This window comes from Hypanus sabinus, chromosome 24, assembly GCF_030144855.1.
Source record: "Hypanus sabinus isolate sHypSab1 chromosome 24, sHypSab1.hap1, whole genome shotgun sequence".
NCBI classification, from domain to species: Eukaryota; Metazoa; Chordata; class Chondrichthyes; order Myliobatiformes; family Dasyatidae; genus Hypanus; species Hypanus sabinus.
Window position 1 is genome coordinate 2,714,856 of NC_082729.1, and position 511,300 is coordinate 3,226,155.

The 511,300-nt window shown below is 46.4% G+C and overlaps 4 protein-coding genes, 1 long non-coding RNA gene and 1 pseudogene across 11 annotated transcripts; 2 read left to right on the top strand and 4 right to left on the bottom strand.

Moving 5' to 3' along the window:
• Positions 1 to 7,924: 7,924 nt before the first annotated feature.
• LOC132380409 (digestive cysteine proteinase 2-like) lies at positions 7,925 to 54,721 on the bottom strand. The gene is made up of 11 exons (XM_059949168.1): positions 54,614 to 54,721; positions 49,523 to 49,579; positions 40,656 to 40,748; positions 39,359 to 39,531; positions 36,588 to 36,828; positions 32,608 to 32,806; positions 27,811 to 28,004; positions 26,552 to 26,643; positions 21,508 to 21,669; positions 12,745 to 12,934; positions 7,925 to 9,317 (listed from the first exon to the last, which is right to left on the bottom strand). Exons 1-11 carry the CDS (start codon positions 54,651 to 54,653, stop codon positions 9,130 to 9,132), a joined length of 1,629 nt encoding a protein of 542 aa, XP_059805151.1. The 5' UTR covers positions 54,654 to 54,721; the 3' UTR covers positions 7,925 to 9,129.
• A 6,460-nt stretch (positions 54,722 to 61,181) lies between these two features.
• LOC132380410 (counting factor associated protein D-like) lies at positions 61,182 to 98,944 on the bottom strand (annotated as a pseudogene).
• Positions 98,945 to 117,703: 18,759 nt separating this feature from the next.
• On the bottom strand, positions 117,704 to 126,417 carry LOC132380412 (uncharacterized). The gene is made up of 4 exons (XR_009507753.1): positions 126,267 to 126,417; positions 123,830 to 123,934; positions 121,625 to 121,890; positions 117,704 to 118,508 (listed from the first exon to the last, which is right to left on the bottom strand). It is a non-coding gene; the product is annotated as an uncharacterized LOC132380412 (long non-coding RNA).
• On the top strand, positions 125,300 to 425,398 carry LOC132380411 (tyrosine-protein kinase Fyn-like). Of its 7 annotated transcripts, XM_059949171.1 has the most exons (14): positions 125,300 to 125,877; positions 208,466 to 208,542; positions 279,986 to 280,044; positions 366,035 to 366,295; positions 376,154 to 376,253; positions 389,559 to 389,657; positions 389,896 to 389,999; positions 391,885 to 392,034; positions 397,924 to 398,088; positions 405,290 to 405,469; positions 409,867 to 409,943; positions 414,098 to 414,251; positions 422,231 to 422,362; positions 423,615 to 425,398. In XM_059949171.1, the coding sequence occupies exons 4-14, from the start codon at positions 366,046 to 366,048 to the stop codon at positions 423,821 to 423,823; spliced, it is 1,620 nt and encodes a 539-aa protein (XP_059805154.1). In that variant the 5' UTR covers positions 125,300 to 125,877; positions 208,466 to 208,542; positions 279,986 to 280,044; positions 366,035 to 366,045; the 3' UTR covers positions 423,824 to 425,398. The 7 variants fall into 7 exon arrangements, with proteins under 7 accessions (XP_059805154.1, XP_059805156.1, XP_059805155.1 ...); XM_059949173.1 differs by lacking the exon at positions 208,466 to 208,542; XM_059949172.1 differs by lacking the exons at positions 125,300 to 125,877; positions 208,466 to 208,542 and adding an exon at positions 252,302 to 252,428.
• Positions 176,413 to 178,005, top strand: LOC132380754 (uncharacterized). Its single transcript, XM_059949745.1, has 2 exons — positions 176,413 to 176,497; positions 176,792 to 178,005. Exons 1-2 carry the CDS (start codon positions 176,436 to 176,438, stop codon positions 177,762 to 177,764), a joined length of 1,035 nt encoding a protein of 344 aa, XP_059805728.1. The 5' UTR covers positions 176,413 to 176,435; the 3' UTR covers positions 177,765 to 178,005.
• A 30,918-nt stretch (positions 425,399 to 456,316) lies between the features above and the next one.
• On the bottom strand, positions 456,317 to 464,635 carry LOC132380606 (probable G-protein coupled receptor 139). Its single transcript, XM_059949534.1, has 2 exons — positions 464,557 to 464,635; positions 456,317 to 457,290 (listed from the first exon to the last, which is right to left on the bottom strand). The coding sequence occupies exons 1-2, from the start codon at positions 464,633 to 464,635 to the stop codon at positions 456,317 to 456,319; spliced, it is 1,053 nt and encodes a 350-aa protein (XP_059805517.1).
• Positions 464,636 to 511,300: the final 46,665 nt, after the last annotated feature.

The following is a 511,300-nucleotide window of genomic DNA, read 5'->3' on the forward strand; positions in this document are numbered from 1 at the left end:
GTCTAGCTGGGTGTTGGTTCGTACGAGTGCTGAAGTCAGGACGGTGGAACTGCCGGCGACGGTCAGTGTACTGGGGGAGGAGGGGCCGTGGGGGCTCCACTCCTACAAGGATGAGGCTGAGGAGACATCGGGGGGAGAGTTAGAGCTAGAGGTGGACCCCAGAGAGGTGCCCGGCACTAGTAAAGGGAGGTGGGAGGAGGGAGTCGTGACTAAGCCCCGCTCCCCAGGTAGGGTGGAAGTCTCGGAGCTGGCAGCCGCACTTAATTCCCTGGTGGGGGTGGCCGAGAGGCCACGGCTGAAACTGGGGGTGTTCTCCGGAGCCAAGCCTACTCCGGATGGGGAGGTGGACTATGAGACCTGGATCGAGCATACGTCTTTGATGTTAGAGGAGTGGCCAGGCTCAGAGGAGGAGAAGAGGCAGCGATTGGTGGGAAGTTTGAGGGGTTTAGCAGCCAAAACCGTCCAGGAGTTGAAAGCTGAGAAGCCTGGGGCCTCAGTGGAGGAATGCCTAGAAGTTTTGGAGGGAGCGTTTGGGTTGTCAGGGGAACCCTGGCTGCTTTTAGCAGAGTTTCAACGCCTGGAACAATGGAGAGGGGAAAAGCTCTCCGAGTACATATTTAGGATGGAGAGGATGCTCTCGGGGCTGCGGCGCCGGGGGGGGGGGGTGGGGGTAGTGAAGGCGACTGACGTGGCTAGCGTGAGGATGAGTCAGCTATTCAGTGGCTCTCTGGAGGAGGACAAGGTGGCGTGGACTATCCGGCAGGCTTATAGGAAAGGTCCCCCTCCATCCTTCGGGCAACTGATTAGAGAGGTGCGAGAGGAAGAGAGAGCGTTGGGGTGGAAAAGGGGCTCGCGTCTACGGGAGCAATCCTCAGCGATACAGGAAGTGGTGGCTGAGTGGAGGATTGACAAACCCCTGGGGAGCAGGGAACCCCCTTTGGAGGGGAGGGACAGGGGAGGTACCTACTCTCAGGGGCGATCAGTGCAGTGGATTGGGAGCAGGAGCCGTCCTGGGAGAGGAGGGGCGGCCGGCAGTGTGTGCTTTAACTGTGGGAAAGAGGGGCATTTCAGGCGGGACTGTGGAAGGCCGAGGGTGTGCTATAGCTGTGGAGAGGAGGGACACTTTAGGTGGGATTGTCAGAGACCAGGAGTCCCGCGGAGGACAAGCCCCCCTGCGACTAAGAAGGGAGAGGTGTCGGGGAAACTTAGGAGAGGCTCAGTGAGGGAATGGACTGGAGCCTCTGGAGGAACACGTTCCCAGAGATCAGCCGGAAGACCACCGGGTGCCCACGCCTCTGTTCCGGATGGGCTGGTAGGACCCCGTGCCAGTGTGGGTCTACGGATAGAGGGAATTTACGCAAAAGTCGTTCTTGATACGGGATCGCAGGTGACCTTATTGTACCGGTCTTTCTACAATCAATATCTAAAGCATTTGCCCGTAACCCCATTTGATGCCCTGCAGATTTGGGGTGTGAGCGAGGGTGACTACCCGTACGATGGGTACCTATCGGTGAGATTGGAGTTCTTGGAGGGCGATGTGGGAGTGTCGGAAGCTATTGAGACGTTGGTGTTGGTGTGTCCTGACCCAGTGGAAACCGGTGGTGCTGCCCTCCTGGTGGGGACTAACTCCCCAGTTGTGCGACGGCTCCTGGGAGCTTGTAAGGAGAAAGCGGGGAAAGACTTTCTGGAGACCCTCTCGGTGCATCCAGTGTTTCGAGCAGTGTTCGCAGAAGGGGATGCCTCCCAAGGGCTGGACCCGGAGTGTAAACAAGGGACGGTGTGGTGTACGCAGGCGAGGCCCAAGGTGATCCGACCCGGGGAGGTAGCCCTAGTGATGGGGACCCCCAGATTCCCAGGAGTGCCGACGGGAGAAGCCCTGTTAGTAGACGCCCCAGACGATCTTGAAGGGGAGACACGATTTCCGGCGGGGGCGCTGGTGAGGCCCAAAGTGCGGAGACCAGGGGTGGTACATGCGAGGCGTATAGCTATAAGTGTCAGGAACACCATGGCAAGAGAAATCACCTTTAAGAGGGAAATGCCGCTGGCACATCTGTTCCCGGTGACGGTAATGTCCAGCGCACCAGTGCGGACCCCTAACGGGGAGGGATCGGAGCATCGAAGGGAGCTGACCGCTGAAGCCTTTAACTTCGGGGATTCCCCAGTGTCGCCGGAGTGGAAAAGCAGGCTAGAGGAGAAGATGCTGAAGATGGAAGCTGTTTTTTCTCGGGGCGAGTTTGATGTTGGCTGCTCCAAAAGCTCTCGCCACACCATCCCGTTCCGAGAGAGATCCCGGCGGCTGGCTCCGGCAGATGTTGAGGACGTGCGACAGCACTTGTGCAAGTTGAAGGAGGCCGGAATCATAGCTGAGTCTCGAAGTCCTTATGCGTCCCCAATAGTGGTGGCACGGAAGAAGAATGGGCAAGTGCGCATGTGTGTTGACTACAGGACGTTGAATCGGCGAACTGTCCCAAGAGTCGAGGATGCGTTGGCCTGCCTGAGCGGTGCGAAGTGGTTCAGAGTGCTGGATTTAAGAAGTGGGTATTACCAGATCCCGATGAGTGCGGCCGATAAAGAGAAGACTGCTTTTATCTGCCCGCTGGGGTTCTTTCAGTTCGAACGAATGCCCCAAGGCATATCAGGAGCCCCAGCCACCTTCCAGAGGCTCATGGAGAGAACTGTGGGGGATATGAATCTGTTGGAGGTGCTGGTGTACCTGGACGATTTGATAGTGTTTGGATCGACTTTGGAGGAACATGAGGAGAGGCTGTTGAAGGTGTTGGGCCGGCTTAATGAAGAAGGGTTGAAGCTTTCCCTGGACAAATGCCAGTTCTGCAAGTCGTCGGTTAACTACATTGGCCATATCATTTCGCGAGAGGGAGTGGCTACTGATCCAACCAAGATAGAGGCTGTGACCACCTGGCCGAGACCCCAGAAAGTGGGTGCTCTGCGCTCATTTTTGGGGTTCTGTGGGTATTACCGGCGATTTGTGAAAGGATACGCCAAAGTGTGTCACCCGTTGACTCAGCTGTTGTGTGGCTATCCCCCGGTGGGGAAGAAGAGGACGGGGAACCAGAGGCAAGATGCTGGAGGATACTGGAACCCGGCGGAACCTTTTGGCTCGAGATGGGATGATCAATGTGAAGAGGCGTTCCGATCTTTGAAAAGGGCACTGACCCAGGCCCCGGTGTTGGCTTTTGCCGATCCCCAGAAGCCATATGTGCTGCACACGGATGCCAGCCGAGAGGGTCTCGGGGCTGTTCTGTACCAGGAGCATGGCAAAGCATTGAGACCAGTAGCCTTTGTCAGCCGAAGCTTGTCGCCATCGGAGAGAAACTATCCCACTCACAAGTTGGAGTTCCTGGTGCTGAAGTGGGCGGTGGTGGACAAGCTAGGTGATTACCTGTACGGAGCCAAGTTTGAGGTGAGAACGGATAACAATCCTCTCACTTATATTTTGACTTCGGCGAAGCTGGATGCCACCGGACATCGGTGGCTGGCGGCCTTGTCGGTATATGATTTCAGCCTGAGGTACCGCCCCGGAAGCAAGAATGTCGATGCGGATGTGTTGTCTCGCCGGGAGCCGGGGGAACAGCAGGAGAGGGACGAGGAGTGGGAGAATGTCCCTGCCCCTGGAGTGAAGGCGATGTGTCAGTTTGCTATCACTGTGAGGGCCGAGGGAAGAGGGAGGCTGGAACGAGCCGTGGACCATTTGGGGGTTTTTGACGACGCCATACCCCTAGCTTACTGTAACCTGACCGCACTGCGGACTAAACAGTTGCCGGAACTGAGTCCGGGGGAAGTGGCAACTGCTCAGCAAAATGACCCGGGCATTGGCACAGTGTGGAGAGCGGTCAAGAAGGGGGATGCGGCGTTGGCTGAGCAGGCGAAACACCCATGCGTGCCTCTGTTGTTGAAGGAGTGGTCTCGGTTGAAGTTGAAGAACAAAATCTTGTACCGGGTAACGACGCCTCCGGACCAACCCCGCTGTTGGCAACTGGTCCTGCCGGTGGAGTATCGCCAGGCTGTACTCCAGGCCTTACATAATGATTCTGGACATTTGGGGGTGGAAAAGACATATTGATTACTCAAAGACCGGTTCTACTGGCCCCGGATGAGGGGGGACGTCGAAGAATACTGTAGGGGATGCCGTCGTTGCATCCAGAGGAAGACCCTGCCAGCGTTGGCGGCTCCACTGTCGTACTTACAGAGTGCGGGACCTCTGGACCTGGTATGTATGGATTTCCTGTCGATTGAGCCTGACACCAGCAACACCGCGAATGTCTTAGTCATCACCGATCATTACACTCGCTATGCTCAGGCATTTCCCACCAAGGATCAGAAGGTGACGACAGTGGCGAAGGTGTAATGGGAGAAGTATTTTGTGCATTACGGCCTTCCCAGGCGAATCCATAGTGATCAGGGGCGAGACTTTGAGAGCCGCCTTATCCAGGAATAACTGACTATGCTTGGGGTTGAGAAATCCAGGACTACCCCTTCTCACCCACAGGGAGATCCTCAGCCAGAGAGGTTCAACAGGACCCTGTTGGATATGCTCGGGACGCTGGAGATTGGGCAGAAAAGCAGGTGGAGTCGTCATATTGGACAACTGGTTCACTGTTACAATTGTACTCGCAATGATGCTACAGGGTACTCGCCCTATTATCTGATGTTCGGGCGGGAAGCGAGGTTGCCCATTGACGTGTGTTTTGGAGGTGGAGTGGGTGAATTTCCCGGGAAGTCCCATCTAAAGTACGTGTCCGACATGAAGAGGGAGTTACAGCGGGCGTACGAGTTGGCCGAGGCGGCGGCTACCAAACAAAATCAGAGGAATAAGATGCGGTATGATCGAAAGGTGAAGTTTGTACAATTATTACCGGGCGACCGGGTCCTTTTACGGAATTTGGGACTCCCTGGTAAGCACAAGTTGGCAGATCGATGGGCGGCCAGCCCCTATGTAATAGAGAGCCAGATGCCGAACCTGCCAGTTTACCGGGTGAAACCCGAGGATGGAAAAGGGCCTATCAAGGTACTCCATCGGAATCACCTGCTGCCACTGGGTCAAGCGGTGCAGGTGGATAAGGAGCCCGAGTGGGAGGTTACGCCCAGTACAAGGACTCTGCGAGGGTGCGGAGAACGGGAAGAGCCCGCTGCTGAAGAGCGGGGACGGGTCCCTCACCCGGGAATGGCTACCGATTCAGAGGAGGACGACTCAGTTGAGTGGGTCCTGTTCCCATTCGCTGGTGCTCCAGTACCAGGAGAGGAGGCTCCTGGCCCTTCCCATACTGAATTGGGTGAGAGGAGGGAAGGTCTTGAGGGTCAGATGGAGAGGCAGCCTACATTGGTGGGAGAGAGGGTGGAAACCGAGCGTGAGCCGGAGAGATCTCGGGTGAGGGAGGACCCCTGTGAGGAAGGGGGTGCGGGTCTGTCAGGTAGACCTGGGGTGTCCGAGACAGTGGGTTCGCAGGTGACGAGGGAGCCCAGTGGGGCAGAAGGGGTTTGGAGATCTCAGAGGATTAGGCGCCCCCTGGAGCGGTTGACATATGTGGTACCAGGAGAACCGAGTGTGATTTCTACTGCTCTGGGTAGTTATGTCACTGCTTTCTGCACCTGGGTTGGGTTTTGTGTGTTGCAAGAAGCTTTGGGGACCTCTTGTAATGCCATGAGGGCATGACATTTGCTGGTGGGAAGAGAATGTACAATGTCCTAGGTATGTTACTCAAAATGGCCTCGTTGGTTTGTTACAAGTAGGAATGTTTCTTTGTCGGATAAGTGTTTCTCTCGCCATTGTTTCACTTTAGAATGGCTGATATGGTAATTGTCTTCATTTGTTAATCAATGGGGAATGTCATTGTGTCTTGTGATGCTGGGAACTTGGGGGAGGAGTTTTCGCGGGGTTTTTTTGGGAGAGGCCGAGGAAGACGCTGAAGAAGGTGGACGTGTGCTGGACTGCTCGTAAGACCACCGGGGTGGTCCCAGGTGCGACGGCCGGATGGGTCGATTGGTTCGTTGATTGAGCTCCTACGAGTGCACTAAACAGACTGAACTTTGATAAGTTGGCGCCTTTTGTTTTTTCCTTGTATATATATATATATATAAAATATTGTATTGCCTACTATTTTTTTAATTTTAGTAAACTCTTTAAAGTGTATTTCATAACGGTATTTGTTGTGGGTTTGATACTGTTGGCGGGCGCTAGGCATTAACTCGATTCTCACAGCACCTGCGTGTATGGGAGGTGGGTTGGAGAGTGGCTGGATCCCCTTTTTCCCCTAGACATATACCAGCCTGTTGGGTAAGGGTTACAGGTAAATAATCCAGGAAGAGTCAAAATACAATAAATCAACAGTCTCTCTCTCCCTCTTACCTGTAGCAAACGTTCGTGCCTGTGTTTCATCTCTCTCTCTCAAGAGCAGCATAGCAACAGCAATAGTTTGTGGTTCTGGGGGGGGGGGGGGGGTTAACTCTGCACCCTATTCTCCATCAGGTCTGTTCATCACTCATAACAACATGTGTGCAGTGAATAGTTTATTCAATAAAAAGTATAAATAGGACCCTAAGATGTAGGAGCAGTGTTAGGCCATTCGGCCCATCGAGTCTGCTCTAAAATCCGCAGACAAATCATCGCAAACTCCACGTTGCCAACACCATCCACATCAGAAAATGGAAAAGGAAATGTGATTGTATACGGTCGTGAAATACACTTAACATGCCAACGAGGTAGAGAGTGACAACCTTTTGTGTGCAGTTTAAATTCCGTTTTGCGCTAGCAGTAAAAGATGCGTGCGCACCTCAGAGAGAATGTCAATTTCTTACTCCACCCCCCATCCCTTTTTTTCTTATTCAAAGTCCCTTTTCGCTCCCCCTCACCCCCGGCCCCAGCCTAGTCCATCACAGGTAAAGTACTCTCAACCATTGAGCACATCTACATGAAATGCTGTCATAGGAAAGCAGCATCCATCATCAGAGACCCCCACCACCCAGGCCAGGCTCTCTTCTCGCTGCTGCCATCAGGTAGAAGGTACAGAAGCCTCGCGACTCTCACAGCCAGGTTGGAGAACAGTTACACCCCCTCAACCATCAGGCTCTTGAACAAAAGGGGACAGCTACACTCATCTATTGAGAGTTCCCACAACCAATGATCTCACTTTAAGGACTCTTAATTTCAATATTTCATGTTCTCGTTATTTGCCATTTATTTATATTTGCATTGGCACAGTTTGTTGTCTTCTGCACTCTGGTTGATCTTTCATTGATCCTGTTATAGTTACTGTCCTATAGATTTGCCCGCAGGAAAATGAATCTCGGGATTGTATATGGTGACATATATGTACTTTGATGATAAAAAATTACTTTGATCTTTCCCTCCTCCTCACCTACCAATCACCTCCCTGGTTTTCCTCCTCCTTCCCTCAAGTCTATTTGCCTCTACCACCATACCAGGCATCCACCACTAAATAAAAATCTTACCCCTCATGTTCCCTTTGAACCTACCCCCCACCCCCCCATCACCTTCAATGCATGCCTTCTGGTATTAGACATCTCTACCCTGGGAAACAGATACTCCCTGTCCACTATCTATGCCTCTCATAATTTTGTAAACCTCTGTCTGATTTCCCCTCATATCCTCCGCTGCTCCAGAGAAAATAACCCGTTTGTCCAACCTCTTATGATAGCACGTACTCTCTAAACAAGGCAGCATCCTGGTAACTTCTTCTGCCCCCTCTCCAGAGCCTCAACATTCTTTCTGTAGCGGGGCAACAAGAACTGTATACAGTACTGTACTCCAGATGTGGCTTAACCAGAGTTTTATAAAGTTGCTGAAGATATCTATTCAATAATCGAGGTGGATAATCTCCATACTCACTGCTACAGAATTTATGCTTCAAAGTTTCAAAATTGACTTGGCAATATTCAAATGCACATAAACTCTTCAAATTTATTTATTGTGATACAGTGCAGAATAAGCTCTTCAAGACTTGCCGCCTTGCAATCCCCTGATTTAACCCTGGCCTAATCAAGGGACAATTCACAATGATCAATTAACCTACCCAGTGTTAAGCCTTTGGACTGCGGGAGGAAGTGGGAACATGCGCAGGAAACCCACACGGTCGCAAGGAGAATGTACAAACTCCTTACAGGCCGTGGTGGGAATTGGAGCACAATAAAATAGACATTAAACCATCTCCACAAATTGTATTTGTTTTTAAACATTCAACATTGATTCAAATTCAGTTAAATTTCAGTTCAGTTAAATTCAGTCCTGATGAAGGGTCTCGGCCCAAAACGTCGACAGTGCTTCTCCTTATAGATGCTGCCTGGCCTGCTGTGTTCCACCAGCATTTTGTGTGTGTTGTTTGAATTTCCAGCATCTGCATATTTCCTCGTGTTTGCTCCTCAAATTCGGTTAAGTACACTTTGCACCAATATTAACATTTCAATAAGTCAAGAGTCTTTAAAAAAAGTATCAACAAAATACTAAATTACCACAGCAAAACAGGTTACGGTGCTGGGGCTATGTATTGATTAATTCTGAGTTTTGGAGTCAGCATTGCCCCCCACCCCTCAGTGCTCACTTGGCAGAAGATGAGCTCTTTTGTGGTCAGCTGGAGATTTCAATGGACTGAAGGGCCTGGACTATATATGTACATTTTTTTGCAGTTGTATTTTGTATGTGTACTTATCTTGTATATGCAAGGTCTGTGTTTCAAGCTGCAGTGTCACGGGGTGGGGGGGGGGGGGGGAGGCAGGGGTGATGTCAGGATCGGTGTGGCTGGGTGTCCAGGCTGAATTCGGAGTCCCACCCCCACCCACCACGTGTTCGTTTTGGACTTTTATTGCGTGATTGTGATACCAACTGTGCTGGCTATCTCATGTGTGCCTTCTGCTGTGGATGATCGTTGGTACTGTGATTTGGACCTTGACCCCAGAGTAACACTGTCTCATTTGCCTGTATTCTTGTAGGGTTGTATAACAATTAGACTTGAATTGTATTGAATTTTATGTATAGAATTTTTTTTTTTGCCCCAGGATGTTCAGTACAAATTTAAAAACAATTATTTAAAACACTTTGCACCAAAAATGCAAATCTATACAAGTAAACGTGAATAAGAGTAGAGTCTTTGTGAGCATTCATTCTAGTGTGACGTATGTTGCATCTGTCGCAACTCCACAGTTATTCTCCTTCATGGACATCAACACATAGCCACTGTTGCCCCAGTACGTTGACCAGGAATTTTTAATCAGCCAATATGCTTCGCCTTCAAGTTTTCCATATCCAACAGCAAGCACGGCATGGTCCAGGTCATCCAGTTGGTTTTCTAAAGGTAACCATATGTTAGTCAATGCCGGGTCAGTAAACTGCACGCTTCCTACATATACACTCTATATTTAAATATTCCTCGAGGTTGTTATGGGAACGTGGATAAGCTCCCACTACGTATTAAATGTTCCCAATGGCATGCGCCTCAAACAGCCTTTGACGACCAAGTCCAGCTCCTGGCCTTCACCTGTGGCTTAGCTACTAAGCCCGGTGGAACAGTTTCCACTCACAGAAGGGGCAAGAGTGGGTTACTCGCTCCCTGAAACCAGTCGCCTCAAGCAGATGGGCTCGTCAGCTGTGGTTGGCAGCCTATGTGGAGAAGGGGAATTCTGAACCCAAACCTCCGCTGCCTTGCGGCTGCACCCACTCCCAGGGGAGGCTTTGGGAGTCAACCCCGAGGGTAAAATCCAGGGTTGGGAGTCCCTAAGGCAGTGCCATGTTGAATTCCAGCAATGCTACAGGTGTCAAACTGTATCAGTCTCTGCTACCCCTTTGGGTTCGTCATATGCACGGAAAGAGGAAGCTTTCTACGTGGGCAACAGCTCACTCTCTATATTGTCTACCATCAGGTAGGAGATACAGAAGCCTGAAGGCACACACTCAGTGATTCAGGAAAAGCTTCTTCCCCTCTGCCATCTGGTTCCTAAATGGACATTGTACCCTTGGACAATATCTCACTTTTTTTAAAATATATAGTATTTGTTTTTTGCACAATTTTTAATCTATTCAATATACTCATACTGTAATTGATTTACTTATTCATTATTATACATTTTTCCTTCTAGATTACGTATTGCATTGAACTGCTGCTGCTATGTTAACAAATTTCACATCACATGCCGGTGATAATAAACCTGATTCTGATTCTAGATAGCTAGGGCGCAATATCCATGGTCGACCCTAACCAACAAAATCCTTCCATTCAAATAAACATTTGACTTGGTCGTGTTTTTACTGTGGCAGTTTAGTTTGATGGGGTTGAGATTTATATTAAAAGTAGACTGGTTCATCCCGCCATCTCCCCACCCAGCTCACCAAGAGAAACTTGATTAGTAACAAGACTAATAAAGATACTTCTGTTCTCCAACACTGATTAATAATTCCAACATCTTAATTTATACACCAATCATTTTATGGATTTATGGTGAACAAAGTATTTCCAGAAGACCATAAATTTAGGAGCAGAATTAGGCCATTTGACCCATCTAGACTGCTCCACCATGGCTGCTCAGCCCCAATATCCTGCCTTCACCCTGTATCCCTTCAAGCCCTGACTAATCAAGAATCTATCAATCACTGCCTAAATATATCAATGATTTGGCCCCCACAACCACCTGTGGCAACATATTCCACAGATTCGCCACCTTCTAGCTAAAGAAATTCCTCATCTCCATTCTAAAAGGATTCCCCACTATTCTGCAGTCGGCTGTCCCCTCTGGTCCAATTCTATCCTATACCCCATGGTCTTTATGATCTTATATTTGTAGAATGACTTGTAAGAGAAGTACTCAAGATGTCAGAATTCTTTACTATCTTGTTTGTGCAGTGCCCCATTGGATTATGGAGTGATGTGGTCTCATTGAGTCACTCTATGAACGACTAGCATTCAAGGGCAGCTCCGAAGCGGAGGGACTGCTACTATTTCGTATCAGCATTACACAAGTCCCTCCGCTCCGGAGCTGCCCTTGAATGAGGTATATGAGTGGGGCAGCACCTTGAGGGACTCGTATGAATGAGGTTCCTGATCCTTACTGAGGACTTTTTCCATGTCTTATCTCTTCTTGTTTTAAATTTATAGCTATTCACACTTTAATGACTTTTAAATGATATTTTTACACTATTTCAGTGAAGCAGTTTCTAAATTTGATTTCCTGTATACTATCACAGGCAAACTAGGCCAGTTTGAGGTGCGAAGCAACACACACAAATGCTGGAGGAACTCTGCAAGCTAGGCAGTATCTATGGAAAAGAGTAAACAGTCGATGTTTCAGGCCGAGGCCCTTCCTCAGGACTGGAACGGGAGAGGAGAAGTCAGAGTAAGGGGGTGGGGGAGGGGAGGAAGAAGAGCAAGGTATCAGGTGATGGGTGAAACCAGGAGAGGGGAAGGGGTGAAATAAACAGCTGGGAAGTTGATTGGTGAAAGAGATAGAGGGCTGGAAGAAGGCGAAATCCACTAGGAGCGGACAGAATACCATGGAAGAAAGGGAAGGGCGAGGAGCACCAGAGGGAGGCGATGGGCAGGTAAGGAGAGAAAGTGAGAGAGGGAAATGAGAATGGGGAATAGTGAAGGAGTTTGAATTGGGATCATGATTCTCCTGCCAAGGTCTACCTGCACCTCGTAGACTGCTCCAGTATACAGAAGTGAGGTTATGGTCACCTGGTACAGGAACACCAAAACCTTTGAATAGAAAATTCTACAAAAAGTAGTGGGTTCGGCCCAGTGCATCACGGGTAAAGCCCTCCCAATCACTGAGCACATCGACATGAAATGCTGTCGCAGGAAAGCAGCATTCATTGTCAGAGATCCCCACCACCCAGGCCGTGCTCTCTCCTCGCTGCTGCCATCATCAGAAGGTACAAGAACCTCAGGACTCACACCACTAGGTTCAGGAACAGTTACTACCCCTCAACCATCAGGCTCTTGAACCAAAGGGGATAACTTCATTCACTTGCCCCATCATTGAACTGTTCTCACAACCAATGATCTTACTTTAAGGACTTTATCTTGTTATCTCACAAGCTTGTTATTTATCACTAGTTATTTATAATTGCATTTGCACAATTTGTTGTCTTCTGCACTCTGGTTGATCTTTCATTGATCCTGTTATAGTTACTATTCTATAGATTGGCTGAGTATGCCCGCAGGTAAATGAATCTCAGGGTTGTATACAGTATGTATGTACATTCCTCCAAGAGGACCACAAGTTTGTGGTGGTTCATGTGCCTCAATGACCCTGCGTTGACTGGAGTCAGGGCTTTATGCTTTGGCTCTTGGTAGGGTCACCCATGCCAAACAGGTCAAAGGGTAGAAGCCAGACTAAGAGTGGCCCACTGGTCCTCCAGGTTTGGAGGTTCAGCTCTGGGCTAACAACCCTGACTGGTTAAACAACACTGTTACAAAAACAGCAAACAAGAGTGGGACGATATTCTGGAGTCTCCAGCTGGGTCTTGCATGACTGTTAGTAGTGAAAACCGAGAGGACGTTACTAACACGATGAAGGAAGCTCCGAATGTGGAGGACCTTTATTGCTGCCCTAAACTCCATTGGTATAATGGGCAGCTTTTTAAAAATATATCTATATACTTTGATAATAAATTGACTTTGAACTGGAAACTGCAAAAGGTAACTGTGGGTACAAGGCACACTCAAGGAACTAAGAAAATGGTTTTCCTTCACCTTGATCAAATGACAGTTGAATACTTACTACATTGTGGCTCATAATAAACCCCGTTGCTGTAAAATAGAAAGGACTTGTGAGATGCGTCAATTCCAACGGCCACTGGACCATTTTTAAAGATGGCCAACTTTAAAGCTTTAATGTTTCCGGAAGTCACATTCGTATAGCTCTTCACCTTTGCTATCATCGTGGACTGGTTATAGTGACAGAATCCATTCTGGGATTGAATAAAAACAGTACGATATATGAAATGTCAAAGCAAAAACGTTAGATCGCATCAAAATAGTACAGAGGCCAGTCCAATGCTTTACAGCACCAGCGACCTGGGCTTAAATCCCGCCGCTGAATGTTTCGATGTACATGTGATCAATAACAGAATCTCAATCTGATGTGATCAATGCCAGAACTACAATCAGGAGCTGACTGTCATCTTCCAATTCTGATGCCCCGTTATTGTTCAATATAGGTCTTCTCATTCCCTTTGTTGTTCTTCTTTTCAGTTTTAAATGAAGCTATCACAGAATACCAAACACTGAAGTAAGTTTCTGTTCACTAGCTTACCATATGAACTGCAAGGTTATTGACCTGAGAGTATTGGAGTATAAAGTTGCATTGTTTGCTGTGTACCCAAAACTATGTAGTCAGCTTTGTGCTTGCTATTTGCTATGTATGTATCCAATTTAGTAGGAGAATGAAAGCTCTGTATTGTCTCTGTACTATTGAACACATCAATGCCTTGAGAATGTAGCTAACTTATACTTACTATGTATCCAACTTATCAGCCAGAATGAAATCTCTGTATTGTCTCTGTACTATTGAACACATCAGTAACTTAAGAATGTAGCCAAATAAGAAGATGATGGTGTGTTAATGGCAGGCTAACTTAAAGGTAACTGCGGCCAGGGATGAGGTAACATGTGGCCCAAAAAGTAGATTAGAACATGATTAAGTTAATGGGTAGAAACAATAGTAGGAAGTCGGGAGCTGATGTACTGGAGATACGCAACTGGATATTCTAATACAACTAAACCAGGAGGTTGCTATAAAAAATGCTATGCACAAGGATCGGTGGGCAATCAGTGACTAGCTCAATGACTGTCTCAGCTTTGATTTGCAAATTAAAGTTTAACACCTCTTGAAGAATCTTCTGCGTCTCCTGGTCGTTTGTGGGGCACAAGAAACCACAACAAGAGCAGCTGAGTCACTATCTCCAACACCCCTTCACAGTGCAGAGACCTGCAACTCGAGAAAAATCAGATCCAGCCAATATACCCCCTGTACAGTTCTAATGTGTTCCATTTGGCAATAAAAGTACAAAGGAGATTTGATAGAATATAACTTGTTGGAAAAGTCATAGAATCACAGACTCATACTTCAAAGTCAGGGCAGTATAAGTTAGCACAATGATTTTTCCTCACCAGCAACAAGGGTTCAATTCCCACCACTGCCTGTAAGGAGTTTGTATGTTCTCCCCATGAACATGTGAGCTTTCTTTGGGTGCTCCAGATTCCTTCCACAGTCCAACGACGTACCAGTTGGTAGGTTAATTGGTCATTGTAAATTGTCCTGTGATTAATCTAGCATTAAATTGGTGGATAGCTGGACAGCGCTATATCTCCGAATAACTAAAAAAACACAATAGACTTAAAAATGTTTAATGCAGTCAAAATGGTTCATAGAACAGTGGATATTACCACTAATTTTGCTTTTATAATATAAATTGATATTCCTCAAGATGTATCATTCGCTATTTTGGAAACGTAAGGCTGATGAGCGGGCTGCCTTCAGGAAGGCAAATTCATCTGAAGACCTGTGCTGACCAACTGGCTGGTGTGTTCATGGAGATCAAGAACAGTTACTACCCAACAACCAGGCTCTTGAACAAAAGGAGGTAACTACACTCACTTGCCCCATCATTGAACTGTTCCCATAACCAATTATTTCAGTTCAAGGACTCTTTATCTCTTTATCTCATGTTCTTGTTATTTATTGCTATTTACTTATATTTGCATTTATAGTTTGTTGTTTCCTGCACTCTGGTTGATAGAGTCGTAGAAAAATACAGTTTAGATACAGACCCTTTGGCCCATCTAGTTCATGCCAAAACCATTTAAGCAGCCTACTCTCATCAGTCTGCACTGAGACCATAGTCCTCCATACCCCTGCTATCCATGTACCTGTCTAAATTTTTCTTAAACATGAAATCAAGCTCCCATGCACCACTTGCGCTGGCAGCTCGTCCCACACTCTCATGACCCTCTGAGTGAAGGTTTCCCCTCATGTTCCATTTCACCTTTCACCCTTAACCCATAACCTCTGGTTGTAGTCCCACCCAACCTCAGTGGAAAAAGCCAGCTTGCATTTACCCTATTGCTACCCCTCATAATTTTGTATCCTCTATCAAATCTCCTCTCAATCCTCTACATTCTAAAGAATAAAGTCCTAAACTATTCAATCTTTCCTTATAACTCAGCTCCTCCAGACCCAGCAACATCCTTGTAAATTTTCCCTGTGCTCTTTCAACCCTATTGACATATTTCCTGTACGTAGGTGACCAAAACTGCACACAAGATTCCAAATTAGGCCTCACAAACATCTTACACAACTTCAACATAACATCCCATCTCCTGCTCCTCCTTATGTTCTTATACCCACAGGAAAATGAATTACACCGTTATATATGGTGACATACATACGCTTTGTTAATACATTTAATTTGAAATTAGTTAAAATTCTGAGGATAGATTATAGGCATGAAACATTAACAGTTTCTCTCCCCACAGATGTGATTTTACAGAATGTGCAGTTCTGGTCTTTTTTTTAAATTTCAAATTACCAGAACTTGCAGACCCCCCCCCCCTCCAATATTTTAATTAATATGTACCCTGATGGATATTCTACTAGTTTTTCTCTTGTGGCCTGATGAATGAACTTGCATAGTTCACATTGTGAACCCATCTTCAGGTTTGCAGGGGATTGGGCAAGGTGAAGTAACTGGATTGTTACAACATTGTACTTGTAGAGTTCTGCCCTTCAGGCAATTTATTTATGTTTTTTTTCTACGTGATTAAGCACATTCAGCTTTTATTTTGAAATGAGCAGTTGCAGGTCTGTACAAGGTCACTTCCTGTGCAGTCAGTAAGTAGAAATTCTTTGATAGATTTTTCAGATATGATTTTTATTTTAAATCCCTGTCAGAAGAGATTAGTGGCTCTTAATTATAATATGATTATGAAGATACAACCAGAGATATCAGGTAGAATTAAACAGGAATGGGAAAAAGAACTTCAATACAATATTTCAACGGAAAAATGGGAAAAATTTTTACAAATGGTTAATTTGTCTTCTATATGTGCTAAACATGCTTTAATACAATTTAAGGTTGTACATAGAGCTCATATGTCTAATGATTAGCTTGCTCGATTTTATTCTCATGTTAATCCTCAATGTGACAGATGTCATTTAGATGTGGCTTCATTGACCCACATGTTTTGGTCATGTCCTACTTTACATAATTATTGGAAGGACATATTTGCTACCATTTCCTCAATTTGGAATATTGATTTACAACCTCATTTTATCACTGCAATTTTTGGTATTCCAAATGAAGATGATAGTCGATTCTCTCCTCCAATTAGACGAATGATTGCCTTTGTAACATTAATGGCCAGGAGATCTATATTACAAAATTGGAAAGAAGTAAATCCTCCTACCACGTTTCAGTGGTTTTCTCAAACTATTTCTTGCTTAAGTTTAGAAAAAATTAGAAGTTCTATTTTTGATTCATCAATTAAATTTGAAGAAACTTGGGGACCGTTCATTCGACACTTTCATATGAATTAATTTGACTTCTTCCAGACCTTTACTCTTATTATTCTTGTTCTGGTATGGAGTTCCGGAGTTTTTTGACACTATCATATACTTATAAACTATTATTATTGCCCATGTTAGTTTAGGTTTAGTTTTTTTTTATTATTTCTTAAATATACATTTTTTCTTTTTCTTTTGATGATTATTTTTAATCTTTTCATGTATAATCAATATAGATTAGATTGATATTGTATGATCCTTTTTCGCTGATAGTTTAATAAGATATTGTTATCTTGTTATCAACTCAATTTCAAATCTATTGTATTCATAACATATGTAATATAATATTATGTTATGTTTTTTTTAAATTAATAAAAAGATTGAAAAAGAAAGGAAGTAGAAATTAGGAAAGCATCTTGGCTGGCCGAAGGCCAGAGATTTATGTTAGGAGTGAAAGAAGTTTCTATCTAAAGCCATTGTGTTGTTTCCCCAACAGAGACATTGCTTGTAAGTTGATGTTATATTGATGAGAAATTAATTCAAAAGGTATCAATAAGATTTTTCTGAGTATATTAGACACTAACCCAGATACTAATGGTTTACACATACTATTTACCCATAGTGTTTACCTATCAGAACCCCATAATATTCACTTGCAGGAAACTTAACCAAGGTCTAACTAACCTGTGTATGTTTACTTGTGTGAATGGAACAGCTCGGTAATTGCATTGTATTTTGTTGCTTTTCCGCTTCGCTCATTCACTCTGTCACGCCACTGAGTCTGCAGTAAACTCTAGGACGCTACATCCAGACTCCCAAGTCGTTTCTGAATGGAGTTTGTCGGACTGTCCAGTTGCTGTTACACCACCTCAGCGAGGGCAGTATGTCTGGAGACAACCTACTTCCGGAAGCCAAAGCATCCAAAATTCTGAAGCAAATGTAACACTCACCCTACAGGCTGGTATATGTCTAGGGGAAAAGGAGATCCAGCCACGGACCACCCCCACCTCCCGTACACGCAGGTGCTGTGGGAATCAAGTTTATGCCTCGCGCACGCACACTATCAAATTCACACCAGATACCGTTATGAAATACACTTTAAAGATTTTACTAAAACTAAAAGAGTACTAGGCAATACAATATATATAAAAGAAAAGAAAAAGCAAAAGGCGCCAACTTATCAAAGTTCAGTCAGTTTAGTGCACATCGTTGGAGCTCAACCATCGACCCATTCGGCCCCTCGTCACTTTCCTCCGACCTCCACGTCTTCACACCTGGGACCACCCCGGTGGTCGACCGAGCAGTGCCGCGCACGTCCACCTTCCTCGGCGCCTTCTTCCCGACTCTCCTGAAAACCCCCCAAAGCTCCCAGCCTCACAAGACAAAATAACATTCCCCACTGGTTAACAAATGAATACAATCCCCATATCAGCAAGTCTAAAGCTAAACAACTGCGAGAGAAACACTGATCAGACAAGGAACCATTCCTACTCTTAACAAGCCAAAGAAGCCATTTTGAGTAACATACACAGGACATTGTACACAAAAAACTGAGGAATGACTTGCATTCTGTTGATCAGTGAAACTGTCTGCTCAAAGTGCTGATAGAGGGGGGAGAAAAAACTGACCACACCATTTGATAGTGAAGAAGAAATCGGAGACTCGTTATCAGTGAAAAGTTAATTTGATAAATGAGAGGCAACGAGTGAAGGAGGGGGAAGTCACTGAGGAGTGTGGTAAAACAAAGGGATCTGTTAATACAGATCCATCATTCCTTGAACGTGGAGTCAGAAATAAAGCTTTTGGTTCATTGCCTTCATAAGAAAATGTATTGAGTACAGGAGGTGGGATGTTCTGTTAAGTTGTTTAAGACAGTAGCAAGACCAAATGTGGAGTATTGAGTGCAATTCTGGTCACCGACTGACAGGAAAGATGTCAATGAGGTTGAAGGAGCACAGAGAAAGTTTACGAGGATGTTGCTGGGACTGGAGGACCTGAGTTATAGGGAAAGGTTGAGGAGGTCAGAACTTTATTCCCTGGAGCATTGAAGATTAAGGGGAGATTTGATAGAGGTATACAAAATAATGAAGGGTACAGATAGGGTAAACACAAGCAGGCTTTTCCCTCTGATCTTGGGTGGGACTAGAAGTGGAGGTCATAGGTTGGGAGTAAGAGGTGAAATATTTAAGGAGAACCTGAGGGCGGCCTTCTTCACTGAGACGGTGGTGGGAGCGTGGAACGAGCTGCCAGTGGAAGTGGTGGAGGCACATTCCACCTGCAGTATCTAAGAGAAGTTTGGATAAGAACATGGATGGAAGGGGTGTGGAGGGCTATGGTTCTGGTGAGAGTCAGAATAACAGAGCAGCAGAGACTAGATGGGCTGAAGGGCCAGTTTCCGTGCTGTAGTGCTCTATGATCTCATAGAAAATCCTGGTGAATCTGCTCTGTCACCTCTCTAGCCATACTAGAGCAGCAATCAATACTCTGTATTTACTCTGATTGTGACGGCTGATGTGCCAAAAGCTCTCTTGGCAACCCTATCTACCTGTGAGGGCACCTCCAAGGAATTATGGATCTATATTCCCAGATCCCTCAGTTCGAACACACTCCTCAGTGCCCTACCACTCCTACCCAGGCTTGTCCTCCCAAAGTGCAACACCTCACACTTGTCTGCAGTGAACTGAGGTATCAGAACTCGAGGGCGTAGGTTTAAAGTAAGAATGAAAAGATTTAATAAGTAGAGGGGCAACTTTTTTTTTTGGCCTATTCTCCTTGGAGCGACGGAGGATAAGAGGTGACCTGATAAAGGTGTATAAGATGATGAGAGGCATTGATCGTGTGGATAGTCAGAGGCCTTTTCCCAGGACTGAAGTGGCTAACACGAGGGGGCATACTGCTTGGAAGCAGGTACAGGGATGTCAGGGGTAAGTTTTCCACACAGAGAGCGGTGAGTGCGTGGAATGGGCTGCCAGTGACAGTGGTGGAGGTGGATACAATAGGGTCTTTTAAGAGACTCTCAGGTAGGTACAGGGAGCTTAGAAAAATAGAGGGCTATGCTGTAGGGTAATTCTAGGCAGTTTCTAGAGTAGGTTACATGGCTGACACAACACTGTGGGCTGAAGGGTCTGTAATGTGTTGTAGACTTCTATGTTTCCATGATACACAAAGGGTGATATTAATGTGGAATTATCTGCCAGAGGAAGTGGTTGCGACAGGTATAATTACAACTTTTAAAAGATGGTTGGACAGTAAGGTGAACTGGAAAAGCACACAGTACTCCAGCTGTAGCACAAGTAATTTTTTTTTAACCTGACTGAACTGATACTCTGCCTGCATACCACCTTAATCGCTTTTCTGCAGATACTGCCACCTTCAGGGTTCTTTGGCTAGTTCACCAAGATCTCTGTTCTCCCTGGAGTCCACAATTCACTGTTCAACCTCTCCCAAGAGCAACACCTTATAGTTATCAGGAGTAAAATGTCACCTGCTGTTTCTCCATCACCTTGCTAACAGATCAATGTTGTCTACTGCGTAACGACTACTTTACTCGCTGTTCACCGCAGGGTTAATTATGTCACCAGGAGTGTCATTAACGGTACACTCTACTTTCACATCCACATTACAGTGGGAAAACTAATACAAAGTCAAAGTCAAAGCTTCCTACCACTGTATGGACTGTTATACTTGTGGGACATGCCTCCAGCTCCAGAAGTCGAAGCCTTTATTTGATCCCTTTTTTTTTAGCAACTAGCAAGCATGCAATCAAGCACTATTGAGCAAATAAGCTCTTCTCGGGCTTCCAGATGGGTACAGGGATTGGTTCTAACCGATGGTCTGATGACAAACTCCGCTGTCTTCATCAGGGATGCTTGATGAAGATGGCAGAGTTTGTCATTGAAACTGGTGGAAAAAGAAAATCAATTTCCGTACCTGGCTGGATTCCCGAGAAGGGTTTATTTGTCACACACACACTGGCAAAGCACTACGTTCTTTATCATTATTGAGCGCTGTCTCAGTGGTCAGCAAAAGATACGACCGCAAGCTACAAACTGCCACGAAATAAGCACGGATACGTAACTTATTCCCTTCGTTTTATCACGCCCCCACCCATGTGACTAGTTATCGTAAAAAAAATCTGTAGCACAGAATACAAAGCAGATAGAGAACAGATACATCGCTTCTAGACACATTATTAAATGTACATAGTCAACAGGAATCTCAGTATCTGTCCCTGTGGTACACCACTAGTTAGAGGCTTCCATACAAATATATTCCCTGTCCATCACCCACAACCTCCTAGCACCAAGCCAGTTTGAGAGTTAACATGCCAAATTGTCCTGGGTCCTATGTGGGACTTTGTCAAACAGAACTCCACGTCATCTGCACTATATTCGTCCTGACACCTAGTGACCTCAAAAAATGTAGTCAGATAGGACCCAGGCTTGGTGAACCAACACTGGCCATTCCTTTCTCTGTAACAGCAGATTAATCTTGCCCCCCACCCCCCGCCCAATAATTTTGATGCTGGAGGCCTGTAAATACCTAGCTCAAACTTGCTTTCCTTCCTAAATCCAGGCACCACACTTGCTGGCCTCCACTCTTCTGAGGACAGAAGATTAGATAAAGTTTTTGCCATGGCTCCAGCAATCTCTCTCAGCATAAATGCCTGAAAGGTGCTTATCCGCCTTTACGTCCATTAGTAGCATAGCGGTTTGCACAACGCTTTACCGTATCAGCGACCTGGGTTCAACTCCCACCACTGAGTTTGTACGTTCTCCCCATGTCCGCATGGGTTTCCCCTGGGTACTCTGGTTTCCTCCCACAATCTAAAGACGTACCGATGGGTAGGTTAATTAGACATTGTGAATTGTCCTGTGATTAGGCCAGGGTTAAATTGGGCTTCGCTGTGCGGTGGGGCTTGAAGGGCCAGAGAGGCCTACTCCTCGCTGTATCTCAGCAAATAAATTTTTAATAACTAACCTGTCCCAAGTAAGAGCCGTACGACTCTGTGGTTGAAATTCCACCGTGCTTCATGATCCACTCAAACGCACGCCATTCCTCTCCCCCATCACAGGCGAGATTTCCGAAGCCCCAGGAACAATCCATCAGCATTTGCTGTGACAATGGGATCAAGTTTCCCGTCTGAAAGCACAAACAGAGTTAAAATGCACTTCAGCAATGTTCTAAACTAATGAAATAACTTATAAATCTTCAGGATCCATAATACAGGAAGTCGGAAATTCATTCTCAGATGTCCAAGTGTGCCACAGTGAAGTAGTTTTCAGTGCAATCACTGCAGCATGTTAGGAAACACTGGCTGTTACCACTGTGCTCTTTCATTGATTCTGTTATGGTTATTATTCTATTATGGATTTAGTGAGTATGCCTGTAAAAGTTAATGCTGCATATAGTGACATAGCCAGCCAGTAGTGTAATGGCAACTGCACCGGACTTTGAGGCGAGAGGTCCGGGATTCGAATCCGGCCAGCTCCTTCCACAGCTTTCCATTCGTGCTGGGCTCAGCACTGAGCTAGCAACTCGGTCTCATAATAAACAGACCAAAAAAAGTGCTAAAGAAATGGCAAACACGAGGAAATCTGCAGATGCTGGAAATTCAAACAATGCACACAAAATGCTGGTGGAACACAGCAGGCCAGGCAGCAAATAATAGGGAGAAGTGCTGTTGACGTTTCGGGCCGAGACCCTTCGTCAGGACTAACCGAAAGGAGAGATACTAAGAGATTTGAAAGTAGTGGGGGGAGGAGGAAATGCAAAATGATAGGAGAAGACCGGAGGGGGTGGGATGAAGCTAAGAGCTGGGAAGGTGATTGGCAAAAGGGATACAGAGCTGGAGAAGGGAATGGATCATGGGACGGGAGGCCTCAGGAGAAAGAAAGGGGGGGGAGAGCACCAGAGGGAGATGGAGAACAGGCAAACAACTAAATATGTCAGGGATGGGGTAAGAAGGGGAGGAGGGGCATTAACGGAAGTTAGAGAAGTCAATGTTCATGCCATCAGGTTGGAGGCTACCCAGCCGGTATATAAGGTGTTGTTCCATCAACCTGAGTTTTGATTCATTTTGACAGTAGAGGAGGCCATGGATAGACATGGATAGAATGGGAATGGGACGTGGAATTAAAATGTGTGGCCACTGGGAGATCCTGCTTTTTCTGGCGGACCAAGCGTAGGTGTTCAGCGAAACGGTCTCTCAGTCTGCGTCGGGTCTCACCAATATATAAAAGGCCACACCGGGAGCACCAGACGCAGTATACCACACCAGCTGACTCACAGGTGAAGTGTTGCCTCACCTGGAAGGACTGTCTGGGCCCTGAATGGTGGTGAGGGAGGAAGTGTAAGGGCAGATGTAGCAATTCTTCCGTTTACAAGGATAAGTGCCAGGAGGGGGATCGGTGGGAAGGGATGGGGGGTACGAGTGGACAAGGGAGTCGCGTAGGGAGTGATCCCTGTGGAAAGCAGAGGGGGGGAGGGAAAGATGTGCTTGGTAGTGGGATCCCGTTGGAGGTAGCGGAAGTTACAGAGAATTATACGTTGAACCTGGAGGCTGGTGGGGTGGTAGGTAAGGACAAGGGGATCCCTATCTCGAGTGGGGTGGCAGGTGGATGGGGTGAGGGCAGATGTGTGGGAAATGGGAGAGATGCGTTTGAGAGCAGAGTTGATGGTGGACGAAGGGAAGCCCCTTTGTTTAAAAAAGGAAGACATCTCCTTCGTCCTGGAATGAAAAGCCTCAACCTGAGAGCGGATGCGGCAGAGACGGAGGAATGGCAACGTTGCCACCAAATGTGCTACAGGAAGCAGAAAGGAACGTTATGTACTTTGATAATTTACACCATGATATGTCATGAAATTTGTTATCTTTGCAGCAGCAGTACAATGCAATACATAATAATAGTAAAACTGAATTGCAGTAAAATATATATAATTAGAGTAAGTGCAAAAATAGAAATAAAAAGGCAGTCAGGCAGTGCTCGTGGTTTCAATGTCCGTTCAGAAATTGGATAGCAGAAGGGAAGAAACTGTTCCTGAATCATTGAGTGTGTGGCTTCAGGCTCCTGTCCCTCCTCCCTGATGGTAGTAATGAGAAGAGGGGTCTTCAGGCTCCGGTCCCTCCTCCCTGATGGTAGTAATGAGAAGAGGGGTCTTCAGGCTCCTGTACCTCCTCCCTGATGGTAGTAATGAGAAGAGGGGTCTTCAGGCTCCTGTACCTCCTCCGTGATGGTAGTAATGAGAAGAGGGGTCTTCAGGCTCCTGTACCTCCTCCCTGATGGTAGTAATGAGAAGAGGGGTCTTCAGGCTCCTGTACCTCCTCCCTGATGGTAGTAATGAGAAGAGGGGTCTTCAGGCTCCTGTACCTCCTCCGTGATGGTAGTAATGAGAAGAGGGGTCTTCAGGCTCCTGTACCTCCTCCCTGATGGTAGTAATAAGAGGGGTCTTCAGGCTCCTGTACCTCCTCCCTGATGGTAGTAATGAGAAGAGGGGTCTTCAGGCTCCTGTACCTCCTCCGTGATGGTAGTAATGAGAAGAGGGGTCTTCAGGCTCCTGTACCTCCTCCCTGATGGTAGTAATGAGAAGAGGGGTCTTCAGGCTCCTGTACCTCCTCCGTGATGGTAGTAATGAGAAGAGGGGTCTTCAGGCTCCTGTACCTCCTCCCTGATGGTAGTAATGAGAAGAGGGGTCTTCAGGCTCCTGTACCTCCTCCCTGATGGTAGTAATGAGAAGAGGTGTCTTCAGGCTCCTGTACTCTTCTCTGATGGTAGTAATGAGAAGAGGGCATGTCCTGGTTGATAGGGGTCCTTCTGATGGATACCACCTTTTTGAGGCATTGCTCCTTGAAGCTATCCTGAATATTACAGGGGCTGGTCCACATGATGGAACTGACTGAGTTTACAACTGTGCAGTAGCACCCCCCCTCCCCCTCCCATACCAGACAGTGATGCAGCCAGTTAGAATACTGTCCACGGTACATCTGTAGAAAATTACAAACGTCTTTGGTGACAGACCAAATCTAATGAAATATAGCCACTGTCTGTGTATCTGCATCGATATACTGGGACCAGGTTAGACCCAAAGAGACAGTGATATCCAGGAATCGTTATTTACCCAAGTAGTTTTTTAAGCAGCTTCTACAACCACCCTTTTGATACCATTAACAGGTTTTGTGTCTTATCTTTAGTACAAACTGGAACTGACCTGGTATCATTGAAAAATGCAGTTGCTCAGACACAAACACACTCAGTGGCCACTTTGTTCGGCTGCTGTAGCCCATCCAAATCAAGGTTCCACATCGTATGTGTTCAGAGATGCTCTTCTGCACACCACTGTTGTAACCCATAATTATTTGAGTCTTAAACCAGTCTGGTCGTTCTCTTCTGACCTCTCCCATTAACAAGACATTTTCATCCACTATTTTGAAGATTTCACACCATTCTCTGTAAACTCTAGAGCAGGGATCCCAAAACATTTGTTTTAATGCCGCGGACCCCTGCCAATAAACAAGAGGTCCATGGACCCCAGATTGGGAATCCATGCCTTGTTGTGCATGAAAATCCCACGAGATCAGCTGTTTCTGAGATACTCAAACCGTCATGTCTGGCACCAACAATCATTCCACGGTCAAAGCCACTTAGATCACATTTCTTCCTCATTTGGATGTTTGGTCTAAACAAAACTGAACCTCTTGACCATATCTCATTATTACCATCGGGGAGGGGTACAGGAGCCTGATGACCCCTCTTGTCATTACTACCATCAGGGAGGAGGTACAGGAGTCTGAAGACCCCTCTTCTCATTACTACCATCAGGGTGGAGGTACAGGAGCCTGAAGACCCCTCTTCTCATTACTACCATCAGGGAGGAGGTACAGGAGCCTGAAGACCCCTCTTCTCATTACTACCATCAGGGTGGAGGTACAGGAGCCTGAAGACCCCTCTTCTCATTACTACCATCAGGGAGGAGGTACAGGAGCCTGAAGACCCCTCTTCTCATTACTACCATCAGGGAGGAGGTACAGGAGCCTGAAGACCCCTCTTCTCATTACTACCATCAGGGAGGAGGTACAGGAGCCTGAAGACCCCTCTTCTCATTACTACCATCAGGGAGGAGGTACAGGAGCCTGAAGACCCCTCTTCTCATTACTACCATCAGGGAGGAGGTACAGGAGCCTGAAAACCCCTCTTCTCATTACTACCATCAGGGAGGGGAGGATGGAGGGGCAGTGGGGACCTCGAGTCTTCTGGGCAGTACCAAGTAGAGACCAAGTGAAGGAACATAGCACCACCCATGCTGACAATCCATCCATCATCTTATCAATCAACTCTTGCCACTACTACTACTGTCCATTACACCATTGGTGCTTTGGGCAGCAGTGAAGATCCTCCATCTCCGGCAGTGTTCTTCATCATGTCAGTAGCTTCCTCTCAGTTTTCACTACTGTCAGTCATGCAACTCCTGGTTGGGGACTCAGGGACACAGTCACATTTGGAGGTAGGAGGATGATTCATTGTTGTTTCCATAACAATTTTACTTTACTAGAAACATCTGGGAGGAGGGAGGTTTGAAGTTCTTGTTGCCATTTGTGCTGTTTTTTTTGCGCGTGGGGAGGTTGATGTTTTTCTTTGAATGGGTTCCATGGCATTTCTTTGTTCGGTGGCTGTCTGTGGAGAAGGTGAATCTCAAGGCTGTACAGTGCATATACACTTTGACAATCAATGTACTCTACCTTGAATCCTTTGTTCACCCTGAGCTGAACCCCCGAACCTGGAGAACCAGTGGACCACTCTCAGTCTGGCCTCTACCCTTTGACCTGTCTGACATGAGTGACCCTACCAAGAGTCAAAGCATCAAGCCCTGACTCCAGCCAACACAGCTCTCCGGGTCAAGACTCCGAACTCCAACAAGGCTGCAGTCCCATTGGAGATGTCATTCCTATGGCTGGGTCCAATCAGCCCCTTAGAGTGCAAGTAACAAGATGATATCTCCAGGATAAAACCGTAAGCACTTCACTCACCTTCAGAAACAACGCCCCTTCTACCGCACCCGTGGTACCGAAACTCCAGCAGGAGCCACATACAGCTTGATCTTTCACAGGGGTCACTGCACCTGAGGGGATAAAAAAAAGAACATGAACATTCTGAATCATAACCAAGTTGGTTTTACTCTTGTTCAGTTTGGAAAATCTCTCCAGCATCATCAAAACTCACACAATCAAAACATGTACTACTATTATGTTAAGGTACAAATATTTAATTGCCAGGAAGTCATCAGTTTCTTTTTTTTTGAAAGCACATACCACAAAAATCAGTTTCCTTGAATTCATCTGATCCAGGTGGCACAGTAATATAGCCATTAGCACAACACTTTACAGTACCAGCGACACGGGTTCAATTCCAAAACTGTGCAATTACAAACAATGAAGAATTATAAGTGAATAGGTAATAAAAAAAAACTGAGAAAATGAGTCGTAGAGCCCTTGAAGGCAAGTGCATAGGTTGTGGAATCAGTTCGGTGTTGAGGTCAGCTGAACGAGCTGCAAGTGCAGGTGGTGCATGTGAGCTTGATTTTGATGTTTAAGAGAAGTTTGGATAGGTACATGGACAGGAGGGGTATGGAGGGCTATGGTCCCAGTGCAGGTTGATGGGACTAGGCAGAATAATAGTTCGGCAAAGACTAGGTGGGTCGGGAGACCTGTTTCTGTGCTGTTTTTGTCTATGACTCTCTGGTGGGGGGTGGCAGGATGGAGATACGTCTCTGCTACTGGAGGTGTGAGGTGCTCTTTCCCCCTGCTACCGTGCAGGTCACCCTCGGGCAAGGTGTGGCACCTGCTTACAATCTGGGTAACGTGAAGCCGTGGGAGCAGGTGGTGGACGGTCGTGTGAGCAGCCGGTGCACATCACAAGTCCTGGTTATGCGACCACTGACGCCAGGCAGTCAATCTGTGAAGAGTATTGACAGTGGCTGGGGTCACCCGTCTTGTAAAGACACTACCCAGAAGATGGCAATGGCAAAACAGTTCTGTAGAAAAATTTGTCAAGACCTCTCATGGTCATGGAAAGACCATAAATATCTACGTTCAATGCCACAGCACTTAATGAAAGAATGACCAATGACTCTAGGAGTAAAGTTATCCAGTGGTTCAGGAGCCTGATTGTTGAAGGTTAACAGCTATTCCTGAACCTGGTGTTGTGGGACAATTAAGACTATTTGAATCAATGTCATCTTGCTGGTCTCCAAAGCAAAATGGTGCAGTGGCCAGTTTTATATCCGTACCATACAATCTCCAATCTATGCTGGTCGGCAGCAGGACTGATTTGTAACGGTGTGTAGGGAAAGGCTGTCCTTTATTGGGTGTGTTTCTCCTCAGTCTCCCCCGGACAGCGATCATCTCTTCTTCAGTCCGGTCGGCAAAGTGGTTGATAGCCATTTTGTAGGTCAAGTTCTGACTGTTCATTGAGTGGACGTACCTACAAGAAAGAAATCATAACTTCAAAGCTCAAAGTAAAATTTATTATCAAAGTACAGATATGTCAATGTATATGCCACCTTCTCACTGGGCGCAGAAGCCGACTGCGCTAACAGCCACGTGACTCAGCAGTGCAAAGGTCACCTATCCTAAGCAACATGCATCTCGGGTCAGTACGATTTGGGGTTCAACAAACAGGAATGTTGGGATGTTCCCATCGGGGAGCATTGATTGTATAAGGGCTGCGTAAATCCTGTTCCATATAAAAGTTGCTCAAGTTCCAATTTATAAACATTTACCATTTAAAGTTGTTACAGATTATTTTACTTATTTGGGTATTAAAATTACTAAAAAACATAAAGATTTATTTAAAGTTAATTTTTTACCTTTAATTGACCAAATTAAGCAACTTGTTACCAGGTGGTCTCCATTATCTTTGTCATTGGTTTGTCGAATTAACGCTATTAAGATGATGGTATTACCCAAATTCTTATATTTATTTCAAGCATTACCAATTTTTATTCCTAAATCTTTTTTTGATATTATTTACTCCAAAATATCTTCATATCTGTGGCAGAATAAAAATCCTAGACTAAGCAAAAAATATTTACAGAAGCCTAAGAAGGAGGGCGGTTTGGCTTTGCCAAACTTGAGATTTTACTATTGGGCAGTTAATATACGATATTTAATATTTTGGACACAAGAATCGACTATAGCAGCTTGCCCACAATGGGTAAATTTGAAATGTAAATCTGTACAAGACTTTAAATTGTTTTCAATTTTAGGATTTTCACTTCCTTTTTCTTTATCTAAATTGAATAAACAAATAACTAATCCTATAGTCAAATATACATTGCGAATTTGGTTTCAATTTCGTAAATTTTTTGGTTTGAATAAGTTCATTTTATCAAGCCCTATAATATCTAACTTTTTTTTCGGTCCTCTTTTATGGATCAAGCTTTACTTTTATGGAAAACAAAAGGTATAACATGCTTTCGTGATCTGTTTTTGGATGATAGCTTTATGTCCTTTGAACAGCTATCTAATAAATATAATTTACCTAAAACTCATTTTTTTAGATATTTGCAAGTTAGAAATTTTTTGTATAATGAGTTATAGTCTTTTCCGAAACTATGTCCAGCGGACATTACGGAAAGAATTTTAGCTCTGAATCTTTGCCAAAAGGGTTTAGTAGCTGTCATTTATAATATGATCATGAAACTATAGCCAGAAGTATCAGAAAAAATTAAGAAGGAATGGGAAGAAGAACTTCATTGTCTTATACCCACTGAGCAGTGGAAGAAAATTTTACTATTAGTCAATTCTTCCTCTATTTGTGCTAAACATGCTCTAATACAATTTAAGGTTGTACATAGAGCTCATATGTCTAAGGATAAACTTGCTCGATTTTATTCTTATGTTAATCCAACCTGTGACAGATGTCATTCTGATGTTGCTTCATTGACCCATATGTTTTGGTCTTTCCCTTGTTTGCAAAATTATTGGAAAGATATTTTCAGTATTATTTCAATAGTTCTGAATATCAATTTCCAACCGCATCCTATTACTGCAATTTTTGGTTTACCAATGGTGGATAATAGTCGTTTATCCTCTTCATCTCGACGAATGATTGCATTTGTTACATTAATGGCTAGAAGATCTATTTTATTGAATTGGAAAGAAATTAATCCTCCAACTATATTTCAGTGGTTTTCTCAAACTATCTCTTGTTTGAGCTTAGAAAAAATTAGAAGCGTTGTTTTTGATCCTTCAGTTAAATTTGAAGAGACTTGGAGACCATTTATTCAACATTTTCATATGAGTTAAATTGTCTTTTCCTAAACCTCACTTTTATTATCCTTAATTAATTGGATGGAGGTTCAGAGTTATTGGCACTACTGTATGTATCTGACATTATGCAACGGCCCATGTTGGTTACTGTTTTTTTTTTCTTCTCTTTTTTTGGGGTTTTTTAAAAGTTTCTTTTGTTCATAAATACAATGAGTTTGGGAAGTTATATATATTGATTATCATATATTTGAATGCCTACTTAAACTATTAACTATGTACTCTCAAACTCTTTGTATTCATGTTTCATTTATGTTTGCTTAAAAATTAATAAAAAGATTTAAAAAGAAAGAAAAAAAGAAAGAAAGTTGCTGTGCACCAGAAAATTGACAGATCGTACCCTGGCATAAAATTATAAAGGAAATATATCTGCCAAGTTTTCAACTTTAACAAAAAGTTGTAGAAAAGGAGAAGAAAATTAAAAGGGCCCCATTACAGTCTAACGTGCACTTAAACGTTGGAGCTCATTCTGGAGTAGTCAGGTTTATCACTTTACTGAACCCATGTTCTGTGTGAATCAGCTACAGTTCAAACTTCCCTTGAAAGCCTCTTCCCCAGGGCACCACTGCTCAGTACAAGAGGAGATGGCTTTAAGGTAAGTGGAGGGAAGTTCAAGGGGGATATTAGAGGAAGGTTTTTCACTCAGAGTGGTTGGTGCGTGGAATGCACTGCCTGAGTCAGTGGTGGAGGCAGATACACTAGTTAAGTTTAAGAGACTACTAGACAGGTATATGGAGGAATTTAAGGTGGGAGGGGGTTATATGGGAGGCAGGGTTTGAGGGTCGGCACAACATTGTGGGCCAAAGGGCCTGTAATGTGCTGTACTATTCTATGTTCCAACGAACTGGCTCTTTTAGAAGTCCTGGCACATCCTCCTTGTAGCCATTAATCTGCACAAAGCACTGCCTCTCCTTTGAGCAGCATCTTCCCTCATGCTCCACTCAGCACTTCCCACCCAAAGACCCCAAACCAGACTACTGTCCTTCAGAAATCTGATCCCGCCCAACTCTCCTGAATCTTCCACTGGGCAGAAAGCTGCATCACGTACCAAGGCACTCCTGGTTGGCTGACACAACATTCCTAAGTTGGACTACGTGGCCCCTTATCTTTAGCCAAAGCCAAACGCTGTTACAAACAGAACACCTGGCTTTTACAGAAAACTGCTAATATAAAAATACCTCACAGCATAGCAGTGGAAATCTCAACCAGGGCATTACATACACAACTTTGAGATTCATTGTCTTGTGACATACTCAATAAATCCATAGAATAATAACCAGAACAGAATCAATGAAAGACGCACCAACTTGGGCGTTCAACCAGTGTGCAAAAGACAACAAACTGCGCAAATACTAAAAAAAAAGAAATAATAAATAAACAATTATCGAGAACACGAGATGAAGAGTCCTTGGAAGTGAGTTCATAGGGGGTGGGAACATTTCAGTGATGGGGCAAGTAAAGTTGAGCCTGATGGTTGAGGGGTAATAACTGTTCCTGAACTTGGCGGTGCGGGACCTGAGGCTCCTGTACCTTCTTCCTGATGGCAGCAGAGAGAAGAGAGCACGTCCTGGGTGGATGCTGCTTTCCTGTGACAGCATTTCACGTAGATGCACTCAATGGTGAGGAGGACCTTACCCGCAATGGACTGGGCCGTATTCACCACCTTTTGTAGGATTTTTTTCGTACAAGGGCTTTGGTGTTTCCAGGCTGTGATGCAGCCAGACAACATACAAACCTATAAGGGTCTGTCAAAGTTTTAAATGTTATGCCAAATCTTGGCAAACTCCTAAGAAACTTCTTTCATAAATGCTCTTGCGTGTTGGGCCCAGGACAGGTTCTCTGAAATAACACTGAGATACTAAAGGTTGCTGACCCTCTCCACCTCTGATGAGGACTGGCTCACGAAGCTTTGGCTTCCTCTCTCAAAGTCAATAATCAGCTCCTTGGTTTTGCTGACATTGAGTGAGAGGCCATTGTCATTACTAGAGGAACTATTTTTTACTAGGAAGTCTAACGTACATTAGTTTGTTTTTCAGACTCAAATGTCACAAACCAGTTCTGCTTTCTCAATGGTCCACAGTGGTCTGGCTGAAGTACTTGGGCAGACAGGAAAGTGCTGAGAGCTGATGTTCAGGAGTCCAGCTCAGCTGACGTGCTCATTTCATTTAATGTCCAGCACAGAAGCGTGGAGGTTAGACGTAATGTTATCATCGTTCCAGTGACCTGGGTTCAATTTACTGCTCAGCACTTGGTGTGTAGGTTTCCTCTGGGTGTCGTGGTCACCTCCAACACCCAATGGTGTACGGGTTAGCATTAGTAAGTTGTGGGCACGCTATGTTGGCACCAGGAACACAGTGACACTTGTGGGCTGCCCCCAGCACATTTTCAGACTGCATCGGTCGTTGATGCAAATGACGCGTTTCACTGCAAGCTTCGATCTTCTTCTCCGGCCTCTTGCCTTTTTCACCTATCACCTCCCAACTTACTTCAACCCCTCTCCCTGGCTTCACCTACCACCTTCGAGCTTGCCCTCCTTCCCCTTCCCCACCTTTTAACTCTGGTATCTTCCCCCTTCCTTTCCAGTCCTGATGAAGGGTCTCTGCCCGAAACGTCGAACTGTTTATTCCCTTCCATAGATGCTGTCTGACCTGCTGAGTTCATCCTGCATTTACACCCAACCTGGTTTTACATAAATCCTTAAAGACTTCTTTAACATAATGTACAATGATATATTAATATACAATAAGCAACGTTACCTCATATTGTGAGTGAAAGTTGTCCTTCTAAGCTCATGTTCTACGCCATCTTCCTCGTACTCCCTCGCAAACCTCTCCTTGTAATGCTTGAAGAAGCGATGAGTCCGGTCTTCAGTGTCTGTGCTGACCAAATCTTCGATGGGGTTGGCAAGGATTCTGTGTTCCACTCCAGGTCCTGGGAAACCCTCACAGGATAAACCTGGAATGAGGAATCAGTCTCCCAATACTGCATGCATCATACAAGTGATCCTAGTTCCAAAAACTGGACTCATCCAAAAGTCCTGCAAATGGTAACATCGGAACAGCGAACTGCTGGTCTCCCCTCCTGCTGTGGCAGGACCGAAACGGTGGCACCGACAGCGAGAGCGAGAGAGAGACAGAAATACACACGGGGCACGTCGAACTGATGGGATGAAGAGTGGATTTTCATGAACTAGATCATGGTCTCGGGGGGTGGGGGGGTTGCTATTGCCTGCATGCAGGGTAGTGGGGGCTGACACTTTTGCTGAGGCAGGTACAGGGAGGGGGGAGGGGGAGGGTTGATGCTTCATTGCTGCTTCTGCGTGGGAGGGGAGGGATGGGGGGGCTTCAGGGTGTTACGTTTTCAGTCAATCTTTGGGGTTTTTTCTTCTGTTTCATGGATCCCACAAAGTTGTGTTGAACATGTCCCTACCTTAGAAATTACCTAGGGTTACCCATAGCCCTCTATTTTTCTAAGCTCCATGTACCTATCCAAAAACCTCTTAAAATACCCCATCATACCCGCATCCACCACCGTTGCTGGCAGCCCATTCCATGCCCTCACCACTCGCTGCATAAAAAACTTACCCCTGACATCTCCTCTGTACCTACTCCCCAGCACCTTAAACCTGCGTCCTCTTGTGGCAACCATTTCAGCCCTGGGAAAAAGCCTCTGACTATCCACACGATCAATGCCTCTCATCATCTTATACATCTCTAGTCTTCCATCGCTCCAAAGAGAAAAGGCAGAATTCACTCAATCAGTTGTTCGTAAAGAGTAAGAATTTCAGGTTGTATACTGTATACATTCTCTGATATTAAATAGAACCATTGAACCCCCAAAGCTATATATATATTTTTTGTCTTGAGTCTACAAATTCTCCAGTGAAAATTGGATGATTAATTCCCAGAATATGGGTTTCAACGGAATGCCATCATTATTGCTCATGCTTACTTAGTCCAAGGAGAAGAGTTTAGTAGGTTAAAAGTTAAATCACATATGTTGGGCCCAAGGCCAAATATTAAGCAGGCCAGTGAAGGCAGCAGATTTCCTTCCCCAAATCACAGCAGTAAACAAAATGGCTTTAGTCCACGCCATCAGATTTTCCCATTCCCCGCTCCTCCCCTTCCCCTTCTCTGCAACTTTCCCACTTACAGTTTTAAATTGTTGCAGAAAAGGTCATCGGCCTGAAATATTCACTCTTACTCAACCCCACTGAGTCCTTCCAATATTTTGATTTCAGACTTCGGGCCCCAAGCAACCCTTCCAGATGAGGCAACACTTCAGCTGCAAACCTGCTGGGATCGTCTGTTGTGTCCGGTGTTCCCCATGCGTACTCCGCTACATTGGAGAGACTCATTGTAAATTGGGGGGCCGCCTCACTGAGCACCTCAGCTCCTTTCGCCAAAAGCTGAACTTCCCAGTGGCCAAACATTTTAATTCCAATTCTGACAAGTCGGTCCATGGCTTCCTCTTGTGCCACAATGAGGACATGCAGAGGGCTGGGGAGCAACTCCTTATATTCCGTCAGGGTAGTGTTATGAATGAAGGGAGCAAAGTCGCCCCCCCCCCCCCCTTTTTGAGAATCGCAAGATCGCTATTATTTCGGGTCTGATACCCAGGAAATGAGAGAGATGCACATCATGTCAGTAATGAAAGAGAGAGACGCAGGATCACAGCAAAGACTGTTGTTACAGACAACGCAGAATACACAACAAGGTGGAATGTCTCCTAACAAAAGCGGAACAGAACCACGGATTACTGCTATTGTCTCTTGGAGAAGGAATTGTGTATTGAGTACTGTACTATTCATTGAAACCCCTCAGGGGGCAGCCAGAGTGGTCTGGTTGAGGGATTGCATCATCCCAACCTGATTGACACCTGAAACCCTGTGAGTGAGGATAAAAGACAGGTCTGGGGAACAACCCCTTAGACACACCAGGAGAAATGCTAGAAATCCAGTGACGGCGTTTTACAGCGAAAGCCGGTAAGAGCTCGTGTGTGTCTTCCCTTGCCTGGGTGGCGGGCTCATCACGGAAGAATGGTTTAGCTAAAGGAGAGGTCATACTTGAACGGCCACAACAACGAGACACCGACGGATCGAAATCATAAAGGAAGGTTGGCAAAAACAATAGCGGTAACTGTTCCCATTCTTCTATCTCTCTCTCTCCAACAATTGCCACACAGTGATCAGCAACGACGGCAGCCTGCGTGAACTGAAACGAACTTTATAATTCCATTGGACAATTCATTATCCCCTAGACAACAATAGAGCTTATTTCTTATTGATTATTATTATACCCGCACTTTTAGGTTTAGTATTGACGACGTATATTATCTGTATATTTGCATTGATATTATTTTTGTGTATTTTTACTAATAAGTACTGTTAAAAATAGTATCACCAAACTCCAACGGACGTCTCTATCTTTGCTGGTAAGTAACCCAGTTCGGGGCTCGTAACAGTAGCCTCCAATCTAATAGCATGAATATCAATTTCTCCCCCATTCAAAAGTTTTTCCCTCTTCTTCTATTACCCACTCTGGCTTCTTACCTCCTCTCACCTGCCTATCACCTTCCCCTGGGTCCCCTCCTCCTTCCCTTTCACCTATTGTCCATTCTCCTCTCCTTTCAGATTTCTTCCTCTCCAGCTCTCTACCTTTCCCACCTGTCTGGCTTCACCTATCACCTTCTAGCTATCCTCCTTCTCCCCCCACCCACCCACCGTTTTATTCTAGTATCTTCTCCCTTCCTTCTCAGTCCAGATGAAGGGTCTCAGCCCGAAACGTCAACTGTTCATTTCCATAGATTGTGCCTGACTTGCTGAGTTCCTCCAGCATTTTGTGTGGGTTGCCCTGGATTTCCAGCACCTACAGAATCTTTTGTTTTTACCCTTACTGCTACAGTAGTTTGTCAGATCATAGGAACAGAACTTTCACTACACAGGAAGAGGCCATTTAACTCAATCTTCAATATCAGTTGATAAAGGGCCAAAACAAATGTACAAATTAAAAGCTTTCAGAGCTGATCCACAGATTGAACTGTTGACTGGATTTAACCATCCTAGCCCCTTCTTGTAAGGCAAAACAAATAACGATGTTGCTGAGGCCTAATTTGGAGTATTGTGTGTAGTTTTGGTTGCCTACACACAGGAAAGATGTAGATGAGGTTGAGAGAGTGCAGAGAAGATTTACAAGGATGCTGCCGGGTCTGTACAACCCAAGATAATAGGAGAGATTGAATGGGTTAGGACTTTATTCCTTGGAACACAGAAGATTGAGGGGAGATTTGATAGAGGTGTACAAAATTGAGGGGTATAGTTAGAGGAAATGCAAGCAGGCTTTTTCCCTTTGAGACTGGGTGGAACTGAATCTGAATCGGAACTGCAGCCAAAGGTCATGGGTTAAGGTTGAAAGGTGAAAAGTTTAAGAGGAACATGAGGGGAAACTTCTTCACTTAGAAGATGGTGAGAGCTGTCAGCACAAGTGGTGCATGTGAGTTTGATTTCAATGTTTTAAGTTCAGTTTGGATAATTGCTTGGGTAGTAGGGGTATGGAGGGTGGTCTGGGTGCAGGCTGTTGGGAGTAGGCAGCTTAAATGGTTTTGGTGTGGACTAGATGGGCTAAAGGGCCTGTTTAGGAGCTGTACTTTTCTCTGACCATAAAAATAACTATTTATGTTGTTGATCAATTAAGGCAGAGCAACTATGACTCCATAACTGTTTGCCCAGATGTCTTACCTTTCGGAATTTTGAAAATACTTGGGTCTACATTACGGTCCAGGTCTTTGTAGTCTACTTCATACTTGTCGTAATGCGAGCCAAACAAGGTGTTGTAACCTTTCATTTCATAATGGACAGGAACGGAGCCAACCGTGGAATTGGCAATCCACACGGTGTACGTGTTCTTTTTCTTCCCCTCAAAAGTAACATACTGCCACACACTGCATGGTCGTCCCTTCCAGTCTTCCTCCTTTAGCAGCTAAAAAAATATACAGCTCCAAGTAAATGGCTGTTGATTGTTGCCGTTTGCCGTGATTTGTTAGTTTTTTTGAGCGCGAGTGAGGTGGGGCTTGATGTTCTTGCTATTTACATGATTTTTTTTGTGCGGGACAGGGCTGATGTTTTTCTCTGAACAACTTCCATAGTTTTCTTTGGTTGATGGCTATCTGGAGAAGATGAATCTCAGAGTTGTATACTCCATACATACTTTGATAATAAATACAAGAACCTTTGTAGCTTTATCAAAGTATGCATATGTCACAATATACAACCCTAAGATTCATCTTCTCATGGGCATTCTCAATAAATCTATAGAATAATAACCATAACAGAATCAATGAAAGACCATCGAACTAAGGTGTCCAGCCTGAGTGCAGAAGACAACAAACTGTGCAAATACAAAAATAAATAATAATAATAAATAAATACGTAAACAATAAATATTGAGAACGTGAGGTGAAGTCCTTGAAAGTGAGTCCATATGATGGTGCCAGTGATCGGTGGTGACTTTTTGTGGGCTGCAGATAATACTTCTTGAAAAAAAATGTACACGCAAGCAGATTTCAGTAAGTTTCTGACCTTCTTTTCCTCCCAGAATAGTTTAGTGTTTTTTTTCCTTTTTGAGTGAAAAGCCCACCTCTGACATTCCCCTGTACTTTGCTCCAAGCATTTCCTGATTAAATGTGCTGAATACAGTGAAACTCTGTAAATCCACTACCCAACTGGTCAAAGATTCTGATAGCTCGATATCTGGTGAAGTTTCCTGCCCGCCCTTTAACATCAGTGGCTCACTGAAACCCACCAGGCGCTGCCCACGGGATGGTTGTAATGAGAATGGGAAGGTAGCTCACCTTTTTGTGGTTTGTGGGTTTGCGAAGAGGGTTTGTCACGGTTCACCCTGAGCAGCAGTGTGACAGTGGATTCTCTGATCTACGGGCTGTTCCCAGGATACACACCGAGACCAGTATCAAGAGCCGCTGGCAGATCATCAGCTCGGTGAAAGACGTCCTTTGGTTGGAGGAATGCTGCCGAACGGTACGTTCCGGGCTGCAGGAGGACGTGCTGAGCTCGGTACAGCCAGGTGGGGGAGGACCACAGTGATGGGTTCTTCTACTGGAGGGGGAGGGGCCGGGTTGGGTGAGGAAGTCCCTCAACTATTGCAGTAGCGTACAACCCCGGGGGGGTGGGGGGGGAAGGGGCACACGAGTGGCAACAGTCCTGTTGGTTTGAAGGAATGCAACAGAACAACTCCAAAATGCATCGCAAGGTTTGTTCTTGTACATATCTCTTTTTTGACTGGAACAGCACCTTCAGGAAATGTGGTGGTACACACACTCCTGGCGAGTCCGCAGGGACAAAGCCTGGAGCAGGCCACAGCCTCAGCCTAGTGCCAAGCTGAGTAAACTTGGCGGAGCAGAGAGCAGAACTGGCTCAATGCTCAACTCCGGTCCTGTCACCCTGCCTTTCAAATCTGGCCCGGTGTTTAAACGGTCCAAACATCGGGTCATTCCTTGCCTGGGACCTGGGGCCCGTCAGTTCAATAATCTTTGGGCCTGAACCCCGCTGCCGTATTTCGGCCCGTACCCAAACTTTCCGAATCAGCCCTGCACTTAGATCTATCAAACCTCGGGCCTACCACTGGTTTCCAATTTCTGCTGTGTACAGCGTTCTTTCCGCAGACAGTAACCATCGAAAACACGATGCAATTGCCAGAAGAAGCTCTCCTGAGTCACCATTCCTGAAGGCCCCACACTGAACCATTTTCAACTGAAGCATGATAGGTGCAATGGAATGGTAGTGACTGAAAACAAGCCCCATGTCATGGACATACTGTGAAGAAAACTGATTCCTCACAGCGCAGGACAATGAGGGGAGATTTGATAGAGGTACTGTATGCAAAATCATGAGGTGTATAATAGGGTAAATGCAAGCAGCATTTACAAATGCACTGAGGCTGTGTGAGATTGGAACTAGAGGTCATAGGTCAACAGTGAAAGGGGAACATGAGGGGAAACCTCTTCACTCAAGAGTGTGGAATGAGCTGCCAGCACAAGTGGTGCATGTGAGCTCGATTTCAACATCTAAGTTACGTTTGGATGGGAGGGGTATGGAGGGCTGTGGTCTTGGCGTAGGTCAGTGGGAGTAGGCAGTTGAAATGGTTCAGCATGGACTAGATAGGTCGAAGGGCCCGTTTCTGTGACTCTATCACTCCGAGTGTAACGAGCTAACAGCAGAAGTGGTGGATACAGGTTTGATTTCAACGCTTAAGAGAAATTTGGATAAGTACGTGGATGGGAGGGGTATGGAGGCCTACGGTCTGGGTGCAGGTCGATGGAACTAGGCAGATTAATACTTCAGTATGGACGAGATGGGCTGAAGGGCCCAGTCAAGTTTCAGTACTGTAGTGTTCTTTGACTCAAAGCAGAAATTGAAATAAGATGTTCCCAGCTCAGCCCTGTGCAAGAGGCACTTCAGTTTACTGCCCTTTTCCTTTGTAATAGTCTCCTTACCCGAAAGCCTTCCAGATTCGGAAATACCGACTGTGGGCGGATGGGGTCGTTGACGGTCCCGTTCACTTGGAAACACTTGATCACGTTTATCTCAGTTTCTGTGGTCTCAGGAGAAATCTTGTAACTTATTCCGGCGGGCTTTTCAAATCCGTGCTGAAAGGTGATGACCTGACCTGTCGGATTGGAAGAGAATTGTCACAACAGCAACAAGAGTCACACGGACTGACAGCAAAACACCACCGGCTCATCAGCTTTAGCCTGTTTTCAACCAGCCTTAAACCACTTTTAAAAAGAATCGTTCCCAATGTGGCAAAGTTGTGAGTCAACGCGTTCAAAAGAAACAGCGGAAAATTGCAAATTGATTTAATCAATTATCAATCTAAACTAACGTTTGCTGGCTGAATAGCTGAGAGTTTAAACAACACAATGAAATTCAAAGTGAATTTATTTTCCAAGTATGTATACAGCAGAATTAGACCATTTGACCCATCAAGTCTACTCCATTTTCCCTCTCAGCCCCAATTTCCTGCTTTCTCCAAGCATCACTTCATGCCCTGACTAATCAAGAATCTATCAGCCTTTGCCTTAAATATCCCAATGACTTGGCCTCCACAGCCACCTGTGGCAACAAATTCCACAGAGTCATCACTCTCCGACCACTGAAATTCCTCCATCTCCATTCTAAAAAGACACCCCCTATTTTGAGGCTGAATCTTTTGGTCTAAGACTCCCCCACCACAGGAAACATCCTCTCCACATCCACTCTTTCATAAGGTCACCCCTCATTCTTCCGAGTTCCAGCGAGTTCAGGCCCAGACCCATCAAACATTCCTCATCTGACAAGCCTTTCAGTCATGTAATCTTTTTCATGAACCTCCTCTGAACCCTATCCAATGTCAGCACGTCCTTTCCTAAATATTCTACAGATGCTGCCTGACCTGCTGAGTTCCTCCAATGGCTTGTGTGTGTTACTCTGGAATTCCAGCATCTGCAGAACCTCCTGTGTGTCACTTTGAACACTGACATCCACCACCTGCTCCCATGAATTCACGTGACCCTGATCCGGCTCTAAGCAGGTGCTACACCTTGCCCGAGGGTGACCACTGGAGGGGAGGAGTGTTGCACTCCTTTGGTGGAGACTCCATACAGTCACACAAACAAAACATAATAATTCAGCAGAGGCTTCGAATAAATCTAGCGGGGGGGGGGGGCGGGGGAAGGAGTTCAAACACAAAACAAGCTCATAACTTTTCCCTATCTGAATAGGGAGAGTATTTTACGGAGAGCGTTGCCTTACCTTTATAGTACTCAATGCGACTGACATTGCCAGACAAGTTGTACCAAGCTTCGAATGGTTCTTCAATCTCCGTGTAGGGCAGTGATAGAACCCCTGCAAGAAATGCAGCTGTTAATCACGGGAGAGCATCTGGTTTCATTGCCTGAGCAAGCAGCTTCCCACAAAGCCCACCGGTGTGGCAGCTAACGCTGTTGTCTCACAGATCTAGTGACCTGGCTTCAATTTTGACCTCTGTGACATCCACATGGAGTTTTCATTTTTCCCCATCATCTCTCACAGCCTGTCAACTGTTTGTCTTTGGGATAAATCGATGCGGCACATTCAAATGAAACTGCAAACGTATTAAAGGGGGTTAGAACATAGAAAAATACAACGCAGCTCAGGCCCTTCGGCCCACAAAGTTGTCCTGTCCTTTTAACCTACTCTAAGATCAATCTGTCTCAGTTAGCGGGCACTTGGGGGGGGGGGGTTGGGTTGCGGCACAGTACTGTAGTGGTTAGCACAACACTTTGCAGTACCAGTGACCTGGGTTCAATTCCCACTGCCGTCTGCAAGAAGTTTGTACGTTCTCCCTGTGACTGTGTGGGTTTCCTCGGAGTGATCCCATTTCCTCTTACAGTCTAAAGACCCACCGGTCAGTAGGTTAACTGGTCATTGTAAATTGTCCTGTGATTAGGCTCAGGTTAAATCAGGGATTTGCTGGGCTGTGAGGCTCGAAGGGCCTAGTCCATGTGGTTTCTCAATAAATTAATGAAATAAAAATTAAAACATGTCAGGGGGATTAATGGGATTGTTCTGAGACTGGCCAGAGGACTTGAGGCTGCCTTTCATATTTTAAGGAAGATAGAATACAGAACAGCACAGACCCTTCAGCCCACAAAGTTCTGCCGACCTATTAACCTGCCTTAAGATCAATCTAATGCTTCCCTGTCACACAGCCCTCCCCATTTTTCTATCCCCCATCGGGTCACCTTCCATCCTTCTTGATATATATATATATCAAAGAGTTAAATTAAATAAGAAGTGCAAAATGCAAATTTTGGAAAAAGTAGTGAGGTAGTGTTCATGGGTTCAATGTCCATTCAGAAATCAGATGGCAGAAGGGAAGAAGCTGTTCCTGAATTATTGAGTGTGTGTCTTCAGACTCCTGTACCTCCTCCCTGATGGTAGTAATGAGAAGAGGTGTCTTCAGACTCCTGTACCTCCTCCCTGATGGTAGTAATGAGAAGAGGGGTCTTCAGGCTCCTGTACCTCCTCCCTGATGGTAGTAATGAGAAGAGGGGTCTTCAGGCTCCTGTACCTCCTCCCTGATGGTAGTAATGAGAAGAGGTGTCTTCAGACTCCTGTACCTCCTCCCTGATGGTAGTAATGAGAAGAGGGGTCTTCAGGCTCCTGTACCTCCTCCCTGATGGTAGTAATGAGAAGAGGGGTCTTCAGGCTCCTGTACCTCCTCCCTGATGGTGGCAATGAGAAGAGGGGTCTTCAGGCTCCTGCACCTCCTCCCTGATGGTGGCAATGAGAAGAGGGAATGTCCTGAGTGATGGGGGTCCTTAATGATGGACGCCGCCTTTTTGAGGCATCGCTCCTTGAAGATGTCCTGGATACTATACAAGCTAATGCCCACAATGGGGCTGACTGAGTTAGTAACTCCCTGCTGCTTATTTTGATCCTGTGCAGTAGCCAACCCCCCCACCCCCCATACCAGACAGTGAGGCAGTTTGTTAGAATGCTCTCCACAGTACATCTGTAGAAATTTGCAAGTGCCTTTGGAGACAAAGTTCTGATGTCACACAAATCCTAGCTTGCTCAAGCTATCCTCATAGGACATTCCCTCTAATCCAGGCAGCATCGTGGTAAACTTCCTCTGCACCCTCCCCGAAATCTCCAGATGCAAGAGAGAATATGTTGTAGGACAGAAGGGAATTAGGGAGAGGGGCAAAATGGGACAGCTGAGATTGCTTTGCCGGGAGTAACATTGACTCCATGGGCAGAATGGCCCCCTTACCATCCAATCAGAATTCTCCACATGACCTTGGCACCAAGTTCTGGAATTTCCTTCGTAAACATCTAAGTTAGTCCTCCTTTGTTCCTCAAAATGTTCTTTCTCCACCAGACTAATGGTCACCACTGTGGTTACAGATTGGATGTTGTTGAAAAATGTTCCAACAATTCACCCAGAATCACTTGGATATGCAAATGTAGTATATAAACCATCAACATCATCATTATGTGCTGTGTCGAATGACATGGAAGATAATGGTCTCATGACCATGACTGTTCTTGGCAAATTTTTCCACATAAGTGTTTTGTCATTGCCTCCTTCTGGGCAGAGTCTTTACAAGACGGGTGACCCCAGCCATTATCAATACTCTTCAGAGATTGTCTGCCTGGTGTCAGTGGTCACATAACCAGGACTTGTGATGTGCACCAGCTGCTCACATGACCATCCACCACCTGCTCCCATGGCTTCAAGTGACCCTGATCTGAGGGGGGTGGGGGAGACTCATATTTGTCATTTCTGCCCTGGGAAATAATACTGTCTGTCTCTGCCTCTCAGTTCTATAAACTTCAGTCAGGTAAATAATGTGTATTCTTTGGAAAATAATCGCCTCTCTCGTTATGATCTTGCACTTTGACCTGCACTGTACTCTCTCTGTAACTGTAGCACTTTATTCTGCATTGCTTCCCCTTGTTCTTCCTCAATGCACAATATAATGATCTGATCTTACGAGGCAAGATCTTCACTGTATCTGGGTTCATGTGACAATGATAAGCCAGTACCAATAATTCTCCACCAGACTTACCAGTGAACTTTGAGGCATCTGACAAATCAGACTTGGGAAACAAGTTCCATTGAAATTACCGCAACCACGAGATGAAATTCAAAACAGTCTCATTTCCCCAAATCAACTCATGTGACTGCTTAAGAAATCATGTGTTCATGACTAAACCACAACATTAAAGCCAGGGCTTGCACTTGGAGCAGTTCCCTTCCCTCCTGTGTTAGCCCTCTGAAGCAAGAAGCCCACCTGTGCTGTAGTTTACCAAACTACGTGCACCATGACACAAAGATTGGCTTCTAAAGATCAACTTCTTTGTGGCAAGACATCAAAGCAGACAGTGAAATGTATCGCTTGTGTCATGAGACCCACTCAGTCCGAGGACGCGCTGTGGACTCCAGCAAGCGTTTCCACACTTCTGCCAACACAGCACGCCCACAATTTGCTAACTCTAAACCGTAAACGTGTTTGGAAAGTGGGAGGAGACCGGAGGACACCCATGCAGTCACATGGAGAGAGTACAACTCATTACAGACAGCGGCAGGTCCCTGGTGTTGTAGGGTGTTACACTACCATACTGCTATTCTCTAATTAGAGTCATAAAAAAACTACAGCACAGAAACCCCTCCTCCTCCTCTGTTTCATAAGACAAGTCTCATATCCAGGCAGAATTAGCGAAAACTCAACACTTCCTACAATGAGTGCGGTCAGAACAAGACTATTGCAACATTTAAAGGGCAGCTCGAAAACAGCCTCTTTCCCAATCCCAGTAGCCCTAAATAGGAACAGAGCTCAAGTCAGCTAGTTCAGTTCAAACCTCACCTTCCTGGTCTAAATGGATCTCGTTTCAACGCCACGGATGGTTGGAAGCAGAGCCAGGAAAGTACTGAACACTTCGGAGAAGTGGCTCCTTCTCAATCATCGTAAAGAAATCAAAGTTCAAATTCAATTTAATATCAAGTCAAATATATGTCACTATATACAAACCCAAGATTTATTTTCCTGTGGGCATTCACAGCAAATATAAAGAAACACAACGAGAAATCAATGAAAAATCTCACGCCAGAAACAACCACCAGTGTGCAAAAGTCAACAAACTATGCAAATACAAAAAAATAACAAATAAATAATCAATAAATATCAAGATCATGAGTTGCAGAGCCCTTAAATACGAGTCCATAGGTTATGGATTCAGTTCAGCCTTGGAGTGAGTGAAACTGAGTGAAGTAATCCACTCTAGTTCAAGAGCCTGATGGTTGTTCCTGAACCTGGTGGTGCGGGACTTCCAGCCTTCATAAGGCATCGTCCATCATTGAGGACCCCAATCACCTAGTACATCCCTCCTCTCATTACTACCATCAGGGAGAAGGGACAGGAGCCTGAAGACCCCTCTTCTCATTACTACCATCAGGGAGGAGGGACAGGAGCCTGAAGACCCCTCTTCTCATTACTACCATCAGGGTGGAGGTACAGGAGCCTGAAGACCCCTCTTCTCATTACTACCATCAGGGAGGAGGGACAGGAGCCTGAAGACCCCTCTTCTCATTACTACCATCAGGGAGGGCATACAGGAGCCTGAAGACACACACACAACACTTTAGGAACAGCTTCTTCCCTTCTGCCATCAATTTCTGAATGGTCCATTCTGTTCTCTTTTTGCATTGCATTTATTAGTTTTAATAAATTCTTTTCAAAGTTTATGGTAATTTTCACATTTGCACTGTACAGCTGCAGCAATACAATTTTCATGACAAATGTCCGTGATAATAATCCTGATTCTTTCCCGCATTAATTCTATGAAAGTGAATTTATTCCGCATCTCAATTGTGTTTTTGGCTGGTGATCTGGGAATGCTGGAAGGACAAATTTCTATTATTAGAACAGCCCTGTCGCCTGTACTTACGGCCTGACCTGCAGAGGGTTTAAGGTGTTTTCTGTTTTTTACGTCAACGTTGAATATCTGCAGTTCATTGACAGATACACTCAGTTATGTTGATTTGTAAATGTCTCGCTAACTTAGCCTGGATAATCTTTAGCAAAGAAGTACTGAATTTTCTATTGTGTGCGGTTACTCCCCACCGAAACATGTGAGTTGTTGACACTCCACTGGTGTAGATTAACTCAGTCCATAACGACGTTGCCCAAAGGCTATTGTTTTGTGGAAAATTAGAACAGTAGGTGGCGTGATCAAATATCTGCAAAGTTGCACAACACATCTTAAGGAGATGTTGATATTTAACCTTTTAACTGGTCCTGGCCTGATGTTTCCAGTAATTAAGCTCGTCATCCCCAGAGATAATAGATCAGGACAAATGAAAAACTATTTCAAAGTAACGCTGGCCAAAAGTTCAAAGTTAATTTATTATCAAAGTACGTATATGTCACCATATACAACCCTGAGATTCATTTTCCTGTGGGCATACTCAGCAAATCTATAGCATAGTGACTGTAACAGGATCAATGAAAGATCAACCAGAGTGCAGAAGACAAGAAACTGTGCAAATACAAATATAAATTGTTATGAAGGATGAACAACTCTGATGGGCAGAAGGGTGCAGAGTTGTCCATGTCCCCTCCCCTGAGAGAATCACAAACTGTTACTGTTGCCAGGCTGTTAATGAGAGAGAAAGAGATGGAACGAAAACATATTGGGACTGGAACATTTGCTTCAGACAAGGGCGAGATAACAGCCTGAGAGAGAGTTATGTTTATCCCCCATGTTACGACTCCCAAAGACTTATGGCTGCGGAGAGGGCTGGTTTGATGGGTTAAGTCAATCAAACCTGATTGACACCTGAGACCCCGTGAGTGGGGATAAAGGTGAGGTCTGGGGTGACACCCCTCAGACACACTAGTGAGCATCAGAAACCCACGAGAAAGTGTGGGGCATCAGGGACCGAACGGATCGGTCAATTTCACTCACAGTGTTTATTGCGAGGCCGGTGGGGGCTTGTGTGTGTGTCCACTGTTGCCTGGGTGATGAGTCCACCACGGAAGAACGGTCTAGCTAAAGGACAGAGGGGTCATACCTGAATGACCACAACAACACATCAACGGATCAAGATCATAAAGGAAGGTTTGCAAGGACAATAGCTGTCACTGTTTGATTGTCCTCTCTCCCTCTCTCTCCAACAATTACAACACATCGACCAACAACTACCTCAGCCTGCATGAACTGAACTGAACTTTATATTTCCATGTGACAATTCATTATCCCCTAGACAACGATAGAGCTTGTTTATTATTGATTATTATTATACCCACACTTTTAGGTTTAGTATTGCTAACATGTATTATCTGCATATTTGCATTGTTGATATTTATTTGTATATTTTACTAATAAACACTGTTTTGATAATAGTACCAGACTCCAACAGATACTTCTATCTTTGCTGGTAAGACACCCAGTTACAGGGTACGTAACAAAATAAATAGCAATAAATAACACAGAACTTAGAAATTTACAGCCCATTACAGGCCCTTTGGCCCACAATGTTGTGCTGACCACGTAACCTACTCCAGAGACCGCCTTGAATCTCCCTAGCACATAGCCCTCTATTTTTCTAAGCTCTGTGTACCTATCCAAGAGGCTCTTAAAAGACCCTATCGTATTGGTTTCCACCGCTGCCACCAGCGATGCATTCCACGCAACAGGAATGAGATAGATTGTATGTTCTCCCCGTGATCGTGTGGGTTTATCCCGGGCCGAACTACAATGATCCATTAACCGACCAACCGGCACGTCTTTGGACTGTGGGAAGAAACAGGAGGAAACCCACACGGTCACAAGCAACAGCAGTAATTGAACCTGGATCGCCAATATTGTAAAGTGTTATGTTAACCACTACACTAGCATGCCACCCTGCTTTACAGAGAATGGTGCAAAGAGACCCAAAAAACATCGTGAGTGGCATTTCTGTGGGTGAAAACGCCTTGCTTTTGGGAGAGGTCAGAGGAGAATGGCCAGACTGGTTCTGTGGGTGAAAACGCCTTGCTTTTGGGAGAGGTCAGAGGAGAATGGCCAGACTGGTTCTGTGGGTGAAAACGCCTTGCTTTTGGGAGAGGTCAGAGGAGAATGGCCAGACTGGTTCTGTGGGTGAAAACGCCTTGCTTTTGGGAGAGGTCAGAGGAGAATGGCCAGACTGGTTCTGTGGGTGAAAACGCCTTGCTTTTGGGAGAGGTCAGAGGAGAATGGCCAGACTGGTTCTGTGGGTGAAAACGCCTTGCTTTTGGGAGAGGTCAGAGGAGAATGGCCAGACTGGTTCTGTGGGTGAAAACGCCTTGCTTTTGGGAGAGGTCAGAGGAGAATGGTCAGACTGGTTCTGTGGGTGAAAACGCCTTGCTTTTGGGAGAGGTCAGAGGAGAATGGCCAGACTGGTTCTGTGGGTGAAAACGCCTTGCTTTTGGGAGAGGTCAGAGGAGAATGGCCAGACTGGTTCTGTGGGTGAAAACGCCTTGCTTTTGGGAGAGGTCAGAGGAGAATGGCCAGACTGGTTCTGTGGGTGAAAACGCCTTGCTTTTGGGAGAGGTCAGAGGAGAATGGCCAGACTGGTTCTGTGGGTGAAAACGCCTTGCTTTTGGGAGAGGTCAGAGGAGAATGGCCAGACTGGTTCTGTGGGTGAAAACGCCTTGCTTTTGGGAGAGGTCAGAGGAGAATGGCCAGACTGGTTCTGTGGGTGAAAACGCCTTGCTTTTGGGAGAGGTCAGAGGAGAATGGCCAGACTGGTTCTGTGGGTGAAAACGCCTTGCTTTTGGGAGAGGTCAGAGGAGAATGGCCAGACTGGTTCTGTGGGTGAAAACGCCTTGCTTTTGGGAGAGGTCAGAGGAGAATGGTCAGACTGGTTCTGTGGGTGAAAACGCCTTGCTTTTGGGAGAGGTCAGAGGAGAATGGCCAGACTGGTTCTGTGGGTGAAAACGCCTTGCTTTTGGGAGAGGTCAGAGGAGAATGGCCAGACTGGTTCTGTGGGTGAAAACGCCTTGCTTTTGGGAGAGGTCAGAGGAGAATGGCCAGACTGGTTCTGTGGGTGAAAACGCCTTGCTTTTGGGAGAGGTCAGAGGAGAATGGCCAGACTGGTTCTGTGGGTGAAAACGCCTTGCTTTTGGGAGAGGTCAGAGGAGAATGGCCAGACTGGTTCTGTGGGTGAAAACGCCTTGCTTTTGGGAGAGGTCAGAGGAGAATGGCCAGACTGGTTCTGTGGGTGAAAACGCCTTGCTTTTGGGAGAGGTCAGAGGAGAATGGTCAGACTGGTTCTGTGGGTGAAAACGCCTTGCTTTTGGGAGAGGTCAGAGGAGAATGGCCAGACTGGTTCTGTGGGTGAAAACGCCTTGCTTTTGGGAGAGGTCAGAGGAGAATGGCCAGACTGGTTCTGTGGGTGAAAACGCCTTGCTTTTGGGAGAGGTCAGAGGAGAATGGCCAGACTGGTTCTGTGGGTGAAAACGCCTTGCTTTTGGGAGAGGTCAGAGGAGAATGGCCAGACTGGTTCTGTGGGTGAAAACGCCTTGCTTTTGGGAGAGGTCAGAGGAGAATGGCCAGACTGGTTCTGTGGGTGAAAACGCCTTGCTTTTGGGAGAGGTCAGAGGAGAATGGCCAGACTGGTTCTGTGGGTGAAAACGCCTTGCTTTTGGGAGAGGTCAGAGGAGAATGGTCAGACTGGTTCTGTGGGTGAAAACGCCTTGCTTTTGGGAGAGGTCAGAGGAGAATGGCCAGACTGGTTCTGTGGGTGAAAACGCCTTGCTTTTGGGAGAGGTCAGAGGAGAATGGCCAGACTGGTTCTGTGGGTGAAAACGCCTTGCTTTTGGGAGAGGTCAGAGGAGAATGGCCAGACTGGTTCTGTGGGTGAAAACGCCTTGCTTTTGGGAGAGGTCAGAGGAGAATGGCCAGACTGGTTCTGTGGGTGAAAACGCCTTGCTTTTGGGAGAGGTCAGAGGAGAATGGCCAGACTGGTTCAAGCTGACAGGAAGGTGACTGTAACTCAGATAACCACACGTTACAACATCGGTTTGCAGAAGAGCATCTCTGAACACACTCCTCTACCTTGTAAAGTGGCTTTTTCAAACCTCATGATATTTATCGCGCACACAGCATACCTGAAACATGGTAAATTTCCCCAAATGATGGGCCACTCAAAGGCTTGGCATCCAGCACTACAAAAAAAAGACACAAATACTTCAGTTAGAAATACACTCAACTTTACAGTTTATTTATTTATTTTGTTTATTGAAACAAAGTGCTGCCTTTCCAGCCTTCGAGCCGTGACGCCCAGCATTACCTCAATTTAATCCTAATCACGGGACAATGACTGACTAACCTAAAAAAACCCAGCATGTCTTTGGACTGTGGGAGGAAACCGGAGCACCCGGAGGAAACTCACACAGTCACAGGGAGAACGTACAAACTCCTTACAGGCAGCGGCAGGAAGCGTGATCACCACATACTGGAGTGACTCACTCACTCTTGCCGAGGAACTCCTGCACACTCTCTGTAGAGTCACGGCAGCCAGACAACAACTAGCTTTGCTTGCCGTCTCACTGCATAAAGAATCTGTCCCCAGTCCTCCTCAGTCCTGACAGGGTGTGGGGTGGGAGGAGCAGACCGCATACCATCGAGGCCATACACAAGAAGCTGGAGGGACTCAGCAGGACTGGACTCTGCAGTTTATGACAGTTGCTACTTTGAACGGGGCAGACAGGCTCCGCGGCCTGCAGTCAGTGAACGGCACAGCGCCAGATTGAACTGAACGTTCCTAGACTGTTCCAAGGACCTTGTGGTTTGATGTTTTACAGCTGTGAAGGGCTTTGGTCAAACAGACAGCTGTCCCACTGGTGGAGAGCAACAAGATTATCAACACCGATTCCCCTGCAAAGCTCTGAATGCAAGTTAGCTGTGGGCTGACATTAAGACATGGCCACCTGATTTGGAGGGAGAGGGGGTTCAGAACAGAGACTCAACAAGAAACATCCAAATGAGATTCCCCACTGGGGGGGGGAGGGGGGGATTTGACTTCAAAACAGACAGACGTAATTCATTCTGAATTAAATTAATTGTTGAAACAGTTAAGCAAAAAAAGATTACAGTTAATTTCTAGACAACTGTCTTTTTGTTTCTGAATCTTGAGTTCACTATCTGTGCTTAGCACTACGTGAATTTACCCTTATTTTATTTTTTCTTCTTTAATGACTTAACTTCACTAAGAAGTTAATAGATTCTTAAGATTGGCATAGCCGGGGGAGGCAGTGGAGGTAAGCTCACAACGTGCATCTCAGATTGCCTCTGACCAAGTCCAGCTCCTGGCCTTCATGTGCAGCTTGGCAACTATCTATTTTCCTATATTACCAAGATTCGTATTGTACGGCTACACAAAGTTAACTAATTTCATAACATCTGCCGGTGATTCTGATTCTAATAATCTGATTCTTTTGCTGCCCCACTTCTTGCTGATCATCGAGCACCTTCTCGCACGAATCCTTTTCTTTTGCAATCCTTTTATTAATATCAACATAATAAGATTAATACATAGTTATTGGGATTACAAAATTAAAATGAACATAAAAGGATACACAAGCAATAAGTACAATATAGTTAAGTCTTCCCAAATCATGAATGATACAAATATCATATAAAGCACTACTCCTACCCTGGGCAGTTTTCTTTCTCCATACGTTGCCCCAGCTACCTCTGGATTCTAACCCTCACCTACACAACTAACCCAATCTTTCACACTTGGGGAAAGGAGTGGAGCTGAGTGACCGGGAGAGCATATAAACCTCACACGGAGCTCCTTCAAACACAATCCGGGAAGAAGCTGGAGCAATCTGTTACGAAATGGATTCATTTTCAAAGCTCTTTGCCAGGGATACAGTTAACTAGTCTCAACTCGTCTGCTAAGTTATATTAAAAAAAAAATCATGCGCTGGCTTTGCAGGTGTAAAGATGCAAGTTGTGTAATTTTAGTGCGAGTTCCAATTTTAGATATCATTGTGCATACACAGGCCTTCAGCGAGACTGAATTATAAGACAGGAAAACCTTTAAACACACTTGGGGGGAGGGGCAAGAGTTCAATTCTATTCAGACTTAACCTGATGAGAATACAGCCAAACGAGACAGCATTACTCTGGGGTCATGGTGCAAGGACGCATTATCTAAGGGCTCACACAGTAAGCGTTCACAAGATCACAATCACGTAGTGATAGTCCCGTGGATACTCCCCCCACCCTGATGCTGCAGCTTGGGGCCCAGTGCTCGCACGGACAAGACAGCAAACCCACGTAAAGTACAGTCGGCCCTCATTATCCACGGGGGACTGGTTCTGGGACCCCTCATGGATATCAAAAAACACAGATGCTCAAATCCCTTATATAAAATGGCGTATTTGCACAAAACCCACGCACATCCTCCCGGATACTTTAAATCATCTCTAGATTACTTATAATACCTAATACAATGTAAATGCCATGTACATAGTTGTTATACTGTATTGTTTAGGGAATAATGACAAGAAAAAAGTCCGTATACGTTCATTACAGACGCAACCATCGTAGCTCTTCTGGGAACGCTGATGCTGCCTCGGCATCAGCCGATGCTGATTCTCCCGTCATCTTTAAGTTCTTGAGGCTGTAGCATTTTACATAGCTAGCCAGCCATCCCTTACTAGCCTTAGACTCCGTCCTCTCGCTCACAAGTAGCTTTTTAGGAGCCATTTTTTCACGGAAACAAAGTAGCGACTGAACGAGATGCGAGGCGAACAATGCTCAAACGATGAGGGCTGGAGAGAGAACTTCCAGGTTTTCCCAATCCGCAGTTGGTTGAATCCGCTGATAAGGAGAGTCAATAAGGCGCCACAACGCAGAGTATGCATGTATGTATGGGAGCACCCAGATCTCCACACTGAGATCGTGTCTGATCCCATCCCCTGCGTTTATAGTCAGGTCCTCACATCCCACGATCTCCCCCAATGCTCCCAGACTTCATCTCATCAGTGATGCTCCACTACTGCCCTCTAGGTGAAGATTAACAAGCCATCGAGGGAAAGGATTTCTCCATATCCGGTCTCATGACTTCCCCCAGCTCCTGGTTTCCTGCCGTGAAGAGTCACAGTCTCGAGACTCACCCTCTTGGAACCAGGCCCTTCAGCCCATCACGTCGATGCTAACCAAGATCCCCATCGACACTGGTCCCACCGGTCTGATTTTGACCCCACATTCCTCTGAATTTGTCTGTCTGAATGTCATTTAAACATCGTGTTGTACCTCCCTCAGCCCCTTCCTCTAGCAGAGTTTTCCATGGGTGAAAAAGTTGCCCCTCAGGTCCTCTTCAAATCTTTCCCTTCTCTCCATAAAACTACACCTTCTAATTTTTGAAAAAGATTGCATGTTCTATCTGCACCCCTTATGATTTCATAAAACTCCATAAGGTCACTCCCTTAGTCTCACATCTCTGAGGGAGGGGTTCCCAATACCATTAAGCAACGGGTCCGTGGACCCCGGGTTGGGAACCCTTGATCGAGAGTCTGCCCACCCTCCCTATATTGCATATATGTCTTATACGTCCCTTGTATCCAGTCCTGCCAAAGGGTTTCAGCCTGGAACGTCGACTGTACTTTTTTTCCATAGATGCTGCCTGGCCTGCTGAGTTCCTCCAGCATTTTGTGCGTGTAACTCTGGATTTCCAGCACCTGCAGATTTTCTCTTGCTTATGAACATCGTTGTGAATCTCAACAGCATTATTTCCTGCTCAAAGGCATCTTTCCTGTAGCTGGGTGACCAACAATTGCCACGGTGGTGTAGCGGTTAGCGTGACACTGTTACAGCTCGGGGCTTCCGAGTTTGGGGTTCAATCCCGGCATCAGCTGTGAGGAACACGTACAAGATGCTGGAGGAACTCAGCGGGCAGTCGACGTTTCGGGCCGGGACCCTTCAGCAGGACATCTTACATCAGCTGTGAGGAGTTTGTACGTTCTCCCTCTGGAACGCGGGGAATTTCTCTGGGTGCTCCAGTTTCTTTCCACAGACCAAAATGGCCATTATAAACTGTCCTGTGATTAGGTTAGGAGTCAAATTGGGGGATGCTGGGCAGCACGGATCAAAGGACCAGAAGGGCCTGTTCATGTTGTATCTCTAACTAACGGCAGGGTCAAAGCTCCTCAACATCTGCCCTTCAGAATTGACCTTTCCCTTTTGACTTATTTATTTGAAAAGGATCTAGAGCTTTCCCAGCGTATATTACAAATAAACTCTTCTCAGGCTTCCAGCTGGGTACAAGTATCAATTTTAACTGATGTTTCAATGACAAACCCTGCCATTTTCATCGGCGATGTCTAGTCTGGTGGTATTTATACCCCCATCGTCCATCTCTCCTGATTGGTTAGTCCTCATCCAATCAGGTTTCTGCTGTTCTATTTTAACCAGAATTTTAACAAAGACTAAGGTCTTGCTCCAAGTAAGAAACGGAACGTGGGGCAAGCTAATCCACCTCCTCCCCCATGATTCCAGGCCCAGAGACAACATGCGTTAACCCTTGCAATCCCTGAATCAATCTTGAGAACCTCCCTGAACCCTCTCCAATGCCAGCACATCCTTTCTTAGTTAAGAAGCCTAAAACTACTCACAATAGTCCAAGTGAGGCTTCACCAGTACAAACAAGCTGGATGAACTCAGCAGTCAATGGATGCTGCCCGACCTGCTGAGTTGATCCAGGTGTTTGTACGTGTTGATTTGACCACAGCATCTGCAGGGTACTTTGAAACTTCACCAGTGCTTTATGAAGCCTGAACATTACATCCCTGCTTTCATGTTCTAGTCTTCTGGAAATCCCTAACCCTCAGCCATCCATCAGATTGGCCACTGAACACTACATTTTCCATGCTACGCACAATTCTTACTGTAAAATTTAGATTTTTCATTATCATAGATTGCTGCTGCCACGACATACGCCGGTGATTTTAAATCTGATTTTGAGCGATGCCAACGTTGCATTCGGCTTCCTTAGGTAACCAGAGAGTTAACCTTTAGGGAATCCAGCACAAGGACTTCCCCAAGTCCCTTTGCACATCGGATTTCTCAATTCTTTTCCCCGTTTGCAAAACACTCCTGCTGCCAAATCGCATATCCACACATTTCCCGATCCCGTCCCCACGTACCCTATCCCACTGCCCCCACACTCAACAACGTTGCCCCATTACCTGCCCAACAGCCCCACAACGTAACAATCCAGGGAAACATCAGGCAGCGGCTCCGACCTCCCACGACTGCGCTGTCCTCGGCGTTCCAACCCGTCGACCAATCAGCGCGGCGGAGGTGGGGTCCGGTTAAAACGCCGACCAATCAAGCGCTGTCTTTTTTAAGAACCGAGATGTTGGGTTTGTTATCAGTGAGTGTCCCTCCCCCCATGTGATGGAGCTGATGGGGAGGTGGATCCTCTGAGGGGACGAACTATGTGGAGGGCTGCTAGCAGCCAGCGTCATGCAAGAAGGGGAGTGGCCAGTATTGTCTATTATAACTGTGGTGAAGAGGGACAAATCAGGTGGGGGTGTGAACGATGGGAAACCCCTCAGAGAGTGAGCCGCTGGGAAAATTTAAAAGAGACCCATTGAGGGGATGGCCACTGGGGGAACAGCGTGGGCTCCCACCGCTTTGGGGAGCTAAGTCACTGCTTTTTACACCTAGTGCTTTGCATGAAGGGTTGGCAAATTATCTCAATGTCATGAGGACATGACTAAACTTTGTGGGGGAAGAGTGTAGCACCCTGAGAAAGATTTCACTGCTAACGTAATGGTTTTTCTGTAGCAGCAGCAACTGGGTTATGGCTGGGGATAACAGGGGCTTTAGAATGTGCGCCGGCCAATGAACAGAGTGTTTTTTTCCGACCAATCAGGGCTCGGAAGGATGCCTGGATTAGAAAGTGGGAGTGGGGGAGTACAAACTGGCGGGTAAAAAGTGAGGCCAGGTGGATGGGGAGAGGCTATGAAGTGCGAAACTGGGAGGTGATAGGTGAGACCAAGTGAGGAGGAGGGTGAGCGGGTGGGAAATGAAGTAGTATTGGAGTATAAAGTTGCATTGTTTGCTGTGTAACCAAAACTATGTAGTCAGCTTTGTATTTGCTATGTACGTATCCAATTTAGTAGGAGAATGAAACCTCTGTATTGTCTCTGTACTATTGAACACATCAGTGACTTAAGAATGTAGCCAAATAAGAAGATAATGGTGTGTTAATGAGAGACTAGCTAAGAGATAACTGTGGCCAGGGATGAGGTAACACGTGGCCCAAAAAGAAGATTAGAACATGACTAAGTTAATGGGTAGAAACAATAGTGGGAAGTCGGGAGCTGATGTACTGGAGATACACAACTGTAGACCGATTGGATATTCTAATGCAACTAAACCAGGAGGTTGCTATAAAAAATGCTATGCACAAGGATCGGTGGGCAATCAGTGACTAGCTCACTGACTGACTCAGCTTTGATTTGCAAATTAAAGTTTAATACTTGAAGAATCTTCTGTGTCCCCTGGTCATTTGTGGGGCACAAGAAACCACGACAGTAGGAAGCTGGGGGGAGATAGACAGACAGACATACTTTATTGATCCCGAGGGAATAGGTGGGAGATGTAAAGGACAGAAGAAGAAGGAATCTGTTAGGAGAGGAAGAAAGGGAAGGAGGGGCACCAGAGGGAGGTGAGGGGGGAACCAGAATGGGGAATGGAAAAAACGAGTCTGGGTGAGCACATGGTCAAAGGGCAGCAGGGGGTGATAGGTCTAGGCCAGATCACAGGGGAGGGCAGTGAGACAGGCTAAGTCGAACAGAAAAGCTGCAGAGGTAGAGTCCCTGGTTCTATTCCCCTCTGCTACTTATTTTCCCTCACAGATGCCCATCAACTTCCTCTTCTTGCCTCGACCCTCCAGTAGGGGATGGTGTGGTAAAGTCCCTCAATAATCCAACGGCATGCTTGTGGGAGGAGACAGGTTCCTGGGGCAATGCCGTGCTCTCAGAACCTGCAAACTCCGCGCAGCAGCACCAAGCTCTGCTGGTCAGAGATGTGAGATCAGTATTAATGACCATACCGTGCTCGGTTCCCATGAAGTCACGGACATCAACGCACCCTGATGTACAGCTCCCACCTGCCCACCTCATCTCCCCTGGTTGGTTCCATCTTGCTTTCCACCACCTGAGGCTCTCAGTTGCCCCCACCTCTCACCTTCCAGCCTTTCTCACTGTCCCCTCCTCCACAGCACGAAGGCATAGTGGTTAGCACAACACTTTACAGTGCTGGCGACCCGGGTTCAATGCCCGCCACTACCTGTAAGGAGTTTGTACGTTCTCCCAGTGACCACATGGGTTTCCTCCAGGTGCTCCCATTTCCTCCCTCAGTCCAAAGTCGTACCGGTTAGTAGTTTGTTTGGACATTGTAGGGTTAAATCAGGAGATCGCTGGGCAGCACGGCTCAAAGGGCCAGAAGGGCCTATTGCGCTTGGTATCTCGATAAATAAATCGGCCTATCACCCCTTCACCTGCTCTCCTCTTCCTACCTTTTTATCAGGACCACCCACCTTTCAGTCTAAATGAAGGGTTGCTTGGATAGTCAACAGTCCATTTCCTTCCACAGGTGCAGACTGACCTGCTGTTGTTCCTCCAGTTGTTTGCAAGATGAAGATCAAATTTCATTGATCATGTGCACATTGAAAAACAGTAAGATGTGCTGGGGTCATACGGCAAGTGTCCGGGGATGTGCTGGGGTCATACGGCAAGTGTCCGGGGATGTGCTGGGGTCATACGGCAAGTGTCGGGGGATGTGCTGGGGTCATACGGCAAGTGTCCGGGGATGAGCTGGGGTCATACGGCAAGTGTCCGGGGATGAGCTGGGGTCATACGGCAAGTGTCGGGGGATGAGCTGGGGTCATATGGCAAGTGTCCGGGGATGAGCTGGGGTCATACGGCAAGTGTCGGGGGATGTGTTGGGGTCATACGGCAAGTGTCGGGGGATGAGCTGGGGTCATACGGCAAGTGTCGGGGGATGTGTTGGGGTCATACGGCAAGTGTCGGGGGATGAGCTGGGGTCATACGGCAAGTGTCCGGGGGTGTGCTGGGGTCATACGGCAAGTGTCGGGGGATGTGCTGGGGTCATACGGCAAGTGTCGGGGGATGTGCTGGGGTCATACGGCAAGTGTCGGGGATGTGCTGGGGTCATACGGCAAGTGTCGGGGGATGTGCTGGGGTCATACGGCAAGTGTCCGGGGATGTGCTGGGGTCATACGGCAAGTGTCCGGGGATGAGCTGGGGTCATACGGCAAGTGTCCGGGGATGTGCTGGGGTCATACGGCAAGTGTCCGGGGATGAGCTGGGGTCATAAGGCAAGTGTCCGGGGATGTGCTGGGGTCATACGGCAAGTGTCCGGGGATGTGCTGGGGTCATACGGCAAGTGTCGGGGAATGTGCTGGGGTCATACGGCAAGTGTCGGGGGATGAGCTGGGGTCATACGGCAAGTGTCGGGGGTGTGCTGGGGTCATACGGCAAGTGTCGGGGGGTGTGCTGGGGTCATACGGCAAGTGTCGGGGGTGTGCTGGGGTCATACGGCAAGTGTCGGGGGATGTGTTGGGGTCATACGGCAAGTGTCGGGGGATGAGCTGGGGTCATACGGCAAGTGTCCGGGGATGTGCTGGGGTCATACGGCAAGTGTCGGGGGTGTGCTGGGGTCATACAGCAAGTGTCCGGGGATGAGCTGGGGTCATACGGCAAGTGTCGGGGGATGAGCTGGGGTCATACGGCAAGTGTCGGGGGATGAGCTGGGGTCATACGGCAAGTGTCGGGGGATGAGCTGGGGTCATACGGCAAGTGTCGGGGGATGAGCTGGGGTCATACGGCAAGTGTCGGGGGATGAGCTGGGGTCATACGGCAAGTGTCGGGGGTGTGCTGGGGTCATACGGCAAGTGTCGGGGGATGAGCTGGGGTCATACGGCAAGTGTCGGGGGTGTGCTGGGGTCATACGGCAAGTGTCGGGGGATGTGCTGGGGTCATACGGCAAGTGTCGGGGGATGTGCTGGGGTCATACGGCAAGTGTCGGGGATGTGCTGGGGTCATACGGCAAGTGTCGGGGGATGTGCTGGGGTCATACGGCAAGTGTCCGGGGATGAGCTGGGGTCATACGGCAAGTGTCGGGGGATGAGCTGGGGTCATACGGCAAGTGTCGGGGGATGAGCTGGGGTCATACGGCAAGTGTCGGGGGATGTGCTGGGGTCATACGGCAAGTGTCGGGGGATGAGCTGGGGTCATACGGCAAGTGTCGGGGGATGAGCTGGGGTCATACGGCAAGTGTCGGGGGTGTGCTGGGGTCATACGGCAAGTGTCGGGGGATGAGCTGGGGTCATACGGCAAGTGTCGGGGGTGTGCTGGGGTCATACGGCAAGTGTCGGGGGATGAGCTGGGGTCATACGGCAAGTGTCGGGGGATGAGCTGGGGTCATACGGCAAGTGTTCGGGGATGAGACAAGTGTTGCCACGCTGGCTACCGCCAGCGTAGTATGCCCACAGAGCTCGGCAGAACGACACAGAGCACAACAAACAGCAAAGCAAGCCCCGTCCCTCTCTCCAACCCACCCGCACACATACACAGTCCTCCAGCCCCAGCAGCCTCAGCCTCAGACTTGTAGACATTGGGCCTTCGGCTTCCCCAGTGGACTTTCAGAGATTCACAGACTCACTGTTTGTGTCGTGCTCCAGAGAGGCTGTCTGACCAACTGGGCATTTTCAGTATTTTCTCCTTAAACTCTGGAATTATTTCTACCTCCTGTCTGCCTCCATTCCAGGAGATCTAGAGTACAAGAGTAGGGACGTGATGCTGAAGCTTTGTAAGGCCTCACCTTGAGTATTGTGAACAGTTTTGAGTTCCTTATCTAAGAAAAGATGTGCCGGCGTTGGAGACGGTCCAGAAGAGGTTCACAAGGATGATTCCAGGAATGAAAGGGTTATCGTACGAGGAATGCTTGATGGCTCTGGGTCTGTGCTCACTGGAGTTTAGATGGATGAGGGAGGATCTCATCGAAAAGTTTCGAATGTTGAAAGGCCTAGACAGAATAGATGTGGAAAGGATGTTTCCCATGGCGGGAGAGTCTAGGACAAGAGGGCACAGCCTCAAATAGAGGGATGTCCATTTAAAACAGAGATGCAGAGAAATTTCTTTAGTCAGAGGATGGTGAATTTGTGGAATTTGTTACCACAGGCGGCTATGGAGGCCAGGTCATTGGATGTATTTAAGGCAGAGATTGATAGGTTCTTGATTGGACACAGCATCAAAGGTTTTGGGAACTGGGGCTGAGGAGGGGAGAAAAGGGATCAGTCATGACTGAGTGTCAGAGCAGACTCAATGGGCCAAATGGCCTAACTCTGCTCCTATGTCTTATGGCACATTTCTCTCTTTCAGACTCCTTAGGTCCCTCTCAATCACATTTGATTGAGAGGGATAACGATATAACAGCAGAGCAGACTCAATGGGCTGAGTGGCCTAATTCTGCTCCCACGTCTTATGGGTGTATCACTATATGAAAAGGCACTACCTAACTGAGGTGTGTTGGCACTGTTGCTTTAAGGATTGTGGCTATGAATATTTATTGAGATACGGCATTGGATGTGTTCTTCCCATCCTCTGAGCTACTCTGCCTCAGGAGCCCCCGGGCTCCTCACAGGATAATTTACAACGACCAATTAACCTTCTAACCGGTACATCTTGGCCTGTGTGTGAGGAAACCCGCACACTCCGAGGGCCGGAGGTTCTGACTCCCTATGGATGATGTCAGAATTGAACTCCGAATTCCGACACCCCGAGCTGTAACAGCATCACGCTAACCGCTACGCTACTGTGTTTGCCTGCGTCCTAGCTGGAATGCAAGACCGGTTTTGCGTGAGCCATCCTGACTCGCGGGAGATTCCTTGCTTCCTGCAGTGTACGATGGGGAATATTGAATAAGAAGGATCAGCATGACTCCGCTTCCCGAGGAGATTCCCCCCCATCTTAACTGTATTTTATAGGAGCACCATTGAGAGCATTCTGACAAGCTGCATCACCGCCTGGTGTGGGAGCAGCAGAGCATCAGATCGGAAGTCCCTACAGTGAGAACGGCCGAGAGGATCGTGGGGTCTCCCTACCGTCCCTCGGGGACATTTATCAGGAGCGCTGCGTACGCAGGGCCCTTAGTATTATCAGGATCCCACCCGTCCGTCCAGCATCCTCATTGACTCTCTACCATCAGGCAGGAGACTCCGATGCATAAAGACTAGAACAGTCAGGATGGGAAACAGTTTCTTCCCTCAGGCCATTAGGCTTCTGAACTCCCTGTCACATCACAAAGTGTCACTGGATAATTTGTACTGTACCATGCAATATTTAATTTATGCACTATACTTTATCTATGCATAATTCATTTGTAGATTTTATCTGTACTTTCCTAAGTTACTGTGTGTTATAATGTGTACTACAGTGCTTTACACTCTGGTCTAGAGAAACGTTGTCTCACTTGACGGTATACATGGGATCTCCTGGGATTTTCACCCACAGTAGTGTCTAGAGTTTACAGAGAAGGGTGTGAAAAACAAAAAACAGCTGGTGAGCAGCAGTCCTGTGGGTGAAAATGCCTTGTTAATGAGAGAGGTGGGGGGGTGGGGGAATGGCCAGACCTGTTCAAGGTGACAGTAACTTAAATAACCATGCAACAGTGATGTGCAGAAGAGCTTCTCTGATCGCACAACACGTTGAAGCTTGAAGTGGATGGGCTACAGCAGCAGAAGACCATGAACATACACTCAGTGGCCACTTTATTAAGTTTCAGGAGGCAACTAATAAAATACATACTGTGTGCATACTTAACGCAAACCTGTTTCCATTAATATAAAAGCTGAATACCTACCGCACTCTGGCTCATAATAAACCCCACTGCTGTAAAATCGAAAGGACTTGTGAGATGCATCAATTCCGACAACCATGGGACCATTTTTAAAGATGGCCAACTTTAAAGCTTCACTGTCTCCTGAAGTACATTCGTATAGCTCTTCACCTTTGCTGTCATCGTGGACTGGTTATAGTGACAGAATCCATTCTAAAAGTAAACGTTAAAAAGCAAAGGAAACTAAATTAGATACAATCTATACTGAGTGAGGAAGTCATCAAAAAGCAGAATCAGAATCAGGTTTATTATCACAAACGTATGTCGTGGAATTTGTTTTGTGGCAGTACACTGCAAAATATAAAATATACTATAAAATATAATAAGAAATATATATTATCACTGGCCACATTATTTGGTATGTTTGTTCATTATGAGCCGTGTCATATGACATGAGCAATCATGATCTTTCTGTGAACACGGTTGTTCTTCGCAATTTTTTTCTGCAGAAGTGGTTTGCCATTATCTTCTTCTGGGCAGTGCCTTTACAAGATGGGTGACCCCAGCCATTATCAATACTCTTCAGAGATTGTCTGCCTGGTGTCAGTGGTCGCATAACCAGGACTTGTGATGTGCACCGGCTGCTCGTACAACCATCAACCCCCTGCTCCCATGGCTTCACGTGACCCTGATCCGGGGGGGGGGGGGGGGCGGAGGTGTTAAACATTGCCCAAAGATGACTGCAGGCCAGCGGAGGGAAGGGAATACCTTACACAGCCACTTTTAGAGATGCATCTCCACCCTGCCACCCATTATTTGGTAGACCTGCTCATTAATGCAAATCTCTAATCAGCCAATCATGCAGCAGCATCTCAATGCATAAAAGCATGCAGACATGGTCATGAGGTTCAGTTGTTGTTTAGACCAAACATGATAATGGGGAAATAATGTGATCTAAGTGACTTTGACCATGGAATGGTTGGTGGTGCCAGATGGGGTGGTTTGAGTATCTCAGGAACTGCTGATCTCTTGGGATTTTCACACGCAACAATTTCTGGAACTTACAGAGAATGGTGCAAAAAGCAAAAAGCATCCAGTGAGTGGCATTTGTGTGGTTGAAAATGCCTCGTTAATGAGAGAGGTCAGACGAGAATAGCCAGACTGGTTCAAGCTGAGAGGAAGGCAACAGTAAGTCAGATAACCACGCGTTGAATCAGAGCATCTGTGAATACACAACACGTCAACATTGAAGTGGATGGGCTACAACAGCAGAAAGTCCACAAACGGATACTTGTTGGCTACGTTGGAAGGAATCTGATAGGAGAGGAGAAAGGGAAAGAGGAGGGGACCCGGGGGAAGGGAAAGGGGAGGGGATCCAGGAGAAAGGGAAAGAGGAGGGGACCCGGGGGAAGGGAAAGGGGAGGGGACCCAGGAGAAAGGGAAAGAGGAGGGGACCCGGGGGAAGGGAAAGGGGAGGGGACCCAGGAGAAAGGGAAAGAGGAGGGGACCCGGGGGAAGGGAAAGGGGAGGGGACCCAGGAGAAAGGGAAAGAGGAGGGGACCCGGGGGAAGGGAAAGGGGAGGGGACCCAGGAGAAAGGGAAAGAGGAGGGGACCCGGGGGAAGGGAAAGGGGAGGGGACCCAGGAGAAAGGGAAAGAGGAGGGGACCCGGGGGAAGGGAAAGGGGAGGGGACCCAGGAGAAAGGGAAAGAGGAGGGGACCCAGGGGAAGGAAAAGAGGAGGGGACCTGCGGGAAGGGAAAGAGGAGGGACCCAGGGGGAAGTCATAGCCGGGTGAGAAGTAAAAGGTCAGAATGGGGAATGGGGTGGGGGGGAAATTGTTTACTAGAAGGAGAAATCGCTATTCATGCCATCAGCTTGGAGGGTACCCAGATGGTGTTTCTCCTCCACCCTGTGGGCGACTTCATCCTGGCACAAGAGGAAGCCATGGACCGACACACGGGACTGGGAATAGGGATGGGAATAAAAATGTTTAACCACCAGGAAGTCCCACTTGTGGCAGATGATGTGGAGGCACTCGACAAGGCGGCACCCCAATTAAGTACTGCAAGAAGAGAGCAAAAGCTAATGAGGTGGTGTTCATGGACCATCCATAAATCTGATGGTAGAGGGGAAGAAGCTGTTCTGAAGATATTGAGGGTGTGTTTCCAGGCGCTTGGAGTCGAATGACTCTGAACCAAGCATGAAACATTCTTAATAACCTAAGTGTTGCCATCTTTAACTTAGAAGTTGAATGCTTTGGATAGTAGTTGCAGTGTTATTCAAGGTCAAACACTACATACACAGTATATTACTTGACAACCATTTCTGCAAATTGTGTCCTCGTGCTTTAGAAATCTAAATAAAGATGTTTCAATTATTCACGTTTAAATGGATGACTGTGTATACAGTGCAACTACTGAGCAGAAACGAACCTGTTAAGGACAGATTCTGTATCAGAATTATTATCACCAACTTCCGCATTCTGACATTAGTTTTGTAAGAGAAAAAAGATATAACATTATTATAACTTACAAAAATTAACAAATAGAACAATGTAGCAGAGTCATCATCACCATTATGTGCCGTGTCATATGATATTGGGGATCACGGTTTTCCCGTGACCATGACTGTCCTTGGCAAATTTTTCTACAGAAGTGGTTTGTCGTTGTTTTCTTCTGAGCAGTGTCTTTACAAGACAGGTGACCCCAGCCGTTATCAATACTCTTCAGAGATGATCTGCCTGGTGTCAGTGGTCACAAAACCAGGACTTGTCTTGTGCACCAGCTGCTCATACAACCATCCACCACCTACTCCCGTGGCTTCATGTGACCCTGATTGGGGGGGGCTAAGCGGGTTGCTACCCCTCGCCCAAGGGTGACCTGCAGGCCACTGGGGGGATGGAGCACTTTCCACCTCCTTTGGCAGAGACATATCTCCACCACACCCCCCCCCACACCCAAACGCCAGTACAGTACAGGCCCTATATAAATTCACTCCACAATCAATCTAATCCTTCCCTCCCACACAGCCCATGACCCTCTATTTCCCTTACATCCATGGAACTATCTGAGAGTCTTTTAAGTATTCCAGTTGCATCAGCATCTACCACCAACTCCGTCAGGGATCTCCAGGCACTCGCCACTCTCTGTAAAAAAACATACCTCTGACACCTCCCAAGTCTTTTCTCCAGTCTTTTCACCTTAAATGGATGCCCACTGCTGTCCCGGGCAAAAGGTGCCGACTGTTCATTCCGTCCGTGCCTCTCGTAATCTTACATACATACATCCATCAAGTTGCCTCTGTCGCTCCAGAGAGAAAAACCCACGCTCGCGCAATCAATCGTCGTCTGACATGCTCTCTAATCCAGGTAGCATCCTGGTGAATCTCCTCTGCACCCTCTCTAATCCAGTCAGCATCCTAGTGAATCTCCTCGGCACCCTCTCTAATCCAGGCAGCATCTTGGTAAATCTCCTCTGCACCCTCTCTAATCCAGGCAGCATCCTGGTGAATCTCCTCTGCACCCTCTCTAATCCAGGCAGCTTCCTGGTGAATCTCCTCTGCACCCTCTCTAATCCAGGCAGCATCCTGGTAAATCTCTGCACCCTCTTAAAGCTTCCACATCCTTCCCATAATGAGGTGACCAGAACTGACCACAGTATTCCAAGTGTGATCCGACCAGGGTTTCATAGAGCTGCAACATTACCTTGTGGCTGAATTCATGCACCCAGCACTCCCAGTGTAAAAAAGCTTAACTCTGATATCACTGCTAGACATTTTTCAATCACCTTAACGTTATTTATTGAGATACCTGGAAACAACCTGGAATAGGCCCAGCCCAGCAACTCCCTGAGTTAGTCTGAGCCTAATCACGGGACAGCTTACAAAGATCAATTCACCTACCAACTGGTACGTTTTGGACTGTGGGAGGAAACCCGAGCACCCGGAGAAAACCCACATAGTCACGGGGAGAACGTACAAACTCCATACAGGCAGCGGCGGGAATTGAACTCAGGTCACTGGTACTGTAAAGCATTGAGCTAACCACTACACTATCTTGCCTCCCCATATTAGTCATTTCCATCCTGGGGAAAAAGTCTCTAGCTATCCACTCGATCTGTGCCTCTTAACATCTTGTACACCTCTATCAAGTCATCTCTCATCCTCCTTCGATCCAGAGAAAAGCCCAGTGCTCACTCACCCTTTCCTCTCTAATCCAGGCAGCATCCTGGTGAAACTCCTCTGCACCCTCTCTAATCCAGGCAGCATCCTGGTAAATCTCCTCTGCACCCTCTCTAATCCAGGCAGCATCCTGGTGAAACTCCTCTGCACCCTCTCTAATCCAGACAGCATCCTGGTGAATCTCCTCTGCACCCTCTCTAATCCAGACAGCATCCTGGTAAAGCTCCTCTGCACCCTCTCTAATCCAGTCAGCATCCTGGTAAATCTCCTCTGCACCTTCTCTAATCCAGACAGCATCCTGGTAAAGCTCCTCTGCACCCTCTCTAATCCAGTCAGCATCCTGGTAAATCTCCCCTGCACCCTCTCTAATCCAGACAGCATCCTGGTAAATCTCCTCTGCACCCTCTCTAATCCAGGCAGCATCCTGGTAAATCTCCTCTGCTCCCTCTCTAATCCAGGCAGCATCCTGGTAAAGCTCCTCTGCACCCTCTCTAATCCAGACAGCATCCTGGTAAATCTCCTCTGCACCCCCTCTAATCCAGACAGCATCCTGGTAAATCTCCCCTGCACCCTCTCTAATCCAGACAGCAGCCTGGTAAATCTCCTCTGCACCCTCTCTAAAACAGGCATCCTCCTGGTAAATCTCCTCTGCACCCTCTCTAATCCAGGCATCCTCCTGGTGAATCTCCTCTGCACCCTCTCTAAAGCTTCCACATCCTTCCTATAATGAGGCAACCGGAATGGAACACAGTTGTGCAAGGAGCAAGAATATTGAGGTGGTGTTCAAGGGCTCATGGGTTGATGGACAGTTGAGGAATCTGATGGGGAAGGTAAGAAGCTATTTCTGAATCATTTAAAAATTACGCGACTATCTGACCTAAAAACAGAAGATGGCCAATCCTATCAGTCCCTCTCTATGTTAAGATTGGTTACCACGACATCACTTTCCTACAAGATTCCCCCTACCCCCGATTCCTTATCAACAGATGGTGGTCCATGGGTCAGTCGTCATTAGGGGATTAGAAGTGGACAACTTCAGTTGCTTTAAATTCAAAGATACAAAATACATTCATTATCAAAGTAGTGTTGGCCTCTGTTAGTCTCGATAGACCATGGATTTGCACCTTGGAAAGTTTCCAGGGCGCAAGCCTGGGCAGGGTTTTTTTAATGGAAGACCGGCAGTTGCCCAAGCTGCAAGTCTCCCCTCTCCACGCCACCGATGTTGTCCAAGAGAAGGGCATTAGGACCCATACAACTTGGCACCGGTGTCATCGCAGAGCAGTGTGTGGCTAAGTGCCTTGCTCAAGGACACACACGCAAGCTCCAGCCAAGGCTCGAACTAGCGACTTTCAGATAACTAGATGAACGCCTTAACCACTTATCAAAGTATGTACGCATTGTACAACCCTGACATTCGTCATCTTCAGACAGCCACAAAACAAAGACATGCGGGTTGGTGGATTAACTGGCCACTGTTAATTACCTCTAGTGCAGGCATGTGGCATAGGAGAGTTGGTGAAGATAAAAAGATGCAGATTCAAAGTATTTTCATTATCAAGCCTGAGATTTGTCTTCCCACAGACAGCCACAAAACAAAGAAACACCATGGAACCCTTTCAAAGAAAAACACCACACTACCATCATGCAAAAAGAATAAATCACACAAACAACAACAAAGAACACCGTAAACACAGAATATGAAAGACAAATTCAGATGAGTCCAGGCAAATTCAGTTCAGCTCAGTGTTCATCATCTGCAGGCCGCTCCGATTCAAAATCACCCAAAATAGCAACAAAGGGAGTGACCAGAAAGCAGAAACACATCACAACGTGAACGACAGAGCCCAGTCCACAAACCACATCGATTAAACCCCGCCCAAGACCCAGAACTCCTGACAGGGGAGAGAGAGAGAGAGAGAGGAAGGGGTGAGAGGGGGGAGAGGGAGAGAGAAAGAGAAAGAAAGGAATGGAAGAGTGGGAAGGGGGAGGGAGAGGGAGTATATGAGACATGAGACAATTCCTTGGCATTACCATACCACAGGATCTGACCTGGGGCCATCATGCAGAAGGGACAAAAGAGCCTCTACTTTCTTAGAAACCTGTAACAAACGTACCAACCTGCCCCAGGTATGGACCATAAGACTCTGCACCTGCAGTACCACTGCATTTCATGTTCCACTCGAACGCTTTCAACGCCAACCCTCCGTCGCAGTCCTGGTTTCCAAAGCCCCGGGTGCAATCGATCAACATTTGCAGCGAGAGAGAGATCAACTTTTCAGTCTGGAATGAAAATGGGAAGAAATTCATGCCTCACAGATTCTACTGGGACCTCTGACTCTCAAAAGCCACATTCTTTCATTTTCCTTTTAACGTGAGAGAAACACGGACCATCAACTGAAACAAAGTCAAATTGTTCACCACTCGCCAGTCCTGGTCACCTACCTACCGCAAAGCTACCAACAAGATCGAAAAAGTATGGAGAAAATTTACTAGGAAGTTGCCGGGACTTGAGAAACTGAGTTATAGGGTAAGGTTGAACAGGTAGGACTTTATTTCCCAGAGCGTAGGTGAATGATGGGAGATTTGATAGAGGTATACAAAATTATGAGGGGTAATAATAGGGTAAATGTAAGTAGGCTTTTCCCACTGAGATTGAGTGAGACTACAACCAGAGGTCATAGGTTCAGGGTGAAAGATGGAATATTTAAGGAAAATATGAAGGGGAACTTCTTAACTCAGAGGATGGTGAGAGTGGAACGAGTTTGCAGCACAAGTGGTGGATAATGGTTTGACTTCAACATTTAAGAGAAATTTGGATAGGTACATGGATGGGAGGGGTATGGTGCAGGTCGATGGGACTAAACAGCATTATAGTTTAGCATGGACTAGATGGGCCCAAGGGCCTGTTTCAGTGCTGTAGTGCTCTGTGACTCTATTGAACCAGGAAGAAGTTAACTGTTTCAGCTATGCTGGCTACGTGTTCTACTTCTCCACAGGCAAGCAAATGATCTAGGAATAGAGGGACGTCCATTTAGAACAGAGATGAGGCAGAATTTTTTTAGCCAGTGAGGTGGCGAATCCATGGAATTCTTTGCCACAGAAGGCAGTGGAGGCCAAGTCATCCGGTATCTTCAAGACAGAGGTTGGTTAGTCAGGGCATGAAGAGATACGGGGAGAAGGGAGGAGTATGGGGCTGAGAAGAAACATTGATCAGCCACGATGAAATTGCGGAGCCAACTTGATGGGCCAAATGGCTTAATTCTGCTCCTATATCTTATGGTCTTACGGATGGTTTCATTAAATAAATGCAGCCATTGACTGGTTATGCTGGCAAGTGGCATTGTGGCATCTGCACTGGACTTCGAGGCGAGTGGTCCCGGGTTTGAATCCGGCCGGCTCCTTGCACGCTCTCCATCCGCACTGGGTTGAGCATCGAGCTAGCAACTCGGGCTCGTAAAAAAACAGACAAATGCTGAAGAATCGGCAAGGTTGCCGCCTGGTGCCTCACAAAGAGCGAAGAGGTTCAACAAATTGAACGGTTAGGTCTTTTTGATCCATCTCTGCTCCTTCAGCACTGAGTAGAGAAGAAATTCCTTCCCCTGGGGAGTGCTGGATCTCTGTACATCTCCCTTGAGGGGTGGGAGGTAGTCAGCCGAATCTTCCATGTTCCCATGTGAGCTTTCTTTGTCCTACTGAGCAGTTTCAACATCAGATTTGAAGTTTCCTTTTATCTGTTTGGTTTCTGTGGCTACACTTGTGATTACAACAGGAGAAAGGCACTGTTTAAAGTTTCAAAGGCTTTTATTCTCTCCTGCCGCGTTGATGCCTGTGTAGTGGTTACAAGAAAACCACTGAGGGACTGAGTACTGGAGTTGACAGCGTCTGACGCACTTCCAAAATAACTGAGTTCCAAGTCAAGAAAAGTACGTTTGATTCCCGATTACAAAACCATCAAAGACGAACGATCTTCTAGTGATAAGCTAACAAAACCAAAATTGGTGATATGGTGAAATCAAGGGATTAAGTGTTCTGATTAGCATAAATAAGTGAAGTTAGCGGTCATCAAAAAATATCGCCCTGTGGCTCACCCCCCCCCAACTACGTTAAACCAACTACGTGAAAGTGTGAAAACATAACTTCACTCATTTGCTTCTACCCCCAAACGTGACAGATTATCCACAATAAATGCGCATCACAAAATACAGACAGACAGAAAATAGATTCCGGCTCCTACAACCTGTTTTATCAGACTTTATGGAATACTTCAGCACAGCACGGGCTCTTCAGCCCATAATGTTGTGCCAACCTTTTAACCTATGCTAAAATGAGTCCCTTCCCTCCTACTTATCCTTCCATTTTGCCTTCATCCATGTGCCTGCCTTAGAGTTTCTTAAATGCCCCTAATGTACTTGCCTCTACCACCGCCCCTGAGAGGGTACACCATGCACCCACCACCCTGTGTAAAAAACCCACTTCTGACATCCCTCCAAACTCCTTACCACTGTGCCCCCTTGTATTAGACATTTCCACTCTGGGAAAAATCCACTCGACTCAGGCTGTTCACTCGATCTATGCCTCTCATAGAGTCAAAGTCATAGAAAAGTACAGCACAGAAACAGGCCCTTCAGCCCATCTAGTCCATGCCAAAACCATTTAAACTTCCTACTCCCATCGACCTGCACCAGGACCAGAGCCCTCCATACCCCTACCGTCCATGTACCTATCCAAACTTGTTTTAAATGCTGAAATCGAACTCGCGTGCGCCACCCATTCCACATTCTTAACACCCTCATGTTCCCCTTAAATGTATCATCTTTCACCCTTAACCCATGTCCTCTAGTTGTCATCCCACCCAACATCAGTGGAAAAGCTTGCTTATCATCTTGTACATCGCTTATATGTAGTTTCTCAGAAACATTCTTGCATGTCTTTATTTTTCCTGTAAATACCTGCAAGAAAATGAATCTCAAGGTACTAGACAGTAATATGTATGTACTTTGATAAATTTACTTTCAACATTATTTGGAAAAAATAAGCAGATGTGGACACTCTAGAATTGGGAGCTTCATAGACCACAGAGTTTGAGATGTTCCCTTGTCTTTTCCTGGGTACCATTTGGGATCTGTCTCTCTTTATACATCGCCCTTCCCATAAGCTGTTGTATTTCCTGCTTACACAGCTCACCTTAAGAAAGAGGGCACTTTCCAATGCACCTGTTGCTCCAAAACTGCAGCAAGAGCCACACACGGCCTGGTCTTTCACAGGCGTCAGTGCTCCTGAGGGACGCACGCCATTCAGAATTATCAATTGTACACACAGCACCATCAAACACATCTAAAGTTCTTTGATAGGTTGACAAGTGAACTTCTCTGGCACAGAGTCTTCACAGGGCTTACGGTTTCAGAAGGATCATTACGATTAATCCTATTTTAGTTGTCTTTCACTATGTATATTTCTATAAAATTAAACATTCCAACACTGCATTTACTAGTAAGTGAAGATTGATCTTTGCAACAAATGACTAGGAATCAAATCAAATCTCCTTAGACTTTGCATCAGGTATTTTGTTCTCTGTAACCACATAATCTAAAGGTAAGAATCCACTGCTTTGTGCTCTAACCCCATCCACGAGTGTGCAGATGACGCCACAGTAGTGGGCCATATATTACTGGAGTATAAAGTTGCATTGTTTGCTGTGTAACCAAAACTATGTAGTCAGCTTTGTGTTTGCTATGTATGTATCCAATTTAGTAGGAGTAAAACGGACTGCTTGAACTGCTTCCATCTGGTAGGCGCTTCAGATCCCTCCAGACTAAGACTAATAGGCACTGGAGAAGTTTTTTCCCTACTGCGCTCACTTTGCTGAACAGTTAACTGCCGGTTAACTGTCGGCTAACTATTACTTGGATTGCACTACTTGTATGTATAATCTATATTTTCATTTATATTTATCATTATTATTGTTATGAGCAGAGAGACAACATCTGCCGGAAGTAAATTCCTTGTATGTGTACAGGTACTTGGCGATTAAAGTCTGATTCTGATTCTGAATGAACTCTCTGTATTGTCTCTGTACTATTGAACACATCAGTAACTTAAGAATGTAGCCAAATAAGAAGTTAATGGTGTGTTAATGACAGGCTAGCCAAGAGATAACTGTGGCCAGGGATGAGGTAACACGTGGCCCAAAAAGTAGATTAGAACATGATTAAATTAATGGGTAGAAACAATAGTGGGAAGTCGGAGCTGATGTACTGGAGATACGCAACTGGATATTCTAATACAACTAAACCAGGAGGTTGCTATAAAAAATGCTATTCACAAGGATCGGTGGGCAATCAGTGACTAGCTCAATGACTGTCTCAGCTTTGATTTGCAAATTAAAGTTTAACACTTCTTGAAGAACCTTCTGCGTCTCCTGGTCTGGTCGTTTGTGGGGCACAAGAAACCAGGACAATATCAAACAACGGTGAGTCCGAGTACAGAAAGGAGATGGAGAGCTTACTGAATGTTGTTATGACAACCTTCCCCTCAATGTCAACAAGCAAGCAAGTCATTGAATTCTGGGGGGTGGGGGGTTCACACGTTCCTGTCTACATCAACTGTGTAGAGGCTGAGGGGGTTGGGAGCTCCAAGCTCCTACATGTGAACGTCAATATCACCAACAGCCCATTCTGGCCCAACCATGTTGATGTCACGGCTGAAAAAGCTCACCAACACCTCTACCACCTCAGGAAGCTAAAGAAATTTGGCAAGTCCTTGTGAATTCTTAACAAATTTTATTGATACACCATATTCATCATTCTGTCTTGATTATGTAATGGCTTGGTATGGCAACTGCTCTGCCAATGTTCACAAGAAACTGCAGAGAGTTGTGGACACGGATTCTCACTGCCTCGGTAAAGCAGCCAGCACAATCGAAGAACATTCTCTCATCTCCCCTCTCCCATCGGGCAGAAGATCCAAAAGGCTGAGAGAGAATGTCCCACCAGGCTTGAGGGCAGCTTCTGTCCCGGTGTTGTCAGACTCTTGAATGGTTTGTATGGCAAGACAGACTCTTGCCCTCACAATCTACCTCATGATTGTTTGCCCGCACACTGCACTCCATCAGCAGCTTTTACACTTTATTCTGCATCATTACTGCTTTTACTTGTTCTGTCCGAACGTACTGTGTAACGAGTTAATCTGTATAAATAGTATCCAAGGTGTTGATCGAGCCAAAGATGCACTCATTGACCTTAGGACAAAAAACCCTACTACAATTGGAGTTTACCTCAAAAAGCCTTGGAGGATTCTGGTGTTCCTTGAGGGAAGCCGATCCTTGGCTTGTAAAGTGAGATATAGAGAAGCTTTAATTCCCTATGCAACAATAAATCTTTGCAAATCAGGATTTTCAACACTTTTAACCATTAGAACAAAAATCAAAATCGACTGCATGTCCAACATGACAGGTGTGTTGCTTTATCAAAGACCAATCCACAATTTAATGTTTTTATTTGGGCAAGGCAACAGCATCCTTCACAAAAAAGTAAAAGTTAATTTTAATTTGCCTGTAGTTTAAATGTATAGTCTTGTTATTTAATGTGTTAATAAAGGAACATATATATTATTATATCACAAATTTGATTTTAAAAATATTTTGATAAATATTTCAATGTATTTGAGTTCTTTCATAATTCTACATATTTTAGTTTATATACTCAAATACATTATCCTGAGGAGGGGTCATTAGGCTTCTCCGGACTGCCAAAGATTCCATGGCATAAAAGGGGTTAAAAACCCTCCTGATTTAAAGGAATAAAAAGTGTCAGATGGATCCCCACTTCGCCAGTCCTTTGACTGGCCACTTGAGATGTGAGGGAGGTGAGTACTGCAGCATTGAGAGAAATTCATTTTCCTCAGGGGAACAGAGAGCGGAGTCAATCTGGCCCGTCGCCTCGACTCAGCCCCTGCACTGCCCCTTGCCTGTAATAACCTGTGGGGGAGACACAGTCCAACCTCTCTGGCTTCCGTATCCCCCAGCCAGGCAGGGAGGTGCAGAGAACATGCAATACTCGGCTCAAGGAAAGTTTCTATCCCACCAAACTTCAAACTAAATTTATTATCACATGCACAACTCTGAGATTCGGACTCCTGTGGGCATACTCAGTAAATCCGCAGAATTACAACTGTAATAGAAGACCACATCAACTAGGGTGTTCAACCAGTGTGCAAAAGACAACAAACTGTGCAAATACAAAAATAAATAAATAAAAATAATTAATAAATAAGCAGAAACTATCGAGAGCATCAGATGAAGGGTCCTTGGAAGTAAGACCATAGGTTGTGGGAACGTTTCAGTGATGGGACAAGTGAAATTCAGTGAAATTATCTCATTTGGTTCAAGAGCCTGATGATTGAGGGGTAATAACTGTTCCTGATCCTGGTGGTGTGGGTCCTGAGGCTCCTGTACCTCCTTCCCGATGGAATCAGTTCAGAGTTGAGGTTATCCTCACTGGTTCAAGAGCCTGATGGCTGAGAGGTAATAACTGTTCCTGATCCTGGTGGTGTGAGTCCTGAGGCTCCTGTACCTCCTTCCCGATGGAATCAGTTCAGAGTTGAGGTTATCCTCACTGGTTCAAGAGCCTGATGGCTGAGAGGTAATAACTGTTCCTGAACCTAGTGGTGTGGGACCTGAGGCTCCTGTACCTCCTTCCCGATGGAATCAGTTCAGAGTTAAGCCTTAGGTTCCTCACCACCAGATTCAGGAAGTTATTGCCCTTCAACCATCAGACTGGACAACTTCACTCACCTCAACACTCAACTGATTCCACAACCGAAGGACTCACTTCGAAGGATTCTACAACTCAGGCTCTCAGGATTATTTTTTTGTCCAATTTGCACATTAGTAGCTTGTCAATATTTGTTTAAATATGTTTTTCATTAATTCTATTTCTTTGCTTTCCTGTAAATGCCTGCAAGAAAATCAATCTCACAGGTTGTAATGGTGACATATACATACTTAAATCATCAATTTTCACGGTTGTGTAGTGGTTTGTGTGACGCTATTGCAGCGCGGTGTGTCGGTGCTCTGAGTTCAATTCTGCCACTGGCTGTCAGGACTTACCTCCCTGTGAACACGTGGCTGTCCGTCAGTAGGTAATTAGATGCAGATTAGTGCAGATCTTCGTTAATTTTAGATCTTAGTCAGAATTGGTTAATTAGGTAGATCTGTACTACAGACTCAAAAAGATGGATATGGGGATTATTCAGGGAATTGAGCACCAGAGGTGGGATATTATGACACAGGTGTATTTATATGACATTACAGGTGTATATTATGACATTGGTGAGGCCACTCTTGGAGTAGTGTGTAGAGTTTAGGTTGGGATAGTATGATGCGGGTGTATAAAACATTGGTGAGTTCACACTGGGAGTGTTGTGTACAGTCTGGTCATCCTGTTAATAGGAAAGCTGTGGTTACACTGGAAAGAGTACAGAGAAGATTTATGAGGATGCTACGAGGACTAGAAGGCCTGACTTTGATGCACCATCGATAACTCACTCTGAGACGTAAAGGCGCGATGTCGGCTTTTATTGACTGGAAGAAGGAACAAGCAGTGAGTGACCACCATACTACATCCTGGAGACTGAGAGGCCGGGCTCCGGCCTCAATCACCTTTATACCGGGGTCAGTGGGAGGAGCCACTGGAGCAGTCAGCATATACCAGACAGGTATATGTAGTTCACCACAGACTTATTCCTTGGAATGTTGGGGATTGGGAGGCGATCTCATTGAAGTGTTTAATGAAGGCATTGCTAAGGTGGATGGTGACAGATTTTTTTCCCCTCCAGGGTAGGGAAGCATGAGAAGCAGGCATAGCTTTCGAGCAGAAGCTTCTATTCTGGGGTTCACGGACCGCTTGGTTAATAGTGGGGGTCCGTGGCATAAAAGAGGTTGGGAACCCCTGCTATGGAGTGAAAGAGGAAAGGTTTACAAGGGACCTGAGAGACAAATTCCTCACACAGAGGGTGGAGCATAAATGCAATGAGCTGCAAAAGGAAGTGCTTGGAAGGTCACATGAAGGGGCAATTTATCGTTTTTTACTGCACGCTATGCCTCTGACATTTAGGGCAGCAGTGAAGGTCCTCCATCTCTGGCGGTGTCCAGGGCTTCCTTCATCGTGTCAGTAGCTTTCTCACAGCTTTCACTATGTTTTCACAGTCGCTAGTCATGCAAGACTCAGGAATACAGTCACAGTCAGACGTAGAAGGATTCTTTATTGCTGTTTCTGTAACAATTTTGTTTTACCAGTCAGGGTTGTCAGCCCTGAGCTGAACCCCTGAACCTGGAGGAGCAGTGGCCTCTACCCTTTGACCTGTTTGGCATGGGTGACCTCACCAAGAACCAAAGCATAAAGCCCTGACTCCAGACAACACAGCTCTCCGGGTCACTGAGGCACACAAGCCTCCAAACCCAACAACGAGGTTGTGGTCCTCTTGAGGATGGAGAGGCCATGCTTGGAGGGATATGGGCCAGAGCTGGAAGTTTACTTTAGCTGGGTGGGAACTGTGGTTAGCATGGAATGGTTGGGCCGAATGGCCTGTTCTATACTGCTCTGTGACTCTAAAGGAGATGCTGAACCACAGGATGCCTGGCCAGGGAGTTTCAACCTGTATTAATATGTCTCCTTTCCTGAGTAACATACCATATAACCTCCAATCCAGGCTGGCTGCGAGAATCACGGACTTGTAACGCTCCTTGGGGAAAGGCTGTCCATGATTGGGGTATAATCATTTAAGCCTTCCTCTCATGGCCACCATAAATCCCCGGGTCCAGATGGTCTGCATCCGAGGGTTCTGAAAGAGGTGGCTCAGGAAATTGCGGATGCATTGGTAATCATTTTCCAATGTTCCTTAGATTCAGGATCAGTTCCTGAAGATTGGAGAGTGGCTAATGTTGTCCCACTTTTCAAGAAGGGAGGGAAGGAGAAAACGGAGAACTATCGCCCTGTTAGCCTAACGTCAGTCGTGGGGAAGATACTTGAGTCCATTATTAAGGATGAAATAGTGGCATATCTTGATGGCAGTAATAGGATTAGGCCGAGCCAGCATGGATTTACCAAGGGCAATTCATGCTTGACTAATCTGTTGGAGTTTTTTGAGGGTGTAACAAGGATGTTAGATGAGGGTAAGCCAGTGGATGTTGTGTACCTAGATTTTCAGAAGGCATTCGATAAGGTGCCACATAGGAGATTGGTGAGTAAAATCAGAGCTCATGGCATTGGGGGCAGGGTTTCAACATGGATAGAGAACTGTTTGGCAGATAGAAAGCAAAGGGTAGCAGAGAATGGGTGTTTCTCAGACTGGCTGGAGGTGACTAGTGGGGTACCACAGGGCTCTGTATTGGGACCACAGCTCTTTACGATTTATGTCAGCGATTTAGATGAGGGCATTGAAAACTATATCAGCAAGTTTGCTGACGATACTAAACTGGGTGGCAGTGTGACATGCGAAGAGGACGTTAGGAGAATACAGGGAGACTTGGATAGGCTGGGTGAGTGGGCAGATACTTGGCAGATGTCATTCAATGTAAATAAATGTGGTTATCCACTTTGGAAGCAGGAACAAGAGGGCAGAGTACTGTCTGAACGGTGTAGAGTTAGGTAAGGGAGAAATGCAAAGAGACCTAGGAGTCCTAGTTCATCAGTCAATGAAGGTGAATGAGCAAGTGCAACAGGCATTGAAGAGGGCAAATGGAATGTTGGCCTTTATTACAAGGGGAATTGAGTACAAGAGCAAGGATGTCCTTTTGCATTTGTACAGGGCCCTGGTGAGACCACACCTGGAATATTGTGTACAGTTTTGGTCTCCAGGTTTAAGGAAGGACATTCTGGCAATTGAGGAAGTGCAGCGTAGATTCACTAGGTTGATTCCTGGGATGGCAGGGCTGTCTTACGCAGAGAGATTGGAGAGATTGGGCTTGTACACACTGGAATTGAGGAGATTGAGAGGGGATCTGATTGAAACGTTTAAGATAATTAAAGGATTTGATAGGATTAAGGCAGGAAATATGTTCCAGATGTTGGGAGAGTCCAGTACCAGAGGGCATGGATTGAGAATAAGAGGTCAGTTATTTAAAACAGAGTTGAGGAAGAGCTTCGTCTCCCAGAGAGTAGTGGAGGTGTGGAATGCACTGCCTCAGAAGACGGTGGAGGCCAATTCTCTGGATGCTTTCAAGAAGGAGCTAGATAGATATCTGATGGATAGGGGAATCGAGGGATATGGGGACAAGGCAGGGACTGGGTATTGATAGTGAATGATCAGCCATGATCTCAGAATGGCGGTGCAGACTCGAGGGGCCGAATGGTCTACTTCTGCACCTATTGTCTATTGTCACTGTCCAGTCAGGGAGATAGTTAACCTGCATCTTATAGGACTGGTTTGCCCGATTCTTTGAATGGACGTACCTCCAAAAACATTCCAAGGTAAAACAGATTATTATTTTTATTTAGAGATACAGGATGGTAACCGGCCCATGCTGCCCAATCACACCCGTGTGACCAAAGGGTTTCTAAGGCTTCAAATTCCACGTTACCTCATGTTGTGAATGAAGGCAGTCCTTCTAGACTCGTGCTCCACGTCTCCTTCGGCGTACTCCCTCCTAAACCTCTCCTAGGAATGCTGGAAGAAGCAATGAGCCCTGTCTTCTTTGTCGATGCTGACCAAGTCCTCGATGGGTTGGCCAGGATTCCGTGTTCCACCCCTCGACCAGAGAAACCCTCACAATGCAAACCTGGAAAGGACAGAGGAGATACAAAGAATGTCCAACGTTGTCAAAACACCCACAGAACGTGTGCAGAAAATGGCATGACCTCTGATCACTTAAATTAAGCTTTAATAACCAGAATCAGATTAAGTTTAATATCACTGGCACACATTGTGAAATTTGTTGTTATGTGTCAGTAGTACCTTGCATTACAGAATAATAGAGAAAAAAAAACAGAATTACAGTACGCCAGACTGAGACCTAGTTCCTCCTGTGCCTCAATTGTGCAGCAAGCTTTTTCCAATCGGAACTGTCACCGACTGCAGGTTTGGCATCACACCAATTCCAACCAACTCTCCACAGAACATCTTGGAAGGTTCTGCACCGTATCTTCGTAGGTCTTCCGTGTCTCCTTTGCCATCTGACGGAATCCAGCACATTAGCGATTTGGAGGGTCTTTTGGGTTGGTGGGCGCAAGATGTGGCCCACTAGATGCCACCTAGTACACTGCGGATGCTGGGGTCAAAGCGACACGCACAACACGCTGGAGGAACTCAGCAGGTTGGGCAGCATCCGTGGAAACGGGCAGTCAACGTTTCAGGCCGAGACCCTTCCACCTACGTTCCCTCACAATCTCCTGCTGTTTCCTTGGCGATTGTTGATTTTACGAGCCTGAGTTACTAGCCCAACACTCACCTTCCTCCTTTCTCAGCAGCATTTTACAGAGCTAAATTAAATAAGCAGTGCCAAAATAGAAATAAAAAAGGTAGTCCTTCTAGACTTGTGCTCCACGTCACCTTCGGCTACAGCGGCAAAAGACCATGAGCACAGACCAGTGGCCAGTTTAGTAGGTAGAGGTTCCTATTGAAGGGCTACTGAGGGTATAATCATTGGAAAGGCACTGACAGGAAAGCAGCTGTCTGCACTGTGCGCACGGTTGTGCAGTGTCTCTCGATTCCGAGTGATGGCGGCAGACGACTCTGCTGGGTTTACCTCCAACAGCATCACAACGTACCTGGCCTGGGTGAGATCACCACACCACACTCCAATGAACAGACAGCTTGCTCTCTGCCAACACTGAAATATTATGTGTGAAATCATGGGGTCACGTAAATAGGAAGGATTTGAAGTCGGTTCCGGTTGATTGAGACATATCGGGACCAGTACGTTTTGGGCAAATTAAGCGGCTGCTCCAGTTAGCTGAAGTTTCATGGAAATAGTTAAAAAGTATAAAAAAGACAAACTGCTGTTTAACTGAGTAACAAATTATGCCGCAGTCCCAGTTCAGTGCAGAGCTGAGTGAACGTCACAGAGCTGAACCGGCCTGTCCATGGCCTCCGGCCCTGAAACCCTGACCTTTTCAATCTGGCCCGGCACTTAAATCGTCAGCCAACCAGTTTTGTTGCTTCGATACGCTCTGGGCCCTGGACCCCACCCCTTCAATTCGACCTGGACTCGACCTTTACAGTTCATCATGACACAGCGCCCAAAACAATTTTGGATTTTGGAATTTCAGATAAGTAGTACTCAACCTGTCCTAACTAGAGGCATTGATGTGATGAAATGATCTCTGTAGAAGGCACGCACATCTGAGTTTCTCACTGTATTTGAGACAATAATTAACCAATTTACTGATGCCCTTGATTATCAGCTGTAGAATTTACCTGCAGGTAGCTTGAAGACACTTGGGCCCACTTCAAAGTGGACAGTGTGATAATGGACTTGGTACTTGTCATAATGTGTTCTGAGCAGGGTGTTAAATCCCTTCATTTCATCGGGATGGGGCCTGGCTTGAATCGGTGATCCATATGGTGTACTCGTTTTTCTTTGTGTTCACAAAGGTAATATCCTGCCACACGGTGCAGTGCCGACCTTCATAATCCTCTTCCTTCAGAATCTAAATAGAGAAAAGACACAAGAAAGTCTGCAAATGCTGGAAAGCCAAAGCAACACATACACAAAACGCAGGAGGAAGTCAGTCTGTGGAAAATCAATCAAATCAAGTTTAATTATCACTCAGACTGCACATGGAGTCAGTGCTCCTCTGGGGCCAAGGTGCAAAACATACTTTCAAAATAGAGGGAAAACACCACACACACGCACGCGTCGGTACACAAGAAAACACAGGTACAGTCCCAGTCCGAGTGACCTGCAAATTGATCCAGCCTGTCATTCTGCCAGTCGAACACTGGAGGGCAGCACTTATAGTCGACGTTTCGGGCAGAGACCCTTCTCAGGACTGGAACGGGAGGGGGAAGATACCAGAAGTTTTTTTCGGGGGAGGAGGGAAAAGGTATACAAGCTAGAAGGTGATAGGTGAACCCATGTGGGTGGGGAGGGCAGATGAAGTTAGAAGCTGGGAGCTGAAGGGTGAAAGAGGTAAAGGACTGGAGAGGAAGGAATCTGACAGGAGAGGAGAGTGGACCATGGGGGAAAGGGAAGGAGGAGGGAAACGGGGGGGGGGGGGGAGGTGTGGGGAGAGGTGATAGGCAGGTGAGAAGAGTTAAGAGGGGTGCCAGAATATAGAAATGACACAACAGGTGATTCAAAGTTAGAGTCTGCTAAGTTCTGTCACCAAACTCAAAGTCCGAATTTACCCATGACTCGGGCCGGGGCACTGTCCGGAAGGCGAGAAGCCTGGGGATTGAGTGTGGGGGAGGCTGGGAGGGTATCAGAGACCAGACGGGGATTGGAGTTGGCAGTGTGAGGGCCAGCACCAGACAAATGGCACAGGGGAAGGGAATAGGGCAGGAAATAGGGTGTCTGGTGGGTGGGAAGAGAGCTGGAGTGGGATGTCAGGAGTGGTGGAGGGGGATAAGGGGCACGGTTCAAGGATGGGGTATTTATAGAAATAAGGTCCTAGAATTTGGCAAACCTGCTGGTCCAGCACCGTCCAGCGACCACTGGGCAGGGGGTACTTGAGTATTTGTGTATTTAAATGTTTTCACTTCTTCACAGGACTAACTTCAACCTTTCAGAAAACAATTCCACACCTGTCTTTTAATCCAAAGCTCACCACATTAAAAATCCATCCATCCCAGGGAGTGTGAATTTGTCCCGATGTGTATTTATTGAGGAATGTCTAAAATGAGTTGGGGAAAACTTCGGGAGATTCTCTCTTTATTGTGCTCTCTCTGTGTTGGCAAGGAAACCAGGATAAATGGGAAGGTGTAAGTAATGGAAGCAGTGACACGGAACTCTTCCCAAGGGACCCTCCTACCCAGTGAATTCCGTCTCCAAAACAACGCTGCTCCACATCCTCTTTGCACTTTTCACACCTGACGTACCCGTAAGAGACTTGCATCTATGTTCTATCATTATTGTATTCTGTGTTGCATGTTTATGATGGGTAGTTAGTCACCTGAGTTGGGGCGTGGTCGAAGTGAAGAGTTTAGTCACTTATTCATACTTTGTCTTCAGTTCAGTCTTGTTAGGGTAGAGTCGTGGGAGTGGGCCAGGGGTATGGGGTGATATCTTCTTGTTGAATGCTTACATACACTTGAATACTCTTGAATATGTTTTAAGAAAGCTTGGCTAAATACGTTTTATACTCGTTGCAATTTGGGGACCTGTATGATCTGCCACAAGTGGGACTTCCTGGTGGCCAAACATTTTAATTCCTAGCCCCATTCCTGCTCCCATTCCCATTCCCGACATGGTCCATGGCCTCTTCTTGTGCTCAGAGTGGGGGAGCAACAACTTATATTCCACCTGGGTAGCCTCCAACCTGATGGCATGAACATCGATAAACAAATTCATCCCCACCTCTATTCCCCACTCTGACATTTCACTTCTTCTCACCTGCCTATCAGTTCCCCCGGTCCCCTCCTCCTTCCCTCTCTCTTACAGGCCACTCTCCTCTCCTATCGGATTCTATCTTCTCCAGCCCTTGACCTTTCCCACCCACCTGGTTTCACCTCTCACCTTCCAACTACCCTCCCCCACCTTTTTATTCCAGCACCTTCCTCCACCTTTCTAGTCCCGAAGGAGGGTCCCAGCCCGGAACACCAACTATTGATTCATTTCCATAGACGCTGCTTGCCCGCTGAGTTCCTCCAGCATTTTGTGTGTGTTGCTTTCGTACACTAAGACTGTTTATTTTGTTACACTGCTAGTTTTAGTTTCATTAGTTTTTATTGTTTCAAGACTTTGTTTTGCTAGTTTTTTAATGAAAGATCAAAGGCATTCCTCGGCTTTGGAAATTCATTTCTGAGTGGATAGTGTGTCGTACAGTATCGGAACACCCCCCCCCCCCCCCGCCCCCCATGCTTTGCCTCTGAGCAGCTTTGGCATGTTTGAGAGGAACTGCTTGAGTACCCCTCCACCTTCCCCTCTACCTTCCCCCTACCTTCCCCTCTACCATCCACTCTACCTTCCCCCTTACCTTCCCCTCTGCCTCCCCCTCTACCTTCCCCCCTACCTTCCCCTCTCCCTTCCCCTCTACCATCCACTCTACCTTCCCCCCTACCTTCCCCTCTGCCTCCCCTCTACCTTCCCCCCTACCTTCCCCTCTCCCTTCCCCCTTACCATCCCCTCTCCCTTCCCCCCTACCTTCCCCCCTACCTTCCCCTCTACCATCCACTCTACCTTCCCCCTTACCTTCCCCTCTGCCTCCCCCTCTACCATCCACTCTACCTTCCCCCTTACCTTCCCCTCTCCCTTCCCCTCTCCCTTCCCCCTCCCTTCCCCTCTCCCTTCCCCCTCCCTTCCCCTCTCCCTTCCCCCTCCCTTCCTCCCTCCCTTCCCCCTCCCTTCCCCTCTCCCTTCCCCCCTCCCACTCTCCCTTCTCTACCTTCCCCTCTCCCTTCCCCTCCACCATCCACTCTCCCTTCCCCCTCCCTTCCCCTCTCCCTTCCCCCTCCCTTCCCCTCTCCCTTCCCCCCTCCCTTCCTCCCTCCCTTCCCCCTCCCTTCCCCTCTCCCTTCCCCCCTCCCACTCTCCCTTCTCTACCTTCCCCTCTCCCTTCCCCTCCACCATCCACTCTCCCTTCCCCCTCCCTTCCCCTCTCCCTTCCCCCCTCCCTTCCCCTCTCCCTTCCCCCCTCCCTTCCTCCCTCCCTTCCCCCTCCCTTCCCCTCTCCCTTCCCCCCTCCCCCTCTCCCTTCTCCTCTCCCTTCTCTACCTTCCCCTCTCCCTTCCCCTCCACCATCCACTCTCCCTTCCCCCTCCCTTCCCCTCTCCCTTCCCCCCTCCCTTCCCCCCTTCTCCTCTACCTTCTCCTCTACCTTCCCCTCTCCCTTCCCCTCCACCATCCACTCTCCCTTCCCCCTCCCTTCCCCCTCCCTTCCCCCCTCCCTTTCCCCTTCTCCTCTACCTTCTCCTCTACCTTCCCCTCTCCCTTCCCCTCCACCATCCACTCTCCCTTCCCCCCTCCCTTCCCCCCTTCTCCTCTACCTTCTCCTCTACCTTCCCCTCTCCCTTCCCCTCCACCATCCACTCTCCCTTCCCCCCTCCCTTCCCCTCTCACTTCCCCTCTACCTTCCCCACTCCCTTCCCCTCTCCCTTCCACTCTCCCTTCCTCTCTCCCTTCCTCTCTCCCTTCCCCTCCACCATCCACTCTCCCTTCCCCTCTCCCATCCACTCTCCCTTCCCCCTCCCTTCCCCCTCCCTTCCCCTCTCACTTCCCCTCCCTTCCCCCTTCTTTCCCCTCTACCTTCCCCTCTACCTTCCCCACTCCCTTCCCCTCTCCCTTCCACTCTCCCTTCCCCTCTCCCTTCCCCTCTCCCTTCCCCTCTACCATCCACTCTCCCTTCACCGCTATCTTCCCCTCTACCTTCCCCCCTCTCTTCCCCCTCCCTTCCCCTCCCTTCCACCTCCCTTCCCCTCTCCCTTCCCCTCTTCCTTCCCCCCTCCCTTCCCCCCTCCCTTCCACTCTCCCTTCCACTCTCCCTTCCCATCTACCTTTCCCCTCCCTTCCCCTCTCCCTTCCCCCCTATCTTCCCCTCTCCCTTCCCCTCTACCTTCCCCTCTCCCTTCCCCTCTCTCTTCCCCTCTACCTTCCCCTCTCCCTTCCCCACTCCCTTCCCCTCTCCCTTCCTCTCTCCCTTCCCCTCTCCCTTCCTCTCTACCTTCCACTCTCCCTTCACCGCTATCTTCCCCTCTACCTTCCCCCCTCTCTTCCCCCTCCCTTCCCCTCTCCCCCTCTCCCTTCCCCCCCCTTCCCCCTCCCTTCCCCCCTCCCTTCCACTCTCCCTTCCACTCTCCCTTCCCATCTACCTTTCCCCTCCCTTCCCCTCTCCCTTCCCCCCTACCTTCCCCTCTCCCTTCCCCTCTCCCTTCCCCTCTCCCCCTCTCCCTTCCACTCTCCCTTCCACTCCCCCTTCCCCTCTCCCTTCCACTCTCCCTTCCCCTCTATCTTCCCCTCTACCTTCCCCTCTACTTTCCCCTTGGAATGTTTTTCAAAGTTCAGAAGTTTAAACCAGACTTTAGGGACACTTCAGAATCAGAATTAATATCATTGAAATATGTCATGAAACTTGTTAGCTTAACGGCAGCAGTACATGATAACATAGAGAAAAAAACTGTGAATTACATTATATATATATGTGTATGTATGTATATTAAGTAGTTGAATTAAATAAGTAATGAAAAAAACAGAAATAAAAAAGTAGTGAGGTATTGTTTATGGGTTCAGTGTCCATTCAGAAATCTAATGACAGAGGGGAAGAAGGTATTCTTGAATCACTGAGTGTGTGTCTTTAAGCTTTTGTCCCTCCTCCCTGATGGTAACAATGAGATGAGGGCATGCCCTGGATGGTGAAGTCCTTAATGATGGACACCCCTTTTTGTGGCATCGCTCCTTCACGATGTTCTGGATACTACAGAAGCTGGTTCCCTTGATGGAGCTGACTGAGTTTAACTCATGTTAATTCATGTTCTCATTACTTATTGCCATTTATTCATATTTATATTTGCACAGTTTGTTGTCTTCTGCACTCTGGTTGATCTTTCATTGATTCTGTTATAGTTACTATTCTATAGGTTTGGTGAGTATGCCCACATGGAAATGAATCTCAGGGTTGTATATGTTGACATATATGCACTTTGGTAATAAATTTACATTGAACTTTCACTTTGAACCCCTGATGTATTTCGCTTTGAGTTGTAGAATCACACAGCTGAGAAACAGGCCCTTCTGCCCATCAATTTCATGCTGACCATCAAGCACCCATTTACACCGATCCAATGGTATTGCCGGTTTAAGGATTAGCCTTATTTGTCACATTGAAACATACAGTGAAATGCATCGTTGATGCGCTGTCTGGGGATGTATGCAGGGGAATTGAGGGCTATGGTTACAGTGCGGGTGGATAGGAGTAGGCTTTTTCAATGGTTCAGCATGGACTAGATGTGCTGAAAGGCCTGTTGCTGTGCTGTACTTTTCTATGATTAAGTTCTGTGAACAGCCTGCAAGTATCGCCACACTTCCGGCACCAACATACCATGATGTTTTTGGAACGCGGGAAGAAACTGGAGCTCGCAGAGGAAACCCGTGCAGTCACGGGGAGAATGTAGAATCAGCAGCGGGAATTGAACCCCAATCAGCGATCGCTGGCTCTGTAAAGTGTTACACTGCTGTGCCTCCCCAAATCCCCACCAACCTCCCCAGGTGGTACCCCTCACTCATAGATTGGAGGTAATTTTCACCAGCCAATTAGTCTATCAATGCACATGCCGTCACAGGGAGAATGTATCAACTCTTTACAGACAGAAGCGGGACTGGGAACCCCAATCCTGTGATCATTAGCGCTACAAATTGTTATGCAGATCTCTCTCCCTCTCCCTCTCCCCCTCCCCCTCCCCTCCCCTCCCCTCTCTCTCCCTCCCTCCCCCTCTCACCCCCACATTACTGACGATCAGTGATCATTTTCACCAGCCAATTTTACTGCCTGAGATGTGGGAGGGAACCGGAGGGTACGTTGCCACAGGGAGAGCAGGAAAGCCACAGAGACCGGAGCGGGAGTCAGGATTGAACATCAATAACTCACACTGAGGTGTGAGGCGAGATATCGGCTTTTATTGACTGGAAGAAGGAACCAGGAGTGAGTGACCATCATACTACGTCCTGGAGACTGAGAGAGAGCATAGGCTTCAGATCACCTTTATACAGGAGCAGTCAGCAAGGGCATGTCCAGACAGGCACATGTAGTTCACCACACTGGGATCACTGGAGCTTGAGGGAGCAGCTTCACCAGCAGTCCAAGCCTTCAAGAGTCGAGTGAACAAACACCGATCACCTCTGGGAGGGAAGTCACATGCTTCTTCATAAGCTATCATGAAGGGGACCAGGATGGCAGTGCTCGGTTGTTGGCAGGTAGGGTTAATTCCCGACTTTCAAGAGTGCTTGTGAGTTATGTTCCATCTGGACTTAGTCCTTCAACTGTGGAGAACAGTGATCAGGTGCTGTTTTCTCACGGTAGGGATTAGTTTTTAGTTCCAAGTGCTCCTGTCACGTTTTGTCACCTTGCAACCTTACCCTTCAATCTCTCTGAATTATGGAGGACAGCGTGTGTATAAATGTCTCTCTCCAGCAGACCATCATGATCATCATGACTCCAGGATTTCTACTATTTTTTAATGTTTCTTAATTATACATATGTCTTTTATGTTCTGTCACCGAGCGGCAGTGAACCGTCTGATTGGCCTATCAGAGTTCTCTTTGGGAACGTTGACTTGATCAGCAATTCTGATCTGGCTATTGTTCACCATAGCACTTAATAAAAAAAAATACAGCAGCCATTTAGTTAGTAGGGGTTCTTTTTTTTCCTTCTTTTTCTTTCCAAAAAATATTCTTAACCCTTTATTTTTTCTTCTTATTATTGATATATTGCTTAGCTTTGCTAATCAGTTATTTGCTAATTCAATTCTTTATTGTACATAATAACATATTGACTTCATGTATCTATTTTTGTTAATCTTCAATAATTATTAACAAAAAAGATTTAAAAATAAATATTAAAGAAAGCAGTGCATCATTGAGATACCTCTCCCGCCCCCCCCCCCCCCCACCCACAACCACCCACCCAAAAGCGGCCAGCTTACCCGAAAGCCTTCCAGATTCGGAAATACCGACTGTGGGCGGATAGGGTCGTTGACGGTCCCGTTCACTTGGAAACACTTGATCACATTTATCTCAGTTTCTGTGGTCCCGGGAGAAATCTTGTAACTTATTCCGGCCGGCTTTTCAAATCCGTGCTGAAAGGTGATGACCTGACCTGTCCGATTGGAAGAGAATCTCACTTAACTAATTATCTCACTGTAGGAATCCGTTGTGCTTTTTACTTTTTAAAGAGATATTAATCAAATTAATGCGGAGTAAAATCGATGTTTTAACCATAGTTTCTTTCTTACTGACATAATTTGTATTTTTAACAGCTTGTATCTTTACCAAACTCATATATTTTTACAGTACATGGTGCTTCATCCCCACTCACTGGCAGAAGGCAGAATAACAGTTCCATGGCGGTTTACGATCTTTTGCATTTTTCTTTGGCTGAGTGTTAGTATTGTGTAGCTGTTTAATTGGTTTATCTTTATCTCAGGGTTCCTTAAGGTGGTTATAACCAGGGGTGGTGGTGGGGGCAAACTCCCAGTACCTGCTAAATATTCCCAATGGCGTGCACCTCACATCGCCTCCGACAACCAGGTCCAATTCCTGGCCTTCAAGTGCGGCTTTGCTACTGAGCCCAGCGGAACCGTTTCTACTGATGGGGGAAGGGACACTGGTGCCTTGAAACCAGCCACTTCGGGCAGACGGGCTCGTCAGCCGTGGTTGGCAGCTCATCTAGAAGAAGGAAAACTGATCTCAGACCTCCTGTGGTGAACTACATCTACCTGTCTGGACACGCACCCCCCCCACCACTGACTGCTCCTGTGGCTCCTCCCACAGACCCTGTGGACACGCACCCCCCCCACTGACTGCTCCTGTGGCTCCTCCCACAGACCCTGTGGACACACCCCCCACTGACTGCTCCTGTGGCTCCTCCCACAGACCCATGTGGACACACCCCCCACTGACTGCTCCTGTGGCTCCTCCCACAGACCCATGTGGACACGCCCCCCACTGACTGCTCCTGTGGCTCCTCCCACAGACCCCTGTGGACACGCCCCCACTGACTACTCCTGTGGCTCCTCCCACAGACCCCCCACCACTGACTGCTCCTGTGGCTCCTCCCACAGACCCCTGTGGACACGCACCCCCCCACTGACTGCTCCTGTGGCTCCTCCCACAGACCCTGTGGACACACCCCCCACTGACTACTCCTGTGGCTCCTCCCACAGACCCTGTGGACACGCCCCCCACTGACTGCTCCTGTGGCTCCTCCCACAGACCCCTGTGGACACGCCCCCACTGACTACTCCTGTGGCTCCTCCCACAGACCCTGTGGACACGCCCCCCACTGACTGCTCCTGTGGCTCCTCCCACAGACCCTGTGGACACGCCCCCCACTGACTGCTCCTGTGGCTCCTCCCACAGACCCTGTGGACACGCCCCCCACTGACTGCTCCTGTGGCTCCTCCCACAGACCCTGTGGACACACCCCCCACTGACTGCTCCTGTGGCTCCTCCCACAGACCCCTGTGGACACGCCCCCTACTGACTACTCCTGTGGCTCCTCCCACAGACCCCTGTGGACACACCCCCCACTGACTGCTCCTGTGGCTCCTTCCACAGACCCATGTGGACACACCCCCCACTGACTGCTCCTGTGGCTCCTCCCACAGACCCATGTGGACACACCCCCCACTGACTGCTCCTGTGGCTCCTCCCACAGACCCATGTGGACACACCCCCCACTGACTGCTCCTGTGGCTCCTCCCACAGACCCCTGTGGACACGCCCCCCACTGACTGCTCCTGTGGCTCCCCCCACATACCCCTGTGGACACACCCCCCACTGACTGCTCCTGTGGCTCCTTCCACAGACCCCGGTATGAAGGCCATTGGAGGCACTGCTCCTCCCTCAGTCTCCAGGATGTTCTGTGATGGTCACTTGCCGATTGTTCTTTCTTCCAGCCAGTAAAAGCCTATATCTTGCCTCACGTCTCTAGAGTTACTGATGGTGCATCACCTCAGCTGTCTTGTAGCAATACCCACTCGAGGGGAAGGCTTCAGGAGTAAACCCTGAGGGAAAATCCAGAGCTGGAGTCCCTGAGGCAGTCCCACATTGAGTTCAAAGCTGACCCGAAATTCCTGCCACGTTGCTGCTACCAAACTGTATCGGTCTCTGCTGTTCCTTTGGGTTCATCAGATGCACGGAGAGGAGGAGCTTACTACACGGGCAACAGCTTGCTCTCCATATCGTACTGCCCTGGCTTGCGTATCTAGACAGCTAGGGCACAACATCCATGGCTGACCCTGACCAACGAAGAACTCACTCACTTTATCTAAGGAATTTCTGTTGTCTGGAGTGTAAAGGTAATAGATCTTTTGAAAACAACATAATGAATCTCTTTAATTTCTTGTTGCTCATCTGCCTTGCAACATCATTACTTTGTTTGCTTAACACCTGTCCTTTGTTTAAACTTTAAAATAAACGATTGTGAAGAATCAAAATCTCTCACTCGTTCTTGAACTCCTAAAAGAACCCAGGGATGAAAGATTACCGATGTCCACCATCACAGTTGATGGTCAATTCAGGCCATTTGGTCCATGTTACCTGCACACACAGTCTATCCCACTTCCCCACCTCCTGATTACGTTTAGTCAGAACACAATAACAGAGCTTTCTGCACCAAGGAGTGCTCACCGCCCAAATATAATTAGCCTATTAACCCATACGGCTTTGGACTGTGGGAGGAAACCCACGCAGTCACGGGGAGAACGTACAAACTCCTTACAGGCAGCGGTGGTATTGAACCTGGGTTGCCGGCACTGTAATAACATTACTGTAACCACTGCACAACTGTGTTAACCCTGCCCTGGAATCTACTGTCTCTCACACACACCCACCACCTCCACTTTGGTTCTCTTACATTGATGGGTGGTGGGGTGGATATACCAAAGGAGGTGTAGGGCCCACCTTAGGCTGCAGGTCACCCTTGGGCAAGGTGTAGCACCTGCTTAGCCCCCCGATCAGGGTCATGTGAAACCATGGGGGCAGGTGGTGGATGGTCGTATGAGCAGCTGGTGCACATCACAAGTCCTGGTTATGTGACCACTGACACCAGGCAGACAGTCTCTGAAGAGTATTAATAATGGCTGGGGTCACCCGTCTTGTAAAGACACTGCCCAGAAGAAGGCAATTGCAATCCACCTCTCTAGAGAAATTTGCCAAGAACAATCACGGTCACGGAAAGACAATGACTGCCCACGTCATACGACACGGGACATAATGAGCGAACGAACACTGAATGGTAAATTCCAGTGGACAATTAACCTGCCAGTACAGCTCTGGGATGTAGAAGGAAACCAGAAAATCTGTGGGAAGCCAGGAGGTTCTGGGGAAGTGTGTATATAGGCAGCCACAAGGATCGAGCAAGCTGGGTCGCTGGACCCATGGGGAAACTGAACTGACTGCTACAACAAATCTCAGAATCAGACTCAGGTTTAATATCACTGGTGTATGTCATGAAATTTGTTGTTTTGCAGCAGTATGTATTGCAATACATAATAAATAAGGAAACTAGTGTTAAAATTGCAGGGGCCCTGGCAGATATATGTAAAATGCCAGTATCTACGGGTGAGGTGCCGGAGGATTGGAGGATAGCTCATGTTGTTCCGTTGTTTAAAAAAGGCTCTAAAAGTAATCTGGGAAATTATAGGCCAGTAAGTTTGACGTCGGTAGTAGGTAAGTTACTGGAAGGAGTACTAAGAGACAGGATCTACAAGTGTTTGGATAGACAGGGACTTATTAGGGAGAGTCAACAGGGCTTTATGCGTGGTAGGTCATGTTTAACCAATCTATTAGAGTTTTCGAGGAGGTTACAGGGAAAGTGGATGAAGGGAAGGCAGTGGATGTTGTCTACATGGACTTCAGTAAGGCCTTTGACAAGGTCCCACATGGGAGGTTAGTTAGGAAGATTCAGTCACTAGGTATACATGGAGAGGTAGTAAATTGGATTAGACATTGGCTCGACGGGAGAAGCCAGAGAGTGGTAGTGGAGGATTGCTACTCTGAGTGGAGGCCTGTGACTAGTGGTGTGCCACAGGGATCAGTGCTGGGTCCATTGTTAATTGTCATCTATATCAATGATCTGGATGATAATGTGGCAAATTGGATCAGCAAATTTGCTGATGATACAAAGGTTGGAGCTGTAGTGGACAGTGAGGAAGGTTTTCGAAGCTTGCAAAGGGATTTAGACCAGCTGAAAAAATGGGCTGAAAAATGGCAGATGGAGTTTAATGCAGACAAGTGTGAGGTATTGCATTTTGGAAGGACAAACCAAGGTAGAACATACAAGGTAAATGGTAGGACACTGAGGAGTGCAGTAGAACAGAGGGATCTGGGAATACAGATACATAATTCCCTAAAAGTGGCGTCACAGGTAGATAGGGTCGTAAAGAGAGCTTTTGGTACATTGGCCTTTATAAATCAAAGTATTGAGTATAAGAGTTGGAATGTAATGGTGAGGTTGTATAAGACATTGGTGAAGCTGAATTTGGAGCATTGTGGCAGTTTTAGTCACCTAATTACCAGAAGGATATTAATAAGGTTGAAAGAGTGCAGAGAAGGTTTACAAGGATGTTGCCAGGACTTGAGAAACTGAGTTACAGAGAAAGGTTAAATAGGTTAGGACTTCATTCCCTGGAGTGTAGAAGAATGAGTGGAGACTTGATAGAGGTATATAAAATTATGATGGGTATAGATAGAGTGAATGCAAGCAGGCTTTTTCCACTGAGGCCAGGGGAGAAAAAAACCAGAGGACATGGGTTAAGGGTGAAGGGGGAAAAATTTAAAGGGACATGGGGGGGGGGGCTTCTTCACACAGAGAGTGGTGGGAATGTGGAATGAGCTGCCAGATGAAGTGGTAAATGTGGGCTCACTTTTAACATTTAAGAAAATCTTGGACAGGTTCATGGATGAGAGGTATATGGAGGGATAATGGTCCAGGTGTAGGTCAGTGGGACTAGGCAGAAAAATGGTTTGGCACAGCCAAGAAGGACCAAAGGGCCTGTTTCTGTGCTGTAATGCTCTATGGTTCTATAAAAGAACTATAAATTAAATAAGAAATTGTATGTACGGACCCACACCATCCAGGATACGCTCCCTTCTCATTGCTGCCACCTGAGGAAGGTACTAGAACCTCAGGACTCACACCACCATGTTCAGGAAGTTATTGCTCCTCAATTGGCACTCAACTTTATTTGCCCCATCACTGAAATGTTTCCACAACCAATAGACTCACTTTTCTGGACTCTTCATCTCATGTTCTCGATATTTATTGCTTATTTATTTACTGTAATTATTTTTCTCTTTTTGTATTCACACAGTTTGTTGTCTTTTGAACATTGGTTGAACGCCCAAGTTGGTGCAGTCTTTTATTGATTCTGTTACGGTTATTATTCTATGGTTTCTTAAGACTGTTATAGCCAGGGTTGGTAATGGAGACAAGCTCCCACTACCTATAAAATGCTCCCACTGGTGTGTGCCTCAAATAGCCTCTGACAACCAAGTCCAGCTCCTGACCTCCATGTGTGACTTAACTACCAAGCCTGGAAGAACCGACAGGAGAAGGGGCAAAGGTAGATTACAGGCGCCTTAAAAACAGTCACTTCAGGCAGATGGGACACATCAGTCATGGTTGGCAGTTCATCTAGTAGGTGTGATCTCACACCTCTGCTGCCTTGCGGCTATACACACTTAAGGGAAGGCTTCGAGAGTAAACTCCGAGGGAAAAAACCTGGAGCTGGCATTCTGAGGCTGTCCTATGTTGAGTTCAATACTGACTGGCAACTCTTGCGATGCCACTGGTGCCAAACCGTATCGGTCTCTGTCATTCCTTTGGGTTCATCTGGTGAATGGAGAGAGGGAGCCTGCTACATGGGCAACAGCTTGCTCCCCGTATTGTACTGCCCAGGCTTGCGTATCTAGACAGCTAGGACGCAACATCCATGGATGGACCCTGACTGACGAAAGCCTCAATCACAACATTATTCTATGGATTGATTGAGTATGCCCGCAAGAAAATGAATCTCAGGGTTGTATCTGTTATCATATGTACATTAAACTTTGAACTCATCTGCCTGTCTTTGGTCCCTATCCCTCCATTTCCTGCCTGTTCACAATCCTGTCAAATGCCTTTTAAACATTGTTTTTCCAGGTGTTTTTACCACCTCCCCTGGCAGCCTGATCCAGGACCTTAACACTTGCTGAGTAAAAAACTTGCCCTGTAAATTCTCTTTCACTTTTACCCTTCTCACCCTGACCCTCCGCCAACTAGCGGTTGGCACACCCACACTGGGAAGACTCCAGTGTCTCTGTGATGCCAATCATAATTTTACACACTCATTGGCCACTCTATTAGACACCTCCTGTACCTGTTAAAGTGGCCACTGAGTGTATGTCCATGCTGTAGCCCATCCACTCCAAAGTTTGACATGTTGTGTGTTCAGAGATGCTCTTCTGCGCACCACTGTTGCAACACCTTGTTATTTGAGCTACTGTCACCTTCCTGTCAGCTTGAATCAGTCTGGCCATTCTCCTCTGACCTCTCTCATTAACAAGGCTTTTTCACCCACAGAACTGCCACTCACTGGATTTTTTTTTTCCTTGCACCATTCTCTGTAAACTCTAGAGACTGTTGTGTGTGAAAATCCCAGGAGATCAGCAGTTTCTGAGATACTCAAACCACCCCATCTGGCACCAACAATCATTCCATGGTTATGGTCACCTAGATCACATGTCTTCCCCATTCTGATGTTTGGTCTGAACAACAAATGAACCTCTTTACCGTGGTTTTATGCATTGAGTTGCTGCCACCTGATTGGCCGATTAGATATTTGCATTAACCAGCAGGTCTGCATAATATAGTGGCCATTGACAGCATACTGCTATCAAGCCACCCGTCATCCTTTAACGTTCCAGAGTAAACAATCTAAATCTGTCCAACCTCTCTTTACAGCTGAGTAAAAGTTCAATTTTGTCCAACTTCTTGGATCAAATAATTCAACTAAGAAAACTCCCATTCAGATCTCATTCCCCGAATGCCTATACAAGAGTGCTGGGTGCATGGAACGCCCTGCCAAGGGTCGTGGCAGAGGCAACTACATTAGGGGCATTTAAGAAACTCTTAGGCAGGAACATGGATGAAAGAAACATGGAGGGCTACACAGGAAAGAAGGAAGGGTTAGATTGAATTTGAAGTAGGTCAGGGGTTACCGGACTGCTTCTTTAATGTCTGTGGCATAAATAAGGATGAGAACCCCTGAAGTAGGTTAAAAGGTTGATACAATATCATGGGCTGAAGTGTCTGTTCTGTACTGCTCTATGTTTTAGAATGACCCAGGTGATAAATCCATGACCTAACCTGGTCCCAACATATCTCTCCACCCATAAAGGAGGCAAGACAGCTGCTATACTTCATTAGGAGTTTGAAGAGATTTGGCATGTCAACAAAAACACCCAAAAACTTCTGTAGTTGTACTGTGGAGAGCATTCTGACAGGCTGCATCACTGTCTGGTATGGAGGGACTACTGCACAGGACTGAAAGAAGCTGCAGAAGGTCGTAAGTTTAGTCTGCTCCATCTTGGGTACTAGCGTACAAAGTACCCAGGCCATCTTCAGGGAGCGGTGTCTCAGAAAGGCAACGTCCATTATTAAGGACCCCCCGCACCCAGGGTATGTCCTTTTCTCAATGTTACCATCAGGTAGGAGGTGCAGAAGCCTGAAGGCACAAACTCAATGATTCAGGAACAGCTTCTTCCCCTTTGCCATCCGATTCCTAAAAGGACATTGAACCCTTGAACACTACCTCGCTTTTTTAATATATATTATTTCTGTTTTTGCATGATTTTTAATTTATTCAATATATGTACACTGTACTTGATTTACTTATTTATTTCCTTTTTTCCCTTTTAGATTATGCATTGCATTGAACTGCTGCTGCTAAGTTAACAAATTTCACATCGGTGATAATAAACCTGATTCTGATGAATTCATACATTTTCCCCCTACAGTACATCCTAATAGCCCGGCCAGTGCATGAATGGATCAGGGTTAAGTGCATACCACGGTAGTACTCAATGCGACTGGCGTTCCCAGAGAGGTGAAGGCAGGCTTCAAATGGTTCTTCAATCTTGGCATATGGCAATGAGAACACGCCTGCGAACAGATTTTAAATCGTTACTTTATGCACACAGAAAGAAATCTTTCTTGCAACTGGAAAAAAAAACTGAGCATCTTACACATCTCAATGTACATTCACATTGATAAATATCATGCACGGCAGCAAACATTATTAAAGTGCATATATGTCACCATATACATCACATAATGATGGTGTCATATGACGTGCCACGTAATGAGCAAACAATGTTGGAGTGGACCCACAATCACGTCCGCTGAAGGCTGATGCCTCATTACGCTAACAAGAGATGCTATTTGTCCCGCTGCAATTTACCACAGCCCAGACTCCAACTTCAATTAATGGCTAATACCGGCACTAAGCCCCTCCATGCCTTCCTCTTGTTTCTCACACATTCCAGGATCTTTTCAGGAATTGGTGGAATCTCCAGGAAATGTTGGAGACATCTGGAATAACCTCAAGGAGGTAGAGTTAGAGAGAGACCATATGACCATAAGATATAGGAGCAGAATTAGGCCATTTGCCCCATTGAGTCTGCTCCGCCATTTCATCATGGCTGATCCAATTTTCCTCTCAGCCCCAATCTCCTGCCTTCTCCCCGTATCCCTTCATGCCCTGACTAATCAAGAATCTATCAATCTTTGCCTTAAATATTAACAATGGCTTGGCCTCCATGGCCACCTGGGGCAATGAATTCCACAGAATCACCACCCTCTGGCTCAAGAACTTCCTCCTCATCTCCATTCTGAGAAGGACAGCCCTCTATCCTCTGGTCTTAGACTCCCACCATAGGAAACATCCACTCTATCAACCTTTTCACCATTCAGATGGTTTGAATGAGATCCCCTATCCCCTCATTCTGAATTCCAGTGAGTAGAGGCCCAAAGACATCAAACTTTCCTCATAGGACAAGCCTTTCAATGCCAGAATCATTTTTGTGAACCTCCTTTGAACCCTCTCCAGTGTCAGCACGTCCTTAGATCAGGGGCCCAGAACTGCTCACAGTACCCCGTGAGGCCTCGCCAGAGCTTTATAAACTCTCAGCATTCCACCCTTGCTGTTATATTTTAATCTGCCTGTGCAGAGGGTCACACAGACCAGTTTATTGTCATCTACACAAGTACGTGAGTGCAATGAAAATCTTACTTGCAGCAACGTGTTTACTTATGGAGATAGAGCTTGGAACAGGCGCTTCCGGCCTTCGCAGCAAACCCCCGATTTAATCCGAATCCAATCACAGGACAATCTGCAATGACCAATTAACCTCCCAACTGGTGGCTCTTTGGACTGTGGGAGAAAATCAGAGCACTGGGAGGAAACCCATATGCTCATGGGGAGAACGTTTAAACTTTTAACATCATATAAGCAGCATTCATGAGAGAAGCATGAATTTAACACATTTTTTTACAATTAAAATAAAAACCTGTGCATTTTAATGCAAAGGGATCATAGTGTTGGGGAACTGCAGTGTCTAGGGTTGGTTGAAGGGAATAAGCTGTTCCAGACCCCAATGGTGTGGATCATGAGGCTTGTATACGGGCCATTCGGCCCATCTAGTCCATTCCCCCCCCCCCCCCCCCCCGAGGAAGGAATGTTGAAAACCCGCTCTTGCATCTGGCAAGAGAGAGTCCTTGTCCCAACATCTGTACGCGGTGCCAGGGGACAGGGGCTGAAGGGTCGATGCATGACCCCCACACTTTCAGCGTCTTACCCGAGACGTGGTAAGTATTCGCAAACTTCGGGAGTTCCGCCTGGGGCTTGGCGTCGAGCACTACTCCGGAAAACAGATTGAAACAGAAGGTTAGAGCAACGTACAACAGCTCGGCCAGGCAATGCAGAAACGATTTATCACACATCCCTTGACCTGAATGCTTCTGCATGGGTGAGTTCCGAATAGACAGTATGCGTCGCAGACCAGTGCAATGTGGAATCGCTGGCTCCCATTGCAATCAGAGGTCCAATGAACTGTGGCCCCTTAGAGAGTTTCTGCTGGGGATCAGCTGGGACGGTGCCCCCTGGAGAGTTTCTGCTGGGGATCAGCTGGGACTGTGCCCCCTGGAGAGGCTCTGCTGGGGATCAGCTGGGACGGTGCCCCCTGGAGAGGTTCTGCTGGGGATCAGCTGGGACGGTGCCCCCTGGAGAGGCTGTGCTGGGGATCAGCTGGGATGGTGCCCCCTGGAGAGGTTCTGCTGGGGATCAGCTGGGATGGTGCCCCCTGGAGAGGGATTGCTGGGGATCAGCTGGGATGGTACCCCCTGGAGAGGCTGTGCTGGGGGTCAGCTGGGACGGTGCCCCCTGGAGAGGGATTGCTGGGGATCATCTGGGACGGTGCCCCCTGGAGAGGCTGTGCTGGGGATCAGCTGGGATGGTGCCCCCTGGAGAGGTTGTGCTAGGGATCAGATGGGACGGTGCCCCCTGGAGAGTTTCTGCTGGGGATCAGCTGGGACGGTGCCCCCTGGAGAGGTTCTGCTGGGGATCAGCTGGGACGGTGCCCCCTGGAGAGGTTGTGCTGGGGATTAGCTGGGACGGTGCCCCCTGGAGAGGGATTGCTGGGGATCAGCTGGGACGGTGCCCCCTGGAGAGGGATTGCTGGGGATCAGCTGGGACGGTGCCCCCTGGAGAGGCTGTGCTGGGGATCAGCTGGGATGGTGCCCCCTGAAGATGGATTGCTGGGGATCAGCTGGGACGGTGCCCCCTGGAGAGGGATTGCTGGGGATCAGCTGGGACAGTGCCCCCTGGAGAGGTTCTGCTGGGGATCAGCTGGGATGGTGCCCCCTGGAGAGGTTCTGCTGGGGATCAGCTGGGATGGTGCCCCCTGGAGAGGCTGTGCAGGGGATCAGCTGGGACGGTGCTCCCTGGAGAGGTTCTGCTGGGGATCAGCTGGGACGGTGCCCCCTGGAGAGGGATTGCTGGGGATCAGCTGGGACGGTGCCCCCTGGAGAGGGATTGCTGGGGATCAGCTGGGACGGTGCCCCCTGGAGAGTTTCTGCTGGGGATCAGCTGGGATGGTGCCCCCTGGAAAGGGATTGCTGGGGATCAGCTGGGACGGTGCCCCCTGGAGAGTTTCTGCTGGGGATCAGCTGGGACGGTACCCCCTGGAGAGGTTCTGCTGGGATGGTGCCCCCTGGAGAGGCTGTGCTGGGGATCAGCTGGGACAGTACTCACTGAGAGAGTTTCTGCTGGGGGTCAGCTGGGGCTTTCCTCACTCACACCGATCCCACGAATCAAAGGCGGGGTATATAACCTGCGAAGTTTCAGCTGTTCATCACCGCACGATACAATTCCCTCAGTAAGGTCTCCCCTCCCTCTAGAAGTGGTACAAGTCCCAGTCTAGGTGTCGCCCCCCCCCCTTCTCTTTCCTTCCGGCTTCGGGATGTCCCAGTACCTGAGACTGTGCCCAGGAGCAAGACGGCCACGTACCGCCTGGCCGGCCCCATCGCTATGTTCTGCCCAGTCTGAGTCGGCGCGGAACGGGCGCACACCAACACACCTAAGGGGCGGGTTCTCCCCCTCCTGAGAGGCAATGTCTGCAGGGGCTGGACCAGCAGGAGGGTGTTCGGCCCCTCGATCCTGCTTCCTCGTTCAGTAACCTCAGCAACAGTGAACAAGCACCACTTCTTGGAAATAAATAAATAGCAATAAATACCGAGCATGAAATATCGAGATAAAAGAGTCCTTAAACGGGTGTAGTTATCCCTTTTGGTTCAGGAGCCTGATGGTTGAGGGGTAGTAACTGTTCCTGAACCTGGTGGTGTGAGTCCTGAGGCTCCTGTACCTCCTGCCTGATGGCAGCAGTGAGGAGAGAGCACGGCCTGGGTGGTGAGGATCTCTGATGACGGATGCTGCTTTTTTACGGCAACATTTCCTGTGTGCCTGAGCTTTTATGTGCTAAGATCTTGTCTGCAAGCTGCCCCCCCACCCATCAGTGGGTTGTTTACAACAAAAGGGACCTTCTGCGGGATTTTGGCTCTTTTCCCCGGTGGCTCAGACGCAGTTGAATCGGCACAGGAGCTGTCACACAGGTCAGGGAGCGAGGGATTCGGGAAAAAGGATCTTTCACAAGATTTCGGGTTTTTCGGGGGCACAGTTAGCAGGGACACTGGAGTGGCCATTGTGTAAGTGGACCAGTGTTAGAGTGGTGGGGAGGGGGGCTTTGGCTCGCCAGGCCTGGGTGAGCTAAGCATCTGGTAAACTTCTTCACTCTACGTCTGTTAGTACACAGCGAGGATGGCTCCAGGTCTGTGTTGTGTGAGATGTGGGAATTCTGGGAGACCTCACTGGATAACCACATCCGCACCAGGAGCTCAGAGCTGCAGCTCCCCGGAGAATGAGTTATGGAACTGGGGCTGCCGCTAGATGACCTTTGGCCCGTACGGGAGACTGAGCAGGCGTTGGATAGAAGCAATAGGGAGGTAGTCCCCCTCGGTTGCAGGAGGCAGGTACTTGGGTGACCAGAGAAGGAAGGGAAATGGACAGACAGTGCAGAGTGCCCCTGTGGCCATTCTCCTCAATAATAAGTATGCATTTTGCATGCTGTCAGGGGGAATGACCTATTGGGGGGGGGGGGGGGGGGAGTCACAGTGACCAGGCACTGTGGCTCAGAAGGGAAGGGGGAAAGAGGATTGCTGTAGTGATAGGGGATTCCATAGTTAGAGGAGTAGATACGAGATTCCATGGATGCGATAGAGACACCTGGATGTTATCTTGCCTCCCGGTTGCCAAGGTCAGGACATCTCAGATGTCTTCCATGATATTCAAAAGGGGGAGGCTGAGCAGACAGAAGCCTTGGTGCACGTTGGCTCTAATGACACGGGTAGGAGAAGTGAGGAAGTCCTGAAGACAGAGTTTAGGGAACTAGGTAGAAAGCTGAGAAACAGGACCTCCAAGGCGCTAATCTCTGGGTTGCTGCCTGTGCCACGTGCCCATGAGGGCAAGAATAGGATGATTGTGGAGATTAACGCATGGCTGAGGAACTGGTGCAGGGGACAAGGGTTCAGATTTCTGGATCATTGGGATCTCTTCTGGGAAAGGTATGATCTGTACACCTGAACCCAAGGGGGACCAATATCCTTGTGAGCAGGTTTGCTAGAGCTGTTGGGGAGGGTTTAAATTAATTTGGCAAGGTGATGGGGCTGAGGATGGGACAGTTGGGGTACAAGCAAAGGCAGCGTGTAGTGAGACTGTCAGGAAGGACAGGCAGATGATAAGAGCAAAATTGCAATCAATGCGATGAGCTGCAGTGTAAAAATCGATACAGGACTGAAGGTGTTCTGTAAGGTAGATGATCTTGTAGTATACTTAGAGATTGGCGTGTATGACATTGTGGGCATCCCTGAATCATGACTGAAAGACATTATAGTTGGGAGCTTAACATACAAGGATACACATTGTATTGAAAGGACAGGCAGGTAGGCAATGGAGCTGGGAGTGGCTCTGCTGGTAAAAAATGAAATCAAATCCATAGAAAGGTCTGACATAGGATCAGGAGATGTAGAATCCTTTGGGTAGAGTTAAGAAACTGCAAGGATAAAAAGACCCTGATGGGAGTTATAGACAGGCCCCTGAACTGCTGTCAGGATGTGGGATATAAATTACTGTGGGAGATAGAAAAGATATGTAATAAGGGCAATGTTATGATTGTCTTGGGGAGAATTCAATATGTCGGTAGTTTGAGAAAATCGGGTTGGTGCTGGATCCTAAGAGAGAGAATTTGTAGAATGCTTATAAGATGGCTTTTTAGAGCAGCTTTGTAGTTGAGCCCACTAGGGGATCAGCTATTCTGGGTTGGGTGTTGTGTAATGAATGAGATTTGATTAGGGAGCTGAAGGTAAAGGAACCCCTAGGAGTCGGTGATCATAATTTGATACAGTTCACCCTGCAATTTCAGCGGGAGAAGCCAAAGTCAGATACATCAGTGAATGAAAGGGAATTACGGAGGATAGAGAGAGGAGCTGCCCAAGGTTGACTGGAATGGGACACCAGCAGGGATGATGGCAGAGCAGCAATGGCTGGAATTTCTGGGAGAAATTCAGAAGCCACAGAATAGATACCCCCCCAAAGAAGAAAAAGTATTCTAATGGCAGGATGACACAACCACAGCTGTCAAGGGAAGTCAAAGCCAGCATAAAACCGAAAGACAGGGCATATGATAGAGTAAAAATTGGTGGGAAGTTAGAGGATTGGGAAGCTTTTCAAAAAACATCAGAAGGCAGCTAAAAAAAGCCATGACAGGGAAATAATGAAATGTGAAGGTAAGCTATCAACAATATCAAAGAGGATACCAAAAGTTTTTTCAGACATATAAGGAATAATAGAGATGAGAATAGATATTGGACCACAGGACAATGGACAGGTAGTAATGGGAGACAAGGAAATTGGGGATGAACGGAATAAGTATTTTGCATCAGATTTCATTGTGGAAGACATACACTATATCACGGATGTTCAAGAGGGTCAGGGGGCATAAGTGAGAGTATTTGCTACTACTAGGAAACTTCAAGATCTGAAGGTAGATAAGTCATCTGGACCAGATGATGTACACCCCAGGGTTTTGAAAGAGTAGCTGAAAAGACTGTGAAAACATTAATAATAATCTTTCAGGAATCACTGGATTCTGGAATGGTCCAGGATGACTGGAAAATTGCAAATGTCACTCCACTCTTCAAGGAGGGAGAGAGACAGAAGAAAGGAAACTATAGGCCAGTTAGCCTGACTCTAGTGGTTGGGGGGATGTTGGAGTGGATTGTTAATGATGAAGTTTCGAGGTACTTGGAGGCACAGCATAAAATAGGCCACGGTCAGCATGATTTCCTTAAGGAGAAATTCTTGCCTGATGAATTCTTTAAGGAAATAACCAGCAGGATAGACAAAGGAGGATTGGTAGATGTTCCAGTGACTAGTGATGTTCTAGCAAGGGGTCGGTGTTGGGCCCACTTCTTTTTATGTTGTAAGTCAGTGATTTGGATGATGAAATTGATGGTTTTGTGGCCACGTTTGTGGATGATACAAAGATTGGTGGAGGGGCAGGTAGTGTTGAGGTAGCAGGGAGGCTGCGAAAGGTTTTAGACAGATTAGGAGAATGGGCAGAGGAGTGGCAAATGGAATACAGTATCTGGAAGTGTCTGGCCATGCACTTTGGCAGCATGAATAACAGCATAGACTATTTTCTAAATGAGAGAAAATCCAAAAATCTGAGGTGCAAAGGGACTCGGGAGTCTTCATGCAGGATTCTCTAAAGGTTAACTTGTGGGTTGAGCCTGTGGTGAGGAAGGTAAATGTAATGTTAGCATTCATCTCGAGAGGACTAGAATATAGAAACCAGGATGTAATGGTGAGTTTTTATGAAGCACTAGTGCGGTCTCAAAATGGAGTATTGTGAGCAGTTATGGTCCCTTATTTAAGAAAAGATATGCTGACATTGTAGAGGGTTCAGAGGAGGTTCACAAAATTGTTTCTGGGAGTGAAAGGATTATCATATGAAGAGCGTTTGATGACTTTGGGCTGTATTCACTGGAATTCAGAGAATTGAAACCTGATGAATATTGAAAGGATGTAGAGAGGATGTACCTATAGCAGCGGAGTCTAAGACAAGAGGGCACAGCCTCAGAATAAACTGCTGTTTCTTTGTTTTTGACTTCCTTGCCCTGGGGAAAACACTGTTACCGTCCCTCTTATCTCTGACCTTAATATTTAAAAATTTTTTTTATAAGGGTCCCTCTCATTCTCCTACATTCCAAAAATCTAGTCTGCCCAACCTCTGCCTATGACTCAGGTCTGCTAGTCCTGGCAACACCCTTGTAAATCTTTCCTGCATTCTTTCCAGCTTAACCACATCTTTTCTATCACGGGGTGACTTTGACTTTTCTGTTCCTTGGCACTAGTGTTTCCGTACCTGTTCATGATGCACAGTGTTTTGGTGACATGCTAACTCCATTCTAATGATGACACAAAGGTTGGAGGTGTTGTGGATAGTGTGGAGGGCTGTCAGAGGTTACAGCGGGTCATTGATAGGATGCAAACCTGGGCTGAGAAGTGGCAGATGGCGTTCAACCCAGGTAAGTGTGAAGTTGTTCATTTTGGTAGGTCAATATGATGGCAGAATATAGTATTAATGGTAAGACTCTTGGCAGCGTGGAGGATCAGAGGGTTCTTGGGGTCTGAGCCCATAGGACGCTCAAAGCAGCTGCGCAGGTTGGCTCTGTTGGTTAAGAAGGTGTACAGTGTATTGGCCTTCATCAATTGTGGGATTGAATTTAGGAGCCGAGAGGTAATGTTGCAGCTGAATAGGGCCCTGGTCAGACCCCACTTGGAGTCCTGCGCTCAGTTCTGATCGCCTCACTACAGGAAGGATGTGGAAGCCATAGAAAGGGTGCAGAGGAGATTTACAAGGATGGTGCCTGGATTGGGGAGCATGTTTTATGAGAAAAGGTTGAGTGAACTTGGCCTTTTCTCCTTGGAACGACGGAGAATGAGAGGTGACCTGATAGATGTGTACAACAGATGAGAGGCATTGATCATATGGATAGTTAGAGGCTTTTTCCCAGGGCTGAAATTGTTGCCACAAGAGGACACAGGTTTAAGGTGCTGGGGAGTAGGTACAGAGGAGATTTACAAGGATATTGCCTGGATTGGGGAGCATACCTTATGAGAATAGGTTGAGTGAACTCGGCCTTTTCTCTTTGGAGCGACGGAGGATGAGAGGTGACCTGATAGAGGTGTACAAGATGATGAGAGGCATTGATCATGTGGATAGTTAGAGGCTTTTTCCCAGGGCTGAAATTGTTGCCACAAGAGGACACAGGTTTAAGGTGCTGGGGAGTAGGTACAGAGGAGATGTCGGGGTAAGTTTTTTACTCAGAGAGTGGTGAGTGCGTGGAATGGGCTGCCAGCAACGGTGGTGGGGGCGGATACGATAGGGTCTTTTAAGAGACTTTTGGATAGATACATGGAGTTCAGAAAAATAGAGGGCTATGGGTAAGCCTAGTAATTTCTAAGGTAGGGACATGTTTGGCACAACTTTGTGGGCTGAAGGACTTGTACTGTGCTGTAGGTTTTCTATGTTTCTAAGTAAGTAGAGGCATTGTTGTGCCTTTTGATGGCACTTACTTGCTGGACCCAGGACAGATCTTCTGATATGATAACTCCAAGAAACTTAAAGTTAGTGACCCTCTCCTCATCTGTTCCCTGAACGACAAGTGATTCATGGACCTTGGGCTTCCTCCTGTAGTCAATTATCAGCTCTTCGGTTTTGCTGATTTTGAGTGAGAGGTTGTGATTCAAATCTCGGAGATGGGAGGCAAAAGATAGGCTTTTATTAGCTGCAAACGTGACCACGACATCTCGGAGACTGAGGGAGGAGCAGTGCCTCCAATCACCTTTATATAGGGGTCTGAGGGAGGAGCCACAGGAGCAGTCAGCAGAGGGGCCTGTCCAGACAGGTATACGTAGTTTACCACAGGTTGTTATGGCACAACTCAACCAGATTTTCAGTCCCCCTCCTGTGTGCCAATTCATCACGACCTTTGATTTGACCAACAACAGTGGCATGATCAGCAAACCCAAATACGGTATTGGAGCTGTAGTTAGCCACCCTACCATACATGTCCCGATCCAAACTTCTCTTAAATGCTGAAATCGAGTTTGCATGCACCACTTGCACTGGCAGCTCGTTCCACACTCTCACCAGCCTCCGAGTGAAGAAGCTTCCCTTTCAACTTTTCACCTTTCACCCTTAACCCACGACCTCACCCTACCTCAGTGAAAAAGCCTGCTTGCATTTACCCTGTCTATACCTTTCATAATTCTGTGTTTAGACTGAGTTGAAGAGAAATCTATTTTTGCAGGGGATCTTTGGAATCCTTTACCTCAGAGTGCTGTAGGAATTCAAGTGTTAAATACCTTCAAGGGCGAGATTAATAGAGTTTTAGATGCTCTGGGTTGAGCGGCTTAAAGGAATGGACAAGAATGTTGATGATCAGACATGAACTTATTGAAGGAGACAAGGACTGAAAAACGTTCTTCATCTCCTGTTTCTTCTGTCCTTGTGCGTTGCTGATTGCTCCCTTCACTAAACTTTGCTTAGCCACTGAGTTGAGTAATATTGCTCTTTTATCCCAATTTTCCTCATGAGCTTCGGGACAAAATGCAATTCACCTTGGGATCTTTTTTGTTTTGAAGGTGTTATATCTGTGTGAACTGCTGCAAAACACTGGGTGCTGTATCAGGATATAAACACCAGGAAACATCCCTCCCAAATAATAATGTTTTGGCTTGAAGGACGTTCTCCAAGGCTGAAGATTGAGGTGGAGCGAATCATCTCTGCCAAATGCTAACTAATTTTCTTGCCCAAGTAATTTATTGAACTTAATAAACACAAGAGATACTGCAGATGCTGGAAATCCAGAGCAACACACATATAAAATGCTGGAGGAATGTTTTCGCACCAAAACATTGACCATTTAGTGCCCTCCATAAGTGCTGCCTGACCTGCTGAGTTCCCACAGCATTTCGTCTGTGATAAACTTTCATCAGTCAATTGGTTTTATGCTATTTTAGGGCCAGTGAGGAACTTGTACTGGAGAACATATGAGTTAATGAAACTTATTCCAATAAATGAACGTAGAACATAGAACAGTACACACAGGAAGAAGCCCTTCAGTCCACAGTATTGTGCTGATCTACTCTCAGGCCCATCCTGAATCCAAATGGCTTTCAGACATCTTACTCTTCTGGGTGAGACTCCCATGAGGGATTTTGTCACACACCTTACTAAAATCCATAAAAATGTAAGTAATACAACAAAGTTCAAAATAAATTTATCATCAAAGTACATACACAACTCTGAGATTAATTTTCATACAAGCAGGAGTAGTGAGGTGGTGTTCACAGGTTCCTTGTCTGTTCAGAAATCTGATGGCGGTGGGAAAGGAGGTGTTCCTGAAACTTTGAGATTGTGCCTTCGTACACCTGTACCTCCAACTGATGGTGGCAATGACGAGGAAGCATGCCCTGAGTGGTGCGGGTCCTTAATCAGAATCAGGATCAGGTTTAGTATCCGATCACAAACAAGAGAAAATCTGCAGATGCTGGAAATCCGAGCAACACACACAAAATGTGGGAGGAACTCAGCAGGCTGGACAGCGTCTAGGAAAACAGTGCAGTCGACATTTCGGCCCATTGACTGTACTCTTGTCCTAGATGCTGCCTGGCCTGCTGAGTTCCTCCCGCATTTTGTGTATGTTGCTCTGGTTTAATATCACCAGTATATGTTATGAAATTTGTTGCTTATGGATTATTATAGAAACCGTAAATTATATAGTGTGTGTGTGTGTGTGTATATATAAAGTATAAGTTAGAAGTATAAAGTATAAGTGAGAAGGACAGGACAGGACCTAGAGTTGAGATTTTTGATTAGAGAAAGGCTAACTTTGAGGAGATGCGAAGGGATTTAGAGAGAGTGGATTGGGTCAAGTTGTTTTATGGGAAGGATGTAATAGAGAAATGGAGGTCATTTAAGGGTGAAATTATGAGGGTACAGAATCTTTATGTTCCTGTAGGTTGAAAGGAAAGGTTAAAGGTTTGAAAGCACCATGGTTTTCAAGGGATATTAGAAATTTGGTTCGGAAAAAGAGGGATGTCTACAATAGATATAGGCAGCATGGAGTAAAGGAATTGTTCGAGGAATATAAAGAATGTAAAAGGAATCTTAAGAAAGAGATTAGAAAAGCTAAAAGAAGATACAAGGTTGGTTTGGCAAATAAGGTGAAAGTAAATCCGAAAGGTTTCTACAGTTATATTAAAAGCAAGAGGATAGTGAGGGATAAAATTGGCCCCTTAGAGAATCAGAGTGGTCAGCTATGTGTGGAGCCGAGGGAGATGGGAGAGATTTTGAACAATTTCTTCTCTTCGGTATTCACTAAGGAGAAGGATATTGAATTGAGTAAGGTGTGGGAAACAAGTAAGGAAGTTATGGAACCTATGACAATTAAAGAGGTGGAAGTACTGGCGCTTTTAAGAAATTTAAAAGTGGATAAATCTCTGGGTCCTGACAGGATATTCCCCAGGACCTTGAGGGAAGTTTGTGTAGAAATAGCAGGAGCTCTGACGGAGATCTTTAAGATGTCATTAGAAATGGGGATTGTGCCGGAGGATTGGCGTATTGCTCATGTGGTTCCATTGTTTAAAAAGGGTTCTAGAAGTAAGCCTAGCAATTATAGACCTGTCAGTTTGACATCAGTGGTGGGTAAATTAATGGAAAGTATTCTTAGAGATAGTATTAATAATTATCTGGAGAGACAGGATCTGATTAGGAGTAGCCAGCATGGATTTGTGCGTGGAAGGTCATGTTTGACAAACCTTATTGAATTTTTTGAAGAAGTTACGAGGAATGTTGACGAGGGTAAGGCAGTGGATGTAGTCTATATGGACTTCAGCAAAGCCTTTGACAAAGTTCCACATGGAAGGTTTGTTAAGAAGGTTCAGTCGTTAGGTATTAATGCTGGAGTAATAAAATGGATTCAACAGTGGCTAGATGGGAGATGCCAGAGAGTAGTGGTGGATAATTGTTTATCGGGATGGAGGCCGGTGACTAGCGGGGTGCCTCAGGGATCTGTTTTGGGCCCAATGTTGTTTGTAATATACATAAATGATCTGGATGATGGGGTGGTAAATTGGATTAGTAAGTATGCTGATGATACTAAGGTAGAAGGTGTTGTGGATAATGAGGTGGGTTTTCAAAGCTTGCAGGGAGATTTATGCCAGTTAGAAGAATGGGCTGAACGTTGGCAGATGGAGTTTAATGCTGAGAAGTGTGAGGTTCTACATTTTGGCAGGAATAATCCAAATAGAACATACAGGGTAAATGGTAGGGCATTGAGGAATGCAGAGGAACAGAGAGATCTAGGAATAACAGTGCATAGTTCCCTGAAGGTGGAGTATCATGTAGATAGGGTGGTGAAGAAGGCTTTTGGAACACTGGCCTTTATAAATCAAAGCATTGAGTACAGAAGTTGGGATGCAATGTTAAAATTGTACAAGGCACTGGTAAGGCCAAATTTGGAATATTGTGTGCAGTTCTGGTCACTGAATTATAGGAAAGATATCAATAAATTAGAGAGAGTGCAGAGACGATTTACTAGGATGTTACCTGGGTTTCAGCACTTAAGTTACAGAGAAAGGTTGAACAAGTTAGGTCTCTATTCATTGGAGCGTAGAAGGTTGAGGGGGGATTTGATCGAGGTATTTAAAATTTTGAGAGGGATAGATAGAGTTGACGTGAATAGGCTGTTTCCATTGAGAGTAGGGGAGATTCAAACAAGCGGACATGATTTGAGAGTTAGGGGGCAGAAGTTTAAGGGAAACACGAGGGGGTATTTCTTTACTCAGAGAGTGATAGCTGTGTGGAATGAGCTTCCTGTAGAAGTAGTAGAGGCCAGTTCAGTTGTGTCATTTAAGGTAAAATTGGATAGGTATATGGACAGGAAAGGAGTGGAGGGTTATGGGCTGAGTGCGGGTAGGTGGGACTAGGTGAGATTAAGGGTTCGGCACGGACTAGGAGGGCCGAGATGGCCTGTTTCCGTGCTGTGATTGTTATATGGTTATATGGTTATATATTTAAAAAGTTAAATTAAATCATTAGTGCCAAAAGAGAAAGTATTGAGTCACTACTTCTGGGGGTGCCAGTGAGACGGCGACTCACGTGAGCAACTCTGATAGAAATCATCAAATATTCCCATTTTTGATAGCTACAGCTGAAATCCTTAATGATGGGTGACACCTTTCTGAGGCAATGCCTTTTGAAGATGTCTGGTTGCTGGGGGAGGACGTGAGGCTAGTTCCCATGATGGGGTTAGCTGAGCTAAACTCCCCCGCAGATGTTTCTGACTCTGTGCTGTAACAGGCCCTTCGGCCCGCAATGCTGTGCTAAACCAATTAATTTTGTCAACAAATGGCCAACTAATCTAATCTCTTAATACCAATTAAAGTCCTCTCTCTTTCTCGATAAATTGGTTTATTACAGACATGTGTACTGAGGTACAATGGCATTTTATATGTATAAACTTTCTGTGTACAGAAAGTAGTTGATTCAGCCTAGATGATCATGAGTAAACCCTCCCTACCATTGAGCACATCTATATCGTAGGAAAGTAGCGTCCATCCCCCATCATATTGGAGGTTCATTTACAGGTTGAGTCTGTGGTAAAGAAGGCAATGCAATGTTGGGATCTATTTCAAGGAGAATAGAATATAAAAATGAAGAGATAATGCTGAAGCTTTATAAGGTGCTAGTCAGGCCGCACTTGGGGAATTGTTAACAGTTTTGGGCCCCTTGTCTCAGAAAGGATGTGTTGACATTGGAGGCAGTCCAGAGGAGGTTCATGAGGATAATTCCAGGATGAAGGGGTTAACATATGAGGAGAGTTTTGCAGCTTTGGACCTGCACTCACTAGAAATTAGAAGAATGTGAGAGGATCTCATTGAAATCTACTGAATGTTGAAAGGCCTAGATAAGGTGGATGTGGAGAGGATGTTTCCTCTGGTGGGGGTATCCAGAACTAGAGGGCACAGCCTCAAAATTAAGCGGCAACCTTTTAGAACAGAGGTAAAGAGGATTTTTTTTAGCCAAAGAGTGTTGAATCTGTGGAATGGTCTGACATAGACTGCAGTGGAGGTCAAGTCTGTGGGTGTATTTAAGGCAGAAGTTGATAGATATCTGATTGGTTGGGGCATCGAGGGATATGGTGAGAAGTCAGGTACATGGGGTTGAAAGGGATCCTGTATCAGCCATGATGAAATGGCGAATGGACTCGATGGGCTGAATGGCCTGATTCTGCTCCCATGTCTTATGGTGTTATTGGAGGCTAGTGCAGAAATTGATATTTAAAGCAGCCATAGCCATGGATGAGGGGGTCAGAGGACTGGACGATAGCTCATGTTATTCTGTCGTTCGAGGAACACTTTAAGCATAAGCCAGGAATCTATAGGCTGGGGAGCCTGACATTAGTAGTGGGAAAGTTATTGGGAAGTATTCTAAGCCGCTGGTCATACGAGAATTTGAATAGACAGGGACTGATTAGCGATAGTCACCATGGCTTTGTGGGTAGTAACCAATCTTATAGAGTTTTCTGAGGAAGTTATCAGGAAGGTTGATAAAGGCAAGACAGTGGATGTTGTCTACATGGATTTCAGCAAGGCGTTTGACAAGGTCCTGCAAGGGAGCTTGGTCAAGAAGGGTCATTAGCTCAGCATTCGAGATGAGGTAGTAATCTGGATTAGACATTGGCTTTACGGAAGAAGCCAAAGAGTAGCAGTTGATGACACCAAGTTTGGGGGTGTAGTGGACAGCGAGGAAGACTATCAGGGCTTGCAGTGGGATCTAGACCAGCTGGAAAATGGCCGATGGAATTTAATGCAGACAAGTGTGAGCTGTTGTACTTCAGTAGGACCAACCAGGGTAGGTCTGGTACTGTGAACGGTAACTGAAAGCAGCTTTTTCCTGGGTGACCCCCATGTCCTCTTCTCACTGTTACCATCAGGGAGGTGGCACAGGAACCTGAAGGCACACACTCAATGATTCAGGAACAATTTCTTCCCCTCTGCCATCCGATTTCTGAGTGGACATTGAGCCCCTGAACTAAGTCACTACTTTTTAAAAAATTCTTATTTTTGCACTACTAAATTTATATCAGTGTGTGTAGTGATATATAAGTGATATTAAACCTGATTCTGAATAGGACTCTTGTCCTCACTATCTGCCCTGCGTGACACCGTAACATATTGTGGAGATTCACAGGATGCAGACTGGATTGGAGGGCATGTCCTATCGGAGAGGTTGGACAAGTGTTGATTGTTTCTCTGACACAGCCAAGGTGGAGAGGGGACCTGATAGGTTTATAAGATTATGAGAGATGTAGATAGACAATCAGTATCTTTTTTTTCAGGATTGAAATAGCTAATACTAAGGTGCATGCATTTAAGTTGACATGGGGTAAATTGAAAGGAGATGTGAGGGACAAATTTTTTTACACTGGGAGTGGTGGGTGACTGGAATGTAGTGGTGGAGGCAGATATTACAGAGGCAATCAAGAGGTTCTTAGATACGCTGTGTAGTATATTTCATTAATATATTGTTTGATTAAGCATTCTTTGTCGTTTACATAATTCGTTACGAGTTATATGTAAAAGTACGTGAGTGGCATACATTATTATGGCACCATATCATATGTGCACGCCTCGCTAAATTAAAACAAACGTACACACGTTTATCACTGGGCACCCTGTTTCTTTTTCTTTTGATTACTTTTGGAGTTATGAAACATAACAAGATAGTAAGATGAATATGTGGAAAAAGGAGGAAATGGACATTAAGAAGGCAGAAGGGATTAGTTTATTTAGACTTTTAATAAGTGGTTTGATTAGTTTGGCAGAAGCTCATGGGTCTCATAGTTGCCGTGCATACTGTTTTCTGTCCCAAGCAGAAATATTTCAGGCAGAATAAAGCACCCAACAGAGGGCAGTACAATACTGCATTAACAATCATTTAGAAAGCTTCCCGTACTCTGGTGTGGTTCCAAGCCACCTCATTTCTCGAAGCAAGTGAACATATTTGCTATTAAACTTCTCTCAAGTGCTGACACATTGTTCAAAGTAGTGAATATTTATTGCCTGTGTATTAAAACTTTACAGGCCACGAGCACATCAAGCTGACGGCGATGAAACCATTGGACAACAAAGATTTTGCTTCCTGAATACTTTACGATGTATCTTATGGATTTTGGGCTGCTGATCTTGAAAATCATCATGAAATTTCCCCATCACACACAACTGTTTGAAATTGCCTATATGTGTTATTTCAATTCATAATTCAAGTCAGAAAAACTGATGTCAAGATTAAAGAAGGCACTTTTGTTGGTCTACCAATAGGTCTTTAATGACAAGCAATCCAAAGAACTTCTAATGGGACTGGAGAAAATCGCATGAAAGACATTCAAGAAAGTTGTTGAAAATTTTCTTGGTAACCACAGAGCACCAAACTAGGTGCAGTTGGTTGACAACATGCTTCAAGCATACAAAACCATGAAGTGCAACATGTCACTAAAGATTCATTTTCTGCGTTCCCATTTAGACTTCTTCCTTGCAAATCTGGGTGCTGTCAGTGACGAGCACGATGAAAGGTTTCACCAGGACATTGCAGTTATGAAGAAACGATATCAAGGCAACTGGAATCCATCAATGCTGGCTGATTATTGTTGGACACTTAGTGAGAAGCCTCAGACACTGAGTACAAATGAAAATCATCAACAAAACATTTTTAGCTCAGATGAACTACCGCAAAGCGTCAGCGCCATTATGCAATTAAACACATTGTATTCAATGAAAGTTAATTTCTTGTTTCTCCAATTCCTACATGATACAAGTAGTCTGAAATTATATGTGTTCAGCTTCAAGTGGTCTATTATAAATAAAGAAAAAAAATTCTGAGAAAGAAGCACTTCGGGAAATCGTTGTCTATTGATATCTCTCCTCCGCATAGTTTCCAGTTAACAACATCAAAAACACCTCTCTCAGCCCTTCTCTTAAGAGGTTATGTTTAGACAACTGTGAATTTTTTTTACAATGGGCAGTGAAGCTTTGTCATGAGACCATGATGGTGGGAAAGGGAAGGCTTGTGATGAATTGTCTCCATGCTTTCTGAAAGGGTGGAGGAGGAAGAAGAAAGATCAGTGATAGGGAGAGACCAAAGGCAGAACCTAACCCCGAGCGGATAATACAGGAACACACAAAAAATTGTCAGCACAGTATCCGTTACCAAGTGCAAGAGGCAATTGAAAGCTTTACACATCTTCACCCTTGCTATCAGTTCTTACTGAATTAAATATCATTTGCAAAGGACTTCACAAAAACGACTGTGGGGAATTAGGTCAGTGCCCATGTTTATCCCCCATGTGTACTGAGCTCTCTGAACCTGTGCAGGGGGTGTGGGGGGGGGGGGCTCAGAGAGCGTTGGACTCCAAGGTTTTTTGAGCACCTGAGTTGGTTAATTGTTGTTTAATGAGAGTTGATAATCATTATACTATAAGTGTATAGAATTCCTTGCTTTTTTCTTGAGCAACTTGCTCTTTGTAATGTGGTCTCCTGGTGCCCTCTGTTTAAACATCAAGTTTATTGTGATGCTTAGGGATTCTGTGTTACTTTTATTATTTAAGTGGATGCCCAATTGGTGCTAATTGCAGGGTCCTAGTTTTGAGAATGGTACGTCTCACGGTGTTGCTCAGTTGAGCCACCGATGTTCTGCTGGAATTCTTGAGTATAAATAAACTCTTGTTTCCACCTCTACATGAGAGTCTGTCCTTCCTCTGCACCTGACTTCAGTCATTCATCAGCTGACACCGTGACACCATCGGATGCGTTACTTAGGGGCACGGGAAAGTACATTCGAATTCTCAACTCATACTTGAACAGACAACTGTGCTTGTCCACTGTCAAAGTCAAAGTACATTTATTATGTCACCATCTACTACCTTCAGATTCATTTTCTTGCGGGCATTTACAGGAAAATAAAGAAATACGACAGAATTTATGAAAAGCTACACAAAGACAGACAATCAACCAACAACAAGAGAAAATCTGCAAATGCTGGAAATCCAGAGCAACACACACAAAATGAGGGAGGAACTCAACAGGCCAGACAGCAGCAAAGTACGTCAACTATATTTTTTTCCACAGATGCTGCCTGGCTTGCTGAGTTCCTCCAGCATTTTGTGTGTGTTGCTCGGACAATCAACCAATGTGCAAAAGAGGACAATCTCTGCAAGTAAAAAGAACCGAGAACATGAGATGTAAAGAGCCCTTGGAAACGAGCCTGTAGATCATAGAGTCTGTTCAGAGTTGAGGTGTGTGAAGTTATCAACGCCAGTTCCTTGAACCCGATGGTGTGGATCTTAAGGCACTTGTACTTCATTCCCAAAGGTAGCAGCAAGAAGAGATGGTGGGGGTCCTTGATGATGGATGCCATTTTTTTCTGACAGGTCTCTGTAAATGTGCTCCATGGTGGAGAGGACTTTGCCTGTGATGGACTGGGCTGTAACTACCTCTTTCTGTAGGTTTTTTCCATTCCTGGGCATTGGTGTTTCCGTACCGGGCCATAAGCAACCATCTAGGACACTCTCTACTGGGCACCTGTAGAAAGTTGGAGTATTGTTTGAATCTGATGCCACTGAAGCTGGGCTGAGAGGGTCGGTGCAGGTGATGGATACAGTAAGTGAGTTAGCTGGCTGGCTACACAGACAGATGGAAATTGCATAGCATCTATGTAGAGACCAAACAGTCAGTGATTTGGAGATTCTTCAGAACAGCTAGGAACAGAACTATTTCTAATTGCCAGGGGTTCATGTAGATAGAGAACAGTAGAGAGATGTATAGTACAGAAACAGGCCATTCAGCCCATCTGGTCAATGCCAACCATGGTGCCCATCTTCTGTTTTTAGATGGTGCTGGTGAAGCCTAGCGACTACTTATCAGTGGCAAACAAAACAAAGAATACAACTAAATACTTTAATAATCACACTTTTTCTGGTAAACGATCACTGCAAACCATGGAGAGGCAAGCAAAGGTGAGGCAGAGTTGGGGCAAGCGGAAGCGAGGCCCATCCACCGGAACTGAGAACATGAGATGAAGGGCCCTTGAAAGCAAATCCATGGGTTGTGGGAACATCTCAATGAGGGGGCAAGTGAGGACAAGTGAAGTTGTCCCCTTTGGTTCAATAGCTGAGGGGTAATTATTGTTCCTGAACTTGGTGGTGAGGGTCATGAGGATCCTGGACCTTCTTCCTGATGGCAGAAGCAAGAAGAGAGCTTGGCCTGGGCAGTGGGGAGTGGAGGAGGTGGGAGTCCCTGATGATTGATGCCGCTTTCCTGCGACTACACTTCATGCATTCAATTTTGCCATGCAACCAATCAGCAATGAGATTTCCTCCCCATGTCACAATTGAGTTTCCAAAGTGATGTTCAATCAGCTCATTGGTAATTATAGAAAGGCCAAGCATTCTGAGGACACATCACAATCAATAGCACACTAATGATGTCCCCTCGTATGGTGATGAAACGTTTGCAAGTAAATTGCCAGATTTGGAGAACTCAAACCAACCACATGGATAGGTCCATGGGTAGAAAGGGTATTGAGGGATGCAGATCCAAAATGGGCAAATGGGACTTGCTCAGGTGGGCACCTTGCTTAGCATGGTCAGGAAGGGCCAAAGGGTCTCTTACTGACATTGATGGGTCTGCTGTCACAAAGAGATTACAGCAATTAGGTTAAGGGTTCCAGAAACACTAATAGGTAATGCCTCCTTTGAACGAACGATTTCTGTCCTATGTTTGATCTTCAAATCTGTTTTCTGCGCATGCAGTATGTTTTTGGAAAAATTTGTTTTTGCCAGTTCCTGTCATACACTTCTTTAAGTATATCTCCTCCTGAAAATCTTAACATTTGCAAAACTAATTTTGTTTCTCGCACAGAGAGAGAGAGAGAAAAAGCAGGAATAAACTGTGCAATGTCAGCTGAAATTTTGTGCATCATCATCATCATGTGCCAAGTCGTGTGACATCATCATGTGCTATGTCATGTGACATCATCATTATTTGCCATGTCGTGTGACATGGATAATCATGCTCTTTCCATGAATATGATTGCTCTTAGCAAATTTTTCTAGTGTTTTGTCATTGCCATCTTCTGGGCAGTGTCTTTACGAGATGGGTGACCCCAGCCATTATTAATACTCTTCAGAGATTGTCTGCCTGGCGTCAGTGGTCATATAACCAGGACTTGTGACGTGCACCAGCTGCTCATACGATCATCCGCCACTGGTTCCCATGACTTCACATGACCCAAGCAGGCACTACACCTTGCCCAAGGGCGACCTGCAGGCTCAAGGAGGGATGGAGTGTCTTACACCTCCTTTGATGGAGACGTATCTCCACCCTGCCACTCAGAAATTTTGTACATGCTGACAAAATGTACAAAGAAACACACTGGATGGAAATTATAATTTGACAATAAATTCTATATTCACCATACGTGAAAGAGCTGTCCATTCAAATTAAATTGTAAGCAAGCCTGTACATTCAATGCTTTTAGAAGATCATAAGACCATAAAACATCGGAGCAGTACGAGGCTACTTGGCCCATCGAGTCTGCTCTGCCATTCCATCATGGCTGATTTATTATTCTCCTGCTTTCTCCCTGTAATCTTTGACACCCTTACTGATCCAGAACCGATCAACCTAAGCTTTAAAAATACCCTATTATTGCTCTCCACAGGTGTTGGTGGCAATGAATTCCACAGATTCACCACCCTCTGGCTAAAGAGTTCCTCCTATTTTGAGGCTGTACCCCCGGTCCAAGTCTGCCCCATTACAGGAAACATCCTCTCCACATCCGCTCTGTCTAGGCCTTTCAATATTTGGTAGGTTTCAATGAGATCCCCTCATATTTTTCCAGACTCCAACAGGTACAGATGCAGAGCCACCTCGCCTCACATGTTAACCCTTTCATTCCCAGGATCATTCTCTTGAACCTCTTCTGGACCTTCTCCAATGCCAGTGCATTCTTTCTTAGATAAGGGCCTAAAGCTGCTCACAGTATCACCGGTCGTTCTCTGCAGAAACCGCTACCCAACTCAATCATAGGAACAAGACTTGCAGAGTCTGCCCTGCCTTTAGGCATTTGAACTATTATCAACAGACCTTGATTTTATGATGAAGTATAAACGTCTCCCTGGGCTTGAACAGTTCAAACATTGGCCTGTTGGGTGTTGGCTTTTCCTTTTTTAATTCAGCCCTTTCACGTTTCTTGCTTTCTTTCCTGTTAGCAAACACATCTCAAGGTGTCTTGTTTTTACATTCTTTGATAATAAATGTACTAATAAATGAGTCTCAATTCTGAGAGTCTTGAATCTTGAAGAAACATTGGAGATCAATCAAAGCACAATGAAATGAAGCAAAACCCTCAAGAGTACAATCTGTACTGAAGCTCAAATGGAGAAATGGGATATTTTCAAAGTTCAAAGTAAATTTTATTATCAAAGTATAGATACAACCCTGAGATTTATTTTCATGCAGGAATACTCAATAAACCTCTAACAGAATAATGACCATAATAGAATCAATGAAAGACCACACCAACTTTGATGTTCAACCAGTGTCAAAAGACAACAAACTATGTGAATACAAAAAGAACAAATAATAATAATATTATTATTAATAATAATAATAATAAACAAGCAAGCAATAAATAACAAGAACATGAGTTGAAGAATATTTTGCACTTTGAATATTAGTATCTGTTGTATCTGATGGTCTGGCCATCCAGCTGTTTTTTGGAAGTCAAGAAAAAAGCACAAAGCTTGTTGGCTACAGCCACTCATTAAGTGTTATGCCAACTGGTGGAGTAGTGGCATCCTCAATGGATTTCAGGGCAAGTGGTCTCTGGTTTGAATCCAGCCAACTCCTTGCATGATTTCCATCCATGTTGGGTTGAGTGTCCAGCTAGCAACTCAGCCTCATAAAAACAGATAAATGTTAAAGAATTAGCAAGGTTACCACCCAATGTGCCGCAAGCCGTGGAAAGGAACAACAACTTATTACGCATTACCAGAACAAATGGCAAAGAAAGAAAGATAAGCCAAAGGACAAGGAAGTTGCGGTTATTTTGCATGAAAAACTTGCTCAATCTCGACAGATAACAGAACATCCCAGTGAGAAGAAATAACCCATGAAATAACGGGGTTCAGAGGCTGCAGAAAAACTTCTAGAAAAATATAGAATCAGCTACAAGTAATCAGCTAGCTATTTTTGTGTCGTCGGCTCTGCTATGTGCTGAACTGAGGCTGAGGCTTTGGGCCTGCTCCGGCCGCTCTGTGCTTTCTGTCTGAGGGCTCACTTTCATTCCAAATACGATCTGCTTACTTTTACCTTTTGCACGATTTGTGTTTGTTTTACACTGCACATTGGGTTCTTCGGGTTTCTGGTTTCGTGGCTGCCTGTAAAGAGACAAATGTCAAGGTTGGAGTACAAGTCTTATGAAGCAAGGTTAGCAGAGCTGGGATTTTTCTCTTTGGAGCGTAGAAGGATGAGAGAGGACTGGTTAGAGGTCTACAAGATTATGAGAGACATAGATAGGGTGGATAGTCAGTACCTGTTTCCCAGGGCACCAATAGCAAACACCAGAGGGCATATGTACAAAGTTAAGGGAGGGAAGTTTAAGGGTAAGTTTTTTTTACAGAGGGTTGTGGGTGCCTGGAAAGACTTGCCAGGGATGGTGGTGGAGGCTAAAACATTAGGGGTATTTAAGAGCCTCTTGGACAGGCACATGGATGAAAGAAAAATAGAGGGTTATGGGGTAGTGTGGGCTTAGTACTTTTTTTAAAGGATTATATGGGTCGGCACAACATCGAGGGCTGAAGGGCCCGTACTGTGCTGTAGTGTTCTAGTGTTCTAGTGTTGTAATATGTATATATACATTGTACATTTTATGAAACTCAGAAGTGACAGTGTACTTTGAACTTTGAGTCTAGGTAGGACCAGAGAGCTCAGCTTGAGAATAGAGGGACATCCATTTAGAACCGAGATGAAGAGGATTTTTTTTTAGCTGGTGAATGGTGAACCTTACAGATAGAGAGGCATCTCCACTCTGCCACGTGCATACAACAGCTCACCATCCATCAATAAACCACGATTAATGTAACAATAGATGAGAAACTTGTAAATCCAACACTGTCCCGAATTGCCAGGATTTTCCGTCGGGTCCTTTGTTCTACCACAGCCTCCAGTGTGACTCCTATAACAGAGCCAGTTTATTGAGCCTGCTGGCATCACCCGTGTTGCCACCCTTGGCACCACTGCGTAGAAGATTGTGCTGGTGACAACAGACTGGTTGGAAGGGAGGGAGCCAATGCAGTCCCGTGTGGGGCTCCAGAGCTCCATGTCCGACACACAGCTCAGTCAGTTCACTGAGCCCTGGCGCTTCCCCAGGACCGCACCCAGCACCCATTGCTGCTGGATTCAGATGAAACTGAATCATCAAGTCTGCGGATGTCACGGCGGTGCGTGGCCTCATCGACAAGACGGCGCACGGAGGGGAGATAGAGCGCAGGATAGAACGGCGCAAGAACAACAACAGAAGCCCCAACGTGGACAAGACCTAAGAAACAAATGTGGAGTTTAGGAAGGTGCAGGCTGAGCACTCCTCACTGCACATACACATGGCTCCTCCGAGAAGAGAGTTAGGAGCATCCAAGTTTCTGGGAGTTAACATAACGGACGATCTCACCTTGTCCCTCAACACAACCCCTCTGGTTCACTTCCAGAGGAGACTGAGGTGAGAGATGTTCCACCTCCCCTCATTTTGCAGGGGCCCCATCGAGAGTGTCCTGACCTGCCGCATCGCGCCCTCTGGTACAGGAATTGCAGGGCATCTGACCACGAGTTCCTGCTGAGAAGATCATCGGGGTCTCTCTTCCACTCATCAGAGATAGTTATCAGGAGCGCTGCCTGTGCAGGGCCCATAGCATTGTCAATGATCCCACCCATCCAGCCAGCAATCTCTTTGACCCCCCCCCCCCCATCATCAGAGAGGAGGTACATGAGGACAAGAACTGTTCGACTGAAAAACAGCTTCTTCCCGCAGGCTGTTCGACTACTGAACTCCCGGCCACCACCCAGGGGTCACGAAGCGCCAGTGACGTTATACTGTTTGCTTTTTACCTTGTGTCATAAATGCACCTCATTATTTGTTAATTTATTTGTGGTAATTTTACCTCTTGTGTGCGCGCTTTTCTGTTGTGTTGTGCACTTTGGTCCGGAGGCTGAACGGCAATAAACTGAATTTGAACTTGGCTGCATCCTCTCGGTGTGGGAGGGAAGGGGTAGGGCTGGTTTAGCTTGTTGTGCTCTGTATTGTTCTGCCGAGCACTGTGGCTAAGTTAAAGTGCGCGCGGTGAAAACTTCCCATCACATCCCTGCGACGTGTTGCAAACGGACCGTTTCACTGGATGCTTCGATGTACGGGTGAGAAATAAATTAATCTGAATCTCAACACGAGTGAATCTGCAGATGCTCTCTCCATTAGTGACTGTGCTCCCAGCAGCAATGGGCGCAACCCTATCCTCCCCCTCAGCTCCTCGCCACCTCTTTACGCTCATTAACATCTGACCCTTGGATCGGACATTATACAGCGAGTCAATTACTTTTTCTTCAGTCTCTGGGGCTTAGTAAGACATTCCCTATATGAATATAAACGTGCGTAGAATTTTTTTTTTCCATAACGAGTATTTATTTCCTTGTATCCACTTGCTACTACAAAACTCTGGCATTCTGTAGCACAGTGAGAGACGGCGTCGGTGGCTCGCTGTAGACAATCGTTGGGGTATTTTTGATGTTATTAATTAAAATAAAATGATTTGCAACTACAACTTCAATTCAAATAACACCATGGTCATTAATCCCCTGCTTTATGATTTCGATTGCATTTTAGTTACCGTTCCTCCAGCGAAGCAGCCAGCATGTGTATTTTAGTTTACATCGTAAACCTCATTCGTTCATTACGTGCCGTGTCGTATGACGCAGGCGATCGTGATCTTTCCATGACCACGATTGTTCTCAGCAACTTGTTCTACGGAAGTGGTTTGCCATTGTCTCCTTCTGGGCAGTGTCTTTTCAAGACGGGTGACCCCAGCCGTTATCAATACTCTTCAGAGATTGTCTGCCTGGTGTCAGTGGTCACATAACCAGGACTTGTGATGTGCACCAGCTGCTCACACGACCATCCACCACCTGCTCCCATGGTTTCACGTGACCCTGATCGGTGCGGGGGGGGGGGGGGGGCAGGAGGGGACTAAGTAGGTGCCACACCTTGCCCGAGGGTGACCTGCAGGCTAGCGAAGGGAAGGAGCGCCTTACACCTCCTTTGGTGGAGACACGTCTCCATCCTGTCGCCCAAAGAACCTATTGTCTCGCGTAAAGTATACCCAAAGACTTGTCTGCCACAGCTGTGGCCTTACACCTCCACCCTGCCATCTGAAGGCTGCCTGTGTTTAAATAATCAGTGTGGTATTTGCAGGAATTTTATTTCAAGGTAGTGAATGTGAAACTTGCTCACCATTTTAGCCTGGGATTAAGCTGCTCCTGAGGGGTCATGGTTCCACTGAGTTTCCTGATTTTGACCCAAGAAGAACATGGTGACCTGCTTCAATGACTGTCATCCAGTAGCACTTACATCCACGGTGATGAAGTGTTTTGAGATGCTGGTGATGAAACACATCAATTCCTGCTTGACAAGCGACTTGGATCTGCTCCAATTTGCTTACGGCACAACAGGTCCACAGCAGATATCACTCATTAGCTCCAAACTCAACCCTGGAACATCTGGACAGCAAAGATGCACACATCAGGATGCTCATTATTGACTATAGCTTGGCATTCAATACCACCATCCTCTCAAAACTAATCAATGTGTTGACTTTTGCAGTTTGGTTGTTTCTCAGTCCTGTTGGGTCTGGTTTCATTGTTTCTATTATGGTTCTCAGATTCACTGAGTATGCCTGCAGGAGAACAAATCTCAGGGTCATATATGGTGACATATATATACTTTAATTAATACATTTACATAAACTTATTCAAAAACAACACTTTGATCTTTACAAGTGTCAGCTGCTATATTTAGAAAGCTGAGCTTGGCAAAAATCAGGGCCCCCTGGCCCAGGACACTGAATATCCACCACACTTGCAGCAGTACTCCTTCCAGATGTACCCAATGGTGTGAGGGCTTCTCCTGTGATGGACTGTGCTGTATCCACTATTTCATTTTACAAATGGTCAAGCTTCCTATTTTCACAGAGAGCTGTTTAATCTTGCCAAATTTCAATCTACATTACAGCTGTCTTCATTACATCCAAAATTGTCCAAGTAGAGCCAAGTTTTAGGGTTACATTTAAAGTTCAAAGTAAAATGTATTATCAGAGTACATATATGACATCACCTTCAGCTCTTGAGATCCTCATTCCATGAATCCAGTACTGTATACAGTAAAGTACAAAGTACATTTTATTATTAGAGTATATATTTGTCCCCAGTTACAACCCTAAAATTCATTTTCCTGTGGGCATACTCAGCAAATCGATAACAGGAGTATTGAGAGATCAACCAGAGTGCAGAAGACAACAAACTGCGCAAATGCAAATATAAATAAATAACAATAAATAACTAGAACATGGGATAATGAGATATAAGCCCTTAAACAGATCATTGGCTGTGGAAGCATCTCAATTAATGGTAAGTGAATGTAGCTATCCCCTTTTGTTCAAGGGCCAGATGGTTGAGGGATGGTACTTGTTCTTGAACCTGGTGATGTGCGTCCTGAGGCACTTGTACCTTCTACCTGATGGCAGCAGTGGGAAGAGAGCTTGACCTGGGTGATGGGGGTTCCTGATGATGGATGCTGCTTTCCTGTGACAGTGTTTCATGTAGATGTGTGGGGAGGGCTTTACCTGTGATGTACTGGGCTGAATCCACTATTTGTGGGATGTTCCATTCAAAGGAGTTGATGTTCCCATATCAGACTGTAATGCAGCCAATGGATTTGCCAAGCTAAAACAATTAATGAAATGTTCCTCCAGGCTTATGTTTGGTGTTCTGATTAATGTATACTTCTATCCTTCTGAGGATCTACCCTGGGCTCAACATATTGATGCAGCTACAAAGAAGGCACATCAGCAGCTATACTTCATTAGGAGTTTAAGGAGATTTGGTATGTCACCAAAGAGATTCACAAATTTCTACAGATGTACCACGGAGAGCATTCTGACTGGCTGCATCACCGTCTGGTATGGGGTGTGGCTACTGCACAGGATTGAAATAAGCTATAGAAAGTTGTAAACTCAGTCAGCTCCATCATGGGCACTAACCTCTGTAGTATCCAAGACGTCTTCAAGGAGCGATGCCTCAAAAAGGCAGCGTCCATCATTAAGGACCCCCATCACACAGGTCATGCCCTCTTCTCATTGCTACTATCAGGAGAAAGGTACACACTCAACAATTCAGGAACAGCTTCTTCCTCTCCACCATCGATTTCTGAATGGACATTGAACCCATGAACACTACCTCACTTTTTTCCTTCTCTTTTTGCACTAATTATTTACTTTAAGTAATACTGAAATTTACAGTTTTTATTGTTATGTATTGCGATGTACAGCTATCACAAACAGCAAATTTCATGACATATGCTGGTGGTATTAAACTTCAACTTGAACTTAGTTCTTTCTCCTCCCATTCTGCCTGACTAGGGTGGACTAGAAGAGTGAATTACCAGGGTAGGAGGGATCCTTGATTGTGGAGACATCAAAAAGCACACCTGCTGGAAATCTGGAGAAACAGCCAAGATGCTGCAGGAACTCAATGGGTCAGGCAGTATCTGTGGAAGGGGACAAAGAGAAGACCCTTATATGGGTTGAAGCCCTTCCTGGGGTTGTGGTGGGAGGATGGGAGATCACAGAGTCATTGAGAAGTCTCGCACAGAAACAAGCCAAACCATTTAAACTGCCTACAACCACTGACCTGCACCGAGACCATAAGCCTCCATACCCCTACCATCTATGTACCGATCCAAACTGCTGAAATTGAGCTCTCATGCACCACTTGTGTTGGTATCTCGTTCCACACTCTCACCACCCTCTGTGTGATGAAGTTTCCCCTCATGTTTCCTTTAAACTTTTCAGCTTCCACCCAACCTCAGTGGAAAAAGCCTGCTTGCATTTACCCTATCTATACCCCTCATAATTTTGTATATTTTTATCAAATCTCCACTCAATCTTCTACATTCCAAGGAATAAAGTCCTAACCTATTCAATCTTTCTTTATAACTCAGGTCATCCAGTTCTGGCGACATGTAAATTTTCTCTGTAGTCTTTCAATTTTATTTACATTTTTCCTGTAGGTAGCTGACCAAGACGGCAAACAATATTCCAAATTAGGCCTCACCAATATCTTATACAACTTCAACATAACATCCCACCTCCTGTGTGCAATGTATTGATTCATGAAGGCCAATGTACCAAAAGCTTTCTTTCCAACCCTATCAACCTGTGACGCCACTTCCAATGAATTGTGGACCGTATTCCCGGATCCCTTTGTTCTACCCGGTGCCGGTTCTACCCGGTGCCGGTTCTACCCGGCACCTCTCCCCGGTGCTCTACCGTTCACTGTGTAAGACCTACACTGGTCGGTCCTATCGAAGTGCAATACCTCACGTTTGTCTGCATTGAATTACATCTACCATTTTTCATCTGGCCCGGATCGCGCTGAAAGCCACGATCCTCTTCCTTGCGGTCCGCTGCACCCCTAATCTCAGTGTCACATGCAAACTCACTGATTCACTTACCCACAATATCATCCAAAATGTTAGAGGAACTCAACAGACAAGGCTGCATCAATGGAAAAGAGTAAACAGCTGACGCTTTGGGCTGAGCTACTTCAGAACTCCCTCCGCCCGACTGTTCACTCTTTTCCACAGATGCTGCCTGCCCTGGTGAGTTCCTCCAGCATTTTGTGTGTTGCTTTGGATTTCCAGCATCTGCAGTCAATTGAGACACGATCATCCAGATCGTTGATATAGATGACAAATCACTCGGGTCTTCCAGACCCGGCAAGACCCTTGTGAATTTTCTCTGTACTCTTTCTTTCCACCTTATTTACATCTTTCCTGTGAGTAGGCGACCAACACGGCACACAATGCCGGCTACATCCCCCCGGCGTTTCAGTGTCAGACAGGTGCCACGGGGAGTGAGTGGCTGGGCAGTGGGGAATGGGGTCAACTGGAGTGAGTTTTCCCCGCAAAGAAATTGTCGCAGGAAGTCTCTCCCCGCCCGGCTGGGACCCTCAATTAACAGCAGCTCACAGCCGTAAACAGTAAGCTGGAAGTCTTGCTTCTTGCTTCCAGGGTCAGCCCCAACTTCTGCTGTAGTCTTTCGTGACCATTTTCATTTCCTGTGCGATTGCGTTTCCTTCCCCCGACACTGACATTATCGGACCACTTATACCTTATCCCGGTCTCTCTGATCGGCCGTCTTCCCGGAGAGCAGCCGAGCTCCGGGCAATCGGAGGCGGTTTCCAGCCGCCTCGGGTCTGGGTCTGACGGTTCGGAGATCAGGGTTCGGCCGGGCGGAGGGAGGTTCGCCCCGCTCGGGGATACCCGCTGCCGCGGCGTGGGTGGATATTGTCCCGGGATGATTTCTGGTTCGCTTTCGGCGACGAGCAAAGGCGGTGCGTGAAGCTCCGGGGCTGCGACTGAGTGCGAAGAGGAGGTACCGCCGCCGCTCGGTGCCCGGGGAGCTGCCGGCGCCGCCCGTCCACCCGCAGGTAAGCGAGGGGCCGGCTGGGCGCCGGGTCTGGGGTATGAACCGAGCCGGGGTCGGGTGCGCCGGCAGGCCGAGGCTGTGGGAGCCGGCCTCATCCCCTCGCCGGGCGGCGGGAGGAACGGACACGGGCTGCGGAGGGAATGGGCGCCCGGTGCCTGGGCGCTTGAGGGAACCCGACGCTCTCCCGGTGTGGCCGGCTTCGAGCAGGTGGCTGGTGGGCAGGGAGACGGAGTCCCCGGGAGGGTGAAGGGACGCGGTCGGTACCCGGTCCCAGTGGGTGGACGGAATGGGCGCCCACGTCCACCTGGCCCTCCGTTACCCGCGGGTGATTTAAAAGCAGAACCCGCTGCCCCCGGGGGTGGTGCGTGACCCGTCTCTCAGTTCCCGTACCGTGGGGGTTGCGCCGCGAAGGTGGCGAGCCCCCGCCTCATCGCGAGTTTTCAGCTCTCACGCCGCGGATCGCATCGATTGCGGAGTTTGTGCGGCATCGATGGCAGGTCCACAACACCTGGCTTTGCACGGCAGGATCCCACCAAACGGCCTGCTCTGCCGTGAGAGGAGGATACTGGTCGCACCATGTATTCCAGGCGTTCCCAACCATTGTTATGCCACGGACCCCTGCCGTTATCCGAGGGGTCCGTTGCCCCCAGGTTGGGAATCCTGGATTAGTCCCGCCGCCTGTCTAACCCACCGAATTATACCAACAGCACTTGCTTAGGGATGCGATAGGTATCCCGCCTGGTCACAGGGAGGACGAGAAACCTCCACAGGGGTGGGGTCTGATGTGGGGATCGAACTTGCTTCTCCGGAATCCTTAGACGTCACTCTGTCCTCTGCAGCTCTGGGAAGATCCCTGGACTCAGGTTGTCTTGCTTCCATTCCAGTTTGGTGGGCAGGGACACAATATGCCAGGGAGCTGGGAGTTGGTCTGCTCCCCCTCCCTGTTTTCCTTTGCCCCTGGCATAGAGATTTCATGTCCTTGGTGCATTTCTAGATGCCCCCTCCCAGTTCAGTGTAATCCTGGGCCCCTCTTCTCCTGCTGAGTTGTTTCTGGGATGGTGCCAAGTATCCAGGTTTGAAATTGAGATCCCAGTGCTCTCTGTGCGGAGTTTGCATGCTCTCCCTGTGACCACGTGAGATTCCTCCACATCCTAGAGACATCCTGGCCCATTTGTTGGCTACTGTTATTCACCTCATTGCACAGCAAATCCAAGAGTAATTGACAGACGTAGAAAATATCATAGCATTGAAAGGAAGTGAGGTGAAGGGAAATGGGGCTGGCATGGACCTGATGGGCTCAATGGCCTCGTGTGTTATAGCTACAAGATGTGATGTAACAATTTCAAAGAGGACTTTAAGAATGTTTCAAGATGTATGTTCCTTGTCCTTCTGGAAATCTTTTGGTGGAGTTTAAGGCAGGAGGTCTGTTCAGAATTGTGGATGATGAGACCTGCTCATGAGAGTAGGTTAAGATGAAGAGAGTTGGAAAGCACAGTAACAGGCCTGTGGACCTTGTCACCCATCTGCCCTATGCTATTTACCTCCATTAAACCCATCAACGCCTTGCCTATTTAACTGCATGTCCAAATATCACTCAAATATCGTGGCTGCAATCTCCAGCTTGCTTCCTCTCAGTTGAAGCCCGTTCCCTCTTGTTTATGCTGTCCATTCCATCGAGGGAAAATGACTATCTACCTTCCATAGTCTCCTACAGTTTTATGTTGTACGGCACGGTGGTGTAGTGGTTAGCACAACGCTTTACGGTACCGGCGCCCCGGGTTCAATTCCCACCGCTGCCTGTAAGGAGTTTGTTTGTTGTCCCGGTGAACACATGGGTTTCCATGAGTGCTCCAGTTTCCTCCCTCAGTCCAACGACTGACTGGTTAATTGGTCATTGTGAACTGTCCCATAACTAGGCTAGGGTTAAATCAGGGGAATTCTGGGTGATGTGGCTCGGAGAGCTGGGAGGGTCTACTCTATCTCAATAATTAAATACATATTTGGGGTCTTGCTCTTCAAAGATTTTCACCACCTTCAGATTTGGGAACAACGGTACTGGAGCTGACTTTTATCGATGTCTCCCTCCATTAATTGGTGCCTCCTGAGGGATGGCCACTGCGCCCGGTTTCTCAGAATGGTAATTGTTCTGCGGGAGGAGCAGGTCGGTTGAGCACCTGCCGACGTTGAAAGAACACGGTGCAGGGTTCTCCCGCTGCTGGAGAGGGAGGGGGCTGAGTTGTGTGAGGAAGACCCTCGATTATTGTAGGAGTGAACTCGCCCAGGGGGCCACATGAGTGGTAGCTGTGGTACTGTGGAACAGAACACTGTGCCTCTCAGACACCAAAGATCCCAAGCCCCATTGACTATGCACTCTGCCTCACTTCATCTCAGCCCTGAAGCTGTCAGATGCTTTAACACATTTCTGGTTTTGCATTATCTCACTTCTGACAGGATGCTCCGACACTTCCTGCAATTCACTGGAATCAAACAATGCATCAGCCTAACTCCCACCCCTCCTCCTCTGCAATTAGCGTCCGACCCGCCGTGGCGCATCGCCTGCTTCCTGAAGGTAGTGATGCATCTCACTTCATCCAAGGGAAAGTAAACAGCAGAGTTCATATCTTATGCAACACAAACCCATGTGAGTGAAGGCAGCAGTTAAGCAAGATAATAGTTATTACTTTTTTGAGATGCAGTACGGTAGCAAGGCTCTTCTGGACCAACCATCCCAGGATTCCCTTCTACACCCATGTGACCAATTAGCCTACCAACTCGTACGTGTTTGGATTGTGGGAGGAAAGTGGAGCACCTGGAGGAAACACACTGTCATGGGGAGAACGTACAAACTCCTTAAAGGCAGCAGTGGGAATTGAACCTGGGTCGCTGGTACTGTGAAGTATTGTGCTGACCACTATGTTACCGAGCCTCCTATAAGACCATAAAATATAGGAGAATAATTAGGCCATTTGGCCCATCGAGTCTGCTCTGTCATTTCAACATGGTTGATCCATTTTCCCTCTCAGCCCCAATCTCCTGCCTTCTCCCCGTATCCCTTCTTGACCAATAAAGAAGGAATTAGCTTCTGACATAAATATCCCCAGTGACCTGGCCTTTACAGCGGCCTGTGCAAATGAATTCCACGAATTCACCACTCTCTGGCTAAAGAAACTCCTTCCCATCTCCATCCTAAATGGACGTCACTCTATTCTGAGGTGTGCCTCTGGTCTTAGAGTCTCCCACCATAGGAAACATCCTCTCCACATCCACTCTATTTGTGTCCTCTGGTCCTAGACTCCCCCACCATAGGAAACATCCTCTCCACATCCACTCTATTTGTGTCCTCTGGTCCTAGACTCCCCCACTATAGGAAACATCCTCTCCACATCCACTCTGTCGTGTCCTCTGGTCCTAGACTCCCCCACTATAGGAAACATCCTCTCCACATCCACTCTGTCGTGTCCTCTGGTCCTAGAACCCCTCACTACAGGAAACATCCTCTCCACATCCACTCTATCTGTGTCCTCTGGTCCTAGACTCCCCCACCATAGGAAACATCCTCTCCACATCCACTCTATCTGTCCCCTCTGGTCCTAGACTCCCCCACCATAGGAAACATCCTCTCCACATCCACTCTATTTGTGTCCTCTGGTCCTAGACTCCCCTACTATAGGAAACATCCTCTCCACATCCACTCTATTTGTGTCCTCTGGTCCTAGACTCCCCCACCACAGGAAACATCCTCTCCACATCCACTCTATCTGTGTCCTCTGGTCCTAGACTCCCCCACTATAGGAAACATCCTCTCCACATCCACTCTATCTGTGTCCTCTGGTCCTAGACTCCCCCACTACAGGAAACATCCTCTCCACATCCACTCTATCTGTGTCCTCTGGTCCTAGACTCCCCCACCATCGGAAAGATCCTCTCCACATTCACTCTATCTGTGTCCTCTGGTCCTAGACTCCCCCACTACAGGAAACATCCTCTCCACATCCACTCTATCTGTGTCCTCTGGTCCTAGACTCCCCCACTACAGGAAACATCCTCTCCACATCCACTCTATCTGTGTCCTCTGGTCCTAGACTCCCCCACTACAGGAAACATCCTCTCCACATCCACTCTATCTGTGTCCTCTGGTCCTAGACTCCCCCACTATTGGAAAGATCCTCTCCACATTCACTCTATCAAGCCCTTTCAACATCCAATAAGTGAGTCACCCCTCATTCTTCTGAATTCCAGTGACTTCAGGGCCAGAGTCATCAAATGATAAGTCTTTCAATCCTGGTACTATGTTTGTGAACCTGCTTTAAAACCTTTCCCAAAATCAGCACATCCTTTTTAGAGAAGGGACCAAAACTGCTCACAATACTCCAAGTGAGTCCTCACCAGTGCCTTATAAAGCCTCAACATTACATCCTTGCTTTTATATTCGAGCCCTCTTGAAACGAATGCCAACATTGCATTTGCCTTCCTCTCCACCAACTTGACCTGCAAATTAACCTTTAGGGAATCCTGCACCAGGACTCCCAAGTCCCCTTGCCCCTCAGATTTTTTGAACTCTCTCTCCATTTAGAAAACCTTTCATTTCTTCTACCAAAGTTCATGATGACACACTTTCTAACACTGTATTCCATCTGCCATTTCTTTGCCCATTCTCCTCATCTGCCTAAGTCCTTCTTTAGCCTCTCTAATTCCTCCAAACTACCTGCCCCTCCACCTATCTTCATATTGTCCTCAAACTTGGCCACAAAGCCGTCAATTCCGTCATCCAAATGAGGTCAGGGAAAGGGAAGATTCTGAGGGAAATGAGTGAAATGTGTTCAGTTGGTAGCAGCTTTGGAGGTTCAATGGCTGGCATGGACTAGTTGGGTAGGAAACATGTTTCCATATTCTATGACTATGAGTGGGTGAGCGGATAGGTAGCAGCTGTTACATAATGTGGATAAGTGTAAAGCCATCTACTTTGGTAGGAAGAACAGAAGATAGATTTGGAAATGTTGATGTGGATGTCTGAGAAGGCAAACTCAAGGGTGTTTCTCGACAATTATACAGAACCAGGTTTCTGTCTCTTACCTCAGAAAAAGATGCAGTGGACACCAGGGGGGTAAAGAAATGTTTTCGAGATAGCTGTATATGAAGTGATATGAGGAGAGAAAGGGGATATGGAAGCAAACAGAAACGTTTGGATTACACAGTTGGTCTGTGGGAAGAGTAAACACCCCCTGCTTTGGGCCGGAGACCTTTCATCCGAGCTGGGAATCGAGTGGAGAGATCTGAGAGCCACCATGAAGTGCAAAACATGAAATATATCAACATAAAATATTATCTGGAGTTGAGTTATGACAGATCAGGCGATGGATAACTGTGCGTAAGACCTTTCACAGGTGACGGCACGGTAGCGTAACACCATTACATCACCAGTGATGCAGTTCGATGCCCGCCGCTGTCCGTAACGTGTTTGTACGTTCTTGCCGTGATTGCTCAGGACCTCCTACATTCCAGACATGTACGGGTTAGTAGAGTCCTGATGGAGGGTCTCAGCCCGAACTGTCGACTGCTTACTCTTTTCCACAGATGCTGCCTGGCCTGCTGAGTTCCTCCAGCATTTTGTGTGTGTTGCTCTGGATTTCCGGCATCTGCAAACTCTTGATTGTGATTGGGTTAGTAGGTTAATTGGTCACATGGTATAATTGGGCGGTACTGGTTCGCTGGGCCAGAAGGGGCCTGTTACGGTGCCATATCTCAAACTAAAAAATAAATTAATCAACCAATACATTCATGTTTTTGAAGCCTCCGTCGGTCAGGGTCGACCATGGACATTTCAGCCTAGCTGTCCAGCTACGCAAGTCAGGGCAGTGCGATACGGAGAGCGAGCTGTTGTCCACGTAGCAGGCTCCCCTCTCCACGCAGCTGATGAATCCAAAGAAACGGCAGAGACTGATGCAGTTTGGTACCAGCGGCGTCGCAGGAGTTGCCAGTCAGCGTTGAGCTCAAAGTGGGACTGCCTTCGCTCTGAATTTTTCCCTTGGGGTAAACTCCTGAAGCCTTCTGCATGGGTGGGTGAAGCTGCAAGGCAGCAGAGGTCTGAGATCAGTTCTCCTTCTCCTAGGTGAGCTGCCAACGACGGCTGATGAGCCCCATCTGCCCGAAGCGACTGATTTTAAGGTGTCAGTAACCCACCTTTTCCCCTTCTCCTGTCAGTAGAAGCGGTCCCACTGAGCTCAGTAGCTCAGCCGCACGTGACGGTCAGGAGCTGGACTTGGTTGTCAGAGGCTATTTGAGATGTACGCCATTGGGAGCATTCAATAGGTAGTGGGAGCTTTCCTCACTAACCCACCATCCCAGACCCCCTAGGACAACCTTAAGTAAATAAATATTACGTTCTTACTGCCCGTTACGCCACTGGCATTTGGGGCAGCAATGAAGGTCCTCCATCTGTCTGTCCAAACAGACGCATACAGGTATAGAAGGATTCTGCATTACTGTGTCCGTAACGATTTTATTTTACCCGTCAGGATTGTTAACCATCAGTTGAACCCCTGAACCTGGAGGACCGGTGGACCACTCTTAGTTTGGCCTCTACCTTTTCACCCGTTTGGCACTGGTGACCCTACCAAGAGCCAAAGCATAAAGTCCTGACTCCAGCCAACACAGCTCTCTGGGTCATTGAGGCACGCAAGCCTCCAAACCCAACGACAAGGTTTAAATAAATATAGCGAGAGTGAAAGCAAGCAGGCTTCTACCACTGAGGTTGAGTGGGACTGGAACTAGAGGTCATAGGTTAAAGGTGAAAAGTACAATATTTAAGGGGATCCTGAGAAGGAACTTCTTCAATTGGAGGATGATGACAGTGTGAATGAGCTGGCAGCGGAAGTGGTGGCCGTGGGTTTGATTCCAGCATGTAAGAGAAGTTTGGCTAAGTACATGGATGGAGGGAATATGATGGGTTGTGCTTTAGCTGCAGGGTGATGGGATTTGGCAGAATAACAGATTGGAATGGACTAGATGGGCTGAAGGGCCTGTTTCGTGCTGTGGTGCTCAATGACTCTGTGACTTCCTTGTGAATTCCAGGCTCTGCAACTTGATGCAACAATCAGTTTGCTGCAGGAATGCAGTGGGTTGAGCAATGTCTGTAGGAGGAGAGGAATTGTTTACTGTTCTTTTCCTCCCACAGATACAGCTTGACCCGGCCTCCTCTACAGCCACGATGAGGCCACAGAGTGTATAAGGTTCATAATCGTCGCCAATCTGTTGCATCTGTGCACAATCGCATACATATTAAATAAAAGCATGCACGTGGGAGATGGCTTTAACTGGTGTATTCACAGTGCAGCGAGAGAGAGAGGGGGGGAGAACAATGCATATGCATAGACAACTGATCAATACATAGTGCTAAGGGGGGGGGGTCATCATTGTTCTAAAAGAAATAAATCCGTACATTACACTTCCTTGCACTTCCAACCCTGTGTTCATTCGTGTGTTGGATCCCTGCGTGTTTGATCCCATGAGGAGAAGAGTTCAAGGTTTCTGTTTCTATGCTGTTGTATGTTGTCATATTCCCGTCAGTTTGATCCTGTGAGGAGAACATCACTAGATTTCTGTTTCTGTTGTATTCCCGGTATTTCATATTCAACGGGCATCTATTATCAAAGTATGTATCCATTGTACAACCTCGAGATTCGTCTCCTTACAGGCAGCCACAAAACAAGAAATCCAAAAGGAACCCATTGTTTTAAAAAAGGACCATCAAGCACCCAATGTGCAGAGAGAAAAAAAGGACAATAAAGATAAGCAAATAGCACTTAACAAGAGAAGTGAGTCCTCCGACACGAACCGTGGAGCAGGCCACAGCCTCCGGCTCAGTTCAGCGTGGAGCGGAGCCGTGGTCAGAGCCAGCCCAAACCTCCCGGCTTCCATTTCCGGGGCCGATAATAACACCGACTTTACTCCGGCACCGTTCTGTTGTTACGGAAATGAGAAAATAAAACCAGATAATTTATAATAGAATTCGGATTTCATTCAACATTGCATGTCATATTCACTTGCATTTAACTTGAATCCAATAACCAGGGTGTTTCTTCTCACAGTTCCCCATCCTGCATTCATACTTTATTTCTGCAAATGCGGCAGGTGATAAACCCTATTACTTCTATTGCATAATGGCTGTATCCGTACAGAACTATTTTATTTCCTTACAGTCATGTTATTGCACTCTTTGTTTACTGAGTGCTTTCTGGAACTGAGTGGGACGCTGACAAATACTAAGCAATGTATGAAAAATGGGTCGTCATTACCATTTAAATTACATCCACTAACAAATTTCAAAGAGTCCATTTTATTCTGAACTGTGATGCCGCAGCAAACCGGCTCAAACCATGCGACTGAAATGACTGGGCGATATAGTTGTTTTTCACTGCTCTGCTTTGAAAATTGAAGAATGGGAATTTCTCTGTAGTTCTGCTCCCTTGAGCTGAGCTGATGTAAAATTGATCAGCGCGCACACACACGCACACAAAGACAAACTCAGCAAGTCAGATGGCATTTTCTGCTTCTATCTATCCCTTTCTTCTATCCCCTCATCCCACCTCTGCCACCCACCCATATTACCACTCATCTCTTCTCACATGCACCTCACCTTCCTCTGGTACTCCTCCCTCCTCCTCCTCTCTCTCCCATGGTCCACTCTCCTCTCCTACCAGATCCCTTCTTCTTCAGCCTTTACCTCTTCCACCTATCGCGTCCCAGCTTCTGACTTTATCCCCCCTCTTCCACTTGCCTATCTGGCCCCTCACCTGGTCTCACCTATCACCTGCTACCTTGCACTCCTCCCCTTCCCCCACCTGCTTATTCTGGCTTCTTCCCCCTTCCTTTCCATTTCTGAAGAAGGACCTTGGCCCGAAACGCTGACTCTTTATTCCCCTCCGTAGATGCTGCCTGACCTGCTGAGTTCCTCCAGCATTTTGTGTGTGTTCCTCAAGATTTCCAGCATCTGCAGAATCTCTTGTGTGTATAAAGTTTATCTCTTTTTATTCCTTATGAACATCATGTTTCTAAGAACCAATGTTGGTCAAAATTCTATGAAGAGTAACTCTGAAAATGGAGAATCTGGTCTAAACCACCAACCCTACTTTGACTACAAAACACGTAGCTGTTGATTTCTGTTTTACATGCAGAGCACAATTTCACTGCAAGGTTAAATTCTTTGTGTTGAAACAATGTGTTGACTGTTACATCTGGTGTCTTATTCTCCCTTGCAATGTTTTAGTATCTGCACGGTGTCTGAGAGTCTGGGCTAAACATCAGCAGGGGCGTTGATACAAGTTGCTCATCAGCGTCAAAAGTCAAAGACGTATATTCGTTTCGAGAGGACTGGAATGTAAAGGAAAGGATGTGATGTTGAAACATTATAAAGCACTGGTGAGGCCTCACCCAGACTATTGTGAGCAGTTTTAGGCCCCTTATCTAATAAAGGATGCGCTGACATTGGAGAGGGTTGAAAAGAAAGTAATTCCGGGATTGAAAGGCTCATCATATGAGGAGTGTTTGATGGCTCTGGGGCTGTACACACTGGAATTTAGAAGGATGAGGGGTGACCTCATTGGAACCTATCAAATGTTGAAAGGCCTCAATAGAGTGGACATGGAGAGAATGTTTCCTATGGTGGGGGAGCCTAAGACCAGTGGACACAGCCTCAGAATAGAGGGACATCCATTAAGAACGGAGATGAAGAGGAATTTCTTTAGCCGAGACTGGTGAATCTGTGGAATTTCTTGCCTCGGGCAGCTGCAGAGGCCAAATCATTGGGTATAGTTGAGGCAAAGGAGACTCTTGATTAGTCAGGGCACAAAGGGATACGGGGAGAAGGCAGGTATGCATAAATACCTGCATACGTGCAGCAAACATGAATTATAGACACCTGCTTCTTGGCTGTATTTTTCTCTGACTCTGTACAGAAGTGCTGTGAAAGGTTCAGGGCGGTATGGTAGCGTAGCGGTTAGCAGAACGCTTTACGGTGCCGGCGGTGAGATTGCAGTTCACTCCTGCCGCTGTCCGTAAGGAGTTTGTTCAACCTCTCCATGACCTGCAGGAGCTCCGGTCTCCTCCCACTGTCGGAGGATGCACAGTAGGGTCGGGGTTACGGGCACCGGAAGCATGGTGACTCTTGTGAGCTGCCCACAGCACAAATGACACCTTTCACTGTATGATTCGACGTACACGTGACAAATAAATCTAATCTTTAAATTAGCTTTCAGACCCTCCTTACATCAGTGCATTATAACCATATAACAATTACACACGGAAACAGGCCATCTCGGCCCTTCTAGTCCATGCCGAATGCTTACTCTCACCTAATCCCACTGACCCGCACTCAGCCCATAACCCTCCATTCCTTTCCTGTCCATATACCTATCCAAATTCGCTTTAAATGACAATACCGAACCTGCCTCTACCACTTCTACTGGAAGTTCGTTCCATACAGCTACCACTCTCTGAGTAAAGAAGTTCCCCCTCATGTTACCCTTAAACTTTTTCCCCCTAAGTTTCAACTCATGTCCTCTTGTTTAAATCTCCCCTACTCTCAATGGAAAAAGCCTATCCACGTTAACTCTATCTATCCCCCTCCTAATTTTAAATACCTCTATCAAGTGCCCCCTCAACCTTCTATGCTCCAAAGAATAAAGACCTAACTTGTTCAATCTTTCCCTGTAAGTTAGGTGCTGAAACCCAGGGAACATTCTAGTAAATCTTCTCTGTACTCTCTCTAATTTGTTGACATCTTTCTTATAACTTGGTGACCAGAACTGTACACAATACTCCAAATTCGGCCTCACCAATGCCTTGTACAATTTTAACATTACATCTCAACTCCTATACTCAACGCTCTGATTTATAAAGGCCAGCATACCAAAAACTTTCTTCACCACCCTATCCACATGAGATTCCACCTTCAGGGAACTATGCACCGTTACTCCTAGATTTCTCTGTTCTACATTGGGGCAGTGCAAAGGAAACAAAAGCAATCCAGAATGCAGAATAAAGTGTTACAGTTACCGGAAGAGTGCAGTGCAGGCCCACGATAAGGTCATGGAGAGTTAGACTGGGAGAACAGGAGTCCATCTTTATCATACAGGATATTGTTCAAGTGCTCGGTATCATTTGCCCGTTGGAAGGGGGAGAAGTGGGAATATCTGAGGCAGGAGGGCTGCTTCACTGGCGTGAGGCTTTCCGTTGCGTTGCCCATCGGTCCGTGGAGGGGAAGCAGGTTTCCGTGACGTGCCCGCCACTCTCCGCCGTTTCTCGTGGTCTTGGGCGGAGCAGTTGCCATCCCGAGCGGTGATGCGTCTGGATAGGGTACTTTCTATGGAACTGGTCAGCGTCAATGGGGACGTGCTGAATTTCCTGAGGCTTGAGAGGAATCAGAGGTGCTGGTGTGTTTCCTTGGCCACCGTGGAAAGGGTCTTGGCCATCACAGGGTGGAGGAGCAACACTTTATATTCCTTCTGGGCATCCTCCAGCCTGATGGGATGAATATCAATCTCTCCTTGCTGGTAAAAAGATTTTTCCATCCACCCCCAACCCCCCGCCCCCGTTGCCTTCGATTCCCCACTCTGGCCTTGACCCCTTCTCACCTGCCTATCACCTCTCACTGGGTCTCCCTTCTCCTTTCGGGTGCCCACCCCTCTCCCATCGGATTCCTTCTTCTCCAGCCCTTGAGCTTTCCCACCCCCCTGGCTTTTCCTATCACCTTCCAGCTAACCTCCTTCCCTCCTGCCTCCACCTTTTTATTCTGGCATCTTCTCCAGTCCTGATGCAAGATCCTGGCCTGAAATGTCAACTGCTTCTTCATTTCCGCAGACGCTGCCTGACCTGCTGAGTTCCTCCGGCATTTTGTGGGTGTTATTTAAGGTTTTTGTAAGGATCAGGCTTTATAGGGCATTGGCCAGACTGCTTTGTGAGCAATTTTGGGTCCTTTATCTAAGAAAGGGTGTCCTGGCATTGGGGTGTGTCTAGAGGAGGTTCATGAGAATGATTCTGGGAATGAAAGGGTTAATGCACGAGAAGCGTTTGATGGCTCTGGGCCTGTACTCCCTGGAGTTCAGAAGACTGAAAGCAGATCTCTTTGAAAACTATTGAATATTGAAAGGCATAGATAGAGTGGATGCAGAGAGGATGTTTCCTATATTAGGGGAGTCTGGGACCAGAGGGCCAAGCCTCAGAATAGAAGGATACCCATTTAGAAAGGCCACGAGGAGGAATTTCTTTAGCAGGGGGAGGGGGATGATGAATCTGAGGAATTCGTTGCCACGGACGGCTGTGGAGGTTGAGTCACTGGGTACATTTAAAGCAGAGATTGTTAAGTTCTTGATTATTCAGGGTGTCAAAGATGACAGGGAGAACGCAGGAGAATGGATATTAAATCAGCCTTGATGGAATGACGGAGCAGACTCGATGTGTCGAGCGGCCTAATTCTGCTCTCGGGTCTCATGGCCTTAGGGTCTCTGTTACTTTTAATTGCAGAACCTGCTCAAGTACATCATTAGTCAGCCCAAGATCCTGGATTGCTGGTTTAGTAACTTGTCATCAATCAAGCCTGTTTACAGGTTTGTGTAGTTGCAGCCAATGGAAACTAATTGTAAGACCTTCTCTCTGAAGGGAGGGGGAGGGGGAGGGGGTGGGGGGGGTGCATGATGGCTCAAGAGAAAGTTTCATATACTTGCGTGAAAGAACGTCTCTCAACAGCCGTTCATTTTGTTGCATTTGTCACAGGAAGTAATTGGCATTGGAGAGGTTTGTACCATTGTATTGTGAGAACCTTTGAAACAGAAGCCACAGCCTGATTCCGAAACTGACTGTGCGGTTGATGAAAGCTGCTGTATGGTACCTTGAAAGTAGTACAAAGCAAGGGGAACCTTTCAAGTGCACCCCCTATACAAGTGAACTGTTAGTTTACAAGATACAGCATGGTCTGTTGGCAGTGACTGAGTGATATCTTGCCTGGCTCCAGTTAAATTCTCTTCTGCTAGCTTTCTTGGTGTTTCTGTGCCTGTTAACCTACGGCAGCGTTGGTTCTGAAATGGCCAAGGAAGTCACTTAGTGCTCTCAAATGTGTTCCACCATCTGCAAACTCCCTTATGTCTGACAGGAGACATGGGAGAGACCTACCTACAGATTCTGGAAATCTAGGGCAACACACACACTCACTCACACACCCTAGAGGAACTCAGCAGGCCAGGCAGCACCTTTTGAAAGGCTTATCATATGAGGAGGAATTGCTGGCTCTTGATCTTCACTTGCTGGAATTTAGAAGATTGGGGTTGGGGGGAGATCTCATTGAAAGCTATCGCATGTTGAAAGGCCTCAACAGAATGGATATGGAGAGGATGCTTCCTATGGTGGGGGAGTCTAGGAACAGAGGGCACAGTCTCAGAATGAAGGGATGTCCTTTTAGAATGGAGATGATGAGGAATTTCTTGAGGCAGAGGGTGGTGAATCTGTGGAATTCATTGCCACAGATGGCTGTGGAGGCCAAGTCATTGGGTGTACTTTAAGGTGGAGGTTGATAGATTCTTGATTAGTCAGGGCATGAAGGGATACGGGGAGAAGGCAGGAGATTGGGGCTGAGCGGGAAAATGCATCAGCCATGATGAAATGATGGCGCAGACTCGATGGGCCAAATGGCCTAATTCTGCTCCTATATTGTATGGTCGTATAGATTTCTGGATATTTTGGTCTGGATTGAAAGAGGACCAAAGCTCAAGTAAAATGATAGATGGGGGGAGCAGCTGGCATCAATATCAATTCCTCTAACTTCCAGTTACCTCTTCCTGCCCTCCCCTTTGTTTTCCCTTATCCCTCTTGTTCTACCTGCCTCTTCAGCTCCTTTGACAGGCTTTCTCCCCTCATTTCAGTCCTGGCGAAGTGTGTCAGTCCGAGTTCAGCTGTAATTGGAGTCACACTCTACGGTATCTGGCTACACTACATGAATAAATATTTATGTCCCATCATTGTGGCCACACTTTAATTTGTTACTCCATGGGTAACATGATATTAATATTCTCAATGTCTGTATTCAGACAAATTGAAGATCAATCCATTTTTTACTGGTCATCAGTTTTCACACCAAATATAAACCACTGAGGCAATGAATCCACATCGGATCTGCCGGTCTGGTCCAGTAGCTAGAGAAGAGCAGTGAAATAATGCCCAGAGCACAAGGAAACTCAGAGGGTATCGGCCAAAAACACCGATTGTCCTTTCTCCTTCATAGATGCTGCCTTACCTGCTGAGTTCCTCTGTGTGTGTGTGTGTATCTGTGTCAGTGTTTTTGTGTATCTGTGTTTGAGTGAGTATGTGTACTGTATATGTCTGTTTCTGTTTGTCGATGGGTGTGTGTGTGTGTGTGTGTGTGTGTGTGTGTATGTGTGTGTAGGCATTGTTGAAGCCCCTTCATTGAAAGGGCTGTAGCTGCTCATGGTGGAGATGACTCCCCACAATAAATGATGACCCTGCCGGCGATGCCCCGAATCTCGTGATAAAGTCACCAGGATACTCTTTCCAAGTAGATTTCCAAAGGACATTGGAAGTTGGTTAAGAACTTGGCCTGTTTCATACACCCCATACAATACTAATGAGACCTTTCTCATTAGCGGGCAATTACTTCCTATGAAGCAATGTTCTAAGTAAATTTATTAGCAAAGTACATGTATGTCACCATATACATCCTTCTTGCAGGCATGCTCAATAAATCTGTAATAGAATATTAACCATAATAGAATCAATGAACGACCGCCCAACTTGAGTGTGCAAAAGACAACAAACTGCAAAAACAAAAAATAATAAAAAATAAATAATCAATAAATATTGAGAACATGAGATGAAGAGTTCTTGAAGGGTCTGGACCTGAAGCATCAACCGTTTACTGTTTTCCATAGATGCTGCTGGATCTGCTGAGTTCTTCCAGCATGTTGCTTGAGACAAAGAGTGCTTGAAAGTAAGTCCATAGGTTGTGGGAACATTTCAGTGGTGAACCTCTCTCATTACCCCCCTACAGCGAGTGCCTATTGAAGGCTTCGATTTGACTGCTTCCGAGTGAAGACCACCTGCTTTTCTCTCAGCTAGATGGTTCTTTCTAATCCAATTAAACTTTGATTACCGTAAGCCGCAGGAACTGGCTGTGAGGAACGAGTGCTGAAATCCAAGCGCCTAAGGAGGCAAAGCATCCAAGACAGCATTTGTGACTGCAGTACAGTAGAAATAAACTCCATGTGTGTTATCACCATGGTAACATGATGATGCATCAACCTGAAGTGCATCAGTCCTTTCTTAAAATAGAACCAAACTCATACTTTATTTTCAGCAAGTTCTATTTCCTAAAGTAATGAAATGATGTGGGTGTCTTATGCAGCTGAAGAAGTTTTGCCAGAAATAATGACTGCAATGAAAGTAAGGAGTGTGTTGAAAGATTAGCTTCCCCCTGTCATGTACAGTGAAATGTGTTTTCCGCATCACTGACCAACACAGTTCACGGATGTGCTTCTGGCACCAACGGAGCTTGCGCACAGATTACCGACCCTAACCCATGTGCCTTTGGAACGTGGGAGGAAACCGGAGCATGTGGAGCAAACACACACAGTCACGGGAAAAGAATACAAACTCCTTACGGACAGTGGTGGGAATTGAACCCGGGTCACTGGCACGGTAAAGCGTTACTCTTAACCGCTACGCTGCCCGTGCCTGATGAGTAGGCTTCTCAGCCCCTCAGGGTTGCTCCTTCGTCCAGTAAGATCACTGTCGATTTACGGTCGCAATGGTAGAGTAGTGGGTTCGCGAGACGCTATTACATCTCGGGGCATTGGAGTTCGGGATTCAAATCTGATTGCGAAAGCAAGGAGTTTGCACGTTCCCTTTAGTGAATACATGCTCTTTCTCCGGCTGCTCTAGTTTCTTCCCACAGTCCAAAGACGTACCGACCGGTTGGTAGATAATTGGTTATTGTAAATTGCCCCGTGATTAGGCTAGGTGGGTTGCTGGGTGGTGTGGCTGGAAGGGCCAAGAGGACCTGATTCATGCTGTATCTCAATAAATAATAAAGAAGCTTAGCTCCACTTTCTGTAGGGAGAAGCACGTTTCGGGCCGAGACCTTCGTCATAGAAGTCTTGTTTCGGGCTGAGACTCCTGATGAAGGGTCTCGGCCCGAAACGTCGACAGTGTTTCTCCCTATAGATGCTGCCTGGCCTGCTGCGTTCCACCAGCATTTTGTGTGTGTTGCTTGAATTTCCAGCATCTGCAGATTTCCTCATGTTAGCTCCACTTTCCTGCCCTTTCCCCATATCCTGCTTTCAGAAACTCTGTCTCCTCCTTGAATATACCAGTCACCTTCATTCTGCGAAGGTAAACTGACCTCAAGCCTCCGCTGCCTTGTACTTATACCCGCTCATGGGGAAGGCTTCGGGAGTAAATCTCAAGGGAAAAATCTGGAGCTGGAGTCCCTGAGGTAGTCCCACATTGAGTTCAACGCTGACTGGCAACTTCCACGACGTTGCTGGTACCAAACTGCATCGGTCTCTGCCGTTTCTTTGGGTTCATCAGATGCGTGGAGAGGGGGAGCTTGCTGCATGGGCAACAGCTTGCTCTCCATATCGTACTGCCCTGGCATGCATGTCTAGACAGCTAGGACCCACCATTGATGGCCAACCCTGGCTGACAGAGGCCTCACCTCTCTGAGCTAGGTGATTCCCACTGAGAGAGGAAATCATAGAATGTCCAATTCCAAGTCAATGAGATTTCCTTTTTCAAACTCCAGTGGGTATTTGCCCAACCTATTGGCCCTTGCAGAGAAACAATCTTGGTAAGCCTGTCTGCACCATCCGAATTACAACTACGCCCTTCCCGAGGGAAGGAAATGCTGACTGAACACAGGCCTTCGAGGTGAGGGGGGAAACGTACAGGTGGAACAGAGAGTGTGGATGCATGGGGCACACTGCCAGGGGAGGTGATGGAAGCGAATGCGATGGTGAAGTTTAAGCAGCCTCTAGATGGATGCACGAATGGGCAGGGGATGGAGAAATGTGGGCCATGCTCAGGCAGATGGGATTCGTTAGAAATGGCAGCAGACGTGGTGGGTGTAGAGTTTGTCCCTGGGTTGCATGGTTCTATGTTCTTGTTCCAAACACTTGACATTGGGTTCAAGAGAAGTCAAGGAGAGGAAATGTCAATGGGTTCATTGATGTGCTGGGCCAACTGGGCTCAGAAGCTAATCAATTACTTACTAGGCCCTTTCATCCCACACAGCAACCCACTGATATCACCCCAGCCTAATCACGGGAGAATTTACAAACTGGTGTGTCTTTGGACTGTGGGAGGAAACCAGAGCACCTGGAGGAAACCCACGTAATCACGGGGGAGAATGTACAAACTCCTTACAGGCGGCAGTGGGATTTGAACCCAGGTCGCCTGTGTTGTGAAGCGTCATGCTAACCACTACGCTACCTTGTCGCCCCAGTCTGTTCACTCTGGCTTGATCTTAACATGATAACGCAGAACACAGAATGGTACGGGCCCTTCAGCCTGCGATGTTGTGCCGATATTTTAACCTTCCCCTAAGATCAATCTGGCCCTTCCCTAATCTATAGTACCATATTTTCTTTCATCCATGTGCCTCCCAAATGTATCTGCCTCTACCACCACCCCAGGGGCATTCACTGCTCTTTGTGTATACAAAAAAGTCTACCTCTGCCATCCCTCTACACTTTCAATAGGTACATTTAATGTCAGAGAAATATATGCAACCAGTTTCCACCAATTCCCTTAAAATTATGCCCTCTTGTATTACTGTTTGGGTGGTGGGGTGGAGACACGTCTCTACCAAAGGAGGGGTAAGGCGCTCCTTCCTGCAGGACACCCTTGGACAAAGTGTACGGCTTTCTTATCCTTCCCCATCCCGCACCCCCTCCACCTGGTCAGGGTCACATGAAGCCATACGAGCAGCCGGTGCACATCACGAGTCCTGGTTACGCGACCACTGACGCCAGGCAGACAATCTCTGAAGAGTATTGACAATGGCTGGGGTCACCCATCTTGTAAAGACACTGCCCAGAAGAAGGCAATGGCAAACCACTTCTGTAGAAGAATTTGTCAAGACCAGTCATGGTCACGGGAAGACTGTGACCGCCTTCATCATACGACCTGGCACATAATGAGCGAATAATGTATTAGTCATTTCTGCCCTGGGAAAGAGTCTCTGTCTGCTCGGTCAATGCCTTTTATCTTGTACACCTCTGTCAAGTCACTTCTCATTCTCCATCAGTCTAATGAGAAAATCTGTAGTTTGCTCAGCCTATCCCCTTAAGACATGTTGTCTAATCCGGGATGTTTCCAGGTAAATCTTCTCTGCACCCTCTCTAAAGCTTCTACATCCTTCCCATCCTAAGGTGACCAGAACTGAACACAATACTCCAAGTTTTAAAGAGCTGCAACATCACGTCATGGCTCTCGAACTCAATCCTTGACTAATGAAGGCCAACCACCTTATAAGCTTACATGGCAACTACGAGGGATCTGGAGACATGGATCTACAGGGGCAGGAGTTGTCCACTTGCCTCCAATTCAGTGTCATCTTGTTTGATCTACCCCAGGCCTTATCTCCTCTGTGACAATTCGCCAGTCCACTCAATGCTTTGATCTTTCAAATAATTATCTCCACCTTAAGTACACTTAATAGTCCAACCACACCCTTGGGGGCAGAGAATTCCAGAGACTGAGCATCCCTTGGAGAAAGATAATTTTGAGTTGGCTTATTATTGTCACGTGTACCAGGATACAGTGAAGAGCTTGTCTTGTATTCTGTTCATACAGATCAAATCATTACACCGTGTATTGAGGTAGAGCAAGGTAAAACAATATGTAGGCCTCTGTTAGACTCGATAGACCATGGATTTGTGCCTTGGAAAATTTCCAGGACGCAAGCCTGGGCAGGGTTTTTTTTAATGGAAGACCGGCAGTTGCCCAGGCTTCAAGTCTCCCCTCTCCACGCCACCGATGTTGTCCAAGGGAATGGCATTAGGACCCATACAGCTTGGCACCGGTGTCGTCGCGGAGCAATGTGTGGTTAATTACCTTGCTCAAGGACACAACACGCTGCCTCAGCCAAGGCTCGAACTAGCGACCTTCAGATCACTAGACGAACGCCTTAACCATTTGGCCATGCAAGAATGCAGAATAAAGTGTAAAAGCTACCAAAAGATTGAGGGCTTGCATTGGTCAGGGTTGACCATGGATGTTGTGCTCTAGCTGTCTAGATCCACAAACCAGAGCAGTACAATGTGGAGAGCAAGCTGTTGCCCATGTAGTGAGCCCCCCCTCTCCACACATCCGATGAATCCAACGGAACAGCAGAGACTGATGCAGTTTGGTACCAGCAGCATCTCAGGGGTTGCCAGTGTGTAAAAGGTGATGACAAATAGTTAGGTGAGCAGTGAACTCAACATAGGACTGCTTTAGGGTCTGCAGCTGCGGAGTTTTTCCTCAGGGTTTACTCCTGAAGCCTTCCCCATCAGCGGGTATGGCCACAAGGCAGCGGAGGTTTGAGATCGGAGTTTTCCTTCTCCTAGATGAGCTGCCAACCACGGCCGATGAGCCCCATCTGCCCAAAGCGACTGGTTTTAAGTTGCCAGTAACCCATCTTTGCCCGTTCTGTCAGTAGAAACATTTACGCTGGGTTTAGTAGCTAAGCCACATGTGAAGGCCAGGAGCTGGGTTTGGTTGTCAGAGGCCATCTGAGACGCACGCCATTGGGAGCGTTTAATAGGAAGTGGGAGCTCGTTCTCACTACACCCCCAGCTATAACAACCTTGAGGAACCTACCAAAAGAGTGCAGTGTAGGTAAATGACAAAGAGCAAGATCATAGCGTGTAGATTGTGAGGTCAGGAGTCCATCTTGTCAGTTTTGAATGAACAGGCATCTGACTCAACTGGGTCCAGAGCTGCAGATACTCAAAAGCCAATACACCACTGTGGATGCTGTAAATATGACAATGTCCATTGGGGAGGCATGGTATCTTAGCAGCCAGTGTGACACTTTACAGCACAGTGATCGGGGTCCAACCCCCGCCTCTGTCTGTAAAGAATCTGTACGTTCTCCCTGTGACCACAGAGGTTTCTCTGGGTGCTCTTGTTTCCTCCTACATTCCAAAGCCGTACGGGTGAGGGTTGGTAAGCTGTGGGCATGCTATGTTGGTGTCGGAAGCAGGGCAACACTCGCGGGCTGCCCCCAGCGCATCCTCGGACTGTGCGGGCCGATGACGCAATTGACACGTCTCACTGTTTGTTTTGATGTACGTTTGACAAATCTTAACCTTAACCCTACGATGTTACTGACAGAGGTTCAGAAAGATTTAGCAGGCCGGGTGGTAACCGTGGAGGGAAAACCGCAGTTGCTGCTTTTGTACTCGGAGGAGTTAGCCAATGGCTGGGGATCAGCTGGTCTTGTAAACGTGTGTAAAAGGTGTCACAGACGGTCAGGCGAGGGGGTGGATTGAAATACATTCACAATAGGTGAACCACAAAGCTGTTCCTAATCTGTATTAATCCCCATAATCTTATGGGAAACATGAAACTGCATAAATGTTGTTCGCTCTCTAATCCAGTCTGTAGTATGTCACTGTCTTGAAGCACAGTTATAACCATATAACAACTACAGCACGGAAACAGGCAATCTCGGCCCTTCTAGCCTGTGCCGAACGCTTACTCTCACCTAGTCCCACTGACCCGCACTCAGCCCATAACCTTCCATTCCTTTCCTGTCCATATACCTATCCAATTTTACTTTAATTGACAATACCAAACCTGCCTTTACCACTTCAACTATCTGTCTGTCTGTCTACCTATACACACATACACACATATGTCTGTCTGTGTGTCTGTCTCCCATAATTCACTTCAGGCTCTTCGAGCTGTCCTGCCCAGCAGTCCCTCAGTGTAATCCTAACCTAATCACAGGACAGTTTACAATAACCAATTAACCTATCGGCCAGAAGGTCTTTGGAGGAAACCGGAGCACCTGGAGGAAACCCACGTGGTCACGTGGAGAACGTACAAACGCCATACCGGTAGCTGTGGGCATTGAACCTGGACTGCCTGTACTGTAAAGGGTTGTGCTGTTGTCCTGCTCACAACACCCTGTCTCTGAGCCCTTCTGAACAGCCACTCGGTACCGTGTGTGGAAGGAGGGCTGAGAGAGCGTCTCTCGCACGTTTTCTCTTCTGATGTTGCTAGCTAAATGACATTCAGCCGTAGACTGAATAGGTGGTAGTGGGTCTTAAAGCAAACTGCTGGGGGGGCCTCAATGGGTCAGGTGGCATCTGTGGGGGAAGAGGAGTGGCTGATGTTCGGGATGGAGACCCTGTATCATTGATGTTAACTGAGGTCTCAGTGGACCTAAGGGACTCTTTATGTGCCATGGTACTGTATGACTATGACTGTGTCCCTTTCAAAGTGTCATTACTGATACAGAACTCCATTTAGAACAGAGACGAGGAAGAATTTATTTAGCCAGAGAGTGATGAATCTGTGGAATTCAAGGGGTGTGGTTTTGATCTTCTTACAACATAGAATAGTACAGCACCGTACAGGCCCTTTGGCCCACAATGTTGTGCCGACCCTTAAACCCTGCCTCCAATATAACCCCCACCTTAAATTCCTCTTCTTGTTGATGTTTGTGCAATTTGGTTTTTTCTTGCGCTGAGGGGTGGTTTGATGTTTTTTTTCTTGATGTTTTCCATGGTTTTCTTTGTTTGTAGAGGAGACGAACCTCAGGGTGGTATACTACATAGTACTTTGATAATAAATATACTTTGAACTTTGGAGGCCAAGTCATTTGGGTTTATTTAAGGCAGAGATTGATAGGTTGATGATTAAGGGGGTCAAGGTTACCGGAAAAAGGTGGAAGAATGGGGTTGAAAATATCAGTCATGATTGAAAGGTCAAGCAGACTTGATGGGCCGAATGGCCTAATTCTGCTCCCATAACTATATTACACAATGATCTAATGGTGTTATGGACATGCTCTGTTAACACCACATGGTCTGCAACAGTCCTGATGAAATGTCTTGCCCCGAAACATTGGCTGTTTACCCTGCTCCATAGATGCTGCCTGACTTGCTGAGTTCCTCCTGCATTTTGTGGGTGTTGCAACAACTTTCACAGGTTAAACACGGGCGTCTTACCTTGAAGCTGGAGTGGGGCAAGAGTAGTGCAGACTGGGTGCTGATTAGTCCGGTGCACAGCATTCTGCACCCACGCATACGGGAGGAACGTGGGCCGATGGTGGATGTGGGTGGGAAGGTACGTTTAATAGATTTGGCCTGTTTGAATTCACTTTCACTGCATCAGTGGAAATACTGGCCGAGCGTTCAGCCGGCAGCCGGTACCCTTCACCCATTGAGCATGTCTGCTCATCTCCTTTCTGGCTACCTGAGTCAGCTCAGCAAGTCATTGAGAATCCAATTCTGGATCTGGGGACGAGCCCAACGTCATTGAAGACCCGTCCCATCCCAGTCACGGTCTGCTCAATCCCCTGCCATCTGGTAGGAGATGCAGAAACGTCTTGGCCAGGACAGTAAGACTGGAAAACAGATTCTTCCCGAGGGCCATTATGCAGCTGAGTAATGCTACACCTCGGCTTTGAGTGGTATGGACTATCAAAGTCACTTGTTGCATGTAAATATGGGATTTTTTAAACTTAAGCCATACCACGTGCATTGCAAATATCTGTTTTACACGAACTAGAGTAGCACCACAATCTCGTTGTCTTGAGCAATGAGAATCAAGTTCTATCCGGTTCTGTTTGTCACAAATGGGTCAGTTATAGCCCTTCTCACCCAGTCCTGTTTACTGAGTTGCAATGCATTGCACCAGGCATTCAGTGACTAACTGCATTGTGTTCTAACCACTTGAGCAACAGATCCTCATCCTCTCCTTTCCTCCAAGAAAGCAGAAACAAGATGATCCCTTGGGTGCCCTGTGTGAAAGCCCAATGGATTTGTAGAGTAACAATCCTGGGATGGCACGTTGGCAAAACAGTTAGCCGAATCAGTATCAGGTTTAATAGAACTGGCATATGTTGCAAAATTTGTTAACTCTGCAGCAGCAGTAGAATGCAACACATAGTAATTGAGAGACAAAAAAACATGAATTACAGTAAATATATATAGTTGCAAGAAAAAGTTTGTGAACCCTTTGCTGTTTCCTGGTTTTCTGCATTAGTTACTAACAAGATGTGGTCTGATCTTCTTCTAAGTCACACAATCTACCTAAACTAATAACGCACAAACCATTGTACTTTACATGTCTTTATTGAACACATCGTTTAATCAGTCACAATCCGGGCTGGAAAAAGTATGTGTACCCTTGTACTTAATAACTGGTAGAACCTTCTTTAACAGCAATAACCTCCACCAAATGCTTCCTGTAGCTGCTGATCAGACTTGCATAATGATGAGGAGGAATTTGAGACCATTCCTCTATACAAAATTATTTCAGTTCATCAATATTTCTGGGATATCTTGCATGAACAGCCCTCTTCAGGTCATGCCACAGCGCCTCAATTGGGTTAAGGTCTGGACTCTGACTTGGCCGTTCCAAAACACAAGTTTTCTTCTTTTTAAACCATTCTGTTGTTGATTTCTTCCTGTGTTGCATCGTCCAACTTCTGTCAAGCTTCAGGTGATGGACCACTACTCTGACATTCTCCTGTAAAATGTCTTGGTACAATGTTGAGTTCCCTGTTCCCTGAACGATTGCAAGCTGTCCAGGCCCCAAAGCAGCCACAGACCATGATGCTCCTTCCACGCTGCTTCACAGATGGGATGAGGTCTTGATGTTGGTGTGCAGAGTCCTTTTCCCTCCAAACGGTAGTGTGCATTTCTGCCAGGAAGTCTCATCTGTCCACAGATCAAAGTCAGACATCTGAACCCTGTCTTGTGAAGCTGGATAAAAGCCAGGACCAATAGGCTCCGGGACAGCTTCTTCCACCAGGCCATCAGGCTGCTTAATTTATGATGCAACTGTATTTCTATGTTATGTTGACTATTGTATATAGTATTTATTATAAATTACTATAATTGCAAACTGCACATTTAGACGGAGACGTAATGTGAAGATTTTTACTCCTCATGAATATGAAGGATGTAAGTAATAAAGTCAATTCAATTCAGAACATTGTTCTAGAAATGTTGTGGAACATCCAGGTGGTCTTTTGCAAACTTGACATGTGCGGCAATGATTTTTTTTGGAGAGCAGTGGTTTCCTCTGTGACATTCTTCCATGAACACCATTCTTGTTCAGTGTTCCTTATAGTGGACACATGAACAGAGACTTTAGCAAGTTCTAGAGATTTCTGTAGATGCTTTTGCTGTTACCCTTGGGTTCTTTTTCACCTCGTTCAGCATTGCACGTTGTGCTCTTGGTGTGATCTTTGCAGGACACCCACACTCAGGGAGAGTAGCAACAGTACTGAATTTCCTGCATTTATTGACAATTTCTCTTACTGTGTACTGATGAACTCTCAGGTCTTTAGAAATGTTTCTGTAGTCTTTTCTGGCTTAAGTATCTCTACAATTCTTCTTCTATGGTCCTCTGAAAGTTATTTTGAGCAAGGCATGGTGGACATAAACAGATCTTTCTTGAGACGAGCAGGCTCTGTCAGTAACCTGACTCTTGTGTGTCTTTTTTTTAACAGGCAGGGCGCCTCTACAACCCACCCCCACCCCCCAATCTCATCTCATTGCTTTTGTAGAAGGCATTACCACAGAGCTTCACATAATGTTTTGAATCTAGGCTGTGCTTGTTTAAATGTTGTACTTATTATTGATGAGAAGTACAATTGTTTGTGTGTAATTAATTTATGCAGATTGTGTTTGTCTATTATTGTTCATGGATTCAATATCCATTCAGAAATTGGAAGGCAGAGGGGAAGAATCACCTCTGAGAAGTAACATTGAGAAGAGGGGTCTTCAGGCTCCTGTACCTCCTCCCTGATGGTAGTAATGAGAAGAGGGGTCTTCAGGCTCCTGTCCCTCCTCCCTGATGGCAGTAATGAGAAGAGGTGTCTTCAGGCTCCTGTACCTCCTCCCTGATGGTAGTAATGAGAAGAGGGGTCTTCAGGCTCCTGTACCTCCTCCCTGATGGTAGTAATGAGAAGAGGGGTCTTCAGGCTTCTGTACCCACTCCCTGATGGTAGTAATGAGAAGAGGGGTCTTCAGGCTCCTGTGCCTCCTCCCTGATGGTAGTAATGAGAAGAGGGGTCTTCAGGCTCCTGTACCCCCTCCCTGATGGTAGTAATGAGAAGAGGGGTCTTCAGGCTCCTGTACCTCCTCCCTGATGGTAGTAATGAGAAGAGGGCATGTCCTGGGTAGTGTCCCTAATGATGGATGCCACCTTTTTGAGTAACTACTGCTTGAAGATATCTTGGACACTACGGAGGCCAGTGCCCGTGATGGAGCTGACTGAGTTTACAACTCTTTGCAGCTTATTTTGATCCTATGCAGTAGCGCCCCCCCCCCCTTACTAGATGGTGATGTAGCCAGTTAGAATGATCTCCACAGTGTACCTATAGAAATTTGCTAGTGTTTAGGTGACACACCAAATCTCCTCAGACTCCAAATGAAATATACCGCTGTTGTGCCTTCTTTATAGCTATAGTTGGGGCCAGGGTAGATCCTCAGAGATATTGACACCCAGGAACTTGAAATTGCTCACTCTTTCCACTTCTGATCCCTCGAAGAGGACTGCTCTTTATTCTCTCGACTTACCCACAATCAGTTCTTTGGTCTTATTGATGCTGAGTGCAAGTTTGTTGTTGTGACACCACTCGACTTGCTAGTGTACCTCGCTCCAGTACGACCTCTCATCCCCATCATCAGCAGATTTATAGGTGGCATTTGAGCAGTGCCTAGGCATGCAGTCATGGGTGTAGGGAGAGTGGAGCAGTCCCTGGGGTGTGCCAGTGTTGATTGTCCGTGAGGTGGAGGTGTTATTTTCAATCCACACAGATTGTGGTCTTCTTGTCAGGAAATTGAGGATCCAGTTGCAGAGGGAGGTACAGAGACCCAGGTTCTGAACCTTTTCAGTCAGAACTGTGGAAATGATGGTGTTGAACGCTGAGCTGTAGTCAATAAACTGCAATCTGACTTGGGTGTTTGTATTGTCCAGGGGATCCAAGGCCACGTGGAGAGTCAATAAGATCGTGTCTGTGGAAGACCTATTGTGTCGATAGGCAAACTGCAGTGGGTCCTGGTCCCTGCTGTGGCAGGTGTTGATTTCAGTCATGACCAACCTCTCAAAGCACTTCATCACCGTAGACGTGAGTGCTACTGGACAATAGTCATTAAGGCAGCTCACCCTGCCCTTCTTGAGACTGGTATAATTGTTGCCCTTTTGAAACAGGCGGGAACTTATGACTGCAGCAATGTATTGCTACTACAAGACCAGCGACCCATGGTCAATTCCTGTTGCTGCCTGTAAGGAGTTTGTACGTTCTCCCTGTGACCGTGTGGGTTTCCGCCGGGTGCCTGGTTTCCTCTCATATTGCAAAGATATACAGTACTGTTCAAAAATCTTAGGCACACATTAAAAAATTCTGTAAAGCGAAGATGCTTTCAAAAATAATGAAATGAAAAGTTTCCAAATGTCAAAAAATTACTATAAAGAGCAGTGAACAGTAAGAAACAAAATCAAATCAATAATTAGAGTGAGCACCTTTTCCCTTTAAAACTGCATCAATTCTCTTAAGTACACAGTGGCGCAGTTTTCTTAGAAACTCAGCTGGTAGGATGTTCCAAGCATCTTGGAGAACTTGCCATGGTTCTTCTGAAGACTGTGGTTGTTTCACTTCTGTCTCTCCAGGTAATCCCACAGAGCCTCGAGGATGTTGAGATCAGGGATCTGTGGAGACCATGCCATTTGAAACCGGAACAAAAAATCCCGGGAGCCTCAGACTTCTGCACAGCATCCTTGGTGGGTAGGGCGGGTGGATGGTGTGAGGAGCTGGCAGGTGTTAGGTGGAAAAGTAAAGGGCTGAAGAAGAAGGAATCTGGTAGGAGAGAGGGTGGACGATGGGAGAAATGGAAGGAGGAGGGGCAGGGGAGGACAAAAGAAGAGGTAAGAGGGGAGCCAGAGTGAAGATTGAAAGAAGAGGGAACGAGAAGGGAGAAAAGACTTATTAAAAAAAAGCTCCAACCGAGTAAGATGCAAGATTTTGAAAGCAGCACGATATCTAAAAGGATGCCACCAGTTTAAGAATTAGAAACACAAGATGCTGGAAGTCCAGAGCAATGCACACAAAATGCTGGAGGAACTCAGCAGGTCGGGTAGCATCTGTGGAAAAGAGTAAACAGTGGGTGTTTCAGACTGAGACCCTTCATCAGGACTGGAGAAAAAGAAGGGGAGGGTGGGGGAGGAAGAAGTACAAGGCGGCAGGTGATAGGCGAAACTGGGAGGGGGGAGGAGGCGAAGTAAAGAGTTGGGAAGTTGATTTGTGGAAGAAATAAAGGGCTGGAGAAGGGGAAATCTGATTGGAGAGGGTGGGAGACCATGGAAGAAAGGGAAGGGGGAGGAGCACCAGGTGGAGGTGATGGGCAGGTAAGGAGAAAAGGTGAGAGAGGGAAATGGGAATGGGGAATGATGAAGGAGAGGAGGGGAGGTCAATTCCTGGAAATTAGAGAAATCAGTGTTCATGCCATCAGGCTGGAGGCTATTAACATTGAAATGATGTATTAGTATCATCTGAACACCACTTTGACTGATTTTCTGCTGTTGATTGGTCACAGGGCCAAATGGCCTGTTATTGCATTGTACCTCTAAATAACAACATGTAAGTGAATTGTTTAGCAAAAAAGTTATAATGAGGTAGTTGAAGTTACTTGGAATCCGCCTTCAGTGAGCGGTGATCTCTGAAGTTATCATGATACGCTAGAGCTGCTGGTAAGGTTGGGCTGTATTGATGTTGCAGAGTTTGCCGAGCTTGGCAATTAGTTTGGAGATGTTTTGTCACCAGTTGAGGTGACATCCTCAGTGTGGAGTTGTTGGTGTTTCTCTCTGGGAGTGCTCAAATTTATACAGGCCCCCGTTCGCATGGTTTGGTCCTGATTGGCTACCCCTTCGGTTGACCTTTGAACTCTATTGGCTCATGTTTCTTCGGCTCTTAGGGTTGAAGATGGTGGCTGCTTCAAAACGTGATCAGGAGAGAACCGCTCTTCAAAAAATTCTCCTGCCTACTTCGTGTTTGCCTGCACCAGAACCTCCGTGGTGTTGCTGTTAAGCTGGTGTCCTTCTCGGTCCTCATTACCGAGATCAGCAACAGTGGATCAAGTCTCCGTACTGCCAGTTTGTGTTCCCGTAAAAGAGTTAAGAGCTGGCCGATGTAGTTCTTGGACAGTAGGTTCACCGGGGAATAAAAATGATCGGGAGGTTTTCAGTTTGGAGCCTCTCCAGGTTTCAGTACAAGGCTAAATTTCTCTTTCCCTGAGAGCCTTTTGGTACCAAGACTCAGAATCAGGTTCAATATCACCGGCATACGTTGTGAAATTTGTTAACTTCACGGCAGCAGTACAATGCAATACATAATCATAGAGAAAAAAATCTGTGGCAGCATGTGTATATATACTTAAATTAATTTAAATTAAATAAGTAGTGCAAAGCTAAAAATAAAAAAGTAGTGAGTTAGTTTTGATGGGTTCCACATTCATTCAGAAATCAGATGGCAGAGGGGAAGAAGCTGTTCCTGAATCACTGAGTGTGTGACTTCAGTCTCCTGTACCTCCTCCCTGATGGTAGTAATGAGAAGAGGGGTCATCAGGCTCCTGTACCTCCTCCCTGATGGTCACAATGAGAAGAGGGGTCTTCAGGCTCCTGTACCCTCTCCCTGATGGTAGTAATGAGAAGAGGGGTCTTCAGGCTCCTGTCCCTCCTCCCTGATGGTAGTAATGAGAAGAGGGGTCTTAAGGCTTCTGTACCTCCTCCCTGATGGTAGTAATGAGAAGAGGGGTCTTCAGGCTCCTGTACCTCCTACCTGATGGTTGGGATGAGAAGAGGGTCTTCAGGCTCCTGTACCTCCTCCCCGATGGTAGTAATGAGAAGAGGGGTCTTCAGACTCCTGTACCTCCTCCCTGATGGTAGTAATGAGAAGAGGGGCCTTCAGGCTCCTGTACCTCCTCCCTGATGGTAGTAATGAGAAGGGGGGTCTTCAGGCTCCTGTACCTCCTCCCTGATGGTAGTAATGAGAAGAGGGGTCTTCAGGCTCCTGTACCTCCTCCCTGATGGTAGTAATGAGAAGAGGGGTATTCAGGCTCCTGTACCTCCTCCCTGATGGTAGTAATGAGAAGAGGGGTCTTCAGGCTCCTGTACCTCCTCCCTGATGGTAGTAATGAGAAGAGGGGTCTTCAGGCTCCTGTACCTCCTCCCTGATGGTAGTAATGAGAAGAGGGCATGTCCTGGGTGGTGACAGTCCTTAATGATGAATGCTGCCTTTTTGAGACATTGACTGTTGAAGATGTCCTCGATGCTGGGGAGGTTAGAGCCCATGATGGATCTGGCTGAGTTTACAACCCTCTGCAGCTTTCCCTGATCCTCCACACTGCAGCCATTTAGAATGCTGTCCATGGTACATCTGTACAAATTTGCTCAAGTCTTGGGTGACATACCAAATTTTCTAATGAACGGTACTGTGTAATTGTATGTTGGTCCCAGGGTAGATCCTCAGAGATGTTGGCACCCAGGAATTTGAAGCTGTTCACCCTTTCCATTGCTGATCCCTCGATGAGGACTGGTGTGTGTTCCCTCAAGTTCCTCTTCCTGAAATTCTCAAGCAGTTCCACAGTCTGAGTTTGCAAGGTTGTTCTTCTCACCCCACTCAACCAGCTGATCAAGCTCACTACGTCTCTTCTGAGATCTCTGTATGTTCTGCGAGCTCTTTGCTCATGTGTGGTGTGGTTGGGGAGGAAATGTTAAATTTGGCGTGAAGTCTGGAGTCGTTCACGGTGCCTGGACCGATGAGTTCATGTCATGGTACAGATTCTGCTGAGCTCTTTCCTTTCGTGATAAGCTTTACTGCAGACATCCCCACCATTGAGCACATCTTCAAAAAGCGATGCCTCAAAAAGTCTGCATTTCACCCCCCCCCCAACCACCCATGACATGCCCTCTTCTCAGTTTTAGCATCAGGGAGCGGAGGAAACAGGAATGGGGAATGGTGAAGGTGGGGGGGGGGCATTTATTGGAAGTTTAAGAGATCATTTTAGGACCAGTTGCACCCCCACAGCCATCAGATTTCTGAACAGACAATGAATTCGTGAACACCACCTCACCGTTTTTTGCTCTCTTTTTGCACTTTCATTTTTAAAATTACATTTCTTGTAATGTATGGAATATTTTATGTATTGCACTGTATTGCTGCTGCCAAACATCAGATTTCACAACATATGTCAGTGATAATAAACCTGAGTCTAATTCTGAGAAACAGTAACACACTTCAGGCATTTTGCCCCTTCCCGCTCAGTCCTGAAGAAGGGTCTTGGCCCAAAATGTTGACTTTTTACTCATTTCCTTGGATGTTACCTGACCTGGTGAGTTCCTCCAGCATTTTGTGTGTGCTGTTTTGGATTTCCAACATCTGCAGATTACCTTGTGTCTGAGAAATGATTGCAGTGTTTGAAACCACGTTGCTGTCTCAGTCCCTCTCCTTGCCCCTGCGGTAACACTCACACATTCGTCATTTGCTGATTTTCTTAAAGTCCGTTTATAAACGAGCACCTTCATGGCACTGCATTTGGTTTTTAGAATTAAAAAGAACTTCATCTATCCTATTCTCCTCCAAGTGGAAGTGCGTGTATCCTGCTCGGGGGTGGGGGGGGGGTGCTGGGAGAGTTTCTGTGTGTTTCCCGTTCGGGGGCAGAGTTTCTGCGTGTATTGGTGGGGGGAGAGTTTCTGCGTGTATTGGTGGGGGGAGAGTTTCTGCGTGTATCGGAGGGGGAGAGTTTCTGCGTGTATTGGTGGGGGGAGAGTTTCTGCGTGTATCGGAGGGGGAGAGTTTCTGCGTGTATCCCGTTCGGGGGGAGAGTTTCTGCGTGTATCGGGGGGGGGGAGAGTTTCTGCGTGTATCTCGTTCGGGGGGGGGAGAGTTTCTGTGTGTATCCCGTTCGGGGGGAGAGTTTCTGCGTATATCCAGTTCGGGGGGAGAGTTTCTGCGTGTATCCTGTTCGGGGGAGAGTTTCTGCGTGTATCTCGTTCGGGGGGGGGGGGGGAGAGTTTCTGCGTGTATCCTGTTCGGGGGGAGAGTTTCTGCGTGTATCTCGTTCGGGGGGGGGGTGCGGGGGAGAGTTTCTGCGTGTATCCTGTTCGGGGGGGGGGTAGAGTTTCTGCGTGTATCCTGTTCGGGGGGGGGGGGGTAGAGTTTCTGCGTGTATCCTGTTCGGGGGGGGGGAGAGTTTCTGCATGTATCGGGTGGGTGGGAGAGTTTCTGTGTGTATCCAGTTCGGGGGGAGAGTTTCTGCGTGTATCTCGTTCGGGGGGGGGGGAGAGTTTCTGCGTGTATCCTGTTCGGGGGGGGGGGAGAGTTTCTGCGTGTATCTCGTTCGGGGGGGGGAGAGTTTCTGTGTGTATCCCGTTCGGGGGGAGAGTTTCTGCGTGTATCCAGTTCGGGGGGAGAGTTTCTGCGTGTATCCTGTTCGGGGGAGAGTTTCTGCGTGTATCTCGTTCGGGGGGGGGGGAGAGTTTCTGCGTGTATCCTGTTCGGGGGGAGAGTTTCTGCGTGTATCTCGTTCGGGAGGGGGTGCGGGGGAGAGTTTCTGCGTGTATCCTGTTCGGGGGGGGGTGCGGGGGAGAGTTTCTGCGTGTATCCTGTTCGGGGGGGGGGGTGCGGGGGAGAGTTTCTGCGTGTATCCTGTTCGGGGGGGGGGGGGTAGAGTTTCTGCGTGTATCCTGTTCGGGGGGGGGGAGAGTTTCTGCATGTATCGGGTGGGTGGGAGAGTTTCTGTGTGTATCCAGTTCGGGGGGAGAGTTTCTGCGTGTATCTCGTTCGGGGGGGGGGGGGGGAGAGTTTCTGCGTGTATCCTGTTCGGGGGGAGAGTTTCTGCGTGTATCTCGTTCGGGGGGGGGGGGTGCGGGGGAGAGTTTCTGCGTGTATCCTGTTCGGGGGGGGGGGGTAGAGTTTCTGCGTGTATCCTGTTCGGGGGGGGGGGGTAGAGTTTCTGCGTGTATCCTGTTCGGGGGGGGGAGAGTTTCTGCATGTATCGGGTGGGTGGGAGAGTTTCTGTGTGTATCCAGTTCGGGGGGAGAGTTTCTGCGTGTATCTCGTTCGGGGGGGGGGGGGAGAGTTTCTGCGTGTATCCTGTTCGGGGGGGGGGGAGAGTTTCTGCGTGTATCTCGTTCGGGGGGGGGAGAGTTTCTGTGTGTATCCTGTTCGGGGGGGGGGGGGGTAGAGTTTCTGCGTGTATCCTGTTCGGGGGGGGGGAGAGTTTCTGCATGTATCGGGTGGGTGGGAGAGTTTCTGTGTGTATCCAGTTCGGGGGGAGAGTTTCTGCGTGTATCTCGTTCGGGGGGGGGGGGAGAGTTTCTGCGTGTATCCCGTTCGGGGGGAGAGTTTCTGCGTGTATTGGTGGGGGGAGAGTTTCTGCGTGTATCGGAGGGGGAGAGTTTCTGCGTGTATCCCGTTCGGGGGGAGAGTTTCTGCGTGTATCGGGGGGGGGGGAGAGTTTCTGCGTGTATCTCGTTCGGGGGGGGGGAGAGTTTCTGTGTGTATCCCGTTCGGGGGGAGAGTTTCTGCGTGTATCCTGTTCGGGGGGAGAGTTTCTGCGTGTATCTCGTTCGGGGGGGGGGGGAGAGTTTCTGCGTGTATCCCGTTCGGGGGGAGAGTTTCTGCGTGTATTGGTGGGGGGAGAGTTTCTGCGTGTATTGGAGGGGGAGAGTTTCTGCGTGTATCCCGTTCGGGGGGAGAGTTTCTGCGTGTATTGGTGGGGGGAGAGTTTCTGCGTGTATCGGAGGGGGAGAGTTTCTGCGTGTATCCCGTTCGGGGGGAGAGTTTCTGCGTGTATCGGGGGGGGGGAGAGTTTCTGCGTGTATCTCGTTCGGGGGGGGGAGAGTTTCTTTGTGTATCCCGTTCGGGGGGAGAGTTTCTGCGTGTATCCTGTTCGGGGGGAGAGTTTCTGCGTGTATCTCGTTCGGGGGGGGGGGTGCGGGGGAGAGTTTCTGCGTGTATCCTGTTCGGGGGGGGGTAGAGTTTCTGCGTGTATCCTGTTCGGGGGGGGGGGTAGAGTTTCTGCGTGTATCCTGTTCGGGGGGGGGGGGAGAGTTTCTGCATGTATCGGGTGGGTGGGAGAGTTTCTGTGTGTATCCAGTTCGGGGGGAGAGTTTCTGCGTGTATCTCGTTCGGGGGGGGGGAGAGTTTCTGCGTGTATCCCGTTCGGGGGGAGAGTTTCTGCGTGTATTGGTGGGGGGAGAGTTTCTGCGTGTATCGGAGGGGGAGAGTTTCTGCGTGTATCCCGTTCGGGGGGAGAGTTTCTGCGTGTATCGGGTGTGGGGGAGAGTTTCTGCGTGTATCGGAGGGGGAGAGTTTCTGCGTGTATCCCGTTCGGGGGGAGAGTTTCTGCGTGTATCGGGGGGGGGGGGAGAGTTTCTGCGTGTATCTCGTTCGGGGGAGGGGAGAGTTTCTGTGTGTATCCCGTTCGGGGGGAGAGTTTCTGCGTGTATCCTGTTCGGGGGAGAGTTTCTGCGTGTATCTCGTTCGGGGGGGGGGGAGAGTTTCTGCGTGTATCCTGTTCGGGGGGAGAGTTTCTGCGTGTATCTCGTTCGGGGGGGGGTGCGGGGGAGAGTTTCTGCGTGTATCCTGTTCGGGGGGGGGGAGAGTTTCTGCGTGTATCGGAGGGGGAGAGTTTCTGCGTGTATCCCGTTCGGGGGGAGAGTTTCTGCGTGTATTGGTGGGGGGAGAGTTTCTGCGTGTATCGGAGGGGGAGAGTTTCTGCGTGTATCCCGTTCGGGGGGAGAGTTTCTGCGTGTATCGGGGGGGGGGAGAGTTTCTGCGTGTATCTCGTTCGGGGGGGGGAGAGTTTCTGTGTGTATCCCGTTCGGGGGGAGAGTTTCTGCGTGTATCCAGTTTGGGGGGAGAGTTTCTGCGTGTATCCTGTTCGGGGGAGAGTTTCTGCGTGTATCTCGTTCGGGGGGGGGGTGCGGGGGAGAGTTTCTGCGTGTATCCTGTTCGGGGGGGGGGGGGGTAGAGTTTCTGCGTGTATCCTGTTCGGTGGGGGGAGAGTTTCTGCATGTATCGGGTGGGTGGGAGAGTTTCTGTGTGTATCCAGTTCGGGGGGAGAGTTTCTGCGTGTATCTCGTTCGGGGGGGGGGGAGAGTTTCTGCGTGTATCCTGTTCGGGGGGGGGGGGGAGAGTTTCTGCGTGTATCTCGTTCGGGGGGGGGGAGAGTTTCTGTGTGTATCCCATTCGGGGGGAGAGTTTCTGCGTGTATCCAGTTCGGGGGGAGAGTTTCTGCGTGTATCCTGTTCGGGGGAGAGTTTCTGCGTGTATCTCGTTCGGGGGGGGGGGGGGGGAGAGTTTCTGCGTGTATCCTGTTCGGGGGGAGAGTTTCTGCGTGTATCCCGTTCGGGGGGGGGTAGAGTTTCTGCGTGTATCCTGTTCGGGGGGGGGGGTAGAGTTTCTGCGTGTATCCTGTTCGGGGGGGGGGGGGGTAGAGTTTCTGCGTGTATCCTGTTCGGGGGGGGGTAGAGTTTCTGCGTGTATCCTGTTCGGGGGGGGGGAGAGTTTCTGCATGTATCGGGTGGGTGGGAGAGTTTCTGTGTGTATCCAGTTCGGGGGGAGAGTTTCTGCGTGTATCTCGTTCGGGGGGGGGGGGAGAGTTTCTGCGTGTATCCTGTTCGGGGTGGGGGGGAGAGTTTCTGCGTGTATCCCGTTCGGGTGGAGAGTTTCTGCGTGTATCGGGTGTGGGGGAGAGTTTCTGCGTGTATCCTGTTCGGGGGGGGGGGGAGAGTTTCTGCGTGTATCCCGTTCGGGGGGGGGGGAGAGTTTCTGCGTGTATATCATCACAGGAAACGTTTGAAAGCACATTTGATTCCACTGCATTTCCCGTGGAGAGAAATCTTTATTCACCTTGGATGTCATAACAATTTAATCTGATTTTCCAACCGAAGCATTTGTCAAGCTATTCTGAATACATACCTGGGAAGTTTTTAGTCAGGGTTCTGCATTCCAACCCTGGAAACGAGACGGGCTTTGCTATTGTCAAACCTGTGATGCCAGATTTAGACTTGGGGAGTAACACTAAAGATTTCATTGGTTGTGGTGTGAAGGTAGAATAGGCAGCTGCACAGACTGGCACTGATGTGTTTCAGAGGGTGAAGAGAGAGTTAAGATATGGGAGCAGAATCAGGCCATTTGGCCCATCGAATCTGCTCTGCCATTTCATCATGGCCGATCCATTTTCCCACTCAGCCCCAATCTCCTGCCTTCTCCCCGTATCCATTCATACCCTGACCAATCTTGAATCTATCAACCTCTGCCTTAAATATACATAAAGACTTGGCCTCCACAGTCTGTGGCAATAAATTCCACAGATTCACCGCTCCCTGGCTAGATAAATTCCTCCTCATCTCTGTTTAAATGGATGGCTCTACATTCTAAGCTCTGTTTTCTGGTCTTAGACTCCCCTACCATACCATCCTCTCTAACGAGACTTTTCAACATTCGATAACTTTCAATGAGGTCAACCCTCATTCTTCTATATTTCGGTGAGTAGAGGCCCAGAGGCATCAAACACTCTTCGTATGAAAAGCCTTTCAATCCCGGAATCATTTTCGTGAGCCTCCTTTGAACCCTCTCCAGTGTCAGTACATCCTTTCTTAGATAAGAGGCCCAAAACTGCTCACAATATTCCAGGTGAGGTCTCGTCAGTGCTTTATAAAGCCTCAGCATTACATCGGATGGAGGATGTGCTGATGGGGTGAGATCATGAGGATCATGGACAATGGGTGAACAGGGTAATTAATTTCTATCATGTCAGACACAAATAAAACCAGAGGTTTGCATGTATAGGAAAAATCCAGATGAGTGCTCAGAAATTAACCTGTCATATTTGGTGTACAAAAACATGTTCATTGTCTCATCAGGCCCCCCAAAATCCTAAAAATAAGGTTGAAGGATAAGCATTATTTGTCACATGGGCATCAAAACACTCACTTCCATGGATGCTGCCTGGTCTGCTGAGTTCCTCCGGCAGTTTGTATGTGTTGCTCTGGATTTCCGGCATCGGCAGCTGTTTGTATTAGTGAGGTGTCACTCGTGGGTTCAATGTCCACTCAGAAACTGTGGAAGAAGCTGTTCTTGAATCACTGAGTGTGTGCCTTCAGGCTTCTGTACCTCCTTCCTGATGGTAGCAACGAGAAAAGGGCATGTCCTGGGTGATGGGGGTCCTTAATGATGGATGCCGCCTTTTTGAGGCATCGCTCCTTGACGATGTCCTGGATACTATGGAGGCCAGTGTCCACGATGGAGCTGATTGAGTTTACAATTTTCTGCAGCTTATTTTGATCCTTTGTCGTAGACCCTGCTCCCCCCTTCGTGAGGCATTGCGCCTTGAAGGTGTTGTGGATACTGTGCAGACTGGCATCGAAACACACAGTGAAATGCACTTCTTGTGTCAATGACCAGCACAGTCCGAGGATGCGCTGGGGGTAGCCCGCAAGGGTTGCCACGCTTCCAGCACCAGCACTGGATGGTCACGGTTCAGCGAGCTGAACTGACCCGCACGTCTTTGGAACGTGGGAGGAAACACACACACACACACACACGCCTTACAGATGGCAGCAGGAATTGAACCCCAGTCCCTGGAGCTGTGAAGCGTTGTGCTAGACGCTCTGCTACCCTGTCGCCCAGGAAATGACAGAAGCGAAGGACAGACGTGGAGGAGCGTCAGTGTTGTCAGGTTGGTCCTGGAGGATTGCAGCCTCAGTATCATGTAGCTCACGGCACTTGTTCATCCTTAAAGGGTACAATTCCCAGTGGGACGTGGAGCGCTCGGGTTGACAGGCAGTGGGGAGAGGCTCCCTGTGACCTGTGAATTCCTGCATCTGCTCCTCAGGGTCAGAACTCCACTGGAGCTAAGGGCCAAGTTCAGCATTCGCTGGTGGGATGATCATTAAGCCAAACATGATATGAGAACTGAACATAGAACAGTATCCTCTTCTTTGAGAGGACTAGAATAAAAATACTGACCCTTTTATAAGGCATTGGCCAGACCATATTTGGAGGCTTGTAAACACTCTAGAGCCCCATATCCAGCAAAGAAGGTGCTGCAGTTGGTTCAAAGGAAGTTCACTAAAATTATCCTGGGAATGAAATATGAGGAGCTTTTGATGGCTCTGGGCCTGTACTCGCTGGAGTTTCAGAAGAATGAGGGGGAGATCTCATTGAAACCTGTTGGATATTGAAAGACCTCGACTGAGTGGATGAAGATAGGACGAGAGGGAAATGGATGAGGACCAGAGCCCGATCCTGTGGGAAGGAGGTCCAAGAGCACAGGAGGTCAGTCTCTGTGTAGCCTTAGTGGACGAGCGGACACACACTCGTTCTCTGTCACACGCCCACACTTGTTTTCTCTCTCTCTCAAACACACACACGTGTGTATTCTGTGCACCAGGTACCCATGTCCCTTGTAATCCATCCACACGTGTGTGGATGCTCACCTATGTGCACGCCGACTCTATTCACACGCAAATAAATCGCCTCCCTTCTCTCCACGGAAGCTGAGCTAGAGGACTGAATACCTGCTGGCTGTCAGCTGTACATGGCTGCTGTGTGAGCGCCCGGGCTCACAGCTCATCCCCAGACATGGGATAGCGGGCCTTGCCTGACAGGCCGTGGCGGCGGCTGCAGTCACTGTGCGGGGGTGTGTCTGGGAGCACCTCGGCTGGGCCCAGCGGGCTGCAGATTAATAAATACTGTCGTGACGGGCTGTGGTGAACTGGTCACCGCAGATTAATGAGAGCAGCTGCCGACGCTGCTTTGTTATCCTTAGTGAGGGGGCAATGCTGGAGTCGGGAAACTAATTTCCCAGGTTCTGTGGATAACGGAATTATCTCCTCCATAATGAACACTACCTCACTACATTATTATTATTTTTGCACTACTTGTTTTATTAACTTTAATAGATAAATACTTACTGTAATTCATGTTTTTTTCCCTGTGATTAGGTATTGCATTGTACTGCTGCTGCAAAGACAACAAATTTCATGACATATGCCGGTGATATTGAACCAGATTCTGATTCCAGCAACATACAGTACTGTGCAAAAGTCTTAGGTGCACATATAGCTGGGGTGCCTGCGACATTGGCACAATACTGTCGTAATTTTATGTAGTTGCACTCTAAAAAACAAATTTCATGACATATGTGAGTGATGATAAACCTGATTCTGATATGGGTCTCTATTGTGGACTGAGAGTGGGAAGGGGGACAAAGGGAGGGGAATCATGGTTGGGAGAAGGGGAAGGGAGAGAGGAGGGAGTGGGAAGCACTGGAGAGACATTCTGTAATGATCAATAAACCAATTGTTTGGAATCTAATGACCTTGCTTGGTGTCTGCACCCATGCTGCCCCCCACACTGGCACTCATTCTCTGCCCCCTGTCCCACACCCCTTCCACAGCATTTCATCCTCACCATTCCCAAGATCCGTTGGCTCCCTCCAGATTTACAAACTCACTCTCCACTCCACGTTGACAGATACAGTACTGTATGAAACTGCTGGGCAGCCTAGCGATACACATGGTGTCTGCCTGTGACTTTGACACAGTTCTGTAGATGTAGCTTCTCAAGCTCATTGAGAAACTGGCCAGCAAAACCTGGGCATTGTGTTCCAGTTTTACGTTCCATTTGATCAAAGTCGGTTCAAAGGTCGGCACCACATGGCGATCTGAAGGGCCCGTATTGCTCTATGTTCATTTAATCAAATTACACACAACTTGATTATTAACTCATCGATAGGAGACAAAATAAAGAGAAATAGATTCCAAAGTAATGGCTGGAAATTGGCAGGTGTCCCAGACGTTAAGAGGCGAGGTAGAGTGAGTTAGAGCTACCGTCTTTGAAGAGAACAAGACAATAGACAATAGGTGCAGAAGTAGACCATTCGGCCCCTCGAGTCTGCACCACCATTCTGAGATCATGGCTGATCATTCACTATCAATACCCAGTCCCTGCCTTGTCCCCTACTCCCTTGATTCCCCTATCCATCAGATATCTATCCAGCTCCTTCTTGAAAGCATCCAGAGAATTGGCCTCCACCATCTTCCGAGGCAGTGCATTCCACACCTCCACAACTCTCTGGGAGAAGAAGCTCTTCCTCAACTCTGTTTTAAATAACTTATTCTCAATCCATGCCCTCTGGTACTGGACTCCCCCAACATCTGGAACATACTTCCTGCCTCAATCCTATCAAATCCTTTAATTATCTTAAACGTTTCAATCAGATCCCCTCTCAATCTCCTCAATTCCAGTGTGTACAAGCCCAATCTCTCCAATCTCTCTACGTAAGACAGCCCTGCCATCCCAGGAATCAACCTAGTGAATCTACGCTGCACCTCCTCAATTGCCAGAATGTCCTTCCTTAAACCTGGAGACCAAAACTGTACACAATATTCCAGGTGTGGTCTCACCAGGGCCCTGTACAAATGCAAAAGAACATCCTTGCTCTTGTATTCAATTCCCCTTGTAACAAAAGCCAACATTCCATTTGCCCTCTTCACTGCCTGTTGCACTTGCTCATTCACCTTCATTGACTGGTGAACTAGGACTCCTAGGACTCTTTGCATTTCTCCCTTACCTAACTCGACACCGTTCAGACAATACTCTGCCCTCTTGTTCCAGCTTCCAAGAGTGAGGGGTGACTTGACAGAGGCGTACAAGATGATAAGAGGCATCGATTGAGTGGACAGACAGGGACTTTGTCCCAGGGCGGAAATTGATAATACCAGGGGCATAACATTACGGTGATTGGAGGAAAGTTAGCAGGGATATCAGAGTTGTTTTTTTCAACACAGAGAGTGGTGGGTGAGTGGAACACGATGCCAGTGGTGGTGACAGAGCAGGGGTTCCCAACCTGGGGTCCCCAGACCCCTCAGTTAATGGTGAGGGTCCATTGCATTAAGAAGTTTAGGAACCCCTGCATTAGAGACATTTAAGAGATTTTTAGATAGGCACATGAAAGGAGAATGGGGGGGGGGTGGCTATGTAGGAGGGTCTGATTATATTCTTGGCAGTGTGGAGGAGATCTTGGGGTCCACGTCCATAGATCGCTCAAAGTTGCTGTATAAGTTGACAAGGTTGATTAGAAGGCCTATGGTGAGTTGGCCTTCTTTAGTCGGGGGACTGAGTTCGGGAGCCTCAAGGCAATGTTGCAGCTCTATAAGATTCTTAGAGTATCGTTACCTCATTATAGAGAGGATATGGGAGCTTTAGACAGGGTGCAGAGGAGATTTACCAGGATGCTGCCTGGATTAGAGGGGGTGCAGAGGAGATTCACCAGGATGCTGTCTGGATTAGAGAGGGTGCAGAGGAGATTTACCAGGATGCTGACTGGATTAGAGAGGGTGCAGGGGAGATTTACCAGGCTGCTGACAGGATTAGAGAGGGTGCCGAGGAGATTTACCAGGCTGCTGACTGGATTAGAGAGGGTGCAGAGGAGATTTACCAGGACGCTGCCTGGATTAGAGAGGGTGCAGAGGAGATTCACCAGGATGCTGCCTGGATCAGAGAGGGTGCAGAGGAGATTTACCAGGATGCTGCCTGGATCAGAGAGGGTGCAGAGGAGATTTACCAGGATGCTAACTGGATTAGAGAGGGTGCAGAGGAGATTTACCAGGATGCTGCCTGGATCAGAGAGGGTGCCGAGGAGATTTACCAGGCTGCTGACTGGATTAGAGAGGGTGCAGAGGAGATTTACCAGGATGCTGCCTGGATTAGAGAGGGTGCAGAGGAGATTCACCAGGATGCTGCCTGGATCAGAGAGGGTGCAGAGGAGATTTACCAGGATGCTGCCTGGATCAGAGAGGGTGCAGAGGAGATTTACCAGTCTGCTGACTGGATTAAAGAGGGTGCAGAGGAGATTGACCAGGCTGCTGACTGGATTAGAGAGGGTGCAGAGGAGATTTACCAGTCTGCTGACTGGATTAGAGAGGGTGCAGAGGAGATTCACCAGGATGCTGCCTGGATTAGAGAGGGTGCAGAGGAGATTTACCAGGCTGCTGACTGGATTAGAGAGGGTGCAGAGGAGATTTACCAGGAAGCTGCCTGGATTAGAGAGGGTGCAGAGGAGATTCACCAGGATGCTGCCTGGATTAGAGAGGGTGCAGAGGAGATTTACCAGGATGCTGACTGGATTAGAGAGGGTGCAGAGGAGATTTACCAGGACACTGCCTGGATTAGAGAGGGTGCAGAGGAGATTTACCAGGATGCTGCCTGGATCAGAGAGGGTGCAGAGGAGATTTACCAGGATGCTGACTGGATTAGAGAGGGTGCAGAGGAGATTTACCAGGATGCTGCCTGGATTAGAGAGGGTGCAGAGGAGATTTACCAGGATGCTGACTGGATTAGAGAGGGTGCAGAGGAGATTTACCAGGATGCAGTCTGGATTAGAGAGGGTGCAGAGGAGATTTACCAGGATGCTGACTGGATTAGAGAGGGTGCAGAGGAGATTTACCAGGATGCTGCCTGGATTAGAGAGGGTGCAGAGGAGATTCACCAGGCTGCTGACTGGATTAGAGAGGGTGCAGAGGAGATTTAACAGGATGCTGCCTGGATCAGAGAGGGTGCAGAGGAGATTTACCAGGATGCTGCCTGGATCAGAAAGGATGCAGAAGAGATTCACCAGACTGCTGACTGGATTAGAGAGGGTGCAGAGGAGATTTACTAGGCTGCTGACTGGATTAGAGTGGGTGCAGAGGAGATTTACCAGGATGCTGACTGGATTAGAGAGGGTGCAGAGGAGATTTACCAGGATGCTGACTGGATTAGAGAGGGTGCAGAGGAGATTTACTAGGCTGCTGACTGGATTAGAGTGGGTGCAGAGGAGATTTACCAGGATGCTGACTGGATTAGAGAGGGTGCAGAGGAGATTTACCAGGATGCTGTCTGGATTAGAGAGGGTGCAGAGGAGATTTACCAGGATGCTGACTGGATTAGAGAGGGTGCAGAGGAGATTTACCAGGATGCTGACTGGATTAGAGAGGGTGCAGAGGAGATTTACCAGGATGCTGACTGGATTAGAGAGGTTGCAGAGGAGATTCACCAGGATGCCGTCTGGATTAGAGAGGGTGCAGAGGAGATTCACCAGGATGCTGTCTGGACTAGAGAGGGTGCAGAGGAGATTCACCAGGATACTGCCTGGATTAGAGAGGGTGCAGAGGAGATTTACCAGGATGCTGACTGGATTAGAGAGAGTGCAGAGGAGATTCACCAGGACACTGCCTGGATCAGAGAGGTTGCAGAGGAGATTCACCAGGATGCTGACTGGATTAGAGAGGGTGCAGAGGAGATTTACCAGGATGCTGCCTGGATTAGAGAGTGTGCCGAGGAGATTTACCAGGCTGCTGACTGGATTAGAGAGGGTGCAGAGGAGATTTACCAGGATGCTGCCTGGATCAGAGAGGGTGCAGAGGAGATTTACCAGGATGCTGACTGGATTAGAGAGGGTGCAGAGGAGATTTACCAGGATGCTGCCTGGATTAGAGAGGGTGCAGAGGAGATTTACCAGGATGCTGACTGGATTAGAGAGGGTGCAGAGGAGATTTACCAGGATGCTGCCTGGATTAGAAAGGGTGCAGAGGAGATTCACCAGGCTGCTGACTGGATTAGAGAGGGTGCAGAGGAGATTTACCAGGATGCTGCCTGGATCAGAGAGGGTGCAGAGGAGATTTACCAGGATGCTGCCTGGATCAGAAAGGATGCAGAAGAGATTCACCATTCTGCTGACTGGATTAGAGAGGGTGCAGAGGAGATTTACTAGGCTGCTGACTGGATTAGAGTGGGTGCAGAGGAGATTTACCAGGATGCTGACTGGATTAGAGAGGGTGCAGAGGAGATTTACTAGGCTGCTGACTGGATTAGAGAGGGTGCAGAGGAGATTTACCAGGATGCTGACTGGATTAGAGAGGGTGCAGAGGAGATTCACCAGGATGCTGCCTGGATTAGAGAGGGTGCAGAGGAGATTTACCAGGATGCTGCCTGGATTAGAGAGGGTGCAGAGGAGATTTACCAGGATGCTGCCTGGATTAGAGAGGGTGCAGAGGAGATTCACCAGGCTGCTGACTGGATTAGAGAGGGTGCAGAGGAGATTCACCAGGATGCAGTCTGGATTAGAGAGGGTGCAGAGGAGATTTACTAGGCTGCTGACTGGATTAGAGTGGGTGCAGAGGAGATTTACCAGGATGCTGACTGGATTAGAGAGGGTGCAGAGGAGATTTACCAGGATGCTGTCTGGATTAGAGAGGGTGCAGAGGAGATTTACCAGGATGCTGACTGGATTAGAGAGGGTGCAGAGGAGATTTATCAGGATGCTGACTGGATTAGAGAGGATGCAGAGGAGATTTACCAGGATACTGCCTGGATCAGAGAGGGTGCAGAGGAGATTTACCAGGATGCTGCCTGGATCAGAGAGGGTGCAGAAGAGATTCACCAGGCTGCTGACTGGATTAGAGAGGGTGCAGAGGAGATTTACTAGGCTGCTGACTGGATTAGAGAGGGTGTAGAGGAGATTTACCAGGATGCTGACTGGATTAGAGAGGGTGCAGAGGAGATTTACTAGGCTGCTGACTGGATTAGAGAGGGTGCAGAGGAGATATACCAGGATGCTGACTGGATTAGAGAGGGTGCAGAGGAGATTCACCAGGATGCTGCCTGGATCAGAGAGGGTGCAGAGGAGATTCACCAGGCTGCTGACTGGATTAGAGGGGGTGCAGAGGAGATTTACCAGGATACTGCCTGGATCAGAGAGGGTTCAGAGGAGATTTACCAGGATGCTGCCTGGATCAGAGAGGGTGCAGAGGAGATTCACCAGGATGCTGCCTGGATCAGAGAGGGTGCAGAAGAGATTCACCAGACTGCTGACTGGATTAGAGAGGGTGCAGAGGAGATTTACTAGGCTGCTGACTGGATTAGAGTGGGTGCAGAGGAGATTTACCAGGCTGCTGACTGGATTAGGGAGGGTGCAGAGGAGATTCACCAGGACACTGCCTGGATTAGAGAGGTTGCAGAGGAGATTCACCAGGAAGCTGCCTGGATTAGAGAGGGCACAGAGGAGATTCACCAGAATGCTGTCTGGATTAGAGAGGGTGCAGAGGAGATTCACCAGGATGCTGACTGGATTAGAGAGGGTGCAGAGGAGATTTACCAGGATGCTGCCTGGATTAGAGAGGGTGCCGAGGAGATTTACCAGGCTGCTGACTGGATTAGAGAGGGTGCAGAGGAGATTTACCAGGATGCTGCCTGGATCAGAGAGGGTGCAGAGGAGATTTACCAGGATGCTGACTGGATTAGAGAGGGTGCAGAGGAGATTTACCAGGATGCTGCCTGGATTAGAGAGGGTGCAGAGGAGATTTACCAGGATGCTGACTGGATTAGAGAGGGTGCAGAGGAGATTTACCAGGATGCTGCCTGGATTAGAAAGGGTGCAGAGGAGATTCACCAGGCTGCTGACTGGATTAGAGAGGGTGCAGAGGAGATTTACCAGGATGCTGCCTGGATCAGAGAGGGTGCAGAGGAGATTTACCAGGATGCTGCCTGGATCAGAAAGGATGCAGAAGAGATTCACCATTCTGCTGACTGGATTAGAGAGGGTGCAGAGGAGATTTACTAGGCTGCTGACTGGATTAGAGTGGGTGCAGAGGAGATTTACCAGGATGCTGACTGGATTAGAGAGGGTGCAGAGGAGATTTACTAGGCTGCTGACTGGATTAGAGTGGGTGCAGAGGAGATTTACCTGGATGCTGACTGGATTAGAGAGGGTGCAGAGGAGATTTACCATGATGCTGACTGGATTAGAGAGGGAGCAGAGGAGATTTACCAGGATGCTGACTGGATTAGAGAGGGTGCAGAGGAGATTTACCAGGATACTGCCTGGATCAGAGAGGGTGCAGGGGAGATTTACCAGGATGCTGCCTGGATCAGAGAGGGTGCAGAAGAGATTCACCAGGCTGCTGACTGGATTAGAGAGGGTGCAGAGGAGATTTACTAGGCTGCTGACTGGATTAGAGAGGGTGCAGAGGAGATTTACCAGGATGCTGCCTGGATCAGAGAGGGTGCAGAGGAGATTTACCAGGATGCTGCCTGGATCAGAAAGGATGCAGAAGAGATTCACCATTCTGCTGACTGGATTAGAGAGGGTGCAGAGGAGATTTACTAGGCTGCTGACTGGATTAGAGTGGGTGCAGAGGAGATTTACCAGGATGCTGACTGGATTAGAGAGGGTGCAGAGGAGATTTACTAGGCTGCTGACTGGATTAGAGTGGGTGCAGAGGAGATTTACCTGGATGCTGACTGGATTAGAGAGGGTGCAGAGGAGATTTACCATGATGCTGACTGGATTAGAGAGGGAGCAGAGGAGATTTACCAGGATGCTGACTGGATTAGAGAGGGTGCAGAGGAGATTTACCAGGATACTGCCTGGATCAGAGAGGGTGCAGGGGAGATTTACCAGGATGCTGCCTGGATCAGAGAGGGTGCAGAAGAGATTCACCAGGCTGCTGACTGGATTAGAGAGGGTGCAGAGGAGATTTACTAGGCTGCTGACTGGATTAGAGAGGGTGTAGAGGAGATTTACCAGGATGCTGACTGGATTAGAGAGGGTGCAGAGGAGATTTACTAGGCTGCTGACTGGATTAGAGAGGGTGCAGAGGAGATTTACCAGGATGCTGACTGGATTAGAGAGGGTGCAGAGGAGATTCACCAGGATGCTGCCTGGATCAGAGAGGGTGCAGAGATTCACCAGGATGCTGCCTGGATTAGAGAGGGTGCAGAGGAGATTCACCAGGATGCTGCCTGGATTAGAGAGGGTGCAGAGGAGATTTACCAGGATGCTGACTGGATTAGAGAGGGTGTAGAGGAGGTTCACCAGGATGCTGCCTGGATCAGAGAGGGTGCAGAGGAGATTCACCAGGATGCTGCCTGGATTAGAGAGGGTGTAGAGGAGATTCACCAGGACACTGCCTGGATTAGAGAGGGTGCAGAGGAGATTCACCAGGACACTGCCTGGATTAGAGAGGGTGCAGAGGAGATTTACCAGGATGCTGCCTGGATCAGAGAGGGTGCAGAGGAGATTCACTAGGATGCTGCCTGGATTAGAGAGGGTGCAGAGGAGATTTATCAGGCTGCAGACTGGAATTGAGAGGGTGCAGAGGAGATTCACCAGGCTGCTGACTGGATTAGAGAGGGTGCAGAGGAGATTCACCAGGATGCTGTCTGGATTAGAGAGGGTGCAGAGGAGATTTACTAGGCTGCTGACTGGATTAGAGTGGGTGCAGAGGAGATTTACCAGGATGCTGACTGGATTAGAGAGGGTGCAGAGGAGATTTACCAGGATGCTGTCTGGATTAGAGAGGGTGCAGAGGAGATTTACCAGGATGCTGACTGGATTAGAGAGGGTGCAGAGGAGATTTACCAGGATGCTGACTGGATTAGAGAGGGTGCAGAGGAGATTTACCAGGATACTGCCTGGATCAGAGAGGGTGCAGAGGAGATTTACCAGGATGCTGCCTGGATCAGAGAGGGTGCAGAAGAGATTCACCAGGCTGCTGACTGGATTAGAGAGGTTGCAGAGGAGATTTACTAGGCTGCTGACTGGATTAGAGAGGGTGTAGAGGAGATTTACCAGGATGCTGACTGGATTAGAGAGGGTGCAGAGGAGATTTACTAGGCTGCTGACTGGATTAGAGAGGGTGCAGAGGAGATTTACCAGGATGCTGACTGGATTAGAGAGGGTGCAGAGGAGATTCACCAGGATGCTGCCTGGATCAGAGAGGGTTCAGAGGAGATTTACCAGGATGCTGCCTGGATCAGAGAGGGTGCAGAGGAGATTCACCAGGATGCTGCCTGGATCAGAGAGGGTGCAGAAGAGATTCACCAGACTGCTGACTGGATTAGAGAGGGTGCAGAGGAGATTTACTAGGCTGCTGACTGGATTAGAGTGGGTGCAGAGGAGATTTACCAGGACACTGCCTGGATTAGAGAGGTTGCAGAGGAGATTCACCAGGAAGCTGCCTGGATTAGAGAGGGCGCAGAGGAGATTCACCAGGATGCTGTCTGGATTAGAGAGGGTGCAGAGGAGATTTACCAGGATGCTGCCTGGATCAGAGAGGGTGCAGAGATTCACCAGGATGCTGCCTGGATTAGAGAGTGTGCAGAGGAGATTCACCTGGATGCTGCCTGGATTAGAGAGGGTGCAGAGGAGATTTACCAGGATGCTGACTGGATTAGAGAGGGTGCAGAGGAGGTTCACCAGGCTGCTGACTGGATCAGAGAGGGTGCAGAGGAGATTCACCAGGATGCTGCCTGGATTAGAGAGGGTGTAGAGGAGATTCACCAGGACACTGCCTGGATTAGAGAGGGTGCAGAGGAGATTTACCAGGATGCTGACTGGATTAGAGAGGGTGCAGAGGAGATTCACCAGGATGCTGCCTGGATCAGAGAGGGTTCAGAGGAGATTTACCAGGATGCTGCCTGGATCAGAGAGGGTGCAGAGGAGATTCACCAGGATGCTGCCTGGATCAGAGAGGGTGCAGAAGAGATTCACCAGACTGCTGACTGGATTAGAGAGGGTGCAGAGGAGATTTACTAGGCTGCTGACTGGATTAGAGTGGGTGCAGAGGAGATTTACCAGGACACTGCCTGGATTAGAGAGGTTGCAGAGGAGATTCACCAGGAAGCTGCCTGGATTAGAGAGGGCGCAGAGGAGATTCACCAGGATGCTGTCTGGATTAGAGAGGGTGCAGAGGAGATTTACCAGGATGCTGCCTGGATCAGAGAGGGTGCAGAGATTCACCAGGATGCTGCCTGGATTAGAGAGGGTGCAGAGGAGATTCACCTGGATGCTGCCTGGATTAGAGAGGGTGCAGAGGAGATTTACCAGGATGCTGACTGGATTAGAGAGGGTGTAGAGGAGGTTCACCAGGCTGCTGACTGGATCAGAGAGGGTGCAGAGGAGATTTACCAGGATGCTGCCTGGATCAGAGAGGGTGCAGAGGAGATTCCCTAGGATGCTGCCTGGATTAGAGAGGGTGCAGAGGAGATTTACCAGGCTGCTGACTGGAATTGAGAGGGTGCAGAGGAGATTCACCAGGCTGCTGACTGGATTAGAAAGGGTGCAGAGGAGATTTACCAGGATGCCGTCTGGATTAGAGAGGGTGCAGAGGAGGTTCACCAGGCTGCTGACTGGATCAGAGAGGGTGCAGAGGAGATTCACCAGGATGCTGCCTGGATTAGAGAGGGTGTAGAGGAGATTCACCAGGACACTGCCTGGATTAGAGAGGGTGCAGAGGAGATTTACCAGGATGCTGACTGGATTAGAGAGGGTGCAGAGGAGATTCACCAGGATGCTGCCTGGATCAGAGAGGGTTCAGAGGAGATTTACCAGGATGCTGCCTGGATCAGAGAGGGTGCAGAGGAGATTCACCAGGATGCTGCCTGGATCAGAGAGGGTGCAGAAGAGATTCACCAGACTGCTGACTGGATTAGAGAGGGTGCAGAGGAGATTTACTAGGCTGCTGACTGGATTAGAGTGGGTGCAGAGGAGATTTACCAGGACACTGCCTGGATTAGAGAGGTTGCAGAGGAGATTCACCAGGAAGCTGCCTGGATTAGAGAGGGCGCAGAGGAGATTCACCAGGATGCTGTCTGGATTAGAGAGGGTGCAGAGGAGATTTACCAGGATGCTGCCTGGATCAGAGAGGGTGCAGAGATTCACCAGGATGCTGCCTGGATTAGAGAGGGTGCAGAGGAGATTCACCTGGATGCTGCCTGGATTAGAGAGGGTGCAGAGGAGATTTACCAGGATGCTGACTGGATTAGAGAGGGTGTAGAGGAGGTTCACCAGGCTGCTGACTGGATCAGAGAGGGTGCAGAGGAGATTTACCAGGATGCTGCCTGGATCAGAGAGGGTGCAGAGGAGATTCCCTAGGATGCTGCCTGGATTAGAGAGGGTGCAGAGGAGATTTACCAGGCTGCTGACTGGAATTGAGAGGGTGCAGAGGAGATTCACCAGGCTGCTGACTGGATTAGAAAGGGTGCAGAGGAGATTTACCAGGATGCCGTCTGGATTAGAGAGGGTGCAGAGGAGATTTACCAGGATGCTGACTGGATTAGAGAGGGTGCAGAGGAGATTCACCAGGATGCTGCCTGGATCAGAGAGGGTGCAGAGGAGATTTACCAGGCTGCTGACTGGATTAGAGAGCGTGCAGAGGAGATTTACCAGGATGCTGACTGGATTAGAGAGGGTGCAGAGGAGATTCACCAGGATGCTGCCTGGATCAGAGAGGGTGCAGAGGAGATTCACCAGGCTGCTGACTGGATTAGAGAGGGTGCAGAGGAGATTTACCAGGATGCTGCCTGGATCAGAGAGGGTGCAGTGGAGATTTACCAGGATGCTGCCTGGATCAGAGAGGGTGCAGAGGAGATTCACCAGGATGCTGCCTGGATCAGAGAGGGTGCAGAAGAGATTCACCAGGCTGCTGACTGGATTAGAGAGGGTGCAGAGGAGATTTACTAGGCTGCTGACTGGATTAGAGAGGGTGTAGAGGAGATTTACCAGGATGCTGACTGGATTAGAGAGGGTGCAGAGGAGATTTACTAGGCTGCTGACTGGATTAGAGAGGGTGCAGAGGAGATATACCAGGATGCTGACTGGATTAGAGAGGGTGCAGAGGAGATTCACCAGGATGCTGCCTGGATCAGAGAGGGTGCAGAGGAGATTCACCAGGCTGCTGACTGGATTAGAGGGGGTGCAGAGGAGATTTACCAGGATACTGCCTGGATCAGAGAGGGTTCAGAGGAGATTTACCAGGATGCTGCCTGGATCAGAGAGGGTGCAGAGGAGATTCACCAGGATGCTGCCTGGATCAGAGAGGGTGCAGAAGAGATTCACCAGACTGCTGACTGGATTAGAGAGGGTGCAGAGGAGATTTACTAGGCTGCTGACTGGATTAGAGTGGGTGCAGAGGAGATTTACCAGGCTGCTGACTGGATTAGGGAGGGTGCAGAGGAGATTCACCAGGACACTGCCTGGATTAGAGAGGTTGCAGAGGAGATTCACCAGGAAGCTGCCTGGATTAGAGAGGGCGCAGAGGAGATTCACCAGGATGCTGTCTGGATTAGAGAGGGTGCAGAGGAGATTCACCAGGATGCTGACTGGATTAGAGAGGGTGCAGAGGAGATTTACCAGGATGCTGCCTGGATTAGAGAGGGTGCCGAGGAGATTTACCAGGCTGCTGACTGGATTAGAGAGGGTGCAGAGGAGATTTACCAGGATGCTGCCTGGATCAGAGAGGGTGCAGAGGAGATTTACCAGGATGCTGACTGGATTAGAGAGGTCGCAGAGGAGATTTACCAGGATGCTGCCTGGATTAGAGAGGGTGCAGAGGAGATTTACCAGGATGCTGACTGGATTAGAGAGGGTGCAGAGGAGATTTACCAGGATGCTGCCTGGACTAGAAAGGGTGCAGAGGAGATTCACCAGGCTGCTGACTGGATTAGAGAGGGTGCAGAGGAGATTTACCAGGATGCTGCCTGGATCAGAGAGGGTGCAGAGGAGATTTACCAGGATGCTGCCTGGATCAGAAAGGATGCAGAAGAGATTCACCATTCTGCTGACTGGATTAGAGAGGGTGCAGAGGAGATTTACTAGGCTGCTGACTGGATTAGAGTGGGTGCAGAGGAGATTTACCAGGATGCTGACTGGATTAGAGAGGGTGCAGAGGAGATTTACTAGGCTGCTGACTGGATTAGAGTGGGTGCAGAGGAGATTTACCTGGATGCTGACTGGATTAGAGAGGGTGCAGAGGAGATTTACCATGATGCTGACTGGATTAGAGAGGGAGCAGAGGAGATTTACCAGGATGCTGACTGGATTAGAGAGGGTGCAGAGGAGATTTACCAGGATACTGCCTGGATCAGAGAGGGTGCAGGGGAGATTTACCAGGATGCTGCCTGGATCAGAGAGGGTGCAGAAGAGATTCACCAGGCTGCTGACTGGATTAGAGAGGGTGCAGAGGAGATTTACTAGGCTGCTGACTGGATTAGAGAGGGTGCAGAGGAGATTTACCAGGATGCTGCCTGGATCAGAGAGGGTGCAGAGGAGATTTACCAGGATGCTGCCTGGATCAGAAAGGATGCAGAAGAGATTCACCATTCTGCTGACTGGATTAGAGAGGGTGCAGAGGAGATTTACTAGGCTGCTGACTGGATTAGAGTGGGTGCAGAGGAGATTTACCAGGATGCTGACTGGATTAGAGAGGGTGCAGAGGAGATTTACTAGGCTGCTGACTGGATTAGAGTGGGTGCAGAGGAGATTTACCTGGATGCTGACTGGATTAGAGAGGGTGCAGAGGAGATTTACCATGATGCTGACTGGATTAGAGAGGGAGCAGAGGAGATTTACCAGGATGCTGACTGGATTAGAGAGGGTGCAGAGGAGATTTACCAGGATACTGCCTGGATCAGAGAGGGTGCAGGGGAGATTTACCAGGATGCTGCCTGGATCAGAGAGGGTGCAGAAGAGATTCACCAGGCTGCTGACTGGATTAGAGAGGGTGCAGAGGAGATTTACTAGGCTGCTGACTGGATTAGAGAGGGTGTAGAGGAGATTTACCAGGATGCTGACTGGATTAGAGAGGGTGCAGAGGAGATTTACTAGGCTGCTGACTGGATTAGAGAGGGTGCAGAGGAGATTTACCAGGATGCTGACTGGATTAGAGAGGGTGCAGAGGAGATTCACCAGGATGCTGCCTGGATCAGAGAGGGTGCAGAGATTCACCAGGATGCTGCCTGGATTAGAGAGGGTGCAGAGGAGATTCACCAGGATGCTGCCTGGATTAGAGAGGGTGCAGAGGTGATTTACCAGGATGCTGACTGGATTAGAGAGGGTGTAGAGGAGGTTCACCAGGATGCTGCCTGGATCAGAGAGGGTGCAGAGGAGATTCACCAGGATGCTGCCTGGATTAGAGAGGGTGTAGAGGAGATTCACCAGGACACTGCCTGGATTAGAGAGGGTGCAGAGGAGATTCACCAGGACACTGCCTGGATTAGAGAGGGTGCAGAGGAGATTTACCAGGATGCTGCCTGGATCAGAGAGGGTGCAGAGGAGATTCACTAGGATGCTGCCTGGATTAGAGAGGGTGCAGAGGAGATTTACCAGGCTGCAGACTGGAATTGAGAGGGTGCAGAGGAGATTCACCAGGCTGCTGACTGGATTAGAGAGGGTGCAGAGGAGATTCACCAGGATGCTGTCTGGATTAGAGAGGGTGCAGAGGAGATTTACTAGGCTGCTGACTGGATTAGAGTGGGTGCAGAGGAGATTTACCAGGATGCTGACTGGATTAGAGAGGGTGCAGAGGAGATTTACCAGGATGCTGTCTGGATTAGAGAGGGTGCAGAGGAGATTTACCAGGATGCTGACTGGATTAGAGAGGGTGCAGAGGAGATTTACCAGGATGCTGACTGGATTAGAGAGGGTGCAGAGGAGATTTACCAGGATACTGCCTGGATCAGAGAGGGTGCAGAGGAGATTTACCAGGATGCTGCCTGGATCAGAGAGGGTGCAGAAGAGATTCACCAGGCTGCTGACTGGATTAGAGAGGGTGCAGAGGAGATTTACTAGGCTGCTGACTGGATTAGAGAGGGTGTAGAGGAGATTTACCAGGATGCTGACTGGATTAGAGAGGGTGCAGAGGAGATTTACTAGGCTGCTGACTGGATTAGAGAGGGTGCAGAGGAGATTTACCAGGATGCTGACTGGATTAGAGAGGGTGCAGAGGAGATTCACCAGGATGCTGCCTGGATCAGAGAGGGTTCAGAGGAGATTTACCAGGATGCTGCCTGGATCAGAGAGGGTGCAGAGGAGATTCACCAGGATGCTGCCTGGATCAGAGAGGGTGCAGAAGAGATTCACCAGACTGCTGACTGGATTAGAGAGGGTGTAGAGGAGGTTCACCAGGCTGCTGACTGGATTAGAGAGGGTGCAGAGGAGATTTACCAGGATGCTGCCTGGATCAGAGAGGGTGCAGAGGAGATTCACCAGGATGCTGCCTGGATTAGAGAGGGTGTAGAGGAGATTCACCAGGACACTGCCTGGATTAGAGAGGGTGCAGAGGAGATTCACTAGGATGCTGCCTGGATTAGAGAGGTTGCAGAGGAGATTTACCAGGATGCTGCCTGGATCAGAGAGGGTGCAGAGGAGATTCACTAGGATGCTGACTGCATTAGAGAGGGTGCAGGGGAGATTTACCAGGCTGCTGACTGGATTTGAGAGGTTGCAGAGGAGATTCACCAGGCTGCTGACTGGATTAGAGAGGGTGCAGAGGAGATTTACCAGGCTGCTGACTGGTTTAGAGAGGGTGCAGACGAGATTTACCAGGCTGCTGACTGGATTAGAGAGGGTGCAGAGGAGATTTACCAGGCTGCTGACTGGATTAGAGAGCGTGTCTTATGAGGAGAGGTTGAGTGAGCTCGGGCTTTTCTCTTTGGAACGAAGGAAGATGAGAGGTGACTTGATAGAGAGGAACAAAACGATAAAGTGCATAGATTGAATGGGGAACCAGAGATTTTTTCCCACCCCAGGGAAGAAGTGGCTAACATGAAGGGGCATCATTTTAAGGTGTTTGGAGGAAGGTATGGAGGGGGGGGGGAAATGCCAGGGGTAGGTTTTTAACCAGAGAGTAGTGGGTGTGTGGAACACCCTGCCTGGGGTGGTAGTAGAGACAGACACATCAGGGATATTTAAGGGACTCTTAGATTGGCACATGGATGATGGGTAAACGGAGGGCTATGTGGGACGGAAGGGTTAGATTGATTTTAGAGTAAGTTAAATTTCTCCCTCACCGAAGCAGTGACACTTAATTTAGTTTTGATTCCAGTGGGATTTTGTCAGTTGTTTATTACATTTATTTAGAGATTGTTTATTTTAAATTGAAATTGTTAGGAAGATTTTGGTGATAAGGGTGGAGCCACTCTGTGTCGAATCTACTGTGCACTGTTATCCCCACTGTAATTCTTCTTAGGGTAGGGCTAATGGCAGGATTCTTAGCAGTGTGGAGGGACAGAGGGATCCCTCAGGGTTTCCATTGTGTGGCTAAGAAGGTGTATGATGAGTTGGCCTTCATCTCTTGGGGAATTGAGTTCAAAAGCTGCAAGGTAATCTTGAAGTTGTGTTAAACTCTGTTTTGATCTCACTTGGAGTGATGTGGTCAGTTCTGGTCGCCTCATTGTGGGAAGGATGTGGAAGCTTTAAGAGAGAGTGCAGACGAGATTTACTAGGGTGTTGTCTGGATTAGAGGGCATGTCTTATGAAGAAAGGTTGAGCGAGCTATGGTTTTTCCCTTTGGAGCGAAGGAGTGTGGGAGATGACTCACAGAGGTACACAAGATGATAAGAGGCATAGATAGGGTGAACAGCCAGAGGCATTTTCTGAAGGTCAGCAAAAGCTGATACGAGGACATGCTTTTAAGGTGATTGGAGGAAAGTATAGTTGGATGTCGGAGGTTTTTTTTTACTCCATTGAATGCCCTGTCAGGGGTGGTGGTAGTGGTAGATACATTCGGGACATTAAAGAGACTCTTTAGGAACAGGGATGATAGGAAAATGGAGGGTTATGTCGGAGGGAAGAGTCAAATTGATCTTAGAGTAGGTTAAAAAGGTCAGCACAACATTGTGGGCAGAAGGTCCTGTACTGTGATGTAATGTTCTCTCTTCTTTGTGCAAAAAAATACTGTGCTGTGCAATTTTGTGGCCACACTGAATTTTTAAATGGGAGTAAACCTGAAGCTGTTCTAAAGATCATAAGTCATTCTGCTCTAAATGAGCTAATAGTTCTTTTGCGCTTCACACCCTTTGCTTCTTTAGAATTTGACATAGTGGATCAATAATTTCTTTAATAAAATCAGTGTAAATAGGCCATTTCTAAAATCTGCAAACAGTCCATTGCAAACTCCACATTGTGAACACTGTCTGGATCAAAAACCAGAAAAGGAAACATGATTGTGAAATATACTTAACACACTAGCGAGGTAGAGGGTGACGACCTTTTGTGCGCAGTGTGCTAGCAGCAAAAGGTGTGTGCACGCGCACATGCGCGCACCTTGCACGGAACATTGCTGTGCTGTGGTGTTCTATAGTCTCTGCACACTTGACCACCACAGTACTACAGTTTCTAGTACATTTGTAAACCCTGGTAAGGGTTTTGTACGACAGACAAGCGAAGACAGTAGAACATTGCAAGGAATTTGAGGGTGTCGGGGGTAGTGCAGTGTGTAATTGCTGTTAGTAAGGAGAAGGTGCTTGGGAAGCTGAAAGATCTGAAGGTAGATGCGTCACCTGAACCAGATGGACCACACCCTAGGGTTCTGAAAGAGGCAGCTGAAGAGATTGTGGAAGCGGTAGTAATGATCTTTCACGAATCACGATATTCTGGACTTATTCCAGAAGGATGGAAAATTACAAATGTTACTCCACTCTTTAAGAAGGGAAGGAGTCAAAGTAACGGATATTAAACGCCAGATGTTGGAGTCCATTATTAAGGTTTCGGGGTACTTGGAAGCATATGATAAAATAGGCCAAAGTCAGCATGGTTTCCTCGAGGGAAAATCTTACTTGACAAATCTTTCGGATTTCCTTGAGGAAACAACAGGCAGGATAGACAAAGGAGAATTGGTGGCTGCTGGATATTCAGAAGGCCTCTGACAAGGTGCCACACATAAAGCCACTAAATAAGGGCCTGTGTTATTACAGGAAAGGTATGGATAGAAGATTGCTGACTGGCAGGAGGCAGGGGGCCTCTCCGGTTGGCTCTTGGTGACTAGTGGAGTTCTGCAGAAAGGAATAAACAGGAAGCAGAAAGGAATAAACAGGAAGCAGAAACAAATCATAACAAATAGAACCTCATGATAGGTTCTTGATCAGCAAAAGGATCCAAGGAAATGGCAGGAGAATGGGGTTGAGAGAGATAGTAATGGAATGGCGGGGAAGACTCAATGGGCTGAATGGTTTAGTCCTGCTCCTAGGTCTTATGGTCTTATATAAATGCTTTAAAATCCAAATGGAACGATAGTGCTAGAAGCATTGGTGTGGTATCCCATTGTACACAAAGACCCAAGTGATTTTCTGGAAGTGTTTTGGAAATGTTATTTATCTGTGGATATACATTGTGGAATAGGCCCTTTGGGATCTTCGAGCCACACCTCCCAACACCCCCTGATTTAACCCCAGCCTAATCGCGGGACAATTTACAATGAACAATTAACCTACCAACCGGTGGGTCTTTGCACTGTGGGAGGAAACCAGAGCACCCGGAGGAGAAGGTACAAACTCATTAAAGGAACCAGAGATGAATTGAACCTGGGACGCCCGTACTGTAGTGTTGTGCTAACTACTACGCTATCGTGCCACCCTAGTAGAGATCTTTGACAGAGTACAGTGATGTTACAGTTCAAGAAACCTGCTAAAGAGTCCTGAAATGAAATATCAGCTGTCCAGTTCTCTCCGTGGATGGTGCCTGACCTGCTGAAACTCTACGGCGGGGCCCGGCTTCTAGGGTGGGGGACGACCCAGTGTTTGGACCATTTACACTCCGGGCAACGAGACTGGAAAGCAGGTGATGGTCAGGCTGATTCTGCTGACTGTCTTACGATGATCATTCTTCTCTCCACGGCACTGAGGCCGTTCCGGGGGCAGCCCGCTTCATGACTGCGAGCTTTGCTGTGAGTTGACCTGCTGTACGATGAATGGAGACGTTCCCGGTGCACAGTTACACTGTTTGCAGAAATTATTACTGTACCAGACGATTAAAACCTTTCTAGAAACATTACTGGTTTATGTAATCATACAATACAAATTAATCTGTCCACTTGCTGATTTACCTTCCGAGTTACTAGTAATAACTCATAACAGCCTGGTATAAAACCTTCTTAACAATTCTGCAGGAATTGACAATCAAAGAGAAATCATTCAGACACCATGAGAAACAATCCAAGTCTATGCCTTTTGAGCTTCTGTTTTAATTTGCATTGTTTGACTGTAGGTTTTGATAATCCACCTATTTTTTAAAGGAATATACTAGTTGTTGTACTAAAGGTCATTCATCTGCACCAAACCTCAGCAATTAATTCTGTTCACTCTGTGACTGCTCTCCAAGTAAATACAGAAATCTGATTCACCCAGACAAGGCGCTTTAAATTTCGGTTAAGTGTGAGATTAAAAAGACATTAAAAAGATCAACTCAATCTCAGAAATATTTTAGCAATAATCCCCAGGACCAAGCTGTCGTTCTGCACCACGAACCTTTGGAAGATCTGTATTTTCTGGCCAAGCAAGATCTCCAAGCATGCCCTGTTCCCTCAGTGTCACCAAGAGGACATGGCCACTATCATCATGAGGAAACTTTGCAGATGGATTGACCATAAGACCATAAGATATAGGAGCAGAAGTAGGCCATTTGGCCCATCGAGTCTGCTCCGCCATTCAATCACGGGCTGATCCAATTCCTCCAGTCATCCCCACTCCCCTGCCTTCTCCCCATACCTTTGATGCCCTGGCTAATCAAGAACCGATCTATCTCTGCCTTAAATGCACCCAGTGACTTGGCCTTCACAGCCGCTTGTGGCAACAAATTCCACAGATTTACCACCCTCAGACTAAAGTTATTTCTCCGCCTTTCTGTTCTAAATGGACGTCCTTCAAATTTGAAGTTGTGCCCTCTTGTCCTAGACTCCCCAACTGTGGGGGATAGATAACTAATCTGTTCAGGCCTTTTAATATTTGCAATGTTTCTGTGAGATCCCCCCTCATTCCCCTGAACTCCAGGGAATACAGTCGAAGAGTTGCCAGACGTTCCTCATACGGTAACCCTTTCATTCCTGGGGTCATTTTCGTTCGGGCACATGATAAGAATAGAGGCCAACACCATCATCAGGACAGCACTTCATCAGACCCCTGAAGGGTGAAGAAAACGTGGGGGCCCAAAGGCAACTTGGCGCCCTACAGTGGAGGAGGAAATGAGGACTCTGAACCACACCAAGATGGCCAAGGATGGACTGAAGTGGATTGCTGTCCAGTGGCATAACAGGCAGTAACTAATCCACAGGAGCTTGTGCCTGTGGTATCAATAATTATTAGCTGTATGGCTCTTGGTAACTGAAGAGGCTGATTCACTGACAGGCCCAGCACAAAAATCTAGCCCTGTGTCCCCCTGGCACTGCCGGCCACCCATAATGCATCTTGAGTCTGGTAATGGCGGTTGAATTTTTGATGGTTTAGAGTGGGGGGGGCACGGTAGTGCAGTGGTTAGCGTAAAGCAGGGGTTCCTAACCACTTTTATGTCATGCACTCGACTCAACCTCAGCCAGGTTGGGAACCCTTGGTACATGCTTTACAACCCCAGTGACTGTGGTTCACTTCCCCCTGCTGTCTCAGAGGAGTCTCTGCCTTCTTCCTATGACAACGGAGGGTTCACCTGTGTGCTCTGGTATTCTTCCCACATTGCAAGAGATGTTAGGCTTAGTGAGTGTGGGCAGGCATGGCAACTCTTGCAGGCTGCCCCCCCCAGCACACCCTCGGACTGTGTTCTTTGACACAAACGATGCATTTCACTGCGTTTCAATGCTTCAATGTATATCTGACAAATAAAGCCAGTACAATAGACAGAAACAGGCTGCTCAGCCCATCCAGTGCATGCTGACCTGATCTGTCCAGTCCCATCTCTCTGCACCTGGACCATAAGCTTCTATACACCTCTCATCCATGTACTGATCCAAACTTCTCTTACACTCTACAACATCTGCTGGCAGCTCATCGCACACTCTCACCACCAACTGACTGAAGAATTTCTCCCTCAGAGTCCCCCTAAACATTTCACCTTCCACCCTTAACCCATGACCTTGTTCCAATCTCGTACAAGCTCAGTGGAAAAAAGCCTGATTGCATTTACCCTATCTCTACTCCTCATAACTTTGTACCCCTCTATCAAATCTCCTCTCAATCACCTACATTCCAAGGAATAAAGTCCTGACCTATTCAATCTTTGCTTATAACTCAGCTCCTCCAGATCTGGCAACATCCTTGTAAATTTTCTCTGTATTCTTTCAATCTTTACATCTTTCCTGCGGATGGGTGACCAGAACTGCATGCAATACTCTAAGTTAGGCCTCAACATAACATTCCATCTCCTGTACTCATTGCTTTGATTTATGAAGGCCAGTGTGTCAAAAGCTTTCTTTACGACCCTATTTACCTGTGACGCCACTTTTAAAGAATGATAGCTTTGCGTGTGCAAATCCCTCCATTTTACCGCACTCCTGTGTGCCCTACTGTTTCACTGTGCCGGTTGTTAATTTGCTAATCCCAGCAGTACCAGATAATGCACTCCTTATTTCAGCTCATCAAAGTCACCTCTTCGATGACGAACACCGCCCCCCTCCCCCCCACCACCATGCAGGACATGCTCTCTTCTCACTAATGCCATCAGGTAGGTACAGGAGACTCAGGACCCGCACCACCAGGTTCAGGAACAGTTATTACCCCTCAACCATCAGGCTCTTGAACCAGAGGGGGTAATTTCACTCAACGTCACTGAACCCAATATTGAAGCCTTCCCACAAACTATGGTGTCAATTTCAAGGACTCTTCATCTCATGTTCTCAATATTGATTGCTTATTTATTTAGTATTATTATTTTATTTGTTTTTTTCTGTTTTGCACAGTGTGTTGTCTTTCGCACATTGGTTGTTGGTCCGTCTTGTGTGTGGTTTTTAATTGATTCTACGGCATTTCTTGGCATTTACTATGAATGTTGTATATGGTGACATGTATGTACTTTGCTGCAACATTTACTTTGAACTTTGAACTATAAAACAAAGTCAGGAGTGACTTTTTAGAGGGTGAGGGTTTTGATGTTCAAAATAAAATAATTAAGGAAAATGAACAGGTTTTAAAGGCTTTGCATTACAAGACAAATTAGACACATCGCTCCTGAAAGCTGAGCTTGCTTTAAATGTTGCTCAGTTCAAAATGAGACGGAGAATTGTTGATGTAATCTAATTGAGGGTTTTAGACAAGGTGAAGTCAACTGGGATGTACAAAAGCCGATCATAATCTCATCAGCCTATCCAGCGGAAATCAAAGCAGTTTTCTAGTGCAGGAGCGGTTTATACTTTGTTCAACGAAGGTGGTTTAAAAGATTGGGGTGATGTGGGATTACATTGGTAAGCCTTAAATCGAGAGCAGTCTACGCAGAAAAAGGCTACATTTGCTGTTGACATTTCCGTCCGCTGGGGTAGTTTACGGAGCATTTTTGAGTGTCAAAGGGAAGCCATGCTGGGTAGGTACGGTGGCACAGATCCAGGTTCAATCCTGTCCTCCGGGTCTGTCTCTGTGGAGTTTGCATGTTCTCTTCCTGACTGCGTGGGTTTCCTCTAGGAGCTCTGGATTCCTTCCACGTCTCAGCAATATGCTGATTGGTAGCTTAGCTGGCAGTTGTTGGTTGTTCCTTTTGAGTGTTAAGTTGAAAGCTAGGAGGGTAGTTTATAGGGAAATGTAGTGGGCCATGATTGCTCTACACACTGGTATAGATGGACTGAATGGCAGTCCCTGATGTTGAATGGAAATGTGGTTTAAGTGGATTTCCTCTGTGCTTTAACTGAATGGTCATCGTTTGTTCGCAGGGTGTCGCGTTGTATGATGTGGGCGATCATGACCGTGATCGTTCGTGGCAAATTTTTCTACAGAAGTGGTTTGCCATTGCCTCCTTCTGGGCAGTGTCTTTACAAGACGGGTGACCCCAGCCATTATCAATACTCTTCAGAGATTGTCTGCCTGGTGTCAGGACTTGTGACGTGCACCAGCTGCTCCTCTGACCAACCACCACCTGCTCCCCTGGGTTCACGTGACCCTGATTGGTGGGGAGGTGGGTGTGGCTAAACAGATGCTACACCTTCCTCAAGGGTGACCTGCAGACCAGCAGAGGGAAAGAGTGTCTTACAACTCCTTTGGTAGAGACGTATCTCCACCGCACCACCCATGAGGGATATATATCTATTACAGGGGAAATACAAGCAGGCTGGGTGAGATCACTGGTTAAAACTAAAAGGGGAACTTCACTTAGAGGGTGATGTGAACGTGGATCGAGTTGCCAGCAGAAGTGGTTGATGCAGATTCACTTTGAGGGAACTCGGAAGAATAAGAGTTTAGCAGAGACTGGATGGGCTGAAGGGCCGTTTTCTGTGCTGTAGTGCTCTGTGACTCAACGGCTTGATTCTGATTCCGGTTCAGGTAAAGCCAGTCACTCCCGTCGGGTAACATTCTGAAACCCAGACACTCCCGTTGGGTAACATTCTGAAACCCAGCCGCTCCCGTCGGGTAACATTCTGAAACCCAGACGCTCCCGTCGGGTAACATTCTGAAACCCAGACCCTCCCGTCGGGTAACATTCTGAAACCCAGTCGTTCCCGTCGGGTAACATTCTCAAACCCAGTCGTTCCCGTCGGGTAACATTCTGAAACACAGCCGCTCCCGTCGGGTAACATTCTGAAACCCAGCCGCTCCCGTCGGGTAACATTCTGAAACCCAGTCGTTCCCGTCGGGTAACATTCTGAAACCCAGCCGCTCCCGTCGGGTAACATTCTGAAACACAGCCGCTCCCGTCGGGTAACATTCTGAAACCCAGCCGCTCCCGTCGGGTAACATTCTGAAACCCAGCCACTCCCGTCGGGTAACATTCTGAAACCCAGCCGCTCCCGTCGGGTAACATTCTGAAACCCAGCCGCTCCCGTCGGGTAACATTCTGAAACCCAGCCGCTCCCGTCGGGTAACATTCTGAAACCCAGCCGTTCCCGTCGGGTAACATTCTGAAACCCAGCCGTTCCCGTCGGGTAACATTCTGAAACCCAGCCGCTCCCGTCGGGTAACATTCTGAAACCCAGCCGTTCCCGTCGGGTAACATTCTGAAACCCAGCCGCTCCCGTCGGGTAACATTCTGAAACCCAGCCGCTCCCGTCGGGTAACATTCTGAAACCCAGTCACTCCCGTCGGGTAACATTCTGAAACCCAGCAAATCCCGTCGGGTAACATTCTGAAACCCAGCCGATCCCGTCGGGTAACATTCTGAAACCCAGCTGCTCCCGTCGGGTAACATTCTGAAACCCAGCCGCTCCCGTCGGGTAACATTCTGAAACCCAACCACTCCCGTCGGGTAACATTCTGAAACCCAGCCGTTCCCGTCGGGTAACATTGTGAAACCCAGCCGCTCCCGTCGGGTAACATTCTGAAACCCAGCCGTTCCCGTCGGGTAACATTCTGAAACCCAGCCGTTCCCGTCGGGTAACATTCTGAAACCCAGCCGCTCCCGTCGGGTAACATTCTGAAACCCAGTCGTTCCGGTCGGGTAACATTCTGAAACCCAGCTGCTCCCGTCGGGTAACATTCTGAAACCCAGCCGCTCCCGTCGGGTAACATTCTGAAACCCAGCCGCTCCCGTCGGGTAACATTCTGAAACCCAGCCGCTCCCGTCGGGTAACATTCTGAAACCCAGCCGTTCCCGTCGGGTAACATTCTGAAACCCAGCCGTTCCCGTCGGGTAACATTCTGAAACCCAGCCGCTCCCGTCGGGTAACATTCTGAAACCCAGCCGTTCCCGTCGGGTAACATTCTGAAACCCAGCCGCTCCCGTCGGGTAACATTCTGAAACCCAGCCGCTCCCGTCGGGTAACATTCTGAAACCCAGTCGCTCCCGTCGGGTAACATTCTGAAACCCAGCAAATCCCGTCGGGTAACATTCTAAAACCCAGCCAATCCCGTCGGGTAACATTCTGAAACCCAGCTGCTCCCGTCGGGTAACATTCTGAAACCCAGCCGCTCCCGTCGGGTAACATTCTGAAACCCAACCACTCCCGTCGGGTAACATTCTGAAACCCAGCCGTTCCCGTCGGGTAACATTCTGAAACCCAGCCGCTCCCGTCGGGTAACATTCTGAAACCCAGCCGTTCCCGTCGGGTAACATTCTGAAACCCAGTCGTTCCGGTCGGGTAACATTCTGAAACCCAGCTGCTCCCGTCGGGTAACATTCTGAAACCCAGCCGCTCCCGTCGGGTAACATTCTGAAACGCAGCCGCTCCCGTCGGGTAACATTCTGAAACCCAGCCGCTCCCGTCGGGTAACATTCTGAAACCCAGCCTCTCCCGTCGGGTAACATTCTGAAACCCAGCCGCTCCCGTCGGGTAACATTCTGAAACCCAGCCGCTCCCGTCGGGTAACATACTGAAACCCAGCCGCTCCCGTCGGGTAACATTCTGAAACCCAGCCGCTCCCGTCAGGTAACATACTGAAACCCAGCCGCTCCCGTCGGGTAACATTCTGAAACCCAGTCGTTCCCGTCGGGTAACATACTGAAACCCAGCCGCTCCCGTCGGGTAACATTCTGAAACCCAGTCGTTCCCGTCGGGTAACATTCTGAAACCCAGCCGCTCCCGTCGGGTAACATTCTGAAACCCAGTCGTTCCCGTCGGGTAACATTCTGAAACCCAGTCGTTCCCGTCGGGTAACATACTGAAACCCAGCCGCTCCCGTCGGGTAACATTCTGAAACCCAGCCGCTCCCGTCGGGTAACATACTGAAACCCAGCCGCTCCCGTCGGGTAACATTCTGAAACCCAGTCGTTCCCGTCGGGTAACATACTGAAACCCAGCCGCTCCCGTCGGGTAACATTCTGAAACCCAGTCGTTCCCGTCGGGTAACATTCTGAAACCCAGCCGCTCCCGTCGGGTAACATACTGAAACCCAGCCGCTCCCGTCGGGTAACATTCTGAAACCCAGTCGTTCCGGTCGGGTAACATTCTGAAACCCAGCCGCTCCCGTCGGGTAACATTCTGAAACCCAGTCGTTCCCGTCGGGTAACATTCTGAAACCCAGCCGCTCCCGTTGGGTAACATTCTGAAACCCAGTCGTTCCCGTCGGGTAACATTCTGAAACCCAGTCGTTCCCGTCGGGTAACATTCTGAAACCCAGCCGTTCCTGTCGGGTAACATTGGGTAACATTCTGAAACCCAGTCGTTCCCGTCGGGTAACATTCTGAAACCCAGCCGCTCCCGTCGGGTAACATTCTGAAACCCAGTCGTTCCCGTCGGGTAACATTCTGAAACCCAGCCGCTCCCGTCGGGTAACATTCTGAAACCCAGTCGTTCCCGTCGGGTAACATTCTGAAACCCAGCCGCTCCCGTCGGGTAACATTCTGAAACCCAGTCGCTCCCGTCGGGTAACATTCTGAAACACAGCCGCTCCCGTCGGGTAACATACTGAAACCCAGCCGCTCCCGTCGGGTAACATTCTGAAACCCAGCCGCTCCCGTCGGGTAACATTCTGAAACCCAGCCAATCCCGTCGGGTAACATTCTGAAACCCAGCCAATCCCGTCGGGTAACATTCTGAAACCCAGCCGCTCCCGTCGGGTAACATTCTGAAACCCAGCCGCTCCCGTCGGGTAACATTCTGAAACCCAGCCGCTCCCGTCGGGTAACATTCTGAAACCCAGCCGCTCCCGTCGGGTAACATTCTGAAACCCAGCCACTCCCGTCGGGTAACATTCTGAAACCCAGCCGTTCCCGTCGGGTAACATTCTGAAACCCAGCCGCTCCCGTCGGGTAACATTCTGAAACCCAGCCGTTCCCGTCGGGTAACATTCTGAAACCCAGCCGTTCCCGTCGGGTAACATTCTGAAACCCAGCCGCTCCCGTCGGGTAACATTCTGAAACCCAGTCGTTCCGGTCGGGTAACATTCTGAAACCCAGCCGCTCCCGTCGGGTAACATTCTGAAACCCAGCCGCTCCCGTCGGGTAACATTCTGAAACCCAGCTGCTCCCGTCGGGTAACATTCTGAAACCCAGCCGCTCCCGTCGGGTAACATTCTGAAACCCAGCCTCTCCCGTCGGGTAACATTCTGAAACCCAGCCGCTCCCGTCGGGTAACATTCTGAAACCCAGCCGCTCCCGTCGGGTAACATACTGAAACCCAGCCGCTCCCGTCGGGTAACATTCTGAAACCCAGCCGCTCCCGTCGGGTAACATACTGAAACCCAGCCGCTCCCGTCGGGTAACATTCTGAAACCCAGTCGTTCCCGTCGGGTAACATACTGAAACCCAGCCGCTCCCGTCGGGTAACATTCTGAAACCCAGTCGTTCCCGTCGGGTAACATTCTGAAACCCAGCCGCTCCCGTCGGGTAACATTCTGAAACCCAGTCGTTCCCGTCGGGTAACATTCTGAAACCCAGTCGTTCCCGTCGGGTAACATACTGAAACCCAGCCGCTCCCGTCGGGTAACATTCTGAAACCCAGCCGCTCCCGTCGGGTAACATACTGAAACCCAGCCGCTCCCGTCGGGTAACATTCTGAAACCCAGTCGTTCCCGTCGGGTAACATACTGAAACCCAGCCGCTCCCGTCGGGTAACATTCTGAAACCCAGTCGTTCCCGTCGGGTAACATTCTGAAACCCAGCCGCTCCCGTCGGGTAACATTCTGAAACCCAGTCGTTCCCGTCGGGTAACATTCTGAAACCCAGCCGCTCCCGTCGGGTAACATTCTGAAACCCAGTCGTTCCCGTCGGGTAACATTCTGAAACCCAGCCGCTCCCGTCGGGTAACATTCTGAAACCCAGTCGCTCCCGTCGGGTAACATTCTGAAACCCAGTCGTTCCCGTCGGGTAACATTCTGAAACCCAGCCGCTCCCGTCGGGTAACATTCTGAAACCCAGCCGCTCCCGTCGGGTAACATTCTGAAACCCAGCCGTTCCTGTCGGGTAACATTCTGAAACCCAGCCGCTCCCGTCCGGTAACATTCTGAAACCCAGCCGCTCCCGTCGGGTAACATTCTGAAACCCAGTCGTTCCCGTCGGGTAACATTCTGAAACCCAGCCGCTCCCTTCGGGTAACATTCTGAAACCCAGTCGTTCCCGTCGGGTAACATTTTGAAACCCAGCCACTCCCGTCGGGTAACATTCTGAAACCCAGTCGCTCCCGTCGGGTAACATTCTGAAACCCAGTCGTTCCCGTCGCTTCAAGCTGTGTGGCTTATTTTCAGAGTCAAGTTTAATATCACTGGCATATGTCGTGAAGTTTGTTGTCTTTGCAGCAGCAATAAATGCAAACCATAATGATAGAAAAAATGTGAATTACAGTACATATATATAAAACAGTTAAATAAATAGTGCAAAAAGAAAAAAAAGTATTGAGGTAGTGTTCATGGGTTCAATGTCCATTCTGATCTCGAATGGCAGAGAGGAAGAAGCTGATCCTGAATCACTGAGTGTGTGCCTTCAAGCTCCTGTACCTCCTCCCTGATGGTAGTAATGAGAAGAGGGGTCTTCAGGCTCCTGTACCTCCTCCCTGATGGTAGTAATGAGAAGAGGGGTCTTCAGGCTCCTGTACCTCCTCCCTGATGGTAGTAATGAGAAGAGGGGTCTTCAGGCTCCTGTACCTCCTCCCTGATGGTAGTAATGAGAAGAGGGGTCTTCAGGCTCCTGTACCTCCTCCCTGATGGTAGTAATGAGAAGAGGGGTCTTCAGGCTCCTGTACCTCCTCCCTGATGGTAGTAATGAGAAGAGGGGTCTTCAGGCTCCTGTACCTCCTCCCTGATGGTAGTAATGAGAAGAGGGGTCTTCAGGCTCCTGTACCTCCTCCCTGATGGTAGTATTGAGAGGAGGGGTCTTCAGGCTCCTGTACCTCCTCCCTGATGGTAGTAATGAGAAGAGGGGTCTTCAGGCTCCTGTACCTCCTCCCTGATGGTAGTAATGAGAAGAGGGGTCTTCAGGCTCCTGTACCTCCTCCCTGATGGTAGTAATGAGAAGAGGGGTCTTCAGGCTCCTGTACCTCCTCCCTGATGGTAGTAATGAGAAGAGGGGTCTTCAGGCTCCTGTACCTCCTCCCTGATGGTAGTAATGAGAAGAGGGGTCTTCAGTCTCCTGTACCTCCTCCCTGATGGTAGTATTGAGAAGAGGGGTCTTCAGGCTCCTGTACCTCCTCCCTGATGGTAGTAATGAGAAGAGGGGTCTTCAGGCTCCTGTACATCCTCCCTGATGGTAGTAATGAGAAGAGGGGTCTTCAGGCTCCTGTACCTCCTCCCTGATGGTAGTAATGAGAAGAGGGGTCTTCAGGCTCCTGTACCTCCTCCCTGATGGTAGTAATGAGAAGAGGGGTCTTCAGGCTCCTGTACCTCCTCTCTGATGATAGTAATGAGAAGAGGGGTCTTCAGTCTCCTGTACCTCCTCCCTGATGGTAGTAATGAGAACAAGGCGTGATGGGTGAATGGGGTCCTTAAAGTCGATAAGTAACATTCATTACCAGAGTGCCTACAAACACCTCAGAGATTCTTTTTCTGCAGGCATACTTAGCAAATCTAGTTGTCCTTAATGTTGACGCCACCTTTTTGTGGCATTGCTTCTTGAAGATGTCCTGGAGACTGGGGAGGCGAGTGCCCATGATGGTGCTGACTGAGTTCACAACTCTCTGCAGCTTATCTTGATCCTGTGCAGTATCCCCCCCCTCACCTCCATACCAGACGGTGATGAAGCCAGTTGGAAAGCTCTCTATGGTACATCTGGAGAAACTTGCGAGTGTTTTTGGTGACACACCACATCTCCTCACACTCCGAATGAAGTGTAGTCACTGTCGTGCTCTCTTTGTGGCAGCATCGATATGCTGAGCCCTGGATAGATCGTCAGAGATACTGACACCCAAGGAAATTGAAACTGCTCACTCCTTCCACTTCTGATCCTGCGATTAGAACTGGTCTCTATTCCCTCGTCTTACCCTTTGAGTGCAAGCTTGTTGCTGTGACACTACTCAACTAATTGATATATTCTCTTTCTTTCTTTTTAAATCTTTTTATTAGTTTTAAACAAACATAAATGAAATATTAATACAAAATGTTTGAGAGTACATAATTAATAGTTTAAATAGACATTAAGATATGTAATAATAAAAATATATAACCTCTCAAACTCAGAACATTAATGAACAAAGAAGTAAAAAGAGAGAAAAAAAGAAAAACCCCCCCAAAAAGAGAAAAAAAAAACAAAAAAAAAAACACTAACCAACATGGGCCATTGAATAATATTAAGTACATATACAGTAGTGCCAATAACTCCGAACCTCCATCCAAACAATTAAGGATAATATAAGTAAGGTTTAGGAAAAGACAATTCAACTCATGTGAAAATGTTGAATAAAAGGTCTCCAAGTTTCTTCAAATTTAACTGAAGGATCAAAAACCACACTTCTAATTTTTTCTAAACTCAAACAAGAAATAGTTTGAGAAAACCACTGAAATACAGTTGGAGGATTAATTTCTTTCCAATTCAAATATATTCCCATAACTAATTTTATCCTAGAGAGTTCCTCACACAAAACAACTCCTTTTGTATTTTCAGTGATTCAAGCTGGGACCAGACTATTTACAGTGAAGAAATGCAAAGAGTAAGCAGTGTTTTCTGTGATATTACTGTGAGGAACCAGGGCTTGTCTATTCGCTGGTTGATTTTTGTCATGAAGAGCAGCTGATTTCTTGTAAAAGTACTGTGGACAGGGGATGTGGTGGCGAAAGCCACGTCCGGGTTACTCAATGTGTCAAAGGAAGCCTGCTGTCAGTTCTGCCTCAGCGTGACTCCCTGTGGGCCTGGAGGTAGGGATTCAAGCCCTGGAGCTCAAGCATCTAGCTAGGTGTTTCATTTTCAGACGAAGTATTAAACTAATGCCTTTTGTTTCATGTCAGAGTCAGAATGAGGCTTAATATCAGAACATGGGGTATGTTGTGAAATTGGTTGTTTTGCTGCAGGAGTCCTGTGGAGTACATAAAGGCCTCGATAGAGTGGATGGGGAGAGGATGTCTCGAATTCTATTTATTTATTTATCTATCTATCTATCTATCTATCTATCTATCTATCTATCTATTTATTTATTTATTTATTTATTTATTGAGATACAACGCCAAATAGCTTTACCTTTCTCCAAATTACCGGTGGGGGAGGAAATTTATTATTTATTGAGATGCCCTCTGGCCCTTTGAGCTGTGCCACCCAGCTATCCTCGCCTAATCACAGGACATTTTAAAAAGTTCAAAGTACACTTACTATCAAAGTATGTATACATTATACAATGACCAATTAACCAATCTACCAGTACGTCTTTGGACTGCGAGAGGAAACGGGAGCACCCGGAGGAAACCCACGCGGTCACAGGGAGGATGTACAATCTCCTTATAGGCAGTGGCGGGAATTGAACTGGGGTTGCTGGTATGGTAAAACGTTGTGCTAACCACTAGGCTGCCATGCAGCCCCCTTTAGGGGGGAGTTTAGGGTGAAAGGGCACAGCCTCAGGATAGAGGGATGTCGCTTTAGCATGGAGATGAAGAGGTCCATTCAAGTGTCTGATAGAACAGGGCAGGCACGTGTAATGATTTACCCCTGCACTCACTGCTAAGGAGTGCTGGCCATTATCCTGTCCTATGAGCACTATGAATGTTCTGCAGGTTTCAGCTCTCGGTGCTCAGGGTCTTTACCACAAGAGCCTCAGCTTCTGAAGGTGCATCACAACCACAAAGTAACTGTGGCTCTGACTGTGGCCAGTCTGATTCTCGGTGGATGTAAGTTCAGGCCGTGACTTTGCGTTCATCGTTGCTGCTTATCTCGGTCCACCATTGACCACAGGCTTTAGTGAGACCAGAATGTCTCAACATGGAGTAAAATTAGCAGAGCGTGCTTGCAGAGCATTTCCTGTTGGCTGTACAGGGTACAGCATTGACTCTTTGGTTCCTGCTTCTTCACACTAGGTGAGGAGATATTAAGCCAAATCTTCTGTTTGATGTTATCTATTTATGGGATGTCACTTTCTCAGTACAGGAGTCACTCACTTATTCTTGACTGAGCAGTTTACTGGGCCATAAGACCATAATTCATAGCGGAATTAGGCCATTTGGCCTATTTGAGTCCACTCTGCTATTTGATCATGGCTGTTTTTTTTCCTCTCAACCCCATTCTTCTGCCTTCCCCCTCGTAATCATTGCCGTGCTCGCTTCTCGCTGTTGCCATCAGGAAGGAGGTACAAGGGCCTCAGGACTCACACCTCCAGGTTCAGGAACAGTTATTACTCCTCAACCATCAGGCGCTTGAACCAAAGGGGAAAACTTCACTCAACTTCATGTGCTCCATTATAGAAATATTCCTACAGACTCACTTTCAAGGACTCTTCATCTCGTGTTCTCAATATTTATTGCTTATTTATTTATTTTTATTACTTCTTTCTTTTCAGATTTGCACAGTTTGTTGTCTTCTGCACTCTGGTTGAAAACTCTAAGTTGGGGGGGTATGTTCCACTGATTCTGTTATAGTTACTATACTACTAGCAGGCTTTTTCTTTTCACATATCTATAATCTTTACAGTCAGTTTTTATGTTCCCTGCCAGCTTTCTCTCATAATCTTTTTTCCCTTTCCTCATTTAGCCCTTTGTCCTCCTCTGCTGGTCTCTGAATTTCTCCCAGTCCTCAGGTGTGCTGCTTTTTTTTGCTAATTTATATGTTTCTTCTTTGGACTTGATACTATCCCTAATTTCCCTTGTCAGCCACGGGTGCACTACCTTCCCTGGTTTATTCTTTTGCCAAACTGGGATGAACAATTGTAGTTCATCTATGCGATCTTTAAATGCTTGCCTTTGCATGCTTGCCTCACTACTAACAGTAGTAGTGAGGTTGGGGATGGCATTAAACAGGAAATTAGAAATGAGTGCAATAAAGGAACAGTAGTTATAATGGGTGACTTCAATCTACATATAGATTGGGTGAACCAAATTGGTAAGGGTGCTGAGGAAGAGGATTTCTTGGAATGTATGCGGGATGGTTTTCTGAACCAACATGTCGAGGAACCAACTAGAGAGCAGGCCATTCTAGACTGGGTATTGAGCAATGAGGAAGGGTTAGTTAGCAATCTTGTCGTGCGAGGCCCCTTGGGCAAGAGTGACCATAATATGGTGGAATTCTTCATTAAGATGGAGAGTGACATAGTTAATTCAGAAACAAAGGTTCTGAACTTAAAGAAGGGTAACTTTGAAGGTATGAGACGTGAATTAGCTAAGATAGACTGGCAAATGATATTTAAAGGGTTGATGGTGGATATGCAATGGCAAGTATTTAAAGATCGCATGGGTGAACTACAGCAATTGTTCATCCCAGTTTGGAAAAAGAATAAACCAGGAAAGGTAGTGCACCCGTGGCTGACAAGGGAAATTAGGGATAGTATCAAGTCCAAAGAAGAAACATATAAATTAGCAAAAAAAGTGGCACACCTGAGGACCGGGAGAAATTCAGAGACCAGCAGAGGAGGACAAAGGGCTTAATGAGGAAAAGGGAAAAAAGATTATGAGAGAAAGCTGGCAGGGAACATAAAAACTGACTGTAAAGATTATAGATATGTGAAAAGAATAAGATTGGTTAAGACAAATGTAGGTCCCTTACAGTCAGAAACAGGTGAATTGATCATAGGGAACAAGGACGTAGCAGACCAATTGAATAACTACTTTGGTTCTGTCTTCACTAAGGAGGACATAAATAATCTTCCGGAAATAGTAGGGGACCGAGGGTCTAGTGAGATGGAGGAACTGAGGGAAATGCATGTTAGTAGGGAAGTGGTGTTACATAAATTGAAGAGATTAAAGGCAGATAAATCCCCATGGCCAGATGGTCTGCATCCAAGAGTGCTTAAGGAAGTAGCCCAAGAAATAGTGAATGCATTAGTGATAATTTTTCAAAACTCCTTAGATTCTGGATTAGTTCCTGAGGATTGGAGGGTGGCTAATGTAACCCCACTTTTTAAAAAAGGAGGGAGAGAGAAACCAGGGAATTATAGACCGATTAGTCTGACATCGGTGGTGGGGAAAATGCTGGAGTCGGTTATCAAAGATGTGATAACAGCACATTTGGAAAGAGGTGAAATCATCGAACAAAGTCAGCATGGATTTGTGAAAGGAAAATCATGTCTGACGAATCTTATAGAATTTTTTGAGGAGGTAACTAGTAGAGTGGACCAGATTGATTCCTGGGATGGCAGGACTTTGATATGAAGAAAGACGGGATCGACTGGGCTTATACTCGCTGGAATTTAGAATATTGAGAGGGGATCTTAACCAATCTTTTTCTTTTCACGTAACTATAATCTTTACAGTCAGTTTTTATGTTCCCTGCCAGCTTTCTCTTATAATCTTTTTTCCCTTTCCTAATTAAGCCCTTTGTCCTCCTCTGCTGGTCTCTGAATTTCTCCCGGTCCTCAGGTGTTCTGCTTTTTTTTGCTAATTTATATGTTTCTTCTTTGGACTTGACACTACCTGTAATTTCCCTTGTCAGCCACGGGTGCACTAACTTCCCTGGTTTATTCTTTTGCCAAACTGGGATGAACAATTGTTGTAGTTCACCCATGCGATCTTTAACTGCTTGCCATTGCATATCCACCATCAACCCTTTAAGTATCATTTGCCAGTCTATCTTAGCTAATTCACGTCTCATACCTTCAAAGTTACCCTTCTTTAAGTTCAGAACCTTTGTTTCTGAATTAACTACGTCACTCTCCATCTTAATGAAGAATTCCACCATATTATGGTCACTCTTGCCCAAGGGGCCTCGCACGACAAGATTGCTAACTAACCCTTCCTCATTGCTCAATACCCAGTCTAGAATGGCCTGCTCTCTAGTTGGTTCCTCGACACGTTGGTTCAGAAAACCATCCTGCATACATTCCAAGAAATCCTCTTTCTCAGCACCCTTATCAATTTGGTTCACCCAATCTACATGTAGATTGAAGTCACCCATTATAACTACTGTTCCTTTATTGCACTCATTTCTAATTTCCTGTTTAATGCCATCCCCAACCTCACTACTACTGTTAGTAGTGAGGCACGCATGCAAAGGTAAGCATTTAAAGATCGCATAGATGAACTACAATTGTTCATCCCAGTTTGGCAAAAGAATAAACCAGGGAAGGTAGTGCACCCGTGGCTGACAAGGGAAATTAGGGATAGTATCAAGTCCAAAGAAGAAACATATAAATTAGCAAAAAAAAGCAGCACACCTGAGGACTGGGAGAAATTTAGAGTCCAGCAGAGGAGGACAAAGGGTTTAATTAGGAAAGGGAAAAAAGATTATGAGAGAGAGCTGGCAGGGAACATAAAAACTGACTGTAAAGATTATAGATATGTGAAAAGAAAAAGATTGGTTAAGACAAATGTAGGTCCCTTACAGTCAGAAACAGGTGAATTGATCATAGGGAACAAGGACGTAGCAGACCAATTGAATAACTACTTTGGTTTTGTCTTCACTAAGGAGGACATAAATAATCTTCCGGAAATAGTAGGGGACCGAGGGTCTAGTGAGATGGAGGAACTGAGGGAAATGCATATTAGTAGGGAAGTGGTGTTACATAAATTGAAGAGATTAAAGGCAAATAAATCCCCAGGGCCAGATGGTCTGCATTCCAGAGTGCTTAAGGAAGTAGCCCAAGAAATAGTGAATGCATTAGTGATAATTTTTCAAAACTCCTTAGATTCTGGATTAGTTCCTGAGGATTGGAGGGTGGCTAATGTAACCCCACTTTTTAAAAAAGGAGGGAGAGAGAAACCAGGGAATTATAGACCGGTTAGTCTGACATCGGTGGTGGGGAAAATGCTGGAGTCGGTTATCAAAGACGTGATAACAGCACATTTGGAAAGAGGTGAAATCATCGAACAAAGTCAGCATGGATTTGTGAAAGGAAAATCATGTCTGACGAATCTTATAGAATTTTTTGAGGAGGTAACTAGTAGAGTGGACCAGATTGATTCCTGGGATGGCAGGACTTTGATATGAAGAAAGACGGGATCGACTGGGCTTATACTCACTGGAATTTAGAATATTGAGAGGGGATCTTAACCAATCTTTTTCTTTTCACGTAACTATAATCTTTACAGTCAGTTTTTATGTTCCCTGCCAGCTTTCTCTTATAATCTTTTTTCCCTTTCCTAATTAAGCCCTTTGTCCTCCTCTGCTGGTCTCTGAATTTCTCCCGGTCCTCAGGTGTTCTGCTTTTTTTTGCTAATTTATATGTTTCTTCTTTGGACTTGACACTACCTGTAATTTCCCTTGTCAGCCACGGGTGCACTAACTTCCCTGGTTTATTCTTTTGCCAAACTGGGATGAACAATTGTTGTAGTTCACCCATGCGATCTTTAACTGCTTGCCATTGCATATCCACCATCAACCCTTTAAGTATCATTTGCCAGTCTATCTTAGCTAATTCACGTCTCATACCTTCAAAGTTACCCTTCTTTAAGTTCAGAACCTTTGTTTCTGAATTAACTACGTCACTCTCCATCTTAATGAAGAATTCCACCATATTATGGTCACTCTTGCCCAAGGGGCCTCGCACGACAAGATTGCTAACTAACCCTTCCTCATTGCTCAATACCCAGTCTAGAATGGCCTGCTCTCTAGTTGGTTCCTCGACATGTTGGTTCAGAAAACCATCCTGCATACATTCCAAGAAATCCTCTTTCTCAGCACCCTTACCAATTTGGTTCACCCAATCTACATGTAGATTGAAGTCACCCATTATAACTACTGTTCCTTTATTGCACTCATTTCTAATTTCCTGTTTAATGCCATCCCCAACCTCACTACTACTGTTAGTAGTGAGGCACGCATGCAAAGGTAAGCATTTAAAGATCGCATAGATGAACTACAATTGTTCATCCCAGTTTGGCAAAAGAATAAACCAGGGAAGGTAGTGCACCCGTGGCTGACAAGGGAAATTAGGGATAGTATCAAGTCCAAAGAAGAAACATATAAATTAGCAAAAAAAAGCAGCACACCTGAGGACTGGGAGAAATTTAGAGTCCAGCAGAGGAGGACAAAGGGTTTAATTAGGAAAGGGAAAAAAGATTATGAGAGAGAGCTGGCAGGGAACATAAAAACTGACTGTAAAGATTATAGATATGTGAAAAGAAAAAGATTGGTTAAGACAAATGTAGGTCCCTTACAGTCAGAAACAGGTGAATTGATCATAGGGAACAAGGACGTAGCAGACCAATTGAATAACTACTTTGGTTCTGTCTTCACTAAGGAGGACATAAATAATCTTCCGGAAATAGTAGGGGACCGAGGGTCTAGTGAGATGGAGGAACTGAGGGAAATGCATATTAGTAGGGAAGTGGTGTTACATAAATTGAAGAGATTAAAGGCAAATAAATCCCCAGGGCCAGATGGTCTGCATTCCAGAGTGCTTAAGGAAGTAGCCCAAGAAATAGTGAATGCATTAGTGATAATTTTTCAAAACTCCTTAGATTCTGGATTAGTTCCTGAGGATTGGAGGGTGGCTAATGTAACCCCACTTTTTAAAAAAGGAGGGAGAGAGAAACCAGGGAATTATAGACCGATTAGTCTGACATCGGTGGTGGGGAAAATGCTGGAGTCGGTTATCAAAGATGTGATAACAGCACATTTGGAAAGAGGTGAAATCATCGAACAAAGTCAGCATGGATTTGTGAAAGGAAAATCATGTCTGACGAATCTTATAGAATTTTTTGAGGAGGTAACTAGTAGAGTGGACCAGATTGATTCCTGGGATGGCAGGACTTCGATATGAACAAAGACTGGATCGACTAAGCTTATACTCGCTGGAATTTAGAAGATTGAGGGGGGATCTTATTGAAACGTATAAAATTCTAAAGGGATTGGACAGGCTAGATGCAGGAAGATTGTTCCCAATGTTGGGGAAGTCCAGAACGAGGGGTCACAGTTTAAGGATAAACGGGAAGCCTTTTAGGACCAAGATGAGGAAAAACTTCTTCACACAGAGAGTGGTGAATCTGTGGAATTCTCTGCCACAGGAAACAGTTGAGGCCAGTTCATTGGCTATATTTAAGAGGGAGTTAGATATGGCCCTTGTGGCTAAAGGGATCTGGGGTATGGAGAGAAAGCAGGTACAGGGTTCTGAGTTGGATGATCAACCATAATCATACTAAATGGTGGTACAGGCTCAATGGGGCGAATAGCCTACTCCTGCACCTATTTTCTATGTTTCTATCCTATAGATTTGTAGAGCATGCTCAGAAGAAAATGATAATCTTAGGATTTTATATGGTGACTTACATGTACTTTGATAATAACATTTACCGAACTTTACCTTGTGAATTAAGAACCTATCAATCTCTGCTTTAAATATATCCAGTGACTTGGCCTCCATTGCAGTGAATACCACATATTCATCATCCTCTGGTTAAAGAAATTCCTCCTCATCTCTGTTCTAAATGAACACCCCTCTATTCTGAGGCTGTGCTCTCTGGTCCTAGACACCACCAACAAAGGAAACATCCTCTCTACATCTACTCTGTCTAGACCTTTCAATATTTGATAGCTTTTAATGAGATTCCTCATCGTACTTCTAACCTCCAGTGAGTGCAGGCCCAGAGTCATCAAATGCTCCTCATACATTAGCCTTTCATTCCAGGAATCAGTGTGGTGAACTTCCCCTGGACCCCCTCCAATGTCAGCACATCCTCTCTTATATATGGAGTCTAAAAATGCTCACAATATTTCAAGTGCACACTGCACAGGGGCAGGAGGAGAATGGTAGTGTACCAGCCCTGCTCCCCATGAGCCACTTTGCCCATTCCAGAGGGGACCGAGGGTCTGGAGTCAAGTATAGGCAGGGCCGAGTAAGAACAGAAGATCCTTCCACTGTCTGTAAGGAGTTTGTACGTTCTCCCCGTGACCGCGTGGGTTTCCTCCGGGTGCTCCAATATCCTCCCACAGTCCAAAGACGTACCGGTTTAACTGGTCATCGTGAATTGTCCCATGATTAGGCTAGGGTTAAATCGGGGGTTACTGGCTGGCACAGCATAAAGAGCCAGAGGGCCTATTCCACACTGTATCTCAATAAATAAAAAGAAAAATTCCTCTCCTTCAGTATATTGGAGAACTTGATAGATTGTTTTAGATTCAAGATTGTTTAATGTTATTTTCCATACACAAGTGTAAAGGAAAACAAAACATTAATTAATTTACTTCTTGAGATACTAATGTATCCGGTGACAGATGAGGCATATTCCTCGAGGCCTTTTCCATTTGTGGCGGCCTCCTTGAACATCTGCTGCATTGTTCCCGACACCAGTACTGAGGGCCACCTTTCGGCTAAGCTGGGTTTCGTGGCCACTGCCGAGGGGCTTTTGTTTGTATTTCAAGAGGGCGCCACAGCAGAGTTTCGATTCGTGTAATGCTGTTACTGTGCCAGTGACCCAGGTTTGTCGCCCGCCACTGTCTAAGGAGATTGTACGTTCTCCCAGCGACCACGTGGCTTCCCTGCCACGTTCCAAAGGAGGGCAGGTTGGTAGGTTAATTGGCCACATGGGTGTAATTCAGGATTGTGGGCTCATTTCGGACTTGTAACTGTGCTGTAAATAAATACATAAATTTGTCCAACTTCGCTGAAATCTGCCCTGATCTTCCTAATCTGATAATGCTTTCTTTTTTCCGGGCCACCTCGCTGGAGACGAGAGTATTGACCTTCACTTGGTGACCTGACTCGGGGACCCTGTGGTGAGCTGATTTGACCCATGACTTTCGAGCGGAGGTTTTGGCTTTACGGACAGTGTCCTAGCCTTGGGACAGAGACTGCGTCCCAGCATATAGTGAAGTTCCTGGTGATATGCCCTCAGTGGCCACTGTATTAGATGCCCCCTGAACCTAATTAAGTAATCACTGGGTGTATGTTTGTTGTCTGTTTGGATTTCTGGCACTCAGTCTGCCCCCGTTACTCAGAAGGGAAAGAGGTGGAGGGAAGGTGCTCTGTGGCGCTGGGGATTTGTTAGTTGGGGGAAGGACAGGAGGTTTTGTGGGCAGAACGAGAGCGCCGGCTCGTATGTTGTCTCTCAGGTGCCGGGGCTTGGGATATCTCGGAGAGTCCCAAGCATTCCTAAGAGGGAGGGCGAACGGCCAGAGGTTGTAGTCCATGTAGGAACTGATGACGTGGGTATGATGAGTGATGAGGTTCTGCACAGGGACTTCAGGGAGTTCGGTGTTAAGTTAACGGGCAAGACCTCCGGGGTTGTGATCTCAAGGTTGCTACCCGTGCCACGTGCTAGTGGGGCAAGAACTAGGAAGATTATACAGTTCAATATGTGGCTAAGGAGTTGGTGCAGGAGGGAGGGTATAAGAGTTTTGCATCATTGGGCTCTCTTCCAGGGAAGGTGGGACCTGTACAGAAGGGACAGTTTGCACCTGAACTGGAAGGAGACTAATATCCTAGGGGGTAGGTTTGTTAATGCTGCACTGTGGGGTTTAAACTAGAGTTGCAGGGGGATGGGAACCAGAGTGCCAGAAGTTACTGAGAGATTGTGATGTTGGTAAGACCTCAGACAAAGTCAGGAATCAAAAGGTTGAGCCTGGTGTGACTACTGTCCTGAACTGCGTATATTTCAATGCAACAGGTATTGTAGGAAAGGCAAAAAATAGTCCTGAAGGTGAGGTAGCTGGTTTAGTGAAGAGAGGCTGTTGATAGGGAAAAATTGCAGTCAATAGGATGAGTTGCAATGTAAAGGTTGGACAAAATTAAAAAAGGGTGAACACAGGACTGAAGGTGTTCAGCTTGAATGCGCGCAGTAGATGAACTTGCAGCACAGTCACAGGTCGGCAGGTATGATGTTGGAGGCATCACTGAATCATGGCTGAAAGAAGATTACAGCTGGGAGCTTAATGTCCAAGGATACACAGTGTGTCGAAAGGACAGGCAGGAAGGCAGAGGGGGTGGTGTTGCTCTGTTGGTAAAAAATGAAATCAAATCATTAGAAAGAGATGACATGGGGTTGAAAGGTGTTGTGGATAGAGCTGAGGAACTGCAAGGGTAACAAGACCCTGATAGAGGTTGTATACAGACCCCCAAACAGTAGTAAGGATGTGGCCTACAAATTACAAAGGGAGATAGAAAGTGCATGTCAAAAGGACAACGTTACAATATGGAGGTCTTCAATGTCTTCAATATGCAGGTAGATTGGAAAAATCAGGTTGGTGCTGGATTACAGGAGGGGGAATTTCTATGGCACCTATGAGATGGGTTTTTAGAGCAGCTTGTGGTTGAGCTCACTAGGGGATCAGCTATTCTGGATTCAGTATTGTGCAAGGAACTAGAATTGATTAGAGAGCTTAAGCTAAAAGAACTGTTAGGGGTAAGTGATCATAATATGATAAAATTCATCCTGAAAATTGAGAAGCTAAAGCCAGATGTATCAGTATTACAGTGGAGAAAAGGGATTTACAGAGGCACGAGAGAGGAGTTGGCCAGAGTTGATTAGAAAAGAACACTGGCAGGGATGATGGCAGAGCAGCAACGGCTGGAATTTCTGGGAGCAATTCAGAAAGCACAGGATATATACATCCCAAAAAGGAAGAAGTATTCTGAAGGAAAGATGACACAACTGTGGCAATCAAGAGAAGTCAAAGCTGACATAAAAGTCAATGAGAGGGTATATAATGGAACAAAAATTAGTGGGAAGTTAGAGGATTGGGAAGCTTTTAAAAACCAACAGAGGCATCATTGGGAAGGGAAAGATGGAATATGAAAGTAAGCTAGCCAATAATATTAAAGAAGATACCAAAAATTTCTTCAGATACATCATGTGTAAAAAAAAAAGGTGAGAGTGGATATCAGACCACTGGAAAATGATGCTGGAGAGGTAGAAATGGGGGACAACGAAATGGCAGATGAACTGAATAAGTATTTTGCATCAGTCTTCACTGTGGAAGACACCAGCAACATAGTGCAAATTCCAGGTGTCGGGGGTCATGAAGTGAGTGAAGTTGCCATAACTAGAGAGAAGTTTCTTGGGAAACTGAAAGGTCTGAAGGTGGATAAGACACCTGGACCAGATGGTGTACACCCCAGAATTCTGAAAGAGGTGGCTGAAAAGATCAGGGAAGCATTAGTAAGTATATTTTAAGAATCACCAGATTCTGGAATGGTTCCGGAAGACTAGAAAATTGCAAATGTCATTCCACTCTTCAAGCAGGGAGAGAGGCAGAAGAAAGGAAACTATAGACCAGCTAATCTGACCTCAGTGGTTGGGAAGATGTTGGAGTCAGTTATTAAGGATGAGGTCTCAGGGTACTTGAAGGCTCCTGATAAAACAGGCCGTAGTCAGCATGGTTTCCTCGAGGGAATATTTTGCCTGACGGATCTATTGAAATTCTTTGAAGAAATAACAAGCCAGATTGACAAAGGAGAATTCATTGATGTGTATTTGGATTTTCAGAAGGCCTTTGACAAGGTGCTCACACATGAGGCTGCTTGACAAGCTATGAGCCCATGGTATTACAGGAAAGATTCTAGCAGTGGCTGATTGGCAGGAGGCAAAGAGTGGGAATAAAGGGAGCTTTTTCTAGTTGACTGCCGATGACCAGTGGTGTTCCACAGGGTTCTGTGTTTGGACCCATTCTTTTTACATTATATGTAAATGATTGGGATGATGGGATTGATGGCTTTGTTGCAAAGTTTGCAGTCGATATGAAGATAGTTGGAGGGGCAGGCAGGTAGTTTTGAGGAAGTAGAGAGGCAACAGAAGGACTTAGACAGGCAGAGAGGGACTTGGTAGTCCTTGTGCAGGATTCCCTAAGGGTTAACTTGCATGTTGAGACTGTGTTGAGGAAGGCAAATGCAATGTTAGCATTCATTTCAATGGGGAGAATATAAAAGCAAGATGTAATGTTGAGATTTTATCAGGCACTGGTGAGGTCTCGGACTATTGTGAGGTGTTTTGGGCAGGAGGTTCACGGAAGCAGTTCAAGGATTGAATGGTTTGTCATATGAAGAACGTTTGATGGCTTTGGGCCTGTATTCACTGGAATTCAGAAGAATGAGACGAGACTTCATTGAAAGTATTGAATAGTGAAAGGCCTTCTTAGAGTGGATGTGGAGTGAATGTCTCCTATGGTGGAAGAGTCTAAGTATAGAGGACACAACCTTTATATATATTTGAGGAAAAGGTTAATAAATTCTTGATTGGTCAAGGCACGAAGAGATACAGGAAGAAGATGAGAATGGGGCTGAGAGGAAAACTGGATCAGCCATGATGAAATGGCAGAGAAGACTTGATGGGCCAAATGGCCTAATTCTGCTCTTATTTCTTATGGTCTTCTGCTGCTGTAGCTCATCCCCTTCAAGTTTTGATGCATTGTGTGTTCAGAGATGCTCTTCTGCACACCACTGTTGTAAAGTGTGGTTATTTGAGTTACCGTCACCTTTCCGTCAGCTTGAACCAGTCAGGCCGTTCTCCTCTGACCTCTCTCATTAACAAGGTGTTTTCACCCAAAGAACTGATGCTCACTGGATGTTTTTTTTTCCTGTTTTTCACACCATTTTCTGTAAATTCTAGAGGCTGTTGTGCATGAAAATCCCAGGAGATCAGCAGTTTCTGAGATACTCAAACCACCCCGTCTGGCACCAACAATCATTCCACAGTCAAAGTCACTCAGGTCATGTTTCTTCCCCATTCTGACGTTTGGCCTGCTCAGCAATTGAACCTCTTGACCATGTCCGCATGCTTTCATGCATTGAGTTCCTGCCACGTGATTGGCTGATTGGATATGTGTATTAACGAGCAGGTGTGCAGGTGGACCGAATAAGTTGGGCATTCTGTGTAAGAGACTGCAGATCAGAATCAGGTTTAATATCGCTGGCATTCGTCATGAAATTTGTTGGCTTTGTGGTAGCAGTACAACGCAATACATAATAATAGAAAAAACTAAATTACAGTAAATATATAGATAGATAGGCAGTGTCTATAAAGAGTATTCACCCCCTTCACCCCCCCCCCCCCGGAAGTTTTCATGTTTTATTGTTTTACAATATTGAATCACAATGGATTTTATTTGGCTTTTTTGACACTGTCCAATGGAAAGAGACTCGAAGTGAAAGTGATCTAAAGGAATTGTCATCCTGTGGGATGCCGAGCTGAAACACTGTCAATTTCTTTCCTCTCACAGATTCTGCTTGACCCACTGAGTTCCTCTAGCAGTTTGTTTGCTGCTTCCTGGAGATATTCTTGCTGATTTTTCAGTAACTATGAGTTGTGACATATCAATATTGCATAAGAAGACTTTGCCATCTGCACAGATGCCAAGATAGTGGTGGTTTCACCATCCAAAATTCCTGCTGATGGCTCACGGTCACAGCTCTTTGTAACTGTGACAGTCGTTTGTATTTGATACTTCCAAGTTAAAAAAATGTCAATCTTGATTTTGTCCCTGCAGAGGCACGGACTGACTGTTCACCTGAAGGAGAATCTCTGTATCTTCTCCGGGGAAGTGGCCATTCACCATGAGCGGCTGTGAGTACTGGTAGTCTAGTTGACGTAGTGAACTGCTGCAGGGCACGTTGACGATGAGTACGTGGGAAATGGGAGCAGGAACAGGTCTCCCGCCTTCTTCCAGCTGCCAAAGAGTCCTAGACCACTGCAGTACAGAAACAGGCCCTTTGGCCCATCTAGTCCATACTGAACTATTATTCTACCTACCTGCACCTGGCCCATAGCTCTCCACCCCCCCCCCCCCATCCATGTACCTATCCAAATTTATCTTATTTGTTGAAATCAAAATCACATTCACCACTTGTGCTGGCAGCTTGCTCCACACTCTCACCAGTTTCCCTTTAACTATCTCACCTTTCACCCCTAGCCCATGACCTCTTGTTCTAGTTTCAGCCAGCCTCAATGGAAAAAGCCTGCTTGCCTTTACCCTCAAAATTTTGTATACCTCTATCAAATCTCCCTTCATTTTCCTACCTCGAGGGAATAAACTCCAATCCTATACAACCCTTCTTATAAGTCAAGTCCTGGAACCATCCGTGTAAAATTTCTCTGCACTCTTTCAGTCTTACTGATATCCTGTAGGCAGGTGACCAGACTTGCAAACAACACTCCATGTTAGCCCTCAGCAATGTCTTGTACAACTTCAACCGTTCTGCCATTTGGTCTGCTCATGGCTGACCCATACCTGTCGTTCTGCAGGTGGAGGGGTTAAGGAGTCTGAGGGGATAATGTGCCAACTCTTAGCATCTCCCATTACTCCTTTCAAACTGTTTAACATTTGCACGGAAACATAGCGAAAGGGTCACAGACAGCGATTTGTGACTAATACCCCGTTTCACAGATCTCGACAGGCATTTGCCTCCTGGTACAGTGCGACAGACCAGAATCAGAGTCAGCTTTAATATCACTGGTATATATTGTGAAATTTCTCGTTAAGTGGCAATACATAAAAATAAAAAGTACTTTAAATTACAGAAGGAAGTATATAATAAGCACTAAATATCGAGAACATGAGGGAAAGGTGCTTGAAAGTGAGTCCATAGACTTCAGCAATAGTTCCTGTTAGTGAGAGTGAAGATATCTCCTTTGGTTCAAGAGTTCAAGAGTCAAGGAGTATCAACTGTTCCTGGACCTGGAGGTGTGAGTCTTGAGGCTCCTGTGGATGATCCCTGGGGTCTGTAATAGACATTGTAAATTCTCCTTAGCTGACCTGTTTAATTCACCGTCTTGGAGGTGAGTCAGTTGTTGGGGTAGTCGATCAGCTGCTGAGCAGCAAGTGCTGTCTGATTTCTACCCACCCGGAAACTTTACTATCTAGAGATACAGCGCAGTCAAAGGCTTTCCGGCCCAACGAGTTCAGCTACTCCCCTCTGACCCATACTTTAGGGCCACACAGTCTCTCCTCACCTCAGTCCTTCCTCCTGATGCTGAAGTCATTACTTAGGAATCGCCGTTTCTCCAGAGATAGTTTAGCCATGCTTCCGGTTCCAACACTGCATTTGCACAATAAAACAGAACTGAACAACAGCAGCAAAAGCAGGACCAGTTCCCCTCTCTCTCAGTCAGACAGACAGACACACACACACTCTCTCTCTCTCTCTCCTCCAAAAGTGCAGGCCTTCAGCCCCCTCTGGCCTCCAGTGGTCTCGTGGACCTGCAGACAACAGGCCTCTCACTTCCCCAGTTGACTTCAGCCTCGTAGACACAGGGCTTCAACCATCGGGTTTTGAATTCCAGACTTCCAGACAAATTTGGGGCTTCCGGCTTTGGTCTTCATTATCCACCTCAGGATGAGCTGATTATGGAAACCTGAACTCAAGGCCTCGATCACTAGTCTCGCCAACTTGTACACCTGGGGTTGGGGGTCAAGGGCCCACGTGCCTCCTGCTCACCGATGCTTGATCCCAGGACCCACTGACCTGCGAGGTGGGGGGGGGGGCATCAGCTCTTGTCCACCGCACTCGCCAGCCTGACATCCGCATCGCTGGTTTTCAAGTGCGGTGTGCGGACCCTCTGCCTGTGGTTTTAAATATATAAAAAGAAACATAAGTTTGTGTGGGCTCCTGTAAAACTGCAGAGAGTTACGATTGGTTTTTGCGTACCACGCCCAGTGATGCACCATCAATAACTCACACTGAGACGTAAGGCGAGATATCGGCTTTTATTGACTGGAAGAAGGAACCAGGAGTGAGTGTCCATCATACTATGTCCTGGAGACTGAGGCCGAGCGTCAGGCCTCAGATCGCCTTTATACAGGGGTCTGTGGGAGAGGCCACAGGAGCAGTCAGCAGGGGGCGTGTCCACAGGGGTCTGTGGGAGGAGCCACAGGAGCAGTCAGTGGGGGGCGTGTCCACAGGGGTCTGTGGGAGGAGCCACAGGAGCAGTCAGTGGGGGGCGTGTCCACAGGGGTCTGTGGGTGGGTCCACAGGAGCAGTCAGTGGGGGGCGTGTCCACAGGGTCTGTGGGAGGAGCCACAGGAGCAGTCAGCAGGGGGCGTGTCCACAGGGGCCTGTGGGAGGAGCCACAGGAGCAGTCAGCAGGGGGCGTGTCCACAGGGGTCTGTGGGTGGGTCCACAGGAGCAGTCAGCAGGGGGCGTGTCCACAGGGTCTGTGGGAGGAGCCACAGGAGCAGTCAGCAGGGGGCGTGTCCACAGGGGCCTGTGGGAGGAGCCACAGGAGCAGTCAGCAGGGGGCGTGTCCACAGGAGTCTGTGGGAGGAGCCACAGGAGCAGTCAGTGGGGGCGTGTCCACGGGTCTGTGGGAGGAGCCACAGGAGCAGTCAGCAGGGGGCGTGTCCACAGGGGTCTGTGGGAGGAGCCACAGGAGCAGTCAGTGGGGGGCGTGTCCACAGGGTCTGTGGGAGGAGCCACAGGAGCAGTCAGCAGGGGGCGTGTCCACAGGGGTCTGTGGGTGGGTCCACAGGAGCAGTCAGTGGGGGGCGTGTCCACAGGGGTCTGTGGGAGGAGCCACAGGAGCAGTCAGCAGGGGGCGTGTCCACAGAAGTCTGTGGGAGGAGCCACAGGAGCAGTCAGTGGGGGGCGTGTCCACAGGGGTCTGTGGGAGGAGCCACAGGAGCAGTCAGCAGGGGGCGAGTCCACAGGGGTCTGTGGGAGGAGCCACAGGAGCAGTCAGCAGGGGGCCAGACAGGCACAGAGTTCACCACTCCCAGCTTGCCCCATCGGTTCTCATTCGCTCATTGATTCTCAGTGTAAAATGGGGGATACGACGTTAACGTGGGAGGGTGCCATTGGTGCACCATCACAAGGTTTCCTCTTCTTACTAATTTTCCCACTAACTACACCAACGTGACTCACCTCTTACCGAATCAAACCCCGCTTCTGCGTAATGTGGGTCTGACTGTTCTGTGCAGAGTTTGGCCTTGTGGTGGAGGCGGTGTTTTTGCCAAGGTTGTGGCACAGAGAGTCTTGGTTTTTGAAGTTTGTGGGGATGGTTTTGGGGACAGAGAGGAGGAAGGGTTTAGGGACAGGGATATGGGGGAGTTAGAGGTCTGGCTGGAGACTAGGCCTCTGCTCGATGTTCAAAGGCCAGCAAGGTGGATGGGTGATGAAAGACGCCCGGAATCTAGGCAGCTGCTCTGAACTCTGCCCTCCAAGGGCAGCAATGCAGACGTGGGATAAAGGAGATCCAGAGTTCAGGCCCCTGCTCTGCATCTGAAGACCAGTGGTGTGGATGTTAGGCTGGCGAGTGCTCTGGACAAGGGCTGGTGGCCCAGCAGGTCACAGGTCGATGGGTCCCGGGATCGGATGTCTGTGTGAACAGGAGGCTCGAGGGCCACTGTCACCCTCGGTATGCAAGTTGCCGAGTCCAGAGTTTGAGGTCTTCAGTTTGGGTTCCTGTTAATGGCTTGTCCTGGGGTTTATATTGAAGACTGAAGCCTGAAGTTTGATCAGAAGTCTGAATTTGAAACCCAGTGGCTGAAGCTCTGGGTCTATAAATCTGAAGTCAACTGGGGAAGTCAAAACACGAGGAAATCTGCAGATGCTGGAAATTCAAGCAACACACACAAAATGCTGGTGGAACGCAGCAGGCCAGGCAGCATCTATAAGGACAAGCACTGTTGATGTTTCGGGCCGAGACCCTTCGTCGGGACCCTTAGTCTGTGTGCCTGTGTGCTTGCGAGGGATTCTGCATACTCTAGACCAGCCACCCACGCACTCCTGTAAACATGCGTGCAGCCAGCATGGTGGAACCGGTCGGTGGGAGGTGGGGGTGGAACTGAGTATCTCCTTTGTTCGGGGGTACAGATGTGCACACTCGCACAGCCTGGTGAGTCAGAACAGCTGGACGCAGCACTGAGCTTGGAGGGGCATCCAGCGATTCTGGATGTGGGGCTTGTCTGTGGGAGAATGAATGGGGCCAGTCTTCAACAGAAAGTAGTTCTGCAGTCACTTTTGAGCTGGGAGCAAAGGATGCACTGCGAATGAAAAGAACTTGTGTAAAGTTCTGGGCGATTCAGTTGGGCTAAGCTGTGAATATGTCTCTGTTTTCTCTTGGTGAGGAGCATCACAATTCATCTAGTTTATGCACTGTTCACCCAACAATAGAGTGAGTGGCTTACTTTCATTAAATAAAAAAAATAATAAATTTAGCTCTGTTTGTGTGTGGGTTAAAGGCAGGATTCTTAGCCACAAGGAGGAACAGAGGGATCTTGGGGGCCACATTCATAAATCCCTCAAAGTTCAAACACACGAGAGATTCTGGAAATCCAGAGCAACTCACACAAAATGAGGGAGGAACTCTGCAGATCAGGTAGCATCCATGGAAGTGAACAAACAGTCGATGTTTTGGGCTGAGACCCTTCGGCGGGACTGGAAAGGAAGGGAGAAGGCACCAGAATAGAAAGGTGGGTGGAGGGGAGGGAGGGGAGCTGGGAGGCGATAGGTGAAGCCTACTGGCTGAGTAAGGTCAAGGGCTGGAGAAGAAAGAATCTGATAGGAGAGGAGAGTGGACCATCAGGGAGAGGGAAGGAGGAGGGGACACAGGTGAAAAGAAGTGAGGGAATAGAGGAAGGGGAGGGGGGATGGAAAATTTTGCCCACAAAGTTGCTGTGCACGTCAATAGAGTGGATAAGGCAAAGGTGAATTGCTTCGCATTAGTCGAGAGGATTGAATTCAAGAGCTGTGAGGTAATGTTGCAACTCTATAAATCTCTGACTAGACCACACGTGTGTTCAGTTCCGGTTGCCTGATTATGTATATGAAGGATGTGGAAGCTTTAGAGAGGGTGCAGAGGAGATTTACCAGGATGCTGGCTGGATTAGAGAGGGTGCAGAGGAGATTCACCAGGATGCTGTCTGGATTAGAGAGGGTGCAGAGGAGATTTACCAGGATGCTGCCTGGATCAGAGAGGGTGCAGAGGAGATTCACCAGGGTGCTGTCTGGATTAGAGAGGGTGCAGAGGAGATTTACCAGGATGCTGGCTGGATTAGAGAGGGTGCAGAGGAGATTCACCAGGGTGCTGTCTGGATTAGAGAGGGTGCAGAGGAGATTTACCAGGATGCTGCCTGGATCAGAGAGGGTGCAGAGGAGATTTACCAGGATACTGCCTGGATTAGAGAGGGTGCAGGGGAGATTTACCAGGATGCTGCCTGGATTAGAGAGGGTGCAGAGGAGATTTACCAGGATGCTGCCTGGATTAGAGAGGGTGCAGAGGAGATTTACCAGGATATTTCCTGGATTAGAGAGGGTGCAGAGGAGATTTACCAGGATGCTGTCTGGATTAGAGAGGGTGCAGGGGAGATTTACCAGGATATTACCTGGATTAGAGAAGGTGCAGAGGAGATTTACCAGGATCCTGCCTGGATTAGAGAGGGTGCAGAGGAGATTCACCAGGATGCTACCTGGATTAGAGAGGGTGCAGAGGAGATTTACCAGGCTGCTGACTGGATTAGAGAGGGTGCAGAGGAGATTTACCAGGATGCTGCCTGGATTAGAGAGGGTGCAGAGGAGATTTACCAGGATGCTGCCTGGATTAGAGAGGGTGCAGAGGAGATTTACCAGGATGCTGCCTGGATTAGAGAGGGTGCAGAGGAGATTTACCAGGATATTACCTGGATTAGAGAAGGTGCAGAGGAGATTTACCAGGATATTGCCTGGATTAGAGAGGGTGCAGAGGAGATTTACCAGGATATTGCCTGGATTAGAGAGGGTGCAGAGGAGATTTACCAGGATATTACCTGGATTAGAGAAGGTGCAGAGGAGATTTACCAGGATCCTGCCTGGATTAGAGAGGGTGCAGAGGAGATTTACCAGGATGCTGCCTGGATTAGAGAGGGTGCAGAGGAGATTTACCAGGCTGCTGACTGGATTAGAGAGGGTGCAGAGGAGATTTACCAGGATATTACCTGGATTAGAGAGGGTGCAGAGGAGATTTACCAGGATGCTGCCTGGATTAGAGAGGGTGCAGAGGAGATTTACCAGGATGCTGCCTGGATTAGAGAGGGTGCAGAGGAGATTTACCAGGATATTACCTGGATTAGAGAAGGTGCAGAGGAGATTTACCAGGATATTGCCTGCATTAGAGAGCGTCTTGTGAGGAAAAGTTCAGCGGGCTAGGGCTTTTCTCTCTGGAGCGACGGAGAATGAGAAGTGACTTTTTAGAGGGGTACAAGATGTTAGGAGGCACAGTGGATGGCCAGAGACTTTTTCCCAGAGCAGAAATGGCTGATATGAAGGGGTATAATTTTAAGGAGGTTGGAAGAAAGTACAGTGGGGGAGTCTGAGACAGGTTCTTCACACAGAAAGTGGTGGGTGCTTGGAACACCCTGCCGGGGGGTGGTTGTGGCAGATATGCCAGTGGCAGCTTAGATAGGCACATGGATAAACTAAGAAAGAAAATTTGGAAACATGTGAGGTAAGGGCTAAGTTGATCTTGGAGCAGTCGATGTTTTGGAGCAAGACCCTTCATCAGGACTGAAAAGCAAGGGGCAAAAACCAGGAAAAGTGGGGGGGGCAGTGGGGAGGGGAAGGAGTACAAGCTGGAAGGTGATAGGTGAGGGGAAGGTGGGTGAGGGAGGAGGATGAAGTTAGAAGCCGGGAGGTGATAGGTGGAAGAGCTGTGTAGTGTTGGCCTCCGTTAGTCTTGATAGACCATGGATTTGCACCTTGGAAAGTTCCCAGGGCGCAAGCCTGGGCAGGGTTTTTTTTTATGGAAAACCAGCGGTTGCCCAAGCTGCAAGTCTCCCCTCTCCACGCCACCAATGTTGTCCAAGGGAGGGGCATTAGGACCCAACAGCTTGGCACTGGTGTCCTTGCAGAGCAATGTATGGTTAAGTGCCTTAGAAGAGCTAAGGGGTTAAAGAAGAACGAATCTGATAGGATATGGGAGTGGACCAATGGAGAGAGGAAACGAGGAGGGGCGCCAGAGGGAGGTGATGGGAAGGCGAGGAGAAGGGAGAGGAACCAAAATGGTGAATGGAAAAAGTGGGGGGACTCTTTAGGGGCTTCGATGTTTCTTTCATTCATTCTATGGGGGTTCTTGTTTCATGGGTGTCTGTGAAGAGTAAGACTTTCAGGTTGTCTACTGTATATATTCTCTGATATTCAATTGAACCACTTGAACATTTAAGGGTGGGGGGAAGAAATTAATGGAAGTTGGAGAAGTTAGGGGAATCAGTGTTCTTGCTGTGAGGTTGGAGGCTACTGGGACGGATCTGAGGCATGTCGCCCTTTCCTCTCAGTCCCGAAGACGTTGACTGTTTACGCTTTTCCATAGATACTGCCTGACCTGCTGAGTTCCTCCAGCATTGTGTGTGTGTGTGTGGAATATGAGATGTTGCTCCTCCAACTTGAGCAGTAGGGGACGCCTGATGGGAATGGGACGTAGAATTGAAATGGGTGGCCGCTGGGAGATCCCGCCTGTTGTGGATGGACCGAAGGTGCTCAAAACGGGGGCCACTTTAACCCCTGAACTGACCTAGGCTCAACCCCTAGGCAAGAGTAAGCCTCTGTTCAACTCATAAGGAAACCTTAAAATAAAGTAAGCTATTTGTCTTTTTTTAATATATCACACCCTTGTACTTGCTGGCTCACTCTGGCAGCTAGTTAAGCAAGAACTCCATTTCAAAATTGCCACCCAGTTTTGCAAACATCGCTGTGGTTTTTTTTTGATAAGCCCTGGCTCAAAGGGTTATTGAGACCATAAATGAGTGCTCCAGCAAGCTGATCCCCGGACGTGTTACACCACCAACGGCGTGCCTTCAGTTGCAAGAACTCCAGGCTTTGAACTACCACCCCGCTTCCACCTCCGCCTTTCTTTTCATACGTTAGGAACCTGTTAAAACTCACCTCTGGTGGCTTGATGCAAAACTTTGTTTGAATCTGTTCAAGAAAAATGCTCTGTATTTGCAGTTGTGGTTACGGTGTCCAATCTCTCTTTGTGTGTGCTCTCAGGCTCTGTGGGCTGCAGGAATGTAGGGGGGGGGGGGTGTTGGTGGTCAGAAATGTGCTTCTCCACACAGAGTGTGGTGGATATTTGGATTGTTCTGCTAGAGTTGGTAGAGTTGGGGGTATTTAGCAGACTCTTGGATAGGCACATGGGTGAAAAAAAATGGAGGGCTATGGGAGGGGGAAGTGTTGGATTAATCTGAGAGTAGGAAAAAGGTCAGGGCAACATTGTGGATCAAAGGGCCTTTGCTGTACTGTTCGATGTTCTACGACTCTGAGAATAAGAACGATGACAGAGCCGGTGAGACTGATGTGCTAAGAGGAGGGGCAGTTACTGTGGTGAACTATGTGCCTGTCGGGACACGCCCCTACTGACTGCTCCTGTGGCTCCTCCCACAGGCCCCTGTATAAAGGAGACCTGCGGCCTGACGCTCGGCCTCAGTCTCCAAGACCTTGTATGATAGACACTCACTCCTGGTTCCTTCTTCCAGTCAATAAAAGCCGATATCTCGCCTACGTCTCAGTGTGAGTTATTGATGGTGCATCAATTTTAAGAACGATGACAGAGCCGGTGAGACTGATGTGCTAAGAGGAGGGGCAGTTACCTCCCCTACACTCAACACTGACTGAAACTGGGGAGGAAGGGTGATAGACTAGCCCTGATATTTCCCTACTCAGCCACATTCCTTTGAGGTGTTGTCTGTCTTTGTTGAATGTGTTAATGGTTAAAGAGTCAAGAAGCAGGTCACATTGCCTGATCTCTATCCTGGAAGTTTCTAAGTTGATAATGCTGCAGCCTCAGCAAACTTCACATCTTTCTGCCTTTGAAACTTCCACGGAGCAGATGGTAAGCACGTTGACCTTTGACTCTTCAGGCCCATTCCTTTTCCTAAGAGTGGGCAGTAGTTCACGTTATGACGTGTTTGTTTTCTGGCCGCTCCCTTTCTCATTGCTACTTTGTGCGACTTTGATCGGAGCGAACTGGCTTTGCAGTCTGCAGTCAACTAATGACACAGTGTTAAATTGAACTGAAATGAACAGTCCAGGACTGTTTCAATGACTCTGCGGTTCAATGTTTTATATTCTGTGCTTCTTGCTCATTTTCTTTTCACTGTTAGCACAATTTTTTCTTCTTTTTCGCCTTTTGGGGGTTTGATGTTTTTCTTTTAAGGGGCTCCATGGTGTTTCTTCGTTTCGTGGCTGTCAGTGGGAGGACAAATCTCAGGGTTGTATACTGCATACGTACTTTGGTAATAAATGTACTTTGAGTCATTGAAATGTTTAGTAAAATGTTGTCCTCAGCCATCAGAACTCATGGTGCATCTGAGGGTCTTTTGTTTGCCTGATTTTATTCCAATATGTATCAGGTTTAATATTACAGGCATATTGGTTGATCACTGAACTTGGCAAAATGTTTGCAGATGTTTCAGCTCCAATCGAGAAGCCATTATCAGTGTGCAATTGAGGGTGCTGTCTCCTCTGAATGCCGGCTTATACACTCCTCCGCGGTCCGAATTGATACTGATTAGACGCCGTGGTCTGATCTGGTTCAAAACACTGTGAACAGTTTACCAAGAGAAGGTCCTGTTTGGCTCGATGTCCGTTTTAAGTGATTGTCCAGATCCTGAGATTACTGGTGATGTACTGATTGTTGCTTGTTTTTCTTCTCCGTAAGGGTGCATGTACCAGACCTATGTCAATGGATCCTTCTGTAGAGAACCACGCTTTGAAAAATTCTCTTTCTTTTCTTGTTTTTGCTTGAGTCAAGACTCTGGCTTTTGTCCAGTTGAATTGGACAACTTATTTTGTAGGCTGAATGTTCCTGATAAATCATGTGTTTCCCCGTAGTTAGAGGAGTGGAGTTTGCTCAAGGAGTTTTACAACTGATGATAGTGTGTGATAAAGATCATAGATTTGTTCTTGGAGTGCTAATTGCAAAATAAATATTTGTCAAGAAGCTGGGGAAAACTCACCTTGAAGTAATGTCAGAGGAAATCATGTTGATTGAGAAGGTCGCAGTTTAACGACGAACTCCAGAGCAATGCACACAAAGTGCTGGAGGAACTCAGCGGGTCAAGTAGAATCGGAATGAATGAGAATGAGGCCTCCATCAGTCAGGGATGACCATGGATCTAGCTGTTTAGATACACAAGCCTGGACAGTACGATATGGAAAGCAAGCTATTGCCCGCGTAGAAGCTCCCCCTCACTACACATCTGGCCGATCCAAAGAAACAGCAGAGACCGATACAGTTTGGCACCGGTGGCATCGCAAGAGTTGCCTGTCAGTGTTGAACTCAAAGTAGGACTGCCTCAGAACGCCAGCTCCAGATTATTCCCTCGGGATTTACTCCCAAAGTCTTCCCCATGAGTTGTTATAGCTGGAGATTTGAGATCAGAATTTTCCTTCTCTTCCAACCACGGCTAGTGAGCCCCATCTGCCCAGACAGCATCTATGGAGAGGAATAAACCATCGACATTTCAGGACAAGGCCCTTTATCAGAAAAGGAAAGGAAGAAGCCAGAATAAGAAGGTGGGGGAGGGGAAGGGTACAAGCTGGCAGGTGATGGGTGAGACCAAATGAGGGGGAAGGTGAGTAGGTGGGGGAGGGAATGAAGTAAGAAACTGGGAGCTGATTGGTGAAAGAGACTCACTTTCCTGCAAACATACTCAATAAATCTATCGTAACTATAACAGGATCAATGAAAGATCAACCAGACTGCAGAAGATATCAAACGGTGCAAATGCAAATATAAATAAATGATGAGATAATGAGATCAACAGTCCTTAAAGTGAGATCATTGGTTGTGGGAACATCTCAATGGATCAGCAAGTTAGGGTAATTATCTTCTTTTGTTCAAGGGCCTGATAGTTGAGGGGTAATAACTGTTCTTAAACCTGGTGTGAGTCCCAAGGCTGTTGTACCTTCTACCTGCTGGTAACGATAGAGCATGTCTAGCCTGGTGTCCTGGTTGGCACGGGCAACACAGCAGTTAGCCCAATGACTTACTGTCTCCAAATGGGGTTCAAATGCCGCCACTGCCTGTAAGGAGTTTGTACGTTCTCCCTGTGACTGCATGGGTTTCCACCGGGTGCTCTGGTTTCCTCCCACAGTCCACACACGTACGGATGAGGTTTCATAAGTTGTGGGCACGTTGCGTTGGCGCTGGAGGTGTGGTGAAATCTGTGTGTTGCCCCAAGCACAATCTTCGTTGATTTGGTTTGATGCAACCGACGCATTTCATTGGAGTGCATGTAACAAGTAAAAGCAATTTTTAAATATGCCAAGTATTGTAAGTTTTTGTAAATTTGCAGCATATTCACTGCCCTCTGCACTGGTATGAGTTAAACAGGACTTGTGCCGACTGCCCATTCTCAGTACAACTTGAGAAGGTGGATGAACAGACTGCTGGTAGGTCAAACCAGAATAGGACAGAGGATTCTCATGAAAAAGCTGAAGTCTATTTCGAGCTCCCAGCCGGCCTGCAATCTATATTCCGAAAAAGCAAAAGCAGTGAGTGAAGTGGTAGATTTAGCACACAGCACGCATCACTGTATCAAGGTGGCGGAGAACAAAACTCTCACTCAATGTCACTCCACACAAAGCTCCCAATCAGGAATCATGGAAAATAAGTTCACAGAATTTGAACCAACCCTTAAGATAAAACTATCAAGTTATTTTCACTCCTTGTCTTCATTGTTTTAGTTTTTAGACCATAGATCACAGAGGAGTACAGCACAGTAAAGACCCTCCGGCCCACAATGTTGTGCTGACACAGCCTCAGAATAGAGGGATGTTGAACGGGCTCGATAGAGTGGAGAGGGAGAGGGTATTTCCTGTGGTGGGAGAGGCTAAGATCACAGGATGCAGCTTCGGAATAGAGGGACGTCCTTTTAGAATGGAGATGAAGAGGAATTTCTTTAGCCAGTGGGTGGTGATTCTGTGGAATTTGTTGCCGCAAGAGGCTGTGGAGGCCAAGTCATTGGGTATATTTCAAGCAGAGGTTGATTAGTCAGAGCATGAAGGGTTACAGGGAGAAGGTAGGAGATTGGGGCTGAGAGGGAAATGGAGCAGCTACAATGAAATGGTGGAGCAGACTTGATGGGCCAAATAGTTTATTTCTGCTCCTATAATTATAGACCTCATAACCTACTCTAAGATCAACCTAACGGTTTACGTTAATTGGTCATACAGTCCTGTGATTAGGCTAGGAGTATTGTTGGGTGGCGTGGTTCAAAGGGCCAGAATGGCCTACTCCACATTGTATTTCCAATAAATAAAAGTAAAATAAATAATTTTTCACAAATTCTGTTGTATTTTTCTGTGTTAATGTGAGTGATTTTAACACTCACATTAAAATTATATCACCCTGAATTAGCCTTTTATGCCCTGGGGAAAAGTCTTTGACAGTCCACTATATCAATGCCTCTTATCAACTTATGCATAAATCTCCGCAATCTCTATAAAGCTCCCAAACCCTTCCCTCGGGAATACTGAGCCTACTCCCTTGCTGCCCTTGAAGGAGTATTGTGGAATCTCACTCCCACCCGAGTGTGCAGTCTGGCTTTCTTTTTATTGTCCCATCCAAAATCCAGCACATCTGCAATGGAGCATCAGCCTGGATCGTTCTGGAGTTAAATCAGGATTGGCTGTGCTGGGCGGGTCTATTCTGCACTGCATCTCAATACATAAACAGAATAAGCAGCACAAAGCCTTTCCACTCTTCCTTTTTCAGTCAATGCATTAAATAGGGTTCTGCTATATTCCTTACACCAAAGGAGATTGCCACTCATGAGGGTGGGTCACTATTACAATAGTTGAGGGACTTCCTCACCCAACCCGGCCCCTCCCCCTCCGGTAGAAGAACCCATCACTGTGGTCCTCCCCCACCTGGCTGTACCGAGCTCAGCACGTCCTCCTGCAGCCCGGAACGTACCGTTCGGCAGCATTCCTCCAACCAAAGGACGTCTTTCACCGAGCTGATGATCTGCCAGCGGCTCTTGATACTGGTCTCGGTGTATGTCCTGGGAACAGCCCGTAGATCAGAGAACCCACTGTTGCTCAGGGTGAACCGTGACAAAGCCTTGTCCCTCTTCGCAAACTCTCAGTCCACAAGGAGGAGAGCTTCTATCTCACAAAGTAGTATGGCACCGTCCAGCTGACTGGAACGGTGCCCGGCACCGGACCAAACCCATCCTTCGCAACACCAGGGACAGATAGAACCTCTGACAAAGCCAGAAAAGAGGGGCTTGTATCGAAACCTTGGGAACATGACAGTATTTACTACGGTGATATGCAGGAATAGGTGCACATGGCATTAAATTGAGGGCCACACTTATGGTGGGGGGGGGCAAAAGGAGAATAGAATCCATTAATCTCATGATAACACTTTTTCCTGGTCCCTTCGTTCCCAGTGGAGCAGAGTCCATCGATAACCTCCAGTCTCCATCGTCCACATTCAGTGTGGTTGGAGTTATCAATGTTTCTGTAATCTACTGTGCAGGGGATTGGCCCGTACAGCTTCACCAGAGCCCTGTTGGCCGGCCGAACCCGGTTCCACCTCTCGTGACGGGGTCTTTGAAAGGAAAAAAAGTCTCATGAAGTGAGGGATCTGAAACGAGACTCAGTGCAAAGAAATGAAATGATAAACAATTGGAGAGTGACTTTAATTGCCAATAATAGTCTTTTTCACTCTTGCTTTGCTGTCGACAGCTTCACCCTCTCTTCCAAGGGAAGTACTCATAGGAATCAAGTTGGGAGCCCTGAAAGTGAATTTTAAGCTCATTAAAGTTCTGCACTACTCGCTTTCATCCTGACTTCAAAACAGATTTTTTCCTCACGGTCCATTGACTACAAATCAACTTGCACTTTTAAAACATCACCGTCTGAACGATCAATAGAATAATTCACGTTTAAAATGAATGCGGTATTCTCCTTTGCTCTTCAAGGTTTTCAGATCAAGCATCGACGAGTCATGTGCTTTGAAACAGTGCCTGGCATTGTCTCGTGAGAATTAATTGGGCGAAGGATCCTCCGTGATAATCCTGCAGAATGCCGTTCTTTACTGAAGCCACAGTTCAAGCAACTGCAACAGCCAACCCTTTGTGGCAAAATACCGAACAAGCAGGGTCTCTGTAACATAATATTTTCAGGCAATGCTGGAATTAAGGATGAACTGGATGGGGGGATGAACCTTTGAATTAGTGTGAGTCTGGGGACAGAATTGTGTACACAGTGGCCACTTATTTATTTTATATTGAGATTCAACGTGGACTAGCCCTTCCAGCCCTTTGAGCTGTGCCGCCCATCAACCCACCCATTTAAACTGAGCCGAGTTATGTACCTCCTATATTTAAGGAAATGACCACTGAGTATGTCTGTGGTCTTCTGCTGCTGTAGCCCGTCCACTTCAAGAGTCCATGTGTCGTCCATTCAGAGATGTTCTTCTGCACACTGCCGTTGTAATGTGTGGTTTCATGAATTACTGTCACATTGAACTAGTCTGGCCATTCTCCTCTGACCTCTCTCATTGCCAAGGTGTTTTACTCACTGAATGATTTTTGTTTTTCTCTGTAAACTCTGGAGACGGTTGTGTGTCAAAATCCCAGGAGATCAGCAGTTTCTTTTTTTTTTGTAATTTATTTTTTTATTGAAGTTCATCATCAAACAAACATTTCCATCAGATGTATTTCAGACATTGTGCATATATATCATATAATCATATATATCACAAACCTCCACAAAGTATTTATCTGAGGTATGCACTTATAGAAAAGAGTGGAAAGAAAAAACAAGCAAAAGGAAAGAACTATGTACAAGTAGGGAGTGATCTTTTTTTTCAGCAGATTCATTGATTTGTGAGAATAAAATCAGGCCTACGAGGCATTAAGTAGTTAAACCATTTTTCCCAGTATGAATCAAGTTGTTCCAGCTTATGAATAACAGATGCTGTTATCTTCTCCATTTTGTAAATGTCCATCCATGTATTTAAAGTTGGGCTCTTCTGTGATAACCATTTCCTAGTAAGAGTCTTTTTACCAGCCACCAACAGGATATTCATTAAATATTTATCTCTTTTCAACCATTCTTGAGGCATATATCCAAAATATATGGTCTTACTCTCCAAGGGTATTTCACATTTAAAGATGTCTCGTATGGCATTGTGTATCCCCCTCCAATATAACAGGGCAGTCCCAAAAAATATGATAATGATTTGCATTTTGGTTTCCACAATTTCTCTAGCAAACAGGGAGGTTACCATCATAATGGGATTTCTGAGAGGGTGTAATAAAATATCTTATCAAGTTTTTCCATCCAAACTCCCTCCATTTTTGTGAATTGGTACACTTCCAATGATATCTCCATATTGTTGTCCATTCTTCCTCAGATATAATTATCCCTCCTTCCTTCTCCCATTTTGTTTTAATGTATGAAATCGAATGTGTTTTAAGATTTGACAACCCCTTATACATGCTTGAAATGATTCTACTACCATTATCTGAATTATATGCTTTTCTAAAGAGCTCTATCAAGCATGTATTTGGCTTGGTTACATTTCTAAGCATCTTATCAACATATTGTCGCATCTGTAAATACCAATAAAAATCTTGTTTTTCTAATAAGTGCAGTTTCTGAGATACTCAAACCACCCCATCTGGCACCAACAATCATTCCACGGTCAATTCACATCTCTTCTCCATTCTGGTCTGAACAACACCTGAACCTCTTGACCATGTCTGCATGCTTTTATGCATTGAGTTGTTGCCACATGATTGGCTGACCAATCTAATATGATGGCCTCTGAGTACATTTCTGCTGTGCGATGGCATTTCTGTCAAGTGATTCTGCAGGTGCTGAGACCCAAGTCCTGATGAAGGGTCTTGGCTCAAATTGTCAACTGTTTATTCCTCTCTGTAGATGCTGCGAGATCTGTTGAGTCCTCCAACATTTTGTGTGTGTTGTTCTAAATTGGTTCATTATTGCCACACATATCAGCCGACAGTGAAAATCCTGTCCTTGTCTAAACAGACCAATCGGTTACAACGATGCAACGGCGTAGTCCTGTGGGGGTCTGGCGATGAGGATAATTGTGGTGGTGGTGTAGCTGCCCCTCCTTACTGACTGTTCTCCGTTGGTCAGGAATTCAAGGAGCCAGTCACAGAGGGCGGTGTTGATTCCCAGTGTCAGGAATTTGGTGATAAGTTTGCTCGGAACTGCAGTATTGAATGGTGAGCTGTAGTCATTAAATGATAGCCGGAGATAGGTGCCTTTGGTGTCCAGGTGCTCCAGAGGTGAGTGTAGAGCAGGCGAGATGCCCTCTGTGTGGACCTGTTTATCTAGATCAAATGCTTTCTGTGGTGCACTGATAGAAAATTGTAAGAGTCAGTGGGGACATGTTGAATTTCTTTAGCTTCCTGAGGAAGTCGAGGGGTTGATGAACTCTGTTGGCCGTGACGTCTACATAGCTGGACCAGGTTGGGCAATTGGTGAAGTTCACTCTCAGGAACTTGAAGCAGTCTATCCTCCCAGCCTCAATGGTGTTGATGCAGTCAGGAGCACGTGCAGCTCCCTCTCCCTGTCCTGAAGTCAACTCTTTTGTTGACATTGAAGGGAAAAGGTGTTGCCATGACACCATGTCATTAAGCTCTCTGCCTCCTTCCTGTACTCTGACTTATCATTATTTAAAGTACGGCGCACTACTGTGGGATCATCTGCAAACTGTTAGATGGAGTCAGATCACGGTCGATGGGGCCATGCTGAATTTCTTCAGTCTCCTGAGGAAGTACAGGGGTTGATGAACTCTGTCGGCTGTGATGTCTACGTGGCTGGATCGGGTCGGACTATTGGTGATGTTCAATCTTCAGCCTCCGGTTAGAGAAAAACAGGTTGGAGGCTCCCAAAGCAGAATATGAGGTGTTGCTCCTCCATCCTGCATCTGATCAGACCTACAGTAAATCCTGCCAGCCTTGCTCCTCGTAATCCTCACTACCTGGCTTCCTTTCCGGTCCTGATGAAGGGTCCAGCTCAGGATGCCACTTTGTTTGCCATGGGCAAGTGGGTTGAAGGCATTTTCTAAATGGAGAGAAAATTCAAAAATCTGAGGCGCAAGGGGACTTGGGAGTCCTCGTTTAGGATTCCCTAAAGGTTAATTTGAAGGTTGAGTCAGTGGTGAGGAAGGCTAATGTAATGCTAGCCTTTGTTTTGAGAGGACTAGAATATAAAAGCAAGGATGTAATGTCACAACTTTATAAAGCACTGGTGAGGCCTCACCCAGACTATTGTGAGCAGTTTTGGGCCCCTTATCTAAGAAAGGATGTGCTGACATTGGAGAGGGTTCAGAGGATGTTCTTGAGAATGATTCTTGGATTGAAAGACTTGTCATATGAGGAACGTTTGATGGCTCTGGGCCCCTACACTCTAGAATTCAGAAGAATTAGGGAGGACATCATTGAAACCTATTGAATGTTGAAAAGCCTCGATAAAGTGGATGTGGAGACAACGTTTTCAATAGTGGGGGAGTCTATGACCAGAGGACACAGCCTTAGAATAGAGGGACGTCTTTTTAGAATGGAAATGAGGAGGGATTTCTTTAGTCAGAGAGTGGTGACTCTGTGGAATTCATTGCCACAGGCAGCTGAGGAGGTTAAGTCGTTGGATGTATTTAAGGCAGAAGTTGATAGATTCTGGATTAGTCAGGACATGAAGGAAAGTCAGGAGAAAAGGCAGGAGATTGGGGCTGAGAGGGAAAATGGATCAGCCATAATGAAATGGTGGAGCAGGTTCAATGAGCCAAATGGCCTAATTCTGTTCCTATGGTCTTCCGTAGGCATTCCCCTATCTTGAGATGTAACAAAGGACACACAGTCTGTCCAGTGACTATTTCCTGATTGTTTTAGCTGACTAACTATAACTGCAAAGGAAGTGAACAGAGTACAAGTTGTAAATACTATCTTCCTTTAAACTAGCAGACACAGTTCATAGGGAAGGGAGCCTTTTGTGAAAATAAGATCTCAGTGTAACTTTGATCCAGCTTATTTGGGATCGGATATTTCGTATTTATTGCCCTCTACCTAGAATGTTAACAAAGTTCTAGACACTGCATTTTCTTATTCATTGATTGACATATTTTTGGGACCTATGTTTTGTGCTCAAGGTCAGCAATCACTGTCGGTCCCCCGTTGCCCATGAGATGATGGAGGGCTGTGGTCCCAGTGCAGGTTGATGTGCCTAGGCAGTTTATATGGTTCAGCATGGTCTAGATGGGCAGAAGGGCTTGTTTCTGTGTTGTACATTTCTATGACTCTAAATTGTACAAATAAAAGATACTGAGAATATGAGCTGCAGAGTTCTTGAAAGTGTGTCTTTTGCTCATAGAATCAGTTCAGAGTGTAGTGAGCGATGTTGTCCATGCCAGTTCAGGAGTCTGGTGGTTGTTGGGTAATAACTGCTCCTGAACCTGGTGGAGTGGGACCTCGAGCTCCTGAACCTGGTGGAATGGGACCTCGAGCTCCTGAACCTGGTGGAGTGGGACCTCGAGCTCCTGAACCTGATGGAGTGGGACCTTAGGCTCCTGAACCTGGTGGAATGGGACCTCGAGCTCCTGAACCTGTGGAATGGGACCTTAGGCTCCTGAACCTGGTGGAATGGGACCTCGAGCTCCTGAACCTGGTGGAGTGGGACCTCGAGCTCCTGAACCTGGTGGAATGGGACCTCGAGCTCCTGAACCTGGTGGAATGGGACCTCGAGCTCCTGAACCTGGTGGAGTGAGACCTTAGGCTCCTGAACCTGGTGGAATGGGACCTCGAGCTCCTGAACCTGGTGGAGTGGGACCTCGAGCTCCTGAACCTGGTGGAGTGGGACCTCGAGCTCCTGAACCTGGTGGAGTGGGACCTTAGGCTCCTGAACCTGGTGGAATGGGACCTCGAGCTCCTGAACCTGGTGGAGTGGGACCTCGAGCTCCTGAACCTGGTAGAGTGGGACCTCGAGCTCCTGAACCTGGTGGAGTGGGACCTCGAGCTCCTGAACTTGGTGGAGTGGGACCTCGAGCTCCTGAACCTGGTGGAGTGGGACCTCGAGCTCCTGAACCTGGTGGAGTGGGACCTCGAGCTCCTGAACCTGGTGGAGTGGGACCTCGAGCTCCTGAACCTGGTAGAGTGGGACCTTAGGCTCCTGAACCTGGTAGAGTGGGACCTCGAGCTCCTGAACCTGGTGGAGTGGGACCTCGAGCTCCTGAACCTGGTGGAGTGGGACCTTAGGCTCCTGAACCTGGTGGAGTGGGACCTCGAGCTCCTGAACCTGGTGGAGTGGGACCTCGAGCTCCTGAACCTGGTGGAATGGGACCTTAGGCTCCAGAACCTGGTGGAGTGGGACCTTAGGCTCCTGAACCTGGTGGAATGGGACCCCGAGCTCCTGAACCTGGTGGAGTGGGACCTTAGGCTCCTGAACCTGGTGGAATGGGACCTTAGGCTCCTGAACCTGGTGGAGTGGGACCTCGAGCTCCTGAACCTGGTGGAATGGGACCTTAGGCTCCTGAACCTGGTGGAGTGGGACCTTAGGCTCCTGAACCTGGTGGAGTGGGACCTCGAGCTCCTGAACCTTGTGGAATGGGACCTCGAGCTCCTGAACCTGGTGGAGTGGGACCTTAGCCTCCTGAACCTGCTGGAATGGGACCTTAGGCTCCTGAACCTGGTGGAATGGGACATTAGGCTCCTGAACCTGGTGGAGTGGGACCTCGAGCTCCTGAACCTGGTGGAGTGGGACCTTAGGCTCCTGAACCTGGTGGAATGGGACCTCGAGCTCCTGAACCTGGTGGAGTGGGACCTCGAGCTCCTGAACCTGGTGGAGTGGGACCTTAGGCTCCTGAACCTGGTGGAATGGGACCTTAGGCTCCTGAACCTGGTGGAGTGGGACCTTGAGCTCCTGAACCTGGTGGAATGGGACCTTAGGCTCCTGAACCTGGTGGAGTGGGACCTTAGGCTCCTGAACCTGGTGGAGTGGGACCTCGAGCTCCTGAACCTTGTGGAATGGGACCTCAAGCTCCTGAACCTGGTGGAGTGGGACCTTAGGCTCCTGAACCTGCTGGAATGGGACCTTAGGCTCCTGAACCTGGTGGAATGGGACATTAGGCTCCTGAACCTGGTGGAGTGGGACCTCGAGCTCCTGAACCTGGTGGAGTGGGACCTTAGGCTCCTGAACCTGGTGGAATGGGACCTCGAGCTCCTGAACCTGGTGGAGTGGGACCTCGAGCTCCTGAACCTGGTGGAGTGGGACCTTAGGCTCCTGAACCTGGTGGAGTGGGACCTCGAGCTCCTGAACCTTGTGGAATGGGACCTCGAGCTCCTGAACCTGGTGGAGTGGGACCTTAGGCTCCTGAACCTGCTGGAATGGGACCTTAGGCTCCTGAACCTGGTGGAATGGGACATTAGGCTCCTGAACCTGGTGGAGTGGGACCTCGAGCTCCTGAACCTGGTGGAGTGGGACCTTAGGCTCCTGAACCTGGTGGAGTGGGACCTCGAGCTCCTGAACCTGGTGGAATGGGACCTTAGGCTCCTGAACCTGGTGGAGTGAGACCTCGAGCTCCTGAACCTGGTGGAGTGGGACCTTAGGCTCCTGAACCTGGTGGAGTGGGACCTTAGGCTCCTGAACCTGCTGGAATGGGACCTCGAGCTCCTGAACCTGCTGGAATGGGACCTCGAGCTCCTGAACCTGGTGGAGTGGGACCTCGAGCTCCTGAACCTGGTGGAGTGGGACCTTAGGCTCCTGAACCTGGTGGAATGGGAACAGAGCATGGGCTGTATGGTTGGGTTCGGTGGTCTCCGGCAGAGCAGTTGCTATGTTTGTGCCAAAAGCATGGTGACACTTGCTCCAGCACATCCTCAGGCAATGTTGGTTTTTGACACATTTCACATTTCACACATTTCACTGTGGGTTTCGATGTACATGTGACCAATGAAGCTTCTGGCTGGGTTAGTCCCTCCAGCGTTTTGTGCCTGGCCTGCTGAGTTCCTCCAGCATTTTGTGTTTGTTGTTATGGTTGGGTTGAGTTGTTCTCTGATCTTGGCAATTTACTTGCAAACATTTCATTAATGCACTGTCTACATCTCTTCGTTTGGTGACAAAACTTTTGCAAGTAAATTGCCAAGATCGGAGAACCACTCGAGCTACACATCTTCTGAATTATTTCCAACTTAAAAGTTAGAACAGGAGACCGGGCAAAGGACTAGTTATGTTAAGTGAAAGTTATTTGTAGTGAGAGGAGGTAGAATTTAAACCAGGGAATCAAAAAGTGACAACATTTTAAAAAATACTTCGTGGAAGAAGACACAAAAAAGCTTCCTTCTGGAAATACTAGAAAACCTCAACAGCTTTATCAAGAATAAGGAAGTGAAAAAGTATTCTCGAAAATACAGTATCAGAGAAATTGGTGGGACTGTACATGATCAGTATCCCAGAGTTGTGAACTCAATAGCCTTCTTCGCTGTCCGCTACTCTCCCAATCTTGGTGTAATCTGCAATTCTGCTGATCCAGTTTACTATATACAGATTATTGATATAGATAATAAGCAACAATGGACCCGGCACCAATCCCTGCGGCACACCACTGGTCACAGGCCTCCAGTCAGAGAGGCAACCATCTGCTACCACTCACTGGCTTCTCCCACAAGGCCAATGTCTAATCCAATTTACTACCTCATCCAAAATGCCATGGGAATGATCGTTCTTGACCAACCTCCCATGTGGGACCTTATCAAATGCCTTGCTAAAATCCACGTAGACAACCGCACTGCCTTGCCTCCATCAGCTTTCCTGGTAACTTCCTTGACATGGCTACCCACTGACGAAGCCATGATGACCATCCATAATGAGTCTCTGTCTATCAAGTCAAGTCACTTTTATGTATGTATAATACATAGAAAAAATGAGACAACATTTTTCAGGACCATGGTGTAACAGGACACGGTACAAAAACTAGACTCAACTATGTAAAAAACAAAACAGAGAAAAAAATAACAACAACTACACTAGACTACAGACCTACCTAGGACTGCGTAAAGTGCACAAAACAGTGCAGGCATTACAATAAATAATAAACAGGACAACAGGTCAGTAAAGTGTCAGTCCAGGCTCTGGGTATTGAGGAGTCTGATAGCTTGGGGGAAGAAACTGTTACATAGTCTGGTCGTGAGAGACTGAATGCTTTGGTACCTTTTCCCAGACGGCAGAAGGGAGAAGAGTTTGTATGAGGGGTGCGTGTGGTCCTTCATAATGCTGTTTGCTTTGCAGATGCAGCGTGTAGTGTAAATGTCCGTGATGGCGGGAAGAGAGACCCCAATGATCTTCTCAGCTGACCTCACCATCCGCTGCAGGGCTTGCGATCCGAGATGGTGCAATTTCCGAACCAGGCAGTGATGCAGCTGCACAGGAAGCCCTCAATACAACCCCCGTAGAATGTGATGAGGATGGGGGGTGGGAGATGGACTTTCCATCTGCTGGGCTTTCTTTGCTATGGAGCTGGTGTTGAGGGACCAGGTGAGATTCTCCACCCGGTGAACACCAAGAAACTTGGTACTCTTAACGATCTCTCCTGAGGAGCCGTTGATGTTCAGCAGGGAGTCCAAATACAAATATCCAAACACTTATATCTTTATATATCCAGTCCCTTGGAATATCTTCCCGTAACTTATTGGGTGTTCCTATTAAAGTGGCCTCTGAGTGTATGTTACAACATAAGTACTATATTTTTCAACGTGGAGCGGAGAGCAAATTTGTCAATCTGGTGGGAGCCTAGGATGTTGGGAATGGCGAGACTGGGGTTCCGCAGGAGTGGTGTGGGACAGGTGACAGACACACCCAGCCCTGAGACACCAGGCAAGTTCATTTGATTCCAACCAAATGGTTTATTGATCATTACAGAATATCTCTCTGGTGCTTCCCACTCCCTCCCCTCTCCCTTCCCCTTTTCCGAACCGTGATTCCCCTCTCCCTGCCCTCTTCCCACTCTCAGTCCACAATAGAGACCCATATCAGAATCAGGTTTATCATCATTCACATCTATCATGAAATTTGTTTTTTTTGTGGCAGTAGTACAGTGCAATACATAAAATTACTACAGTAGTCTTAGGCACCCTAGCTACACAGGTGTGCCTAAGACTTTTGCACAGTACTGAATGGGTATTTGTTTATTTATTTAATTAGAAGTACAACGTGGTTCACTGAGAAGCGTCACCAATATGACACCAGCGTAATCATGGGGCAAACTACAATCACCAATTAAACTACTGACCGGTACGTCTTTGGACTGTGGGAGGAAACCAGAGCATCGGGAAGAAACCCTCGCGCTCACGAGAAGAATGTACAAACCTCCTTACAGGGGACGCCTGAAATGAACTTTGAACTCTAACGCCTGACTGGTAATGGCGTTGTGCCAAACCTTACGCTTCTGTAACGCCCCAACAAATAATGCAACCCATTATCTCTCTTTTTATATTCTATTTACAATATACATGCAATACAATTGGTACATGTCTTCAATACTTGTTGCATTATCAAATCAATATATACATAGGCATGTAACCCCATTTGTGCGACAACGACACGACAATGTACACAACATTTGCCGGTGATTCTGATTCCTGCTCACTTGCTTCCCGTAAAGACCACAGCGAGTCCGCAACTTGGGACGGACAGTTGGACCTCAGAGGGCAATTATCATTCCCTGGGTGCGTAGTTTCAGAATCAAAGACAGGTTATCAGGTTTAAAATCGCTGACGTATGTCATGAAATTTGTTATTTTTGTGGCAGCAGTACATTGTAATATGTAATAAAAATTGTAAATTACAGTAATTATCAGCAGTGCAAAAAGAGAAATAAAAGTAGTGACGTAGTGTTCATGGGTCCAATGTCCGTTCAGAGATGGAGTTACAGAGCTCCTGAATCATTGAATGTGTGTCTTCAGGCTCCTGTACCTCCTCCCCGATGGTAGTAATGAGAAGAGGGGTCTTCAGGCTCCTGTACCTCCTCCCTGATGGTAGTAATGAGAAGAGGGGTCTTCAGGCTCCTGTACCTCCTCCCTGATGGTAGTAATGAGAAGAGGGGTCTTCAGGCTCCTGTACCTCCTCCCTGATGGTAGTAATGAGAAGAGGGGTCTTCAGGCTCCTGTCCCTCCTCCCTGATGGTAGTAATGAGAAGAGGGGTCTTCAGGCTCCTGTACCTCCTCTCTGATGGTAGCAATGAGAAGAGGGGTCTTCAGGCTCCTGTACCTCCTCCCTGATGGTAGTAATGAGAAGAGGGGTCTTCAGGCTCCTGTACCTCCTCCCTGATGGTAGTAACGAGAAGAGGGGTCTTCAGGCTCCTGTACCTCCTCCCTGATGGTAGTAATGAGAAGAGGGGTCTTCAGGCTCCTGTACCTCCTCCCTGATGGTAGTAATGAGAAGAGGGGTCTTCAGGCTCCTGTCCCTCCTCCCTGATGGTAGTAATGAGAAGAGGGGTCTTCAGGCTCCTGTACCTCCTCTCTGATGGTAGCAATGAGAAGAGGGGTCTTCAGGCTCCTGTACCTCCTCTCTGATGGTAGCAATGAGAAGAGGGGTCTTCAGGCTCCTGTACCTCCTCTCTGATGGTGGCAATGAGAAGAGGGGATGTCCTGGGTGATGAGGGTCCTTAGTGATGGATGCCACCTTTCTGAGGCATTTTCCTTGAAGATGTCCTGGATACTATGGAGGCTGGTGTCCATGATGGAGCTGACTGAGTTTACAACTCTCTGTGGAATATTTCGACCCTTTGAGGTAGTGCCCCCCCGCCCCCAGTCCCAGGGAGTGATGCAGCTTATTTCGATCTTCTGCACTGGCGGGGGTTAAACATGATCCTTCAGTAATTTTTGATAGATAATTTACTGTTTTATTTTCAAAGTTTGTTAAGTCTACGAGCATCAGTATTAAATTGCAACTTGCCCACAATTGTCCTCAGTTTAATTGTCATATCTATCTAGCCTGTTTTGGTTCAATTACAGAGTAAGTTAATCTTATTCACAGTAAGCTTGCATTGACAGTAACCACCATGGAGAGTATTCTAACAGGCTGCATCACCGTCTGGTATGGGGGGAGGAGGCTACCGGACAGAATTGAAATAAGCTGCAGAGACTTTTAAACCTAGTCATTTCTATCAGTATCCAGGTCATCTTCAAGGAACAATGCCTCAGAAAGGCCGCATCCATCATTAAGGGCCCCCACCACCCAGGACATGCCCTCTTCTCATTGCTACCATCAGGGAGGAGGGACAGGAGCCTGAAGACCCCTCTTCTCATTACTACCATCAGGGAGGAGGTACAAGAGCCTGAAGACCCCTCTTCTCATTGCTACCATCAGGGAGGAGGTACAGGAGCCTGAAGACCCCTCTTCTCATTACTACCATCAGGGAGGAGGTACAGGAGCCTGAAGACCCCTCTTCTCATTGCTACCATCAGGGAGGAGGGACAGGAGCCTGAAGACCCCTCTTCTCATTACTACCATCAGGGAGGAGGGACAGGAGCCTGAAGACCCCTCCTCTCATTACTACCATCGGGGAGGAGGGACAGGAGCCTGAAGACCCCTCCTCTCATTACTACCATCAGGGAGGAGGTACAGGAGCCTGAAGACACACAGTCAGCGATTCAGGAACAGCTTCTTCCCCTCTGCCAGACCATTTCTGAATGGACATTGAACCCATGAACTCTACCTCAATACTTTTATTTAAGTTTTTGCAATACTTATTTAATTTAACTATTTAATATACTCATTTGTGTTTTTTCCCTATATTTAACATGTACTGCAGCTGCAAAGTTAACAAATTTCACAACATAAGCTGGTGATATGAAACCTGATTCTGAGCTCGGAGCAGTGGAGGAGGTGGAAAGCAGATGCACAAGTCATTGTGGCTTCCTACACAAATAGTGCTCACATTAATATCGAGGCAGTAGAACATTAGAAGTAGGGGAGGAGTTGGCCATTCAGCCCATTGAACCTGCTGTACTTTTCTTTAAGTCTAAGCCTGACCTCAGGTTCAGTCTCCTGCCTCTTCCCCATGACGCCTGACACTCTTAAAGACCACAAGCCGGTCTCCACACAAAATGCTGGAGGAACTCAGCAGGCCAGGCAGCATCTACGGAGGGGAATAAACAGTCGACGTTTCGGGCTGTGTCCCTTCGTCAGGACTGGAAAAGAAGGGGGCAGAAACCAGAATAAGAAGGTGGGGGTGGGGGAGGATTTCAACTATCACCTACCAGCTTGTATTCCTTCCCCTACCCTCCACCCCCACCTTCATCCCCCTTCCTTTCCAGTCCTGGTGAAAGTTCTTGACATGAAACGTCGACTGTTTATTCATTTCTGTATTCGTTATTTGACCTGCAGAGTTCCCTCAGCATGTTACGTGTGTGTGGTTCTGGATTTCCAGTGTTGGCAGAATCTTTCCTGTTTATAAACCTGACTCTGCCTTGAATATATTTACAGAGCCCCCCCCCCCCCTTTAGCAGAGAACTCCTCGGGTTCAGGAGTGCCTGAGGGAAGCAATTCCTCCTCCTCGCCATCTTTCATGTGGGGGCAACTTCTTCTGAAACTACACCAGCTACTTCTCGGTTCTGCTGTCAGTGAAAGAACATTGTTAAACCTTGTCAAACCTCTCTGCATGTAGCGGTAGATTGTTGCCTTGGGTTCAGAAACCTGGAAAGACCTAATTATACTTTCAGTGTGGGATTTTAGAATATATTTTAGGAAAGAGTGCGATGGCAGGTGGCTGCTGAGAATGATAAACACAAGAGGTTCTGCAGATGCTGGAAACCTCGATCAACACACACACAATGCTGAAGGAACTCAGCAGCATCAATGGAGAGGAATAAACGGTCGACGATTCAGGCGGTGACCCTTCAGCAGGACTGGAAAGGAAGGGGGCAGAAGGCAGAATAAGGAGGTGGGGGAGAGGAAGGAGGACAAGCTGGCAGGTGATAGGTGAGACCAGGTGAAGGGGGAGGATGAGTGTCATTGTGATATCCACAACGTTGAATGGAGTTTGGATCCTTTGCCAGGGTTTTGACAGGCAAGGTACAGTAATGCAGAAAGTTCATTTTAATGAAGGACAGTGATCATAATTTCTTGAAATTTCGGAATCTGGCAAATTAGTTTGTTTTTGCCAAATGAACCGAGGTACAGTGAGAAACTTTGTTTTCCTGCCATCCTTACAGATCATTACAGATACTAGCAGAATGCCAGAAATATGAGAACGTCAGGCAGCAGAATTGAATTGAATTGACTTTATCACTTACATCCTTCATATACACGAAGAGTAAAAATCTTTACATTGTGTCTCCATCTGAATGTGCAATGTGCAATTTATTGTAATTAATAATAAATAGTATGTACAACAGGATAGTCAATATAATATGGAAATACAACTGTGAATTAATCAGTCTGATGGCCTGGTGGAAGAAGCTGTCCCAGAGCCTGTTGGTCCTGGCTTTTATGCTGCGGTACCGTTTCCCGGATGGTAGCAGCTGGATGGTAGCAGTTTATGGTTGGGATGACTCAGGTCCCCAATGATCCTCTTTACACACTTGTTTTTGTAAGTGTCCTGAATAGTGGGAAGATAGGCTGGGCTGTCTGCATCACTCTCTGCAGAGTCCTGCAGTTGAGGGAAGTACAGTTCCCATACCGGGCAGTGATGCAGCCAGTCAGGATGCTCTCTATCGTGCCCCTGTAGAGAGTTCTTAGGATTTGGGGGGCCCCTACAAAACTTCTTCAAATATCTGAGGCGAAAGAGGCGCTGTTGTGCCTTTTTCTCCAAACAGCTGGTGTGTACAGACCACATAAGATCCTTGTGATGTTTATGCCGGGGAACTTAAAACTGTTCACCCTCTCAACCCCAGGTCCATTGATGTCAATCAGGGTTAGCTTGTCTCCATTCCTCCTGTAGTCCACAACCAGATCCTTTGTTTTTGTGACATTGAGGAAGAGGTTGATTTCTTGACACCACAGTGAGTCAATTGTTAATGGGGTTTCGAAGTACTTGGAGGCAGATGATAAGTTGGGCCAAAGTCAGCATGGTTTTCTAAAGGGGAAAACTTGCCTGACAGATCTGTTGGAATTCTTTGAGGAAATAGCAGGCAGGATAGACAAATGAGAGTCAGTGAAAGTTGTTTATTTGGATTTTCAAAAGGCCTTTTGCAAGGTGCCTCACATGAGGCTGCTTAACAAGATAAGAGCCCATGGTATTACAGGAGAGATACTAGCATGGATACAAGATGGATTGACTGGCAGAAGGCAAAGTGGGAATAAAGGAAGCCTTTTCTGTTTGGCTGTCGGTGACTAGTGTTGTGCCATAGGAATCGGTGTTGGGGCCGATTCTTTTCACGTTGTATGTCAATGAGTTGGATGAAGGAATTGATGGGTTTGTGACCAAGTTTGCAGACAGTTCAAACATAGACAAGAAGGGCAGATAGCACTGAGGAAGCAGGGAATCTGAAGAAGGACTGAGGCAGATTGAGAGAATGGGCAAAGACGTGGCAGATGCAATATAGTGCAGGGAAGTATAGAGCTGTGCACTTCAGCAGAAGGAAACAAGGTGTGGACTATTTTGTAAATGGGGAGAAAGTTTAAAAATCAGAGGTGCAGAAGGTCTCCACCACTTCCACTGGATGCTCGTTCCACACCCACGCCACCTTCTGAGTTCCCCTTGAACATTTCACCCTTCACCTGTAACCTGTGACCTCTAATTCTACTCTCAACCAACCTCAGTGGAAAAAGCTTGCTGGCATTTACCCCATCTATGCCCGTCATATTTTTGTAGCAAATCTCCCCTCATCCTCCTACGCTCCAGGGAATAAAGTCCCAACCTATTCAACCTTACCCTATTCTGGTCGTCAAGCCCTAGCATATCGAGCCATATTTATAGCGAGATGGCCAAGGTAACATGTCCACCAGTTCGTACCTTCTTAATTTATGCTTCTGTTTAGTATCTGTGCAGACTCCAACCGTCATTCCAAGTTTAATGTTTGGGCTCTGCCCCATCGTTTTTGTGTTCCACTGCTTACTCTTCCTTCTGTCAGACAAGCTGAGAACCGAGGCTACGAGGCAAACTTGCCGGGAGGGTCTCCTGTTCAAAATGGAAGTCATGTTCAGGCAAGGACTCATGCATTCCTGTCTGTCTCACACTGCTTGTCAAGGAGGAAATGCTGGGCGAAAAGGAAGCGTCAGCTGGCTGAATGGGTATTTCGGTAACAAAACTTTCAGCTGTGCATTGTTCAGCGCATTGTGAAAATTCGGAGGCACCCAGCTCAGCAGCAAGAGTGAACCACAAAATACAGTAACATTACACACAGCGGCCATTTTATCAGGAAACTCCGAAACCAAATAAAGCGGCTGCTGGGTGTATGTTTATGGTCTTCTGCTGCTCATCCACTTAAAGCTTCGACATATTATGCATTCAGGGATACTCTTCTGCACACCACTGTTGTAAGACATGGTTATTTGAGTTACTGTTGCCTTCCAGTCAGCTTGAATGAGTCTGACCATTCTTCTCCATGCAGATGTGGTCAAGAAGTTCATTTGTTGTTCTGACCAAACGTCAGAATGGGGAAGAAATGTGATCTAAGTGACTTTGACTGTGGAATGATTGTTGGTGCCAGATGGGGTGGTTTGAGTATCTCAGAAACTGCTGATCTCCTGAGATTACCACACATAACAGGCTCTAGAATTTACAGAGAATGGTGTGAAAAACAAAAAAAAAACAACAAGTGAGTGTCAGTTCTGTGGGTGAAAACACGTTGTTAATGAGAGAGGTCGGAGGAGAATGGCCAGACTGGTTCAAGCTGACAGGAAGGTGACAGTAACTCAATTAAACACGTGTTACAACAGTAGTGTGCAGAAGAGCATCTCTGAATGCACAACGCATTGAACCTTGAAGTGGATGGACCACAGCAGCTGAAGACCAGGAACATGCACTCAGTGGCCACTGTATTTGGTATGGGAGGTCCCTGAGTACCACTGAGTGTAAATACCTACACGTTAGCAGGATTGAAACCAAAATGTCCAGAGGAAACCATTGATCCTTCAGCAATTCAAGTGCCCCAAATAACCAGCAGGACGGCTGGTAATGCAGCCTTTCACTTTTGATTTAATTATTTTAAGATGTATTTCTTATTGTAATTTATAGGCTTTTATGTATAATTCTGGTCTACTGCTGCAACACAACACATTTCATGACATATCAGCTCATCATCATCATTATGTGCCGTGTCATATGACATCATCATTGTGCCATGTCAAATGACGTGGACGATCATGGTCTTTGCAAATCTTTCTGCAGAAGTGGTTTGCCTTTGCCTTCTTCTGGGCAGTGTCTTTACAAGATGGGTGACCCCAACCATTATCAATATTCTTCAGAGATTGTCTGCCTGGTGTCAGTGGTCACATAACCAGGACTTGTGATGTGCACCAGCTGCTCCCATGGCTTCAGGTGCTACACCTTGCCCAAGGGTGACCTGCAGGCTAGTGGAGGGAAGGAGCACCTTCCACCTCCGCTGGTATCTCCACCCTGCCACCCTCATCAGTGATATTAATTCTGATTCTGAGGGAGACATGGCTCCTGGATTGTGGGATACTGAGTTCATTGCTGACCAGTTGCAGAGTGAGCATCAGGCCCTGATCTCCCTCTTTAATTCTGCTCTGTGTGTGTGTGCTGCAACCAAACAATTGGTGGAAACGCTGAGAGGGAATTTGTTGATGCCAAAATATCCCACGCAGATGCAGGTTCAGAGATTCAGATAGGAAAGATGATATTCTGGTCACCCCCACATGTGTGGGTGTTCCTTTAGACTGATTGACAGAAGCATAGGATGACAGCAGCACAGGAGGAGCCCACTGGTTCTGTCAGGAGCCAGCTGTCTCTGTCGTTGACAGCAACTCCCTCGTGTCACCCATTCCCCCCACCCCCTCTCCCAGCCGTTTCTCTGCAGCTGTGTGAATTTTCCTTCACTCTACACTTAACTAATTTTCTCTTGACGGCTGCAATAGAAGCTGCCTCTGTCTCATTTGCAGGCACTGCGATCTAGATTCCAATTACCTGCTGCACAAAATGTTTTCTCCATATCACCCTTAATTCTTTTTTCCTTTTAACAATGGCTGCAACCACACCAGTGGGCACAACTCCCACAATCCTCTCTGCCACATCATTTTGCGCAATTTGCTCAGATCTCTCCCTCTCTCTCCTCCAAACAAAGCAGTTTTTCTATCATTCAAACGCGTCAGTTATTCCATTGCTGTTAACCTTTTGTCCAATACCTTCACATGCTTCCTGTAGATGTGGTGACCAGAGTGGAACTCGCTTGTCTAGCGAATGCCAGGCTGCTGTACCAGAATACTGTGACTTCCCTGTTTGCATACGGTGTGCCTTCAATGATGAAGCCCAGAACCACAGGTAGTGGACTCTTCTGGTGAATAAAGTCCCCAGGTGTTTTAGTTCCCTCCAAGAGGACCACAAACCTCGTAGGGTTTGGAGGTTTGCATGCCTCGATGACCCAGGGAGCTATGTTGGCTGGAGTCAGGGCTTTATGCTTTGGCTCTTGGTAGGGTCACTCAAAGGTTAAAGGTCGGACCAAGAGTGGTCCGCCGGCCGTTCAGGATCGGGGCTTCAGCTCAAGGCTAACAACCCTGAACGGTCAAGCAAAATTGTTCCAGAAACAGCAATTCCTTCTATATCTGTCTGCAATGGTGGGGACGGAGAGAGATGGAGGATCTTCTTTGCTGCCCTGAATACCAGCGGCATAATGGGTAGCAAGTACGTGCTTTTATTCTTCATGGTTTGCTGTAGTGATGCAGAAACTGCAGTGAGTTGTGGACAGAGCTCAGCGCTCTGCGGAAACCAGCTTCCCCTCCATGGACCATGTCTACACTCTCAGTTCATCGTCAAAGCAGCCAGCACAATCGAGCACCCCACTACCATTGCTCCCCTCTAAGGTGTGCGTGTGCGCGTGCACACATCTTTTGCTACAAACGCACAGGGGAATTTAAAATGGGCTTAAAAGTCTTCAGCCTTTACCTCCTCCAATTCAAGACACATCTTCTTTGAGATAAGGGGCCCAGACCAGCTCACAATACTCTGAGTGAAGCCTCACTAGTGGTTTCTAAAGCCTCGACATTACATCCTTGTTTTTTTAATCTAGTCCTCCTGAGATGAATGCGAACAATGTATTTGCTTTTATCAGCACTCATTCAGCCTGTAAGTTAACCTTTCGGGAATCCTGCACGATGAGTCCCAAGTCCCTTTGTATCTCAGATTTTTGACTTTCCTCTCCGTTTAGAAAATATGTTCTAAACCTATTGTAGGCTGCCTTGTGGATATGCTAGAACTGGTCTACTGATCAGTGACATGTTACAGAAAATTACAGAGCAGAAACAGGCCATTCAGCCCATCTAGTTAATGTCAAACCATTTAATGGCCAACTCCCATTGACCTGTACCAGCACTATAGTCCTCCATACCCCTACCGGCCATGCACCTATCCAACAGGTCAGGCAGCATCTTGGGAGGGAAATGAACAGTCAATATTTCAAGCTGAAGCCCTTCATCAGGACCACAGAAGCGACTCAACCTGAGATAGCGACTGTTTAATTCTCTCTCTGTAGAGTTAGAGCTGAGCTGCCTGCTGATTCAGAGCCGACAAGTCTGCAGTCAAGTCACGGTCAAAGTAAATTTATTAATAAGATATTTACATGATGCCATCTACTACCCGGATGACTGGAAAGGAAGGCTTTCAGAATTTGAATTAGACATATGACATGAAATTTGTTGTTTTTGTGGCAGCAGTACAATGCAATGCATAATAATAAAAACTGTGAATTACACTATATATATATTTCTGAAATAGTTAAACTAAGTAAGAAGTACAAAAACAGTAGAGATATTATTATGGGTTCAATGTCCCCCTTCCCTTTCAGCCCTAAGGATCTCGGCCCAAAACATCGACTGTTTATTCCTCTCCGTAGATGCTGCCTGGCCTGCTGAGTTCCTCCAGCATTTTGTGTGTCTTCCTCTGGATTTCCAGCATCTGCGGAATCGCTTGTGTTTATGATACACTACTCTGAGATTGATTTTCTTGCAGGCATTTACTGGAAAAGAAGTACAGTATGATTGTAAGAAAAGCTCTACATAAACAGACAAACAGGGTGCAGAAGAAGACTGACCGTGCATCTAATTATAAGAAAATAAGTAACACTGAGAACATGAGATGTAGAGTCCTTGAAAGTGAGCCTGTAGGTTGTGGAATCAGTTCAGTGTTGTGGTGGGTGAAGTTATCCACACCACTTCAGGAAGCTGATGGTTGATGGGTGGTAACGATTTCTGAACCTGGTGGTGTGGGGCCTAAGGCTCCTCTCCCTCCTGTCTGATAGTCCTCTGTTCATCCATCGTCGTCGGTGAAGACCCCGACACTGTTAGTCACTTTGAGACGGGATGCGGTGTGTCTGAAGATGACTGGTCAGGCCAATCTGGGCAGGGAATGTCCTGGCACACGTTGGGCAGGCATGCGTAGGCACTGCAGTTGTTGCGCTGGTGGCTCTGGACTTGTGCAGCTCGCGTTTATGTTGTGCTTCAGCACTGCGCCTCGCTTCGTGAGCTCGACACCCCTTGTGGATGAGGCCGTGTGAGGCCAGGTGGGGCGGTTTTGTGCCAGCGTTTCCCAGGTGGTCGTGTCTGTGTCAAACGGCTCTAGTGTGTCTTTGTAACGTTTCTTCTGCCCCCCCAAGCGAGCGTCTGCCAGCCGACAGTTCCTCAAGAAAGAGCTGCTTGGGTACGCTCTTGTCCAGCGTACGGATGACAGGACCTGCCCACGGGTCTGTGCTCTCGTCAGCAGTGTGTGGACTGATGGCAGACTTGCTCTAGAGAGAACTCCGGTGTCTGGTACTTTGTCTTGCCATCTGATGCCTGATATTCTGCGAAGACAAGTCATGTGAAAATGGTTGGGCTGTCTTGCATGCCTTCGATACACAGTCCACGTTTCAGAGGCTTACAGGAGGGTGAGTGAGTACCACAGCTCTGTAGACCTTCAGCCTTGTTGCTGGGATGATTCCTCAACGTTCCCACAGAGTGGAGCGCAGTCGACCAAAAGCAGAGCTTGCCTTTTCTATTCTGCAGTTAACTTCTGTATCAGTAGTCACTGCGCGGGAGTGGGTGCTGCCAAGGGAAAGAGGAGAGAGCACAGTCTGGATGGTGGGGGTCCTTGGTGATGGACGCTGCTTTACTGTGACAGTGCTCCTTGTAGATGTGCTCACGATGGACTGGGTGCTGTGTCCAGGGCACTGGTGTGTGCATACCAGGCTGCGATGCAGCCGGTCAGGATACTCTCTGCTGTGCATCTATACGGGGTACAAACCTCCATCGGAGGGGCTGGGGGTCGGTCGGTTCCCCAAGGAAAAGGTGTTTCTGCACAAGTGCTCTTGTGTTTGAATCTTACCTCCCCAGCAGGAAGCAGCAATTGAATTGGCGGAAGTTGAACGTTAACTTTGGCCTTTTTATCGCAGTAAAAAATAACTCCTGAAAAGGTGAATGTTTTCAGGGGTCGAGCAGGTCACTGAACACACAGTCAGTTTGAATAGCAATCATCGCCACGCCACTGACTGGGAGACTTGTGCCAGGCTTCTGTTGGCAAAGTCAATGTTGTCTACTGAATTTCAGCCGCACCAACACAAATTAGTTATCAGAGCAAATATATGTCACCGTATGCAACACTGAGATTCACTTTCTTGCAGACATTCACAGTAAGTACAAGAAACTCAATCGAATCAATGAACGGCTGTGCCCAACGGGACAGACAAAGAATCAATGTGCAAAAGACAGCAAACTATGCAACACAAAACGGAAAAAAAAGAGAATATTAATCAGAATCGGGTTTAATATCACCGGCACACATCATGAAGTTTGTTGTCTTTGCAACAGCATTCAATGCAATACATAAAAATAGAGAAAAAACCGGGAATTGCAGTAAGTATATAAAATATGTATAATAAATAAATAATTAAATGGCAGTGCAAAAATAGAAATAAAAAGTAGTGCGGTAGTGTTCATGGGTTCCATGTTATTTAGAAATCAGATGGCAGAGGGAAAGAAGCCGTTCCTGAATCATTGAGAGTGTGTCTTCAGGCTCCTGTACCTCCTCCCTAATGGTAGTAATGAGAAGAGGGGTCTTCAGGCTCCTGTACCCCCTCCCTGATGGTAGTAATGAGAAGAGGGGTCTTCAGGCTCCTGTACCCCCTCCCTGATGGTAGTAATGAGAAGAGGGGTCTTCAGGCTCCTGTACCTCCTCCCTGATGGTAGTAATGAGAAGAGGGGTCTTCAGGCTCCTGTACCTCCTCCCTGATGGTAGTAATGAGAAGAGGGGTCTTCAGGCTCCTGTACCTCCTCCCTGATGGTAGTAAAGAGAAGAGGGGTCTTCAGGCTCCTGTACCTCCTCCCTGATGGTAGTAATGAGAAGAGGGGTCTTCAGGCTCCTGTACGCCCTCCCTGATGGTAGTAATGAGAAGAGGGGTCTTCAGGCTCCTGTACCTCCTCCCTGACGGTAGTAATGAGAAGAGGGGTCTTCAGGCTCCTGTACGCCCTCCCTGATGGTAGTAATGAGAAGAGGGGTCTTCAGGCTCCTATACCTCCTCCCTGATGGTAGTAATGAGAAGAGGGGTCTTCAGGCTCCTGTCCCTCCTCCCTGATGGTAGTAATGAGAAGAGGGGTCTTCAGGCTCCTGTACCTCCTCCCTGATGGTAGTAATGAGAAGAGGGGTCTTCAGGCTCCTGTCCCTCCTTCCTGATGGTAGTAATGAGAAGAGGGGTCTTCAGGCTCCTGTACCTCCTCCCTGATGGTAGTAAAGAGAAGAGGGGTCTTCAGGCTCCTGTACCTCCTCCCTGATGGTAGTAATGAGAAGAGGGGTCTTCATGCTCCTGTACCTCCTCCCTGATGGTAGTAATGAGAAGAGGGGTCTTCAGGCTCCTGTACCTCCTCCCTGATGGTAGCAATGAGAACAAGGCATGTCCTATGTTGGTCCTTAATTATGGACGCCACCTTTTTGAGGCACTGCTCCTTGAAGCTGTCCTGGATACTACGGAGGCCAGTGCCCGTGATGGAGCTGACTGAGTTTACAACTCTCTGCACCTTACTTTGATCCGGTGCAGATCCCCCCTCCCCCCCATACCCGGCGGTGATGCAGCCAGTCAGAATGCTCTCCACGGTACATCTGTAGAAATTTGTGACTGACTTTGGTGACACACCAAATCACCTTAAACTCCCAATTAAATATAGTCTAATGAAATATATAATAGTTATTCTTATAAGAATAATAATAAGCAAAAACATAGAGAACGTGAGATGTAGAGTCTTTAAAAACAAGTCCATGGCGTTTAGCAGCCACTCATTTTATGGTCACTGAACCTTCAGTTGTTAAGGGTACTATTGAAATCAGGAGAGCGTGCTAATGCGAGGGGGCATAACTTTAAGGTGATTGGAGGAAAGGAAAGGGAAGATATCAGCAGTAAGTCTTTTTTACACAGAGAATGAGGATGAGAGGTGACTTGTCAGAGGTGATAAGAGGCACAAATCAAGAGGATAGCCAGAAACTCTTTCCCACGGCGGAAATGACTAATACTGGAGGGGGGCATAATTTTAAAGTGTTTGGAGGGAAGTATGGGGGGGGATGTCAGAGACAGATTTTATACACGGAGAGTGATGGAGGTGTGGAACACACTGTCGGGAGGGGGTTGGTAGATGCAGTTACATTAGGGACATTGAAGAAACTCTCATACGGGCATGTGGATGAAAGAAAAATGGAGGGCAATGTGGGAGGGGGGTGGTTAGATTGATCTTAGAGTAGGTTAAATGCTCTTTGTGGGCTGAAGGGCCTGTACTTCAGATTCAGTTTATTGTCATTTAGAAACCACAAATGCAATGCAGTTAAAAAATGAGATGTTCCTCCAGAATGATATCATAAAAGCAAATGACAAAACAGACTACACCAGAAAATCCACATAACTTGAGGCTTTATGTTGCATGTAGGAGGGAAGGGTGGGAGACAAACTGACATGAAATTACAGTGCTGTTATCACTTCCAGAGCCATTTCTCTTCCAGGAGGACCACAACCTAGTCATAGTACGGAGACTTGCGTGCCTCAATGACCCAGAGAGCTACATTGGCTTTATGCTTGGACTCTTGGAAGATATTTTCACCATATACAACCCTGAGATTCATTTTCCTGTGGGCATTCACAGTAAATACAAATAAACACATTAGAATCACCCAACAGGACAGACAAACAACCAACGTTCAAAAAACAAAATGTGCGAATGCAAAAATAAAAATAAAAATAATAATTATTAATAAGAGATATTTATGTAAATCTCCAGAAAGCCACAATGACTTCTGTCAAAACCACTAGAATAGTCCAAAAGTTGCTAGAAATTGAGAAATGTGTGTGCTTGGCTATGCCCGTACCTCAGGTTTTACCAGCATGAACTGAGAAAATAAAAGGTAGTAAATAAGCAATAAATATCGAGAACATGAGATGATGAGTCCTTGAAAGAGAGTTCATACATTGTGGGAACAGTTCAGTGATGGGGTGAGTGAAGTTATCGCCTTTGGTTCAGGAGCCTGGTGGTTGAACTGCGGATGTGTGGTCAGCGCACAACACACTGGAGGAACTCAGCAGGTCTGGCAGCATCTGTGGAAACGAACGGTCAACGTTTCACGCCGAGACCCTTCGTCAGGACTCGCCCGAAATGTTGACTGTTCATTTCCACGGATGCTGCCCGACCTGCTGAGTTCCTCCAGCGTGATGTACGTGTCGCTTTGACCCCAGCATCTGCAGAGAGATCTGTGTTTGAGATGTGTGGTTAGGTTTGGTGGGCTAAGAGCCAACTGCAGGAAGCTGAGATTAGTTTAGCAGGGTGTCTCAGAGAGCCTGACGGGCTCATTTCTGTGCTGTGAGACGAAGAGTCCTTGAGAGTGAGTCCATTGGTTGTGGGAACAGTTCAGTGATGGGGCAATGTAGTTCTCCCCTCTGATTGAAGAGCCTGATGGTTGAGGGTAATAACTGTTTAGAAATGAATTGTAATTAAGTTATATAATTGCACCTCCCATAAACTGAGGGTAGATTCGTGTTTGGAGACACAGCCACAGCCATTGTATACATATGTTCAGCACAGCTTTGTGGGCCGAAGGGCCTGTATTGTGCTATAGGTTTTCTATGTTTCTAAAGGACTTTCAATGTCACGGTGATCCCAGGAATAAGTACTGGAACAAAGTAATTGTATGCATTAGATATGTGTGTTGATGGAATTATTCGGGGAATTCCAGGAAATTCCTAGTAACTTGTTTTTTTGTTGTTTTGCCTGGGGTTGTCAAAAGTCCACTGACAGAGTGGGCTCTGAAAGCTACACTAATCAAAACACCTCAGCGTGAGCTGGATATTCCTGGTTTATATCTGCTGGAATTTTTGTAAAGACTTTGCAAGGGGTGCTGGAATAAAGATTGAGTGAATTTTAGTCTAAAGAAACTTTTATCTCGGTAATTGACAGGATGGACAGTATCGGGGACTGGCAGTGAGCTGTGTGTGATTGGAAAGCTACGCAACTGCCCAGCCCGGCCGATAATACAAAAAAGTGAAGCTTGCAAGCTGCCTGCTGTATTTACTTAGGGCAAAATTTGTGTTCCAAAACAGGAAAGTGAGATTGTATAAAATCAGTCTGCCTCCTCTGCGGTAATGTTTATGCTCAAACCCTTAAATAAAATAGTTTTGAACATTCGATTCTTGTTGGGTACAGACTCACAGCCTTGATTTATTAGATACTGGTTTAAGAAGAACAAATTAAGTCTGAACATGGAGAAGACCAAGGAAATTATTGTGGACTTTAGAAAGGTGCAGATGACCATCCCTGTCTGCAGAGAGAGTTAAGTGCACCAAGTTTCTGAGAGTTCACATTACAGATGACTTCACGTGGTCCCTCAGTACCATCTTCCTGAATCAGAAGGCACAGCAGCCTCCACTTCCTGAGGAGATCGAGGCCAGTGAGGCTTCCCCCACCCCCCCCCCCCCCCACCATAACTGAATTTTACAGGAGCTCCATTGAGAGCATCCTGACAAGATGCATCTCCATCTGGTATGGGAGCAGCAGAGCATCAGACCAGAAGTCCCTACAAAGGAATGTGAGAACGTATGAGAGGTTCATGGGGAATCTCCCTCCCATCCATCGAGGACATTTATCAGGAACACTGCATACCCAGGGCCCTTAGTATTATCAGGATCCCACCCGTCCATCCAGCGTCCTCTTTGACTCTCTATCATCGGGCAGGAGACTCCGATGCAAAAAGACAAGAACGGTCAGGATGGGAAGCAGTTTCTTCCCTCAGGCCATTAGGATTCAGAGCTTTCTGCTGCTTCACATTCGAAGTGTCACCGGTCAATCTGTTCCGTGCCTTACAATATTTAATTTATGCATTTTAAGATTGTTTACTTATGAGTGATTCATCTGCAGATTTTTTCCTGACTTTTGTAAGTTGTGTGTTATGTGTCCTACTGTGCGTTACACCCTGGTCCAGAGAAACATTGTCTTGTTTGACAGTATACGTTAAATGACAATAAACTTGACTTGACTCGATTCTGAAAATCCAGAGCCACACACACAAGATAACGTCGACTGTTGATTTCCCTCCATAGGCTCTGCCTGACCTGCAGTGTTCTGTGCTGTTGCTTAACTTATTAGAACTGTACGTCATTTGAAGTAAAGGCCGTAAGATAAAGGAGCAGAATTAGGCCATTTGGTCCATCTGATCTGCTCCGCTGGTTCTCCATGGCTGATCTATTTTCCCTCTCAGCCCCAATCTCCTGGCTTCTCCCCGTATCCCTTCACACCCTGACTAATCAAGAACCTATCAGCCTCTGCCTTAAATATACCCAGTAATTTGAACTCCACAGCTGTCAGTGGCAACAAATTCCACAGATTCACCACTCACTGGCAAAAGAAATTCTTCCTCATGTTTCTTCTAACAGATGCCTCTCCGTTCTGAGGCTGTGTTCTCTGATCTTAGATTTCTCCACCATAGGAAACATCCTCTGCACATGCACTGTGTCTATGCCTTTCAACACTTGATAGGTTTCAATGAGGTCACTCCCACCTCATTCTTCTGAATTCCAGTGAGTACAGGCCCAGAGCCACCAAATAGTCCTCACATGAGAAGCCTTTCAATCTCAGAATCATTTTCATGAACTTCTTTTGAACCCTCTCCAATGTCAGCACATCCTTTCTTAGATAAGGGGCCCAAAACTGCTCACAGTACTCCAAGTGAGACCTCAACATTACATCCTTGCTTTTTTTTTGATTTTAGACAAGGTGAGAGAGGAAAAGGTTGAAATGGTGTCTCAGGGGCTGGTGAGTAGATCGAATGAGCTGCCAGAGGAATTGGTTGAGGTGGGAACAGTTATAACATTAAAAAAACATGTGGACGGGTATGTGTGTCAGAAAGGTTTAGAGCAGGGTTTCCCAATCGGTTTGATGTCATGGACCAACACCTTTAAGCAAGGGGCCTGTGGGCCCCATGTTAGGAACCCCTGGTTTAAGGGGGCATTGTACAAATGCAGGCAAATGGGACGTGCTCTGGATGAAACCAAAGGGCTTTTTTGATGTTTACTCTCTGATTCTATGACTTAATTTTTGACACATCAGTTCGAAGTATTTTAGTATTTTATTATCTCGGCAGTTCTGTTTTTGTTGACCTTCAGTAAACCGCTAGGGTTACGAGAGAGATATTTCCCATTGTCTTAAATTTCCTTCTGTTGCAGATGTAGAAACCAAGTGTGACTTGCAGCATCACGCTCTTGTGTATCCTTCCTCTCTCTTTGCCCCTCCCTCTCATCCTCTCTCTTTCTCACTCACGCTCTTGTGTATCCTCCCTCTCTTTGCCCCTCCCTCTGATCCCCTCTCTTTCTCACTCACACTCTTGTGTATCCTCCCTCTCTCTTTGCCCTTCCCTCTCAAACTCTCTCTTTCTCACTCACGCTCTTGTGCATCCTCCCTCTCTCTTTGCCCTTCCCTCTCAAACTCTCTCTTTCTCACTCACGCTCTTGTGCATCCTCTCTCTCTCTAGCTCTCACTCTCACTCTCTCTCTGTACACCTCCTCTCTCTCTATCTCTCCTCTCTATCTATCTAGCTGTCCTTCCTCTCTTTCTCCTCTCTCTCCTCCCTCCCTTTCTCTCTCTCCCTCCCTCTCTCTCTTACCACTAACAATCTCTTCACAAAATGACTTGCTGTAAGAATACCTAGAGGCTACTGAATAATTGAGAGTGGTAAACCCATTTCACCAGGATTACAACATTCTGAAACTGCAAATGAACAGAAAGGATTTGTCAAGATTGAAATAGACAAGTCATATCGAGCATTGCCACTTGTCATATATTAGGTTAAAGTTCCAATATCTGAAGCTGTAAACTAATGCTGACACTTTTGCAGTGTTTGTGTGATGCAGAGCACGAGACCACAGGTGATTTCCACAGTTAAAATCAGAATCTGAATGCACCAGTTTGGAGCCGTACGAATTCTAACGGTTTAATTGCTTCTGCATTAATTAATTTCAGTTTAAATTGACTCAAGCATCACAGCTGCTCTGTTCCAAAAGAAACTATTAACAAGGCCCAGAGATGGTGCACAATATGATTCATTCAGACAGCGAGTGATTGGACCAGTTTTAACTGGGTCAGAAGTCGGACTTGATAGCTGTTCTTTAGATGTAATGGGATGAGATTTCCTCACTGCCTCTACATCGGCACACATGCAGGGAATGTCATTTTGTCAGTCGCATGGCCGCTGCAAACCTCCGTGCAGACAGAATGCACGTAGTCAGACAAGTTGAGAAGAAACAGAGGTGACCGCAATGTTAGCTCAGTGGACAGGACAGGAACACACAACATGTGACCTCAGCAGGAACTATGATGCAGCTGGTTTAGGTATAGCAGGATTAAAGAGAGGATAGACTCTAGAAGCAGTCCCTTTGGCCCATCTAATCTGTGTTGAAATATTATTCTGCCTAGTCCCATTGACCCACACCTAGACCATAGTCCTCCATACCCCTCCCATCCAAGTACCTACCCAAAATTCTCTCAACACTGACACTCCACACCTCCTACCCACACTGACACACTCCTCTCCATAGCCCCTCACCACACCCTTCATCCCCCATTCACTGTCATTCTCCACCTCATACCTACACCAGCCTACACCTGAATTGCTGGTTGAGTCTGTGGTGAGGAAAACAAATGCGATGTTAGCATTCATTTTGAAAGGACCACAATATAATAGCAAGGGTATAATGTCGAGGCTTTATAAAGCACTGGTGAGGGCTCACATAGAGTACTGTGAGCAGTTTTGGGCTCCTTATCTTAGAAAGGATGTGCTGACATTGACCAGGTTCAGAGGCGGTTCACAGGGATGATTCTGGGATTGAATGAGCAGCGACTGAAGGCTTTGGGCCTGTACTCACTGGAATAGAAGAGTGACGGGTGACCTCATTGAAGCCTGTTGAATATTAAAAGACCTTGATAGAGTGGATGTGGTGGAAGAAGTCTAGGACCAGAGGACACAGTCTCAGAACAGAGGGTTGTCCATTTAGATCAGAGATGAGGAGGGATTTCTTTAGCCTACTTTTTTTGCATAGTAGGGGAATTAAGGGTTATGGGGAAAAGACAGGTAGGTGGAGATGAGCCCATGGCCAGATCAGCCAGCTATATTTAAGGCAGAGGTTGATAGATTCTTGATTAGTCAGGGCATGAAAGGATACATGGAGAAGGCAGGAGATTGGGGCTGAGAGGGAAAATGGATCGGCCATGATGAAATGGCGGAGCAGAATCGATGGGCCAAATGGCCTAATTCTGCTCCTATATCTTATGACCTTATATTCATTGTGTTTTTAATTGTTTTCTTCATGCTATTGTGTTTTTTATGCTGTGTCAGAAACTATCATTTTGTCTAATTTACACTCCCATACTGAAGAAGGATGAAAAGCAATCCCAAAACTATCTCAGTTTGAAAGGGGAAATATTTTTAATGCAGGAAATATCCTCAGGAATGAATCTCTGTGGAAGTGATTTGTGCCTTTGGTTTAAGGGAGAGGGAATAGCTGTCTGTGTGCTGAGCAGTACTTATCAAGGGTATCTGACAACAGATCACGAGCTGGTGAGTCACAACACTCATTTCTTGATTATGTCCACTTGTGCGTCTGATAGAACAGCGTTAGGACTCTGACGTCGTACAGCTTGGGTTCTTTCCAAACCCATTTCCTTACGCGACCTGATTCAGACTGATGCATGTAAACACAAGGGAAGGTTGAGGCAGCTGGTGAAGGTAGAATTGTGCTTTGCAGTTCCTGGTCACTTCTAACAAATGGCAAGACTCCACAAATTCAGCTGCTGCCCTGCTCGGATCCAATCACCCACCCTTAATAAGGTGGAGGGCTGACTGGTAAGTGTAAGGCTTGTCTACTTGCTTGTAGTTTTTCTAAACTTTTTGGATGTGAATGTTTAAAGCAGAGTTAGGAAATTTGCAGTTGATACTACTGTAGTTGCCATGAGGTAACGTTACAGCTATAGAAGACCTTGGTCAGACCCCACTTGGAGTTCTGTGCTCAGATCTGGTCACCTCACTACAGGAAGGATGTGGATACTATAGAGAGAGTGCAGAGGAGATTTACAAGGATGGTACCTTGATTGGAGGGTATACCTTATGAGAATAGGTTGAGTGAATTTGGCCTTTTCTCCTCGGACTGACAGAGGATGAGACGTGACCTGATAAAGGTGTATAAGATGATGAGAGGCATTGCTCATGTGGATAGTCAGAGGCTTTTTCCCAGGGCTGAAGTGGCCTACACTGGGGGCACAGTTTTAAGGTGCTTGGAAGTAGGTACAGAGGGGATGTCAGGGGTAAGTTTTTCACAAAGAGAGTGGTGAGTGCGTGGAATGGGCTGCTGGCAACGGTGGTGGAGGTGGATACAACAGGGTCTTTTAAGAGACTCTTACACAGAGCTTAGAAAAATAGAGGCCATTCAGTAGGGAAATTCTAGGCAGTTTCTAGAGTAGGTTACATGGTCAGCACAACATTGTGGGCTGAAGGGCCTGTAATGTGCTGTAGATTTCTGTGTTCTATATTCTAAGTGCTGTTATAGATAATTTATTAATTTGAGATACGGCACGGAGTAGGCCATTCATTCAAGCTGCACCACCCAGCAACCCCCTGATTTAATCCTAGCCTAATCACGGGACAATTTACAATGACCAATCCTATGGTCCACTCTCCTCTCCAGTCTCTCCAGCCCTTGACCTTTCCTACCCACCTGAATTCACCTATCACCTTGCAGCTTGCCCCTTTCCACTCCCCCACCATTGGTTAATTGGTCAGTGTAAATTGTTCCGGGATTGGGCTAGGATTGGGGAGGGGGTTGCTGGGCAACGTGGCTTGAAGGGCTTATTCCACATTTTATCTCCATAAATTGAAAAAATTCAAAATCAGGCTTAGTATCATTGGCATGTCAAGAAATTTGTTGTTATGTGGTAGCAGTACATTGCAATGCACAACATTAAAAGCTGCAAATGACAGTAAGAAGTATATATATTTCTAAAAAGTTAAATTAAATAAATAGTGTAAAAATAGAAATAAAAAAGTAGTGAGGTAGTGTTCATGGGTTCAGTGTCCATTCAGAAATCAGATGGCAGAGGGGAAGAAGCTGTTCCTGAATCGTTGAGTGTGTGTCTTCAGGCTCCTGAACCTCCTCCCTGATGGTTGCAATCAGAACAAAGTATGACCTGGGAGAGTCTACACTTCGAGTGTTCTGTACAGTTTTCCCTGCTATAGAGAAGATGTTACTAAACTAGAAAGAATGTAGAAAAGATTTGCCAGATGTTGCCTGGACTTAGGGAGGGGTTGTGTAGACTAGCACAGAACATAGGAGGCTGAGAGGTGACCTGATAGAGGTATATAAGAGCATGAGTATATAGGATGGGTATTATGAAAACCAAAAGGGGCTAGGTTTAAGATCAGATGTAAAATGTAATGATAACAGCCCAATCCATCATGGGTAAATCCCTCCCACCATTGCGCACATCTACATAAGATGTTGTCGCAGGAAAGCAGCATCCATCATCAGAGATCGCCAGCCCCTCTCACCAGGCCATGCTCTCTTCTCGCTGCTACCATCAGGTAGAAGGTACAGGAGCCTCAGGACTCACATCAGCAGGACCAGTAAGAGTTACTGCCCCTCAACCATCAGGTTCTTGAACCAAAGGTAATAACGTCACTCAGCTTCACTCGTCTCATCACTGAACTGTTTCCACAACTTATGGACTCACCCTTCAAGGAATTTTCATCCCATGTTCCTGATATTTATTGCTTATTTATTTATTATTATTGTTTCTTTTTTTGTTGTCTTCTGCACTCTGAGAACTCCCTAGTTGGGCAGTCTTTCATTGATTTCTTTATGGTGATTATTCTATAGATTTATTGAGTATGCCCACAAGAAAGTGAGTCTCGGGGTGACAGAAAAGTACTTTGAGCTTTCAATTTATTTTGAGAAATTTAGAAAGGGTATCGGGGTAGCTTCTTCATGCAAAGGTGGTATGCATTTTTGGATTGAGCTGCCAGAGATGGTCAGGTAGACTAGCAGCCTTTAGAAGACTTCTTGATAGGTATGTGGTTAGGAGAGCTTTAGGGGGCCATGGATCAGATATGGGCAGATGGGACGAGCTGACTGGACAACCCAGTTGGCATGAACAAGTTGGGCTGAAGGTCCTCTTTTCATGCAAATAAAAATAATACTGAGAACATGAGCTCTTGGAAGTGAGTCTGTTGGTCATTGAATCTGTTCGGTGTTGGGTGAGTGAAGTTATGCATTCCAGTTCAGGAGCCTGATGGTTGTAGAGTGATAACTTCCTGAACCTCGTGATGTGAGACCTAAAGCTCCTGTACTTCCAACTTGATGGCAATAGAGATAAGAGAGCATAACCTAGATGGTGGGGGTCTTTGATTTAAGCGCCAGGCTAAATTGGAACGCTCAGATAGTTGCTGAATCGAGGCAGCGGGGCCCAGGCCTGAGAGTGTGTTGAAATAGCAAGGCCCAGATCCGAAAATGAGGAACAACCCAAGGTTTGGATGACTTAATCCCTGGGCCAGTTTGAAATGGTCCGAGTGTTGTGGCAACTGTCAAGTCCTGGGTGTTACTATTTCAGAGGGCTTGTCCTAGATCCAGCATGTAAACGCAATTGCAAAGCAAGCATGGAGGCGCCTCTGCTTTGTAAAGGAGTCTTCAGAGCTTCGGCATGACATCTAAAACTTTGGCAAACTTCTACAGATGTGCAGTGAAGAGTGTACTCACTGGCTGCATCATCTAAGTCCTTGACCAGAAAATCCTACAAAAGCTTGTGGATTTGGCCCAGTCCATCACGGGTAAAGCCCTCCCACCTGTTGAGAACAGCTACATGAAACACTGTCATTAGAAAGCAGTGTCTGTCTTCAGAGATTCCCCACTGTCCAGGCCATGCTATCTTATCACTGTTGCCATCAGTAAAAAGGTACAGGTGCCTTAGGACTCACACCACCAGGCTCAAGAACAGTTACTACCTCTCAACCATCAGGCTCTTGAACAAAAGGGGATAATGACCCTCACAGGCCCTATCACTGAGATGTTCCCCATAACAAGTAATCTCACTTTAAGGACTCTTTATCTCATTGTGTCATGTTCTCGTTATCTGTTGCTATTTATTTGTATTTACATTTGCACAGTTTGTTGTCTTCTGCACTCTGGTTGATCTTTTATTGATCATGTTACAGTTACTGTTCTATAGTTTTGCTGAGTATGCCCGCAGGAAAGTGAATCTCAGGTGACATATAATAAAATTTACTTAGGATTTGGAACTTTGAACCATCAAGGGATATGGAGACAGAGAGAGCTGGAAATTGGCAGAGGTTAAAGATCAGTCATGATTGTGATGAATGATGCAGCAGTCTCTAATGTTCTTATCTACACTCAGTTACAGCATCTGCAGATTAATTTATTCTGTGTCTCTAATCCATGTTCTCATTACCAGCACAAAGCTCCAACCTGAATTACAATGATTCTCTGTGACAAGATGCATTAATTTTGAATTTCAGGAACTGAACGATATTTCACTTAAAATCCATGCCAATATTCAGGAAGTGAAAGCGGGAGTTTAACTCAACGCTGATGTTTCATATAGTCATTCCTAAATATCTTATTGTAATAACCAATGAACCTACCCAGTAGGTCTTTGGTTTATCAGAGGAAACCAGAGGATACATTTCGCAAGGAGGAGATTCAGAGACTCCCTACAGAGCGGCATCGGAATCGAGATCCCAACTCCAGTACGCCCCGAGCTGTCGTAGCATTGCGCTAACACCTGCGGCATTGTGGTGCCCAAATGGAACCAGGATAAACGCTCTGCCCCCAGCACATCATTAGGTCACGTTGGTTTTGAACGCAAATGGCGCATTTCACTGTATGTTCTACGCTCTGGGTTCTGCTGTGAATGGGGCGGCACAGTGGCGTAGTAGTTAGCACACACAGCGCTTTACGGTACAGGCAACCCGGGTTCCGTTCCTGCCGCTGCTTGTAAGGATTTGTATGTTCCCCCCGTGACCGGGTTTTCCTCCGGGCGCTCCGGTTTCCTCCCACAGTCCAAGGATGTACCAGCTGGCAGGTTAAGTGATCGTTGTAGATTGTCCCTTGATTAGGCTAAGATTATCACTGGGCAGCACGGCTCAGAGGACTGTATCTCAATAAATAAATTAAATTAAATATATAAAGTAAATGTCACGCTGATTCACTCTCTCGGTTTGGTATTGATGTTCATTAAAACCGATTCAGATTCTGTTCTCCTGGAGCACAAACCTTCAAGCTCAAAGTAAAGTTATTATCAAAGTATGTGTCTGTATCAGTGTTGGCACGTGGCCTAGTGGGCAAGGCATCAGACTAGTAACCTGAAGGTCACTGGTTCGAGCCTCAGCTGAGGCAGCGCGTTTGTATCCTTGAGCAAGGCACTTAACAACACTTTGCTCTGCGACGTCACCGGTGCCAAGCTGCATGGGTCCTAGTGCCCTTCTCTTGGACAACATCGGTGACGTGGAGAGGGGAAAGTCTGCAGTTTGGGCAACTGCCGGTCTCCCACACAAGCCCTGGAAACTCCAGGCGCAGATCCATGGTCTCTCGAGACCGACGGATGCCACCACCATATGTATCAGAATCAGAATCAGGTTTAATATCAACAGCAAACATCATGAAATTTGTTAACTCCGTGTCAGCAGTACAATGCAATACATAATAATAGAGAAACAATGTGAATTACAGTAAGTGGTTAAATAAGTAGTGAAAAAAAAAATAAAAATGTAGTGAAGTAGTGTTCGTGGGTTCAGTGCCCATTCAGAACTTGGATGGCAGAGCGGAATAAATTGTTCCTGAATCACTGAGTGTGTGCCTTCAGGCTTCTGTACCTCCTCCCTGACAGTAACAATGAGAACAGGGCATGTCCTGGGTGATGAGGGTCTTCAATGATGGATGCCACCTTTCTGAAGCATGACTCTATGAAGATGTCCTGGATACTACAGGGGCCAGTGCCCTTGGTGGAGCTGACTGAGTTTTACAACTCTCTGCAGATGGTATGTGCCACCAAATACTATCTGGAGATTCATATTTTTTGCAGTCATTCAGAATGGATACGAAGGAATTGAAAAGAATCAATGAGAAACTACACAAAGATTGACAAAGAGTCAATGTGCAGAAGAAGACAAACCGTGCAAATACAAATTATTAAAAAAAAGTAGTAAGAAATAAATCAGGTAATAACTGTTCCTGAACCTGTGGTGTGAGACTTGAGGCTCCTGCATCTCCTGCCTGATGGCAGCAACGAGAAGACAGCACGGCCTGGACGCTGGGGTCGTTGATAATGGATGCTGCAGTCTTGTGGCAGTGCTCCTTGCAGACGTGCTCGATGGTGGGAGGCTTTTGCCTCTGACGACTGGGCTGTACCCACTCCCTCTTGTAGGCTTTTCCATTCTTGGGCGTTGTGTCCATGCCAGGATTTAACTTTAATAACCTGATGCTCCAAAGGAGGTTTACAACGTTGACGGAGAAGTCCACTGTTTTTGGCACGCGATATTGGATGCTACGTTTTATTTATTAATGTTTTTAGAGATACCGCGCAGAGTAGACCCCTCTGGCCCCCCTCCCACCCTCGACAACACCGATTAACCCTAACCTAAGGACAGGACAGTTTACAATGACCCATTAGCCTACACAGTAGTTCTTTAGACTCTCGGAGGAATCCAGAGCACCTGACGAAGACCCACATATGGAGACTCCTTGTGCAACACTGGAATTGAACTCTGAACTCCTACGCCCCGGGCTGTAATGGCGTCACACTAAATGCTACGCTACAGTGGTGCCCAACGTTGCTGGAGAGGGATGCTGAGGAAGCGCTGTGTTAACAGAGCTGCACGGCCAAGGAGCCACATGCTGGAGGGGTGTTTTTGTGAGATGGATGAAGCCCTGGTATACTGTCTTGGGTAGTCGTTGCTAACCACATGATATAATTCCAGGGAAGATCAAGGGAACTGTCCCCAGTATCCTGGACACCATCTCACAGACAAAGCCCTCCCCATCACTGTGGGAGCTTTACAATGAGCTTTGCACAGGAAAGCAGCATCCATCACAAGGACCCACCACCCAGGCCGTGCTCTCTTCTCACTGCTACCATGGGGCAAGAAGTACAGGAGCCTCAGGTCCCACACCACCAGGTTCAGGAACAGTTATTACCCCACAACCATCAGTGTCCTGTACTGTTGTGGGTAACATCACTCACCTCAACTCTGCACTAATTCTACAGCCTATAGACTCACTTTCAAAGACTCTATTATCTAAGTATGTATATGTCACATACGCTTTAAATATACCCAATGACTTGCATACTCAGCAAATCTAAGAACCGTTATAGAATCAATGGAAGATCGTACCCAATAAGACAGACGGACAACTAGTGTGCAAAAGACAAAAGCGTGAAAATGCAAAAAAGGAAGAAAAGATAAATGAATAAGCAATAAGCATCGAGAACATGAGATGAAGTGTCCTTGACAGTGAGTCCATAGGTTGTGGGAACATTTCAACAATGGAGTGAGTGAAGTTATCCCCTCTGGTAAAAGAGCCTGATGGCTGAGGGCTAATAACCGACCCTGAAGCCGGTGGTGTGAGTCCTGAGGCTCTTGTACTTCCCATTGGCAGCGGTAAGAAGGGAACGTGGCCTGGGTGGTGGGGACTCTTGACGATGGATGCGGATTTATTTCATGTAGATGTGTTCGATGGAGGGGAGGATGTTCTCAGTATTTGCACATTGGTTGTTTGTCGATTTTTTCATGAATTCTGCTGCAGTTCTTTATTTTTCCTGTAAATGCCTGCAAGAGAATGAATCTCACAGTGGTGTATGGTAACGTGGATATACTTTGATAACAAATTTGACTTTGCTTTTGACCCCTGACAAGGAACAGAGATTACCTATGCTGTTTGTGGGAGATTTTGCAGTTCGTAAATTGTTTGCTGAGTTTCCGTAAGACCATAACTCACAAGAGCAGACTTCGCCATCCAGTCCATTGAATCGGCTCCACCATTTGATCATGGCTGATTTATTATCCCTCACAAACCCATTCCCCTGCCTTCTCCCCATAATCTGTGACATCCTGACTAATCAAGAACCTCATAACCCCCCTGCTTTAAAAACACCCAATGACTTGGCCTCCACAGCCACCTGTGGCGAAGAATTCTACAGATTCACCACCTTCTGGCTAAAGAAATCCTTCCTCATCTCTATTCTAAAGGGACGTCCTTTAATTCTGAAGTTTGTCCTAGACCACCCATTATAGGAAACATCCTCTCCACATCCAGTCTATGTAGGTCTTTTGTTAGGTTTCTTGTAATTTATAGTCACTGAGCACCACAGCAGAGAAACAGGCCCTTCTGCCCATTTAATCCATGCTAAGCTATTAATTTGTTTCATCCCATCGACCTGCAACCAACCGTAACCCTCTGCACCCCTCCCATCCATGTATCTATCCAAACTTTTCTTAAAGGTTGAAATCCAACCGCTTCTGCTATCGGCTCGTTTCACACTTTGAGTGAACAAGTGCCCCATAAAATTTCACCTTTGACCCTTAACCTATGACCCCTAGTTCTAGTCTCTCCCAACCTCAGTGGGGAAAAAAGCCTGCTTGCATTTATCCCATCTGTACCCTTATAATTCTGTATTCTCACAGCCTCTGCTTTTCCTTCAGTGGCCATGAGGTCCTTTGTGATAATCTGCAGAAAATATGAAATGCCAGAAGTTCTGATTTCTTCCTTTAAACAATGACTAATGTCGATTTTATTGAACGATTGCCGAAGTCAATGTCATGTGTGTTACTGGCAGTGAAGGGCAGTTGACAGGTTGTGGGGCTGTACAGTTTGGGTGTGGGAAGAATTACGATATACACTATTTAATTTTCTCGCTGTGTGACACATGTTAACTCCAGCTTGCCCGTTAGTCTCTGACACTTGTTGGCTTTGGCCCAGCTGTTTTGCAGTGGTGATCCAATACTCTCTGGGTGTTGAATGGTTGCTGCTGTTAGGTTGATAAAGACATTCAGGATCACATAGACTTGTTTGCTATAGAGGGAAACAGATATTGAAAGGCCGACCCAGATGGAGTCAACGTCGAGAATATGCATCCAATAGTGGGCAAGTCTAGGATCACAGGCCGCAGAAAAGAAGGACGACCCTGGGAGAAATTTCTTTTGCTGGAGGGTGAGGAATCGGTGGAATTGAATGCCGTGGACAGATATGGAGGCCAAGTCACTGGGTATATTTAAAGCAGAGGTTGATAGGTTCTTGATTAGTCAGGGTGTCAAAGGTTACGGGAATAAGGTGGGAGAATGAAGTTGAGAGGGCTGATAATTCAGCATTAACTGAGTGGTGGAGTAGATTCGATGGGCTGAATGGCCTAATTCTGCTCATATGCCTTATAGTCTTAGGGAAGGGTGTCAACGAGAGGGAGATGGCACGTTTAAGGGAGGGAAATATTTCATAGAATCACACAGCATGGAACAGGCCTTTCAGCCCAACTCATCCATACTGACCATGATACCCATCTACGGCAGCCCCATTTGCCCACGTTTGCACCATATTGAAAGGCTTACCAAATGCAGAGCGTTTGATGGCCCTGGGCCTGTACTCACTGGAATTCAGAAGAATAAGTGGTGGTGGATTTCATTGAAACCTATTGAATGCCGAAAGGCCTTAGTAGAGAGGATTTGCAGAGGATGTTTCTCGTGGTGGGGGAGTCTATGACCAGAGGACACAGCCTCAGAATAGAGGGATGCTCTTTTAGAATGGAGGTGACGAGGAATTTCCTTAGCCAGAGAGTGGTGAATCTGTGGAATTCATTGCCACAGGTGCTGTGGAGATCAAGCCATTGGGCGTAGTTAAGGCAGAGGTTGATAGATTCTTGATTAGTCAGGGCATGAAGGGATACGGGGAGACGGCAGGAGATTGTGGCTGAGAGGGAAAATGGATCAGCCATGATGAAATGGCGGAGCAGACTCGATGGGCCAAATGGCCTGATTCAGCTCCTATATCTTTTGGTCCCCTGCTCCTATGTGGTAGCGTAGTGGTAGCGTGATTCTGTTACAGCTCAGGGTGTTCTGGAGTTCAGAGTTTTGTAAGGAGTTTGTACGTTCTAGCCGTGACCATATGGGTTTCCTCCCACAGTCCAAAGACGTACGGGTTTGTAGGTTAATTGGTAAATTGTCCTGCGATTAAGTGAGAGTTAACTAGGCAGGTTACTGAGTGGCGTAGCTCATTGTGCTGGTAGGACCTGATCCTTTCTGCACCTCGAAATAAATGAGGTTGAAAGAGCACAGAGAAAATTTACAAGGATGTTGTCAGGATTGGAGGAGCTGAGTTATAAGGAAAGATTGAATAGGTTACAACTTTTTCCCTTGAAATGTAGAAGATTGAGGAGAGATTTGATGGAGGTATACAAAATTATGAAGGATATAGAAAGGGTAAATGCAGGCAGCCATTTTCACTGAGGTTGTGCGAGACTACAACCAGAGGTCGTGGGTTAAGGGTGAAAGGTGAGAAGTTTAAGGGGAACTTCTTTACTCAGATAGTGATGAGAGTGTGGAATAAGCTGTCAGGCCAAGCGGTGCATGCAATTTCAATTTCAATGTTTAAGAAAAGTTTGGGTAGGTGCATGGATGGGAGGGGTATGGAGGGCTATGGTCCAGATACAGGTTGATGGAATAGGCAGTTTAATGGTTTGGCAGGGACTAGATGGGCTGAAGGGCCTGTTTCGGTGCTGTACTTTTCTATGACTCTAAATTTAATAAAAGGGATCCCAGTGAACACTATTTATGTGAGTAAAATGCCGATGGGGGCAAAATGTGAATTTTCTCAGATTAAAGATCAAGGATATTTTATCCTGATCATTTAACATGATTGTTATTTGTTCTATGGGAACGTCCTCATCTAACCTCACTCCAGACATCCATGCATGAAGCATTAGGTTTTAAAAAGGCATGTTTAGATCTAAAGGTACGGTATACTGTGTGAAGTAACATAGTTTGTAGTTTTTGGTCAGTTAATACCAGGGGAAGATTTTGCATTTAGTTTTGTAATAGTTGTGAAATGTATTGTGTAATACAGAGGCAGTCTTCTACAGGCTACAAATTCTGTATTATCCAAACCTTCTGCCACATCCCTCCAGTGCTGAACTTCAGCCTGAATAAAGGTTATTTTTTAAAGATTAGTTTTAATTCTCACATGTACATCGAACCATGGAGGTTCACCAAAATGATTCTGGGATTGAAAGGCTTGCTGTGTGAGGCTCTGGGCCTGTACTCACTGGAATACAGAAGGATGAGGTGGGGCGGATCTCACTGAAACCTATGAAACGTTGAAAGGCCTAGACTGAGTGGATATGGAAAGGATGTTTCCTGTGGTGGGGGGAGTCTAAGACCAGAGGGTACAGCCCCAGAATAGAGGGACGTCCATTTGGAATGGAATTTCTTTAGCCAGAGGGTGGTGAATCTGTGGAATTTATTGCCACAGGTGGCTGTGGAGGCCAAGTCATTGGGTATTCTGTATTTAAGGCAGAGGTTGATAGATTCTGATTAGTCAGGGCATGAAGGGATACGGGGAGAAGGCAGGAGATTGGGGCTGAGAAGGAAAATGGATCAGTCATGATGGAATGGTGGGACAGAGTGGATGGGCCAAATGGCCTAATTCTGCTCTTGTAGCTTATGGTCTTATGAAATGGGTCATTTACGCTAATGACAAATACAGTTCGAGGACTTGCTAGAGGCTGCCTGCTAGTGTCACCTTTCCGGTGCCAACATAACGTAACAACAACTTACTAACCCCAAACCCGTATGACTTTGGAATGTAGCAGGAAGCGGGACAATGGAGGAAACCCACATGGTCCATGGGGTGAACAGACAGGAATTGACCTACAATGTTTTGACCGCTGGCGCTGTGAAGCATTGCACTCACCGCTCTGTGCCAATGGTACCCTTGCTCCCAGAGAGGAACATTTGTGGGTGTAACCCCTGAATGCCAATGCCCGCTGAGCCCCAGCTCTATGGTGGTAGAAGCCTCCATACCTGGCACAAAGCTGTGTAGTCAGGCTGGGATTGTGTTGGCATTACCTAGTAGGAGGGAAACTTTTTTTATTGAGAAATCCATTCCTCTGTGTGTAAAAAGATGTTTTTACTGTTCACTGAGTTTCAGTAGTGATGCCGTTAGAGTTCCCAGCTTCTCTCGGAAAGGGCTTCGTAACTTTGCTGTACATAACTTGTGATCTCAATTCAGGTGCCTGATGGCAGCTGAGCACTGATTCTTCACAATCTTGTTCAAAGTAAATTTCATTATCAAAGTACATATATATCTTAGTGTACGACACTTCCTTGTGGGCAAACTCAATATGTACATGTACTTGGTGTTCAGAGAAGTCATAACCAATTCCAGTCTCCTTCCCAGCGAAGGTCAGTTCCCAGCCCCTATTCCCCGTTGCCGGGACTATCACAGCAGACGGACACCTGGCCCGATTGGTGCTTGCAAACGAGGACGAAGCTTGCACTTCACTTTGCCTGCCAGTGCAACAGAATTAACACACTGGACCAGTCCAGTGTGTGGCACCTGGGCTTGGAACTGATCAAGTCCGAAACTGTCGGGGGAGGTTGAGAGCCAGCCAGTCCTCTGACTCACTCTGAGATCATCTGGTTCCGAACCTGATTCCTGAAGCAGATGAATTAATTCTTGGAGGAGGAAATAATAAAGATAAAGATTAGATTTATCCGTCACATGTACATTGAAACATCGAAGTATACAGTGAAATGTATCATTTGCGTCAACGACCAGCAGAGTCCGAGGATGTGCTGGGGCAGCCCATCCATGTTATCGTGCTTTCAGTGCCAACGTGGCATTGCCATGACTTACTGACCCAAACTTCTACGTCTTTGAAAGGCGGAGGGGAAGCTGGAGCACCTAGAGGAAACCCCACAGATCATGGGGGAGGACATATAAGCTCCTTGACAGCGGCAGAATTGAACCGCGAACACTGCTGCTGTGGAGCCCTACAGAACCGCGAACACTGCCGCTGTGGAGCCCTACAGAACCGCGAACACTGCCGCTGTGGAGCCCTACAGAACCGCGAACACTGCCGCTGTGGAGCCCTACAGAACCGCGAACACTGCCGCTGTGGAGCCCTACAGAACCGCGAACACTGCCGCTGTGGAGCCCTACAGAACCGCGAACACTGCCGCTGTGGAGCCCTACAGAACCGCGAACACTGCCGCTGTGGAGCCCTACAGAACCGCGAACACTGCCGCTGTGGAGCCCTACAGAACCGCGAACACTGCCGCTGTGGAGCCCTACAGAACCGCGAACACTGCCGCTGTGGAGCCCTACAGAACCGCGAACACTGCCGCTGTGGAGCCCTACAGAACCGCGAACACTGCCGCTGTGGAGCCCTACAGAACCGCGAACACTGCCGCTGTGGAGCCCTACAGAACCGCGAACACTGCCGCTGTGGAGCCCTACAGAACCGCGAACACTGCTGCTGTGGAGCCCTACAGAACCGCCTCATAGTTACAACGGAAGTGCACTGCAGGCAGAAACTAACTTCTTCACCCCGAGGGTGTTGTGAGTGTGGAACGAGCTGACAGCGGAAGCAATGGATTTGCTTTGATTGCAACGTGCAACGTTTAAGGGAAATTTTGATAGGTGTGTGGGTAGGAGGGGTTTGGGGGGCTATGGTTGATGGGACTAGACAGAATAACAGTTCAGCATGGATTAGATGGGCCAAATGGCCTGTTTCTGTCCTATTGTGCTCTATGACTCTATGACTATGAAAGTAGCTTGCAAGGCTATGACAAGGTAGACTGTGAGGTCAAGAATCCATCTTATACTAGGGGCCATTCAATATTCTTATAACAGTGGGACGAAACGGTCCTTGAGCCTGGTCGTACATCCTTTCAGGCTTTTAGAATGACTGTCCAGTGGGGTGGTAGTTACAAAGTAGGGTAGCGGGGTGGAGATTCGCCTCTACCAAAGGAAGTACCTTCCCACCGCTAGCCTGCAGGTCACCCTTGGGCGTGGTTTAGCACCTACTTAGCCCCTCGATCAGGATCACGTGAAGCCATGGGGGGCAGGTGGTGGACGGTCGTGTGAGCAGCTGGTGCACATCACAAGTCCTGGTTATGTGACCACTGACACCAGGCAGACAATCTCTGAAGAGTATGGATAACGGCTGGGGTCACCCGTCTTGTAAAGACACTGCCCAGAAGAAGGCAATGGCAAACCACTTCTGTAAGAAAATTTGCCCTAAGAATAATTGTGGTCATGGGAAGCCCACGATTGTCCACATCACACAATGGACAAATGAACCCAGTTGGAGTGAGGAGAAGAGAGAATGTCTGGGAAATTCAAAGTTTGTTTGAAACAATAAAGCAAGTCTTGCATTTTAAAGATTGTGAATCAATGTAAGTTCATTGACTGAGCTTGGAGCAGCTAAGAGATTCAGTCAGAGATGAAAGGAGTGTTTGTTTGGCTCAAGCAAAGGGCGACTATTGGAAAGTGATCAAGCTTCTCGCAGGCTGATTGACCGAGGGCAGGGCATTTAGACTTTCGCAGAAAAAGACCACGAAAGAGCCATCACCCAGGAGTGGTTCTTTGTGTCATCATGTCACACAAAGTCAACACCCGAAACTCTCATTCGAGAAGATATTTGGCAAGAATGTTTTCGCACAAGAAAAGGATCGGCTACTGATTGTCATCTTGACTTGAAACAGTCCTTGGTATGGATAAACAAGTTATTTTTGTAATTATGTGTAATTTTGAATTGCAAACCCAGATTCCAGTGATAATGCAGATTATCGTGATTTATTTATATTGTCCTGAACTTATGAATGACATGGGAAATCTGCAGTGAAGCATAGTCTGCCATGAATACCAGGGGCATAACTTTAAGGTGACTGGAGGAAATTATGGGGGGGGGGGGAATATCAGAGATAGGCTTTTACACAGAGAGTGGCGAGTGCGTGGGGCGCTCTGCCAGAGGTGGGGTGTTTAAGAGACTCTTAGATGGGCATATGGATGAAAGAGAAATAGAGGGCCGTGTGGGAGGGATGGGTTAGATTGATTTTACTGTGTTTTACACCGTAAGGACAGGGTGACCTCCGATCTTACAGGTCGGAGTAGACCCAGCAAGCTGGGGCTTTCTCTTTGGACTGAAGGAGGATGAGAGGTGTACAAGATGATAAGAAGCAAAGATCGAGTGGACAACCAGAGACTTCTTTTCCCAGGATGGAAGTGACTAATATGAAGGAGCATAGTTTTAATGCGATTGGAGGAACGTATGGGGGGCGGGTTGTGTCAGAAGCAGGTTCTTTAGACAGAGGTTGTTAGGTGTGTGTATCACCCTGCTGGGGTTGGTGGAGGAGGCAGATATCTCAGGGGTATTTAAGAGACTCTTAGATAAATATGTGGATGAAGGAAAAATGTGCTATGTGGGAGGGATGGGTTATATTGATGTTGGAATAGGGGAAAAGGGCCCATACTGTGCTCCATGTCCTGTGAATAAAATCAAAATCAAATCAAATCGGGTTTAATTATCATTCAACCATACATGAATACAGCCAAACAAAACAGTGCTCTTTTGGAGCAAAGGTGCAAAACATGCACAACATATTAGTGAAAGAGAATATTGTTGTGCATAAAAAGCCACATATATAGTCCAAAACCCTGAGCGGCATCTCTCGCAAATTGATGATACAGTTCCTGTCATCCCTCCAATCAAACACTGGAGGACAGCATCGATGGGAGTGGCCAGCCCCCCTACCAAGCATTGTCGCCACGCTGCACCGCCTCTAGTGTCACCTCACCCGGACTGAAACAGCAGGCAAGCCCGTGTCTTGGGGCCTATTCCTCGCTACAGCCGAGGCCACACAGCTCCCATGCCACCTGTGCCATCACCAAACAAGGGGAGCAGGCCTGGCATCGTACATTATCAACGTCCAACAGACTTTACCTGAAGTAGTTAAACTGAAGGTTTTAATGTATGACTGCTGCCGTTGTGAATTGAAGCTATAAAGACAGGCTTGTAGATGCAGTTATGAATATGAATTAAATTGGAGAATTAAGGAAAAGCTGCAGAACCTCATTTTCAAGTATTTGCCCGCAGTTTATTTCAATCTTGGTACGACAGTACTGCTGTTACCCTGAAAGGATTAACACGTACTGAAATAAGGATGGGCTGTAGCTGGAAGCCAGTCCACATTGTGAGTTAATGGAGCCTCAGCTGGTTTCCAGAAGTCAGAACCAAGCAGGCAATTTTATGAGATTGAAATAAAAATTTATAACATAAGAAATGAATTATTGATGGTCTTGAGTTCCCTTGCTGATATATAACACAGAACGTAATTGCGGCACGAATCTCGATTTGTCCTGGTGGTAACATTTTTTCCTCCCCTGCCCCTCTTCTATTCCCCACTCTGGCCACTTGCCTCTTCTCACCTGCGTGTCAACATCTCTGAGGGTTTACCTCAGTCCCAACATATCACTGAAGCTATAAAGAAAGCGAGACAGCAGCTATATTTCTTTGGGAGTTTGAGGAGATTTGGTTTGTCACCTAAAAAACCTCGACAGCTGTACTGTGGGGAGCATTCTAAAAGTCTTCATCACTGTCTGGTGTGGGGGGGAGGGGGGGCGTCTACTGCACAGGAGTGAAATAAGCTGCAGAAAGTTGTAAACTTAGTCAACTCCATCATGGGGACTCGCCTCCATAGTATACAGGACACCTTCAAGGGGCAGTGCCTCAGGAAGGTAACGTCCATCATTAAGGACCCTCATCACCCAGGTCACCCTCTCTTCTCAATGCTACCATCAGGAAGGAGGTACAGAAGCCTGAAGGCACACACTCAGCAACTCAGGAACAGCCTCCGATTCCTATGTGGACATTGAAACCAGAAGTTCACAGTTTTATTATTATGTATTACTATTTCTGCATTTGCACTATTTATTTATTTATATAAATAGTTATATTTATATATAGTTATTGTAATTCAATTATATTTTTTCCTAAATTTATCATGTATTGCATTGTACTACTGCTGCTCAGTAAACAAATTTTGCGATATATGCCATTGGTACCAAACTTGACTCAGATTCTGGGTCCCCTCCTCCTTCCCTTTCTCCTCGGCTCCATTCTCCTCTCCTATCATACTCCTTCCTTTCCTGCCCTCTACCTTTTGAAGTTCAAAGTGCATTTTCTTACCCAAGTGTGTATATTTGATACAGCCTCAAGATTTGTCTCCTTACAGGCAACCACGAAACAAAGAAACCCAGTAGAACCCATGAAAATAAATAAAGACTGTCAAACACCCGATGTGTGTGGGGGGGGGGGGTGGGGGGGGGAGAGAGAGAGATTGTGCAAACTATAAAAGCAAGCGAACACCATTCAGAACTGAATTTCTCAACATCGGGCAGCACTGCAGCCAATCTGGAAGTCCGCTTGTCGTAGGCCCCAGCCTCAGCCTTGCACAGAGACAAGCAAAGCCCGTGAAGCAGTGAGCCAAACTCTTGCCTCTTGCCTCCGACTCTGACAGCAATCTGGCCTGGTGCTCCTACCCACTTGGCTTCACTTTTTATCTAGTGTCCTCCCCTTTCCCTTTCCCCGTCCCCCACCACCATTTCAGTCTGACATCTTCCCTCTTCTTTCTCAGTCCCGAAGTAGAGTCTCAGCCTGAGGCATTAACTGTTTATTCATTTGCATGGACGCTGCCTGACCTGCTGAGTTCCTGCAGCATTTTGTGTGTGTTGTATAGTCACATTAATATCAGATAAGGTGGAGAATCACAACCTAATGAAAGGCTCAGGCAGTTTAAATCTTGAATTTCTTGTGTCCACCCTGATTTTTTGCCTACGTAGTTTATACTCAGAGCAATGTAGAAATTACATTGGGTGGGGTCCTCTTCCTAAATTCCATAAGGAGGTCTTTGTGGTAAAAAGAATATTTATCTAAAATGGAATTTAGTTTTTCGCAAGGCCTTTGTCAAGGTTAAACATGAAAGAGAATTGTAGACTGTAAAAGAAATGAAGAACTTCAAGAGTTCCCCATTTCACAATCCCATCTTCTGCTTTAGTCCAGCCTGCCAAATAATGTAACTTGCTCCTGTGTCTTATCAAGATTCAAGATCCAAGAATGTTTAATCTCATTTCCAGTAAACAAGAGCAGAGAGAACGAAATAATTGTTTCTCCATATCCAACACAGCATAAAAAGAAACACAATAAGATAAAAAACATAATAATAATAAATAAATGCAAGAAATACATGAGATAGCTTATGTTCATAGATTGATTGTATGCCAGAGAGTCATAGAAAAGTACAGCACTGAACCAGGCCCTTTGGCCCATCTAGATTGTGCTGAACATCGTAATCTGTTTACGCCCATCGGCCTGCACCGGGAACAGCCCTCCATACCCCTCCTAGCTATATACCTACCGAAACTTTTCTTTAACATTGAAATCGAGCTCACACACACCACTTACGCTGGCTGCTCGTACCACACCCCCGGGACCCTCTGAGTGAAGATGTTTCCCCTCATGTTCCCCTTAAACATTTCACCTTTCACCCTTAAACCATGACCTCTAGTTGTAGTCCCACCCCACCTCAGTGAAGAAAAGTCTGATTGCATTTAGCCTATCTATTTCCCTCATAATGTTGTATTTCTCTATCAACTCTCCTCACCATCTCTACATTCAATCTTACCTATTCAATCTTTCCTTATAACTCAGGTCCTCCAGACCTGGCGATATCCTTGTAAATTTTCACTAAATCTATGTCATAAAGTGGCGCTAGGCACAGGGATGTCTGTACTAAGGTGACTCTGACAGGAAATAGCAAAGTCTCCCTTGGTAACGATGGAGAGGCTTGGTGAACTTGTCTTCAGACAAGCAGGCCCACTAAATTCAGGACTCGATGGGGGAAAATAACGATGAAGATTTATTCAGAGAATAATAGAGGGAATAGTCAAACTAAGAATAACTTGCACAGTTCACATGGAACTCAAATCCAGGTTTCAGTGATGAGCGCTGGTCCAGTATAATCTAAAATGGAACATAAAACCGAGGAAACCCATGCAGATCGAAGTCAAAAACTAGTCACTTAAGAACAAGAAGCATAAGGAAAACATATTCACATAACCAGTGTAACAAAAAACCCAGTGACAACTTAATGATGAAACTAAGTCCACATGATACGGGAGCAGAATTGAGCCACTTGGCCCATCGAGTCTGCTCTGCTGTTTCATCAAGACTGATCCATTCACAGTCTTCCAACCCACATAGATACTCAGTCCTCCAAACCACCACCCCCAGACAGGACGTCTTCAGGATCCGCAGACGTTGGGCTTGAACTTCTCCCGTGGACTAACTGAGGCTCACAGAGTCAGGCTTGTAGTTGACCTGCAAGCTTCAGTATCAACCCCAGGACTCATCGGTAATGACGAAGGAGGTCCTGGACCAAAGGAATTGGATAGAATCGATCTTAAGATCAGTTAGGTATCAGCCAGTTTTATTATGTTCTTCAGACGCTGGGAGAGGAATGGACAGTGATCTATTGCCTAATGCTACACCCTGACACAGAAATGTCCATTGTCACCATATCAAATTAATTACTGCGTGGAAGCAAAAAGGAAGATAAATGGGAAAGCAATTAAAATAGATCAACTTTCCCATCAACTGAAGATTGGGTTTAACACAAAACGATCAAAATTTGGCCCAACTAGGACACATTGTGCAGCTGCTGAAAATCCAGAGCAACACACACACACGTGAAACGCTGGAGGAACACGGCAGATCTGGCAGCGTCTACGGAGATGAATAAGCAGCTGATGTTTCAGACCGAGACCCTTCTTCAAGGATCAACCTTGTCCGCTGTGTACTTTTACATGTGTTAGGAATTTCCCGTGGTGTGATGGTCAGAGCGCAACATGAAGCAAAAACAGCATTCAACTCGTATAAAGTTAGAGGTTACAGTACAGATATGGAATTAAATGTGTAGAAACATCCACATGCCCTTCATGTGGCACCAGGGTCCTGGAGGAACGTTGTTTCGTTTTTACTGTGTACTGTACCAGCTGTTTATGGTCGAAATGACAATAAACTTGACTTGATGTACAGTATGGGCAATAATATCTGTTCCTGAACCTGGTGGTGTGGGACTTCCTGTCTTAATAAGGCATCGTCCATCATTGAGGACCCCAATTACCCAGTACATCCCTCTTCTCATAACGACCATCAGGGAGGAGGGACAGGAGCCTGAAGACCCCTCTTCTCATTACTACCATCAGGGAGGAGGTACAGGAGCCTGAAGACCCCTCTTCTCATTACTACCATCAGGGAGAAGGTACAGGAGCCTGAAGACCTCTCTTCTCATTACTACCATCAGGGAGGAGGTACAGGAGCCTGAAGACCCCTCTTCTCATTACTACCATCAGGGAGGAGGTACAGGAGCCTGAAGACCTCTCTTCTCATTACTACCATCAGGGAGGAGGGACAGGAGCCTGAAGATCCCTCTCCTCATTACTGCCATCAGGGAGGAGGTACAGGAGCCTGAAGACCCCTCTTCTCATTACTACCATCAGGGAGGAGGGACTGGAGCCTGAAGACCCCTCTTCTCATTACTACCATCAGGGAGGAGGGACAGGAGCCTGAAGACACAGCTTCTGTCATCCGTGAGCAGTCATTATCATCATTATGTGCCGTGTCGTACAACATGGACAATCTCTGTCTCATGACCACGATCGTTCTTGACAAATTTTTCTACAGAAGTGGTTTGCCACTGCCTTCTTCTGGGCAGTGTCTTTACAAGATGGGTGACCCCAGCCATTATCAATACTCTTCAAAGATTGTCTGCTTGGTGTCAGTGGTCACATAACCAGGACTTGTGATGTGCACCGGCTGCTCGTACGACTATCCACCACCTGCTCCCATGGCTTCACGTGACCCTGATCAGGATGGGGTGGGGGCTAAGCAGGTGCTACACCTCACCGAAGGATGATCTGCAGGTTAGCAGAGGGAAGGAGCACCTTACACTTCCTTTGGTAGAGACGTATCTTCACCTGCCACCCACCATGAACACTACCTCCCTATTTTGCTCTCTTTTTGCACCACTTATTCATTTAAAAAATATTTTTATTGCAACTTATAATAAATTTTTTGTGTATTTACTGCTGCCACAAAGCAACACGTTTCATGGCATACTCTATGTCCGTGATAATAAACCTGATTCTGATTCTGAACCAGACGGTTGTAAGAATGAATGTAAATGAGAACTGAGGAGAAACCCTCTCCAAGAGAACAAGGAACTCGCTATCTTGTAGTCTCTTCGAGCGACGCCTGCCCTGAAGAAGTTTAAATCTTCTCTTCGATGAGAGTTCGCTACCTCTCTCAGTGATCTCTGCTGCCGTCTGACTCTTTCACCATGGATGCACCCAGGCTTGCTACCAACGCCACGTATCCTTCCTGGGAATTTGTCTTCACCACCCCCTCCTCCTTCCCTTTCTCCTATGCTCCACCCTCCTCTCCTATCAGCTTCCTTCTTCTCCATCCCTTTCCTTTCCCACCTGCCTGGCTTCACCCATCACCTTCCAGCTATCCTTCTCCCCTTCCCAACCACCTTTTTATTCTGACGCCTTCCCCTTTCCTTTCCAGTCCTGTACGAGGGTTTCAGCTTGAAATGGCAAATGGTTGTTCATTTCCATAGATGTTGCCTGATCTATTGAGTCCCTCTGGTATTTTATCTGCATTGCTTTGGATTTCCAGCATCTGCAGAATTTCACGTGTTTATGATTTTATTTCAGAGCCTTGGTAGTGTTGGTGTCCAAGAGGACCAGAACCTCATCATAGGGTTTGGAGGTTTGCGCGCCTCAATGACCCGGAGAGCTGTGTTGGCTGGAGTCAGGGCTTTGTGCTTTGGCTGTTGTTAAGGTCACCCATGCCAAACAGATTAAAGGGTAGAGGTTTATTAAACCTCTAATAATTAAACCTAGAGGTTAATAATTAATTATTAACCTCTAATTAATTAAACCACTAATAGTGGTTCACTGGTCCTCCAGGTTCCAGGTTTCAGGTCAGGACGAATAACCCTGACTGGTAAAACAAAACTGTTACAGAATCAGCAATGAAGATTCCTTCCACATCTGAGGGCAACAGTATTCCTGAGTCTCCACCCGGGACTTGTATGACTGAGAGTAGTGAAAACCGAGAGGAAGCTACCAACAAGATGAAGGAAGCCCTGAAGATCGCCAGAGATGGAGAACCTTCATTGCTGCCCTAAACGCCAATGGTGTAACGGGCAAAGGAAGAAGAAGGGTGGTGTTGGCAAGTCCAGCGTTTATGGCCCATCTCTGAAGTCAATTAGTTTGAAAATATTACTGTAAGTGAGGGGGTGCAACTCTATCAATGTGGGCACCATAGGCCGACCTGGAGTTGATGGGATGAATGGCCTATTGATGAAAACACAGAATGGCCTGGAACAGTGACCTACTGCTTGAATTCACCTGAAGTGAAGCCTCCCCCCGGAGATGAACTTCTGTGAGGTAGTTGCTTGTTGCCGGTTCAGTGCTGGTCCCCTGGGTTTAATGGCGAGTCTCACCCCACCAATCCTTTGCTCACTTAAACCACACCAACCCCAGAATTAACAGCTTTTACAGCTTGAATGCTTACAAATGTCTCTAATTTACTTAACCATTGAAAGCACATTCAGTGCTAATTTAACAGTATCATTAAATATGTAATCTTTAGTTGGAAAAAAACATTTTCTTTCAACTCAGAAACACAAGAAATTCTGCAGACGCTGGAAATCTAGAGCAACACACACAAAACGCTGGAAGAACTCAGCAGGCCAGGCAGCGTCTATGGAGGGGAACAAGCAGTCAACACTTCAGGCCGAGACCCTTCTTCGGGACTGGAAGGGAAGGGGGACAAGCCAGAATTAGAACGTAGGGTGGGGGGGAGAGGGGGAGGAGTACAGGTTGGCAGGTGTTAGGTGAGACCAGGTGAAGGGGAAGGTGGGTGTGTGGGGGGAGAGGGGGTGAAGTTAGAAGCTGGGAGCTGATGGGTGGAAAAGGCAAAGGGCTGACGAAAAAGAGATCTGATAGGAGAGGAGAGTGGACCATGGGAGAAAGGATCATGGCACCAGAGGAAGGTAATGGGCAGTTGTTGGGAAGAGTAGGGGTGATAGGGGAACCAGAATGGGGAATGGAAAAAGAGAGGAGGGGAGAGGTGGAGGAATCTATGTTCATGCCATCAGTTTGCAGGCTACCTAGTTGGAATATGAGATGTTGCAGAACTCTCTGCCGTCTCTGGTGGTCACATCACCATACCAAGCCTTATGCATCCAGACAGATTGCCTTGTGTGGAGCGTCAATAAAAATGGTTCGGCAGAGACCTGCCGGATTTCTTTAGCCTCCTGAGGAAGTAGAGGCTTTGGTGAGCTTCCTTGGCCGTGACATCAACGTGGTTGACCAGTTCAGGTTTTTGGTGATGTTCACACTGAGGAATGTGAACCTGTGTTCTATGTTCTATTTAGGGTCATAGAAAACTACAGGCCTTTCGGCCCATTGAGTCCATGCCAAACCATGTGTACAAGGTGATAAGATCGTGTAGATAACCAGAGACTTTTTCCCAGTGGCTAATACGAGGGGCCATTATTTCAAAGTGATTGGAAGGAAGTTTGGGGGGGGGGCAGGGATGTCAGAAGTAAGATTTTTCCACAGGGGGTGGTGGATACATGGAATGTGATGCCAGGAGTGGGGGAAGAGGCACGTACAGTAGAGATATTTAAGAAACACTTAGAAAGGCACATGAATGACAGAAGAAGGCGGCCTATGTCAGAGTGAGGAGTTAGATTGATCTTAGAATAGGTTACAACATCGTGGCCAAGTAGGGTTATAGAAATGTACAGCACAGAAACAGGCCTTTCAGCCCATCTAGTTTGTACCAAGCCATTTAGACTGCCTACTCCTATTGACCTGCACCAGGATCATGACTCTCCATACGCCTACCATCCCTGTACCTATCCAAACTGTTAAAATCGAGCTCACTTTCAGCACCTGTGCCGGCAGCTCATTCCACACTCTCACCACCTCTGAGTGAAGAAGTTTCCCCTCATGTTTCCCTTAAACTCTTCACCGTTCACCCTTAACCCATGACCTCTGGTAGTAGTCCCACCCAACCACAGTGGAAAAAGCCTGCTAGCATTTTCCCCCTCATAATTTTGTATACCTCTATCAAATCTCCCCTCAGTTTACTACATTCCAAAGAATAAAGTCCTAACCTATTCAATCTTTCCATATAACTCAGGTTCTTCAGTCCCGACAACATCCTTGTAAAGAGTACTATTCTGTGTTGTACTATGTTCTTTCCCCCACTCTGACCTTTTACTTCTTCTCACCTGCCTATTACTTCCCCCGGGTCTCCTCTTTTCCCCTCTCCTACTGTCCACTCTCCTCTCCTATCAGAATCCTTCTTCTCCAGCCCTTTACTTTCCCCACCCACCTGTCACCTTCCAGCTAGCCTCCTTCCCCTTTTGCCCCACCTTTTAATTCTGGCATCTGCCCCCTTCCCTCTTGGTCCTGAAGAAGGGTCTCAGCCCGAAACGTTGACTGTTTACTCCTTTCCACTGAGGCTGCCCGACCTGCCGAGTTCCTCCAGCATTTTGTGGGTATACGTTGTATTGCTGTACGTTCTGTGTTCTGTATTCTGCTGTAGGGTAATGCAATTGGTGAAAATGTACATAATTCAGAACCACTACCATTGAGTTGGGGTTTCACTTTAGGAGGCTGGTCTGATGTGATAACATAATTATGTAAGGGACTTTTACCATGCTAGGTATTAAATAAATGAGTTGCTATGTTTTTTCTTGAACATAAAAAGCCTCTGCTGTTTAATTTGTGAAAACCTATGCTGGTGTCCAGACCTTCCAGGGGATGTCTTTTGTTTTGTCACTCATATGATCTGTTCCTTTAAAGACCATCCTAGATTGAGTGTAAAATTGAATAACCTTGGCAGCTCCCAGATTGTTGAGAACAACTCTAGTTCAGTGCAGTGCTGCATGAAGCAAGCCAGGCTGTCTTTAAATCAATAGCAATTTTGGGTTTATTCTCTCCTTCACTTTATACCGGCTGCTTGCTGCAGTTCTGGAGTGTGTTATAGTCACTGAGTCACGAATGGATCACCTGTGACACTGCTCACAAAGAGATTAAGATCAGATGAAGTTTATTTGTGTGTGTCAAAATATCAGCCACAAAGCGAAATGTGTCATTTGCTCTAATGACTGATGCAGTCCAGGGATTGTGCTGGGGGCAGCCTGCAAGTGTCGCCCCACTGTCGTCGCCAAAAGTAGCATGCCCACAATTTACTAACTGTAAGCCGTATGTCTTTGGAATGCTGGAGGAATCCCATGCGGTCAAGGAGAGAACATTCTGAACCGCACATCCTCTGGTGTTTGATATTTCTACACTGGGGACAAGATTCTGAATGTCTACCCTGTCTATTCTTCTCGTAGTTTTAAAATTTGCTATCAGGTCTCACCTCAGCCTCTGACACTCTAGAGACCTACTCAAGTTTGTCCAACCTTTTCTTATAGTTCGCATTCTTGTTTGTGTTTTATTGTTTGCATGATTTGTTTTCTTCTTTCTCTCTCCGTCTGTCTCTCTCTCTGTTTCTCTTTCTCTCTCTCTGACTCTCTCTCTCTCTCTCTGTGTCTCTCTCTCTCTCTCTCTGACTCTCTGACTCTCTCTTTCTCTCTGACACTCTCTCTCTCTGAAACTCTCTCTCTCTCTGACACTCTCTCTCTCTCTCTCTCTCTCTCTCTCTCTCTCTCTCTCTCTCCCCCTGACACTCTCTCTCTCTCTCTCCACATTGGGTGTTTGTTGTTTTTATATGTTTTGTGGGTGTCAGTAAGGAGACAAATCCGAGGGATGTATGTTGTATACATGGTTTGATTAGAAAAGTACTTTGAACTTTGAATTCCAATCCAGACAGTGTCTTGGTAGACACATTCACAGTCTTCACATACTTGTTTTAATGGGGCGACCAGAAGTATACACAATACTCCGTGCATTTGAAAAGAGAACCACAAGAGGTTCTGCAAATGCTGGAAATCCAGAGCAATGCACACAAAATGCAAGAACAAAATAGCAGGTTAGGCAGCATCTATGGACCATGTGGGTTTCCTCCCATGGTCCAAAGGTGTACAGGTTGGTAGGTTAATTGATCATAGTAATTTGTCCTGTGATTAGGCTTGGGTTAAATTGGAGTTGCTGGGCTGGAAGGGGCTGAAGGGCCAGTGCTGGGCTGTATGCCGATCAAACAAATAATAAATTGATCAATAATATGGAGAGGAATAAGCAGTTGATGGTTCAGGCCAAGAACCTTCCTCAAGACTGTCGACATTTTGGGCCAAGACCCTTCGTCAGGACTGTTGATGTTTTGGGCCAAGACCTTTCATCAGGACTGTTGATGTTTTGGGCCAAGACCCTTCATCAGAACTGCTGACATTTTGGGCCAAGAGCCTTCATCAGGACTGTTGATGTTTTGGGCCAAGACCTTTCATCAGGACTGTTGATGTTTTGGGCCAAGACCCTTCATCAGGACTGCTGACATTTTGGGCCAAGAGCCTTCATCAGGACTGTTGATGTTTTGGGCCAAGACCCTTCATCAGGACTGCTGACATTTTGGGCCAAGAGCCTTCATCAGGACTGTTGATGTTTTGGGCCAAGAGCCTTCATCAGGACTGTCGACATTTTGGGCCAAGACCCTTTGTCAGGACTGTTGATGTTTTGGGCCAAGAGCCTTCATCAGTACTGTCTATATTTTGGGCCAAGACCTGAGGAAGGGTCTCACCCAAGTGTCGACAGTAGTTTCTGCTGGACCTGCTGGATTCCTCCTGCATTTTGTGAGCAGTCTGAAAGAGTTAAGTGTCTCAGGTTGATTATTTATGAGAAATGTGAAAGTCTGATGGACAAATGTGACGAAAAATGCAGCAATTGGAATGAATGTTATTAGACAGGAAATACTTGTGTGAAATCAGTGCTCTAGAGTTTCATTATAACAGGCGTATTGTCAATAAACAACAATATGAACTTGCCTAATGATTGTGGTCATTCAGAAATAGAAAAGTCAGGTTACACATCTTGAATTGGTTGTTTGGAATGTATTGTGGAGACTGACACAACGTTTGGACCATAAGACTATAAGATATAGCAGCAGAATTAGGCCATTTGGCCCATCGAGTCTGCTCCGCCATTTCATCATGGCTGATCCATTTCCCTCTCAGCCCCAATCTCCTGCCTTCTCCCCATATCCCTTCATGCCCTGATTAATCAAGTATCAATCAATCTCTGCCTTAAATATACCCAATAACTTTGTATCCACTACTACCTGTGGCAATGAATTCCACAGGTTTTCCACTTTCTAGCTAAAGAAATCCCTTCTCATCTCTGTTCTAAATGGACTTAAATGTCCTCTGGTATTAGACTCACCCATCAGAGGTACCATCCTCTCCAAACCTACTCTACCAAGACATTTCAACATTTGATAGGTGCAAATGAGATCCCCCCCTCATTCTTCCAAATTCCAGCGAGTTCAGGCCCAAAGCCATCAAACACTCCTCATCTGACAAGCCTTTCAATCCCAGAGTCATTTTCATGAACCTTCTTTGAACCCTCTTCAATGCAAGAAAATCCTTTCTTTGATAAGGGGTCCAAAACTGTTCACAGTAATCAAAGTGAGGCCTCACCAGTGCTTTATAAAGTCTCAACATTACATCCTTGCTTTTATATTCTGGTCCTCTCAAAATGAATGCTAAAATTGGATTTGCCTTCCTCACCACAGACTCACCCGACAAATTAATCTTTAGGGAATCCTTCATGAGTACCTCTGCCCCTCAGATTTTTGAGTTCTTGCTCCATTTAAAAATAGTCTGTGCTTTTATTTCTTCTATCAAAGTGCATGACCCTGACATTGTATTCCACCTGCCACTTCTTTGCCCATTCTCCTAATTTGCCTCAGGTCCTTCTGTAGCCTGTCTACTTCCTCAACACTACCTGCCCCTCCATCATCTGCAAACTTGGCGACAAAGCCATCAATTCCTTCATCCAAATCATTGGCATATAATGTCAAAAGACACATTGAGACAGGGAATGATGGGATATGGATCGTGCGCAGGCAGGTGGGGTTAATTTGGATATATACACAAACATCGTGCAAAAGTCTGCTCCTCAGATGTTCTGATCTCTTTTAATCGATTAATAAATCTGGAAAATGTTTTACAGGTATCTGTGTATCCATTCATCTCCATTAGTTTGGTAAAACTTGGCAAGAGAACTCGAAGTTGATGCATTACTTTTTAAAAAATTTGTGTTTCAGGTTTCCCCGTCTGATCAGAAGCCCCAGGAGCAGTTGATCTGAATGCTGGTGGACATTTGGTAAGGACAAATCAAAGAATTCCCCTTTGTTTCCAGAAGGTGTCTTTTATCCATGAAACGTGTGACCAGTCTTTACAAATGTACGGCATCCTTGGCAGTGCAGCAGAGCGTTATATTGCGAGCCAGACATTGTCAATAGGACGTGAAGATTGTGTAAGGTGATAGATGAGTACTGTCGATGGTTCATGGCTGTGGAAGTGTCTGGTTACTTAGAGCCTTACGCTTGGAGATTTTCTGCTGGCTCAAACTGAAAGAATGTGTTTCGTCTGTCAGGTGTCTTGCAGGCGTGTTGTGTTTGCTCTCTGTCACACTTTGGCACAGAGCACGTGCCAAATATTACTAATTTGTGTGAAGCAGATCATACAGAAACGCCGTTTGTGTTGCTGCGGAACAACTTGCTCGACACATCAAGTGTGAGGGGTGATAAAGTACGTCACTGCCTGAGATTAAGGTTCATGTTGGCTTCGTATCATCACTCCTGCCGCTGATCATGTTAGCTGCCCAGCCAAGCCCGAGCTAACTCCAGATTTTACATCTCCAACTTGTTCCTGTTCTACTTCTCCGATCGTATTTTAACTCGAGCAAGTAAATAAATTTGAGGAAGGGAAAAGACATTCAAAGTCCGAAGTAAATTTATCATCAAAGTACATATATGTCACCATGTACAACCCTGAAATTCATTTTCTTACAGGCATCCACAGTAAAAGCAAAGAAATATAGTAGAATAATAAAATCCCAGAGCAAAATGCAGCCATTCGGCCCATCAAGCCTGCTCCGCCATTCCACTATGGCTGACTTATTATCTCTCTGAACCCTTCTTCCCGTGACCCTTCATGCTCTGATCTACAATCTATCATCCTCTGCTATATATATATATATATATATATATATATACCCAGTAACTTGGCCTCCACAGCCACCTGTGGCAATGAATTCCACAGATTCACCACTCTGTTCTAAGTGGGTGCCCCTCTGTTCTGTGGCTGTGCCCCCTGGTACTAGACTCCCCCACCACAGGAAGCATCCTTTCCACATCCACTTTATACAGATTTTTCAATCTTTGCAATGAGATGGCCCCTCATTCTTCTAAACTCCAGCGAGTACTTGCCCACAGCCATCAAATGTTTCTCGTATGTTAACCCTTTCATTCCTGGGATAACTTTCGTGAACTTTCTCTGGACTCTTCTCCGATGCCGGCGCATCTAATCTTAGGTAAGGGGTCCAAAACTGCTCACAGTACTCTGTGTAGACTGACCAATACCTTGTAGAGCCTCAGCATGACATCCTTGCGTTTACATTCTAATCCTCTCAAAATGAATGCCAACTTTGCATTTGCCTTCCTCACCACTGACTCAGCCTCCAAGTTAACCTTTACAGAATCCTGAACGGGACTCCAAAGTCCCTTTGCACCTTGGATTTTTGAAATTTCTCCTCTTCTTTGATCATTCTCCTAATCCATCCACGTCCTCCTGTAGCCCCCCTGCTTCTTCAAGTCTACCTACCCCTCCACATGTCGTTGTATCATCAGCAAACTTGGCCACAAAGCCATCAATTCCATCATCAAAATCACTGATATATAACATAAATAGAAGTGGTCCAAACACTGACCCCTGTGGAACAGCACTAGTCATTAGCATCCAACAAGAAAAGGCTCCCTTTATTCCCACTCTTTGGTCCTGCCAATCAGGCACTGCTTTATCCATGCTAGTATCTCTCTTGTAATACCATGGGCTCTTATCTTGTTAAGCAGCCTCATGTGTGGAACCTTACCAAGGGCTTTTTGAAAATTCAAATAAACAACATCCACTGACTTTCCTTTTTCTATCCTGTCTGTTATTTCCTCAAAGGTTTCCAGCAAGTTTGTCAGGCAAGATTTCCCCTTTAGAAAACTTTGGCCTATTTTATCATGTGCCTCCAAGTACTTCGAAACCTCATCCTTGATAATAGTCTCTAACATCTTCCCAACCACTGAGGCTAGATTTCCTGGCCAATAATTTCCTTTCTTCTGCCTCCCTCCCCTCCTTAAAGAATGGAGTTATATTTGCAATTTTCCAATCCTCCGGAATCATTCCAGAATCTTTTGATTCTTAAAAGATCATTGCTAATGCCTCCACAGTTCCTACAGCTACCTCCTTCAGAACCCTGGTGTATAATCCACCTGGTCCAGGTGATTTATCTACCTTCAGACCTTTCAGCTTTCCAAGCACTTCTCCCAGGTAATAGCAACTACATTCACTTCTGCCCCCTGACACTCGAGTTACTGACACACTGCTTGTGTCTTCCACAGTGAAGGCTGATGCAAAATACCAATTAAGTTTGTCTGCCATTTCTTTACCCTCCATTACAATCGCTCCAGCATCATTTTCCACCAGTCCGATATCCACTCTCTTCTCTCTTTTACTCTTTATACATCTGAAAAAAGTATTTATATCCTCTTTGATACTATGAACTAGCTTACCTTCAGATTTCATCTCTTCTCTCTTTATGGCTTTTTTAGTTGTCTGCTGTTGGTTTTTAAAAAGCTTCTCAATCCTCCAACTTCCCACTAATTTTTGCTCCATTATATGCCCTCTCATTTCGCTTTTATGCTGTCTTTGACTTCCATTGTCAGCCACGGTTGTCTTATCCTCCCTTTAGATTACTTTTCATCTTTGGGGTGTATCTATCTTGCGCCTTTCAAGTTTCTGCTAGGAACACCAGCCATTGCTGTTCTGCCATCATTCCTGCTAATGTCCACTTCCAATCAACTTTGGCAGCTCCTCTCTCCCGCCTCTGTAGTTCCTTTTACTATACACCCCTCCCCTTGGGTTTAGAAACAACCTGTCCTTTTTGTACAAGTTGTACCTTCCCTTCACCAGTTCCCTAGCCACACATTCATCTCCCAAACCATCCTATTCTCACCCTCACTGGTGCGTGGCACGGGCAGCAATCCGGAGATGACTGCCCCGGAGGTCCTGATTTTCAGCTTTCTACCAACTCCCTATGTTCTGTCTTCAGGATCTCCTCCCTTTTCCTGCCTATGTCATTGGTACCAAAATGTACCATGACTCATTGAGAAATGACACACAAACAAAGACTGACAGTCAATGTGCAAAAACAGACAAACTGTGCAGATGCAAAATAAATAATACTGAAAACATGAGTTGTAGGGTCCGTGGAAGTGAGTCCAGAGGTGGTGGAATTAATTTAGTGTGAAGTTATCCACACCGGTCCAGGAGCCTGATAGCTGAAGGGTAATAAGACCATAAGACATGGGAGCAGAATTAGGCCACTCAGCCAATCGAGTCTGCTCCGCCATTCCATCAATGCTGATCCTAGATCCCAAACAACACCACACACCTTCCTTCTCGTCATATCCTTTGATGCTGTGACCAATCAGGAAATGGCCAACTTCTGCTTTAAACATACCCACGGACTTGGCTTCCACCGCAGTCTGCGGCAGGGAATTCCGCAGATTTGCCATCCTCTGGCTAAAAAAATTCATCCTTACCTCTGTTCTAAAAGGTCACCCCTCAATTTTGAGGCTGTTCCCTTGAGTTCTGGATACCTCCCCCCCTCACCATGAGAGAACATCCTCTACACATCCACCTTATCTAGTCCTTTCAGCATTTGGTAGGTTTCAGTGAGATCCCCCCATATTCTTCTATATTCCAGTGAGTACAGGCCCAAAGCTGCAAAACACTCCTCACATGTTAACCCCTTCATTCCTGGAATCATGCTCGTGAACCTCCTCTGGACTCTCTCCAATGACAACACATCCTTTCTGAGATATGGGGCCCAAAACTGTTGACAATACTCCAAGTGTGGCCTGACTAGTGTCTTATAAAGGCTCGGCATTATCTCCTTGTTTTTATATTCTATTCCCCTTTAAATAAATGCCAACATTGCATTTGCCTTCTTTACCACAGACTCAACCTGTGAATGAACCTTCTGGGAGTCTTGCACAAGGACTCTGAACTCCCTCTGCACCTCTGATGTTTGAATTTTCTCCCCATTTAGATAATAGTTCTTTCTACCAAAATGCATTCCCAAAACTGTATTCCATCTGCCACTTTTTTGCCCATTCTTCCAATCTGTAATCGGATTGCTTCCTCAGCACTGCCTACTCCTCCACCTATCTTCGTATCATCTGCAAACTTTGCCACAAAGTCATCAATTCCATTATCTAAATTATTGACAAACAATGTGAAAAGTAGAGTTCCCAGTACTGACCCCCTGAGGACCACCACTCATCATTGGCAGGCAACCAGAAAAGACCCCTTTTATTCCCGCTCGCTGCCTCCTGCCTGTCAGCTACTCCATTATCCATGCCAATATCTTTCCTGTAGCACCATAACCTTTTACATATCTTGTTAAGCAGCCCTTTATTAACTGACTTCTGAAAATCCAAGTAAATGACATCCTCTGCCTCTCCTTTGTCTCTCCTGCTTGTTACTTCCTCGAGGAACTATATTTGTCAGGGCAAGATTTCCTGTCACAGAAACCATGCTGACTTTGACTTATTTTAGTAACTTCCTGAACCTGGTGGTGTGGGACCCAAGTTTCAGTAGCAGTGGGTCTGAAACCATCAAATGATAAAAACCCCAGTTTGACCAGCGTCCGTGGAGGCAGGAAACCAGCTGTTCTCACCTGGCCTTGTTTACATGTCTGGCCAGCTTGACCAATTGCCTGCTGAGTGAGTGGTGAAACATGCTCTCTATGGTAATTCCCATCTTGCAAAACTGTGCAGAGAAATGGTTGATTACTGAAATTATTCTCTCCATCAGTTTTTGTATTTGGTTGTGAAATCCCAGGCGTACTGAGGGCATCAGAAAAAGGGAGGGGAGAAGGCTGCTCGGGCAGCTTTGAGATAACGGCTCAAGTTCAGTTTTGCTTATCACGTGTACATCGAAACACACAGTGAAATGTGTCATTTGTGTTAACACCCAAAACACTCGAGGAGGCGCTGGGGGCAGCCCGTAAGCGTCACCACACATTCCGGTGCCCAAAATAGCATGGTCCACAATGTTCAGCAAAACAACAACATTACAAAAGCAACAGCAACACAGCAACAATAATAACATCAACAGTAACAATAACAACACAACGACAGATGAGCAACAACAAACTAACATCAACAATAATAACAATATAACAATAACAATGCAATGACACATCAGCAACAGCCACAACAAAAGCAACAATGCTGCAACAATAACATCAACAATCACAATTAAAACACAATAACAATACAACAGCAACCAGAACTGAAGCAACAACAACGCATCAACAACAGCAAGACAAACCAGAGCAAAACAAGCCCCTTTCTTCACTCCCACCCAACCATTCTCACACACCAGTACAACCTTACAACTCCGGTACAGTCTGCCTCTGGTCGTCTAGTCCTAGTGCCCGGACTCACAGACATCGGACATCCAACCTCCAGACAGGTGATCCCTGGGGCTTCAACATTTAGGCCTCAGCCACTGAACTTGCCAACTTCGGCCATCAGCCTCTAGTATTGACCCCAGGACTTGCTGATCACTGGGCTTTGAAGTCTGGGCTCCTGGAAGAATAATGGGGCCTTCGTTTAAAGACTCCTCCAGAGTTGAGGGACATCCTCTGGGATGCTCTGTGGTTACAGCTGAGATTTTTCAAAGTTCAAAGTACGGTTATCATCAAATGTGTATACTATATACAGCCTTGAGATTCATCACCGGAAGGGCAGCCGCGAAACAAAGGAACCCAATAGAGCCCATTAAAAAAATCCAGACAAACACCTGATGAGCAGGAAAACAACCAATGTGCAAACAACAAAAGTAAGCAAATAACATTCAGAGCTGAGGGTCGGGAAAGTGAGCCCGCAGCCACGAAGTTAGTCGTCACTGCAGCCGATCCAGGCGCCCGTTAGTTGCAAGCCACAGCCTCAGTTCAGTGCAGAGTCGAGTAAACCTCGTGAAGCAATGAGCTGAAAACCAGCCTGTCCCTGTCCTCCAGAGCTGACATCCTGACCTTTTCAGTCTGGCCTGGCACTTAATCGGCCAAACAGCCAGTCGATCCTCGCTCTCGAATCCCGGGCCCTGCAGCTTCGATATGATTTTAGGCCTGGGATCCACCACTTTGACTTGTCCTGTACCCAATTTGGCCTTGCGCTTCAATCGGTCGAACCTTGGCCTGTTCCTTGCTCTTGGCCTGGGCCCTGCCGCCTTGCCTCAGTTCTGTCACTTCAAGTTGCCTCCAAATCCATTCCAGCAGCCGAACATTGGCTCATTCCCCACTCCTGGGCCCAGGCCCCACTGCTTTGATTTTTGTGATCTAGAGTGAGATTTGAAGCCGATTCTTGTGACTCAGTAGTGAGTCCTGTTGTGCCATGATCAGAGATTTACCGGGATCTTGCCTGGATCGGAGAGCATGTCTTACTGGTTCAGGAAGTGACGGAAGATGAGAGGTGAGTTGATAGAGGTGTACAAGATGATACAGCTCGAATGGACAGCCAGAGATTTATCCCCAGGCCAGGGATGGCTACTACATAATTTTATGGTGATTGGAGGAAAGTATAGGGGGATGTCAGAGGTAGTTTTTTTCACAGGGAGGGTGGTAGGTGTGAGGGGTTGTAGTAGAGGTAGTTACATTTGGGACATTTAAGAGATGGGTGCATGGAAGAAAGAAAAATGTAAGGTATGTGGGGGGAGAATGTTAGACTGATGATAGAGTAGGTTGAAACTCGGCACAGCATCATGTGTTGGAGGCCCTGTACTGTTCTAGGCTCGATGTTCAATCCTTTTGTGGGATGCTTCAGAACGAAACGATACTCTGACATTTGATGCTTTGAACTCCTCACCGTCGGGGTAAAATCCACTGTTCAATCTCTCTTCAGCGGCTGAAATTGTTGCCGTTTTCATCGCTGGGGGCCCTTTGTCTTTCACCACGATGCCAGTCACAACTGGATGACTTTGAAGAGCTTTAAAATAGATTTTGAAACTGACTACCAAGCACTTGAGGGGAAATGTCACCGAATAGGGGTGGAATCATTAAAATACATTAATGGAGCGTTATCTTGAGAATGCAAGGATGTCAATTGACAGAATTATATAGTGTCACTGAGGATTTGAAATGTAGGACACAGTATGCTCTCCAAAACTGTGTTTTTATTTAAAATGTAACTTGGGAAAAGCACATGGATCATTTCAGTTAAAATCAAGACCTAGAATTCGTAATACATAAAAATAGATTTTTTTTAAGCCTCTGGAGATTTATGTTGTGCCGAGACGTGTGTTAACTCGGTTTCTCACTTGAACAGCACATACGTGTTCATGTCATTCACTCTTCCAACTGATATGAAACACGTACATTCGTTCCCAACTAGCACCAGCCTGCCCGTCGTCAAAGGCACAACCAGAAAGGAGCACATACATTCACTAGCCACTCCATAAGGCACAGGAGGTTCCTAATAAAGTGGCCACTGACTATCTTCCAGGAGCAACGCTTCAGAAAAGCAGTTTCCATCACTAAGGACAACCCGCACCCCCCCCCCCCCCCCCCGTCACCCAGGACATGCCCTCTTCTCACTGCTACCACCCGGGAGGAGTACAGAAGCCTGAAGACACACACACAGCAATTCGGGAAAAGGTCCTTCCCCTCTGCCATCCGATTGGACCCATGAACACTTCCTCACTACTTTTTAAAACATTTCTGGTTTTGCACTGCTTTCTTATTTAAACTATTTAACAAGCATACGGTATATGCACTTACTGTAATTCAGTTTATTTCTGTGTTTATCATTTATTGCAATTGACTGTAACTGCAAAGGTAACGCATTTCCCCACATGCACCAGTGCTGTTAAACCTGATTCTGATTTATACTCTTATTGTAATTTATAGCCCTTTTTAGGTGTTGCATTGTCGGACAATAGCAAATTTCACGATGTATGTCAGTGATAAACCTGATTCTGATCCTCTTCCTGGGAATCCACGATGTCTTGGCCTGTAGCTGCCTTGTGCTGCTTGTCAGACACAGGCAACCTGGCAACAATGAGTTGGAATCAGCCACAGACGAGGAGCCACATATGCATTTGTACGAATTGCCTTCATCCATTTTGCAGGATTCTTTCCAGCGCAGAGCCATTAAAGTGTCGACCTTTTGCCTGAGGCGGTCGTTAACTCTCTGTGATATAGCGCGTTAATTGGAGTGTTCGATTTCAGTATCCCGTGCATTCTCATTTGTAGTGTACGTGAACTTGAATCTGAACTCTCTTCTGTGTTTTATCCAATTTCACAAAGCACTCAGTGCTGACAATCAGAGCCTCTTGTTTGTATCGCTACTAAAAAAATTCAAATGATTGCCTGCAAAGTAAATCAGAGGTTTGGAGTGAGAGAAGAGGTGACACACAGGTACAGTAAAAGTCAGCATTTTGTGGGAGTTTTGACAGCAGTCAATCAGAGATCGGGATTCATTAGCGAGGGAAAATAAAAATTAGCGGCCTTGGTTGGAGTGGAGAGTGTAAGAGTGATGATTTGAGGCTTTAGCTCTTTGAGGCTTTGGCGAGGAGAGGCTTGAGTGAGAGAAGGAAAGAAGGTGCAGGTAGATTTTTTTTTTCAGTTTATTTATTGTTTCCTTCTTTATAATTGCACAGTTAGAGCAGTAGAGATGCCCAGGCAGGATAGTTAAAGCTTCTCTCGTGTGACGTAGGAAGTCAGGGAGACTTGCAGTGGCCCAGATGAATTCAGGCAAAGAAGTGAAACTTCTTTACTCAGAGGCAGACAGACAGACAGACAGACATACTTTATTGATCCCGAGGGAAATTGGGTTTTGTTACAGCCGCACCAACCAAGAATAGTGTAGAAATACAGCAATATAAAACCATTAATAATTAAATAATAATAAGTTAATCATGCCAAGTGGAAATAAGTCCAGGACCAGCCTATTGGCTCAGGGTGTCTGACACTCCGAGGGAGGAGTTGTAAAGTTTGATGGCCACAGGCAGGAATGACTTCCTATGACGCTCAGTGTTACATCTCAGTGGAATGAGTCTCTGGCTGAATGTACTCCTGTGCCTAACCAGTACATTATGGAGTGAATGGGAGTCATTGTCCAAGATGGCATGCAACTTGGACAGCATCTTCTTTTCCGACACCACCATCAGAGAGTCCATTTCCACCCCCACAACATCACTGGCCTTACGAATGAGTTTGTTGATTCTGTTGGTGTCTGCTACCCTCAGCCTGCTGCCCCAGCACACAACAGCAAACTTGATAGTGAGTGGGTGGTGAGAGGGTGGAATGAGCTGCCAGCAGAAGTGGTGGGTGGGGTTCGATTTCAACATTTACGAAATATTTGGAAAGGTACATGGATGGTAGGGCTATGGTCTGGGTGCAGATCAATGGACACTAGGCAGAATTATAGTTTGGTATAGACTAGATGGGCCAAAGGGCCTTTGTCAGTTCTGTAGTGCTCTATGATTCTGGGAATAGTAATGGACTTGAAGTGATACAGACTTAATTAAGCTGTCAAAAGCCCCTGAGATGTGGTTTATTGGGATATTTGGACAACCTCCAGTTCCTCTTGCTGTCTCTGGAATTAGCTCCGCCTTTAGTTCAAAGTTCAAAATAAATTTATTATCAGAGTAAGTATATATGTCAGCATTTGCTACCTAGAGATTCTTTTTCTTTCAGGCATTTACAGGAAAATAAAGAAATGCAATAGAATTGATGAGAAAACTGTACACAACAAAGACTGACGTAGTCAGAAATATGGAACACTGCATGAGTTAGCACGACATCCCGTAAGCACAGTCCACGAGTTCTCTGCCAGCTGTTGCCTGCAGCTGGTAGGTGCTTAAGCTGGTGTGTGGCACGATGTGAATGCTGTGCTTTGTGTGAGCAATGGTGCATGTGTGTTATCTTCCTGAATTATATAACGGTGCCTTTATTGGAGCAGATTACACAGGGGGGCTGCGGGACCCTGCTATTGCTGCCCCCTCCAACTGGTATGCTCCATTGTCCAGACAGCTGTCTACAGCAGCATGGGCCTCTGCTCTGCTCCACCATCCTTCTGTGAAGGGCAGGGGAGAGAGAGAGAGAGAAAAGAAGAGAGAGCTTTCATTGATCTCCTCTCACAACTCCTTCCTGCCAAGGTGAGCCTTCCCAAGCAAAACGTACACCAGAGAACTGACGCTACATTAACAGCCACCCGGAGGATCACAGGCGCCTCCTTGCCCTCTATTTTTGACATTTACCAGGAGCATTGAAGACGAAGGGCCTGAAGCATTGTTCAGGATCCCCACCACCCATCCCACAATCTCTCTGACCATCTACCACCAGGAAGGAGGGAGGTACAGGAGCATCAGGACTAGGAGTGCCAGACTGATTAGCAGGTTTTCCCTCAGACTGGGAGACTAATGAGCCCCCTGCCCCACCGAGGCCTTGTCACTACGACAGCGAGCTGTTTGATGTTTACCTGTGCTGTGCTCTACATACATTTTGAATTATATACTATTAGCTTATTTATGGTAATATTTTGGTTTACGTGCTATGTGTGATATATATTTTGTTTGTACTCTGTGATCCAGAGGAAGATTGTTTCATTTGGTTGTATATATGTACAGGCAGATGAGAATAGACTTGAACTTGAAATAGAATTTTTTTTGTTATGGAGCCATTTTGATGGGGGGGTCACTTCAAAGTTCAAAGTACATTTATTATCAAAGTATGTATACATTGGTGTTGGTGCGTGGCCAAGTGGTTAAGGTGTTCGTCTAGCTATCTGAAGGTCGCTGGTTCGAGCCTTGGCTGAGGCAGCGTGTTGTGTCCTTGATCAAGGCACTTAACCACACATTGCTCTGCGATGACACCGGTGCCAAGCTGTATCAGCCCTTGCCCTTACCTTGGACAACATTAGTGGCGTGAAGAGGGGAGACTTGCAGCTTGGGCAACTGCCGGTCTCCCACACAACCCTGCCCAGGCCTGCGCCCTGGAAACTTTCCAAGGTGCAAATCCATGGTCTATCGAGGCTAACGGAGGCCAACACTACACATTATACAACCCTGAGATTTGTCTGTTTACAGGCAGCCACGAAACCAGGAACCCAAAAGAACCCATTTAAAAAACAGACCAACCCAATGTGCAGCGAGAGAGAGAGAAACACAATTATTAAAGAATAAAAGTAAGGAAATAGCATTTAGATTGAGAGGTATACTTTAGAGATGGAGTGAGGAGCAGCCGGAGCTGTACCATAGGCCCAACCACAGTTCAATGTAGAGCCAAGTCATCGTCTTGGAGCAGCGAGCGGAACTGGCCCGACCCTCACCTTTGGTCCCATCACCTGCCTTTTCAATCCAACTAGTCCAGTGTTTAAATCATCCCAACATTGTGTCGTCCCTCGAACTAGACCCAGGCCCTTTCGCATCAATACACCCTGACTCTGATATGGGTCTCTATTGTGGTCTGAAAGTGGGAAGTGAGCAGGGAGAGGAGAATCATGGCTGGGAAAAGGGGAAGAGAGAGGGGAGGGAGTGGGAAGCATCAGAGAGACATTCTGTACTGATCAGTAAACCAATTGTTTGGAATGAAATGACCTTGCCTGGAGTCTCAGGGCTGGGTGTGTCTGCACCTGTACCATGCCCCACCCCTGGCACTCCTTCTCTGCCACATCTCCCACCCTTGCCATTCCCTACATTCTTTGCTCCCACCAGATTTACAAACTCGCTCTCTACTCCATGTAAACAAAGACGGTATAGTGTCAGTCTTGGGCACCCGCGCTACATATGTGTGCCTACGTTTAATTGTCATTCAGCCATACTCAGCCAAACGAAACAGCGTTTCTCTGGGGTCAAAGAGCAAAACACAGTACCAACACTCACACACAACATAAATAATTATGATAGCATATAAACAGAGTCACAAAAATAGGAGAAAATTAATAATATATCCCAAGTCCCTTAGTGTCATGGCCTGTAGGTTTATGGTACATGGATGTTGTCCTGAAGCCAAGTTTCTGCAAGAACAAGCCCACAGCAGTTTCTCATCTCACACAAGTGCAGCCTTCCCCTTCCCTGGGAAAAGGACTGTGTGCATATTCCAGAAAGGATACAATTAAGTCTTATTGGAAATGTTTAGATATGGTGTTCAATGGGCCAGCCCTTGATCTGTGTCACTTGTGTCACATCAAAGTCAGTGTCTAGTAATCTCGGGATGTTCCTGCCCATCCTTGCTGGTAGTAATGAGAAGAGGGGTCTTCAGGCTCCTGCACCTCCTCCCTGATGGTAGTAATGAGAAGAGGGGTCTTCAGGCTCCTGTATCTCCTCCCTGATGGTAGTAATGAGAAGAGGGGTCTTCCGGCTCCTGTACCTCCTCCCTGATGGTAGTAATGAGAAGGGGGCATGGATGGTAAGGGTCATTCAGATGCCATTCAGAACTGACTGTGAAATTGTCCTGATCTAGCCCGTTGAAGACACACAAAACAGGTCGGGTTACGCAGGCGAGGGAAGTGAAAATGATGAGCAATAAAAATAAATATAAGGCCATAAGACCATAAGATATAAGAGTAAATTAGGCCATTTGGCCCATCGAGTCTACTCTGCTGTTTCATCATGGCTGATCCAATTTTCCTCTCAGCACCAGTCTCCTGCCTTCTCTTTGCATCCTTTCAGGTCCCGACCAATCAAGTATCTATCAACTTCTCCCTTCAATGTACATAAATTCTTGGCCTCCACAGATGCCTGTGTTAAAAAACTCCACAGATTCTCCACTCTCTGGCTGAAGAAATTCCTCTCCATCTCCATTCTAAAAGGATGCCCCTCAATTCTGAGGCTGTGTCCTCTGGTCTTAGACTCTCCCACCATAGGAAACATTCTCTCCACACCTACTCTATCAAGGCCTTTCAACTTTCAATGAGGTCACCCGTCATTCGTCTGAATACAGGCCCAGAGCCATCTGCCACTCTTCATACGACAAGCCATTCATCCTGGAATCATTTTTCTGAACCTCCTTTGAACTTCAGTTTTTTGTATTTTCTCCCCATTGGGGTGGTAAATTGGATTAGTAAGTATGCAGATGATACTAAGGTAGGTGGCGCTGTGGATAATGAAGTAGGTTTTCAAAGCTTGTAGAGAGATTTAGGCCAGTTGGAAGAGTGGGCTGAGTGATCTCAGATGGAGTTTAATGCTGATAAGTGTGAGGTGCTACATTTTGGTAGGAATAATCCAAATAGGACATACATGGTAAATGGTAGGGCATTGAAGAATGCAGTAGAACAGAATGATCTAGGAAAAATGGTGCATAGTTCCCTGAAGATGGAATCTCATGTGGATAGGGTGATGAAGAAAGCTTTTGGTATGTTGGCCTTTATAAGTCAGAGCATTGAGTATAGGAGTTGGAATGTCATGTTAAAATTGTACAAGGCATTGGCAAGGCAGAATTTGGAGTATTGTGTACAGTTCTGGTCTCCGAATTATTGGAAAGGTATCAACAAAATAGAGAGAGTATAGAGAAGATTTACTAGAACATTACCTGGGTTTCAGCACCTAAGTTACAGGGAAAGATTGAACAAGTTAGGTCTTTATTCTTTGGAGCGTAGAAGGTTGAGTGGGGACTTGACAGAGGTATTTAAAATTATGAGGGTGATAGATAGAGTTGACATGGATAGGCTTTTTCCATTGAGAGTAAAGGAGATTCAAACAAGAGGACATGAGTTGAGACTTAGGGGGCAAAAGTTTAAGGGTAACATGAGGGGGAATTTCTTTGCTCAGAGAGTGGTAGCTGCGTGGAATAAGCTTCCAGTAGAAGTGGTAGAGGCAGGTTCAGTATTGTCATTTAAAGCAAAATTGGATAGGTATATGGAGAGGAAAGGAATGGAAGATTATGGACTGAGTGCGGGTCAGTGGGACTAGGTGAGAGTAAGAGTTCAGCATGGACTAGAAGGGCTGAGATGGCCTGTTTCTGTGCTGTAATTGTTATATGGTTATTTCTTTTCATTTCTTTTACTAAAGTGCATGACCATACACTTCTGGACACTGTATTCCAACTGTAATTTCTTTTCCTGTTTTCCTAATCTGTTAAAGTCTTTCCGTAGTCTCCCTACTTCCTCAGATCGTCTTCAAAATTTGCAACAAAGCTATCAATTCCATCATCCCAACACTGACACCACTAGTCACCGGCAGCCAATCAGAAAAGACTCCTTTTATTCCCACTCTTTGCCTCCTGCCAGTCAACCACTGCTTTATCCATGCTAGAATCTTTTCTGTAATACCATGGGCTTGTAGCTTGTTAAGCATCCTCATGTGTGGCTCCTTGTCAAAGGCCTTCTGAAAATCCAAGTATACACCATCAACTGATTCTCCTTTGTCTTGTGTTATTTCTTCAAAGAATTCCAACAGATATGCAGACAAGATTTTCCCTTGAGGATACCATGCTGACTGACCTATTTTAATCATGTGCCTCCAAGTACCCTGAGGCCTCATCCTTAGTAATCGACTCCAACACCTTCCCAACTATTAAGATCAGACTAACCAGCCTATAGTTTCCATTCTTCTATCTTTCTCCCTTCTTGAAGAGTGGAGAGACATTTGCAATATTCCAGTCTTCTGGAACCATTCCAGAATTTAATGATTCCAAAGATAATTACTAATACCTCCACAATCTCTTCAGCCATCTCTTTCAGAACCCTGGGGTGTTCACCATCTGGTCCTGATGACTTATCTACCTTCAGACCTTTAGTTTCCCAAGAACCTTCTCCCTAGTAATGGTGACTAAACACACTTCATGACCCCTGACACCTGGAACTTCACCATACTGCTAGTGTTTTCCACATTGCAGACTGATGCAATATACTTATTTAGTTCATCCGCCATTTCCTTGTTCTACTACCTCTGCAGCATCATTTTCCAGCAGTCCGATATCCACTCTCACCTCTCTTTTATGCTTTATGTATCTGAAGAGGCTTTTGGTATCCTCTTTAATATTGCTGGCTGGCGTACTTTTGTATTCCATCTTTACCTTCTTAATGACTTTTTTGTTGCCTCCTGTTGGTTTTTAAAAGCTTCTCAATCCTCTAACTTCCCACTGATTTTTGCTCTATTATATGCCCTCTCTTTGGCTTTTATGTAGGCTTTGACTTCTCTTGTTAGCCACGGTTGTGTCATCTTGTCTTTAGAATATGTAAAAGAGATTGCTGATGCCGGCCAGTGGACGTTTTGGGTTGAGAACTTTCATCCAGTCCAGATGAAGAGTCTCAACATGAAATGTCCACTTCCTTCCACAGATGCTGCCTGAGACACTGAGTTCCTCCTATGCTTTGAGTGTTTGTTTGAACTTCTATAGCCTCTTTCAGGATATCTAAAGCTCTTCAACAGCCTCAGACACACTTTGGAAGTGCTGGTTTTGTTGTGTCAGAGGGTGTTTGTCTCTGCAGACAGAAGTTGTCAACTGCCCGAAGTTGACTCATGGAACACACATTGGCATTTGCAAGCCTCTACAATTAGGAACCCTGTCGCTGTCCGCTCAGCATTTCTTAAAGCGGAGTATTTGCACTGGGTGTTCCTGGCACTGTTACCGCATGCTTGAGCCTCTGAGCCTTGGGCAAGAATGGAAAAGCAGTGATGAAAGATAAAAAAGATGATTTGACAAATGCGTAAAAATGGAAAATGCCAAGGCAATAACTGGAATGTTTCTGTTTCACTTCCTAGTTTATATCTTGGTAGGTACTTGCTAAGTAGCTTTCACAAAACTTGTTCTGCAATGAAAATCCTCCTGATAGCTAAACTGGGCTGAAGTTCTCTTTTGTAGTCAAAATAGCATATTCAAAAAAAATCAGATTTAACTGTGACTGGCTTAATCACCAACAATAATGAATCTGCATATGGAGAGGAGAGGCTGAAAATGTCCAATTGGTGCAGGAACCTCAACGTCAAGAAGATAAAAGAAATGATAATTGGCTTCAGGAAAGCAAGGAGTCCTGAAGAAGCCCCACTAATAATAAATGGTGAGGTAGTGGAACGGATCTCCAGTTTCAAGTTTTCAGGGCTGAATATCACTGAGGAGCTCTCTTGGTCTGTCAACACAACCACGATAGCAGGGAAGGCACAACAGCAACTATACCACTTGAGGTGGTCAAGGAGAGCTACTCCGCCCAAAGAAACTGCTGGGCAACTTTTATCGATGTGCGATAGAGAGCAGACTGACATATGGAATGACAGTATGGGCCTCTAGCTGAAGCAAGACAGATCACAAAGAACTTCCAACTGGTGATTAGGACAGCTCAGCACATCACTGAGACTCAACTACCAGTCCCGGAGACAATTTACAACTCTCGATGCCTACGGTACACTTAATGACCCGTCCTGTCCCAGACACAGTCTGTTCAATCTCCTGCCGTCTGGTAGGAGATACAGAGACATCTTGGCCAAGACAGTAAGACTGGAAAACAGCTTCTTCCTGAGGGCCGTTGAGCAGCTGAATAATGCGACACCCCGGCTTACCAATGGCCTTTGAGTGGTATTGACTATCGAAGACTCTTGTTGCACTTAGTATGGGATTTTTTTTAAATTAAGCTGTACCACATGCATTGTAACTATCTGTTTTACACAGACTGCAGTAGAACCCCAATCTTGTTGTCTTGAACAATGCAATAAAGTTCTGATCTACTATGCTTCTGGTCACCACGCTGTTGAAATGATGCAGTTGTACTGGAGAGATTGAGCAGGATGTTAATCTGGCCTGGATAGAAAATTTTGGTTGTGAAGAGCACAAATGAGCACACATCCCCACAAATGAGCATATCTACATGGAGCACTGCCACAGGAAAGCAGCTCCCATCATAATGGACCCCACTATCAAAACCATGCCCTCTTTTCACTGCTGCCATCAGGAAGGAAGTACAGGAGCCAAAGGACTCACACCACCAGTTTCAGGAGCAGTTATTACCCCTCAGCCATCAGGCTTTTTCCCAGGGCTGAAATAGCTAAGACAAGGGAGCATAGCTTTAAGGCACTTGGAAATGGATACCGAGGGGATGTTGGGTAAGATTTTCACACAGAGCGTGGTGGGTGCGTGGAATGCACTGCTGGCGACGGTGGTGGAAATGGATATGATAGGGTCTTTTAAGAGCCTCTTAGATAGGTACATGGAGCTTAGAAAAATAAAGGGTTATGTGGCAGGGAAATTCTAGGCAGTTTCTAGAGTAGGTTATATGGTCAGTACAACATTGTGGGCCGAAGGGCCTGTAATGTGCTGTAGATTTCTATGTTCTAGGTTCAATGGGGATAATTTGACTCAACGTCACTTGTCCCATCATTGAAACGTTCCCATAACCAATGGACTCACTTTCAAGGACTCTTCATTTCTTGTTCTCGATATTTATTGCTTATTTATTTATTATTATTATTTTCTTTTTGTATTTGCACAGATTGTCTTTTGCTCATTGGCTATTTGCCTCTATTGTTGTGTGCAGTTTTTCACTGATTTTGTTGTGTTTCTTTGTATTTACTGTGAATGCCCTCAGTATCTCAGGGTAAGGTATCGTGATATATGTACTTTGATAATAAATTTACTTTGAACTTTGGGACTTAATAGAATGGGCTTATTTTCCGTAAAGCAGAGAGTCTGAGGAGGGACCTGTGGTGGTCAATGAAGTTATGGGAGCCTAGCTAAAGATAAGTTTTCTCTATACCAGAGATATCTAATACCAGAGAAAATTGGTTTAAGGTGACAAGAAGTTTCGAGGGAATCGGAGGTAGAACTATTTTCCATGTAGAAGAGTGACTGTAATCTGAAACATTCTACCTTAAGGGTGGCGGAGACGCTCAATAAATTTAGAAGTGTCTTTAATGCTGAGTTCCTCCACCATTTTGAGTGTGAATGTCACTTTGACTCTCTAAGACGTTGTAGGCTATGAACCAATTGATCCTAAATGGCTTTAGTATGGTGGTTGTCCATTGTATCGGACGATGACAGGAAACCTGTGTGAGAGAGTTTTTGAATTGGAAAAGCCGTTGCATTGGGGCAGTTCCACTGTCTCGATCTCAGAAGTCCAGTGGTACGAACAAGCATCACAAACTGGGGTCTTCCTTGGTTGCAGTGGATGACAGTAATGACTTGTGCCTTGTCATGCCCTTCACTGCCAACAAAATATTGCAGAACTGCCTTCCTGGCCAGTGGATCTCACTGTAGATCTCATCCACCGGGCATGTACCTATCTCACTGGGGTAGGAGGTCTGCTGGCTACCCTCACCTGGTTTAACCCACCTGTCAAAGTGGTGTAAAGGGTTGTGGCTACTGTCGCATGGAAACAGCTACTTGGAGTCACAGGTGAGAGCTGAGTGTCCGGTGGGGACCGAAGGTGAGAGAACTACCCCAGAATGGACACATAATCGAGCCATTCAGCACAGAGCCTCATGCTTTTCCACACCATGTATATGTCAACACTCAATGGGACTAGTAGGGGTACTTGGTGGTCAGCATGGCGTAGGTGGGCCGAGGCCAGTTTCCGTTCTGTACCGCTCTGTCTCTAATTTGTACATTCTCTCTGTGAACTGTGTTGCCTCGCACAGTTCAAAGACAGCCCTCCTATTTGGGGGTGCTGGGGGCAGGGGCATGGTAGTGTAGTGGTTAGCAGAAAGCTTTAAAGCACCAATGACCAGGGTTCAACCCCTGTCACTACCTCAAGTAAATTCTCCCTGTGATTGCGTGGGTATCCTCCAGGTGCTCTGATTTCCTCCCACTTACCATTTAGTAGGTTGATTGGTCATTGTAAATTAGGCTAGGGATAAATAGGTGGGTTAGTTGCTGAGCTGTGTGGCTTATTGGGCTGGAAGGAAGAGTTCCATGTGGTATCTCTAAACGTTTTTCAATAGCTTTCAAAGGTACATTTAGTGTCAGAGAAACGTATACAATATACATCCTGAAATTCTTTTCTTCACAAACATCCATGAAAACAGAGGAGTGCCCCAAAGAATGAACGACAGTTAAATGTTAGAAAGCCAAAGCCCCCCCAGCTCCCCCCCCCCATGTGTAAACAGCAGCAAAGCCACACCTCCCTCCCCCACCAGCAAAAATCATCGGCTCCTGCCACCGAACACTCAATCGTGCAGCAAAGCATCAATAAAGACACAGACTTGCAGTACCCCAGAGACTACTCGTTTACCCGGTATTCAACATACCACAGGCTCTCTCTCCCCCCAATAAGGGAAAAAGAGTTTTCTCTGTTTCACAGCGAGAGGGGGAGACACAACAAAGCAACTCGCCAATTTATGGTGTTAAAAGTCTGTTGCATTGCAACTTCCGAGCTCTGTGCCCAAAGAACGCGTCTCTGGGCACACAGCCAGCAGCCAGCTCGCTGCTTTTGATCTTCCGTCTCCCGCAGCGCATCAGGCGACGGCAACACCGGTCTCAGATCCGCCCGCCTCTAAAGCCACGAAAGTCCGGCAGCCTGAAGGTGCGCCAGTCTTCCAGGTCACATCCACGGCACGTCAAAAAGCGGCCAGTCGTGAGACCCCGAGAGCGGGTCCCATTTCAGCAAAGAGCCGAAGTCAGCGTGTAACTCCAGAACCTTGAAAGGGGAAAAAAGGAGATATTTAAGATAGAAATGGAGCTGTTGTTACTTCTTTGGGTGATTTTTGAATCGGAAGGCCTGCATGTAGATAGTGAACACTGAGCTGAACTGAACTGAAGTCTGCCTTTTGAATTTGTGTTTTATATTCTATGTTTTCATTGTCTTTTCTTGCGGTTTAGATGATTCTTTTTGCACGGGGGGGGGGGTTGATGTTTGATATTTTTCTTTGAATGGGTTGGTTCCTTGGTTCTTCTTCATTTCGTGGCTGTCTGTGGGGAAGACAAATCTCAGGGTTGTACACTACATACCTACTCTGACAATGAATGTACTTTGAACTTTGAGTAAATAAATGAAACAGTTAAGCAGCTTAGAAAATTCTGTTCTGTTGGAGCCATGGTTTCGGTTCTTTAAAAGGGGCTGAAGAACTCTTGGCCTCTAATTTTAACTCTGCTGTTAACTCCGACAACCCTGTAAATTTGCTAAGCATCACTTCTGATCTCAGTTAGGGTGCCTGGTGACAGCTGAGCATTGACTCCTCTCAGCCTTGTCACAGAAATGTGTCATCCTCCCAACCCCCTGGTGCAATCTATCAGAGGAATCATTCACAACTCCGGTGGATTGTGTTTTGATTGTCACATGTGCCGACAAACGGTGGAAAACACAGATAACTCTGACAAAGCTGTTAGTTAAATGGCGTAATGCAGGAGCTTTGAGAATTAGCATTACTGTAAGTTAAAAGAGGTGCAATCTTGTATGCACAAGAGATTCTGCAGAGGCTGGAAATCTTGAGCAATTCTTCAGTGACCTATTGTTCACTGTGCAAATCTACCCTGGTTTGTCCTCCCAAAGGTCAAGTTCAAGATCAGTTTATTGTCATTCAACCGTACCGTGTACATCATCAAACAAGACAATGTTCCTCTGGACCAAGGTGCACCCGCACAACACATTAAGTAACATCACTACAAATAAATTAACAAGTAATAAGGTGCATTGATGACACAAGTTAAAAAGTAAGCAGTAAGCACAACTGTGATGAGACCTGGGTGGCAGCAGGGAGATCAGGTTTGGGGGAAGAAGCTGTTTCTCATTCTAACAGCTCTTGTCCTAATGCTACGGTACCTCCTGCCTGATGGTACGGTTCCAAAAGATTGTTGAATGGACGGAAGAGATTATTGGCATTGCTAAGGGCTCTGTGTACAACACCTCACATGTAAGTTGGGACATCAGACCAGAAACCTTCTGGTTTAAGACTGTGCTGGTGAAGCACACTGACGACTAGCTAGCAGCAAATGCACCTACTGAATACCTTATTAATCACACTTTTTCTGGGAAACGATCACTACAATCGATAGTCTGGAACTTCTCTGTCAGAGCTGAGCTTTTGAAACACCTGTATGACCTGGCAATTTTGGAGTGTGAACTGAAGTCCCAAAGGTACAGGATGGTTGGGGCGTGGCATGTGTGAACTGAATCGTGGTGGCGCGGGAGTGGGGAACGAGCCAGTGGATGGCCACTAGTGGAGTGGACCAGGTAGAGTCGTGGTGACGGGGCCTGTACCCAAGGTCGAGGAACAAGCTGGCGTTTGGCTGATTTAAGCATCAGGCCAGATTGGGAAGCTCAGGACAGGCTGAATCGAGGCGGCGGGGCCAGAGGCGAAGAGCAGAGGTGAGGAATGTCCCATTGTTTGGCCAATTTAAGCGCCAGGCCAGTTTGGGAAAGGTCAGCGTGTTGGGGCCAGAGGCGAAGAGCAGAAGTGAGGTATGTCCCATTGTTTGGCCAACTTAAGCGCCAGGCCAGTTTGGGAAAGGTCAGCGTGTTGGGGCCAGAGGCGAAGGATACACCAGTGTTCAGCTCACTCCTCCACGAGGTTTACTTTGCTCTGTGCTGAACTGAGGCTGTGGCCTGCAACTAACAGGCCCCAGAATCAGCTGTGACTGACTGCGTGGCTGAGACCTCACTTTCATGAACTTATGTTATTTTCCTACTTTAATTGTTGTGCGATTTTTGTCTTTTTTTGCATTATGGTGGAACGAGCTTCCAGTAGAAGTGGTAGAGGCAGGTTCAGTATTGTCATTTAAAGTAAAATTGGATAGGTATATGGACAGGAAAGGAATGGAGGGTTATGGGCTGAGTGCGGGTCAGTGGGACTAGGTGAGAGTAAGCGTTCAGCACAAATTAGAAGGTCCGAGATGGCCTGTTTCCGTGCTGTAATTGTTATATGGTTATATGGTAATTGGGTGTTGGACAGTCTTTTTTAATGCATTTTTGGGTTTCTTTGTTTTGTGGCTGCCTGTAAGGAGACAAATCTCAAGGTTGGATATGGTATGTGTACTTTGATAATAAATGTAGTTTGAACTTTGAACTGTGTCTCAGTCACTAGGGTCATTGATACAACACCTTGCAATTCTTTATCCAATGTTACAAACAGGGGAGAGGTTTAGAAATGTCAATGTATGTTTCATGATTCAACCTCTGACTGAGGTGCATTGAAATGAAATGACCAAAATGACTAGTACATATCTCTGACGTATGGCAGGATTGTAGAGTACAGCCATGGGTTAATTCTGAGCTGAGTTAGCTCTGAAGGATTTTATTCTACATGCCGTCTGCAGAGAACCCTCTTGCAGCTCACATTCAGAGCTGTCTGGGGCCACGCAGGAGACTGCCTAACACATGCCGCCTGTCGGTTTCTGTCGATTAGAGACAAGCGTCGTTGACTACCACCTCCCAGAGCAGGAACTTAATCACCAGGAACCTGCTTGGCCTGGCAAATAGAGTTCAAATTTTTCCCTCCTCCTCCCCTCTTCCTCTATTCCTCTGGCTTTTTACTACTCAGCTGCCTATCACTTCCCCCTGGGTCCCCTCCTCCTTCCCTTTCTCCTGTTGTCCACTTTTCTCTCCTGCCAGATTCCTTCTTTCCAGCCCTTGGCCTTTCCCACCCACCTGGCTTCACCTCTCACCTTCCAGATATCCTCCTTCTCCTCCCCCCTCCTTTTTATTCTGGCCTCTTCCCTCTTCCTCTCCGGTCCTGAAGAAGGGTCTCAGCCCGAAACATCGACTGTTTAGTCATTTCCCCAGATGAGTTCCACTGAGTCCCTCCAGCATTCCTGTGTGTTGCTCTGGATTTCCAGCACCTGCAGATTTTCTCATGTTTGTGATGTTCAGGTTAGATTGTTGTGAGTGATTTTACTTGCACTCTGTCCATTGGTGGGAAGCGAAGGTGGTCTGACTTTGCCCTCATGATGGAGGGCTGTGAATGCAGGCTCAAGTCTGCAACGAGGAAGCATCATGTTAGCCTATCGGTGAGCATGCTGCTATTACAGTCTGAGTTCGGAGTTCAATCCCAGTGTCCTCTGTAAGGAGGTTTGTACATCTTTCCAGAGTGCCTGTAGGTTTCCTCTGGGGGCTCTGGTATCCTCCCACAATCCAAAGACCTACTGGTTACTAGGTCAATTGCTCATTGTAAGTTGTCCTGTGATTAGGCTAGAGTTAAATCGGAAAGTTGCTGTGTGGTTTGGCTCAATGGGTTGCAAGGGCCTATTCTACTTTGTATCTCTAAATAAAGTAAAATTTTATTTAGACCCAGCATGTAAGTGCAATTGCAAGGAAAGTACGACAGAGCCTCTACTTCCTTTGGAGTCTGCGGAGATTCAGCAAGACATCTAAAACTTCAACAAACTTCTACAGATGTGTATCGGAGAGTGTATTGACTGGCTACATTATGGCCTAGTATGGGAATGCCAATTCCTTTGAATGGAAAATCCTACAAAAGGTAATGGATTCAGCCCAAAACATCACAGGTCAAGCCCTTCCAACCATTGAAATGCTGTCAGAGAAAAGCAGCATCTCTCGTCAAAGATCCTTATCACCCAGGCCGTGCTCTTTTCTCGCTGCTGCCATCAGGTAGAAGGTACAGGAGCCTCAGGACTCGCACCACCAGGTTCAAGAACAGTTACTGCCCCTCAACCATCAGGCTCTTGAACAAAGGGGATAACTTCACTTTCTTGCCCATCTATTGACATGTTTCCACACTTTAAGGACTCTTTGTCTCATGTTCTCATTATTTATTGCTATTTACATTTGCACAGTTTGCTGCCTTCTACACAGTGCTTGATCTTTCATTGATCCTGTTCTACAGATTTGCTGAGCATGGCCTGGGTGGTGAGGATCTCTGATGATGGGTGTCTGTTTTTCTCTAACAGTGTTTCCCTGTGATGTGCCGGGCAGAATCCACTACCTTCTGTTAGATTTTCCGTTCAAAGGCTTTCAAGTTTCCAAAACAGGTCATGATACAGCCAGTCAATATACTTTCCACTGCACATCTATAGAAGTTGATCAAAGATTTTGATGTCAAGTTTAATATCTACAGACTCCAGAGGAAGTAGAGATGCTGCTGTGCTTTCTTTGCAATTGCATTTACATGCTGGGTCCAAAACAGATCATCTGAAATAGTTACACCCAGGAATTTAATTTGCCAATCCTCTCTACCTCTGATCCTCTTGATGAGGGCTGGCTAATGGACCTCTGGTTTCCCTCTCCTGAAGTCTACAATCAGTTCCTTGGTCTTGCTGACATTGAGTGAGATGTTGTTATTATGCCACTCAGCCAGATTATCAATCTCCCTCCTGTGTTCTGATTCATCACCACCTTTGATACGGCCCACAACAGTGGTGTCATCAGCAAACTTGTATATGGCGTTGGAGCTGTACTTGGCCTCACAGTCACAGGTGTAAAGCAAGTAGAGCGGGGAGCGAAGAACGTTGACTTGTGGTGCTCCTGTGCTGATGGAGATTCTCATCTCATCATTGTGTGCCACGTCGTATGACATCATCATTACATTCCATATCATATGATGTGGGCGATCGTGGTCTTTCAATGACCATGATTCTTCTTGGCAAATGTTTCTGCAGAAGTGGTTTGTCATTGCCTTCTTCTGGGCAGTGTCCAGATGGGTGAGCCCAGCCATTAGCAATACTCTTCAGAGATTGTCTGCCTGGCGTTGGTGGTTGCAGAACCAGGACTTGTGATGTGCATCAACTGCTCGTACGACCGTCCACCAACTACTCCATGGCTTCACGTGATCGGGGAGGGTGTGGGGGGGCTAAGCAGGTGCAACACCTTGTCCAAGGGGGACCTGCAGGCGAGCAGAGGGAAAGAGTGCCTTACACCTCCTTTGGTGGAGATGCATCTCCACCTGCCAGCACCCCCTCCCCATCAAAAATACCTCAGATGTTCTCAATTTCCTCCTCCGCACAGTTTGGCTGCTGCCTTTCCCATATTGTAATGGTGAGTACTGTCCATAAGCATTGGCTTGGCTGTGAGGTGTCTTTGAAAACGTTTAGATGGTGATAGGTGCTTCTGAACACTGTTCTTGCTTACGGTGGGCAAAGCTGGTCCACTTTCATCCGTCTGTCAGCACAGGGCTGAGATGTATCTTTAACAAGTTGAACACAGCAAGCCAATGGCCTCTGTTAATTCTGCTGGTCAGCCCAAGTGGAACCTCAGTGTCTCGCCTGTCACCATGCAGGAAGTCCCATCTGAATGAGAGCCACAGCAAGACAGGAAGTCTGGCTGAATGTCACTGTCAGACCAGCTCGGAGCTAAAGAACATTCTCATCAGAAAGAGCCTCTGTGTGCGAGAAGAAGAAGGAACGATGATTTGAATGTTGATAACTAGGACTGGATGAGGATGTTCCGTGAAGCAGACGGCACTGCAGAACCTAACTTGTAGCTGAAATTCAGAGTAAGTCAGTCTTGTCTAAACTATTGCTTCTTAAAGCTATCATTGGACCCGCAATATTCTAAACCTTCCTAACAGCTATCAGCCCAGTGAGTGTAACACAACGACAGTCCACCGTGCAGTTTTATTTAGTGTTTATGAGTCTTTCCTCTTTAAATAACATCGTGCAGCAGTCTGGGCCACTGCAATGGCAGGGTGGGCATCCAGATATAATTGCTTCCTACTGTTTAAGGGAAAGGCGATGACTGTATCAACTTCTCAGCTCCTCGGCATCTGCCACTGTAGGTCAAACAGAATACTGCTTCTTTGCATGATATTATACTTTTCACCCTTTCCCGAACTGTTGAAATCTGTTGCCGTAAACTGCTTGAGGTAAATTTCGCTGAGAACATTTAAAAATTATCAGGCGTAACTCAACAGCAGGTTCAGCCTGCTCAGAATTTCGGCAGATAGAACGTATAACATGCAAAGACGGGTGAGGATGTGGCAGGTAGAATGTAGAGTAACACACACAAAGTGCTGGAGGAACTCAGCGGATCAGGCAGCATCTATAGAAATGATGCTTCGGGCTGAGACCCTTCATCAGGACTCTCTTCAATAGATGCTGCCGGACTTTCTGAGTTCTTCCAGCATTTTCCGTGTGTTGCTTTGGACTTCCAGCACCTGTAGAATTTCTCGTGTTTGAGGTGGAATATAGTACAGGGAAGTGCAAGGTTATGCATTTTGGTGGAAAGAATAGAGGAGTAGACTTTTCTCCAAAATGGGAAGAGGATTGAGAAAATGGAACTGCAGAGGGAATTGGGAGTCCTTGTTCCTTTAGGGCAGGAGGTTCCCAATGCCATGGACCTTAAGCGAGGGGTGTGTGAACCCCTGCTTTACGCGGTAACTTGTGGCTAGACTCTGTAGTAAGGAAGGCAAACGGAATGTTAACGCTCATTTTGAGGACCAGAATATAAAAGCAAGGATGTAGTGCTGAGTCTTTTTAAGGCATTGGTCAGAATTCAGTTGGAACACTGAGAGAAATTGTATCTAGGGAAGAAGGCGCTGGTTCTGAAGAGGGTCCAGAGGAGGTTTAAAGGAATAATCCCAGGCTTAATGTATGATGAGCATTTAACTCCACTGCGCCTGTACACGATGGAATTCTGACAGATGAAAAGGGGGCATCAATAAAATCTATTGAGTCCTGAAAGGCCTTAATAGATGGGACATTGAAAGGATGTTTCCATTACTAGCAGAGTCCGGGATCTGAGAGCACAGGCCAAAAATAGAAGGGTGTTCTTTTAGAAGACAGATGAGAAGGAATTTTGTCAACCAGAGGGTGGTGACTCAGTGGAATTTGCAACCACAGAGGGTTGTGGAGGCCAAGTCATTGGGTGTAGTTAAGGTAAAGATTGACGGGTTCTTGACTGGTAAAGGGGTTAATGATTACATCTAGAAGGTAGCAGAATCGTTGGTTCATTAGGTGCCGTGTTGTATAACATAGGCGATCATGGTCCTTCGAGTCAAGTCAGTTTATTGACATTTAACTACATACTGTACATGTATACCATCAAATGAATGACATTTGCCTGGACCAGAGTGTTAAAACCAGGATAATTATAATACATAATAACTTATTAGTTAGGATGAATTATTCATAAATAAACAAAGTAAAGTGCATAAATTAAATATTGTAAACTGTAGAACAGATTAACCGGTCGAATGCGATGTGGCAGGGAGTTCAGAATCCTAATGGCCTGAGGGAAGAAACTGTTTCCCATCCTGACCGTTCTTGTCTTTATGCATCGGAGTCTCCGGCCTGATGGTAGAAAGTCACAGAGGATGCTGGAAGGATGGGTAGGATCCTTGGTAATACTAAGGGCCCTGAGTACGTAGCACTCCTGAATAATGTCCCCGATGAATGGTAGGGAGACCACTCCGATCCTATAGGCTGCGATTGTTTTTGGCAATTTTTCCACAGAAGTGGTTTGCCATTGCCTCCTTCTGGGCAGTGTCTTTACAAGACGGGTGACCCCAGCCATTATCAATACTCTTCAGAGATTGTCTGCCTGGTGTCAGTGGTCACATAACCAGGGCTTGTGATGTGCACCGGCTGCTCATACGACCGTCCACCACCTGCTCCCACAGCTTCACGTGACCCCGATCGGGGGGTTAAGCAGGTGCTACTTCTTGCCCGAGGGTAACATGCAGGCTAGCGGAAGGAGGGATTGCCTGCCACCTCCTTTGGAAGGGACGTATCTCCACCCATTTCCAAAATCTCAAACACTGATAATAAATTTACCTTGAACTTTTTGAGAGGAAACCCACGTAGTCACAGGAAGTACATACAAACTCCTCACAGGCAGCGGTGGGATCGAACAGCTGGTGAGTTGCATAGTGTTGTGCTGACCGCTGTACCTCTGTGCCTCCCTATCTACCTGTATTACAGCTTACGGGGGACCATGGTCCCCCGTCCGTCAGCATTCCTTTATGACAGGGTTCCCAACCGTTTTAATGTATTGGACCCCTGCCAGGAACCGAGGGGTGTGCGGACCCCAGGTTGGTGACCCCTGCTTTTTGCCCTGCATTTCACAGTATAAGTCCCCTTTGATCCTCACCCTCTTTGACTTCCCAAAGTGCATCATCTCACAACCTACCTGATGGTGACCAGCCTGCACTGCACTCTTTCTGTCACTGTAACACTCTATTCTGCCATTGTTTTCCCCTGTACTACCTCAATGTACTGACATGACCTGTATGGATGACATGCAGAAGAAACTTTTTCACTGTACATGTGTGACAATAAAAAAATGAATTAACCAATTTATTGAAACCCTTCCAATCTGATGGAACTGGATAAGGGAGATGTTTAGAGTGTTTTTCACTGGTGGGGGAATCTGGAACTTGGTGGCATTGGTTCAGAATAAAGGGGGATACATTTATTCTTAAACAGACACTCTGCCTCTGACTGATTCAAGACACTGCCAAAGATTCATTACCCATGCCTTAAAACCAGTCACTTCCGGCAGATCAGCCGTGGTTGGCAGCTCATCTAGGAGAAGGAAAACTCTGATCCCCAACCTCTGTTGCCTTGCAGCTTCACCCTGTCATGGGGGAGGCTTCGGGAGTAAACCCTGAGGGAAAAATCCGGAACTGGAGTCCAATAAGGCCGTCCTACATTGAGTTTAACGCTAACTGGTAACTCCTATAACACTACTATTGCCAAACCGTATCAGTCTCTGCTGTTCCCTTGGGTACATCAGATGCGTGGAGAGGGGGAGCTTGCTACACGGGCAACAGCTTGCTTCCCATATCGTACTGCCCTGGCCTGCGTATCTAGACAGCTAGGACGCAACGTCCATGGTCAACCCTGACCGACGGAGGGTTGGCCAAACTGTGCACATACAAAAAGAAAGAAATAATAATAAATAAATAAGCAACAAACGTTGAGAATGTGAGATGAAGAGTCCTTGAATGTGAGTCCATATACTGTGGAAACATTTCAATGATGGGGCAAGTGAAGTTATCCCCTCTGGTTCAAGAGCCAGATGGTTGAGGGAAGTAACTGTTCCTGAACCTGGCAGTGTGGGTCCTGAGTCTCCTGTACCTTCTTCCTGGTGGCAGCAGCGAGAGGAGAGCATGTCCCAGGTGGTGGGGGTCTCTGATGATGGATGCCGATTTCCTGCTTTTGAAACATAGAAAAGTGTTCCTCCCCAAACTGCCTGCCTGGTCACGTGAATTTGACTTCAATTTGATTAAGGTATTAGCTGGAAAGAAGATGTGAAACATTTGGTACCTGGATAATTACCAGCTAAAGGCACTGCCAAATACGAGGTTGGCATAAGGGAATGCATTTCTCTTTTCTCACCTGCTGCCAAAGGCTATTTATTTCAAATGTATGTTACAGCAAAGCTCCATTTGTGGGGGAACGTTTTCAATCCTGTAAACATACACAGAATTTGATTCAAGGCTGCCAAAGATTCATCAGCTGCATAACTATAAATCATTTGTGAAGGCAGATCAGAGTGTTGGGGACAGGTCAGAGTGTAGGGGACAGGTCAGAGTGTAGGGGACAGGTCAGAGGGTAGGGGACAGGTCAGAGTGAAGGGGACAGGTCAGAGGGTAGGGGACAGGTCAGAGGGTAGGGGTCAGCTCAGGGTGTAGGGGATAGGTCAGAGGGTAGGGGACAGGTTAGAGGGTAGGGGTCAGCTCAGAGTGTAGAGGACAGATTCAAGATTCAGGAATGTTTGTTGTCAGAACAGAAGTGCAGAATCAGAATCAGGTTTAACATTACCGGCATATGTTGTGAAATTTGTTGTCTTTGCAGCAACAGTACACTGCAATACATGATAACAGAGAAAAAAAACCTGTGAATTACAGTAAGTTCATATATTAAATAGGTAAATTAAATAAGTAGTGCAAAAATAAAAGTAAGAAAAAAAGTCGTGAGGCAGTGTTCATGGGTTCAATGTCCATTCAGAAATCGGATAGCAGAGGGGAAGAAGCTGTTCCTGAATTGTTGAGTGTGTGTCTTCAGGCTCCTGTACCTCCTCCCTGTTGGTAACACTGAGAAGAGGGCATGTCCTGGGTGATGGGGGTCCTTAATGATGGACGCCGCCTTTTTGAGGCATCGCTCCTTGAAGATGTCCTGGATACTGTGGAGTCTTGTGCCCATTATGGAGCTAAGTTTACAACTTTCTGCAGCTTATTTCGATCCTGTGCAGTAACCTCCCCCCACATACCAGATGGTGATGCAGCAAGTTGGAATTCTCCCCACGGCAGATCTGTAAAAATTTGCGAGTGTCTTTGGTGACAAACCAAATCTCGTATCCAGCCGCTGCCGTGTCTTCCTGGTGGCTGCACTGAGGGATTGGGCCCAGGAGAGATCCTTGGAGGTGTTGACGCCCAGGAACTTGAACTTAAACAAAAGGACTTTTATCTGATGCAGCACAAGAAAACCACAGTAAGCATAGAAACACAACAAAAACACATTAAAAATAAATACATTTGATTAGATTATATGCATTGACTGATTTCATGTACTGTACAGAAAGTGACATGAGCTGCGGTATCAGTGCATAAGGTGACCACCAGAGCCTTGTATCTATCTTCTGTCTGAATTGTATGTTGTGTTCCAAGTTTTATTATGGGCCACAGTAATTTGTCACGCGGGGTTGGGTGTGGTAGATATTATTGAGCATAGTCACATATTCACCCTTGGTTCCCATTAGTTTAGTTAAAAAGAGACTTAGTAAGGACTTGAATATTTTTTGTTGACTGCTTATTTTGCTAATTTTGTTATCACTAATATCATTAATTTCTGAGTTGTTAGACTGGTTTCATTAGTTTTTATCGCTTTATAAGTTAATTCGTCTTTGCTGGTTTCATGATAAAGAATTGAGTGTACTTTTATCCAATACTTTTTCTGACCCGATAATATTTAATTTATGCACTTTACTTTGTTTATCTGCACATAATTCATTTGTAGATTTAATTCTTACTTTTCTAAGTTCCTGTGTGTTATGTGTACTACTGTGTTTTACACCCTGGCTTGGAGAAACATCATCTCGTTGACAGCATACAAGTATATAGCTAAAGGACAATTAACTTGGTTTGACTTGACTTGGAACTCAGTGACTTGCCACACATTGTTAATTCCCTCTCAGCAGTTTTGGTCCATTTTTCAAGTGACTTTGACAAAAAATGAGAGGGTAGTGGTGTGGTGAGTTAGTAGGTGGAGGTGTTGGTCAGCTCGGTGGCTTGGAGGAAGTAATTGTTTCTGAGTCTGGGGTCCTGGCGTTGATGCGCTGCAGCCTGGTGAGAGTGGGGTAAATGGACAAGAAAGGTGCCTTGAAAATGGTATTTGCATAATGTTACTAGGAGTTGGATTACCAGAGCATATTTTTGTCCTTTTGATGACTTTGCACTCTAGGAGAACTGAAGTGACTGCAAAATAATTTGTCCATTCCTTTCATTTAACTTTTTTCAAAGTGCTCGGCAGTGCCTCTCTCACTTCTGTTCCCATCAGGTTTGGAGAAGTACCAGTTCTCTTTTTGAAAAGAGTCGAAGTTGCAGCTGAAACACAGATGGCTTCCGATCAACTGCACAGCCCTGCGGTGCGGGCCCATGTGAACGGCAGTTGAAGCTTTTGTTCGTACTTGCCCACAGTTCCTGAGGCAATCGTGTTTGCTGCTTTTTTTCCTGCTGATTAACACTTTTCCGGAGCACATTTTGCCAAATGCACGGACCGTGAAGCAGCAGCTAATCTGGCGTGGCTGTGACCGGGAGAGAGTAGCAGTGTGGACGGGTGGGCAGAGTGCTGCATGTAGCTGTGGTCTTCGCAGTGTAAAATAAACCCACAGAGCACTTAGTGCTGAAAGAGTTTTAGGACATAGAACAGTACATCGCAATACAGACCCTTTGGCCATGATGTTGTGCCGACCATTTAACCTTTCCTCCCACATAGACCACCATTTTTCTTTCATCCACGTGCATATCTATGAGTTTCTTTGTTTGCTTTATTTGTCACATGTACATCGAAACATCGAAGCATACGGTGAAATGCATCATTTTGCATCAAATCCAATCAGTGAGGATTGTGCTGGGCAGCCCACAAATGTCGCTGTGCTTCTGGCAGCAACGTAGCATGGCCACAACTCATGAACCCTAACCATACATCTCTGGAAAGTCATGGTAGTTGCTGGCAGGACTGGACCCACGCGAGGAATAACGGACTCCCATGTATTGATGGAAACAAAGGGTTAGATATAGGAGTGCCCACAGAGCATGGGAGTCACAACTGAATGAGACCGTGAGAAAAATCATTCTCCATAAACACAAGGACCCCCCCCACCCCCCCAGAGCCAACCAAGAGTCCCCTTTAAATAATCATAGAATGCAGGAAACCCGTGCCAGCCACAATTGACCTGACAATTACCTGAAAGCACAAGGGCTTAATGGCGCTTGTTAAGATAGAAAGCCGCAGAGGCACGTAAGGCTGATGACAGGAATGTGGGAGGAAACCAGAGCACCCAGAGGAAACCCACACGGTCACGGGGAGAACGTGCAAACTCCTTACAGGCAGCAGCAGGAACTGAGCCCCATTCTGTGTTCACAGACTCTGTAAAGTGTTTTGGGGGGAAAATGAGGCATTTCAATATTCTTGTGACAAATAATGCTAGTCTATTCTACCACTTTCTATGCCAACTTGTCCCTCGCATTGCCTTTAAACTCCATGCTCTGAACTAAATGCAAGCCTTTAAACTCCACATTCTGAACTAAATGCAAGCCTTTAAACTCCACATTCTGAACTAAATGCAAGCCTTTAAACTCCACATTCTGAACTAAATGCAAGCCTTTAAACACCATGCTCTGAACTAAACGCAAGCCTAAACACTGATCTCCACTCAGCCTTCACTCTTCTAGAGAAAAACCTGTGTTTGTCCCAGCTTTCCCAACATCTAGTTCCCTCTACGGGTGGTAGGATGGAGATACGTCTCTACCAAAGGAGGTGTAAGTCACTCCTTCCCTCCGCTAGCCTGCAGGTCGCCCTTGGGCAAGATGTAGCTCCTGCTTAGCTCCCCCACCACTGATCCCCGCCGATCAGGGTCACGTGAAGCTATGGGAGCAAGTGGTGGATGGTCGTATGAGCAGCTGGTGCAGATCACAAGTTCTGCTTACGCCAGTACTGATGCCAGGTAGACATATCTCTATAGAGTATTGATAATGGCTGGGGTCACCTGACTTGTAAAGGCAATGGAAAACCACTTCTGTAGGAAAAATCTGTCAAGAACAATCATGTAATGGAAGACCATGATCAGCTACGTCACATGACACAGCTCATAACGAAAAAGTACCATCAAATCCAGGCAGCAACCTGGTGACTCTCTTCGGCACCCTCTCCAAATTTGCCACATTCTACCTGTAATATTGTGACTAAAATTGCAGGCAGTACTCCAAGTGCAGCCTGAGCAAAGCCTTATATTGTTGCAAGCTGCTTGTATGTAGCTACGAACCTTCACAGATTATGATTGAGCCTGAGGAATAGTTTCAAAGGCTTGAATTCTCATGATTTAATGTGTTCACTTAAGAACAAAAATAAAATTGTATTCTAAATGTCCATAATACCAGAGACCATGTTTGGTCCCACCTGGATACCCCAACCAAATGTCCACAATGTCGGAGGCCATGCTTGTCTTTCCTTTCTGTTTCAACTGTTTGTTGGTTGACCACTTGTTGTGACCACTGAGGTACTCAGAGGGTCAGGCAGCATCTGCAGGAGGAGAAGCCGTTAACATTTCAAGTCAAAGAGCCTTTGTCAGGACTGGGGAGAAAACAAAAACAAGTGAGACAGAAACAGGAGCTTACACACAGTGGTCACTGTTATAAACACAAGAAAGTCTGCAGATGCTGGAAATCCAAAGCAACACATGCAAAATGCTGGAGGAACTCAGAAGGTCAGGCAGCATCTATGGACATGAATAAACAGTTGAGGGTTCAGGCTGAGACCCTCCTTCAGGACTTGAAGTCCTGAGTCCTGAAGAAGGGTCTCGGCCCAAAACATTGACTGCTTACGCTTTTCCATAGATGCTGCCTGACCTGCTGAGCTCCTCCAGCACCTTGTGTTCGATATTTGTTACCCACGGTGCCTATACAATGTCCACTGTGTATACATTCGTGGACTTCAGCTGCTGTAGCCTATCCAGTTCAAGATTCAACGTGTGCTGTGTGTTCAGAGATGTTCTGCTACTCACTACTGCTGTAATGCGTAGTTACTTGAGTTACTCACGCAAAACGCTGGAGGAACTTGGCAGGTCAGGCAGCATCTATGGAAATAAATAAATACTCTGTGTTTCGGCTTGTATTGTCAACAGTTTATTCTTTTCCATAGATGTTGCCTGACCTGCTGAGTTCCTTCGTCATTTTGTGTGTGCTGCTCCGGATTTCCAGCACCTGCAGAATTTGTGATGTTTGATATTTAAGTGATTGTTGCTTGAACCAGTCTGGCTATTCTCCTCCGATCTCTCTCACTAACAAGACATCTTTGCCCACAGAACTCTGCTTGTTCCATGTTTATTTTGGTTTTTGCATCTTTCTCTGTGAACACTAGAGACTGTTGTGTGTGAAAATCCCAGGAGATCAGCAGTTTCTGAGATACTCAAACCACCCCGTCTGGCACCAACAATCATTCCATGGTCAAAGTCACTCAGATCACATTTCTTCCCCCATTCTGATGTTTGATCTGAACAACAACTGAACCTCTTGACCATGTCTGCATGCTTTTATGCATTGAGAAATTTAGAATTTTGAGTTTATTTAAATCTTACATCCATCCCACAACGTGAGGGAGTAAAAATCTTTGCGTTATGACTCCGTCGCAATGTACAGACATGTGAGTTTAAAAGTCTAATGGCTTGTAGAAAGAAGCTGTCCCGTAGCCCAATGGTCCTGGCTTTAATGCTGCGGTACTGTTTGCCAGACAGAGGCAGCTGAAACAGTTTATGGTTGGTGTGTCCCTGATGATTCTCCAGCCTTTCCTGCTGCATCTGCTGCTGTAAATGTCCTCACATCCACAGATGCGCTGGGCTGTCTGTACCGCTCTCTGCAGTGCCCAGCGCTCAAGGTTGGTGCAGTTCCTGTACCAGGCGGTGATACAGTCAATCAGGGTGCTCTCAATGGTGCCTCTGTGGAAGGCCTTGAGGATTTGGGGGCTCATGCTGAACTACTTCAATGTTTCAATAGGTACATTAAATGGCAGAGGAATATATACGGTATGCATCCGAAGGTGGAGGAGATGCTGCTGTGCTTCCTTTTGCCACAAAGCTGGTGTATATAGTCCAGGTGAGGTCACCCTCTCAACTGCAGACCCATTGATGTTGATCGGGCCGAGCCTGTCTCATTCCTCCTGTAATCCACAATCAGCTCTTTAGTGTTTTGGACACTGAGGGAGAGGTTGATATCCTGGCTGATTAGACAATTGCATTAATGAGCAGATGTACCTAATAAAGTGGCCTCTGTGTGTAAGAGACTTGGGTGGGTAAGTTGTACTTTAACAATGGTGTCCCTTTTCGATTAGACGTGAACCAAAACCTGGTGCTACAAGGAGTTTTGCTCTGCTCTGGATGAGATTTCCGTCTGTCTCTTCCGCCTTGAACATAATCAGCATTGTTTGATTCCGTTTTTGTCTTCGATAAAGTGCTGACCAAAACTCACCTCCCCTCTCCGCAACTTAAAATAATTTCTTTTCGTCTCTTTCTCGCTTCTGTGAACGGTCTCTGACTGAAGCTTTAACTCTGTTCCTTGACCCACACAGACGCTAATTGACCTGTGGGATGTGGAAGCTTTAGAGAGGGGGCAGAGGAGATTTACCAGGATGTGGCCTGGATTAGGGAGCAGGCCTTATGAAGGGAGGTTGAGCGAGCGAGGGCTTTTCTCTCTGGAACGGAGGAGGATGGGAGGTGACTTGACAGAGGGGTACAAGAGGATGAGGCATAGACAGAGTGGACAGCAGAGACTTTTTCCCAGGGTAGAAATGGGACACAATTTTAAGGTGATTGGTGGAAATGATAGGGGGATGTCAGATGTGAGAGTAATTGGTGCATGCAACATACTGCCAGAGTGGAGATAGAGGCAGATACATTAGGGATATATTAGAAACCCTTAGATATGCACATGGATTAAAGAAAAAATGTTACTAGAATAGTCATGGAGACATAGAAAGTACAGCAGAGAAACAGGTCCTTCAGCCCATCTAGTCCATGCTGAACCATTTAAAACTGTCTACTCCCATCGACCTGCACCCAGACCATAGCACTACCATCCATGCGCCTATTCAAACTTCTCTTAAACTTTGAAATCAAGCTTGCATGCACCATTTGTGCTGGCAGCTCATCCCACACTCTCACAAACCTCTGAGTGAAAAAGTCTCACCTCATGTTCTCCTTTAACATATAGAGGTTTATAAAATTATGAGGCATGTAGACAGGGTAGGGGGTAGGAAACTTTTCTCCAAAACTGAGTCAGAATTAAGTTTATGGTCAGTGACACGAGTCATGAAATGTGGTGTTTTGTGGCAGGAGTATAGTGCAATACATTGAAGTCACTCTAAGTTGCAAGAATAAATAAATTTTGCAAAGAAGAATAGTGAGGAGTGTTCATGGTCTGTTCAGAAATCTGTTGTAAAGGGGAAGAAGCTATTCTTCAAACATTTTTAAAGCAGGTGTCTACAACCTGAAACCGTAGATATTGGACGGTAGGGGTATGGAGGGCTATGGTCCTGGTGCAGGTCGATGGGAGTAGGTAATTTAAATGGTTCAGCACAGACTAGATGGACCGATGGGCCTGTTTCTGTCCTGTACTTTTCTATGACTCTGTGACTATCAGACTAATTAGCAGTTTCCACAGCTCCAAAGAACACACATCCAGTCTCTCTGGTGACTCCCGCAGCTGAGACGCTCTGTCCCAATGAGCACACACCGTGCCAAAACCAAGGATTCCGCTTTTCCCTGCCAGCGCCAATGATCTTAGTGACATCTGCAAACCTGCGAGCCACTCCTACTTTCACATCCGAAAGTGGGGTGTCACAGCCGTTATTGCAACGTGACACAACACTGGCAACGTTCGAGTCCTGCTGCGGCCTGTCAGGAGTTTGTAGCTCCTCTCCATGGGTTTCTGACACAGAGCTCGCTGGCGGGACCGGACCCAGTCACTGGCAACGACTTAACCCAGGGACGGAGGAACAGAAGACTACCTGTGAAGAGATGGAAGCAAGGGTTTAGACACAGAAAAACCAACAGAGCATCAGAGGCACAACCAAGTGACACCCTGAGATGGGACTTTCTCCTCAAACACTCAAGGACCCAACGAGAGTCCCCTTTAAATAATCATAGAATGAGGTCAGAATTAATCATGTAGTGCTGGTCACAATTAACTTTTCAAGATTAAACCAAAAGCACCTGAGCTTAACAATGATTAAATAGAGATGCTTGAGAAACCCTGAAGCTCCACACTTTACAGCAAGTCACAGAACCTCGCAGTGCTTGTGACAGTTTCCTCCAGGTGCTGAAGTTTTCTCCTATATTCCTCAGACGTACTGGTTAGGGTAGGTGAGTTGTGTGCAAGCTATGTTGGTGCCAGAAGTGTGGGGACAATTTTGGGCTGCCTAGCACATCCCAAGTGTGTTGGTCATTGATGCAAGTGACACATTTCACTGTCTCGATGTACATGGATAAACAAAACTAAAGATTGCTCTTTTAAGATCAACCTGCATAACAAGGAACAAGGGTCCCAGCAATGAAGCATTTCACAAAAACTTAGACCAACTTCTGTAGATGCGCAGAGGGGAGAATGCTGATTGGCTGCATCACGGCCTGGTACAGAAACACCAACACCCGGGGATTATAAAGTCCACAGAAAGCAGTGGGTATTGCCCAGTCCATCACAGGAAAAGCCCTCCTCACAAACGAGCACATCTCCAAGGAGCACTGCCACAAGAAAGAATAATGCATCATCAGGGAACCCCCTCAATCCAGGCCATGCTCTCCTCTCACTACTACCGTCGGGCAGGAGGTTGTTGGAACTGAGACCCCAGCAACAACTGTTTGCAAACAGTTCTCACTCTACAACCATCAGGCTTCTGAACCAGCATAGATAACTTCATTCACCACAACTCTGAACTGACTCCACAACCTCAGCAGGCTCAATTTCAAGACTCTACAACTCACGTTCTCGGTATTATTTGTTAGTTGCTCAGTTTGTCTTCTTTTGCACATTCTGTCAGTCTTTGTTTATGTAGTTTGTTTTGTAAATTCTATTGTATTTCTTTTACCCCTATAAATGTCTGCAAGAAAATGTATCTCAAGGGAGTTTATGGTAACATATACAAACTTAGAAAGTAAGTATATTTTGAACTTTGATCCCTATGGTACACCTTTGACCACAGTCTTACAAAGGCAACAACAACCCTTGGTCATCATCCATTTCCTGCCATTGCCAAGAAAATTTCATATCAAATCTCCCAGGCTATCCTGAATCACAAGGGCCTTTGGACTCAAATCCTGCATTTGACGAAGTCCTGACTGAGGCCCTCGTGACTCCAGATGCCCCTGCAGTCTTGGTCCAGATGTAGATTGAAGAGGTGAGGAGACAGGTTAAGCTTTGTCTGTCAAATGTATAACTGAAACATCAAAACATAAAGTGAAATGGATTGTTTCTGTCAACGAACACACAGTCCAAATACGTGCTGGGGGCAGACAGCCCCCAAGTGTTTCCTAGCTTCCGGTAACGGCAAAGGGTGCTCACAGCTCACTGGCCCTCGCCCACTCATCTTTGAGATGTGGGAGGAGACCGGAGCACTTAGAGGAAACACATGTTAACATATCAGGAGTACTTGATGAGAAATCTCATTGAAACCTGCTGAATGTTGAAAGGCCTGTATAGAGTGGATTTGGAAAGGCTGTTTCCAATAGTGGGAGAGCCTATGACCAGAGCGCACAGCCTGAGAATGGACCAGAGATGAGGAGGAATTTCTTTAGCCAGATGGTGGTGAATCTGTGGAATTTATTACCATAGGCAGCTGTGGAGGCCAAGTCGTTGGGTATGTTTGAAGCGGAGGTTGATAGTTTCTTCATTAGTAAGGGTGTCAAAGGTTATGGGGAGAAGGCAGGTGAATGGGGTTGAGGGCAACAGAATCTGATTTAATATCACCGGCATGTGTCGTGAAATTTGTTGTTTTGTGGCAGCAGTACAATGCAATACATAAATAATAAAAACTCTGATTTACTCTGTGTGTGTGTGTGTGTAAATGTATATATATAATAATTAAATTAAATAAGTAGTGCAAAACCAGAAATAAAAGTATTGAGGTAGTGTTCATGGGTTCAATGTCCATTCAGAACTCAGATGGCAGAGGGGAAGAAGCTGTTCCTGAATCATTGAGCGTGTGTCTTCCAGCTTCTGTTCCTCCTCCCTGGTGGCAGCAGTGAGAAGAGGGTATGTCCTGGGTGATGGGGGTCCTTAATGATGGATGCCGCCTTTTTGAGGCATCACAATGAAAAAAATCAGCCATAGCAGAACAGACTTGATGGGCTGAATGGCCTGATTCTGCTGACCCTCTCCACTGCTGGTGCTCCAGTGTAGACCAGCGACTGTAGCAATCAACTGAGAGTTCATGCCTTCATCACGTCTGCTCTCGCGACTCGCTTGCGAACATGCCAGTGGAATAGCCGTCAGATTTTCACAGCGGTGAAGGTCCTGCTTGCGTACTGTGACACCTTGCTGTTGTAACCAGTGACACTAAACCCTCTCACTGTTTGCATGACGTTTGGCTGAAATCAATGGCAGTTCCTTCCATTTGCTGCAACAGGTTTATTGAAGTGGAACGAGTGCAAGGCCCAGCAAAATTGTCAAAAAGGCAGGTGGGGTCACCGAGGGGGGCTGAAGATAAATAGAAAGAAAGGACATCAGGGGAGATGTCGGGGGTGTGTGTACTGTGGTGAGGTTGTGAAGATGCCAGTATACATGACCGTAGAGTATTACCCAGATGACCAGCAAACAAAAATAATTCCTCTCACAAAATGCTATTATAGAATAGTGTTCTATATCAAGCCCTTTGGCCCATAACCTATGCTGAGCTAATTAAACCAGTAATCTAGACCCTTCTATTGAAACAATATCCATATTCTTCTCACATTCATGTGCCTCTTCAAGTGCTTCTTATGGTAAATGCCTGTATTTGTATTGGCCCCCGCCACCACCTTAGCAACACATTCCAGACACCCATCACTCTGTTAAAAAAAACTTGCCTCACACATCTCCTTTGAACTCATTCCCTCTCACCTTAAGTGCATTCCAAACACAGGAAAATCTGCAGATGCTGGAAATCCAGAGATTTCTCGAAATGCCGGTAATTTGACCCTCCTTCACCATTCTGCCATTCCCGTTTCCCTCTCTCACCTTACCTGCCCATCACCTCCCTCTGGTGCTCCTCCCTTTCCTTTTCTACCATGGTTTTCTACTTCCTTCTATCAAATTCCCCCTTCTTCATCCTTTTATCTCTTTCGCCAATCAAATTCCCAGCTCTTTACTTCACCCCTTTCCCTTTCCTGGTCTCACCTATCACCGTGTATTTCTTCCTGCCTTCGCCCCACACCTTCTCTATCTGACTTCTTTTCTCCAGTCCTGATGAAGGGTCTCGGCCCGAAACGTTGACCGTTCGCTCTTTTCCGTAGATGCTGCCTGGCCTGCTGCGTCTCTCCAGCGTTCTATGTCTGCGTTGCTTAAATGCATTCCCACTGGTATTAGACCCTAGGGAAAACACATAGGAAAAAACGAGTGTAGGGTTTGCCTCTGAAGGTCCGTGGTGAGGATTTCATTGTGCGCCGGCAAATACAGCGAAGATTGTTCAGGTAGCGCGGTGGTTAGCGCAACTCTTTACAGTACCAGTGACCTGGGTTCAATTCCCGCTACTGACTGTGAGGAGTTTGTACATTCTCCCCGTGACCGTGTAGGTTTCCTCCGGGTGCTCTGGTTTCCACCCACGGTCCAAAGATGTGCTGGTTGGTCATTGCAAATTGTCCTGTGACTAGGCTAAGGTTAAATCAGAGGATTGATGGGCAGTGCGGCTCGAAAGCCCAGAAGGGCCAGTTTCACGATGTACCTCAATCAATAGTGTTACAAGTACCAATTTAATAACACTTTTAAGCACAAAATTGGGCGTTGAAAGTCAGAGAGGTTGAGGGCAAGTGAGAAACCACCCAAATCTTAGTCTGTTGTTGGAGCTATTTTTGGCACATGGTACCATCATTCTGCATGTCACTGAGCTCAGAAAGCCCCGAACTGGCACACATCGGCTGACCCTGGCTCAGGCACGGCTCACCTCTTCTCTACCAGCGACGCTTGGTGTCACTATTTCAGCACGATGGCTGGCCGGCTGGTGGGTCATCTGTATCTCTCACATGTACCAAGATGGACCGATTTCATGAATCAGATTGATTATTTCTTCTAACTTGAGATACAGCACGGAACAGGCCATTCTGGCCCTCTGAGTCATGCTACCCAGCAACCCACCTACTTAACCCAAACCTAACCTCAGGACAATTCACAATGACCAATTAATCCATCTACTTAACCGAAGCCTAATCTCAGGACAATTTACAACCTACCAACCGGTATGTCTTTGGGCTGTGTGTGAAACCCATGCAGTCATGGGAGGAACATACAAACTCCCCACGGTCAGTGGCGGGATTAGAACCTGGTTCGCCGGTACTGTAAAGCGTTGTGATAACCACTACGCTACCGTGCTGGCTCATTATCGCGGACATGATATGAAATGTGTTTCTCTGTGGCATCAGTGCAAAGCCATCAAAATCCATCAATTACAAAGCAAATGTGTTCCATTTTGTAAGTCCAATAACTTTGTTATGTGCCGTGTCGTATGATGTGGGCGATCATGGTCTATGACCATGATTGTCCTTAGCAAATTGTTTGAGAGAAGTGGTTTGCCATTGCCTTCTCCTGCCAGTGTCTTTACAAGACGGGTGACCTCAGCCATTGTCAATACTCTTCAGAGAATGTCTGCCTGGTGTCCATGGTTGCATAACCAGGACTTGTGACGTGGACCAGCTGCTCATATGACCACCTGCTCCCGTGGCTTCACGTGACCCTGATCGGGGGGGCTAAGCAGGTGCTACACCTTGCCCAAGGGTGACCTGCAGGCGAGTGGAGGGAGGGATGCCCTATTCCTGCTTTAGTAGAGATGTATCTCCACCCCACCACCAGAACAATAATTCATCCTTTGAGGTCAACAATCAGCACCGTCTGAGGATGTGCTGGTGACAGCCCACAAGTGTCGTCACACTTCTGGCACCAACACAGCTTCCTCACAGCTCACTAATTCTAACCCGTACGCCTTTGGAATGTGGGAGGAACTCGGCGTTCTCGAAAGAAACCCACAAGATCATGGAGAGAACATATAAACACGTTACAGACAGTGGCAGAAATTCAAAGTAAATTTATTATCACAATGCTTCTGTGTCACCATGTACAACCCTGAGATTAATGTTTTTGTAGGCATACTCAATAAACCCATAATAGAATATTATAGAATCAGTGAAAGACTGCACCGAATTGGGTGTTCAACCAGTGTGCAAAAGACAACAGACTCTGCAAATTGAAAAAAAAAGAAATTATAATGATTAATAAATAAGCAATAAGTATCAAGAACGTGAGATGAAATGTTTTGACTGTGGCTTTCCGGTGAGGAAGTCAAGGATCCAGTTGCAGAGGGAGGTACGGAGGCCCCGGAATTTGAGATTATTGATTAGAACTGAGGGGTATGACTGTGTTGAATGCTGAGCATAGTCAATGAATAGCAGCCCGGCGTAGATATTGTTACTGTCTAAGGCACAGTTGTATTGCATCTGTTCTAGACCTATTGTGGTGATAGGCAAATTTCAGCAGGCCCAGGTCCTTCGTTAGGCAAGAGTTGACTCTGACCACGAGCAGCTTCTCAAAGTGCTCATCACAGTAGATGTGAGAGCTGGTGGGCAATAGTCATTGGGGGCAGCTCATCTTGCTCTTCCTGGACGTATCTATGGAGGGAAATGGACAGTCGATATTTCAGGTTGAGTCTCTTCAACACGAATGGAAGGAAAGGGGGAGTATAAACATGGGGGGGAAGGAATGGAGCACCGAGTGGCGCAGTGTGTACGTATTTTCCAGAAACCACTTTGTTAAGGAGATAGTTTTCAGTGTTACTGGAATATGTCAAGTATTGAGGACATATACAGTACTGTGTGAGACTTCAGCACATATATATCACTAGGGTGCCTAAGACTTTTACACAGTACTGTATTTGTCAATGTGGAGCGGAGAGCGAGTTTGTAAATCTGGAGGGAGTAAAGGATGTTGGGAATGATGAGGGTGGAGCTCTGTGGGAGGGGTGGGGGACAGGTGGCAGAGACAGAGTGCCAGGGGTGGGGGGTGGCAGGGGAACAGACATACCCAACCCTGAGACACCCCAAGGTCATTTGATTCCAAACATTTGGTTTATTGATCATTACAGAATGTCTCTCTGATGCTTCCTACTCCCTCCCCTCTCCCTGCCCCCTTCCCACTCTCAGTCCACAGTAGAGACCCATATCAGAATCAGGTTCATCATTGCTCACATATATCATGAAATTTGTTTTCGTCTCTGCAGCAGCAGTACAGTGCAATACATAAAATTACTACAGTACCGTGCAAAAGTCTTAGGCATCCTAGCTGTATAAATGTGCTTAGGACTTTACACAATATTGTACATATAACAGATAAATATACATTTAAAAAAAAACAAAGTAATAGTTAGCAGACTACAATGCAGCCTCTCTCTGCCTTTTACTGATAGTATTTTGTTAGATAAATACCGCAGGTCCTCAGTGCGTATCTGCTATTTCTTTTTAAACACCTTGAAGGTGATTACAAGCTGACACATTGAGAAATGACAAAAACATTTGAAGTTACAGAAATCAAGGATTGCTCAAGTTTCCTACAGATACAACCATGTGATGCAGGTGCAGAATCAGGCCATTTGGCCCATCGAGGCTGCTCTGCCATTTCATCATGGCTGATCCATTTCCCTCTCAGTATTCCTGTATCCCTTCATGCCCTGACCAATCGAGGATCTATCAGCCTTTGCCTTAAATATACCTGGTGACTTGACCTCCACAGCCACCTGTGGCAACGAATTCCACAGATTCATTGCCCTCTGGCTAAAGCAATTCCTCTTCATCTCCATCCCTCTATTCTGAGGTTGTGCCCTCTGCTCTCAGACTCCCCCACCATAGGAAATATCTTTTCCACACCCATCTATCGAGGCCTTTCAACATTCGATAGGCTTCAATGCAATTCTCCCCCCCCCCCCATTCTTCTGAGCTCCAGTGAGTGCAGGCCCAGAGCCATCCATTTCCCTCTCAGCCCCAATCTCCTGCCTTCTCCCCGTGTCCCTTCACACCCTGACTAATCGAGAATCTATCAATCTCTGCCTTAAATATTCTTGTTGTATTTATGAAGCTACAGTGCCACAAAATTCTGGGGGATCAGTCATATTCAGTACAGAAACTGGCCCTCCAGCCCATCTGGCCCATGCTGACCAGGTTGCTTATTGAGCTGATCCCATTTGCATGTATTTGGCCCTTGTGACTCTACGTCACTCTGGTTTGTCTGACCATTTTGCGAATGAGGCAGAGGCATGGCTTTGGGCTGCTAGTACCAAAGAGGCACGGTGCCACAGCGGTTAGCCTCATGATTTGCAGTGTCATCTGCAGGATTAGGATCCAGTTCAAAAAGATTCAAAGAACACTTACTATCAAAGGATGCTTACAGTGCAGAGCCCTGAGATTCATCTTCCCACACACAGACACAAAACCAAGAAACTCCATGGGACCAGTTCAAAGAAAAACATCAAACCCACAACGTGTGCAAAAAAAAGGAACAAATTGCTCAAACAGCAAAAACAGAACAAAAATTGAGTAAGAAATACAGAATATTAAGCCCCAACCTCACAAAGTCATCAGCACAGTAGTGTAGAGGTCAGCACAATGCTTTACCTGGGTTCAACACCCCCTGCTGCCTGTAAGGAGTTTGCACACTCTCCCCGTGACTGTGTGGGATTCCTTCGAATGATCCAGTTTCCTTCCATAGTCCTAAGAGGTACCGTTTGGTAGGTTAATTGGTCCTGTGATTAGAGTAGGATTAAATTGGATTGCTGAGCAGCATGGCTCAAAATGTCTGTATTTTAATAAAAAGAAAGAAAGAAAGATTCCACGCCAAATCCCCATACCTCAGTTCAGTTCAATCAGTCCTGGAAGGAGTTTATACATTCCCCCTGTGTCTGTGTGTGTTTCCTCCGGGTGCTCCGGTTTCCTCCCACAGTCCGATCACATGCGGGTTCGGTTCAGTGAGTTGTGGGCGTGCTGTGTTGGCACCAGAAGAGTGGTGACACACATGGGCTGCCACCAGCACACCCTCAGACCTCCGCTCAGTCCCCCAAAAGTGGAACTTCCCGCTGGCCAAACAATGTAATTCCCATTCCCATTCCAGTTCTAACGTTTCTCTTGGGCCACGATGAGACCGCCCTCAGGGTGAAGGAGAAACACCATATATTCCATCTAGGCAGCCTCCAACCTGATGGCATGAATATTGATTTCTTCTTCCAGTGAAAAAAAATCCTTCTCCCTTTCCCTTTTCTTCTATTCTTCTATTGCTGGCACTTGCCTTTCACTTCCCCTGGGTCCCCTCCTCCTTCCCTTTCTCCTACAGTCTACTCTCCTCTCCCATCAGATTCCTTTCTCTCCAGCTCTTTACTTTTCTCACCCACCTGTCACCTTCCATCTATCCTCCTTCTCCTCCCCCCACTTTTTTATTCTGGCATCTTCCCCCTTCCTTTCCAGTCCTGAAGAAGGGTCTCAGCCTGAAATGTCAGCTGTTTATTCACTTCCGTGGATGCTGCTTGGCCTGTTGAGTTCCTCCAGCGTTTTGCTTATGTGTATCCTCGGACTGTGTTTGAGGCGAGGCTGCGCATTTCACCGCAAGTTTCAGTGTTTTGATGTGTATGTGACAGATAAATCTCTTGGCTCCCTGGAGAGGTGATGTAGATTCACTGGGGGTTAACCTGTCAAGTAGCTCAGTACCTGAGTGGCAGGGACTGGCACAGAACGTGTGAGATACCGAACACACAGCCTCTTTCATATTGGCCGCGGGAGACGTACTGATAAACGGGCAAATCCGGCTTTTTAAAGAAAGACTTGCACCTGCATGGAGCCATTCTTGTCAGGTGTCCTAGGCCTGGGAGCGATTTGCCACGGTCAAGCCTGGGCCTAATGAAAGGTACGGTCCTCTGAACAATCTAAATGCCGGCTCATATAGATTGGAAGGGCAGGGCGCCGAGGGGCAGGCGAGGTTGGATCGCTCTGGGCGCCGAGCCTATCCGGAGAGGTCGAGAACGGCTTCTTCAGCAGCGAAATCTAGGCCCGGAGCGATTCGCCATAGCGGGGCCAGACCCTGAAGCTGTGAGACTGCCCCCGGCTGCTGTGCTTTGTCTTTGCGAATTTTGCGATGGTTTAGCCCGCTAAAATGATGAACTGAATACCGAGGCTTTGGGCTAACTAAGGACTCAATTTGCTGCTGTTGGTGCTCGCTTCTGTTGTTTGCATGATTTGTTTTTTTTTCTCTTTCTGAGTGTGCATTGGGGGTTGGTCTTTATTTTTTAAAATTGGGTTCTTTAGAGTTTCTTGCTTTGCAACTGATCTTAGGCAAAAAAATCTCAAGGTTGTATAATTTATATATTCTTTAATAATAAATGAACTTTGAACTTGCACAACTTCTCAAAGTGCTTCACGGCCAACATGGGAAGCATGGTAGATAACTCGTCAGTAGCAAGTTGCTGCAAACAGAGAAGTGATGATAATTAAATAATTGGTTTTCAAAACAGGGACTGAGACTGGCCCGGATTTTGGTGGAATCTTCTCTTCAGCCAACATTACCCAGAGACGAAGGGACTGCAGGTGGCCAGCTAAGAGTGGAAGCTGGCTCCTGATTTAACATCCGATTGGAAACGCTGCAGTAACTCTGCTAGTGTGAGCTGGAGTGTTACCAAAATTATTGTCCTCCCGGTCCCCAGATGGGCTTTGAACCCCAGAATCCTTGTACTGAGGTGGGGATGCAGCCCATTCACTGGAGTGTGTCCCTCCCAGTGTTCCTGCTCTGCTAACACTGGGCAATGAATACTTTTGAAGTCTTTGCAACACCGGAACCCAGCCAATATCTCACTTCCATTCCCCCTTCTCCCCATTCTTCTATCTCTCCCCCTCCCTCGTCTCTCTTTTACCATTCCCCATTCCGGCTCCCATCTTAATCTTCCTCTTCTCACCCACCCATCACCTCCCTCTGGTTCCCCTCCTCCTTCCCTTTCTCCCATCATCCACTCTCTTTCTCTCAGATTCTGTCTTCTTCAGCCCTTTGCTTTTCTACCTATACCTTCCAGCTCCTCACTTCTTCCTCCCTCTCCCACCCACCCACCTTCCCCCTCACCTAGTTCTCACCAATCACCTCCTTCCCCTCCCTTCCACCCTCTTATTCTGGCTTCTTGCCTTTCCTTTCCAGTCCTGATGAAGGGTCTCGGCACAAAACATTGACTGTTTATTAATTTCCATAGATGCTCCCTGACCTGCTAAGTTCCTCCAGCATTTTTGTGTGTGTTACTCCCATTCCCTCCCTGTTCATTTGTAGTGTCTACACCAGGGGTTCCTGTCCTGGGGCCCCACGGACCCCTTGCTTAATGGTATTGGTCCATGGCAGATGGGTTTTCAGTTTGGTTGAGCACCTCCTCTCTGTCTACCAGATCTCCTAGTGACCAGCCATTGGAATTCCACTTCCCAATCCCACACAATAAGATCATAAGAAACAGGAGTCGGCCATCTGGCCATTGAGCCTGCTCTGCCATTCAATAAGGTCATGGCTAATCTGGCCACGGACTCCTCCACCAACCTGCTTTTTCCCCATAACCCTCAATTCCCCGACTATCCAACCTTGTCTTGGATATACTTACTGATGGCATCCCCATCCTGACCTCCCCCTAGTACTTCAGTGTCTGCGTCCTGCGTTTGGGTCCATCCAGCCGCGTTCCTGACACCATGGACTCATCTCCATCTACCTGCCTTTTTCCCATAACCCTCAATTCCCCTACTTTGCAAAATCTATCCAACCTTGTCTTAAATATATTTACTGAGGTAACTTCCACTGCTTCACTGGGCAGAGAATGCCACAGATTCACCACCCTCTGGGAAAAACAATTCCTCCTCATCTCTGTCCTAAATCTACTCCCCAGAATCTTGAGGCTACGTCCCCTAGATCTCATCTCACCTACCAGTGGAAACAACTTTCCTGCCTCTACCTTACCTACCCCTTCCTTAATTTTATAGGTTTTTGTAAGATCTCCTCTCATTCTTCTGAAGTCCAGCCGTACAGTCCCAGGTGACTCACCTCTCCTCATAGTCTAAACCTCTCATCTCTAGAATCTGGAACCTCCTCTGCACTGACTCCAAAGTCAGTAAATCCTTCCTCAAGTAAGCAGACCAGAACTGCACTCTGTACTCCAGGTGCTGCTTGGAGAGCGTTTATTGGCAACTGAGGCCAGATTCAGATTTCAGAAACAACATGTCACTGTTATTATTGTGGCCTTCAACCTGATGGCATGCATATTAATTTCTCTGACTTCAGGTGACCACTCCTTTTGCCCCCGCTCCCTCTTTTTCCACTGGCCCCCATCACGCTATCCCTTTGCCCTCCTCCGTCCTTTCCCACTGACGTAGGGTTTTCCGCTCAAAGGCACTGGTGTTCCCGCTCCAGGCCGCGATGCAGCCACACAGCGTGCTGTCCACCAACAGGCCCAACCTCCGTGGGCTCCTGGGGCAGTAGGAGCGCTGTCCACCAACAGGCCCCACCTCCGTGGGCTCCTGGGGCAGTAGGAACGCTGTCCACCAACAGGCCCCACCTCCGCGGGCTCCTGGGGCAGTAGGAACGCTGTCCACCAACAGGCCCCATCTCCGTGGGCTCCTGGGGCAGTAGGAATGCTGTCCACCAACAGGCCCCACCTCCGCGGGCTCCTGGGGCAGTAGGAACGCTGTCCACCAACAGGCCCCACCTCCGCGGGCTCCTGGGGCAGTAGGAACGCTGTCCACCAACAGGCCCCACCTCCGCGGGCTCCTGGGGCAGTAGGAACGCTGTCCACCAACAGGCCCCACCTCCGTGGGCTCCTGGGGCAGTAGGAGTGCTGTCCACCAACAGGCCCCACCTCCGTGGGCTCCTGGGGCAGTAGGAACGCTGTCCACCAACAGGCCCCACCTCCGCGGGCTCCTGGGGCAGTAGGAGCGCTGTCCACCAACAGGCCCAACCTCCGTGGGCTCCTGGGGCAGTAGGAGTGCTGTCCACCAACAGGCCCCACCTCCGCGGGCTCCTGGGGCAGTAGGAACGCTGTCCACCAACAGGCCCCACCTCCGCGGGCTCCTGGGGCAGTAGGAACGCTGTCCACCAACAGGCCCAACCTCCGTGGGCTCCTGGGGCAGTAGGAGCGCTGTCCACCAACAGGCCCAACCTCCGCGGGCTCCTGGGGCAGTAGGAGTGCTGTCGTGCTCTCTTCCAATGGTCTAGGACAGGGTTAAGAAACGGTTTGAAGGTGAAAGTCTCAGATAAAACTGCTTAAAATGATTGGAATCATCAAGTTTACAGGGCAGAGCGTGTGATGTTTTCTGTGCGGGTCAGTTGAGTGAGAGTGCCCACCATTGGATAGTTATTTTATGTTTTGTGTGTGGGTGCAGAGATCAGGCCAGGAGTATTAATGATTTTACACAGGTCTCAGATGGGATCCAATGTTTAACGCAAGATCCCTCCTACTCTCTCCCCCGTTCTCCAAACTTCTGCCAGTGAAGGGGAACTTCTCTTTTCTCCGATGTGGAATTGCTCCAGCATTTTGTGTGTGATGTTGTGTTGCATTTCTAGAATCTGCAGAGTCCCGGGGGTTTATATTCGCCTTTCCTCCTTTGTTCGTTTGGATTTGAGTTCAAGTTAACACTCTAGGTCGGTGTGCGCCCTGTTTCAATCACCGATACTCAAGCGCACAGACAGTAAAAGGGCCACAGAGGAAATCGGATCCGTGGCTGCAAACATTTGTGCAATTTATTAAAATACGGAAATGGCTTTCGGTGCAGACAATGGGGTTTCTGCAGGCATCTGTGTCCCTGACCTGCAGCAGATTGTGCCGCGACTTGCCTCTTCCTGCGTGTCCAATTGGGACTCGCAGCCAGTTAAACACAAGGAGGGAAGCCGCGATGCAGCCGAGCTTCCTCCCGCTCGCAATGTGCGGGACAGCAGGATTCCCGGTGTCAGCGAGCGCAGCTGTTTCCTGCTTGTAGCCCCACATCCCCTGCACTTTGCAGAATCTGGGCGAAGGGTATTTGCCATCTGCTCTCGTCATCAGCAATACCTCATCTTCCTTCCGAGCATTCAGCGGAGTGCTGGAATTCACGCAGGTCACTCTATGGATTGGAGATTGGGAGAAGCGCTTGTTTTCCATCGGGGAGTGCGAATGGAGAAAGATCGACAAGTGAGCACGCAGCGAGGGCTCTGAGAGCCCGCCACCAGTCTGCCCGAGCCAGGCAGAAATGTGCAGGGGCACCAACACAGTTACTGTTAACTCTCTGTGGGGTAAGTGGACCTGCTTACAACTCCCATGTCGCTGCCCTGAAATGGTGTTAATATGATCAGGGTACCCTTTAAAAGCAACAGACCCGGCAAAGGGGTTAGTGCCCTTTTTAATTGGAATAATTTTGCCATGAATTTCAAAGTAATTTTTTCACTGAATAGCCCAGGGTATGTGCAGCCGACCTCTTTAAAATGACTAAGGTCGTCATGTTTCTTTACTTGAAGAAGGAGGCCGTTGCGATCAGCGCTTCAAAGTGTTTATTGAAGAGTCTGCGCGTTCCCGGTACACTCGGCCGGCTGCTTTCTCAGGTACTGGTGTACTCTGTAGCCCGTCCACCTCAGGGTTCAACCTGCTGTGCGTTTCAGAGATGCTCTTGCAGAGACTGTTGTGCGTGAAAATCCCCGGTCAGCTGACACTCACACCACCCTGACAGGCAACAACCATCGTCAAAGCCATTTCTTCCCCATTCTGATGTTTGAAGTGAACCGGAGTCGGGTTTATCTCTGACATACATCGTGAACTTTGCTGTTTTAAGACTGCAGGACAATGCAATACCTAGAAATTGCTATAAATAGCAATAAGAACATTTATACACTCAGTGGCCGCTTTACTAGACGCCTCCTGTACCTAAAAGAGCGGCAGTGAGAGTATGTTTGTGGTCCTCTGCAGCTGTGGCCCATCCACTTCAATATTAGACATGTGCATTCGCAGAAGTTCTGCCGACCCCTGTTGTAACACCTGATTATTTGAGTTGCTCTCCCCTTCCTGTCAGCTTGAACCAATCTGGCCATTCCCCTCTCACCTCTCTCATTAACGAGGTGTTTTCACCCACAGAACTGGATTTCACACCATTCTTCGCAAACTCTAGACTCAGGGGTTCCCAACCCGGGATCCACGGACCCCTCAGTTAATCATAAAGGTCTGTGGCATAAAAAAAGATTTGGGAATCCCAGTGTGTGAAAATCCCAGGAGATCAGCAGTTTCTGAGATACTCAAACCACCCCATCTGGCACCGACAATCATTCCACAGCCAAAGTCACTTAGATCACATTTCTTCCCCATTCTGATGTTTGGTCTGAACATCAGCTGAACCTCTTGACCATGTCCGCGTGCTTTTATACATTGAGTTGCTGCCACATGATTGGCTAATGAGATATTTGCATTAATGAGTAAGTGTATAGGTGTACCTAATAAAATGGGCATTGAGTGTACTTCACCAAGGGGTTCGTATCTGAATATTTGTCTTACACTGCAGTGGGACTTTGTATTCAGATGTCTGATACATCCAGAAAATACTCCATTTCTACCCTGCCCTCTCGAAACTCCATTATCTCCATTGCTGAACCCTTACAAGATCTGACATGTTTTTAACTTTTTTTTATTATGCTTTATTTTTACAAGAAAGGGGGGCAATTGAACTTCTTGATGTAGTTTGGATGAAGGTGTTTGAACAGCTCAATGTTTCGGGCTGAGTCCTGATGTCTTAGCCAGAAACATCAACTCTTTGTTCCTTTCCATAGACACAACCTGATTGCACTTGCTGTAATTTAGAGTTTTTTATGATTCTGTGTTACAATATATTGCTGCCTCTTGACAAATGCCATTGATATTAAACCTGACTCTGATTTTGAGCTGCTGAATTTTGTGTGTGCAGCTCTGGATTTCCAGCACCTACAGAATCTCTTGTGTTTGTGTTGACCTCCTTTGATATTTTTGATTCTGTACACTTAACCATGACAACACATACAAAATGCTGGAGGAACTCAGTGGGTCAGGCAGTATCTGTGGAAAAGAGTAAACAGTTGATGTTTCGGGCCGAGACCTTTCTTCAGGGCTGGAAAGGGAGGGTGAAGATGCTAGAATAATAAATGTGGGGGGAGGGGAAGGAGGATTGATTGAGGGCAAATTTGATAGAGGTATACAAAATTATGAGGGGTGTGGATAGGGTAAATGCAGGCAGGCTTTTTCCACTGAGGTTGGGTGGGACTACAGCTAGAGGTCATGGGTTAAGGGTGAAAGGTGAAAAATTTAAGGGGAACATCAGGGGAAACTTCTTCACTCAGAGTGCTTTGAGAGTGTGGAGTGAGCTGCCAGGGCAAGGGAGGCATGCGAGTTGGATTTGTTGAGTTGAAACTTATTGGGTTCAAGAGAAGTTTGGATAGAGACATGGATGGTAGGGGTATGCAGGGCTATGGTCCTGAGGCAGGTTGATGGGAGTAGGCAGTTTAAATAATTTAGCATGGTCTAGATGGGCTGAAGGGACTGTTTCTGTGCTGTTCTGTTCTATGAGTCTGTGACTTTATGAAGCCTGGTGGGTGGATACAAGGGTTGGGGAATAAGGAATCATAGGAGAGGAGAATGGACCATTGGAGGGAGGGAGGGAGGGAGGGAAGGAGGGAAGGAGGAGGGGACCCAGGGGGAGATGATAGACCGGAGAGAAGAGGTAAGAGGCCAGAATGAGGAATAGAGGAAGAGTGGCGAGGGGAGGGTTTTTTACCGGAAGTAGAAATCGCATTTCTTTCAATCTCTTCCATCCGCTTCCCAGAATTTTTCTGACCGTTTTCCTCCCTGTTGCTACTTTTCTTTGATCAGTTATATTTTTGCTTCTCTTATTCCCGTGTTCCCTCCACACTTTCATTTTTCCTGTCCGCTGCTAGCTGGCTTCTCCAATGCACTAAAAAGGCAGGAGATTCTGGAAGGGAACATGGAGCTTTTTACCAGCCCAGACATTGCTGGGTCAATTGCCACGAATCTGTGGCAGTCGGCAGCGTGTGCAAGATCCCTGAAGCAGAAACATCTTGAGTTGTGAATCTCTGTGGATTTCTACTCAACAAGCCCAAAAAATAAAAATTGCTCATTTTGTCATGGACTGGAAAGTGAAAGAAGCATAATTGCTAATTTGGTCTACGTCACTCCACTGTAAACAGTGACATCTCCGGATCTGCCGTATGGACCTGAATTAATTTTGCTGCTGCCTTCAGCCCTGGCGTCATCATCAGAGTCAGAATTATTATCACTGACATATGTTGTGAAATTTGTTGTTTTGCAGCAGATATTTATACAGTATCTAGTTTCTCCAATAGTCCAGAGGCTGTTGTGTGTGAAAATCCCAGGAGATCAGCAGTTTCTGAGATACTCAAACCACCCCATCTGGCACCAACAATCATTCCACGAACAAAGTCACTTAGATCACATTTCTTCCCCGTTCTGATATTTGGTTTGAACAACAGTTGAAGCTCTTGATCATGTCTGCATGCTTTTATGCATTGAGTAGCTGCCTGGTTATTGGCCAATTACATACTTGCATTAATGAGCAGTTCTACCTAATAAAGTGACCACTTGGTGTCCACGTTCTCTGCAAGTTTAACACATTATTTTACACTTTTCTATTGTTTTACCTTGTTCTACCTCAATGTACTGTGTGATGAATTGATCGGTACAAACAGTACTCCTTATTTAGTTAGACAGTAACAGACTCTTCTAGCCCAGCAAGCTCGCGATGCCCAATTACACCCATGTGATCAATTAACCTACCAATAGGTATGTGTGTGGACTGTGGGAGGAAACTGGAGCACCAGGTGGAAACCACGCTATCGTGGGGAGAACCTACAAGCTCTTTCCAGTGGCGGAATTCAGCCTGGGTCGGTGAATTGGTTCAACTATTTTAATTCCACTCCAACATGTCAGCCCGTGGCCTCCTCTACTGCCACAATGAGGCCACTCTCAGGTTGGAGGAGCAACACCTTATATTCCATCTGGGTGTCCATCAACATGATGACATGAACATTGATTTCTCAAACTTCCAGGAATTTCTCCACCCTCCCCCTTCCTTTTTCCATTCCCCATTCCGGTTCCCCTCTCACCCTTTCTCTTCTCCTCACCTGCCCATCACCTCCCTCTGGTGCTCCTCCTCCTTGCCTTTCTCCTATAGTCCACTCTCCTCTCCTATCAGATTCCTTCTTCTCCAGCCCTTTGCCTTTTTCACCCATTGTCTCCAGCTTCTCACTTCATCCCCTCCTTCTCCACCACCCACTTTCCCCCTGCCAGCTTGCTCTCCTTCCCCCTCCTCCCAACCTTCTTTTTCTCCCCTTCCTTTCCAGTCCTGAAGAAAGGTCTCGGCCCGAAGCGTCAGCGGTTTATTCACCTCCATAGGTGCTGCCCGACCTGCTGAGTTCCTCCAGCCTTTTGTCTATGTTGCTTCACATAAAAAAGCATTCACAAGAAAAAAATCATAAATTATAAGCAATTTTTCCAATAAAAGAACACAATTAGAACAAAATAAAATGAAATCCTCGTAGTGCAAGATGATCTAAATGGTAATGATTTGTGTTGGGATGGCTGATTCAAGAACTCAGTAGTTTAAGGGAAGTAGCTGCTCACAAGCCACATCTTCTTATTTATTTATTGATTGAGATACAATGCAAAATAGGTCCTTCAAGCCACGCCGCCCAGCAATCCCCTGATTTAATCCCAGCCTAATCACGGGACAATTTACAATGACCAATTAACCGACCAACTGGTACGTCTTTGGACTGCGGGAGGAAACGGGAGCACCCGGAGGAAACCCACACGGTCACAGGGAGAATGTACAAACTCCTTACAGGCAGTGCTGGGAATTGAACTGGGGTTGCCTGCACTGTAAAGCGTTGTGCTAACCACTGTGCTACCAAGTCTCTTTTGTTTTATATATAGTTCAAAGTGCATTTGTTATCAATGTATTTATAGGGATGTTACCGAGCCTACCTTGAGATTAATTTCTTGAAGATAAAATAAAATAGAACTTATGAAAATCTATACATAAGCAAGCACTGACAAACAACTAATGTGCAAAATATGGCATATTGTGTAAATAAAAATAATATTGAGAACATGAGTTGTAAAGGGTCTGTGAGTCTGTAGTGTGTAGAAGCAGTTTAACGTTGAGGTGAGTGAAATTATGCATGCTGGTCCAGGAGCCTGATGGTTGTAGGGTAATAACTGTCCCTGAACCTGGTGTACCTCCCGCCTGATGGGAGCTGTGAGAAGACGGCATGGCCTAGAGAGTGAGGATCTAGAGAGTGATGATGGGTGCTGCCTTCTTGAAGCAGTGCCTCCAATAGATATATCGATGGTGGAGACGTATGTGCCAGTGATGTTTTGGGCAAAGTCAAGAAATTTCTACAGTTTCATACTTTCCTATGCATTTCATTCCTGCCATCTGGATGATAATGTGACTAACTGGAACAGCAGATTTGCCCAGATTGGGGGTAGTGGACAGCGACGAAGCTTGCTGTTGGTTCTGGACTAGTTGGAAAAATGGGCTGAGAAGTGGCAGATGGAATTTAACACAGGCAAGTGCAAAGTGTTGCACTTCAGGAGGACCAGACAGAGTAGGTCCGACACATTGAACAGTCGGGCACTGAGGAGTACAGTAGAACAAAAGGATCTGGGCCTACGGGTCCATAACTTATTAAAAGTAGTGTCACAGGTTATTGCTAATAAAGTTTTGGCACATTAGCCTTCATAGATCAAAGTACTGACTACAGGAGGTGGGATGTTATGTTGAAATTGTGTATGATGTTGGTGAGGTCTCATCTGGAGTGTTGTGCAGTTTTGGTCATCAACCTACAGGAGAGATGTGATGGAGAGAAGAGCACTATCTGGGTGGCAAACTTTCTTTTCCACCGGGCTTTTTGTGACTTCAGGATCTCACAAAATAGTTTTGAGTTAGTGAAGTATTTTCAAGTTTGCGCTCTGCACACCCCCCACCCAAGATTTTGCACGTTATTGTATTTATTTTATGTATTGCACTGTACTGCTGCTGCAAAAAACTCCACAAATTTCATAACATATGTGAGTGATGACAAACCTGATTCTGATCTGGGTCTCTATTGTGGACTGAGAGTGGGAAGGAGGCAGGGAGAGGGGAATCATGGTTTGGAAAAGGGGAAGGTATCGGGAAGCACCGGACAGGCATTCTGTAATGATTACAAATCAATTGTTTGGAGTCAAATAACCTTGTCTTTGCTCCCGCCAGATTTGCAAACTCGCTTTCTGCTCCATGTTGGCAAATACAGCACTGTGCTAAAGTCCGAGATGACCTAGCGATATATATGTGCCTAAGACATTTGCACAGTACTGTGCGTACTCTCTATGTAAATAAAAGAAAATCTGCAGACGCTGGAAATCCGAGCAACACACACAAAATGCTGGAGGAATTCGGCGGGCCAGGCATCATCGATGGAAAAAATTACAGTCTACATTTTGGGCTGAGATCCTTCAGCAGCACAGGAGGAAGAAAGATGAGGAGTACATAGAAATGTACTTCCATAGACGCTGCCTGGCCTGCTGAGTTCCTCTAGCATTTTGTGTGTGTTGTACTCTATATATGCTTCTTATTGTAATTTATGTTTTTTTAATATATTGCAGTGCAAAACAATAAGCTTTGCAGCATATGTCAGCATAGTAAATCTGATTCTGATTCAGGTTCTGATTATGCTTCAAAAAATAAAGTAAGTTCTACATAGTAAATATGGCCACAGGAAGTCTGCCAAACATCAGATGAACATCTGAATGATAAGGCATAACTAGAACTTGCACACAATACCCTCATTGTGGTCTAAACAAGAGTATTGTCAAGCTGCAACTGTAGTGCACAGTAGCATTTAGCGTAACACCACGACAGCGCTAGTGACTCAGTTTCAACTCCACCGATGTGTGTACGTTCTCCCTGTGACTGTGCGGGCTCCCTCTGGGTGCCCTGGTTTCCAAAGATACCCACATTCAAAAGGTGTCCAGGTTCATCAGTCACATGGTATAGTTTCGAGGCACTGCCTCATTGGTCTGGAACGGCCTGTTACCTCTAAATGAAATGAAAACCTTTTAAAATCTGCATCTTTGTCTGTGAAGGTGAGGATTACACCTTCTTCACCACCCTCTCTCATTGTGATGCCACTTTTGGGGAACTCAAACCCCATCGTCCCTCTTTATCAGCGTTCCTTAGTGCCGTACCATTTTGCAATGTATATCCTAACCATGTGTGACTTCCAGCAGGCCCGGTGAGGTGTCGGTCACTGAGGAGCGCAGTAGGACAAAGGCATCGGGGAATACAGGCCCATAATGCATTGGAAGTGGCATCACGGGTAGAAAGGGTTGCAAAGAAAGTTTTTGGCTTTTTTGTTTCAGAGCGTTTGTTTTGTAAGTGGAGGTAGTGGAGCGGGTGCGGAACTGGATGATCAGGACATTGCCTGGATTACAGGGTATGAGCTAAGGAAAGATTCAAACAACTTGGGTTGTTTACTCTGGAGGGTGAGGGAAGGGGTAGTTATTTATAAAATTATGAGAGGCAGTCAGAATCTTTTCCAAAGGGTAAAAACATCAAGCGTTAACCATTTAGAGACGGAACTGGAATCAGATTTAATATCACTGGCAAGTCAAGTCAAGTCAAGTCACTTTTTATTGTCATTTCGACCATAACTGCTGGTACAGTACACAGTAAAAATGAGACAGCGTTTTTCAGGACCATGGTGTTATATGACACAATACAAAAACTAGACTGAACCACGTAAAAAACAACACAGAAAAAACTACACTAAACTACAGACCTACCCAGGACTGCATAATGTGCACAAAACAGTGCAGGCATTACAATAAATAATAAACAAGACAATAGGGCAGTAAGGTGTCAGTCCAGGCTCTGGGTATTGAGGACTCTGATAGTTTGGGGGAAGAAACTGTTACGTAGTCTGGTTGTGAGAGCCCGAATGCTTCAGTGCCTTTTTCCAGACAGCAGGAGGGAGAAGAGTTTGTATGAGGGGTGCATGGGGTGTTTGTTGTTATGTGGCGGCGGTATAGTGTAATAGAGGATGATGTACTGTAAATTATAAATTATATACATTAAAAATACATAAGTAGTGCAAAAATAGTGAGGGGTAATTAGTGGATGTAACTAATTGCAATGGATATTAAGCAGAGTGGATTCCGGTTAGGGCAGGTGCTAATTTAGGCCAAGTCTTAAAGAACAAAAGCTAATTGAGAAACTTGTTTTGATTCCTTTTGTTTATTTGGGACACTGTGCCACCTAACTGGGACAGGAGTCTGCGGCTGAACAGTTTCTAACTAGTGCCGGTTAGGCACCACACTGTGCTCAGCGCAAGCTATTTTTAATTAGCGTTAGTTAAATGATGGTGTTCAAAAAGCAGTGATTTTTGGCATGGATGGTTAACAGGAAATAAGAAATAAACAGGTTTCAAGCATTTAGGCTTGGAGATGCCACAAACAGCCAGGAGTGAAAATGAACACGAGTGAATCTGCAGATGCTGGAAATAAATAAAAACACAAAATGCTGGCAGAACTCAGCAGGCCAAACAGCATCTATGGGAGGAGGTAGTGACGATGTTTCTGGCTGAAACCCTTCATCAGGAGTGAAGTAACATGGGATGGTGGAGAGGGGATAAGAAGTGGGGGGGGGGGGGAGGGATGAAGTAGAGAGCTGGGAAGTGATAGACTGGAGGGAAATGGGCTAGGGGGAAGGTGGAGAATTATGGGAAATAAAAGAGAAAGAAAGGTAGGGCTGGGGGAGATTATAGTGAGGGGGGGAAAGAGAGAGAAAGAGAACCAGGCTAAAATAATAGATAGGAATGGGGATAAGGGGGGGTCAGGGGTATCAACGGAAGTCTGTGAGTTGGATGTTCATGCCGGCAGGTAGGAGGCTACCTAGGCGGGAGATAAGGTATTGCTCCATCGACCTGCGTGTGGCCTCATCTTGACGGTAGAGAAGGCCATGGACAGACAGGTCGGAGTGGCTTCACTACTTTAACAGGTTAGGAACTACGAAGAATTTGAAGGTATCTGCAATCATCTGGAATGTTTCAATGAAATGGAAGAGTTGGAGGATGCAGTTGTTGGAAGCATTGTATGAAGGCAGTTGATTATCTGTACTCAGTGCCTGTGCTGGCTTTATTCACTACAGTCAATCAAAGGAACACAGCAGCCAGTGTACGTAAGATCATAAGAAACAGGAGCTGGAGTCGGCCATCTGGCCCGTCGAACCTGCTCCACCGTTCAATAAGATCATGGCTGATCCGCCCATGGACTCACCTCCACCTACCAGCCTTTTCCCATTAACCTGTAATTCCCTAATAGTCGATAACTATTAGGAGCTAATACACAGTTCATAGTACTGTAATGGTATTGGTAGTGATCTGATTTGTTCTCGATTCCATTTAAATACATAATCCATTACAGTTAAATGGTAACTTGTCTTTTTTATATCTTTTAAAATGTTTTTACGAAACTTGCTGTTAATTGGGCAACTGCTTAACTGGGCCAAAATGTGTTGGTCCCAACATATCCCAATTAACTGAAATCCACCATATTTCTAACCCATTGCTTTAAAAATAAATGAAGGGTGAATTTGGAGAACTTTGTCAGACCGGTAAAGGTGAACTTTGTTCCAATCACCCCCAAGACTTTGCGTGGGCTTTCCGATGCAATCCCACTCTCCCCCCTGTGTGCCTGACCCTTCTGAGATCACGTACAAAATAAGTAAGTCCTTTTTAGTGAGTTCTGCTGCAGTTGTGTTTTATGTTTGATTATCTGCTCCCCGTATAAAGATATTTATCGCATCTCCAGTTTGTACTTTCTGGGGTTACCTTTATGCTGGAGAAAATCTGTGGGCGGCACAAAACGGACGGCAGGTTCCCTATGAACCAGTGAATTTGTCCCGAGTCTAAATTGTTCTACAGACATTTGGCATCCCTGCAGGGTGCCTGTGGCTCAACGCGTGCATCCTTTAATGAAGTAACAGGCAATTAAAATATTCCTTGTGTGCAGAGAATTCAGTTCTTCACAAGTTGTTGCCTAGATTTTTGTTATTTCTTCACCACTCCCCCCCCCCCCCCCATCTAGTCTCTCTCTAGATTTACTCTTTGCAGAGTACAGAATGCGGAATTTCTCTGGGAATCCCTCATCAGTTTCAGACCCCACATCCTCGGGTTTGCTACGTCATTTTGCTCTCTTTAGCATTTGCTTCTTTCAGATACCAATTTGCATTTTGTGGGGACATGAAGAGAGAGGTTGGTTGCCCTCTCCTTTAAACAGAGAACATTACAGCACAGTAAATCCTTTCGACTCACAATGTTGTGCCAACCTTCTGACCCATTGAAGATCAATCTAACCCTTCCCTCCTACACAGCTCTCCATTTTCCCATCAACCATGTGCCTATTTTGAATGTCGCTAACGTATCACCCAGGACAGTCTCTCTTCTCACTGTTGCCATCAGGAGGAAGGTACAGGAGCCCCAGGTCTCGAGCCACCAGGTTCAGGAACAGTTATTACCCCTCAACCATTAGGCCCTTGAACCAAAAGGGATAATTTCACTCACCCCATCATTGAGATATTCCCACAACCTATGGACTCACTTTCAAAGACTGTTCATCTCATGTTCTTATTATTTTTTATTATTATTGTTTTCTTTTTGTGTTTGCACTGTTTTTTGTCTTCTGCACTCTGGTGGAACGCACAAGGTGGTGCATTGATTGATTCTGATCATTGATTCTGTAATGGCTTTTCTATAGATTTATTGAGTATGCCCATGAGAAAATGAATCAGAGTTGTATATCGTGACGTAAATGTACTTTGACAATAAGTTTACTTTGAACTTTGAACTTTTGGCAGCATGTTCTACACACCTACCACTCTCTGTGCAAAAATAACCCCAACCCCATACTTCCCATCAATCACCTTAAAAATACGCCCCCTTGTATGAGGCATTTCCAGCCTGGGAGAAAGTCTCTGATTGTCCATTCTATATTGTACACCTCTGTCAAGTCACCCCTCGTGCTCCTTCATTCCAAAGAGAAAAGCACCAGCTTACTTAAACTATCCTCATAAAATATGCTCCCTGAACCTGGTAAATCCCCTCCGCACCCGCCTCCCTATAACGAGGTGACCAGAAATTTTCCAAGAGTGGTCTGACCAGTATTGTAAAGAACCGCAACGTTACCTCACGGACCAGGTTAATTTGTTGGACATCCTCTGCTGCTGGTGGCTCAGTGTTATACTGAACGGGAGTGGTGTCGAACAGGCCAGAAGGCAGTCAGTAACAGAGCAACAGATGGTGCATTCTTTGTGTCCCACCTCTGCGGGCTTCCATCACAGAATTAATGTCAACATAACCTGTTCTTGCATAACTCCTTTGGACCGGTGGAGTTATTGAACTGTCAGATCATCTATAGGACCCCACATGAAAGGTTCCAAGTTCAAAGTTATTATCGAAGTATGCGTATGTCACCGTATAATACCCTGAGATTCATTTTCATGGAGGGATTTACATGAAAATAAAAAAATGATCGAATTAATGAAAAATAATACATAAACAGACTAACATCAAATCGTTCAAAGATTCAAAGTACAATTTATCATCGAAGTTTGGACGCAGTATACAACCCACGGACAGACACGAAACAAAGAAACTCCGCGGAATCCTTCAAAGAATTCATCGAACACCCAACGTGCAAAAATGAAGAACAAATCACTTAAACAGCAAAAATCAAGTGAGAGAAACAGAATGTTAAGCACCAAACCACACAGACATTGAAACTAAGGAATCTTCAGTTTAGTTCCATTCAATTCAACTTAGTGCTGTGGCGTGCATTGACCGCAGGCCGCAGAGCTGGTCCGTATTGATCAAAATTGTGTAAAATAGCAACAAAGGAAAGAGAACCCGAAACCAGAAACATGAACTACAGAATCCATCCACAAACCCTGAAGAATCAACCTTGCCTAAGACCCAAGACACCGGCAGCATTGAGCAAGAAGGCGAAAAAGAGACTGGTCAAATGCGGACACCTTCCTTGGACAAAATCATGCAAATAAGAAAAAAAATATATAGTACAGAGAATATCAGTTGTAGAATCCTTGAAAATAAGTCCATAGGTTGTGGAGTCAGTTCAGTGTTGAAGTAAGTGAACGAATGAACAAAGACTTCACCTTTCACATCCTCACCATATAACCATATAACAATCACAGCATGGAAACAGGCCATCTTGGCCCTCCTAGTCCGTGCCGAACCCTTAATCTCACCTAGTCCCACCTACCCGCACTCAGCCCATAACCCTCCACTCCTTTCCTGTCCATATACCTATCAACTTTCCTGTCCATATATCTATCAAACCTATCCTCCTGAAAGACTTCTTTGCCAACGGTGGATGCTTAAGGTATGTTCGCTATCAACATGTTGAGGCTTTATAAGGCACTGGTGAGGCCTCACTCTGAGTATTCTGAGCAGGTTTGGGCCCCTTAGCTAAGAAAGGACATGCTGACATCGGAGAGGGTTCAAAGGAGGTTCATGAGAATGATTCCAGGATTGAAAGGCTTATCGAATGAAAAACGTTCGGGCCTCTGGGCCTGTACTCACTGGGATTTAGAAGAATGGTGGGGGGGGGAATCTCATTAAAACCCATCAAATGCTGAAAGGCTTTGACAGTGTGGATGTGGAGAAGATGTTTCCTGGGCTGGGGGAATCTAAGATCAGAGGGCACAGCCTCAGAACAGAGTATGTCCTTTTAGAACGGAAATGAGGAGGAATTTCTTTAGCTAGAAAGTTGTGAATTTGTGGAATTTTTTTCCACAGGCAGCTGTGGAGGCCGGGTCATTGGGTATATTTAAGGCAGAGGTTGATAGATTCTTGATCAGTCAGGGCATGAACGGTTACGGGGAGAAAGGAGTAGTTTGGGGCTGAGAGGGAAATGGATCAGCCATGATGAAATGGTGGAGCGGACTCGATGGGCCAAATGGCCTCATTCTGCTCCTGTGTCTTATGGAAATGTGAAGGATGATTACTAATTAGCAACTCCCACTCTGAGCTAACTGTTAAGCATGTACATGCTGCATTGTTATATTTTGCTGATATTCTAAACGTGTCTTGTAAGTGCGAGGACTGGGCCTCGAGCTGCAGTGCTGACAGGGTGTCGGGGTGTCGGGGCCGATGCGCTCCACTGGGGGGCGGGGGGTGTGGTGTGGGGTCCAGGCTGGAGTCGGTGCTCCCCGCCCAGTGATCAATGGCAGGAGTTTTTGACTCCTGTTTTGTGTGATTGTGACACCATTTGTGCTTGCTATCTTGCATGTGTTTTGTGCTGTGTGTGACTGATGGTACTGTGTTTTGTCCCTTGACCCTGGAGTAATTGTTATGAGATGCTCCCAATCAAGCCAGCTTCTGGGATTTAGATGGTCTAACTCTGGACTATGGATAGCTAATGTGGCTCATTTAAGATTTCCAGACAGTCCCGCTTATTGGCAATTACGGTTTGGGCACCGAGAATTTAATATTTAAAGGTTCGGTGCTGAATCGTAAGTCCACGGGTAATATCATCCAGTGTTTGTTTTGTGCTCAGTTCTTGATCCAGTTTGACACTGTGTCTCGATAACTGATTCAGACCCTCCAACATTTGGGTCCAAACAATCCTCGTCAAGAACTCTCGATACAGTAACGTTGTCCTGTTTGGCTGTATGTGTATGGTTTAACGATAATTAAACTTGAAGTCAGGAAAACGTTGGATATTGATTATTTACTATGAGCTTTGAATGCCCCTGTCATATCTGACCCTGCCACCGGCCCAGGCTGTGCATTCCAGACACCCGCCACTCTCTGTTAGAAATGAACTGCCCCACCTCGCCTTTCAGTTTACCCTCGCTCCGCTTAAATGCATCCCCATAGCTGAACAATTACGCATCATGAATATCCTATGACTCCGCGATCTTCTACAATTGCAAAGGACCGAAGGGAGTTACAGTTTCATTGTGAAGGCATCTCTGGCAGTGAAGCAATCTCCCAACCCTGAACGGTGGCCAGAGAGCCAGGACTGGGGGGATATGACGGATGGCCCCCAGCTGGGTCGATATTGGAAGCTGGTCTTCAGTCAGCTGCCGGACAGTCTTCGAAGTTGAGGAGGTTTGCTTATCTGACTCGTTCATCTCTGGGTGTGCTACTGCCTGTTCTGGAGGAACTAAACCCAAAAACAGGAAATGGTCTTTTCCTCTCATTGACTTCAGAAAACAAATCTCTCACGCTTCAGGGATGTGGTTTTGTTACAGGAGTTGAGGACTCATAAGTTCCAAACCCAACTTGGTAGCTCCGAATTTAAGAGCAGTCTGTGACAAAAGGCTCAATTCTACATGGGTGGCCATGGATTGTTGTAAAACCTGTGTGAAGGGAGGGCGCGCAGGGGGCTTCGGAGCTCTAATAGAGTTACTTGTTTCCTGGAAGCTCAAAGTAAAATTGATTATCAGAGTACATACACGTCACCACGTACAACCCTGATTCTTTTTCTGCAGACATACTCAGCAAATCTATAGAATAGTAACTGCAAACTAAACATCAGGAACTGTAAACAAACTGTGCAAATGCATATGTAATTAAATAGCAAGATGAAAGAGTCCTTAAATGAGTGTAGCTATCCGCTTCTGTTCAGGAGCCTGATGGCTGAGGGGTAGTAACTGTTCTTGAACCTGGTGGTGTGAGTCCTGAGGCTCCTGTACCTTTTACCAGGTGGCAGCAGCGAGAAGAGAGCATGACCTGGGTGGTGAGGATCTCTGATGATAGATGCTGATTTCCTACCTCAGTGTTTCATGTAGATGTGCTCAGTAGTTGGGGGTGGGGGGGTTTATCTGTGATGTACTGGGCCAAATCCACTAGCTTGTGTAGGATTTTCTGCTCAAAGGCATTGGTGTTCCCATTCCAGGCTGTAATGCAGCCGGTCAGCACACTTTCCACCACACATCTGTAGAAGTTTGCCAAGATTTTTGATGACATACCAAATCTCCACAGAGTCCTCAAGGAAGTAGAGGCACTGGTGTGCTTTCGTCACAATTATATTTATATGATGGATCCAGGACAGGTCCTCTGAGATAGTTACACCCAGGAATTTAAAGTTACTGACACTCTCCACCTCTGATCCTCTGATAATTGCTGGCTCATGGACCTCTGGTTTCCCTCTCCTGAAGTCCATTATCTCATTTTTACTTGTCTCACTTACATTGTCTCATTTTTATTACGTACTGTACCAGCAGTTATGGTCGAAATGACAGTAAAAGTGACTTGACTTGAGTTCCCTGGTCTTGTTGATATTGAGTGAGAGGTTGTTGTTATTACACCACTCAGCCAAATTTTCAACTGTGAAGACTGTGAATTTCCGGTTGCTTTGCCGAGCACCTCCGCTCCGTCCTCCAGAACAAGCAGCATCTCCCAGTGGCCGCCCATTCCAATTCTACTTCACATTCCAGTCCGACATGTCAGTCCATGGCCTCCTCTGCTGCCGCGATGAGGCCACACCCAGGATAGAGGAGCAACAGCACGTTGTACTCCATCTGTGTAGCCCCCAACTTGTGGCATGAACATCGATTTCTCAGACTTCTGGTTTTTGGCCCCCACTTTCCCATCACCATTCCCATTCCTGTTTCCCTCTCTCACCTTGCCTCCTTACCTACCAATCTCCCACCCCCTTCCCTTTCTCCAATGGTCTTCTGCCTTCTCCTATCAGATTCCCCATCCCCTATCTCTTTTATTACATAATCAACTTCCCAGCTCTTTACTTCACCCCTCCCCCTCTCCCGGTTTCACTCGTCTCCTACCACCTTGTACCTCTTCCTCCAACTCCCCCATCTTCTTGTTCTGATTTCTCCCCTTCCTTCCCAGTCCTGATGAAGTGCCTGAACCATTGACTCTGCTCTTTTCCACGGATGCTGCCTTGCCTGCTGAATACCTCCAGCATTGTGTGTGTGTGTGTGTGTGTGTGTGTGTGTGTGTGAGTGTGAGTGTGTGTGTGAGTGTGAGTGTGAGTGTGAGTGTGTGTGTGAGTGTGTGTGTGTGTGTGAGTGTGTGTGTGAGTGTGAGTGTGAGTGTGTGTGTGAGTGTGAGTGTGTGTGCATTCTCTGATATTAAGTGAACTTTTGAAAACTCCATCTGATTCACTGAAGGGCTACTGTGAAAAGATATTTTGTCCATTTCTGTTTGGGCAGATGGTGACTCGAGTTTGCGTTTAACTCTTTCCATTCCTTCAAAGCTGCACAGTGGAACATTTGATCCAAGGGCAATCAGAAATGAGCAAGAAATGTCAGTGCTGTCCACCTTCTCTGATTGAGCACAAAAAGTCTTGAAGATCTCCCTCTCCCTCTCCCTCTCTCCCTCTCCCTCTCCCTCTTTCTCTCTGTCACTCTCTCTCTCTCTCTCTCTCTCTCTCTCTCTCTCTCTCTGTCTTTCTCTTCTCTCTCTCTCTGTCTCTATCTCTCTCTGCCTGTCTCTTTCTATCTCTCTCTGCCTGTCTCTCTCTCTGTCTGGCTGTCTCTCTCTATCTCTCTCTGCCTGTCTCTCTCTCTGTCTCTCTCTCTCTCTCTCTCCCTCTCCCTCTCCCTCTTTCTCTCTGTCTCTCTCTCTCTCTCTCTCTCTCTCTCTCTCTCTCTGTCTTTCTCTTCTCTCTCTCTCTGTCTCTATCTCTCTCTGCCTGTCTCTTTCTATCTCTCTCTGCCTGTCTCTCTCTCTCTCTGTCTGGCTGTCTCTCTCTATCTCTCTCTGCCTGTCTCTCTCTGTCTCTCTGTCTGGCTGTCTCTCTCTCTCTCTCTCTCTCTCTATCTCTCTCTGCCTGTCTCTGTCTCTCTCTCTCTCTGTCTGGCTGTCTCTCTCTCTCTCTCTCTCTCTCTCTCTCTCTCTCTCTCTCTCTCTCTCTCTCTCTCCCTCTCTCTGTCTGTCTCTCTTTTTCTCATAACAACTTTCTGCTCCCACACGTTGATGAACGAACCTGCCTGACGTGGAGGGAGATAGTCAGAGCTCCCTCAAACTGCTGTGATGTGAGTAGGGGGGAGGAGTTGTAGTCACAACTGTTTGTCATCCAGGAAAGGAAATAAGAATTAATTTGACAATGGTTGACTCATCTGGAAAGTTAAGTTCCACAAGAGTTTGCTGTGACTCATTCGCTCATTCGGCACAAGTTACTCTGCTTCACTGATGGTGAGTACAATCACTTGAGTTAATGCTCTAGTAAGAACTGACCTAATTGAAACCTGTTATAGTGGATGTGGAGAGGATGTTTCCTGTGGTGTACGAGTCTAGAAGCAGAGGATACATCCTCAGAATAGAGGGTGTCCTCTTAGATTGGAGATGAGGAAGAATTTCTTTTCCAGTTAGTGGTGAATGAGTGGACTTCTCTGCCACAGGCGGCTGTGGAGGCCAAGTCATTGGGTATATTTAAGACAGAGCTTGATAGATTCTTGATTAGTCAGAATCAGAATCAGGTTTATTATCACCGGCATAGGACGTGAAATTTGTTAACTTAGCAGCAGCAGTTCAATGCAATACATAATCTAGCAGAGAGAAAAAAAAACAAAATAAATAAGGAAGTAAATCAATTACATATATCAAATAGATTTTTTTTAAATGTGCAAAAACAGAAATACTGTATATTAAAAAAAGTGAGGTAGTGTTCATGGGTTCAATGTCCATTTAGGAGTCGGATGGCGGAGGGGAAGAAGCTGTTCCTGAATCACTGAGTGTGTGCCTTCAGGCTTCTGTACCTCCTCCCTGATGGTAACAGTGAGAAAAGGGCATGTCCTGGGTGCTGGAGGTCCTTAATAATGGACGCTGCCTTTCTGAGACACCGCTCCCTAAAGATGTCCTGGGTACTTCGTAGGCTAATGCCCAAGATGGAGCTGACTAGATTTACAACCTTCTGCAGCTTTTTTCGGTCCTGTGCAGTAGCCCCTCCATACCAGACAGTGATGCAGTCTGTCAGAATGCTCTCCACGGTACAACTATAGAAGTTTTTGAGTGTATTTGTTGACATGCCAAATCTCTTCAAACTCCTAATAAAGTATATGAAGGGAAATTAGGAGAAGGTAGCAGATTGGGGCTGAGAGGGAAAATGGATCACCCATGATGAAATGGTGGAGCAAACTTGATGGGCCAAATGGCCTAATTCTCCTCCTATGTTTTATGGTCCAATCACAAACAAGAGAATCTGCAGATGCTGGAAATCCAGAGCAACACACACAATGCTGGAGGAACACAGCAGGCCAGGCAGCATCTATGGAAAAGGGTACCGTCAACGTTTCAGGCCGGGACCCTTCACCAGGACAGTCCTATGGTCTAAGCAGCTTTGGTCAGAACAGAGATGGTGGGCTGAAGGGACTGCTCTTGTGCTGACCATTCTGTCTTCTGCGTCCCGGAACAGAGGAGGCTGAGGGGTGACGTTATAGAGGCTAACCAAATCATTATTGGATTTATAACCTAGAGAGAGTGTGCAAGTGCTGCAAATTCATTGGATTTATAAGATGGGTGATCACAGTCTTTCCCCCTAGGTGGAGGATTCTGAAACTGGAGTCAGAAGGAACCTGAGTTTCTCCACTCAGAGGATGAGTAGGTGTATGGAGTGAGTTGCCAGAGGAAGTGGTAGACGTGGGTTCATTCGTTGGATTGTTATGTGCCGTTTTGCATGATGTGGACTATCACGGTCTTTCCATGACCACGATTGTTCTTGGCAAATGTTTCTACAGACGTGGTTTGCCATTGCTTGCCATTATCAATACAATTACAATATTTAAAGACTTGTGGACAAGTATGTGGATAGGAAAGGTTTAGAGTGAAATGGAACAAGGCCATTAGACTATAAGATGTAAGAGCAAAATTAGGCCATTCAGCCCATCGGGTCTGCTCCACCGTTCGATCATGGGTTGATTTATTTTCCCTCTCAGCCCCATTCTCCTGCCTTCTCCCCCTCATATCCGGACTACTCGAGAACCTGGCAACCTCTGCTTAAATACACCCACTGAACTCGGCCTCCACAGCCGCCGGTGGCAATGAATTCCACGGATTCATCACTCTCTGGCTAAAGAAATCCCCCCCCCCATCTCTGTTCTGTCCTTGTATTAAATGCTGGAGGGACTCCGCAGGTCGGGCAGCATCTATGGAAAAGAGTAAACAGTCGGTGTTTCGTGCCGAGAGCATTCAGCATGACTGTACTCTTTTCAGTAGCTGCTGCCTGGCCTGCTGAGCTCCCCCAGCATTTTGTGTGTGTTGCCCGGATTTCCAGCATCAGCAGACTTTCTCTAGTTTGTGACGGGGCTGTATCTGTGTTGTTTAACCGTATGATTCTGTGCGAGTGGTGGTGCGTGCTTGCTGCTGCTGGAGGAAGGAGGCTGTGCGTGATGGTCTTCCCCTCTGCCTCTCACTCACCCTCCCGAGGAAGGGCCCCTCTCTCCCCTGAGGCTGTCGGAGGTTGGTGCCGGAGCAAGGTTTAATCGATGCGGTTTGTGGATTGGACTGTTGTTCGCATTATGTTTCTGGTTTCTCCTCACTGCTTTCTCTGTCGCGACTTTGAATTGGGGCGGCCCGCAGACAGTGAACCGAATGTGGACTCTTCGATTTTGTGATTTCCCTCGTTCTTTGCTGTTGCCGTTTGCGCGATTGGATTTTGCACGAGGGTGGGGTTAACGTCCTTATTGCCGTTTGCGCGACGTGTTTTTTGCGCGAGGTAGTTGATTTGTGGTTGCCACGAGCGCCTTTTTTTTAAACATGGAGGGTGTTGACCTTCGTGACGCAGTCTGCGCCATTTACTTTTCTGATACATTTGAACCAATGATGTATGTCAGACATATCTTTGCGCGAGTTGGTGGGGGGAGGGTTGATGTTTCCTCTTTGGACAGGGACCATGGTGTCTGTGATGAAGGCGAATCTCAGGGTTGTATCTTGCATACACACTTTGGCAATAAATGTGCTTTGGATCTTTGGATCGAAGGCTGTAGAAGATGCTTTGACAATGCTGATGAAAGCAGATGCAGGCTTTTAATTCCAAACTTTCATTTATTGGTAAACGCTGGTGAGATTCAATTAGCGTTATTTTCACCTGTGCGTCAAAGCATGCTGTGAAATGCATTGTTTGTATCAAATCAAATCAGCGAGGATAGTGCTGGGCAGTCCACAGTTCACTAACCTGAACCCGTACGTGTTTCGACTGTGGTAGGAGCGCCTCGCTCGTACAGTTGAAGCTCCCGTCTGCAGGCCAAGCCGCAGATAAAGAGTGAGTGAGTGCAGCGAAGTTCCAGGGCCTCGGCCTGACCCTGGTCTGGGTCGCCATGCTGTCGCTGGCAGGCTGGTTCCTCTGCTTGGCAGAAGTCTTGCGGTATCTGTTGGAAGTGGATTTCAGCTGGGTGTCAGACAGCGAGGCTGCACTTGTCTGAGTAATTTACTAGCATGCAGGCCACGGGGCCCAAAATAGCTGAGGGTGAAATATCAACAGAAACGGCAGATAATCTGTGACTTCAGGGAGAGCAAGAGCAAAGAGGGCCCAGCTAAAATGGATTCTTGACTTTTCACAATCCACCTCATTGGATATCTCTGAGAGGGAGTTCTTTGTTATTGACCAACGGGCTACCTGGACTAGAGATCGCGTTTTACGAGGATGGGTTGCGAACTTAATTCCGCATTACATAAATCCATGCCTCCACTGCCAGGAGGCATGAATCCCACCACACGTTACTAGCTTTACATCAAAGTGTCCGATTATAATTTAATACGAAGAAAATATTCCGCAGATGAATCAGAGACACTGTCTGCTGCATGAGCAAGAATTGGATGACAAAGCATTAAGATTAGATTCTTATAGTATCTCAACTCTGTGATGTCTGAAGTTTTTACAGTAGGGGGGTGTGTACAGTCTCATGCAAAAATCTCAGGCACATTTATACAGCTCGGGCACCTAAGACTTTTGCACAGTACTGTAGTAACTTCATGCATTGCACTGTACTGGTGCCACAAAAAAATCAAATTTCATGACATATGTGAGTGACGATAGATCTGATTCTAATACGGGTCTCTATTGTGGACAGAGAGTGGGAAGGGGGGCAGGGAGAGGGGAATCATGGTTGGGAAAAGGGGAAGGGAGAGGGGAGTGAGTGGGAAGCATCAGAGAGACATTCTGTAATGATCAATAAACCGATCGTTTGGAAACAAATGACCTTTCCTGGGTGTGTCTGCACCAACCATGCCACTGGTACTCCTCTGCCACCTGTCCCATACCCCTCCCCGGCACTCCATCCTCACCATTCCCAACATCCTTTGCTCCCGCCAGATTTACAAACTTGCCTCCACTCCACAGTGACTGTGCAAAAGTCTTAGGCACCCTAGCTATATACTGTATATGTTCCTAAGAGTGTATCTATTTCTTACGTTAATTTGTAGTTTTATTTTGTGTTACACTGTCCCTCTGCTGCAAAACAGCAAATTTCACAGCTTATGTCATAGATAATAATCCTGATTCCAATTCAGATTACTCGTTAAAAAATGTAGTTATTCTATATAGTCAATCATCAATATGTACTGTGTCATATGACATCATCAGTATGTACCGTGTCGTATGACATCATCATTATGTGCAGTGTTGTATGACATGGGCGATAATAGTCTTTGGAATGGATTGCCATTGCCTTCTTCTGGGCAGTGTCTTTACAAGACGGGTGACCCCAGCCGTTATCGATACTCCTCAGAGTCTGTCTGCCTGGTGTCATAGGAACAGAGGAAATAGGAGGAGGAGTTGGCCATCTGGCTCACCGAGCCTTCTCTGCCATTCAATAAGACCATGGCTGATCTGGTCATGGACTCATCTCCACCTACCTGTCTTTTCCCCCAAAACCGTTAATTTCCCTACCATGCAAAAGCTGTGGTTATGTGACCACTATGTCCATGGTCGCATAACCAGGACTTGCGAAATGCACCGGCTGCTCATACGACCATCCACCACCTGCTCCCATGGCTTCACGTGACCCTGATCAGGGGGCTAAGCAAGTGCTACACCTCGTGACCTACAGGCTAACGGAGAGAAAGAGCACCTTACACCTCCTTTGGTAGAGACGTATCTCCACCCTTCCACCTTAATAGTAGGGGCCCATGGTATTTTAAAGGTTGGGAAAGGCTTAGAGGGAGGTGGGCAAACAGGACTTGGTTACATGGGGATTTCGGCTGGCATGGAGCAAATGGGCCGATGGGCCTGTTTCTATGATTCCTTTTATGAAAGGCAGAGCAACTTCCAAAAGCAAAAACAAGCTATATTTTGCTAACATTCTGTGATCTGCAGTAAGGCTTAATTAAACTGACAATGTCTGATGTCCATAATGGGAACGCGGTCACACTGCAGCAGCGGGGTTGCGACTGAAAGGCTCGGCTTGCTGGCAAGGATGTGACGCACAATAACCCAGAACAACGGGAATTTCCTCAGCAAGTGTTGGAATTCCCTTCCACAGTTCATTCGAGCTGCAATCATTAGATCTCTGAAATTGCAGAAGATCAAAGCACACAGGGAGTAAGCTGTCATATGCGCAGAAGAGTTGCAAGTGCTGGAGAGGAACGACGGGATCGGGAGTGGGAAGAGTGAGCAATTTCAAGTTCCTGGGTGTCAGATCCTCCGAGGGTCTATCCTGGTCCCAACGTATCGATGTAGCTATGAAGAAGGCATGACAGTGGCAGTATTTGATTAGGAGTTTGAGGTGATTTGGTTTGTCAACAAAGACACTCGCAAATTTCTGCAGATGCACCGTGGAGAGCATTCTAACAAACTGCCTCACCGTCTGGTATGGGGGGTGGGGGGGGGATTTACTGTACAGGACCCAAATAAGCTGCGGAAAGTTGTAAACTTAATCAGCTCCGCCATGAGCACCAGCCTCCACAGTAACCAGGACATCTTCAAGGAGCGACGCCTTAAGTAGGCGGCATCCATCATTAAGAACCCCTATCACCCAGAACACCCCTATCACCTGTTCTCATTACTACCTTCGTGAAGGAGGTACAGAAGCCTGAAGACAACACTCAATGATTCAGGAACAGCTTCTTCCCCTCTGCCACTGGATTTCTGAATGGGTATTGAACCTATAAACACTACCTCACTAATTTTTTACTTCTATTTTTGCCCTACATTTAACTATTTAATATATATTATATTTGCTGTAGTTATTTATGTATTGCATTGTACTGCTGCCGCAAAGATAACAAACTTCGTTGCCTGTGCTGGTGATATTAAACCTGATTCTGATTCTGAAGGCGGGATTTCTCCTGCTCCTATTTTGTCTGTTCTTATGTAAACACTCGCAGGGGGTAACGGAGCTTTTAATTAAATGGCCGTGCCCCAAGGTGAGGATCACAGAGAGCTGGATCTCTCACTAAGCTCGAATCCTCTCACGGTTGATTAATCTTCCTGCGGAATCTTATCCCACGCCAAATGGGAACTCCAGGTGCGCCGACGATGCTGAATCTCAAACTCAGTGGCCGAGCGGGGATTAAACTCTGAAATAACCACCTGACTTCAAAGGACATTTATTATCAAAGTTTTTCCGCAGTATACAGCCCTGAGATTCGCCTTCCTCACAGACAGCCTCGAAACAAAGAAACACCATGGAGCCTGTTCGAAGAAAAGCATCAAACCCCTCCCCAAGTGCAAAAGAAATTTTGCATAACCAGCAACAAGAACATCAAACCCCCACCCCCATGAAAAAAAACAAATTGGGTCAATGTAAACAAGTAAGAACAAGTGGAAAGGCAGATGATAAGTGTGAAGTGTTGGGGTGTCTCGCGTGTCTCACTGCACTGCTGGCGACCACGTGGCATGCCCACAACTTATTAACCCTAACCATACGTCTCGAATAGAACTGTATTGTCATTAGTCAAGGCAGCGAGATCACAGTGCTAACCTAGTCAGTGCAAAACAGATATTTATAATGCATCGGTACAGCTTAATTAGAAAATAATCCCATACTTACATGCAACAAATGACTTTGACAGTCCGTGTGACTCGAAGGCCATTGGTAAGCTGGGGTGTCGCATTATTCAGCTGCACAACAGCCCTCAGGAAGAAGCTGTTTTCCAGTCTTACTGTCTTGGCCAAGATGTCTCTGTATCTCCTACCAGACGACAGGAGATTGGACAGACCGTGTCCAGGATGGGATGGGTAATTAATGATTTTATCTCCTAGGCATTGAGAGTTGTAGATCTATAAACTCTATAGAAATAGATCTATACAATCTATAGTTGTAGATCTATAGAATATGGAAATCCACATGGTCACAGGGAGAACGTACAAACTCTTCACAGACAGTGCTAGGCTCCAAAGCCCAGTTGCTGATCGCTGGTGCTACCAAACTGCACCTGGCACTTGATTTTACAAAATACAGAGTAATCACAAGCCTTTGGCAAAACTTCCCATCAGTCCAAAGTTCAATGACAAGTCGTCAGGATTGTTGAAGGAGATTGGCTGAACTATCAACCTGGTAAGTAAAGTGTCCCAGTCAGCCTGCCTTCTGTTACCCCACCCCTGCAGGTTGACTATGATCCATACGCATCTATTAGAAGGACATCTGCTTCAATGGGTGACGGGGTGGAGATACGTCTCTATCAAAGGAGGTGTAAGATGCTCTTTCACTCCGCTAGCCTGCAGGTCACCCTTGGGCAAGGTGTAGCACCTGCTTAGCCCCCGATCAGGGTCACGTGAAGCCATGGGAGCAGGTGGTGGACTGTCGTATGAGCAGTTGGTGCACATCACAAGTCCTGATTATACGACCACTGACACCAGGCAGACAATCTCTGAAGAGTATTGATAATGGCTGGGGTCACCCGTCTTGTAAAGACACTGCCCAGAAGAAGGCAATGGCAAACCACTTCTGTAGAAAAATTTGCCAAGAACAATCATGGTCATGGAAAGACCATAATCGCCCACGTCATATGACACGACACTTAATGAACAATCCGCTCCAAATGTGCTGCCTCTGTCCAAATCCAGCCTATTCTTCAATACCATAGAACATAGAACTGTACAGCACTGTACAGCACCTTCGGCCCACAATATGGTGTCCACGTTTTAACCTACTCACCCTCACCCTTTCGTCTCACATAGCCCTTCACTTTTCATTCATCCATGTGCTGAGAATTTTTTAAACGTCCCTAATCTATCTGACAGATATTCAATGCACTTACCACTCTCTGTGTAAATAAACCTACCTGACCTCCCCCTCATACTTCCCTCCAATCACCTTAAAATTATACCCTTTGTGTTATCATTTCCACCCTTGGAAAAAAGTCTCTGGCTATTCACTCTATCATCTTGTACACCTCCATCAAGTCACCTCTCATCCTCCTTCACTCCAAAGAGGAAAGCCCGAGATCTCCCAACCTTTCCTCATAAGACACCCTCTCTAATCCAGTCAGCATCCTGGTCAATCTCCTCTGCACCCTCTCTAATCCAGACAGCATCCTGGTAAATCTCCTCTGCACCCTCTCTAGTCCAGACAGCACCCTGTTAAATCTCCTCTGCACCCTCTCTAATCCAGACAGCATCCTGGTAAATCTCTTCTGCACCCTCTCTAATCCAGTCAGCATCCTGGTAAATCTCCTCTGCACCCTCTCTAATCCAGACAGCATCCTGGTAAATCTCCTCTGCACCCTCTCTAATCCAGACAGCATCCTGGTAAATCTCCTCTGCACCCTCTCTAATCCAGACAGCATCCTGGTAAATCTCCTCTGCACCCTCTCTGATCCAGGCAGCATCCTGTTAAATCTCCTCTGCACCCTCTCTAATCCAGACAGCATCCTGGTAAATCTCCTCTGCACCCTCTCTAGTCCAGACAGCACCCTGTTAAATCTCCTCTGCACCCTCTCTAGTCCAGACAGCACCCTGGTAAATCTCCTCTGCACCCTCTCTAATCCAGACAGCACCCTGGTAAATCTCCTCTGCACCCTCTCTAATCCAGACAGCATCCTGGTAAATCTCCTCTGCACCCTCTCTGATCCAGGCAGCATCCTGTTAAATCTCCTCTGCACCCTCTCTAATCCAGACAGCATCCTGGTAAATCTCCTCTGCACCCTCTCTAGTCCAGACAGCACCCTGTTAAATCTCCTCTGCACCCTCTCTAATCCAGACAGCATCCTGGTAAATCTCTTCTGCACCCTCTCTAATCCAGTCAGCATCCTGGTAAATCTCCTCTGCACCCTCTCTAATCCAGACAGCATCCTGGTAAATCTCCTCTGCACCCTCTCTAATCCAGACAGCATCCTGGTAAATCTCCTCTGCACCCTCTCTAATCCAGACAGCATCCTGGTAAATCTCCTCTGCACCCTCTCTGATCCAGGCAGCATCCTGTTAAATCTCCTCTGCACCCTCTCTAATCCAGACAGCATCCTGGTAAATCTCCTCTGCACCCTCTCTAGTCCAGACAGCACCCTGTTAAATCTCCTCTGCACCCTCTCTAGTCCAGACAGCACCCTGGTAAATCTCCTCTGCACCCTCTCTAATCCAGGCAGCATCCTGGTAAATCTCCTCTGCACCCTCTCTAATCCAGCCAGCATCCTGGTAAATCTCCTCTGCACCCTCTCTAATCCAGGCAGCAACCTGGTCAATCTCCTCTGCACCCTCTCTAATCCAGGCAGCATCCTGGTAAATCTCCTCTGCACCCTCTCCAATCCAGCCCGCATCCTGGTAAATCTCCTCTGCACCCTCTCTAATCCAGACAGCATCCTGGTAAATCTCCTCTGCACCCTCTCTAGTCCAGACAGCACCCTGTTAAATCTCCTCTGCATCCTCTCTAGTCCAGACAGCACCCTGGTAAATCTCCTCTGCACCCTCTCTAATCCAGGCAGCATCCTGGTAAATCTCCTCTGCACCCTCTCTAATCCAGCCAGCACCCTGGTAAATCTCCTCTGCACCCTCTCTAATCCAGGCAGCAACCTGGTCAATCTCCTCTGCACCCTCTCTAATCCAGCCAGCATCCTGGTAAATCTCCTCTGCACCCTCTCTAATCCAGACAGCATCCTGGTAAATCTCCTCTGCACCCTCTCTAATCCAGGCAGCAACCTGGTCAATCTCCTCTGCACCCTCTCTAATCCAGCCAGCATCCTGGTAAATCTCCTCTGCACCCTCTCTAATCCAGGCAGCAACCTGGTCAATCTCCTCTGCACCCTCTCTAATCCAGGCAGCATCCTGGTAAATCTCCTCTGCACCCTCTCCAATCCAGCCCGCATCCTGGTAAATCTCCTCTGCACCCTCTCTAATCCAGACAGCATCCTGGTAAATCTCCTCTGCACCCTCTCTAGTCCAGACAGCACCCTGTTAAATCTCCTCTGCATCCTCTCTAGTCCAGACAGCACCCTGGTAAATCTCCTCTGCACCCTCTCTAATCCAGGCAGCATCCTGGTAAATCTCCTCTGCACCCTCTCTAATCCAGACAGCATCCTGGTGAATCTCCTCTGCACCCTCTCTAAAGCTTACACTTCCTTCCTACAATGAGGTGACCAGAATTGAACACAATACTCCGTGTGTGATCTAACCATACTTCACAACATGTTGACTCGGTTCACATTCGGTCAGATTGTACCTGGGATTTGAAAACAGGAAGCTGATTCTCACAGAGTTATGAACATACTGTGTTATTTTTGTGTAGTCAAGAACTTCAGTTCCCAGTGGGCACTGTGGGCAGTTCTCCTGGAACTGGGAACTTTGATGATGATCTGATCGCACATGCTCAGTAATAAAATGTTCTAGCATTTACCTATGCCAAGTTTGCCTCTAATAAGAACTAACTTAACACGTAAAACATCAGGACCTGTGGAATTTCTCTGTTCGCTGTGAATGTGACTTGCAGTGTGTTGGTTTTTGGAAACAGCTTGTGTTGTTGGGGTGTACTCAAGCTACGGCCTAAGTGGAGTTTTATAATCAACGGCAAATGAAGATTATGAAGAGCTGAAGAAACAGAACACAGAAAGGCTCAGAACTGATCTGGCTGCGTGCGTGTGTCTTTTTCAAAGATCTATTTATTTATTTTTCTGCGGTGCGTGCAGGAAAATGAAGGGTTGTGCACATTGAACTTTGAACTGCGCAGCATTCTATTTGGAGGCTCAAACATAAGGTCTTCAAGGCCGGCCTTCCTGAAGGAGACGTGGCAGTGTATGAACATCAAGAAGAACTGCAGAAGCAGAGAATGGAGATCAGTCAGCAGATCGGAAACCGCGTTTGTGTTTCCGATCAGAGACCCTTCCTCACCGCAGACTGTTCCTTCCAGAAAGTCCTATTCTGGACCTTTAGTGGTACTGTAATGTGACTTGATTTTCTTAGACCTCGTACACTGAGTGATGGAAAAATAGAACACAACAAAATACTCCATAAATAGCAATATGTTAACTCGAGATTCTGCAGAAGCTGGAAATCTTCCACAACACGGAGTGCTGGAGGACCTCTGCAAGTCAGGCAGCTTCTGTGGAGCAGATAACCTGATGAAGGATCTCAGCCTAAAATCGAAAAAACATGGTTGGTTCTTGCAAATCCATTTCAGATCTCAAGGTGCTTCAGAATGACTGCAAGTCTTTCACTGACTCCGCCAAGGCTCACATGGCCTAAACACCCGCCAGCTGGGCTTGGACTGAAATAGGTTGTTGCGGCTCCCTTGCACATCAGAAAACTGAGCACGGCTGAGGTAGAAATAAAAATGTCGCTATTGTCTTTGAACAGCAGGTTTACATAACTTTCATTTATAATACAGAACGGATTGGGCCATTCTGACTCTTCGAGCTGCCCTGTTCAGCAATCCCCTGATTTAACCCCTGGCCTAAACACAGGGCAATTTACAGTGACTAATTAACCTATCAACCAGTACGTCTTTGGACTGTGGGAGGAAGCCGGAGCACCCGGAGGAAACCCGCGTGCACGGGGAGAACATACAAACTCCTTACAGGCAGCAGCGGGAATTGAACCCGGGTTGCAGGTACTGTAAAGGGTTATGCTGACTGTGGTGCCCCGATGCACTGCAATGTAAATCATTTCTCTTATAATTTGGACTTCTGAATGACTGGAGAGACAGCACCACAGCAGAAATACTCTACGTAGCAGAAGTTTATCACCAGAGATTCTGTAGATGCTGGAAATTTTGAAGAACACACGCAGAGTGCAGGAAGACGTAAGCAAACTGGACAGCATCTTCGAGGCCTCCGTCGGTCAGGGTCGGCCATGAACGTTGCGTCCTAGCTGTCTAGATACACAAGTCAGGGCAGTACGATACGGAGAGCAAGCTGTTGCCCACGTAGCAGACTCCCCCCTCCCCACGCAGCTGATGAACACAAAGGAACGGCAGAGACAGATACGGTTTGGCGCCCCCGTCATGTTGTAAGAGTTGTCGGTCAGCGTTGAACTCAATGTAGGACTGCCTTAGGGGCTACAGCTCCGGAATTTTCTCTCGGGGTTTACTCCCGAAGCCTTCCCCATCAGTGGGTATAGCCACAAGGCAGCGGGGGTTTGAGATCAGAGTTTTCCTTCTCGATGAGCTGTCGACCATGGCTAACAAGCCCCATCTGCCCAAAACTACCGGTTTTAAGGCACCAGTAACCCGCCCTTGCCCCTTCTTAGTAGAAACAGTTCTGCTGGGCTTAGAAGCTAAGCCACACATGAAGACCAGGAGCTGGACTTGGTCGTCAGAGGCTGTTTGAGGTGCACACCATTGGGAGCATTTAATAGGTCATGGGAGCATGTGTCAAGTACCACGCCTGTTGAAATCAATCTTAAGGAACCAAGGCAGCATCTATGGGTGGGAATAAACTGCTGAAGGGTCTTGGCCTGAAAAACAGAAATACATTAGGTTCTTGCAAATCCTTTTCAGACCTCCAGATGCTTCAGAATGACTGTCTCTGCCAATAACTGTGTAGCTTCAGTCTCCTATGCTGCAGTTTTAAACTGAGACCCACGGAGCAGAGGCTGAGCTAATTCTGCCTGATGGCAGCCATCTGGGCCAGTCGCGGGACGGGACAGGAGTCGGTGTGTGGTCAGGAGGCTGTCTACGTGTATCAACTGAGAAGGGGGCAGCCTCACCTCAGCGAAAGCAGCCGCGGAGGTTGACTCAGACAGGATAAAAGTGACTGGAAGCGGAAAGTGTCAGACAGAAACAATCTCCCCACACGTTTCCCCTCTGTGCAGCTCTCTGTGGGAGCAACAGTCACTGAATTTATTATCCCCGAACACGGAGCATAATTTTACATACATTGTATTCCTGCTCTTGCAGCTTTATAGATGGAGAGCTGAGCAAGAGCACTATCCAAATCGTTAGCTCACAATACGGAGGGAGAGCACACCAAGTGCTGGGGAAAGCTCAGCAGGTCAGCAGAGAGGAAGAAATGGCTGATGTTTTGGGCCGAGATCCTGGAAAGGAAAGGGGGAAGAGAACAGGGCAAGAAGGTTGGGGGGGAGGGGTAGGAGTTTAAGCTGAGAGGTGATCAGTGAGACAATCTGCAGATGCAGGAAACCCAGGGCACACACACAGAGTGCTGGAGGAGCTCAGCAGGCCAGGCAGCATCTTTGGAAATGAATAAACGTTTCGGGCTGAGACCCTTCATCAGGTCCTGAGACAAAAAAGATAAGGAGTCAGAGTTAGAAGGTGGGGGGAGAAGAAGAAATACACGGTGAAGGGTGCTACCAGGATGGGGGGGAGTGAAGTAAAGAGCTTGGAAGTTGATTGATGAAAGAGATACAGGGCTGGAGGAGGGGGAATCTATTAGGAGAGGACAGAAGGGCATGGAAGAAAGAAAAGGGGGGAGGATACCTGAGGGAAGCGAGGGGTGGGCAAGGAGATAAGTGAGAGAGGGAGAAGGGAATGGTGAAGTGGGGGGGGCTCTAGCAGAAGTTCAAGAAATCGATGTTCATGCCATCCGGTTGAGGGTTACCCAGACGGGGAATAAAGTGTTGCTCCTCCATCCTGAATATGGTCTCATCGTGACAGTAGAGGAGGCCGTGGATTGACATGTTGGAATGGGAATGGGAAGTAGAATTAAAATGGGTGGCCACTCGGAGATCCTGCTTTTTCTGGCGGATGGAGCGTAGGTGCTCGACGAGGCAGTCTCCCAATCTACGCCGGGTATCACCGATATACAGGAGGCCACACCGGGAGCACCGGACACAGTAGATGACCCCAACAGGCTCACAGGTGAAGTGTCACCTCACCTGGAAGGGCTGTTTGGGGCCTTGAATGGTAGTGAGGGAGGAGGTGTAGGGGCAGGAGAAGCACTTGTTCTGAGGCTGTGCCCTCAGATTCTGCCCTTTCCTAGTAACAGAAACATCCTCTCCATGTCCACTCTATCCAGGCCTTTTGGTATCCAGTAGGTTTCAATGCCTCCTCATCTTTTTGAACCCATTGAGTACAACCTCCTCTAAAGCCTCTCCAGGACCAGCACATCTTTCATAGCCATTCATGTCCACAAGCAAGAGGGATGGGAGCTTCAGCTCCTCCTTCCCTTTTGGACAGAGGAACTTCCAGTCTCCCCTGTGTCAAAGGAAGTAACACCAGCCTCTTAGAACAGACCACAGGCCCTTCGGCCCACAGTGTGGTGCCCACATGCTTGAAGATCAATCTAAACCCCCCCCTCCCACTAGGCCCTCCATTTTCCCCTCATCCTTGTGCCTGCCTAAGAGAGTGCTGTGCTTTCCTGATGCTTCTGATAAAGGTGAACTGACAGATGAATGAATTAAATTCAGCGAGGAGCTGCTGCCTGTGACTCGATGAACTGCAGTGATGAGTCACAGAACAAACCTGCTTTGAGCTCTGCCTTTTGACGCTTACAACTGCCACAAATCGAAGATCCTTTACACTGTGATAAGGACATCAGAACTGGGAAGAAATGTGACCGTGGAATGATTGCTGGTGCCAGACAGAGTGGTTTGAGGATCTCAGAAACTGCTGATTCCCCTGGGATTTTCAAGGCTACAATCTCTCGAGTTTACAGAGAATGGTGTGAACAACAAAAATAATCCATTGAGCAGCAGTTCTGTGGGGGAATCGCCTTGTTAATGAGAGAGGTCAGAGGAGAATGGCCTGACCAGTTCAGTCTGACAGGAAGGCGACAGTAACTGAAGTAAGCATGCCTTACAACAGTGGCGTGCAGAAGAACTTCTCTGAACACTCAGCTCTTTGAAGCTTGGGGTGAATGGACCACAGCAGCAGAAGACCACACATATCCTCAGTGGCCACTTTATTTGAGACGGGAGGTCCCTTATAGCGTGGCCGCGAAATTCATTTTAAGCATTTGTATGCTCTGCAAGTTTCTGTACCTGTCATTGGAAGGATAGGCTTGGGGGTGGGGTCCTTCAGCACATGGGTGAGGTACCTGTGGAAGACAGCATTAAAAAGTCATCAGTTAACAAGAACTAAGATCAGACTTCTTAACACATCGGCAATGCTGGCAGAATGCTGAAAGCACGTACCTGCAGGCTGAAGGACAGCTTCTAGCCCATAGAACAGTCCCCTAGTACAACAAAATGGACTCTTGCTCTCACAGTCCACCTTTCACCTTGTTGTTTGCTTGCACTGCAATTTCCCTGAAACTGTAACACCCTGTTACTATTTTCCCTTGTGCACAGATGTGATGAGGTTTGTTGATTTGTTGAGGTAGGGCATGGTGAATCTGGCTGTCACTGGGTATATTGAAGCCCGAGGTTGGTGGGTTCCTGATTAGTCAGGGTGTGAAGCGATATGGGGAGAAGGCAAGGTAGAGGAAAAATTGAATTGAATTGAACTGAATTGACTTTATTTCCTACATCTTTCACATAGATGAGGAGTAAAAATCTTTATGTCTCCATCTAAATGTGCCATGTGCAATCATAGTGATTTATAATAATTTATAATAAATATTACAGTCAATGTAATACAGAATACGCTAAAATCAGCATGAATGAACCAGTCTGATGGCCCGGTGGAAGAAGTTGTCCCGGAGCCTGTTGGTCCTGGCTTTTATGCTGCGGTACCGTTTCCCTGATGGTGGCAGCTGGAGTAGATTGTGTTTGGGGTGACTCGGGTCCCCAATGATCCTACGGGCCCTTTTTACACACCTGTCTAAGTAAATGTCCTGAATCATGGGAAGTTCACAACTACAGATGCACTGGCTGTCCGCACCACTCTCTGCAGAGTCCTGCGATTGAGGGAGGTACAGTTCCCATACCGGGCAGTGATGCAGCCAGTCAGGATGCTCTCAATTGTGCCCCTGTAGAAAGTTCTTAGGATGTGGGGACCCGTACCAAACTTCCTCAACCGTCTGAGGTGAAAGAGGTGCTGTTGTGCCTTTTTCACCACACAGCTGGTGTGTACAGACCACGTGAGATCCTCGGTGATGTGGATGCTGAGGAACTTGAAGCTGTTTACCCTCTCAACCCCAGATCCATTGATGTCAATAGGGGTTAGCCTATCTCCATTCCTTCTGTAATCCACAACCAGCTCCTTTGTTTTTGCAATATTGAGGGAGAGGTAGTTTTCTTGACACCACTGTGTCAGAGATTACTTCTTTCCTGTAGGCCAACTCGTTATTGTTTGAGATAAGGTCAATCAATGCAGTGTCGTCGGTAAATTTAATTAGCATATTGGAGCTGTGGGTTCAGCCATGTTGGAATGGATCAGCCATGACAAAATGACAGAGCAGACTCGATGGGCCAAATGTCCTAATTCTTAGGTTATAAAACTCCTATATCAGGTTTTATAATCTACAAGGCCCTTCCATCCCATTAACCCCCTGATTTAACCCTAGTCTAATCACAGGACAATTTACAGAGAATCTGGAGCATTGTGTACCATGTACACTCACCGATTCAATGAGTTTCCATTTTAAGAAGAGGGATTACATCAATTCAGTTGGTGAAGAGTTCACCAAGGTTTCCAATGTTGTATTCAACTGGAGTATTGCTGTCCAATAACAGTGCTGCAGCATTCCACTATAGCATAGATAAAGGCCCTTTGGCCCATCCAGTCAATGCTGATCTGCTATTCCCATCAACCTGAACATAGTCTTCCACCATGCTCTCATCTACCTAACAACTTCTCTCTTAAATGTTAAAATCGACCCCACATCTACCACTAACTTTGTTTAGTGTGTTACTTTGAGTTTAAGATGTCAAATGATAACCAAACTTATTTCTTATTCTCATCTCCTCTCTTCTTCTGTCCTTTACCACCTCCCCCACCCCCACTGAGTTCCCACCTCTAAAACTGAGCCATTACTTCCACTGGGGGTGGAGGGTGTCAGGATTAGAATGGGGTTAATTTTGCAGAATCCTTAACCTTGTACCTGATATATAAAAGGATGCAAGCCATTTCCTCGTATTGTTGACGTGGCAAGGTCTTGCTGCAGGGTTGGATGTAATGTTTCAACAACCACGGACGATAATGGTAAAGGTATGGCCCTGTTTCTCTCACAGTGAAGAGTTTGTCTTTGAAACAAGCTGCAGAGGTCAACAGCACAGAAATGGGATTTCGGCCCAACTTGATCCAAAGTCTTTTGTATGCTAAAGTCAGAATCAGAATCAGGTTTAATATCACCAGCATATATCATGAAATTTGTTGTCTTTGCAGCAGCAGTACATTGCAATACATGGTAATAGAAAAAAATGTGAATTTCACTGTATTAGTTAAATTTAAAATGTAGTGCAAAGAAAAAACAAAGTAGTGAGGTGGTGTTCATGGGTTCAAAGTCCATTCAGAAAGCGGATGGCGGAGGGGAAGAAGCTGTTGCTGAATCATTGAGTGTGGGTCTTCAGGCTTCTGTACCTCCTCCCTGGTGGCAGCAATGAGAACAGGGCATGACCTGGGTGATGGGTGTCAATGGCCTGGACATTCTACAGGCCAGTGCCCGTGATGGAGTTTACAACTCTCTGAAGATTATTTTAATCCTGTGCAGTTGCCCCACCAGTCCCATTCCAGACGGTGATGCAGCCAGTTAGAGTGTTCTCCACAGTACATCTGTAGAAATTTGTGAGTGCTTTTGGTGACAAACCAAATCTCCTCCTCAAAATCCTGGTGAAAAATAACCACTGCAGTGCCTTTTTCATAACTGCATCGATATGTACCCACACCTACTATTTCTTTCTGGTCAAACAGTCAGAAGTGAAGAGAGTGAGCAATTCCAAGTTCCTGGGTGTCAACATCTCTGAGGATTTATCCTGGCCCCAACATGTCAATGCTGCTTCAGATGAATTCAAGTGATGAGGGGGAATTTCTTTAGTCAGAGAGTGGTGAATCTGTGGAATTCATTGCCACAGGTAGCTGCGGAGGTCAAGTCACTGGCCATGTTTAAAATGCAGGCTGATAAGTTGTTGATTAATAGGATACTGGGAGAAGGCAGGAGACTGAACTGGAGAGGAAAAGAATATCGGCCATGATGAGACAGAGGAGCTCTATGTTCCGGCCTGTTCCCGTAACCCTCGACACTACCCTTCCCCTCACGACTCACAGTCCAAAAATCTGATCAATACTTGGTGTTTGGTTTTCAAGCTAGTCTGTGGCACATCTGAGGTTGTGTCGGGGATGGAACGAATTGTACAACCTCCGGCCCAGCTTGAGTTTGGATTGGCTGCTGAGGGGTTTAGTTTGATTCTTTAAGTGTACATCCACTTTAACAGAAGAGGAAGCACGTTAAAGTTAGTTGTTCACAGTAGGAAGTCCAATGGTCTTACGGACATTAACATCTCATGGACTGTCTCCTTTTCTCTTCAACAGACGTCCAGATAATGGGCTGCGTGCATTGTAAAGAGAAGGGAACTACAAAATCCCAAACCGACGACACCGATGGATTCTTCAACCAAAACGCAAACCCACGCTACGGGCCAGACCCAACCAATCAGGTGCAGAGTGCCGTCTTCACCAGGATCCCGGACTTCAACAGCTTCCATGAGAACACCAGCGCTGCCCTCAGCCCGTTCGGGGGCTCTGTCGGATACTCAACCAGTTCACTGCCCACCAGAGTAGGTGGGGTGCCAGGTAAGAAAGATTCTTTGGTCATTCTCGCCATTCGGGTGGTTCAAATTACAGCTTCAAAGGGACTTATGAAATAGGAGATGTCCCCTTCGAGCCCTCTTGCCTGCTCCGCCATTCAGCAGGACCAGGGCTTGTCTCATCTTGACTCCTGCCTGTTTGAAGGCTGCCCCCAGCACATCCTCAGACTGTGTTGGTTGTTGACTCAAACGCAGCATTTTACTGTATACTTTGAAGTACGTGTGACAAAGAAAGCCGATCTAATCTAGTATGAGGAGTGTGGACAGGGTAAATGCAAGCAGGCTTTTTCCACTGAGGTTGGGTGGGACCACAACCACAGGTCATGGGTTAAGGGTGAAAGGTGAAATGTTTAAGTGGAAGTTGAGAGGAAGCTTCTTCACTCAGAGGGTGGTGAGGGTGTGGAACGAGCTGCCAGCACCAGTGGTGTATGTGAGCTTGATTTCAATGTTTAAGAGAAGTTTGGATAGGGACATGGATGGGAGGGATATGGAGGGCTATGGTTCTGGTGTGGGTTGACGTGAGTAGGCAGTTTAAATGGTTCAGAATGGACTAGATGGGCCAAAAGGCCTGTTGCTGTGCTATATGATTCTATGACCTTATTTAATAATTTAGCTACCCAGTCTCTTTGTAGCAGGGAATTCAACCATCATCTCCGTCTTACAAAAAGGACGCTTACAATCAAACTAGACATCAGCTAGATTCCCCAACAAGGAGAACATCTTCTTGGCCTCCACTCTCTCACATCTCCTCGGTTCAGTTTCAATAAGGTATTCTACCATACCGGTCCTCACCCAGTTGAGCCTTGGGAGCACCTGAGTAGTTCCGTTTCCTCTCTCCCCTTCAGAAAACTCACCACCCCAGCATGAACTCTGTCAGAAGGCGAACAGTTGGACATTGAATGGCCCCTTCCTCTACCTCAGCACGATTCCCTCCACCCCTACCCCCGTCTTGAGGCTGCCACTCGGAGAGTTGCTGTCCGGCCGAGTCCAGTGCCAACCTGGGTCCTCTCGTGTGGTGAATTCCCGTTCTCCCTGCTGGGTCACCTCCCGGGCGCTCAGGTCGATGGGCTGATTGGCCTCTATAAATTCCCCCTATTGGGTAGGTGCGTGGTGGGATCTGGAGGAGGGGGCAGTTGGTGGGGAGAATAAAATGAGATTAGTTGTCGATGGTTGGCGCAGATTTGATAGGCTGAACGGTCCGTTTCCGTTCTGTCGGACTCTGGTTGCCAAAACCCTGATCCGTACCCTCGTGGCCTCCAGGCTAAATGGCTGAAGAAGAATTCTGCCTCCTTTCACCTGCCCTGTCCCCCCCCACCCCCGCTGCCTGAATGCTCTGACAGTCAGTAGCTGAGGCTTTATAAGGCATTGCTCGGACTTCATTTCCATCCAATTCAACTCATTTGGTTGTCATTCAACTGTACAGGAATACCCATGAATACAGCCAAAACATCACGGAAACCAGTCAGACTCTGTCTACACCCCTCACTACCTCAGTAAACTTACCTACTGCCTGTCGTGCCGCTGGTATTTAGGGTAGCAATGTCTGTCCATATCATCACACACAGATACCGAAGGATTCTTCACTACTGTTTCCGTAACAAATTTTTCTTTGACCAGTCAGGGTTGTTTGCCTGAGTGAAACCCCCGATCCTGGACCTCTCTTAGTCTGACCTCTAACCTTTGACCTGTTTGGCATGGGTGACCCTACCAGGAGCCAAAGCACAAGGCCCTGACTCTGTAGTAATGTGGCTCTCGAGGTCATTGGGGCACACGGGCCTCCAGACCACGCTGAAGTTGTGGTCCTCTTGGGGGACCTCAGTAGAGCAACCGGCATAAAAAAATCACTCACCCCAGACATTCCCTCCTTCCCGTCCATTCAATCAGAAGACACTGAAGCCTGGAAGCACATGGCATCAGGCTCAAAAAGCAGCTTTCACCCCACTGTTAGGGTCCTAGAGAAGTACAGCATAGAAACAGGCCCTTTGGCCCATCTAGTCCATGCCAAATCCATTTAAACTGCCCACTCCCACCGACCACAGCCCTCCATACCCCTATCAACCACGTACAGATCCAAACTTCTGTAAAAACAATTGAAATCAAGCTAGCGTGCTCCACGTGTGCTGGCAGCTCGTTCCACACTGAGACCATTGAAAGGTTATCTTGACCTCACAGTCTAACTCATCACAACCTTGGACTTTATTGCCTGTCTCTGCTGCACTTTCTCTGTAACAGGTACACTTCATTCTGCAACACACTCAAACACACACACACACACACATGCACTCACACAGAAACAAACACACACACACACACACACACACACACACACACACACACACTCACACACACACACACACACACGCACACGCATTCACACACACACACACGCACACGCATTCACACACACACACACACACGCACACGCATGCACACACACACACACACACGCATGCACACACACACACACACACTCACACACACACACACACACACTCACACACACACACACGCACACGCATGCACACACACACACACACGCACACGCATGCACACACACACACACACACACGCATGCACTCACACACTCACACACTCACACACACACACACCAAAACGCCGACTGCATCTCCTCACCATAGATGGTATCTGACTTGACGATTTGCTAGCTTTACCGGAGTTATTTCTGTACAGCGGTGTGTTGAGAAACAAGTCAAGTGTTTAGGCTTCCACTACCCTCTGAGATAGAGAGTTTCAGAGAATCATCAATCTCTGACTGACAAGATTTTCCATCTACTCAGTCAGTTAACTTTATGGTCATACACACAAGGGCATCAGATAAGCAGCGTTCAGCAAGAAAAACATAAGTGTATCATAAATTATCACCATCATTATTATGTGCTGTGTTGTATGATGTGGGTGATCATGGTCTTCCATGACCATGATTGTTCTCGGCAAATTTTCCTACAGAAGCGGTTTGCCATTGCCTTCTTCTGGGCAGTGTCTTTACAAGACGGGTGACCCCAGCCGTTATCAATACTCTTCAGAGATTGTCTGCCTGGTGTCAGTGGTCACATAACCAGGGCTTGTGATCTGCACCGGCTGCTCGTACGACTGTCCACCACCTGCTCCCATGGCTTCACGTGACCCTGATCGGGGGCTAAGCAGGAGCTACACCTTCTTCGAGGGTGACCTGCAGGATAGAGGAGGGAAGAAGCGCCTCACACCTCCTTTGGTAGAGACATATCTCCATACTGTCACCCACTTATAAATTAAATGTAATTTATTGGCTTTTTTTTTACAAGAAAAATACATTTAGAATAAAAAAAGCAGGTCTACTTTAGTGCAACGTGGGCAAAGTGTTTGTTTGTTTTTTGAGATACAGTGCAGAACAGGCCCTCCTGGCCTTTGGAGCTGTGCCACTCAGCAATTCCACAATTTAACCCCATCCCAATTGCGGGATAATTCACAATGACCAATTAACCTACCAACCGGTACGTCTTTGGTCCGTGGGAGGAAACTGGAGCACCCCGAGGAAACACACACGGTCACGGGGAGTTTGTACAAACTGCTTACAGGCAGTGGTGGGAATTGAACCCAGGTTAACTGTTCTGTAAAGCGTTGTGCTCACCACTATGCTACCATGCCCCCCCAGTGTTGCTAAACTGTTGTGGTTGGAGTTACAGCTCTGGAGTTAGGTGGTGTGGGTCCTCAGGTTCCTGCACCTCCCACGGGATGGTAGCAGTAAGAAGGTGGCCTGTCCCAGATCTTGGGAAACTTCAGTGATGGATACCCAGCCTCCTTACACGCTACACCATTGACCTTCTAAACCGCCCTATCGCATTGTGCGGTAACTTTGCGGGATCATGGACTTTTTTCAGGTTCAATATCACCAGCATATTTTGTGAAATTTGTTGAATTTGCGGCAGCGATACAGTACAATACACGATGCTGCTGGTGACTCGTGGTGTTTCTCAGGGGTCAGTATTGGGAACTCTACTTTCCACATTGTTAACCAATGATTTAGTTAATGGAATTGATGGGTACGTGGCAAAGTTTGCGGGTGATAGGTGGAGGGTTAGGTAGCACTGAGGAAACAACGTGATTACAGTAGGATTTAGACAGATTGGAAGATGGAAGAATGGGCAAAAAAGTGGCAGATGGAATACGATATTGGGAAACGCTTTTTAGTAAAAGGAGCAACAGTGCGGACTATTATCTAAATGGGGAGAAGGTTCAAACATCAGAGGTGCAGAGGGACTTAGGAGTTCTTGTGCAGGACTCCCAGAAAATTAATTTACAGGTCAGGTCTGTGGTAAAGCAGGAAAATGCAATGTTGCCATTTATTTCAAACAGAATAGAATATAAAAACAAGGAGATAATGCCGAGCCTTTATAAGACACTAGTCAGGCCACACTTGGAGTATTGTCAACAGTTTTGGGTCCCATATCTCAGAAAGGATGTGTTGTCATTGGAGAGAGTCCAGAGGAGGTTCACGATGATGATTCAGGGAATGAAGGGGTTAACAGATGAGAAACATCTGGAACCCTAGGGCCTGTACTCACTGGAATTTAGGAGAATGCAGGGGATCTCATTGAAACCTTCCGAATGTTGAAAGGACTAGATAGGACGGATATGGAGAGGATGTTTCCTGTGGTGGAAGTGTCCAGAACAAGAGGACACGGCCTCAAAATTGAGGAGTGAACTTTTGGAATGGAAGTAAGGAGGAATTTTTTTTTAGCCAAGGAATGGTGAGTCTGTGGAGTGCTCTGCCACAGACTACGGTGGAGGCCAAGTCTGTGGGCATATTTAAAGCAGAAGTTGGTAGATTACTGATCGGTCAGGAGAACAAGGGATATGGTGAGAGGGCAGGTGCATGGGGTTAATGGGATCTGTGATCAGCCATGACGAAATGGTAGAGGGGACTTGAAGGGCTGAATGGCCTAATTCTGCTCCTATGTTTAATGGTCTTGGTCTTATAATAATAGAGAAAAAAAACTGCCAGTTACAGTGTTTATATTTGTGTATATAAAATAGCTAAATTAAATAAGTAATGCAAAAAATAGGAAATGAAAAAAAAAGTTGTGAGGTAGTGTTCATGGGTTCAATGTCCATTTAGAAATCAGATGGCAGAGGGGAAGAATCTGTTCCTGAATAGTTGAGTGTGTGTCTTCAGGCTTCTGTACCTCCTCCCTGATGAAAAGAAGGCATGTCCTGGGTGATGGGGGTCCTTAATGATGCTACCTTTTTGATGCATTGCCCCTTGATGAGGGGCTTTGGGGCTCCATGGACCCCAAGACCCCTCTGTTCCTCCGCATTGTTGAGAATCCTGCCTTTACCACGTGTTCTGCCTTTAAGTTGTTCAAAGTCTCGCGAAACAGCTCTAACATCCTTAAAGCTGGGAACAGCTTAATCATTCAGATACAGCTGTTCGGTTGTTCGTAAACTGAAAATTTATCTACCTTTTCCTGATAAGTTTCACTTGGCAAGTCTTCTAATAGTACACTTAGATTCTTGTTTGTCTAGTTGGTTAGAATTATGCCGTAGCTTGCAGCATTAAGAACCCGTTGATTACCGTGAGTGCCTCACTCATCAACGTGAAACAATCCCATGATTACAAGATATGGGGGAAAGGCAAAGAAGCTATTTTTAGAGAAGTCCTTCTAAAGGATGTTTTAGGGAGTCACACAGCACTACAGTAAAGAAACAAGGCCCTTCTGCCCATCTAGTCTGTGCTGCCTCATCCTGTCAACCTGAATCCGGGCCAACCGTACCCCTACCACCCTTGTACCTGTCTGAACTTGTTTGCACTTGAACCCGCACCCTCCTCTTCTACCGGCAGCTCCCCACCCTCTGAGTGAAGAAGTGCCCCCCCCCCCCCGTGTTCCTCTGAAATATTTCACCTTTCAACTTTAACCCATGAAGCCTTGCTCTCGCCTCACCCAACCTCAGTGGAAAAAGCCTGCTTGCATCTACCCTATTTATACCCATAAATTTGTATACCTTTATCAAATCTCCCCTCATTCTCCTACGCTCCAGGGAATAGAGTCCTAACCTATTCAATTCCGCCCAAACTCAGGTCCTGAAGTCCTGGAAACATCCCTGCAACTTTTCTTTGCACTTTTTCAACCTTTTGAGAAAGTGTAAACAGTCGACGTTCTGGACCAAGGTCCTTCAGGACCCTTGACCAGTCATTTTGGTCGGAAATGTTGGACCGTTTACTCTTCCCCACAGACGCTGAGTTCCTCCAGCAGTTTGTGTGTGTTATTTTTGATTTCCGCCATCTGCAGATTTTCTTTTGGTTGTGGTTCCCTTTCAACTTTGTTGGCATCTTTCCTGTAGGTAGGTGACCAAACCTGCACGCGATACTCCAAACTAGGCCTCACCAACATTTTACACAACTTCAGCATAATATCCTATCTCCAGTATTCGAATACTCTGATTTATAAAGGCCAATGTGCCAAAAAATAAAAGGAAGAAGGGCCTTGGCCTGAAATGGTAACCGTTTATTCATCTCCATAGATACTGCCTGGCCTGCTGAGTTCCTCCAGCACTCTGTGTGTGTTGCTCTGGATTTCCAGCATCTGCAGATTCTCTTGTGTTTGTAAAGGCCTCCGAAATGTGAACTTCAGAAGCCTCTGTAGAGAAGTAGTGTCGAAATCTGGTAACACCCACAGAATGCTGGAGGAACCCAGAAGTTCTGCAAAAGATGCCTGGCTTAGTGGGTTAGGGTGCGACTCTAAATTGTCCCTTGTTTGCAGGCGAGGGAAGTTGATGGCAGTATCATCATTCTGTGCCGTGTCGTGTGACATGGGCGATCATGGCTTTTCCATTTTTGTTTCTGGCAAATTTTTCTACAGAAGTGGTTTGCCATTGCCTTCTTCTGGGCAGTGTCTTTACAAGACAGGTGACCCCAGCCATTACCAATACTCATCAGAGATTGTCTGCCTGGTGCCAGTGGTCGCAAAACCAGGACTTGTGATCTGCACCAGCTGCTCGAACGACCATCCATCACCTGCTCCCACGTGACCCTGATCGGGGGGCTAAGCAGGTGCTACATCTTGCCCAAGGGTGACCTGCAGGCTAGCGGAGGGAAGGAGCACCTCACCCCCCCTTTGGTAGAGACGTATCTCCACCCCATCACCCAGGTGGGAGTAAGGGGAAACTGAATTGGTAGCTTGGTAGCGTAACAGTCAGCACAATCTCTACAGTGCCAGCGATTACTGAACGGGGTTCAATTCCCACCACCTGATCTGCTGGACCCCCTGTGTTGAGATACAGTTGTGTTATTGCGTGCAAGAAGCAAGGTTAAAAATACTAATGGTCTGAAGTGGAATCCTTGCTCTATCTCAGCTACAGGAGAAGTAACTAGTGGTAAGTGATCTGGGGCAGGCTTGCGGTTTAACGTCAGGGTCCTTTTTATAGTCACACTTCCTTTCCAGCAAAAGAAACCCACTTGTCAAACCTGCTGGCATTAGCACAACCCAAGCTTCCCATCAGGGAGCTGATTGCCTGTGCAGCCTGGAGCCTGTCACTCCGCTCGGACACCCTGCCACCAGCTGGATGTGTGCAAGGTCTTCCCAAACCTATCACTGGGAGCAAAACTCAGGGCATGGTCGTTAAAAAGTTACAGGGTGAAGTTGGCAACAGAGTAGAGAAGCAGGCAGCTCAGTCCAAGCGCCTCTGGTGTTGATCAACAGATTATTTATCACATGTACATTCAAACAAAGGGCAAAATGCATCATTTGCAATAAGAACCCACACACCTGAGGCGCTAAGTCCTCCGGACCTCAGTTCCTGACCTGGTTTTGCAAATATGAGGCCTCCATTCCTCATTCCCAGGCCCAGACTCCCAGACCTCAGGCCTCCAAACCCCAATCCTTGGCTTGGATGCACAGACATGAGGCCACCAATCCCCAGTCACTGGTCCGGATTTGCAGACATTCTAATTCCGAACGTTTCAAATTACGGTAATCATTTTCCAATGTTCCTTAGATTCAGGATCAGTTCCTGAAGATTGGAGAGTGGCTAATGTTGTCCCACTTTTCAAGAAGGGAGGGAAGGAGAAAACGGAAAACTATCGCCCTGTTAGCCTAACGTCAGTCGTGGGGAAGATGCTTGAGTCCATTATTAAGGATGAAATAGTGGCACATCTAGATGGCAGAAATAGGATTAGGCCGAGCCAGCATGGATTTACCAAGGGCAAATCATGCTTGACTAATCTGTTGGAGTTTTTTGAGGGTGTAACAAGGATGTTAGACGAGGGTAAGCCAGTGGATGTTGTGTACCTAGATTTTCAGAAGGCATTCGATAAGGTGCCACATAGGAGATTGGTGAGTAAAATCAGAGCTCATGGCATTGGGGGCAGGGTTTCAACATGGATAGAAAACTGGTTGGCAGATAGAAAGCAAAGGGTAGCAGTGAATGGGTGTTTCTCAGACTGGCTGGAGGTGACTAGTGGGGTACCACAGGGCTCTGTATTGGGACCACAGCTCTTTACGATTTATGTCAATGATTTAGATGAGGGCATTGAAAACTATAACAGCAAGTTTGCTGACGATACTAAACTGGGTGGCAGTGTGACATGCGAAGAGGACGTTAGGAGAATACAGGGAGACTTGGATAGGCTGGGTGAGTGGGCAGATACTTGGCAGATGTCATTCAATGTGAATAAATGTGAAGTTATCCACTTTGGAAGCAGGAACAAGAGGGCAGAGTATTGTCTGAACGGTGTAGAGTTAGGTAAGGGAGAAATGCAAAGAGACCTAGGAGTCCGAGTTCACCAGTCGATGAAGGTGAATGAGCAAGTGCAACAGGCAGTGAAGAGGGCAAATGGAATGTTGGCCTTTGTTACAAGGGGAATTGAATACAAGAGCAAGGATGTCCTTTTGCATTTGTACAGGGCCCTGGTGAGACCACACCTGGAATATTGTGTACAGTTTTGGTCTCCAGAACTAAGGAAGGACATTCTGGCAATTGAGGAAGTGCAGCGTAGATTCACTAGGTTGATTCCTGGGATGGCAGGGCTGTCTTACGCAGAGAGATTGGAGAGATTGGGCTTGTACACTCTGGAATTGAGGAGATTGAGAGGGGATCTGATTGAAACGTTTAAGATAATTAAAGGATTTGATAGGATTGAGGCAGGAAATATGTTCCAGATGTTGGGAGAGTCCAGTACCAGAGGGCATGGATTGAGAATAAGAGGTCAGTTATTTAAAACAGAGTTGAGGAAGAGTTTCTTCTCCCAGAGAGTTGTGGAGGTGTGGAATGAACTGCCTCGGAAGACGGTGGAGGCCAATTCTCTGGATGCTTTCAAGAAGGAGCTAGATAGATATCTGATGGATAGGGGAATCAAGGGATATGGGGACAAGGCAGGGACTGGGTATTGATAGTGAATGATCAGCCATGATCTCAGAATGGCGGTGCAGACTCGAGGGGCCGAATGGTCTACTTCCGCACCTATTGTCTATAGTCTATTGACTTTCAGGCTCGACCTCCAGATTTGATCTTTGACCTTTAGGCTCCGAGCTCCAAAATTGACCCCAGGAATGACTGGTCGCAGGACTCTGGACTCCAGACTGGTGCGGGCGTCCGACTTCACGACTTGCCCGTCCCGAGGAGATTTATTTATCATGCGTCTCCTCTGGCCCTCGAGAGCGTGGTAGTGAGCTCCCTCTTGAATCGCAGCCGTGACTCAGAGGGGCTGCCCTGACTCTGATGAAAGTCACAGCAAGCGTTTTAGGATGTGGAATTTCTCGATCAAGCGGAGGGCAGTTTTGTAATGCTTTTCCTGTATTACTTGTCGATAAAGCAGCCAGTAACTGCGTTCTGTGTTTAACCTCGACAGGAGGAGTGACGCTGTTCATCGCGTTGTACGACTATGATGCCAGGACTGAGGATGATCTCACCTTCAGGAAAGGAGAGAGGTTCCACATTATCAACAACTCGTAAGTACCATCTGCGCGGACGCTGCTGTGCGGCAGGTAGATAAACCCAACACCCAGGACTCTGCAGATGCTGGAAATCCAGAGAAATTCACACAACATCTGGAGGAACTCAGTAGGTCAGTCGGCAGCCATGGAGAGGAATAAACAGTCAGCATTTCGGGTCAAGACCCTTCTCCAGGACAGAAAAGAAAGTGGGAAGAAGTTTGGGGCAGGGATAGAAACATAGAAACATAGAAAATAGGTGCAGGAGTAGGCCATTTGGCCCTTCGAGCTTGCACCGCCATTCAGTATGATCATGGCTGATCATCCAACTCAGAACCCTGTACCTGCTTTCTCTCCATACCCCCTGATCCCTTTAGCCACAAAGACCGTAACTAACTTCCTCTTAAGTATAGCCAATGAACCAGCCTCAACTGTTCCCTGTGGCAGAGAATTCCACAGATTCACTGGTGTCTGTGTGAAGAAGTTTTTCCTCATCTTGGTCCTAAAAGGTTTCCCCTTTACCCTTAAACTGTGACCCCTCGTTCTGGACTTCCCCAACATCGGAAACATCGGTACCCCACTAGTCACTGCCTGCCATTCTGAAAAGGTCCCGTTTATTCCCACTCTTTGCTTCCTGTCTGCCAACCAATTCTCTATCTACATCAATACCATAGCCCCAATATTATGTGCTTTAAGTTTGCACACTAATCTCCTGTGTGGGACCTTGACAAAAGCCTTTTGAAAATCCAAGTATACCACATCCACTGGTTCTCCCCTATCCACTGTACTAGTTACATCCTCAAAAAATTCTATAAGATGGGGAGTGGAGGCAGGCAGGTGAACACAAGAAAGTCTGGAAATCCAAAGAAACACACGCAAAACACTGGAGGAACTCGGCAGGTCAGGCAGCATCTGTAGAAAAGAATAAACAGTCGACGTTTCAGGCCGAGATCCTTCATTGAGACTGACAGGTGAAACCAGGGGAGAGAGAAGATGAGTGAGTGGGGGAGGGGAATGCTGTAAGAAACCGAGAGGTGATTGGTAGAAGAGGCAAAGTGCTGAAGAAGAAAGAATCTGATTGGAGAGGAGAGTTGCCCATGGGAGAAAGAGAAGGAGGAGGGGCACTAGATTAGGGTGAACGGTAGGTGAGGGGAAGAGACAGGGTAATAGAGAAGCCAGAATGGAGAATGGAAAAGGAGAGAAGGGGGAGGGGGTAATCATTGGACTTTGGAGAAATCAATGCTCATGCCATCAGGTTGGAATCTGAGGTGTTGCTCCTCCGACCTGAGAGTGGCCTCATGGTGGCGCTAGAGAAGGCCACGGACCAACATATCGGAATGGGAAAGGGGGAACAGAATGAAAATGGCTGCTCACTGGGAAATCCTCACTGTAGATAAACTGATAAATTGTTTTTCCATTGTGATCACATGTACCAGGCAGCTGATAGTTTCGCAGTTAGCGTAACGATACCACTGTACCAGCAACCCAGGTTCAATTCCCGCTACTGACTGTAAGGAGTTTGTACATTCTCCCCGTGACCACGTGGGTTTCCTCTGGGTGCTCTGGTTTCCTCCCACAGTCCAAAGGTGTACAGCTTAGTAGGTTAACTGGTCACATGGGTGTAATTGGGCAGCAAAGGCTCTCTGGGCTGAAGGACCTGGTACCGGGCTGCATCTCCCAATAAATCATGAGGCCAAGCATCCATGTTATCGTACTAGAGAATTGTTCAGGAGTCTGAATACAGCAGGGGAGAAGCTGGCCTTGAGCCCGGTGGTACGTGCTCTCAGGCTTTTGTAATTTCTGCCTGACTGGGGTGGGGGGAGAAGGGAGTATGCCTGGGGGTGGGTGGGTCATAGACTCCACGAAACCACGGAGAGATGTGGACACAGCTCTGCACATCACAGGAACCAGCCTCCCCTCCATGGACTCAGCCTGCATTCCTCACTACCAGCATAATCAAAGACTGACCCCCACCCACCCCAGACATTGTCTCTTCTCCCCCCTCCCATTGGGCAGAAGATACAGATGCCTGAAAGCATGTCCCACCAGGCTCAAGGGCAGCTTCTGCCCCACTGTTACCAGACTCTTGAATGGACCTCTTGGATGATTAGATGGACTCATGACCAGCACCTTACTGTCTGCACTCTCCCTGTGGCTGCAACACTTTATTTTGCTTCTGTTATTGTTTAAACTTGTCCTACCTCAATCATCATCCATGTCATTATGCGCCTTGTCATATGAAATCTTCATCATATGCCATGTCAAATGACATCATCATTATGCACCGTGTCATATGTCATCATCATTATGTGCCATGTTGTATGACATAGGCGATCATGGTCTTCCCATGAACATGATTGTCCTTGGCAAATTTCTCCACAGAAGTGGTTTGCCATTGTCCACTTCTGGGCAGTGTCTTTACAAGATGGGTGACCCCAGCCATTACCAATACTCTTCAGAGATTGTCTGCCTCGTATCTTAACCAGGTCTTGTGATATGCACCAGCTGCTCATACAACCATCCACCACCTGCCCCCATGTCTTCACATGACCCTGATTCAGGGGCTAAGCAGGTGCTACACCTTGCCCAAGGGTGACCTGTGGGCTAGCAGAGGGAAGGAGCATTCTGCACTTCCAGTGGTAGAGACGCATCTCCACCCTGACACCCAACTACCTCGATGCACTGTCGTAATGAATTGAGCTAGATAGATATCTGATGGATAGGGGAATCAAGGGATATGGGGACAAGGCAGGGACTGGGTATTGATAGTGAATGATCAGCCATGATCTCAGAATGGCGGTGCAGACTCGAGGGGCCGAATGGTCTACTTCTGCACCTATTGTCTATTGTCTATTGTCTGTATGAATAGTGTGCAGGTCAGGGTTTTCAGTAAATGTGACAATAATAAACCAATTTACTGACAGACTGCTTTTGGTTTCCATTGTCAGCATCTGCTATCTAGTGCCTCCATTTCCTGAAGTTTAACGAGTTTTGTTTGTACATTAGTGAGGTTTAGTAAACTTGAAAGTTGGTGATTTTAATTCTGTTAGTTTTCACCGGTTTCTCGTAGACAAAACGGCTTTGGTACAGGGGTTCCCAATCTTCCTTATGCCATGGACTGATACCATTGAGCAAGGGGTCCGTGGACCCTGGGGGGAGGAAGGAGCCCCTGCTTCAGTGGGATTTGATTCTAATCCTGTACTCCGAGTGCCGTGAGTTTCTGTGAAAATGTTACAGTCAGGAAGCGGAACCCAGCGCAGTTGCTGCTCGCTGTAATTAAGCAATTCCCCATCCAGACCGTTCACTGAGTCGGGTTTAAAACACGATCGTCAGTGTCTCTGAACCTGTCAGTGCATCCACTGGCCTCAGCAGGAGCAACACCGAAATACCTCCCATTGCAATGTTGAAAATGAGTCCCGATACAGGCAGGGTGTCAGCCAGCTGTGTACTCCTCTCTGTAGACGCAGGCAAGTTCCTCCAGCATTTTGTCTGTGTTGCACAAGATTTCCAGCGTGTCTTGTTTACCAAAATGCTTTGACTCTGACAACCAGCAGATTTTAATTCTCCAATTACCTCCCAAATTCTCTTTCCCCCAACACCCACTATAATGACGCAGGTGTAGTTATGTCACCTGTCTGTTGAAGGGCAGAGAGGGGAAATGGATCAGTCATGACGATGTGGCGGAGCAGACTCGATGGGCCAAATGGCCTAATTCTGCTCCTTAAGGTTTTTTGAAATATTTGTTTTCTAATATTAATGCAGTTCCATTGAGCCATTTATTGGAATCCTAGAGGATGTCAGTTTAAAAACGTGGGCTTTGACTGCCCCCTGGTGGCTAACCATTTCTCTTTTCATCGATAACCACCTGCATATATCGTGAAATTTGTTAACTTTGCAGCAGCAGTAGTATAATGCAATGCATGATAATATATAAGAAAAATTGTGAATTACAGTATGTGTGTGTATATATATAAATTTAAATCAGAAATGAGATAGTGTTCATAGGTTCAATTTAGAAATTGGATGGCAGAGGGGGCAAAGCTGGTCCTGAATCATTGCTGTGTGACTTCTGATGGTAGCCATTTGAATAAGGCTTGTCCTGGGTGATGGGGGTCCTTAATGATGGACGTCACCTTTCTGAGGCACCACTCCTTAGTATAGCCGTGGCCTTGCATCGATGTTGGGACCAGGGTCAGATCCTCCGAGATATCGACACCAAGAAACTTGAAGTTGCTCAATGACCCAGAATTTGCAGGAAAAGCAGTGATTTCTAATTTGTAATTAATACAAGAAAGATCAATAACAAGTGCAAAACGTCCCAGGAGTTGTGAATTGGCACCGGCTGTTGTCTGAGGTGTTTTTTCCGCTGAACCATGATTGCTTAGTTGTTGAAACAGATTGATCTGTATGCCGGGCAAGTTCTTCATTGTATCTTATCCAGTCGAGTTTGTTGCCATTCAATTGCATATGTGTATACCGTCAAATGAGACAACATTTCTCCAGACCAGGGTGTAAAGCACTGTAGTACAAGTAACTCACAATAACTTGGGAAAGTGAGGATGACATCTACTGATGACTCACAGGTAACTAAACAAAGTAAAGTGAATAAGTTAAATATTGTACCATACAGAACAGATTAACCAGTGACACTTCGAATGCTATGTGACAGGGAGTTCTGAATCCTAATAGCCTGAGGGAAGAAACTGTTTCCCATCCTGACCGTTCTTGTCTTTATGCATCGGAGTCTCCTGCCTGATGGTGGAAAGTCAAAAATGGATGCTGGAAGGATGTTTGGGATCCTTGATAATACTAAGGGCCCTGTGTACGCAGCGCTCCTGATAAATGTCCCCGAAGGACGGTAGGGAGACCCCACGATCCTCTCGGCCGTTCTCACTGTCCTTTGTAGGGACTCCCGGTCTGATGCTCGGCTGCTCCCACACCAGATGGAGATGCAACTTGTCGGAATGTTCTCAATGATGCTCCTGTAAAATGCAGTTCTGATGGGGGAAGGGCGGGGGATCCTCGCTACCCTCAGACTCCCCAGGAGGTGGAGGCTCTGTTATTCGGGGAGGTGATGTTGAGGGACCAGGTGATGCCATCTGTGATATGAACTCCCAGGAATTTGGTGCAGTTAAATCTCTCGATGGAGGAGCGATGTATTCACAAAGGGAGATGGTTCAACTGCACCTTGCTGAAATTCACAGTGGTTTCCTTGGACTTCTCCACGTACAAACTTAGGTTTTTATTCTCACACCAATCCCCCAGCCACTCCACTTCCTCACTGCACTCCGTCCAATGTGCTCTCGGTACATGCAACAATAATAAAATAATTTACCAATTTATACATGACTCTGTGAAGCTTGCCCCTGATAATGAAAGGTATATATCCTTCTCCACTAGCCAGATGATTATTAATGTTGGTCTGAAGAAAAGAGCAATTTAAAATCATTGTCTCTCATTCCTTAAGGTTGTTAGGAGCTTTTAAAATGTCAGGTTTTAAATTTATTTCCTTTTCTGTCTTATTTGTGAGGCACTCACAATCCAATCGTTCCTGCATCTGTGCGAGCTTGGCGTAGAATTCTCTGATCTGCTCTCCCCCTCCTTGGCCGTGCTCTGACTGCTGGTTCTGAGATTCACAGACCTGGCTGAGGAGCAATGAGGCTCGATGTGCCGTCGTCAAGCCTCTCTCCCAGACACCATGGCACCAATAACCCTCGGAGGTGAAGGGTGAGGGAAGCAGCTCCACAGGGCTCACTGAGACAAATCAGACTCCGAATCAGTTATATCATCACTGAATATGCCAGGGAATTCGCTGCCTTGTGGCAGCAGCACAGAGCAAGCCTTAAAAATTAGGGCTAAGGTTAGGGTAAATAGAACAGAAGAGGTAGAGTTCGTGGGTTCATGGACCATTCAGAAATCTGATGACGGAGGGGAAGAAGCTGCTCCTGAAACATTGAGTGTGTGTCTTCAGGCTCCTGTACCTCCTCCCTGATGGTAGTAATGAGAAGAGGGGTCTTCAGGCTCCTGTACCTCCTCCCTGATGGTAGTAATGAGAAGAGGGATCTTCAGGCTCCTGTACCTCCTACCTGATGGTAGTAATGAGAAGATGGGTCTTCAGACTCCTGTACCTCCTCCCTGATGGTCACAATGAGAAGAGGGGTCTTCAGGCTCCTGTACCTCCTCCCTGATGGTAATGATGAGAAGAGGGGTCTTCAGGCTCCTGTCCCTCCTCCCTGATGGTAGTAATGAGAAGAGGGGTCTTCAGGCTCCTGTACCTCCTCCCTGATGGTAGTAATGAGAAGAGGGGTCTTCAGGCTCCTGTACCTCCTCCCTGATGGTAGTAATGAGAAGATGGGTCTTCAGGCTCCTGTACCTCCTCCCTGATGGTAGTAATGAGAAGAGGGGTCTTCAGACTCCTGTACCTCCTCCCTGATGGTAATGATGAGAAGAGGGGTCTTCAGGCTCCTGTATCTCCTCCCTGATAGTAGTAAAGAGAAGAGGGGTCTTCAGGCTCCTGTCCCTCCTCCCTGATGGTAGTAATGAGAAGAGGGGTCTTCAGACTCCTGTACCTCCTCCCTAATGGTAGTAATGAGAAGAGGGGTCTTCAGACTCCTGTACCTCCTCCCTAATGGTAGTAAAGAGAAGAGGGGTCTTCAGGCTCCTGTCCCTCCTCCCTGATGGTAGGAATGAGAAGAGGGGTCTTCAGGCTCCTGTACCTCCTCCCTGATGGTAGTAATGAGAAGAGGGGTCTTCAGGCTCCTGTACCTCCTCCCTGATGGTAGTAATGAGAAGAGTGGTCTTCAGGCTTCTGTACCTCCTCCCTGATGGTAGTAATGAGAAGAGGGGTCTTCAGGCTTCTGTACCTCCTCCCTGATGGTAGTAATGAGAAGAGGGGTCTTCAGACTCCTGTACCTCCTCCCTGATGGTCACAATGAGAAGAGGGGTTTTCAGGCTCCTGTACCTCCTCCCTGATGGTAGTAATGAGAAGAGGGGTCTTCAGACTCCTGTACCTCCTCCCTGATGGTCACAATGAGAAGAGGGGTTTTCAGGCTCCTGTACCTCCTCCCTGATGGTAGTAATGAGAAGAGGGGTCTACAGACTCCTGTACCTCCTCCCTGATGGTCACAATGAGAAGAGGGGTTTTCAGGCTCCTGTACCTCCTCCCTGATGGTAGTAATGAGAAGAGGGGTCTTCAGGCTCCTGTCCCTCCTCCCTGATGGTAGTAATGAGAAGAGGGGTCTTCAGGCTCTTGTACCCTCTCCCTGATGGTAGGAATGAGAAGAGGGGTCTTCAGACTCCTGTACCTCCTCCCTGATGGTCACAGTGAGAAGAGGGGTCTTCAGGCTCCTGTACCTCCTCCCTGATGGTAGGAATGAGAAGAGGGTTCTTCAGGCTCCTATACCTCCTCCCTGATGGTAGAAATGAGAAGAGGGGTCTTCAGGCTCCTGTACGCCCTCCTTGATGGTAGTAATGAGAAGAGGGGTCTTCAGGCTCCTGTACCTCCTCCCTGATGGTAGGAATGAGAAGAGGGTTCTTCAGGCTCCTATACCTCCTCCCTGATGGTAGAAATGAGAAGAGGGGTCTTCAGGCTCCTGTACGCCCTCCTTGATGGTAGTAATGAGAAGAGGGGTCTTCAGGCTCCTGTACCTCCTCCCTGATGGTAGTAACGAGAAGAGGGGTCTTCAGGCTCCTGTACCTCCTCCCTGATGGTAGTAATGAGAAGAGGGGTCTTCAGGCTCCTGTACCTCCTCCCTGATGGTAGTAATGAGAAGAGGGGTCTTCATGCTCCTGTACCTCCTCCCTGATGGTAGTAATGAGAAGAGGGGTCTTCAGGCTCCTGTACCTCCTCCCTGATGGTAGTAATGAGAAGAGGGGTCTTCAGGCTCCTGTACCGCCTCCCTGATGGTAGTAATGAGAAGAGGGGTCTTCAGGCTCCTGTACCTCCTCCCTGATGGTAGTAATGAGAAGAGGGGTCTTCAGGCTCCTGTCCCTCCTCCCTGATGGTAGTAATGAGAAGAGGGGTCTTCAGGCTCCTGTCCCTCCTCCCTGATGGTAGTAATGAGAAGAGGGGTCTTCAGGCTCCTGTACCTCCTCCCTGATGGTAGGAATGAGAAGAGGGGTCTTCAGGCTCCTGTACCTCCTCCCTGATGGTAGGAATGAGAAGAGGGGTCTTCAGGCTCCTGTCCCTCCTCCCTGATGATAGGGATGAGAAGAGGGGTCTTCAGGCTCCTGTACCTCCTCCCTGATGGTAGTAATGAGAAGAGGGGTCTTCAGGCTCCTGTACCTCCTCCCTGATGGTAGTAATGAGAAGAGGGGTCTTCAGGCTCCTGTACCTCCTCCCTGATGGTAGTAATGAGAAGAGGGGTCTTCAGGCTCCTGTACCTCCTCCCTGATGGTAGTAATGAGAAGAGGGGTCTTCAGGCTCCTGTACCTCCTCCCTGATGGTAGTAACGAGAAGAGGGGTCTTCAGGCTCCTGTACCTCCTCCCTGATGGTAGTAATGAGAAGAGGGGTCTTCAGGCTCCTGTACCTCCTCCCTGATGGTAGTAATGAGAAGAGGGGTCTTCATGCTCCTGTACCTCCTCCCTGATGGTAGTAATGAGAAGAGGGGTCTTCAGGCTCCTGTACCTCCTCCCTGATGGTAGTAATGAGAAGAGGGGTCTTCAGGCTCCTGTACCGCCTCCCTGATGGTAGTAATGAGAAGAGGGGTCTTCAGGCTCCTGTACCTCCTCCCTGATGGTAGTAATGAGAAGAGGGGTCTTCGGGCTCCTGTACCGCCTCCCTGATGGTAGTAATGAGAAGAGGGGTCTTCAGGCTCCTGTACCTCCTCCCTGATGGTAGTAATGAGAAGAGGGGTCTTCAGGCTCCTGTACCTCCTCCCTGATGGTAGTAATGAGAAGAGGGGTCTTCAGGCTCCTGTACCTCCTCCCTGATGGTAGTAATGAGAAGAGGGGTCTTCTGGCTCCTGTACCGCCTCCCTGATGGTAGTAATGAGAAGAGGGGTCTTCAGGCTCCTGTACCTCCTCCCTGATGGTAGTAATGAGAAGAGGGGTCTTCAGGCTCCTGTACCTCCTCCCTGATGGTAGTAATGAGAAGAGGGGTCTTCAGGCTCCTGTACCGCCTCCCTGATGGTAGTAATGAGAAGAGGGGTCTTCAGGCTCCTGTACCTCCTCCCTGATGGTAGTAATGAGAAGAGGGGTCTTCAGGCTCCTGTACCTCCTCCCTGATGGTAGTAATGAGAAGAGGGGTCTTCAGGCTCCTGTACCTCCTCCCTGATGGTAGTAATGAGAAGAGGGGTCTTCAGGCTCCTGTACCTCCTCCCTGATGGTAGTAATGAGAAGAGGGTTCTTCAGGCTCCTGTACCTTCTCCCTGATGCACAACGAGAAGTTTTTCAGGACCATGGTGCTACATGAAGCAATTCAAAAACTACACTAGACTACAGACCTACCCGGGACTGCATAAAGTGCACAAAACAGTGCAGGCATTACAATAAATAATAAACAAGACAATAGGCACAGGGGAGGGCAGTAAGTTGGTGTCAGTCCAGAAGTCTCAGGACTTGCACCAGGTTCAAGAACAGTTGCTGCCCCTCAACCATCAGGCTCCTGAACAAAAGGGGATAATTACACTTATCTATTGAGATGCTTCTAGAATCAATACTCTCAGTTTAAGGACACTTTATCTCATTATCTCATGTTCTTGTTATTTATTGCTATTTATTTATATTTGCATTTGCACAGTTTGTTGTCTTCTGCACTCTGGTTGATCTTTCATTGATCCTGTTATAGTTACTATTCCATAGATTTCATGAGTATGCCCACAGGAAAATGAATCTCAGGGTTGTATGTGGTGACATGCATTTACTCTGATAATAAATTTTACTTTTAACTTTGAACTGACAGAGATGATGGGGAGCTGTACCAATAGAGAGGCAGAGCCCAATGGGTTACCCACCATCAGAGGGGCAGTTATAACAGAATGGGGAATGTTGGCTAGAGCTCTTGACAGTGTCTCATCTGCCCTCTCAGGTGGACATAAAATACTCCCGGGAACCTCTCCTTAAAAAGAGCAGGAAGCTGCCTCTGTTGGCTGACTAGTATTCACATCTCGCTTTGAAACAGATAGTCTTTATCTTTGCCAATTTCTGCACTCAGGGATGCTCGATCAGGTTTGTGACCAGCCCTTGAATGATCTGCTCTGTTGGGGGATAGCTTGCTCCTGTTCCAGTGTTGATGCGACTAGTGAGACAGCAGGATCGGATGGCAGAGGGGGGTGTGCTCAGGGCAGTTTCGGAGGTGATCTTCCACATAAGGACTTTGTGCATGCGAGCCCAGATCTCCTGCTACCGCCAGGAGCTACGGAGATCGTTACCAGTGAACATCGGGCCAAGGCCCTACATCAACTGGAGAAGCCTTGTGTGTTTTGTGTGCTTTGGTGACTCTAGGCCTGAAATGTCAACTGTTCATTCCTCTGCTCGCCCTGCTGAATTCCTCCAGCATTTAGTGTCTGTTGCCGCAGATCTCCGGTTTCTGCAGAAACTCTTGTTCCCTCTTGAGAGGCATAGATAGGGTAAATGCAAGCAGGTTTTTTACACTGAGGTTCAGTGAGACTGGAACTAGAGGTCACGGGTTAAGGGTGAAAGGTGAAATATATGTGCTGACACTGGGTTCAAAGGAGATTCATGAAAATGATTCCAGGATTGAATGGCTTGTCATATGAGGAGCGTCTGATGGCTCTGGGTCTGTATTAACTAGGCTGCAGAAGAATGAGGAGTGACCTCATTGAAACCTGTTGAATGGTAAAGGCCTTGACAGAGTGAATGTGGAGAAAATGTTTCCTGTGATGTGATGAGACCAGAGGACACAACCTCAGAATAAAAAGGCATCCTTTTAGAATGGAGATGAGGAGGAATTTCTTTGGCCAGAAAGTGGTGAATCCGTGTAATTCTTTGCCACAGGGAGCTGTGGTGGCCAAGTCTTTATTTATATTTAAGGAAGGGGTTAATAGTTTCTTGGTTGGTCAGGGGCATGAAGGGATACAGGGAGAAGACCGGAGATTGGGGCTGAGAGAAAAGATGGAATCAGCCATGATGAAATGGTGGAGCAGATGGCCTAATGGCTTAATTCTACTCCTATATCTTACGGTTTTAAGGTAAAGAGGCACTCGTGAGGGGAACCTCTTCACTCAGTGGATCGTGAGTGTGTGGAGCAAGCTGCCAGTGTAAGTGGTGCATGCAAGTTCAATTTCAGTGTTTGAGAGAAGTTTGGATAGGTGCATGGATGGGAGGGGTTATATTCCAGATGCGTCGATGGGTCAAGCTGTTCAAATGGTTTGGCATGGACTAGATGGGCTGAAGGGCCTGTTTCTGTGCTGTAGTTTTCTACAACTCCGTGACACTTATCTCCAGTTTGGTACCAATACCTGGCGTAATTCACAGTGTCAACAGCAGATGGCAGTGATGGTCTAATTAGTATCATTTGTGTGTGCATGCGTGTGTGTGTGTGTGTGTGTGTGTGTGTGTGTGTGTGTGTGTGTGTGTGTGTGTGTGTATGTGTGTGTGTGTGTGTGTGTGTGTGTGTGTGTGTGTGTGTGTGTGTGAAATAGCCGCCCCTCAGTCTGCTGGGCGTACACTCTCACACTTCCAGCTTTATCTGTTTCCACAGACAGAATTTTGCTTTGATTCTTAAAATAAATAACACCAAAGGCAGGTTTGATCTTTGGCTGAAGTGACTTCACACAATAAACAAGTTGATAGGGTGGTTAAGAAGGCAAATGGACTTCATTAGGTGGGGATTGAGTTCGAGGGTAAAACTCTGGTGAGACTGCACTTGGAGTATTGTGCTCAGTTCCGGTTGCTCCATTATAGGAAGGATGTGGAAGCTTTAGAGAGGGGGCAGAGGAGATTCGCCAGGATGCTGCCTGGATTAGAGAGCATGTCTTGTGAGGAAAAGTTGAGCAAGCTGGGTCTTTTCTCTTTGGAGTGAAGGAGGATGAGAGGTGATCTGATATGGGTGTATAAGATGATAAGAGGGAAAGAGACTTGTTCCTAGGGCAGGGATGGCTAATACAAGGGGGTATTACTTTAAGGTGATTGGAGGACCATATAGGGGAAGATATCAGAGGTAAGATATTCATATCCATACTGTTCATCTATAGAATGACGTGAGAACGGATGGTCCATACTGTTCATCTATAGAATGACGTGAGTACGGATGGTCCATACTGTTCATCTATAGAATGACGTGAGTACGGATGGTCCATACTGTTCATCTATAGAATGACGTGAGTACGGATGGTCCATACTGTTCATCTATAGAATGACGTGAGTACGGATGGTCCATACTGTTCATCTATAGAATGACGTGAGTACGGATGGTCCATACTGTTCATCTATAGAATGACGTGAGTACGGATGGTCCATACTGTTCATCTATAGAATGACGTGAGTACGGATGGTCCATACTGTTCATCTATAGAATGACGTGAGTACGGATGGTCCATACTGTTCATCTATAGAATGACGTGAGTACGGATGGTCCATACTGTTCATCTATAGAATGACGTGAGTACGGATGGTCCATACTGTTCATCTATAGAATGACGTGAGTACGGATGGTCCATACTGTTCATCTATAGAATGACGTGAGTACGGATGGTCCATACTGTTCATCTATAGAATGACGTGAGTACGGATGGTCCATACTGTTCATCTGTAGAATGACGTGAGTACGGATGGTCCATACTGTTCATCTATAGAATGACGTGAGTACGGATGGTCCATACTGTTCATCTATAGAATGACGTGAGTATGGATGGTCCATACTGTTCATCTGTAGAATGACGTGAATGTAGAGCCGTCCTGTCTGTCCCAGTGTGGTAATGCAGCTTGTTAGATGGTCCATACTGCTTGTCTGCAGAATGACGTAAGGACAAGTAAAGTCTAGCTCTTTTCAGCCTCCTCAGAAGCTCAAGGTTCTGGCGAGCTTTCCTGACAGTGTAGGAAGTGTTCAGGGACCACGAGAGGTTGTGTGTGATGTGCAACCCCAGGAGTGTCAAACTGCTTGCCATTTCCACTGCTGTACTGCGGACGTAAAGGGGTTGGGGGGGGGGGGGGGTGTCAGTGGTGCCAGTTACTGTCCATGGCTTACGGGTGAGACTTTGGCAAAAGGAACTATCTTGCTTGGGATGGACCTGATGGGTTGAAATGGCTATTTGCATGCTGTAAGCATGTTTCATACGTGTATAACTCTATAAAGAATGATAAGGTTTGAGTCTGAAATGTGTGGATCTGTTGACTGATGTCTGGCTTTGACTGTCTTCCAGGGAAGGAGACTGGTGGGAGGCTCGCTCGCTGACTACAGGAAGGACAGGATTCATTCCCAGTAACTACGTGGCCCCCGTGGACTCGATCCAAGCAGAGGAGTACGTCACCACACCGCACTCGACAGATGGCTTTACCCGTATAAAGCTCTAGCCCCTGGTTGACCGAGACATTTCACTCTGGGCTCTGCTCAATCACCGAGATCAGATAAGGCCCCGCTCTAACTGAGTCGGCCGCCTATCCACTTCCCATTAGCGAAGGCTGCCCGTCAATAAATTCTCGGTGCCCCTGGCATTGGGAGTATTTATGTTGTTGTTTCTGTTTGCTTTCTGTCGGCAGATGGTACTTCGGCAAGATGGGTCGCAAAGATGCGGAGAGGATGATTCTGTGTCCTGGTAACCCGAGAGGCACATTCCTGATCCGGGAGAGTGAGACGACCAAAGGTGCGGGCATCGTTGTCTCATGTACAGGAACAATTATTTTTGTACTTACCCAGAACACAAGATTCTCAGATTCACAGATTAATTTGTACAGTACAATGCTAAAGGCACATAGATATAGCTCGGGAGCCTAAGATCTTTGCACAGTGCTGTAGTAACTTTATGTATTGCACTGTACTGCTGCCGCAAAAGAAAACAAATTTCATGACAGATGTGAGTGATGATAAGCCTGATTCTGATATGGGTCTCTATTGTGGATGGAGAGTGGGAAGGGGGTAGGGAGAGGGGAATCGTGGTTTGGGAAAAGAAGGAGGGAGAGGGGAGGGAGCGGGAAGCACCAGAGAGACATTCTGTAATGATCAATAAACCAATTGTTCGAAATCAGATGACCTTGCCTGCTGTTTCAGGGCTGGGCATGTCTACACCCACCCCACCCCCTGCCCCAGAGCTCCTTCTCTGTCCCACGCCCCTCCCGCAGCACTCCTCCCTCACCATCCCATCGTCCTTTGCTCCCACCAGATTTACAAACTCGCTCTCCACTCCACGTTGACAAATACAGCATGATGAAATGGCAGAGCAGATTTGATGGGCCAAATGGCCTAATTCTGCTCCTATGTCTAACGGTATAGCATGTTTCCTAAATCACAGCAAAGCTACATGGAAAGTGGTGTGCAAGTAGACAATTGGGACATGACTATGACGGCGTGAATTGTGGGCCGAGATTTCATCCTCTGGTGCCAAAGAGCTGTTCAATAATCTCACAGCAGCGGGGTAGAAGCTGTCTTATCGTACTGGGGGACCGTTCAATAATCTCACAGCAGCAGGGTAGAAGCTGTCTTACCGTACTGGGGGACCGTTCAATAGTCTGATAACAGCGGGTAGAAGCTGTCTTACTGTACTGGGGGACCGTTCAATAGTCTGATAACAGCGGGGTAGAAGCTGTCTTATCGTACTGGGGGACCGTTCAATAATCTCACAGCAGCGGGGTAGAAGCTGTCTTACCGTACTGGGGGACCGTTCAATAATCTCACAGCAGCGGGGTAGAAGCTGTCTTACCGTACTGGGGGACCGTTCAATAGTCTGATAACAGCGGGTAGAAGCTGTCTTACTGTACTGGGGGACCGTTCAATAGTCTGATAACAGCGGGGTAGAAGCTGTCTTATCGTACTGGGGGACCGTTCAATAATCTCACAGCAGCAGGGTAGAAGCTGTCTTATCGTACTGGGGGACCGTTCTGATAACAGCGGGGTAGAAGCTGTCTTACCGTACTGGGGGACCGTTCAATAGTCCGATAACAGCGGGGTAGAAACTGTCTTATCGTACTGGGGGACCGTTCAATAGTCTGATAACAGCGGGGTAGAAGCTGTCTTATCGTACTGGGGCACCGTTCAATAGTCTGATAACAGTGGGGTAGAAGCTGTCTTATCGTACTGGGGGACCGTTCAATAGTCCGATAACAGCGGGGTAGAAGCTGTCCTCGAGCCTGGCAGGACATGCTTTCAGGCTTCTGTATCTTCTGCCCGATGGGAGAGGGGAGAAGACAGAAGGTCAGGCAGAAGTTTATTTTTGTCCGCCTGTGCATATGTACAGCCAAACGAAACAATGTTCCTCCGGACCACAGTCCACCCACAATACCCGTATCACACGCAGCACGTAAACCAAAACATTATTACAGATAAGTTAATAAAATATAATTCAAAAGGCATGTGGTGCACAGAACAGGTGAACAGTAAATTCGTAGAGGTGAGGCCTGGATGGTGTTAGGGAATTCATTAGTCTGGGGTGGGAGGGGTTGACTATACTGGCTGCAGTGGGAAGTGTCTATGGAGGGGAGGGCTGGTATCCACCTGCCAATGCTTTTAGTGACACAAGCTGTTCCCCTGCCTAGGTGCCTACTCGCTGTCCATCCGGGACTGGGACGAGGTGAAGGGAGACCACGTGAAGCATTATAAGATCCGTAAGCTGGATAATGGTGGGTATTACATCACCACTCGAGCCCAGTTCGAGACAGTACAACAACTGGTCCATCACTACACAGGTATGTTCAACACATGACGTTGTAACCCTAGATACCTGCAGAAACAGAAATGGTCAAATAATAATTAATAAACAGGATTCACCGGGCTTGCCAAATTCTTTGTAAGTTCAAAGGGCAGACCAGCTCTCAGTTACTGATTGAGCATATAAATTTGATCTTGTGTGAGAGAGAACACTGAACTATCCTTTTCCTGCTCTTTGATATTGACGTTCATGACGATATATGAATATTTTTCCAAGATTTGTATCTCTTAATCATTATCATTAAAACCTTCAGGGGGGCAATTAATGGGATTGCGGTTCAGTTGAAAAATTTTCATCCGGTTGACCCCAATCAGCAGCACAAGCATGTAGACTGGATTTTTATATCATGTCACTGGGTATTGGAAAGAGTACATTAAGTGTTCACTGTGGTGTGAATTCTAGACTGTCGGTTTCCCGCTCCAGTGGTTTTGAATATACACAGTTCTGACGTGGCAGTGCCTACCTGCCTCAGCCATTATGAACAAAGAGGCTATTAACCTGAGGTCAAAGGTTACTTTCCTCGGCCCCACACCTGGGGGCAGGTGCAACAATTTAACAGGCAGCAATCAAATAAAGATTCCCAGAGCCAGACCCGAGCCAATTTAATACCAATGAACAACACACACAAAATGCTGGAGGAACTCTGCAGGCCTGGCACTATCTGTGGATTACTCTTTTCCCTACCCGCTGCCCAGCCTGCTGAGTTCCTCCAGCATTTTGTATGAGCTGCTTTGGATTTCCAGCATCTGCAGATTTTCCCTTGTTTGCCAGAATCAGAAGGGGAGGAGGACAAGAGATTAATGATTGAGACCAGGTGAGGGGGGCAAGTGGATGGGTGAGCGGGGGAGAGAAGATGAAGTTAGAAGCTGGGAAATGATAGGTGGAAAAGGTCAAGGTCTGAAGAAGAAGGAATCTGACAGGAGAGGAGAGAAAGAGATGGAGGAGGGGCACAGAGTGGGAAATGCACAAAGAGTGAAGGTGGAGGGTGGTGTAATTCCTGGAAGTTAGAGAAATCAATGTTCATGGCATCAGGCAGGAAGCTACACTGCAGAAGATGAGGTGTTGGTCCTCCAACGAGTTCCTCCAGCATTTTGTGGGTGTTGGTCTGGATTTCCAGCAGAATCTCTTTTGTTACCACCTGTATGCAGGTTGGTCATGGAAGAGAATGGACGTCCGTTCTAACGCATGTTCTTTCATCCGCACTTTATTACTCTCTGGTGTTCAAAGAGCAGGAAAAGGTAGATCTGATGTGTTAAATCCACTTTGGCCCAGGTGTTTCGCATCATCTCGTGGAGTTAAATATTGCGATATCCTGTTGCAAATGTTGAGTTTCACTCAATGCATTTCCAGCCATAGAGTCATAGGAAAGTACAGCACAGAGACAAGCCTTTTGGCCCATCCAGTCCCTGCTGAACTATTCTAAACTGCCTACTCCCATCAACCTGCACCAGGATCATAGCCCTCCATACCCCTCCCATCCATGTGCCTATCCAAACCTCTCTTGAATGTTGAGATAATTTTATATGCCTCTATCAAATCTCCCCTCATTCTCCAACATGCCAAGGAATAAAGTCCAAATCTACTCAACCTCTCCCTATAACTCAGGTCTTCCAGGCAGCAACCTTGTAAATTTTCTCTGCACTTTCAATCTTTCCTGCAGGTAGCCGACCAAAACTGCACAATACTCCAATTGACTGAGTTATTCTACAATACGATTTAAAAATAGGATTTAAGTCAGTGTTGATAACGTATAGCAAGAGGCTTTTAAAGAGCTAACATTTCTGCTTAAGATGTCAGCGTGTTAGTTATTGAGAGAAAGATCTCAAATAATTAAGCAATACTTGAGTACTTTCTTTAGCCCCTCATGTCTGAGCATTATTACAGTGACTGCATAATGCAACACATGTAAACAGCTTGGGATCATCTTACAGTTTGTGATTGGCTTATGGTGTGCCCCTCGGTGTGACCCAAAAGCTGGGCAGATCCAATCAGGCTCATGAATGCCCGCTCGCTCCGCCCTGAACCATTCACAAGGCGATGAAAGGTGTCGTCTCATCAAGGGACTCACTCACCTGCTGGCAGCTGGGTTTCTCCACGTCCACCTTTGACTCCCTGACTAATCAAGAACCTGTCAACATCTGCTTTAAATATATCCAGTGACGTGCCCTCCGCAGCCGCCTGTGGCAATGAATTCCACAGATTCACCACCCTCTGGCTGAAGAAATTCCTCCTCATCTCCGTTCTAAAGGGACGATCTGTTCGCAGGCTGGCTTTAGGCACTCCCAGTGTTGGAAGCATATTCTCCACATCCACTGTCTCTAGGCCTTTCAACATATGATAGACGTTAATGCAATTCCTCATTAATGCATTCTTCGAAACTCCAGAGAGTACAGGCCCAGAGCCCCTCATATGTTAACCCTTACATTCCTGCGATTGTTCTCATGAACCTCCTCTTGTGTCAGTACATCGTTCGATAAGGGTGTCCAAAACTGCTCACAACACAAATGCAAATCAAAGCATTTTGCTAAAACACGCTTGCCCAAACACTGATAATCAGGTCCTGTCACACGTTAGTAGGGTAAAGCCAGCTCGAATCAGAGAACGACATCACAGCGACAGGTGAGCCGTGAACCCGAGGACCACATTCACCCACGTTACGAAGTGGAAAGCCCCCATTGAGTAACCAGGAAGGGATCTTTAGTGTACCTCCCCCAGGCATTTTCACATCTTACTTTGCCATCTGTTGTCTATCAATTACAACTTCCTTTGAACATACAGAACAAGGAACATTACAGTGCAGCAAAGCTTCTTGAGCCCACAATGTTGTACTGACCCTTCCATCCACTCTGACATCAATCCAACCTTTCCCTTCTACACCTCTACGGCCCGTTACGTCTCTGGTGTTTAGAGCAGCAATGGAAGTCCTCCATCTCTGGCGGTGTTCAGAGCTTCCTTCTTCACATCAGTAGCTTCCTCTCGGATTTCACTCCTGCCAGTCATGCAAGTCCTGGGTGGAGACTCAGGAAAACAGTCACACTCAGGTATTGAAGGATTCTTCATTGCTCTTTCTGTAACTTTTTTTTTTGACCAGTCGGGGTCGTCAGCCCTGAGCTGAACCCCCGAACCTGGGGGACCGGTGGACCACTCTTAGTCTGGCCTCTACCCTTTGACCTGTTTGGCCTGGGTGACCCTACCAGGAGCCAAAGCATAAAGCCCTGACTCCAGCCAATACAGTCGTTGAGGCACGCAAGCCTCCAAACCCTACGACAAGGCTGTGGTCCTCTTGGAGAAATCCCTCCTACACAGCACTCCATTTTTCTATCATCCATGGGCCTATCTAAGAGTTTCTAAATGTCCTTGATGTATCTGTCTCTACCACCACCCCTGACAGTGCATTCCACACACCCTCCACTCTCGATGTAAGTAACTTACCTCTGGCGTCCCCACTTATTCTTTCCTCTAATCACCTTAAAATGATGCCCCCTTGTATGAGCCATTTCTGCCCTGGGAAATGAATTGGTTGTTTAATTGTCCGTCATATATACCATGAAAGTAATATATACCGTGAATATAGCTGTATAATTGCACCTTTATGGGAAGCTACTGTTGCTCAAAGGGCACGAGTTCAAGCTTCTACTCTGTAAGTGAAATGTTTCATTATTGCATATTTATAAGAGATGCATTGAGAAGATTCTCAAATATTGTACTGGATTCAAAGGCCATTGCTCTGCCGTTTATCCCCAAGCTGATGAAAGCTTCCACTCTGCAACATGTTTGCTTTGTTGGTTGTTGTACGTTTTCAGATCTTTGCTCTGCAGAATGGCACAGTTTTCACTTCCCCCTGCCCAAGCATTTAATCCACGTCACAGGAGGGTGTGCCAACATGGACGGCACCAGCAGGAATATAAGGGGAGAAGAAACTGAAAGTTATTGTGTGGTTCTCAAATCAAACGTGAACTTGTGATCTTTTGGTTCATTGATATTAATGAAAAATATCAGAAATATGTACAGGTTAATCTCAGCACGGGATTTCAGGCACTGTGGCATTCTGCGGGTATTCTTGAAAACCATCTCTTTTACGCTTAAGCCTTTGTGACTTTCTGGGAAATCTGAGACGCTCTTGTCGTGTTTGCTATTGCAGTGTTGGGTTGCAGGGTGCAATTTGGTCAAGCCTAGATGTTCAGAGCAAACGGACAGCAGTAGACGTAGGAAGGGCCTGCCTATTTACTTAACAACTTAAGCAAAAAAAAACTGTCTCTGAGGATGGTCACTTTATTCATGTAGACACACGGCACAGAACAGACCTTTCCAACAACAGACCAACTTAACCCTCGCTTAATCACAAGGCAATTTACAGAGACCAATTAACCTGCCAACCGATCAAATGTTGAAAGGCCTCAATAGTGTGGATGTTTCCTATGGTCGGGAAGTCTAGGACCAGAGGACACAGCATCAGAATAGAGGAATGTCATTTTAGAACGGAGCTGAGGAGGAACTTCTTTAGCCAGAGAGTGATGAAACTGTGGAATTCATTGCACAGGCAGCTATGAAGGCCAGGTCATTGGGTATATTTGTGGCAGGGGTAGATTCTTCATTAGTCAGAGTGCGGGGAGAGGGCAGGCAGTTGGGGCTGAGAGGGAAAGTGGGTCAGCCATGATGAAATAGCTGATTATGGGCCAAATTGCCTAATTCTGCTCCTATATCATGTGGGTTTATTATGGAGCCACACAACTTTGGACCGTGAGACGAAACTAGAGCACCCGGAGGAGGCTCGGAGGACGGTTCACGGGGAGGATGTACAGATTCCTTACAGACGGAGCGGAATTGAACTCTGAACTCCATATCACCCTGAGCTGTAATAGTGTCACACCAACTGCTGTGTTTCTGCCTACAAAATTATCTTATGTACAAATCTATCCTTCTTTAGTTTTGCAAACGGACAGGAAATATTGTCCTAGGTAAGAAACTGAAAGCTCTTCATTAAGTCCATAAGGTCGAGGAGCAGAATTAAACCATTTGGCCCATCAAGTCTGACTTGGCCTCCACAGCCGTCTGTTGCACCAAATTCCACACATTCTCCACTCTCTGGCCAAAGAAATTCCAACTCATCTCAGTTCTAAGTAGACGTCCCTCTATTCTGAGGCTGTGCCCTCTGGTCTTAGACTCCCCCACCGAAGGAAACTTCCTTTCTATATCCACTCTATCGAGGCCTTTCAACATTCAATAGGTATCAATGAGATCACCTCTCGTTCTTCTGAATTCCAGTTAGCACAGGTCCAGACGCATCAAATTCTCCTCATATGATAAGCTGTTCAATCCTGGAATCACTTTCATGAACTGTTTTTGAACCCCGTCCAATGACAGCACAGATATCCTGTGGTTCTAACTAATTCATGGTTTATGGCGCAGATTGTTGGTGGATCCTTTGGTCTGTAGGTGACAATCTGAATCACAGAATAAAAATCACTCAGGTGGAATTTATGTGAGGGATGGAATGACCAAATGTAAAAAAACAACAAATTTTGTCAATGGTTTTTATTAGAAACATTGCCATAGAGTAAGTATTCAACAATCACATCGCCTCCATAACCCAGGGGGTTATGAATCGCCTCTCCTGTTAGTCCTTGGTCATCTGAGTTATGAACTAAGTAGATATTTAGTAGTGAGACAAGATTAATTCCTCTGAGAAGTCACTGACTAAAGGTGTCAGAAGGTAAGATTCTCAAAAGTTTTACAAGGGAGAAGCATTGCATTGGCTGCTTTGGACATAATGGTGTGTGTGTTTCTGGCGGTCACTGCTGCCTCATGATTAACTTTGTCTGACCTCTTGCTTTCCTCCCCTGCCCGCCGCGGGTCCCTGCTGTAGAACGAGCCGCGGGACTGTGCTGCCGGTTGGTCGTACCCTGTCATAAAGGGATGCCGAAGCTGGCAGATCTGTCAGTCAAAACCAAAGACGTCTGGGAAATTCCTCGCGAGTCCCTGCAGCTGATCAAGAAACTGGGCAATGGGCAGTTTGGGGAAGTGTGGATGGGTAGGAACCGAGCCATAACGAGGCAAAGACGGACCTGCAGCCGCTGCACAGACAAGTGAAATGTTAATGCTTCTGTCACGTTTTATATTGGAAAGCAGAGCCTTGACCTTGTCACGGGAAGCGGCTGGATCCCTTGTGCAAGAAACACATTATTCTCTGAAATTGGATGGAATTGTGAATTTGAACAGTTGGAACCTCAAAGTTAATTTGGCCCCGGATGGATTCATACAAATTATTGTACAGAGCAGCGGGGGAGGGAAGGTTCAGCCAATTATCTGTGCTAATGTAACCAATTAATTTGGAATTATGTACAGCAACAGCATTCCCTGTCCAAGTATTAATTCCACTTCTATTCCTCCTTTCTGCATCCTTATCCTCTCCTTATTCCCAGATAATCTCATATTTTCTGTTTTGAAAGCAAAATGGTTATCTTTCTTCCAATATGTCTCTGTCGTAAAATAATCTGTGATTTCCTCCACTGGAAGACACTAATTTGCATTATTTCCCTTCCTGAGCCTTTACCTCACTTTGTAAGTCTCCAACAAGTTCCCAATTTATTAAATCCATAGTAATAGATTGAGTCATAGAAAAGTACAGCACAGAAACGGGCCCTTTGGCCCATCTAGTCTGTGCCAAACCATTTAAACTGCCTACTCCCATTGACCTGCACTGGAACACCCCTCCACACCCCTACCATCCACGTACCTATCCAAACTTCCCTTAAACATTGAATTCAAACTCACATGCACCACTTGCGCTGGCAGCTCGTTCCTCACTCTCATGACCCTCTGAGTGAAGAAGTTTCCCCTCATGTTCCCCTTAAACTTTTCACCTTTCACCCTTAACCCATGACCTCTGGTTGTGGTCCCACCCAACCTCAGTGGAAAAAGCCTGCTTGCATTTACCCTGTCTTTACCTTTATAATCTATAATCCTTCATTCTGCTCCAAAGACCGGTGAGAAGATATTGACTAAACATGTGCATCATATACAAAGGATGTGTAAAGTGCTCCTTCCCTGCACTGATCTGCAGGTCACCCTTGGGCAAGGTGTAGCATCTGCTTAGCCCCCACCCTCCCCTATTGATTAGGCTCATGTGAAACCATGGGAGAAGATGGTGGATGGTCGTATGAGCAGCTGGTGCACATCACAAGTCCTGGTTATGTGACCACTGACACCAGGCAGACAATCTCTGAAGAGTATTGATAATGGCTGGGGATCACACGTCTTGCCCAGAAGGCAATGGAAACCAACTTCTGTGGAAAAATTTGACAAGAACTATCATGGTAATGGAAAGACCATGATCGGCCATGTCATACAACAGGGCACACAATGATGATGTCATATGACACGTCACAAATTGATAATGATGATAATACACAAAATCCATTACAGTCAGATACAAGTAATTCTGGAATCGAGAGCAATAGCAATCTAATGGAGGAACTGAGCAGATCGACAAATGATCTGGGTTTCAACACAAGACTTCGACAATTCCTCCCACACCCTCCACAGCTGCTGCTCGACCCTCTAGGATCCTCCATCAGGCTGTAATTATTTGTCTGGGCATGTTTGTCTCACTGGCCAAAGCCATGACCTGTCCCACCAAGAAAGGCAAGATCAGGAAGGGCTTGCCGATAATACCATCTCCTGTAGGTTCCCCTCCAAGCTCGTTATCCCAGCTTCGAAATCGATCACCACTCCTTCTACAACACAGGGTATAAATCCTGGACCTTCCTCCTCAATAGCTCCGATGGTGCACATCAACAGGAGAAGGCACTGGCTCGAGAAGGCAGCTCACCACCACGTTATTGAGGGCAGTCATGGCTGGGCAATAAACCCTGGCCTTGCCAGTAATGTCCACATCACAAACTGATTGTTTGGACCCTTCCAGTAAATCTAGAACTACATACAACCTTTAACAAGAAGCTGGGTGCAGCTCAGCACACATAGACATCACCCTGCCCTCCAGGGACTCTGTCTATACCGTTCGCTGCCTCAGTAACAAAGTCAGTACAGTCAAGGTCCCCAATCACCCCCCGGACATTCTCACCTCCCCTCCCCCGTCAGGCAGAAAGCACTTGCCACCAGCCTGAAGAACATCTTCTGCCCTGCTGTTGAATGCTTTCCTACTGTGCCAAGATAGACTCGTTACCTCATAATCTACCTCATTATGATCTTGCATCTTATTGTCTCCTTGGAAAGGAATAAAGAGTCAATATTTCAGGTCAAAAACCCTTTGTCAGGACCAGGTCCTAATGAAGGGTCTCAGCTTGAAACATTGACTTGTTATTCCTCTCCATAGATGCTGCCTGACCTGCTGAGTTCATTAGGCAATTTGTGTGTGTTGCTCTGGATTTCCAGCCTCTACACAATCTCTTGTTTTTTTCTACATCATTTTCTCTGTAGCTGTTATACTTTATTCTGCGTTCTGTTATTGATCTATCTCAATGCACTGTGTTATGATCTGACCTGTATGAACGGCACGAAAGACAAGCTTATCACTATACCTTGGGGCATGAGACCATAATAAACCAATTCCCATTCTGATTCCAACAGATCTTCACTCAATTTGCTCCTTTTGAAGCCCACCCAACCATTGGGCACGTCTACATGAAATGCTGTCGCAGGAAAGCAGCATCTATCATCAGGGACCCTCCACCGCCTAGAACGTGCTCTCTTCTCACTGCTGCCATCAGGAAGAAGGTGTGGGGGAGCCTCAAGACTCACACCACCAGGTTCAGGAACAGTGAATACCCCTCAACCATCAGGCTCCTGAACCAAAGGGGATAACTACACTTGCCCCATCATTGAAATGTTCCCCCAACCAGTGGACTCATTTTCAAGCACTCTTTATCTCATGTTCTCGATATTTATTGCTTATTTTTTATTATTATGTCTATTTTTCTCTGTTTCCACAGTTTGTTGCCTTCTGCACTCTGGTTGAATGCCCCAGTTGGGTGGTCTTTTGAATATGATTATGATCCTATAGATTTATTGAGTATACCCAGAAGAAAATGAATCTCAGGGTTGTATATGTTCAAAGTTCGAAGTTCATTTTATTATCAAAGTACATGTATGTCACCATATACAACCCTGAGATTCATTTTCCTGCGGGCATACTCAACAAATCTACAGAATAGTAACTATAACAGGATCAATGAAAGACCAACCAGAGTGCAGAAGACAACAAACTGTGCAAATGCAAATATAAATAAATAGCAATAAATAACGAGAACATGAGATAATGAGATAAAGTGTCCTTAAAGTGAGACCATTGGTTATGGGAACATCTCAATAGATGAGTGCAGTTATCCTCTGATGGTTAAGGGGTAAGTAACTGTTCCTGAACCTGGTGGTATGAGTCCTGAGGCTCCTGTACCTTTTACCTGATGGCAGCGGTGAGAAGAGAATCAGAATCAGGTTTGATATTACCAGCATATGTCGTGAAATTTGTTAAATTTACAGCAGCAGTTCAATGTAATACATGATATATAGAAAAAAGCTGAATACAGTGTATACACACAGACACACTGTCTCTCTCTTTCACACACACACACACACAAATATATATATATATATAGTTAAATTAAATAAGTAGTGCAAAAACAGAAATAAAATAGTAGTGAGGTAGTGTTCATAGGTTCAATGTCCGTCCAGAAATTGTTTGGCAGAGGGGAAGAAGCTGTTCTTGAATCACTGAGTGTGTGCCTTCAGGCTTCTGTACCTCCTCCCTGATGGTAGCAATGAGAACAGGGCATGTACTGGGTGATGGGGGTCCTTAATGACGGATGCCACCTTGAAGATGCCTTGGATACTACAGTGGCCAGTGCTCATGATGGAGCTGACTGAGTTTACAAGTCTCTGCAGCCTATTTCGATCCTGTACGGTAACCACTCTCCCATCCTCATGTACCAGACAGGGATGCAACCAGTCAGAATGCTCTCCACAGTACATCTGTAGAAGTTTTTGACTGTTCTAGGTGACAAATCAAATCTCCTGAAACTCCAAATGAAATAATAGCCACTGTCTTACCTTCATATTATGTACTTTGATAATAAATTTACTTTAAACTTTGAGCTTTAGCATTCCAAACCGGCTGACAATTTCTCTGCGGCCAGAAAACTGAGAATAATGTGTTAAGCAAAAGGTTCCAATAGCGTCATCAGTAGCTGCAGGTCCTGTGGATACTAATGCATGTGACCCTGATTACATTATCCCTCCATTGCATCCATTCCCTGCAGATCATACTGATGGTTTGTGCCAAGTGTTAACCAAGGTTTGTCCGGGTGAGGTACCACAGACTCGGGGACTGGGTAAAGATGCATGGGAGATAAACCGGCAATCCCTAACCTTGGACAAAAAACTTGGTCAGGGGTGCTTCGGAGACGTGTTCATGGGTAAGATGATGAATCGTTTTCCTGATACTTTCTTTAAACAAAGACCCGGAAAGATGTAGCAGTCGCGCGCACAAATGCTGGAGGAACTCAGCAGGTCAGGCAGTGTCTATGGAGCAACATTTCAGAACGAGACCCATCACCAGGACTGGAAAGGAAGGGGTTAGAAGCCATAATCAGTATTAGAATCAGGTTTAGTATTACCGGCATATGTCATGAAATCAGTTAAATTAGTGGCAGCAGTACAATGTAATACATGATAAATATAGAAAAAAAATCTATCAATTACAGTAAGTGTACATTAAGTAAGTACACAGAAACAGAAATTTTAAGAAAGTAGTTGGGTAGTGTTCATGGGTCCAATATCCATTCAGAAATCAGATGGCAGAGGGGGAGAAGAAGGTGGGGGAAGGGGGAGGAGTACAAGCTGGTGATAGCTGAGGCCCTTCCCCCATCTTCTTATTCTGCCTTCTGCCCCCTTCCTTTCTAGTCCTGGTGAAGGGTGTCAGCCCGCAACAGGAACTGTCCATTCCTCTCCATAGAGGCTGCCTGACCGGCCGGGTTCCTTAGCAATTTGTGTGTGTCGCTCTGGATTTGCCGCATCTGCAGAATCTCTTGAGTTCATTGCAGGAGTGACGAGGCTGGGATCGGCCATTGAGATTCGATACAATGAGCAAGTCAATTGACAAGCCATCAGTATACATTAACCTGTTAAACTTCCACTGCATGTCTTCCCATCTCCCCATTCACAACTGGACTAATCCTCTCCTATTTGGTCAAAATGCTGATAGATGGGTGTGTCCCTTGTGGCTCTTATTACCAGTTCCTGGATTGGTAAAATATCACTCTCCCTTTAGACAGGCCTCTGCTAGTTCACATTTCAGCCAAAAATGGAAACGTAAACTCACTGGCAACTTAATCAGTGTGCAAAGTCACAAGCCACAGGTATCATAATGACTCCCTGAAATTAGTAACGAGGAGCTCAGAGGCAATGACATCCCATGACACAAATTTTGATTCTATGCTTTGTGCATAAAAAAATGAGTGTTTCTTAAAGAAAGTGATATTTTTGATCCCATGCCCAATATGATTGATTACCAGAGCTATATTTATTGAGAATGCATTATAATTTGTTATTTATGGAGTGGTAGAGCTGGTTACAAAATCAGAATTTAAGCGATAGCTGGACAGCTGATTTTCATTTTTACTTTATTTAGAGATACAGCCCAACGAGCCCATACCACCCAATTACACCATGTGACCAATTAACCTACCTTTGGAATGTGGGAACAGGAGCACCCAGAGGAAACCCATGTGATCACAGGGAGAATTACCATCTCCTTACAGACAGTGGTGGGAATTGAACCGGGGTCACTGGCACTACAATAGTCTTACGCTAGCATGATCCCCGTAAGAGGAATATGGGTCAAATGCAGGCAAATGGGACTAACGTAGATGATGGCATTGATATGTTGGGCCAATTGGCCTGCTTCTGTGCTATATTGGTCTAAGAAAGGACTTCCCAACCTTTTTTATGTCATGAACCAATACCTTTAAGCAAGGAGCCCATGGATGCCAGGTTTAGAACCCCTGCAAGATACACCTGCCAGTTACGCTGCTGCCGTTTAAGGCAGCAAAGAAGGTCCCCTTTTTCTGTCTGTGTAGAAGGATTCTTCATTACTTTTCCACCATAGTTTTGTTTTACCCGTCAGGGTTGTTAGCCCTGAGCTGAACTCCCCAAAGCTGGAGAACCGGTGGACCACTCTTAGTCTGGCCTCTGCCCTTTGACCCGTTTGGCAGGGGTGATCCTACCAAGAGCCAAAGCATAACGCCCTGACTCCAGCCAGCATTGCTCTCTGGGCCTTAAGGACACAAAAGCCTCCGGATCAGGGCAAGGTTGTGGTCGGCTTGGAGGCCTTGCAACATGCAGCTCCCTTTCTGTCTTTGGCAGCTTTGAGTTTTCGCTGGTTGGGTTGGCTGGCTTTCCCACACACAAAAGTAATTGCCCGGCAATATTCCAGAGAGGTGTTTTTTGGGAAGAGTAGTGTATGATTTTCGCGAATTGTTTTTTTTGTGGAAGATTTCAGGAAAAGGGTTGAGCCCAGGAAAGCCCAAATGTGCCCAACTGTCTTCCTCTGTTAACCCCCAACCTCTCCCATGAGGAAAGTTTATAAATGTGTCCAGTTTGCCTTCCTCCATCGTTAACCCTCAAACACCCCTCCCACCCCCATAAGCCCCATGAGGAAAGTTTTTAAATGTGTTCAGTTTGCCTTCCTCCATCGTTAACCCTCAAACACCCCTCCCACCCCCATAAGCCCCATGAGGAAAGTTTGTATTTCCTCGCCTGGAGAACCCCCCCCCCACCACCCCAGCCCCCTTCACTGCAGCTTACCTGAGAAGCAGAGGGTGGAATAGGTTGAGGGGGGTGTGAGGGTGCTGCCTGTCATTTTGATTACCTGCCCTGGCCACATCCCACCCAGGGTGCTGCCCTGTACCCAAGGTTGGGAGATAGAGAGGCCGCATCTGTCGGGTCACGGCTTGGCCTCATTTCACTCACCTCCTCTCAGTTGGGGTTCAACGTGATTGGCCTGGAGGCTTCGACCCCAGGCACCTCCTAGTGTAGGTTCAGGGCAACTCTTTAAGAGCGTAGAATTAATAGAGAGGGTTAAGACTTTCTAGAAGCATGGCACACCATCCCATCACTTTCCACATCCATCCCTCACCACTCGTTCCACCCCAGCGCCAAACGCTTCTTGTGGATAACCTGCTTTTGTTCGCTCTCTCCCTGTGCCTGGCTGGGTTTAGGCACGTGGAACGGCACCACCAAGGTGGCGGTGAAGACTCTGAAGCCGGGCACCATGTCGCCGGAAGCATTCCTCGAGGAGGCCCAGATAATGAAGCGACTGCGTCACGACAAGCTGGTGCAGCTCTACGCTGTGGTTTCCGAGGAGCCCATCTACATTGTCACAGAGTTCATGACGCAAGGTAACCGTAGTCCTTCCCTACGTGCCACGTGTCCGTGCGTCTCTCGTGCTTCCTGTACCATTGCTTGGTGGTTGATGACCCTTTCACATTCAATGGCAATGGATTCTTTGTGTGATGAAGCAGGTCAGAATGACAGAATTGACAGTGTTTTGGTCACGTTTGTAGACAATACAAAGATAGGTGGAGGGGCTGGTAGTGTTGAGGAAGCAGCGAGTCTCCAGAATGATTTAGACAGATTAGGAGAGGGCAGGTGGTATACAGTGTCATGCTCTTTGGTAGAAGGAATAAAAGCTAAACAGGAGAAAATTCAAAATTCAGAGGTGCAAAGAGTTGTCACGCAGCATTCCCTAAAGATTAACTTGCAGGTTGAGAAGGCAAATGCAATGAGGGTGGTGAATCCGTGGAATGTTATTGCCTGTGAGTGGCAGGGGGGGAGATGGGTTTCTACCAGACGCTCCTTCGTTCCGCTGGGCTGCAGGTCACCCTTGGGCAAGGTGTAGGCTCCGTTCCCCCCCCCACACCCCCCACCCCACCATCAGGGTCACACGAAGCCATGGGAGCAGGTGATGGATGGTCGTATGAGCAACTGGTGCACTGGTTATGTGACCACTGACGCCAGGCAGACAAAGAATATTGATACTGGCTGGGGGGGGGGGGGGCGGGGGTCACCCGTCTTGTAAAGACACTGCCCACAAGAAGGCAATGGCAAACCACTTCTGTAGAAAATTAGCCAAGAACAATCATGGTCATGGAAAAGCCACGATTACCCATGTCCTACAGTATGGTGCATAACGAATGAACGAACACTCATTGCCACAGTCCAAGTCATTGGGTACATTTAAAGCAGAAGTTGATAGTTCCTGATTAGAAAGGGTGTCAAGGTTAAGAGGAGGCAGGAGAATGGGCTTGAGGGGAATATTAAATCAGCCACGATGAAACGGCAGAGCAGGTTCAATAGGCCAAATGGCCTAATTCTGCTGCTATGTCATATGGTCTTCTCATATCCTGCTTTCTGCACCCCTCAGAGCAGCTTTGTGTTATCTACGGTCTTGAAGATATTATACTTAATTTTCATAATATGTGGTATGAGGCCATTCAGCCCATTGAATCAGTCCCATCTTTCAGAGCAATCTCATCAGTCCCATTCCCCCAGTTACTTCTCAGTCGTCATTTCTGTCTTGCGTGGCTGTGATCTCAACACTGATCATCCTACCTGGTATGACGAGAAAGATTCTTCAGTACGGATTCTGGAAATCTAAAATAACACACAAAAAAATTCTGAAGGAACTCAGAGGGTCAGGCAGCATCAGTTGATGTTTCAGCTGAGACTCTTCATCAGGAATAAGGGAACTCTCCATAGCCTGATCTGCTGAGTTCCTCCAGCATTTTGTGCGTGTCCATGTGGACTCTGGACCTCACAATCTAGGGAGGTTGAATGGTCTTTGCCTAAAACCTTGACAGTTGATTCTCCTCTGTAGATGCTGTCTGACATGCTGAGTCTCTCCAGCACTCTGTGTATGTGTTGTTCATCTAGTCCATGCCGAAACCATTTAAACTGGCTGCTCCCATCGCCCAGCACCCAGACCTTAGCCTCCATACCACTACCATTCATGTACCTATCCAAACTTCTCCTAAACGTTGAAATAGAACTCGCATCCATCACTTGCGCTGGCAGATCATTCCACACACTCATCAACCTCCGAATGAAGAAGTTCTCCCTCATGTTCCCCTTAAATATTTCACCTTTCACCTTTAACCCATGACATCTGGTTCTAGTCTCACCCAACCTCAGCGGAAAAAGCCTGCTTGCATTTACCCTATCTATACCCCTCGTAATTTTGTATGCCTCTATCAAATCTCCTCTCAATTTCCTAGGCTCCAAGGAGTAAAGTCCTAAGCTGTTCAACCTTTCCCTGTAACTCAGGTCATCAAGTCCTAGCGCCAATAGAGTATGCCCCCGGTGCTTGGCAGAACAGCACTGGCTACAATGGAACAGGTGACCCACTCTCCTCCCCACCCCCATGAACCCACAATTTCAATGGCCACTTCCAAGCATGCTTTGTAATGAAGTCCCGATGAAGGGTCTCGGCCCGAAACATCCGCTGTTTATTCATCTCCATCAACGCTGCCTGACCTGCTGAGTTCCCCCAGCATTTTGTGTCTGTTGCTCTGTGCAGTGTCTGTACTTTTTCCATTGCTGATTATTTCATTGCTAGTACTGACTTTCTTCAGTCCCGCCCTGTCTCGGGACTCTTAATTCTCTAAATTATCCGCAAGGGCATTTGTGTCCCCTTTCATGCAGATAGAACTACAGCTTGTGTTTATTTATCCTGTTGTTTATTATCTGCTCCCTGTTATAATTTCCCATGTTTCTGACTGCAGAACATCTACATCTGTCGTCGCTAAACCTTTAACCCTCATCAGTTTTATGTTCCCTCCCAGTTTACTCTCATAATCTATTTTACCTCTCTTAATCTTTGTGCCAGTTTTACCAATGTTCCCTCTGATATATTTTTTACAGTTACACAGAACAACCATTGCTTTGAGCAGGAAATTTTTACGTGGCCTGGAAAGTGTGCAGCACTTTAAATAATAATTTTTTTTGTAATAAGCATACTATGAATATTTAGAATGAAAATTGAAAAATCACATATTTTATAAACAAACTCAAACCACAACTCAAAAGACAAGTAAACAATGTCAGACAGTCTAAACAACTGATAGGTATAATGGCAAAAATAAAATGTTTTGACTAGATTGTGTTGGCATTCAGCAAGCCAGCGGTTTATTAACAATGAGCTACTATCATTCTGTGTTTGTTTTACAATTTATAACAGTGTTGTAACTTGAAACACTGACAATGTAAACACTTTGAAGCTCTAAGATGTTTCAAAGTAAAGGTTGTGGTATGTTTATTTAGAAAATTTATGGCATTGATGTTAATATAATTGTAAAATACCTTGTAATTAATTATGTGTTAATGAATACAATCCATAAAAATGTTGGAAAGTGAAGAAGGGAACAACAAACAGGAAGGCAGTGGAGACCCACTTGTGTCTCCCATCAGCAGGAACAGAGGGAGTTTCAAAGGTTCATTAATTATCAAACCATGTATCCGTATTCCACTCTGAAATTTGTCTTCTCCAGATAGCCACGAACCAAAGTCAGAACATGAAAGGCTATCAGAGAGAAGTATGAAACCCTCCCCCATATAAAAAAGAACAGCATCCCGATCATCAACCCCCCAAAACCCCCCCTCCTCCTGCACAAAAATGGAACAAGAACATCGACCCCCAAAAAACAACCCATCCCCCCTCTCAAAAAACTAACAGGACATCAATCCCCAAACACCCTCAACTCTGAAAACAAAACAGAGAAGGAACCGGCGATCAAAAAAAAATCACAGAATATAAAACCATCAGTCTGAAAATGTCCGCCGTCCATAAACACAACAATGCAATCCATAAGCGACATTCATTGAAAGAGAGGGACCCCTCACGAGGCAGAGAGGCCTACAGCGAGCCTCACAGCGATAGGCCACTCACAGACTCCTCCTGCAGCGATCAGAAGGAAGGCAGTCAGCGCTGAACTCTCACCGTCCGTTTACCAGAGTAAATGACACAGACAGGAAGGCAGCGGAGACCCAGCAGGAACCGAGGGTGTTTATCGGAGTAAATGACATGATTCTCCAGATGTGCCCTCTACCATCTCGACAACAAAAAAATGGAGCAACTTTCGTTCCACCCAAAAGAAATACTTATTCGTCTTGCAAAGGGGAAAAAAACAAGCGTGACCACACCCAGTGTAATATTACAAGCTCTGTGAGGAACTCTGTCCTTGTAGGCCACAGTTTCTTTATAAGATGTTGCAGTGGGAAACTCCTCAGCTTTCAGCTATTGCAGTGTGTCATGAATAATTTAGAGGCTGACTGAATGTAAAATTGTTCCTACAAGCACTAACCACCTCTCCAGGACTGCTGAGTGTGTATAACATGCCCTCGAAAAAGAACCATATAATTTGAGAAGATAAACAGAGCTGGGGGTGGGGGGGGGGGGGCTGCTCTGGGTTCTGGTATCTGAGAAGATTTCGTGGTAAATCAAACACTAGGGAAATTGTCCTGAGGTTTTCAGAGTCCGTGAGGTCATTTCTGACCTCTCTCTGTGTTTGATCTCTAATGATGTGGACCCTGGACAAGTGCAGTGATGTCCAACATCTGCACATCAATGCTTCCTTCTGTCTTCAGGCATACAGCTCCTGTAGGTCTGTGCCAATGGTACTTAAAGAGAGACTACCCAAGTTCATTGAAATCCAGCCCAGCTTAGTGACAGTCAGACTATCGGAGGAAGAGATTGAAATCCTGATTTAAGTTTTGATAAGTCATCTTCTTTCCTTTCCAGGGAGTTTGCTTGATTTTCTAAAGGATGGCGATGGGAGGATATTAAAACTGCCACAGCTGGTCGATATGGCAGCGCAGGTACTATGGAGGGCTTTTGTATCGGTGCTTTCACTCGGGTGGCGGTGCGTATCACTGCAGTGGGACTGTGTGCCTTTGTATCCAGAAGCAGGTTTTACTGGAATAGACTCAGGAACAGCTTCTTCCCCTCTGCCCTCACATTTCTGAATGGGCATTGAGCCCATGAACACTACCTCACTTCTCTTTCTACACTATTTAGAGGCATGGAAAAGTACAGGCCCTTTGGCCCATCTAGTCCATGCTGAAACCATTTAAGCTGCCTGCTCCTATCGACCTGCACCAGAACCGTAGCCCTCCACACCCCTACCATCCATGTCCCTGTCCAAACTTCTCGTAAACATTGAAATCAAGCACACAAGCACCACTTGCACTGGCAGCTCGTTCCACACTCTCATCAGCCTCTGAGTGAAGAAGTTTCCCCTCATGTTCCCCTTAAACTTCTCACTTTCCAAACTTAACCCATGACCCCTGGTTGTAGTCTCATCCACCCAATTTACTAAAGTTATCTATTTAATGTATGTATAAGTTCTGTAATACATGTTTTCTCTATGATAATGTATTGCATTGTACGGCTGCCACAAAGGCAACAAATTTCACGACGCACTAAACCTGTTTCTGATTCTGATCCATCCAAGCAGATTTATTTATTTGTAGAGACGCTGCACAGAATCGGTCCCTCTGGTCTTCAAGCCATGCCCACCAATCTACTGGCAGCGTAACATGTCGTGCTAGCCACTACGCTACAATGCAGTGGGCTGTTGGACATGTTTATTCACATTCTCCTCGATCAGTCCTGTCATGTGCCTGGCAGCTTGTACTCCTCCTCCTCCTCCCCGGCTCCTCTCCCTCCTCAGCATGGTGGTGGAGTGGTTTTGCATTTAGTGTTCTAATGTAATTGCGACGTTGCAGAATACAGTTTATTTCAGTAATATTTCACTTGCCATCGAAAGAGTCATATGCCAATGCAAACCCTTCCTTCAATAGGTTAGGTGGTACGATAGCCCAGCGGTTAGCGCAACACTTTACAGAACAGGTGACCCGGGTTCAATTCCTGCTGCTGCCTTTAAGGAGTTTGTACGTTGTCCCCGTAGCCACGCGGGTTTCCTCCGAGAGCTGTGGTTTCTTCCCACAGTCCAAAGACATACTGGTTCATAGATTCATTAGGCATTGTAAATTGTCCTGTGATTAGGCTAGGGTTAAATGGGGATAGCTGGGTGGCACGGTTCAAATGGCCAGAAGAGCCTTCGCTGCCCTGTATCTCAATAAATATATAATTCCAGTCCCATTTAAGGGTCTCAGCCCAAAACAGCAACTGTTTGTTCCTCAGCATAGATGCTGCCTGACCTGCTGAGCTCCTCCAGCATTTTGTGTGCGTTACTCTGTGGAAGTGATTTGGAAAGCTCCTCGTGCCAGAGTAGTGTAGCGGTTAGCGTGAGTTCAGTTCCTGCGACCTCTGTAAGCAAGTTTGTACATTCCTTCCCGTGTGCACGTGGGGTTCTCCTGAGTGCTGCAGCTTGCTCCCACAGCCCAAAGACGTCCCTGTTAGTAGGTTAATTGTACTGAGATTAGGCCTGATCTACACTGGAAAAGCCTGTTCTACACTGGAAGGGCTGGTCCGCACTGGAAAAGTCTGTTCTGCACTGGAAGGGCCTGTTGCGCACTGGAAGGGCCTGGTTCCGCACTGGAAAAGTCTGTTCTGCACTGGAAGGGCCTGTTCTGCACTGGAAGGGCCTGTTCTGGACTGCATCTCGAAATGAAAATTCAGAATCCCACCCAGTTTTGCATCAGTGGCAAACTTTGAAATGTGACATTTGATTCCATTATGTAAATCATTGATGTATCTTATGAATAAGTAAAGTCCAAATATTCCTGGTGTCCCTGTCAATATACAGTGCCTTGTAGAATCAATAAGCCCCAAACCTTTGCTCTCATGAATGAGTATTACAACCAGGGATTTTGATCGATTAGCTAAGAATGTTTATATGTGAATCCCATGCTCTTTTTTCACAGTATAGCCCCAAAAAAATAGGGAAAATTGTAAAGCTTAAAAAACTAAAAATTCAAAAACTGAAACATACACAGTTCAAAAGTATTCATCCCTCTTTCTTCAGTATTTGGCTGGACCACCTCTCGCGGCTATTACAGCCAGTAATCTTTTTGGATAAGTCTCCTTTAGCTTTGCACAATGTGATGGAGTAAGATTTGCCCGTTTCTCCTTTCAAAATTGCTCAAGCTGTGCCAGGTTAGCTGGGGAACGGCAGTGGGCACCAGACACCGGTAAAAAAGAGCATGTGCTTGCCTGTAAAGACTTTCCAGAGCATCACTGAGAAGACAGTGAAAAATGGAGAGGAAGGTCATATGGTGGGATGAGATTAAAATGGAACATTTTTGACCTCAACACTGATTGGCACATTTGGCATAAATCTAATACTGCGCAATTACCAGGAGCACCATCCCTACTGTAAAGTATGGCGGAGGTAGCGTTGTGCTGTGGAGATGCTTTTCAGCAGCAGGGACTGGAAATCTGGTCAGGATGGAATGGATGGAAAGATGAATGCTGCTAAATACAGAGAGATCCTGGATAAAAATCTGCTAACCTCCACCAGAAACCTTAAACTGGGGAGGAAGTTCATCTTTCAGCAAGACAACGGCCCAGAGCACACTGCCAGAGAAACCATGGAGTGGCTTCACATGAAGAAAACTGATGTCCTTGAGTGGCCCAGTCAGAGTCCTGACCTTAACCCAATCAAACAATTCCTGCAAGACCTCAAGATTGCTGCCCACTGCCTTTCCCCAACTAACCTGGCACAGCTTGAGCAATTTTGCTAGGAGGAATGGGCAAATCTTGCCCCATCACATTGCGCAGAGCGAATGGAGACTTACCCAAAAAGATTACTGGCTGTAATAGCTGAGAGCAGTGATTCAATCAAGTACTGAGCAAAGAAGGATGAATACTTTTGAACTGCCGATGTTCCAGTTTCTGATCTTCTAGTTTTTCACGCTCTACAGTTTTCTCTGTTTTTTTTTTGGCTTGACTGTGATAAAGCAGCAATGGATTCACAAATAAAATTCTCGGTTAAATTGATCAGAATTGCTGATTGACGTGGACAAAGGGTTGGGGCTGAATACTTTGACAAGACCTGTATTCTGCCAATCCATTATGGTCCTATGGACAGTTTGTGTTCATGGCCTACACGCCGGTGGCATTTTCTGCATTTATTGCCCCCAGCTTGAGAAAGTGGTGGTGACATACAGCACTGTGCAAAGGTCTCAGGCACATGCAGTATGTATAGCTAGAGCGGCTAAGACCTTGCAACAGTATGGTATTTGTTAACGTGGAATGGAGAGCAAGTTTGTAGATGTGGCAGGACTAAGTTTGTTGGGAGTGGTGAGGGTGGAGCACCGCACGAGGTGGCAGAGAAGGAGTGCCAGAGGCTGGGGCGCTGAGGGTGCAGGCACATCCAGCCATGAAACACCAGGCAAGCTCATTTGATTCCGAACAGTTGGTTTATTGATCATTACAGAATGTCTCTCCAGTGCTTCCTGCTCCCTCCCCTCTCCCTTCCCCTTTTCCCAACCATGATTCCCCTCTCCCTGTCCCCTTCCCACTCTCAGTCCACAATAGTGACCCATATCAGAATCAGGTTTATCATCACTCACATAGCTCATAAAATTTGGTTTTTTACAACAGCAGCAGTACAGTGCAATACATAAAATTACTACAGTATTGTGCAAAAGTTTTAGTCATTCTAGCTATATATTTATATATGTGCCTAAGACTTCTGTACAGTACTGTAACTTCCTGAACAGTGAGTTATTACAGTGGTAATTCCCAGCACTTTTGAATGCTTTTGCCTGGGAGAACAATGTGAAAGGAAACAGACAGAGACAAATGTAGAGACTTTAAAACCATTAGACTGGGTAGAATTTAAATCCAACTCCCAGATGTCAAGAGGATGTCTGTACGTACCCCGCGAGCCATCGCAATGGCAAGCTCGTTTTAAGAACCCCTCTACAATTAGTTTCGAGATGATCACATTACAAACTGACCTTTCAGCTCACCCACTGTAATCGCTGTGATTTATTTGATCTTTGGGGTGTTTTGCTAAGTGCTGCTTCTTTAATAATTCCTGAGTTTCTCTCGTTGCACTCAGATCGCAGCAGGGATGGCCTACATCGAGCGGATGAATTACATTCACCGAGATCTGCGGGCAGCCAACATACTTGTCGGGGAAAACCTTGTGTGCAAGATTGCGGACTTCGGATTAGCGAGGCTCATTGAAGACAACGAGTACACAGCCCGACAAGGTAACGTATACTTGCGGATTTACGAGTGCGCCAGGACTTTGATCTGTGTGCCGCAAAAACCTCACGCTCAATGTCAGCTTTATCAAAGCTGGAGACCAGCCACACCCTCAGCCCAGATCTCCAGCAGGCTCACTCACCACACCGTCTGTCTGGCAACTGAAGTTCCCTAACTTCATTGCGTCATCATCCCTGAGGCCTGATGAGGTCATTCTGTCAGAAACCTCGAAGCAGGTGGTCACGATAGTGCCTTGGGAAGACTGGACTGATAAGGCATTTGAGTGTAAGAAAGGCAAATACCAGCATCTGGTAGAGCAGGTGCCAGAGACGGTTGGAAGGCACGATGTGAGCCTGTAGGGGTGGAGTGTAGAGGATTTGCTGGCTGCTTGCCCTGCAGAACCTGCTCTCTCCTTGGCATTGTGGCAGCCACTAACAAAAGACCGTCACGGAGGCTGCTGGCCAAGCCTCTGGATGGCTGTTGGCCAAGAAGTGTGACCCACGGGCCAATGCTGCTGGGACACAAAGCAGGGCTTGATCAACCCTGGCTGGGTCACCTGGGCGAGGATGTCTGATGTTGAAAGACCCGAATCACACCAGATGACCCCACGTTACATCACTGATGATGTGTCCCATCGCATCCTGGGATCCGTTTCAGCATCAGCCACAGCAACCTCTCACTCAGTATCAAGGGGCTGATAACGGCCTCTGGAGGGGGAACCAGAGGTCAACTCCAATGAGAGGCCAACTCCAACTCCAAGGCCAGTTCTCATTGGAGAATCAGAGGTGGAGAGTGTCAACTTTAAATTCCTCAGTGTTACCATTTTGGAGGATCTGATCTGGGTTCAGCACCGAAGCACAGTGTCTCTGCTTCCTTTGAAATTTGCGTAGATTCGACATTCGACATCTAAAACATTAGCAAAATTCTTTCGACGTTTGATGGAGAATATGGTTGCTTTATGGCCCGGTCATCACAGTCCATCACAAGAAAAGCCCTCCCCATCATTGAACACTGCAGGAAGGCAGCGCCTATCGTCAGGGACCCCACCACCCAGGACATGCTCTCTTCTCACTGCTGCCATCAGGAAGAAGACACAGAAGCCTTAGGACTCACACCACCAGGATCAGGAACAGTTACTACCCCTCAACCATCAGGCTCCTGAACCAGACTCAAATCAACTTCACTCGCCCCTTCACTGAAATGTCCCACAACGTCTGGACTCATTCTCAAGGACTCTTCATCTCATGTTCTTGATACTATTTATTTATTTATAATCCAAAGACATACAGGCGAGTAAGTTAATTGGTCAAATGGTTGCTATTGGGTGATGCAGGCTCGCTGCGCCAGAAAGGCCGTAACCAAATAAATAAATTGGACTAGTTAGAGAGTGACAAGTTCTGTTGCTGGAAATCTATCTCTCTGATCTCTTGTTGTGCTTGCTGGTGAATTATTGACTTGATTACTTCTTTCATATCATTTCCTCAAACAGTATAAACTTTACTGAGGTGATTATTTGATACGCATGTCATTGTAACCATAACAACCCATGCTCCTGGTTACAGTTCACAGCTGAAGTACTATTACAGTACTTTGGACATTGATCTGTCTAACTTCCTGTAATTTCTACCTCACCTCCTTCTCCCTTTTAACATTCCCCATTCTGGCTCGCCTCTCTCCCCTTCTCTTCTCCTCACCTTTCTCTGGTGCCCCTGCTTCTTGCCGTTCTCCCATGGTCCACTCTCTTGCCTATCAGATTCCTTTTTCTTCAGCCCTTTACCTTTTCCACCTATCACCTTCTCTCAGCTTCTTACTTCATCCTCCTCCCCCCTTCACCTGGCTTCACATATCACTTGTTGGCGTGTATTCCATCCCCTTCCCCCCAACTTCTTATTCTAGCTCCTTCCCTCTTTCCTTTCCAGTCCTCATGAGGAGTCTCGGCCTGAAACATTGACTGTTTATTCCCCTCCATGCTGCCTGACCTGCCGAGTTCCTCCAGCATTTTGTGTGTTACTTTCAGAGGGATATTCAGGTAGAAATATTTCCAACAAGAATGGTTTATTAAAAGAACAATGCAGAAATGTAATGGACAGCCTCTATTTATCAATCTTCACTTTATCGTTGGGAAGTTGACTTTGTTGCAGATAAATAGCGCATAGACGGCGAGTTTACTGTAACCTGGTTAGTAGGAGTTGGATTTTGTTCAAAGCAACACACACAAAATGCTGGAGGAACTCCACAGGTCAGGCAGCACCTATGGAAATGAATAAACAATCAACATTTTGGGCCGAGACCCTCCTTCAGGACTGGAAAGGAAGGGAGAAGATGCCAGAATGAAAAGGTGGGGGGGTGGGGGGGGGAAGGAGATTAGCTGGAAGGTGACGGGTGAAGCCAGGTGGGTGGAAAAGGTCAAAGGCCGGAGAGGAAGGAATCAGACTGGAGAGGAGAGTGGACCACAGGGGAAAGGGAAGGACAAGGGGGCCCAGGGGGAGGTGATGGGCAGGTGAGAAGAGGTAAGAAGTCAGGGTGAGGAGTAGAAGAGGGGAGCTGGAGGGAAATTTATTTTTACCAGAAGGAGAAATATTCATATTCATGCCATTAGGCTGGAAGCTACCCAGTCAGAATATGAAGTGTTGCTCCTCCACCTTAAGGGTGGCCTCGTCTTGGTACAAAAGGAGGCCATAGGCTGACATGCCGGAGCAGGAATGGGAACGGGGATTAAAATGTTTGTCACTGGGAAGATATGCTTTTGGCAGATGGTGCGGAGGACTCCCAGTTTACTCCGGGTTTCACCGACGTAGGGGAGGCTGTGTCGGGAGCGCCAGACACAGTAGGCGACCCCAGCAGATTCGCAGGTGAATGTTGCCTCACCTGGAAAGGGCTGTTTGGGGCCCTGAATGGGGGTGAGGGAGGAGGTGTGTGGGCAGCTGTAACAGACCACTTGCAGGGGTAAGTGCCGGGCTGGAGGTCAGTGTGGAGGGACAAATTGTTGAGGGAATCGCGGAGAGAGCATTCCCTGCAGAAATCGGAGTGGGGGGAGGTAAAGCTATGTTTGGTGGTAGGACCCCTTTGGAGATGGCAGAAGTTGTGGAGAATAGTGTGGAAGCTTAGTTTCTCATTTACCATAAGACCATAAGACATAGGGGCAGAATTAAGCCATTCAGCCCATGGTCTGCTTCATCACCCATCATTTACCCCCACAAACCCATTCTCTTGCCTTCTCCCCATAACCTTTCCCACCCCAATTCATCAAGAACCTATCAACTACTGCTTTAAACATGCCTGTCTGTGGCAATATATCCCACACATTCACCACCCTCTGGAGAAAAGATTCCTCCTCATCTCTGTTCTAAAGGTGGCAAGATAGCGTAGTGGTGGTTAGCACAACGTGTTACAGCACAGGCAACCCAGGCTCAATTCCCACCGCAGCCTGGGAGGAATTTGTACGTTCTCCCCTTGACAATGTGTGTTTCCTCCGGGTGCTCCGGTTGCCTCCCAAGGTCCAAAGACCGACCATTTGATAGGTTAATTGGTCGTAAATTTTCCCATGATTAGGCTAGGGTTAAGTTGGGGGATGCTGGGCGGTGTGGCTCAAAGGGCCAGAACGGCCTGTTCCACATTGTACCGCAATAAATAAAGGGAGGTCTTTCAATCCTGATTGTTGGCACGTGATCTAGTGGATAAGGCATTGGTCTAGTGATCTGAAGGTCACTGGTTTGAGCCTCAGCTGAGGCAGCGTGTTGTGTCCTTGAACAAGACACTTAACAACACATTGCTCTGCGACGACACCGGTGCCAAGCTGCTTGGGTCCTAGTGCCCTTCCCTTGGACAACATCGGTGGTGTGGAGAGGGGAAGGCTTGCAGCTTGGGCAACTGTCGGTCTCCCACACAACCCTGCCCAGGCCTGCGCCCTGGAAACCCTTCTGAGGCGCAAATCCGTGGTCTCACATGACTAACGGATGCCTATTTCTATCCTGAGGCTGTGCCCTCTGGTCCTAAACTCTCCACATCCAGTCTAGGCCTTTCACCATTCCGTCGGTTTCAATGTATACAGGCATAGACCCATCAAACGCTCACGAAATGAGGGAGCCGTGAGGAATGCCAGCACTCATCGCCCATCCCTAACTGCTGTAGGTGAATCATTGCCGTCTATCTGGTGGTGTGCCGTTAGAGAGGGAGTTCCAGATCGCAGATTTATTGATGATGAAGAACCGATGGCTTATTCCCAAGTCAGGATAGTGGTCCCATGCGTCAGATGCCTTTGTTCTTCTCTGGAAGAGGTCATGGGTTAAACTACTATTTTCATTAATATTAAAAATACCAAATGCACATCCTAAACACATGAGATTCTACAGATTCTGAAACCCATGAGCAACACACACACACACAAAATGATGGATGTTACTTTCTGGAGGCAGTGCGCTCGACCCCTCACCCATCAGGCTCTCGAACAAAAGGGGATAACCGCACTCACTTGCCCATCATTGAGATGTTCCCACAACCAACTATTTCACTTCAAGGACTCTTTACCTTGTTATTTCATGTTCTCGTTATTTATTGCTATTTACTTATACTTGCATTTGCACAGTTTGTTGTCTTCTGCACTCTGGTTGATCTTTCACTGATCCTGTTATAGTTAATATTCCATAGATTTGCTGAGTATGCCCGCAGGAAGATGAGTCTCAGGGTTGTTTACGATGAGATATATGTACTGTGATAATAACAGTTACTTTGAAGTTTGAAGGTTGAACTTTGAGACACTACTGGTGGTGGATGTGATGTGCCCACCATGTACTGGGCAGAGTCCACTACTCTTGGCAGCTTCTTAGCTCCTGCGCATTTGAACTGCCGTAGTAGACTGAGGATGCTTCTTTCAGTACATCTGCTGGGAATCTCTGACAGAGACTTTATACTTCTGAGTTGAAATACACTCCTGAAATTGTTGCCGGAACTGGAGTCATGCTGAGGTTTTGTGCTCTTTACGTGGTTGAAGCGCGCACCTCTCTTCCTGTAGACTATTGACTGACGTTAATTGCTGTAACCCTTCTGCACTCCGACAGATTTGAAAGCCTTAGTGACATGTTGAGTCTTTTCTGCGGATACCAAAGTGTACTCTCTCACATTTCTGCAGCAGACAGGGATGCTGCCAGGAAGTCATCGGTAATTCTGGTCCCGTTTAAAACAAATCTAGTGAAGTTCAGTGTATTGTCATGTGCGCAGGAATGGTGAGGGACAATGCAATGAAAAGCAGAATCATAAGCACATAGATACGGATAAAATGCAGAGAAAAACCTGCACAGATTGGACAGCAAAGTGGCAGATGGAATACAGTGTTGGAAACTGCATGGCCATGTACTTTGGTAGAAGAAATAAAAGTGCAGACTTTTTTCTAAGTGGAGAGAAAATTCAAAAATATGCAATGCAAAGGCTGTTGGGAGTCCTCATGCAGGACTCCCAAAAAGCTTATTTGCAGGTTGACTCGGTGGTGAGGAAGGCAAATGCAATATTTGCATTCATTTCGACAGGATTAGAATATAAATCAAGGATGTAATGTTGAGGCTTTAGAAAGCTCTGGTGAGGCCTCACTTGGAGTATTGTGAGCAGTTTTGGGCCCCTGATCTAAGAAAGGATGTGCTGGCATTGGTGAGGGTTCAAAGGAGATTCACAAAAGTGATTCCGGTATTGACGGGTTTGTCAGATGAAGAGTGTTTGATGGCTCTAGAATTGTATTCACCGAATTTCAGAAGAATGAGGTGGGATCTCATTGAAACTTATGTAATGTCAAAAGGCCTTGACAGTGTAGATCCGGAGAGGGTGTTTCTACCAGAGAACATAGAGACGTCCGTTTAGAACCAAAATGAGGAGGAATTTCTTTAACCAGAGGGTGGTGAATCTGTGGAATTTGTTGCCAAAGGCGGTGGTGGCGGCCAAATCATTGGGTGTGTTTAAGGCAGATGTTCATAGGTTCTTGATTAGTCAGGGCATAAAGGAATACAGGGAGAAGATAGGAGATTGAACTGAGAGGGAAAATGGATCAGCCAGAAAAGACTCGATGGGCTAAATAGCCGAGACTATATCTTATGTGTCTATGGATATTATGCGGGCTTCTTTCCCAAGAGAGTGGGAGGTATGCTGTCAGGAGAGTGAATGGAAGAGGGCTGTTTTCTGAGATGGACTGGGCTGCATTCGCAACCCTGCAGAGTATTGATATCAACTGGGGTCACCCATCTCTTCAAGACACTGCCCTGAAGAAGGCAATGACAGACCACTTCCAAAGAAAAGTCATGGTCTTGGAAAGACCATGACCGCTCATATGACTTGGCACATAATAAATGAAATAGGGCAAGCCACGATGCATCTGGGTAGACCTCATTTGGTCTATAAAACCATTACACATCGTGGTCTTAATACTCAAAGTACAAGATGACATGGGTGATCATGGTCTTGACCACGATCATTCTCAGCAACTTGTTCTACAGAAGCAGTCTGCCATTGCCTTCTTCTGGACAGTGTCTTTACAAGATGGGTGACCCCAGCCATTATCAATACTCTTCAGAGATTGTCTGCCTGGCGTCATAACCAGGACTTGCGATACGCACCGGCTGCTCGTACGACCATCCACCACCTGCTCCCCTGATGTCACGTGACCCTGATCATTGGTGGTGGAGGTGGGGGGGAGGCTAAGCTTGCCCAAGAAGAAGTTCTTCACCCCTCCTTTGGTGGAGAAGTATCTCCACCCCATCACCCAAAAGACAGCTTATGTAGATAGATCGACTGTAGGTCCCTAAATTGCCACTAGGCACTGGAGTGTCTGTACATAAGGTGAACTTGACAGGAAATGATCAAGTAGTGGTGATTGAGGTGTGATGGGGTGGGTTAGTGGGTGGAGGTGTTGATCAGCCTTACTGCTTGGGGGAAGTAACTGTTCTTGAGTCTGGTGGACCTGGTGTGGATGCTGCATAGCCTCCTCCCTAATGGGACGAACAATCCATGAGCAGAGTAGGTGGGTTCTTTTGTGATGTTACTGGTCCTTTTCCTGCACCTTTCTGTATCAATGTCCTTGATGGTGGGTAGGCTGGTGCTGGTGATGCAGTAATAAATTGTACATAAAATTATACCACAATGTGAAAATATGCAAAAACGCAAGTCCTTATCGCATAAGTAACAAAGACACAATGGAAGATAAGCGGACCGTAATGTTCTGTTGCTGAGGTAAGGTTAGGATGGTGCAGGTTGCTTTAATAACCTGATGGTTGAGGGGTAATAACTTTCCTGAACCTGGCGGTGTAGAACATCAGTTTCCTGTAACTCCTGCCTAATGGTAGCAGTGAGAAGTTGCACGTCCTAGATAGTGGGGGTCCTGGATGATAAATGATCGATCGATAAACTGAACAGAAATTTCTCCGAAAAGTGGTGGATATGGCCCAGCCCCTCACAGGTAAAGCCATCCCCATCATCGACCAGATCTGCATGAAACATCGTTGCAGGAGAGTAGCATCCAGCATCAAAGACCCCCACTACCCAGGACGTGCCCCCTTCTTGCTGCTGCCATTAGCCTCAGGACTCATACCGCCAGGTCCAGGAACAGTTACTGCCTCTTATCCATCAGGCCCTTGAACCAAAGGGAATAACTTCGCTCAACTTCACTCGCCCCACCACTGATGTGTTTCTATGACCTATGGACTCCTTTTCAGGGACCCTTCATCTCATGTTCTCGATATTTATTGCTTATTTATTTATTATTATTATTTATTTATTTCTGTATTTGCACAGTTCGTTGTCTTTTACACTCTGGTTGAATGCCCACATTGATACAGCCTTTCATTGATTTTATTATGGTTATTATGGATGTATTGAGTATGCCCTCAAGAAAATGAGTCACAGGGTTATACATGATGACATACATGTACTTTGATAATAAATTTACTTGGAACTTGGAAGTTCATGATCAAAGCCGAGTGGTCATTACTTTTGCTCTCCTTGACAGGGGCAAAGTTTCCTATAAAGTGGACGGCACCAGAAGCAGCTCTTTATGGAAAGTTTACAATCAAGTCTGATGTTTGGTCGTTTGGAATCCTCTTGACGGAGCTGGTTACTAAGGGAAGGGTTCCGTACCCAGGTAAGAACAGCAGAACACACCCACGCAAAAGCAGCCCCAAGCAGTTGAAGATGTACCATAAGACCTTATCATACACTGCTGTCTGCTGAGGCGCTAGTGTTTAATTTTTTAACTTTTAAAATTTGGACATACAGCACAGAATAAGCCCTTCAGACCCTTCGTCGCCCAGCAACCCACCAATTTATCATTATGAGAGGACTAGAATAAAAAAGCTAGGATGTAGTGCTGAGGCTTTGTAAGGCACTGGTGAGGACTCACTGGGAATATTGTGAGCAGTTTGGGTCCTCTTATTTAAAAAAGAATGTGTTGACATTGGAGATGGTTCCAAGGAGATTCATGAAAATGATTCCAGGGATGAAAGGGTTATATATGATGGCCGATCGATGGGTTTGGGTCTTTACTCACTGGAATTTAGAAGAATGAGGCGTGACCTCATTGAAACCTATTGAATGTTGAAAGGCCTCAACAGAATGGATATGGAGAGGATGTTTCCTATGGTGGGGGAGCCTAGGACCAGCGGGCACAGCCTCAGAATAGATGTGCGTCCATTTAAAACAAAGATGAAGAAGAATTTCTTTAGCCAGAGAGAGGTGAATCTGTGGAATTCATTGCCACAGGCAGCTGTGGAGGCTGAGTCATTGGGTATATTTAAAGCAGAGATTGATAGGATGAAGGGTTAGAGGGAGAAGGCAGGAGATTTGGACTGAGAGGGAAATGGATCAGCCATGATGAAATGGCAGAGCAGACTCGCTGGGCCAAATGGCCTCATTCTGCTCCTATATCTTATAGTCTTATGGAGGGTTTCGTGGGAGGGAAAGGTTAGGTTGATCTTAAAGTAGGTTAGAAGTTCAGCAGGACATTGTGGGCCAAATGGCCTGTACTGCTGTGTGTTCTACTTCCAGTGGGAAAGAAGGAGCAACACACAGAAGATCCTGGAGGATCTCAGTGGGTCAGGCAGCACGTATGGAGAGGAATAAACAGTCAATATTTTGGGCTGTGACCCTTCATTGTAATTGGAAAGAAAGAGAGAAGAAGCCAGAATAAAAAAGTTAGGGGGAGGGAAAATACAGCAAACGGTCAGGTGATAAGAAAGTGAGAGGGAAGGCAGGTAGGTGGGAAGGGTTATATTGATATTGGAGTAGGTTAAAAGGTTGACTGAAAATTGCGGGCCGAAAGGCTTGTACTGTTATATGTTCGATAACACCTTGGCTTCTGTTCACCCTCTTTGTCCTGTTATTCCCTCCCCCACCAGGCATGAACAATCGTGAGGTTTTGGAACAGGTGGAACGGGGTTACCGGATGCCGTGTCCAAACGGGTGCCCGAGCTCTCTTCATGAACTCATGGTCCAGTGCTGGAGGAAGGACCCTGAGGAGAGACACACCTTCGAGTACTTACAGTCCTTCCTGGAAGACTACTTCACAGCCACAGAGCCCCAGTACCAACCCGGAGAGAACCTGTAGCCACCGAGACGGTCGGAACATTCCTTCACCAACGTCGAATTCTATTCCTGACCATGTGGATCAAGCTGTTCGGAGGGTGATGGAGAACTCGCTTTCACGGGACAGCAGCCTAAAACTTGGAGAAACTCGTCCAGAATGAGACCATCTCTTGCACAAATTAACAAGACCCCAGAAAGAGCATAGTACTTAACTGGCAGATGTGGACACTGCAAACCAGATGCATGAGAAGGGGTGTCATTTGGGAAGTTGGAGTGAACATTACAGAAAATCACTCATGCTATTGACGAGTGTTGGGGCCCAGACACTGAGATCAAGATCTCTTGGATCTGAGTGCAGTGCAGGGCAGTTGTCCCACAGCCTGTCACCTCTTTACTTGGAATATTGCTTTCCAGCACACAGTGGAAGCATTTACTGACCTACAATGCTTAACAATGTTGCATAGGACCAGACTAAAAAATGGCTAATTTCTTTCTAATTAATATCTCACAGAGCTTTTGTATTTGATTTGCTATATTCCAAACCTATTTTACTCTCTCATTTGTACAATTTTGTAGGCCCACGGGAAATGAGAACATTTAAAATGGATACATTTTTTTTCCAGTGACGTAACATCGACTTGTCTGCTTTAACCCTGAACTTTGACTGTGAACGCAGCCGGTTTATTGCCAGTAGTTTGAGGATGAAGGGTGAGAAACAAGATTGAATAATGTACAAGGGTGAAATGCAGGACAGTGTGAGGCCACAGTGTTTGAATCACTGCCTGACGTTACCTGTCAGCAGGTGAACCGCGGGGGGTTACCAGGCTGAAGTGTGGGTCTGGTGTAAAAGGAATGGTGCCAGGGAGTATATCAAGAAAGGTGATTCACTCTATTACGATGAGATTGAAGATTACGATCGTTCCATTTTTAAACACTGGGTTTTATTGTGTAGGGCAGATCAGTTTACCCACAGACAATGCAGAATTAAGGGTATCACTGCCATGGTGGTCGGACTTCATAACTGACTGAGAATACTTCAGTTTTCAGAAGTGGCACTTTTGAAAATACACTGGCTATCTTTATAAACCCCAATAACAGGCCATAACAGGAACGGCGGAAGGACATCCGTCAGTGAGCTAACGCCCAGTCTAGCCCTGCAGTCAATCAACGCCGACATCTTTAGCTGCAAATTGAGTCCAACAGTTCTTCAGTGATGAAGATCAGGCAGATGGAGGAGAAAGGTGTGGTTCAGATCAAATTTCAGCAGTGCTTTGGAGCGGAAAGGAACTGATTTTTTTTCTCTCTCTCTCTCTCTTTTACAGAAGGATTAATTTTGCATTATTTAAGTGCTTTATTCACCCACTTAACATGATGCCAACTGCCAATCTGATAATTATTTTATCATTGTTACCTGTGCAGATTACCGAAGATTAAATTCCTGCTTGCTCTAGAAGCCACATTATTCCTTCGCATGTCCCCGAATAGAACGTTGTTTTAGTGGATTTTCTGACCCGAGTGGGACTCTACGGCTTCCGTTGCACATTATGTAAATCTGTTGTTTTATGTGACCCAATTACAACAAAATAAAAACAAGTTAAAGTTACTTCTGCGGTTAGTTTTGGCCATCAGACTCCAATAGAAACGGAGGGGATTTTTGTTTTATTTAAGTCTCTCCTTCTCTCCCTGACTTTGTCACATCATCAACCCTGAGGCCTGACATCGTCATTCTGTCAGAAACCTCGAAGCAGCTTGTCGTGGTCGAGCTGACGGTCCCTTGGGAAGACCAGATATAAGAAAGCCAGGAGCTGGTAGAGCAATTCCAGAGGCAGGGGTGGAGGGCCCATTGCAAAGCCTATAGAGGTAGGGTTTAGAGGTTTTTCTGGCTGCTCACTGTGCAGAACCTACAATCTCCTTGGCATTGCAGGGGCAGCAAAGAAAAGAGCCATGTGGGCTGTCACAGAGGCTGCTGACTATGGATCAAGAACAGCACACACAAAATTCTGGAGGAACCCAGCCAGTCGGGCAGCATCTATGGAGAGGAAAACAGCTCTTCTTCAGCCCTTTACCTCTTCCACCTTCAACCTCCCCCCTCCCGTCCTTCACCCACCCAACTTCCCTCTCACCTGGTCTCACCTATCGCCTGCCATCTTGTCCTCCTTCCCCTCCCACCACCTTCCTGTTCTGGCTTTACCCCCTTCCTTTTACTTCAGTAAGTATATCCAAGACAAGGTTGGATAGTCGGGGAATTGAGGGTTATGGGGAAAAGGCAGGTTGGTGGAGATGAGTCCGTGGCCAGATCAGCCATGATCTTATTGAATGGCAGAGCAGGCTCAAGAGGTCAGATGACCTACCCCTGTTCCTATATCGTATGTTCTTACCAGTCCTGATGAAGGACCTTGGCTCCGAACATGGACTGTTTATTCCTCTCCGCGGGTGTTGCCTGAGCTGCTGAGCTCCACCAGCAGATTGTGTGTGTTTCTCCAGCTTCACTGTTGGGGATGGAAGCCTGTTTTTCATTACATTTTCATCATTTCTCAGGAAATACTTAGCGATGTGCAAACAGTTTCCAAATAACTCTAGATCAGGGCTTCCCAACCTGTTTTATGCAGTGGACCCCTACCAGTAACCGAAGGGCCCATGGACCCCAGGTTGGAAACTCCTGCCCGAGATGATTAGTGTGAAAATATTCCATGTATTTTCTTATTTCCAACATTTTCTGACATTATTGCAAATTTTCAACATTTTTTGTCTAATGATCACATATTTTTGGGTGATGATTTCCATTCCAGTATCTCCGGGATAGAGACAGCTAGCTAGTCACCGCGGTTCGGATGTGACGCAAGTGTGGAGTGAGAGACACTGAAGCAGGTCGATGGTTCGCAGACTTTAATACGGACAGTGTTAAAGGGAAAATAAAACAATAGGCCAAACAGGGCTGTTAACTAAAAACCTCAAAGGAAACCGAAGCCTACACTGCAGTTGAAAAGAGCATCTAAGCATTAAATGAATACCGTTAGTCTTCAGAGTCTGTTGTCTCGGAAGTCCAATACGTCAGGGAAGGCCGAATGCAAAACAGCAGCAAAGCGTTGCTGTGCTCTGTCCAAGTCTCAACAAGAACGGAGTTAAAAACTATCACAATTAAATAATAATTACCTGACAGGTGCAAATTCACATGCGCAATTGCTGTATCTACTGCGCTGTTAAATCTGTGGTTGTGACACAGCTATTGAATGGACTTATTGTACGTTAAGATGGACTCTCGACTTCATCACGACCCTTCACCCAGTTAGTCCGCCTACACTGCATTTTCTCTTTAATTGTAACTCTTTATTTTGCCTTCTGTTATCGTTTTCCCTTGTACCGACTCAGTCCGCTGATGTGATGACATGATCTGGGCGGTTGACATGCAAAGTGTGCTTAGTCATTGTGTTGTGAGGCATGAGAAGATGCACAGGTTGAGTGGATGGCCAGGGACTTTCTCCACAGGTAACCGTCCCTAATGTCTCTGCCTCGACCACCACCCCTGGCAGGATATTCCATACACCCAGCACTCTCCGTTTAAAAGAAAAGTTACCTCTAATATCGACTCTTTTGAGGAGGTAAGTACGAAAATCGAGGAAGACAGGGTTGTAGATGTTCTGCATATGGACCTTAGTAAGGCATTAGACAAGGACTCACAGGATAAGCTGGGACAGAAGATTAAAGCACCTGAGATCCAAGATAAACTGTCTAATTAGATTGATCATTGGCTTGGTGAGAGGAAGTAGAGGGCACCTTTGAGCCTATGAGCAGAGGTGTATCGCATGGATTAGGTCTGGGATCTTTGACGGCAGTGAGAGCTATAGTGTAAGAATGTGGGGGTATGATCAGATCAGGGGCTCCCAACCTTTTTTACGCCATGGACCAACACCATTAAGCAAGGGGTCCATGGACACCAGTTTGAGAACGCGTGGATTAGTAATTTTGCCGATGACATGGAAATTAATGGTGCTTTGGATAGTGAGGAAGGTTATCAAAGACTACAATTTTAAATCCAATCCTACACCCCCACCGTGAGAGGTGGAAAAAGGTAAGGCCAGCCAGCAGGGGCTCTGATGAAGCTGTACGGGGATACCATGGATTACACAAACATCGATGAACTCCAAACGTACCATCACCTTCCGAGGACAATAGAGACGGAGGTCATCGGAGGTCTATGTTATGGGTCCGAGTATGTAAGAAAGGTGCAGATGCAAACGTGGGCAGAGCAGACTCGATGGGATGAATGGCCTAATTTTGCCCCTTATGTCTTATGTTCCAATGGAATTTAGTCCCTACAAGGTGATGTATTTTGGAAAATTAAATAGAGCACACACAATGAGGAACTCATTGGCCAGACCACAACTGGAGTATCGTGAGCAGCTTTGGGCCTCCTACCTAAGAAAACTTCAGCTGCTATTGCAGAGGGTCCAGAGAATTTTTACAAGAATGAATGAGGAATGTACTTACTGGAGTTTAGAAGGATGATGGGGGATCTCAATGAATCCTATCAAACATTGAAAGGCCTGGATAGAGCGTATATGGAGAGGATGTTTCTTGTAGTGGGAGAGTCTACGATCAGAGTGGCACAGCCTCAGAATACGTCCCTTTAGAACAGAAATCTTTAGACAGAGGGTGGTGAATCTGTGGAATTCATTGCCACAGATGACTGTGGAGGTCAGGTCAGGTCAGGTGGAGGTCAAACAAATAAATAGAGGGTTACCTCAAGTGGATTGGCCAGTGAGTGAGTGGGCCAGTGAAGGAGTGGAGATTTGAAGCTTTGACTCGAGAGGCTTTGACGACAAGAGGCTGAGGACGTGCTTCACTCCAAATGAGGTAAGGCCAGGTAAGTTCCTTTCAAAGGAGAAAGTTTCAAAAGTTGAGGCAAGTATTGGGTAGGTCATGGCAGCTGAGATCAGCCCCGTGGTTTGTTCATCCTGCAGCATGTGGGAAATCAGGGATACTTCCAGAGTCCCTGATGACTATGTGTGCAGGAAGTGTGTCCAGCTGCAGCTTCTGGCAGACTGCATTGAGCATCTGCAGCTGCGATTGGATTCATACTGGAGCATCCGTGATGCTGAGAAAGTCGTGAATAGCACGTTCAGTGAGTTGGCCACACCGCAGGTAAAGGCTACACAGGCAGAAAGGGAAGGGGTGGCCACTAGACAGTGTAGCAGTAGGCAGGTAGAGCAGGAGTCCCCTGAGGTCATCTCCCTCCTAAACAGATATACTGTTTTGGATACTGTTGGGGGAGATGTCTCATCAGGGTAAGGCAGCAGCAGCCGAGTTCATGGCACCATGGGTGGCTCTGCGGCACAGGAGGGAAGGAAAAGGAGTGGGAGAGCTACAGTGATAGGGGATTTGATTGTAAGGGGAATAGATAGGCGTTTCTGCGGCCGCAAACGAGACTCCAGGATGGTATGTTGCCTCCCTGGTGCAAAGGTCAAGGATGTCTCTGAGCGGCTGCAGGACATTCTGGAATGGGAGGGTGAACAGCCAGTGGTTGTGGTGCACATAGGTACCAACGATATAGGTAAAAAATGGGATGAGGTCCTACAAGGTGAATTTAGGGAGTTAGGAGATAAACTAAAAAGTAGGACCACAAAGGTAATAATCTCTGGATTACTACCAGTGCCACGTGCTAGTCAGAGTAGAAATAGGAGGATATTTCAGATGAATATGTAACTTGAAAAATAGTGCAAGGGGAAGGGATTCAAATTTCTGGGGCATTGGAACCAGTTCTGGGGGAGGTGGGACCGGTATCAACAGGACGGTCTGCACCTGGGTTGGACTGGAACCAATGTCCTAGGGGAGCGTTTGCTACTGCTGTTGAGGAGGCTTTAAACTAATGTGGCGAGGGGATGGGAACAAGTGCAGAGAGACAGAGGGGTGTAAAATGAGGGTAGAAGCAAAAAGTAGTAAGGTGAAAAGTAAAAGTGGCAGGTAGGCAAATCCAGGGCAAAAAGCAAAAAGAGCCACTTTTCAACATAATAGTATAAGGGCTAAGAGTGTTGAAAACAAGCCTGAAGGCTTTGTGTGTCAATGCGAGGAGCATTCGTAACAAGGTGGATGAATTGAATGTGCAGATAGTTATTAATGAATATGATATAGTTGGGATCACAGAGACATGGCTCCAGGGTGACCAAGGATGGGAGCTCAACATCCAGGGATATTCAATATTCAGGAGGGATAGACAGGAAAGAAAAGGAGGTGGGGTAGCGCTGCTGGTTAGAGAGGAGATTAATGCAATAAAAAGGAAGGATATTAGCCTGAAGGATGTGGAATCGATATGGGTAGAGCTGCATAACACTAAGGGGCAGAAAACGCTGGTGGGAGTTGTGTACAGGCCACCTAACAGTAGTAGTGAGGATGGGGATGGCACTAAACAGGAAATTAAAAATGCGTACAATAAAGGAACAGTAGTTATAATGGGTGACTTCAATCTACATATAGATTGGGTGAACCAAATTGGTAAGGGTGCTGAGGAAGAGGATTTCTTGGAATGTATGCAGGATGGTTTTCTGAACCAACATGTCGAGGAACCAACTAGAGAGCAGGCCATTCTAGATTGGGTATTGAGCAATGAGGAAGGGTTAGTTAGCAATCTTGTCATGCGAGGCCCCTTGGGTAAGAGTGACCATAATATGGTGGAATTCTTCATTAAGATGGAGAGTGACATAGTTAAATCAGAAACAAAGATTCTGAACTTAAAGAAGGGTAACTTTGAAGGTATGAGACGTGAATTAGCTAAGATAGACTGGCAAATGATACTTAAAGGGTTGACGGTGGATATACAATGGCAAGCATTTAAAGATCGTATTGTTCATCCCAGTTTGGCAAAAGAATAAACCAGGGAAGGTAGTGCACCCGTGGCTGACAAGGGAAATTAGGGATAGTATCAAGTCCAAAGAAGAAACATATAAATTAGCAAAAAAAAAGCAGCACACCTGAGGACTGGGGGAAATTCAGAGACCAGCAGAGGAGGACAAAGGGCTTAAATAGGAAAGGGAAAAAAGATTATGAGAGAAAGTTGGCAAGGAACATAAAAACTGACTGTAAAAGCTTTTCTAGATACGTGAAAAGAAAAAGATAAGACAAATGTAGGTCCTTTACAGTCAGAAACAGGTGAATTGATCATAGGGAACAAAGACATGGCAGACCGATTGAATAACTACTTTGGTTCTGTCTTCACTAAGGAGGACATAAATAATCTTATGGAAATAGTAAGGGACCGAGGGTCTAGTGAGATGGAGGAACTGAGGGAAATACATGTTAGTAGGGAAGTGGTGTTGGGTAAATTGAAGGGATTAAAGGCAGATAAATCCCCAGGGCCAGATGGTCTGCTTTCCAGAGTACTTAAGGAAGTAGCCCAAGAAATAGTGAATGCATTACTGATAATTTTTCAAAACTCCTTAGACTCTGGATTAGTTCCTGAGGATTGGAGGGTGGCTAATGTAACCCCACTTTTTAAAAAAGGAGGGAGAGAGAAACTGGGGAATTATAGACCGGTTAGTCTGACATCGGTGATGGGGAAAATGCTAGAGTTGGTTATCAAAGATGTGATAACAGCACATTTGGAAAGAGGTGAAATCATCGGACAAAGTCAGCATGGATTTGTGAAAGGAAAATCATGTCTGACGAATCTTATAGAATTTTTTGAAGATGTAACTAGTGGATTGGATAGGGAGAGCCAGTGGATGTGGTATATTTAGATTTTCAAAAGGCTTTTGACAAGGTCTCACACAGGAGATTAGTGTGCAAACTTAAAGCACACGGTATTGGGGGTATGGTATTGATGTAGATAGAGAATTGGTTGGCAGACAGGAAGCAAAGAGTGGGAATAAATGGGACCTTTTCAGAATGGCAGGCAGTGACTAGTGGGGTACCGCAAGGCTCAGTGCTGGGACCCCAGTTATTCACAATATATATTAATAATTTAGACGAGGGAATTAAATGCAGCATCTCCAAGTTTGCGGATGACATGAAGCTGAGCGACGGTGTTAGCTGTGAGGAGGATGCTAAGAGGATGCAGGGTGACTTGGATAGGTTAGGTGAGTGGGCAAATTCATGGCAGATGCAATTTAATGTGGATAAATGTGAGGTTATCCACTTTGGTTGCAAGAACAGAAAACAGATTATTATCTGAACGGTGGCCAATTAGGAAAAGTGGAGATGCAACGAGACCTGGGTGTCATTGTACACCAGTCATTGAAGGTGGGCATGCAGGTACAGCAGGTGGTGAAAAAGGCAAATGGTATGTTGGCATTCATAGCAAAAGGATTTGAGTACAGGAGCAGGGAGGTTCTACTGCAGTTGTACAAGGCCTTGGTGAGACCGCATCTAGAATATTGTGTGCAGTTTTGGTCCCCTAATCTGAGGAAAGACATTCTTGCCATAGAGGGAGTACAGAGAAGGTTCACCAGATTGATTCCTGGGATGGCAGGACTTACATATGAAGAAAGACTGGATCGACTAGGCTTATACTCACTGGAATTTAGAAGATTGAGGGGGGATCTTATCGAAACGTATAAAATTCTAAAGGGATTGGACAGGCTAGATGCAGGAAGATTGTTTCCGATTTTGGGGAAGTCCAGAATGAGGGGTCACAATTTAAGGATAAAGGGGAAGCCTTTTAGGACTGAGATGAGGAAAAACTTCTTCACACAGAGAGTGGTGAATCTGTGGAATTCTCTGCCACAGGAAACAGTTGAGGCCGGTTCATTGGCTATATTTAAGAGGAAGTTAGATATGGCCCTTGTGACTAAAGGGATTGGGGGTATGGAGAGAAAGCAGGTACAGGGTTCTGAGTTGGATGATCAGCCATAATCATACTGAATGGCGGTGCAGGCTCGAAGGGCTGAATGGCCTACTCCTGCACCTATTTTCTATGTTTCTAGGTTATTTGCATATGTAAAATGGAGGTTGATCATTAGTCAGGAGATGCACCATCAATATCTCACTCTGAGATGTAAGGCGAGATATCGGCTTTTATTGACTGGAAGAAGGAACAAGCAGTGAGTGACCACCATACTACATCCTGGAGACTGAGGCCGGGCTCAGGCCTCGATCGCCTTTATACAGGGATCTGTAGGAGGAGCCACAGGAGCAGTCAGCAGGGGGAGTGTCCAGACAGGTATATGTAGTTCACCACATCAGGGCACTAAAGTTTACAGGGAGAAGGCAGGAGAATGGGGTTGAGAGGGAAAATATATCAGCCATGATGGAATGGGGGAGCAGACTTGATGGGCTGAATGGCCTAATTATTCTCCTGCATCTCATGGCCTAATGGAACTTAGTCCCTACGAGTACGAGGAGGTGTATTTTGGAAAATCAGATCGGGTAGGACACCAGATGGCCAGATGCTCAGAAAAGCTGATAGTTAAAATCCTTTCCCCATGGCAGTGGTATCAAGAACAAGACGGCTTTGGTTTAAGACAGGGGTTCCCAACCTGGGGATCCACGGACTGCTCAGTTAACGGTCGGGGTCCATGGCATAATAAAAAGGTTGGGAACCCCCGGGTTAGGGTGAGAGGAATGAATTTGATAGGGGATCTGAGAGGAAAGATTTTCACACAGAGAATTTGACATCCGGAACAAGCTGCCAGAGGAGGTGATGGAACCCAATACACTCAGTGCATTTAAGAAGAATTTAGACAGACATTTAATTAGGCCAAGTATAGAGGAATTAGTGTTGATAGTATCCATGTGATGGGCTGAAGGGCCTGTTTCTCTACAACTCCATGTTGCTGAATATATTTTGGAAGGAGACAGATAGATTTCTAGACATGGAAGGCACCAGGGTGACTGTGAATATGGAATTAAGCTGAATAGATAGATTATCAGAGCAAACCACCTCCTCCAGCTCCCAGCTCTCTCTGTTTCTATGGGAACTTCCTGCTAATTAGAGTCACACACACTCTTCCAGGTTCCTGAAGGTTGTTATAGCCGGGGGTGGTAGTGGGGATAAGCTCCCACTACCTATTAAATGATCCCAATGGCGTGCGTCTCAAATAGCCTCTGACAACCAAATCCAGCTCCTGGCCTCCATGTGTGACTTAGCTACTAAGCCAGGCAGAACTATTTCTACTGACAGGAGCAGGGGCAAAGGAGGGTTACTGGTGCCTTAAAACCAGTCACTTCAGGCAGATGGGGCTTATCAGCCGTGGTTGGCAGCTCATCTAGGAGAAGGAAAACTGATCTCAGACCTCTGCTGCCTTGAGGCCACACCCACTCATGGGGCAGGCTTCGGGAGTAAACCCCGAGGAAAATTCTGGAGCTGGAGTCCCTGAGGCAGTCCTACGTTGAGTTCACTGCTGATTGGCAACTCCTGTGATGCTGCTGGTACCAAACTGTATCGGCCTCTGCTGTTCCTTTGGGTTCATCAGATGCGTGGACAGGGGGAGCTTGCTCTCCACATCATACTGCCCTGGCTTGCGTATCTAGACAGCTAGGACCCACCATCCTTGGCGGACCCTGACTAACAGAGGCCTCACCTCACACTCTTCCCTGGGTGAAGAAGTTAATGTGCTTACTTAGATATCCTGTATACCCATAAATGTTCCTCTTACAATACTTTTTAAAAGAATCCTTTTTAAAGAAATTACTGCAGTTGTGTGGAGGTTATTGCATTATGCTTCTCTGAGGACCATCACCTTGTCGCAGCAGAGATCCCTGGGTGTTCCCGAGATCCTAAGAGTGACGCTGTCTGGAGCTTAGGTCCTGGTAAGGTCATCCAGGGAGGTAAGGTCAGGGGTCAGGGGCGGGTCTTCCAGACAAATAGCAAACCAGCCAGAACCTTAACGGTGGGAGCTGGCAGAAGATGATGACGCATCACAACGGCAGTGAAATCAGAGAGAGGCTGTATCAGTGAAGGGTCCCCAGTCACCTTGCTTTCCATACCACTGGACCCTGACCCCAATCTGCCAAGGACGGCGTGGCGGCTGCCCGTGCATCAGCTTCCCCACATTAAACAAAGTCACGCACAGGCATTCTCCATTAAGGGAATAAACCCCTGGAAGAACATCGTGCTTGACTCGAGTCATCGCATTCATAATGGGAATAGTGTTCACAGGTATTCCATTTGCTGTTTTGGACAATTAAGAGTTAACCCGACAGAGCGCTAGGGGAGGAATATGTTGCTGCAATTGCTGCCGTACAGATTTACACTGCACCGCTCTGATTTGCATCAACAAGATTCATTAAATCAACATTTGGAGATTTGTGTAACTGAAAAAAAACCTTAATTAAATTGTTGCCCAGTCACCTAGCATCACCACGCCTGAAACATATTTCAGCAGAGCCTCTCAGTTCTGTGATTAAAGTACGGCTTATATCCTTGATTAAGTTAAATTAAACTAAATTCATTATCAATAGTCTGAAAGGTAATTAGCATAAAATGATCCTTAGAAATCTCTGTCTTCCTAAATCACACAAATCAGGAAAGTATCATCTGGTGGCAGTAATTTACTAAAGGAGTGAATTATTGGTCTCATTAAAAAGTATTCCTGATTTTAAGATTTCAGGGTGCTCCTATGGAATGAATCCTCAGATTATTCAATCCTTAAATCAACTTGTGTTTTCAATATTATTTATCTATCAAGCTGATCCAACACACACAGAATGCTCAGCAGGTCAGGCAGCATCTATGGAGGGGAATAAACAGTGTATGTTTCAGGCTGAGACCTTTCATCAGGACTGGAAAGGAAAGGGGAAGAGGCCAGACTAAGAAGGGGTTTGGAAGGAGGATAGCTGGAAGGTGGAATCCAGGTGGGTGGGAAAGGTCAAGGGCTGGAGAGGAAGGAGTCTGACAGGACAGGAGAGTGGACCATAGGAGAAAGAGAAGGAGGAGGGGCACCAGAGGAGAAGTGATAAGCAGGAGAGAAGAGGCAAGAGGCTGGAGTGAGGAATAGAAGAAAAGAGGATGGGGAAGGGAAAAGATTACTGGAAGAAAAAACTGATATTCACACCATCAGGTTGGAGGCTACCCAGACGGAATATAAAGTATTGTTCTTCCACCCTGACGATGGCCTCATCTTGGCACAAGAATAGCCCGTGACCGGCATGTCGGAATGGGAATTAAAGTTTGGGCCGCCTGTAAGTCCTGCTTTTGGCAAATGGAGCGGAGGTGCTATCTATCTATTTACCCATCTATTTAATTGTTGTTCAGTCACTCAGTCGAGTCCGACTCTTCGTGACCTCATGGACCACAGGGTTTTCATGGCAAGATATGGGAGCAGATCACCAGGCCTTTCTTCCACGCAGATACTGCCGCTGCCCAGGCTGGGACCCGGCTGGGTTTGAACTCAGGACCGCCTGCCTCGAAGTCCAGTGTTGATGCCACCACACTAACAGCCGGCCCCATCTATTTATTTACTTACTTTTCATTTCCTATTTTTTTCACTACTTATTTAAATATTTTATATATACTTACTGTAATTCACAGTTTTCTCTATTGTATTGCTGCCATAAAGACAACAAATTTCACGACATGTACCTGTGATATTAAGCCTGATTCTGATATTTATTTATTTCATTTTTGTATTTGCACAGTTTGTCTTCTTTTGCACTTTGGTTGTCAGTTTAGGTTGTGTGTTGTTTTTCATGGGATCCTATTCTGTTTCTTTGTCCTATTGCAAATGCCCGCAAAAGAAGATGAATCTCAGGGTTGTATATGGTGACATATGCATACTTTGATAATAAATTGACTTTGAACTTTGATTATTTTGCTGGCAAGTTAGTTTATTTTATTGATTACAGACCATTTCCCCCCATTTTTTCTGTCTGTTAAGTGTAGGATAAATCTATTTGGGTTTCCTGTTGTTCCCTCTCTGTGAAGCCACTATTTCACCTGGGTTGAAAAGCTGCCTCTGGATTTTGTATAGATGTTAGCGAATAGGAATTAAGCCAGCCTGATAAGCCCATCTCGCTCCCCAAGGCTGCACAAAAACATTCACCTTAACTGAAGCTAAGATATCCAAATATATATTAGATATTAAAATTTAATCATCATTTAAGTAGACTTATCGAGGCTGTTCCCTGATTTCACACCAAGTTCATTCTCTTGAACTGATTGGGGTCACATTCCCCACTTTAGCCTCAACCTAATCAACGTTAATTATTCCTCTGAAGAATGGGAGTTACATTCTACAGTGGGATTAATGTCCACAGCTTTGTAAAATAATCCAAAATAATAACACGAAGCATGACCAGAAAGGCCTTCAGCCCACAGGGCTCTTACCAGCTCTTCAAAGGATTCAAAGATTCAAAGTATATTTATTATCTAAGCACCAATTGGTAAGTTAATAAATTTCACATGCGGGTGATAATAAGCCGGATTCTGATTCTACGCCGTATACAACTGAGATTCATCTTCTTCATGTGAAGCGAGGAAATACCATGGAACCCACTCAAAGAAAAATCATCAACCCCTCCCCGCCGCGCAAAAAAAAAAACCGAATCGCGCAAACGGCAACAAGAAAGAACGATCAAAGACACAAAATTGAAAGATTTCATGTTCGATTCAGCTCAGCGTTCATTATCTGCGGGCTGCCCTGATTCGAAGTCAGCCAAAACAGCGACACGGCAATGGAAAAAGGAGTGACTGGAAATCAGAAACACATCATAACGTAAACCACTGTTCAATCCTCAAACCGCAGACCCGGAACTCTGGCACCATCCTCCAACAGCATTGAGGGAGAGAGAGAGCATTGGAACACAGGGACCTTCCCTCAGGAGCAGCAGACAAGAGGGAGAGAGATCGTCACACATAAACACCTTCTCCGGCAGCAGCGAGTGAGAGGCTGGTAGACGGCGGAGAGCACACGCTCGCCTTCCGCTCTCACCTTGACGATTTAATCGGCGAGATTGGTGCGAAATGGAGTTGATCATGGGCTCGTGTGCCATCTCTTGGCCTGGAGGCTGCTTGCCTCCTGAACCTTCTTGGAGATGGCAAAGCGCTAGACTGCTCAATCGGCCTGAAAACACTCATCAAGCTGTAGGTCACAGGCTCCAAAAGTACCAGAACCACATTTGAAAGAGGAAGAAGACATGGTAGAAGTAAAAGAAGCAGTTTCGTGGACCATCTGAAGGATGTCACCTGTGGTGACGTTGTTCACTGATGTTATCCTTTCCTGAAAGAACAAGAGCTCTCCGATTAGTTCCCTTACAGTTCTGACCCACCACTGTGATACATATTTTTCTCTTTAGGTATTTACTATGTCTCCTTTCAGAATTGGATTCTGTGGATGCTGAAATCTACAGCAACTCACTATCTGCTGTTCAAACTCAGTGAGTCGAGCAGAGCTTGTGAAGGGAGGCGAAAGGAATTGTCTATATTTTGGATCAAAACCTGGTGTAAGGATCCAGTTGATCTCCCTCATTTTATTTTCGGGAGTAGACATAGATCAGCTGCCCAAACCCTAACTTGCACTCGATAGGCAGGTGAGAAGAGGTAGGGGGCCAGAGTGCGGAACAGAAAGGGGGGAGGAGTTTTTTTTAACCAGAAGGAGAAATCAATTTTCATACCATCAGATGGGAGGCTACCCTGACGGAATATAAGATGTTGCTCCTCCACATTGAGTCCAGATATAAATTTTCCCCTACAGCTGCTGTCTGACCCATTTTACACTTCCAGCTTCAAATGATTCAGATTTGCAAGTTTGCGATTTTTGTTAAATACAGTTTATTCTGTTAACTGGGACACATCAGGACCAGTACATTTTTGCCCAATTAAGCTGCTGCACCAATTAGCTGAAGTTACATGGAAATAGTTAGAAAGCTATAAAAAAAGACAAACTGGGTAACAAATTAAATATTTAAAGTAAATACAGAACAAAGTAGAACACTGCCAATGGAATTACGGTACTATGAAACTGTATTAGTTCCTAATAGTTATTGTCAGAGGAATTTATCCAGTACTCACAATGAACAAAATCAGCTCAGACACCAAGTGAAGATCATGGTACTGCCTTCATCCATTGTTAATTACAACAGCATCCTCTAAATCTTCATTTTCATTGTAACATTCAAGGTGATTGTTGATATCGTCATAATTCCTGACTCTTTCCTAAGTTGGTGAGGTAGTGAAATCATTTTCTTTTCACTCCCAGCTATTTCTGGTGGCTCCAAGCCACAGTGAGCAAAACGGTTCTGAATTGTCTTACTACTTATTTCCTACCAAATATCAGTGACAAAAATCATTGCTTTTTGAACACATACAACTGACGTTGTTTAAAAACTGTTCAGAATAGGCACAGTGTAGCATCTCACGGCCACGCAAACGCACACGACTGACACTAGGTAGAACCTGTTCAGCAACAATCTCCTGCTCCAGTGAAGCAGCGTAGAGTACCAAGTAAACAAAGGGAGTCCTGAAATTTTCTTAATTAGTTTTCGTTCTTTATTTCAAATAAAAATGAAGTCTATTTCTTCATTAAGTTTCTGACAGGATCTGGTCTATTGGTCGCTACAGTTACTATGGTGTGTGCATGGGTGAGTGGGAGGGGGAAACGAGGCTTGTCTTCCTGTTGTTGTTTGTTGATGCTCATGCGGTTCTGCCAAGACTTGTGGGCATGCTCTGTTGGTGCCAGATTAACTGATAGCCCAATTAATCAGAGTCCCCTGTACTTTGATTACAGATAATTAATTAGCCAAGTTATGAATCCCTTAAGTCTGAATCAATTGAAATAAACACTGTAATTAAAAATGGCGGTCACACAATCGTCATGTTTGCTGAATCCTCCACTTAGATGAGGATATCTCAGGGTGGGAGGACTCAGGGAAAGTCCAGTGATCATTTTCAGGCACAATTTAAGAGAAATAGGATCATAGAGAAGTACAGCAGAGAAACAGGCCATTTGGGCCATCTGGTCAGTGCAGAACCATTTAAACTGCCTACTCCCATTGACCTGCACCAGGACCATGGCCCTCCATACCCCTACCGTCCATGTACCTGTCCAAATTTCTCATAGAAACATAGAAAACTTACAGCACAATACAGGCCCTTCAGCCCACAATGCTGTGCTAAAAATGTACTTACTCTAGGAATTACCTAGGGTTACCAATAGCCCTCTATTTTTCTGAGCTCCATGTACCTATCCAAGAGTCTCTTACAAGACCCTATCATATCCACCTCCACCACCGCCGCCAGCAGCCCATTCCACACACTCACCACTCTCTGCTTACCCCTGACATCTCCTCTGTACCTACTTCCAAGCACCTTAAACCTGTGGCCTCTTGTGTTAGGCATTTCAGCCTTGGAAAAAAGCCTCTGACTATCCACATGATCAATACCTCTCATCATCTTATACATCTCTATCAGGTCACCTCTCATCCTCCGTTGCTTCAAGGAGAAAAGGCCGAGTTCGCTCAACCTATTCTCATAAGGCATGCTCCCCAATCCAGGCAACATCCTTGTAAATCTCCTTTGCACCCTTTCTATAGTTTCCTCATAGTTCTTGTAGTAAGGTGATCAGAACTGAGCACAGTACTCCAAATGGAGTCTGACCAGGGTCCTATACAGCTGTAACGTTACCTCTCAGCTCTTAAAATGAATCCCACGATTGATGAAGGCCATTACACTGTATGCTTTCTTAACCACAGGATCAACCCGTGCAGCAGCTTTGAGCGTCTTATGGACTCGGACCCCAAGATCCCTCTGATCCTCCACACTGCCAAGAGCCTTGCCATTAATACTACATTCTGCCATCATATTTGTCCTACCAAAGTGAACCACTTCACACTTATCTGGGTTGAACTCCATCTGCCTCTTCTCAGCCCAGTTTTGCATCCTATCGATGTCCCATTGTAACCTCTGACAGCCCTCCACACTATCCACAACATTCCCAACCTTTGTGTCATCAGCAAATTTACTAATCCATCCCTCCACTTCTTCATCCAGATCATTTATAAAAATCAAGGAGAGTAGGGGTCCCAGAACAGATCCCCGAGGCACACCACTGGTCACCAACCTCCATGCAGAATATAACCCATCTACAACCACTCTTCGCCTTCTGTGAGCAGGCCAATTCTGGATCCACAAAGCAAGGATCCCATGCCTCCTTGCTTTCTCAATAAGCCTTGCATGGGGTATCTTATCAAAAGCCTTGCTGAAATCCATATACACCACATCTACTGCCCTTTCTTCATCAATGTGTTTAGTCACATCCTCAAAAAATTCAATCAGGCTCGTAAGGCACGACCTGCCTTTGATGATGCCATGCTGACTATTCCTAATCATATTATGCCTCTCGAAATGTTTATAAATCCTGCCTCTCAGGATCTTCTCCATCAACTTACCAACCAATGAAGTAAGACTCACTGGTCTATAATTTCCTGGGCTATCTCTCTTAAATGTGGCAATTGGACCTGCATCCACCACTTGCGTTGGCAGCTCATTCCACACCCCCACCACCCTCTTGGAGAAGAAGCTCCCCCTCAGGTTCCCCTTAAATATTTCACCTTTCACCTTTAACCCATGACCTCTAGTTGTAGTCCCAACAACCTCGATGGAAAAAACCTGCTTGCATTTACCATATCCGTAACCCTCATAATTTGGTATAGCTCTATTAAATCTCCCCTCAGTCTTTTGCCAGCAATGTTCCAAACATCCTTCAGCAATTCTGAAAAACTAGACTCAGTCCCTTCAAAATAATGAAGAACATCTTGGAGGGGGAGACCTTGGAAATAGATGGAGCGATCTGTGGCATGGGCTTTAACATCAGGGCAGCAGTGATGATGATACCCGGTTACTTTTTGCAGAACTACACGCAGTTTGGAAGGAAGCTAATCAAATGCTACAAATAACCAGATTCACTTTTATTTAGCTTACCTTCCTTCTGACCTTCTGCAGTGCCTCCAAGTCTGGCAATTGAGTTGTTAAAATAAACAGCAATATCAGTCAGGGTAAAAGCTTATCTTGAGAGAAACCTGAACTTCAGAGGATTAAGCTGCATCAGGGAGACCTCTGAGCAAATCCGTTTTAAGCTGCGACGGCTCAGTGTCATTTCACTCTCACTCATCTCCCCTCCCGACATCGGAAGACATCAGTAGCATCCCATTTAGAAAGCCACGCTCATCCCCGAGGTAGGAATTGCAGGAGAAAGAATTCCAAATACGTGATTCACAATCTCACCTCAAAGTCACGTAGGAACTGGTTTCTATACCTAACCATTCATGCAATTACCAGTCCATTAAAGTTTCTAAAATCTTATTATTGCTGCTTGAACTCTTTAGACCTCAAGGAATAGGAGCAGAATTAGGCCATTCCATCATGGCTGATTTATCATCCCTCTCAACCCCATTCTCCTGCCTTCTCTCCATAACCTTTGATTAATTCAAAGATTCAAAGTACATTTACTATCAAAGTATGTATACAGAATACAGCTCTGAGATTCGTCCTCCCACAACAAAGAACCCCTTCAAGAATATATTAAACACTCAAGAACCTACCAACCTCCATTTCAAAAATAAATTCCACAGATTCACCCCACTCTGGCTAAAGAAATTTCTCCTTAGCTCCATTCACAAAGGTCATCCTTCTATTCTGAAGCTGTGTCCTCTGGTCCCAGACTCCCCGACTATTGGAAACATCCTCTTCACATCCACTCTGTCAAAGTCTTTCAGTATTCAATAGATTTCAATGAGATCCTCCCTTGTTTTTCCAGACTCCAATGAGTACAGACCCAGAGCCATAGAGCTCTCCTCATCCATTAATACTCTTGCTCCTGGGATCTTTCTTGTGAACCTCCTCTGAAAACTCTCCAACGCCAGCACATCCTTTCTCAGACAAGGGGCCCGAAGCCGCTCAGAATACTCCAAGCGCGGTCTGGCCAATGCCTTCTAAAGCCTCAGCATCCCTTGAAAGGGGTAACACATCCCTTGTATCGCAGGGGTAACATCACTAAAGTAGGATTGTTTAGAATTCAAAGGTCAAAAAGTTCAAAGTAAACTTTATTATCAAAGTACATACAGTATTTGTCACTATTTACAACACTGAGATTCGTTTTCCTGTGGGCACACTCAATAACACTCAATAACTCAATATAGAATACTCAATAACACTCAATAACTCAATATAGAATAATAACCATAACAGAAGCAACGGAAGATCACGTTCAACCAGAGTGCAGAAGACATCAAACTGTGCAAGTACAAAAAGAAAGAAAGAATAACAAACAAGCAATAAATATTGAGAGCAATGGATGAAGAGTCTTTGAAAGTTAGTCCGAGGCTGTGGAAACATTTCAACGATGAGGTAAGTGAAGTTGAGTGTAATTATCCCCTTTGGTTCAAGGACTTGATGGTTGTGGGGTAATAACTGTTCTTGAACCTGGTGGTGCGAGTCCTGAGGCTCCTGTACCTTCTACCTGATGGCAGCAGTGAGAAGAGAGCACGGCCTGGCAGTGGGAATCTCAGATGACAGATGCAACCTTCTTACGTCCTCATTTCACGTAGGTATCCTCAATGGTTGGTTCGATATATGAATATTACTTTAAAGCTTAAAAATATTGTGTTTAAACAATACCTAGATATTTATCAGTGTTGTCTGGGGAAAAGACTGTGATCGTCCATCTCATCAGTGCCCTCACGATTTTATAAACTTCTATAATGTCACCCCTCGGCTTCCTTCACTCCAAAAGAAACAGTCCCAGTTATATTTCAAGCCCCCCAGTCCTGGCAACATCTCAGTGTATTGTTCCTACATCCTTTCTAGCTGAATGGTGTCCTCCCTATAGTTGGACCACCAGACTTGCACACAGTATTCTAAATCTGGTCTCACAAGCATCTTGTACATCTGTAAGGTGATGTCCCAACTCTTGCCCTGACCGATGAAGAGAGGAGTGCCAAGTGCTTTCGTCACTGTCCTCTCTACCTGGGTCAGCACTTTCAGAAAACTATGTCCTTGTACCCTTACATCTCTCTGTTTTAAAACACTCTCTGGGGCCCTGGCATTTACTGTATAATTCCTGCCTTCACACTTCTCCAAGTTAAACTCAATCTGCCATTCCTTGGCCGACCTTCTTCAATGTCCGCCATACCACCAACTTCAGTGCCACGTGCTAACATACTAACTCCACCAGCTACCTGCTTCTAGTTCTTTGCTCTCGCTGTGAGGAGGAACTCTGATCATTTAGCCAGGTCTGGATGCCTCTGAATCCAGACACACGGGGTCGATCGGTTCACAGTTGCCCAGGTGATCTGCTCCCAGGGCTCCAGTGACCTGGATTCAATTCCGGTCCTCGGGTTTGCATGTTCCTTCTGCAGGGGTTCCCGGGATGCCCCAATTTCCTCCCACAACACAAAGATGCGAACACAAGCCAGCAGAAGTGGTGGATGCAGGTTGGATTTAAAAATTTAAAGAGAAACTTGGATATCTGCATGGATGGCAGGGGTATTGAGTCTATTATCTGGATGCAGGTTGATGGATCTAGGCAGAATAATAGTTCAGCATGGACTAGTTGGGCCAAAGGGCCTTTTCTGTGCTGTTGTGTTCTACAACTCTATGGCAAGAGATTCTGCAGGTGCTGGAAATCTTGAGTATCACACACAAAATAATGGAGGAACTCTGCAGCTCAGGCAGCAACTATTTAATTCCAAAGTACAGCACAATAACCGGTCCTTCTGGACCAACGAGCCCAATTACACCCATGTGACCAATCAACCTACAAATGGGTTATGGGCCGAGTTGTAAAGTGGGGTCCAAAACCCAGAATGTTCCAAGCATGAGGAACGACCCAATGTTTAAGCACCAGGCCAGATTGAAAAGGTCAGGGTGTCGGGTCCATAGGTGAGCGAAGGGCTGGTCCTATCCAGCTCCGCTCCGTTCTGCCTGGGTCTGCTTGGCTCTACATGGTTCTACTCAGTTCTGCTCGCCACTCCATGACATTTACTCAGCTGTACCCTGAACTGAGGCTGTGGCCTACTCCAGCTGCAGTGACGCCTGGCTTGGCATTTGTGGTCCTGTGACATTTGCCCAGCTCTGTGACGAACGGAGGTTCCCGCTGCAGTGATGCTAAGCTTTGTGTCTTTCATAAATTTCCATCTCTGAATGCTACTTGCTTGCCTTTATTGTATGCACGATTTGTTTTTTCTCTCTCTGCACACTGGGTGTTTGACGGTCTTTCTTTTTAATGGATTCTTTTTGGGTCACACAAACAAAATGCTGGAGGAACTCTGCAGGCCAGGCAGCATCCAGGGAAAAGAGTACAGTTGATGTTTCCTGATCTGCTGAGTTCCTCCAGCATTTTGTGTGTGTTGCTCGGATTTCCCACAGCTGCAAATTTTGTCTTGTTTGTTTCTTTTTTGGGTTAAGTTGTTTTGTGGCTGTCAGTGAGGAGATAAATCTCAAGGTTGTATTATGTATACATACTTTGATCATATGTGTATGTCGAACTTTGAACTTTGAACCTGAACATCTTTGGAACATGGGAGGAAACCGGAGCAGCCGGAGGAAACACACACGGTCACGGGGAGAACGTAGAAACTCCTTACAGCAGCGGGTCACCAGCGCTGTAAAGTGTCACGTACAGAGGGGACAAAGAATCAATGTAAATTGCCCATAGTGTGTAGGCGAGTGGTGAGATCGATGGAAGGAGAGACAGTGGGAATGCAGGGAGAAGAAAACAAGGAAAAAATTGTGGAAGCTATTCAATTCCAACAGAGTAAAAATGTCACAGTCTGTTTGTTTAATGGTGTTTTCAATAAAATGCTGCTTTATAGACAGAATCAGACAGCACAGATAAAGGCCTCTCGGCCCATCAAGTCCAGTGTGATGATCAAGCACCCAAGTTCAGTTGAACTGAGTTCAGGTGAAGAATAAACAGTCAACAATAACTGCCGGCTTATCCTGCGATGTCAGCCTGGCAGCAATGCAGCAACGATGCGTCACGTTGTTGGAGGTACGCAGCACCAGTGCAGCAGAATGGGCCTGCGCTCCCCTGCCCAGTTCACCGCTGTCGTGGCAACAGGAAATCCCCTCATGTCAGTGGAAGGGAAGCAAGGGAGAGGGGTAAATATGAAATCATTTACTTTTTTTTTTGAGGAATTTATAAAGTTCACCTGAATATTTTGAACAACTGTTTGCTGGAGAAACTCAACAGGTCGAGCGGCATCTGTGAGGGAAAGAAAAGGGAACTAAAGCACAAAATCCCTCAGCACATTACAGACTTCTTGTTGTGCTGGATTTTTAACCTTTTCTGAGATCGAGCTAACCCCTCCCTGCCACATATCCAACATTTTTCTGCCATTCATGCGCTTACCTAAGAGTTTCTTAAATATCCCTCATGTAGTGGTTTGTGCAATGCTATTACAGTTCTGGGCATTCCAGAGTTTGAATTCAACTCCAGCCCCGTTCTGTAAGGAGCCTCTGAGACCCCCCCCCCCCCCTGTGGAATAAGCTGATCTTTCCTGGGTGATCGTTCTTGGCAATTTTTTCGACATAAGTAGTTTGCCATTGCCTTCTTCTGGGCTATGTCTTTACAAGACGGGTGACCCCAGCCGTTATCAATACTCTTCAGAGATTGTCTGCTTGGTGTCAGTGGTCACATAACCAGGACTTGTGATGTGCACCAGCTGCTCGTACGACCGTCCACCACCTGCTCCCAGGGCTTTATGTGACCCGGATCCGGGGTGGCTAAGCAGCTGCTACACCTTGCCCAAGGGTGACCTGCAGGCTAGTGGAGGGAAGGAGCACCTCACGCCTCCTTTGGTAGAGGTCTATCTCCACACTGCCACCCATTAGGGCTGATCCCCATTGATAACTGATTTGGGTTGGGGCTTTTCCATCAGACTACACCAATGCACGGTGTAATGAACTGATCTGCGGAGCAGTTTTCACTGTACCTTGGTGAATATGCACAAAAGTGACTCCAGGATTGAACGGCTTGTCTAAGATGGAGCATTTGGTGGCTCTGGGCCTGTATTCACTGGAATTCAGAAAGATGAGAGGTGACCTCATTGAAACCTATTGAATATTGAAAGAACTGGACAGAGTGGATGTGGAGGGGGTGTTTCCTGTAGTGGGGGAGTCTAAGACCAGAGGACACGGCCTCAGAGTAGAGTGACGTCTATTTAGAATGGAGGTGAGGAGGAATTTCTTTAGGCAGAGTGTGGTGAATCTTTGGAATTCTTTGCCACAGATGCCAATTCATTTCATACATTAAGGTAGAGGTCGATAGATTATTGATTATTCAGGGCATGATACGGGGAGAAAGCAGGAGATTTGGGCTGAGGGGAAAAATGGATCTGTCAGGGTAGGCTGGATGGGCCAAATGGCCTAATTCTGCTCCTATATCTTATGTGACCATAATAAACCAATTTATCAATTGACAGTAGGGGAGATTCAAACTAGAGGACATGATTTGAGAGTTAGGGGACAGAAGTTTAAGGGAAACACGAGGGGGTATTTCTTTACTCAGAGAGTGATAGCTGTGTGGAATGAGCTTCCTGTAGAAGTAGTAGAGGCCAGTTCAGTTGTGTCATTTAAGGTAAAATTGGATAGGTATATGGACAGGAAAGGAGTGGAGGGTTATGGGCTGAGTGCGGGTAGGTGGGACTAGGTGAGATTAATGGTTCGGCACGGACTAGGAGGGCCAAGATGGCCTGTTTCCGTGCTGTGATTGTTATATGGTTATATGGTTATAATTTACTTTGTCATTTGAAATAAAAACTGAAAATGCTGAGAACACTCAGCAGGTCAGTCAGCGTCTGTGAGATGAGAAGCAGAGTTAACGTGGAGAGCTTGAGATGTTAACTCTATTTCTCTTTCCACAGATCTGACTTGCTGAATGCTCCTAGGTTGTTATCTGAAAATGTTTAAAAATACATTTACTGAGATGCAGTACGGAACTGTTCTGCCCAGCAATCCCTTGATTAATCCTGACAATTTACAATGGCCAATTAACCTACCCACTGGCAGGTCTTTTGACTGTGGTGGGAAAACCGGGACACCTAGAGAAAATCCATGCAGTCACAGGGAGAACGTACAAACTCCTTACAGGATTGAACCCGGGACACCTGCACTGCACACTGTTGTGCTAACCACTACAGTACGAGGCTGTTGTTTGTGATGGTCCAGTGTAGGAGCAATGTCGGGATGGCAGTCTTCCTCCTTGCAGCGTCTCTGTTCTGAAACAAAGGAGGAAACTAGATAATACCTTGTTCAGGAAAAGAATGCCCCTTTAAGGGCCTGCATAGCCTCCAATAATTCCACAGAGCTCCCTTTGGCGGTTTCCTTTATTTGAACAGTCCTGCCAGCATTAAATCTCAGAGGCCGTCGCTGATGGTCTTTCAGACATATCAGGCACAGACAAAATGGCATGGGAGACGTTCGTGTCACGCTCAATGTTTTCATCCAAAATCCCTCTACAAACTGCGCTGGCTCTCAACTCTAATCTTCTGAGGCTGAGCTTCGAGCAGATGGCAGAGTGCTGTGCGGCAGGAGATAATAAATACTGTCACAGGCAGTACGTTATTAAAAAAAAAAATCTGGCAGAGGGAAGATTACTCGTTCCTGCATTAGCTTGTCAAGCAGATGGTACCTGGGATCTGTTATTATAAATCCCACTGCCTGGGCTGAGTTTTATCATACCTTCACAAGGCTGTTGGTGGTAACCTCACAGTCACACTCCCACTAAAATGAGATTGTTCAGTGCCACGGTGAGCTGCACTGTTCCCCACTGACAACTGAACCCCACAACTCCCCCTACGGTAATCGAGAAACCCCGATTGCAAGGAGCCAGCTTATTTCAGCTGGAATAGTTAGAGGGGAAGAAATAATGAATACTTTCCTGCTGACAACTGCAGAAAGGGCAGGGCAAGGATAGTCCTAATGTCATACAAATACTGCCCTAAATAAATGACAACACTGATGTCACACAGAGTAGAGAGCGTTAGCTCGGTCCCCTGTCTGTTAAGCTCTGATCTCACTGCAGTCAGAGACTAAAAGTGATTTAAGATCAAAAGACCATAAGATAAAGGAGCAGAATTCAGACTATTTGGCCCATTGAGTCTACTCCACCATTTCATCATGGCTGATCCATTTCCTTAACCATATAACAATTACAGCACAGAAACAGGCCATCTCAGCCTTTCTTGTCCGCGCTGAATGCTTATTCTCACCTACAGCCACTGACCTGCACTCAGCCCACAACCCTCCATTCCTTTCCTGTCCGTATACCTATCCAATTTTACTTAAAATGACAATACCAAACCTGCCTCTACCACTTCTCTGGAAGCTCATTCCCCACAGCTACCACTCTCTGAGTAAAGAAGTTCCCCCACGTGTTATCCCTAAACTTTTGCCCCCTAACTCTCAACTCACGTCCTCTTGTTTGAACCTCCCTTACTCTCAATGGAAAAAGCCTATCCACGTCAAATCTATCTATCCTCCTCATAATTTTAAATACCTCTAACAAGTCCCCCCTCAACCTTCTATGCTCCAAAAAATAAAGACCTAACTTGTTCAACCTTTCTCTGTAACTTAGGTGCTGAAACCCAAGTAACATTCTAGTAAATCTCCTCAGTACTCTCTCTATTGGTATGGAGTGGCCACTGCAGAGGACTGGAAAAAGCTGCAGAGGGTTATAAACTCAGCCAGATCCACCCTGGGCAGCAACCTCCCCATCATCAAGGACACCTTCAAAAAATGATGCCCATCCATTATTAAGGGCTCTACCAACCAGCTTATGTCCTCTTCTCATTACCACCATCAGGGAGGGGGTAACAGGAGCCTGAAGACCCCTCTTCTCATTACCACCATCAGGGAGGAGGGACAGGAGCCTGAAGACCCCTCTTCACATTACTACCATCAGGGAGGAGGTACAGGAGCCTGAAGACCCCTCTTCTCATTGTTACCATCAGGGAGGAGGTACAGGAGCCTGAAGACCCCTCTTCTCATTGTTACCATCAGGGAGGAGGGACAGGAGCCTGAAGACCCCTCTTCTCGTTACTACCATCAGGGAGGAGGTACAGGAGCCTGAAGACCCCTCTTCTCATTACTACCATCAGGGAGGAGGTACAGGAGCCTGAAGACCCCTCTTCTCATTACTACCATCAGGGAGGAGGTACAGGAGCCTGAAGACCCCTCTTCTCATTACTACCATCAGGGAGGAGGGACAGGAGCCTGAAGACCCCTCTTCACATTACTACCATCAGGGAGGAGGTACAGGAGACTGAAGACTTGCAATGTTTTAGGAACAGCTTCCTCCCCTCTGCTATCACATTTCTGAACAGACATTGAAACAATGAACACTATTATATTTTGCTTTTTAAATTACTTACTCCTTTTATATAAACACTACAATATTTCGTATTGTGATTTATGATAATTTTTATGTATTGTACTGTTCTATTGGGTGGAGGGGTGGAGACACGTCTCTACCAAAGGAGGTGTAAGGTGCTCCTTCCCTCTCCCGGCCTGCAGGTCACCCTTGGGCAAGATGTAGCACCTGCTTAGCCCCCCAGTCAGGGTCACATGAAACCATGGGAGCAGGTGGAGGATTGTTGTACGAGCAGCTGGTGTATGTGACCACTGACACCAGGCAGACAATCTCTGAAGAGTATTGATAATGGCTGGAGTCACCCGTCTTGTAAAGACACTGCCCAGAAGAAGGCAATGGCAAACCACTTCTGTGGAAAAATTGGCCAACAACAATCATAGTCACTGTGATCTCCTACGTCATATGACACAGCACATAACATTGATGTCATTTGACACAGTGATGCATATTTTGTTTGTTGTTGATTAATTTCAGCTCACGAAGTCTACATCCGCCAACTGGTGGTGCAGTGGCACCAGTGCTGGTCCCTGGAGCGAAGGCTCCCAAGTTCGAATCCAAGTCGGGCTACACCCCGGGCATGCCTTCCATCGAGCTGGCCATTCCGCCTCGTAAAGAAATACAAGGGTCGAGTCAGGAACGTTCATACCGTGACCCGGTTAATCCTCACACTACGCGCCAGACAAGAATGGCTGACTGCCTGGTAGGACAAGCTATGAAATGAATGTCCGCATCTCCAACTGAGCTAAAAGTTGTCAATAAATACTGGGAATGAGGTAAATACTCTATTAAAGGAAAGGGGAAAGGAGGAAAGAGAGTAAAGTTCAAAGTAAATTCATTATCAGGCATAACTTCTTCCCCTCTGCCACCAGATTTCTGAAGGGACAATGAACCCATGAACACTACCTCACTGTTCCTTTTGCACCACTTAATTAATTCAATTTTTAAAAAAAAAATATTCTTTCTTTACTATAATTACTATAATTTTTAGTTTTCATTGATGGGTATTTCAATGCACTGCTGCTGCATAACATTAAATTCCATGATATACGTAGGTGATATTAGAGTATGGCATAGAAACAAACTCTTCAGCCCATGTCATACCATTTAAGCTGCCTGCACTGGGACCATAGCCCTCTGTACCTCTACCATCCATGTACCTATCCAAACTTCTCTTAAATGTTGAAATTGAGCTCCACTTGTGCTCCACACTCTCACCGCCCGCTGAGTGAAGAAGTCTCCCCTCATGTTCCCCTTAAACCATGACTTCTCATTATAGTCCCACCCAAACTCAGTGGAAAAATCCTATCTATACCCCTCTTAATTTTGTATACCTCTGTCAAGTCTCCTCTCGATCTTCCACATTCTTAAGAATACAGGCCTAACCTAATTAATCTTTTCTTTTCACTCAGGTTCTCCAGACCCTGCAACATCCTTGCTAATCTTATCTGTATTCTTTCAACCTTGTTTACATCTTTCCTGTAGGTACACGACCAGAAAGCCCAATTCTGACTCTAAATGTGTCCATATGGAAGTTTCACACTCTTCTCCAATTTCAAAGAGCATACCATTACATCCAAGCCATTTCCCCATTTTCTTGTAGGCATTCACAGTAGAACAGAGAAATACAAGCGAAAAACAATGCACAAAAACTGACAACCAATATACAAAAGAAGACAAACTGTGGAAAGGTTAAATAATATTAATAATATTATAAATAATAATAATATTGAGAACATGAGTTGGAGAGTCTTTGAAAGTGAATCCATAGGTTGTAGACTCAGTTCGGTGTCAAGGTGAGTGAAATTATCCACCTTGGTTCACATTGTTTTGGCCGGTGGTGTAGTGGGCTTCGAGGTAAGAGGTCCCGGGTTTGAATCTGGCCAGCTCCTTACACGCTTTCCTCCTGTTCTGGGCTGAGCACCGAGCTAGCATCTCGGCCTCATAATGAACAGACAAAAGTGCTGAAGAAACTCCAAGGTTGCCACCTGATGTTCCACAAGGCATGGAAAGGAACAAAACTCACAAATCATAAACACAAGGGTTTCTACAGATGCTGGAAATCTACAGCAGACGGTGGGAATGAGGAAAGATTGAATGCATGTAGCAGAGTTCCATAGACCCCTTGCTTACTGGTATTGGTCCATGGCATTAAAAAGGTTGGGAAACCCCGGACTATAGGGATGTTGGTTCAAAGAGTATTAAAACTCCTTTAAATCTGTTTCACTCTCCAGATACAGTTTGACTTGTTGATGATTTCCAGTATTTTCTGTTCTATTAATAATGCACACCTTCCTGCGTAACACTTCAATAGTTCAGTGGTTCCATTGAATATCGGAGAATGTAGGCACTATATAACCTGAAATCCTTACTCTTCACAGACATCCACGAAACAGAGAGAAAAAAACCATGACAGAAAAATGTAAAAAATGCTAAAGACCCCCCCCCAACACACACAAGGAGCTTCAAAGCTTCAACACTTCCCCTCCCCTACTTATTCCAGCAGAATGAAACAGCCCCCCCACCACGCACCATGCCAGCAATAGCAAGCCCCCCAAAGAGACTGTTGTAATGTGAGTATTATTAAAAGTAAGCTAATACTAATCAGGGAGCTGTTGGTAGCAAGAGGTTGGATCTGGGGTTGGCGGGATCTTTACTTCCGCTCTTTTTACTCCCAGTATGCATCATATATCGTTCCTCCACCCAGGCCACACAAGGTACCTGGAAGCCTCTGTATTGTAAATATCGTTTGCCGCCCCAGATAAAGATGTTCTTTTGGCCATCAAATCGTTGAGTGGTCTTTTTGTAAAGTAGAAGTTACTACAGACACCATGATCTAGAGTCCATCAAAAATTACTGTCCATCCCAGCACCTTGACATCTCAACAGGCCCACTCTCTCACTAATGCTCCTGCCACAGTGAGAGGGAAGACCAACAGCTCACTGTTGATGCCAATTTCCTACCGGTAATGTTATGTACAAAAAAATAGATTAATTTTATATCCTATCAAACTAGCAGTAAAAACATGACAGAATTATTCAGGTCACTTTTTGCCAAGAGATGTTAACAACTTCTAATGCATTCACAGCGTAGGAGCCGTGTGTCTACTTCCTGTCTCGATTGCATTTTGTGGCGCGTTTATTATGGTAATTCGTCGTGTGGGTTGGGGCGTGGTAGAAGCAAATGTGTATAGTTACGTGTTCATACTTTGGTTTAGTTGCTTGCCATAGTCTAGTGGAGAGGGACTGAGCCACGGAGAATGATATTACCCGCTAATTGTGACATTAGTTGGAACGTCATTAAACTGCCTATTATGCTATTCGATCGCTAATTTAGTTCTACCATTAGTTATGCTAATTGGGACATTATTGGAATACTCACTGACTAGCTAACTTCGCTTAACTACGTTAGTTCGATCGCTAACTTCACTACTTTGCTAATTGACCACTATATCGCTAACTTGGTTTTGTTCATTGTTTTATTGTTACAGGATCTTTGCTGGTTTCATAATAAAGGATCAAATGTACCTTTTCCAATTTTGGAACGCCATTACTCTGGAAGCGTGTCAAACAGTGCCGATCTTCTGGTTTAGTCTCTCAGTGGTTTATCTATGGAGATGCAGCGTAAAACAGGCCCTTTAGGTCCTTCGAGCCGCACTGCCCAGTCAGCCCTCAGCTTAACTTTAGCCTAATTACAAGAAGATTTACAATGACCAATTAACCTACTAACCAGTAGTTCTGTGGACTGTGGGAGGAAACCAGAGCACCTGGAGGAAGCCCATGCGGTCACGGGGAGAAGGAGTATCGGCAGCAGCAGGAATCAAACCTGGGTTGCCCGTACTGTAAAAGTTTTGCACTAAGCACTAGGTTACTGTACCACCCCATTTGTTAAATAACCGCTACATGCTGTATTTTCTGCAGCTGAAGGGAATTCTGTCCTTAACCTCACCCTTGGCTATGCCTGTACTGTAGATAGAAATATATTTGGTGCCACGTAAGAGATGAACATGTGGAGAATCGGTGGATTAAATTTTTAATATGTTGTACAGTTTGTTAGTGTGCCCTCCGCTGTCTGTAAGGATTTTGTACGTTCTCTCTGTGACCACTGGGCTTTCTCCAGGTGTTTTGGTTTCCTCCCACAGTCCGAAGATGTACGGTTAGGATTCGTGAGTTGTGGGCATGCTATGTTGGTACCAGGAGAGTGGTCACACTTGTGGGCTGCCCCCAGCACGTTGTTGCTGATTTAATTTGATGCAAACAATGCAGTTTACTGTGCATATGACAAATAGAGTGGATGTGGAGAGGGTGTTTCCTATGCTGAGGGAAGCTAAGACCAGAGGACACAGAATAGAGGGGTGTCCTTTTAGAATGAAGATGAGGAGGAATTTCTTTAGCTAGTGAGTGGTGAATCTGTGGAATTTGTTGCCACGGGTGACTGTGGAAGTCAAGTCATTGGGTACGTGTAAGGCAGAGATTGATAGATTCTTGATTAGTCAGGGATCGAAAGGATACAGTGAGAAGGCAGGAGACTGGGGTTGAGTGGGAAATGGATCAGCCATGATGAAATAGTAGAGCAGTCTCGATGGGCCAAATGGTCTAATTCTGCTATATCTCTTGATCTCTTTAATCAATCGGCCAGGTATTCAGTAAGATTACAGACAATAACTGGGAACCTGAAATAGCAAACATCTGACTAACAAATTAATGTGGCGGTTAGTTTTATTAAACACGTTTAACTACAGTTACTATCTAACAACTCCAACATAATGAACGGAAGGGTGCTGTACTTGGTACTTTGGGCTTGCTTGCCCCCTTGAGTCTGCTGGTGAGACTGAGATGGTCCACGTCCCCTGCTTTGTCTTCACATTAAACAGATGGCGGTTTCCCTCACTTGGTCTTTACATCTGGAAACCTGTGAGGAGCTTGCCTTGCATTTGGGCTGTTCCCACGGTGAGGGAGAAGTCCACGGCTGCCTTTGGCCTGGTCTGAGTTGGTGGTGTAGCAGTACCTACCACCTGGACTTCAGAACAAGAGGTCCTGGGTTTGAATCCTGCTGGCTTCTTGCATGCTTTCCATCCGTGCTGGGTTGAGCGTCAAGCTAGCTACTCGGCCTTGTAAAACAGACAAACGCTAAAGAAAAGGCAAGGTTGCTGCCCAATGCTTCAAACAAGGCGCGGGGAGGAACTTCACCTTTTCAACTGGAATACTTGGCCTGCCCCTTGGGGTCAAAGAGCAACTCAAGGTGATGGATTGAAAGGCAGCCAATAAATGGTGTGAACCTTGCACAATTCTTTGAATTACAGCTCAGTTAAGTATGAGCTATGTGGTACTACCCTCCCACCTTCTTATTCCGGCTTGTGCCCCCCCACCTCCTTTCCTGTCCTGATGAAGTGTCTCAGCCTCACGTATCAACTGTTTATTCCCCACCATAGATGCTGCCTGACCTGCTGAGTTCCTCCTGCATTTTGTGTGTGTTGCAAAGGAAGTACTGATATTGGAGAGGGTTGAAAGGAGGCTCACAAAAATGAATCTGGGTTTGAAAGGCTTATCATATTAGGAGTGTTTGATGGCTCTTGACCCGGAATTCAGAAGAATGAGGGGAGGGGGGTCTGACTGAAACTTATCAAATGTTGAAAGTTCTTGACAGAGTAGATGTGGAGAGGATGTTTCTTATGGTGGGGGAGTATAAGACCAGAGGTCACAGGCTCAGAATGGAGGGACATTATTTAGCACTGAGTTGAGAAGGAATTTCTTTAGCTGGAGAGTGGTGAATCTGTGGAACTCATGGTCACAGGTGGCTGTGGAAGCCAAGCCATTGGGTGTATTTAAAGCAGAGGTTGATAGATTCTTGATTAGTCAGGGCATGAAGGGATACGGGGAGACGGCAGGAGATTGTGGCTGAGAGGGAAAATGGAATAGCAGATCAGTCTCGATGGGCCAAATAGCCTACATCTTATGGTCCTATGGTCTTCAGCAACACACACAAAAAGTTGGATGGATTTTCAGGAAGTCAGGCAGCATCTATGGAGGGGAATAAACAGTTGATGTTTTGGGCCAAGGCCCTTCATTCTCTCCATAGACGTCGCCTGACTTGTTGAGTTCATCCATGTCCCATTTGAAGAATCTCTTGCATTTTTGATGTGCAGCTCCACTCACTCTGTTCCATGAAGGAGGGTGGGTATGAGAGCAGTTGGCCTCATGTTTCCAGGTGCGGTGAAGGAGTCCTCATTTTGTGAAGCAGTACTTAGTTTGGAACACGTTCTTCAGAGTGTTGACCGGCACAGTCGATACACTCGCTGGAGGCTTTTCCCGACAGCTACTGAATGCGAGGATTGTCATGAACTCCTTTCGAAAGGCAGATGACGCAGAGGAGAAAAGCCAGAAGTTGATTGCCGAATTAAACCACTGGAGCATGAAGAGAGTGTCGGGCACCACGTTCGTCACGACGCTGTAATCAAAGTAATTTACACCCCCCAAGTCGGTTGGCAGACATTCGGTAATGAACCTGGGGAGGCCGAGAGCAACCGCGGCAAAGGAGACGGCAAGCAGGATCTGCGCCGACCTCCTGGTTTTTATCCTGGTGACCTTGAACGTGGCATTTTCGAATTCCGAGTGGATCTTGGTTTTGTAATGTAACCGGCAGGCAATCAGAATGCTGAAGACCAGGATCAGGAGATAAGGAATTCCGCCAGATATGATGGTGTGAAGCCAAACGGATGTGGGGCAGAAGGTGTTGTTGAAGAGGGCACATTCCTTCCGCCCGTCGCTGGTGTAGTTCCTTGACACCCAGGCAGTTGCTGCGACAGAGTGCTTTGCAAACTTATTCATTAAAAAAGCGAGAGTGGTCAACGTATAAGAGAGCAGCACAACTCCCAGAACTATCCACAGAGTATTCTTTGGCTTGGCTATGTGGAACTTCAGTCTCTTGTTGAATAACACGACATATCTTTCAATGGTGAAGGCCACGATAATCCAGACGGAAAGGAGGACTGTGCCATACTCCAACACGATGGAAGCACACCACCAACTGGTATAGACCCAGCTGGAATCCGGACCCAGCCATAACTTGGTTAGGTTCAAAATACCTGCGCAGATCAGGCACAGAGTGTCCGATACAGCCAGGGCAACCAAATAAATCGTTGTGGTTCTTGACAAGCCACACGCTCGACAGCAGATAATATAGACAGCGAACAGATTTCCTGCAACAAAAATAATAGAAATAAGTAAGTTAGCATCTATCAGAAAATATCGTAATGAGAGTTAATTATAATTCTATATTCAAAGCGAAACCTTTGCAGATTAAAAAGTGACATGTCTCACATGACATGCAATGTGGACCTGTAGGTATCCAGGACAGAGAGAAATCACTGTGCACACTACCCACACTGCAAACTGGCTTTTCCAAAAACTCCCTTATGGAAAACGCTACACAACTATTGCAGACAAAAGCTTTCACACCATCTTGAAATTCTCACAGATTTCCAGATTTACCATCCTTTGGCTAAAGAAATTTCTCCTCACCTCCGTTCCAAAGGGACATCCTCGTATTCTGAGTTGTCCTGGTATTCAGACTTACCGCTAATGTCATCCTTTTCATTGGCGAATATCGCCACCTGAACCTCAGAGAAAATTTAGCGAATGGAGGGAGGCTGTTCCGTCCATCATATCCGTACCGTTTGTTAAAGAGGTTCCAGGGGTTGGGTGTGTCTGGACTTGTGCCTCTCCCCAGACCTGGTATTCCTTCTCGACAAGCTGTCCCACACCCCTCCACCCTCACTATTCCCAACGTCCTTTGCTGTCCCAGATTTAAAAACTCGTATTCCACTCCACAAACACAGTACTGCGCAAAGGTCTTAGGCACCCTGGCTACATATATGAGTGCCTAAAACCTTGGCACAGTTCTGTGTTTCACTCAATTAGAATATATACAGATTTTTGATCGTATCTGTCCACACTCCTAATCCACTGCCTATTCTACTGACATCTTTGAGTCTGCTATGTGCAGTCTTTCATAGATTCTATTATGTTTCTCTGTATTTACTGTGAGTGCCCACAGGAAAATGAATCTCAGTGTTGGATATAGTGGCATTTATGTCCTTTGATAATAAATTGGCTTTGAACTTTGAAGGAGAGGAATTCTGGAAAACCTCAGCGCATGCGAGAGACTGAATCAAGATCTTGGTGTGACTTTGAAACTCCGTTATTTTCTCTCCCACAGCAAGCTTGCAAACAACCGAAGATGACAGTGGCCCGATTTTAAATTCTCACTCATGTGCATTGACACATGCTCAAGAAGTATGGTTATCTTTCTATTTCTCTTAGTGTGTCCTGCCATTTAACCAAGGCTGTTCGGGGGATGGCAAGGTAGCCTAGTGGTTAGCACAACGCTTTACAGTACCAGTGACCCGGGTTCAATTCCCACTGCTGCCTGTAAAGAGTTTGTACATTCTTCCCCGTGACCACATGGGCTTCCACAGTCCGAAGATGTACCAGTTGGTAGGTTAATTGGTCACTATAAATTGTCCCGTGATTAGACTAGGGTTAAGTCGGGGGATTGCTGGGCAGCGAGGCTTGAAGGGCCTGGAGGGCCTATTCCACACTGGGAGCAGTTGACGTCAAGAACCTAGATTGGTGGCTCATCACCCACTCATCGTCCCAACCCTAAATTCAGCACTGGCAGCACGTATCGTAGTGGTTAGCACGACATCGTTACAGCACCAGAGACCCAGGTTCAGATTTAGATTGCTTCCTCTTTGGGAAACAATTTTGACTTTTTTTCTGGTGACTTGAGGCAGCTTTAGTGAGATTTGTAAGTAGAGCAGGTACTTCAGCCACATCTCATCATTTCATCATTGCTTCTTGCACCAGTCCAGTTCAATAGCGTTTTAACATTCATTTCTAAATTCCTGCAGCACACATTCAGCACCCTCAAAAGAATCTCAGAACTCAAAGTATGCTTTTACATATACCATGTGACCATAAAGGAAAGGAACAGAATTAGGCCATTCAGCCCATCGTGTCTACTCCATCAAGGCTGAATGTCAACCCCACTCTCCTGTCTTCTCCCCATAACCTTTGATGGCCTGACTAAACAAGAACCTATCAACTTCAAATTTAGATATACTCAATGACTTGGCCCCCACACAAATTTGTGGAAATTAATTCCACAGATTTGCCTCCCTCTGGCTAAAGAAATTCCTCCTTATCTCTGTTCTAAAGGGATGTCCCCATCTATTCTGAAGCAGTGCCCTCTGGTCCTAGACTCTCCCACTACTGGAAACATCCATTCTAACTTAGCTTTTCAATATTCTCTAGGTTTTAATAAGATCCCTCCTCATTCATCTAAACTCCAGTGAGTACAGGCCCAGGGCAAACAAAAGCTCCTCACATGTTAACCCTTTCATTCCTGGGATTGTTCTTGTGAACTTCCTCTGGATCCTTTCCAATGCCAGCACATCCTTTTTTAGATATGCGGCCAGAATTAGTCCATTTGACTATTTGAGTCTTCTCCATCATGGCTGCTTTGTTTGCCTTCTCCCTGTGACCTTTGATGCCTGTCCTAATCAAAAACCTGTCAACCTCTCCTTTCAATAGTCCTGATGAGCTGTCCTCCACAGCCACCTGTGACAATGAATTCCACAGATTCGCCACTCACTGGCTAAAGAAATTCCTCCTCATCTCTGTTCTAAATGGATGTCCTTTTATTCTGAAGCTGTGCCCTACAGTCCTAGACTCCCCCACTTTCAGAAACATCCTCTCCACATCCACTTTGTTTAGGCCTTTCAATATTCAATAGGTTTAATAAGATTCCTGCCTCCCCCCCCCCTTCACTCTTTTAAACCCCAGCAGGCCTCAAAGGTTAACCCTTTCATTGCTGCAATCATTTTCACGAACCTCCTCTGGACCCTCACCAACGCTAGCATTAAGGGCCCCAAACTGCTCACAATTCTCCAAAAGCAGCCTGGCCAATGCCCTGGTCCTCAGCTTTACACTCTTGCTCTTATATTCCAACTCTCTTCAAATGAATGCTGACATTGTGATCAACCTGCAAGTTAACCTTTAGAAAATCCTACACAAGGACTTCCTTTGCACCTCTGTTTTTTTAATCTCCTCATTTAGAAACTAGACTACACTTTTATTCTTTCTACCAAAGTGCTTGATCATACACTTCCTGACACAGTATTCCATCTGCCACTTCTTTGACCATTTTTCTAATCTGCCCAAGTCCTTCTGCAACCTCCCTGCTACCAAAACACTTCCTGCCTCTCTACTTATCCTTGTACCATGCTCAAACTTGGCCACAAAGCTATTGATTCTATCATCAAAATCATTGGCATACTGTGTAATGTGTTATAATGGCCTCTGAAACTCCAAGTGAACAATATCTACTGATTGTCTGTCAGGGTTCTGAGTTGGATGATCAGCCATGATCATACTGAATGGCGGTGCAGGCTCGAAGGGCCGAATGGCCTACTCCTGCACCTATTTTCTATGTTTCTATGTTTCTATCCTGCCTGTTATTTCCTCAAAGATTTCCAACAGATTTGTCAGGCAAGATTTCCCCTTAACTAACATTGGCCTATTTTGTCATGTGCCTCCAAGCATACTGAAATCTCATTCTTAATAATGGATTCCAACATCTTCCCAACTACTAAAGTCAGGCTACCTGGTCCCTAATTTCCTTCCTACTGCCCTTTCTTAAAGAGTGGAGTGACATTTGCAATTTTCCAGTCCTCTGGGAATCATTCTAGAATCTAGTGATTCTTGAAAGATCATTACTAATGCCTCCACAATCTCTTCAGCTACTTCTTTCAGAACCCTGGGGTGTAGACCATAAGACATGGGAGCAGAATTAGACCATTTGGCCCATCAAGTCTGCTCTGCCACTCAGTCATGGCTGATCCTTTTTTATCCCCTCCTCAGCCCTCTTCCCCAACCTTCTCCCCATGACCTTTGATGCTGTGTCCAATCAAGAACTTAGCAAGCTTTGCCTTAAATACACCCAACGGCTTGACCCCCACAACTGCCTGTGGTAATACATTCCACAAATTCACCACCCTCTGGCTAAAGAAATTTCTCCACATCTGTTTTAAATGGACGCCCCCTATCCTGAGGCTGTGCCCTCTTGTCCTAGACTCCCCCACCATGGGAAACATCCTTTCCACTTCTACTCTGTCTAGCACTTTCAGCATTCGAAAGGTTTCAATGAGAACCCCCATCCTTCTAAATTCCAGTGAGTACAGACCCAGAGCTATCAAACATTCTTCATATGATAACCCTTTCATTCCTGGAATCATCCTTGTGAACCGCCTCTGGACCCTCTCCAATACCAGCACATCTTTTCTTAGATGAGGAGCTCAAAACTGTTCACAATACTCAAGGTGAGGCCTCACCGCTGCCTTATAAAGCCTCAGCATCACATCCCTGCTCTTGTATTCTAGACCTCTTGAAATTAATGCTAACATTGCATTTGCCTTCCTCACCACCAAGTCTACCTGCAAGTTAACCTTTAAGGTGTTCTGCACAAGGACTCCCAAGTCCCATTGCATCTCAGATTTTTGTATTTTCTCCCCAATTAGAAAACAGTCTGCACACTTATTTCATCTGCCAAAGTGCTTGATCACCATTTTCCAACATTGTATTTTATTTTCCACTTTCTTGCCCATTCTCCCAATCTAAGTCCTTCTGCAGTCTACCTGTTTCCTCAGCACTATCTGCCCCTCCACCAATCTCGGTGCAAAATTAGCAACAAAGCCTTCTATTCCATCATCTATATCATTGATATACAGCATGAAAAGAAACAGTCCCACCACCAGCCCCTGGGGAACCGCTGCTCCACCTGGTCTAGGTGACTAATCTACTACAGACCTTTCAGATTCCCAAGCACCTTGTCCTTAGTAATAGCAACAGCACTCACTTCTGCCCCCCCCCCCCGACACTCCTGCATTCCTGGCATAGTGCTAGTGTCTTCCACAGTGTAGACTGATGCAAAATACTTATTAAGTTCATCCACTATTTATGTCCCTTATTACTATCTCTCCTGTGGCTTTTTCCAGCAGTCTGATACCCACTCTTGGCTCTCTTTTACTCTTTTTATAAATAAAAACTTTTGATATCCTCTTTTATATTATTGGCTAGCTTACCCTCATATTTCATCTTTTCTCTCCTTAGTTGCCTTCTGTTGGTTTTTAAAAACTTTGCAATCCTCTGCCATCCCACTAATTTTTGCTCTATTAAGTGCCTTCTCTTTTGCTTTTATGTGGTCATTGATGTCCCTCGTCAGTCATAGTTTCCTCATTCTCCCTTTAAAATACTTCTTCATCTTTGGAATGTATCTTTCCTGCACCTTCTGAATTTCCCCCATTATCTCTAGCCATTGATGCTTTGCTCTCATCCGTTAGTGTCATCTTGCAATCAACTTTTGCCAGCTCCTCTCTTTATAATCCCCTTTACTCCACTGCAATACTGATACATTTAGCTTCTCCCTCTCAAACTGCATGATGAATTCTATCACATTATGATCACTGACTTCTAAGGGTTCCTTTACCTTAAGCTCCCTGATCAAATCTGGTTCATTACACAACACCCAATCCACAACAGCCTTTCCCCGAGTGGGCTCAACCACGAGCTGCTCTAAAAAACCATCTCGTATGCATTCTGCAAATTCCATTTCCTGGGATCCAGCACCAATCTGATTTTCCCAATCTACCTGCATATTGAAATCCTCCATGATTATTGAAACATTCCTCTTTTTACATGCCTTTTCTATCTCCCATTTTAATTTGTACTTCACATCTGGCAACAATAAGAGGCTTATGTATACCTCCCATCAGGGTCTTTTTACCCTGGCAGTTTCTTAACTCTTTAGGTTGAGGATGACCATGGACGTTGACTCTCAGTGGTCTAGATACACAAGCCAGGGCAGTACGATATGGAGAGCAAGCTGTTGCCCGTTTAGCAAGCTCCCCCTGTCCACGCATCTGATGAACCCAAAGGAACTGCAGAGACTGATCCAGTTTGGCACCAGCAGCATCTCAGGAGTTGCCAGTCAGCGTTGAACTCAACGTAGGGACTCATTGCCTTAGGGACTCCAGCTCTGGATTTTTCCCTTGAGATTTACTCCCGAGGTCTTCCCCATGAGTGGGTGTGGTCACAAGGCAGCGGAGGTTTGAGATCAGAGTTTTCCTTCTCCTGGATGAGCTGCCAACCATATCTGATGAGCCCCATCTGCCCGAAGCTACTGGTTTTAAGGTGTAAGGAACTCACCTTTTCCCCTTCTCCTATCAGTGGAAACAGGTCTGCTGGGCGTTGTAGCTATGCCACATGTGAAGGTCAGGAGCTGGACATGGTTGTCAGAGGCTAATTGAGACCCACACCACTGGAAGCATTTAATAGGTAATGGGAGCTTACCCCCATTATCACCCCTGGCTATAACAACCGTAACTCCACACTCAAGGAATCTACATCTAGGATTTGATTTCAATTTTTTACCAACAGAGCCGTTCCACTCGCTCTGCCCGCACACCTGTCTTTTCAATACAACGTATGTCCTTGGATGTCAATATAAGATAATACTGTGCTCCAGATGCAGTCTGAGCGTTACCTTAACAAACCTCAGCATTACATCCTTGCTCTCAAATTGAATGCCAACATTGCCTTTGCCTTCTACTGAATCAACCTGCGGTTTAACCCTTAGCGAATCCCGCACTTCTTAAGATCTGTATAGTTGTTCCTTTCCTTGTCTTTTGCAGTTGCTGTTTCTTTAGCATTTTTGTCTGTTTTCCACGAGGTCGAGTTGCTAGCTCAATACTCAACCCAGCACAGATGGAAAGCATGCAAGGAACTGGCTGGATTTGAGCCTGGGACCACTCGCCCCCAAGTCTGGAGTGGATGCCACTACGCCACTTTAAGATCTGTATAGTTCTTTACAATTCAGAATGAACATTCAAAACGAAATCTCCTCTCAGAGAGTTCCCATTATTTGAAAGAAAAAGTAACATATCAGTTGTTAGGTATTGATCTTTATCAAAGCACACACACTCTTTTGTAACTCGCAACTATTTAAATTATGATTCGCACAGATTCTTATAAAAGCAGTTTTGGTAAATTAGTTTCTGCTCTAGAAGAATAAGTAATGAAGATAGATGCCATTTTTCATTTTAACAATCCTTCCATAGAATGAACTGTTTAAACTGTCTCTCCTTCTATTATTTGTAATTTTTTTCAGATTTATAGAAATTCAGTTCCTTTTTACCATACTGCTTCTATGATCATTTGAAGTTTTCATAGAACTGTCCCCATGTTAAATGAACACTGCTTTACAATTCTTTTTATCACTCGGTTCTCAGGGAGACAAGTGTATTTCCAAAGCTTTTTGATTTTTCGATGTTTTATTACACTGAAGCACATTGACCAAACAGTACAAAACAGAAGTCTGCTTGCAAAACAGAAGAAACATTTCCTACCTGGAATTCCAAGGACACATAAAGCAACATAATACACTTTCTGTAATTCAATGAAAGGCTGTCTCCAACTTTCACTCATCTTTCCAAAAGAATTGTAATGTTTTGATGAAGTTCACTACAATTTTTTAACTGATGAATGATAAATCTACTGTCCGCAAATCTCCAGAGTGGCAGAGATGGCTTCCAGTCACTATTAACATTCAGAGAACCTTGATCATTATTGGGTTTCCTGCTGGGTGAGAATTCTCCTCCTCCCTCGGTTTTATTGGAGAACGCTGACTGGTCTCACTTGCATAGGAGGCATCTAATTAATTGTCATTGACACAAATTAAACAGAGGAGATTATCTTTATTTGTCACGAGTGCATTGAAACATTGAAACACACAGTGAAATGCATCAAATCAAATCAGTGAGGTTGTACTGGGGGCAGCCCGCAAGTGTCTCTATGCTTCTGATTCTAACCTGACTAACTCTAAGCACAGTAACACACACAAAATGCCAGAGCAGCTCAGCACGTCAGGCAACATCTATGGAGGGGAATAAACGGTTGACACTTCAGGCCAAGACCCTTCTTCAGGACTGGAAGGGAAGGGGGAGGAAGCCAGAATATGAAGTTGGAGGGGGAGGAAGGAATATAAACTGGCGGCTGATAGGGGAGGCCAGATGAGGGGAAAGGTAGGTTGGTGGGGAGTGGTTACGAAGGAAGAAGCTGGGAGGTGACAGGTGGAAAAGGTAAATGGCTGAAGAATGAACCATTGGAAGCTACCTCAGTAAATATATTTAAGACGAGGTTGGATAGATTTTTGCACAATAGGGGAATTAAGGATTGTGGGGAAAAGGCAGGTAGGTGGAGATGAGTCCATGGTCAGATCAGCCATGATCTTATTGAATGGCGGGGCCGGCTCGACAGGCAAGATGGCCGACTCCTGCTCCTATTTCTCATGTTCTTATGATTGGGGATAAGAGTGGACCATGGGAGAAAGGGAAGAGGAGGGGCATCAGGGGGAGGTAGAAGGCAGGTGAGGAGAAGGGAAGGAGAAAGAGGAAAACCAGAATGTGAAATAAAAAAGGGAAGGCGAGGGGGGAGAAATTACCAGACATTAGAGAAATCGATGTTCATGCTGCCAAGTTGGAGGCTACCCAGATGGAATATGAGGAGATGGTCCTCCATCCTGAGGTTTGCCCCACAGTGGCCATAGAGGGAACTACAGACTGACAAGTCCATGGGCTCCCTCTGCTCTCACCCATGCGTCTTTGGAATGTGGGTGGAAACCGGAGCAGCTGGAGGAGACCCAGACGGGAATGGGAAGAATGGACAAAGTCCTTACAGACAGGAACAGAAATCGAAGCTCAATCTTACCACGGGTGCTGTAAGGTATTGCACAAACCGCTACCAATTCTGACAGAAAGAAGGCAGTGTATTCTGTCTCTGTTTCTGCAAATGCTACAGATAAAATATCTTTAGAGAGCACACTGGAGTACCCAGCGGAAAGCTACACAGTCACAGGGGGAGCGTACATCCTGCACTGCAAAGTGTGCACCGTTACAGAAAGGAAGAGGTTACATTTGCGTGATGCCTTTGATGACAAGTGAAATATTATTGAAAGGAAGCTGATTCTTTAATGCAGGAATTGCAGGACTACGCAGGGCACCTCTGTTGGAGCTGTATAAGACATCGGTAAAGCTGAATTTGGAGTATTATGTGCAGTTTGGTCACCTAAATATGGGAAAGATGTCAGTAAGATTGAACGAATGCAGAAAAAATTTGCAAGGATGTTGCTGGGACTTGAGTTGCTGCTAAGATTTGGATAGTGTTATAGAGTCATAGAAAAGTACAGCACAGAAACAGGCCCTTTGGCCCATCTAGTCCATGCCAAACCATTTAAACTGCCTAATCCCATTGACCTACACAGGAATGATAGCCCTCCATACCCCTACCATCCATGTACCTATCCAAAATTCTCTTAAACTTTAATAGGCTCGGACTTTAGTCCCTGGAGCATGGGAGAATGAGGGAGATTTGATACAAAATTATGGGGGGGGGGTCCAGATAGGATTCGGGCAGGTGGGGTGGAGATACGTTTCTGCCAAAGGAGGGGTGAGGTGCTCCTTCCCTCCTCTATCCTGCAGGTCACCCTTGGACAAGGTGTAGCACCTGCTTAGCCCCCCGATCAGGGTCATGTAAAGCCATGGGAGCAGGTGGTGTACGGTCATACGAGCAGCTGGTGCACATCACAAGTCCTGGTTATGCAACCACTGACACCAGGCAGACAATCTCTGAAGAGTATTGATAATGGCTGGGGTCACCCATCCAGTAAAGACACTGGCCAGAAGAAGGGAATGGCAAACCACTTCTGTAGAAAAATTTAGCCAAGAACAATCATGGTCATGGAAAGTCCGTGATCGCCCACATCGGACAACACGGCAATTATGATGTCATACGACATGGCACATAATGATGATGCTGATGGTGTTGCTTGATAGGGTAAATGCAAGCAGGCTTTTCCCACTGAGATTGGGTAGGACCAGAACTTGAGGTCATAGGTTAAGAGTGAAAGGTGAAATATTTAAGGGGATCCCGATGGGGAGCTCATTCCCTAAGAGGGTGGTGAGGGTGTGGAATGGGCTGTCAGCACAAGTGGTGGATGCAGATTCGGTTGCCCCATTTAAGGGAAGTTTAGATAAGTACATAGATGGGATGGGTATGGAGGGCCGTTCAATGAGACTGGGCAGAACATAGGTTTGGCCAAAGTGCCTCTTTCTGTGCTGTATCGCACTATGACTCTACTACGGGTTCCCAACTGGGGTTCACAAACCCCTCGCTTAATGGTATTGGTCCATGGCATTAAAAGGGTCGGTCTACACTGGTCAGGGATAGTCAGTGTGTGGGAAATCTTGTCTCATGGGAAAAAATAGTGGCCTGACCAGCAACACCAAGATCATGAAAGGTGAAGGAGAAGCAAGGACCATAAAAACATGATACCTGCTTAAAATTATAACGTTAAACCAAGTAATTGTCAGAGTAAAAGATTCACTTCAGGATTATACTTACTTACTGCCCGTTACACCACTGGGCAGCAATGAAGGTCTTCCATCTCTGTCTGTCCTACCGTCACACTCAGATGTAGAAGGATTCTTCATTGCCATTTCCGTAACAGTTTTGTTTGACCGGTCAGGGTTGTTAACCCTGAGCTGAACCCCTGAACCTGGAGGACCGGTGGATCACTGTTAGTCTGACCTCTACCCTTTGACCTGTTTGGCATGGGTGACCCTACCAAGAGCCAAAGCATAAAGCCCCGACTCCAGCCAACATAGGTCTCCAGGTCATTGAGGCACGCAAGCCTCCAAACCCTACCACAAGGTTGTGGTCCTCTTGGAGGCCCAGATTATACAAGTCAAAGGAGTGTTTCACAGGGTTTTAGAATTTTGATCTTGAATTAAGGTGACTTGTGAATTAAATGAGATTTTCCACATCTTGGCAACCCATGCTCAGTAACTATCAAATGTAGCAGTGCCAAGTGACAGCATTCCAACAGCAGCACTCCAAACCCACATCTGCGCATCATACAACGGGAACTTGAGTCTGGGAGAAGTTTTGCTTTTAGAGAGGGCATGGGGCACCACGTCAGAGAGTGATTCCTATACGACAGCTTTTTGTGTCTTCTGCAGTAACAGGGTGACATACTGAGAGGAAAATTAAGATGAACAGCAGGCAGTTTTTTGCAAAAGTTAAATTGCTTTTAGAGTAAATCGCTCATGTCCTTAATGAGGAATAGTGCATTGTTGGAGAAGTCAGCTTCTCCATTCAGAAGTCATTACTTTCCCTGCTTGCCCGGCTTAGCACATAAAGTGGTGATACTCACGGGCGCCACATGGGGTAGCTACGGACTTTTCCGAATTTATGACAGAATGTTCATTTCTAGAATTTAGCTCACCCTGTTCCTCACACAGCGGCAGATCAATGCCATGTTACAGGGATAACATGGAGAGGGTCTTCCCAGGTACATCGTCTGCTCCTTTCAAAGCACGTACTGCGTCGAACTGACACCCGCCAGCAACAGCAAAGCCGCTTATCTGTGAGGTGCGGTGATTCGGACTCAGCCTGGAACCCAAGTATTGTCATACTTTGCCTGCAGAGACCAACCTTCACAGAGTCATGGAAAAGTACAGTACAGAAGCAGGCCCTTCGGCCCATCTAGTCCTTGCCAAACTATTTAAACTGCCTCCTACCATCTGCCTGCACTGGGGCCATAGCCCTCCATTCCCCTACCATCCACGTACCTATTCAAACTTCTGTTAACTGTTGAAATAGAGCTCGCATGCATCACTTGTGCTGGCAGCTCGTTCCACACTCTGAGTGAAGAAGTTTCCCCTCAGGTTCCCCTTAAACTTTTCATCTTTCACCCTTAACCCATGACCTCTGGTTGTGGTCCTACCCAGGCTCAGTGGAGAAAAGCCTGCTTGTACAGAGGTAAATTATCTGTCCTCCTCATAATTTTGTATACTCTGTGAAATCCTCTCTTAGTCTTCTGTGTTCCAAAGAATAAAGTTCTAACCTATTCAATCTTTCCCAATAACTCAGGCCCTCCAGATCTGGCAACATCCTTGTAAATTTTCTCTGTACTCTTTCAATCTTGTTTCCATCTTTCCTGCAGGTCGGTGACCAAAACCGCACACAATACTCCAATTTAGACCTCACCAACGTCTTATACAACTTTAACACAACATCCCATCTCCCGTACGCAGTACTTTGATTTATGAAGGCCAATGGTCCATGATGCCACCTTCAGTGAAATGTGGACCTGTGTGACCATGGAAGACCAGCGCATTGTGGATTCCCGCTGTGTCTCGGTTCGATCCTACACCTCCTCCAGTGCCTCCTCCCCTGCTTGGACGTTATGGGCAAGGCCTCTGCATAAGGACCTAGTCCAGTGCTCCCGCCATCCCTCTATTCGCTCCCACTCTGCTTCTGGCACCTCAAACCCTGGGTGGCTGTTACAGGCACCTCCATAGGCTGAGGGCCCAGTCCACGCTACAACAGAGGCCACGTGGCCCCCCCCCGCTGTCTGTCTCATCAATGAACAAATTAACTGGACTTACAATACTTTGCATTACCAATGTCCATCAGGGTCTTGCGATCACCAGAAAAACATTCTGGTGAGTCCTGACAAAGGGTCTCGGCCCGAAACGTCAACCGTACTTCTTCCTATAGATGCTGCCTGGCCTGCTGCGTTCCACCGGCATTTTGTGTGTGCTGCTGGTCAGTATGGACCAGTTAGGACAGAGGTTTGCTTCTGTGCAGTCGAGCACCACAATTCTATATCTGAAATGCAGACAGAAAAACACTAAACTACAGTGGGTTTCAGCCCAAAACGTTGACTGTTTTCTCTTTTCCACAGATGCTGCCTGGCCTGCTGAGTTCCTCCAGCATTTTGTGTGTGTTGCTTGGATTTCCAGCATCTGCAGATCTTCACTTGTTTGTGATTAAAGTACAGTACATATTGTCATTCTGGTACTTGTTGTAGTGATATCCCAGCAAATGAACCACTGTCGCTACCGTTCTCAAAGATCAATGATCAAATGGGGAGAAGGCAGGAACAGGGTACTGATTGTGGATGATCAGCCATGATCACAGTGAATGGCGGTGCTGGCTCGAAGGGCCGAATGGCCTACTCCTGCACCTATTGTCTGTTGTCTGTAGAACAGTTTACAGAGCTGAACAGAAAGTGCCTGAAACCAGCAGCAGGTCAGGAAGAGAAACAGAGTCAGCATTTCAGTTCAAAGACCTTTGTGAGATTGCTGATTCTCTCCCCCCACACACTGCCTGACCCATTGAGTCTTTGCACTGCACTAGCAGCTTGTCTTTCGGTGAGCCCGATATTCCAATGTTCTGTGGAGAAACTCACTAGCATCTGAGGGTATGTCTTATGTGGAAAGATTGGGCGAGCTGGAGCTTTTCTCTTTGGAACAAAGGAGGGTGAGAGATCATTGGATAGTGTTGTTGATCATTTGCTATGTGTCGTGTGGTATGACGTGGCTGATCACGGTCTTTCCATGACCATGATTGTTCTCGGCAAACTTTTCTGCAGAACTGTTTTCTTTTTGCATTCTTCTGGGCAGAGTCTTTATAAGATGGGTGACCCCAGTCACTATTAATACTCTTCAGAGATTGTCTGCCTGGCGTCAGTGGTCGCATAACCAGAACTTGTGATGTGCACCGGCTGCTCATACGACCGTCCACCACCTGCTCCCGTGGCTTCACATGACCCTGATCGGGGGCTAAGGAGGTGCTACACCTCGCCCAAGGGTGACCTGCAGGCTAGCGGAGGGAAGGTGCGCCTTACACCTCCTTTGGTAGAGACGTATTTCCACCCCGATAGAGGCATGCATCGAGTGAACAGTCAGAGGCTTTTTCTCATGGTGGAAATGGCTATTCTGAGGGGGCAGAATTTTAAGGTGCTTGGGGGAAAGTATATGAGGGATGTCAGAGGTTAGTTTTTTTTACAGAGCTTGGTGGGTGCATGGAACGGGTGGCAAAGGAGATCGATCAGGGCTCTCAGAAAGGCACATGAATGACAGAAAAATGGAGGCTTATGTAGGAGGGAGGGTTTAGATCAATCAGAGTAGGTTAAAAGGTCAGCACAATGTTGAGGGCTGAAGGGCCTGTATTTATTTGGAAATGCAGTATACAACATTGAGTGAACTTGACCTTTTCTCCTTGGAGCAACGGAGGATGAGAGGTGACCTGATAGAGCTGTATATGATGATGAGGGGCATTGGTCGTGTGGATAGTCAGAGGCTTTTCCCCAGGGCTGAAATGTCTAACACAAGGGGCATAGTTTTAAGATGCTTGGAAGAAGTTACAGAGGGGATGCGAGGGGTAAGTTTTTCACACAGAGAATGATGGGTGCGTGGAATGCACTGCTGGTGACGGTGGTGGAGGCGGATACAATAGGATCTTTTAAGAGACTCTTAGATAGGTACATGAAGCTTAGAAAAACAGAGGGCTATGCGCTGGGGATATTCTAGGCAGTTTCTAGAATAGGTTACGTGGTTGGCACAACATTGTGGGCCGAAGGGCCTGTAATGTGCTGTAGGTTTTTATGTTCTCTGTTCTCTGTGTCTTTGGACCATGTGGGAGGAAACCCACACATTTCATGGGGAGAACACACAAACTCCTTTCAGGCAGCACCGGAACTGAACTCTGAACGTGGGAATCCCCACCCTGAGCAGTAACAGTATCACACTAACTGCTACACTAATGATGCGCCCAATGCAGAGTTCCACGTTGAATGTTCCATCAATGGACAGTTGACATCCAGGTCAAAACTTTACATCAGGACTGACAGTGGAGATCCCACACATGATCACAACCCAAAAACTTCTGCAATTCCTCCACCCTCTGCCCCACATAAATGCTTACACTTGTGAACGTGGCGGGATTTCACTCGAAGTTTTTCTCCTGCCCTGCCGCAGTGGAGAAAGCACATGATCCCACCATGTCCTGGGTGAGACAAGCACAGGAGATGGCATCTGCAGCAGAGAGGGAGAATGATTACTGGCCGGGGGGAGGGGGGGGGAGTGAGAGAAACTACTTCGAGGTGGAGACATCTAAAACCAGAGGCATGTGTTCAAACTGGTTACATCCACCATCAAGGACCCCCACCATTTCGGCCTTGCTGGTGTTCTCACAGGTACCATCAGGCAGGAGGTACAGAAGCCTGAGGTCCCACAACAGTAGGTCAGGAACAGCTACTTCCCTCCAACCCTTCAGTTCCTGAACCAACTGACATTTCCTTGTAAAAATTGTGTCTAATTTCTGTTTTTATTGTGAATGCTGTTTATCTGACATTCTGTGTCTCTGATGCTCCTCCATGTAAACTCTGTGCACACCTGGACTTGTGCAGATGACAATAAAGTCGACTTTGATTTTGAAATTGTCCAGGACTTTCCCTTTTTGCAACTGATAGCGCAGCTCCTGTTTAGCAGCCAGGATGTCTCTGAATCATCGCTTCCTCAGAGGGAACGAGGGAATCAATTCTGCCCCCACACCTTTCTGTTTCTGTTGAGGCCTGCTGACTCATACAGTCAAGTCCTCCTTCTGAAAGGTAACATGGGAGATCGCTGTCCAAAACACATCTTTACTGCATGGTTATCGCCCTCTCTTGGTTCTTAGCAATTCGAGAGAATGGCCGGAGTGTTCACAACTTTTCAGATCAGCTTTCTTTGTCGCACGTGTCTCTAAATATATGTGGAAATACGTCCTTTGCACCAATGGCCAACAGTCGCCTTGTTTCTGATGCCAACATAGCATGGTGTACCTTGGTAAGTCAAACTCACCTTCCTTGGACGGCGGGAGGAACCTGGAGCACGAGGGTGGTTGGAGGAAAGTTCAGAGGGGATGTCAGAGGTTTATCTTTTTACAGAAAGTGCTGTGTGCATGCTGGTAAAGGCTGGTGCATTAGGGACAGTGTGAAACTCTTAGACACCTGGGTGATAGAAAAATGGAGGGAAGGGTTAGACTGATCTTAGAGTAGGCTAAAAGGTCAACACAACATTGTGGGCCGAAGAGCCTGTGGTGTTCTGTACCATTCTATTTTGTATTCTGTACGCCTTTGGAATGTGGGAGGAAACCAGAGCACCCGGAGGAAGCCCACACAGTCACAGGGAGAACGTGCAAACTCCCGACAGACAGCAGCAAGGATTGTACTCTGATTGCTGGCTGCGCTAACTCATCGAACCCAAGCAAGTTCGGAGGGTCTTTTCATTCTCATGGCGAGGAAGTTTCAGACTCAGAGCAGAGGACGGGGATCTGACAGAGGGGGACACAAGAACACAATTATGAAGGCATTAGAGTGGGTGGTGAGGGACATTTACCCATAATGCAGGCAACGAAAACCAGAGGGCATAGGCAAAGGTGAGGAATAAGAGGGTTAGGGCAGACAAAAGGCAAGAGATCTTTGTTACCCAGAAAGTGGCTGGGTCGCATTGACTGAGGAGTTGGTGGAGGCAGAGATTGGACTCAGGAGCCGACTGGCACTAACTTATAAGACCTAACATCCTGGCCTTCATGTGTGGCTTAGCTATTCCACAAATCCCAGCGTACTGAAAGGAGAGGGGGAGAAGTTGGTGCCTTAGAGCAGATACGGCTCATCAGCCACGGTTGGCAGCTCACCTAGGAGAAGGAAAACTCTGATCTCAAACCCCCGCTGCCTTGTGACCACACCCACTCATGGGGAAGGCTTTGGGAGTAAACCCCGAGGGAAAAATCTGGATCCGGAATCCCTGAGGCAGCCCTACGTTGGGTGGCAACTCCTGTGACACTGTTGGTGCCAAACTCTGCCGTTCCTCTGGGATCATCAGAGTGAAAGCTGGAAGAGGCTGGCTGGTTTGATGAGTGTGCAAGGACTGTGGTTGAGAACCGGGGGTTAGGCAGCAGGTGAATCCTATCAGCTGGCTGGAGACTGGGAGTTGCCTGCACGTGCAGGCTGGGGTATGTCAGCAGGAGCAGGAGACAGATTTAGGAGCAGAATTAGACCATTTGGCCCATCGAGTCTGCTCTGCCATTTCGTCATGGCTGATCCATTTTCCCTCTCAGCCAAAATCTCCTGCCTTCTCCCCGTATCCCTGACTACTGAGGATTCTATCAACCTCTGCTTAAATAAACCCAAAGATTCGGGCTCCACAGTCGCCTGTGGCAACAACTTCCACAGATTCACCACTCCCTGGCTAAAGAAATTCCTCCTCATCTCCGTTCTGAAAGGATGCCCCTCCATTCTGTAGCTTTGCCTTCTGGCCTTAGACTCCTCCACCACAGGAAACATCCTCTCCACGTTATCTCTAACAAGGCCTTTCAGCCTGCAATAGGTTTCAATTAGATCACTCCTCATTCTTCTGAATTTCAGTGAGTTCAGTACAGAGCCATCAAACACTAGTTAATTGGAAATGCCAAGGTCTTAAAGCTTACAGGCCAATGCTGGTAAGTAGGCTGTTAGACTGAAGGGCTAATGAAGGGTCTCGGCCCAAAATGTCGACTGTTTATTCCTCTCCATAGATGCTGCCTGACCTGCGGAGCTCCTCCAGCGGTTTGTATGCGTTGCTAAAGATTTCCAGCACCTGCAGAATCTCTTGTTTGTTTGTAATGCTCTCCTGGGCCGGGAGGGTGTTGTGGCTGAGAGGAAACACCAGGTGGCAGTGTCTCCATGTGCCTGCAGCACTCGGTCAGGGCAGAGATGGCAGATTTGGGAAATTCTCTCAGAGCAACTGAGAGTCTTTTGCTGGCACACGTACCTCAGCCAGTGGTGAAGTGTTCCTCCCAACCTTTGAGGAGGTTTACAAAAGACGATGTCTGGGGAAGGTGACATCCATCACCTGTGACCCCCACTACCCGGGCCATGACCTCTTCTTGATGTGGCCATCAGGAACAGTTCAAAGTTGAAAGTAAATTTATTATCAAAGTACCTACATGCCCCTATATACAACCCTGAGATTAATTTTCATGAGCAGTGCACAAAAAATGCTGGAGGAATTCAGCAGGTCAGGCAGCACCTATAGAGGGGAATAAGCAGTTGATGTTTTGGGCAGAGACCCTTCATCAGGACTGGAAAGGAAGGGGGATGAATGTGGTGGTGCAGGGGTAGGGGAAAGAGTGCAAGCTAGCCAGGGGCAGGTGAGACCAGGTGAGAGGGAATGTGGGTGGCCGGGGGAAGGTGGATAATGTAAGAAGTTGGGAGGTGATAGGCCGAAGAGGTAAAGAGCTGAAGAAGGAGGAATCTGATAGGAGAGGACAGTAGACTGTGGGAGAGAGGGAAGGAAAGGAACCAAAGGGAGTGAATGGGCAGGTGAGGGGAAGAGAATGGGTGAGGAGGGAGCCAGAATGGAGGATAAATAAACAGCAAAGGAGAAAGGGAGAGAAATTGGAGAAACCTCCATTAGGTTGGAGGCAACCTAGTCAGAATAAGAAGTGTTACTCCTTCAACCTGAAGACCAATATCTCAGAGATCACAACGCCTTTTTCCCTACCTCTCGCCTAAAATTCCCTGCCGCTCTCTCGGTCTAGATTTATTTTTCTCTCTGGCAACTGTCACTAAAGTCATTATGTTTCATTTGTCCTCTGATTTATGTATAATTTATGAATAATTTATGTTTCTCTGTGTTCATCATTATTGAGCTATTGCTGCAAAAATACTTATTTTCTTGGTATCTATACCCTTGTGGTCACCCACTGCAACAAGGAAGACCCCAGATTGTGACTCCTGAGGTCGAGAGAATGGAATTGACCCAGTGCAAAGGCTTTTGCACTTTAAAAACTCTCCCCCACAGGTCACCTGTCAGCGTCAGACACGATAGAAGTCAGCATGACACCTTGGTAATGTTTGAGGTTATGCCAGGGTTTGCCATGGAGAGAGAGAGAGAGACAGAGAGAGAGAGAGACGCACGCCCTTCTGCTGACTGCTCCTGTGGCTCCTCCCACAGACCCCTGTATAAAGGCGATTGGAGGCACTGCTCCTCCCTCAGACTCCAGGATGTTGTGTGGTGCTCTCTTGCTACTAATCGTGGTCTCTTGCAGCTAATAAAAGCCTATCGTTCACCTCCCGCCTCCGAGAGTTATTGATGGTGCATCATGTATTAAATAATTAAGTTAAAACATGCAAAATAACAGAAATAAAAAAGCAGTGAGGTAGTGTTCATGAATTCAATGTCCATTTAGAAATTTGATGGCAGAGGGGAAGTAGCTGTTCCTGAATCATTTAGTGTGTGCCCTCAGGCTCCTGTACCTCCTCCCTGATGGTAGCAATGAGAAGAGGGCATGTCCTGGGTGATGGGGGTCCTTAATGATGGCTACTGCCTTCCTGAGGCACTGCTCCTTAAAGATACCTTGGATACTACCAAGGCTGGTAGTCGTGATGGAGCTGATTAATTTTACAAGTTTTGGCAACTTATTTTGATCTTGTGCAGTAGTTCCCCTCCCCCCCCCCACGATCCCGGATACCAAACAGTGATGCAGCCAGTCAGAATGCTCTCCATGGTCCATTTCTAGAAGTTTTTGAGTGTTTTAGTTGACAAACCATATCTCCTCAAACTCCTAATGCAAGATAGCCACCGTCTTGCTTCCTTTATAGCAGCATCAATATGCTGTATCTGGGTTAGGTCCTCAGAAACAGAGACACCCAGGAACTTGAAATTTCTCACTCTTTTTACTTCTGATCTCACTATGCGCATTGATTTGTGCTTCCTCGTCTACCCTTCCTGTAGGCCGCAGTCATCTCTTTGCTCTTGCTGACATTGAGTACAAGGTCACGCTGAGAAAGGGCTTTGGGTTTCCGGAGAAGAGTCACTTCCTGTAGGATTCCGAACCCTGATCTGTTTTCATGGCTGTGGTATTTATCCAGATGGTCCAGTTAAATTCTTGGTCAATGGTGAACACAGAGCGGATAATGGTATTGAACGTCAAGGGCTGATGACTAGACCCTCTCCTCTTAGAGGTTCTGACATTTTGGCATGTTCAAGGCAGGAATTTTTCTAATAAACATGAGAAGGTCTCCAGATGCTGGAAATCAGAGCAACACACACACACACAAAATGCTGGAGGAGCTCAGCAGGTCAGGCAGCATCTGTGGAAATGAATAAACAGTTGATGTTTCGCGCCAATATCCTTCTTCAGGTCAGGAGTTTTACTTGCCATTTGTCAGCTCATATTGTCTCGAGCATCCAAGCGAGGACTGTTTCACTTGTCGCGAAGTTGTGATTGGAACAACGGTTAGCATAACACTACTGCAGCACCTCCGAGCAGGGTTCAGTTCCTGCAGCTGTCTTTAAGGAGTGTGTATGTTCTCCCTGTGACCGCTTGGGTCTTCTTCGGGTGCTCTGGCTTCCCCCCACATTCCAAAGGCGTACAGTTAGGGTTAATAAATTGTGGGCATTCTATGTTGGCACGGGAAGCATGGCGGCACTTGCGGGCTGCCCCCAGCACATCCTCGGACTGTGTTGGTTGTTGATGCAAAACAATGCATTTCACTGTATGTTTTTATGTACATATGACAAATAAAGCTAATTCTTTCTCACTAATCTCATTATTTAATCTCTCTTTCTTTAACCTCATTATCTAATTTCTCTCTAATTTCGTTCCTGGGGCTGAGATGGTAGACTGTCATCACCCACCTTCTACCTTCGTGCAAGCTTTGATTCCGAGAATTGGAACGGTTTTCATTGGGTGGCCAAGAGCATCCATTCTCACCTGACTTCCAAAACTCAGCTCTTTTACTCATCAGACCAGGAGGAATTAAAGCAGAAATAGTCCATTCGGCCCATCGAGTCTGCTCCACCTTTCAATCATGGCTGATTGATTTTCACTCCCAACCCCAATTCTCCTGCCTTCTCCCTGTAGCCTTTGATGCCTTGACTAATCAGGACTCTATGAATCTCCATTTTTAAGCCAGAGGATGGTAAATCTGTGGAATTCATGCCGATGGGTAGCTGTGGAGGCAGGTCACTGGGTGTATTTAAAATGTAGTTTGATACGTTCTTGACTAATAAGGGCATCAAAGTTTCCATAAGATCCATAAGAAATAGGAGTAGAATTAGGCCATTTGGCCCACTGTTCTGCTCTATCATTATGGCTGATCCATTAACCCTCTCTGCCTTTATGGTGAGAAGACAGGAGAATCAGCTTCGATTGAAAGTCCAAGAGCCTCGATGGGCAGAATAGCCTGATTCAGCTCCTGTGTCTCATGGGCTACAGTTGTGAGGTAATGCACTTGCAGAGGTCAAATTCTGCAGGAATATCTGCAGTGAATGGTAGGAGCCTCAGGAACGTGGACATACAGGGGGATCTTGGGGCGCAAGTCCGCAGCTCTCTGAAGGTGACATCAGAGTTGGATAGGGTAGCGATGAAGGCATTCAGCATGAGCATTGAATACTAGAGCAGGGCACCTGTACAGAACACTGACTGGACTGCACTTGGAACGTTGTGCGTGGCTCTGGTCATCCGCAGGAAGGATGCGGCAGGAAAAGAGAGAGAACGTGGAAGAGATTTACCATGATATCGACTAGAAAGGGAGACCTGACTAGGCAGGATTTACTCTCACGGCAAAATAGTCCGAGGGGTGAACTCATAGAATTTAACCGCATTCTGTGAGGCTTAGATAGACACAGCATCCGGGCTGGAGTCAGTGCTGGCCCCCAGTGAGCCCACAGTTCATTCATAGAGCAAGTGAAGTTATTGTCTTTTGTTCAGGAGCCTGATGGTTGTGGGGTAGTAACTCTGCCTGAACCTGGTGGTGTGAGTCCTGAGGGTCTTGAACCTACAGCTTGATGGCAGCAGCAAGAAGAGAGCATGGGCTGGGTGGTGATGGATGGTGCTTTCCTATGAGGGCATTTCATGTAGATGTACTCAACAGTTGGGAGGGCTTTATTGTGATGGACTTGGCTGAATCCGCTGCTTTTTTGTAGGATTTTCCCTTCAAAGGCATTGGTGTTTCCATACCAATCAATATATCCTCCACTACACATCTACAGAAGTTCATGCAAGTCTCTGCAAACTTCCAAAGAAGTAGAGGCATTGCCATATACAGATAGATAGGTAGATCCATAGATAGATATAGAGAGAGAGAGATAAATAAGTAGTGCAAAAAGAGAGAAAAGTGAGGTAGCTTAGGCCTTGCTTGCTTATCAAAGTTCTATCAAACCCCTTTTTAAATATATCCAATGACTTTATCCTTACCTTCATAAGTTATCATGTAATGTGTATTATGGGTACTACTGTGCTTTACACCCTGGTTCAGAGAAATGGTGCCTAGTTTCTATGTACATTATATAGTTTTACATGTTATATACATGTATATAGTTAAATGGCAATAAACTTAACTTGACTTGGCCTCCACAGCCATCTGTGGGAATAAATTTCACAGATTCACCACCCTCATTGTGTGAAGCAAAATGTTAAACCAGTTGTAGAAGGCCTTCCAGATAAGAGCTTATCAAGGGTTGTCTTTATTCACCATATACATTTCCATGTATTAGGAACTTGCTGTGGTGTGTTAGTCATGGTGTGACATGCAACATTATAAAGAATAAAGAATTATATAAAATTGGTTAAAGTACAGATATGGAATAATATTTGCATAAATACATAAATTTCAACACGTATTTACAATGTAAATTTAATTATAAAAAGTGGTTTAAAGTATTTACAGTGCAGTTCAGTGACGGGGTAATAGATAGGAGGGAGTGGGAATGGTCTGCCTGGGATGGTTGATCAGATAACTGTCTGCGAGGAGAAATGTTTAAGACAATCTTTGTTTTAACAGCCTTATAGCACTTTCCAGAAAGGAGCTTTTAGAAAAGAAGTTTGCATAGTGGGTTGTGTCCTCAATTATTTTTCCTGCTCATTTCTTTGCCCTGGGCAAGTCCTGCAGTGATGGTGGACTGCAGCCAAAGAAACTAAATAATGAAGAATGAGAGGAGATCTTATAGAAACATATAAAATTATGAAAGGGATAGATAAAATAGAGGCAGGACAGTTGTTTCCACTGGTAGGTGAAACTAGGGGACATAGCCTCAAGATTCGAGGGAGTAGAACTAGGACGGAGATGAGGAGGAACTGCTTTTCCCAGGAAGTGGTGAATCTGTGGAATTCTCTGCCCAATGAAGCAATGGAGGCGACCTCAGTAAATATAATTAATACAAGGTTGAACATATTTTTGCATAGCAGGGAATTAAGGGTTATGGGGGAAAGACAGGTAGGTGGAGATGAGTCCATGGTCAGATCAGCTGTGATCTTATTGAAGGGCGGGGCAGGCTCGACGGGCAAGATGGTCGACTCCTGCTCCTATTTCTGATGTTCTTACGAACAGCAGAGAACAAGCAAAGTTCAAAGCCATATTACAGCAGGTGTGCACTCTGAGAGTGCTGGCATTGTTCTGTCTTTTGTCTAATAAAACATACAAAATGCCAATAAAAATTGAGGGCTTACATCTTTTAAAAGATTGGCTTTAGTGTTCGATCAAGAAATGTCAACTGCCTATATATTTTGAGCAGGGTTTATTAGATTTTTTAAAATCAAATACCCACACAGGTATCACAACAGAGAGGCAACAGAAGTTATGGCTTTGAATTTGGTAGAGTATTTATTGACAATCTGCACCTAGTGGCCACTTTATGAGGTACAGGAGTGAAACCCTCAACACCGAATGAGTATTCTGCTGCTGTAATCCATACTCTTTAAGGTTTGACACGTTGTGCATTCAGAGGTGCCGGTCTGCACACCGCTGACGTAACACGAGGCTATTTGAGCCATTCTCCTCTGACCTCTCAGTATAGAAAACTCCGAGAGTGCGAGTTGTAGGGTCTGTGAAAGTGAGTCTGTAGGTTGTGGAATGAGTTTGGAGTTGATTTGAGTGAATTTATCCACACTGGTTCGGGAGTCTGATGGTTGAAGAGTATACGTTCATTTTTTGTCAGCCAAGTTGTAAATATGATACAACATAATTTCAACAGATTCTAATCTGTCTCTCATTAACAAGCTGTTATTTTTCCACAGAACTGCCACTCACAGGAAGTCTTTTTTTTTTGTTTTTCACACCATTCTCTGTAAACTCTAGAGACTGTTGTGTGTGAAAATCCCAGGAGTTCAGCAGTTTCTGAGATACTCAAACCACCCCGTCTGGCACCAACAAGCATTCCACGGTCTAAGTAAATTCTTCCCCATTCTGATGTTTGGTCTGAACAACAAGCCGAACCTCATGACCATGTCTGCTTGTTTGTATGCATTGAGTTGTGATTGGCTGGTTAGATAATTGAGTTAATGAGGTGTACAGGTGTACTAATAATGAGCGGATATCGCGGTCACTGAGTTTACGTCAGTCACTGAGCTGGAGATGGGGGGGTGCATCGGGCTCGCTACAAACAATCCATCAAACAGCAAAAATCAATTTATTCAGTAAATTGATATGCCTGGTGTGGGAACTGTACCTCCCTTAATCGCAGGACTCTGCAGAGAGTCATGTGGACAGCCCAGTGCATCTGTAGTTGTGAACTTCCCACGGTTCAGGACATTTACAAAGACGGGTGTGAGAAAAGAGCCCGAAGGATCATTGGGAATCCGAGTCACCCCAACCACAAACTGTTCCAGCTGCTACCATCTGGGAAACGGTACCGCAGCATAAAAGCCAGGACCAACAGGCTCCGGGACAGTTTCTTCCACCAGGCCACCAGACTGATTAACTTATGCTGATTTGAGTGTATTTCAATGTTACATTGACTGTTCTATTTACTACTAATTATTATAAATTACTATAATTGCATGTTGCACATTTAGATGGAGACGTAACGTAAAGATTTTTACTCCTCATGTATGTGAAGGATGTAAGAAATAGTCAATTCACTTTAATTCAAGGCAGAGTCAGAAGCAGCATCTTTACCCAGTAACGTCAGGACTTAAGATTGCGTTGCCGAATCTCGGCCACTTCTGGTTGGCAGCTATCGAAACAAGGAAAACAACTACAGATACTTTGTTGATCACTCTTTTTTCTGGCAAATGAACATCACAAACAATAGTCTGTAACTCCCCCTTTTGGACTTGGAGGCAATTCAATGTGGCAGAACTGAGGCAAGTCGACACATTTGAAGACTCCCCGTATCCCGCCATCTCCCCGTATCCCGCCATCTCCCCGTATCCTGCCATCTCCCCGTATCCCGCCATCTCCCCGTATCCCGCCGTGTCCTGACCAATCACGAATCTGATGGACACGGCTTCCTTGTGATAATATTTTGTGTGTAATTAAATCAATTCGGAATGAAAAGTTGGTGTCATTAATGGAAACCACAGAAGCACCAAAGTTCAAAGTTAATTTATCATCACAGGGTGTACATGTCTTCATATACTATCCTGAGATCCACTTTCTCTCAGGCATTCGCGGCAGGTGCTGAGAAACACAAATAGAGTCAATGAAATTCTACACGAAGACTGACAAACAATCAATGTGCAACAGTAAACAAGTTGCAAATGCAAACTTGAAGATGGGTGATCTTCAGTCTGAGGAGATCTTCACTCTCTTGTGTCTTCACAAGTCAATCACGTATGGATTATTGATTTGCAGTGTCTGACAACTATAGTGTTTCAGTGACAGTAATAAAAGAGGAAACGTTGGACCTCAGATCAGGGTGGTGGTGACTACGAGGTTAGTCAATAACCCTTGTGATGGAATCCTATTCTTACAGCAGTGAGTGGCCCTTAACATTCCTGATGCTCTGCTGTCAAGCTAGTGGGTGAGGGTACAAATGAACATCCTATTAGGAATACAATAATAGACAATAGACAATAGACAATAGGTGCAGAAGTAGACCATTCGGCCCCTCGAGTCTGCACCGCCATTCTGAGATCATGGCTGATCATTCACTGTCAATACCCAGTCCCTGCCTTGTCCCCATATCCTTTGATTCCCCTATCCATCAGATATCTATCCAGCTCCTTCTTGAAAGCATCCAGAGAATTGGCCTCCACCGTCTTCCGAGGCAGTGCATTCCACACCTCCACAACTCTCTGGGAGAAGAAGCTCTTCCTCAACTCTGTTTTAAATAACTGACCTCTTATTCTCAATCCATGCCCTCTGGTACTGGACTCTCCCAACATCTGGAACATATTTTCTGCCTCAATCCTATCAAATCCTTTAATTATCTTAAACGTTTCAATCAGATCCCCTCTCAATCTCCTCAATTCCAGCGTGTACAAGCCCAATCTCTCCAATCTCTCTGCGTAAGACAGCCCTGCCATCCCAGGAATCAACGTAGTGAATCTACGCTGCACTTCCTCAATTGCCAGAATGTCCTTCCTTAAACCTGGAGACCAAATACCTTGTACAGAACACCGCCATCTGTGATGCTGCCAGCAAAAAGTTAATAATGAATTTTATTAACATACTGGAGTTAATGGTTTCATATTTAAATTTCACTGTTCCTAGTTATCATCAAAGTATGTCTGTACAACCCTGAGATTAATATTCTTGCAGGCATTCAGAGTAAATACAAGAAAAAAATAAATAGATAAGTCGGTGGAGAAATAAACAGGCAAGCTAACAGACAGATAGATAGATAGATGGACAGATAGTAGATAGATAGATGGACACAGACAGACAGATAAATAAATAGATAGATCAATAAATAATTAATTAAATAAAAAATAGATCGATAAACAATAAATATCGAGAGTATGAGATGGACAGCCCTTAAGAGTGGGAATGTTTCAATGACAGGACAAGTGAAGTTGAGTGAAGTTATCCCTTTTGGTTCAAGGGCCTGATGGTTGAGGGGTAATAACTGTTCTGCCTGGTGTGAGTCCTGAGGCTCCTGTACCTTCTACCTGATGGCAGCAGCGAGAAGAGAGCATGGCCTGCCTGGTGTGGTTCCCTGATGGTCATAAGACCATAGGATATAGGAGGAGAATTAGGGCATTTGGCCCATCGATTCTGCTTCGCCATTTCATCATGACAAATCCAGCTTTCATCTCAGCCCCAATCTCCCGCCATCTCCCCGTATCCCGCCATCTCCCCATATCCTGCCATCTCCCCGTATCCTGCCATCTCCCCGTATCCCGCCATCTCCCCGTATCCCGCCGTGTCCTGACCAAACACGAATCTGATGGACACGGCTTCCTTGTGATAATATTTTGTGTGTAATTAAATCAATTCGGAATGAAAAGTTGGTGTCATTAATGGAAACCACAGAAGCACCAAAGTTCAAAGTTAATTTATCATCACAGGGTGTACATGTCTTCATATACTATCCTGAGATCCACTTTCTCTCAGGCATTCGCGGTAGGTGCTGAGAAACACAAATAGAGTCAATGAAATTCTACACGAAGACTGACAAACAATCAATGTGCAACAGTAAACAAGTTGCAAATGCAAAACAAAACCAAAATAATTAAATAAAAGACAGATAAATTAATAGATAAATAGATTACTAGATAGATAAATAGAGAAATAAGTAGACAGATGGATAGGTAGATACATAACACTGTGAACATGGGTTGTAGAGTCCTTGAAAGTGCGTCGGTAACTTGTGGAATCAGTGATTTCACATTTGATTTGAGTGAATTTATCCACACTGGTTCGGGAATCTGATGGTTGAAGAGTATACATTCACTTTTTTCAGCCAAGTTGTAAATATGATACAACATAATTTCAACAGATTCTGATCGGTTTGACACTCAGTAATGTGCAGCATTGCATGTGATGAATAATAACGAGTCCTGTGTGTTCATTGCGTTCTGCATTGGGAGGGTTGGCTTTGGGGAAAGGTTCTGGGTCGGATTGTGTTCTGCATTGGGAAAAGGTTCTGGGTCCGACTGCGTTCTGCATTGGCAGGTGTGGCAGCTGACTGCTTGGGAATACATTCTCGGTCTGGTGACTCAGGGCTATCTGACAAATTTAAAGATGTCTTGTCTCAGCCAGCTCCTTAGCTCGCTCTGAGTGCAATGCAGCTGGATTTGTTCAACACACAGAATAAACTACCAGAAAGGAAAGTGACAAGAGCTGGAAATTTCATAGGAAATATGTAGAAGTATAAACATGATTGTGACTGTGTTTATTGATACATGTTGTAGTCTGTGGTGATTTAGACTGTCTAATTGTTACTTTTCTTATAGTTTAACTTTCCAATGCCTGCCTCTGTTTATATAATTACTGATATACATGCAATTGTGTGTTTCCTAGTGGTCACGGCATGAATATGCAATTGTTTAGTGTGTTGCCTACTGCTGACAATTTTTTGTATTATTCTGGAAGTTCCTTAGGGCTCTCTGATTGGTTAGCTCTTATTTAAAAATTTGAATGGAATGTCTATTATCTATAGTATAAGAAGAGCCAGGCATGTTGGTTTGCCATCTTCCTTCAAGTTTAAGCTTAATTATACATGAATATAGCCAAATGAAACAGAGCTCCTCCAGGCCAAGATGCAAAACACATTACCATCAGCCCATAGCACAAATAGTACATATGGTAACATTAGTCACAAAGAAAGAAAATTGAAAATAAGATAATACCGCCCAAGTCCCTGAGTGGCATGACTGTAAATTTATGTCCTGGCCCACTTTCTTCTTCCACCAAGTAAATGGAGGGTAGGACTGAGCAAACACCTGAGGGCAGCACTGAGCGAACACTGGAGTAGCCAGCAAATGCTGGAGAGCAGCACTGAGTGAACACCAGAGGGCAGCACCGAGTAAACACTGGCGGGTAGCACTGAGCGAACACTGGAGGGCAGCACCGAGTAAACACTGGCGGGTAGCACTGAGTGAACACTGGAGGGCAGCACCGAGTAAACACTGGAGAGCAGCACTGAGTGAACACCAGAGGGCAGCACCGAGTAAACACTGGCGGGTAGCACTGAGCGAACACTGGAGGGCAGCACCGAGTAAACACTGGCGGGTAGCACTGAGCGAACACTGGAGTAACACTGTACAAACACCGGAGGACATCACCAAATGAACACTGAAGGGCAGAATTAACAGGAGGAGCCAGCCCTCAACCCAGTATGGATACCAACACTCCCCAGCGATGCTCTCCCGCACCACCTCGGCGTCTCCTCTCCTGGGTGGCTGCAACAAGCGAGAGTGAGGCTTTGGTCTAGTCCTTACCACAACCGAGGCAACACAGCTCACCAGCCATCGATCTCTCCAGTGAACCCGTGCGCTGGAGTTGCAGTGTTCAACGTTACCAATGTCTGACTGAATGTCATTTGCTTACTTTTATTGACTGCACGCTTTGTCTTTTTTACCTCTGTATATTGGGAATTTGACAGTCTTTTTTTTCCAATTGGTTCTGTAGGGATTTTTTGTTGCCTGTAAGTAGACAAATCTCAAAGTTGTATAGAGCACACAAACTTCTGTAATAAATATACTTTGAACTTTTTACCTCACTTATGTTCTTTCCCAGTTCCTTGTTCTATTTGCACTTAATTAAACAAACATGAAGCAACAAGATTTTTTTTGACTTCTGAAAGAACCTCGGATCAAAAAGATCAGAATCCAACATCAGTATTTATCCGCCCTGGATAAGACCTTGGATTTGAATAAATTTAAACTCTTACATAATGATGCCATAGCTGACAGACGTTAAGGAAAACACTATTGTAGCTGGTCCAACTGATCATTGTTGACCGCACTATCCCGCTGGCTCGTCCCAGTTGCCCAAGTTCAGCCCCTGGCCCCCCCCAAGCCCTTCCCCACCAGGTATCTATCCAAATGCCTCTTTGATGTCACAGTGGAACCTGCCTCAACCACCTCCTTCCTCTGGCAGCTCACAGCATGGAGAGGAATATGCAGCCGACGTTTCAGTCCAAGACACATCCTCAGGACTGGAAAATGGGGGAAGAAGCCAGAATAAGAAGGTGGTGGGGGTGGGGGGAGGAGGAACACTCTCACACACTCTTTCACCCTTACATATTTCCACATCACAGCCAGAGTCAGCTTCCCGAATACAGCACACATGCCAGTCTTTCTCCCTGGATACATTCACACACTCTCACTATCCCTCACTGGCACTTTCTCATCTCACAAACACAGGCAATCACTTTCTGTCTCTCCCTGGCTCAATACACCCTCTCACCGTCTCTCACACACACTTCCTCTCTTGCATGAATACATTTCCTCTATCTACCAGACAAACATTTACTCTCTCTCTCACACACTATTTCTCACACATATTTTATCCTTTGTATGCACACATTGTCTCTAACAGATAAACATAAAGTCTAGCTCTTATTCTCTCTCTCTCTCGCTCGCTCATTCACTCACTCACTCACTCTCACAAACACACATTTCTCACTTACACTTCCTCTTCTGCATTCACACATTTTCTCAAGCTCAAATTTAGACCTCTTTCCCGCTCTCCTTCCTCTCTCTCTCTCTCTCTCTCTCTCTCTCTCTCTCTCACACACACACACACACAGGCAAACTCTTTCATGTGCACAGACTGGAGTTCCTGACTCTCCTGACATTAAATGAAATATTGCTGATCTCACGCGGGCTGCTCTGTCTAAGGAAATAGAGGTGCCTCTGCCTCTGACAGCAGTGGGATTTATCTGTTGGAAAGTGAACTGAACTCCAGTGTCTCTGACTAGCAGTGAGCTGTATGCAATCAGTGAACCATGCCTGACTCTGGATTTGATCCATTAGCCATTTAGAGTCATTGAATCATGGAGTACAGCACAGAAACAAACCCTTTGGCCCATCTAGTCCAAGCCAAAACCATTTAAACTACCTACTCCCACTGTCCTGCACCGGGACCACAGCCCTCCATACTCCTACCATTCATGTACCCATCCAAACCTCTCAAACATTGAAATCGAGCTTGCATGCACCACTTGTGCTGGCAGCTCGTTCTACACACTCATGACCCTCTGAGTGAAGAAGTTTCCCCTCATGTTCCTCTTAAACTTTTCACCTTTCACCCTTAACCCATGACCTCTCATTGTGGTCTCACTCACCCTCAGTGTGAAAAGCCTGCTTGTGTTGACCCTATCCACACTCCTCAAAATTTTGTACACCTCTATCAAATCTCCTCTCAGTCTTCTGCATTCTAAGGAGTAAGGTCCTAACCTGTTCAATCTTTCTTTATAACTCAGGTCCTCCAGACCCGGCAACATCCTTGTAAATTTCCTCTGTGCTCTTTCAACCTTACTTACATCTTTCCTGTAGGTAGGTGACCAGAACTGCAACCAATATTCCAAATTGGGTCTCACCAACATCTTATACAACTTCAACATAACATCCCAACTCCTGACACAAACGAGAAAATCTGGAGATGCTGGAAATCCGAGCAACACACACAAAATGCTGGAGGAACTCAGCAGGCTGGACAGTATCTAGGAAAAGAGTGCAGTCGATGTTTTGAGCTGAGACCTTTCAGTACATAGATGCAGTCTGGCTTGCTGAGTCCCTCCAGCACTTGGTGTGTGTTGAATTAAAAATGAATTGAATTGACTTTATTTCTTACTATTTATTGTAATGCTTGCACTGTTTTTGTGCACTTTATACAGTCCAGTGTAGGTCTGTAGTCTAGTGTAGCTTTCTCTGTGTTTTTTTTATTATGTAGTTCAATCTAGTTTTTTTGTACTGTGTCATGTAAACCATGATCCTGAAAAACGTTGTCTCATTTTTACTATGCACTGTACCAGCAGTTATGGTTGAAATGACAATAAAAGTTGACTTGACTTGACTTGACTTGATACGTAAGGAGTGAAAATCTTTATGTCACGTCTCCATCTAAATGTGCCATGTGCAATCATATTAATTTATAATAATTTATAATAAACAGAACAGTCAATGTAATATAGAGAACACTCAAATCAGTGTGAGTTCATCAGTCTGATGGCCTGGTGGAAGAGGCTGTCCCGGAACCTGTTGGTCCTGGCTTTTATGCTGCGGTACCATTTCCCGGATGGTAGCAGCTGGAATAGATTGTGTTTGGGGTGGCTCGGGTCCCCAATGATCCTACGGGCCCTTTTTACACACCTGTCTATGTAAATGTCCTGAATCATGGGAAGTTCACAACAGGGCTGTCTGCACCACTCTCTGCAAAGTCCTGTGATTAAGGGAGGTACAGTTCCCATACCAGGCAGTGATGCAGCCAGTCAGGATGCTCTTAATTGTGCCCCTGTAGAAAGTTCCTAGGATTTGGGGGCCCGTACCAAACTTCCTCAACCGTCTGAGGTGAAAGAGGTGCTGTTGAGCCTTTGTCACCACACAATTGGTGTGTACAGACCACGAGAGGTCCTCAGTGATGTGGATGCCGAGGAATTTGAAGCTGTTTGCCCTCTCAACCCCAGAATCATTGACATCAATGAGGGTTCACCCACCTCCATTCCTCCTGTAGTCCACAACCAGATCCTTTGTTTTTCAACATTGAGGGAGAGGTTGTTTTCTTGACACCACTGAGTCAGAGAGATGACTTCTTCCCTGTAAGGCCACCTTGTTATTGTTTGAAATTAGTCCCATGAATGTAGTGTTGTTGGCAAATTTAATTAGCAGATTGGAGCTGTGGTTGGCAATACAATCATGAGTATACAGGGAGTAAAGGAGGGGACTCAGTACACAGCCCTGAGGGGCTCCTGTATTGAGAGTCAAAGGGGCAGAGGTGAGGGAGCCCACTCTTGCCACCTGCCGGTGATCTGACAGGAAGTCCAAGATCCAGCTCACAAGGCAGGGTCAAGGCCGAGGTCTTTGAGCTTCTTGTCGAGCCTGGATGGAATTATGGTGTTGAATGCTAAACTGTAGTCCAAGAACAGCATTCTCACATAAGTATCCTTCTTCTCCGGATGTGTAAGGACGGTATGTAGAGCTGTGGCTATTGTGTCATCGGTCGATCGGTTGTGCCAGTAGGTGAATTGTAGGGGTTCCAGTTTGGGTGGTAGCAGGCTGCAGACGTAATCCTTGACCAGCTTCTCAAAGCATTTGCTTATTATTGACAGTGTGGCTAGACGTCAGTTGTTCAGGTATGTTAATCCCACCTCCTGTACTCAGTACTTTGATTTATGAAGTCTAATGTGCCAAAAGCTTTCTTTGTGACCCTACCAACCTGTGTCACCATTTCCTATGAATTATGGACCTGTAGTTCCAGATCCCATTGTTCCACCACACTCCTTGGTGCCCAATCGTTCAATCTGAACCTCATTAGTGGGAAATTAAAGGAAAGGGAAGCTTTTAAAAACCAACAGAGGGCAACTAAAAAAGCCATAAGGAGAGAAAAAAGTGAAATATAAAGGTCAGCTAGTCAATAATATCAAAGAGGGTACCCTTTTCTCAGATATATAACAAGTAAAAGAGAGGTGAGAGTGGATATTGGACCACTGGAAAATGACACTAGAGAGGTAGTAATGGGGGACAAGGAAAATGGAAATGGGGAACTTAAATAAGAAGTTTGCATCAGTCTTTACTGTGGAAGACACTAACAGTCCGTCAAACATTCAAGTGTTGGGGGCAGAAGTCAGTCTCGTTGCTATTACTAAGGAGAAGATGTTTGGAAAAATGAAAGGTCTGAAGGTAGATAGGTCACCTTGACCAGGTGGACTACACCTTAAGGTTCTGAAAGAGAGTTAGTGGTGATCTTTCATGAATCACCTGATTCTGGAATGGTTTTGGAAATGTCAATCCACTCTTTAAGAAGGGAGAGAGGCAGAAGAAAGGAAATTATAAGCCAGTTAGCCTGACTTCAGTGATTGGGAAGATGTTGGAGTCCATCATTAAGGATGAGGTTTCAAGGTGCTTGGAGGCATGTGACAAAGTAAGCCAAAGGCAGTACGGTTTCATTAAGGGGTAACCTTGCCTGACAAATCTGGTGGAATTCTTTGAGAAAATAACAGGCAGGATAGACAAAGGAAGATTAGTGGATGTTAAAAGGCCTGAACAGATTAGATATGGCAAAGTTATTTCCCATGGTAGGGGACAAGAGGGCATGACTTCAGGATTGAAGGATGTCCATTTAGAACTGAGATGCGGAGAAATTACTTTAGTCAAAGGGTGGTAAATCTCTGGAATCTCTGGCTGTGGAGGCCAAGTCATCGGGTGTATTTAAGGCAGAGATAGATAGGTTCTTGATTAGCCAGGGCATCAAAGGGTATGGGGTGAAAGCAGGGGAGTGGGGATGACTGGAAGAATTGGTTCAGCCCATGATTGAATGGCGGAGCAGACTCAATGGGCTGAATGGCCTACTTCTTCTCCTAAATCTTGTGGTCTTTTGGATGTTGTTTACTTGGATTTTTTGAAGTTCATTGACAAGGTGCAGCAGATGAGGCTGTTTAACAAGATAAGAGCCCAAGGTTATACAGGAAAGATACTAACATGGATGGAAGATTGGCTGGCTGGCAGGATGCAAACTGTTGGAATAAAGAGGGCCTATTCTGCCTGGTTGCCAGTGACTAGTGCCTCTCACTCTTCCTCTTCTTTTTGTGTAATATATCAATGATTTGGATGAAGGAATTGATGGCTTTGGGCCAGGTTTGTCGGCGATATGAATATAGATGGAGGGGCAGGTAGTACTGAGGAAGTGTGCAGAAGAACTTGAACAGATTAGGAGGATGGGCAAAGAAGTGGCAGACGGAACCTAATGTAGTGAAGTGTACGGTCACACACTTTGGTAGAAGGAATAAAGGCATAAACTATTTTCAAAACAAGGAGAACATTTAAAAATTTGAGGTGCAAGGGGACTTGGGAGTCCTTGTGCAGGATTCTGTAAAGATCAATGTGGTGAGGAAGTCAAATGCAATGTTACCATTCATTTCACGAGGACTGGAATACAAGAGCAGGAATGCCATGCGTTGGTTTTATAAGGCCGCTCTTGAAGTATTATGAGAAGCTTTAGGCCTGTAATCTTAAAAAAAAAGATGCGCTGGCACTGGAGAGAGTCCTTAGGAGGTTCACAGGAATGAAAGGGTTAACACGTGAGGAGCATTTAATGGCTCTTGGCCTGTGCTTGCTAGAATTTAGAAGAATGCAGAGTGAAGGGGATCTCACGGAAGCCTGTCGAGTATTGAAAGGCCTCGATAGAGAAGATGCTTCCTACAGTGGGCACAGCCTCAGAACAGAGGAGATTGATCTAGAAGGTGCCAGACTCGATTGTCTGAATGGCCTAATATTGTTCCTATGTCCTATGGTCTTATGGTACACAGCACATAATACAAAATATTGCCACTAATAAATTAATAAAATACAATTCAAAATATATGTGAGGTACACAGTACAGGTAAACAGTAAACAGCTCACTGTCCTGTGACGAGACCTTGGTGGTGGCAGGGTATTCATTGGTCTCACAGCCTGGGGGAAGAGGCTGTTCCGGGTCCTGATGCTCCTGTACCTCCCTCCTGACGGTAGTGGGTCAGAGAGATTGTGGGACGGGTGGTAGGGATCCTCAACAATGGTTCAGGCCCTTTCGTCTGCAACACTCCTGCTAAACGTCACAACGACTGGGGAGGGAGACCTCGGTGATCCTCTCTCTTCGTACGTTACAGAAGTGACTATGGATCACACAAGTACTTGATCGGCTACAAAGTTCGCTGTGCTGATGCGACATTTTAATGCAAGCATTTTCTTCCCACTATCTCCCCTTGATTGCAATCAACAAACCGCCCTTCCATCATCTCTGGGCCTTAATTGAAATAATGAATAGGTGCCTTTATATCGTCTTAATCTCTTACAAACACTGAAAAATCAACATCTGCCTCGTCCACAATTATCCTTATAAAGTGAAAACAATTACAGAAGGGTTTTCAAACCATCTACTTCAGGCTGCATCAGTACAATGAGATTTCTCAATAAAGGGAGTTATTCCACCCTTGAATACAGTTGAGACCATAAGACATAGGAGCACAGGGGCAACACTGTAGAGTAGCAGTGAGCACAACGCTTTACAGTACCTGTGACCAGGGTTCAATTCCTGCCACTGTCTGTATGGAGTTTGTATGTTCTCCCTGTGACCGCGTGCGTTTTCTCTGGGTGCCTCCGGTTTCCTCCCACAGTCCCTGCACACAACTGGTAGTTGTAAATTGTCCCCGTGATTCGGCTAGGATTAAATCGGGAGGTTGCTGGGCAGTGTGGCTCGAAAGGCCGGAAGGGCCTATTCCACACTGTATGTCAATAAAAAATTTAAAATAATAAATTAGGCCATTTGGCCCATTAAGTCCACTCCACCATTTTATTACGGCTGACTAATTATCCCCCTCTTCTCCATTTGCCTTCTTTCGTGCTATAACCTTTGACGCCCTTACTAATCAAAAATCTATCAACCTCCATTTTAAACATAGCAAATGACAGCTGTCCAAGGTAATAAATTTCAGTGATTCACCACCTCTTGTTAAAGAAACACCTCCTCATCTCTGTTCTAAAGGGATGTCCCTCTATTCTGAGGCTTCACCCTTGGGTTCTAGACACTTCCATGAAGGAAATATCCTCTCCACATCCACTCAGTCTAGTCCTTTCAACATTCTATAGGTTTCAATGAAATCCCCCCCCCCCCATTCTTCTGAATTCCAGCAAGTACAGGCCCAGAGCCATCTGTACAAGAAACCTTTAGCAGCCCACTTGTAAAATTTCACACGTTAAATTCCATTCCAGCTTCTGCTTCAGCAAAGTTGGAAGATGATTGTAGGGGGTTTTATATTAGTGTAGTTGTATAAACTGGAAGGGTTTTCAACTTTCAAGCTTAACATGATTCCAAATTAAACAAAGTACCATACTACATTCTATTCGAAAGCCATTCCCAACCAACATCTGTACTTTCTCTTTGCATTGTAAACAATATCTGTGGGGTTGTGTATTTAATATTTCAGTAATATTTAAGTAATCTTGTATATATATTAGTCGATAAAGAATTCTTGTTCATTTAAATAATTCATTATCTGTTATATGTATATATAACATATATACACATATATGTACTTTGTCATTTAAAGTAAAATTGGATAGGTATATGATCAGGAAAGGAATGGAGGGTCATGGGCTGAGTCAGGTCGGTGGGACTAGGTGAGTATAAGTGTTCGGCACGGATTAAAAGGGTGGAGATGGCCTGTTTCTGTGCTGTAATTGTTATATGGTTATATGGTCAAATGAATAGCATATGTCATCACACTACCATGTGATACATTCATGCCTCGCTTAAGTAAGCCCGAAGTTAGACCCGCATTTCAGGCTCCCGTGTCTTCCTTTAATGTTTTGAAGGTGCAAAGCGTAACAGGAAGACAAAGCTTTGCTGGCTAATCTTGCAAAAAAAAAATTAATTAAATACTTTGCAATCCCCAGATTATTTAAATAATATTTCAAATAATTAGGTGATAGTTCTGCTATCATCAAAGTTTTGCACATTTCTTAAAGACTTTAAATACTCACTGCCAGCGTATTTTCTTTACAGCACCACTCTATACATTAAAATCTGCATCAAATGCATTGGGTATGAACATGTTGAGGTAGGAGGTCTGGGAAGTGAGGAGGAATTTTTACAGGAGCACCATCGAAAGTGTCCTGACCAGCTGTATCACTATCTGGTATAGGAATTGCAAGGATCTGACAGCAGGACCCTACAAAGGACTGTGACGACTGCTAAGAGGTTTAAGTAAAGCTTTCATGAATTTTGATGAAATCTCTGTAGTTCCTCTGGTCCAGGTGACTTATCTACTTCCAGACCTTCCATTTTCCAAGCACCTTCTTCCTAGTAATAGCAATTACACTCAATTCTGCCCCCTGAGACTCTCAAACTTCTGGCATACTGTCTTCCACAGTGAAGATAATGCAAAATACTTATTCAGTTCATCCACCATTTCCTTGTCCCCCTTTGCCTCTTCTCCAGCGTCACTTTCTCTCTTACTCTTTATATAGCTGAAAAAAATATTGGTATCCTCTTTGATATTGTTGGCTCGCTGACCTTCATATTTCATTTCTTCCCCCTTATGGCTGTTTTAGTTGTTTTTAAAAGTTTCCTATTCGCCAACTTCCCGCTGCTCTTTGCTCTATTATATGCTATCTCTTCTGCTTTTATGTTGGCTTTGACTTCCCTTGTCAGCCATGCCTTTAGAATATTGATTTGTCTTTGGGACGTAAGTATTCTGCACCATCCAAATTGCTCCCAGAAACTCCAGCCATTGTTGTTCTGCCATCATCCCTGCTAGTGTCCCTTTCCATTCAACTTTGGGCAGCTTTATTCCCTTTATACCAGTGCAATACTGATAGATCTGACTCTCACTTCTCCCTCTCAACTTGCAGGATGAATTCTATCATATTATGATAACTGACTCCTAAAGTTTCTTTAACCTTAAACTCCCAAATCAAGTCCAGTTCGTTACACGACTCCCAATCCAAAACAGCTAATCTACCAGCGGGCTGAACCACAAGTTGCTCTAACAAGCCATCTTGAGGCAGTCTACAAAATCTCTCTCTTGGGATCCAGCACCAACCTGATTTCCCATCTACCTATGTATTGAAATTCCCCATGACTATTGTACCATTTCTCTTTTGATATACTTTTGCTAACTCCCACTATAATTGTGGCAGATTCACCACTCTCTGGCAGAAGAAATTCCTCATCTCCATTCTAAAAAGATGTCCCTCTATTCTGAGGCAGTGTCCTCTGGTCCTACACTCCCCAACATAGGAAACATCCTCTCCACATCCATTCTATCTGGGCCTTTCAGTATTCGATAGGTTTGAATGAGATCTCTCGCCCTCGTTCTGCTAAATTCCAATGATGAACCCACTGAAATATGGGAGGAGCCCTATGCATTCCGTGGGGTCTAACCTGGTCCCAACATATCGATGTAGTTATAAAGAAAGCAAGACAATGACTATACTTCATTAGGAGTTTGAAGGGATTTGGTATGTCAACAAATACACTCAGAAACTTCTATAGGTGTACCATGGAGAGCGTTCTGACAGGCTGCATCACTGTCTGGTATGGAGGGGCCACTGCACAGGACCCAAAGAAGCTGCAGAAGGTTGATAATCTAGTCAGCTCCATCTTGGGTACTAGCCTACAAAGTACCCAGGACATCTTTAGGGAGCGGTGTCTCAGAAAGGCAGCGTCCATTAGTAAGGACCTCCAGCACCCAGGACATGCCCTCTTCTCATTACTACCATCAGGGAGGAGGGACAGGAGCATGAAGACCCCTCTTCTCATTACTACCATCAGGGAGAGGGTACAGGAGCCTGATGACCCCTCTTCTCATTACTACCATCAGGGAGGAGATACAGGAGCCTGAAGACCCCTCTTCTCATTAATACCATCAAGGAGGGGATACAGGAGCCTGAAGACCCCTCTTCTCATTACTACCATCAGGGAGGAGGTACAGGAGCCTGAAGACCCTTCTCATTACTACCATCAGGGAGGAGGGACAGGAGCCTGAAGACCCCTCTTCTCATTAATACCATCAGGGAGGGGATACAGGAGCCTGAAGACCCCTCTTCTCATTACTACCATCAGGGAGGAGGTACAGGAGCCTGAAGACCCCTCCTCATTACTACCATCAGGGAGGAAGTACAGGAGCCTGAAGACCCCTCTTCTCATTACTACCATCAGGGAGGAGGTACAGGAGCCTGAAGACCCCTCTTCTCATTACTGCCATCAGGGAGGAGGTACAGGAGCCTGAAGACCCCTGTTCTCATTACTACCATCAGGGAGGAGGTACAGGAGCCTGAAGACCCCTCTTCTCATTACTACCATCAGGGAGGGGGTACAGGAGCCTGAAGACCCCTCTTCTCATTACTACCATCAGGGAGGAGGTACAGGAGCCTGAAGACCCCTCTTCTCATTACTACCATCAGGGAGGAGGTACAGGAGCCTGAAGACCCCTCTTCTCATTACTACCATCAGGGAGGGGGTACAGGAGCCTGAAGACACACACTCAGCGATTCAGGAACAGCTTCTTCCCCTCTGCCATCCGATTTCTAAATGAATATTGAACCTGTGAACACTACCTCACTTTTTAAATATATGTTATTTCTGTTTTTGCATGATTTTTAATCTTGATTTACTTTTTATTTAGTATTATTTTCTTTTTCTTCTAGATTATGTATGGCATTAAACTGCTGCTGCTAAGTTAACAATTTCACGACACATGCCGGTGTAATAAACCCGATTCTGATTCGGAATAACATCCAAAATTCCTTACAGAGGATGCCGGAATCAAACCCGGAACTCTGAAGCTGAAAGCTGCAACAGCGTTGTGCTGAGCACCGCGCCGCCAAGCCGCCCGTCTGTGACCCCAAAGCACGTTTTGTGCAGAGAGATTTTCATGGGGTTGTGCAAGCATCGTAAATAAATCTCATGCCGGGTTTAGCGGAGGGGATTCGTTTCTGATATTTACTGGGCTATGTTTGCACACGGGTGCTGCTAATCGGGCAATGCGCTTCTCACTATGTGCGCGGCCAAGGACAGGCTCCTAACTGCCGAGAACATTGAGAATGGAATCAATTTTGTTTTACAGCTATCCGTATCTCCTTCTTCTTCAACTATATACATCACATTCTGCTCCGGGTTTATTACCACAAACACGAGAACATCGGCAGGTGCTGGAAATCCAGAGCAACACACACAGAAAGCTGGAGGAACTCAGCAGGCCAGGCAGTATCTATGGAGAAGTGTATTGGGGAGAAATATTTAGACCATAAGACCATAAGATATAGGAGCAGAAGTAGGCCATTCGGCCCATCGAGTCTGCTGCCCCATTCAATCATGGGCTGATCCACTTCATCCAGTCATCCCCACTCCCATGTTTTCACCTCCATACCCTTTGATGCCCCGGCTAGTCAAGAACCTGCCTATCTCTGCCTCAAATACACCCAATGGGTGTATTTAAGGGGAACATGAGGGGAAACTTCACTCGGAGGGTAGTGAGAGTGGAACGAGCTGCCAGCACAAGTGGTGCATTAGTTCGATTTCAATGTTTAAGAGAAGTTTGGATCGATACCTGGATGGTAGGGGTATGGTCGCGGTTGGAGCAGGCAGTTTAAATAGTTCGGCACGGATTAGATGGGCCGGACGGTCGTTTACTGTGCTGTACTTTACTGTGACTCTAGGACCTTAACCCTGATAACGCTTTTGGAATTGAAAATAATGTATAATTGTCACGTGTACTGAGATACCGTGCGAAGCTCGTTTATAACGGTATATGCCAGTAAAAGCTCCTGTGGAAAATACCCGTTAAATTTCGGGTTCTGAAACTGATGTTGAATTCATCTTTTCCCCCCCCACTGTTATAATGAGCTCATCGCCAGACTGCAGGCTTGTATTCCGTGCTGTTGCGGACAGATCTGCCGCCACCATCGCGTCACGGCTAACTTTTTGTACACTAGTTTGGGATCTTGCTTCCGGGGCGCCACAGTCTCTGGACGCCGGGAACGCTGCGATCCCTGGATTGCTTCAGTGTGAACTTTGATCATCTTTCATGCTGAGCTGCAAACGTGGGCCATTTGAAGCACCCGGAGACATAAATTAACGTCTGAAGATTATTCCCTCCCTCAAGGATTCTGCAGTGCCACCGCTTGTGAATTATTTCCATCCCCCCACTTCCTCTCCCAAATCCCCCCGCAGGTTCTGTGATGTATTTTAGAGCACGACTCGCTCTTTTTTTAAAACTATGTGCTCCTGAGTGGTGTGCGCCGCAAAGAAATGGAGGGTCACCCTGGGTGACATCTGAGCAAGTTGCACGGCGGCCGGATGACTGACAGATATTAGAAGCAGCGCCGTGGAGTTTCCCAGCCTAAGTAATGGGGACCCGTCTCGGCTCCAGTCCTGCAGACTCGGCGGCTGTCTTCCGGGCTGCTTCTCTCGCTGCGCACTTGACAGCCGGGAAGTGATTGATTTCGGAAGCCGAAGCCTGCTCCGAGACATCTGTCAGCCTCTGCGAGGCAGGCAGGGAGAGAAGGAGCAAGTTTAAAGGGGATGTCTGGGGTAACTATTTCTTACTCAGAGTGCTGGGTCACAGTCCACCTGGGTTTATTCCCCAATGCACAGATGGAAACAGAACCTATTGCGGCAGAATCCCAGGATCCCAGCTTCATACCTTCTACACATCATCACTGGGAACACATAAAACACAAAGTATATAATTATATTTTTGTGTCGAAATGGCGGGCTGACAGGTCCAGTGCTTGCCGCTCTCAGCTTCCACCGCTGGCTAGCTGTCTGGTGAAAAGGAGAGATGAGTGTGTAAGCCTCTCCAACATGCCTCCTCACCAGCGACACACGGAAACTGAACTCCTTTCAGACTCAGACTGAACGACAGAGGATGGGAAGGGGGTCCGCCCCTGCAGGCCCACCGGTGTGTGAACCAGATCCCCAGTTATGGGTAAATAGTCCCACTGCCTTGTGGGCAGCCTTGGGAGAAGAAGCTATTCCTGAATCACTGAGTGTGGGCCTTCAGGCTTCTGTACCTCCTACCTGATGGTAACAATGAGAACAGGGCACGACCTGGGTGCTGGAGGTCTCTAATAATGGACGCTGCCTTTCTGAGACACTGCTCCCTGAAGATGTCCTGGGTACTTTGTAGGCTAGTGCCCAAGATGGAGCTGACTAGATTTACAACCTTCTACAGCCCCTTCATACCAGACAGTGATGCAGCCTGTCAGAATGCTCTCCACGGTACAACTATAGAAGCTTTTGAGTGTATTTGTTGACATATTAAATCTCTTCAATCTCTATCTAATAAACAATAGCCACTGTCTTGCCTTCTTTATAGATGCATTGATATATTGGGACCAGGTTAGATCCTCAGAGATCTTGACACCCAGGAACTTGATGCTGCTCACTCTCTCCATTTCTGATCCCTCTATGAGGATTGGTATGTGTTCCTTCATCTTACCATTCCTGAAGTCCACAATCAGCTCTTCCATCTTACTGATGTTGAGTGCCAGGTTGTTGCTGCGACACCCTCCACTAGTTGGCATATCTCACTCCTGTATGCCTTCTCGTCACCACCTGAGATTCTACCAACAATGGTTGCATCATCAGCAAATTTACAGATGGTATTTGAGCTATGCCTAGCCATACAGTCATGGGTATAGAGAGAGTAGAGCTGTGGGCTAAGCACACACCCCTGAGGTGAGCCAGTGTTGATCGTCAGTGAGGAGGAGATGTTATCACCAATCCTCACAGAGTGCGGTCTTCCAGTTAGGAAGTCAAGGATCCAATTGTAGAGGGAGGTACAGAGGCCCAGGTTCTGCAACTTCTCAATCAGGATTGTGGGAATGATGGTATTAAATGCTGAACTATAGTCGATGAACAGCATCCTGACATAGGTGTTAGTGCTGTCCAGGTGGTCTAAAGCCTTGTGGAGAGTTTATAATTATATAATTGTGGACTTCAGAAAGAGTAAGGCAAGTGAACATACATCAGTTCTCATAGAGGGATCAGAAGTGGAGAGAGTGAGCAGTTTCATGTTCCTGGGTGTCAAGATCTCTGAGGATCTATCCTGGGCCCAACATATCGATGTAGCTACAAAGAAGGTATGATAGCAGCTATATCTCATGAGAAGTTTGAGGAGATTTGATATGTCACCAAAGGCACTGGCAAATTTCTACAGATGTACCATGGAGAACATTCTAACCTTTGACTTTATACCTCTTCTCATGTGCCTATCATTTCCTCCCCCAATGCTCCTCCTCCTTCCCTTTCTCCTATGCTTCACTCTCCTCTCCTATCAGATTCTTTCTTCTCCAGCCCTTGACTTTCCCATCCAACTGCCTTCACCCCTCACCTTCCAGCTAGCTGCCTTCCCTCCCCCCCAACCTATTTATTCCACCATCTTCCCCCTTCCTTCTCAGTCCTGATGAAGGGTCCTGGCTTGAAATGTTGACTGTCTATTCATTTTCATCTATACTGTCTGACCTGCCGAGTTCCTCTAGCATTTTGTGTGTGTTGCTGTACAAATTCCTGTTTGTAGGTTCTTTGATGGAGAAAGGTTGGTAGATAGACACATGAATGTGCAGGGAATAGAGGGATATGAATCCGTACAGGCAGATGGGACTACGTTTAATTTGGTACCATGTTTGGTGCAGACATCGTGGGCTGAAAGGCTTGTTCCCTCTCTGTAATGTAACATGTTCCACGTTCAGTATTCTGTGCTCTATCTGTAAATGGTGTTGATTGAAATCTTTTGTTGATTCAAGTACTGCACAGCCACAACAGAATCATTTCTGCGTAGGGCCGGCGAGGAGCGTTAGAATCCCAGTCTCTGTAAAAGAGAGGTACCACTAGTAGAGCGGCCATTGTGGGAGCGGTCATCGTCAGAGTGGTCTTGATTCAGAGTAGTAAGGCTTTGGCTCAAAGGGGCTTCAGCAAGAATAGGCAGAGGCAAGCTGAAAAGGTGAGTTCATCCTTTATTTCTTATTCAACTCTAGAGAGAATAGGGGGATGCTTACAGAGCCAACGTTCTGTTCCGGGTGTCAGATGCGGGATTTCCAGGAGACTCCCGGTCTTCCCGATGGCCACATCTGCATCAGGTGCATCGAGGTGCAACTCCTCGGAGACCGAGTTAGGGAACTGGAGCTGCAGCCCGATAACCTTCAGCTTGTTGGGGAAAGTGAGGAGGTGATAGGCAGGACAGGAAGGTAGCCACCACAAGCCTACAGGAGATAGGTAAGTGGGTGACTGTCTGGAGAGGGAAGGGAGGATGTCAGATAGTGAAGAGTACCCTCTGCCCATCCCCTCAACAATAAGTGCCCCATTTTGAGTACCGTTGGGTGGGATGACCTATGTGGGAGAAGCAACAGCAACTGTGCCTCTGTCACAGAGTCTGGCCCTGTGGCTCAGAAGGGCAAGGAACTGAAGAGGATGGCAGCAGTGATAGGGAACTCTATAGACAGGGGGACAGATAGGTGATTCTGTGGCACAAAAAGGAAACACGGATGGTAGTTTGCCTTCCAGGTGCCAGGGTCTGCGATGTTTCCAAACCTATCCATAATATCCTGAAAAGGGAGGATGAGCAGCCCGAAGCTGTGGTACACATTGGTACCAACAACACAGGTAGAAAAAGGGCGGAGGTCCTGACTAAAGAATACAGGAAGTTAGGAAAGGAGCTGAAAAGCAGGACCTCATGGGTAGTCTCAGGATTTTTGCCTGTGTCATGCGAGAGTGAGGATAGGATAGAATGAGGTGGAGGATAAATGCATGGCTGAAGAATTTTTAGAGCAGGGGGCAGGGATTCAGATTTCTAGATAATTGGGACCTCTTTTAGGGCAGGTGTGACCCATAAAAAAAGGGACGGACTGCACTTGAATCTGAGGGGGGGGGGTGGTCTGATATTCTTGTGGGCAGGTTTACGAGAGCTGTTGGGAGTGGTTTAAACTAATATGCCAGGGGGTGGGAACCAGTATGATAGAGCTGAGGACGAGCCAGCAGGTTTACAAGTAGATGATGGGTGTAACATGAATGTAAGAAAGGGGAAGCCAATGATTAGGTACAAATGCAAACAGAACAAAGAGTTAAATTGTACCACAGAGACAAAATTCAAAGCAGCGAAGAATGCTGCTGTATTTAAATACATGTAGCATTCGGAATAAGGTGGACAAACTCGTGACGCAATTAGAGATTGGTCAGTGTGACGTTGTGGGCATCACTGAGTCCTGGCTGAAAGAAGGCCATAGTTGGGAGCTTAACATCAAAGGATATACTTTGTACCAAAAGGACAGGCAGGAAGGCAGAGGCAATGCTGTGGCTCGTTTGGTAAGAGATGGAATTACATGTTTGGAAAGGTATGATATAGGGTCAGAGAATGCCATGGATCCATTGTTATAATCTCTCAAAATCAGGTTTAGAATTGGCAATTAATCCATTGTTGAGTACTACGTATGAAAGAGCTGGCTTTCCCATTTTCTGTGTGAGGAAATAGTTTCTATTCCACAACCTGAAACCCTGCTTGTAATTTTCAGACACTGGCCCAAAGGCTCAGCCCTCAACCCCAACCCTAATGACCCAACAAAATTGCTTCTCTCCATCCAGGAGTCAAAGGAACAAACATTAGTCCTCACAGAGGGATTGCACGGGGAAAGAAGTGAGTCGTTTCAAGTTCTGGGATGTCGATATTTGTGAGGGCTTATCCTGTGCCTAACATTTTGATGCAGTCACAAAGAAGGCACAACAGCGATTACATTTCATTGGGAGTTTGAGGAGATTTGGTTGGTCACTAAAGACACTCACAAATTTCTACAGATGTACCGTGGAGAGCATTCTAACTGGCTGCATCACCGTCTGGTTTGGCGGGTGGGGGGGGGGGGGTTGCGACTTCTTCACAGGATCAGAATAAGCTGCAGAGAGTTGTAAACTCAGTCAGCTCCATCACGGGCACTGGCCTCCATAGTATCCAGGACATCTTCCAGGAGTGGTGCCTCAGAAAGGCGGCATCCATCATTAAGGAACCCCACCACCCAGGACATGCCCTCTTTTTATTGTTACCATCAGGCAGGAGGTACAGAAGCCTGAAGACCCCTCTTCTCATTACTGCCACCAGAGAGGTGGTACAGGAGCCTGAAGAAACACACTCAACAATTCAGGAACAGCTTTTTCCCCTCTGCCATCTGATTTCTGAATGGACATTGAACCCGTGAACACTACCTCACTACTTTTATTTTGCAATACACACTTAATTTAATGACTTTATATATACTGTCATTCATGTTTTTTTCATTAACATGAGTTGCATTGCACTGCTGCTGCATAAACAACAAATTTCACAACGTACCTCGGTGATATTAAATCTGATTCTCATTCCGGTTCATTCCGTTGCTGCTTTTTACTATTTAAAACTGCAGGTTAAAGCACCCTTAATGTGCGAGGTTTCAGGGAATAAAGCAGACACAGGCAGGGCAGTTGAGACTATGACTAGAGGTCATGGGTAAAGGGTGAAAGGTGAAAAGTTTACCCAGCATGAGGCTACAGGAGACAGATAAGTGGGTGACTGTCAGGAGAGGGAAGGGAGGACGTTAGATATTGAGGGGAAACTTATTTACTTGGAGGGTGGTGAGAATGTGGAACGAGCTACTAAGCACAGGCGGTGGATATGATTTTACTTTCAGTGTTGAAGAGAGGTTTGGACAGGTACATGGATGGTAAGGGTAGGAGCATTGATGCTGCCTGGCCTGTTGAGATCCTCCAGCATGTTGTGTGTGTTGCAGGGGTATGGTGGGCTCTGGTCTGGGTCTAGGCAGTTTAAATGATCCAGCACGGACCTGAAAGGCCGAAGAGCCTGTTTCTGTGCTGTGCTGAGAGCATAACTTGTTGAGCCTTTGAAAGCGGGTCTATAGGCTGTGGAGTCAGTTCAGCATTGTGGTGAGTGAAGTTATCCATGATGGCTCCGTGAACTTAAGGCTGCCCTTTCACTTGTCCATCAGGAAAGCTCTTAGCTGCTCTCTCTTCAGGACAGTCTCACATTTCTGAGGTGCCCTCCTGGTAAGATGACGGGTCCTGTAGCTCAGTTTTCCTCCTGTAGATGAGCTTTTGATGCAAGATCTCAAAGTTAGCAGATCGCATACTTTGGTTATTAAATTTGACATGTGTGAGAGCTCCTTTGAAATATAGTCATTAGCATTGCTCCTTATGACAAGCACAGTGCTCTTTGTAAGATGTTTAGTCATAAGAATCTTTAATATCACCGGCATATGTCGTGAAATTTTTTGTCTTTGCAGCAGCAGTACAAAGCAATATGTAATAGAGAGAAAAAAACTGATTTTAGTAAATATACATATGCTGTATACAGTTAAACTAAATAAATAGTGCAAAAACAGAAATGAAAGAGTAGTGAGGTAGTGTTCATGGGTTCAATGTTCATTCAGAAATCTGATGGCAGAGAAGAAGAAGCTGTTCCTGAATTGCTGAGTGTGAGCCTTCAGGCTCCTGTACCTCCTCCCTGATGGTAGTAATGAGAAGAGGGGCCTTCAGGCTCCTGTCCCTCCACCCTGATGGTAGTAATGAGAAGAGGGGTCTTCAGGCTCCTGTCCCTCCTCCCTGATGGTAGTAATGAGAAGAGGGGTCTTCAGGCTCCTGTCCCTCCTCCCTGATGGTAGTAATGAGAAGAGGGGTCTTCAGGCTCCTGTACCTCCTCCCTGATGGTAGTAATGAGAAGAGGGGTCTTCAGGCTCCTGTCCCTCCTCCCTGATGGTAGTAATGAGAAGAGGGGTCTTCAGGCTCCTGTCCCTCCTCCCTGATGGTAGTAATGAGAAGAGGGGTCTTCAGGCTCCTGTACCTCCTCCCTGATGGTAGTAATGAGAAGAGGGGTCTTCAGGCTCCTGTACCTCCTCCCTGATGGTAGTAATGAGAAGAGGGGTCATCAGGCTCCTGTCCCTCCTCCCTGATGGTAGTAATGAGAAGAGGGGTCTTCAGGCTCCTGTCCCTCCTCCCTGGTAGTAATGAGAAGAGGGCATGACCTGGGTGATGGTGGTCCTTAATGGCAGATGCCGCCCTCTTGAAGCATCGCTCCTTGAAGATATTTTGGAGTTTACAGAGGCTAATGCCCATGATGGAGCTGATTAATTTTACAGCTCTCTGCATTTAGCCGGCCAAGCCTGAATCTTTAAAGGGGCATTTTCCACTTCTATATTCTGGAGAGTCAGAGCGACTAAGTCCCGGAAGCTGGCGCAATCAGGTGTACGTCATAACAGGTGTTTCCTATAGTGGGAAGTCTAGGACCAGAGGGCACAGCCTCAAAATACAAGGATATTCCTTTAGAACGGAGATGAGGAGGAATTTCTTCAGCTAGAGGCTGGTGAACCCGTGGAATTCATTGCCACAAATGGCTGTGGAGGCCAAGTGATTGGGTGTTTTTAAAGCAGATGTCAATAGTTTCTTGATTAGCAAGGGCGTCAAAAGTAACGGAGAAGGCAGAAGGATGGGGTTGAGAGGGATAAAAACAAAGAGTAGTGTAGTGGTTAATACAACTCTTTACAGGATGGATGACCCAGGTTCAATTCCCAGCACCGCCTGGGAGGAGTTCGTACGTTCTCTCCGTGACCGCGTGGGTTTCCTCCGGGTGCTCCGGTTTTCTCCCACAGTCCAAAGATGTACCGCTTGGTAGGTTAATTGATCATTGTGAATTGTCCCGTGATTAGGCTAGGGTTAAATCAGGGGTTGCTGGGCAGTGCAGCTGAAAGGGCCGGAATGGCCCACTCTGTGCTGTATCTCCATAAATAAAGAAATCAGCCATGATGGAATGGCAGAGCTGACTCGATGGGCCAAATGGCCTAATTCTGCTCCTATATTTTATGATCTTATGATTCCACATTTGCTGCTGAGCGACTCATGGCCTTGGTGTGGGCGCTTAACGAAGACCTTTAGACAACACAGAAAGTCCGTACCAAATAAAAGCATAACCTTTAAAGAGTAACTTTATTGCAGAGAATAAAAATGAAATGACAAGAAACAGCAATGTTGTGATGTTTCTAATCTGATTTACATTGACCTGAATCCATGGCAACTCTACGGAGCCAGAATGAAGACTGAAATTCTCTGTGGCGTTTGAGCTGATTCAGCGTCACCCTGTCGACTGACTAATAGTGTCAAAGTACTGCGTACGTCTGAATACGCAGACCACTGGAGTGCAAATCTACTGTCGGAAGGGCATGGTGGCGGAGAGGTTAGCACAACGGTTTACAGTGCAGGCGACCCGAGTTCAATTCCTGCCACTGCCTGGAAGGACTTTGTACATTCCCCCCTGTGACCGCGTGGGTTTCCTCCTGCTGCTCCAGTCCAAGAGTAGTTTAGTTGGTCATTGATAATGGTCCTGTGATTAGGCTAGGATTAAATTGGGGGATTGCTCGAAGGGCTTGGAAGGGTCTATTCTGCGTTCTAGCTAAATAAATAAATTAAATTAAAGTGTTTATAAAAGAAAGTCTATATAGGAACTTTCCCTGATGCTCATTTCCTGTGTCATAGATTACACCACCACACAAACAGGCCGTTTGGCCCAGCTAGTCCACATTGAGCTGATCTTTTGCCTCGTGCTGTCGACCTTATCCCTCCAAACGTCTCTGGTAATTTACTATCGAGCCTGCATCCACCTCATCCACTGGCAGCCCGTTCCACACTTGCACAACCTGAGGAGTGAGGTTCCTTCTCAGATTCCCCTGAAATACTTCACCCTTCACTCTAAAGCTGTAGCCTCCAGTTCCAGTCTCACCCAATTTGTGCTGAAAATCCTGCATGCATTCTCTCTGCCTTCTTCTTCTCCTATAAAAGAATTTCCCACGCGGGATCAATTAAGTATTTATTATAATTATCATTATTATACTCCAGGGAATAAAACCCTAACTTTGTCAACATTTCCTCAAGTCCCAGCAACATCATTGTAAATTTTCTCAGCACTTTTTCAAGCTTATTGATATCCTCTCTCTCAGTAGGTGACCAGAGCTCCATAAAAATTCAGAAACACGAGAAAATCTTCAAATGCCAGAAATCCAGAGAGACACATGCAAATTGCTGGAGGAACTCATCAGGCCAGGCAGCATCTATGGAAAGGAGTAAACAGTCAACGTTTTGGGCCGAGACCCTTCATCAGGATTCAGCCCCATCAATGCCTTGTGCGACTTCAAGATAACTTCCCAACTCCTGTACTCAATAATTTGATTTATGAAGGCCAATGTGCCAAAAGATCTCTTTGTGACCCTCTCTGCCTGCGATGCCGCTCTCAAGGAATTATGGACCTGTATTCCCAAGTCTCCTTATTTTACCACACATTGGCGCCTCCTCATTCCTGTGTAAGCCCTGTGTAAGTCTGTCTTCCTAAAGTACCAGTCACACTTCTTTGTATTAAATTCCCTTGTATAATACAATGCTGTGCTAGCCAAACACTATTTATTTACTGAGGCACAGCATGGAATAGGCCCTTCTGGCCCTCTGCACCGTGCAGCCCAGCAATCTCCCGGCTTAACCCTTGCCGATTCACTGCAACAGCTGCAATGGCTCCGGACTCAGGCTGGGGGAGTAGCACCCGATAGTCCATCTGCTTAGCCTGATGACATGAACATCGATTTCTCAAATTTCCCCCTCTCTCCCTTCTCCTTCAGCATTCCCCATTCCCATTTCCCTCTCTCACCTTTTCTCCATACCTACCCGTCCCTCCCTCTGGTGCTCCTCCCCCTTCCCTTTCTTCCATGATCTTCTGTCCATCCTAGCAGATTCCCCCTTCTCCAGCCCTGTATCTCTTTCACTAATCAATTTTCCAGCTCTTTACTTCACCCCTCTCCCAATTTCACCCATCACCTGCCACTTTGAGCTTCTCCCTCCCCCCCGCCCACCTCCTTGCTCTAACTTCTCATCTTCCTTTCCAGTCCTGATGAAGGGTCTCAGCCCCAAAACTCAACTGTTTGCTCTTCTCCATAAATGCTGCCTAGTCTGCTGAATTCCTCCAGCATTTTGTGTGTGTAACTTTGATATCCATCATCTGCAGACTTTCTCTTGTTTCTAATCACGGGACAATTTACAATGACCAATTAACCTACCTGCTGGTACGCCTTTGGACTGTGTGGGAGGAAACCGGAGCACCTGGAGGAAACCCACACAGTCACAGGGAGAACGTACAAACTCCTTACAGGCAGCGGTGGGAATTGAACCCAGGTCACTGGTACTAACCACTACATGACAAGGCCACAGAAATAGGAAGCCAATCTAGTTAGGAACATCTCCAAAGAGGCTGATGGAGTACTATTTTGAGGGCAAGTTTGAAAGGAAGAAGTCATATAACAGAGAATGTGGGGCAATACTACACAGGAAAAGGCCCTTCAGCCCATCATGTCTGTGCTGAACATGATACCAAATTAAGCTAAGTACTTCTGCTCACGTGTGATCCTTCACTACCACTCCTGGCAACACGTTCCAAGTGCCGATCAATCTCAATGTAAAAAAAAAATTCTCCAAATTCCCTTTAAACTTTTCCCCTCTCAACTTAAAACTGTGCCGTCTAGTACTTGATAATTCTACTTTGGGCTAAAAGAATGATTCTGGTTGTCTATCCTTTCTATGTCGCTCATGATCTTATGAGCTCCTGTCAGATCTCCCCTTAGACTAGGCCACTATAGAGAAAGTAATCCAGCTTTGTTTGACCTCTTATCCAGGCAGCAATCTTGTAAACCTCGTTTGTACCCTTTCCAAATTCTCCACATCTTTCCTGTAATCTTATTCTCCTCTATTCTCCTCAGAATTAGAATCAGGTTCAACATCACCGGCACAGGTCATGAAATTTTTTGTTTGTGGCAGCCGCACTTTCGGTCGTTCATCCATTATGTGCTGTGTCATATGATGTAGACGATCTTGGTCCTTCCATGACCATGGTTCTTCTTGGCAAATTTTCCCACAAAAGTTTGTTGCCATTGCCTTCTCTGGGCAGTGTTTTTACAAGACGGGTGACCCCAGCCATTACCAATACTCTTCAGAGTTTGTCTGCCTGGTGTCAGTGGTCACATAACCAGGACTTGTGATGTGCACCAGCTGCTCATACAACCATCCACCACCTACTCCCATGGCTTCACATGACCCTGATCGGAGGTGGGGGGAGCTAAGCTGGTATTACACTTTGCCAGAGGGTGACCTGCAGGTTAGTGGAGGAAAAGAGTGTCTTACACCTCCTTTGGTAGAGACGTATCTCCACCCCACTACCCTAGCAGTACATTAAAACACTAAGTTACAATAACTTATAGTATTATAGTAATTATATATAGTATATATAATTAAATTGAATAAATAAAGCAAAAACAAAAAAAGAAAGAAAAAAATTAGTGAGATATCTTTATCTATTCAGTAATCTGGTGACAGAGGGGAAGAAGCGTCCTGAAACATTGAGAATGTGCCTTCAGGCTCTTGTACCTCCTCCCTCGATGGTAGCAATGTCCTGAGTGATGGGGATCCTAAATGATGGATGCCGTCGTTTTGAGATTTTGCCTTTCGAGGATGCCCTCGATGCTGGGGAGGTGAAAGTTCATGATGGAGCTGGCTGAGTTTGCAGTTTTCTGCAGCTTTTTCCAGTCCCGTTCAGTGGCCCCTCCATAGCAATGAGAATGCTCTCCACCATGCCTCTGTAGAAACCTGCAAGAGCCTTAGGCATTATGCAAAGTCACCTCGTCCCCAACACCAGCACCCGCTCCAGACTCTGCTCTGGAGATGCCTATCCAAGATGGTCCAGTCCATCCACTCCACATCAGTCAGCATACTCGTGAACCTCCTCTTCAGAGCCTCCACATCCTTCCTATAATTAGAACAGCACGCAATACTCCAAGTGCAACCTAACCAAAGATTTACACAGCAGAGTGTGACTTCCGGACTGTTATGCTCTCGGTCCTTAGGGATGAAGGCAAGCATGCCAAATGCCTTCTTTAACCCATCAACATGATCGGTGGAAACCCATCTCCATTCAGATGGCAAGCGATTGTATTTACAACCCCTTTTGTCTGCTTTAGTCGTAGAATTACTCTCAGGATGTAAGCTCTGCAAATGCACTTGGAATGCAGAGTACTGTGCTTTAAAAGTTCATAGGTCAGATTGATGTTCATGCTCCCGTACAACAACCCTCACCTGCCTCAGAAGAGGCTTTAACTGATGTAGCGGTTAGTGTAACACTCGTGGAGCACCAGCAAGCCTGGTTCCATTCGTCCACTCTCTGCATGTTTTCTCTGTGACCGCGTGGGCTTCATCCAGGTGCTCGGCTTCCTCGCACATTCCAAAGACGTACATGTTAGAGTTTGATTGGTCACATGGGTCTAATTGGGCTGCATGGGCTTGTTACGATGGAAGGGCCTGTTACTGTATTGTATCTCTAAATGTGTGTAGGGTGTAGGCCTCTGTTAGTCTCGATAGACCATGGATTTGCACCTTGGAAAGTTTCCAGGGCACAAGCCTGGGCAAGGTTTTTTTAATGGAAGACTGATAATCTCCCCTCTCCACGCCACCGATGTTGTCCAAGGGAAGGGCATTAGGACCCATACAGCTTGGCACCAGTGTTGTCGCAGAGCAATGAGTGGTTAAGTGCCTTGCTCAAGGACACACACACAGCCTCAGCCAAGGCTTGAACTAGTGACCTTCAGATCACTAGATGAATGCCTTAACCACTTGGTCACAGGTCAACACATCTCTAAATAAAAAATAGATAGATGATAGATAGATAGATAGATAGATAGATAGATAGATAGATAGATAGATAGATAGATAGATAGATAGATAGATAGATAGATGGATAAATATATAGATAGTTAGACAGATAAATGTATAGACAGACAAATGTATAGATAGACAAA

Excerpts from the sequence above, each read along its gene's own strand:
- LOC132380411 (XM_059949176.1), top strand. The coding sequence starts at position 330,479 with ATGTGCAGGGGCACCAACACAGTTACTGTTAACTCTCTGTGGG. Across the intron at positions 405,470-409,866 it reads CACAGAGTTCATGACGCAAG|GGAGTTTGCTTGATTTTCTA; the intron begins GTAACCGTAGTC and ends TTTCCTTTCCAG. Across the intron at positions 422,363-423,614 it reads GGGAAGGGTTCCGTACCCAG|GCATGAACAATCGTGAGGTT; the intron begins GTAAGAACAGCA and ends CTCCCCCACCAG.
- LOC132380754 (XM_059949745.1), top strand. The coding sequence starts at position 176,436 with ATGCTGCCTGGATCAGAGAGGGTGCAGAGGAGATTTACCAGGATGCTG. Across the intron at positions 176,498-176,791 it reads ATGCTGACTGGATTAGAGAG|GGTGCAGAGGAGATTTACTA; the intron begins GTCGCAGAGGAG and ends TGGATTAGAGAG.
- LOC132380409 (XM_059949168.1), bottom strand. The coding sequence starts at position 54,653 with ATGTTTCCCTGGATTGTTACGTTGTGGGGCTGTTGGGCAG. Across the intron at positions 49,580-54,613 it reads GTTGTGGGGCTGTTGGGCAG|TGCTGGATGCCAAGCCTTTG; the intron begins GTAATGGGGCAA and ends TTTTTTTTGTAG. Across the intron at positions 40,749-49,522 it reads GGAAATTTACCATGTTTCAG|GGGTTCTATCACTGCCCTAC; the intron begins GTATGCTGTGTG and ends CATTTCTTGCAG.
- LOC132380606 (XM_059949534.1), bottom strand. The coding sequence starts at position 464,635 with ATGAGTGAAAGTTGGAGACAGCCTTTCATTGAATTACAGAAAGTGTAT. Across the intron at positions 457,291-464,556 it reads ATGTGTCCTTGGAATTCCAG|GAAATCTGTTCGCTGTCTAT; the intron begins GTAGGAAATGTT and ends TTTTTGTTGCAG.